Source organism: Manis pentadactyla, chromosome X (assembly GCF_030020395.1).
Source record: "Manis pentadactyla isolate mManPen7 chromosome X, mManPen7.hap1, whole genome shotgun sequence".
Taxonomy (NCBI): domain Eukaryota; kingdom Metazoa; phylum Chordata; class Mammalia; order Pholidota; family Manidae; genus Manis; species Manis pentadactyla.
The window spans coordinates 59038167-59614882 of NC_080038.1; the positions used below are offsets into that span (position 1 = coordinate 59038167).

At 38.2% G+C, this 576716-nt stretch overlaps 1 protein-coding gene and 1 pseudogene across 1 annotated transcript; both read left to right on the forward strand.

Moving 5' to 3' along the window:
* The first annotated feature begins 186887 nt into the window (after nucleotides 1-186887).
* AR (androgen receptor) lies at nucleotides 186888-465513 on the forward strand. Its single transcript, XM_057496084.1, has 8 exons — nucleotides 186888-189591; nucleotides 338375-338526; nucleotides 412473-412589; nucleotides 445450-445737; nucleotides 453232-453376; nucleotides 457243-457373; nucleotides 458223-458380; nucleotides 459024-465513. Exons 1-8 carry the CDS (start codon nucleotides 188081-188083, stop codon nucleotides 459177-459179), a joined length of 2658 nt encoding a protein of 885 aa, XP_057352067.1. The 5' UTR covers nucleotides 186888-188080; the 3' UTR covers nucleotides 459180-465513.
* LOC118927997 (nuclear receptor coactivator 3-like) lies at nucleotides 287548-329193 on the forward strand (annotated as a pseudogene).
* Nucleotides 465514-576716: the final 111203 nt, after the last annotated feature.

Below are 576716 nucleotides of genomic sequence, written 5' to 3' on the forward strand. Positions count from 1 at the left end.
TCATTGCAGTTTCTTGGCTTTATAATGAGGAAGACCAAAGCTTGAGTACAATGATGGGAGTATGGAATACAGCGATAGACAGACTAGGTTTGACTACTACCTCCTAGCTGTAATATACTTCTTTTCTTACATCAGTTTCTTAACCTATAAAGGGAAGGAGTCATTCCTCCACAGGGCTGTTTTGAAGTTCACAGAAGATAATGGAAGTGAATTGTCTTGAACATTGTGGGTCATCAGGCAGTGCAGACAGGAAATCAGATTCCATTATGTGGACATTCTCTTCGCCATTTTCCACTGGTTGAGAGCCAAAGTCTAGAGAATGGATGGCTATACTATATACAGAAAATAGGAAAATAGTCTTTCTATTTACCAGAGGATGATTGTCTACCCTACCATCTAAAGCAGAGATGTCAAGGAATTACCTAAAATATCTATACACATCCACTGCCAAGTTCATGCCAATATCTGCTCACTTGTTCAAACCCAGAGCATAATGTTATGTTGGTCTTATGTTAGAGGCCCTTCCTAAACCATATCTCTTTCCAGAAGAAAGTGTTCCTAAAGCTTAGGCTGTCACATTTTATAACAAATAACCCCATCCAGACTGAATCTGACTCAAGTGAAGACAATCTTTAGCTTGTCCTGGAACTTATGACCTGTTTGGCTTGTCACAAAAAGATGAAATGGGCCAATCAGATTCTCTCTGCAACTCCTGTACTTGAACTAATAATATGAAAATAGCTGACTAACTAGCAGCTAAAACTGAAAGCCACCAGGTTGAATTGGAGCAGGAAACATTACAGTATACTGCGTTCAAGCTAAATTTATCAGGGAGTTAGTTGGTAAAGGAAATGAAAGACGTAGAGGGTAGCCAAACAACATTAACGAAGGTCCATTTATGAACTCCAGTTTTTGAGTTCTCCTTAGCCACTTAGGTTCACTTTTCTGTCAGGCATCCTATAGCCTTGTGATAAACTCTCCTTAACTTAAAGGTCTCTGCTTCTGTTAAAACAATTACAAAGCAGTTGTTAAACTACTTTTTCACAGCTCTCCCTAACCTCAACTGATATTTCTGGGTAGAATGAGTTAAACATATAGGGTTCATGCCATCTAGGACATTACAACAAACTAGGCCTAAGAAGAAAAAAACACTTTTGAGTGCCTGCTACATGTGTTGACCTATGCCTGCTACATTACCTTTATTATCACCTTTAATTCCCACAGTAACCTCAGGAGATAGGTATTTTTATTTTACAAATGAGTAAAAGAAGGCTCTGAGGAGGGAAGTGATTTTCTCAAGGTCAGTACTGGAAATTGGTCTATTTGGAGCTAGAGTCTGGGCTGTTTCTATTATACCTCACTGTCTTGATCAGTCTACTAGATCAGTAGTTTACAAACTTGGTTAATTATAGGAATGTCCTAGGAATTCTATTTTAAAACAATGTAGATCTCCTGCCTAACTCATACTTCCCTCACACTTCAATTCCAACCCTCAAATATAAGGTTGAGTCCAAGCATCTGAATTTTTTTAAAACACTTCCCTGGTGATACTGATCAGCCAATCTGAAAACCAGGGTGTTTTGAAACCACTGTTTTTCAGACTATTTTTAATTTTCAAAGGAAGCCCACAATCACTTTTCAATCATTCCAAGTTTTCCTTTCCTACATGTATCTGAATAAAAGCAGTGATATCCTCTATTAGAGTTACTTGATGCGAGGAATTGAAAAAGTCCAGGTCTGGTCACAAAGAGCTGTTGCTTAATACTATCATTTTCAAAAAGCTTTCATAGATCCATTTAAATAGTTGAACCTGATCTAATAATCCCCATTTTACATATGAAAAAGCCAAGGTCAGAGAGGTTATGTGATTTCACTAGGGACACCCACCAGAGACAAAGCCAAGATTAGAAATGTAGCTCTTGGAAGCCCAGTGCTCTTCTTAATTACTCTAATGCATTTCTTCATCTGTAATTACAATTCCTCTACCTCCATAACCTGGTTTCTTTCCAGTCTGGGCTCATTTTCTCTAAGTCCAGCATCTGTGAGCCCTAGATATTTTACATAGCTTTGATAACATGTACTTAAACTGTGACCTCTGTTCCAACAAAATGTGTGGGAAAGGATGATGTGTAAACATGCCTCAGCACAAATGCCTCAGATGAATTGGGGAGGGAGATAGAGCCTGAGGGTTCTGGCCCTTTTGTGGGAGCACACCAGTAGCACATTCTGGGCCAAAATGAACCTACAATTTGTAGCTGATGCATTTCTCAAAAGCGGCAAAAGACCTTTTTTCCCTATCCAAGTGGTATTTCCAATCCAGAGAACTGCATTCTATAATCTTGTGGGGGTGGTTGTAGGAGTCCTAGGTAGAATTGACCAACACATCAAAATCAGAAAATCATGTGGTGTCATGCAAAGAACACTAGCCTGGAGGTCAGCACACCAAGTTTCCAATATCTTCTACTCTTTGGGTCACAGTGCCCTACCTATAAAAGGAAGACACTGGACTTTGTCATTTCTAAGGTCCTTTTTAGCTTTGACATTTTATCATTCTATGCAATCAACTCTTTACAGAATGCTTTGGATACCGGTTAGACTTGACTAGAGAATGGAAGTGACTCCAAGCCTGGGTCATGAAGCTTTGAGCAGGAATGCGGGCTACATAGGCAATATTTCAAAACTGGTTTGTTTCTGAGGGTATTTTCCTCCTATTTAAGAAAGAACAAACCAAGTGGAAATTGAAAAAGAAATTATAGGCTATTTTTTTACTAGCAGGAAATTTGGATTCTGCAAATAATCTAATTAACTATCTGAATTATTCTGAGTTGGACTTCATTATGGCCCAACCAAGTTTTCCTCCATCCCTATTGATGAGTCCACTATTTGGAAGAATCTGGTACATGACAGGTTGAGGTAGGAGGTGGGAAGTTACACTAAGAAAAGATTAATCTTTTGTCATTAACAAGGGCGGTACTGAGAAATGTTTACTTAAGAATTAGTTTACTCAATAAACATTTTCTGAGCACCTACTATATGCCAGGGACTATTCTAAGCACTTGAAATGTAAAGATGAATGAGGTGCATAATGATTCAGAGCAATCATGTGAACTTCCTGTACTCCTGTCTTGTGTGACACAACTTATGCCTGGAACAACCAAAATGCTGGTGTTGTCCAAGACTCTGATCCTCAAGACAGGGACAAAAAAGTGGTGAGAACAGATTTTTTACTTAATTCTTGTATGCCACAAATTGGCTGACAAAGCCTAGAGTTCAAAGGAAATAGCCAGAATAGATTAGCAGTACATAAGCAATACACAGGTTTCATTTGAAGGACCTCTTCCATCTCCTTGATCTTCAATGACTTAATCTAAAAAAATAAATAAAAGGAAAACAAAGAATATATTCCCCAGCTCTTGACTGTCCATTTCTCTCTTGATGGGTTTCCCTACCACCCAACCTGCACTCCTTTACCCTTGTCAAAAGAAAACTATCTTTCTAAATGATAAAAAGCAGCATCTCCCAAATTTAAGCTCATAAAATCTCAGGATGAATAAAATGAGAGAATAAATAAATAAATAAATAAAACCAATTCCTCAGAAGATAGTGTCAGAGGTGCAGCAACTGCTGTCTCTTCCCATGTAAAGACCTCCCCTTCCACAAAATTATTTTCTGGTCACTACTAGGAGCAAGTCATGTGTACTTTTTAATGAGAATGGAGGCTGACTGAACTGGAGGATGTGGACATTTAAGCCTGTTCCTGCTTATGCTCCTCAAGGTAGACCATATATTTTCTGTTCTGGGATCAGGGGACCAAAACTTCAATTACTATCACTGTAGACCTGGATGACACTGGGGCTTAAAGTCAGAATCATGATCAATCAGAACTCATTTCACATAATTTAATAGAAGCCAACAAGGTAGATAACCTTCTGAGGAATTTGATCCAATGTAATTTATTCACAAGAGTCATGCCCATTTAGCCAAAAAAAAAAAAAAAAAGCCAGGAATTCAGGAAATTTAAAACAAGTGAAACCTTTTTAATCAGCCTCAGTGGGTTATCATTCCTGCTGTTGACCCACCATTGCAGGGAGAATGTCAAAAAGATTTGTGCAAACCCTTAGTAGGCTTATAAATGACAGTCTAGACTGAGCCTAAGGATGGCCAAGATATAAGGAAAACTTTAATGCTTTAGTTAAAATAACAGCTGAGCTCTGTTCTTGTGTACTTGTCATACATCAGTAATTATTGTGGAGCTATTAAATGGGTCCTGCAGGGTTTGCTTTGTTCTGTATGATAATCTCAAAAAACTAGGAACTTCCTCAATTCTATGCCTGGCTTCAAGCAAAACCCGGCACAGTTTGTTTCTTCCTGTTCATGGAGTTTTAGAGGCATGTTCAGGGCCAGGAGCAAAGCAGACTGCCAAGTCAGGATTCCCTAGTCTACTCAGAAGTCTCCTCCTAGGAAGAAAAAGTCAGGTTTTTACAAGAGTCAGCTTGTTCCAGAGGAACCATCCCTCAATGTGCCATTCTTTTTTGGCCTGATCTGCTAGAGACAGGCACCAGTTGTCATAGGGTGTCAAGCAGAGGGTGGAAAAAGAAAGGCAATGACTTGTTTCTGCTTTGGTGTCTCTTTCTAAAAGACATGCAGGGCCTTCCTCTTGTCCTTATTCTGCCTAAGTGCCATAATTGTGTAGAAGCACCAGTGTAGCTTCATCATTTTTCCAGGCCAGGACACCTAAACCTGTAGTACTAACCCAGTAACTTTGGGAAAATAATATAGTATGAGGTTGCCAAATGTATAGCTGGGAAAGCAGAGGCTGAGAAAGGGGATGAAGTTTTCACTGAGCTTCACCAAATATCCCAAACACCCATCCATAGAACCCTCCAAGGGTGTGGGATCTGTTGTATCTGCTCTAAGATTTGGCCTGTTTCAGGCCTATTTCATAGCCTGGATCTTCCAGTTTACAGAGCCACATTCCACATTCCACACTGCTCTCTCCATTCCATACCCATCTCCTCTTCACAAAATAGAAATAAAAGGAAGTAACATTTTTCAGGTTTGATTCTGGTCTAGATAGCAGAGTTTAAAGCCTCTTTTCTTCCAAGTCAGGACCAGGTTTTTGATACCTTTATCTACCAAACTCCACTCCCCTACCCTATGCACACACACATTACCTGGAACACTTGACAGGCTAAGGGACAAAATTAAGCCTTCACATAAAACTGAGAGATTTAGGTAAGGTCCTGAAGTGGAAAGAAACTGAACTGGAGTAAGAAGATCTGAGTTTGAGAGTTACTTCTGCTACTAACATGCTGTGTGACCTTGGAAAATCACTTAACTTCTCTGAGCTTCAATTGCTGATTTGTAAAATAGAAGCACCTATCTCTTACCATCCCACAGCCCAGTTTTTAAAATCCAGATGAGACACTTGAGACGAAGAGACTTTGTAAGCAGTATAACACTTTGGAAATGGAGGTTATTAGTGGTTGAGGCCTAATAGGTAGATTTGGAATCCCACTTCCTGGATTTTTTCAGAGCCAGACCATCACCAAAGTCATCTAACTGAATACTAAGAATAGCCCTCCCCACCTTCAACCAGTTGGGGAATGAGTCACCAGAAAGAATTTATGGGTATGTGCCCTGGGGCATTCCTCAGGATACATAAAGTGCCAGTATTTAAAAGTCATGTGTGTGAGAGTCAGCTCTGTGGCCAAGTCACTGTTATAACCTTGAGTATAATATCAGTTAAAAAAGAAAGCACTTTTGATATGGGAGAAATGAGCTAAGTGTTGTATTATATACATTCTACCATTTAATCTTCACAACACAACGACAATGACTATTTTATCCTTTTTATAAATGAGGAAACCAAGGCACAAAGAGGCAACACAGAACACAGAACAAGTGAAATATGAACTTTGGACCTTTTAGAACAAAGTGAATTGTCTTAAGCCTATATAATACCACCCCTCCTCTCTCTGTACCAAAAACAGCATGAAAGGGGTTTTAAGGGCTAGTTCCATTACCCTGAGGTTCTGTGTTTCTGTATTTAGGAGCAGAGGGGGAATCAGAGCATAGTCCTTGGAAACAGAGATGAGTTAGAACTGCTCTGTGATTTCCCTCTAAATTCATCCACTGAGTGGTAGCAATAGCGAAAAGGGGATAGGAACTTAGAAAAATGTGTTTATTTATCAGTTATTTACATAGTATTTTTATATGTCAGGTACTATTCTAAGTACCTCGCAGATATTAAGCAATTGAATTGTCATGACAACCTTCAAAACTGAGGTACAGCAAGCACCCAGAGTCACACAGATAGAAAGTAGCAGAGCCAGGATAAAAAAAAAAAGCAGTTTTTTAGAATCTGTGCTCTTAACTGCTGTGCTACACCACCTGTCTACTTAGTAACTACCACATGCAAATCACTCTGCTACATGATTTCCATAAGTAATACTTAACAAGATAATTACCACAAATTGTTCATTCATAGACTCTCCAAGCCTGAAAGTGTATTCACAAGATTTGGGTTCTAATGTTCCCTCTACTTCAGAGTTGCAGGGACTTCAGTTTCTATACCTGACAAATGAAGAAGCTGTACCAGACAGTCTCTGCCTCTCTAGGCTTCTTAGCATGATTGTACAGTTTCTGTTCATTTGGTTTGGAAAACAGAGTTCTCTTAGGATTTCACCTTATGGCCAAGGGTGGTCTGATCAAAGGTGGCAGTTACAACTTGGCCAGACTTCTAAAAATGACCATTTTCTATTTACCATGCCAGTTGGGCCTTGTCATTACCATCTGAAATGAATTACACCCACTTTCACATCAGTGACTGTTCTACCCTTCCTTGAAGTTATTTCCCCAAATCTCTGAATACTAATTCATCCTTCAAGGCCCAGATCAAAAACCACTTCCTACAGGACACCCTTAAGCCATCCTTCACCACCCCTCTTCCAAGATTCAGCCAGAATTTGATGTTCAATTATTTATTTCTTGGTGTGAGCTCTAGTGTTTTTTTCATCCCTACTACCTTGCCACAGTGACTAGCACAATGCCTGGCAAATGACCAGATCATTCAATAAGTATTTTTTAATAATTTATTAATAAGAAAGTCCTATTGTCTGAAAACACAAGGAATGTCGCCTTAAGTATTCTTTTAACATACTTCTACCTTTAACCCATTCCTTACTCCTAGGCTCTGGGCTATAGCACATTCCCAAATTGTTAACTACCCCTACAATGCTCCAATTGGTTCTTTATCCCTCTTAAAATATAGATCCCAGAGCTGTAAACTATACTTCAGTTTAAAATCACAGCACTTTATATTTTTTGCGTTTGCATTACTTTTGACATGGACAAACTTATAATTACACAAATCCTTTTTCCCCCATTGCTTTTTTTCATATGTGCTGCTTTTAATTCACATCTCCCATATTTTGTGTGGATGATTATGGGAGCCCATGTAAGATATTTACATGTACCTCAAACAATTTATTTTGTTAGAACTAGCCATTACTCCAAACTGCTGAGATCTTCATGGGTATACTCTGGTTCTATTAAATATGACTGTTAGTCCTCCCAGATTCGTGGTGTTCACATAATTCACTGAACATCACTATATCTTCTTTAGTTACAGGAAAAAAAAACACATATCACATTAGTGGAGAAAAATGACAAGATTTTACTGTATTTTGTTTGAGGGTTACCTTTGGTGAATTGCTATAGGAATGGTGAAGTAAAATTTTAAAAGCAAGTTTAGTAAAACTCATCATACTATGCTAGAATTTCATACTGAATACAAGTAAGTGGGAGATCTAATCAAATCAATCATCATTGAAAAAACAAATATTTGTTTCAGCAGAAGAAGCATAAAGCCATAGCCAAATATATAATAAGTAAGCCATCTCTAAATGCATGGCATGTAGAAAGTATTCAATAACTGCTTGAAAGGATGGGTATATGAATGCTTCCATAGTCTGCAAGAGAAGAATATTGTCAAACATTAATTAGTTTTCTAAGTATACATGATGCTCTGTTTGGCCTAGAGTAAACAAACAAATAAACAAAAACCTAGCTACTTTTTCGTATCTATTGTGATGATCATAGAATTTTTATCCTTAGTTTTATTAATGTGGTGCATCATGTTCATTGATTTGTGGATACTGAACCATCCTTTCATCTCTAGAATAAATCCCACTTGATCATGGTGTATGATCTTCTTAATGTATTGCTGAATTTGTCTTCCTAATATTTTGTTGAGAATTTTGGCAGCTATGCTCATCAGGAAACTATTGGATATAGTTTTCTTTTTTTGTTGTGTCTATTTATTTCTGGATTTGATATCAGGGTAATGCTCTCCTCATAAAATAAGTTTTGAAGCATTCCTTACTCTTCAATTTTTTTGAAATAATTTGAGGATAGGTGTTAACTAATCTTTAAATATTTGGTAGAATTCACCTATGAAGCTATCTGGTCCTGGCATGGACTTTTGGTTTTAGGAGTTTATTAAATGCAGATTCAATTTCACTATTTGCAATCAGTTTATTCAGATTTTCTGTTTCTTTGTGATTTATTCTTGGAAGGTTGTGGTTCTAGGAATTTACAAATTTCTTGTAGGTTTTCCAATTTGTTGGCATACAATCACTCATAGTAATCTTTTACAATAATTTGTATTTCTGAGGTGCCAGTTGTAATTTCTCTCTCATTTCTGATTTTATTTATTTGAACTCTTTCTCTTTTTTCTTGAAAAGTCTACCTAAATGTTTATCAATTTTATCTTTTCAAAGAAGCAGCTTTTGTTCATCTCTGTTTCATTTACTTCCACTCTGACTTTATTATTTCCTTCCTTCTACTAAGTCTGGGCTTCATTTTTTTCTCTTTTAGTATTTCATTTAGGTGTAAAGTAGGATTTCTTATTTGGGATTTTTATTCTATCTTGAGGTAAGTCTGTATCGCTATGAACTTCCCTACTAAAACTGCTTTTAATGTGCACCATAGATTTTGGAACATGTGTTTCTATTTTTATTTATTCCTAAGTACTTTTAAATTTTCCTTATTGATTACCTTGTTGACACTGGTTGTTTCATGACATGTTATTTAGTCTCCATGTCTGTGTTTTTTACAGTTTTCTTCCTGTAGTTAATTTCTAGTTTCATAGTGCTGTGGTCAGAAAAGATACTTGATATGATTTCAATCTACTTGAATTTATTGAGACTTGTTTTGTGGCCTAAAATATGATCTATACTGGAGAATATTTCATGTGCATGTTAAAAGAAATTCAGGATCAATTTGTGATAAGAACTGTTATCAAAGTAAGTATAGAAGGAACATCTTTCAACATAATAGAGGCCACATATGACAAACTCAAGCTAACATCATGCTCAATGGTGAAAAGCTGAAAATTTTCCTTCAATATCAGGCATAAGATAAGGATGCCCACTGCCATCACTTTTATGCTATATAGAATTAGAAGTCTGGCTACACCAATTAGGCAAGTAAAAGAAATAAAAGACATTCAAATTGAAAACAAAGAATATAAACTGTTACTATTTGCAGATGACATTACTATAAGTAGAAAACCCTAAAGACTCCACCAAAACACTATTAAAATTCATAAAAGAATTCAATAACGTCACAGGATATAAAATTAAGATACAGAAATAAGTTGTAGTTGTGTTTCTATACATTAATAATAAGCTTTCAGAAAAATAAAGAAAGCAATCCCATTTGCAGTTGCATCAAAAAGAATAAAATACCTGAAAATAAATTTAACCAAGGAGGTGAAATACCAGTACAGTGAAAACTATGACACTGATTAAATAAATTAAAGAAAACACTAATAAATGGAAAGACATACCATGCTTATAGTTTGGAAGATTTAATACTGTTAAAATGTTATACTATACAAGCAATCTACAGATTCAATATAGTCCCTATTAAAATACCAATGCCATTTTTTCACAAAACTAGAATGAAGAATCCTAAAATTTGTGTGGAATAACAAAAGACCTCAAATAGCCAACCAATCTTGAGAATAAAAGCTGGAAGTGACATGCTCCCTTATTTCAACTGTGTTATGGTACTAGCATGAGAACAGCACATGGAATAGAATACAGAACCCAGAAGTAAACTCATGCATATATGGTCAACTGATCTACTATATGAAAGGCAAGAATACGTAATGGAGAAAATACAGTCTTCTCAAATAAATGGTGCTGGGAAAACTGGACAGCTACATGCAAAAGAATGAAAGTAGACCACTGTCTTATACCATATACAAAAAGTTTCAAAATTGATTAAAGAACTGAATATAAGATCTTAAATTATAAAATTTCTAGAGGAAAACATAGGTAGCAAGCTCTGGTAAGGGGTTAATATCCTAAATAAAGAATTTACACAACCCAATATCAAAAAATAAACAACCCAATTTAAAAATGGGCAGAAGGCTTGAATACATATTTTCCAAAATTCACAAATGACCAACAGGCACATGAAAAGATGCTTAACATCAATAATATCAGGGAAATGCAAATAAAAAGCACAATGAGATATTGTCTCACACCTGTCAGAATGGCTATTATCAAAAAGACAAAGCATAAGTGTTGACAAGGATGCAGAGAAAAGTGAACCCAGTATGCTATTGGTGGGAATGCAAAATGGTGCAGCCACTATGGAAAACAGTGCAGTTTCCTCAAAAAATTAAAAATAAGGATACTAAATGGCTCACCAATTCTGCTTCTGGGTATTTTATCCACAGAGAACAAAAACACCAGTTTGAGTAGATATATGTACCCTTATGTTCATTGTTGCCTTGTTTACAAGGGCCAAGATATGGAAGCAACCATCCATAGATGAATGGATAAAGAAGATGCTACATGTATATATGTATGTGTGTGTGTATATAATAAATATATATATGTATAAAATAATATTCCATGGCCATAAAAAGAATTAAATCTTGCCATTTGCAACAACATAGGTGGATCTAGAGATTATTATGCTAAATGAAATAAGTCAGACAGAGAAAATGAATACTGTGTAATATGATGTTTATGTGGAACCTAAAAACAAAGCAAATGAACAAACAAAATAAAACAGAAGCAGACTCATAGATACAAGAAACAAACTGTTATTTACCAGAGGAGAAGGAGGAGTTGGGAGCACGTGAAATAAATGAAGGTGATTAAGAGTTACAAACTTTCAGTTATAAAAAAAACAAGCCAATAGGAAATATTGTCAATAATATCATAATAACTTTGTATGGGAACTAGACATATCATGGGGATCATTTTGTAATCTATAAATATATCAAATCACTGTCATGTTTACTTGAAATGAATAGAAATTTCACGTCAATTATACTTCAATAATTAAAAAAATATGATGCCCAAGATAAGAGAATAAAATGAGTTCCTCACAAAACTATATATATTTATGAACCAACTGCTGAGACATACTGACTAAACAACAACAAGAGGCCAGAGAACAAACACATTAGTCATTATCTTTGTCTACAGCAATGGGTAGGCATCATCTACAAGCGGGAGGAAGTTTGTGGCTTTACCTCTGGCCCTTAAGATTTAGATAAAATGGTTTGAACTGCTATTCCACATTATATTTTCTTGAAATCAGAAAACTTAAATTGAATATTAATCATCCCTCTTCTTAAAAAGTCCCTAGATTATTTCAATGAACTCAGGTGTATCCTCCATCCAAGTAATGCTCCTCTTCCTTTTCCTTATCCCCTCACCCTGCCCAATTCAATTCAAAATAATTATTCTCACTTGTTTTGTCCAGCAATCCAGCTCTTCTAGTTTGGATAACTCCTAGTCAATGTTTAGATACTCTTTGCATATACAAAGACTCATTAAATAATATGTTTAACAGTGGATCATCTACACAGAACCAGCCCTTTTTTCCTTCCCTATGACAGGATAGAAATGTAATTCTCAACCAACATGTCATCTATGAACCAATCCTCAAACCCAGTCACACACCTATCTCTATTAGCTACTCATTGCTCCATAACAAATTACTTCAAAATGTAGCAGCTGAAAGCAACAAACATTTATCTTCTCACACAGTTTTTACAGATCAATAATTTAATAGTGTCTTAGTTCTAGCATAGGATCTCTCATAAGGTTTCAGTCAAAATGTCAGTGAGATGCAGGCATCTGGAGCTAGAGTATCTATTTTCAAGCTTGCCCATGTTATTCACAGACTTCAGTTCCATTCAGGCATTTGGTTGGAAACCTCAATTTCTCACCACATAGGCCTCTACATAGGCTATCTGAGTGTCCACATGACAGAATAGCTAGCTTCCTCCAGAGCAAGTGATCTGAGAGAGGTATGGTAGAAAAATTAAAAACTGTATATATTTAAGGTATACAGTGTGATGACTTTATATCATTGTCTATTTGATGTCATCATGATAATTTGATATCAGTATTTTGCATACATTGTGTAAAAATCACTACAAATAAGCTAAAAACATATCCTATATCTGAAAGTTTGTATCCTTTGAAAAACATCCATCACCTCACATGTTACTTGTGTCCGTCACCTCACATGTTACTTGTGTGTGTGTGTGTGTGTGTGTGTGTGTGCTGAGAACTTTTAAGATCTACTCTCTCAGCTGCTTTCAAGTATACAATTCATAAATTTTAACTGTAGTCACTATGATGTACTTTAGTTCTCCAGGAGGTATTCACCTTATAACTGAAGGTGTATACCTTTTGAAACGTATCTTTTTCCCCCTTCCCCTACATCATTTCCCCCACCCCCAGGCCCTGGTAACTAGCTTTCTACTCTCCATTACTATGAGCTTGAGATTTTTAAATTCCTTATATAAGTGAAATCATGCAAAACTGAAGTCTTCTTGGAATTGTGTGTACAACTATTCCAGGTCAGAGAAAATGATAGTGGCATATGTACTTGAACATGCTAAATCCTTCTTTACATTTAGGTATTGAATATTCTGGTCAATTTTTAAAATGTGAATTAATAGGTTCTTTCATGACTTTCTAGATGTTGGGGAATTATTTTTTACCTGGGTGGCATTTTGTTCATTAATTAGACAGATCCATGCTTTTCCCCTCAAGTTTTATTGAGATATAATTGACATAAGATTGTATAGGTTTAAAGTACATAATGTGATGGTTTGATATATATGGAAAAATAATTACCACACTAAGGTTAGTGCGATATCCATCACCTCACATGTTGCTTGTGTCCGTCACCTCACGTTACTTGTGTGTGTGTGTGTGTGTGTGTTGAGAACTTTTAAGATCTACTCTCTCAGCTGCTTTCAAGTATACAATACATAATTTTTAACTATAGTCACTATGATGTACTTTAGTTCTCCAGGAGGTATTCACCTTATAACTGAAGGTGTATACTTTTTGAAACGTATCTTTTTCCCCCTTCCCCTACATCAGCTCCAGGGAACAACCACTCTGCTCTCTGTTTCTATGAGTTCAGGGTTTTTGTTTGTTTGTTTTTTAGATTCCACATATAAATGAGATCATGCAGTCTTTGTCTTTCTGTGTTTGGCTTATTTAACTTAGCATAATATCTTCTAGATTTAGTAATGCCATAAATGGCAGAATTTCGTTCTTTTTTAAGGCTAAATAATACTCCATTGCATATACGTGTGTGTGTGTGTGTCTATACACACACACACACACACACACACATAGATAAAACACATTTTCTTCATCCATTGATCTATCAGTGAACACAGATTGTTTCCATATCTTGGCTACTGTGAATAATGCTACAGTAAACATAGGAGTACTCATATCTCTTCAATATAGGGACTTTATTTCCTTTGAATAAATACCTAGAATAGAGATATAGTAGTTCTACTTTTAGCTTTTTGAGTAAACTCCTTACTGTTTTCCAAATGCCTACACCAATTTATATTATCACCAACAGTGTACAAAAGTTCCCTTTGTTCCACATAATGTTCTACATTTGTCATTTGAATTTTTGATGATGGTGTTCCTACCAGTTGTTAAATATCTCATGGTGGTTTTGATTTGTACTTCCCTGATGATTAGTGATGCTGAGTATCTTTCCATAAACCCATTGGCCATTTGTATGTCTTCTTTGGGAAAATATTTATTCAGGTCATTTGGCCATTTAAAAATTTGTATTGGTATTCATTTATATGAGTTCCTTATATGTTTGGGGTATTACCCTTTTATCAAATATATTGTTTTGCAAATATTTTCTCCCTCCCACATGTTGCCTTTATTTCACCCTCTCAATATTTTTATTGAAATATTGTTGATATACAGTATTATATTGATTTTTGGGAACACAACATAGTAATTTGACAGTTATCTACATTATTAAATGCTGACCCCAACTAGTTGCAATCTACTATCATACAAAGATATTATGTTATTATATTCTCTATGTTGCACTTCTATCCCCATGAATAATTTATATTATAATTGGAATTTTGTGCCTATTTATATTCTTCACCTATTTCACCCCTCTCCTACCTCCCCCTGCCATGGCAACAATCAGTTTCTTCTCAGTGTCTTTTAGTGCATTTCTGTTTTGTTTTGTTTTGTAGATTTCACATATCAGTGAATCATACCGTATTTATCTTTCTCCACCTGGCTTATTTCACTTGGGATAATATCCTGTAGGTCCATTCATGTTGGTGCAAATGGCAGGATTTCTTTCTCTTTTATGGCTGAGTTATATTCCATTGTATACATTTAGCACCTCGTATGGACACTTTGCTTGCTTCCATATCTTGGATATTGTAAATAATGTGGCACTAAACATAGGGGTGCATATATCTTTTGGAATAAGTGATTTTGTTTTGTTTGGATAAATTCCAAGAAGTGGAATTACTGTGTTATATATTATTTGTATTTTCAGTTTTTTTCAGAACTTCTATACTGCTTTTCACAGTGTCTAGACCAACTTACATACCCACCAACAGATCAGGAGGGTTCCCCTTTCTCCACATCCTCACCAATGTTTGTTATTCTTGTCTTTTTGGATAGTAGCCATTCTGACTGGTGTGAGGTGATACTTCGTGAAGGATATGATTTGCAGTTTCCTATTGGTGATGTTGATCATATTTTCATATGCCTGTTGGCTACCTGTATGCCTTTTTTGGTAAAATGTCTATTGAGGTCCTCCATCCATTTTTTGATCAGGTTCTTTCTTTTTGTGTTGAGTTGAATGAGCTCTTTATGTAATTTTTATGTTAGTCCCTTATTGGATATATCATTTGCAAATATATTCTCCCATTCAGTAGGTCACCTTTTACATTGCTGATAGTTTCCTTCACTGTGCAGAAGCTTTTTAGTTTGATGTAGTCCCATCGCACTTGTTTATTTTTGCTTTTGTTGCCTGTGCTTTCAGTGTCAAAAGGAAAAACAAGCATGGCTAAGACCAATGACAAGGAGCTTTTCCCCTATGTTTTCTTCCACAGATTTTATGGTTTCGGGGATTATGTTTATGTCTTTAATCCATTTGAGTTTATTTTTGTGTATAGTATAGATAAAAGTCCAATTTCAATCTTATGTATGTGGCTATCCAATTTTCCCAACACCATTTATTGAAGAGATTATCCTTTTCCCATTATGTACTTTTGGTGCCATTGTTGAAAATTACTTGACCATATATGTGTGGGATTATTTCTGGGTTCTCTATTTTGTTCCACTGTGTTATGTGTCTGGTTTTTTTTTTTTGCCTGTACCATACTGTTTTGATTATTGTATCTTTGTAATATAGTTTGAAATAAGGCAGCATGGTGGCTCCTTTCCCAAGATTGCTTTGGCTACTCAGGGTTTTTTATGGTCCCATACAAATTTTAGGATAGTTTTTACTACTTTTAAACGGCATTGGAATTATGAAAAGGTTATATTAAATCTGTACATCAGTTTTAGTATTGACATTTTAATAATATTATTATTAATTATTTCAATATATGAGCACAGGTTATCTTTCCAATTACTTATGTCATCAATTACTTTTATCTTCTTGGTTAAATTCATTTCCAATTTTTTAAATTTTAAGATATATTTTATTTACCCAAATGTATCTAAAATATTATAATTTCAACATGTAATCAACATAAAAAATTAATCAATATTACTTTTGTACTCTTTGGTCATTCCCAATTTTTAAATTCTTTTTGATGCTATTGTAAGTTACATTGCTTTCTTAAATAATTTTTCAGACAGTTGATTGTTAATGTATAGAAAAGCAACTTATTTTTTGTTGATTGTGTATGCTGCAACTTTACTGAATTTTATTATTTTTGACAATTTTTTAATGGAGTCTTTAGGATTTTCTATGTAAACTTTCATTTCATCTGGAAACAGACAGTTTTACTTCTTCATTTATGATTTGGATGTCCTTTTATATCTTTTTATTTCTTAATTACTCTAAGTAGAACTTTGAGTACCATATTGAATAGACATGGCAAGAGTAGGCATCCTTGTCTTGTTCTTGCTCTTAGAGGAAAATTTCAACTTTCCAGCATTGAGTATAATGTTATCTGAGGGCTTGTCATATATAGCCTTTATTATGTTGAAGTACTTTCCTTCTGTAACTAAGTCATTGCTGGTTTTTATAAGGAAAGGATGTTGAATTTTGTGCAATGATTTTTCTACATCTATTGAGATGAGCATATGATTTTTATCTTTCTTTCTATTAAATGGTATTTCACATTGTTGATTTGCATGTATTGAACCATTGCAGGGATAAATCTCACTTAATCATGGTAGATGATCTTTCTAATATGTTGTTGAATTTGGATGACTAGTATTTGGTTGAGGATTTTTGCATCTATGTTCATCAGGGATGATGGCCTGTAACATTCTTTTCTATTAGTAAGTTTGTCTGATTTTAGTATAAAGAAAATGTTGGAGTCATAAAATGAGTTTGAAAGTAGTCTTTCCTCTTCAATTTTTGGGAAGATTTTGGGAAGGATTGATATTCCTTCTTTCAATGTTTGGTTGAATTCACAAGTGCAACCATATGGTACTGGGTTTTTCTTTTGGGAGATATTTGATTATTGATTCAATCTCATTCATTATTCATCTGATCATATTTTCTATTTCTTTATGATTCAATCTTGGTATGTTGTATGTTTCTAGGAATTTATCCATTTTTTCTAGGTTGTCCAATCTGTTAGCATATACATTTTTACATCAGTATTTTATATTTTGTGTTTCTGTTGTATCAATTTAAATGACTCCTTTTACATTTCTGATTGTGTATTCTGTCCTTTTTTCTTAATCTAGCTAAAGATATATCGAAAATATCTTTCAAAAAGTTTCATATATATTTATTTTATTTTTTCTTGTTTTTTCTAGTCCCAATTTTATTTATTTCTGCTCTGATTTTTTTAGCTTCTTTCCTTCTGCTAACTTTTGGATTTGTTTGATCTCCATTTAAAAAAATTTTTTAGGTGTGTGAAGTTAGGTTGTTTATTTAAGATCTTATTTTTTTCTGCCCATCACTATAAAATTCCCTATTAGTACACCTTTTGCTACATCCCATTAGTTTTGGTATGCTGTGTTTTTATGATTGCTTGTATCAAAATATTTTTATTTTTTATTTCTTCTTTGACCCATTGGTTGCTCAAAAGTGTGTTAAATTCCAAATATTTGTGAATGTTTCAATTTCCCTCATGTTGCTATGTTTATACCATTGTGGTCAGGAAACATACTTGATATCATTTCAGTATTCTTAAATTTGCTAGGATGTATTTTGAAATCTAACATATGTTGCTTCATGAAGAATGTTCTCTGTGCAATTAAGAAGAATGTGTATACTGCAGCTGTTGGATGGAATGTTCTTTTTATGTCTATTAACTCCATTTATGTATTCAGTTCAAGTATAGTGTTTCCTTACTGATTGTTGAAAGTGGCGTATTGAAATCCCTTACTATTATTTTATTGCTGTCAGTTTCTTATTTCATTTATGCTAATATTTGCTTATGTACTTAGGTGCATTGATATTGGGTGCAAATATATTTACAATGGTTATATCCTCCTAATGAGTGATATAATTAGCATTAAATAATGACTTTTTTGACTCTAATGACTATTTTTGTCTTAAAGTCTTTTTGTCTGATATAAAAACAGCTGCCCCTACTCTCTTTTGGTTACCATTTGCAGAAAATATACTTTATCATCCCTTCACTTTCAACATACGTGTGTTCTTAAATCTTAAGTGAGTCTCCTATAAGAAGCAAAATGTTGGGTCCTGTTTTCATAACAATTCAGTTGCTCTGTGTCTTTTAATTAGAAAATATAATCCATTTACATTTAAAATAATTACTGATTGGTAAGGACTTACCATTGCCATTTTGTTAATTTTTTGGCTATTTCACTTCTTTGTTCCTTTCTTCTTTTGTGATTGGATGTTTTTCAAGTACTATGCTGATTACCTTCTCCTTATCTCTTATGTATCTACTATATTGTTTTGTTTTGTGGGTACCATGAGACTTACATAACACATCTTATATTTACAAGTTAATTAAAAGCCGATAAGGTAACTTTGACTGCATACAGAAACTACTGTTTTACTTCCCCCACCCACATTTTATGTTTTGATGCCACAGTTTACAAATTTTTTATGTTGTGTATTCATTTAAAAATTATTGTAGCTTAGTGTTTTTAATACCTTTGTGTTTCAACTTTTACACTAGAATTACAAGTGAATTACACACCATGATTACAGCACTAGAGTAATCTGAATTTGACTGTATAACTACCTTCACCAGTGAGTTTTATACTTCCCTATGTTTTCATGTTACTAATTAGCAGCCTGTCAGTTCATCTTGAAGAACTCCCTTTAGCATTTCAACTAAGGTCAGTCTAGTGGTGTTGAACTCTTTCAGCTTTTATTGTCTGAGAAAGTTTTTATTTTTCCTTCATTTCTGAAGAACAACTTTGCCAGTTAATATGTTCTTGCTTTGTATTACTTTTTTTCTTTCAGCATTTGAATATATCACTCCACTCTCCTCTAGAATGCAAGGTCATTACTTAGAAATCTACAAACAGCCCTATGAGTTCCCTCATATGTGACAAGTCTCTTTTCTCTTGGTGATTTTAAAATTTGTTTTCTTGATTTTTGACAATTTGATTATAATGTGCCTCAGAAAAGTCATCTTTGGGTTAAAACTGGGTATTTTTGAAGTTCATGTAACTAGATGTCTATATCTCTTCTCAGATTTGGGAAATTTTTTGTCATTATGCCTTTAAATAAACTTCATGCTCCTCTCTCTTTCTTCTCCTTCTTGGACATCCCATAATGTGCATATTAGTTCTTTTTATGGTGTTCCATAAATCCTTTTCTTCATTTAGGCTTTCTTCATTCCTTTCTATTCTTTTTTCTTTACTCTTCTCTGGATAATTTCAAATGAATTCTGCCAGAGTTCAAAGATTTTCTTCTGATTTATCAAGTCTACTGCTGATGCTTTCTATTACATTTTTCATTTCATTTATTGTATTATTCAGCTCCATAATTTCTGTCTGGTTCTTTTTTGTGATATGTATTTGCTGAACTTACAATTTATCCATGTTATGTTTTCCTAATTTAATTAAGTTTTATAGCTGTGTTCTCCTGTATCTCTCAGAGCCTCTTTAAAACAATTAGCTTGAATTCTTTACCAGGCAATTTTTAGAATCTCCATTCTTTGGGGTCAGTTACTGGACAATTATTATGTTCCTTTGGCAGAGCCATGTTTCCTTCAGTTTTTATGTTCCTTGAAGTCTTGTGTTGCTGTCTTGCCTTTGGAGAAGTCGCCTTCTCCAATGTTTACAGAGTGACTTCAAAAAGTAATAGCTTCACCAGCAGCCTATCTAGATATTCTGAGGATCTCCCACACATATTTTATGGCTATAATTACTCCACAACTCTTGTTTCCTATTGGAAAGCAATGATTAAGAATGCATTCTTTCTATTGGTCTTGCAAAGCTAGGCTGGGTGCTCAGAGTCTATCATCTATCTTCTCTAGGGTGGTGCCCTGAAATGCTCATTTTGGTGTGCCTTCTCCCAATCTCACAGATTCAGGCTTGCTTTCTATGCATGCTTGAAAGCTGTTTGCAGAGGCTTGCATTCAATTTCTGCAGGGGTACACACAGGAAACCAGCGGCAGAGTTGTGGGTGAGGTATATGTGGCATTGGGAGTATCCACAGGCTGCTTGGGGGCTTTAGATGAGGTGTCCTAAGTGGCTAATGGGTGGGCTTCCTGATGGAGTCCATGATGCAGTCAGGAGGATCTGCATCCCTTTGATGAGGTCTGAGCCCTGGTTCCCGTGATCCCATTATCTCCCAACCTATTGCAGTGCCAAATACTTCAGTATTCTGCATGAGATGAGAAATAATTGGACTCTATGGCAACATTCCACATGGTTTGGGAAGCTGCGCAGTCACTCACCATGCTATACTTTCCCCCATGAGATAAAACATGGACTGAAGGGGGTCTTCTTGGCACTGAGATGTGCCATCTTTAGGGGAAGAATGATGTGGTTAAAGTGAAATTGATCTTATCCTCTTCAATGCATCTATTTTTGGATTTTTGCTTTAGTGGTGTGCTGGAACTTTTCCAATCAGCTCCTAGACTCCCACAGGCACAGTTATCCATGAGACGTTGTCAAAAGCAATGTTTTGCTGGGGAATGATGATGGTAGAAAGCTATTCTGCCATCTTGCTGATGCCACTTGGATCTATACCTCAAGTTTTAACTGTAACATAGCTAAGGTCTGTGATATGCAGGGATGATTCTATGAAAATTGAGATCTGAAAATATTTTGAAATTTAAATATGCATTTCAGACACATGTGGTTCTTATTCCTTATTTAAGAAGCTGTAATTGAGCTCACAGCAATTCTCCCCTCCATTTAAACTGGCCCAAAACAAAGGCAGTTGTTACAATACATAGCAGAATGAGGTTCCATGCAGCTCAAGAATTTGAAGAGCAATAAAGCAGGAAAGAAGAAGCAAACTGAATCTGGTAGGATACCAGGAGATGGTAGATGTTATGCTGAGTCTTAGCCATCTGAATAGAGGAGAATCAAGAGAGGAGCAGAGATTAGGCACCATGCCATGAAGCAAAAACCCAGGTCCCTGAACAAGAATTTTTAGGAAACCAAAACCAGATTCCAAAGGGAAAAAGAAAATCTGAGATTCAAGCTGGCAGAGATAATCTTGGAGAAATGGCTGCAGAATTTAGAGTTAAATTATTCCATAGTGGCAGACAGTCTTTAGAATACCAGGAGTCACCTCTTTAGGCAGTCAATCTTCTGCTAGTTTGAAAGGCATGGAAAACAAAACTCATCACTTGACAGTCAAAATTCATTCATTCCACAATTATTTGTTGAGTGCCTACTATGTTTACACATTGTGGTCACAGTAGTCAACCAGACAGACTTGATCTATTTCCTAATGGAGGTTATCATGTGGTAAAAGAAGACAGAACACTGAACAAGTAATTGCAAGTGTAATCACTGTTAAGTGCAGGGTGCCATATGATCAAATTAGTGGGAGGACCTGACTTTGTCTTGGAGAATGTGTGGCAAGGAAGTTTTCCCAAAGGAAGTGTGTCTGTGTGTGTGTTTGCTATTAGATCAGGAAGATAATATTTTTGAAGAAGTTGTTCCTTGACATTGTAAAAAATTTGGATTTGTCTGTGGAGGGTATTCTGGGAGACAGGACTGCCATAAGAAACAGCAATACATTTGAAAAGTTTCAGGGATTATATAAATCCAGTTTTGTTTTAGGGGACAGTGACCTGAATATGACAGGAAGACCTAATAACATGATAGTTAAGTTTCCCACAACCCTGGCCAGGCTATGTAACCTCTGAGTCTCCCTTCTTTCATCTATAAAATGGGAATCATTTGTGTGTTGTGAAGATTAAAATTGACTGGATAATTCATGTAAAGTAGTTAGCAGAGTTATACATAGTAAATGTTAATGATGTTGATGATATTAATGATGATGATGATGGCTAACATCAGGAGATAATATCTGGGCTTTTAGATTAGGCTTGTGAAAGGCAGATTGAGAGCTCAGAGCATTATCCTGACAGTACTGGGGACTTGCTAGGGATTTTAAACAAATACAACATGATGAAAATTTTTAAATGTTAATTCCATTTAGAATAGGCTGGAGATAAGAAAGGTTTCCAGACTGAAAACGTCTAAGCTCAAAATCATTATGTATACACACACACATTGGTCTTGCATATCATATCTTTTATGACCACACACATATGGTCTTGCATATCTTTTATATCATAACATAACAAAGCAAGTGATTTTTAATTTTTGCCTAGGATCCAGATATAGAAAACCCATCATACCTAAAACCTTACCTCTGGATCAAAGATTCTGTGTAGACCTAATTGGTTATCTACCTAGCATTTTTTCTCCCCTTTCTAAGCCCCTGATGTTCTTACAGTATTTGTCACCCCCTTCAAGCACTCGAGCATTTGAGGAAGTCAACCCAATCTTAGCTCCCATGCCTACCTTAACCTTAGTACCAGGGCTTGGATAGACTAGCCTATGGGTATTATCCAATCCAGTTGATTCAGAGCACCAGGCCTAAATCAGTAAACCCATGCCATTATCCTAGCCATAGTAGTTGGCTCAGGAATGAACATGTCTTTGCAATGTTAAGAGAGGTTTGCTGAAGACTTCTGGGAAAGGAAAAAGTTTCCAGCAATGATTGTACCTTTTTTTAAAATACACATTCAGTGTGTGTCTGGAAGTGATACAACCATTTTGCGATCATGAGAAAATCCACATCAAAGGAAGTTTTAACATACAGAGGATGTACATCTAAGAAACATGTGGAGAAACAACCAGAAAAGATTCCGAAAAGAATGTGGCAAGAGGTTCTTTCTATGTCCACTTCATAGATCTTCCTTTCCACTCTAACAGCCCCATTACCAAAATTAAGAAGAAATACACTTTCCTACCAGTTGATAATTTGACATTCAACCACAGAGCCATGTTTCTGTTTCATCCTTTCTGTTTCATACATATAATCAAATTATGCATCTTTTATATCATTTACTTCTTGTCAGTGCCCTCTTTCCCAAGGAACTGACACTGGGAGAGAATTCACCATAAAACAACCAATAGGAAGTACCTACCTCACATTGCAGAGTGTCATCTTCCAATCACCAATTTTTGCACTTGACTTTCTCAAAAAGGTAAATTAGTTTCCTGCCCAGGTCTGTACTGATAAGGGAGGTTGAGGACATAAGAAGAAAAAAGTGGTGACTTGTGAATCTAATTTTTGAGAGTTCTTAGCCATAGGATCTGGCTGTCAATCCTAGAAGTATCCAGACATTTTTTTTCTTTTCCATAAAGCTCCTAGATTTGGCATGGAATGACAAACCTGTCCAGTCACCCTACCAGCACTCTGGACATTCCAGAATATATCTGAATAAGGTAAAGATGCCCAGACAGCCTCTGGGGACATAGATATAAATCACACAGTCCCAGATTTCAAGAGCTCCCAATCAAGTGGAAGAGATATCAAGGAAACAACCAATGCTGGGTATAACTATTAAAATAATCTGGGCTTGATGCAATTAGTCAGCCAAAAGATAAGGCCAATAATGAGATGGGTAAATATAAGATTTTACAAAGAAAAGGTAAAGAACAAGACTTAAAGACTGACAAGATATAGACAATGGATTTTAGGGGGATCATGGGAAAATGGCAGCGTGAGTAGATCAAAGGAAATCTCCTCCCTAAAACATATATATTTATGAAAATACAATAAATCCAACTACTCCTAAAAGAGACACCAGTGGATGCAGTAAAACAGCCAGGATACATCTACATCTGTGAGAATTCAACATCACACGAAGGGGGTAAAATACAAGCCGCAGCCAGGCGGGACCTGAATGCTCCCCCACCCCAGAACCCAGCAGGAAGAAAGGAGTCAGAATGGAGAGGGAGTGAAAGCCCAGGACTGCTAAACAACCAGCTCTAGAAACCCGCACATGGAGCACAGACGCAAGGTGCACGGGGTGCTGGATATTAGATAAACAGAAAAGCAAAACCTGTGGGCAGGTCCCCACAACTGGCGCTCCTGAGACAAAAGAAAAGCGAGTGCTTTCTGAAAGTCTTAAAGAAACAGGGACCCCACAGCAGGACGAAGTCGTCCCAGCACACTTAGCCAGCATCTGGGAATCCTGGGGAACCTTAGGCGCCCTAAACCCCGGGGAGGCAGCACAGCTCTGAAGCCCCTCACAGCACTAAGCAGCCTGCCAGTCGTTCCTCCAACTGGCGAGGACCCTGACACACCAGCCCAGTAGCAGGAGAGTGGCAGCACGTGCTGGGGGAGGCGGTGCCAGAAGGGACCGGGAGCGGATCACGTGCGCCAATGGCACCAGAGGGAACCAGGAGAGGCTTGTGCGAGCCCACAGCGGTGGTGACCGAACAGCCCGGGTGTGGCTCGCACACACCAGGGCAGTGAAGCCAGAGGAGTACGGGAGAAGTCCACGCAGGAGAGCCCCCTCATGCACCTGCAGTGGAGCCAGAGGGAGCAGGCACACTCCCAGCAGCCGACCGGAATCCCAGCCTGACGCACAGCCACCTGGGCCAAACCCAAAAGGCCGCTGCTGCCACACAGTTGTGTGGCAGGGTCACCGCTATCATGGAGGAGCGCACCTGACATGCCTGTCACTCCCCACAGGGCTCTGCGCTGCTCTGATGGAGACTCTGCCCACAGCAGCTTAGGGGACTAACCCAGTGGCTGCTCCAGGAGTGCTGGTAACCGACACAGGCAGTGGAGAAGGGCAAGGCATCCAGCAAGCAGGAAAGAACTTCCTTCTCCCAGCTGACACACCCGCAACCTGCCTACAGCCACTGCTATCACCATGAAAAGGGAAAAATTTAGTCCAGTCCAAGATAGTTCAGACAACACCTGAGAGAGGAGCTGCAGAGGCAGACCAAACCAGTCTCCCTGAAAAAGAATTCAAAATAAAAATCATAAACATGGATAGAATAGGGGATTAACGATGGCAGCGTGAGAGGAGAGACAGAGGCTTCCTCTAAAACTGGATACAATTAGAAAATTTAATTGGCACAACTAATCCTGAGAGATCAACAGGAAAGAGGATGGCGTCAGACTGCACACACCTGGAGAAAAGAGCAGACATCAGCAAATGGGGTAACATACCAGAGCTGTGGCTCCATGGGACCTGAGCCCTTCCCCCACCCCAGCTCACCAGTGGGAGAAAGAGAAATGGAGCAGGGAGGGAGTTTAAGGCTAGGGACTGCTGAATACCTAGCTCCGGAGATCTGCCCTGGGAGCACAAATCTACATTTCATGGTGCTTTCATGAGACTCGCATGACCACCGAGTTGGAAAGTTAATACAGGCAGAGTTCCTGGGGAGACTGGAATTCCGGCCACTTGTGGAAAGCAGGGATCCATATTCAGCTGCTCTGGGACAAAAACTTATACCTGTGTGCTCGGCCCACTGGCTCAGGCAGTGGAGACAGGCACAGCAGCCGGGAGGCGGAGAACAGCTCTTTCCTCCCCCCAGGCACCAGTACTGCTCCCTGTGACCCCTGACATTGCTTCAGGGGCTAAGCAGCTCCAGAATAGAGCTTCTGTACACTAGAGGGCCCCATATACAAACATGAAACACCAAAGGAAACTTGTCCAGAGTAAAATAAATAATGCAAATTGTGAGAAACATTTAAATGACATGGACTCCTGAAAGGGAGTTCAAAATAAAAATCATCAACATTCTAATCAAAGTATGGAAAGACATCCAAGAACTCAGGAAGGGATTCAGGTCAGAGATGCAATCATTGAAGAGCAGGATGGAGGGTATTAAAAGCAAGTTGGATATGGTGGAGGAGACAATAAATGAAATAGAAACTACAGAAGAGGAATACAAAGAAGCTGAGGCACAGAGAGAAAAAAGGATCTCTAAGAATGAAAGAATAATGAGAGAACTGTGTGACCAATCCAAGCAGAACAATATTCGCATCATAGGGATACCAGAAGAAGAAAAGAGAGAGAAATGGATAGAAAGTGTCTTTGAGGAGGTAGTTGCTGAAAACTTCCCCAATCTGGGGAAGGACATAGTCTCTCAGGCCATGGAGATCCACAGATCTCCCAACGCAAGGGACCCAAGGAAGACAACACCAAGACACATAGTAATTAAAAAGGGAAAGATCAAGGATAAGGACAGACTGCTAAAAGCAGCCAGAGAGAGAAATAAGATCACATACAAAGAAAAGCCCATCAGGCAACATCAGACTTCTCAGCAGAAACCTTACAGGACCGAAGAGAGGGGCATGATATATTTAATGCCATGAAGCAGAAGGGCCTGGAACCAAGATTACTTTATACAGCAAGATTATCATTTAAATTTGAAGCAGGGATTAAACAATTTCCAGATAAGTAAAAACTGAGAGAGTTTACCTCCCACAAACCATCTCTACACTATATTTTGGAGAGACTGCTATAGGTGGAAGTGTTCCTAAGGTTGAATAGCTGTCACCAGAGGTAATAAAACCAGAGTGAAGAAAGTAGAACAGTGAATTCCTAAACAAATGCAAAATTAAACTAAATATCCTCAAAGTCAATCAAGGGATAGACAAAAAGCACAGAATTTGATACCTAATATATAAAGAATGAAGGAAGAAGAAAACGGAGGAGAAATAGAAAAGAACCTTTAGATTGTGTTTGTAACAGCATACTAAGTGAGTTAAGTTAGACTCTTAGACAGTAAGGAAAGTAACCTGGAACCTTTGGTAACCACCAGTCTAAAGCCTGAAATGGCAATAAGTACATACCTATCGATAATCACCTTAAAGGTAAATGGACTAAATGCACCAATCAAAAGACATAGAGTCACTGAATGGATAAAAAAACAAGACCTATCTATATGCTGCTTACAAGAGACTCACCTCAAACTGAAAGACATGCACAGACAAAAGTCAAGGGATGGAAAAAGATATTTCATGCAAAGAATAGGGAGAAAAAAGCAGGAGTTGCAGTACTAGTATCAGACAAAATAGACTTCAAAACAAAGAAAGTAACAAGAGATAAAGAAGGACATTGCAAAATGATAAAGGGCTCAGTCCAACAAGAGGATATAACCATTATAAATATATATGCACCCAACACAGGAGCACCAGCATATGTGAAAAAATTGTAACAGAATTAAAGGAGGAAATAGAATGCATTGCATTCATTTTAGGAGACATTAACACACCATTTATCCTAAAGAACAGATCCACCAGACAGAAAATAAGTAAGGACACAGAGGCACTGAACAGCACAATACAACAAAGGGACCTAATAGACATCTACAGAACTCTACACCCAAAAGCAACAGGATACACATTCTTCTTAAGTGCACAAAGAACATTCTCCAGAATAGACCACATACTAGGCCACAAAAAGAGCCTCAGTAAATTCCAAAAGATTGAAATTCTACCAACCAACTTTACAGACAACAAAGGTATAAAACTGGAAATAAATTGTACAAAGAAAGCAAAAAGGCACAAACATATGGAGGCTGAACAACACACTCTGAAATAGTCAATGGATCAATGACCAAATTAAAATAGAGATCCAGCAATATATGGAAATAAATGATGGAAATATATGGAAATAAATGACAACAACAACACAAGGCCCCAACTTCTGTGGGATGCAGTGAAAGCAGTCTTAAGAGGAAAGTATATAGCAATCCAGGCATATTTAAAGAAACAAGAACAGACCCAAATGAATAGTCTAACATCACAATTATCAAAATTGGAAAAAGAAGAACAAATGAGGCCTAAAGTCATCAGAAGGAGGGACATAATAAAGATCAGTGAAGAAATAAATAAAATTTAGAAAAATAAAACAATAGAAAAAATCAATGAAACCAAGAGCTGGTTCTTTGAGAAAAAAAACAAAATAGAAAAGACTCTAGCCAGACTTATTAAAAGAAAAAGAGAATCAACACACATCAACAGAATCAGAAATGAGGAAGAAAACATCATGATGGACCCAACAAAAATACAAAGAATTATTAGAGACTACTATGAAAACCTACATGCTAAGAAGCTGGAAAACCTAGAAGAAATGAACAACGTCCAAGAAAAATACAATCTTCCAAGAATGACCAAGGAAGAAACACAAAATCTAAACAAACAAATTACCAGCAAAGAAATTGAAGCAGTAATCAAAAAACTACCCAAGAACAAAACCACCAGGCCAGATGGATTTACCTCGGAATTTTATCAGACATACAGAGAAGATATAATACCATTCTCCTTAAAGTTTTCCAAAAAATAGAAGAGGAGGGAATACTCCCAAACTCATTCTATGAAGCCAGTATCACCCTAATACCAAAACCAGACAAAGACCAAACCAAAACAGAAAATTACAGACCAATATCCCTGATGATCATAGATGTAAAAGTACTCAACAAAATATTAGCAAACCGAATTCAAAAAATACATCAAAAGTATCATACACCATGACCAAGTGAGATTCATCCTAGGGATGCAATGATGGTACAACATTCGAAAATCCATCAACATCATCCACCACATCAACAAAAAGAAAGACAAGAACCACATGATCATCTCCATAGATGCTGAAAAAGCATTCGACAAAATTCAACATCCATTCATGATAATAACTGTCAACAAAATGGGCATAGAGTGAAAGTATCTCAGCACAATAAAGGCCATATTTGATAAACCCACAGCTAACATCATACTGAATAGCGAGAGGCTGAAAGCTTTTCCTCTGAGATTGGGAACAAGACAGGGATGCCCACTCTCCCCACTGTTATTCAACATAGTACTGGAGGTCCTAGCCACAGCAATCAGACAAAACAAAGAAATACAAGGAATCCAGATTGGTAAAGAGGAAGTCAAACTGTCACTATTTGCAGATGACATGATATTGTATTTAAGAAACCCTAAAGAATCCACTGAAAAACTACTAGAACTAATATCAGAATTCAGCAAAGTTTCAGGATACAAAATTACCAAACAGAAATATGTAGTTTTCCTATACACTAACAATGAACTAATAGAAAGAGAAATCAGGAAAACAATTCCATTCACAATAGTATAAAAAGAATAAAATACCTAGGAATAAACCTAACCAAGGAAGTGAAAGACCTATTCCCTGAAAACTATAAGACACTGTGAAGAGAAATTAAAGATGTCACTAACCAATTGGAAACTCATCCCATGCTCCTGGCTAGGAAGAATTAATATCATCAAAATGGCCATCCTGCCCAGAGCAATATACAGATTCGATGCAATCCCTATCAAATTACCAACAGCATTCTTCAATGAACTGGAAGAAATAGTTCAAAAATTCATATGGAACCACCAAAGACCCATATAGCCAAAGCAATCCTGAGAAGGAAGAATAAAGTGGGGGGGGGATCTCACTCCATAACTTCAAGCTGTACTACAAAGCCACAGTAATCAAGACAATTTGGTACTGGCCCAGGAAAGGAGCCACAGACCAGTGGAACAGAATAGAGACTCCAGACATTAACCCAAACATATATGGTCAATTAATATACGATAAAGGAGCCATGGACATACAGTGGGGAAATGATAGTCTCTTCAACAGATGGTCCTGGAAAAACTGGACAGCTACATGTAGGAGAATGAAACTGGACCATTGTCTAACCCCATAAACAAAAGTAAACTCAAAATGGATCAAAGACCTGAATGTAAGTCATGAAACCATTAAACTCTTAGAAAAAAACACAGGCAAAAACCTCTTAGACATAAACATGAGTGAACTCTTCTTGAACATATCTCCCCTGGCAAGGAAAACAACAGCAAAAATGAACAAGTGGGACTATATTAAGCTGAAAAGCTTCTGTACAGCAAGACAACATCAAAAGAACAAAAAGGAACCCTACAGTATGGGAGAATATATTTGTAAATGACAGATCCAATAAAGGCTTGATGTTCAAAATATATAAAGAGCTCACCCACCTCAACAACCAAAAAACAAATAATCCAATTAAAAAATGGGCAGAGGAACTGAACAGACAGTTCTCCAAAAAAGAAATACAGATGGCCAACAGACACATGAAAAGATGCTCCACATCGCTAATTATCAGAGAAATGCAAATTAAAACCACAATGAGGTATCACCTCACACCAGTAAGGATGGCTGCCATCCAAAAGACAAACAAATGTTGGCGAGGTGGTGGAGAAAGGGGAACCCTCTTATACTGATGGTGGGAATGTAAATTAGTTCAACCATTTTGGAAAGCAGTATGGAGGTTCCTCAAAATGCTCAAAATAGACTTACCATTTGACCCAGGAATTCCACTCCTAGGAATTTACCCTAAGAACCCAGCACTCAAGTTTGAAAAACACAGATGCACCCCTATGTTTATCGCAGCACTACTTACAATAGCCAAGAATTGGAAGCAACCTAAGTGTCCATCAACAGATGAATGGATAAAGAAGATGTGGTACATATACACAATGGAATATTACTCAGCCATAAGAAGAAAAAAAATCCTACCATTTGCAACAACATGGATGGAGCTAGAGGGTATTATGCTCAGAGAAATAAGCCAAGCAGAGAAAGAGAAATACCAAATGATTTCACTCATTTGTGGAGTATAAGAACAAAGGAAAAACTGAAGGAACAAAACAGCAGCAGAATCACAGAACCAAAGAATGGACTAACAGGTACCAAATGAAAGGGACTGGAGAGGATGGGTGGTTAGGGTGGGATAAGGGGGGGGAAGAAGAAAGGGAGTATTATGATTAGCATGCATAATGGGGGGTGGGAGAATGGGTAGGGCTGTACAACACAGAGAAGACAACTAGTGATTCTACAACATTTTGCTATGCTGATTGACAGTGACAGTAAATGGGTTTGTGGGGGCGGGACCTGTTATAGGATTGAGCCTAGTAAACATAATATTCTTCATGTAATTGTAGATTAATGATTACAAAAAGAAAAAAAAGAGAGAAAGAAAAGGGGATTACTCCCTGATAGGATAAAACTAACTGTAAATCTACGATTAATGCATGCTTTAAATATCCTTAATTTTCATCATTTAATGGGTGTCAGATGATAAGATATGGAAGTACATTTTTCTGATATTCCTTTCTCTTAATAAAAAAAAAATAGCAGTTCCTGTGTTGTGATCTCCAATAAGTTCTTCACAATGATATAGAGGTCATATCAAAGTGTGGGCAAAGGGTTTGTTTGTGTTTATACAGAGGATCAAAGCCTAATTTGGCTACCCAGAAAATGAATTAAGTTACGATATGAAGAAGAACTTCCAACATCAACATTGTCTGGAAGAGTCATTCCAGAAGATGATCATCAAAAAACTTCAACAAAAATCCTGGCACTCTTGCAGTTGTAGCTGCATTCATCCCACCAGTTCCTGGACTTGCCATTGTAATGAAGGAGATATATAATCTGGCCTGTGCATACAGTAAAACAACAAATTTGACTGGATCTATACTGTTGGAACACAACCAAGAATTAGGAGAAGTGCAAGTTGCAGCGCACCAAAATCTTGCGACTATAGACTATCTACTGTAAAAAGAACATATGGGATGTGAACAGTTCCCAGGAATGGGTTGTTTTAATTTGTCTGATTTTTCTCAAACTATTCAAATTCAGTTAGGCAATATCCATCATATCATTGATAAGTTTTCACAAATGCCTAGGGTGCCTAACTGGTTTTCTTTGTTTCACTGGAGATGGCTGGTAATTGTAGGTCAGCTTTGGTTATGTGCCTGTATTCCTATTATGTTAATGTGTGTGCACATTTTAATTAGTAGTTTAAAACATGCTGAAGTTACTCTACAAGAAGATATGTCAAAGAAATAATCAATCTTCCCATGTTTTCTTCCACCTGCTACTTCCTTAGCTTTTCTTCTTCCTTCCTAATTATAACCCTTAAGTAGAATTTGTGCCTCATAACAAAATTACTGAGTATCATAATTCTTCCAAGTGGTAAAGATACCTCAAGACAAATGCTGGGCATAGAAGCCACAGGGCATAAATCTGCAAAGAAGTAAAAAGCTAACCTTTTCAAACAATATGGCTTCTCTCTCACTTACCAACTTTACATTTCCCTGTATGGCCCCACAAGATGACTGGTTAGCCAGAGACAGGTAAGATTCCTCAAGGGAGGAATAACCTAAGACAGGCACAGTCACAGGGGGGCCATCAGGTGAGAAATTGGGCATCAACAGAGGGGAGGCTTAGAACCTCACCGCCCCCCCCTGTTTTGAGAGAAATCTTCTGCATCCATGGATGTTTTGTTGCCCTTGTCTAGCTTGGATTAATACTTAGTCTATAGGCACACACCTGATCATCTACATTTGCCCTCTTACAGCACTAAACTATGTTTTCTACCTTTATCTTGCATCTACCTACCACTTCAGCATTTTATTAATAATAATAATAATAATAATAATAATGGAGAAATGTGGGATTAACATATAAATCAAGTATAAAAATCAAACGAATATTTATATTTGACCTGATTGTTTATAGTTCATAATGCGTGATCAAAACTGAAAGTTTCTGTGATGACTGCCCTTGCACTGTTCACCATGTAAGAACTTATTCACTATGTAAGAATTTGTTCACCATGTAAGAACTTGTTTGTTATGCTTCAGAAGATTGGAGACTGTTAAGAATTAGGCTTGGGGTTGATTAATGATTGTGCATTCTGTCCCCTATACATAATTTTATTGATTTTAACAACCATTTGATCAATAAATATGAGAGATGCCCTCTCAAAAAAAAATTGGGACACACACAAATAAAGTATTATTAAGGTAAAGTAAACCTATATAATGTTCCCAGCACAAGACTCAATACTTGGTAGCTTCTTTCACTAAGGATATGGGGGAAGGTTTTACAAGAGTTATCAGGGAGAACTAAGTCCAACCACACACATTAAAGTAGTGGTAGAACTTAGCACCCTACCAGCAGTCTGCCTGGAAATCTATATGGAATACTATCCATGTGTAGCAATGCAAAGGTAACAGTATGTAATATTTATTTTACTGAACTTCAAAGAATTCCTACTGTTCATGTCAACATAAGGCAAAAAAAATGAAAATCAACTATTCAACCAGGTACCATACTAAGTACTTTTCATTTACACTAAATTATTTAATCTTTAAAACAATACTGTGAGTTCACTACAGATAAGGAAACTCATTTTACATATGGGGAAACTGAGGCTCAGAGGGGTTCATCAACTTCACCAAGGTTTTACAGTAGTAAGTGACAGAACTGGGAACTGAACTCAAGTCTTTCAGACTCAAAAGTCAATTATTTTCTCTAAAAGACACTGCTGAGTATTATTCTAAAAGAACTTAGGTGGGGAAAAATCCATTCTGATCTTAGAGAACCCAGAAATTTTTACAAAGGAGATGGGATTTGAGTTGGGCATTAGAACATGAATAAGTGGTTTAGCAACCTGACAAATGTCATCGTTTCTAGCTCTTTCTATATGAGATGAATTGTTGGCTATTTATTTCCATTTATTCTACAAATATTTACTGAACATATAAATCATAGAATGCTGGGGATGACTCAGGATGGTCTTAAGTGATACTGTTGCTTCCAAACCACAAAATATATTCTGATTCTTCTAAAGCTCTATAATTCCCCATAGGCAAATACCATATTTTACAAGATGTTGAGAACTCACAAGAAATACAATAGACTATCTAAAAGCAAACACCTTAGAGTTGGAAACAAACGTTGCATTGGTCAACTGGCTTTCTTTACCAATCTACTAAATAATTATTTTACTACTTCCGATGGGATATGAATTATAGACATGAAGACTCAGTCAGTATAGGTGTGTAACTGAGAAGGAATTTAAAATATTTCAACTGGATAAAAGTTTAAAAATGACTTCTATATGCCTTCTGAAGAATATACCATGTCTTTATAGCTTGTATTTTGAACAGAGATTGAAATACCCAGGCCTTCCTGACACAGTTCCGATGGCAATTATTAGATTAAAAAAAAAATGCCCTAGAAAGTAGCTTCAGCAAAATGAGGGACTAGGAAACACCGTTTTCATTCTCCCACAATAACACAGAAACAATAATTATAAACAGGAGGTATCTAAACCAATTCTTAGGATCTCTGGAAAACAATCAAAAGTTTGCAGCAAGCAAGCAAATTCTCAATCAAGAAAAAGCTATCTTTTGGCCACTATCCAAAAGACAAGAAATAACAAATGCTGGTGAGGATGCAGAGAAAGGGGGACCCTCCTACACTCTTGGTGGGAATGTAAATTGGTGCAACCATTGTGGAAAGCGATATGGGGGACTCTCAAAAAACTAAAAATAGGAATACCATTAACCCAATAATTCCACTCCTAGGAATTTACCCAAAGAAAACAAGATTCCTGATTTGAAAATACATATGCACAGCTATGTTTATAGCTGCACTATTTGCAATATCCAGGATATGGAAGCAACCTAACTGTCCTTCAATAGATGAATGGATAAGGGAGAGATTGTATATATACACAATGAGTCTGAAATACTTGAGTTCATTGTTCAGCCATAGAAAGAAAAGAGATTCACTTGAAACAACATGGAGGGATCTAGTGGTTATTATACTCAGTGAAATAAGTCAGGCAGAGAAAAACAAATACCATATAATTTCACTTATTTGTGGAGTATAAAAACAAAACAAAACAGAAGGAACAAAATAGTAGAAGACTCATAGAGGCTGAGAAGGGACTAGTCATTACCAAGGGGGAGTGGTTGAGAAGGGTGGGGGAAGGTGAGAGGGGAAAAAGGGGTACAATAATTTGCAATCACAATATAAGTTGGTCACAGGGATGGTAGTACAGCACAGAGACTACAGTTAATAATTCTATAACATCTTACTATGTTGATAGTGATCACACTAGAGGGGGGTGAGCATTTCACAATATGGGTAACTGTTCAACCACTGTGCTATATATTTGAAACCAACATAAGATTATATACTAATGATAGTTTAATTTGAAAAAAGTAAAAGGTATCTTCAAAACAGTAGTGGGAAAGATTTTTTGGCTCTATTACTTACATTTTCCACATGCCTTCCCTGGACCAGTGAAAATCTTTGTCATGAATAGCAGTAGCCCAGTTTCTAGTTCCCTCTCTCAAACCAGAGAAAAAAGAGCAGATCTAATTTGCAAATTATTGTGCATATTTTTTCTAGCCTGTCTGGGAGCTAACCAAAGTACTGGCTTTTTGGTCTCTGTCTTGAAAAACTCAAACATGATTGGGAACTGGTGGGTGCTACTTGTAAAAGCTATAAGGGACTACATGTCCACAGATACCTAGGGCAAGGAATTACAGGTGGATACACACAATAGAACATCTGATGCCTGGAAGAGAAGATGGAATGAGAAAGTTTAAGACATTGAAAAGCAACCATGAATCTGCGGGATTTTAGAAATCCATGTGCATGCCCATATGAGATACATACTCAAAAAAACATGAAAAGACCTTAAATTTTCACCTGACGCAGATCTCTGGGCTCACAGTAAGACTAGCTGATTGGGATGGACTTTCCCAGCACAAAGTCAGTCTGAAAAGACTGGGAGAGATGAACATTTTTTCTTTTTGTTTGTTTAATTTTTTGGTTCTTTTATTTGCTTGTTGGAGCTCCTAGCATTCAAGAAAATGTCAGAATTCTAGCTGAACATGCACTAAAAGAACAGAGATGTCATTAAGCACACATGACAAGGAATAGTTTTTTGCAAATGTTTGAAAAAGTCTCAATAACCAGACTATTATAGACATAAACTATTAAAAAAATTGTGGGAAAGGTGTCTAATTTTCAGAGATACTTTGTCAAATGCCCAATTTTTAAAAAAAATGCAAGACATAAAGAGAAACAAGGAAAACATGTGCACATTCAAAGAAAGAAAATAAAGTGAAAGAAAACACCTGCAAGGGACCCAGATAATTTACTTACTAAACAAAACCTTTAAAACAATTATCTAAAAATAGATATTTGCTAAGGGTAAATACAGATTAAAAAACTAAAGGACATCAACAGAACAATATATAAACAAAACAAGAGTATCAATAAATAGAAATTATAAGAAGGAACTTAACAACAATTCTGATGCTGAAAGTTATACTTGAAATTAAATATTCTTTAGAGGAGTTCAATGGCAGATTTAAGCAGGCAGAAAAAATAATCAGTGAACTTGAAGAAAGGATCATTAAAATTATCAGGTCAGAGGAGCAAAGAGTAAAACAATGAAGAAGAGTGAAAAATGCCCGAGACTTGTTGGACAACATTAAGCAGAACAAAGTTTATCTTAATGTCAGTGACAGAAGAGAGAAAGAAAAGGGCAGACAGAACATTTTAAGAAATAATAGCATAAAACATAAATTTTGAGGAAATACATGCATCTACAAGTTCAGGATGCTCAACAAACTCCAAGGAGTATAAACCAAAGACAACCATACAAGAATGTAAACAAACTATTGGTCAGCAAAAACAGGGAGAATCTTGAAAACAGCAAGAGATTCTCAAAAAGATTATCAGCCAGTTTCTCATCAGAAACTTTGCATACCAAAAGTTAGAGAGGTAATATATTTAAAGTACTAAAAGAAAATAAAAACCTGTCAAATGAGAATACTATGTCTGATAAAACTGTCCTTCAATTACATATAACTTTAAGATGTTATATGTAATCCCCAAAGAAACCAGAAGGAACATATTTATAGAATAAACACAAAAAGAAATGAAAAGAGAATAAAATCATATCACCACAAAAAAATCAGATGCCACAACGTGGACAAACCTAAAAAGCATTGTTCTAAGTAAATAAACCAGTCACAAAAGTACAAATATTATGTCATTCCACTTATATGAGAACCCTTACTATAGTCAAATTCATAGAGACAGAAATTAGAATGGTTTCCAGAGACTGGGATGGGGGAAAGGAATGCGAAGTTACTGTTTAATAGGTTTCAGTTTGACAAGATGAAACATTTCTACAGATGGATGGTCATGCTGGTTGTACAACAATGTGAATGTACTTAAGGCCATTGAACTGTACACACAAAATAGTTAAAATGGCAAATTTCATGTTATGTATATTTTATCACAATTTTTAAAGGGGATAAATTAAAACAACCACAGACAAAAGCTGAAGGAATTCATTTCCACTAGACTGACCTTACAGAAAATGCTAAAGGCAGTCTTGAAACAATGGTAGAGAGTATCTAAAAGCCATATTGAGATATCAAGTTCTCTGGTAAAGATAAACACATGGGCAAACCTAAAAGCAATTATAATTCCAGTCTTAGTGTGTGCTGCATTTTAAAATTTTCTACATGATTTAAAAAGCAAATGAATAAAAAATAAAGTCTGAATTACTGGCTAAAAACCACCTACAGTTTTAATTTGTGACCATCATTAACTTAAAAATGGATGAAGTCTTATTGAAATAGAGCTTCTGTATGAAAATGAACTCACATTGATATCAATTCAAATTAGTTACAACTTTCGTATGTGATATGTAATCCCAGTGGTAGCCACAAATAAAATAACTAAAGAATATACACAAATATGGACAAAAGCATCCTAGCGCACTCAGCTCAGCAGGCTGGGAACTTTAAAGAACTTCAGGCACTCTAAACCCCTGGGTGGCAATGCAGCTACGAAGCCCCTCATGGCAATAAGCAGCCTGCTGTTTATTCTGCCCTGCAGGCACTGCAAGCAAACCGGTTGACCTGCCATTGCTAAGGAGCAGCTGGGGAGAATCCCAGCCCACAGCAATCACACAGAGGCTTCTCCTGGTGCACAGCTAACCAGGAAAGACCCAGAGGCAGTCCCCTGCACGCACCTGCCTGGCACAGACAGTGGACACCAGCACAGAGCCAGGAAGGCACAAACGGGCTTTATTCCCATGATGAACATGTGCTGTTCACCTGCAATGCCCACCAGTGTCCTAGGCCATCCCAAGGGATGTCCTGCCCACGGCAGCTCAAAGGATCAACCCAGAGGCTGCACCCTGTACCTGGTTTACTGGCACAGGCAGAGGAAGCTAGCACAGAGTCTGTAAGGCATGTAGGGGCTCTGATCTCATGGCAAACACGCTCTGCTCACCTGCACCCACCTCCAGTGCCCTAGGCCATCCCAAGGGCTGCCCAGCCAACAGGAGCTTAGAGGATCAACCAAGAGGCTATGCCATATGTGCAGTTGCCTGGCACAGGCAGTGGAGACTGGCACAGAGTCCAGAAAGCACAAAGGGGTGCCATTCTCATAGGAGAACAGACGCCACTCACCAGTGCCCTATGACATCCCGAGGGCCGCCCCACCAATGGCAGCACAGAGGATTAAACCAGAGGATGCTCCCTGTGTGTGGTTGACTGGCACAAGCAGCAGAGATGGGCAAGGTGACCAGCAAGCAGAAATGGACTTTGCTCTCCCAGCTGAAAGACAGGCCACTTGCCAGTGATCACTTCTATTACCATGAAAAGGCAAAACAACCAGGTTCAGTGCAAAATCAATCAAATGCCAGAGAGAGGGACTGGTGAGACCAAAATAACCAATTTTCTTGAAAAAGAATTCAAAATAAAAGCCATAACCATGCTGATGGAGCTGCAGAGAAATATGTAAGAGCTAAGGGATGAAATCTGGAAGGAGATAACAAATGAAACAATCAATGGAAATATTTAAGAGCAGATTAGATGAGGTGCAAGAGACTGTTGATGGAATAGAAATGAGAGAATGGAATACAGAAAAGCTGAGGCAGATAGAGATAAAAGGATCTCCAGGAATGAAATAATATTGAGAGAAATCTGTGACCAATCCAAATGGAACAATATTCGCATTATAGGGGTACCAGCAGAAGAAGAGATAGAAAAAGGGATAGAAAGTGTCTTTGAAGAAATAATTTCTGAAAACATCCCCAAAATGGGGGAGGAAATAATCTCTCAGATCATGGAAGCCCACAGATCACCCAAAACACGGGAACCAACAAGGACAACACCAAGATATATAATAATTAAAATGGCAAAGATCAAAGAAAAGGAAAGAGTATTAAAGGCAGCCAGAGGGAGAAAAAAGATCACCTACAAAGGGAAACCCATCAGGCTATCATCAGACTTCTCAACAAAAACATTACAGGCCAGAAGAGAATGGCATGATATATTTAATGCAATGAAACAGAAGGGCCTTGAACCAAGAATACTGTATCCAGCAAGAATATCATTTAAATTTGAAGGAGGGATTAAACAGTTCCAAGAAGAGCAAAAGTTAAGGGAATTTACAAACCACCTCTACAGTGTATATTAAACGGACTGCTCCAGATGGAAGTACTCCTAAGGCTAAACAGATATCACTAGAGAATATAAAATCAAAGCATAGAAAGCAGACCAACCAAATACTAAATAAAAGCAAAATAAAATTAGCCATAAATCACAAATATCAGTCAAGGGAAACACAAAAGATTACTGAATAAAACAACTAACATATAAAGAGGAGAGGAGGAAGAATAAAAGGGAGAGAAATAAAGAATCATCAGACTGTGTATATAATAGCATAATAAATAAGTTAAATTAGACAGTTAGATAGTAAAGAAGCTACCCATGAAACTTTGGTAACACAAATACAAAGCCTGCAATGCCAATAAGTCCATATATATTTATAATCACCCTAATGTAAATGGTCTGAATGCACCAATATAAAGACACAGAGTAACAGAATGGATAAAAAAGCAAGACCCATCTATATGCTGCATACAAGAGACTCACCTCAAACCCAAAGACATATGCTGACTAAAAGTGAAGGGATGGAAAAAGATATTTCCTGAAAACAATAGGGAAAAAAAGCAGGTGTTGCAGTACTTGTATCAGACAAAATAAACATCAAAACAAAGAGAGTAACAAGAGATAAAGGACATTATATAATGATAAAGGGGTCAGTCTAACAAGAGGATATAGCCATTATAAATATCTATGCACCCAACACAGGAGCACCTACATATGTGAAACAAATACTATCAGAATTAAAGGAGGAAATAGATTGCAATGCATTCAGTTTAGGAGACTTTACCACACCACTCACTACAAAGGACAGATCAACCAGACAGAAAATAAGTAAGGACACAGAGGCACTGAACAGCACACTAGAACAGATGGACCTAACAGACATCTATAGAAGTCTACACCCAAAAGCAGCAGGACACACATTCTTCTCAATACACATGGAACATTCTCCAAAACAGACCACATACTAGGCCACAAAAAGTGCCTCAGTAAATTCAAAAAGATTGAAATTCTAACAACCAAATTCTCAGATTACAAAGGTATAAAACTAGAAATAAATTGTACAGAGAAAACAAAAAAGCTCAAAAATGCATGGAGGCTTAACAACATGCTCTTAAACAATCAATGGATCAATGACCAAATTAAAAAAGAGATCAAGCAATATATGGAGACAAATGAAAATACCAGCACAATGTCCCAAATTCTGTGGGATTCAGTGAAGGCAGTTATAAGAGAAAAGTATATAGCAATCCAGGCCTATATAAAGAAGGAAGAACAATCCCAAATGAATAGTCTAAAATCACAATTATTGAAACTAGAAAAGGAAGAACAAATGAGGCCCAAAGTCAGCAGAAGGAGGGACATAATAAAGATCAGAGAAGAAATAAATAAAATTAAGAAGAATAAATAAATAGACAAAAATCAGTGAAACCAAGAGCTGGTTCACTGAGAAAATAAACAAAATAGATAAATCCTTAGAGAGACTTATTAAGAAAAGAAGAGAATCTACACACAAAGAGAATCAGAAATGAGATGGGAAAAGACACGGACACCACAGAAATACAATGAATTATTAGAGAATATTATGAAAGTCTATATGCTAACAAGCTATATAAGTTAGGAGAAATGGACAACTTTCTAGAAATATACAACCTTCCAAGTATGATCAAGAAAGAAACAGAAAATCTAAACAGACAAACAACCAGCAAGGAATTTAATCGGTAGTCAAAAAACTGCCCAAGAACAAAAACCCAGGCCAGATTGATTCACCACTGAATTTTATCAGGCATTTAGAGAAGATATAATACCCATTCTCCTTAAGGTTTTCCAAAAAATAGAATTGGAGGGAATACTTCAAACTCATTCTATGAAGCCAGCATCACTGTAGTAACAAAACCAGTCAAAGATACCACAAAAAAGAAAACTACAGACCAATATGCCTGACGAATATGGATGCAAAAATACTCAACAAAGTATTATCAAACTTAATTCAAAAATATATTAAGAGGATCATACACAATGATCAAGTGGCATTCACCTCAAGGATGCAAGGATGGTACTATATTAAAAAATCCATCAACATCATCCACCAAATCAACAAAAAGACATAGGAAAACCACATGATCATCTCCATAGATGCTGAAAAAGCATTCGAAAAAATTTAACATCAATTCATGATAAAATCTCTCAACAAAATGGGTATAGAGTACAAGTACCTCAGCATAATAAAGGCCATATATGACAAACCCATAGCCAACATCATAGTGAACAGCAAGAAGCTGAAAGCTTTTCCCCTAAGATTGGTAACAAGACAAGGATGCCCACTCTCACCATTTTTATTCAACATAGTACTGGAGATCATAGCCAGGGAAATCAGGCAAAACTGAGAAATGAAAGGCATCCAGATTGGTAAGGAAGAAGTCTAACTTTAACTATTTGCAGATGTCATGATATTGTACATAACAAACCCTAAGGAATCCACTCCAAAACTACTATAACTAATATGTGAATTCAGAAAAGTTGCAGGATTCAAAATTAATACAGAGAAATCTGTTGCATTTCTATACACTAATGATGAACTAGCAGAAAGACAAATCAGGAAATCAATTCCATTCACAATTGCATCTAAAAGAATAAAATAAGTAGGAATAAACCTAACCAAAGAAGTGAAAGAACTATACCATGAAAACTATAAGACACTCTTATGAGAAATTAAAGAGGACACTAACAAATGGAAACTCATCCCATGCTCTTGGGTAGGAAGAAATAATATTGTCAAAATGGCCATCCTACATAAAGCAATTTACAGATTCAATGCAATCCCTATCAAAATACCAATAGCATTCTTCAACGAACTAGAGCAAATAGGTCTAAAATTCATATGGAACTACAAAAAACCCAGAATAGCCAAAGCAATCCTGAGAAGGAAGAATAAAGCAGGGGGGATTACACTTCCAAACTTCAAGCTCTACTACAAAGCTACAGTCATCAATACAAATTGGTACTCGCACAAGAACAGACCCATACACCAGTGGAAAAGAAGAGAGAGTCCAGATATTAATGAAAGCATATATGGTCAATTAATATATGATAAAGAAGCCTTGGACATACAATGGGAAAATGACAGCCTCTTCAACAACTGGTATTGGCAAAACTGAACAGCTACATGTAAGAGAATGAAATTGGATCATTGTCTAACCCCATACACAAAAGTAAATTCAAAATGGATCAAAGACTTGAATTAAAGTCATGAAACCGTAAAACTCTTGGGAAAAAACATAGGCAAAATCTCTTGGATATAAATATGAGCAACATTTTCATGAACATATTTCCCTGGGCAAGGGAAACAAAAGTAAAAATGTACAACTGGGACTATATCAAGCTAAAAAGCTTCTGTACAACAAAGGGTATCATCAATAGAACAAAAATAAATCCTCTAGCATGGGAGAATATATGCATAAATGACATCCGATAAAGGGTTGACATCCAAAATATATAAAGAGCTCAGACACCTCAAAAAACAAAAAGCAAATAATCCAATCAAAAAATTGGCAGAGGATCTGAACAGACTCTTCTCCAAAGAAGAAATTTGAATGACCAAGAGGCACATGAAAAGATGCTCCACTTTGCTAATCATCAGAAAAATGAAAACTAAAACCACAATGAGACATCACCTCACACCAGATAGGAAGGCCACCATCCAAAAGACAAACAACAACAAATGTTGGTGAGGATGTGGAGAAAGAGGAACCCTCCTACACTGCTGGTGGGAATGTAAATTAGTTCAACCATTGTGGAAAGCAGTATGGAGGTTTGTCATAAAACTAAAAATAGAAATACCATTTGACCCAGGAATTCCACTCCTAGGAATTTACCCTAAGAATGCAAGAGCCCAGTTTGAAAAAGACATACGTACCCCTGTGTTTTTACAGCACTACTTATAATATCCAAGAAATGGAAGCAACCTAAATGTCCATCAGTATATGAATGGATAAAGAAGAGGTGGTACATATACACAATGGAATATTATTCAGCCATAAGAAGAAAACAAATCCTACCATTTGCAACCGCATGGATGGAGCTAGAGCATATTATGCTCAGTGAAATATGCCAGGCAGAGAAAGACAAGTATGAAATGATTTCACTCATCTGTGGCATATAAGAACAATGAAAAAAGTGAAGCAACAAAACAGTAGCAGACTCAGAACCCAAGAATGGACTCACAGTTATCAAATGGAAAGGGAATGGGGAGTATGGGTGGAAAGGGAGGGATAAGGGGGACAAAGGAAAATTATGATTAGCACACATAATGTGGGGTGGCACATGAAAGGCAGTACAACACAGAGAAGACAAGTAGTGATTCTATAGCATCTTACTACGGTGATGGACAGTGACTGTAATGGGGTATGTGGTGGGTACTTGATAATGTAGGGAGTCTAGTAACCATAATGTTGCTCATGTAATTGTACATTAAAGATACCAAAAGAAAAAGAAAAGAAAAATATATAACCAAATGGCACTGAGAAGGGATTCAAGGCTTGTCACAACTAAAACTTAACTAAATCTAAGCAAAGGCAGTAATAGGGAAAATGAGACAAAAAATCCTATATGACATACAGAAAAAAGTAGCAAAATTGCAGAAGAAATCTGTTCCTTTTCAGTAATTACTTTAAATGTAAATGGATTAAGTTCTCCAATCATAATATATAGATTAACATAATATATATTTTAAAAGCAGATGATCAAACTATGTCCATTATAAAAGAATGACAATTTATATGTAAAAACAAAATAGATTGAAAGTGGAAGATGGAAGAAGATATTCTATGTAAACAGTAACCAAAAAAAATTAACCAACATTGATTAGCTATACTCATATCAGAGAAAATAGATTTTAAGTAAAACTGCTGCAAGAGACAAAAAGAGGTCATTATCAATAAAATAGTCAATTCACCAAGAAGATATAATAACTGTAAATATATGCCACAAAATAAGTACCACAAAATATATGAATGAAACACTGACAATATTGAATGGAGAAAAAGACAGTTCTATAATTATAGTACACTTCAGTTCATCACTTTCAATAATGGATGTAAAATCAAACAGAATACCAAATAGGAAACAGAGGATTTGGTTGATGCCATAAACCAATTAAACCTCAAAGACAAATACAGAACATACCACCAAGAACAGCAGAACACACATTTTTCTCAAGCACACATGGAACATTCTTTAGGATGACAATACATTAGGCCATAAAACATGACAATCAATTTAAAAGGACTGAAATTATATGAACTATTTTATCACACCATAATGGATTACAGCTAAAAATAAAAGGGAAATGGAAAATTCACAAATATATCCATATTAAACCACAGCTCCCTTAAATAATGAGCCAAAGAACAAATTAAAAGGAAACTCAGAAAATATCTTGAGACAATTCAAAATGAAACTACAACATACCAAAACTTATGGGGTGCAGCAAAATCAGTGTTAAAGTGGGAAGTCTATAGTTGTCAACACATTAAAAAAACTCTAATACCAAACTTTGCATATGAAGGAACTATGCAAACAAAAGCAATTAAGCCAAACACTACTAGACGAAGGAAATAATAAAGATTAGGGAGAAATGAAACTGAGAATAGAAAATAGTCAATGAAACCAAATGTGGTTTATTTGAAAATAAGAGAAAATGAAAAAATATTTAACAAGATTGACTAAGATAAAAGAGAAGCCTCAAAATTTCCAAGTCAAAAGTGAAATTGGGAACAGCACCACTGATATGAAAGAAATAAAAAGGACTGTAAAAAAATTATATGAACAATTGTACATAAACAAACTTGAACACCTACAAAAAACAAATTCCTAAAAACACAATCAACACTGACTCATGAAGAAACAGAAAATCAGAATTGACCTATAAATGATAAAGCATTTGAATCAGTAATCAAGAGTGTCTGAACAACAAAATACCCAGGATCAGGGGACTGTACTGATGAATTCTATCAAGAATTAAACAGGGGGGCAGCGAAAGATGGCGGCGTGAGTAAAGCAGTGGAAATCTCCTCCCAAAACCACATATATGTATGAAAATATAACAAAGACAACTCTTCCTAGAATAAAGACCAGAGGACACAGGACAATATCCAGACCACATCCGCACCTGAGAGAACCCAGCACCTCGTGAAGGGGGTAAGATACAAGCCCCGGCCCAGCGGGAGCTGAGTGCTGATCCCCCCAACACCCGGCGGGAGAATAGGCAGAGCAGGAGGGAGACGGAGCCCAGGACTGCCAAACACCCAGCCACAGCCATCCGGGCCAGAGCTCAGACACAGTGCGTGTGCAGGGGGCCCTGGATACTAGGGAATCAGGGCAGCAAGAACAGTGAGCGGGCACCAGAGGCCGGGCGCCGGAGGACATAAGAAAAGCAAGAGAGCAATTTTTTTTTTTTTTGCTGTTTTGTTTTGGCGAGCGCTTTTTGGAAGTCTTAAAAGGATAGGGACCACAACACTAGGGAAACAGGGCAGCAAGAACAGTGAGTGGGCACCGGAGGCCTGGCACTGGAGGACACCAGAAAAGCGAGTGACCATATTTTTTTCTTTTTTTTGCTGTTATGTTTTGGCGCGTGCTTTTTGGAAGTCTTAAAGGGATAGGGACCCCAATACTAGGGAAACAGGGCAGCAAGACCGGTGAGCAGATGTCTGAGGCTGGCGCCGGAGAATAAAGAAATACGAGCGGCCACCTTTATTTATTAATTTTTTTTAATTAAAAAAAATTTTTTTTCTTGTGGTCGTTGTTTAGTTTTGGCAGGTGCTTTTTGGAAGTCTTAAAGGGACAGGGCAGGACACTTAATCCAGAGGTAGGGAATCCGGGGATCTCTGGGCACCCTAACCCCTGGGCTGCAGGGAGCAGGGAGGAACCTTACAGAGATAAATAGTCTCCCAGCCGCTACCCCTCCAACACGACTCCACCACTTTGGAGAAGCTGCCCGAGCCAGGCCACGCCCACAGCAACAGCGGAGATAAACTCCATAGCAGCTGGGCAGGAAGCAGAAACCCTGTCTGTGTGCAGCTGCCCAGCACAAGCCACTAGAGGTCGCTGTTCTCCCAGGAGAGGAGGGCCACAAACCAATAAGAAGGGAAGTTCTTCCAGCCGCCACTCATCCCAACTCTGCAAAATATTCCTATCACAATGAAAAGGCAAAGCTACAGGCAGACAAAGATGACAGAGACAACACCAGAGAAGGAGACAGACCTAACCAGTCTTCCTGACAAATAATTTAAAATAATAATCATAAACATGCTGACAGAGATGCAGAGAAATACGCAAGAGATAAGGGATGAAGTCCAGAGGGAAATCACAGATGCCAGAAAGGAGATCACAGAAATGAAACAAACTCAGGAAGGGTTTATAAGCAGAATGGATAGGATGCAAGAGGCCATTGATAGAATTGAAACCAGAGAACAGGAACGCATAGAAGCTGACATAGAGAGAGATAAAAGGATCTCCAGGAATAAAACAATATTAAGAGAACTGTGTGACCAATCCAAAAGGAACAATATCTGTATTATAGGGGTTCCAGAAGAAGAAGAGAGAGGAAAATAGATGGAAAGTATCTTAGAAGAAATAATTGCTGAAAACTTCCCCACACTGGGGGAGGAAATAATCGAACAGACCACGGAAATACACAGAACCACCAACAGAAAGGATCCAAGGAGGACAACACCAAGACACATAATAATTAAAATGGCAATGATCAAGGACAAGGAAAGAGTTTTAAAGGCAGCTAGAGAGAAAAAGGTCACCTATAAAGGGAAACCCATCAGGGTAACATCAGATTTCTCAACAGAAACCCTACAGGCCAGAAGAGAATGGCATGATATGTTTAATACAATGAAACAGAAGGGCCTTGAACCAAGGATACCGTATTCAGTACGACTATCGTTCAAATATGATGGTGGGATTAAACAATTCCCAGACAAACACAAGCTGAGGGAATTTGCTTCCCACAAACCACCTCTACAGAATATCTTACAGGGACTGCTCTAGATGGGAGCACTCCTAGAAAGAGCACAGCACAAAACACCCAACATATGAAGAATGAAGGAGGAGGAATAAGAAGGGATGGAGAAAAGAATATCCAGACAGTGTATATAACAGCTCAATAAGCGAGCTAACTTAGGCAGTAAGATACTGAAGAGGCTAACCTTGAACCTTTGGTAACCACGAATTTAAAGCCTGCAATGGCAATAAGTACATATCTTTCAATAGTCACCCTAAATGTTAATGGAATGAATGCACCAATCAAAAGACACAGAGTAATAGAATGGAAAAAAAAGCAAGGCCCATCTATATGCTGCTTACAAGAAACTCACCTCAAACCCAATGACATGTACAGACTAAAAGTCAAGGGATGGAAAAACCATATTCAAGCAAACAACAGTGAGAAGAAAGCAGGGGTTGCAGTACTAATATAAGACAAAATAGACTTCAAAACAAAGAAAGTAACAAGAGATAAAGAAGGACACTACATAATGATAAAGGGCTCAGTCCAACAAGAGGATATAACCATTATAAATATATATGCACCCAACACAGAAGCACCAGCATAAGTGAAACAAATACTAACAGAACTAGAGGGGGAAATAGACTGAAATGCATTCATTCTAGGAGACTTCAACACACCACTCACCCCAAAGGATAGATCAACCGGGCAGAAAATAAGAAAGGACACGGAAGCACTGAACAATGCAGTAGAGCAGACGGACCTAATAGACATCTACAGAACGCTACATCCAAAAGCAACAGGATATATATTCTTCTCAAGTGCACATGGAACATTCTCCAGAATAGACCACATACTAGGCCATGAAAAGAGCTTCAGAAAATTCCAAAAGATTGATACCCTACCAACCAACTTTTCAGAACACAAAGGCATAAAACTAGAAATAAACTGTACAAAGAAAGCAAAGAGCCTCACAAACACATGGAGACTTAACAACATGCTCTTAATAATCAATGGATCAATGACCAAATCAAAATGGAGATCCACCAATATATGGAAACAAATGACAACAACAACACTATGCCCCAACTTCCGTGGGACACAGCAAAAGCAGTCTTAAGAGGAAAGTATATAGCAATCCAAGCACACTTAAAAAAGGAAAAACAATCCCAAATGAATGGTCTAATGTCACAATTATCGAAATTGGAAAAAGAAGAACAAATGAGGCCTAAGGTTAGCAGAAGGAGGGACATAATAAAGATCAGAGAAGAAATAAATAAAACTGAGAAGAATAAAACAATAGCAAAAATCAATGAAACCAAGAGCTGGTTCTTCGAGAAAATAAACAAAATAGATAAGGCTCTAGCCAGACTTATTAAGAAGAAAAGAGAGACAACGCAAATCAATAGTATCAGAAACAAGAAAGGAAAAATCACGACGGACCCCACAGAAATACAAAGAATTATTAGAGAATACTATGAAAACCTATATGCTAACAAGCTGGGAAACCTAAGAGAAATGGACAACTTCCTAGAAAAATACAACCTTCCAAGACTGACCCAGAAAGAAACAGAAAATATAAACAGACCAATTACCAGGAACGAAATTGAAGCGTTAATCAAAAAACTAACAAAGAACAAAACCCCCAGGCCAGATGTATTTACCTCGGAATATTTCAGACATAAAGGGAAGACATAATACCCTTTCTCCTTAAAGTTTTCCAAAAAATACAGGAGGAGGGGATACTCCCAAACTCATTCTATGAAGCCAACATCACCCTAATACCAAAACCAGGCAAAGACCCCACCAAAAAAGAAAACTACAGACCAATATCCCTGATGAACGTAGGTGCAAAAATACTCAACAAAATATTAGCAAACCGAATTCAAAAATAAATCAAAAGGATCATACACCATGACCAAGTGGGATTCATCCCAGGGATGCAAGGATGGTACAACATTTGAAAGTCCAACAACATTACCCAGCACATCAACAAAAAGAAAGACAAAAACCACATGATCATCTCCAAAGATGCTGAAAAAGCATTAGACAAAGTTCAACATCCATTCACAATAAAAACTCTCAGCAAAATGGGAATAGAGAGCAAGTACCTCAACATAATAAAGGCCATCTATGATAAACGCACAGCCAACATTATATTGAAGAGTGAGAAGCTGAAAGCATTTCCTCTGAGATCGGGAACTTGACAAGGATGCCCACTCTCCCCACTGTTTTTTAACATAGTACTGGAGGTCCTAGCCACGGCAATCAGACAAAACAAAAAAATACAAGGAATCCAGATTGGTAAAGAAGAAGTTAAACTGTCACTATTTGCAGATGACATGATACTGTACATAAAAAACTCTAAAGACTCCACCCCAAAACTACTAGAACTGATATCGGAATACAGCAAAGTTGCAGGATACAAAATCAATACACAGAAATCTGTGGCTTTCCTATACACTAACAATGAACCAACAGAAAGAGAAATCAGGAAAACAACTCCATTCACAATTGCATCAAAAAAAATAAAATACCAAGGAGTAAACCTAACCAAAGAAGTGAAAGACTTATACTCTGAAAATTCCAAGTCTCTCTTAAGATAAATTAAAGGGGACACTAACAGATGGAAACTCAACCCATGCTCATGGCTAGGAAGAATTAATATCATCAAAATGGCCATCCTGCCCAAAGCAATATACAGATTTGATGCAATCCCTATGAAACTACCAGCAACATTCTTCAAAGAACTGGAACAAATAATTCAAAAATTCATATGGAAACACCAAAGACCCTGAATAGCCAAACAATCCTGAGAAAGAAGAATAAAGTAGGGGGAATCTCACTCCACAACATCAAGCTCTACTATAAAGCCATAGTAATCAAGACAATTTGGTACTGGCACAAGAGCAGAGCCACAGACCAATGGAACAGACTAGAGAATCCAGACATTAACCCAGACATATATGGTCAATTAATATTTGATAAAGGAGCCATGGACATACAATGGTGAAATGACAGTCTCTTCAACAGATGGTGCTGGCAAAACTGGACAGCTACATGTAGGAGAATGAAACTGGACCATTGTCTAACCCCATATACAAAAAGTAAACTCAAAATGCATCAAAGACCTGAATGTAAGTCATGAAACCATTAAACTCTTGGATGAAAACATAGGCAAAAACCTTTAGACATAAACATGAGTGACCTCTTCTTGAACATATCTCCCCGGGCAAGGAAGAAAACAGCATAAATGAATAAGTGGGATGATATTAAGCTGAAAAGCTTCTATACAGCAAAAGACACCATCAATAGAACAAAAAGGAACCCTACAGTATGGGAGAATATATTTGAAAATGACACATCCGATAAAGGCTTGACGTCCAGAATATATAAAGAGCTCACACGCCTCAACAAACAAAAAACAAATAATCCAATTAAAAAATGGGCAGAGGAACTGAACAGACAGTTCTCCAAAAAAGATATAAAGATGGCCAACAGACACATGAAAAGATGCTCCACATCGCTAATTATCAGAGAAATGCAAATTAAAACTACAATGAGGTATCACCTCACACCAGTAAGGATGGCTGCCATCCAAAAGACAGAGAACAACAAATGTTGGCGAGGCTGTGGAGAAAGGGGAACCCTCCTACACTGCTGATGGGAATGTAAGTTAGTTCAACCATTGTGGAAAGCAGTATGAAGGTTCATCAAAATGCTCAAAACAGACTTACCATTTCACCCAGGTATTGCACTCCTAGGAATTTACCCTAAGAATGCAGCAATCAAGTATGAGAAAGATCAGTGCACCCCTATGTTTATCGCAGCACTATTTTCAATAGCCAAGAATTGGAAGCAACCTAAATGTCCATCGATAGATGAATGGATAAAGAAGATGTGGTACATATACACAATGGAACACTACTCAGCCATATGAAAAGGGCAAATCCTACCATTGGCAGCAACATGAATGGAGCTAAAGGGTATTATGCTCAGTGAAACTAGCCAAGCAGAGAATGAGAAATCCCAAATGATTTCACTTATCTGTGGAATATAAAAACAAAGTAAAAACTGAAGGAATAAAACAGCAGCAGAATCACAGAACTCAAGAATGCACTAATAGGTACCAAAGGGAAAGGGTCTGGGGAGGATGGGTGGGTAGGGAGTGATAAGGGGGGGAGAAGTAGGGGGGTATTAAGATTAGCATGCATGCGGGGGTGGGAGAAAAGGGAGGGCTGTACAACACAGAGAAGGCAAGTAGTGATTCTACAACATTTTGCTATGCTGATGGACACTGACTGTAAAGGGGTTTATAGGGGTACCTGGTATAGGGGAGAGCCTAGTAAACATAATATTAGTCATGTAAGTGTAGATTAGTGATACCAAAAAAAAAAAAAGTTAGTTCCTGTGTGGTAACCTCCAATGAGTTCTACGCAACGGTATAAAGGGCAAATTAAAGAGTAGGCAAAGGGTCTGTTTGCGTTTATACAGAGGATCAAAGCCTAATTGGGCTACCCCGAAAATCAACTAAGATACGATATAAAAAGAACTTCCAACATCAGCACTCTGGAAGACTCATGCCAGAAGATAATCATCAAAAAACCCCAACAAAGATCCACGCACTGCTACAGCTGTAGATGCACTCATCCCACCAGTTCCTGGACTTGCCATGGGAATGAAGAAGGAGATATCTAAGCTGGCCTGTGCATACAGTAAAACAACAAATTTGTCTGGATTTATACTGTTGGAACTCAATCAATAATTAGGAGAAGTGGAAATTGTAGCGCTCCAAAATCTTACAACTACAGACTATTTACTGTTAAAAGCACATAAGGAATGTGAACATTCCCCAGGAATGGGTTGTTTTAATTTGTCTGATTTCTGTCAGACTGTTCAAGTTCAGTTGGACAATATCCACCATATCACAGATAAGTTTTCACAAATGCCTAAGGTGCCTAACTGGTTTTCTTGGTTTCACTGGAGATGGTTGGTAATTACAGGTATGCTTTGTTTATGTAACTATACTCCTATTATGTTAATGTGTGTGCACAATTTAATTATTAGTTTAAAACCTATACATGCTTATGTTACTCTACAAGAAGATATGTCAAAGAAGTAATCAATCTTCCCATGTTTTCTTCCGCCTGCTACTTCTATAATTTTTCTTCTTCCTTCCTAATTACAACCCTTAAATAGAATTCGTGCCTCATATCAAATTTACCGAGTATCATAATTCTTCCAAGTGGTAAAGATACCTCAAGACAAATGCTGGGCATAGAAGCTACAGGGCATAAATATGCAAAGAAGTAAAAAGCTAACCTTTTCAAACAATAAGGCTTTTCTCTCACTTACCAACTTTACATTTCCCTGTATGGACCCAGAAGATGACTGGTTAGCCAGAGATGGGTAAGATTCCTCAAGGGAGGAACAACCTAAGACAGGCACAGTTGCAGGGGGGTCATCAGGTGAGAAATTGGGGATCAACAGAGGTGAGGCTTAGAACCTCACCCCCCTGTTCTGAGAGAAATATTCTGCATATGTGGATGTTTTATTGCCCTTGTCTAGCTTGGATTAACACATAGTCTACAGGTACACACATGATCATCTACATTTGCTCTCTTACAACACTAAACTATGTTTTCTACCTTTATCTTGTATCTACCTACCACTTCAGCGTTTTATTAAAAATAACAATAATAAAGAGTGAAATGTGGTATTCACATATAAATCAAGTATAAAAATCAAATGAGTATTCATATTTGAACTGACTGTTTATAGTTCATAATGCATGAGCAAAACTGAAAGTTTCTGTGATGACTGCCCTTGTACTTGTTCACCATGTAACTTATTCACTATTTAAGAATTTGTTTGTTATGCCTCAGAAGATTGGAGACTGACGAAAATTAGGCTTGGGGTGGATTAATGATTGTGCATTGAGCATTGACTCCCCTATACATAATTTTATTGTTGTTAACAACCATTTGATCAATAAATATGAGAGAAGCCCTCACAAAGAAAAAATAAGTACACACTTTCAATTGTAAAATAAATAAGTAACCGGGATGTAATGTATAGCATAAGGAATATAGTAAAAATATTATAACAACTTGGTATGGTGATAGCTGGTACCTAGAATTATCATGTATATAAATGTTGAATCACTATGTTGTACACCTGAAACTAATGTAATGTAATACTGTGTGTCAACTACCCTTCAGTAAAAAATAATTATCTACAAAAAAAAAGAATTAAACAAACACCAGTCTTCCTCAAACTCTTCCAAAAAAATGGAGAAAACACTTTAAAACTCATTCAGTGAAGCCAGCATTACACTGAATATCGCACTAGACACAAATACTACAAAAATTTCTAAACCAGTATCTTTTATGTATGTTGATAGAATAGTCCACCACAAAATACTAGTAAATTAAATTCAATATCATATAAAAAGGATTCTACAACCTGAACAAGTGGGATTCATTCCTGACTGCAATTATGTTTCAACAGGTGAATGTTAAACAATGTAATACACCACATAAATAGAATGAATGACACATGATTATTTTAATTGATGCAGAAAATTCATTTGAAAATATTAAATACCTTTTCAAGATAAAAGAACCCAATAAACTAGGAATAGAAACTTCCTCAACATAATAGGCGTATGTGAATTGCTCACAGTTAATATTATACTCAATGGTGAAAGACTGAAAGTTTTTCTTTAAGATCAATAACAAAGAAAGGATGCCCAATTTCACCACTTCTATGAAGCATATTATTGAATGCACTACTCAGAGAAATTAAGAAAAGAGATAAAAGGCATCCATTTCTCCATAGAGGGCATGATATATATAGAAACCTTAAATATTTCATACACGCATGCCCACACAAACACCACACACACACAAACTGCTAGAGTTAATAAATGAATACAGTAAGTTTCAGGATAAAAACTCAATACAAAAAAGTCAGTTGCATTTCTATTTACTAATAATAATTTTAAAAGGAATTTAAGAAAAATAATCCACTAACAATAGCATAAAAAAATAATATAGCAATATATTTAACCAAGGAAGTGAAAGACTTATACACTGAAAACCAGGAAACATTTCTGAAAGAGATTAATGAAGACATAAGTAAATGGAAAACACCCTATTTTCATGGATTAGAGGGTTTAAAATGTTAAAATGACAAAGCTATGCAAAATAATCTGTATAGTTAATGCCATCCATACCAATATCCAAGTGGCATTTTTGTAGAAGTAGAAAAATTCATCCTAAAATTCATATGGAGTGTCCCAATATCATTTATGTGGTATCTGGGATACCACATAAAAATAATCTTGAGAAAGAAGAACTATAAAACTAGAGTGATCAAAATAGTGTGGCTGTGGCACAAGAACATATATATAGACCTATGGAATAGAATAGACCAATAGTAACCCTTCACATATATGGTCAATTGATTTTTGACAAAGGTGTCAGGAGCATTCAATGGGGCAAGAGGAGACTTTTCCACAAATGGTTGTTGGAATTTGAATATCCACAATCAAACAAATAATTAACTTGGACCCTTACTTTACCCCATGTACAAAAATTAACTCAAAATGGATTAAACATCTAAACATAAGAACTACAACTCTAAAATTCTGAGTGGGAAATATAGGTTAAAATTTTCATGGCATTGGGTTTGGCAAATAATTTTTTGGATATGACACCAAACACACAAGCAACTGAAGAAAAAAATGGGAAAACTGGACTTCTGAAATTTAAAAACTTTTGGTACATAAAATGAAGCTATCAACACAGTGAAAAGGCAACATGTGGATTGGAAGAAAATAATTTCAAATCAAATATTTCATAAGGAATTAATATCTAGAAAACGAGACTCTTAAAGTTCATAAACACTAACAACAAAAAACCAACTTAATTCATAAATGGGCAAAAGACTGAAATACATAATTCTCCTAAAGATATAGAAATATCCAATAAGCACATGAAAAGATCCTCCATTTCACTAGTTATTAAGGAATTGCAATTCAAAACCACAATGAGATACCACTTCACACATATTAGCATGTCTATTTGTAAAAAAATAAAAAAGAGGAAGAGTTGGGGAGGATTTGGATAAATTGAAATTCTTGTGCCTTGCTGGTAAGCATGTAAAATGGTACAACCACTTTGGAAAAACAGTATGGCCATTCCTCAAGAAATCAAAAATGGAAACTCAGAGGAAGATCATGGAATAGGGGTCACTGTGATAACCTCTTCCCACATACACACTGAGTAAAGAACCATATCAAATACAGCTAGCTCTGAAAATGACCTGAAGACTGCAAAACAGACCACCTATATGTGGCTAAGAAAAGACAACACTGAGAAGGGTAAATCGGCAGAACCATGATCAATGAAGATCCAACCCCTTTCACTATATCAACCCACAACCAGGAGGGAAAGGAACAGAGTGGAGAGCGGACAAATGCTCAGAAACACAGTACACATAGGCCTGGGGACCTGCTCCCAGAAAAGGAGTCCCCATTGCATTGGTCTTTGAAGATTAACAGGACTGGACACCAGGAAGAGTTGGAGAATAGTGGAGGACCAAGACTCTGGTCACTGGTAGAGGAATGGCATGCTCTGTTGATCCTTCTGAGACCCAACAGAGAGGCAGCAGTTTGAAAGGGTTTCTAGCCTTGGAAAGTATGCCAGAGGGGAAGGGATTTGAGGGAACACTCTCTGGAGGAGAAAGGGCAGGCAGGTGACACTTTTACAGGCCCACCTCAGCCCAACCTTCCAGATGCTTGTGGAATTCAGCTCTGAAACTCTCTACCTGCCCCAATGACTTAGCCCCATTTCCCAGTGGGCCACCCCACCCAGTGGGTTCAGCCCAGCAGCAGTTAACCTCATGTGACAGACAAGCAGAGAGTGGCCCCACCAACAATTCAAACTAGTAGAAATGCCAGATATCACACAAAAGGCACAGAGAGGTTAGAAGTGGGATTACAACACTAGTAGCAGAAGGCACACAGAGGCCAGCAGTGGTGAAATGCCATTCATGGAACACAGGCAGAAAGGCAGGCTCTGTTCACAGCCCAATAAGAGCAGACATAGATACTCAGCCACAACAGAAAACTGGGATCTGGTGAGCAGGGGATTTTCTGCTTCTGGGCACCAAAGGGATCCTACTACATAAAACCATGGCTTTGAAACAGGGAGCATACCTGGCTGTCTAACACAAACGAAGAAATGCAGAGAACCAGACAAATAAGGAGGCAGAAATATGTTTTAAATGAAAGAGAAAGAAAAAACAAAATAATAAGTGCTAAATGAAATGGGGATACACAAAGTTTCTGATAAATAATTCAAAGTTATGGTCATAAAGATGCTCACTGAACTGGAGAAAAGACATATTATCTCAGAGAGAACTTCAGCAAAAAGAATGAAAACATTAACAAGAACCATGACAGCTGAAAATACAATAACTGAAATGAAAAATACAAAAGATAGAATGAATAGTAGCCTATAAGAGGCAGAAGAATGGATCAGCAAACTGGAAAACAGGGAAGTGGAAGATAACAAGCTGAGGGACAGAGAGACTAAAGAATTTCTAAAAATGAGAAGATTCTAAAAGAGCTCTGCAATAACTCCAAACAAAACAATATTTGCATAAAAGTTATCTCAGAAGGAGGTGAGAGAGACAAAGGAGTAGAAAGTCTATGTGAAGAAGTAATAGCTGGAAATCCCCAAATTTGGGGAAACAAATAGACACCCAGGTCCTAGAAGCATAGAGAGCCCACAAGAAGATGACCCCAAGGAAGACCATACTAAGACACATAGTAATTAAAATGGCAAATATTAAAGATAAAGACAGAATCTTAAACATAGCAAGAGAAAGGAAGACAGTTACCTTCAAGGGAAACCTGATAATGCTTTCATCAGATTTGTCAGCAGGAAATTTACAGGTCAGAAAGAGGGAGTGGCTTGAAATGTTCAAAGTGCTGAAAAGGAAAAATAGATAAACAATAGTACCCTAACCATCAAGGTTATCATTCAGAATTGAAGGAGAGATTAAAATATTATCAGAAAAATGAAGGATAAAAGAATCTATCACCAGCAAAAGAAAGCCTTACAAGAAATGGTCATTTCTTCAAACAGAAATGTTTTTAAGTATTTCTCATTAATGAAAATAAATGTGCAGTAAAGGAAGACCAATCACTTACAAAATGAGTATTTAGGTAAAAAAAACTCTAGTAAAATCAACTAAACCCAAAATTAGTCAAGGGATACACAAAATAAAAAGATGTAGATTACATCATCATATACAAAAAATGTGGAGGAGGAATAAAAAAAAGAACTGCTTGTAGAATATGTTTGAAATTGAGTCACCACCAACTTAATACAGACTGTTGAATATATAGGAAGATGTAGATAAACTTTATGGAAACCACTAACATAAAGCTTACAATTGATACACAAAAAATGAACAGAAAGGAATACAAGAATAACAAGAAAGAAAAGCATCAAATCACAAGGGAAGCAAGCAAGATAGGAAGAAAAGAACAGAAAGGAACCAGAAAAAATTAACAAAATGACAGTAAATACATACCTACCAATAATTACTTTCAATATGATGTACCAAGTAAATGATGTAGGGAAGCAAAATGGATAAATGAGCAACTCCTGTGTATTTGTTGCCTATAAGAGATTCATTTCAGACCTAAAGGCATATATAGACTGCAAGGGAAGAGATGGAAAAAGATATCCTATGCAATAAAAGAGAATAAAAAATAGGAGTAGCAATACTTGTATCAGATAAAATAGAACTCAAAACAAAGAAAGTGGCAAAAGACAAAGAAGGGTATTGCATAATGATAAAGGAATCAGTCAAACAAGATAATATAACAATTCCAAATGTCTATGCATGGAACATAGGAGCACCTAAGTATATAAAGGAAATACTAATAGATGTAAAGGGAAAAATAAAATAAATATTATAATACTGGTGGATTTTAACACCCTACTTACATCAACAGACAGAACAACCAGACAGAAAATAAATAAAGAGTGGTGTTGTGTCACACATTAGACCAGATGGGCTTAACAAATAGATACTGAATATTCTGCTCCAAAACAGCAAAAACATGTTTTCTCAAGTGCACATGGAATGTTATCAAGACTAGATCACACATTAGGACATGAAAAAGCCTCAATAAATTCACATATTAGGACATGAAAAAGCCTCAATAAATTCAAAACAGACTGAAATTATATCAAACATTTTCTCAGATCACAATGGAATGAAACTATAAATTAATTACATGAAGAAAATCAAAACACACATACACTTGGAGACTAAATAACAGGATTCTAAACAATCAATTGATCAATGAACAGATCAAGAAGGAAATCAAACAATACATGGAGACAAATGAAAGCAGAAACAACACAAGAGTTCAAAATAGGAAGCAGCAAAAGCAGTTCTAAGAGGTAAGTACACAGCAATACAGGCCTACCTCAGGAAACGAAACAATCCCAAATAAGCAATCTAACACCAAAAATTTAAAAAAGATAGAAAAAGAACAAACAATGCCCAAAGTTAATAGAAGGAGGGCCATAATAAAGATCACAGTAGAGATAAATAAATACAGAAGAAGAAAACAATAGAAAAAAATTAATGAAACCAAGAGTGGATTCTTCAATAAGATTAAAAAAATAGACAAACCCTTAGCCAGAGTTTTGATGAAAAAAAAAGAACATGAAGGAAAAAAAATGAGAGGGCACTCAAGATGGCAGTGTGAGTAAGGTGGCAGATATCTCCTTCCAAAACCATATATATTTTTGAAAATACAACAAATACAACTATTCCTAAAAGACAGACCAGAAGATACAGTACAACATACAGGCTACATCTGCATCTGTGAGAACCCAGCATCTCACAAAAAAGGGTAAGATACAAAGCCATGACCCAGAGATACCTGAGCAATCCCCCTACCCCAGCTGACTGGGGGGCTGGGGGGTTAAGAATCAGAGTGGGGAGGGAGTGGAAGCACAGGACTGCTAAATAACCAGCCCTAGTAATCTGCACCAGGATCACAGACATACATTGTATGGTATGCTGCATATTAGAGAAATGGAAAAGTAAAATCCAAGACTGAGACTGTGGGAAGGTCCCCATAGCTGGCTCCCGTGTGACAAAAGAAAAGCTGGCACCTTTAAAAGCCTTAAAGGGGCAAGGGATTAACAGCTGGACAAAATTATCCCAACACACCCAGCCCAGCAGGCTGGGAATCTTAAGGAATTTCAGCTGCCCTAAACCCTGGGTGGCATCACAGATCCAAAGATGCTCATGGTGATAAGCAGCCTGCTGTTCATTCCACCTCACCTGTGCTGCAAGCAAACTGGCTGACATGCCACAGCTACGGAGTAGCCAGGGAGAAGTCCCACCCACAGCAACCACACAGAGACTTCTCCCAGTATGCAGCAAATAAGGAAAGACCCAGAGGCTGCCACCTATGTGCAGCTTCCCAGCACAGGCAGAGGAAGTCAGAGCAAGGTCTGGAAGGCACAAAGGGGCGTCATTCTCACAGGAGAACACACGTGGTGCATCTGCGATGCCCTGCAGTGCCCTAGGCTATCCTAAGAGCCGACCAAGCCACAGCAGGCCAGGGAATTAACCCAGAGACTGCGTTCTGTGTGTGGGTAACCGACACAGGCAGTGGAGAAGGGCAACATGACCATTAATCAGGAAGGGACTTGTTCTCCCAGCTGACACTGGTGCCACTTGCTGGCGATCATGTCTATGGACATGAAAAGGCAGAAGAACCTGGTCCAGTCCAAAAATCATTCAAATGCAAGATAGAAGGCCTGGAGAGATAGATATAACAAATCTCCCTGAAAAAATTCAAAATAAAAGTCATAACCATCCTGATGCAGCTGCAGAAAAATATGCAAGAGCTAAGGGATCAAGTCCAGAGAGAGATAACAGAAATGAAACACTCAATGGAAGGACTTAAGAACAGACTGGATGAGGTGCAATAGACTGTTAATGGAATAGAAATCAGAGAACAGGAATACAGAGAAGCTGAGGCAGAGAGAGATAAAAGGATCTCTAGGAATGAAAGAATATTAAGAGAACTGTGCAACCAATCCAAATGGAACAATATTTGCATTATAGGGGTACCAGTAGAAGAAGACAGAGAAAAAGGAATAGACAGTGTCATTGAGGAGGTAATTGCTGAAAACTTCCCCAAGCCAGGGAAAGAAACAGTCTCTCAGACCATGGAAGCCCACAGATCTCCCAACACAAGGCACCCAAGGAAGACAACAGCAAGACACATAATAATTAAAATGGCAAAAATCAAAGACAAGGACAGGGTATTAAAAGCAGCCAGAGAGAGAAAAAAGATAACCTACAAAGGAAAACTCACCAGGCTATAATCAGACTTCTCAAACAGAAACCTTACAGGCCAGAAGAGAATATCATGATATGTTTAATGCAATGAAACAGAAGGGCCTTGAACCAAGAATACTGAATCCAGCAAGAATATCATTTAAATTTGAAGGAGGGATTAAACAATTTCCAGAGAAGCAAAAGTTGAGGGAATTTGCCTCCCACAAACGACCTCTACAGTGTATGTTAAAGGGACTTCTCTGGACGGAAGTACTCAAGGCTAGGTAGATACCACCAGAGAAAATAAAATCACAGCAAAGAAATCTGGCCAACCAAATACTAAATAAAGGCAAAAAATAAAATCAGCTTTCCAGAAAAGCAGTCAAGGGAAACAAAAAAGACTACAGAATAAAATACCTAACAAATAAATACTAGAGAAGGTAGAATAAGAAGGAAGAGAAATAAAGAATCATTAGACTGTGTTTATAATACCATAATAAGTGAATTAAATTTAGGCAGTTATATGGTAAAGAAGCTACCCTTGAACCTTTGGTAATTGAATCCAAAGCCTGCAATGGCAATAATCACATATCTATTAATAATCACCCTAAATATAAATGGACTGAATTCACCAATTAAAAGATACAGAGTAATAGAATGGATGAAAAAGCAAGACCCATCTATATGCTGCTTATAAGAAACTCACCTCAAACCCAAAGACCTGTGCTGACTAAAAGTGAAGGGATGGAAAAAGATATTTCGTGCAAACAATAGGGAGAAAAAAGCAGGAGCTGCAGTACTTGTCACAGACAAAATAGACATCAAAAGAAAGTAACAAGAGATAAAGGACAGTACATAATGATAAAGGGGTCAGTTCAACAAGACAATATAACCATTATAAATATATATGCACCCAACTCAGGAGCAAAGACATATATGAAACAAATACTAACAGAATTCAAGGAATAAATAGAATACAATGCAATCATTTCTGGAGACTTCTACACACCACTCACTCCAAAGAACAGATCAACCAGACAGAAAATAAGTAAGGACACAGAGGCACTGAACAACACACTAGAATAGATGGACCTAACAAACATCTACAGAACTCTACACCCAAAAGCACAGGCATACTCATTCTTCCCAACTGCACAGAGAACATTTTCCAGAATAGACCACATAGAGGGCCACAAAAAGTGCTTCAGTAAATTCAAAAAGATTGAATTTCTACCAACCAACTTCACAGATCACAAAGGTATAAAACTAGAAATAAATTGTACAGAGAAAACAAAAAGGGTCTCAAACACATGGAGGCTTAACAACATGCCCCTAAACAATCAATGGATCAATGACCAAATTAAAATAGAGATGAGGCAATATATGGAAACAATGACAACAACAGCACAATGTCCAATTTCTGTGGGACGCAGTGAAGGCAGTCCTAAGAGGAAAGTATTTAGAAATCCAGGCCTAATTAAAGAAGGAAAAACAATCCCCAAAAATAGTCTAAAGTCAGAATTATTGAAACTGGAAAAAGAAGAACAAACGAGGCCCAAAGTCAGCAGAAGGAGGGACATAATAAAGATCAGAGAAGAAATAACTAAAATGGATAAGAATAAAAAAATAGAAAAAAATCAGTGAAACCAAGAGCTGGTTCATTGGGAAAATAAATAAAATAGGAAAACCCTTGTCATACTTTAAAGAGAAAAAGAAAATTTTCACACATAAATAGAATCAGAAATGAGAAAGGAAAAATCATAACGGACAGCCCAGAAATGCAACAAATTAATAGAGAATACTATGAAAATCTATACACTAACAAGCTCGTTAAACTAGAAGAAATGGACAACTTTCCAGAAAAATACAACCTTCGAAGACTGACCAAGGAAGAAACAGAAAATCTAAACAGAGCAATTACCAGCAATGAAATTGCAGTGGTAGTCAAAAAACTCCCCAAGAGCAAAACCCCAGGGACAGATGGATTTACCACAGAAAGACATACAGAGAAGACATAAGACCCATTTTCCTTAAAGTTTTCCAAAAAATTGAAGAGGAGGGAATACTTCAAATTCATTATATGAAGTCAGTATCACTCTAATAACAAAACCAAGCAAAGACACCACAATAAAAGAAAATTACAGACCAATATCCCTGATGAACATAGATGCAAGAATACTCAACAAAATATTAGCAAACTAAATTCAAAAATACATCAAGAGCATCATACACCACGACCAAGTGGGATTCATCTCAGGGATGCAAGGATGGTACAACATTCGAAAATCCATCAACATCATTCACCACATCAACCAAAGGGACAAAACCACATGATCATATCCATAGATGCTGGAAAAGCATTCAACAAAATTCCACATCAATTCATGATAAAAACTCTCAACAAAATGGGTATAGAGGAAAATTACCTTAACATAATCAAGGCCATATATGACAAACCCACAGCCAACATCATACTTAACAGCAAGAAGCTGAAAGCTTTGCCCCTAAGATCAGGAACAAGGTAGGGATGCCCACTCTCTCCACTTTTATTCAACAAAATGCTGGAGGTCCTTTCCACAGCAATCAGACAAGACAAATAAATATAAGGCACCCAGATTTGTAAAGAAGAAGTCACACAGTCACTATTTGCATATGACAAGATATTGTACACAAAAATCCCTAAATAATCCACTCCAAAACTACTAGAACTAATATCTGAATTCAGCAAAGTTGCAGGATACAAAATTAAGACACAGAAATCTGTCGCTTTCCTTTGCACTAACAGTGAACTAGCAGAAAGTGAAATTAGCACAACTCCATTCACAATTGCATAAAAAAGAATGAATTACCTAGGAATAAACCTAACCAAGAAGTGAAAGAACTATACCCTGAAAACGACAAGATACTCTTAAGATTATCTTAAATTAAAATTATCTTAAAATTATCTTAAATTAAAGAGCACACTAAAAAATGGAAATTCATGCCATGCTCTTGGGTAGGAAGATTTAATATTGTCAAAATGACCATCCTGCCTAAAGCAATCTACAGATTCAGTGAAATCCCTATCAAAATACCAACAGCATTCTCCAATGAACTAGAACAAAGAGTTCTAAAATTCATATGGAACCACAAAAGACCCCAAATAGCCAAAGCAATCTTGAGAAGGAAGAATAAATCAGGGGGGATCTCGTTTCCCAACTTTAAGCTCTCCTACAAAGCCACAGTAATCAAGACAATTTGGTACCGTAACAAGAACAGACCCACAGACCAGTGGAACAGAATAGAGAATCCAGATATTAACCAAACCATATATGGTCAATTAATGTATGATAAAGGAGCCATGGATATACAATGGGGAAATGACATCCTCTTCAACAGCTGGTGTTGGCAAAACTGGACAGCTACATGTAAGAGAATGAAACTGGATCACTGCCTAACTCCATACATAAAAGTAAACTCGAAATTGATCAAAGATGTAAATGTAAGTCATGAAACCACAAAACTCTTAGAACAATATACAGGCAAAACTCTCTTGAAGATAAACATGAGCAAATTCTTCATGAACATATCTCCAAAGGTGAGGGGAAAAAAGCCAAAATGAACAAGTGGGACTATGTCAAAGTAAAAAGCTTCTGTACAGCAAAGGACACCACCAGTAGAACAAAAAGATATCCTACAATATGGGAGAATATATTAATAAATGACATATCCAGTAAGGGGTTGACATCCAAAATATAGAGAGAGCTCATGCACCTCAACAAACCAAAAGCAAATAGCCCAATTAAAAAATGGGCAGAATATCTGAACAGATACTTCTCCAGAGAAGAAATTCAGATGGCCAGCAGGTACATGAAAAGATGCTCCATATCACTAATCATCAGAGAAATGCAAATTAGTACCACAAAGAGGTATCACCTCACATCACTTAGGATGGCCAACATCCAAAAGACAAACAACAAATGTTGGTGAGAATGTGGAGAAAGGGGAACCCTCGTACACAGCTGGTGGGAATGTAAATTAGTTAACCATTGTTGAAAGCAGTATGGAGGTTCCTCAAAAAACTAAAAATAGAAATACCATTTGACCCAGGAATTCCAGTCCTAGGAATTTACCATAAGAATGCAGCATCCCAGTTTGAAAAAGACAGATGCACCCCTATGTTTATCACAGCACTATTTACAATAGCCACGAAATGGAAGCAACCTAAGTGTCCATCAGTAGATGAATGGATAAAGAAGAAGTGGTACATATACACAATGGAATATTATTCAGCCATAAGAAGAAAACAAATCCTACCATTTGCAACAACATGGATGGAGCTAGAGGATATTTTGCTCAGTGAAATAAGCCAGGTTGAAAAAGACAAGTATGAAATGATCTCACTCAGGATTGGAATTCCTGGGTAAAATGGTATTTCTATTTTTAGTTCTTTGAGGTACCTCCATACTGCTTTCAACAATGGTTAAACTAATTTACATTCCCACCAGCAGTGTAGGAGGGTTCCCCGTTCTCCACATCATCGCCAATATATGGAGTATAAGAACAAAGCAAAATCTGAAGGAACAAAACAGGAGCAGACTCACAGAACCCAAGAATATAAATCAGGGGGGTTTACCAAAAGGAAACCAAAAGGAAAGGGACTGGGGAGGATGGGTGGGAAGGGAGGGATAAGGGGGGAAAAGAAGCATTACAATTAGCAGACATAATGTACGGGGGAGGCACGGGGAAGGCTGTACAACCCAGAGAAGACAAGTAGTGATTCTGTAGCATCCTACTAAGCTGATGGACAGTGACTGTGATGGGGTATGTGGTCCGGACTTGATAATGGGGGGAGTCTAGTAATCATAATGTTGCTCATGTAATTGTAGATTAATGATACCAAATTTTAAAAAATTAAGAAAAGTCATTGAGCTGTATACTGAGGATTTATGCAATTTATTATATTTAAGTACATCTCAATAAAGTACAATAAAAAGAAAAAAGAAAAAAATTAGAAAAAATAAGTAAAAGCTCATACTACAGAAGTTCAATGAATTATAACACAACTCTATGAAAAGTTATATATCAATAACTTAGATAACCTAGAAGAAATGGATAAATTCCTATGAGCATACAACCTTCCAAGAGTGATCAAGGAACAGAAAATCTGAACACACCAATTACAAGTAATGAAATGGAACTCTTAATCACAAAACTCCCAATAAACAAAAGACCAGGCCAGATGTTTTCACTGATGAATGCCACCAAACTTTAAGGTTGAGCTAATATTCATCTTTCTTAAAGTATTCCAAAACATAGAAGAGGAGTAAATACTTCCCACCTCATTCTACTAAGCCAGTATTACTTCAATATCAAAACCAGCAAAATACACTACAAAAAAGAAAAGTATACACTTATATCCCTGAAGAGCAAAGATCCAAATATCCTTCATGAAATATGAACAACCCAAATTTAAAAATACATCAAAAAGATCATTGATCACAACCAAGTGGCATTTATTCACAGATGCAAGGAGGGTACAATATGATCAAATCATTCAGTGTGATACACCACATTAACCAAAGGATAAGAACTATATAATCATCTCAACAGGTGCTTAAAAAGCATTTAACAAAGTTCAGCATCCATTCATGCTAAAAAACTCAAGAAAGTATGTATACAGGGAACATAACATAATAAAGGCCATATAAAACAAACCTACAGTTAGCATCATACTGAATTGTGTAAAGCTGAAAGCTTTTCCTATGATCAGGAAAAGACAAGGTTGCCCACTCTCACCACTTTTATTCAACATAGTACTAGAAGTCCTAACCACAACAGTCATACAAGAAAAAAATTATAAAAGACATCCAAAATGGTAAGGAAGAAGTGAAACTCTCATTATTTGCAGGTGACATGATACTGTACATAGGAAACCCTACAGATGCTACCAAAATACTATTAGACTAATAAATGGACTCACTGAAGTTGCAGGACACAAAACAAATATGCATAAATTTGTTGCATTTCTATATACAAATAACAAGCTAGCATGAATAGAAATTGAGAAAACAATTCTATTTACAATTACATCAAAAAGAATAAAATACCTAGGAATGAGCCTAACAAAATAGGTGAAAGACCTGTGCACTGAAAGTTATGACACTATTGAAAGAAAAGACAAATAAATGGACAGCTATCCAATGCTCATGGATAGAAAGAATTTATATTGTCAAAGTGTCTATCCTTCCCAAAGAAATGTACAGATTCAATGCCTTCCCCACCAAAATACTAATGGCATTTTTCAATGAACTGGAGCAAATCCCAAAATGTACATGGAACCACAAAAAATCCTAAGTAGCCAAAGCAATCTTGAGAAAGAAAAATAAACAAAGGGTTATCACAAACCCTGATTTCAAACTATAGTACAAAGCTACAGTGATTAAAATAGTATGATAGTGGCACAAAAACAGATACATGGATCAATGGAACAGAATAGAGAGCCCAGAAACAAATCCACACATGTATGGATAATTAGTCTATTACAAAAGAGGCAAGGATATAAAATGAATAAAAGACAGTCTTTTCAATAAATGGTGTTGGGAAAACTGTAAGGGAGTGATGCTGGATCACTGTCCAACACCATACACAAAAGTAATATGAAATGGAGTAAAGACTTAAATATGATACATGACACCATAAAACTCTTAGAAGAAAACATAGGCATAAATCTCTTGAACATAAGCATGAGTATTTTTTTTCTGGATACATCTCCCCATGTAAGGGAAATAATGCAAATTAAACAAGTAGGATGGGACTACATCAAACTAAAAATCTTTGCACAACAAAGGAAACCATCAACAAGGTGAAAAGGTGATCTACTGTATGGTAGAAGATATTTGCAAGTGTTAAATCTGATAACAGGCTAATATCCAAAATATACAAAGAACTCATAAAACTCAACAACAAAAAGTCAAGTAACCTGATTAAAACATAGGCAGAGGACCTGAATAGATATTTTTCCAAAGAAGACTTAAGGATGGTAAACAGACACATGAAAAGATGTTCAACATCACTAATCATCATGGAAATGCAAATCAAAACCACAATAAGGTATCGCTTCACACCAATCAGAATGGCTACCATTCAAAAGACAAGAAATAACAAGTGTTGGTGAGGATGTGGAGAAAAGTGAACACTCGTATGCTTATGGTAGGAATGTAAATTGGTACAGCTGCTATGGAAAGCAGTATGTAGGCTCCTCTAAAATAGAAATGCCATATGATACAGCAATTTTATTTCTGGGAATGTACCTCCCCCCTCCCATAAAACAAAATAAGTGATTCAAAGTGATATATCCAATGAAATATTATTGAACCGTAAGAAAGAAATCTTAACATTTGCAACAACATGGATGGACCTAGAGGGTATAATTCTAAGTGAAATAAGCCATCAGAGAAATAAAAATACCATATAATTTCATTTACATTTGGAATCTAAACAAAACAAAACAAATGCAGGAAACAGAAAGAGACTGATAGACACAGAAAAGAGAATGGTGATTACCATGGGGAAGGGGCTGGGATGGGTGGGTGGATTTAATAGTTGCAGATGTTAAAGAGACACAAAATTCCACTTATAAATTAGTCATGTGTATGAAAATACAGCATAGTGAATATAGTCAGTAAAAATCTAATATCTTTCTAAGTTGACAGTAGTAACTGCATCTTATTTGGTTAGCATTTAATAATGTAGATAACTGTTGAATCACTATGCTTTACCAATGAAACCAATATAATATTGTATATTAGCTATACTTCAACATAAAAAGAATTCTACTTAAAGTCTGTAATAGCCCAAGTCTGCAGTACTTGAGCCACAAGCCCCTCATTTCCTCTCCTCTTCCTTCTCATCTTTATGGAACCTCTATTGGGCAAGTGTGATGAAGAAAACAGGATTCCTTCTCCTCTTAACTCCAATCAGTGTTAACCATATCTCATTAGGAGGGGCACACTGCCAAAATTTCTCACTCCTTCCAATTCCATCTTGAGGTAGCTAAATTTCTGCTGTGTTTGGTCAACAAGTTGGGCGCTCCTTTCCTCCACCCAAACACCTACTTATAGGATGGAGACTCAACCAGAGGCATGGGAAGCCAAGAATCCTAGGGTCCTGATTGCCTTCACCCAAGCTCATTGGTATATGCAAGCTGAGATTATCAGACTAGTACTTCATTGAACACTCAGAGAGTTTACTGTGAGGGAGAAGCAGTACATAAGAGCAGAAGTCTCCTAATCTCTCCCCAAAGGAACTTAATATATTTAAAAGAATGTGGGGATGTTTAAGATTAAAGGAACTCTTGAAAAACAAAATAGCTCCTCTTAATTAAAAGCAACAGCCATAACCATAGAACTGCAGGTTCACCAGGAAAACCAGATAAAAAGACAGCTAAAAAATGCCTTCATGGTAAGAACAAATATTAAAAACCAACCTCAAGAACTATGCTCACCCTAACATAATTGGGCTGGGCTCTCAAAACTCTCCAAGATCCCTATCTTGAAACCTTTCAGCTCTCCCACCTTTTTTGTCATGTCCTCAGTCTCTTTCATGATTTTGTTGATTTGGTCTATCAAAATTCTTGCAGCCACGCACAACATCTGAACTCACTTTTTTTCCAGCAGGAATGCATTGTTTTGGGCCTGATGGCTTTCATGGCTTTTTCTATAACAATGATGGTATCTTTAATGTTGTAATTCTTCCATAATTTCATGATATTCTCTCTATCAGGGTTCTCTTTCATAGCATTGACTCTCTTTTCTCTTGAATATGATGTGCAATGAGCCTTAAAGGACCTATGATAGCCCTGATCTACAGACACTGCATTTGGGAGAAATAAATCACTTCAGTGCCTTCAGTGTTGAACACATGTGGTTCTGGGTGGCCAGGCGCATTGTTCAATATCAAAAGAATTTTAAAAGACAGTCTCTTACTGGAAAGATACTTCCTGAGTTGAAGAACAAAGTACCAATGGAACAATCCAGATAAAGTGTTCTCATCCAGACCTACTTTTTGTGCAACCAAAAGACTGGCAGCTGGTGTTCATCTTTTCCCTTCAAGGCTCAGGGATTATCAACTTTATAGATGAACGCAGTCTTGATCATAAACCCATTGCCATTTGTACAAGCAACAGAGTTAGCTTATCTCTTCCTGCATTAAATCCTGGTGCTCACTTCTCTTCCTTACTAATAAATGTCATTTGTGACATTCTTTTCCAGAATCAGGCACTTTCATTTGCATTTAAACCTGTTAAGGCAGATATCCTTTCTCCTTAATGATTTACTTAACAGTGTCCAGGAATTTGCTGCTTCTTGGTGGGCATCAAGTCTATTATCTTGACTTTTTCTAAAGCTAAGTCTGTTTCTAAGATTATCAAACCATCCTTTCCTGGCATTAAATTCTCTGGATTTAGATCTTCACCATCCTTTTCAGTTGTCATGTAATATCTTCACTATTTCTTTAATTATTAAAGTCTATAGATATGTTTTTATATCAATCCTGTAACTACTCAAAAGCTGCATTTTCAATATAATATAAAAAATTATTCAAAATAGTGCAACATTTTTGTGCCTGCTGGTGTAGAGGCAGGAACAACCTCATGAATTTTCTTTTTTTTACATTGATCTTTATACATCTTCATTTATTTTGAAATGTTGGTCAACTGCAGCTGCAGACTTCAATATATGGTACATACCAAGCAATTCAACATTTTCTTATAATATCATAACTTTTCTCTGTTTTCCGGGAGCACTTCCAGCATCACTAATGACACTTGATATGGATCCTTTGGTGTTATTCAAGGTTTATTGTATTTCATTAAACATGAAGAGAATATGCAAGAACCATGAGAGATCACCTTTTACTACAATAGGAAATTTACTGGAGATGAACTGGTCATAGGGTGATGATTAGCATCACATGAGACTTTAAATGAATACTAACAACACTTGAGCTTACTACAACAGCAACAAGAAATGTCTACAAAATTATTACAGTAGTACAACATATACAAGTTACTTTTATGAATTTATGATATAATACAGAATCATTATATTTTATACATTTCTCTCAACTGCTGGACTTAATGTAAAATAATGGAACCATGTACAATCAGTAAATGTGTGTATGCATATGTTTTGATAAATGTTAACTTTTCATTATATATACATGACTATTTTATGATAGTAATTGATAGACTACTATTTACATTTATTTTATTGTTATTTCAATATTTCTAAACTACATGGATTTTATGAGGTTTTTCAAATTTTCACAAGTTTCCAAATTTTTCTCAAATATACTTATTGAAGAAAAACCATGTATACATGGATCCAGCACATTTCAAACCTATGTTGATCAAGGGTCAACTATATATAAGTTTACTTATTCTTTCTTGTTTGCTTAAATCTGCTTTTGAGTCTACACATTGACTTTTTAATTTCTATTATATTTTTCAGCTCCAGAATTTCTGCTTGCTTCTTTTTTATAATTTGTATTTGTTTGTCAATATTTTCATATGTCATTTTCCTGATTTCTTTTAGTTCTCTGTCCATATTTTCACTTAAAATTTTGAGTATATTTAGCACAAATTTTAAAAAGTCTTCAGGTTAGGATTCTAGCAAGATGGTAGACTAGAGAAAGCCTGAATCCATCTTCTCCCACCTACACACTGAATACATACCTACACACAAAACATTTCACCCTGAAGAAGAACAGAGACAGAAGTTAACACCTTCCATACAATGAGGGACAAAAAGATGACACACACAAAAACCAAAACAGCAGGACAGACAGACACAGTAACTGTGGGAGCCCCACGCCCAAACATAGCAACCAGCAGAATAAAGGTATCACTGAGAGATCCAGACATGGACTTTCTGTCATGAGGCACAGGAGAAAGGCCTTGCAGTTCAAAGTACAACTGGATCAAAGTGGAAAAATCCACATTTCAGAACTAGACATCCAGTTCTTGACAAGAAAACCACAGGAGGATATCTGGAATTGAAGGAGTTAGTACCATTACTTTTGCTCCTTCTGAACATTCACAATGAGGGTGTACAAATCTGTGTGCTGGTGGCATCAAGGAAACTCTTCAAAGCACTGTGGGAATACATGCATGTGGGGCAGACCCCTGGCCACCAGCTGGACCTGGTGGTTGCTATCACAGGAATTCCCCAGAAAATCCCAGAGGGCACAGGATCCATTGGGGAATGCACATGCTCGGTTCCTGAACTCAGACTCCAGCAGCATGGTGAGTGCTGACTCTGGAATTCCCTTGAACAATCCAGTGTACACACATAGTGTCTGATACCAGCCACCTGTAGGGCCAACAGGAACCAAAGTGGGAATTCCATGAAGCAGATTAGAATTCACAGGGGCCTCAGGGAAAAACACGTAAACAATGTCAGATTCCAGCCCCTAGAAGAACTGGTCAGTGCCACAGTGGGATTTTCACAGAGTAATCCAGAGCACACAGGAACTGCAAGGGAAGGTGCATATGCATGCTGTATGACCCTGGTCATAAGTTGGACCTCTGGACACTAACATGGGAATTTCCTGGAGCAGCCTGAGTGTTCAGGGGCCATGAGGAAACACATGCATATGATGTCTGAACCTGGCTGCAGAGAGATTGGAGGGCACCAGTGCAGGAATTCCCTGTAACAGTCAAGAGTGTGCAGTGGCCATGGGGGAATGTGTGTGTATAACTTGCCTGGTCTAGGATTCCAGCAGGACAAAAAGCAATGCCATGGGAATTCCTAGGAACAGTTTATAGTGTGAAGGGGCCTGAGGGGAACATACAGAAAGCCTGACTCCACATTGCCAGCAGGACCCAGTGGGCACCTAATGTGGGAATTCACCAGAGTGGTCCCAAGTGACCCAGAACCCACATGGGCATATGAGTGAAGAGGTACAGGAGGTACAGGAAACTCAGGTAGTGCCTATCTGGGAGTTACCAGGAATGCACCCCTGACCCACTGCTGGCCTGTCAACATTCCCCAACACTGAACCACAGATTTCCACCCAAGAGCCCCTTCAATGGTATTCCAAGGCTGCACCTCTAGAATCATGCCTTTGGGGCTCCAGCACCAAGAAAAGCCTGTCTCACACTTACTCTGCTTCTGGCTTACCAAAACCAGGAGACACATGCAGTCAACAAAAGGCACTCTCCTACACAAGTCTAGTCATTCAAGATTAGAAGAGTGAGCTCTTTCAAATAATTCATAGAACTAAGCATAGAAAGTTATACAAAATGAGACAGAGGAATACACTCCAAGTACAGAACAAGAATAAAACCCATAAAAATCTAAAGGAAACAGATTTAACTAATCTAGCTGATAAATAGTTTAAAGCAATGGTAATAAAGACACTCACTGAACTTGAGAAAACAATAGAGGAACTCAAGGCAGATCACAATGAATAGAAACTCTGAAAAAGAACCAATCAAAGAAGAAAAATTCAATAGATGAAATACAAAATACATTGCAGGGAATGAACAGCACCTTAGAGGATGCAGAAGAATGGATCAGTGACTTGGAAGACAGCGTAACCAAAACAACTCAAGATGAATAGCAGAATGATAAAAGAACTAAAAGAAATGAGAATAAGGTAGGAAAGATCTATGAAAATATCAAACATCCTAACATCCACATTACAGGAATCCAAGATGGAAAAGAGAGAGAAAAAGAAGTAGAAAATGTATTTGAAGAGATATAGCTGAAAAGTTCCCTACCAAGGGGAGGGAAACAGTCTCTCATGTCCTGGAATCATGGAAAGATCGAAAAAAACCAAGGAGTTCCACAACAAGACCCATTGCAATTAAGATGTCCAAGATCAAAGACAAAGAGAGAATCTTAAAAGGAGCAAGAGAAAAACAACAAAATAGGTATATGGGAATCCCCACAAGTTTATCAGCTGACTTTTCTGTAGAAACTCTACAGACCAGAAGAGAATGGCATGGTATATTCAAACTGCTGAACAGAAAAAACCTTCAAGAAAGAATACAGTACCCAGAAAGGTTATCATTCAGAATTAAAGGAAAGATAAAAAGCTTCACAGAAAAACACAAATTAAAAGAGTTTGCCACTACTAAACCCAGCCTTACAAGAAATATTAAATGGACTTATTTAAGGGAAAGAAAAAGATACTAAATTGAAACAAGAAATTTAGGAAAGGGAAAATTTTCCACTGGTAAAGCAAACATGTAGTAGAAGTAATATATCAATTACTTAAAAACTAGTCTGAAGGTCAAAAGGACAAAAGTAGCAAAGGAATTACATCTAAAAATTAGTTAAGGGACTCACTAAATAAAAATATGTAAAAGAAGATATTATATACATAACATGTGAGGGTAAAAAAGAAATGCCTTGTCTGATTTTAAGTGACCACAAGCTTATTACACATTGTTGTATTCATAGATTATCACAAAAGAACCCCATGATAACCACAAACAAGAAACTTATAATAGATACACACAAAAGTAAGAGAAGGGAACCCAACCATAACAGTAAAGGAAGTCATAAAAAAAGAGAAGAGAGCAAGGGAGGGAGAAAGGATCAGAGAAGAACAACAACAACCAGTAAACATTTGACAAAATGGCAATAAGTACATATATATCAATAATTACTTTAAATGTAAATGGCATAAATGCTACAATCAAAAGACATAGGGTGACTGAATGGATAAAAAAACAAGAAACATCAGGGCCTAAAGATGGCAGTGTGAGAGGTGAAACAGAAACCTCCTCCTAAAACCTCATATAATATGAAAATATAGCAAGTACAACTAACCTGAAAAGAGCAACAGGAAAGAAGACTGTGACACACTGCCTACATCTGGGAAAAAAAAGAAGACCTCACAGAAAAGGGTAAAGTACCAAAGAGATGATCCAGTGGGACACAAGCCCTTCCCTCACCATAGCTCACTGGCAGAAGGAAGAAAAATGGAGTGGTGAAGGGATGGGGCCAAGGGCTGTGGAACACCCAGCCCTGGAAATCTGCTCTGGGAGCACAACCCTACATTACATGGTGCTCTGGAGATTAGTGGGGTTGGAAAGCTAAGACAGGCAGAATACTTGGAGAAACTGAGATTCCAGTTGCTTGTGGAGAATAGGTAATCACAAGTGGCTTCTCTGGGACAGAAGAAAGGTGGCAACTCTGAGAGACCTACCAACAGCAAGAGGGCTGCTAAAGGGGCAAGGAGTATACAAATCTTGATGCTCAGGAGAAAAGACAGGTGGACAAAATCATCCCAATGCACTTATCCCAGAAGGTTGGGAACTTTCAGGAGCTTCAAGTACTCCATTTCCCCTGGCTGGATACAGCCCCAAGGACCTCCACTGCAATACACAGCCTTCTGCCCCTTCCTCCCAGATGGCACTGACTCACACACCATTGCTCCAGGCAAGCAAGAGGTTGGTCCTGCCTACAGCAGCTACAAGGATTTAGCATAAAGTCTACTCCCTGTGCCCTTGGCCCACTGCCCCTTGCAGTGGAGGAAGGCACTGCAGGTGGGAAGCAGGAAAGAGCTCTTTCCTCCTGGCAGACACTGGTGTGGCTTGCCAGCAAACCCTGTCATCACATCAGGCCAGCTGGAATGCAGCTCTGTCTATGGCAGCTACAGGGGTGTATCCAAGAGGCTGCTCCCTGCATGTATGGCCTACTGGCACCAACACTGGAGGCAGTCACTACAACTGGGAAGCAGGGAAGAGCTCTCTCCTCCTGGCAGGCATGAGCACTGCTCACCTAGGACCCCCGACATTGCTCTGGGGGATAATCAGCTCCAGGGAGTAGAGCTTGTGGGCACTAGAGGGGGCTGCCAACACCAATATATTAACTACAAATATAAAACATCAAAAGAACTGAGTACAAACCAAAATCCCACATACATCAGAAAGAGGGCCAAATGAAACTGAACTCGCCAAACATCCTGAAAGAGATTTCAAAATAAAAATCATAAAAATGCTCACAAAGCTACAGAAAAATATCATGACTTCAGGGAGATATTCAACAAAGATAGAAACTTTGAAAAATACAGTATTCAAAATGAAACATACAATGGAGGGATTTAAAAACAGATTAGAAGAACTGGAGGAGACAGTAAGTGAAACAGAAATTAGAGAATAGGAATACAAAGAAGCTAAGGCACAGAGAGAGAAAAGTATTTATGGAATGAAAGAATACTAAGAGAATGGTGTAACCAGTGCAAACAGAAAAATATTCACATTATATGGGTACCAGAAAAAGAGAAGACAGTAAAAGGGATAGAAATTGTCTTTGAAGAGGTAATTGTGGAAAATGTCACCAAACTTGGGAAGGAGATACTCTTCAGGCCACAGAGGTGCACAGATCTTGCAACACAAGGGATGCAAGAAAGATAACAAGACATATAATAATAAAAATGGCAAATATCAAGGACAAGGATAAAGTATTAAAAGCAGACAGAGAAAGAAAAAAGATCACCTACAAAGGAAAACCCATCAGCCTATCACTAGACTTGTCAGCAGAAAGCTTACATGCCAGAGGGTGTGGCAAGATATATTTAACGCAATGAAACAGAAGGGCCTCCGACAAAGAATATTCTACCAGGAAATATTATCATTTAAATTTGAAGGTGGGGTTAAACAATTTCCACGTGAGCAAAAGTTGAGAGAATTTACTGCCCACAAACCGTCTCTACAGTATATTTTGGAGGGACTGCTACAGATGACAGGGCTTCTAAGGCTAAATAGCTGTCACCAGAGAAAATTAAACCTCAGTAAAGGAAGTAGACCAATTAATTACTAAGAAAATGCAAAATTAAATCAACTACCCACAAAGTCAGTCAAGGGATACACAAAGAGTATAGAATATGACACCTAATATACAAAGAATGGAGGAGGAAGAAAAATAAGGAAGAAAGCAAAGAACCTTTAGATTGTGTTTGAAATAGCTTACTAAGTGAGTTAAGTTAGACTGTTAGATAATAAAGAAGCTACCTTTGAACCATTGATAACCACGAATCAAAAGCCTGCAATGGCAATAAGAACATATCTATCGATAATCACCCTAAATGTAAATGGTCTGAATGCACCAATCAAAAGACAGAGTCACCGAACAGATAAAAACACAAGACCCGTCTATATGCTGCTTACAAGAGACTCACTTCAAACTCAAAGACATACACAGACTAAAAGTGAAGGGAGAGAGACAGATATTTCATGCAACTAAAAGGGAGAAAAAACAGGAGTTGCAGTACTTGTATCAGACAAAATAGACTGCAAAACAAAGAAAGTAATAAGAGACAAGGAAGGACATTGCATAATGATAAAGGAGTCAGTCCAATAAGAGGACATAATGATTATAAATATCTGTGCACCCAACATCACAGCACCTACATATGTGAACCAAATACTAACCAAATTAAAGGGGGAAATAGAATGCAATGCATTCATTTTAGGAGAACTTCAAAACACCACTCACTCCAAAGGACACATTAACCTGATAGAAAATAAGAAAGGAGACAGAGGCACTGAGAAACACATTAGAACATATGGTCCTTACAGACATCTACAGAACTCTACACACAAAAGCAGCAGGATACATGATTTTCCCAAGTGCACATGGAACATTTTCAATAACAGATCATATACAAGGTCACAAAAAGAGCCTCAGTAAACTCAGAAGGAATGAAATTGTACCAAACAGCTTCTTAGACCACAAAGGTATGAAACTAGGAATAAATTATGCAAAGAAAACAAAAAAGCCCACAAACACATGGAGGCTTAACAATGTGTTCCTAAATAATCAATGGATCAATGACCAAATAAAAACAAAGGTCAAGCAATATGTGGAGAGAAATGAAAATAACACAACACTGCAAGTTCTGTGGGGCACATCGAAGGCTGCACAAAGAGGAAAGTATACTGCAATACAGGCTTACTTCAGGAAAGAAGGACAATCTCAAATGAACACTCTGAACTCACAATTAATGACACTAGAAAAAGAAGAACAAATGAGGCTTAAAGTCAGTAGAAGGAGGGATATAATAAAGATTAAAGCAGAAATAAAATTGAGAAGAATAAAACAATAGAAAGAATCAATGAAAGCAAGAGCTGGTTCTTCGAGAAAATAAACAAAATAAATAAACTCCTAACCAAAATTATCAAGAAAAAAAGAGAGTCTACACACAAAAACAGAAAGGAAAAATCAGGACGGACACCATAGAAATACAAAGAATTATTAGAGAATACTATAAAAAATTATATGCTAATACATTGGATAACCTAGAACAATTGACAAACTTTCTAGAAAAATACAGCCTTCCAAGGTAGACCCAGGTAGAAGCAGAAAATCTGAACAGACCAATTACCAACAATTAAATTGAATTTATAATTTAAAAATTGCCTAAGATCAAAACCTGTACCAGATGACTTCACCACTGAACTTTACCAAACATTTTTAAAGAATGTGTACCTTTAATCCTTAAAGCTTTCCAAAAAGTAGAAGGGGAGGGGATACTTCCAAACTCATTCCATGAGGCCAGCAACACTCTAATACCAAAACCAGGTAAAGATCCCACAGAAAAAGGAAACTACCAACCAATATCCCTGATTACAATAGATGCAAAAATACTCAACAAAATATTACAAAATGGAATTCAAAAAATATATCAAAAAGATCATCCATCATGATCAAGTAGGATTTATTCCAGGGAGGCAAGGATGGCACAATATTCAAAAATCAAGTGACATCATACACCACATGAACAAAAAGAAGGAAAAAAACCACATGATCATCTCCATAGATGCTGAAAAAGCATTCAACAAAGTTCAAAATCCATTTATAATCAAAGCTCTCAACAAAATGGATGTAGAGGGCAAGTACTTCAATATAATAAAGGCCATATATAATAAATCCACAGACAACATCATAATTAGTACCAAAAAGCTGAAAGCTTTTCATATAGGATCAGGAACAATACAAGGATGATCCCTCTCCCCACTTTTATTCAACATAGTACTGGAGGTCCTAGCCACAGCAATCAGACATCACAAAAAAATAAAAGGATTACAGATTGGTAAGTAAACAGTTTAATTGTCACTGTTTGCTGATGAAAAGATATTGCATGTAAAAATCTCTAAAGAATCATCCAAAAACTTCCAGAAGTAAAAACTGAATTCAGCAAAATTTCAGGACACAAAATTAATACACAGAAATCTGTTGCATTCCTATACACTAATGAACTAGTGGGATGAGGAATCAGGAAACAATTCCATTTACAATTGCATCAAAAAGAATGAAATACTTAGGAATAAATCAAGGAGGTAAAAGACCTATAAACTTTAAATTACAAGACACTCATGAGAGAAATTAAAGAAGACACCAGTAAATAGAAATATATCCCATGCTCATGTATAGGAAGAATTAATATTGTCAAAATGGCCATTCTGCCTAAAGCAATGTACAGATTCAATGCAATCCTTATCAAAATACCAACAACATTCTTCAACAAACTAGAGAAAATAGTTCTAAAATTCATATGGAACCACAAAAAAATACAAATACCCAAAGCAATCCTGAGAAAGAAGAATGAAGCTGGGGGGATTATGCTCCCCATCTTCAAGGTCTACTACAAAGCCACAGTAATCAAGACAATTTGGCACTGGCACAAAAACAGACCCGTAGATAAATGGAATAGAATAGAGATCCCAGATATAATTCCAAGCATATATGGTCAACTAATATACCATAAAGGGGAGTCATGGATATACAACAGGGAAATGATAGTCTCTTCAATAGCTGGTGTTGTCAAAACTGGAAAGCTACATGCAAGAGAATGAAACTGGATTAGTGTCTAACCCCATACACAAAAGTAAACTCAAAATGGATCAAAGACCTGAATGTAAGTCATGAAACCATAAAATTCTTAGAAGAAAACATAGGCAAAACCTCATAAATGTAAACATGAGCAACTTTTTAATAAACACTTCTCAAGCAAGAGAAACAGAAACAAATAGAACAAATGGGACTACATAAAACTAAAAAGCTTCTGTACAACAAAGGACACCATCAGCAGAACACATAGGCATGATACAGTATGGAAGAATTTATTCATAAATGACATATCCAACAAGGGGTAACATCCAAAATATATTAAGAACGCACTTGCCTCAACACTCAAAAGGCAAATAACACTATTAAAAAATGGGTGGAGCATATGAACAGACACTTCACTAAAGAATAAATTCAGATGGCCAGTAGGCACATGAACAGATACTCCACATGGCTAATTATCAGGTAAATGCAAATTAAAAACACAATGAGGTACCACCTCACAACAAGTACGATGGCCAGCATCCAAACGACAAGGAAAAACAAAAGCTATTGACGATGTGGAAAAAGGGAAACCCTCTGACACAGCTTAGGGAATGTAAATTAGCTCATCCATTGTGGAAAGCAATGTGGAGGTTCCTCAAAAAACTTAAATATAAATAGCATTTTACCTAGAAATTCCACTCCTAGGAATTTACCCAAAGAAGCAAGATCCCACATTCAAAAAGACATATGCACCCTATGTTTATCACAGCACTATTTACAGTAGGCAAGATATGGAAGCAACCTAAATGTCCATCAGGAGATGAATGGATACAGAAGAGGTGGTACATATACGCAATGGAATATTCTTCAGCCATAAGAAGAAAACAAATCCTACCATTTGCAACAACATTAATGGAGCTAGAGGCTATTATGCTCAGCGAAATAAGCCAGGTAGAGAAAGACAAGAACCAAATGATTTCCCTCATTTGTGGAGTATAACAATGAAGCAAAACTGGGAAAACAAAACAGCAGCAGACTCACAGATTCCAAGAAGTGATTAGTGGTTACTAAAGGGAAGAGATGGGGGAGGGCGGGTGGAGAGGGAGGGAGAAGGGAGTTAAAAGTTATTGTAACTGGCACACATGGTGTGTGGGAGCATCATTGAGAAAACAGTGTAGCACAGAGAAGATAAATAGTGACTCTGCGGCATCTTACTATGCTGATGGACAGTGACTGCAATGAGGTGTGAGGTGGACTTGATAATATGGGTGAATGTAGTAACCACAATATTTTTCATGTGAAACTTTAATATAAAAGAGACAGAGAGAACTAGAAGGTGTAGTGTTGCAACATCAAGAGGAATGGTAATTTCAGAAGGCATTGTTTAGTGGTATCAATCATAGAAGGTAGTTGATGACCTCTTGTAACTCAGAGGATAGGCTTACTCCAGTCATACAGGTGTAAGTCAATAAAGGGTTAAGACATGAGGGGATAAGGAGGAAATGGATGATGTCAATGTAGAGTGTTTTTGCAGCATTTGTCCCTGAATAAGAGGATAGAGAAGATGGAAGTTGGAGGGTGCCAGGTTCACAAAAGGGGCTATTAAAAGTAAGAAGGGAGGAAGGAGCCAAGATGGTGGCATGAGTAGGGCAGTGGAAATCTCTTCCCAAAACCATATTTATTTTTGAAAATACAACAAATACAACTATTCCTAAAAGAGAGACCAGTGAATACACTACAATAGCCAGGCTACATCTACATCTGTGAGAAATCAGCATCTCATGAAGAGGGTAAGATACAAGTCATGGCTCAGCAGGAACCGAGCACTCCCCTCACCCCAGCTCTCTGGCAGGAGGAAAGGACTCAGAGTAGGGAGGGAGTAAAAGACCAGGACTGCTAAACAACCAGCTCTAGTAATCCATACCAGGAGCGCAGACACACAGTGCATGGTGTGCTGTATATCAGAGAAACGGAAAAGCAAAACCTGCGAGTGGGTCCCTGCAACCAGCTCCCCTGGGACAAAAGAAAAGTGAGAGTTTTTTGAAAGTCTTGAAGGGACAGGGACTTCACAGCTGGACATAATTTTCCGGACACAGCCCACCAGCTGGAAATCCCGATGAACTCCAGACACCCTAAACCCCTGGGCGGCAGCACAGCTCTGAAGCCCCTAACGGTGATAAGCAGCCTGCCAGTCATTCCCCTGGCTGGCGTGGCCCCTGACACAGCGGGCCAGTAGCCTGAGAGCAGCCGCATGTGCCCACAGTGGGGAGCAGCTGCGTGTGCCCGAGGCGGCAGCAGAGTGGCCACACCCAGAACAGGCACAAAGAATATCCTCCTGGTGTGCAGCCACCCAGGCCAGACCCAAAGGCTGCCACCAGCATGCAGCTGCCCAACGCAAGCAGAAGAAACCTGGGCAAGGCACGAAGGGGCACCGCTCTCATAGCAGAGCATATCCCGTGCACCTGCCACTCCCTGTAGGGCTATGCGCTACACTGACAGCGACCCCGCCCACAGCAGCTTAGGGGAATAATATGGAGGCGGCTCCATAAATGCGGGTAACTGACACAGGCAGCGGAGAAGGGCAAGGCAGCCAGCAAACAGTAAAGGACTTTGTTCTCCCAGCTGACACACGCACTACCTGCCTACAGCTACCTCTATCGCCATGAAAAGGTAGAAGAATTTGGTCCACTCCAAAATTACACAGACAACCCCTGAGAGAGGGCCTAGGGAGATAGAATTAACCAATCTTCCTGAAAAAGAATTCAAAATAAAGGTCATAACCATGCTGATAGACCTGCAGAGAAATATGCAAGAGCTAAAGGAGGAAGTAGGGAGGGAAAATACAGAAATAAAACAATCTCTGGAAGAACTTAAGAGCAGAATGGATGAGGTGCAAGAGGCTGTTAATGGAATAGAAATCAGAAAACAGGAATATAGAGAATCTGAGGCAGAGAGAGATAAAAGGATCTTGAGGAATTAAATAATATTAAGAGAACAGTGTGACCAATCCAAACAGAACAGTACTGGCATTATAGGAGTACCAGAAGAAAAATAGAGAGAAAAAGGGATAGAAAGTGTCTTTGAAGAAATAATTGCTGAACACTTCTGCAAACAGAGGGAAGAAATAATCTCTCAGACAATGGAGGCCCACAGAACTCCCAACACAAGGGACCCAAGAAGGACAACACCAAGACATATAATAATTAAAATGGCAAATATCAAAGACAAGGAAAGAGTATTAAAGGCAGCCAGAGAGAGAAAAAAGGTCACCGACAAAGGAAAACCCATCAGGATATCATCAGACTTCTCAATAGAAACCTTACAGGCCAGAAGAGAATGGCATGATATATTTAATGCAATGAAACAGACGGGCTTTCAACCAAAAATACTGTATCCAGCACGATTATCATTTAAATATAAAAGAGGGACTAAACAATTATCAGACAAACAAAAGTTGAGGGAATTTGCCTCCCACAAACCACCTCTACAGGATATTTTAAAGGGACTGCTCTAGATGGAAGCACTCCTAAGGCTAAATAGAAGTCAACAGAGAAAATAAAATCACACCAAAGAAAGCAGACCAACAAAATGCTAACTAAAGGCAAAAAATAAAATCAACTACTCACAAAAGCAGTCAAAGGAAACACAAAAGAGTACAGAATAGAACACCTAACATATAAAGAATGGAGGAGGAAGAATAAGAAGGGAGAGAAAGAATTATCAGACTGTGTTTATAATAGCATAATAAGAGAGTTAAGTTAGATGGCTAGATAGTAAAGAAGCTACCCTTGAACCCTTGGTAACCACGAAACTAAAGCCTGCAATGGCAATAAGGACATATCTTTCAATAATCACAATAAATGTAAATGGACTGAATGCATCAATAAAAATACACAGAGTAACAGAATGGATAAAAAAGCAAGAACCATCTATATGCTGCTTACAAGGGACTCACCTCAAACCCAAAGACATACACAGACTAAAAGTCAAGGGATGGAAAATGATATTTCATGCAAACAATTGGGAGAAAAAGGCAGGTGTTGCAGTACTTGTACCAGACAAAAGAGACATCAAAACAAAGAAAGTAACAAGAGATAAAGAAAGACATTACATAATGATAAAAGGGTCAGTCTACCAAGAGGATATAACCATTATAAATATACATGCACCTAATACAGAAGCACCAACATATGTGAAACACATACTAACACAATTAAAAGAGGAAGTAGAGTGCCATGCATTCGTTCTAGGAGACTTCAACACACCACTCACTCCAAAGGACAGATCAACCATACAGAAAATAAGTAAGGACACAGAGGCACTGAACAATGCACTAGAAGAGATGGACTTAACAGACATCTACAGAACTCTACACCCAAAAGCAGCAGGATACACATTCTTCTCAAGTGCACATGGAACATGTACCAGAATAGACCACATGCTAGGACACAAAAAGAGCATCAGTAAATTCAAAAAGATTGAAATTCTACCAACCAACTTCTCAGACCAGAAAGGCATAAAACTATGAACAAATTTTACAAAGACAACAAAAAGGCTCACAAACACATGGAGGCTTAATAACATGCTTCTAAATAATCAATGGATCACTGACCAAATTAAAATAGAGATCAAGCAATATATGGAGACAAATGACAATGAGAGCATAAAGCCCCAAATACTGTGGGACACAGCAAAGGCAGTTCTAAGAGGAAAGTATATAGCAATCCAGGCATATTTAAAGAAGGAAGAATAATCCCAAATGAATAGTCTAAAGTCACAATTATTGAAACCAGAAAAAGAAGAACAAATGAGGCCCAAAATCTGTAGAAGGAGGGACATAATAAAGATCAGAGGACAAATAAATAAAATGGAGAAGAATAAAACAATAGTAAAAATCAATGAAACCAAGAGATGGTTCTTTGAAAAAATTAAGAAAATAGATAAGGCCATAGCCAGACTTATTAAGAGAAAAAGAGAATCTTCACACATCAACAGAATCAGAAATGAGAAAGGAAAAATAATAGCAGGCCTCAAAGAAATACAAAAAATTATTAGAGAATACTATGAAAACCTATATGCTAGCAAGCTGGAAAACCTAGAAGAAATGGACTAATTCCTAGAAAAATACAAACCTCCAAAACTGACCAAGGAAAAAACAGAAAATCTAAACAGACCAATTACCAGCAACTAAATTGAAGCCGTAATCAAAAAACTACCCAAGAGCAAAATCTCCAGGCCAGATGGATTTGCCATGGAAAGACCTACAGAGAACACAATACCCATTCTCCTTAAAGTTTTCCAAAAAGTATAAGAGGAGGAAAAACTTCCAAACTCATTCTATGAAGAATATTACAGACAAATATCGCTGATAAACAGAGATGCAAAAATACTCAACAAAATATTAGCAAACTGAATTCAAAAATACATCAAGAGGATCATAAACTTTGACCAAGTGGGATTCATCTCAGGGATGCAAGGATGCTATAACATCCGAAAATCCATTAACATCATCCACCACATCAACAAAAAGGACAAAAACCACATCATCATTTCCATACATGCTGAAAAAAACATTCAACAAAATTCAACATCCATTCATGATACAAACTCTCAACAGAATGGGTATAGAGGGCAAGTACCTCAACACCAAAAAGGCCATATATGACAAACACACAGCAAACATCATAGCTATCAGCAAGAAGCTGAAAGCTTTTCCTCTAAGATCAAGAACCAGACAAGGATACCCACTCTCCCCACTGTTATTCAACATAGTACTAGAGGTCCTAGCCATGGCAATCAGGCAAAACAAAAAAATACAAGGCATCCAAATAGGTAAAGAAGAAGTCAAACTGTCACTATTTGCAGATTACATGACATTGTACATAAAAAACCCTAAATACTCTATTCCAAAACTACTAGAACTAATATCTGAATTCAGCAAAGTTACAGGATCAAAACTTAAGACACAGAAATCTGTTTCTTTCCTATACACTAACAATAAACTAACAGAGAGAGAAATCAGGACAACAATTCCATTCACAATTGCATCATAAAGAATAAAATACCTAGGAATAAACCTAACCAAGGAAGTGAAAGACCTATACCCTGAAAACTACAAGACACTCTCAAGAGAAATTAAAGAGGACACTAACAAATGGAAACTCATTCTGTGCTCTTTGCTAGGAATAATTAATATTGTCAAAATGGCCATCCTGCCTAAAGTAATCTACAGATTCAATGCAATGCCTATCAAAATACCAACAACATTCTTCAATGAACTGGAACAAATAGTTTTAAAATTCATATGGAACCACAAAAGACCCTGAATAGCCGAATCAATCCTGAGAAGGAAGAATAAAGCTGGGGGCATTGCACTTCCCAACTTCAAGCTGTACTACAAAGCCACAGTAATCAAGACAATTTGGTACTGGCACAAGAACAGACCCACAGACCAGTGGAACAGAATAGAGAGTCCAGACATTAACCTAAACATATATGGTCAATTAATATATGATAAAAGAGCCTTAGACATACAATGGGGAAATGATAGCCTCTTCAACAGCTGGTGTTGGGAAAAATGGACAGCTACATGTAAGAGAATGAAACTGGATCATTGTCTAACCCCATACACAAAAGTAAATTTGAAATGGATCAAAGAACTGAATGTAAATCATGAAACCATAAAAGTCGTAGAAAAAAACAGGCAAAAATCTCTTGGATATAAACATGACTGACTTCTTCATGAACATATCTCCCTGGGCAAGGGAAACAAAAGCAAAAATGAACAAGTGGGACTATACCAAACTGAAAACCTTCTGTACAGCAAAGCACATCATAAATATAACAAAAAAGAATCCTACAGTATGGGAGAATATATTCATAAATGACATACCCGATAAAGGGTTGATATCCAAAATATATAAAGAGCTCATGCACCTGAACAAACAAAAAGCAAATAATACAATTAAAAAATGGGCAGAGGAGCTGAACGGACAGTTCTCCAAAGAAGAAATCCAGATGGCCAAAAGACACAAGAAAAGATGCTCCACATCACTAGTCATCAGAGAAATGCAAATTAAAATCACAATGAGATATTACCTCACACCAGTAAGGATTGCCACCATCCAAAAGACAAACAACAACAAATGTTGGTGAGGTTGTAGAGAAAGGGGAACCCTCCTACACTGCTAGTGGGAATGTAAACTAGTTCAACCATTGTGGAAAGCAGTATGGATGTTCCTCAAAAAACTCAAAATAGAAATACCATTTGACCCAGGAATTCCACTTCTAGGAATTTACCCTAAGAATGCAGCAGCCCAGTTTGAAAAAGACATATGCACCCCTGTGTTTATTGCAGCACTATTTACAATAGCCAAGAAATGGAAGCAACCTAAGTGTCCATCAGTAGATAAATGGATAAAGAAGATGTGGTACATATACACAATGGAATATTATTCAGCCATAGGAAGAAAACAAATCCTACCATTTGCAGCAACATGGATGCAGCTAAATGGTATTATGCTCAGTGAAATAAGCCAGGTGGAGAAAGACAAGTATCAAATGATTTCACTCATGTGCAGAGTATAAGAACAAATAAAAAAACTGAAGGAACAAAACAGCTGCAGAATCACAGAACCCAAGAATGGTCTAACAGCTACCAAAGGGAAAGGAACTGGGGAGGATGGATGGGAAGGGAGGGATAAGGGGGGAGGAAAAAGATAGGGGGCATTATGGTTAGCATATATATATTATAGCTGGGTCACAGGGAGGGCTGTGCAACACAGAGAAGGCAAGTAGTGATTCTAAATCATCTTTCTAAATCATCTTACTACGCTGATGGACAGTGACCTTAATGGGGTTTGTTGGGGGTACTTGGTGTTGGGGGGAGTCTAGTTAACATAATGTTCCTCGTGTAACTGTAGATTAATGATACCAAAAAAAAATAGTAGGAAGGGTATGGGTAGATTTGTAGGCTGAAGGAATGAAGCTAGTGGTGAAATGATGGATGGAAAATAAAAGTGAGACGGGTTACAGTGCCACATGGTTCTGGAATTTTCTGGAAGAAAGTAACATCAAGACAAGATTAGGGCAGAAGGAGAACAGTTCCAGGCTCCAAAGAGCATCTGAGATACAGTGGAAGAAAAGTGAAGGTGTTTCTGAAAGAGATCTTGAGGCTGGATTTTCAATTAATTTTATTATGTTTTAGTGGTTACAATAGAAAGTGTTTTATTTAAAAACATCCTATTCTTAGAGGACTATATTTAAATGACAAATTTTTAAACCCTACTTTCCAGAACATACTGTCAAAAACGAGCCCCCTGTCCTGCAAAACTAACCTGACAAACTAGGCAAAAGATTTACTTTTCTTCAGCTACAAAGACAGTGTATTTTGGGGTCATACAGAATAAACGAACCAATTCAAAAATCTACATGTGTTTGACAAACCTAACTTTCCTTATTAGTAAATCAAATTTTATTATCATTATAGATGATGAAGAAGTGTTAGTTGAAATGAATGCTGAAATTCAAAATCCAATAATTTTTACAATGAAAGAAATGCTGATTGCATTGGAATTATACACAGGAAGCTTCGTCTTTAAAGCATTTATGGTATTAATTCAATCACTCATGAGCAAGAATTATTCCACACATTAAACGGATTGATAAAAAGTATTCCCTAAATTCCATGAAATTTACTGTCTCAAGAAAGACAAACACAAACTCATCTTTCCTAAATACAACAGGGTTGGCCTGTCATAAGGAACTGCACAAGGGGTGTGGGAACCTACTTGGAAGTGCCTAACAGAGGCTTCAGTGAAGTGCGGTAAGCTGGGTCTCCAAGGAGGACTTATTGTTTGCCTGTCTGAAAAGGGAAGGGGCATGATGGGTAATGGCATTGGGAGTGAGAATGAAGGAACAGGAAATGAGGCTGGGAAAAGACTGGGGAAAAGAATATGGATTGTACCCTGTTGGGGAGTGGAATCAATCACAGAATTTGGACTAGGAAGGAGCATAATTAGAAATCACTACCTAAATTATTTTAAGCCATTTCCTTAGCCAGTGGCTCCGTGAATACCTTCCTAAATCTCCCCTCTCCTCCTTTCTTATGGAAATCCCACAAGATCTAAGGCAGAACAATGTTTTCTAATTCCTACCTTTACAACTCTGAAAGACAAGTTTTGAAGTTCTTCCATTATTTTAATGTTGGTATCCATTTTTTATGACTCTTTAGAGAAGAATGAAATGATCTGAGAGTTGCCATCAAAAGCACATACTGTTTATGGGAGGGTTTTATTTGGTCTTTTGTGTATGTAGAAGCTATATTTAAAGCTTTAAATAAACCTTAACAATCAGGGGAAAAAAAGACTTCCATTTGTTGCCTACAAAAGACTCACTTCAGCCCTAACAACACACACAGACTGGAACTGAAGGGATGGAAAGGACAAATAGGAAGGAAAAAAAACCCTGGAGTTGCAATATCTTTATCAGACAAAATAGATATCACAACAAAAAAAGTAACAAGAATCAAAGGACAATACATAATGATAAGGAGATCAGTCAAACAAGAAGATATAAAAATCATAAACATCTATGCACCTAACATAGGAGCACCTAAATATATAAGCCAAATACTAACAGACCTAAAGAGAGAAATTGACAAATGGCAGGGGACATTAGCATGCCCAATTTTATCCCTAGATAGATCATCCAGACAGAACATAAGAAAAGGAAACAAGGGTGTTGAACGACACATTTTTATCAGATGGATTTAATATATATCTACAGAACATTCTAACCAAAAGTGACAGAAAACACGTTTTTCTCAAGTGCAAATGGAATGTTCTATAAAATAGATCATATATTAGGACACAAAACAAGTCTCAACAAGTTTAAGAAAACTGAAATTGTATCAAGTATCTTTTCAGACCACAGTGATATGAAACAAGAAATAATATGAAGAAAATGAAAAAGAAAAGAAAAAAGCACACAAACACATGGAAGCCAAACAACATGCTTCTAAATAATCAATGAATCAGTGAACATATCAAAGATGAAATCAAACAATATGCAAAGACAAATGAAAACAAAAACACCATGGTGCCAAATATATGAGATACAGCAAATGCAGTTCTAAGAAGGAAATTAATAGCAATACATGCCTACCTCAAGAAACAAGAGCAATCCCAAATAAACAATCTAACCTTACAACTAAAGGAACCAAAAAAAGAACAAAAAAAGCCCAAAATATATAGAAGGGGGACATAATAAATATCAGAGCAGAAATCAATAAAATAGAGCATAAGAAAACAATAGGAAAAAATCAATGAAACTAAGAGGTGGTTCTTCCAGAAAATAAACAAAATCCTTAAGGACAAAAAGAAACAAAATCAAAAAATGAAAAAGAATTTACAACTGACACCACAGAAATTCAAAGAATTATACAAGAATTCTATGAAAAATTATATGCCAGTAAGTTAGACAAACTGGAAGAAATAAACAAATTTGTAGAAACATGCAATCTTCCAAGATGGACACAGGAAGAAACAGAAAATATGAACACACCAATTAATAATAATGAAATTGAACTGGTAATCAGAAAAGTCCAAACAAACAAAAGTCCATGACCCAAGCATTGAAAGATGAGTTAATATCTATCATTCTCAAAGTATTCCAAAACTAAAACGAAAGAGGCAATCCTTCCAAAATCATTCTATGAAGTCTCTATTACTCTAATACCAAAACCAAAGACATTACATAAAAAGAAATATACATACTACTATCCCTGATGAACTTTGATGCAAAAATTCTCAACAAAATATTGGCAAACTGAATGAATTAAAAGAACATCAAGAGCATCATCCATCATGACAAAGTGGAATTTATTCAAGAGATACAAGGATGGTACACTATGTACAAATCAATCAATGTGATATAGCACATTAACAAAAGGAAGGATAAAAACCATATATCTGAAGAGATGCTGAAAAAACATTTGACACTTAATATCCATTCATGATAAAAACTGTTAACAAAGTGGGTATAGAGGGAATATACCTCAATATAATAAATGCCATGTATGACAAACCAATATCCAACATCATACACAATGATGAAAGGCTGAAAGCTTTTCCTCTAAATCAGGAACAACATAAGGCCCACTCTCACCATTTTTATTCAGTATACTGCTGAAATTCTACTTATAGCTATAAGTAAAGAAAAAAAATAAAAGGCACCCAAATTGATAAGGGAGAAGTGAAACTGCAACTATTTGTAGAAGACATAACTATACATAGAAAACCCTAAAACCCCATTAAAATTTTTTTGAAATAATAAATGGATTCCACAAAGTTCCAGGATACAAAATCAATATGCAGAAAACAGTTGCATTCCTATATACTGGCAATGAACTAGCAGAAACAAAAATCAATAAAAAAATTCCTTTGGAAAAATAATAAGATACCTAGGCATAAACTTAAACAAGGAGGTGAAAGACTTATATGTTGAAAACTATAAGACACTGATGAAAGAAATTGAAGAAGACATAAATAAATGGAAAGCTGTCCCATGCCCATGGATAAAAAGAATTAATATTTTCAAAATGGCCAGCTTGCCCAAGCAATTTACAGATTTTATGCAATTCCTATTAAAATACCAATGGCATTTTTCAATGAAATAGAGAAAATAACCCTAAAATTTACACAGACCCACTTAAGTCTCTGAAAAGCCAAAGCAACCTTAAGAAAGAAGAACAAAGGTGATTGTATCACACTCCCTGATCTCAAAGTATAGTATAAATCTATACTGATTAAAACATGGTTCTGGAATAAGAACAGACCCATAGATCAATGGAACAGAATAGAGAGCCCAGAAACAAATCCACCCTTATATGGTCAATTAATTTATGACAAAGGATCCATAAATATATAATGTGGAAAAGATAGTCCCTTCAATATATGGTGTTGGGAATACTGGACAGTTACATGTAAGAGAATGAAACTAGATCACTGTTTTACACCAAATAAAAATGTAAACCTGAAATGGGATAAAAAAAACTAAACGTAAGATATAAAACTATAAATCTCTTATAAGAAAACATAGGTAAGAATCTCATGACCATCAGCATGAGAAGTTTCCCTCTGGATATGTCTCCCTGGGCAAGGGAAACAAATGCAAAAATAGACAAGTGAGTCTATATCAAACCTAAAAGCTTCTGCACAGCAAAGAAAACCCTCAGCAAAACAAAAAGGCAAGCTACAATATGGGAGAATATATTGGCAAATCATATATCTGATAATGAGTTAATATCCAAAATATATAAAGGACTCATATAACTCAACACCAAACAAATAATCTAATGAAAAAATGGAAGGAGGACCTTAATAGATATTTTTTCCAAAGAAGGCATACAGATGGCCAACAGACACATGAAAAAATGCTTGATATCACTAAACATCAGGGAATGCAAATCAAATATAATATGAGATATCAACTCATACCAGTCAGAAGGCTACTATCTAATAGACAAGAAATAATAAGTGCTTGAGGATGTGAAAAAAAAGTGAACACTGTTGGTGGGAATGTAAATTGGTCCAGCTACTATGGAAAGCAGTATGGAAGCTCCTCAAAAACTAAAAGTAGAAATCCCAAAGGACCCAACAATTCCACTTCTTGGAATTTACCTGAAGAAAATAAAATAATTAATCTGAAAATATATATGGGCCTATGTTCATTGGAGGATTATTTGCAATAGCCAACATATGAAAGAAACTCAAATGCCCATCTATAGATGAATGCATAAAGAAGATGCGGTACATATACACATGGAATATTACCTATCCATAATAAATAAAGGAATCTTAACATTTATGACAATGTGGATGGACCTAGAGGGTTTCATGCTATGTGAAATAAGCCAGGCAGACAAAGACAAATACTATATGATTTCATTAATATGTAGACTCTAAAAAAACAAAACAAACAGAAATGAAATATACCCATAAATATGGACAAGAGACTGTTAACTTGAGGAGGAGGGTGGGTAAATGAATGAAATAAGTAAAAACCACAAATCAAATTGTAAGGTAAGTTTTTCATAGGAATGGAAGTACAACATATGGAATATAACTGATAATATTGTAATATCTTGGTATGGTAACAGTGGGAACTACACTTACCATGACAAGTATATATAATTACTGAGTCACTATGTTTTACACCTGAAACCAATATGTATATCAACATTGTTCCAATTAAAAAATGTCATCTAGTAAATCTGTCTGGGATTTCTTAGGGATATCTTCTATCAATTTATTTGTTCCTTTGAATGTACCATGTTTTCTTTTTTTCATTCTTTGTAATTTTTCTTGTTTCTGAAATTGGGCATTTGACTATTACAGTTTGGTAACAATTGAAACCAGTTTCTGATGCTTACCCAATGTTTGCTTGATTTTTGTTTTTGTTGTTTTCCTTCTTGTTTCTGTTATATTGTTTTAAAGCTGCAGAAGTCCATTTACTTTGATATGTTCCCAAACTATATAAAGATTATTCCTTGCCATATGAGATCACTGTTGTCTCTGTTCCTTTAGTATATTTCAGCTACTATTTGGACAGAGATTTCCTTGAAATCCAGGAAATAATACAAACAAACAAAAAAACAAAATGTAGAAAACAACCACCTCTCCCAGTCTTTTCAGACTGGCTTTCTGCTAGGGCACTCCTTCACCACTTCAGCATTCTCTGAGCCTAGGAATCAGCCTCAAGTGAAAGCTTAATGTTTTCTCAGGATTTTTCTGGGCATGCATCTTGTCTGAGCATGCTTAGTTATCTAAATTTTGCCATAATATTTGGCTGATTTTGAATGTCCTAATTACCCAAAGTTTCATTCCAGGTTTCCCTCTAGGCATTAGATGGTCCATTGTATGTATCCACTTGTAATCTCTTGTCCCAAGCATCTGGGATTTTAATCTGGCTTGTATCAGTTCCTGCAGCTTTTCCTACCAGTTTTCTGAATTATGCAAAACAGAGACAAGCACCTTGCATTATTGCTTTTGATATTCCCTGGAATTATTATTAGATCAAATGAAAGTCTATTCCGTGCCCTCTGTTTCCAAAGAGGGAATGGGGAAACCAGGTGCCACCTGCTCAAGACCAAGATTGTTGCTTGCTTTCTGAACATTTTGAAGCTGGCTTTTTTCTGACTGGGTGTTTGGTTTGATAACCCTTCTGCTGCTTTTTAGATCTCCTATAAAGTTTCTTCAGGCAGCTATGGTTTTTCTTCTTCAATTTTTCTAGGGGGGACAACAATTTGGAGCTTCCTAGTGTAACATTTTGCTGACATCATTCTCTAAACACTCTTAAAATTCTTCTTTAAATATTAAGTCATTTAAGCCTGACAATAACTCTGAGGTTGATATTGTTATGATTCTGTTTAAAGATGATATGTTGTGGCAGCAAGAGGAGATCATATATGTAAACTTGCAAGCATTGTATAGACAGAGTAAGATTTCCGCTTTCCTGCCTAACCACCTACCCCACTTAGATCCATCTATAATGGACCAGTGGTGGAATGTAAAAAGCTATGGATTTGGATTCAGGACATTTAAATATTATTCTTAACTGTGTAACTAACTCATTCTATAATGTTGGACAAGTGATTTCCCTGGCTTTTCCTCAGTCTCCCAATATGTAATGTGAAGGGTAATAGCTATAAGGTTTGGACAATCAGACAGCTCAAAGAAACAAAAGGCATTCAGGTTGGTAAGGAAGAAGTTAAATTGTCACTGTTTGCAGATGACATGAAATTGTACATAAAAAAACCCTAAAGAATCAACACCCAAAATACTAGAATAACTGAATTCAGAAAAGTGCCAGTATACAAAATTAATACAGAGAAATCTGTTGCATTCCTATATAATAATGATGAAATAGCAAAAAAAAAAAACCCCAGAAATCAAGAAAACAATTCCACTCACAACTGCATCAAAAAGTATAAAATACCTAGGACTAAACCTAACCAAGGAAGTGAAAGACCTATACCCTAAAAACTACAAGATACACTTGAAAGAGATTAAAGAGGACACTAATAAATGTAAACTCACCCCATGCTTTCAGGTAGGAAGAATTAATATTGTCAAAATGGCCATTGTGCCTAAATCAATCTACAGATTCAATGCAACTCCTATCAAAATACTGACAGCATTCTTCAACAAACTGAAACAAATGATTCTAAAATTCATATGGAACCAAAAAACACCCTGAATAGCCAAAGCGATCCTGAGAAGAAAGAATAAATCAGGGGGCATTTCTCTCCCCAACTTCAAGCTCTACAACAAACCCACAGTAATCAAGACAATTTGGTACTGGCACAAGAACAGACCCATAGATCAATGGAATAGAATAGAGAGTCCAGATATAAACCCAAGCATATATGATCAATTAATACATGATAAAGGAGCCATGGATATACAATGGGAAAATAGCCTATTTAACAACTGGTTTTGTCAAAACTGGACAGCTACATGCAAGAGAATGAAACTGGATTATTGTCTAACTCCATACACAAAAGTAAACTCAAAATGGATCAAAGACCTGAACGTAAGTCATGAAACCATAAAACTCTTAGAAGAAAACATAGGCAAAATTATTTTGTATATAAACATGAGCAATTTTTTTCTGAACACATCTCCCCAGGCAAGGGAAAAAAAAGCAAAAATGAACAAGTGGGACTACATCAAACTAAAAGGCTTCTGTACAGCAAAGGATACCATCAGTAGAACAAAAAGGCATCCTACAGTTTGGAGAATATCTTCATAAATGACACATTCTACAAGGGGTTAACATCCAAAACATATAAAGAATTCACACACCTCAACACTCAAAAAGCAAATAACCCAAATAAAAAATGGAGGATCTAAACAGACACTTCTCCAAAGAAGAAATTCAGATGGCCAACAGGCACATGGAAAAATGCTCCACATCACTAATATTCAGAGAAATGCAAATTAAAACCACCATGAAATATCACCTCACACCAGTTAGGATGGCCAACATCCAAAAGACAAGGAATAACAAATGCTGGTGAGGATGTGGAGTGGGGATACCTCCTACACTGTTGGTGGGAATGTACATTAGTTCAACCACTGAGGAAAACAATATGGAGGTTCCTCAAAAAACTAAAAGTAGAAATAACATTAGACCCAGGACTTCCACTGTTAGGAATTTACCCAAAGAAAACAAGATTCCAGATTCAAAAAGACGTATGCACCCCTATGTTTATTGCATCACTATTTACAATAGCCAAGATATGGAAACAACCTAAGTGTCCATCAGTAGATGACTGGATAAAGAAGATGTGATGCATATACACAATGGAATATTATTCAGCCATAGGAAGAAAACAAATCCTACCATTTGCAACAACATGGATGGAGCTAGAAGGTATTATGTTCAGTGAAATAAGCCAGGTGGAGGAAGACAAGTACCAAATGATTTCCCTCATTTGTGAAGTATAACTAAGCAAAACTGAAGAAAAAAACCTCACAGACTCCAAGAAGGTACTATTGGTTACCAAAGGGGAGGGGTTTGGGAGGTGGGTGGGGAGGGAGGGAGAAGGGGATGAAAGGGCATTATGATTGGCACACACGGTTTGTGTGGGGTCATGGGGAAGACAGTGTAGCACATGGAAAGCAGTGTAACACAGAGAAGACAAATAGTGACTCTGTGGCATCTTACTATGCTGATGACAATGACTGCAATGGGGTGTGCGGGAGGACTTGATAATATGGGTGAAAGTAGTAACTGCAATGTTGCTTGTGTGAAACCTTCATAAGATTGTATATCAATGATATCTTAATTTTAAAAATTGCATAACACATATTATTTTTAGACATGTATGTATCATTTACAAAAATATTTCAATAGATATCAAATTAGTATCATGGAGATCACATTACCTGATGATTTAAACTAGAATTCATCAATAAATGGGTAACTTAAAATAAGCTAATTTACATTTTAAACTGTAAAATTACATTTCTAATATCAAAAATCAATGGAGAAATTAAATGCTTATAAAATATTTTATTTAATACTAATGAAAATAAAGCTTCCCAAAATATGTGGAATACCACTAAAGCAGTACTTAGGTGAAAATCTATAACTATAAAAGCATTTATCAGAAATGAATGAAGTCTGAAAAATAATGATTAGATTTAAAATGTTTGGTATAAAATTTAATTGAAAGAAAAGGGATAAATAAAATAATAAACATAAGAACAGACATTAATCAAATAGAAAACAGGTACAATAGAGAGGGTTAAGCAAATCAGAAATTGTTTCTTTACAACAATTACTGAAAATCAACAAGTCTCGAGAAATTACACATGAAAAAGAGAGAAGGCTAAAATAAATAATATTGAGAATCAAAAAGAAGCTATAACTATAGAGGCAGATGTGATTAAAACAGTAAGAGAACATTAACACTTTTATGTTGAAAATTTTTGAAAAGTTAAGTGAAATGGACAAATTCTTTGCAAAACATATAGGTCAAAATAGACTAAATAGAAAACTTGAGTGCTTTTATGACAATTAAATGGAATTAGTTGAAATTATTCCCACTAAGGAAATATGAGTTTCAGATGATTTTACAAGCAAATTCTACCAACCATTTAAAGAATATATTATTCCACTTTTATACAAAGAGAACGGTGAGTGGATATGGCCTATTCCTCATCTAATTTTATGAATCTAACACAGCTACCATACAAAAAATAATAATATTCAAATGTTTTTTTGCATTTCAGTCAAAATGCCTTAAAGGGAAATTATAGGCATTTTCAATCATGAACATATTTTTTAAAGCAAACAGAATCTAATAATTCACTAAAAGTAAATCATATTGGGTTTATATTAAAAATGTAAGTGGTTCAGCATTAGAAAAATCAATGTAATTTACCACATTAACTTTTTAAGAGAGGAAACCATATGATCATTTCATTAAGTAGAATACATACATAGTCAGAAAGAGATGTTGAATTTTACCTAGCATGGGTTCTGCTTGGTAAAACTCAACATCTCTTTCTGATTAAAAACTCTTAGTAAAAAAGCAGTAGTATCGAATGTCCTCTCAACCTGATAAAGTTTATCTGGGGAAAAAAATCTACATCAAATATCATATCAATGATGAAACATTAAAAGAATCTCTTTCAAAATTAGGAACAAGACAAGGGTAACTAACTACTTCTTTCTTTCTGTACTGAAAGTCCTCGCCAGGATAGGACAAAAAAAAATAAGAATTGGAAAGTAAAGCTATTAGAGAAATTGTTACTATTTGTAGACTGTCCAACTGTCCACATAGAAAATCAATGGAAACTCTTTGGAAAATTATCAAATTTGAGAAAAGATCTATTCAAGGATTGCTGATGTAAGATCACTGCACCAAAGTTAATTGCATTTCTAAAAATTTGCAATGAATAGCAAGGAAGTGTTGTCTTTAAAAATATACCATTTAATAAAAAGCATAGGGATTCAAAAGGGAGAAATAAAATGTCTCTATTTGTGGATACTATGGTTATCTGTGTAGAAAATCCCAAGGAATTTACAAAAATCCTCCTAGAAGTAGTACCTTAATATAGCAAGGATGCATGATATAAGACCAACTTGCAAAAATCAATCACATTTCGATACACTAACAATGAACTTGCGGAAACTGAAATTAAAAACATAATATCATTCATAATCACTCAAAAGAAAATGAAGTACTTAAGTATAAATTTAACAAAACCTGTACAGGATATGTATGCTGAAAACTACAAAGAACTGATTTTAAAAATCAAAGACCTAAATAAATCTCAACATAGTAAAGATGTCAATTCTCTACCCAAAGAGATCTATAGGTTTAATGAAATTCCTATCAAAATTCCATTAAATGTTGATTTTTGTAGACATAGACAAGCTTATTCTAAAATGTATGTGGAAAGACAAAATACTTAGAATGGGTAAAACTGTTGAAAATGAAGAATAACGGTCAAAATCACTCTTGTACTAAGACCTATTATACAGGTATAGTAATCATTACAGTGTGGTATTGGACCAGGCAAAGACATACAGCTCAAGGAAACAGAATACAGAACATAGAAATAAACCCACACAGGTTTGGTAAACTGATGTTTAACATAGATGCAAAAATAATTCAACAATTGCACAAATGGTGCTGGAGCAATTGAACATCCATAAGTATAAGGAAAGTACCTGAACCTAACTCTAACACCCTACACAAAATTAACTCAAAGTATATCAGGAACTTAAATGTAAAAAATAAAGGAATAAAACTTTTAGGAAAAATATAGGAGAAAATCCTCAGGATTTAGAGCTAGGCAAAAGTTCTTAGTCTCTGCACTAACAGCAGGATCCATAAAAGGAAAACTAGATAAATTGGACCTTATCAAAATAAAAACTGTTTTGTGAAAGTCCTTGAAAAGAGGTTGAAAACAAGCTACAGACTAGAAGAAAATATTTTCAAATGACATAACAAAGAACTAGTGTTTAGACTATATAAAGAAATCTCAAGAATCAAGTAAGAAAAATCAATAAAACAAAGGGCCAATGACAAAAGACATACTCGTTTTACTGAAAAGCATATACAAATGGCAAAAAAGCATATGCAAAAATATTAAACATCACTAGCCATTAAGGAAATGAAAATTAAAATCACTAGACATCACTACACTCCTACCAGAATGACTAAAATAAAAAACACTGACAATACCAACTTCTGGTGATAAAGAGGAAAAACTGGGTCAAACACATATTGCTGGTGAGATAATATAATGCTACAGCTACTCTGGAGAACAGTTTAGCAGTTTCTTATAAAACTAAACATGCAATTACCATACAGTGTAGCAGTTGCATTCCTGGGCATTTATTGCAAAGAAGTGAAAACTTTTGTTCACACAAAACCTGTACACAAATGTTCATAGCAACTTTATTTGTAATGCCAAAAACTTAAAAAAAACTAGATGTCCTTCAACAAGTGAATGGTTAAACAAACTGTGGTCCCTCCATACAGTTAAATACTACTTGGCAACAAAAAGGAACAAACTAATAATGTATGCAATGATGAAGGAATCTCCAGAGAATTATGCTGACTGGAAAAAGCCAATCTCAAAAGAACACATACCATATGATTCCATTATGTAACATTTTAGAAATGACAAAACTATGGAAATGTAGACCTGATAAGTGGTTGCCAGGCATTAGGGATGTGCTGGTGGTAGTCATTGAAGGGGAGGAAGGTGGGTATAGCTAAAATAGTGCTATAGGAGTGACATGTGGTGATGGAAATCTTCTTTGTCTTGACTGTATTAATGTCAATATTCTAGCTATGATATTATAATACAGTTTTACAAGATGCTATCAGTGGGGAAACTGAGTACATGAAACATGAGATCTCTGTTATTTCTTAAAACTTAATTGAAACTGTAATTACCTTAAAATAAGAAGTTTAATTAAAAATATATACCATTTAGAGTAGCAACAAAATTTTTAAGTTACCTAAAGAAAAACATTGGAATGTAGAAATGTGTCAGGCCATTATTTTAAAAGTATGTAACTTTACTGAAAGATATTACAGAGGAAATCAATAAACTGAGAGATATAACCATATTCATTGTGACAGGAAGTAAATTGCTATTGAAGTTGAAGTGGAAGTTCTCATGGAGTATTCCAAATATCCACAATCTATCAATAGACTAAATGTAATTCTCCATAAAAATTCAACCACTTATGAAATGGAAACTCTACAGGCTGATTATAAGACTTTACATAGTGAAATAATTGACCAAGAATATCCAAGATACTGCTGACAAAGTAGAAGTAGAGGTATGAAGACATGTTAGCAGATGATGAAAAATTCCAGTATGAAAGACAATAAGATGTAAAGAGATTACTGCAAAAGGGAAGATTCTGAGAAGGTTAAAGTAGATGGAATCCAGAGAAAAGATGGAGAGATTAATTTCTATCCAATATAACAAGTGGGAAGGCAGAGAGTATGGGTAAGAGGAGCATAGGTTAGTCAATTCGGTGGCGGGTTGAGACGGGGTGAGATATGATGTGATGAGTGGGTTGTTGGATATATGAGGATGAACAGGTTCTGATCATGCTTGTCCATCAATTGTGCCACCCACTACTCACAAACCTCTGTAAAAGGTGACGCAATGTGTGATCCATCTTAGATCAATTTAGTATCACAATATGCAATTTACTGGATATGTGATTTTTGGCAAGTCATTTTCCTCTCTATGCCTCAGTTTCTTCATGTTAAAATGCCAATAAAATGTGTGCCTGCTCATAGACTGTTTTGAGGGTTAAATGAGACAATGTATATCATGGTGCTTAAATTGGTTCCTAGTGTGTAGGAAGCACTCAATTATTCGTTATTTGGTATAGAGTAGGCCAATTTTTAGAAAATGACTGAGAAAGTTAAATACCCCAAGATGTTCAGCTATACCTTTAAGGCAGGACAGGTTTGACGTTCAAGGCTGTGGCTGCTAGGAAAATTGTCCACAGGAAGTAATTGAATCCAAGATCCTCTTTCTTCTAATCTCAGGCATAGGGTTTGATCCCAACAGTTCTGAGACATTGCTGAACATGCTGAATCAAAGCTTTTAGGAAACAGAGGAAGATTTCAGACCATGTCTTAATTTCAAAATTAAGTGTTACTACAAGGAGAATAATAAGAAGCCTGAACCAGTTTTGTGAAGACAGTATCTAAGACTGAACTAACATTGGTAACTGAGAAATACATTCCCTCTCTGGCACTCTGTCCAATGGGCCAGTCAGAAGACATCTCTAATCAGAATCCCTTTCAAGAATGACAACTACCCAGCATAGATTGACTGCAATTCCCATTTGCAGGGATGAGTTGTCCTGTGACTATGCAGAGGGCAAAGACAGTTATTACTTTGCCGTAAGGGCAGAGAAGGGAGAAAAACAGATGTGGGAATGGGGAGGCAAAATTCTGATAGATGAAAAGAAAAATTTCAACATCTACAGAAAGTCGTTCAGACAACTATCAACCCCTGAACAAGAGAGTCAGTGCACTGGGCTTTTCTGATTTCTAGATAGCTGCGTTGTAACTGAATTGGGTGAGTGAACGATTTTACTTTTGGCGGCTCAGTGAGATGACTGGAACAGATGATTAGTTCAGGAAACAGACTCTCTATAAAAGGAAAGCAGCTACCTGTACTATGACCCAAGCACAAAGGGCCCTTATCACTTGCCATAGTGACTGTTGGCAGATTGGAGTCACACTAAATCAAGGGATAATCAGAAGTCACAATGCACCCAGTGTAGTACTTGGCTATTTACTTGGTAGGATTTTCAGTTTTGGAGCATCTCATATTTCTGGCTAGAATAAGATGTCACACACTGCTAGGGTACCTTTAGGGCATATCTATACTCAACCTTCAACAGAGGCCCAAGGCATTAGGGGAGAAGAAAGGAAGGAGGGAAACTAAATAAGTGCCTACTAAGTGCTAGGCACTTTCACAACTGTTATTTAAACCTCATAATTCTATTTTGAAGTAAATATTATCTCTAATTATGGCCTGGATTCTATCCCCTCTCGGAGAATCACAATACATATTAACATATTAAAAGCTCCAATATTTCCTGAAGTATATAAACATTTTGAACTTGATTGAACAGAATTTCACAACCCATTTGATTATGGAACACTCATATGTTCCCAGAATACCCATTGACAGTTCGGCAAACAGTTAGTCACTCTTCTTTCTTTGGCCTCAGATCCCTCATCTAAAATGTATATTAGTGTTTTTTCTGGCAAACTATGGTAATGTATGTCATTTCACTTGACCTACAAAAATAATCCTGTGAGATTAGCATTATTAACATATCCATTTCACACTTAAGTAAACCAAGGATAATACAGGCTAAATAACAAACTACAAGGTATACAGCTAGTCATTGGCAGAGCCAGGACTTGCATCCAAGTTTTCCTTGTCCGTTTAAGTTTAATAAGTTTGCACGAAGATCTCAACTCTAACAATCTATGTGTCTATAAACTGTATGACTTTGAGCAAATTCCTTCCCTTTCCTGGGCCCATTTTTCCATTTGAAATGAGTAGATTGGATTACATAATTTCTAAAGGTTTTATATACTCTATTTTAGATTTTAAAGCCCAACCATAAGTATTTCAGGTCAAGTTGAAATTGTATTCAAAAGTCTAGATTACCAAATCTAGGGGAGATGAAGAACATACAAATATGGTGGTATTTTTAGCCACAAGTGTCTTTTGAGGCCTTAGATTCCCAGGAGGAGCAAATCCCTGAATTTGAGCTCTCAGATAGGCTAATTTGAAAAAATGTCCTGCCATCCTTACCGATTCCATCATGCTAGTACCTCAAAATACAGCAACAACTGCCCTGTCAAAGCAACGTTATGGGCTTTCCCAGAGCTCTCACTGACCTGTGTGGAGGGGTAATTTTCCCCCATATGTTAATGGTTCTGCCTATTTCTCTGAGGCAGTCATCCTAATCTAGAAGGCCCATATGGATAATTAGAATAAATTTCACAATACCACCTTAAGTGGGTACACTAATTTTTCCTCCTGAAACAAGTCGTTCAGCAATACCCAGATGTTTTTACTCTGCCAGGATAGAGATAATTTTCCAGTCTGCATAGATTCGTGTCTTAGGCCCTCAATGGCAAGTCCAACCTGACTCCTGAATCTTCTAGCTCCTCTCTAGAGCTCATATTTCTATCCTTCACTAATAAGGCTTGGATCTCCAACTGGGGATGAGGGATTCTCAGCAGGGGGCGGGGTCTTAACACTTGAGAGTTTTAAGCTCAGGAAGAGAGCTTATAGCTCCACTGCAACTTTCCACCTAACACAAGACTATCTTGTGTAACAGACTAGGTAGGTTCTCCTGAAGCAGAATGCAGAATCTTCCTCCCCTCCTGCATTACTGTTTATTTTTTTTAATATCGAGGTATTTACAATAAAATGCACAAATTTTAGTTTACAGCTTGATGAATTTTGACACGTGTATACACTCATCATCCAGATCAAGATACCAAGATATTCCTTCATTTATTTATATGCCAAAATGAGGAAAGCCTAAATACTGTATCAGGCACTATAGATACAAAGACATTGAGGCCAAGAGCCTGCTCTCAGGAAGCTTATAACTTGCCAAGAGAACTTGATATCTGATATAAGCTTTCCATTTGTGATGTGGATTCCATACTTTCTGTCTTCCCAAGGGCCTTACTCTTGGGATTATTCCCTCTTTCAGACATCTTCAAACTCTTATTATGTATTCCTGCTCATTGCCTTGAATATGTTCAAGTCTGTTTCATCTTTAAAAGTCTCTGCATACCATATCCCACTCCAGCTACTACCATATCTCTCCTCTTCTTCACAGCCAAATTTCTTGAAGGAGTTGGCTACACATTTTATCTCTGGTTTCTTACCTCTAAGTCATTTCTTAACCCATTCTGGGTTGGCATCAATCCACACCACTCCACTGAAACTACTTTTGCTAAGATGAAAAATGACTTCCTCTTCAGTCTAACCAATGGATTTTCCCTATCTTATTTGTTAATGTTTTCCCAGTACCTGGAAGAGTGTGTGGCACAAAATATGTACCAAATAACCATTTGTTGAATGGATGAGTGCTGATTTTTTAGGTCTTCTTTAACCAATTCATGGCATGATTTTAACACATTGCTTTGCAATGTTTCCTTCCACTGGTTTCTCTGACAGCATATTTTGAAGACTTTCCTTACCTTTCTGGTTGCTCCTTCCAGTCTCCAGTAGTGACAGCTCCTTTCCTCTCCTATTAACATTTATAATGAACACCCGGGGCTCTGCCCTATGCATTTTTCTTTTCTGACTCTACACATTCTTGCTGATAACTTCATCCATTCCCATGGTCATTATATGCTGATTCCTCTCCAATCAATTATTCAAACCCAGAATTTTATTTTTAATTCCAAACCAGCATGTCTACCTGCCTACTCAACATCACCACTGATTTCACTTAGACGTGGAATCTAAAAACAAAATGAGCAAAATAGCAGTAGACTCATAGACCCTAAGAAGTGTCTGACAGTTACCATGGGGGAAGGGCTGGGTGGATGGATGGGGTGGGTGAAGGGGATAAAATGGCACAAAATCTCAATCATAATATAATTTGGTCACAGGGATGGAAGGGAAGAATACAGTCAATTGTTCTGTAACATCTTTCTATGTTGACAGATAGTAACTACACTACTTGGGGTGATGCTTAATAATGTGTGTAACTATTGAATCACTGTGCTGTATATTTGAAACCAATATAATATTGTATATCAACTATACTTCAATAAAAATAAAACAAAAAACAAAAACAAATAAAAAACATCACCATTGAATATTCTACAGTCACCTCACATTCAACATATTTAAAATTAAACTCTTTCAATCCATCACCCACCCCAAAATAAAGATATCTGTGTCATCTATAGAGCCCCTGGGTCAGTAAATGCCACTTCTATCTTCCCAGGTGCTCCAATCAGAACTCTGGCTACTCTTTGCACTTAAAATTAAATTCAAACCTGACAACACTACCTCAGCCAGGAGATCAACATCAACATCAACAGTAATGAATAATGTTGATAGTATGTATTTTTGACATAATGTGTTGAAAATAGCACTTTGTACCTCTGGTCTTCATTCAAAAAAACAATAACCACCTGTCTAATCATGAGAAAAACATCAAACAAATTCTAGTTAGAAGGGCATTTTGCAAAATATCTGACCAACACTTCTTAAAACTGTGAAAGTCATCAAAATAAGTATGAGAGAACTGTCATAGCCAAGAGAAACCTAATGATATATGACATTTTGAGTCATATAATTCTTTGCTGTGTGTGAATGGGTAGGGTGTGGAAGTGTTGTCCTGTGTGTTGTGTGATTATTTAGCAGCACCTCTGCTCACTATTCACTAGACTTTAGTAGAATTCTCATGATAACCAAAAATATCTTCAGGCATTGACAAATGTTCCTTGGGAAGCAAAATTTCTCCTATTATGAATTACTGATCTAAAGGGATATCACAATACAGTGCAATGTGTAAGCCATTTGAACTCACAGCAAGCCCTGGATAGCAGATGTCTTCATTTAGGTGCCAGTTGCTCAACTGTGGATATGGAGGAGGAACGGGAGATCGGGGAGTTACTACTTCAGTTCTAAATTGGAATTCAGACAGATATAGCATGTTAGGTAAACTGATGGGCAAGACTGACAGAGGCCTATATGCAAGAATGTCAAGGAGTTTCCTCAAATAAGACCCATTCACAAGGAAGCAGGTGGCAGTTTTGAGGAACCTGTGAAAGTGCTCTTTTGCTGAATACTGAATGTTTTATATCTCAGCACTGTGGATTAGGAACATCTCTCACAAGACAGTGCAGGAGGAGGAAAAGTACTTTTTTCTTTGACATAGGCCTCCTGATAGCTTTGGCATAATGATGGCTTCAGTTGTGTTACATAGAGGAGTCTGCAGGACTAGGCAGAACAGAGGTACTGAAAAGGAAGACTGGACATAAATACATGTGAAACCTGTGTAAACCGTGGAAATATTTAGAGAGTATGTGGGGACAAGAACCAGTGAAATGTATAACATTCTTATATTCTTCATGCACCCATATTTAATACCCCAAGTTAGTGAAGCCTAAAGAAATCCAGGACACTGGGGACACTGGCCAATAAACATCTGTTTAATGATGTGGTTAACAAATGGATTGGTATTCAGATGATGAGCTTCAGAACAAATCAATATGAATACTTGAAGGTAAGGAGATCTTGCTTCTAATTCCCCTATTTAATCTTGTGTAAATTGTTTCCCTTCACTCAGCCTCAGTTTGCTCATTCTTAAAGTAAGGAGGCTGCACTAGATAATCTTTAAAATTCATTGTAGTCCTGACATTCCAGGTACCAATAATTTTACACACAGTTGTAAGTCAATGAAAACATTAATTTATCTTCTAAAACCTTTTCAGCATTAAAGCATAAACAGGTTCTTAGGATTCCTCTAGCTCCTTGTCCTATAGGTTTCTATAGCATGTTCTTGCTTTTCTCCAACCAACTTTTAAAGGCAAAATAACTCCAGGCCTCCCATTTTACATCTTAGATCTAATTGAATACTCTCCTGCTTTTGCTTAAAGAATATCTAGTTTTCATTTAACCTCTGCTGCAAACCCTTCTTATGATTAAAAGTTCTTTAAGATTAAAATCTTTTCTGTTATCTCTTTTGCAGGTCAACTATTTTAATACTTAATCTCCCTAAGGGCCTATTTGACAGCCTTTTAATAATATTCACTCTTCTCCTCTGCATGCTTTCCACTACTGGATTAGGAATCAGAAAATCTAGGATATAAGTCCTGGTTCTTCCACTAATTTTCTGTGTTACTACTGGAAGGTTATTTAATCTTTAAGCCACAATTTCCTCAACTGAAAAGTGGAGCTAATAATCCCTGTCTTGCCTATGGATTAGAAGGGAGCTTTACCTATATGAAGGACACAAAACAGCAGATCAATGTCTAAACCATGACTGAAAGCAGCACAGATACACAGACAACATGCAATTTCCAGGAGCTGACCATAAAATCAGGACAATATAGTTAATCTGAAATGGAGAAACAAACTTTGTTACATCCATATAATGGAAAATTATCCAAAAGTTAAGGAATATTAAGTGCATTTTGCTAAGTGAAAAACACCAGATCCAAAAGCTAATTATGGGAGTTCCTTTATATGGCCTTCTGGGACATGTTAAATTATAAGAATGGAAAACAAATCAGTGGTTGTCATGGTTAGGAGTGGAAAGAGAGGCTGACTTCAAAGGTGTAACACGAGGTGACTTTTAGGAGATAAAACTATTCTGTGTGAAATTGTGGTAGTAGACACCCGGCTCTGTGCAACTGCCAGAACCAATAGAATTGAGACTTCTGATCCAGACAAGATGCTGGTATAAAGTTGTCTTTTCCCACTCTTTCCTTCCAAGTACACCTATAAATCCTGGAAATAATTAGAGAAAATAAAAAGACAATGCTAAATGGTAGAAAGAGGAAGAACTGGTTAGGGATCCCAGAGCTGGAGAAAAACGTATCAGCAGGTTGTCTTACTACCCCCGTCCAGCAGAAGGTTTTCCAGGCCTGGTGTTTCTCAACCCTACAACTAGAAAATAGAAAGTAGCCAGGCACCCACATCCCTCCCCCAGAACTAAAGGGATTCTTGCCTAAGAAAAAGCTAAAATAAGTTCCTTAAACAAAAATGGGAAATTATAAAAGAAGGAATTTTAAAGCAATAAAAAAGGAAAAAAGAACTATGGAAAGAGAACAATGAAAAAAATGTGGGAAACACAATAGACTATCTTTCCTTTCATGAGTCTCCTAAATCATTTGTTTGATTGAAACAAAAATTATAATGCCATCTTAGACTTGAAACAATGATATTTTTAAGAGGAGAAAAAATGGAAGCATGAGAAGTGTGGCAGAAATCTCCTCCCAACTGTTTTGAAAATACAGCAAATACAACTATTCCTAAAAGAGTTATCAGAAGTAACACAACACTAGCCAGTCTACATCTGGGAGAAGTCAACATCTCATGGAAAAGGGTAAAGAAAAAGTCATGACCCGGCAGGACATGAGAACTCCCGCCACCCCAGCTCACAGACAGGAGGAAGAGAATCAGAGTGGAAGCACAGGACTGCTAAATAACCAGCCTTAGAAATCTACCCAGGGAGCACAGACTTATATTGCATGGTGCTGTGGATATTAGAGAAAACCAAAAGCAGAGACAAAGACTGCGAACAGGTTTCCACAACTGGCTGCACTGGGACAAAAGAAAAGCAGGCACTTTAAAAGACTTCTCAAAAGTCAGAAGGCTTCTAAAGGGTCAAGGGTTTAGGAAAAGGAACAGGTGGACAAAATCATCCTGGCACACTCAGACCAGCAGGTTGGGAACTTTCAGGAGCTTCAGGCATCCTATCCCCCTGGTTGGCAATGCAGCCCTGAGGACCCTCATGCAATAAACAGCCTGCCACACCTAAATCCCTTCCAGCACCTGTGTGCAAACCCGCTGACCCTGCCATTGCTGCAGACTAGCAGCAGAGCAGCCCCGCCTACAGTAGCTACACAGCTTAATGCAGAGGCTTCTCCCTGCACACAACTAAAAAGCTCAGACAGTGGAGAGAGGCACGGTGACCAGGAAGTATGAAAGAAATTGCCCTCCCTGCCAATACCCAGGCTGTGTGCCAGCAAACCCCACCATCACCCTAGGCCATCCCAAGTGCCACCATGCCTATGGTACTTTAGAGGATTAACCCAGAGGCTTCTCCCTGCACGTGGTTAAACAGCACACGCAGTAGAGACAGTCACAGTGACCAGGAAGCAGGGAGGGAATTTGTCCTCCCAGTTGACTCCTGTGCCACTTGCTGGCAACCAACCCCATAACTCAAGGACTATGAAAAGGCAGAATAATATTGTTCAATCCAAAAATACCTCAAACACAATAAAGAGGGCTCAGTGAGACTGAAATCACCAATCTTCCTGAGAAAGAATTCAAAATAAAAGTCATAAGCATGCTAATGGAGGTATAGAAACATATCCAAAAGCTAAGCGATGAATTCAGGAAGGAGATAACTGAAATAAAACAAACAATGGAGGGATTTAAAATCAGATTAGATGAGGTAAAGGAGAGAGTAAATGGAACAGAAATTAGAGAAGAGGAATACAGAGAAGCTGAAGCAGAGAGAGAAAAAAGTATCTCTAGGAATGAAAGAATAATAAGAGAACTGTGTGACCAATCCAAATGGAACAATTTTTGCATTATAGGGGTAACAGAAGAAGAAGAAGAGGAAAAGGGATAGAAAGTGTCTTTAAACTTACTGAAAACTTCCCCAATCTGGGGAAGGCAATAGTCTCTCAGACCATGGAAGCTCACATATCTCCCAACAGAAAGGACCCAAGAAGGACAACATTAAAACATATAATAATTACAATGGCAAAAATCAAAGACAAGGACAGGGTATTAAAGGCAGCCAGAGAGAGAAGAAAGATCACCTACAAAGGGAAACCCATCAGGCTATCATCAGACTTCTAGACAGAAACATTACAGGCAAGATGGGAGTGGCCTAAGATATTCAATGAAATGAAACAGAAGAGTCTAGAAACAAGAATACTCTAATCAGAAAGATTAACATTTAAATTTTAAAGAAGGATTAAACAATTTCCAGATAAGCAAAAGCTGGGGGAATTTACTTCCCCAAAACCATCTCTACAGTGTATTTTAAAGGAACTGCTCTAGATGGAAGTGTTCCTAAGGCTAAATAGCTTTCACCAAAGCAAATAAAACCACAATAAAGGAAATAGCCCAACTAAATAATAATCAAATGCAAAATTAAATCAGCTAGGGAGGGGGAGCTCAGGATGGAGGCGTGAGTAGAGTGGCGGAAATCTCCTCCCAAAACCATACATATTTTGAAAATACAGCAAATGCTATTATTCCTAAAAGAGAGACCAGAAGATACAGTACAACAGCCAGGTTACATCTACATCTGTGAGAACTCAATATCTCACAAAAGGATAAGATACAAAGCTGTGACCCTGTGGGAACCAAGCACTCTCCCAATGCTGCTCACCAGTGGGAGGAAAAGAATCAGAGTGGGGAGGGAATGGAAGCACAGGACTGCTAAATAACCAGTCCTAGAAGTCTGAACCAGGAGCACAGACACACATTGCATGGTGTACTGTATATTAGAGAAATAGAAAAGTAAAATCTGAGATGGAGACTGATAGTGGGTCCCCACAGCTGTCTCCCCTGGGACAAAAGAAGAGCGGATGCTTTACAAGTCTTAAAGGGACAAGGGTTTAACAGGTGGACAAAATCATCCCAGCACACTAAGCCCAGCAGGCTGGGAATCTTAAGGAATTTAAGGAACCCTGTGTGGCAACGCAGCTCCAAAGTCCCTCAGAGTGATAAGTAGCCTGCCCCCTGCCGGGACTGCAAGCAAACCAGCTGACCCACCATTTCTGTGGACCAGCCGGGGAGCAGCCCCACCCACATCAACCACACAGAGTCTTCTCCCAGTGCACAAATAACTGGGCCAAACCCAGAGTCTGCCACCTGCATACACCTGCCAGGCAAAGACGGAGGAAGCGGGTACAAAGACCAGAAGGCACAAAGAGGCACTGTTCTCACAGGAGAACACACGCCGCACCCCTGAGAACCCTGGCAGTGCCCTGGGCTATCCCAAGGGCTGCCCCACCCATGGCAGGCCAGGGGATTAACCCAGAGACTGATCCCTGCCTGCGGGTAACAGGCACAGGCAGCAGATAATGGCAAGACAACCAGCAAGCAGGAAGGGACTTTGTTCTCTCAGCTGACTCATGCACCACTTGCGGGCGATTACTCCTATGGCCATGAATAGGCAGAACCTGGTCCAGTCCAAAATCATTAAAACACCAGAGAGAGGGCCTGGAGAGATAGATGTATCAAATTTTTCTGAAAATGAATTCAAAATAAAAGTCATAACCATACTGATGGAGCTGCAGAGAAATATGCAAGAGCTAAGGGATGAAGTTTGGAAGAAGATAACAGAAATGAAACAATCAATGGAAGGACTTAAGAGCAGACTGGATGAGGTGCAAGAGACTGTTAAAGGAATAGAAAACAATGAACAGGTATACAGAAAAGCTGAGGCAGAGAGAGATAAAAGGATTTCTAGGAATGTAAGAATATTAAGAGAACTGTGTGGCCATTCCAAATGGAACAATATTCACATAATAAGGGTGCTAGAAGAAGAAAGATAAAAAGGGATAGAAAGTGACTTTGAAGAAATAAGTGCTCAAAAGTTCCCCAGACTGGGGAAGGAAATATTATCTCAGACCATGGAAGCTCACAGTAGGGCCTTGAACCAAGAATACTATATCCAGCAAGAATATCATTTAAATTTGAAGGAAGGATTAAACCATTTCCAGATAAGCAAAAGTTGAGGGAATTTGCCTCCCACAAACTACCTCTACAGGATATGTTAAAGGGACTGCTCTGGATGGAAGCACTCTTAAGGCTAAATAGATGTCAGCAGAGAAAATAAAATCACAGCAAAGAAAGGAGACCAACCAAATACTAAATAAAGGCAAAAAATAAATCAGCTATCCACAAAAGTAGTCAAGGGAAACACAAAAGACTAGATAATAAAACACCTAACATATAAAGACTGGAGGAGGAAGAATAAGAATGGAGAGAAATAAAGAATCATCATACTATGTTTATAATAGAATAAAAAGTGAGTTAAATTTAAACAGATAATAAAGAAGCTACCCTTGAACCTTTGGTAACCACGAATCCAAAGCCTACAATGGCAGTAAGGACATATCTTTCAATAATCACAATAAATGTAAATGGACTGAATGCACTGATCAAAAGACACAGAGTAATAGAATGGATATAAAAGCAAGTACCATCTATACGCTGCTTTCAAGAGACTCACCTCAAACCCAAAGACATACACAGACTAAAAGTGAAGGGTTGGAAAAATATATTTCATGCAAACAATAGGGAGAAAAAAAACAGGTGTTGCAGTACTTGTCACAGACAAAAAAGACATCAAAACAAAGAAAGTAACAAGAGATAAAGAAGGACATTACATAATAATAAAGGGGCTAGACCAACAAAAGGATACAACCATTATAAATATCTATGCACACAACACAAGAGCACCGACATATGTGAAACAAATACTAATAGAATTAAAGGAGGAAATAAAATGCAATGCATTCATTTTAGGAGACTTGAACACTACCCATTCCAAAGGACAGATGAACCAGACAGAAAATAAGTAAGTACACAGAGGCACTGAACAACACACTAGAACAGATGGACCTAGCAGACATCTACAGAACTCTATGCCCAAAAGCAGCAGGATACACATTCTTCTCTAGTGCACATGGAACATTTTCCCATAAAGACTACATACTAGGCCACAAAAAAAGCCTCAGTAAATTCAAAAAGATTGAAATTCTACCAAACAACTTCTGAGATCACAAAGGTATAAAACTAGAAATAAATTGCACAAAAAAAAGGCTTACAAACACATGGAGACTTAACAACACACTCCCAAATAATCAATGTATCAATAACCAAATTAAAACAGAGATCAAGCAATATATGGAGACATAAAACAGCAACAGCACAATGCCCCAACTTCTGTCAGATGCAGCAAAGGCAGTTCTAAGAGGAAAGTATATAGCAATCCAGGCCTATTTAAAGAAGGAAGAACAATCCCAAATGAATAGTCTAAAGTCACAATTATTGAAAATGGAAAAAGAAGAAAAAAGGAGGCCCAAAGTCAGTAGAAGGAGAGACATAATAAAGATAGGAGAAGAAATAAATAAAATTGAGAATAATAAAACAATAGAAAAAAATCTATGAAACCAAGAGCTGGGTCTATGAGAAATAAACAAGTAGACAAACACTTAGCCAGATATATTAAGAGAAAAAGAGAATCTACACACATAAACAGAATCAGAAATGAGAAAGGAAAAACCATGACAGATACCACAGAAATACAAAGTATTTTTAGAGAATACTATGAAAAGCCATATGCTAACAAGCTAGATAATCTAGAGGAAATGGATACCTCTCTAGAAAAATACAACCTTCCAAGACTGAACAAGGAAGAAAGAGAAAATCTAAACAGACCAATTACTAGCAATGAAATTGAATTGGTAATCAAAAAAGAAAACCCAAGAACAAAACCCCCAAGCAAGATGGATTCACCTCTGAATTTTATCAGACATTTAGAGAAGACATAATACCCATTCTACTTAAGGTTTTCCAAAAAATACAAGATGAGGGGATACTTCCAAACCCATCCTCAGAAGCCAGCATTACTCTAATACCAAAACCAGGAAAAGACACCACAAAAAAAGAAAATTAGAGACCAATATCTCTGATGAACACAGATGCAAAAATACTCAACAAAATATTATCAAATCGAATTAAAAAATACATCAAGAGGGTCATACACCATGATCAAGTGGGATTCATCTCACGGATGCAAGGATGATACAGCATTAGAAAATCCATGAACATCATCCACCACATCAACAAAAAGAAGGACAAAAACCACATGATCATCTCCATGCTGAAAAAGCATTCCACAAAATTCGACATCCATTCATGATAAGAACTCTCAACAAAATGGGTATAGAGGGCAAATACCTCAACATAATAAAGGCCATATATGACAATCCCACAGCCAACATCATACTTAACAGTGAAAAGTTGAAAGCTTTTGACTTAAGATCGGGAACAAGACAGGGATGCCCACTGTCCCCATTTTTATTCAACATAGTACTGTAGGTCCTCGCCATGGCAATCAGACAAAACAAACAAATACAAGGAATCCAGATTGGTAAAGAAGAAGTCAAACTGTCACTATTTGCATATGACATGATACTGTACATGAAAAACCCTAATGTCTCCACTGCAAAACTACTAGAACTAATATTGGAATTCAGCAAAGTTGCAGGATACAAAATTAATACACAGAAATCTGTAGTTTTCCTATACACTAACAATGAACTGATATAAAGGGAAATCAGGAAAATAATTCCTTTCACAATAGCATCAAAAAAGAATAAAATACCTAGGAATAAACCTAACCAAGCAAATGAAAGACCTATGCCCTGAAAACAACAAGACACTCTTAGGATAAATTAACGAAGACACTAACAAAGGGAAATTCATCCCATCATCTCGGTTAGGGAGAATTAATATTGTCAAAATGGCCATCCTGCCTAAACAAATATATAGATTCAATGCAGTCCCTATGAAAATACTGACAGCATTCTTCAGCAAACTGGAACAAATAGTTCTAAAATTAATATGGAACCACAAAAGTCCCAGAATAGCCAAGGCAATCCTGAGAAGGAAGAATAAAGCAGGGGGGACTATGCTCCCCAACTTCAGCTCTCTAAGGAAAGACCCAATAATCAAGACAATTTGGTACTGGCACAAGAACAGACCCATAGACCTATGGCACAAACTAGAGAGTCCAGATATGAACCCATGCATATATGGTTAATTAATATATAATAAAGGATCCATGTATATAGAATGGGGAAATGATAGCCTCTTTAATAGCTGGTGTTGGCAAATCTGGACAGCTACTTGTAGGAGTATGAAACTGGATCATTGTTTAGCCCCATTCACAAAATTAAATTTGAAATGGATCAAAGAACTGAATGTAAGTCATGAAACCATAAAACTCTTAGAAAATAACATAGGCAAAAATCTCTTGGACATAAACGTGAGCAACTTCTTCATGTATATAGCTCCCCAGGCAAGGGAAACGAAAGCAAAAATGAACAAGTGGGATCATATCAAGCTGAAAACTTCTGTACAGCAAAGGACACCATCAATAGAACAAAAAAGCATCCCACAGTATGGGAGAACATATTCATAAATGACATAACCAATAAAGGGTTGACATCCAAAATATATAAAGAGCTCATGCACCTCAACAAACAAAAATCAAATAATACATTTAAAAATGGTCAGAGGATCTGAACAGACACTTCTCCAAGGAAGAAATTCAGATGGCCAACAGACACATGAAAAGATAGTCCACATCGCTAATCATAAGAAAAATGCAAATTTATGCCACAATGAGATATCACCTCACACCAGTTTAGGATGGCACCATCCAAAGACAAAGAACAACAAATGTTGGCAAGGATATGGAGAAAGGGTAACCCACCTACACTGCTGGTGGGAATGTAAATTAGTTCAACCATTGTGAAAGCAGTATGGAGGTCCCTCAGAAAACTAAAAATAGAAATACCATTTGACCCAGGAATTCCACTCTTAGGAATTTAACCTAAGAAAGTAGGATCATAGGTACAAAAAGACATATGCACCCCTATGTTTATCACAGCACTATTTACAATAGCCAAGATATGGAAGCAACCTAAGTGTCCATCAGTAGAAGAATGGATAAAGAAGAGGTGGTACTTATACACAATGGAATATTTTTCATCCATAAGAAGAAAACAAATCCTACCATTTGCAACAACATGGATGGAGCTAGAGGGTATTATGCTCAGTGAAATAAGCCAGGTGGAGAAAGACAAGTACCAAATGATTTCACTCATATGTGGAGTATAAGAACAAAGAAAAACTGAAGGAACAAAACAGCAGCAGACTCACAGAACCCAATAATGAACTAAGAGTTACCAAAGAGAAAGGTCCTGGGGATGGTGTGTGGGAAGGGAGGGATAAGAGGATTAAGGAGCACTATGATTAGCACACATAATGTGGGGGTGTCATGGGGAAGGCTGTATAACACAGAGAAAACAAGTTGTGATTCTACAGCATCTTACTATGCTCATGGGGTATGTTGTGGGGAAGGGCCCTAAATTAAAGTAAGGTTTCACATTTCACTCCGTGGTAACACATACACTAGCAAATGTGATGTCATATATACTTTAATACCCAGAACTACTAAGAAAAATTTAGAAAGTAAAACACTCTAATATATTTTAAATAAATCAACATGGAATCCCAGAAAGTGTTGAAGTAACATTCAGGAGAATAAGAAATGAGAAACAGAAAACAAAGAATACACTGGCAGACTTAAGCATAACATAGTATTTATTACCTCAAGTGTAAGTCATCCAACACACCAAGTGAAAGACAGAGATTGGTAAAGTGGATAGAAGAATGATCTAAATGTATTCTGTGTAGAAAAATCTCACTCCAAATTCAACGACATAGATATACTTCAAATACCTAACAGCACAATTCATAAAAGAAAAACAATTGAACCACATCAAAGATTAAAAACATTTATTCTGTGAAAAAATATTTGAAGAAGATAAAAAGACATGCTGTAATGGGTAAGAAAAATTTGCAAAACATGTATGCAAAAAAGGACTTATATATTGAATATATAAAGAACTCTCCAAATTCAACAATAAAAGAGTAAAAAAAAATTCAACTAGAAAGAAGGGAAAAGATAGGAACAGCCATTTTACTGGACAGAATATACAGATGGCAAATAAGAACATGAAAAGATGTTCAACATCATGAACCATAATGGAAATTTAAATTAAAAGTACAATTAAATATCACTATAAATTTATCAAAATAGCTCAAATAAAGCAGTTGCAACACAAAATACTGGTAAGGATGAAGATAAACTGGATGATTCATACATTGCTGATGGGAATGCACAATGCTACAGCCATTCTGGAGAACAGTTTAGCACTTTTTTATAAAACTAAACATGCAGAATGCCAATGAGTACAGACCTTGCATTTCTACTCTGGGTTTGTGGTATCCCTACTTGAACAGATATTTAGATTCCAAGTCATATTTCTGAGTAGTACACTGTGGTGCTTGAGACTACAAATACAAGTATTTTCAGCTCAATAAGAAGTTAGAAGGTGAGTTTCCCAGACAGTTGGGTATCAGTGGCAAGGTAACACCACAGGCCACTTTGTTCTTTGAAGTGATGGTGGAGGAGACTAAGGATACGTAATGAATAAATGTAATATAGGATCTTGAAAAGCATACTAAAATAGAAAAACTGGAGAAATTTTTAAAAGTTTCAAGTTAAGTTAGTAGTATTGGACTAATGTGAATTCTTAACTTTTGATTATTATAACATAATATAAGATGTTAACATTAGAAGCTCAGTGAAGTATACATGTGAACACTGAATGATCTTTGCAACTCTTCAATAAATTTAAATTTATTTCAAAACAAAATGTTTTTAAAATTTAATCTGGATTTCTGGTTTCAGCTCTAATATGTAAAGGGTTTGGAACTATCACTCCCACCCTTACTAGAAGAAAAATACTGAACAAACTGAATATCAATTACTTTGCTAGGGTTTACCAGAGAACTGAGGACTCTACCACCACCAAAAATCTGGAGATACAGGTAAGTAGAGAAAATCAGAGCCAAGATCAGCTTGCATGGAGCAGAAGACAATGGCCTCATAAATTGGTAGGAATAAGTAAATGGTAATTTTTGACAAATTGCTAGTGACTGAATGTGGACTACTGTGAGAGCAAAATACTTCTGGGGGCTTCAGGTTTATGGGGTATCTTCACTTACATGGGTTATACCTCCAAGAAACCTGCTATGTTATCAAAATAAAAAGCCAAGAAAAATCTCCTGTTTCTGGTAAGAAAACGGAAAATTAAACATTTTTAAATACATGCATACCCTCCTCCATAAAAAAGGCCTAATCTGCAGGAAAAAAGACTAGAAGAGCCTTATTCAACTTGAAGTAAGGACAATTTACCCAAATTCAAGGCCCCTCTAACCTTCCTGTCTCATCTACAATGGAAAAAACCTAAGAAATACCTTGTAAATTGACATAGGTCACAAAGAGAGTAAGTAATTACTATAGAACTTCCCTTCCTCCATACCATACCACCATACCAACAGGACTTCTGTACAATATTTGCAGACTATAACTGTAGGAACTATAAGTCATTTGCTCTATTTAAGAAGGAACTCTTAGGGAAACCCAAAGATAATAAGGGAGGCCAAAATAAGGACACTATAGGAAATTGAAGCCTCTTGTCCCTACAGCAACAGCAAACATTAAAAACAACCCACTCCTAACCATATGAAAATGAAACCTCACACTAAAGCCCTATTTACTTCAGTTTCTATTACCTATAGTAATTTGGGTTATCATGATATCTCTTCTGGGTTCTAACAATAGAGTTACAAGTAAAAGGCAAGAAAAACACAGTCTGAAAGACAAAGGACACATCTGAACCAGATTCAGATGTGATTTAGAATTTAGAATGACCAGACAGAGAACTTTAAATAACTATGATTACTACATTAGAAACTCTAATGAAAAACATAGTTAACAAACAATTATAAATGTATAATGTAAGCAAAAAGGAAACCTCAAAATAACTTTTAAAAAATCTAGGAATGTTTTTCTTAAACTGTAGAAGAAATGAATTCCTTTGATGGGCTCATCAGTAGATTGGACACACCTTAAGAAAGAATTAGGAAGCTTGAAGATATATCAATAGAAACTTCACAAACTGAAATGCAAAATTTAAAAAATGATTTAAATAAGCAGAACAAAATATCAAAGAATTGTGGGATAATTTCAAAGTGTAGCATATATGAACTTGGCATACTGGATGGAGAAGAAAGAATGAATGAATCCAGTGAAATGTTTGGTGTGGTAACAGTGGAGAATTTGTTCAAAATTAATGACGGACACTCACCCACAGATTTAGGAAATTAAGGAAATATCAAGCAGGATACATACCAAAATGTCTAAATCTAAGCATTATATTCAAGTTACAGAAAATCTTGAAAGAAGTTAGGGAAGAGGGAAAATCAAAACAAAATAACAATAACAACAAAACCCCACCAGTCTAGAATTCTATATCCAGCAAAATTATCCTTCAAAAGTGAAAGAAAAATAAAAACATTCTAAGTCAAACAAAGGTAAAGGGAATTCATCACCAGCATATCTACTCTGAAGAAATGGTAAAATAAGTTCATTGGGAATAAAAATTAAATAGGTCAGAAAATAGGATTTGCACAAAAGAGGAAGCGCATCCAAAATGGAATAAATTAAAGTAAAATAAAATATTTTATTTCTCTTATTCTTAATTGACATAATAGTTAATTGTTCAAATAGTAAAATTAACAATATATGGAGTGATTATAGAATATGGATAAATTAAATGAATGACAGCAAGTGTTATAAGGGAAGGGAGAATTTGGAATAATCTATGAGCACTACCCATGAATTAGTATAATGTTATCTGAAAGTAGAATTAGATTAGTTGTCAATGTGTATTAAAAACTCTTGGGAAACCACTAATACTTTAAAGAAGTATAATTGATGTGATAAGAAAGAATGAGGAATCATTCAAAAAGCTCAATTAAGACCAGGGAAAGTATTACATCAAACTAAGAAGCTTCTACTCAGCAAAGGAAATCATCAATGAAATGAAAATGCAACCTGTCAAATGGGAGAAAATATTTGAAAATAATATATCTGTTAAATGATAGGGGGTCAATATATAAAATATATATAGAACTCATGCAATTAAATAACAAAAAACATCAGATTAAAAAATAGATTGATGAGCTGAATAGATATTGTTCCGAAGACATACAGATGGCCAACAGGAACATGGGAAGGTGTGCAACATCACCAGTCATGAGGAAAAGGCAAATCAAAACCACCTTGAGATATCATTTCAGTGGTGAAGATGTAGAGAAAAGGGAACCCTTGTTAACTGTTGGTGGGAATGTAAGTTGGTCGAATCACTATTAAAAGCATTTTGGAGTTTACTCTAAAATTAAGAATAGAACTACCATAAGATCTAGCAATTCCACTTCTGGGAACATATCCAAAAGAAACAAACATACTAACTTGAAAAGATGTCTGCATTGCCATGTTCATAGCAGCATTATTTATGATAGCTAAGACATGGAAACAACATAAACATCCATCAATGGATGAATGTGTAAAGAAAATGTGGTATATATAGATATATATAATGAAATACTATTCAGTCATTACAAAGCAAGGAGATCCTACCATTTATAACAGCATAGTTACACCTTCAAGGCATTATGTTAAGTGAAATGTGTTAAAGAAAAACAAATAATCTCACATATATGTGGAAACCACACAGAAATCTAAAACAAAAGCAAAACACCAAACTCATAGAAAAAGATACCAGATTTGTGATTACCAAAGGTGGGGCAAGGAAAAAGAGGGAACAGGAAGAAAGTGGTAAAAAGGTACAAACTTCCAGTTATAAGATCAATAATACTAGAGATGTACATGATGACTACAGTTAACATTGTGGTATAACATATAGGAAATTTGTTAAGAAATTAGATCCTCAGTTATCATCACAAGGAGAAATTATTTCTTTTATTTTTATTGCATCTATATGAGATAATGGATGTTAAATAAACAAATTGTGGTAATTTTTTCATAACATATGTAAATAAAACCATCATGCTATATGCCTTAAACTTATACAATGATGTATGTCAATTATTTCTCAACAAAACCGAAGAAAAAAGAAAAATCTTTTTCTGTTGTAAAATAAAAAGTATTGGGATGTAATGTACCCTAGTTAATAATACTGTGTTATATATTTGAAAGTTGCTAAAGGAGTATATTTTTTATTTTTATTGAATATTTATTTATGTATATTGAACTACAGTTAATATACTATAGTATATTTGTTTCAAGTATACAACATAGTGATTTGACACATATACATTATAAGAGTAGATCTTAAAAGTTCTCATCACAAAAAATTTGTAACTATGTGTGGTGATGGATGTTAACTAGACATTCTTGGTGATTATTTTGCAATATATGCAAATATAAAATGATGATTTTGTATTCCTGGAACTAACATAATGCTATATATCAATTATATCACAATTAAAAAGCAAAACAAAAATACTCTCTAAATCAAGTCAAAGAAAACTAGATAGTGTTAGTATAATACATTTTTCCTTAATTAAAGAAATACAATTCTGAAAAAAAACAAAGTAGAAAAAGGAAAAAAGAAAGGACAATTGTAATGAATAGTAATCATATACAATATAGCACATAGTAAGCCAACCATATCAATAATCACTTTATATAATAATTATCTAAACATACCAATTAAGAGACAGAAATTTTAAGAGTGAATTTAAAAAAATGACCCAACTGTGTGTTGTCTATAAGAAACCTAGTTTAAATATAGAGACCCATGTAGGATAAAAGTAAAGTGATGGTGGCATAACTCAAAATGGTGGAATAGGAATCTCCAAAAATTGGTAACTCCACTAAACAACCATGAAGCTTGGAAAAACTACCAGAATTAAATTTTCCAGACTTCAAAATTTTGGAAATTTTTTAGAATACAATAAAAATATTAAAGCAATCATGGCAAGGCTTAATGAAGAAATAAGCAAGTACAGTGTTAGAAAACAGTATTGTAGTATTTCTGGTTACCCATGTACAACCCCTAACTCATTAGCGGCATAAATTATTCTCAGTATGGCTTTCTGTTGCCAGAGGGGTAAAACGGAATTTGTTCACAAAAAAACTGTGGATGTACATTTTGACCAATCTGACAGTTGCTTGAGAGATCAGAACAAAGGCTTGATTTGGCTTCCTACACAGTTATTTCAGGACTGGAGTGACTGCCCAGATAGAATCCCTTAAAAGATTTTAAAGAAATGTACTACCTGTACACCACTGGTTGAAAGGATAATGGATGGAATAAACAACAGATAAAATGCAACACTTGGGCAGAAGGGGACTGGAGGGAAAGATACATGGGAGAATAAGGGCTTTGAAAATCTCTCATGTATGCCAGGGAAGTTTTAGTGCAACATGGATGCCAGGACCAGGCACATGTTCAGAAAAAACCTGATGGGACCAGAACTTGCAGATCTGAAATATATGCACTTTACATACTCAAGAGGTAAAAGTTAAGGCCAAGTTGTAGGCAGCCATATAAGTGTTGACACACTGTCCCAGATAAGAGACATTCTGTGAAGACCAGGAGGGTATTATCTGTGTCCTTTTTCTTCTTTTTGTTTCTAAGAATTTATGAATATTTCTGCATAGATACAGAAAGTAGAATGGCTATTTCCTACAACTAAGGTAAGGGTCAAATGGGGTGTTGATGTCTAATATGTATAGAAATTCAGTTTTGAAAGATGATAACATTCTGGACAATAATGTGATTGTACTTAACAGTTCTAAGCACTGCATTTAAAAATTGTTAAGGTGGTAAATTTTATATGTTATGTATATTTTACCTCAATTTAAAAAAGATGAAAGATCTCAAAACAACAACCCAATTTTATGGCTAAAGTAACCAGAAAAGGAAGAGCAAACTAAATGCTAATCTGGCAGAAAAAAGGAATAACAAATATAGTACAGATATAACTAAAAACAAAAGCAGACTAGTAGAGAAAACCAGTGAAACTACAGATTTTACTTTTTAGAAAAGATCGACAAAATTGACAAATCTTTAGCTAGAGTGACTTTAAATTCCACAGTTTTTTCCCAATTTTATGTCTGGTTTTAGTTAATTATGTCTTCTTTTTCTATTTCTTAATCATTCTAGCTCAACTCTCTTAAATTTTGTTAATATTTTCAAATAATTGTCATTTGGTTTCACTGACTCTTTGTTACTCATTCTATGAGTCCAGTATTACCTTGATACCAAACCCAGGCTAAGTGAATACAAGTAAAGTAAACTACAGACCAATATCCCTTACAAATACAGATACAGTAATCCTCAACAAAATACTATCAAATTAATCAAACAGAATATTAAAACTAACATAAACCAATACCAAGTGGGGTTTAGCCCAAGACTGTAAGGATGTTTTGGAATATGGAAATAAATCAATATAATACATTACATCAATGGAAGGAAAGAAAAAAAGTACATAACTATGTCAATTGACAGAGAACAGGCATTTGGCAAAATATAAAACCCTTTGATAATAAACACTCAGAAAACTAGGAATGTAAAGGAATTTCCTCATCATGATAAAGGCATTTGTGAAAAAAAGATAGTTAACATCACATTCAATATGAGATACTAAAAGTTTTCACCCTAAAATCATGAGCTATACATGGACTCCTGCTTTAGTCACTGATATTCAATATTGTACTTGAAATTCTAGCCAGAGCAGTTAGGCAAGAAAAAGAAATAAAAGACATCCAAATTTGGAAAGAATAATTAAAAGTTTCTCTATTTACACATGACATGCCCTGTGATAGGAAATCATAAAAAAATCAACACACAAAAGCCTGTCACCCCCACCCTGTTTTGAGAGAAATCTTCTTCATCTGTGGATGTTTTGTTGCCCTGTCTAGCTTGGATTAATACTTAGTCTATAGGCACACACCTTATCATCTACATTTGCCCTCTTACAGCACTAAATTATGTTTTCTACCTTTATCTTGCATCTACCTACCACTTCAGCATTTTATTAAAAATAATAATAATAATAAGGGAGAAATGTGGGATTCACATATAAATCAAGTATAAAAATCAAACAAATAATCATATCTGACTTGACTGTTTATAGTTCATGATGCATGATCAAAACGGAAAGTTTCCGTGATATGAATGACCTTGCACTGTTCACCATGTAAGAACTTATTCACTATGTAAGAATTTGTTCACCATATAAGAACTTGTTCATTATGCTTCAGAAGATTGGAGACTGTTGAGAATTAGGCTTGGGGTTGATGAATGATTGTGCATTGAGTCTCGTATAGAGAATTTTATTGTTGTTAACAACCATTTGATCAATAAATATGAGAGATGCCCTCTAAGAAAAAAAGCTTATTAGTCCTAATAAATGAATTCACCAAAAATTTCTGGTCTCAAGATAAAAGTGCAAAAATTAATCACATTTCTATACATTGGCAATGAATAATCTGAAAAGAAAAGTTTAAAAAATTATGTTTATAGTAGCATCAGAAAGAATAAAATACTCAGAAATTAATTTTTTAAATTAGGTACAAGACTGAAAACTATGAATCATTACTAAAAGAATTTAAAGTACCACATAAATGATTTGGGAGACAATATATTTAATATGGCAATATTCCCCTAAAACAATATACTGATTTAATAAACACCTATAAAAATCCTAACAGTATGTTTTGCAGAAATGGAAATGCTGTTCCTAATATTTATGTGGAACTGCAAAGAATCCCAGGTAGTCAAAGCAATCTTGAGGAAGAACAAGTAGGAGGATTCATACTTTCCAATTTCAAGTGTTAATACAAAACATATACTACAACAGTAATCAAATCAGTGTGGCACTGGCATATGATGAAAATGTAGATCAATGGGATAGAATTGGGAATCCATAAATAAACACATTCACTGATGGTCAATTGATTTTTGACAGTGGTGTCAAGACCATCAAATGGGTAGTAGTCCCTTTAACAAATGGTGTTGGGTCAAATGGATATGCATATTTAAAAGAACAATGTTAGATCCCCAACTTATACCATATAAAATATTAAATCAAGGTAGATAAAATACCTAAATATAATAGCTAAACCCACAAAAGTTTTAGAAGAATAATAAGTGTTGGGACAAATGGAGGTCCATAAGCAAAATTATATTGGGCCATGACCTTACACAATACTAAAAAAAAATACTCAAAATGGATCAAAGATCTAAATATAAGACACTGAAACTATAAACTCATAGAAGAAAATGGGTACATTTTCATGACCTTGGATTTGGCAGTGGTTTCTAGATATGAAACAAACTGAACAAGCAGCAAAGGAAAAAAATAGATAAGTTGGGCTTTCTCAAAATGAAAAGCTTTGGTGGAACAATGGGCAGTACCAAGAAAAATAGAGGATAAGTCACAGAATGGCAGAGAATATTTTCAAATTACATATCTAATAAGGGTGTGGTATCCAGCTTATATAAAGAACTCTTACAAAAAGTGAAGCAACACAATTTAAAAATAGGTAAATGACTTATATTGCCATTTTCTCCAAAAAAAAGCAAAAATGGCCAAGAAGCTCATGAAAAAATGTTCAAAATCATTAGTCATTAGGAAAAATTCAAATCAAAATCACAATGAGATACCACTTCACATAAATTAGGATGGCTAAAATGAAAAAAAAAAAGAAAATAGCAAGTGTTGACAAAAAATTGGAACGCTATTACATTGCTGGTGAGAACAGAAAATGGTGTAGCTGATGTAGAGAATAGCTGGTGATTTTTCAACCTGTTAAACTCAGCATATACACTCTTAGACACTCTTAGATACATATCCAAAAGATTCAAAACAGGTGTTCAAGTAAAAACTTATACAAAAATGTTCATAGAAGCACTATTCACCATCAGCAAAAGGTAGAAATGTCCAGATGTTTGTTAACAGGTGAATGGCCAAAATGTGGTATATCCATGTAATAAAATATTATTTAGTAGTAACAATAAATGAAGTAATAACATATGCTCCAACATGGAAGAACCTTGATAATACCATGGTAACTGAAACAATCCAGATACAATGGCCACATATGATATGACTTTATTCATATGAAATATTCAGAATAGACAAATCCTTAGAGACAGAAACTTGATTAGTTGTTTCCAGGGCCAAGGAGGACAGGGCTATGAGGGTGACTCATTAATGAATAATCTCTTCTTAAGGTGATGAAAATGTTCTGGGAATAGACAGTTGTGATCATTGCATCTTATTATTGATGTACTAACTGTAACTGATTTGTACATTTTAAAATAGTTAAAATGTTGAATTTTATGTTGCAAGTATATTCCTGTAATAAAAAAAGGTAACAGATGTAGAAAGATACATCATGCTAACAATTATCAAAGGAAAGCTAGAGTAGTTATATTAATTTCAGAAAAAGCTGACTTCCGAATAAGGAAAATAATAAAAGACTGAAAGGAATATTACATAATGCTATAGGGGTCAATTCCCAAGAAAACCTAATCTGTCATGTGTATGGACCTACCAAAAGAGTATCAGATACTTGAAGCAAAAACTGATAGAAAGCCCAGAAATAAACCCATACATATACGGTGAATTAATATATGATAAAGAAGCCTTGAATATATAATAGGGAAAACACAGTGTCTTCAATAACTGGTGTTGGGAAGGCTAGACAGCTACATGGGAAAGAATGAAACTGGATTACTGTCTAACTCCATACACGAAAGTAAACTCAAAATGGATTAAAGACCTAAAGGCAAGACATGTAACCATAAAACTCTTTGAATAGTTCAACTATTATGGAAAGCAGTATGGAGGTTCCTCAAAATGCTCAAAATAGACTCTCCATTTGACCCAGGAATTCCATTCCTAGGAATTTACCATAAGAATGCAGCACTCAAGTTTGAAACAGACAGATGCACTCCTATGTTTATCGCAGCACTATTTACAATAGCCAAGAATTGGAAGCAACCTAAGTGTCCATCAGTAGATGAATGGATAAAGAAGATGTGGTACATATACACAATGGAATATTATTCAGCCATAAGAAGAAAACAAATCCTACCATTTGCAACAACATGGATGGAGCTAGAGGGAATTATACTCAGTGAAATAAGCCAAGCAGAGAAAGAGAAATACCAAATGATTTCACTCATTTGTGGAGTATAAGAACAAAAGGAAAAACTGAAGGAACAAAACAGCAGCAGAATCACAGAACCCAAGAATGGACTAACAGGTACCAAAGGGAAGGGGACTGGGGAGGATGGGTGGGTAGGGAGGGATAAGGAGGGGAAGAAGAAAGGGGGTGTTATGATTAGCATGCATAATGGGGGTGGGAGAAAGGGGAGGGCTGTATAACACAGAGAAGACAAGTAGTGATTCTACAACATTTTGCTATGCTGATGGAAAGTGCCTGTAAAGGGGTTTGGGGGGGGACCTGGTATAGGGGACAGCCTAGTAAACATAATATTCTTCATGTAATTGTAGATTAATGATAACAAAAAAAAAGAAAGAAAGGGGGGATTACTCCCTGATAGGATAAAACTAATGGCAAATCAATGATTAATGCAAGCTTTAAATATCGTTAAATTTGATCATTTTAGGGTGTCAGATGATCAGCTATGGGAGTACATTTTTCTGATAATATTCCTTTCTCTTAAAAAAAAATCAGTTCCTGTGTGGTGATCTCCAATAAGTTCTTCACAATGGTATAAAGGGCATATCAAAGTGAGAGCAAAGGGTTTGTTTGTGTTTATACAGAGGATCAAAGCCTAATTTGGCTACCCAGAAAACGAATTAAGATACAATATGAAGAAGAACTTCCAACATCAACATCCTCTGGAAGAGTCATTCAAGAAGATGATCATCAAAAAATTTCAACAAAGATCCTTTCACTGTTGCAGTTGTAGCTGCAGTCATCCCACCGGCTCCTGGACTTGCCATTGGAATGAAGAAGGAGATATCTAAGCTGGCCTGTGCATACAGTAAAACAACAAATTTGACTGGATCTATGCTGTTGGAACTCAACCAAGAATTAGGAGAAGTGCAAGTTGCAGTGCTCCAAAATCTTGCGACTAAAGACTATCTACTGTTAAAAGAACATATGGGATGTGAACAGTTCCCAGGAATGTGTTGTTTTAATTTGTCTGATTTTTCTAAAACGATTAAAATTCAGTTAGACAATATCTATCATATCATTGATAACTGTTCACAAATGCCTGGAGTGCCTAACTGGTTTTCTTGGTTTCACTGGATATGGCTGGTAATTGTAGGTCTGCTTTTGTTATGTAGCCATATTCCTATTATGTTAATATGTGTATGCAATTTAATTAGTAGTTTAAAACCTATACATGCTAATGTTACTCTACAAGAAGATATGTCAAAGAAATAATCAATCTTCCCATGTTTTCTTCCGTCTGCTACTCCTATAGCTTTTCTTCTTCCTTCCAAATTACAACGCTTAAATAGAATTCGTGCCTCATATCGAAAATTACTGAATATCATAATTCTTCCAAGTGGTAAAGATACCTCAAGACAAATGCTGGGCATAGAAGCCACAGGGCATAAATCTGCAAAGAAGTAAAAAGCTAACCTTTTCAAACAATATTACTGCTCTCTCACTTACCAACTTTACATTTCCCTGTATGGCCCCACAAGATGACTGGTTAGCCAGAGACAGGTAAGATTCCTCAAGGGAGGAATAACCTAAGACAGGCACAGTCACAGGGGGGCCATCAGGTGAGAAATTGGGCATCAACAGAGGGGAGGCTTAGAACCTCACCGGCCCCCCCTGTTTTGAGAGAAATCTTCTGCATCCATGGATTTTTTGTTGCCCTTGTCTAGCTTGGATTAATACTTAGTCTACAGGCACACACCTGATCATCTAGATTTGCCCTCTTACAGCACTAAACTATGTTTTCTATCTCTATCTTGCATCTACCAACCACTTCCGCATTTTATTTAATTATTATTATTTTTCTTTGTAGATAATTATTTTTTGTTGAAAGGTAGTTGACACACAATATTACATTAGTTTCAGGTGTACAACACAGTGATTCAACATTTATATACATGATAATTCTAGGTACCAGCTATCACCATACCAAGTTGTTACAATATTTTGACTATATTCCTTATGCTATACATTACATCCCGGTTACTTATTTATTTTACAATTGGAAGTGTGTAATTTTTTTGTGTGAGGGCATCTCTCATATTTATTGATCAAATGGTTAACAACAATAAAATTCTGTATAGGGGAGTCAATGCTCAATGCACAGACATCAATCCAACCCAAGCCTAAATTTCGTCAGTCTCCAAACTTCTGAAGCATAATGAACAAGTTCTTACACGGAGAACAAATTCTTACATAGTGAATAAATTACATGCTGAACAGTACAAGGGTAGTCATCATAGAAATTTTCAGTTTTGCTCAGGCATTATGAACTATAAACAGTTCAAATATGAATACTCATTTGATTTTTATACTTGATTTATATGTGGATACCACATTTCTCTCTTTATTATTATTATTTTTAATAAAATGCTGAAGTGGTAGGTAGATACAAGATAAAGGTAGAAAACATAGTTTAGTGTTGTAAGAGAGAAAATGTAGATGATCAGGTGTGTGCCTGTAGACTATGTGTTAATCCAAGCTAGACAAGGGCAATAAAACAACCATGTATGCAGAAGATTTCTCTCAGAACAGGGGGGGTGAGGTTCTAAGCCTCACCTCTGTTGATCCCCAATTTCTCACCTGATGGCCCCCCTGCGACTGTGCCTGTCTTAGGTTGTTCCTCCCTTGAGGAATCTTACCCGACTCTGGCTAACCAGTCATCTTCTGGGGCCATACAGGGAAATGTTAAGTTGGTAAGTGAGAGAGAAGCCTTATTGTTTGAAAAGGATAGCTTTTTACCTCTTTGCATATTTATGCCCTGTGGCTTCTATGCCCAGCATTTGTCTTGAAGTATCTTTACCACTTGGAAGAATTATGATACTAGGTAAATTTGATATGAGGCACGATTTCTATTTAAGGGTTGTAATTAGGAAGGAAGAAGAAAAGCTATAGAAGTAACAGGCGGAAGAAAACATGGGAAGATTGATTACTTCTTTGACATATCTTCTTGTAGAGTAACTTCAGCATGTATAGGTTTTAAACTACTAATTAAATTGCACACACACATTAACATAATAGGAGTAGAGTTACATAACCAAAGCATACCTGTAATTACGATCCATCTCCAGTGAAACCAAGAAAACCAGTTAGGCACCTTAGGCATTTGTGAAAACTTACCTATGCTATGGTGGATATTGTCCAACTGAACTTGAACAGTCGGAGAGAAATCAGACAAATTAAAACAACCCATTCCTGGGGACTGTTCACATCCCATATTTTCTTTTAACAGTAAATAGTCTGTAGTTTTTAAGATTTTGGAGAACTACAATTTGCACTTCTCCTAATTCTTGGTTGAGTTCCAACAGTATAGATCCAGTCAAATTTGTTGTTTTACTGTATGCACAGGCCAGCTTAGCTATCTCCTTCTTCATTCCCATGGCAAGTCCAGGAACTGGTGGGATGAGTGCATCTACAGCTGTTGCAGTGCGTGGATCTTTGTTGGGGTTTTTTGATGATAATCTTCTGGCATGAGTCTTCCAGAGAGTGCTGATGTTGGAAGTTATTTTTCATATCGTATCTTAGTTGATTTTCGGGGTAGCCAAATTATGCTTTGATCCTCCGTATAAACACAAACAGACCCTTTGCCTACACTTTTATATGCCCTTTAGACCCTTGTGTACAACTCATTGGAGGTCACCACACAGGAACTGCCCCTTTTTTTTTTTCTTTTTGGTATCATTAATCTACACTTACATGATGAATATTATGTTTCCTAGAACCCTCCCCTATACCAGGTCCCCCCTATAAACCCCTTTACATTCACTGTCCATCAGCTTAGCAAAATGTTGTAGAATCACTACTTGCCTTCTCTGTGTTGTACAGACCTCCCCTTTCTGCCACCCCCAATGCATGCTAATCTTAAACCCCCTTCTTCTTTCCCCCCCTTGTCCCTCCTTACCCACCCATCTTCCTCAGTCCCTTTCCCTTTGGTACCTGTTAGTCCATTCTTGAGTTCTGTGATTCTGCTGCTGTTTTGTTCCTTCAGTTTTTCCTTTGTAGTTATATTCCACAGATGAGTGAAATCATTTGGTATTTCTCATTCTCCACTTGGCTTATTTCACTGAGCATAATACCCTTCAGCTCCATCCATGTTGCTGCAAATGGTAGGATTTGCCCTTTTCTTATGGCTGAGTAGTATTCCATTGTGTATATGTACCACATATTCTTTATCCATTCATCTATCGATGGACATTTAGGTTGCTTCCAATTCTTGGCCATTGTAAATAGTGCTGCGATAAACATAGGGGTGCATCTGTCTTTTTCAAACTTGAGTGCTGCTTTCTTAGGGTAAATTCCTAGGAGTGCAATTCCTGGGTCAAATGGTAAGTCTGTTTTGAGCATTTTGATGTACCTCCATACTGCTTTCCACAATGGTTGAACTAATTTACATTCCCACCAGCAGTGTAGGAGGGTTCCCCTTTCTCCACAGTCTCACCAACATTTGTTGTTGTTTGTCTTTTAGATGGCAGCCATCCTTACTGGTGTGAGGTGATACCTCATTGTAGTTTTAATTTGCATTTTTCTGATGATTAGCAATGTGGAGCATCTTTTCATGTGTCTGTTGGCCATCTGTATTTCTTTTTTGGAGAACTGTCTGTTCAGTTCCTCTGCCCACTTTTTAATTGGGTTATTTGTTTTTTGTTTGTTGAGATGTGTGAGCTCTTTATATATTCTGGACGTCAATCCTTTAACGGATCTGTCATTTTCAAATATATTCTCCCATACTGTAGGGTTCCTTTTTGTTCTATTGATTGTGTCTTTTGCTGTACAGAAGCTTTTCAGCTTAATATAGTCCCACTTGTTCATTTTTGCTGTTGTTTTCCTTGCCCGGGGAGATATGTTCAAGAAGAGGTCACTCATGTTTGTGTCTAACAGGATTTTGCCTATGTTTTCTTCCAAGAGTTTAATGGTTTCATGATTTACATTCAGGTCTTTAAGCCATTTTGAGTTTACTTTTGTATATGGGGTTAGACAATTGTCCAGTTTCATTCTCCTACAGGTAGCTGTCCAGTTTTGCCAGCACCATCTGTTGAAGAGACTGTCATTTCGCCATTGTATATCCATGGCTCCTTTATCAAATATTAATTGACCATATATGTCTGTGTTTATGTCTGGATTCTCTAGTCTGTTCCATTGGTCTGTGGCTCTGCTCTTGTGCCACTACCAAATTGTCTTGATTACTACGGCTTTATAGTAGAGCTTGAAGTTGGGGAGTGAGATTCCCCCTACTTTATTCTTCTTTCTCAGGATTGTTTGGCTATTCGGGGTCCTTGGTGTTTCCGTATGAATTTTTGAATTATTTGTTCCAATTCGTTGAAGAATGTTGCTGGTAGTTTCATAGGGATTGCATCAAATCTGTATATTGCTTTGGGCAGGATGGCCATTTTGACGATATTAATTCTTCCTAGCCACGAGCATGGGACGAGTTTCCATCAATTAGTGTCCCCTATAATTTCTCTTAAGAGTGACTTGTAGTTTTCAGAGTATAAGTCTTCCACTTCTTTGGTTAGGTTTATTCCTAGGTATTTTATTTTTTTTGATGCTATTTTGAATGGAGTTGTTTTCCTGATTTCTCTTTCTGTTGGTTCATTGTTAATACATAAGAAAGCCACAGATTTCTGTGTATTGATTTTATATCCTGCAACTTTGCTGTATTCTGATATCAGTTCTAGTAGTTTTGGGGTGGAGTCTTTAGGTTTTTTTATGTACAGTATCATGTCATCTGCAAATAGTGACAGTTTAACTTTTTCTTTACCAATCTGGATTCCTTGTATTTTTTTGTTTTGTCTGATTGCCGAGGCTAGGACCTCCAGTACTATGTTAAGTAACAGTGGGGAGAGTGGGCATCCCTGTCTAGTTCCCGATCTCAGAGGAAATGCTATCAGCTTCTTGCTGTTCAATATAATGTTGGCTGTGGGTTTATCATAGATGGCCTTATTATGTTGAGGTACTTGCCGTCTATTCCCATTTTGCTGAGAGTTTTTATCATGAATGGATGTTGAACTTTGTCAAATGCTCTTTCAGCATCTATGGAGATGATCATGTGGTTTTTGTCTTTCTTTTTGTTGATGTGGTCGATGATGTTGATGGACTTTCGAATGTTGTACCATCCTTGCTTCCCTGGGATGAGTCCCATTTGGTCATGGTGTATGATCCTTTTGATGTATTTTTGAATTCGGTTTGCTTATATTTTGTTGAGTATTTTTGCATCTACGTTCATCAGGGATATTGGTCTGTAGTTTTCTTTTTGGTGGGGACTTTGCCTTGTTTTTTTATTAGGGTGATGTTAGGTTCATAGAATGAGTTTGGGAGTATCCCCTCCTCCTCTATTTTTTTGGAAAACTTTAAGGAGAATGGGTACTATGTCTTCCCTGTATGTCTGATAAAATTCCGAGGTAAATCCACCTGGCCCGGGGGTTGTGTTCTTTGGTAGTTTTTTGATTACCGGTTCAATTTCATTGCTGGTAATTGGTCGGTTTAGATTTTCTGTTTCTTTCTGGGTCAGTCTTGGAAGGTTGTATTTTTCTGGGAAGTTGTCCATTTCTCCTAGGTTTCCCAGCTTGTTAGCATATAGGTTTTCATAGTAGTCTCTAATAATTCTTTGTATTTCTGTGTTGTCCGTCGTGATTTTTCCTTTCTTGTTTCTGATACTGTTGATTTGTTTTGACTCTATTTTCCTCTTAATAAGTCTGGCTAGGGTCTTATCTACTTTATTTATTTTCTCGAAGGAACAGCTCTTGTTTTCATTGATTTTTGCTATCGTTTTATTCTTCTCAATTTTACTTATTTCTTCTCTGATCTTTATTATGTCCCTCCTTCTGCTGACCTTAGGCCTCATTTGTTCTTCTTTTTCCAATTTTGATAATGTGACATTAGACCATTCATTTGGGATTGTTCTTCCTTTTTTAAATATGCTTGGATTGCTATATACTTTCCTCTTAAGACTGCATTTGCTTTGTCCCACAGAAGTTGGGGCTTAGTGTTGTTGCTGTCATTTGTTTCCATATATTGCTGAATCTCCATTTTGATTTGGTCATTGATCCATTGATTATTTTGGAGCGTGTTGTTAAGCCACCATGTGTTTGTGAGCCTTCTTCCTTTCTTTGTACACTTTCTTTCTAGTTTTCTGCCTTTGTGGTCTGAAAAGTTGGTTGGTAGGATTTCAATCTTTTGGAATATTCTGAGGCTCTTTTTGTGGCCTAGTATGTGGTCTATTCTGGAGAATGTTCCATGTGCACTTGAGAAGAATGTGTATCCTGTTGCTTTTGGATGTAGAGTTCTGTAGATGTCTATTAGGTCCATCTGCTCTACTGTGTTGTTCAGTGCTTCCATGTCCTTACTTATTTTCTGCCAGGTGGATATATCCTTTGGGGTGAGTGGTGTGTTGAAGTTTCCTAGAATGAATGCATTTCAGTCTATTTCCCCCTTTAGTTCTGTTAGTATTTGTTTCACATATGCTGGTGCTCCTCTGTTGGGTGCATATATATTTAGAATGGTTATATCCTCTTGCTGGACTGAGCCCTTTATCATTATGTATCATTCTTTATCTCTTGTTACTTTCTTTGTTTTGAAGTCTATTTTTTCTGATATTAGTAGTGCAACCCCTGCTTTCTTCTCGCTGTTGTTTGCCTGAAATATGTTTTTCCATCCCTTGACTTTAAGTCTGTACATGTCTTTGGGTTTGAGGTGAGTTTCTTGTAAGCAGCATATAGATGGGTCTTGCTTTTTTATCCATTCTATTACTCTGTGTCTTTTGATTGTTGCATTCATTCCATTAACATTTATGGTGACTATTGAAAGATATGTACTTATTGCCATTGCAGGCTTTAAATTCGTGGTTACCAAAGGTTCAAGGTTAGCCTCTTCAGTATCTTACTGCCTAACTTAGCTCGCTTGTTGAGCTATTATATACACTGTCTGGAGATTCTTTTCTTCTCTCCCTTCTTATTCCTCCTCGTCCATTCTTCATATTTTTGGTGTTTTGTTCTGTGCTCTTTCTAGGAGTGCTCCCATCTAGAGCAGTTCCTGTAAGATGTTCTGTAGAGGTGGTTTGTGGGAAGCAAATTCCCTCAGCTTTTGTTTGTCTGGGAATTGTTTAATCCCACCATCATATTTAACTGATAGTCTTGCTGGATACAGTATCCTTGGTTCAAGGCCCTTCTGTTTCATTGCATTAAATATATCATGCCATTCTCTTCTGGCCTGTAGGGTTTCTGTTGAGAAGTCTAATGTTAGCCTGATGGGTTTTCCTTTATAGGTGACCTTTTCATCTCTAGCTGCCTTTAAAACTCTTTCCTTGTCCTTGATCTTTGCCATTTTAATTATTATGTGTCTTGGTGTTGTACTCCTTGGATCCTTTCTGTTGGGGGTTCTGTGTATTTCTGTGGTCTGTTCGATTATTTCCTCCCCCAGTTTGGGGAAGTTTTCAGTAATTATTTCTTCCAAGACACTTTCCATCCCTTTTCCTCTCTCTTCTTCTTTTTGTACCCCTATAATAAGAATATTGTTCCTTTTGGATTGGTCACACAGTTCTCTTAATATTGTTTCATTCCTGTAGATCCTTTTATCTCTCTCTATGTCAGCTTCTATGCGTTCCTGTTCTCTGGTTTCAATTCCATCAATGGCCTCTTGCATCCTATCCATTCTGCTTATAAACCCTTCCAGAGTTTGTTTCATTTCTGTAATCTCCTTTCTGGCATCTGTGATCTCCCTCCGGACTTCATCCCATATCTCTTGCGTATGTCTCTGCATGTCTGTCAGCATGTTTATGATTTTTATTTTGAATTCTTTGTCAGGAAGACTGGTTAGGTCTCTCTCCTTCTCTGGTGTTGTCTCTGTCATCTTTGTCGGCCTGTAGTTTTGCCTTCTCATGGTGATAGGAATAGTTTGCAGAGCTGGAACGAGTGACGGCTGGAAGAACTTCCCTTCTTGTTGGTTTGTGGCCTTCCTCTCCTGGGTGAACAGTGACCTCTAGTGGCTTGTGCTGGGTAGCTGCATGCAGATAGGGCTTCTTCTTCCTGCCTGGCTGCTATTGAGTTTATGTCCGCTGTTGCTGTGGGCGTGGCCTGGCTCTGGCTGCTGCTCCAAAGTGGTGTTGTCCCATTGGAGGGGAGCAGCAGGGAGGATATTTATCACCGTAAGTGGCCTCCGTTCTCCTTGCAGCCCAGGGGATTAGGGTGCCCAGAGATCTCCAGATTCCCTACCTCTGGATTAACTGTCCCACCTTTCCCCTTTAAGACTTCCAAAAAGCACCCGCCAAAACAAACAACGACCACACACAAACAAAAAAAAAAAAAAGAAAAATTTTTTAAATTAAAAAAAAAAAAGTCTGCTCTTTCATCTTTATTCTCTGGCACCAGCCTCAGGCATCTGCTCACTGGTCTTGCTGCCCTGTTTCCCTAGTATTGGGGTCCCTATCCCTTTAAGACTTCCAAAAAGCGCTCACCAAAACAAAACAGAAAAAAAAAAATGTCCATTCGCTTTTCTTATGTCCTCCGGCACCAGGCCTCCGGTACCTGCTCACTGTTCTTGCTGCCCTGTTTCCCTAGTATCCAGGACCCCGCACACGCACTGTGTCTGCGCTCTGGCCCGGATGACTGGGGCTGGGTGTTCAGCAGTCCTTTGCTCCATCTCCCTCCCACTCTGCCTACTCTTCTCCTGCTGGGAGCTGGGGGGAGGGGCGCTCGGGTCCCACTGGGCCCGGGCTTGAATCTTACCCCCGTTATGAGGCACTTGGTTCTCGCAGGTGTGGATGTGGTCTGGATATTGTCCTGTGTCCTCTGGTCTTTATTCTAGGAAGAGTTGTCTTTGTTCTATTTTCATAGATATATGTGGGTTTGGGAGGAGATTTCCGCTGCTCTACTCACGCCGCCATCTTGGCTCCACCCCCCCACTTCAGCATTTTATTTAAAAAATAATAATAATAATAATAATAATAAGGGAGAAATGTGGGATTCACATATAAATCAAGTATAAAAATCAAACGAATAATCATATTTGACCTGATTGTTTATAGTTCATGATGCGTGATCAAAACCAAAAGTTTCTGTGAAGACTGCCCTTGCACTGTTCACCATGTAAGCACTTATTCACTATGTAAGAACTTGTTCACCATGTAAGAACTTGTTCGTTATGCTTCAGAAGATTGGAGACTGTTGAGAATTAGGCTTGGGGTTGATTAATGATTGTGCATTGAGTCCCCTATACAGAATTTTATTTTTGTTAACAACCATTTGATCAATAAATATGAGAGATGCCCTCTCAAAAAAGAAAAAACTTTTTGAAGAGTACATAGACAAAAATATCTTGAACATAAGCATGAGCAATTTTTTTCTTGACACATCTCCCCAGGCAAGAGAAACAAAAGCAAAAATGAACAAGTGGGACTTCACCAAACTAAAAGTTTTCTGCACAGTAAAGGATACCATCACTAAAACAAAAAGGCAACCTAAACTTTGGGAGAATATATTTATAAATTGTATATCCAATAAGGGGTTAACATCCAAAATTTGCAAAGAACTCATATACCTGAACATCAAAAACAAATAACCTGATAAAAAATGGGCAGAGGACTTGAACAGACATGTTTCCAAAGAAGAAATACAGATGGCCAACAGGCACATGAGAAGATGCTCCACATTGCTGATCATCAGAGAAATGGAAATCAAAACCAAAATGAGATATCACCTCACACCAGTTAGAGTGGGCACTATTCAAAAGACAAGAGATAACAAGTATTGGTGAGGATGTGAAGAAATGGAAAGCCTCCTACACCGTTGGTGGGAATGTAGATTGGTGAGCCACCATGGAAAGCAGTATGGAGGTTCCTCAAAAAAGTAAAAATAGAAAAACCATAGGACCGAGCAATTCTACTTCTGGGAGTTAATCTGAAGAAAACAAAATCCCAAAATTGAAAAGATATATGGACCTATCTTTATTGCCACATAATTTGCAATAGCCAAGATATGGCAGCAATCAAAGTGTCCATCAATAGATGAATATAGATAAAGAAGATTTCTTACATATATACAATAGAATATTATTCAGCCATAGAAAGAAACAAATCCTGCCATTTGCAACAACATGGATGGATCTAGAGGGAATTATGCTAAGTGAAATAAGCCAGGTGGAGAAAGACAAATACCATATGATTTTACTTACATGTAGAATCTGAAAACAAACAAAATGAACAAAACAGCAGTAGACTCATAGACACTGAGAAGTGACTGATGGTTACCACAGGGGAGAGGTTCGAGTGTGCAGGTGGGGTAGGTGATGGGGATAAAGAGACACAAAAACCTCAACCATAATATAAGTTGGTCATGGGGATGAAGTGCAGCATGAAGAACATAGGCAATGGTCCTGTAACATTTTTCTATGTTGACAGACAGTAACTACATTAGTAGGGATGAGGATTTAATATGTGTAACTGTTGAACAACCATATATTTGAAACCAATATAAAGTTGTATTATCAACTATATTTCAATAAAAATATACTCTTAAAAATTGGTAGAAATTCACAGAGACATACAAAGCCACTTCAAAACTCTTTTCAGTAATTGACAAATCAAGCAAGTAGAACAATCAGTAAGGATATAGTTGAGCTTAACAGCCCCATCAATCAACTGAATCTCATTAACAGATGTAAAATACCTCATTCAACAACAAAAGTATACACATTCTTGTCAAGTTCACATGGAACATTCACCAAGATAGATTACATTCTGAGCCATTAAACACACATTTGCAACTTTAAAATAATAGAAATCATACAACATATGTTCTCAAACCATAAATGAATGAAAGTAGAAATCAATCAAAGAAAGCAGGACAACCCCAGAATATTTGGAGATGAAACAACACACATCCAAATAACATAAAGGTGAGAGAAGAGGTCACCAAAGAATTTTTAAAAGAATTTGAACTAAATGAAAATTAAAATACAACTAATGAAAAGTGTGGGATGCCAGCAGAAACAGTATTTAGGGGAAACTGATAGTATTAAATTCATATACTTGAAAGGAAAAAATAAAAAATCAATAATCTAAACTTCCATTTATAAAACTAGAAATGGAACAGCAATGTGAGCATAATGCAAGAAGACAAAAGAAAATGGAATTGAAAAAAGGAAGGCATAGAGGAAAATTCAGTAACATTGTCAACCACTAGCCAGGCTAACCAAAAAGAAAAAAAAAGAGGACACAAATTACTAATATGAGAAATGGAAAAGGGACCATGACTATAGACTTCATGAATATTAAAGGGATGATGAAGGAATATCATGGAAAACTTTATTTCCACAAATTTCATAACTTAGATGAAATGGACCAATTCCTTGAAATAAACAACCAAAACTCTGAATAGGTATATATATATGTTAAAGAACTAATCTGAATAGGGTTATATCTACTATAGAAATTGAATTAATAATTAATAGCATTTCAGAGAAGAAAGCACAAGGCATAGATGCTTTCACTGGTGAATTCTACCTAATATTTAAGGAAGAAGTGACACCTATTCTTTACAATCTCTTCCAGAAAATAAAGACACAGGAAACACTTCCTTGCTCATTCTATGTAGCCAACATTACTCTTATAACAAATCGAGATGAATACATTGCAAGAAAGAAAAGCAGCAGATCAATCTCTCTCATGAATGTAGATGCAAAAATCTTCAGCAAAATATTATCAAAGTTGATTTGACCATGTATAAAAATAATTATATGCCAAGTGGGATTTATCACAGCTATGCAAAGTTGGTTAAACATTTGAAAATAATTCAAGCTACTCCACTATGCCAACATAATGAATAAGAAAAATCCTATGATCATTTAAATTGATGCAGAAAAGCATTTGATAAAATCCAACACTGTTCATGAAAAAAAGAACCTCAGTCAGCTAAGAACTTCCTCAACTTGATAAACATCTATAAAAAACCTACAGCTAACATCACACTTAGTGGTAAGAAACTGAATGTTTTCCACCCAAATCAGCAATCTCAGTAGCCCCTCCCTACTTATCTGGAGTAGAACAGAGACAGAGTGAAGCCTTGTGCTTAAGTCTGGAAAATAGAATGAAATAGAAAAGTGACAAAGGCACTTACTACTGGAAGAGTGCAAAGACAAAACTGTAAGTTGAGCAGTGAAATGGCTTTATTTAAAAAGTACACACTCAAAGAAAGGGGAGTGTTGGCAGCCTTAGAGAGGAAGCACACTTAACAGCTTAATATTCTATCTTGAAAGATTTTCAAGAATGAGGCAAAGGGCGGTGGGGTAGGAGGTTGGTTTTTGAGCATAGGCTTGACTTGTAGTCTCATGATATTTCTCTCTGGTGAGAGGCATTATGTCACCATCCATAGTCTTAGGTATTCTGTAAGATAAACTTAACACAAGGAATTTATTGATCTTGTTCTTCTCCAAGATAGTGGTTTCCCTCAAGCAGTGGGAACATATCGGTTATGACTGCTTACCCTGCCTTAAGTTAGAGTGGTTTATTGTCTGGTTACCAAAGAATATGTTAGGAATCTTATCTCCTAACTCCCTGGTTTTAAAATGGAATCTTAGCCTAAAGATAGAATACTTCCTGTTCTTACTATACTGTTTATATCTTGGCATTTTTTATCCTAGGCAGGATAGTTAATCATGTTGCTTGTCTCTTGTCCCTCCCCTACTCCAGAGGCAGGAATTGTAGGGAAAATTTCTGTACCTTCTGCTCTATCTCATTGTGAACATAAACCTGCTCTAAAACATAATGTCTATTAAAAATTTTTAAAGTAAATTCAATTAAAGTAAAACTTAACCTAAACCACAAATGAGTCCTTCCTATAAGCACATATGATGTGCCTGGGGTTTCTGAGAACAGTAAGGTACAGTGCCTATCCTAAAGAATCTTCCAATAAAATGGAGTAGAATCATGATAAATATAATATAAGGCAAATTATGACAACTTCTGTTTGAAGTTGAGTTTGAGAGAGAATATGAAGACAGTTTGAGATGTGCTAAATTTGAAAATGTCTATACCTCAAGAAACTAGAATGGGGCTCGCACCTTGGACAAGCGAGACATAAAATTAAGTAACCAATACATATTAAAACAAAACAAAGTAAAGAAAATAAAACTTACACAAACTTCTCTTTGGAAGTGCCAAGATTAATTTAGAAACCTTTTCTTGTTAGGGGGCTATAGCATATCTCTAGAATGACTGCTGGTACCTTTTGTCATAGTCATCTTAATTGCCAAAATAATACTCTAAATAATTTTGAGGGGAGGGGAGAAAAATATACTTAAAGTGGTGAAATAACAATTGGTACCCAATATTTAAGCTTTATAAAGTCATCAGCATATGTGTGTGGAAGTCAGTTGCTAAGGTCTTGGAAGAGGTGACCCTGATAGGGAGTGGTCTTGCTTCAGCCAAGTATCAAGGTTGAGACACATCTAGCAAGAGCAGATGGACACTCAAAATCTTGATTCTCTGTTCTAGCTATGAGATTCAGTTCCCTTCCCTAACACTCAAAGCAAATAGTAACAACCAAGCAAGAGAAATCTTCAGTATCCCAAACTGAGCTACCTGGATCACTTGGCAGGCTTGATCTTGAAAGCCATAGGCCGAATTCACAAACCTCCTCATTCAGACAGACAAGGAAGCATGAAGAAGCATGAACTGTAAAAATGGTCCAGTTTGCTTTGGAATTTACACAGTGGATTTAATTACTTATGTGAAGATCATATGCAGAAACCAGACCATTTGCAAATAAATGAGATTTAGAAAATAATGAATATAACTTTTTAAAGTTTCTATGAAGCTAACAACTGAATACATGTTATTCTCATAAAGATCAAAAAAATAACTTTTAAAATATATATATTTCATGATATACTATGCTAGCTAGTTACATAGCTAATGACATAACTATGATTACAACAACATAAAAGCATATTTAAAGGAAAAGCACAAACATAAAACCAATCCTACAAACACCACCAAGCAAATTTTATTTTTTGTGTCTATACCTATTTTACACGGTTGTAATCATAGTATATATATAATTTTGTTTCACTTTAAAAAGACTAGTGTCAGATCATGGGAAGATGGTGGAGTGAGTAGTTCAGAGGATATCTCCTCCCCAAAACATATATATTTATGAAAATACAATAAATACAACTATTCCTAAAAGAGACACCAGTGGATGCAGTACAACAGCAAGGATACATCTACATCTGTGAGAACGCAGCATCACACGAAGGGAGTAAGATAGAAGCTGCGGCCAGGCGGGATCCAAATGCTCCCCCACCACAAAACCCGGTGGGAAAAAAGGAGTCAGAACGGGAAAGGAGTGAAAGCCCAGGACTGCTAAACAGCCAGCTCTAGAAATCCGCACCCAGAACGCAGACACAAGGTGCAGGGAGTGCTGGATATTAGACAAACGGAAAACCAAAACCTGTGGGCAGGTCCCCACAACTGGTGCCCCTGAGACAAAAGAAAAGCGAGTGCTTTCTGCAAGTCTTAAATAGACAGGGACCCAATAGCTGGACGAAGTTGTCCTGGCAGCTGGGAATACCAGGGAAACTTAGGCTCCCTAAACAGAGGCAGTGCAGCTCTGAAGCCCCTCACAGCACTAGGCAGCCTGCCAGTCATCCCTCCAACTGGCGTGGACTCCGATACACGGGCCCAGTAGCAGGAGAGTGGCAGCGTGTGCCGGGGACAGCAGCACCGGAAGGAACCAAGAGCAGATCCATGCACCACAGGAGAGGTCTGTGCTAGCCCGCAGCAGCGCGGCCGAACAGCCCGGGTGTGGCTCGCACACACCGGTGGCAGGGAAGCCAGACCCCGGTAGAAGTCTGCACGGAAGAGCCCTACGTGCACCTGCAGCGGAGCCAGAGGGAGCAGGTGCACTCCCAGGAGCCGACTGGAATCCCAGCCCAACGCACAGCCACCTGGGCCAGACCCAAAGGCCTCTGCTGCCACACAGCTTCCTGGCAGGGTTGCCTCTAGCACAGAGGAGCGCAGCTTGCATGACTGCCAATCCCGGCAGTGCTCCATGCTGCTCTGACGGACACCCTGCCCACAGCAGCTTAGGGGACTAACACGGAGGCTGCTCCAGGAGTGCAGGTAACCGACACAGGAAGCGGACAAGGGCAAGGCATCCAGCAAGCAGGAAAGGACTTTCTTCTCCCAGCTGACACACCTGCAACCTGCCTACAGTCACTGCTATCACCATGAAAAGGCAAAAATATCTGGTCCAGTCCAAGATAGTTACACCCGAGAAAGGATCTACAGAGAAAGACCTAACCAGTCTCCCTGAAAAAGAATTTTTTTAAAAATCATAAAAATGCTGACAGAGCTGCAGAGAAACATGCAAGAGCTAACGGATAAAGTCCAAAGGGAGATTAAAGACGTCTGGAGGGAGATCACAGATGTCTGGAGGGAAATCACAGAAGTGAAACAAACTCTGGAAGGATTTATAAACAGAATGGATAAGATGCAAGAGGCAATTGATGGAATAGAAACCAGAGAACAGGAACACATAGAAGCTGATGCAGAGAGAGATAAAAGGATCTCCAGGAATGAAACAATATTAAGAGAACTGTATGACCAATCAAAATGGAACAATATTCACATTATAGGGGTACCAGAGGAAGAAGAGAGAGAAAAAGGGATAGAAAGTGTCTTTGAAGAAATAATTGCTGAGAACTTCCCCAAATTGGGGGAGGATATAGTTCAGACTACAGAGGCACACAGAACTCCCGAGAGACGGGATCCAAAGAGGACAACACAGAGACACAAAATAATTAAAATGGCAAAGATCAAGGACAGGGACAGAGTATCAAAGGCAGCCAGAGAGAGAAAAAAGGTCACTGACAAAGGAAAACCCATCAGGCCCATCAGGCTATCATCAGACTTCTCAACAGAAACCTTACAGGCTAGAAGAGAATGGCATGATATATTTAATGCAATGAAACAGAAGGGCCTTGAATCAAGGATACTGTATCGAGCACGATTAGCATTTAAATATGAAGGAGGGATTAAACAATTCCCAGACAAGCAAAAGTTGAGGGAATTTGCCTCCCACAAGCCACCTCTACAGGTTATCTGAGAGGGACTGCTCAAGATGGGAGCACTCCTAAAAAGAGCACAGAACAAAACACCCAACATATGAAGAACAGAGGAGGAGGAAAAAGAAGGGAAAGAAATAATCATCAGACTGTGTTTATAACAGCTCAATAAGTGAGTTAAGTCAGAGAGTAAGGTAGTAAACAAGCTAACCTTGAACCTTTGGTAACCACAAATCTAAAACCTACAATGGCAATAAGTACATAACTTTCAAAACTCACCCTAAATAGAAACGGACAGAAGGCACCAATCAAAAGACACAGAGTAATACAGTGGATGAAAAAGCAAGACCCATCTATAAGCTGCTTACAAGAGACTCACCTCAAACCCAAAGACATGGACAGATTAAAAGTCAAGGGTTGGAGAAAGATATTTCATGCAAACAACAGAGAGAAAAAAGCAGGTGTTGGAATACTAGTATCAGACAAAATAGATTCAAAATAAAGAAAGTAACAAGAGATAAAGAAGGACATATTGATAAAGGACTCAGTCCAACAAGAGGATATAACCATTATAAACATATATGCACCCAATACAGGAGTACCAATATATATGAAACAAATACTAACAGAATCAAAGGAGGAAATAGAATGTAGTGCATTCATCTTGGGAGACTTTAACACACCACTCACCTCAAAGGACAGATCCACCAGACAGAAAATAAGTAAGGACACAGAGGCACTGAACAATATGCTAGAACAGATGGACCTAAAAGACATTTGTAGTACTCTACATCCAAAAGAAACAAGATAAACATTCTTCTCAAGTGCACATGGAACATTCTCCAGAATAGACCACATACTAGGCCACAAAAAGAGCATCAGTAAATTCCAAAAGATTGAAATCCTACCAGCCAACTTTTCAGACCACAAAGGTATAAAACTAGAAATAAATTGTACAAAGAAAGCAAAAAGGCTCACAAACACATAGAGGCTTAACAACATGCTCCTAAATAATCAATGGATCAATGACCAAATTAAAATGGAGATCCAGCAATATACGGAAACAAATGACAACAATAATACAAAGACCCAACTTCTGTGGGACGCAGCAAAAGCAATCTTAAGAGGAAAGTATATAGCAATCCAGGCATATTTAAAGAAGGAAGAAAAATCCCAAATGAATAGTCTAATGTCACAATTATCAAAATTGGAAAAAGAAGAACAAATGAGGCCTAAGTTCAGCAGATGGAGGGACATAATAAAGATCAGAGAATAAATAAGTAAAATTGAGAAGAATAAAACAATAGAAAAAATCAATGAAACCAAGACCTGGTTCTTCGAGAAAATAAACAAAATAGATAAGCCTCTAGCAGATTTATTAAGAGAAAAAGAGAGTCAACACACATCAACATAATTAGAAACGAGAAAGGAAAAATCAGGATGGACCCCACAGAAATAATAGAATTACTAGAAAATACTATGGAAACCTACATGCTAACAAGCTGGAAAACCTAGGAGAAATGGACAATTTCCTAGAAAAATACAACCTTCCAAGAGTGACACAGAAAGAAACAGGAAATCTAAACAGACCAATTACCAGCAACGAAATTGAATTGGTAATCAAAAAATTACCCAAGAACAAAAGCCCTGGGCCAGACGAATTTACCTCGGAATTTTATCAGACATACAGAGAAGACATAACACCCATTCTCCTTAAAGTTTTCCAAAAAACAGAAGAGGCGGGAATGCTCCCAAACTCATTCTATGAAGCCAACATCACCCTAATACCAAAACCAGGCAAAGACCCCACCAAAAAAGAAAACTACAGACCAATATCCCTGATGAATGTAGATGCAAAAATACTCAACAAAATATTAGCAAACCAAACTCAAAAATACATCAAGAGGATCATACACCATGACCAAGTGGGATTCATCCCAGGGATGCAAGGATGCTATAACATTCGAAAATCCATCAACATCATCCACCACATCAACAAAAAGAAGGACAAAAACCACATGATCATCTCCATAGATGCTGAAAAAGCATTCGAAAAAATACGAAATCCATTCATGATAAAAACTCTCAACAAAATGGGCATAGAGGGCAAGTACCTCAACATAATAAAGGCCATATATACTAACATCATACTGAACAGAGAGAGGCTGAAAGTTTTTCCTCTGAGATCGGGAACAAGACAGGGATGCCCACTCTCCCCACTGTTATTCAACGTGGTACTGGACGTCCTAGCCACGGTAATCAGATAAAACAAAGAAATAAAAGGAATCCAGATTGGTAAAGAAGAAGTCAAATTGTCACTATTTGCAGATGACATGATACTGTACATAAAAAACCCTAAAGACTCCACTGTAAAACTACTAGAACTAATATCGGAATTCAGCAAAGTTGCAGGACACAAAATTAATGCACAGAAATCTGTAGCTTTCCGATACACTAACAATGAACTAATAGAAAGAGAAATCAGGAAAACAATTCCATTCACAATAGCATCCAAAAGAATAAAATACCTAGGAATAAACCTATCCAAGGAAGTGAAAGACCTATACCCTGAAAACTACAAGACACTCTTAAGAGAAATTAAAGAGGTCACTAACAAATGGAAACTCATCCCATGCTCCCGGCTAGGAAGAATTAATATCGTCAAAATGGCCATCATACCCAAAGCAATATACAGATTCGATGCAATCCCTATCAAATTACCAACAGCATTCTTCAATGAACTGGAACAAATAGTTCAAAAATTCATATGGAACCATCAAAGACCCTGAATAGCCAACACAATCCTGAGAAGGAAAAATAAAGTGGGGGGGATCTGGTTTCCCAACTTCAAGCTCTACTACAAAGCCACAGTAATCAAGACAATTTGGTACTGGCACAAGAACAGAGCCACAGACCAGTGGAACAGAATAGAGACTCCGGACATTAACCCAAACATATATGGCCAATTAATATTTGATAAAGGAGCCATGGACATACAATGGCGAAATGACAGTCTCTTCAACAGATGGTGCTGGCAAAACTGGACAGCTGCATGTAAGAGAATGAAACTGGATCACTGTCTAACCCCATACACAAAAGTAAGCTCCAAATGGATCAAAGACCTGAATGTAAGTCATGAAACCATAAAACTCTTAGAAAAAAAAATAGGCAAAAATCTCATGGACATAAACATGAGTGACTTCTTCATGAATATAGCTCCCCGGCAAGGGAAACAAAGGCAAAAATGAACAAGTGGGACTATATCAAGCTTAAAAGCTTCTGTACAGCAAAGGACACCATCAATAGAACCAAAAGGTATCCTACAGTATGGGAGAACATATTCATAAATGACAGATCCGATAAAGGATTGACATCCAAAATATATAAAGAGCTCACATGCCTCAACAAACAAAAAGCAAATAACCCAATTAGAAAATGGGCAGAGGAGCTGAATAGACAGTTCTCTAAAGAAGAAATCCAGATGGTCAACAGGCACATGAAAAGATGCTTCACATCACTCATCATCAGAGAAATGCAAATTAAAACCACAATGAGATATCACCTCACACCAGTAAGTGTCACCATCATCGAAAAGACAAACAACAACAAATGTTGGCGAGGTTGTGGAGAAAGGGGAACCCTCCTACACTGCTGGTGGGAATGTAAACTAGTTCAACCATTGTGGAAAGCAGTATGGGGGTTCCTTAGAATGCTTAAAATAGAAATACCATTTGGCCCAGGAATTCCACTTCTAGGAATTTACCCTAAGAATGCAGCACTCCAGTTTGACAAAGACAGATGCACCCCTATGTTTATCACTGCACTGTTCACAATAGCCAAGATATGGAAACAACCTAAATGTCCATCAGTAGATGAATGGATAAAGAAGATGTGGTACATATACACAATGGAATATTACTCAGCCATAAGGAAAAAACAGATCCTACTGTTCGCAACACCATGGATGGAGTGAGGGTATTATGCTCAGTGAAATAAGCCAAGCAGAGTAGGACAAGTACCAAATGATTTCACTCAGGTGGAGTATAAGAGCAAAGGAAAACTGAAGTAACAAAACAGCAGCAGAATCACAGAACCCAAGAATGGACTAATAGTTACCAAAGGGAAGGGACTGGGGATGATGGGTGGGAAGGGAGGGATAAGGGCAGGGAAAAAGAAAGAGGGTATTACCATTAGCATGTATAGTGCGTGGGGGGCACGGGGAGGGCTGTGCAACACAGAGAAGACAAGTAGTGATTTTACAGAATCTTACTAAGCAGATGGACAGTGACTGTGAAGGGGTATGTGGGGGGGACTTGGTGAACTGGGGAACCTAGTAAACGTAATGTTCTCTCTGTAATTGTAGATTAATGATACCAAAGTAAAAATTGAAAAAAGTGTCATATCAGAAACATTTGCCAATAGGGTTGTGGTTTTTTAAATTAAAATTGTAACGTTTGCATATTACTCCTTGGAGTTGGTATGTCAAATGGTATTTATGTTGGGTATTCAGCATTTTTATAATGTTTTTTATTAGTAGTAGTAAATAGGTAATAATAAATGAAGATACTCTTTCTCTGGTTGAGATGGAAAAACACACTACAACCTGTCTTTCCCACTGAATGCAACTAAAATTCCTATACAGAAGGCATAGAACTATCTGAGAACTCTGCAGAGTAGATGGTGGCAGAAGAATTGTGAAATGAAAACAAAAATTGAAGTACAACCAATCAGTGAATTTCCTGTATTTTTTCCTCTAGTATTGCCTGTCCTGGATTCAAAGGCAACATAAAATCCTGAACTGCACAGTACATACAGACAGAATGAACTCCAAGAAAAGCCCTGCTGTTTTTAATCCAATGACCAAAAATGATATCACCTACAGAGACAGAGTGGAAAAAACTCTCCTATTGCTTTTATTTTTCTTTCTCTCTGATTCCAGCCTCCAGACAAGCTTCAACCCCTAAGGTGAAAAGTCACAGTAATGGTAACAGCAATGATAGCCAGGCAGGAAACTAAAATTCTTAGGAAGGGATCTCCTTTTCTTTGAGCAAAAGATTGTGTTCCTAAGAATGTAGCGTTAAATTCAGTTTCCTTTTCTCTTTATCTTCCCATGGCTTTGCTTAGATGCAGACCCTGTCAAAGAAAGTGTGTGGCATAGTGGGGAGACTGGCTTTTCAGCCAGAGGATCAAAAGGGATACTCTGGATCTGGAGAGTGTAAAGTGATCACAAAGAAGAAAGAGCTTAGGAAATCGAGGATACAAAGTTGTTCATGAATTTGAGGACTTAACCCTAAGCTTTACTTGTGATCTGACCCTGAAAAGCACATGAATGGCATTGAGAACTGAACTACAGAGTAGAGTACTGCCTGAGTCCAAGACTGGCCTCTAGGCCAGTGCATACATGGGACTAGGTTGTGCATATATGGGACAGATCTGAATAGCATTTCAAAGTCTTTACTCTTGTTCCAACCACAGTCCATAGAAGGTGGATTCAAACTTGAGAACTTAAGCCTGCTAAAACAAACAAAAAATTGTTAATGTTCTCAACAGAATCAGATCAAGACCCAGAGTCTCATACATAATATTTCAAATGTCCACCATACAATAAAAATCACTCAACATACAAAAAAATTCAGAATATGCCTGAGATGCCCTAGATGTTACAATTATCATAAAAACACATTAAAATAGCTATGATAACAAAGAGTTATAGAATATTCTGAAAATAAATGCAAAGATATAAAGTCTTAACAGAAAAAATAGATGATATAAAAAATGAAACAAATTTAGAACTGAAAAATACAATAACTAAAACATTCACTGAAAGCACTCAATATCAGATTGGAGATAATAGAGAAAAGAGTTAGTGAACCTGAAGGTGGGATAATATAAATCACCCACTTTGAAGAAAAAAGAGAGAAAAGAAAAATGAGCAGGGGTTCAGGTATTGTGGGACAATATCAAAAGTTCTAATCTTCATGTCATCAGAGTCCCAGGGAAAGAGAAAGAATGTTATGAAGAAAAAAATGTCTAAGATAATAATGACTGAAAACTTTCCCAAACTGGTGAAAGACATACACTTACAGATTCAAGAAAGTCATCCAAATTTCAAATGGATAAATTCAACTAAATCCATATCTTTACACATTGTAATTAAACTGCTAAAAACCAAAAATAATGAAAAAATATTGACATCAGAGAAAACCAATGTATTTCATATGGGGAAACATTCAAATGACTGAAAATTTCTCATCAGAAACCATGGAAGCAAGAACACATCTTTAAAGTATTTAAACAATCCTCAGAATGAATTCTATATGTAGTAAAAATAACTTTTAGGAATGAAACTGAAATAAAGATATTTTCAGATGAATGAAAAATTAAAGCATTCATCACCAGCAGGTATGCTCTAAAAGAACTGATGAAGGAAGTCCTTCAGATGGAAAGGAAATGATTCCAGGGAGTAACTTGGAACATCAGGAATGAAGAAAGAGTGACAAAAATATAAATATCTGTATAAATATAATAGGCTATTTTCCTCTTTTTAAATTTCATAAAAGTATGCATGATGGTTGAAAGCCAAAATGATAACACTTTCTGGTAGAGTTTTCCATGTATGTAGCTGTAATATATATGATAACTAAAATATAAAAGAGAAGAGTAAAATGGTAAGGTTTCTACATTGCACTTGAAGTGGTAAAATATTAAATCTGAATATACTGAAACATTTAAGTATATATAGTTTTCTTCAATGTGTAAGTGAACTGTATGTAGTACATCCATACAATGGAATACCACTTAGCAATAAAAAATAATGAACTATTGTTACACAGAACAGCTTAGATGCGTATCAGAGGCATTTTAGAAGCAGAAGGCATTACAGAGTAGAAGATATTTTCAAACGGTTAAATACTGTATTACCCATTTAAATAACATTCTTGAGAAAATGAAGTTGTAGAGATGGAGAACAGATTAGTGGTAGCCAGACTTTAGGAACAGTGAGATAAGGGAAAGGCTGGGTGTTAACTATAAAGGAGCAACATGAAGAAGATCTTTGTGGTAATACAACAATTCTGTATCTTGATTGCAGTGACGGTTACATGAATCTATACATGCAATAAAATTACATAGAACTATATACACACATTTTAACAATGTAAAATTCCTGGTTTTGATATCTATACTATAATTATGCAAGATGTAATAACCCTTTGAGGAAATCAGATGAAAGGTAAAGTCTTCCTTTGAAGAAGTGAATGTCATAGCTTCAGCACTCTGTAGTAGCGACCATTAATGACACAGTATGCATTTCTGTAGAGCAAGCATCAGGAAACTTTTTCTGTAGAGTCAAATATTTCAGGATTTGTGGGCCATAGTATGAAAGCTATCAGAGACAATTCATAAACAAATGGTCATGGCTGTGTTGGTCATGACTGTGTGATGATAGAATTTCACTTACAAAAACAGGTCGTGGAGCTGAATTTGGCCCATGGGCTGTCGTTTGATAAGCCTATCTCTAGATTAAATATATAATACAATATATATACATTATTTGTAATATAGTATAATTTTATGGACAAATATAGTTATATAGCACATTTATATATAATATTTTATATATTTATAACATCTACATATGTCTATCACATATTTTTTATTTTACATATGTATGATCATATATACTTAGTGTTTTGCAATTTACTTTTTGCACTTAATAATCTTGGACATCTTTCCTTGTCAAGAAATACAGACTGATCTTATCCCATTTCAGGGACTTCAGAGTATTTCATTGTGGAGAAATATATATTTAATCAATCTTGTATTAATAAATATTTATAAGAATTTCAATTTTCCACAAATATTATGAATGCTATATTAAATATCTTTTATATATGCATATGTATATATGCATATAAACATATTTTTTCTCTTGTGCAAATATTTCTATAGAGGTTAATTGCCTTTAACTCTCAGATTTTTTAAGTAATAAAATATATTAAAATAAATATTATGACTTTTTGAGTCCTAATTGCACTTTTTACTTATTCTTTCAGTTTTCAAGCTGGCTGCCTTATTTGCCAATATTGCTTTGTACTTTGGTATGGCACCTCAGTTTACAAAGTACTTGTAAAAAAATCTCATTTTAGCTTTATAGGAATGCTGTTGACCAAGGAGAATGAATCGTCATCATTTTCCATTTGGGAGCAGAGAAAAATGAGACATGGAGAAGTTATCTGACTTGTCCAAGGTTGCACAGCAAGTCAGTGTGTAAATGGAGCTTAGAACCCAAATATCTTGATTTTTTTGTCTTTGTCACTTTTCTCTTACATGAACTGGCTCTCATTTTGGTCTTAACATGTTTACAACCTATATAACAAATGTGGTTAATACTCTTAAAGATAAATCGACAAAGAACAGAAACAGGAACTTGACAGAAGAAATAGAAATAGCCATTAAATATATGAGGAGATACTCAGCTCATATACTTAATTTTTCAACATATTGGATGCATTGATTAAAGAACATATGTGGAATTCAGTTCTCCCACTGACTGACAATTGTAGTGTAAATTGGACAATATGTTAGTTTCTCTCAGAATTTGAAATGTCCACACTCTTCAAAAATTATATAGGAATTTATCCTCAGAAATATCTGAATAATTCCAGGAAAATACACACACACTCACAGCGAGGAGAGGGCCACAGAATAATGTCCAGTTGCAAAATTGTTTGACATCATGAAAAGTTGGAAACAACCTAAATATAAATCAATAAGGGACTTATTAAATGGAATATTATGCCATGTTAAAAGGAATGAAGCCAATCTTTTGTACTCAAATAGAAATGTATTCCAGATTCATTAAGTGGATGAAGGAAATGACAACATATTATAATTGTATAATGCCATTCCTGTAAAAAGTAAAATGCTATCTTTGCAAATATACAGATATATGTGTATGTATATATATTAGGAATAAAGCAAATCTGAAGAAAATATTCCAAACTGTTAACCATGATTATAGGTGTGAAATGGCTTTATAGATATTTATAACAAAAGTGTTGGACTGCTAAGCTCCAGAACCCAAAATTTTGATGAAGACCATACAAATAAACACTGGGAACACACATCTGCAATGACTAATATAGTCAGTGGGGAAATCAAACACAGTTCCCCCAAGTTATATTTGGAAAAGCAAATCAACCACCTCCCCACTCTACCCTATGATGGTACTTTAAATAACACATCCTGGGAAATGTCACAAACTACCAGCATTAACATGATGTGATCAATAAAAGTATCAGTCAACATTTGGATAGCACTCCGCATACACACACATTTTTGCATTCAGTTTTCCAAGAACTCTTTCAAGAAAACAGGGCAGCTATTGTTATCCACATTTTATATGTGAAAGAACAGAGACTCCAAGTGGTATAGTGACTTGTCCCAGTGTCATACAGCTAGTTAAGTAACAGAATCTGGATTAGTATTTAGGACTCTGGACATCAAACCCCATGCTCTCTTTGCTATTCATCTCTGTGTTAGTGAAGCCACTAAGTCAGTGGTTGTAGCTTCATTCAAGGAGTGAACAGAGGACCATGAGGAGAATCGGAGAGAAAGAAAAATAGGCCCATTGGTTTAGTTTTCAGATCATCACCTTTATCTGCCCTGCAAATCTGCAGCCCCAGCTCAGAACTATGTCATGGCAGACACATTGGGTCAGGAGAAAGGAAAGTTTACTACTACTCATACTAACTCTCTGAATGACCTAGGCCAAATCTCTTTTCATTGATAGCCTCAGTTTCCTTTGCAATTAGAATTTTTCTGGTTTGGACATTCAGGTTTTTCTGGTTTGGACATTCAGGTTCTCTGGAATTCCATTCAAACATATATAGGGGAGTGGACTAAATTCCTCTGAGTTCTGTTCCAGGTCTGAAATTCTGTACTTCTCTGAAAACTGTCTAATATTAATAACTAATAGTTATTGCATGCTCACTATATACCAGACATTGTACTCAATACTTTGTATGCATTATCTCATTTCATTCTCACAACAAATCTATGAAGTAGGTGCTGTTATGATTCTCATTTGATTCATGAGGAGACTAAGACAGATATCAAATGAATTGTTCAAGGTTACACAATAAGAAAGTGGTAGAGACAATTAGAACCCAGGTAGTTTGACTCAAGAGCCTATGGTTTCAACCACTGAGCCCACTAGAAGGGGACATCTCTTCCATTCTAGTCATTTGCCAGAGAAATTACAGATGATATCTTGATCAGACAGGACAGTCTGGTCCTTTTAAATAACCTCTTTTATGAATGTCTAAAGGACCTTTACTGGATCATTGTTTCAAAATTAAAATCAGTTCATCAATTTTGCATGGAGTTAATGTCTCTAAATTTCCTTCAGATAAATCCTTCATGACGAAACTTCTCTGGAAACACAGATATAATTTCAATAAATTAAGATGGAAACTAAATTCTGTGACCCAAGCCAACCATTAACAACATTTATGTGGAGAAGTTTTGACAGTGTCCTTGTCCTATCTATTGGTACTTCTTCCTCTCCTCACAGACAAGAACCACCATTTGCAGTTTTGCAGGTTATTCACAGCATAAGGAGGCCTGGCGGGCAGCACAAGTGAGGGCTGAAGTCCAGCCTCCATTCCACTTATCCTGTCTGCCTGGTTACAAGCTACATCACCCACAAAGGTGGGAACCTCTTGCCAATTTACAGAAAGGCATAGTCCACTCACCAAACCATTCACATGTAGAGCTGGGAGTGTTTGTTTATAAGAGGTGGGGAGGAGTATGAGAATGGCTTTTGCTAATTCAAATGGGATAGAGGGAACATACATCAGCATAATAAAGGCCATATTAGGACAAATGCACAGTTAACATCATACTCAATGGTGAAAAGCTAAAAGCTTTTTCTCTAAGATTAGGAACAAGGCAAGAATGCCCATTCTCACCACTTTTATTCAACACAGTACTGGAAGCCAAGGGCTTTCTGAAAATGATTTTTTCTTCTAGTTGCATTTGACATTCTGTGTAACTCGCATATGCCAGAGACTGCAGTAGCAGAAGGATCATGACATACCAGGCAAGAACAGGTATGGGACTGCAAACTTTACCATAAATTATGCCTGTAGCTGTTCAGAAATTTTGTCAGAAAAGAATTTGAGTACAATATGGAGTTATGTATAAAACTATGCATTTAGGATATTTTCTCTTTTGGATGTTTAAATCTCAAAGACATTGATGGTATTTATAAATATTGAATATTTTTCTAACTATTCTGTATTTTGGATTTCATTATCAACTATTTCAGGGGTTAGCAACTTACACTCACTGCTTGCTTTTGTACATAAATTTTTGTTGGAACACAGCCACACTCATTTCTTTACATATTGTCTCTGCCTACTTTTGCAATACATTGACAGAGTTGAGTAATTGAAACTGAGACTGAATAACCACGAAGACTGAAATATTTATTACTGAGCACTTTACAGAAAAAATTGCCAATCCCTAGACTATCTCATTAAAAGTTTTATTATAAATCTAACAGCAAATGGGGCTCAAATTAGAAGAGGCATGAAAAACCTATCAAAACATATGTGTGTGTGTGTATGTGTGTGTGTGTGTGTGTATATATATATATACACAGCATAAAGAATATGTTTTTTAAAAAGACATATATATACTGAGAGCTCATTTTTTATAAAAGAAATATACTAGAAGATTAAATCCTAGAATATCAGAACTGGATAAACCTTTGGAAATCTGTCCATAGATATTCATTTATTGTTTTTTAATATTATTGTACACTTAGTAGGAAAAAAAGTCTCAAATACTTTTAACATAGTTATTTAAATCAATCTGAGTTCCCTGATTCTAGGCAGGGGCCACTTACCCCACTCATCCATTAGTGTGTGTTCAAGGCTCTGAAATAATCTCAACAAAGGTTATACTGAAGAGAGAAAACTTATTTGTGCTCATCTTCCAGATAGAGCAAAAGGAAAATACAGAAGACCGGGCTTGTCTTTGTTCCATCATAACCACGTGACCCTTCACCTCTCAAAATTTCTTTAATATTTTTGTTATTATCTCTAAGTTGTTATCCTCTGTTGCTATTTTGGAATCTGGTTATAGTGCTCCAGCTTTCTCGCACAGGAACTATTGTGGAAGACTGAAAGCGTGTCGATTGTAAGGTGACAATCCTGGAGGGGTGGAGTGTGGGGAAGTTCGGGTATTTTTACAGAATTATTCATGTACATGAATTTTGTGATCTGCTTTCTTCACTTAATATAATTGCACAAATTCATAAGATATCAGTGCTTAGAGGTACTTTGAGCTTCTCTACTTCAACCCCACCTCACCCCCACTGCAGTGATACAAAGGGAACAATGAGGCCCAGAGTGGGGAAGGGACTTGCCCAAGACCCAATAACAGACTGGACTGAGCATCTTTCTACTGCTGTTGCCTCAAATGTATTTTGTATAAACGTTCTTATATACTGACAGATTATTTGCATTTAGATGTTAATGGAATTCATTGCTTAATGATTCTCTTACTTTTGTAACATGGTTGGTTTCCAGATGAAGAACACATACCCAAAAAGGCCAAGTATCCTGCTCAAGATCCCACAGTGAATGAGAAGAAGAGTTGGGATTAATTGCATAGTGTTAACATCAGCAGAGAATGCCAAAAAGAGACCTTAGGTCCAAGACTGCTGAGAAGAAACCAGTGGCTCTCTGGGACTCATCATGTTTGCAAGTAAATGTACATTTTTCACCTGATGTTAAGAAACTATAGATCTTACCAACCTAGATTCTTGCCTCCTTGTTGGCATAGCTGCCAAGAACAGGTAGTTACTGGGCAGTGCCCTTGGCCAGGCCTGAGTAAAACAGACAAGACGAAGGCTTGATGACAGTCGGAATTATGGATGGTACAAGATCACTACTGCTTCATGTTTTCAGTAAAGCCAAGGATCCAGACAGGACAGGAAAAAAAACTGGGTACATGCAAAGTCTCTGATATATTTTCTTTGGGACTTTGAACAGGTCTGACCCTTCACTTTGTGCTCTATTCAATCTGAACTTCTCAATTTCTCTCTCTGTCTCTCTCTCACACACATACACATAGTCTGTGCTTTCCTGAAGCCTTTCCTTTGCTGATGCTAGGTCTTCTTTTCTCACTCCCATCTCTTCCTGGGTAAATGTGCCCATTTTTCAGTGTCATAATGTCAGTTTACATGCATATGCTCATGAAACCTTTCAAGATACCTGAAGCTGAAAGTAAGCTCTTCTTTCTGTGAAGCCTCATAACCTTTCTTGTATAATTTTTTAGCTTAGCCCCCTTATTTCTAAGCTAGCATCTTGTACAACTGGGTATATTCATTGAAAAAAATGAATGATAGTATTTGATCTTTATAAGAAGTAATTTGGTAAGAACAGACATCATCATTCACATTTGTCTGGTAATAAAGTTGAAATTTTGAGAGGTGAAGGGTCATGTGGTTATGATGGAACAAAGACAAGCCTGGTCTTCTGTATTTCCCTTTTGCACTACCTGGAAGATGACCACAAATAAGTTTTCTCTCTTCAGTATAACCTTTGTTGAGATTATTTCAGGGCCTTGAACACACACTAATGAATGAGTGGGGTGAGTGAGGGGGATAAAGCGGCACAAAAATCTCAGTCATAATATAAGTTGGTCATGGGGATGGAAGTGCAGTATGGAGAATATGACCAATGGTTATATAACATCTTTCTATGTTGACAGATAGAAAGTTCACTAGTTGGGGTTTGGATTAAATAATGTGTGTAACTGCTGAACCACTGTGTTGTATACTTGAAACCAATATAATATTTTCTTACCAATGGGTTTCAGCCCCAGGCAAGTTCACTGTGGGTTCAATGTGACTAAAGAAATTGACAGCAAACCGTTCTTTAGGGTGAAAGCGTTTATTACCCAGCTTGTTCTCCCAGCAGTAGGTTGAGCGCTAGCATCTTTGCCTCCACCCAGAGCACTGGGCCAAGCTCTCTATATAGTGAAATAATAGCTTACTGCCTAAAAGTGTGGAAGTGGTAACCTAGCAACAAGCAAGTCACATCATCAGGCGGTTTAAGTTCAGTGAGGATCCTGGCCATAGGAACCCCAACTTCCCCACATTCCACCCCTCCAGGATTCTCACCTTATAATCTACATGCTTTCAGTCTTCCACAATGGTCCCCGTGTGAGAAAGCTGGAGCACTGTAACCAGACTCCACAATAGCAACAGAGGATAACAACTTAGAGATAATAACAAAATTAAGATACAACAAGTTTTTGATATAGGTAACAAAAATTATAATAATCCTCAAGCCAGAGAAGGTTCCTAATAACAAAAATTACAATAATACTCAAGCCAGATGAAGTTCCCAATCCACAAAAAACAGGGGTGATCAGACACATGTTTTAATGACACAAATCTTGTCCATCAGGTAGGATGAATGCAAGAGAGTGGTCCTGTGATAGGATTGTAGTAGGAAGGGGGCCCCTTCCAGGTCTAGTATACCATACTTTTACTCCTTTCCCTGTGGGGGTTACTGAAGGGTCTATATATAGTGATACTGAAGGTGCATGCACTGGCCATAATGATAAAACAAAACACCCTGGTAAGATGCTCCTACCTTCTGGCCATTCAAGATATACTACCATGATGTTTGGGAGCTACTCTGCTGTTATTCCAGGAATACACAGGAGGCCAGCTTCCAGGCCTTGTCCCCAAGGTGTCAGGAGAGCCAGCCATCACTGGTCCATTTGTCAAAAGGTCCAAGGCCACGTCCAGTCAATGCAGTCTCCGGGGTTCAGTGCAGTTTGTACTAGCAGCAAGATATTATTCATATGGCCAAAACTCAGCTTCAGTGATTCTTACCTGGTTTGTACTTAAAGTTGTATAGGGGAGGCAGCAACATGTGGTAACATGTCTACTGGGCTCAGGGCTCCCTTTTGGCATCTCTTGTTCAAACGCCATAGCACGGTCCATAAGCACAATGACCATCCCCGCAGACTATTGGTATCTGACTTTAGTCCGGATTTTAACAAGCCATTGTGCCTCTCTTTCATGCCTGCTGTGGTAAGACTGTATGGCACATGAAACTTCCATTGGATTCCCAGCTGTTGCACCCATTCTTGCAGTGTATGTCCAGTAAAATGGGTGCCCTGATCACTCTCAATTACCTGCGGTCAGCCATAGGTGGCAAAGAGATGCTCCAGGCCTCTTTTAGTTGTCTGCTGGTCTGAAAAACAGGTAGGATAAGCAACCATAAGTCCAGTAGCTATATTCACACAAGTCATGCCATACCGATATCCTTCTGACACAGGTAGAGGCCCAATATAGTCTATCTGCCACCTGACGAGGGTTACAGGTCCCTTAGCTATTGTCCCATGTTGCTGTGAAACTCGGTGTAAGTCCATTTTGGAGCACAGGAAACACTCCTGCCAGGCTCTACTAATTTCTTCAAAGGTCAAAGACAAGCCCCACTGATGGACTACAGCCACATTGTCCTTTGCCCCACATGCACAAATGCTGATATAACCATTGGGCTACATCAGAGGCAGGCTTTCCTTCTAACCAATGTATCTGGGACATTTTACCTGTTTCATCATTTCCTGGGGATGCCAGTGGCAAATGACCTGTCACATGGTATACTGTAATACTTTTGCCTGACCACATGCCCATAAGTGTTGCCACAATTCTTGCCCACAAAGGGGTCAGTGATCAACCAGACAGTCGGCATGGTATCAGGTTGGTAGACACAGGCTTAAGCCCCAATAGACAGCCCAGCTGTCAGTGCAGACAACTATAGGGGAGGGCTCCTGGCTGATCACAAGCCAAACGGCCCACAACTCTGCCCATTGGCTGCTCTTCCCCTCACCATCTAACTTCCATATTGTCTCAGTCTTAGGATGGAAAGCTATGGCCCTCCATTTTGGGGGCTGCCCAGGGCTGGAGCCATCTGTGTACCATGCATCTTTGGGTAGAGGGGTTCATCCCTCCCGAAAGGGACTCTCTGCTACTAATGGTTCAAAAGAAAATTCTTGCTGCTTTTTACTAGTATATGCCACTGGCCCCAATAAGTGTTGGAGTTCTTCACTCAAGGGGCTACTAGAGAGGGTACTATGCTGCTGTAAGTAAGCACCCTACTTGGCCAGTGTGGGCATTTGTGCCACACCATTCCTTGGCTTTTGGGTCCAGTCATGTACCCAACCCAAGATGGGATAGGTGATTATTATCTTTATTGGGGCCATTCCAGTGATGGGTTCTGTAGCCAGCAAGGTGTGATACAATGGCAGCCAGTTGTTTTTCTATCAAAGTGTATCGTACCTCTGCCCTTTTCCAGAGTTGTGACCAGAATCCAATAGGTTGGCGAGTTCATTCAAGCCACTGCCAGAGACCCCAGCCATAACCATCTTCAGTCACATGAACATCCAGCTCACAGGGCCTTGATGGGTCTATCACACTCAAGGCTCGCATGGCCTTGACTGCCCCTTTTGCTGTAGTAAAGGCAGATGCACATGTCTCATCCCAGTCCCACCTGACAGACTTTTGTACCAACTGGTATAAGGGCTTCAGAATTTGTGCCAAGTATGGGATAAACACTCTCCAGTAGCCTCGAAGACCCAAAACCTCCTGTAGCAATGTTACAGTTTTAGGGGTAGGAAAGGCCTGGACATTATCTATAACAGCTTATGGTATAACTTTGGTCTTACCCGACCAGACCACCCCTAAGAATTTGACAGACAAACTAATCCCTGAAACTTGGTACTGTTCACAGGCCATCCTTTCTCCTGTAGATGTTGCAGCATTCTACGTTCTGTACCTTCTGGATCTGAAAGAGAATTGGACGTGAGCATGACATCATCAATATAATGGTACAGCTGTACCATTGGTGGTTTCTTCCATTTATCCAAGTCCTGGGCTACAAGTCCATGACAGACGGTGGGGTTGTGGAGGTATCCCTGTGGAAGGACAGTGAAAGTCCATTGCCATTGTTCCCATGTGAAGGCAAACTGTTCCTGACTTTCATGTTAAATGTCAAGGGAAAAGAAGGCATTTGCAAGATCTACCACATAATAGTATGTTCCTAGTTCATGGCTGAGGCTATCCATCAGGCCTGCAATAGAGGGGACAGCAGCATGCATAGGGGGTATGACATTATTCATTTCTCTGTAATCCACAGTCATACGCCAGGAGCCATCTGGCTTTTTTACTGGCCACACTGGGGAATTGAAAGGACTATTGATGGGCTTTATAAAACCCACCTTTTCCAGCTCCTGGAGAATTTCTCCAATCTCTTTATGCCCTCCAGGCAGTTTGTATTGTTTGGTATTAGTCACCCGCCGAGGCACAGGCAAAGCTATGGATGTGTACCTAACATGTCCCCTCAGAACTGCCTTCACCACATGTACTCTCAGTCTGAACTCACCTGCAGTGGTCTGAAACCACAGACCCTGCAGGATATCAATCCCCAAAATATACTCAGGGATAGGAGATACATACACAGTATACTGTTTTGGGGGTAGATGCCCTATTCCCAAAGGGATTTGGGCTTGTTTCACCCTGATAGCCATCCCCCTGTATCCATCTATGATAGTGGGGTTCCCCGGGAACCACTCAGGGTTACCATGAATCAGTAAACATTCAGCCCCTGTGTCCTCCAGAGCCAGGACATGCTGTATGTTCAATGGGGACCAATGGACAGCTATTTCAACATGTGGCCTCCGCTCCCCCCTGGTCCCTTGAAATTCCCCTCAGTCAGACCATGTTCCCCAATCATCTTCTTGTTTGGGCTCAAGTGAGGTTGGCTTGCTCTCCAGCAGGAAGTCTTGCAAACAAACAGGTGGGACTCGTGGCTCTGTCTCTGACCTCTGCCTTTTTGGTCTTAATGGGTGGAACTGCTGCTCTGGTTTCAGTTGTTGCCATAGCTCTAGTAAGATCCTATGTGACTTCCCATCTAATTTCCTTCCATCTGCTGCTGCCCGCATTAAATCAACCCACATTTGGATCCTCATGACCTACATGGAGCCTTTTAAATTCTTCTTGTGAGTAGCATACCTTATTTCATTCTGTGTTCTCATTGCTTCAGCCTTTCTTAAGTATGCTACTGTACATGTCACCTCGCTTATGGGCTGCCCTAAGTGAGAGGAAAGAATGGCCACTAGAGACCCAAAGAGGGATGTGGGAGCTGTTTGAAGTACAGTATTTCTCACCCCAGTAGTATAAATCTCTTCATCTGGGCCATGATTCTCTGGACTATAGTTGGCATTTCTTATGCCTATCTCTCTTAACACCTTTTGGAGCTCAGCATACATCTTCCATCTAACAGGAGAGGATGGTAGAACACCCTGATTGGGCCACACAGCACAAAGTGCAGCCACAGGCCAATCGAGGAGGGACTGACTCCCTGGGGGGTCTGATGTACATTTTGTAATCACTGCCTCAAGGAGGGCTCCACTGTCAGGGAAGCCACTTTCCCATCTCTGATCCTGACAGAATAATTCCATCCACCCCTAAGTCCCACAGATGCAGGAGCCAAGCTGATATTGACTCCAAGGGTTTCTGCCTAAACTGGGAGCCCAAATCCACCAGCTCAGCCTGAGTATAGGGGCAGGGCATAGAGGGCTCCACGACCTGGGGAAGGGGCTGCTCCTCTCCTTGGGGAACTTTCAGCTGCTGGGCCTTTATTTTCTTTACAACCACTGGGCGTGCTTTCAATACAGGAAAGTCAGTACCTCTGGCACCACCCCTTCATCCTTCCCTAGTTCCTCCATTTCCGGATCTGATGGCACCAGTCTCTCCCCTCCCCCGAATGCCTCCTCTGCTACAACCTTTCCCTTTTCTACCATGCCTCACAGCAATGCCAGCTCAGTCTTCAGCAGCTCTCTTACCTTCACCTCAGTGCTTCGCCGCTGGCATTCTCGTGCCACCTCTGCCTGTGCTTCCCTCAGGATTTCATCTTTTTCCTTGATGTCCTTTTCCTCCTTCAGAGCATCTGGCAGCGCTGTCATCTTGTTTTGTAAGGAATCTTTTACTTCTTCAGCGGCACCTCACTGCTGGCATTCTCATGCTGCCTCCTCTCACATCAATGCCATTTCCTTCTTCAGGGAATCCACAGAAGTTTGCAGCTCACTTTCTCATGCTGCCGTTTCTTGAATCTTTTTCAGGAGCATGTCCTTCTCTTCTGTAGACTTTTTTAATACTGTAAGAAACAGCCAACCCACAGTCCCCACTGCCTCATGGGCAGTCTATCTCTCAAAAGACCTACTTACTATACCAAGGGCTATCCTTACTGCCTCAGGTGGCACCTCCACTTCCCTCCAGTCCTGGGGTGGGACCCAGTCCTCTAGAAGGCAGGCCACCTCAGACCATATACCCATTGGGGGATAATGCACTGTCTCCCCATTCACAGGGGCAGCCAGCTGAATCACCTCCCCATAAGGGCATTCTTTTTCCTTTGTCAACAATGAACCCTGCTGACTTTGCCAATTGTCTTGTCAATGGATTTCAGCGCTGGGCAAGTTCACTATGGATTTAATGTGACCAAAGAAAATGACAGCAAATGCTCTTTGGGGTGAAAGGGTTCATTACCTGTCTTGTTCTCCTGGCGGTAGGTCGAGTACTTGCATCTCTGCCTCTGCTCAGAGCACTGGGCTGAGCTGTCTATATAGGGCAATAATAGCTTATTGCCTAAAGGTGTGGAAGTGGTAGCCTAGCAACAGACTAGTTACATCATCATGTGGTTTAAGTTCAGTGAGGATCCTGGCCATAGGAACCCCAACTTCCCCACAATTATGTATCAGCAATACCATAATTTTTAAAAAAGAAATATGGCTTGGAATCCAAAGAACAAAACCTGGATGTGGACTTGGAATTTTCAAGCCAAGCTGTGTTTTCTCAGAATTATTTTCTATAGGTAGTATCTAAGTTGCATGGACATAAAAGATTCTCAATGTAATCTAGGACACATTTGTAAATAGAAAAACCATAAATTAAGAGGGATAAAAATGAAAATTTTGAAAGTGCTGGCTGAATCTCCCCCCTTTTTCCTCTACATAGACTAAATCCAATGTAGTACCTCCAAGTATAAAAAATGTCTTCAAACCTACACAGGTTTATAAGTTAATTGTGTCTTGCCCTTAGCCTCTTACACTGTTGCTTTGTTACCTTAGGGAACAAGTCAAGCAGCACTAGTTTAACTGTCAAGTTTAGAATGCACATTCTCTGATGAAGAATGATGAAACATCAAGAAACCTTGTGTTCAGGAACTGAACACTATGCCTTTGACTTCCCAGGGCCCTGAATCTTCTGAGGCTTGTTTGGAGTCAGAGCCACATACTTGACACAAACTAATTTTTTGCAGCTGTCAGGAGTCAGGGCAGCTGTGAAGAGTGAGTTGGATTGGCTTCTGCCTTCCGCACTACCCAAAGCTCTGCCAACACCAGTTTCTGTAACCTTTTTCCACCAATGAAAGAGTCATGTGTGCTTTACGTAGACCTGGCAGAGCCTGGAAGCTTGGCACTTAGGTACTTCTCCTGTCTCAACATGTACTCTGAATAGATTCAAAATGGGAGTGACTAGAGGTTACGTATAAGACACTGGGGTAGGTTTTTTTTTTACAGATCCTTGTTTCTGGCCATAACTTCCCTAAGTTGTGTTTAAAATGAAATTGCCAACACCTGTTCTCTGCAGCATGCAATCTGGGAGAGGATTTTCAGATTTGCAATGTCCTCAGCCATGTCTTTAAAGTCTCATAATACCTTTCCCTAGATAGGCTCAGAATGGGCACATTTTCAGAAAGCATATGTTTTCAGAAATGCAGACATGTGAAGAGATGGTAAAGCTGACAGGACTGGATATGTAATTCGCAGAACCCATTTCAAAAAGAAAATGTGAGAACCCTTGTCAAAATTATTAATTTCATGATGGGGATAGGATAGGAGATGATTAAACCAAACCTACGTCCTTCAAATTATGGGGCTCTGTGTGACTGAACAGGTACCATGTTCATGAGGCTGTACCTGCTCTCTGTTTACACAGAGATCAAAACACATTTGGTGATTCTCAAATTCAAACTGTCCATTGAAAGAAAACCCAGTATGTTTAATGGTTATTAAAGTATAATCCCTCATACAATGACTACATTGTGAAATGTTACAGCAAGAGAAAATAAGCCTCCTAATGATGTTAAAGAACTATTCAAAGACGTTACTAGTTTAGATGATGACTTTTGAGAGGCAGAGGAATTGAATACATGAACTTTTATCAATTTTTTAAAAAGATACTATTTCTGTGATTCTCACTGACCTTCCCTGTCAAAGTCCATGATCTTTTTCCACCAAAATTAACAGCTCATCTTGGTTTCTTGCCACTTCACATTTATTCACTGGACCAGTGCATGACTGCTGCTCTCATCCCACACAGTTGGGTCAGAGCCTTTACTGGTTAATATTTATTAAAAAAATACTTTGAAGATTAAATCCTTGGAGGACAGATAAAACACTGGACTTGGATAGAACAGGGAGTTGTGGGCTCTGAGCCTTCTCTCAGAACTGCTACTAACACACAATATGATCTTTGACTGATTATTGGTAGTTGAGTGGCTGTACTTCTGTTGAAATAGCAAAAGCCAAATATGGCAAGATTTTGTACAGTTCCAACACCAATTTCCTGGGCTGCTCTAGAAAAGAAGTGTAAGTTATTTCATATCTTTGGTCCTCAGTAACTTCTCCTTTTCTCTCCCATAAACATACCATACTCTGAAGGTAATTCTTAGCAGGGAAGAACTTCATATTAAGAGATGCATGCACAGCAATCCTTGTCTATGGGCTGGCATTCAGACTTGGTCTACACACAGAAACCGGTTTGACTGAAATCTGGAAAAAATAAACAGGCACAGGTGGAAAATAGTAATCACAGTAATTCCACACGTACATTTGATTTCTAAGACTAGATAACTGATTTAATTGATTTTTTCAACATTTTCTGTCTTGTTGTTCTGGTGCTGTGAAGGCTCTAGGTAGAAGCGGGACTTCTAGGGAAATAAAGATGATGATTTTGAGCTTATTTTCCCCAGGGCTTCTGAGGGTACTCCACCCACTCCCCTGGAAGGGAGTTGGAAAGGGTCTATGCTTTTAATTACACATAACGCTGACTGTGGACTGTTCAAAATGTATCTCTTTGCGGTATCACCCTGACAGCAGAGAGCTGCAGCAATACAAACCAGCTTGGGCTTGATTTGGGGCTCCAGCCTCAGCCCAAACATGGAGCAGGGAACATGTCCTGTCAACTCTATGGCTGGTCCCAACTCCCTGACCAGCCTCCTAGGTGGACTATAAGCCAGGGTAAACCAAGCTACCTCAACACTTCTGTCAGGGGACAAGGGTAAGGGAGGGAGGATATTTCTTTAGCTCCTGACTTTTAGCTGTGTTGTCTGGCTGCATGCATCCTGTTGAAATTCAGTTGCCAGCCTTCCCTTAACCAAAACCAGTTGACTCTCTTAAAATAATCTGATTTCAGAAGCCCCTCGGGCATGGCTTAAAGTCCTATATTGACTTTGGCACTTGGCTCTGGGGCACTGAAGACCTGGACTGATTTCAGAGTCAAGGGAACCTAGATAGGCTACCAAAGATTTCTAATTTGCCAACTCTCAGTACAGTCCAACATGCACTTATAAAGCCAATCACTTTGTGTCAGGCCAGCACTAAGAACTAGGGGTGCAAAGTACACCAAGGCCTAGTCCCTGCCCTTCAGGAGTTCACAGCCTGTTTACAAAGCCAGAGGAGTAAACAGATGATTTCAATATGATGTGATTAATGATAGGCAAAGAATGAGAACTTGATGTTTTAAAAGAACTGAGGACTACCAAATCCATCAGGGAAGGAATTCCTATAGGAGGAGTCAGCAGGGAGGGTTCAAAAGAGGAGAAAAACAGTGAGAAACAAATGTCAAAGAATGAACAAGAGCAAAGGTAAACGTGTCTAACAGTACTCTATGCTCAGGGAACTATGAAGAGTCAGGAAAATTAAAATTTAAAGTACAAGGGTCGGAGTGTTGAGAAATGAGAGTGAAGAGGGAGGTGGAAAAGGAAATAGTAATGGGAGTCTTGGATGTCATATTAAGGAGCTTAGTTTATATCGTAAAGGCAATTGGAAGCAGTTAGGAGTTTTAAGCAGGGAAGGTTTGTCGATTTGAAGATCACATGGAGTGAATGTATGAATGAATAAACAAATCTGTGCCACAACTTTAAAATGTGCAATGCTTTCCCAGAAGCTTACAGAATACAGCTAGAATTCATTTGTTTGGTTCTCTTCAAGTTGCTCTAAGCTAAACTTCTATTCTCAACTCACTCTGTTCTGTAGCCACATAAAATTCACTATTCTTCACTCATTTAAAGTCCATGCTATTCCATATTCCAATATGATCCCTTTCTCCTTCCCTTCTCTGGTGAATTCATAATAATTCTTTGAGAACAGGTTGATTATCATTTTCTCTGATAAGCTCTCCATGACTGTAATTACTCTATTCCTACTCTGCCTTCCCCAGCTGTCTAATCATGCCTTAAAATTTTTATCATACTGTTGTGAAGTCTGTATCCCTAAGTATTCCCTAGTTAGTATGAGGTGCTTGAAAGCAAAGAAGATGCCTTTTTTATTTCTACATTCTGAGCACATAGTTCTCAATAACTGTTGGTTGAAAGAAGCTAAGGATCAACCAGCTGAAATAGAAGATTAAGAGCAGACTACTCCAGTCCTTTTGGCACTGGAGTAGTTTAATTGTGGAGTGTAGTGGAAATAGCACCAATTGGATGTGGGGATTTGGGGACAAGACAGGTCCTGAGATTCCAGTCCATGTCCTGCGATTGACTTATGGCAGTGTCCTTTTTTTTTATCTCTGTGCCACAGTGTCCCAAACTATGTATTATTCCAACTGATCTCCTGAAGTTGTAATTCTTTCCCCCAACCCAGATCCAATTCTCTAAGAATCCTATCTCCTAGAGGTATACAGAGGCTACAGCAAGGGCATATATAAAGCACTTGGGTATAGAATTTTTTAAATGCCAAGTCCTGTGATAAACGAATACTAGAGAAAGTAGCTAAGGGACACTTCAGAAATCCTCACTCAGAATGGGAACAGTTCTCTCATTTAGAAAGAATGGGGCACAGTGGCATTTCGAGTTTTGTTGTCTTGACTTTACCTAGCCCCAGTAGTCCACGAAAGCCCATACAAAAGATTCCACAAAGAAGTGAGCCTTGTAAGTTAAACTCCATAGGGTGCATCATACTCATTAATTTGCATTTTTCATACCCCAAGAGATCTGCTGTCTGATATTTTCCAGTCTAAGAGTGGTAGGTATTTTTCTGAATTTTGCTGTGCAACCAAAGCCACAATAGCACAAGCGAGGTAAGAGGGAAAAAAAGGACTTAAACATATTAACAGGATGTTTCCCAGCTGTCTAGCAGCAAAGGGGAAAGCTTAACAATATCTACAAATTGATGGGTAATGGAATGTGTCAGTGTGTATTAATTTGCATGTTTTTCACTTAATATGAAAACAGAAACCAGGTTTTTTTTCTGACTCCTTCATTACTACTTCCAAAGTTCTATAACCCTGGCCCATTTACTCCTCCAAGATTGAACAATATTGGGTTATCTGGGCCCAGAGAAATGAGTGTCAGGGTTCCAGAAAAGAGTGTGAAAATAAATAATAACGACAACTAAAAATGATAGCATTTACATAGTGCTTTGCTACTATAATCCTCTTTTTCATAAACCATCTTAATTGATTATTATTATAATAACCATGCTCTAGTGAGCTTAAGGGCCTTTGCACATGTTTTCCTTTTTGTTTGGACAGTTCTTTTCACCTATCTTTGCATTATTCTCCTAATACCTTATATCTCAGCTCAATGACTACTTTATTAAGGTAACCTCCCCTAACTTCACTGTCTGTGTCAAGTCTCTCCATTACACACTCATGGCACCAGTACCTTTCTTTGTTTCTCTTACTACAATTGCAATTTTATATGAGTGGACATGAGTTTTTTATTGTGATATCTTGATAATATAAAGTTGTTCCTAAGAAGTGGCTGCCCAGCCAGAGACTAATTTATTCCCTCTTAACATCTCAGGGAAGGGAAAGGTGACAAATGACCAGTTCTACCTAATGCAATATTAACAGAAGTGATGTGTGTCATTTCTGGACCACAACATTTAAAAAAATAGGTGTACCTTTTTTATTCTCTCTTTGTACTGCCCAGGTACAGAGGCTTCTGAGGCCCTAGAGCAGAGGTTCTTAAACTTGATTATATGTTAGAATCACCTGGCACTTAAACAGTTTTGATACCTCTGCTGTTGCATGCCAGGCCAATTAAATCTCTGTACTTGGACACCCAGGCATCAGTATTTTTTAAGATCACTAGGAGACTCTAATGGGTAAAGCTGAGAACCACTGCCTAGGGGATAGCCCTGAAATGCTGTGTGGACAAAATGCTGTTTGCTGAGAAGGAATATCTGTATTGGGCTCTCATGTAAGCAAGAAATAAACTTATATTAAAACCACAGAAATATGGGGGATTTGTTTGTTGTATCAGCTATTTTACCCTAATATACTCCCCATTACGTCTCCAGCATCTAGTACAGGGACAGGCACACATTAAGTACATAATTATTATTTCTTTAAGAAAGGTATTATCTTCCTCATCTTTACAGATGAAGTTCGAAATCATTAAATAACTTACAACAAGTTTGCACAGCTAGAAAGCAGCAGTCTGAATTTAACCCCAGGTCCCTTGATTACAAAGCGAATATTCTTCCCACTATCCTATGATGCTCCATTTTGCAGATGAGGAACCCATGTGATTTCAGGCACTTACCTTAATATCCCTTTTAGGTGACAGTTAGTGGGGTATGATGGCCTCAGGATTCTGGCAGCTAATGGTGGTGTTATTAACACCTAATTAGTGGTAAATTAGTGGAAAGAACAGAAAGCCACTGATGGGAGTTGGTGGAAGTTTATGTGTAGCAATGCTCTTTATCTGGGTTTTAGGCTGCCTGTTTCAGGACTAAACTTAATACCTCAAACTTGTAAACTAAGACCCTTTTTCATGAGACCAGAAAACCAACAATTAGAATATAATGTTATGTGGCAGAAATACAAAGAACTTAGCCTTGGACCAAATGACTAAATGGTCTCATTGACCCCAGTTTTTCTGTATCTTCTAATTTTATTTACCATATCTTTCTAGAGACTGCCTGTATCATATGATTCCACAGGCCAAAAATATATAATAGCTTCCAGGCCTTTCCCTTATTAATTCCACATCATTCTGCCCAAACCAATACATAATCTGTTGCTGCCATATCCAGCCAACTTTTTCTCTCAGCCCTCCTTTTACACAGCTTTTTCTTTCTCTGGGATGCCCTCTTCACACTGTACCTCATCCACATCATCTTCAGCACCTTTTCAAACCTTTCCTTATTTTGAGGACTGCTGTCCACCCCACCTTCTTAGGTCCCACAACTCCATGAAGTCTTTTTATACTACTCTGACCCATCTAGTATTTTTCTGGGTGTTATGTTTTTTGTGTTGATTTCATTTCTCTGGAGGAGTCTTTCAGCAACTCAGTTTGTAGGCCGTGTATCAAAACTTCGTAATTTGTATAGTTATGATCAGTGATTATTTTCCTTACAGACAGAGTTGGTAAAGCATTCCTAAATGCATGATCATATTTGACAGTCATACTCACCCTATGAAATAAATACTGATTCCTTATTTCACAAAATATTTGTTGAGAATCTGCTACTGCCAGGCACTGTTCAGGGAAGGTATGTCTACTACAGATGAAGAAACTGAAAAATTTGTGAGATAAAATGACTTATTATTCAAGTTCACACAGTTGAAAAATAACTGATCTAGAGGTCCAACTCAGGCTTATCATTTACCTCAAAGGTTCTCTTTATTACATGTTTTATCTCCCCTAGAGTAAGCACTCAGTATTTCTTAGTTGAAATAAAATAAATTTTATTCTTATACATTTGGGAGAATTCATAGCATATTGTTGGGAGCATTGGTAATATGATCAGAAAACATTTATTGGATACCAGTTGCTTGCTGGGTAGGAAGAATGTATATATAAAAATTAGTAATATTAGACATGCTGTAATAAGTGCCAAGTGAATGGCAGAAGTGTCCTAAGTCTTCTGAGAAGAGTAAGAGTGTTGAGTTGGGATGGACCTGGGAGGCTTTGAAGGAAAAGTGAACTTTGAGCTGAGCCTTGAAAGATAAGTAAGGTTCTAATAAAGAGAGAAGGGAAAGGATGCCTGGGCATGCCAAGGAGAGGAAATATTGTGAACAAAAGCTTCCCAAGGTGTTGCAAGAGCAGGTTAGGCAACAGTAAGAAAAAATATAAGAAACAAACTTTTTGTACCAACAGTGAGAAACAAATTTTTTAGTAAAATGTGATAAGTGAAAACTCCACTGGCTTTGAGAATTGGAAGCAGGTTATAAAGAAGTATGAAAAAAGTGGGAGCTGAAAGCCCTGAAATGAATGAATGTAAGTCACAGAACTTAACAAACTGTAAATTAAAATGCACATATAAATGATTAAAAGTAGTATTGTTGTTGTTATTGCTGGTCTGCCACACAATAAATTGTTTAATTTAATCATCACTGAATTTCATCACTGAGTGGTAGACATTTCTATAAACCAATCACAAACATAACACTTGCTATGAAAAGAAAGGAAAGAAAATATACAAGCTAGAAACTTTCTTTTTTCTCACACTGTTATGAGCTCATTAGGCATTCAGGAGGACCTGAGTCAGAAGGTGAGTGGCTTCAGGCACTATTAGTCCTTCACACTTAAAATTAGCTTCTCGAAGGGAATGGTTTTGGGGATAGTGAATTTTTATTAAGAAAAAATAATAATGTTTGACAGAATGAGCCAGCAACACTAATTACCATATCTTACTTGGTCCAGCACTTTGATCCCTTCAGTGACTGTGTGGACCCATCTTCCTCTCACTCCAACTCTGGAAAATGAGGAGAACCGGTATACATTACAATTCTGTATGGAGGCAGTATTGAAGCCTATGGACCAATATACTTGAGTTCAAATCCCTGCTCATTCATTTCCTAGCTGTGAGAACTTATACCTCTCTCAGGCTCAGAGAGAAAGAATTACTTTGTGGAATTTTCATGAGGATTAAATAAAATATGTGCATAAAGTACCTGGAATATCAGCTTTTGTTTGGTCCCCTGACATTATAGAGCGGTGAAGATATGAACCCAAGTGAAGGAAATTCATTCAACAAATTGCTATTGAGTTCCTCTTAAATGTCAGTCTCATTGTGATGGGACAGAGATGGAACAGTGAACAAAGCAAACAAGACCTTTATTTTTGTAGCATTTACAGGCCAGGGCATTTTGACACATATTAGCTGTGGACCTTTAATGCTTAATTCTGTTGAGCCTCAGTTTGCTTGATGGAATGATAGTCATTGTCCAAAATACTTTATCAGAAAGTTGTGAGAATCAGATTAGATAATGCACATGAAGCATTTTTGTGAACTGTAAATTACTGTACTCATGAAATTATTAGTAGTTGTGTTCTTATTTGATAGCAAGAGGGGCTAAAAACATGAGTTGCTAGCTGTAGGTGCCAGAGAGCATATTATCACAGAATACTGACCAGGAGCTTGGCTGGACTGGAGTGAATATGAAAACGTCATCAACATCAAGACCTAGCTGCTATAGCTGCCTAGGCACTTTGTAGAGCCAGAGAACGCTGGCTATCTATAATAGTGGAGGAGAAAGTCTTTGTTTTGGTCCTCTATTCATTCCTTCATACCTTCTTGTTCTCAACTTCTCCCCTTTCCTGCCAGGAAGCCCTTATTCCCATTACTTTTCCAACTTTTTCCATTCTCCCTTGTCTAAGTGATTCTGTTCTAAGGAAATAATCTAGTCAATCCTTTCATATCAATATATCAATGACTGAGGACTTAATGGATGACCGCTCCCAAGGAAAGAGACATTGAATTGGGTGCTTAGGCTTAAAGAAATAGAGCACTAATGATAGAATTGTGGGGAATATTAATTAACAAAGCTTGGGTTCCTTTGAAATCATACCAGGTAGATGAAGACTGGTCCGACTATAGAAGACTTAACAATGATAGAATCAGAAAGTGACAGAGCTAAAAGACTTCTCAAAGTATGTTTACTAGAACACTAGCCATTCATCTATTCTTCTAGAAAGGAAGAGAATGGAGAAGTCATGGCCAATATCCCTGGAAATCCTTTCCAGTAGCTTCGAAGCATAAATCTTTAATGAACCATTGTTAGGGTTGGGGGAAGATACAGAGCTGTTGGTACATGCAGAGAAACCCATCTCCAAATCTAATTAGTGAAGTCCTCAGGCAGCATTAGTTGCAAAAATGTATATTCTACCTCTGTAGAATAAACATATTTATTTGGTTGTTCTCTCAGAAATCCCCTTTGAAGGGAACCATTCCTCACTTTTCCAGAGGAATTCTCCTATTCACATGGTTATTGATAGCTACCATGTTCCCATAATGTGATCCTGTTCCCTGGTAACAATTAATTGGCTGAAGGATGGGCATGTGACCTAAGCTTTACAATCAGAGTCCTTATCTGAGTTTTTGGACCAAGAGATCCCAGCCCCGTTAGGCTCCAAAACTGAACTGTAGAGATGTTATCAGTGGCCATTTTCTCCAATGTGGACTTAGAATGGAGAAAGTAGTTAGTACAGAGAGGAGAAGGAAGAGACATGCCAAAAGAGGCAGAGACAATAGAGGGGGAGGGAGTCCTGATAGCATTAAGTCCCTTGTTCTTGTTTCTGAAGCCCAGCAGAATTCTGGTTCTATGAGACATCCCTATAAGCTTGATTATAAATAGCTCTGTAAACCAAGTTATTAAATTTCTCTCTTTCCTTAGTTGGCTCAGCTGGGTTTCTTTTCCTTGCAACCATAACTCCTAAGTAGTAAAGCCTCATACTTAACCAAAACCAAAGGCAAGCCATTTAGTCCACATTTCTATTCACTTAATCTTACCATTGTACAAGTATGGTCTGCTTTTATTTATACTATTACTTGTTCACAAACGAATTTTTTAAATGGCAGAATTTATAGGCCAGGTACGACATGCATGGTTAAGAGAACTGTGGAAATCAAGGCATAAAGCAAGGCAAAGACTTATCAAGGGTCAGTATCAGAGCAAGAACATATATCAAGGTGTTATGATTTTGGATTATTCATGAACTTTGTTGACTCAGCCCAAGATGGGGGACATTAGCTTTGTACTAGTGATTCTCAATGACAGAGATGTCTGTTTTAAAAAGCCTAAATATTTCCTCTCACCACCTGAATATCAGAACCTATAATCCTAAAGCCTCTGTGATAGCATTTGAGCACAGACATTCTGAGTCCAAGATGGTTGATTCCATTCAGGGTGATATACAGTAATTAAGTGAGCACAATTTGTAGTCAGAAGATGTTTGAATTTTGTCCTTATAACTTTCAAACTGTGTGGTCTTGAGCAAGTAACTTAAACTCTGTAAGCTTTAATTTTCTCATTTGTGAAATGAGAATTAAAAATGCCATTCTAGCTGAACTCATAGAATTGTTAGGATTATATGGGCTTTGAAAACCTAAAATGCTGAACATGGCCCAGTTGTTCTGATTTTTTAACAAAATAAAAGTCCATTCTGCTAACATTGAAAATGATGGGTTTGGTTATTTTTCTATTGTGAACTTCTTGAGGGTATGCTTAGCATATTGTAGGTTCTGAGAAGAGGTCAGTTACTCATTGAGAGTTTCTGTCATTTTGTTGATAAGAAAAGGACCACACAGGTGATATACAATTATTATTGAGTAGTCAGGCTACCATAAGCTATAGAGCCAGGTTTCAGGGGTTCCAAAGCTACCTATCACTTACTAGCTGTATGTTCTTGGACAAGATGCTGTATTTTTCTGAACTTCTCTTTCCTCATTTGTAAAATAAAAATAGTAATAGTACTTTCCTTAAAAGGATTAAATGAGTAAACTTACATAAAGCTCTTAGAAGAATGGGTGAACACAGAGTAAGCACTTTTAGTATTAAATGAGTTAGTTCATGTGCGACTCTTAAAAGGATGACTAGCACATAAAAAGGTTGTAATAAATATTAGCTATTATTACAGTCAATTGCACAGATTCTGGTGATAAGAGAACCACAACTTAATTATTCTTAGATGAATCCTTTTCGTTTGAATCTGATCACACAATCCAAATGCTCTTGCAATATTGTATTACTTTTGTGTTTCTCTGTCCTGGTTTCCTATTTAACATCTGAATAACTGAATGACCTTAGGCAAGTCACTTCAGGTTCAGAAGGCAGGCTCCTCTTCTGTGCAGCAGAGCTGATCATACATGCTCTGCTTAACTCCAAAAGTTGCTATGAAAACTGATACTGAGATATTATATGCAAATGTTCCTTATGAACTACATTGTCCTATGAAAAGGTCACTGTTGTCAGGGCCCAAGGCTGCAGAGACACCATGGAGAAAGGATAAAGGCATCTCCCTTTTTGTTAACCTAGAGAAATAACATGGATGTGATGGCAGTTGTTCAGAAGTTCACTGCTCAAGCTTTGAACTCTACAGGAAGGCTCTGCTACTATGAAAGAAAGCAATGACTTCAAATGCATCTTTTGGTGTCTCTTCAATTTTCCCAGAACACTCCATTCCTCAAGGCCAATAGGTGAAAAAATGGTGGTCATTTTCCCTTCTAGCAGCTGTTAATTCCTTCATTAGTATCTGGTAAAGCTGAAGGAAATATAAGTCAAGATTCCCTGTATGTTGCCATCTACAAGTGTGTTTTTCAGTAAAGAATCCTGCCAAGGACATTTCTAGAATAGAATGGAATAGGACTTTTTGCTTTTTTGCTGGGTAAGGGTGAGATGTGGGTGGGGAGAAAGGGGTTTTGCTGAAATGATTTCCAACTGTTGACTTTTTTCACATGTTTTGAAGCCTTTTAAAAGTGGAGTTTAAACTTTGAATCCCAAATGTTATCCCCGGCACCTGAACTCAGGGTCAAATATCCTTAGGTATTTTGAAAAGTAAATAGCACTACAGATGATACCAGTTATTAACTGTTGCCGAATGCCTGAGAAGCAATATGACATTCTCTTTGTGTCAAATAGAGCAAGCTTCAAGTCTAGCTCTGCCTCAATATTGTCATCTTTAAAATGGGACTAATAACAAACAATGATATTTCTCTTGGAAAGCTGTTGCAAGCATTACACAAAATAAACACATTGGCACATAATGAACAAATTATTATGATAATCCTTATTAAGCATTTTCTTTGCATTCCTTTTTTTCTTATTTTTCGTTTTCACAACAAATTGTTGCCAAGGAGACTACTGTTATCTCCATGTTATAAAAAAGTAAAAGGAGGCCCAAACAGGAATATTAGCCAGGCGTCACGTAGCACACATAGGAGTGAAACTATTTTTATTTTTCATCAAATATAACTGTAAAACTTGTTGTGAATTGCCTTGCTATGGTATATATTCAATACTGTTGTGGATGGATAGAATGCCTCACCAGAGTATCAGAGAGGCAGCTGAGGAATAGTAGTAAGAGGTTAGTTGCTTTGTGATAGAGTATCTAGATTCATAGTACTGGTCTGCCTCCTGTCTGACCTTGGACAGTTTACTTTGGTCAGTCTCCTATCTGACCTTGGACAAATCACTTAATATTTCTAAGCCTCAGTTTCCCCTACTAGAAAATATAGATAACCCCTTACTCACCTGGTTTCTTATACAAAAGTAAGTAATTATCAATGCCTTGTAATGTCAGTGTACCGCAGTGTATTCTTAATGAATTATCAATGTGGACTTCTAGTTAATTATTGTTATCATTGCTAATTATCATTAGCAGTAAGACAGCAGAGGTGTGGAGAAACTTCTTTTTTTCTCATACTGCTTTTGTAATCTGCTTGCATTTAACATTTTATACCTCTACTTTGGTTAAATGAAACATTTAGAGCTCTAAGTGCCAGTGCCTAGAGTGCCTGGCATATAGTAGCAGTTCCACACATTTGTTGAATAAGTGAAATATGAATGAATGGCAATGTGCAAGACTGGGAATACTGCCTGGTGGAGGACAAAGATTGTGTATAAGATGTATATATTTGGTTTTGATAAGTGTTTTTAAAGTGATATGAATAAAGTGTTATATAAATTAATTATGATTAATAATCTAAAAACACTTCTGAGAGAACTTAACATTTGACCTGTGTTTTGAAAGATAAATTGAATCTGCTCATGAGGGAAGAGAGGAAATAACATTTCAATAAAGGTAAATTGCATGACCTAGAGGTAGGCAGCCCTAAGAGTGTAGGATACATTCAGAAGGAGTTCAGGAAGTCTGATGTGGCTGAAGAGATGGGTGGTTAGCAGGAAAATGAGATGGGAGAAGAGGTTAGAGATATATATTAGGTCCTGTGATGGACTTTAAAGGCTAGGCTATGGAACTTGGACTTGAACCTTTAGGCCAAAGGTTACAGATTGGCAGCCCACAAACTAGGTCTTATCCACAGACATGTTTTATTTGGCCTGAAACGGGTTGGCTTGCATGATGTTTTTAAACCAAGTGAATTAGTTGCCAACTTTTTAAAAAAATTCAAGAGATTTCACATTAAACTCTGGAAAGCTGTTTTTAAAATAATGGGACATCTGGAATACTGAGACTACATTCCTGCCTGGCAACAACCAGTTGAAATTGAGTGGTGGCTGCCCCCTTTAGATGGGGCATCTGCTCTCTAGTTGGCCAGACATCATTACCACACCCTATTGTATATCTAATATCAGGTTATCTTCACTCATTCTGTTACTTAGAAAGCATTTGGGTTTGAAATTGCTGGTATAGGCAATTGCAGGTTATAGAACAGAAGAGTGATGTTATTAGAATTATCTCTTTAGAAAGAACCCTATGGTTCTGATGCTGGTAGCCTGAAAGAGGGTGGCCAGGTGAGAGGTTAGGGCTGAAGCTGTGGGAAAAGATAAGATGTGATAAAGGCTGCAACACTGAGGGGCAGGAAGAAAATCTGAATTGAGAAAACAGTCTTTTTTAACCCTCTAAATGAAGGAAATAGCAAGCATTGATAAATCAGCAGAAGGAAGAACTCTGAGAATTTATTCATAGGCACCATTCCTCATTTCCAGGCCAGTTCAAAGGCAGTTATTTAAATGATTCTTCACTCTCCTTTCTAGACTATGAGTGAGCTCCTAAAATACAGAATCCACAGTGTCCTATGCATCAGTAAATTCTAATGCCTAGCACAGAGCCTGGCAAGCAGTAACTACTTAATAAATATCTGTTCAATGCATGAATTGGAGGGATTCTTTATTTGCAGGTAAAGGAAAGGTTTATTACATTCCTAAGCATGCTGAAACAACAGAGGTTTTTACAAACTCTCATTTTGAAAATATAATTTTAGTTCTGTGGAAATAGAATCCATCCATCTACCATATATTTGACAGATACTTACTGAGCACTGACCATGTGCCACACCAGACTGAGTCCTAAGGATTTGATGATGAACAAACCAACATGATCTCTCTTTTGGGAAGCAAACTTACAGACTAGTAAGGAAAACAGATACTAAAAAACTAAATGCACAATTAAGATTAATTGTATTTGTTAGAAGTCCTCCAAAGGAGAAGTACTGGGTACTGTTAAAACATTAAAAGGTGTGTGAGTGGGGATCTTGAGCTAGCTTAGGATGTCCAGGAAGTTTTCCTGAAAGTGCTGTATGCATAGGCATTTACTAAATAAGCAGAGAGAAGAATGAACCAGCATTTCGGGTACAGAAAGCAGCATAAGCAAAAGTAGGAAGGACTATCTGGCAACTGAGGAATTCTGAATGAAGGCTAGTGTGAGCAGAGCTCAGAAAACAGGGGGAAGAATGGTATGAGAGACACCAGATCATGTAGTAACTGATTAAAGATTTGGATGTGTACACTAAGAACAATGGGAAACCAGAGACAGAATTTAAGTTAGAGAATGATATGAACAGGTTCAACCTTTAAAAAGAATCCTCTATATAAACATATATTGACAACTGATCAATAATTGTCTGACTCAAGTAAGAAGAAATAAGATACTCTTTTCAACAACTCGTGCTGAAACAATAAGACATCTATATACAAAAGAACTGGCTATCCATATACAAAATTAACTCAAGATATATCATAGACCTGAATGTAAAAATGAGAACTATACAACTTCTAGGGGAAAAAGCGGGTTTTTAAAAGCACAGTTTGTGATCTTGGGTTAGAAAAAGATTCCTTAGATGTTACACCAAATCATAATCCATAAATGATCAAATGGAAGATTTTACTTCATCAGAATTAAATTTTTCTGTTCTTGAAAAGATACTGGTAAGATAATGAAGATAAACTCCAAACTGAGAGAAAATATTGGTGAATTATATTTCTGGTAATGGACTTGTATCCATAATATATAAAGAACTCTAAAAGCTCTTTAATAAAATACAAGTAGCACAATTTAAAAAATAGGCAAACAATTTGTGCATAGCCTTCATCAAAGAAAATATTCAAATGGCAAAAAAGCACATGAATAATGCTCTATTCATTGGAGAAATGCAAATTAGTGAGAAATGCCTACACATAAAATTCGAATGCAAAATTTAAAAGACTGACTACTCTAAGTATTGGTGAGGATGTGGAGGAACTGCTGGTGGTAAGGTAAAATGGTACATCCACTTTGGAAAATAGTTTGGCAGTTTCTTAAAAAGGTAAATATAAGCCTACTGTGTGGCCCACCCTGTCCATTACTAAATGTAAGTCAAGAGAAATGAAAACATATGTCCGTGCAAACATGTATGGATGAATAGTCATAGCAGCTTTATTTATAATATCCAAAAATTATATAAAGTCCAAATGCCGTCAACAAGTGAATGGATAAACAAATGGTGGTACATCCATACAATGCAATAAATAAGTACCTTAGCACCTTGCTCTGAAAGGTGCTTAGCACCTTAGCAATAAAGAACAACAAATTATTGATATATATACTAGCTTGGATGGATATCAAGTGTATTATGCTGAATGAAAGATGCCAGATGAAAAATAGATGATGATTACATTGATATGAAATTTCAGAAAATGAAAACAGTGTTGACAAAAAGGTAAATCATTGATGCTGGAAGAGGAGTGTAGGAAAGGGTAGAGAAAGGAGTAAAACAAGGTACAAAAGAAGCTTTAGGGATGATTGATATTTTCACTATTTTTGTTGGATGATCATGTAACTTTAAATATATGCAGTTTATTGTATGTTAATAATACATTCATAAGGCTGTATTTTAAAAACTTCCCTGTGGAATAGATACTCCAGAAATAGATCCATATAAATACAGTCAACTGATCATTGACAAAGGAGCAAAGGCAGTTCAATGAAGCAGACAGTCTTTTCAGTGAATGGTGCTGAAACAACTGCATATCCACATGAAAAAACAAAAATGAATGTTGTCATAGACCTTATACCCTTCACAAAAATTAACTCAAAGTAGATCACAGACCTAAATGTAAAATGCAAAACTATAAAATTCTTGGAAAATAACATAGGAGAAAACCTATATAATCCTGAGTGTGGTAATGACTTTTTAGGTATAACACCAAAGCATGATCCATGAAAGAATTAATAAACTGAATTTAATTAAAATTAAAAACTTTTGCTCTGTGAAAGACAATGTCAAGAGAATGAGAAGACAAGCCACGAACTGGGAGAAAGACACATCAATAAAGGACTGTTATCCAAAATATACACAGAATTCTTAAAACTAAACAGTAAGAAAACAAATAACCCAATTAAAAGTGGACCAAGGACCTTAACAGACACTTTGCCAAAGAAGATATTCAGGTAGCAAATAAGTATATGAAAAGATGCTCCGTATGTTTTCAAGGAAAAAAAGAATGGCCAAAACCTGGAACACTGACAATACCAAACGCTGGTGAGGATGTATGGAGCAATACAAAATCTCCTTCATTGCTGGTGGGAATGTAAAATGATACAGCCACTGTGGAAGACATTCTGTTGGTTTCTTACAAAACCAAACATACTCTTACTATATGATTGAAGAATAATGTTCCTTGGTATTTACCCAAAGAATCTGAAAATTTATGTCCACACAGAAACCTTCACATGATGCAAAACTTGGAAGATATAAATGTCCTTGAGTAGATGATTGGATAAATAAATTCTGGTACATTCAGACAATGGAATATTATTCAATACTAAAAATAAATAACCTATCAAGTCAAGAAAGACATGGAGGAAACTTATATGCATATTACTAAATGAAAGAAGCCAATCTGAAATGCTACATATTGTATGATTACAACTATATAACATTCTGGAAAAGGTAAAACTATCGTGACAGAAAAAATACCAGTGGTTTCCAGGGGGTAGTAGGGAGGATAAATATTCAGAACACAGAGGAATTTTAGGGTGGAGAAAATACTCTGTATGATACCACAATGATGGGTACATGTCATTATAGATTTAACCAAACCCATAAAATATACAGCACCAAAAGTGAACACTAATGTAAACTATGCACTTTAGATGATTATGATGCATCAACGTAAGATCAACTGTTACAAAAGCACCACTCTAGTAAGAGATGTTGATGATGGAGGAGGCTACGGCTGTGTAGGGGCAAGGAGTATATGGGAAGTCTCTGTGCCTTTCACCTCAGTTTGGCTGTGAAACTTAAACTGCTCTAAAAGTTGCCTCTTAATTATAGGTTTCATCTTTGGGCTTTTAGAACCATAAAGGCAGGAAATGGAATGCTCTGGGTTTATGCATGTAGGGTTTTTCCTGCCCTGGAGTTAATAACTTTATTTTTAAAATTATATTCCTTAAGATTGCACAGAAAAAAAATTACCTCTTAATTTAAAAAATTCCTAAGTCAACAGAAGGAGGGACATAATAAAGATCAGAGAAGAAATAAGTAAAATTGAGAAAAATAAAACAATAGAACAAAATCAAAGAAACCAAGAGCTGATTCTTTGAGAAAATAAACAAACTAGATAAATCCCTAGCCAGACTTACTACGAGAAAAAGAAAATCTACACACATAAACAGAATCAGAAATGAGAAAGGAAAAATCATGACAGACACAACAGAAATATGAAGAATTATTAGAGAATACTATGAGAATCTATAATCTAACAAGCTGGATAACCTAGAAGAAATGGACAACTGTCTAGAAAAATACAACCCTCCAAGACTGACCAAGGAAGAAACAGAAAATCTGAACAGACCAATTACCAGCAATGAAATTGAATCGGTAATCAAAAAACTACCCAAGAACAAAACCCCCAGGCCAGGTGGATTCATGCTGAATTTTACCAGACATATAGAGAACACACAATATCCATTCTCCTTAAAGTTTTCCATAAAATAGTAGAGGAGGGAAAACTTCCAAACTCATTCTATGAGGCCAGCATCACTCTAATATCAAAACCCAGCAAAGACCCCACAAAAAAAGGAAATTAGAGACCAATATCCCTGATGAACACAGATGCAAAAATACTCAACAAAATATTAGCAAAATAAATTCAAAAGTACATCAAGAGGATCATACACCATGATCTCAGGGATGCAAGGATGGTACAACACTTGAAAATCCATTAACATCATCCACCACATCAACAAAAAGAAGGACAAAAACCACATGATCATCTCCACAGATTCAGAAAAAGCATTCAACAAAATTCAACATTCACTCATGATAAAATCTCTCAACAAAATGGGTATAGAGGGCAAATACCTCAACATAGTAAAGGCCATATATGACAAAACCACCGCCAACATCATACTTAACAGCGAGAAGCTGAAAGCTTTTCCTCAAAGATCGGGAACAAGACAGGGATGCCCACTCTCCCCACTGTTATTCAACAAAGTACCGGAGGTTCTAGACATGGCAATCAGACCAAAGAAAGAAATAAAAGGCATCCAGATTAGTAAAGAAGTCAAACTGTCACTATTTGCAGATGATATGATATTGTACATAAAAAAACCCTGAAAACTCCACTCCAAAACTACTAGATCTTATTTCTGAATTCAGAAAAGTTGCAGGATACAAAATTAAAACAATCAAAATACAAAACTCATCCCATGCTCTTGGCAAGGAAGAATTAATAGTGTCAAAATAGCCATCCTGCCTAAATCCACATCACTAATCATCTGAGAAATGCAAATTAAAACCACAATGAGGTATCAACTCACACCTGTTAGGATGGCCAGCATCTGAAAGACAAACAACAACAAATGTTGTAGAGGATGTGGAGAAAGAGGAAACCTACTACACTGCTGGAAGGAATGTAAATTAGTTCCACCATTGTGGAAAGCAGTATGTAGGTCCCTCAAAAACTCAAAATAGAAATATCATTTGACCCAGGAATACCACCCCTAGGAATTTATCCTACGAATGCAGGAGCCCAGTTTCAAAAAGACATATACACCCCTATGTTTACTGCAGCACTATTTACAATCACCAAGAAATGGAAGCACCCTAAGTGTCTATCCGTAAATGAATGGATAAAGAAGAGGTGGTACATATACACAATGGAATATTATTCAGCCATAAGAAGAAAACAAATTCTACCATTTACAAAACATGGATGGAGCTAGAGGGTATTATGCTCAGTGAAATAAGCCAGGTGGAAAAAAAACAAGTATCAAATGATTTCACTCATATGTGGAGTATAAGAACAAAGAAAAATGCTGAAGGAACAAAACAGCAGCAGACTCACAAAACCCAAGAATGGACTAACAGTTACCAAAGGGAAAGGGACTGGGGAGGATGGGTGGGAAGGGGCATTACGATTAGCGGACATAATGTAGGGGTGGGGCACGGAGAAAGCTGTACAACACAGAGAAGATTAGTGATTCTATAGCATCTTACTACAATGAAGGACAGTGACTGTAATGCGGTATGTGGTGGGGACTTGATATTGTGAGGTGTCTGGTAACCATAATGTTGTTCATGTAATTGTAGATTAATGATACCAAAAAAAAAATTCCTAACTGCCCAATACAGAACTGACTCCAGGAAAGTAAGAGTGAAAAGAGGGAGACCATTACAGTGGTCTGGATGAGAAAGAACAGCTCCTTGATTGTTGGCAGTAGCAGTGATGAAGAGAAAAGGGCAGATCTGTGAGACATTTAGGAAAATAAAACACACAGGATTTGGAGAATGTTCACTATTTTTTCAAAGTCAGTTCTTCCTGGCTTGAGCAAGGTGTTAGGGAAAATTTCATTAACAAAGCCCCTGTGAGATTGTAGAGGAAACCCATGAACAAAACTTACCCTCAACTCAACTGTCCTGAGAGGACACCACGGGTTACTTTTTGATTGTTAAAGAAGAAAAAGAAGGGGAGAAAGAGAGATGGTGCAATCACATAATTTATGTAATAATCTTCAGCAGTGTCTCTTGATCTTTAAGGCAATAGGTGGAATGTAATATTTGAGATGAGAATCAGAGTTCAAAATTTAAAATAAAGTGTATGCCCCTTTTATTATGTTCACATAGTCAGGTTTTCCTGATGATATAAATGTTGATAGCACCACCTTTAAAAATAAAACATAACAAAGTGATCCTTCAGATCTGTAGAATCCTTTCTTGTTCACAAAGTTGTTCCATACACATGATCATCTTTAATTACCACATCAGTCTTCTGATGATAGTATTACTGGCCACAATTTTCTGATGAGAAAATTGTGAAGACAATCTCGGTGTTGTGGAAACAACAATAACTTTGGAATTCTTCATACCTGGGTTTGAATGTCTGTTTGTCTCCCAACTACTCAATGGGCAACTTTGGAAAATTATTTCTTACCCTAATTTTTTTCAGGCTTCTTTGCTTATGACCATCCTCCTCACCCCTGTCCATTGATCATTTCACTACCATTAGCACCCCCTTCCCTCCCCACCCTCTGTTTGCTATAAATAAGAAGAAAACTCAGGTTGTCACAGCACACTAATTGTCAGTGTTAGAAAGACCATCTGATCAGCCTCTACCTCTCCTTCCCTATTTCACAGAGCAAGAAACTGAAGCTGAAGGGGAAGAGATTTATTGTCAGACTGTAGACAAAGAGTTCTCTTAGATCTGAGAACTATGTTATTTCCATTCTACTTTCCTGCCAGCCCAGCTGACTCAATTCCCTTTGAGCTACCCTAGTTAAAAGCTTTGGTGGCACTAGAGTGTGTGGTATTATCCAAATAATGTTTTCAAAGTATGTGTGCATTTCAATTACATATTGTTGTTTCCCATTATAATAGAAATTGAGAATTAGCCTTGTTACAATTTGACATCTCTATGAATAAGGCTGCTTCTTTGCCATAGGGATGATTTGTGAGATTCCCCACCAATAAAGAGGTATATATTTGAGAATGTCCAGGCAGAGCTGAAGCCATTAAAATCCCGGGGGATAATTTCACCTCAGATGAGAAGCTCCTCAGGCCTTTTTGTTCCTGAGGGTTCATTTATAGACCTTTCTCAAGCACCCTTGACATTGATGAGTCTAGCTAAAATAGCAATGAGATAGAAGACTAGTTTAAATTCTACTAATGTAGAACGTAGAACAAATTAAGACCTTGCTTCAATATTTTCAACTGGAAAATATAGCTGATTATGCCCTCTCTTCCCTGCCTCTAGGATTAAGTTACCTTGTTTGGTCAGGGTAAGTAAATACCCATGATGTTTACCTGTGAACAAGATAAGAGTCTATAGAAGCCTGTAAAAAGTAGAAGAGGCCCAAGCATAAATCTCCACTAGTCTTCTGGGACAGACAGACTCTGCCCAGATACAGAGGTCTAAGAAATTTAAAAGCTAAGGAGGTGCAGGGCCCCTGCTCACACAAAGGGCAAATCTCCTTTTCTATAGGTCTACCCTTCCATTTCCTCTAATCTTCCATTTCCACCTGTCTCTCCATCTTCACATGGGAGGATAGTATGCCTTCTCCAAAGGAGCATTTGCAGTATCCCATGCCACCCTCTACTCCTGGCTGTCCACCAAGAGGAAGAAAAGCAGCCCTATGTAGGTTTCATTCCTTGAGTAGCACAGTTTGCAAGGTTAAAATATGCAAAGATAACTTGGAAAAGCGAGTGCCTGTACATAAGCAAACGTCTCAAAACCCTGGACAAAATCGAGGTCCCTGTGTAAATGACAAGTGTTTCTGATATTTGTGTGATTGCCTGTTTGTCTGGGTGATTTTACCTTTCCATGTCTAGATAAGTGAGAAGTGTGTGTTAGAGGCAATCCCAGACAGGAAAAAGGGAAGAGAAGAGGTTAGAGATGACCTCTGGTTCTCAGGCAGAGGATTCCTAGAGCAACTGGCAGCATGCCTCACAGCCAAATCTGCACCTATGGTGAAATCTGAAGGGTTTCAACAAGTACCTGTTGGCTTGATGTTAGCTTGTTTCTCAGTTTGTAGGAGACCTTCCTGTGTACACCTCTCTGCCCTGAACATAGAACCTGGCTGAAGGAGGTGGTATTCCTGTCACCCCTTCGCACTGCCTCCCCACTCCCACACAAGCACTGTGTTTATTTTGAGATTGGACTTCGGAAGTGAATCTGCTATGCTGGCCTCCGGGAGCACGGGTAGCCCTCGTAGCCCTGTCCTCAAAATAAAGCTCCAAGTTAAAGCTTTAACCTTGGTGCCTAAAACCTGGTCCAGGAGAGCAGGAGGTATTCACTGAGCTGGAGTCCTCTTTGGCTAAAGCGATTCTTTCAGGCCCTCACCCACGCTGCGCCAGCACTTGTTTCTTCAAAGCCACCCAGCGTTTGTCCGCGGTGAGGGGAGGAGAGAAAAGAAAAGGGGAGGGGAGGGAGGAAGGAGGTGGGAAGGCAAGGAGGCTGGCCCGGAGGGGGCGGGATCCGACTCGCAAACTGTTGCATTTGCTTTCCACCTCCCAGCGCCCCTTCTGAGATTCCGGGGAGCCAGCGTGCTGGGAGAGGCGGAGGGTCCCGAGGAAGCCTGGCGGTAAAAAAAGCCACGAAGGGAGAGCAACCGAGCTAGCCGCTCCAGTGCGGGACAGGCGCTGAAGAGACGCACCGCGTCAACCCCAGCCAGGCTCTGTCGACAGCCAACGCCTGTCGCTGCGCCGCGGCTTCGAAGCCGCCGCCCCGGAGCAGCCCTTTCCTCTTCGGTGAAGTTTTTAAAAGCTGCTAGAGACTCTGAGGAAGCGAGGGAAAGTGCCGGGTAGGACTGACTGCTGGCTTTGTCCTCCTCCCCTCCACCCCCTACCCCCCACCCCCTCCCGCCTGGGTTTTCTCTCCAGCTCTTGCCTCTACCCGCTCCTCTCTGCCACCCCCACCAACCCCTCCTCCCCCTTCTCCAGTTGGCCCTGCGCAGCCAGCCAGAGTTTGCAGAGAGGTAACTCCCTTTGGCTGGTGCGGGCGATCTAGCTGCACGTTGCAAAGCCTGCTCTGTGGAGCCAGGCGACCGGGGAGCCGCTTCAGCACTGCAGTGAAGATCTGGCTGGGGTTAGGCGGCACGCGGGGAGAGCCCCCAGGTTCCCGTCACTCCCTCTTCACGTCCCCTGCACGACCCCGCACCCCGTTTGCTGGACTAGAGATCGAACGATGAAAAGGCGGACAGGGCTTCAGTAGCAAAACCAAAACTAAAAACAAATCAAAACAAAAACAAAGAAGACTCTCCCCCACCCCCCGAAATAAGAAGATCCAAAGCAAAAACAAAGTCAAAACAAAGCAAAACAAAAATAACCGGGTTTCTATTTGCACCTGCTTCAGTGGACACCGAATTTGGAAGGTGAAGGGTTTTCTTTTTTTTTCTTCTTCTTCTTCAAGACTTGAGCATCTTTTGAATCTGCCCTCCAGGTAGTGAGAAACAGACCGTGAATCTAGCAGGGCAGGTGTGTCCAGCGCGTGTATTCCTCTGTAGGAGACTTTGAAGCTCTCAGAGCGCTTTTGTGTGATTATTCCTGCAAGTTTCCTTCCCAAGAGGTTCCCGAAGGTGGACAGCTAGCTGCAGCGACTACCGCATCACAGCCTGTTGAACTATTCAGCAAGAAGGGAAGACGGGATAAAGGAATTAGGTGGAAGATTCAGCCAACCTCAAGGATGGAGGTACAGTTAGGGCTGGGGAGGGTCTACGCCAGGCCGGCGTCCAGAACTTATCGAGGAGCTTTCCAGAACCTGTTCCAGAGCGTGCGGGAAGTGATCCAGAACCCGGACCCCAGGCACCCTGAGACTGCGAGCGCAGCACCTCCCGGCGCTCGTTTGCAGCAGCAGCAGCAGGAAACCAGTACCCGGCAGCTGCAGAAGGAGGGTGAAGATGGCTCTCCCCAAGCCCAGAGCAGACGCCCTACAGGCTACCTGGCCCTGGATGAGGAACAGCAGCCCTCACAACAGCAGTCAGCCCCCGAGGGCCACCCGGAGAGCGACTGCATCCCAGACCCCAGAGCCGCCTCAGCCGCCAGCAAGGGGCTGCAGCAGCAGCCGCCAGGACCTCCAGATGGGGGTGACTCAGCTGCCCCATCCACGTTGTCCCTGCTGGGCCCCACTTTCCCCAGTTTAAGCAGCTGCCCCTCTGATCTTAAAGATATCCTAAGCGAGGCCGGCACCATGCAACTCCTTCAGCAGCAGCCGCAGGAGGCGGTGTCAGAACGCAGCAGCAGCGGGAGAGTGAGGGAGGCCGCTGGGGCTCCTACCTCCTCCAAGGACAGTTACCTAGTGGGCATTTCGACCATCTCGGACAGCGCCAAGGAGTTGTGTAAGGCGGTGTCAGTGTCCATGGGCTTGGGTGTGGAAACATTGGAACATTTGAGTCCTGGGGAGCAGCTTCGGGGGGATTGCATGTATGCCCAGCTCCTTGGAGGTCCACCGGCTGTACGTCCCACTCCTTGCGTACCGCTGGCCGAATGCAAAGCTTCTCGGCTGGATGATGGCCCAGGCAAGGGCGCCGAAGAGACTGCTGACTACTCCCTTTTCAAGGCAGGTTACGCCAAAGGGCTGGACTGCGAGAGCTTGGGCTGCTCCGGCACCAGCGAAACAGGGGGCTCCGGAACACTTGAGATGCCATCCACTCTGTCTCTCTACAAGTCTGGAGCACTAGACGAGGCAGCAGCTTATCAGAGTCGCGACTACTACAACTTTCCTCTAGCCCTTGTGGGGCAGCCGCCGCCTCCGTCGCCTCCCCATCCTCACGCCCGAATCAAGCTGGAGAGCCCTCTGGACTATGGCAGTGCCTGGGCGGCAGCGGCGGCGCACTGCCGCTACGGAGACTTGGCAAGCCTGCAAGGAGGGGGTGCTGCGGTACCCGGCTCAGGCTCACCCTCAGCCTCCACCTCGTCTTCCTGGCACAATCTCTTCACAGCTGAAGAAGGCCAACCCTATGGGCCCTGTGGCCCGGGGGACGGTGGCAGCAACGCAGGCGAGGGAGCGGCTGTAGCCCCCTATGGCTATGCTAGGCCACCTCAAGGGCTGGCGGGCCAGAAAGGTGACTTTCCCCCGCCCGATGTGTGGTATCCTGGCGGTGTGGTGAGCCGAGTACCCTATCCAAGTTCCAGTTGTGTCAAACGTGAGATAGGCCCATGGATGGAGAACTACTCTGGAACTTACGCGGACATGCGGTAAGTTGCTTCTCTCAGACTTAACATGTTTTGCAGCCTAGAGTCAATCTGCATTCTGCCATATCTATCCTCTCCTCCCCACGAGAACACTGCCCCTGGGAGAGCTCAACACAGCTTCACAGAAAGGGCCCGCCTTAAATCTGGAGCCTTTCCTGCACTCCTAGCCTGCCAAAATTTTGAACTTCCTTCTCCGAACCCCCACTGTGCGCCCCATCCCTGCTGCTGACAGTCCTGGGTGCTGGTTAGAGTCCTTCCAGATTCCATGAAAACCCCACCCTCCAACTGCTAGCCTCCTAATATTCTCTCTACCAAGTGATATTTCATGTCCTGAGGGCTTCAAACCTAAATCCAATAGCAAGGGCCGCTTTAGGAAATAAAGCCTCTAAAGCCCTCCACTAATTTTTCTCCTCTTTTCCCCCAGCTCTGAGAACCTGAACAAGAAATATGGGCAGTTTTTCCTCACAGTCTGTTAGTTTTGTCTTTTAGCTTGTGGTGGGCCTTAGAAGGTTAGAAGCAAAAGGACTGGCCCAAGTTTTTCTTAGCCCGTCTCCTCCGAATAGATAAAATGAAGTGCCTGATTAGGGGAAGAAGGTGATCTCTGGGTTTTGAGGGCAGCTATGAAGAAAGGAGTGAAGTCCCTTCCCTGGCAGCAACTGAGAACTTGCCCCAGGGTTGGAGGTCAGCGGAGAGAATCCAATCAGGCAAGATTAGAGCAGGCAAAGGCAGGGGAAAAGCAAAGGACAATTTTCTTGGTAAACACGGGAGGATTTTCCTCCACAGGTTGACTATGGTGGAAGTAGCTGATTGGGTCGTTTTCCTCTTGAAAAGTGTTCATTTTCTCTGTGGATTATAACAGCTTTAGTCCTCTACTTCAAGTTTGCACATAAAGTCAACAATATTCTTTTAACGAACAATTTTAATCAGATTTAAGTCTGACTTATAAAAAGTATTGGGAAAAAAGTTAAAGGATTTCTTGCTATTCCAGTGTGCTCAGAAATCTGCTTTGGAAGGGAGGAATGACACTCTTCAATATATTCCTTCATTTTAAGGGCTTGCATTTTAAAACATGAGATGTTACCTCTGACAAATTGAGTGAGAACTTTCAGGGACCTACGAGCCATAATCTTGCCTAAGAGTTTTAATTAGGACATGAGAAAAGTGGTGACCTATTTTATCTTGCTTATTAAAAATTCTTTCTTACCACAGTTGTTGAGCTTCTTGGAGACTGTGTTGAAGATTTTTTCCCCCCAGCAAACTAAGGTATTAGTCTATCATGCTGAGGAAGGGAATACTGACTGGGGAACTAACTCTTCAGGTCTGCTGGGTGCTGATGTCCTCATGGACTCATGTCATGTTCTGTATTTCTGTAACAAGTTTCTTTTATCTGTGACTTTTCTAAAATTTCTTTGTTAGCCTTAGTATCTTTAGTGACTTAAATCTAGCTGTTTGCTTCCTTCACTGATGCTTCTGTTCTTGGAAGATTTATAGCACTCTGTTAGAAAAGAAAGAAGGAGGAGGAGACAGCTCCTCACCAGGTGTTACATTCTGTTAGGTTTTTAAGGTTTGGTTTACAGGATTTTCAAAGGGTTCATTTATATCATTCAAAGTCTTTTCCAGTTTAAATTGGAGACTTTTTTTTTCTATTTATATGGTGGGATAAAAGGTCTTCTTCATTTTATAATATGTTTACTTGACAGTGTTAATTTTTTTTTTTCTGTGGCTTAGCTAGTCAGCAGAGCCCTCTTCTAATGTGGATGCTTTTCTGGATGTTTAAGGTGCTTCTTGACCTACCGTGACACTAAATCCAGTCACTGAAACCTTTCCTCTGCTGGATGGCCCCCTACCCAATTAACTCAGTTAAAACGGGAAATGAATGATTCCACATACTTGTTAAGGGATGTGTGTCTTCAAAGACATAGCCTGAAATTTTCAAGAAGTGGCTATAGAGAGCAAAAAGTTCTTCCCATCAGGTGTGAAATAAGCTAGATGATTTTATCCCAGTTTTTAGTGGAATAAATTTGTTAGATAAACCTGCTTAAATTAATGACCTCAACTAGTGAAAATTTAGCCGTACCCTAAGGCAAGTATGAAATTATTTAATCTTTCCTAGGTTGTGATTGTTACACTGGTTATGGTAGGTAGTCTAGTGAAAGAAAAAAACTGGTTTTCTTGTCTTGTGGGTTGACAAAGAATTTTCATATCTAGGATGAAAATAGAAAATCCTTGAGTCAGTTGTTTGAAAGTTTATCAGTTTGATCAGAACATAACCAATCCCAATCTAAAAGTTAATATTTTCTTACTTTTTCTTTCTTTCCCTTACTTTGTAGGGACACAATTTGGTGAAAGGCAAGGGATATTTTAAGTCAAAGCCAGAGCGTCCAATCTCTTTGTATTGCATGTATTATGTGCCAATTTTGAGTAAAGAATCTCAAAATTCTAGGTCTTCCAATAACCTGTTGGATTCCTCCCTTTTCCAATTCTGTGTGTGCATTCATACACATTAGCCAATTGTAGGGGGAATTTTTTTTCTAATTTTAGTAACTTCTAGAATAACTCTGTTCTTACACATTTACACTGTTTCTGCTGAGAGGAGAGAGGCCAAAGGATAGAGGCCTAAGGTGGTCTTTTTTTCTTTCCTGATTTAGCTTGTGGTTTGAACAGAAGGAATAATAAAAAGTGATGGCATTTGTGTGCAACCCTGATGAAATTTCATGTAGCTGTCTCCTTTTAGGGGTGAAACAAGACTACAATTTTGTTAATTGCCTGCTGTCTCCTTGACAGAAGTAGGATTCTTTATATCCCAGCAAGCAACACAATAATATGACAAATATTTATTCTTAGAAGTTGAGGCCCAGAGAAGCCCATGCAGGAATTAGAGTTGAGGTTTAGATAGATTATCTACATGCAAAAAGAACATTTTAAATTTTCTCTTGGTAATTTGTTTTGGTCTTCATAATAGGTGATATTTTAGTACTGCTTTGAGATTGGAAAATCCTGCCCTTCTCTATTAGTTATTTCAAAACAAGTCATTTTATTAATTCCCCTTTCCATCTCCTTTCCCTTATCAGTTATCAAGTAGCTTTTTATGACCCTCCTGAAAGGAACAGTTTGTTTTGTAAAGGAGATTTTCCTTTGGGACCAAGATAGACTGATGCTCTCTGTCCTTAGGTCTTGAGGGTCAGTATGTTGGAAAGAAGCATCTTTTCTCCATAGTCAGCAAATAGCTGGTACATTCTCTCTGGGTACTAGTTTTTAAAACTCAAAGACCAAATAGCTGTACTAGGTGGCACCCAATCTGGAAATATGTACAAGATGTGGTGATGGAAGTCTCCTCTTAGTTGTCCACAGAGTAAGTGTTTCAGATCCACCAAAGATTAAAATCCAGGAGAGAGATTTTTAAAGAAGCTTGCAGCTTTCCAATTGCAGGGTCACTTTGAGATGCTTTTTTAAATGCCACTGCTAATTTTACTTCATCAGACTCCCATTTTTTGAACTATAAACTTTGATGTAATATATTGAATTTGGTGGCACATTTTATTTTCTCTTTTAAGTTTTTCCTTGTAATTTTCTCATCTGGTGTACAAAGTCACATTTAAAACAAAGAATTCTTTGGTCTCCTGACTCCCACTTGTTCTGTGGCTTACTAGTTGGAGTTAAGGACATGGACAGTTGTATTATTATTATTATTATTGTTGTTGTTGTTATTTTCGTGGTGATATCATGACTACCAGTTTCATTTGAAGCCCTGTAGGGAGCTGAATGTCAGCTGGGTATGGCAAACATGGGGCTTATTTTATAACCAAACCTGAAATCATGATTATGAAAAATAAAAAGCAATCAAAAATCAAATTTTGTTAGGATGGAAAAGGAAACCTCTCCCCACCCCCTACGTCCACCATTTTCTCTTTGTGTGCTGCCTATCCTGGATTTTCTTATATTCCACTCCTTTCATACTTGTGATGCTGAAACATAAACTTCTTTATACTTTTCAGGACATTTTTCTCATTACACGTGTGGCATGCTGTCACATTTTTTCTTTAATCTGGACAGTAACCCCAGCACCTCTCTTTTAAGACTAGACGACTTGTGGGGATTACAAAATTAATACCTGGACTTGTTTATCTTGAGGTTAGGGCCTGATTCAACAGTTGCTTAGGGAGATGAAGTAGATGGATTTAGCAATTTAAATGAAGTGTTTTGTTGACTGCTGTTTCTTTCTCTCTCTTAATCTCTATCTTTCTCTCTTCCTACTGGCCATTTTGGCAATCTTTTCTCAAAGCCTGAGAATAACTGGACCCTCTGCCCTCTGAGGCAGTTCTGTCTGGGTCAGACCTCCTGTGCACTTCGCAAGCATTACCTGATCTGCATGTGAGGGTGCTTGCTGGAAGTGTCCGGCTTGGTTTTGCTTGGCTACTATGCTGATGCTATGTGTAAATTAATCATTTGAAAACAAAGAAAGGTATTAAAGAAATTATTTTACTTCAGCCTTCCCCTGACAACATTCCATCAAGTTCTGAGACATTGAATTCAGAGCAAGTTATCCTCATCCTAAACACAAAAAATGACTTTTTTTCATTGCTTGTAAAGTTCTGTACAGTTCATTACACGTGTGGCATGCTGCCACATTTTTTCTTTAATCTGGACAGTAACCCCAGGACCTCTCTTTTAAGACTAGATGACTTGTGGGGATTACAAAATTAATACCTGGATTTGTTTATCTTGAGGTTAGGTCCTGATTCAACAGTTGCTTAGGGAGATGAAGTAGATGGACTTAGCAATTTAAATGAAGTGTTTTTGGTATTGGATGGCATTTGCCGTATTAAAGAGAACTATGAAATCTCACATTTATATAGCATCCAGCATCTTCCAGTTTATTCAGTAGCACTCATGTAAATTTAAGTGTGCCAGGAGGGTGCTTAATGAACACACCTTTCCTAGTTGAGGGAGTACAAATAGTTGCATTTTCTTTAACATTTGTTTGCCATGTGGGGAAACCTCTGTGGAGCAGCACTTCTAGCTTTTTTTCTCAAAGCTTTCCACCTGACAGATGATGTTTGATATTTGTTTCTCAGTAAGGGTGGTTGCTGCATAGAAATGATAGAATGTGAATTAAGCAAAATTCCTTGCACACTCACAGGTGCCTCCAGCCCACCACCCTTTATCACACCGATTCCTGCTGTCAATCTGCTGGCCACAGCAGGACTGAAAGTGGCTCATCTAGATACACGTATGGTTTGAAGTGCTGGTTACTTGAAAGTGCTGCCCATTTAGATCATGTAGCACCAGAGTTTTATCAATCCACTCATTAATTGATGGACATTAGAGTGGTTTCCACCTTTTTGCTATTATGAATGATACTGCTCTCAACACTCATGTACAAAGTTTTTATGTGAATGTACATTTTCAGTTCTTTTGTGTATATACCTAAGAATGCAGTTTCTGGGTTATATGGTAACTGTTTAACCTTTTGAAGAACTCTCAAACTATTTTCAAAAGTGGCTGCACCATTTTACAATCCTACCAGCAATGTATGAAGGTTCCAGTTTCTCCACATCCTGCCAATACTTATTATCTGTTTTAATTATAGCTATCCTAGTGGGCGTGAAGTGGCATCTCAAAATGATTTTGATTTGCATTTTGCTAATGATTAATTAAGCATATTTTCTTGTGCTTATTGGCTATATATCTTATTTGTAGAACTAGCTATACATATGCTTTGCTCATTTTTAATTGGGTTATTTGTCTTTTTCTTACTGAGTTGTGAGAGATTTTAATATATTCTGCACACAAGTCCTGCAACAAGTTATGATTGTGAATATTTTATTACACTCTGTAAGTTGTCATTTCACTTTCTTGATAGCATCCATTAAAGCAGAAACATTTTTAATTTTGATGAAGTCCAATCTATTCTTATGTGGCTTGTGATCTAAGAAGGCTTTGTGTAATCCAAGGTCACAAAAATTTACACCTAGGTTTTCTTCTAAGAATTTTATAGTTTTAGCTGTTAAATCTAGGTTTTTTATTAATTTTGAGTTAATTTTTATGTAACTCATAAAATGTGAGTAAGGCTCCAACTTTATTCGTTTGCATGTAGATATCCAGTCATCACAGGACTATTGGGATGTTCTTTCCCAATTTAACTGTCTTGGCCCTCTTTGTGAAAATCAGTTGACTGTTAATGTGAGAGTTTATTTCTGGACTCTGAACTATATTCTACTGATCTTATACCAATACCACAGTCTTCAATACTGTAGGTTTTTAAGTAAGTTTTGAAATGAGGAAGTGTGAGTCTTCCAACTTTATTCTTCTTTTTAAAGACTGTTTCTCGCTATTTTCAGTCCCTTGAATTTCCGTGAGTTTTAGGGTCAGCGGGTCAATTTCTACAAAGAAGCCAGCTTGGATTCTTGTAGAGACTGCACTGAATCTATAGATCAATTTGGGGAGTGTTGCCATCTTAACAATGTTAATTCTTCTGATTCATGACCATGGGACATCTTTTCATTTTTTAACAATGTCTTATAGTTTTAAGAGTATACATTTGGCACTTCTTTTGTTAAATTTATTCCTAAATATTTTAATTTTGATTCTATTATGAATAGAATTGTTTTATTAATACCCTTTCTAAATTGGTCATTGCCAGCCTATAGAAGTATAATTGATTTTTGTATACTGACCTTGTATCCTGCAACCTTGCTGAAAGGACATAAGTTTTGAACACCTCTGGGACCTAAAAGGCAGAAGGTTTCTGCTGCTGTGATGAAAGTTAAAGCATACTTTATTCATCCTGTCTGAAGTCTGCATAGAGACACTGTTCTTAACTTTCCTCAGCTGTGAACTGGAATTGATAATATCAGCCCCTTCCTGGATGAATAGAAGAGTGTCCCTAAAATTTTCAGGTATTTAGAGAACAGCAGGAAGAAACCTAATAAGGCTTATGTGGTTATTAATCCTCATTTTAGTATTTGGATTTGGGAACTATGTGCAAGGAAAAGAATCATTTCTATACAGAAAACTAACAAGAAAAGGGAACAAATGAAAACTAGAGCAAATAAATCACTAGCTATATTTGACTTATATTTAGTTTTTTTATAAAGAGCCAGAGCCATTATTTTATGTTTTTATATGTTATCCTTTGGATAAAGTAAATGTCCCTACTCCTTCTGGTGTGTATTTCTACATGAAGAAATGCTTCACTTACTCTCATATAATTTGGATTTCTTTTGGAGAATGCAGTTCATAGCTGTAAAGCAGAGATAAAATTTACCTATAAAGGGACTGAACTTTGACATCATTAACACTCCAGGCTAAGGGTCATATCTAATTAGCTACAGCTTTTGTGTCCTGATAATGGTAAGCAAATTGCAAGCTACCAAACAAAAGGTCCTCTTGTGAGCTAGCTATCTTCAGTGATGACCCTATTAAAGTGATCTTTAAAAAGTATCCATTAATAACCCACTTTTCATTAGCACCTACTATATACCCAGCTGTGTGCTAGGAGATCAGGACAAAGGGGACACAATTCTAGGAAAATCTTGGGTTGCTGCCCTAAGGAGCTTAAAGCTACTTGAAAAAGCAAAAATGAAACAGAATATCAACACCATGATGCCAGTATGATGAAATGCTGGATTGTATCATACAAATTTTTTATTTTTATCTTTTTGTTCATATATTTTTCTTTACTGAAGTATAATTGATATATAATATTATACTCATTTCAAGTATACGACAGTGATTCAACAGTTATATGCATTAATAAATGCTCACCCCAACTAGTGTACTTATTATCTTCCAACATATAAAGATGTTATAGAATTATTGACAATAATTTCTATGGTGCACTTTAATCCCTGTGATTAATTTCTATTATGATTGAGATTTTGTGCCTCTTTATCCTCTTCACCTATCTCAACCACCCACTGCAACCCTTACCCCATGGAAAACACCAGTCCCTTCTCAGTATCTATGAGTCTACTGCTCTTTTCCCCATCTTGTTTTGTTTTGCTTCTAGATTCTACATGTAAGTGAAATCATACAGTATTTGTGTTCTTCTGCCTGGTTTATTTCATTTAACATAATAATTTCTAAGTCCTACATTATCACAAATAGCAGGATTTCTTTATTTTCTATGGCCGAATGATATTCCATTGTATATATGTACCACTTCTTCTTTATCCATCCATCTATTGGTGAACATTTTGGTTGCTTCCATACCATGGCTATTGAAAATAATGTGGCAATAAACATAGAGGTGCATATGTCTTTTCAAATTAGAGATTTTGTTTTCTTTGAGTAAATTCCTTGAGGAGGTATTCTTGGGTTGCTTGGTATTTTTTTAAATTTTATTTTATTTTGTTATCATTAATCTACAATTACATGAAGAACATTATGTTTACTAGGCTCTCCCCTACCCCAAGTCCCCCCCACAAGCCCCATTACAGTCACTGTCCATCAGCATAGTAAGATGTTGTAGAATCACTACTTGTCTTCTCTGTGTTGCAAAGCCCTCCCCTTTCCCCCATCCCCCACATTATACATGCTAATCATAATAACCCCCTTCTTCTTCTCCGCCCTTATCCCTCCCTACCCTCCCATTCTCCCCAGTCTCTTTCCCTTTGGTAACTGTTAGTCCATTCTTGGGTTCTGTGATTCTGCTGCTGTTTTGTTCCTTCAGTTTTTCTTTTGTTCTTATACTCCACAGATGAGTGAAATCATTTGGTATTTGTCTTTCTCCGCTTGGCTTATTTCACTGAGCATAATATCCTCTAGCTCCATCCATGTTGTTGCAAATGGTAGGATTTGTTTGCTTCTTACGGCTGAATAATATTCCATTGTGTATATGTACCACATCTTCTATATCCATTCATCTACTGATGGACACTTAGGTTGCTTCCATTTCTTGGCTTTTGTAAACAGTGCTGCGATAAACATAGGGGTGCATCTGTCTTTTTCAAACTGGAGTGCTGCATCCTTAGGGTAAATTCCTAGAAGTGGAATTCCTGGGTCAAATGGTAAGTCTATCTTGAGCATTTTGAGGAACCTCCATATTGCTTTCCACAATGGTTGAACTAATTTACATTCCCAGCAGCAGTATAGGAGGGTTCCCCTTTCTCCACAACCTCGCCAACATTTGTTGTTGTTTGTCTTTTGGATGGTAGCCATCCTTACTGGTGTGAGGTGATATCTCATTGTGGTTTTAATTTGCATTTCTCTGATAACTATCGATGTGGAGCATCTTTTCATGTGTCTGTTGGCCATCTGAATTTCTTCTTTGGAGAACTGTCTGTTCAGCTCCTCTGCCCATTTTTTAATTGGATTATTTGGTTTTTGTTTGTTGAGGTGTGTGAGCTCTTTATATATTTTGGATGTCAAGCCTTTATCGGATCTGTCATTTATGAATATATTCTCCCATACTGTAGGGTGCCTTTTTGTTCTATTGATGGTGTCCTTTGCTGTACAGAAGCTTTTCAGCTTGATGTAGTGCCACTTGTTCATTGCTTGGTATTTTTATTTTTAGTTTTTTGAGGAATCTCCATACTGATTTTCATAGTGGCTGTACCAATTTACATTCCCATCAACAGCGTAGAAGGGTTCCCATGTCTCCACATCCTCACCAACACTTGTTATTTCTTGTCTTTTGGAGCATGCATATTCTAACTTGTGTGAGGTGATAGGTTATTGTGGTTTGATTTGCATTTCCCTGATGATTAGTGATGTGAAGCATCTTTTCATGTGCCTATTGGCCATCTATATGTCTTCTTTGGAAAAGTGTCTGTTCAGGTCCTCCACCCATTTTTAATCAGATTATTTGTTTTCTTGTTGTTCAGTCATATAAGTTCTTTATATATTTTGGATGTTAAACCCTTATTGGATATACAATTTGTGAATATATTCTCCCATACTACAGGTTGCTTTTTTATTTTGTTGATGGTGTCCTTTGCTGTGCAGAAGCTCCTTAGTTTGATGAAGTCCCACTTGTTCATTTTTGCTTTTGTTTTCCTTGCCTAGGAAAACATGTCCAGAAAAAAATTACTCATACTAATTTTCAAGAAATTTTTGCATATATTTACTTCTAAGAGTTTTATGGTTTCATGTATTATATTTAGGTCTTTAATTCATTTCTAGTTTACTTTTGTGTATGGATATAAATAGTAATTCAGTTTCATTCTCTTGCATATAGCTATCCAATTTTCCCAACATTTATTGAAGGGATTGTCTTTTCCCTATTGCATGTTCATGGCTCCTTTGTCATATATTAATTAACCATATATGGGTGGGTTTATTTCTGGGCTCCCTATTCGGTTCCATTGATCTACGGGTCTGCTCTTGTGCCAGTACCACACTGTTTTGATCACTATAGCTTTATTGTATAGCTTGAAGTCAGGGAGCATAATACCCCCAGGTTTGTTCTTTCTCAGGATTGCTTTGGTTAATTGGGGTCTTTTGTGGTCCATATAAATTTTGGGATTATTTGCTCTAGTTCGTTTAAAAATGCCTTTGGCATTTTGATAGGGTTTGCATTGAATCAGTAAATTGCTTTGGGCAGGATGGCCATTTAGACAATATTAATTCTTCCTATCCAAAATGGGATAAATTTCCTTTTATTTAAGTCTTCTTCAATTTCTCTCATCTGTGTCTTATAGTTTTCAGAGTATAAGTCTTTCTCCTTCTTGGTCATGTTTATTCCTAGGTATTTTATTCTTTTTTATACAACTGTAAATGGAACTGTTTTCTTGATTTTCTTTTCTGCTAGTTCATTGTTAGTATATTGGTATGGATTTTTTAAATGCAGATGTTCAAAAATGATCAGTGTAGCCTGAAGCAGTTACCGTGATCAGCAATATTACCTGTGGCTGCTTTTATCCTTCATGGATTAGTTGGTGACATGATTGAACGATAGATATTGTTGAATATCTCAAACAACAGGAGGTTGTATCTCTGGAAAGACAATGAAGAGTGAACTCAAGTAAGGGGTTGGAATTTATTTCTTCTTTTTAATAGTGCCACCCCAGTCGAGTTAGTAACTGGTTTCTTTGGCTATATTATTGCATTTGCTAAGAACATGCTTTGATGTCTTTGAATATGTAAGTCTGAAATAAAATGAGGAATTAATTTAAATTGAGGGTGATTAATGGGTCTAAGTTTGGCATGAAAGCCAATGAGGATACTCACTGTGGTGGGCAGATCAAGGATTATTATTCTACTCTCTAGTTTGCATTGATCATGGAGGCTTGCTTTGAGGTTCTGTATAAATGGGGTCTCAGGATGTTGGTCAAGGGAGGGAAGTGAGAAGCACAGATCAAACAATTATTGGAGTTAAGGGCACATGACTTTTTAAAATAAGGGCTTTGCTGAATTAGACTGTAGATTTTTGAAATGGCCCATCCCTTAATCAAGTAGGTTACTTGTGGAAGTGTAGTTCTACCATTGGCCACTAGGGGGACTGCAAGTGTCCTGTGGCAGGATTTCCCTGGGAATGGTGGCCTCGGGTAATTCAACACATCATGGGATAACTTAAGTGAGAACTGCTTAGTACCAGATAACAAAAAAAAAACTATCACGGTGCTTACTATTTTATGTGGGTTCTTTCCCAAGATGCAAAACATTTTTTAGCAAAACTGCTTGAATCTTTGAGACCTTTTTCTTAATGTGGAGCAGGGAACAGTGACATTGGACAAATTCCAGTAGCACTCCACAGTTTACAGAGCAACTTCATATCCCATTATTTCACTTCAGCCTCATTTCTACCTTATATAAATAGCCAAGTTTTATGGTATTATAATACTCTCATACTATTATAATACTGTTATTCCCATTGCAAATATGTTCAGAGAGGTTAGGTAACATGTCTAAAGTCAAATGACTTCAGAGAGGCAGAGCTGGGATTTAAGTCTCACTCTTTCTCCCTAAATTCAAGTGTTCCTTTTTCTTTTAAATCACACATCACAGCTCTCTTGCCTCACTGATTTCAATTAGGAGATTCAGAGAGGCAAAGGAAACTTAACTGACATCAGTAATAGGTACTCATAAAGTTCTTAAGGCTTCTGGGTCTCTTAATCACTCACAGATGGATATGGATGAATTGGGTTGGGTGGAAGTGCCAGGTGACAATAACCTTGCTATCCTACTTTATAGACTACATTTTTTAAACAAATACTTATTGAGCATTTACTATATCCCAAATTCTATACTAGGTACCAATGATACAGCAATAAACAAGGCAGACAAAAATTTCTGCCTTCATGGAGTTTACAGTTTAGTGATAAGAAATGCATAGGATATATCAAAGGATGGTAAGTGTCATGAAAAATCACTTAGCAGGGTGATTAGAGATTGATAGTGGCAGGAACTATTTAATATTTGTTGGTCAGGGAAAGCCTTACTGAGAAAGTAGTATTTGAGTAGAGACCTGAAGGAAATGAAGAAGTTAAGCCATAAGGATATCTGGGGTTAGAATATTCCAGACACAGGTAGACACAAATGCAAAGAGCCTGAGGCAAGAGTACACTTGGTGTGCTGGAGGATAGCAAGGAGGCCTGTATAGCTAGTCTAAGTAATTTGAGAGTGATAAGAGCTGAGATCAAAGTTAATGAGGGGCATCACAGGTCTTTGATAAAACTTTGGATTTTACACTCTGATATGGGAAGCCATTGGAAGGTTTTGAGCATAGGAGTAACACCATCTGACTTACATTTTAACAATATCCTTCTTCTAAATAACATCTACCACTTTATGATAGTTTATACATTTGTTTGTTTACGTATTGTCCATGTGGAGAAGAGACCATGGGTACAAGGGGGAAGCAGGGAGATGAAGCTATTGCAGCAATCCAGGTGAGAGATGATGGTGGTTTAGACCAGAGTGGAATTGGTGGAGATGAGAAGTGGCTGAATTCTTGGTGTGTAGAACAGATAGCATTTACTGACAATAGATTTTCTTTATGAGAAAAAGAGAGGAGTCAAGGCTTATTGCCAAACTTTTAATCAGAGCAATTTTAAAAATGTGATTACCATTTACTGAGATGGTGAAGATTGTGGAGTAGGTATATGTGTGTGGGGGGGGGGCAAGAGTGTAGGAATCAAGAGTTTGATTTTGAATGTATAAAGTCTGAGTTATCTGGTGAACATCCTGATGGCTTCTTCTCAATTTTCATGGAGTATCCTCAGCTTTCCTGCTCTTCAAGGAAATTAAAAGGGACCTTAGAGATCACCTAGGCCTTTGCTGCTCTTTGCCTTCTCCCCTTTTACTTTATAGAGGCCCGGAGAGGTAGAATGTTGTTCATTGCAAAACAACAAGCTAGAAACAGAACTAGAGCACACACTCAGTTCTTCTGGATTCCAACTTGGCACTTTTTTCCTTAGTGTTATTCTGAGACCTCTTCTTCTTGTCCATATCTTAAATGAGGTAAGTAAGCTAAATAGTGAATAAAAAACTGGACCACTACACAAATTGGCTGCTGTGTCCAACCAAACCAAAATATTATTGTTTTTACTGAACCATATCCCAAAATAACTTATCCATGAAAACCACAGCAAACTTGTGAAGGCTACTGAGCTTTGATCAAACCTATAACCTACAGAGAATCTGAGCAGAAATGGTCTGAGATTGTAGGATATTACAGTTTATGGTAAACTGGGAGATCATCTTGTCCAGCTAGATAATTTTACAGATGAGGTGCGTGAAGCACAGAGATGGGAAGGAACTTAACCAAAGTCACACAAAGAGCTAGTGCCTTTTCGTCAGAGCCTGTCCTGAGGGTTAGCTATCTGTTGCTTCCTTGGAAAAGTCTATGTTAGAAAACTTATTCCCCACTCAGAACAAATAATTATAATAATAGTAATAACAATGATAGCACCTACTGTGTGCCAAATTTTGGTGTCTTTCTTACATGGATTATCTCATTTACTTTTCTCACTACAACCTTGGTAAATAGTCCCAGAGAGGTTATGTAACTTACCCAAAGGTTACACAGCTAGGAAGTTGCAGAGCTTTTGTGCCTACCCAGGAAGTCTGGCTTGTAAAAGCAAGGTTCTAATGACTATGATACCAGCAGCTTCTCAGATTAACCAGCCATTCACTGCTACCATCCCCAAACACTGGTGGCTGGGGTGACCTCATTATGTACTGCCCCTATTACAGTCCATTGATCATTACCAAATAGCTGTGTGTCTGGGGATTAAAGTGGAGGTGAAGAGTCATAAAGTGGGTAGTGGAAAGAAGTTGATCATTTACAATAGGGACAGAAAATCAGAACTATAGAATTTATTGAAAAAGATCTGGAGAACTCAGGATGGTTGAAAATCTCAGAGCCCACTACAAACCTGGGCAGTTCAACACTTACTTCAACAGGAGAGTTACCAATTTTAGAAAAATAAAATAGCTGATTTTTGGGGGTGTCGTGAACTGTTTTATGTGCTTTACATGTGTTAATTCATTTAATCCTCAAGATAAATCTCTGACGTATGTGCTATTATCATTCGCATTTTACTGGTCAGAACAGTTAAGTAACATGCCCAAGGTTACAGAACAAGTGGAAGAGCCTATATTAGAATCTAGGCAGCTCAGCTCCACAATTTATATTCTTTTCCTCTACATTTAAAGAAAAGAGTTCTGCTCATATTACAGTATTTTTAATACAAAATCATTGTGCTTGAACTTTAAACATTGAGCAACTTTTATCCTTAAATATACATCAGCTTTTTTTAAGGCCTGTTAGGAGGAAAGGCACTTACCCAAGGTCATATGGCAAGTAATTAACAGAACTAGAAGCATTGTCCAACCTCTAATTAGATGTAGAGGTTGCAAAAACTAAGAGTTGGGAGTAAAGATGGAAATCTTTGATGTCTGGGGACAGAAAGGATTCCAAAACATGTTTTGGGTCCGTTCACTCTATCCCTCCTTCCTTTTCATTTTTGTTTAAAGGTTTACAGTCTGTGGGAGTTTCCAATTGTTCATTTGAAAGCTCTGTTTGATCGGCCTTTGAAATAAAAAAGACTAAATTAGACTGAGATATTTCAGTCACCAACTACCCAATACAGACCAAAAATCTTAACCATGCTCATATTTACAGATGGTATGTCATTTGGTTTGGACACTTACTAGACCTTGCTAAGTGCTGTATTGACTCAAAATATGTCAGGTCAGATGTAGAACTGGGTAAGGTGGGCTCTTTTCTGGGTGTATATTTATTCTTTCAGGTACAGAATTCCCCATCAGAGATGACCCCAAAGTGTGCAGGGAAAGATGTGCTAGAATCTTTGGGAATTAGGGTGGTGAAATGATAAGTTACTGTTTCCCAAAGCTTCCTCAGTAATTTCTTCTGCCTGAGTTCAGATCTTCATCTGCTCTTGCCTGGATTAATGCAGTGACCTCATTCCTGCTCTCGCTAGTCCTCTACTGCTGTCTGATTCATATTACATTCATCCCACCAGATTAACCTTCCCAAAGTTCAGCTACAACTGTTCCTCTAGATGGGACATGTACTTTCCAGTTTGCCCAGACACCAGCAACCTGATTTATTCACTTAAATAACTTGCTTGATTCTTCTACTCATTTGAATTTGCCATCCCTATGAGATCAGGGACCTAGGAAAATATTGAGAGCCTTACTTACCCCAAGGCCATTTGCCAGCTGTATGATCTTAGGTGTGTAACTTAACCTCTCAGAGCCTGAGGTTGATGTATAGGCTTTGTCGACTGACAGACTTTGGTTTAAATCCTGGCTCTGACAATTACTGTGTGTTCTGAGCCACTTAATCTTTCTTAGTTTCAATTTCCTCATTTCTAAAATGAAGATCCTGATACTTCCCGTATTGGGTTCTTGTGAGAATAAGTGAACTAACTAATGTGAGACATCTTGACCAGTGCCTGACCCACAATAAAAACTTGATAAATGAGATCTATTATTTTTCTAATTTAAATTTTATTTTTATTATTAGACCAGGCAAGCAGAACTTGGGAATAGCAGAGCTAGATTCGGACTGAAGTACATGGGCCTTTCCCCAGGCCACTGCTGCCTCTTTCTTCCCTCCACAAAGCTCCAAGTCTCCAGATTGCTTTGGCTGAAATGTAAGCATGAGGTCATTGCAGATAACAGGGACTGTGATTTGCTTTGGTAATGTGAGTTACTAAGTTACTTTCCTCAGCCTAGCTGAAATCTTTTACTAGTTGATGCTTATTTCAAAGTGCAAGACTAAGCTGGTCTGAGAAGAGAGGGAAAGTGAGAACACCTCACCTCTCACCCAGAAGTCATGGTCCTCCACAAGGAACAGAATGACCCAGTGCAAATTCTGGGCCCTAGGTGACTTTAGGACTCCTATATAAAATCCAGTCACTCCACTGCACACATTGGTCCTCTTTCCCCACTGATTCACTAGGCAGAAATTTCCTTGACTCCTTCCATAGCCTGAACCCATCCTGCTTCTCATCCTTGTGCTCCACATGGCTGGCAAATGACATACAGCAGAACGAAAACAAGCCTCACAGCATAAAGCAAGAGCTTCACAGCAGTGCCAAATTTACTTGGGCACCTCATGTTAACAAAGGACCTTCCTGAATCACCTCTGAAAACCCCAAACAGATTAAAACATTTTTTAAATTGTGTCTCTGAGCAGTTATTTGCCTGGGTATATATAAAGATCTGCTGAGTCATTGAAGAGCAGTCTGGCAGATTGCAAGAGACAGGGCTACACCTCAGTCCGTGGAGGAGTAAGTTGAAATGTGAAATCAATTTGGATAAATACGGTGACCCACTTCTAGCTGCTGTGACTCTAGGGAGCGTCTATTTTCTAGCCCCCATGACTCTTCTATCACTTTTGGTTTCCATCTCAGTTTATAAAAGGGTATGGGTGAGAAGGAGGGAACACTTGTACCAGGGGTCAGCTGTCTGGAATTGTAACGCTCCTACTATTGGTAGCTGAGAATAGCATGAAAGTGTCAGTTTGCTGTGTTAAGTTTCCTCTTTCCTTTTCAGTTTCTGGCCATATGCATTGTTACCATGGCATATACCAGCTACTGAAAACTGACATATATTTGTTTCTACTTAATTTTCCACTGCACTTCTGAATTTACTAGTGGAGAAATTAGCAGTTAGCAAGTGTTTGTTGCAGGTACAGAGAGGGGCTTTCTGAGAGCTAGTTGTCCCTCTGTTTTTCATCCTGTAAACCTGTAGTCCTGAAATCTGACAAAACCCTGAGCTTCTCCTTGGTACTGGCCTCTTGGAACTCTGCTCCACAGATTCTGAGCTCCTTTCTCTTTCAAGGCAACTGCTCTTGCACCTAGAAAACTAGGATACACCATTGACACCCTCCCTCATCTACTTTGGCCATCTTTAGTTCCTCACCCTGTCTTCCACGACTGGCATAGCCTGCCACTCCACTTCCACCATGCCATCTACCTCTCAACAAAATCTTCCTCATAGCCCCTCACTTTGCTGAAATAACCGCTGGGCAAAGGTCTCAGAGGGAATCCAAAAGGATGCTTCTTGGATGACTTTAAAAGGTTGGTATTAAGATATTTTATCACTGACTTGTTCAGGCAGCCATACCCAGGACCTAAAAGAAATCAGGTAAGCCAAAAGTTGCTTAAAGCTGGAAGGAAACCTAGTGCTCTGCCTTCCTCCCCACCATCTCCCCCTTTTTATTGAGGTATAATTAATATATAACATTATTTTAATTTCAGGTGTACAGCATAATGGTTTGATATTCATGTAGTCTTTTCCTTTTGCATTCATTTTTTAGATGGTTTAAGAACATGGTGAGTTGGCTTTGTTATAGCCAATTGATATGAGAAATGGTGGAGGACTGGAAAATGAGAGTGAAGCCATTGAACATGTTTGAGACCAAGTGATTCCAATTCCTAGGAAGTATAAAATGCTTGAAAGTTCACTAAGTACTTTCAGGTATCCATGAATTTTTAATTTTAGTTCTCATTTTTTTCTACTTCTCTGCACAGATTTACTATTGAATAAATGAGTGAGTGAGTACACATTTCATTTTGGGACTTAATTTCCAGCTTTCATGTAATGATTTGATTTGCCCTTTGTGGAACTTCATTTTTTTAAATTCTCAGCCATGTTAATTTGGTTGAATGATAATCATTTAAATTATCAATTCACTAATTCATTCTCATTTTCTTTAATACATTTCCTGAGTGCCAATTCTGTAACAGACCCTGTGCTGGATTATGTAAATACAAAGAGAAATAAGGCATCATGTCAGGTCTCAACCATCACAGACTGGGAACTGACATCTCAATAGTAAATTTAAGAACATCTAATTACGAAATGCTATTACCAAAAATCTCAAGTCATATCCTGCTTGCATAGTGAATATAGCTCTTCTAATAATGGGGATGTCTTTTATTTTGGATACACCAATATGAAGCCTTATAAGTAACTGCCTTTTAATCTAATCCTATCTTTCTTTTTTGGGGGGGGATCATTAATCTACAATTACATGAAGAACATTATGTTTACTAGGCTCCCCCCTTCAGAAAGTCCCCCCCCACATACCCCTTCACAGTCACTGTCCATCTGCATAGTAAGATGCTGTAAAATCACTACTTGTCTTCTCTGTGTTGCAAAGCCCTCCCTGTGCCCCCCACGCACTATACATGCTAATCATAATGCCCTCTTTCTTTTTCCCCGCCATTTTCCCTCCCTTCCCACCCATCCTCCCCAGTCCCTTTCCCTTTGGTAACTGTTAGTCCATTCTTGGGTTCTGTGATTCTGCTGCTGTTTTGTTCCTTCAGTTTTCCTTTGTTCTTATACTCCACATATGAGTGAAATCATTTGGTAGTTGTCTTTCTCTGCCTGGCTTATTTCACTGAGCATAATACCCTCTAGCTCCATCGATGTTGTTGCGAATGGTAGGATTTGTTTGCTTCTTACGGCTGAATAATATTCCATTGTGTATATGTACCACATCTTCTTTATCTATTCATCTACTGATGGACATTTAGGTTGCTTCCATATCTTGGCTATTAAAATAGTGCAGCGATAAACATAGGGGTGCATCTGTCTTTTTCAAACTGGAGTGCTGCATTCGTAGGGTAAATTCCTAGAAGTGGAATTCCTGGGTCAAATGGTATTTCTATTTTAAGCATTTTGAGGAACCTCCATAGTGCTTTCCACAATGGTTGAACTAATTTACATTCCCACCAGAAGTGTAGGAGGGTTCCCCTTTCTCCACAACCTCACCAATATTTGTTGTTGTTTGTCTTTTCGATGATGGCGATCCTTACTGGTGTGAGGTGACATCTCATTGTGGTTTTAATTTGCATTTCTCTGATGATTAGCGATGTGGAGCATCTTTTCATGTGCCTGTTGGCCATCTGAATTTCTTCTTTAGAGAACTGTCTATTCAGGTCCTCTGCCCATTTTTTAATTGGATTATTTGCTTTTTGTTTGTTGAGGTGTGTGAGCTCTTTATATATTTTGGATGTCAATCCTTTTTCGTTTCTGTCATTTATGAATATATTCTCCCATATTGTAGGATACCTTTTTGTTCTATTGATGGTGTCCTTTGCTGTACAGAAGCTTTTTAGATTGATATAGTCCCACTTGTTCATTTTTGCTTTTGTTTCCCTTGCCTGGGGAGATATGTTCATGAATAAGTCACTCATCTTTATGTCCAAGAGATTTTTGCCTGTGCTTTTTTCTAAGAGTTTTATGGTTTCATGACTTACATTCAGGTCTTTGATCCATTTCAAATTTACATTTGTGTATGGGGTTAGACAGTGATCCAGTTTCATTCTTTTACATGTAGCTGTCCAGTTTTGCCAGCACCATCTGTTGAAGAGACTGTAATTTCCACATTGTATGTCCATGGCTCCTCTGTCATATATTAATTGACCATATATGTTTGGGTTAATGTCTGGAGTCTCTATTCTGTTCCACTGGTCTATGGCTCTGTTCTTGTGCCAGTACCAAATTGTCTTGATTACTGTGGCTTTGTAGTAGAGCTTGAAGTTGGGGAGTGAGAACCTCCCCCACTTTACTATTCCTTCTCAGGATTGCTTTGGCTATTCGGGATCTTTGGCGGTTCCATATGAATTTTTGAACTATTTGTTCCAGTTCATTGAAGAATGCTGTTGGTAATTTAATAGGGATTGCATCAAATCTGTATATTGCTTTGGGCATGATGGCCATTTTGACAATATTAATTCTTCCTAGCCAGGAGCATGGGATGAGTTTCCATTTGTTAGTGACTTCTTTACTTTTTCTTAAGAGTGTCTTGTAGTTTTCAGGGTATAGATCTTTCACTTCCTTGGTTAGGTTTATTCCCAGGTATTTTATTCTTTTTGGTGCTATCGTGAATGGAATTGTTTTCCTGATTTCTATTTCTATTAGTTCATTGTTAGTGTATAGGAAAGCTACAGATTTCTGTGTGTTAATTTTGTTTCCGGCAACTTTGCTGAATTCTGATATTAGTTCTAGTAGTTTTGCAGTGGAGTCTTTAGGGCTTTTTATGTAAAATATCATGTCATCTGCAAATAGTGACAGTTTGACTTCTTCTTTACCAATCTGGATTCCTTGTATTTCTCTGGTTTGTCTGATTGCCGTGGCTAGGACCTCCAGTAATATGTTGAATAACAGTGGGGATAGTGGGCATCCCTGTCTTGTTCCCGATCTCAGAGGAAAAGCTTTCAGCCTCTCGCTGTTCAGTATGATGTTAGCTGTGGGTTTATCATATATGACCTTTATTATGTTGAGGTACTTGCCCTCTATGCCCATTTTGTTGAAAATTTTTATCATGAATGGATGTTGAATTTTTTCGAATGCTTTTTCAGCATCTATGGAGATGAGCATGTGGTTTTTGTCCTTCTTTTTGTTGATGTGGTGGATGATGTTGATGGATTTTCTAATGTTGTACCATCCTTGCATCCCTGGGATGAATCCCACTTGATCATGGTGTATGATCCTCTTGATGTATTTTTGAATTCGGTTTGCTAATATTTTGTTGAGTATTTTTGTATCTACGTTCATCAGGGATATTGGTCTGTAGTTTTCTTTTTTGGTGGGTTCTTTTCCTGGTTTTGGTGTTAGGGTGATGTTGGCTTCATAGAATGAGTTTGGCAGTATTCCCTCCTCTTCTATTTTTTGGAAAACTGTAAGGAGAATGGGTATTATGTCTTCTCTGTATGTCTGATAAAATTCCGAGTTAAATCCATCTGGCCTGGGGGTTTTGTTCTTTTGTAGATTTTTGATTACCACTTCAATTTCGTTGCTGGTAATTGGTCAGTTAGATTTTCTGTCTGTTTCTGGGTCAGTCTTGGAAGGTTGTATTTTTCTAGGAAGTTGTCCATTTCTCCTAGGTTTTCCAGCTTGTTAGCATATAGGTTTTCATAGTATTCTCTAATAATTCTTTGTATTTCTGTGGGATCGGTCCTGATTTTCCTTTCTTATTTCTGATTCTGTTGATGTCTGTTGACTCTCTTTTTCTCTTAATAAGTCTTGCTAGAGGCTTCTCTATTTTGTTTATTTTCTCGAAGAACCAGCTCTTGGTTTCATTGATTTTTTGTATTGTTTTATTCTTCTCAATTTTATTTATTTCTTCTCTGATCTTTATTATGTCCCTCTATCTGCTGACATTAGGCCTCATTTGTTCTTCTTTTTCCAATTTTGATAATTGTGACATTAGACTATTCATTTTGGATTGTTCTTCCTTCTTTAAATATGCCTGGTTTGCTATATACTTTCCTCTTAGGACTGCTTTTGCTGCATCCCACTGAAGTTGACACTTTGTGTTGTTGTTGTCATTTGTTTCCATATATTGCTGGATCTCCATTTTAATTTGGTCGTTGATCCATTAATTATTTAGGATCATGTTGTTAAGCGTCCATGTGTTTGTGAGCTTTTTTACTTTCTTTGTACAATTTATTTCTAGTTTTATACCTTTGTGGTCTGAAAAGTTGGTTGGTAGGATTTCAATCTTTTGGAATTTACTGTGGCTCTTTTTGTGGCCTAGTATGTGGTCTATTCTGAAGAATGTTCCATGTGCACTTGAGAAGAATGTGTATCCTGTTGCTTTTGGATGTAGAGTTCTTTAGATGTCTATTAGGTCCATCTGTTCTAGTGTGTTGTTCAGTGCCTCTGTGTCCTTACTTATTTTCTGTCTGGTGGGTCTGTCCTTTGGGGTGAGTGGTGTGTTAAAGTCTCACAAAATGAATGCATTGCATTCTATTTCCTCCTTTAATTCTGTTAGTATTTGTTTCACATATATTGGTGCTCCTGTGTTGGGTGCATATATGTTTATAATGGTTATATCCTCTTGGACTAAGTCCTCTATCATTATGTAATATCCTTCTTTATCTTTTGTGACTTCCTTTATTTTGAAGTCTATTTTGTCTGATACTAGTATTGCAACACCTGCTTTTTTCTCTCTGTTGTTTGCATGAAATATCTTTCTCAATCCCTTGACTTTTAATCTGTGCATGTCTTTGGGTTTGAGGTGCGTCTCTTGTAAGCAGCATATAGATGGGTCTTGCTTTTTTACCCATTCTATTGCTCTGTGTCTTTTGATTGGTGCGTTTAGTCCATTTACATTTAGCATGATTATTGAAAGATATGTACTTATTGCCATTGCAGGCTTTAGATTCGTGGTTACCAAAGGTTCAAGTTTAGCTTGTTTACTACCTTACTGTCTGACTTAACTCACTTATTGAGCTGTTATAAACACAGTCTGATGGTTATTTCTTTCCCTTCTTTTTCCTCCTCCTCCATTCTTCATATGTTGTGTGTTTTGTTCTGTGCTCTTTTTAGGAGTGCTCCCATCTCGAGCAGTCCCTCTCAGATACCCTGTAGAGGTGGTTTGTGGGAGGCAAATTCCCTCAACTTTTGCTTGTCTAAAAATTGTTTAATCCCTCCTTCATATTTTAATGATATTCATGCTGAATACAGTATCCTTGGTTCAAGGCCCTTCTGTTTCATTACATTAAATATATCATGCCTTTCTCTTCTGGCCTGTAAAGTTTCTGTTGAGAAGTCTAATGATAGGCTGATATGTTTTCCTTTGTAGGTGACCTTTTTTCTCTCTCTGGCTGCCTTTAATACTCTGTCCTTGTCCTTGATCTTTGCCATTTTAATTATTATGTGTCTTGGTGTTGTCCTCTTTGGGTCCCGCCTCTTGGGTGTTCTGTGTGCCTCCATAGTCTGAGCAACTAGTTCCTCCCCCAGTTTGGGAAAGTTCTCAGCAATTATTTCTTCAAAGACACTTACTATCCCTTTTTCTCTCTCTTCTTCTTCTGGTACCCCTGTAATGCAGGTATTGTTCCTTTTGGATTGGTCACACAGTTCTCTTAATATTGTTTTATTCGTGGAGATCGTTTTATCTCTCTCTGCATCAGCTTCTATGCTTTCCTGTTCTCTGATTTCTCTTCCATCAATGGCCTCTTGCATCTTATCCATTCTGCTTATAAATCCTTCCAGAGTTTGTTTCACTTCTGTAATCTCCCTCTGGACATCTGTAATCTTCCTCCAGACTTCATCCCTTAGCTCTTGCATATTTCACTGCAGCTCTGTCAGCATGTTTATGATTTTTATTTTGAATTCTTTTTCAGGGAGACTTGTTAGGTCTGTCTCTGCAGATCCTGTCTCAGGTGTTGTCTGAACTATCTTGGGCTGAACTAATTTTTTTTGCCTTTTCATGGTTATAGCAGTGGCTGTAGGCAGTTTGCGGGTGTGTCAGCTGGGAGAAGAAAGTCCTTTCCTGCTTGCTGGATGCCTTGCCCTTCTCTGCTCCCTATGTCAGTTACCTGCACTCCTGGCACAGCCACCAGGTTAGTCCCCTAAGCTGCTGTGGGCGGGGTGTCCGTCAGAGCAGTGCGGAGCCCTGCGGGGAGTGTCAGGCACTCCAGGTGCACTCCTCCATGATAGCGGTGTCCCTGCTGGGCAGCTGTGTGCCAGCAGCAGCCTTTGGGTCTGGCCCGAACAGCTGTGCTTTGGGCTAGGATTCCGTTCGGCTGCTGGGAGCACGCCTGCTCCCTCTGGCTCTGCTGAAGGTGCACATGGGGCTCTCCCGTGCTGGCCTCTACTGGGCTCCTCTGGCTCTACTGCCACCATTGCGCGGGAGCTGCACCCGGGCTGTTCAGTCACCACTGCTGCGGGCTTGCACAAGCCTTTCCTGGTCCCCTCTGGCGCCGTTGGTGCACGCAATCTGCTCCCAGTCCATTCCGGCGCTGCCACCCCTGGCACGCGCTGCCACTCTCCCGCTTACTGGGCCGGTGTGTCGGGGTCCACGCCAGTTGGAGGAACGACTGGCAGGCTGCTTAGTGCCGTGAGGGGCTTCAGAGTTGCGCTGCCTCCCTGGGCTTTAGGGCGCCTAAGTTTCCCCAGTATTCCCAGCTGCTGGCTATGTGTGCCGGGTCGACTTCGTCCAGCTGTGGGGTCCTTGTCTCTTTAAGACTTTCAAAAAGCACTCGCTTTTCTTTTGTCTCAGGGGCGCCAGTTGTGGGCACCTGCCCACAGGTTTTGCTTTTCCGTTTCTCTAATATCCAGCACCCCGTGCACCTTGTGTCTGTGCTCCGGGTGTGCATTTCTAGAGCTGGTTGTTTAGCAGTTCTGGGCTTTCATTCTCTCCCTGTTCCAACTCCTTTCTTCCCGACGGTTTCTGGGGTGGCGGAGCGTTCAGGTCCGGCCTGGCCGCGGCTTGTATCTTATCCCCTTCATGTGATGTTGTGTTCTCACAGATGTAGATGTATCCTGGCTGTTGTACTGCATCCACTGGTGTCTCTTTTAGGAATAGTTGTATTTATTGTATTTTCATAAATATATATGTTTTGGGGAGGAGATTTCCTCTGAACTACTCATGCCGCCATCTTCCCGTGATCATCTAATCCTGTCTTTCTAAGAATAGAAGTGGAATGTTTTAGTTTCTGTGTGCGTGTGATGGGGGGAGGGATTGTGTGTGTGATGGTGGATGGGAGCTGAGGAATTGCTAAGTAAGAGTTATGGGGGACTTAGGTAGTCCTTGTGAGGTCCAACCCTGTGGTTATATACTATAGAGAGGATCTGAATGACAAGGTAGTTGTATAAGAGCTGATCTTAGATTTTTTTTCCAAGTAAATGGTCAACAGACCTGGAGTATCACTATTCCACTTTATTTGAAAACCTGACACTCAAGGCTCTTTCCTAGCATGGGTAAACTGATTCTGATCAAATATGACATTTTTTTTGAACATCTACCTGTCAGTCAAATGCCAGACCCCCTCCTACTTCCCTGTTTTCTGTGCAGACATGGAAGTGGGAGCTAGGTATGAGTTCCTTTCAGCCCTGAGTTTCATGCCAGGGTTGTCTTTCCTTCTGCTGGACCAAAGTGGGAGGATGAGTTGAATGACTACCAGAAGGACCATGAGTGAAGAAGAAAACTAGGATAGGTGAAAGAGCAGTGAATGTTTGCTTAAAATACTAGGGTTTGTGTTCAGACTTTGTTGGTTACTATCTGTGTAACCATGGACTAGTTAATAGCTGTGAGTCAGAATTTCCTCATCTGTAAATTAGAATGTAAATTCTAATTTTACAGATGAAAGGATATGTCTAAAAGTGTTTTGTTTTCTGACAGAGCTTATAGATTCAAATTGTTGCTTTTTTATGATCACAAACTAAATACTATGCTTCAGTGATAAAACCTTTCCCTGTTTTTCCTCAAAGGCTGAACATGTGTGGCTTAAGGGGTTAGACTGCCCCTATACAAGCTGCATTACAATTGTAGTAACTATGAGCTGATGGCAGTAGACTGCTTATGCATTGATCAAGTATAACAAGAGGATTACACATTTAGGGGTCAGCAAATGACAAGCAGAGCAGACCCTACAAATCCCTCTTGCACCTCCCCAAAGCCCCTCTTATTTATTCAGATATAACATTGATTCTTGTTTTAAGTAGGCATGTCTGTATCTGAGCTTTTTTCTTCTTTGGATGTAATACGAATTTGTTGACTTGGTGAAAAGCACTACTGTCTTATTCGTTTCCAAGGACTAATTGTGTTTCTCCTTTAGACATGAATTCAAAACAGTGAGTTGAAGTGGGACAAGCTTATACAAAAAACCAGAGATGGTCATAAATTAGAAGGGACATTGGAGATCAGTCTCCTTTTGTACAGACTGGGTAATGAATCCCAGGTAGGAAAAGGGATTAGGCCAAGTTCATAAAACTCCTAATGAAATATTCAGATTAAAAATCCAGGGCACTATGTTATTAAAAAAAAAAGAAGAAGAAGAAGAAACAAATCAAGGGCCTCTACTCCAGGTCAGTATTAGACACTTTCTAAGGCCTCTTCCAGCACAGATGTTCTGTGATCTTCATTATTTTGACCCTTTCCACTATACATTGGGGACAATGGGAATATGTACCCTCCCTTCCCCTTTGGTTGCTTTTAGATGGAGATAGTGTGGTTATCACATGTAATAGTTTCATACCCAGATCCTCATTAAAATCACATTTATGAATTCTACTAATTAACAAAAAAATGATTAGTGTAGGGAGGACATGTTTATCTGTCTCCTTCCCCTCCCCCATTGTGTATGGCATAAAGGTTTCATCAGTTTCTCCACTCTGATTTGCCAAGCTGCTCTCTTCTGAAGAAGCAGAGAGGAATTCCTCAGAACTAATCTGCTTTACCTTCACGTCTATGAAAAAACTCTGCCCCAAGGTGCTGGAGGCCTGTCTTGAGCAGGAATTTGTAGAGCACTAGGGAAATGAATACAGAGTGGTCCTGACATTCCTTGTACCTTTTCCTCATGATACTCTGGCTTTACAAAGGTGGGCGGTTCTTTGGTTGAAAACATAGAACCCAGTGGTGTACTAAGGTTTGTACAGTGGCCTATAGGATACAACCACAGAATTATCTACTAGGCATGTAGATCAGCTTGCTTGTTAAACTGTTTCAGAGTTCAGTGGTTTGGAGCAAACTACGGTGTGGGTGGCCAACTGGTGAGGGGCTTGAGCAATTCACTATTATTAACTTGAAAAAGGCACTTAATTCCCTAAGCTAAGGCTGTTTTCTCATGTACATTGCCTGCCTGCAGGACCCTAGTGACAGTAAGCAAGGTACCTGGTGTCCTCCAGTTTTCAGGCTTTGCGCACAGTACAGCTGTGGGTTTCTGCACACATCCTGGCTTGATGTTTGTATGTTGTTGTGTACCAGACTACATGCATCTGTTTATGTGAATCCATTTCTGAACAGCTGTGACACAGAGACCTAGAAACAATGTCTGTGTGCTTTTCTAGTGGGACCATGGCTCTTATTTTGTACTTGTATCTCAGTCATGTATCTTACTAAGTCAATGTGCCCTGTTTCTTTCTATTCATTCTTCTGTCCTGGGTCTTTTTTTCCGCCCTTTGGGTTTGGGCATTGTAACTCCAGGGGAGAATCCCAGGGCAAAATACCTTTGAAACCGAAATCAGTCAAAGGGAGAAATAAAGTGGAATAAACCTTTTATTTCTTACAAGCAGTCGTCCACTTCTGCTCTCCTGAGTCTCTCACCACCTGGCTGCAGAAGTAGAGGCCCCACCCAACCTTTCCAGTCCAAATAATCCCTCCTCGCCCTTGTAATTACCTATTGATATGGAGATGGACTACTTCTCTACACCCCTTGGAAACACCTATTTATGTGGAGATGCACTAAGGCCAGATGGGAGATTCTGGAAATATTGCAACTTTACCCACAGGCATTTTTCTGTCTTTGTGGACATCTCTCACTCAAAGCCCATATGTACAGTGTCTTTCTTTCTGTTGGTGTGTGGATTTCTATGTCTAGTTGGATCTTTATTTGTGTGCCTATGCAGCCCTGTTTTGGGATAAATATTTTTGTTTGTGTATTAGCTCTTCTTTGAGAGCCTGCTTTTCTGTGTGTCTTTTTCTTTGCCCCTAGTGTACCTGTCTCCATGTGTCTCTCTGTATATGTTTTGATGGCACCTACCTACTTATCTTAGGTCGTGTTTCTCTAACCATGTATCCCTGTGACTTGTTTTCCAAGCCCTTGTAGTTTGGGGCTTATTTATGCTTCTGTATAAATCCATTGAAATTGGCTTCCTTACCTTTTTGTGCATGTATCTTCCTTTTAGTTTGTGTGCATCAGCTTTAGAAAGAACTGTGTATATTTGTAATCAGTTGTGTTGGTTGTCTCTGTGTGTCCCTCTGTTGTGTATCTGACTATATGTGTGTTGTTCCATATAGCTTTCTGTTTCTTTGTGACCAGACTTTCCCATGTAGCTGTCTCTGTGTGTTGGTTTCTGTCTGTTTCTGTGTTGTTGGCTGTATGTCTATGCATATGAGCTCACTGATCTCACAAGAAGACCATCTTCTTCCAACGAATCCATTGGATTCTTTTGTGAGATACCTCAGATGTCTTGAACTTCGTGCTTATTTTCTGGCTTGCTGGCCTTCCTGGTACTTAGGTGTGCATGTTTGTTTATGTGTGATAGCAAAGAGCCGGTTAAGAATTATACACGTTATATCTTTATTAACATGATAGTTTTGTGTGGATAATTGTTGGGAATGAGTGGTGTTTAAATTGTAAACCTTTTCCTGTTAATTTCACTGTCTCCATGAATTAAACTGGAAAGGACTGGCTGTTTAAGATATATGCTCTTAAAGAAAACTCAACATAGATAAACTTAGCATATTTGTATTGTGAAGTCTTATTCGTGATGTTCATTTATTGGATTAGAAGGTGTTACTTTTGTTGCTTTGTATGGCTCTTTATTTTGAGGAGTTAACTACAGATAGCTCAAGGTTGACTTTGAGCAAAAGAGTACAGACACAATGGGAAATGAAAAATGACAGAGGGATGGATATGTTCCTCATGTGTATGGAGTCAGCTGGGATCTCAAGATGGAACTTTGGGAAATGGAGAGATGAAGGCCTTGGAGAGAAGCCTAGCAGAATACGATCTTTCCTGTCTTGGGCGGCTGTGTCCATCCAAAGAAGATAGTGAGGGAAGGGTAGGGATGAGGAAGAGTTCAGTTCTTCTTTTTCTTTCTAATAGAAGGTTACCTCTTGTATTTATAAGTTATTTTGGTTCTCTTTCTTTGCTTGATATATTCCCTTTGGTTCTTATTTTGCTGCTGCAGGAAGGAAATATCGAAATGTTTATTATACTTGTTTGTTTGCAAGATATTGAAAAGATTATAAAATGTCATTGCAGCTATTGTAAAAACTGATCCACTGATATGGGCAGGGGTCTTCTGTGCCAGTTCTGCACTCCTCCCAGAGTATTTGTGATGCTTTCTGAGGGCAACCGTGATTTTTCAGATGTCATCATTATCTCTTTTGTTCATTTGTCTAGTGTATATGCAGAATTCTAAAGAGTGTTGTTCCTTCTCAAGTATGGTAGGCATTGAAAATGAAGAGCCCGCTAAGAGAGAACTAGACTCGGTGGAAACACCTACGTTATCTAGGTGTAGGCAATTAACTTGGTTAGTACTGTGCTAAAAGAACATCTATCCAGAAGTCAAGTGCTTTATGATTAATAAAGAGAGTTCCATGAGTATTGCAATCTAATCCTCCTGTAAGATTATAGGATAGGTATTTTAAATATTTTTAAATTAAAATTATCAAACACATTAAACATACTATTTATATACAATTGAAAGGATCATTAAATAATTGTATCTGTTTTATATTAAGCAGACTTTCTTAACATAGTTTGAATTACTGAATGTAAAATAATACAAATAACAAAACCAAGACATAAAAAAGTATGTATTTTATAATTCAGACAGTTGAGTTGAGGTTATCTTTTGTTACATTAATTTAAATGAAGAAGAGTATGTGGTACTAGATTCTTGTCAGAACATAGAGGTTTGTATATGGGCTCTACATTCTAGCCAACCTTGATAACTTCAAACCTCAATTATCTTGTTTATCTGTACAATGTTTATAATAAAGGCTCTTTCAATAGCTGCTGAATGATTGCATATGCCAAACTTTTCACTCATTTAGGGAAAAATAAGGACAGTGGTGGATCTTTCATAAAAGAAAATTTATTTAGTTAAAATAATATTCTAAGATTGTCTTTTACAGCAAACCCTGGACATTGTTTTGTTTGGGAAAATATTGATTAGGATTGATTCTACCTTTTTTGGGAGGGAAGGTGAAAATTGGATTGAAGGGAGTGCATGAATTTTCTGAGATTATACATCCATGGTAAAAATAATATTTTATACATGTGACACAAAGTGTCCAATTTTGTTAGTCAGCAAATATTTAAGTGGCAGCTGTTTATGACCTCTGGTACATAGGGGCTTCCTTATTTTCTTTTTAATCTTTTGTAAAAAAGAAATCCAAATCAGAATATCAGGAAAAATCTCATTACAGCAAATATTATTGTATAGTTTCTATATACTCTAAAATAATAGTTCCTAGTTGTTGACCAATGTATTGATAAAATATTAGATTAAGAAATTCTAGTACATAGAAGAAAAGGACAGCTTCTAGGAGTTTAGTGTGATTTTCTATGAAACATCAATTCATTTTTTTTTCTATCTTACTGGTATGATGGGAGCTGGATTTCAAGTTGTAAGTAGACTACAAGGTAAGCCTTGAGAAAAATTAAACCAGTCTAGCAAATCACTTTTCAAGTAGGAAACCGTGCCATGTATTTGGCTAGTTCAGTATATCATGGGTAGTCAAAAATAGTTTGTACTTACCCAAATCATCATTCTAAAATTTGCTCCATTGTGCGTAAATGCTTTCCAGGACCAACCTACCTTATTTATTGCAGTTATTGTGTATGTGAAAAGTGCTCTGACATTTTAATCCTTACAGCAGCCCAGTGAGGTGGGTAGAAATTAATGCCCAATTTTTAAAAGAAGATATTGAGACACAGAGACATAAATGAACCAGGCTAGGGTTCTACTGCTAAATCGTGATGCTGCTAGTCTTCTACTGCTAAAATATGATACAGCAAGGATTTGAACCTAGCACATAATCATCTCCCTATAAATATTTGTTTTATTATTATTGGAAGTCTGCTCACCAACCATGGTTTCTGCTAAGTTTAACCATTCTACAAAGCAGAGATTGGAAGTTCATTCAAATTAAGTGTCTATATATTCAGAGGGACATTAGAAATACTCTAGTTCAGAAACAGCCAACAGACAACAGAGGCAACTGAAATACTGACACTTTCAGAAAGCACTTGTGTAACATTTAACCTTAATTTTGCTTTGAGTAATAAAGTTGAAATAAGATAGAAGAACCAGTTCTTCTGTGAATCAGTATTTATTTATCTTGCTCTTCCAAGTCTGGGCCAATAGTCCTATTTATTCTGAATAACCCTGTAATGTTTCTACATTGAGGACATCAGATTTGGCACATATGGATTGGTTTTCTGAGGGATCACATAGAAGGCTGCAGTGACTGACTTGTAAAAGTCCCTCCCAACTCTTCAAATCCATGACATTCTCTTATGATCATGTGATCCCAACTCTTTGTGATACCATCTCTATTGCCTTTGTGACTTTCACAAGGCTGCAAGCTGACCCACTGGGTATATGCACTGAGTTTCCTGCTCCACCAACCTGTGACCTACAGATCCAGGGTGTTATTAATATCCTCTCATTGTAAATAGGCTCCGAATGGCAAAGGGGCTTTCTCCCAGTTGCATAGCTAGTTATTGACAGAGTAAATATCTGTTTGAATTTGTAGAGTAGGTGGTTTTATCCCTCGTGTTTAGTTAATTGTGAAAGTTTCAGAATTAATAATTAAAAGTAGAATTTAAAATGTAACTTCTCCAATGAGTGACTGAAGATCCAGTTAAAGTTAGTTATTGTCATCTAGCAGCACTTTGAGGAGAACTTTTCCAGAGTACTTGCTAATAATAGTTTTCTGCCTCATAAATCTCTTGGGGCTGTTGATCTTGGACAGTGTTTCCTGAACTTCACTCATTCCCAATGAAGTACACCTTCACAATTTTTTATTTCTCTGCATGACACCTCTACCACTCTGTACTTAATATGTTCTTTTATATTGACTTGCCTTTGTACTTAATAAATGTACTTTAAAAAGAAACTTTCACATCAGTATTGTATACGAGAAAGCAGTATTTCCCCACCCCCCCACTTTAAAAAATGATTACAGAAAATTTAAAAAATACATGTAAGATCATGTACCCCCATGTACCCATCCCTAGTTTCAATAGTTATCAACATTTTGCAATTCTTGTTTTATTTATCACCCATTTACTTTTTCTCTTGCTGCAGTGTATTAAAGCCAGACATATTTCATCTGAAAATACTTTAGTGTGTGTCTCTAACAAGTAAGGACTATCTTTTTTTTTTTTTCACCTGTTGACATTTTATTTGGCCAGCATAGGGTTTTTTTTGCCAACTTCCCATTATAAAAATATCAAACATAGAAAAGGAAACAGGTAATGAACCACTGTGTGTCCATCACCCAGCTTTTACATGTATCAACACTTTTCTCATCTTTGTACAGAACTTTTTTTTTATGTCTGATCCTATTTCTTTTTTTTTTTTTGTAGATAATTATTTTTTATTGAAGGGTAGTTGACACACAGTATTACATTACATTAGTTTCAGGTGTACAACATAGTGATTCAACATTTATATACATGACAATTCTAGGTACCAGCTCTCACCATACCAAGCTGTTACAATATCTTGACTATATTCGTTACATCCCGGTTACTTATTATTTTACCATTGGAAGTGTGTACTTTTTTTTTTTGTGAGGGCATCTCTCATATTTATTGATCAAATGGTTGTTAACAACAATAAAATTCTGTATAGGGGAGTCAATGCTCAATGCACAATCATTAATCCATCCCAAGCCTAATTTTCATCAGTCTCCAATCTTCTGAGGCATAACAAACAAGTTCTTACATGGAGAACAAATTCTTACATAGTGAATAAGTTCTTACATGGTGAACAGTACAAGGGCAGCCATCACAGAAACCTTCAGTTTTTCTCATGCATTATGAACTATAAACAGTCAGTTCAAATATGAATACTCATTTGATTTTTATACTTGATTTATATGTGGATACCACATTTCTCTCTTTATTATTATTATTTTTAATAAAATGCTGAAGTGGTAGGTAGATACAAGATAAAGGTAGAAAACATAGTTTAGTGTTGTAAGAGAGCAAATGTAGATGATCAGGTGTGTGCCTGTAGACTATGTGTTAATCCAAGCTAGACAAGGGCAATAAAACATCCACGTATGCAGAAGATTTCTCTCAGAACAGGGGGGGTGAGGTTCTAAGCCTCACCTCTGTTGATCCCCAATTTCTCACCTGATGACCCCCCTGCAACTGTGCCTGTCTTAGGTTGTTCCTCCCTTGAGGAATCTTACCTGTCTCTGGCTAACCAGTCATCTTCTGGGGTCATAAAGAGAAATGTAAAGTTGGTAAGTGAGAGAGAAGCCTTGTTGTTTGAAATGGTTAGCTTTATATTTCTTTGCATATTTATGCCCTGTAGCTTCTATGCCCAGCATTTGTCTTGAGGTATCTTTACCACTTGGAAGAATTATGATACTAGGTAAATTTGATATGAGGCACGAATTCTATTTAAGGGTTGTAATTAGGAAGGAAGAAGAAAAGCTATAGAAGTAACAGGCGGAAGAAAACATGGGAAGATTGATTACTTCTTTGACATATCTTCTTGTAGAGTAACTTCAGCATGTATAGGTTTTAAACTACTAATTAAATTGCACACACACATTAACATAATAGGAGTATAGTTACATAACCAAAGCATACCTGTAATTACCAGCCATCTCCAGTGAAACCAAGAAAACCAGTTAGGCACCTTAGGCATTTGTGAAAACTTATCTATGATATGGTGGATATTGTCCAACTGAACTTGAACAGTCTGAGAGAAATCAGACAAATTAAAACAACCCATTCCTGGGGAATGTTCACATCCCTTATGTTCTTTTAACAGTAAATAGTCTGTAGTTGTAAGATTTTGGAGCGCTACAATTTGCACTTCTCCTAATTCTTGATTGAGTTCCAACAGTATAGATCCAGTCAAATTTGTTGTTTTACTGTATGCACAGGCCAGCTTAGATATCTCCTTCTTCATTCCCATGGCAAGTCCAGGAACTGGTGGGATGAGTGCATCTACAGCTGTAGCAGTGCATGGATCTTTGTTGGGGTTTTTTGATGATCATCTTCTGGCAGGAGTCTTCCAAGGACTATCTTTTTAACCTAAAAATTATCACACCGAATACTCAGTCTGTGAGAACCCGTGCTTTTAAAATGCTGGTTAAAATAAATGCATAACTACTAAAAAACAGAAAAAGCTTACTGCAGTTCCACCATATCCCATTTTCTCACCAGTAGTATACATTTTGCAGTTGGGGAAACATTGCTCTAAGTCTTACAGCTATTGAAGAGGATAAAATTCCTTTCCATTCTTTGGGTCCTGTTTTCCTTACCTGTAAAACATGATGGAATTGTAGGAAAAATTAGATTATCTCTAAGACTCCTGCCACAGTAGGACATACAGTTCTTCTAACTGATGATTTACTTCTCTTCAGCTATGGAAGGCATGTTGGACACCATCCATAGAAGGTAGTTGGAATAAATATTAGTAACTGTGTTCCTCCCTGACATGTCTTATAGAAGGTAATGAGTTCTAACTTTTTCTCAGTGTCACATTTGGCTTTCATTTCCCTTTTTCACCCACCCTCTCAAATAACAGAGGCAGCACCCATTTATACACTTTCCCATAAGACTATATTCCTGAAAACACCTTTTGTCAAAATGAAAATATATTCAAGTGTCCTGATGGCCCATTGGGCTAATTTGGACATGTGTGTGCTTTGCACTCTCAATTTTTGCTTTGGCCTTTTCCCTATCCTGTTGGAGACTTTTATGTCACCCAGCCCTGAAACCTAGGGAAATGGTTGTCATCATAGCTCACTCTACTGTGTCTCAGCTTTCCTTTACTGGCTTTGCAACAGAGGTTCTCATCCCAAGAACCTTGGCAGTAGCATTAAGTTAAAAAAATGTTAATCAAATTAGTGTTTCTTGGTATCTCCCAATTACTTTATCAACCTTTAGAAGATAATCCAAGTAAAGGAAGAGATGTCAGTAGGGCTTTCCTTCTTTGTACAGGTGCAGCAACTGCTGGGATAGAAACAATTAGCCTAAGGCCATGTGATTACTAGCAAATCAGAGTCAACCTTTAACTTCTCAATATGAGGTAAAAACCACATGCTTAAGTTTTCTGACTTTCTATGTCACCAAGCAATATTAAGCAAAGTAAGGAAATCATAAAGATAAACCTAAATAACAGCAGATTTTATTTCTTTCTTTGGGAATGACTTCTGACTAGTGACATTGGGAAAAGTAAGGGAAAGGTTTTTATAATCTAAAAGAATGTGGATAGCACATATGATGTTTGCTAATTGCACTCAGATGGTCCTCATGGGATCTGGGCCTACTTTGAAGTGCACTGAATCTATGTAGAGGAGAAAGACAGGCTGCTGGAGGTATGAGAATTGGGCCAAGAATTAAATTTTTTAAGCTCTATAAAGTGAACCTGCTGAACAGTGGATAGGGGAGGATAGGGATGGTGAGAAAGCATTTGCAATTATTTTTTAAAAGGAGAAGGGAGTGAGAAAAGGAAAAACTAGGTCATCCATCCATTGAAAAGAAACCTTGAAAGAGATCCAAAAATCCTTAGAAATCCTTGACTTCTTAAAAGTGATGTGTTTGTTTGTTTTTCTCCTGACAACTGTAGAGGTCAGAGAGTTCTCTTCTATTGCAAAACGTTAAGAGATGTAGAAATAACTGTAGATAGGTTAGCTCTGGCCGTGGTCAGAACTTTTGCACTGTGCCTTAGGATCTGTTAGGAGGTATATAATACATAACTATACCAAATACTCCATGGATTATCAAAATAGAATAGCATTACAAGTAATGGTAACTTTGGTTAGAAGAAGAAATGCTATGTTCAAGTACCTAACAAAAGACAATAAGTACTTTCAGAAACTCAACGTTTAAGCCCTATACTGAGATACTGAGATACTGAGATACTGAGAAGGGCTTATGGCTGGGGAGAAACAACATGGAAGAGCAGCCATCTTTCCCCTCCCTATAAGCTGAATTGAAAAGAATATAGAAATTCCCATTAGCATCTCAAAAATATAACTGCCAACATTTTAGCTTGCCAGTAACTTCATATGTTAGCCCTTTAACCCCTTACATTTGGGGTGTCTATTTGGGGTGGGCGGTGGTACTAGCCATTCTGTTTATGTGATTTGCTTTTGTTTGCATTGGAAACTAGTGTGTGTTTATTTTGGTAAATATCAGCTTTTTTTTCTACTAAGGTTTTATTTGTTTAATTTCACATGAAGAGGCAAAGGAAGAGAAAAACACCTCCTCAGAAACAGAAAGACAAAAACAAAAACAGAAAAGAATCAAAGAAACGTATTTGAAATGTCCAGGAAACCTGTGGGTTTTTATGTATATTACACAGTAACAGTTTTCTGTATCAGGTTGCCAAGCCATCAAGGACAGGAGAATGTATATCAAAAAACACTCTTCTTTAGAAAGAGAAATGGTTGTGCTTCCCTGTCAGCAACATTGCTGCAGACCATGAAGTCCTCATGGACCGCAAGCTGGAATATGGGTACTTTGGCATATCCCATTACAACAGGCTTTTAATTCAGGCCCTCAGTGGTACTCCCATAAATTCTCTTTTTCCCTTTGATTATTGGTACTAAGAGTAGTGACAACCATGCCCCCTTTGGTTCCACTGTGTAGCTGACAAATATATATAATTCACTGCTAAATGAACCCAGCACTAACTTCCTTGGTATCATATCCATCTTCTGTTGTGCCTGTAGATGAACTGCCATATTGAATGTGTACATGGACAACAAGGCCAGGGAATTGTTTTCATAAATTAAATAATGAGCTCGTGCTTCAGGAGCTACAGTTTACACACTTGCTATTTCTATCACTTAATGAAACTTCTCTTTGAAAAGAAAAACACATAAAAGTAGAAGACAGGCTGGCAAGCACCTTCTTCATGATGTTTATCCAAGTTGGGATACTCTGCTCTCAATCTCAGAGATGTGTTTTCAACCAAATGGCCCCCAGCCATTTAATTTTACAGAGTTTGTTTTTTGGAGTTGGTGGGCTGAGAGTCAGTAGAGAGGCAGATATGCTAAAGGAAAATGGTTGCTGGCAAAGATGCCAGAGTTCTCCTTCTGTAGTTCCCTTTTCTTTATAATCCTTGACTGCATGACCCTTATTTTCTGTTTTTCTCTCTGAGAAATACTAATGATTTTCATATGAGTTACATTGCCTTTTTACTGCTTTATTGATATTAAATTTACATGCTGTAAAGTTCACCTGATTTAAAATGTATACTTCAGTATTTTTGGTATATTCACAGAGTTGTGCAACCATTATCAAAATCAGTTTTAGAATGTTTTCATCACCATGAAAAGAAACTATACCCATTAGCAGTCACTTCCCATTTTCACCATCCCCACCAGCCCTGGGCAACCTGTATAGATTTGTCTATTCTGGACATTTCATATAAATTGAATCGTGCAGTATGTGACCTTTTGCATCTGGCTTCTTTCACTTAGTATGTTTTCAATGTTTAGCCACATTGTAGCGAGTATCTTTTTATAGCTGAATAATATTCCATTGTGTGAATGTACTACACTTGTTTATCTACTCAGTAGGTGATGAACATTTGGCTGTTGTTCCCTGTTACCAATTACAGTAAATAATAGTGTTATGAACATTTGTATACCAGTTTTTGAATGGAGATATATTTTCATTTCTCTTGGGTATAAAACTAGTAATGGAATTGCCAGGTCATATGATAACAACTCCTTTTGAGGAATTGCCAGACTTTTCCAAAGCAACTACGCCATTATATATTGCCACCAGCAGTATATGAAAGTTTCAGTTTCTCCACATTCTGGACATCACTTTTTACTGTCCTTTTTAGTTTTTTTTTTTTTTTTTTTAGTAATAGCTATCCTATTGGTGCGAAGTGTTATCTCATTGCGTTTTTGATTTGCATTTCTCTTGATGGCTAATGATGTTGAATATACTTTCATGTACTTACTGGCTGTTTATAACTTTTTTAAAGAAATACCTATTCAGAATCTTTGCTCAGTTTTAATTGGGCTATTTGTCTTTCTGTTATTGAGTTGAAAGATTTTAAAATATATTTTGTGTATGTTTATCTTTTTAAAGCTGATATTTTACAGTTACATGATATTTTCTTGGGAGAATTTGTGTAGTTTTACTGGTGTTACATATTTTAGCTGCATTAGCTGCTTTGTTGGGTATGAATGCCAACAGAATCTGAGTGACCTTGGCTACCCTGCTGAGAATCCAGCCCAGTAACAGAAATTTATCAGAAATGTATCAGAAATTTACCATTTAAGCCCCCAACCCCCACCCTTATCTGCATTTAAAGGTCTGTGTTTTTGTTGTTGTTTTATTTTTAAGTTAGCTTGGTTGAATTTGAGACCTTATCTTTTTTTTTTGCTTCATGCATACTTGAGTAGGGACAGGGGAGGAAGGGCATATGAAAGTATGATAGAAAAGTAAGTACATTTTATTCAAATATGTATATTTACGTTGGCCTGTGTGACAAAGGGTTAGTTGGCTGAAGGAATCTCTCATGTTCAGCTCTGGAATACTTTGAAGTTCTGATAATACTAAAAAGATATTTGCTTTATGTGTAGCCTCTACGTACTTGTGTATGAAACAATAGACGTGAAAACTGGCTCTCCATCCTTTGTTTTAGCAATATATATTGTTGAATTAAAAAAAATAATTCAAAGTGGAATGTTGTACAACTCCATGTAAGAAGAAAAAGTTTAAAATTCTACAGACCTGAATTTCAGATATTGTTTTTTTTCTATTTCTTAGTTGTGTGAACTTACACAAGTTACTTTGCTTCTCTGAGTCTCCATTTCTTTATTGGTGAGGTATATAAAAACCCACCTTCTCAAATTGTTTTGAGGACTAAATGAGATCATGTATACAAAGTGTCTGACACATAAGTGCTCAATAAGCAAGCTACTAATTTTTGTTTTTGAAGATAAGAGCAAGTGGGTTTATTAATGGTAAACTGCCCATTAATGGTACAGTTTAATCTGGGAGAGTAGCAAAGAGCCCACGGACAGAATGGGCTTGGAAAATAAAAGGACTTTGAGCATTTATTTTCTGTTTTATCTAGGCATAGGTATTTCGTAGCCATTGATAGTTTCTTCTCCTGGTAATCCGATTTTTTGAAGAAACTAACCCCACAGAGAAATCTCTTGTAACAATAATCTCTTACACTTACAGACTCTTTTGTGTTCTTAGAAGTACTTACTGCCCTTTATTTCACTGTCTCCTCATAAACAGCTTCTGAAGCAGGTATACAGTCAGTATCAATTCCATCTGTCAGAAGAGACAACTGAGGCCCAGAGACATTTAGTAACTGTCTAAATTCACACAGCAGTTCAGTGATAGAGTCTGAACCAGAGGCCAGGTGTTATTTCCCAACAAAGCTTTTTTTTCTCCCCATTAAGTCATGAATATCTTAATACTCCAGGTGGTCCTGGTAAACCACCAGGTTTGCCTTCAGAAGGACACTGTGGAAAGGACTGCAGATGATTGAGAATTCTGGCCATAGGAACTTCCATGTATTCTTTTGCCAGCTATAGACACCCTAACAGACATGGAACCAGGGTTGGGTGAGAAATGTATTTTCCCTGCACTCCACCCCCTCCTTTGTTTTAGCAGTATATGTTGGTGATTTTAAAAAAAATAACTGAAAGTGAGATGTTGTAGAACTCCATGTAAGAAGAAAAAATTTTAAATCCCGCAGATGTGAATTTCAAATAGTGTATTTTTCTATTAGTTGTGTGACCTTATACAAGTTACTTTGCTTCTCTTAGTCTCCATTTCTTTGTTGGTGAGGTATATAAAAACCTCCCTTCTCAAATTGTTTTGAGGAATAAGTAAGATCATGTATACAAAGTGTCTATACATGTATACATGTATACATAAGTGCTCAATAAGCAAGCTACACCAATTTTTGTTTTTGAAGATAGGAGCAAGTGGGTTTATTAATGATAAACTGCACATTAATGGTACAGTTTAATCTGGGATAGTAGCAGAGAGCCCTTGGACAGAGGGTCCTTTCAGTGGCTTACCTTGGGCAAGATTTTCCATGGTTGGCTTGCTTACTGCACACGTGTGTGCAATATGTTGTTATTGACTATATAAAGAGCTCTGCCCAGTGCTCTGCACGCACTGCTGCAGGAGAGCAGAGACTGGAGTTGTTGGCAACACCTAGGCCAGAGACTGATATGGCTGCAAGGGTGGAGAGGCCTGGAGGCAGAGACCAGCTTGCTGCATGCAGACTTGCTCTGAGGTGGACGGGATTCTTGGGCTTGAGGGCTGGTAGACTTTTCTGTTGAAGCTATTTGCAGGGCTACTTTACATTGCCTGAAAGCAGCACTTCAGCAGAGGGTTGTGAATCAAAATAGACAGACTGAATGAAGAAAGGACTGTAAGCATTGGTGAAAATTGTGGTAGATGACTGTCTTGCATTATTTTCTTTAAGATGTCCAGCAATCAGTCCTTGGAATACCATTTCATCAAACCCTGTATAATGTTGAAGATAATATACAGATTTCCAACACAAAGCCTTCATAAATTTGTATTTCTCTGTCCTCGTAGGCACATGAAGGAAAATTTATGAGCTTTAGGTTTTTATGGAGCCATTAAAGTATATTTACTCTGGTTAGAACTCACACTCTCTTGGTTGTGTGTGCTTTCTCTCTCTTCCTCCCTCCTTCACTCTTGCTCTCTTTTTCATTAAAAGCAATAAGTAGTTCTGTTTTCTTTCAGATGTCATCAATGCAAACATTTTTAATTTGTTAGTTCAGCCCCTTGCAAAACAAAATGGTAGCACCCAGGAGACTCGTAAAGCTTGATTAGTATTTTTGTCTTTATTGGTCTTTCCTCAGCCACCAAGGCAGTTTTCACATATGTTTGTCAGAACCTCCTTTCCCAACTCCACAAGAGTTCTTAATTCATCTTAAGCAGATGGCTATCTTTCTCCTAAAGATCCCCAGGGGAAAAAGGTATCTTCAGAGGGAATTTAATGCCTCAAAGCTCTGACATAAATTTTCTCTCAGACACTAACCGTGGGAAATAATCATGTTTATATTGCACACAATAATGACTTTAATAAAACCTTTTGTCAAAAATATACAGAGCTTTGAATTTCTTTATTCTAAACCACTCAACTATGGTTTAAGAACAACTGTGAATATTTTGTGATGATTTTACCCATTATTTTTGAAACTTATAAAAATCATCTTTAAAATGTTACTGTTATCTCTGCTCAAGGGATGGTAGGCTGTTTATTAATTAATAATCTATAACCTATTCCAATTTCTCATTATAAAGTAGTTTGTTCAGTTGCTTACTATCCATCTTCTCCATTAGATTGTCAGCTCTATGAGGGCAGAGACCATGATCTTTTGTTCACTGCTGTATACATTCCTGGAACTATCAGAGTGCTTAGCAGATAGAAAATGCTCAGTGAATATTTGTTGAATGAATAAATCATAAGGAAAAGTTCATATTCTAACTCTTAGTTAAGTAAGTCTAAGCCAAGAATCTCTACTTTGTTTACATGTGAGAATCATTAATAGAACTTTAAAATAATTCAAAGGCCACCCCAATCTACTCATTCATAATCTCTGGATCTAAACTTGAACTTGAATACCTTTTAAAAGAACCACTTACAATTCTAATGTATACCCAGGGCTAAGAATCATTTATTAAACAGTATAAAATCAACTGTCTGGATGACTTTAGACATGTCACTTCATTTCTCTCTGCCTCCAGTTTCCTCATCTGTAAAATGGAAATGATAATAGCTCACAGTCTTATTTTTGTTTGGCACATAGCTGGCATTCACTGAGTATTAGTTTCAGCCAATCAGTAAAAGTAAATCCTCCTCTGCTCTCCTCATAATCAGTCATTCAGTCAGTCATCAAGATAGTTAATATTATCTCTACTTTATGGATGATGAAACTGATCTCAGAAAGGTTTAGTTTACATAACTGGTAAGTGAATAAGCCTAGATTGGTGGTGGGGTTAGGGGTGGGAGATTGGGTTATGGGTGGGGATAGGCTGCTTTTCAAAAACAGCCTCCATCAATTTTTCCCTTTTCTTTCCCTGTGTAGTTGAGGTAATAGAAATGATTTGTGAAAGACATAGTCCAATTTTAAAAGACTCCTGGAAGGGGGAATGTGAAAGGTGCAATTCCCAGCTACTGAAGTGAGTTGCAGAGTACCAGCAAATGTCTTGCCTTGGGGTTTAGACTATTCATTTTAACCATTTTGCTATCCCAAATCTTGATCTCCTTTGTTTGAAAAATTCTCCCTCTAACATGAGAGTGCATTTATAATTTGTAATTTAAGTCAAGATCAGATTCAGTTAAAATTTACTTTCCTTATGAATTTTTAGTATCACACCTATTTTACAAAGCTGTGGTGATAAATGTACACACATTTGGCATCTCTTTTCTTATTCTTACTATGGTATTTCTTGGCTGTTCAAATGTGATGGACTTTTTGGGGTAAAGTTACCATATAATTACTAATCCAAGGACTAAGTTTCCTCATTTTTGTCTCTGACTCCTTTGGCTGATGACCAGAGCTTTTATCTCTAACATTATTTCTGCATCACATTGATCAGGAGACCTTGCATCTCCAGAGCCCTGGGATGAGGACTTCTTGGTTATCTGGAAGGAGCAGGTGATATTTTCTCTAAAGGAGAAGAATGCTTGATTGTATGTTGGCTTTGGCAAAATAAAGCTTGTGGACTCTAAGTAGAGACAGTGAAATTTGACCTCATCTGTTTCTGTTATTGTTCATGCTCAAGTCCTCCTGAGGAGATGGACACTTTAGGCCTTTCCATCTACCTTGTGATCAGTTACACAAAACTGAAGGTGCTGGCTCTGTCATGACTACTTGAAAACCTCCTAAGGAATCAAAATTAATTATAACAGTTCCTATGCCTAGAAATTCTGATTCATTCAGTCTGTCACAAAGGCCAGGACCTATATTTTTTTAATGTACTCAGTGATTCTGATATACAGCTATAATTGAAAAGCTGTGGTTGAACTTGCCTGCTCTCCCATCCCCTGCAGTACTTCCCCAAGGTGGCATTCAAGTTTGGCCTTGAAGAATACATAAAGATTTGAATATGCAAAGATGAGTAGAAAGTGAAAACTTGACAAATGGAGGGAATTTGAAAGAAAAACTTTCAAAAATATGAGAGCAGCTGAAACTTGGATTTTTTTCCCCAGAGAGAGAAATGGAAGCTTTATCTTCAGACATAGGAAATAGCAGTGCCCATGTGTGGATAAAGGAAAAGAGATGGTGCTCAGCAACTTTGAATTCCTTTGCATAGAACCCTTGAGGTACCTCTCTGCTTATAAAGAATATCATAACAATAAAGGTGATATAATTCTGAACCATAGACCACTGTGGAATTCTCTGTCCCCAGCTGGGGGCCTAGAAGAGTTAAGAGAATTACTTGTTCTTCAATAGAGCTGCTTATTAGTTTTGTTTTCTATTGCAGATACCTCCAAAAGAAGCATATTCTGCTTAAATGCTCCATTACAGTTTTTTTTATGTAAAAATTCCCAAATTCCTCAAGTAGTGATCCTTTATAAGGCAGTGATCTCCAGTTGTATTGTAAAAGTCAGTCACAGAATGAAAATGATACAAAATTTTCTACACCAAAGAGCTACAACAGCTTTTTGATATCTGTACAGCCATTGCATTGTCATGAGACTGCAAGATTGTATGGATACTTGATTTTTTGCTTGTTGATGGATAAGTCTGTTTATGCTGATGGAACTAAAAGACTGGTCTCCACTGTAAATCAGGAGGTTGGTTTTGAATTTTTGGTCACCATGCCAACCACTCCAGTTCTCCTTTAGATAGATACCTACTCAGATTCAAGTCTTCATGTAGTTTGTGGTGTGATCATGGTTATACCATATATGTGTGTGTGTGTGCGTGCGTGTGTGTGTGTGTGTGTGTAGAGAGAGAGAACACCACAGTGAAAACAATGAAAGTTCAAGTATTGTATCAGAACATAGTCATTTATGGTATATAACTACCTAATACCAAGGAAGAAAGGGGAACAGTACATTGTTCAACAGTGGTTAATGAGGTCAAGGTCATTCAAGGCTTTGAGTCTTGCTTGAGACACCTTACTTCCCTTTTGCTCTATGACCACAGCTTGCTCCTGTCACCAGTAAACAGCTTTAGAAATCACATACCAGTACTGGTCCCAAGTGTTTAAAGATAGGGAGAGGATGTGAATGGATTTAAGCAGCCTATGGGCAGTTATTAGTCCACAGTACAGCCTATTGTACAGCTCTGTTGTACCGAAAACACATGAATCACCAACAATACTGTATTAGTGAAAACAAACGCTCCTGTAATCCTGCATCAGAGCTTGTTCTCTGTGAAAATATGGGAAAGTTATTGAAGGGCATCTTTTTTACCTACACACGTTCCCGACTGATCTCTAAATGCTTTCCTTTTGGCCCTTCTTGTGAGCCCTCCTTGCCCTCAGCTGACTATCCATTATTCCTACTGTGGCTCTGGGTGGCTTCTCCCAAGGGTACTTCTATTTCAATAGGGGACTTTTGAAGGACAGAGAAAATGAAAGATCCAAAAGAATATATTACTGAATATGGAATTTTAGGAATTAGCAAGTACGTGATGGTAGATAATTTGGGAAAGGAGAATCTTCCATGTACCCCTCAAATTATGACTAGAGATAACAGAGATGATAGCCTGTTCCACCTCTACATAAGAGCATTTAATTCCCTACCAATTACTCCTTTCTTCCCACAAACACACAAACACACACACTAAGTTTCAGCCACACAGTTCTATTTCCTTTCATGTCTTAGTGGCTTTGCATGCTCTGTTACAACTGTCTAGAAGGCTCTTTCCCTTTTTTCACATGGCAAAATCCCAGTTCTATGTTGTTTTACTTATCTATACCATCTTTGTCCATGCTTCCTTTATCATACCTCCACTTGTGTTAAGCATATTCACTCATTCATTACACTATTGCAAGGGAAGAAATTGTCTTCTTCATCCCTAGGTCTGATGCCCCTTGCATATAGTAGGCACCCTGTAAATGTTTGAAGGTTGAGTGAATGAATTAACAAATGACCCTCACCCTTTCAGGCTCTGAGTTTTCCCTCTGAAAAGGAGAGCCAAATAAAAACTCCTAATTTTGGCCAATTAAGTTAGATGGTTAACAGGTGCATAGGCACGTGAAGAAATAGTGTAAGGAAATGAGGTGTTCTGAGGGCATTGGCCTAAGAAATCTTTGAGGAAAAGTTGAGAGGACAAAAGTAAGAGATTTTTCTAGACAATACATCTATTTTTGTTTGAAACTCTGATTACTTATTGAAGTTTTAGTGCTGATTTATTATCCCCCTTTTAACTTAATGTATTTTTTATCAACTCTACCTAAAAATCCTACATTGGTGATGTATTCATATCATTTCAGCCTGTTTTATTATTTTAACTGTCTCACCAATTAGCTCTTTGGTCATAATTATTTTGCTGTATATATCAGTAATTCTTAATCCATCTTTGTTCTTCCCATTTTATTTCCTATATCCCATTTTATCATCTGGTTGTATTCTCATTTTATCGAAGAGGAAACAGGCTCAACTAGGTGAAGTTATTTGTTTAAGATAATGCATCTAGGAAGTGGAGGAGGCAAGAGTTTAACTCCAGGTCTTCCTAGCTCTTAGTCCATTGTTTTTTCTACTGGACCACACTGGATCAGCCAGTAGGCAGTGAAATTAGGTGAGGAATAGAATGGAGTGTGTGATTGTCTTGCCAATGGGTTTCAGCCCTGGGCAAGTTCACTCTCGATTCAGTGAGACTGAAAACTGACAGTGGAACATTCTTGGCGTAAAAGTGTTTATACCCAAGTTTATTCCCATGGTGGCAGGTTCAGCACAAGAATCCCATCCACCTCAGAGCAAGTCTGCATTCAACAAGCTGGTCTCTGCCTCTGGGCCTCTCCACCCCTGCAGCTGTCTCAGTCTCTGTCCTGGGCACTGCCACCACTCCCGCCTCTGCTCTCCTGCAGCCCAGAAGCACTGGGTGGAGCTCTTTATATAGAGTCAATAACAACATATTGCCCACACATGCACAGTGAGCAAGCCGGCCAGGGTTGGGTGAGAATCCTGGCCATAGGAACTTCCATTTTCCCCACAATACACGTCTCCAGGATTCTCAATTCTCAATCTATGTGCCCTCAATCTTCTGCAGTGGTCTCTGTGGGAGAAAGCTGGAACATTGTAACCAAATTTCACAATAACAACAGAGACTACAACAATATACAAATAACAAAAATTATAATAACCCTCAAGCCTGAGGAGATCCATTGCCACCAAGTGGTCATCCCAGCTGTATTCAAACCAGTTCTACTCAAATGAGTTAACCAAAAGGACCACGGATGGGCCTTACAATACCCACCTTCTCCAGCCTCTCCAGCAGAAAGTCTTGCAAGACACACAGGCTGGTCTTGTCTTTTTGTCTCTGGCTTCTGCTTCATCCTCAGCAGCCAAACTTCTGCTCCAGTTTCAATTGCTGCCACATCTCCAGTAAGATTCTATTTGAGTTTCCATCCAATTTCTCACTGTCTGCTCCTTCTTTTATCAAATCAGCCCTTATCTGGGTCCTCATGACCTTCAGGGGGCCTTTTAAATTCCTCTTTTGAGTAGCAGACCATATTTTCTTCCGAGCTTTCATTGCTTCAGCCTGAGTATAGGAGTGGAGCATAGAGTGCTCCATGACCTGGGGAGGGGGCTGGCACCTCTCCTGGAGGGACCCGTGGTTGCCAAGTCTTTATTTTCCTTCAGACTTTCCACCAGCTTTCAACCAGGTGAGGTTTCAACTGAGGAGGGGCTAATGCCTCCAGCACCGGCAGGGCCTCCACCCCTACCTGTTCATCAGACCTCTACTCCTTCTTCATTTCTGGGGATAACAGCACCACTACATCCTTCACCTGCCCCACAGTACTTCACAGGGAGTAGATTTTCCAAACTGTCCTTGTCCCACATTTGATTAAATGGGGATATTTTAAACTTGGATTTTATTTATGTAGACTAGCATCAGAGTAATTGGTGGTGCCTTCTGTCCTCGGGGTATCCCAAATCACTTTGCAAGGCAATGTGATGAGCACTGAGGCCACACAGGCCAGAGCATCAGGTGCCAGCCAGCACTTCACAGATAATCATGCCCAACCTGGGATCATCAAGATTGTTTTTATTGGAAGAGCACAGAGTGAGGGAATGATAGCTGGCAATTTCCCTATGTATCCTTTATTAAAGTGCACTTGACTCTTCAAATTTCACCTGTATAACCAACTCAGGAAAATTTTTCTCTATCAAAAAGCAGAGTATGATAGTGCCAAGCCAATGCCAGGGTGATGTCTCAGGACACTGACCAAATAGGCACGGCCTCATAATCAGTTTTTGTCTTCCACCTTCTTTTTCCTCTTCTGTTCTTTTTCTACCTTTCTTTCTTTGTCTTGTCCCCTCCCCATCCCCAGAATGTTCTCAGTAAGAGGTCAGTCAAGGGGTGGATAGTGTGTCATTTTAGGGTGATGCCTATTCTGTCCAACTTTCTCATCATCACACCATTGCTTTTTCATCAAGGAAAGTTTTGGAAATGCAACTGCAATAGCACTTAGACTTCTTTCCCTTTAGTAGCACTCAACACATTTGTAACTACTTACTCAAATTTTCTTATCCACCTAGCTTCAGGAAGACAAGGGCTATGTCTGCCTTGCTCCCCTATCTTCAGTACTTGGTAGGCACATACAGTAAACTTTCAAAAAATGTTGGTTAACTAAGTTAAAAAGTAAAAATTCCATTGCAAATATCTCATCTCCTGCCTTGGTTGTAAGCAGCCATCCCCTTCTTCCCAATTTGTAGGTTACTTTGTTCACTTCCGTATCCCCAAGAGCCAACTTTAGCTCCAGGCCTTACAAAGATGTGTATGTTAAAATGAAATGAACTCCCTTCCCTAGGCCTTCTAATTGGTTTGGATTTGAGAATAGACTTGATTATTTTTTGTTCTGGCTGCCAATAGAGTCCTCTTTTCCTATTATATTCACTTCTATATCATTTGGGAGTCCCATAGGTGGATGTTTGTCATTGATACATATTTTGAGGGCAGATTCAACCTGTGTACGTTGAGTCTTTCTGTTGTGCCAATGGGTTTCAACCCTGAGCAAGTTCACTATGGATTCAATGTGACCAAAGAAATGACAGTAGAACATTCTTGGGGTGAAAGGGTTATACCCAAAACTATTTCCACAGTGGCAGGTCAATCACTAGAATCCTGGCCACTCAGATCCGGTCTGCATGCAGCAGGCTGGTCTCTGCCTCTGGGCCTCTCTACCCACACAGCCGTACTCTGGGCCTGTCCTCTGCACTGCCACCACTCCAGCTTCTTCTCTGCTCTCCTGCAGCCTTGCTGCCATGCTACCGTGTTGCCCAGAGCACTGGGCAGGGCTCTTTATATAGAGTCAGTAACGACGTATTGCCCATACATGTGTACTGAACTAGCCAACCAGGGCCAGGTGAGAATCCTGGCCACAGGAACCTTCATTTTATACACATTTTCCTATCTGCCTCCACCTAACTAAAAAAGAGAATTATAGGAGTGCTCTTAAGGCAGAGAAACCTAAAAGTAGACATGACAAGCTGTGTTTCCAGGATGCAGACAAGTGGAATACAGGCAGCCAATTTCTCCTTTATCCTCCTTTGTATACACAGCCAAAGGATGGAGCTGAGCTTCTGTGGGAGAAGCTGGATCCTGTAGCATGCCTGGTGGTTCCTGGCCCTGGCTGGTTGACTATTTGATATTCCAGTAGAGAAGCTTAGAGCACATTTGGGCTGCCACCCTTATTTGAAGTTTCATATTTTAAAAGAGAAACTCAAGGTCTAAAGGAACCTTGCCCCCAAAATTGATTTTTGAGCTTTTTAAATCTACAGCTTCTGAACTACCAAAACTCTTATTCTTTTACCTTTCCTTCTTTTTTTGTTTCCTTACTCTTTTCAGATATTTGATGATCAGCAAGATTCTCATAATAGCTCCTCCAACTGCCTATGTAACCAGGTGTTTGGTTTAGGTAATAAATGAATATGGAAACTAAAGGGCTAAATTGGAGTGGGGGAGATGAAGGCTTCCTTTCAGGGTTAAGCAGAAAGAAGAACTTAGAACTCAGTGTGAAAACCTTGAATTGTCACATATATCACTGGCAAAGAATAATTTGCTGTACTAGCAATTCCTCAGATCTCATCTGAATATCTGGGTTCAAGGCCTGACTACACCATTTAATATCCCAGATATATAATTTAACATCTTTGAGTTTCAATTTTCTTCATCTGTGAAATGGAAATGATAACAATTATTACCTCACAGGAGTTGATGATAACTACCTCATTGGGATAGAATTAAGTCAGATAAAGAATGGGAAAGCATTTTGTAAATGGTAAAATGATATTATGATCTAAAAAGCTATTCTTCTGTTCTTTTCATACTCTATTCTCCTAACACTCGATTTTCTTGTCATTTGTACAGCATGGATGATTTAGATGTGATTCTGGATAGAGGGATGGATTTCTTAAGCTCTCTTCTAGTTTAGTAGTTTGTAAACTGTACTTTTCCCCATCCCTCCGTATCATCCCAAGTAGGAAAATCATCTTTTAAGACAGAGAAGAAATCTGAAACTCGTCAGTGTTGATAATGCCTCTAAAGTATACTTCTAGATAGTGCTCCTCCATTAAGTTATGGTGTCTGACCATTATAATAGTATATAAATAAATAAATAGTAAAATGCAAATGACAGGGACTTGGCTGGTTTGTGAATCCTATTTTTGGTTGGGGTAAACAATAAGCTTGTAATCACTAAGGCCTTTGATTTTCTGTTTCTGCAATCTCACATTTATCCCAGAATTCTCCTTCGACTTCTGCATTTTATGTTGGAATTTCTTCCAGGTATCAGATTTAACTTTAAGCCAGACATGTTGTCTTGCCAATGGGTTTCAGCCCTGGGCAAGTTCGCTATGGATACAATGTGACCAAAGAAAATGACAGCGAAACGTTCCTGGGGTGGAAGGGATATACCCAACTTTATTTCCAGGTGGCAGGTCAGTCACTAAAATCCCGTTCACTCAGAGCGAGTCTGCATGCATCAAGCTGGTCTCTCCCCTTGCCTCTGGGCCCCTGTGTCCACACAGCCATCCTCTGGGCCTCTCTGCACGGTTGTCCCACACAGCCGTCCTCTGGGTCTCTGTCCTTGGCACTGCCACCACTCCAGCCTCTGCTCTGCTCTCCTGCAGCCTTGCAGCCCTACCATGTCACACCCAGAGTACTGGGCGGAGCTCTTTATATAGAGTCAACAGCCATGTATTGCCCACAGGTGTGCAGTGAGCTAGTCAACCAGGGCCAGGTGAGAATCCTGGGCACAGGAACTCTCATTTTATCCACACATGTATACCTGCATGGGCCTTGGCCCTGAAATAAATTAGCTCAAGGGGGAAAAATGTAAAAGCTGTGTGCAAGAAACAAGTAAGCTAATAAAAACAGAATTATTTTTTCAGATACCCTCCTTATATTAAAGTATAGTTGACATAAAATATTATATTGATTTCAGGTGTACAACCTAGTGATTCAACAATTATATACATTATAAAATGCTCACCATGTTAAGTGTAGTTACTATCTGTCACTATAAAAGTTATTACAATATTATTGACTATATTCCCTATGCTGTACTTTCCATCTGTAGCTCCAGGGGGAAGGGTGTTCCTGGCCTGGGGTGAATCCCCTATGAAACCAATGAAACTGAAATAAGTCAAGAGAAAGGGTAGGTTGGGACAAACCATTTTTATTGCTCACAACTTGCTCGAATTATCTAGTTAGGCCTGGCCCCCTTGGTCTCCTCTGGCTGCCACTCCCACTCTGCCCTCACAGTGCACTCTCTACTTTCTGCCTGGGCCTTCCAGGAGGAGGTCCATTGGTGGTTCCTTTGTGACTGGCCGATGCCAGAACAATTATGTACCAGGAATAAAGGGGAGGAGAAAATGGCTATTCCCTCTCCACCCCTTGCCCCAGATGGATGGGACGCTCTGCAGTGGTAAATATCTATTGATATGTGAATCAACTACAGCTAGGCAGGAGATTCTGGAAATTCTGTAATTTACTCCACATCATCCCTGTGACTTACTTATTTAATTTATAATTAAAATTTTATACCTCTTTATCCTCATCACCTATTTCACCCATTCCCCACCCCTCCCCTCAAGGCGACCACCAGTTTGTTCTCTGTATTTATGAGTCTATTTCTGCTTAGTTTGATTGTTCATTTGTTTTGTCCTTTAGATTCCACATGTAAATGCAATCATATGGTATTTGTCTTTCTCTGCCTGGCTTATTTCACTTAGCATAATATCCTAATATCCTCTAGGTCCATCCATGTTATCGCAAATGGCAAGATTTCACTATATTTTATGGCTGAGTAATATTTCTTTGTGTTTGTGTACCACATCTTTATCCATTCATCTATCGATGGACACAAGTTGCTTCCATATCTTGGCTATTGTAAATAATGCTGCGATAAACATAGGGTTCCATATGTATTTTCAAATTAGTGTTTTTGTTTTTTTCAGATAAATACCCAGAAGTAGAATTACTGGGTTGTATAGTATTTCCTATAAAAAAAAAGGCAGAATTTGGGACCATAGCTCTGGGCCTGGAAAAGTGACCTGTTAACTTGTCACAGTTGACACCAATAAATGTGGGACAGGCTGATGGAAAATTTTGTTGGTTTGCCTGATGGAAGAGAATAGAAAGAATAAGGTTAAAATACATGCCTCTGTAAAGCTGTGGAGAACAGAAAGTGAAGTAAAATAAAAATTAAAAAGAAAAATTAATTTAGAGGTAACAGGATTATTGCATGTTAGAATGTGAGAAGTAATTGGAGAGTTTGATTTCTCCTGAATATATTTTTAAATAAAGTGTCTCTTTTTGACTCAAAATGTAGCAGGCTTAGTTCCCTTCTTCAACTCCCATGGCAGAAGAAAATTGAATCCTAATATGGGCTTGGTTGGGTAGATGGTGTCCCTTGGTGAGCACTGTGCTCTCTCACAACCCCGATAAGGCGTAATAGTGCTCTCTCTGAGGAGGCAAGCTCTGGAGGATATGTATCTATAACATGAAGGTAGGAAGGGAAAATCATCTCTCAGGATTGATTAACCAAACATTAAGTCCTCATAGGTGCTTGGTGGGATTCCTCAGGAAGAGCCATGGAATGAAACCCCAGGGTGGAAGGGCATCTTCATAGCAGTGCCACTCCACATTTCCCTGAGTTGTCAGTTGCCCCTCCTTTGTTTCATCTGCTGACACGACTTGTAAAGTAACTTAATATCTTAAATAAGCAAAACATAGAATCCTCTAAATGACCAAAGATGAGCTCTCTAGAAGAACCTCCAATGGGAGCATTTTCTTCACTTAAGGGGTGATTGTTTTTACAGAGGAAGACTAGAGAATTTGGGAAAAGGCATAATCAAGCTAGGAGATACATGCTGAATTTAAAAGACAGTATTATATCTAAATATGAAGCTAACATGATGGATTCTAAGAATGACGCTTTACTGATTGATGTTGAGCCCACTGGAAACCCTACTATTCTATTCAACTGACTATAGGTTTATTACTAAAGAACTTTTGGTTTGGTCATTCACTGAAATCAGCTGCTTTAGCCTTATGTGGAAATGTGAAGATCTGTGTCCACCAATTGTAGCCTCTTCTGCAGATTGGAACTGGCAGAGACACAGTCTAAACAGCAGGCAAGAGTATGAACTCTACAAATAGTTCTCATACTAAGCAAACACAATATAGTCATTATCCTCATTTGCGTTTCCTTAAAAGATTTTGAATCAGATTCCTTTTAAATAGGAAGCTCCTTGAATACATTTCAAATATTGTTGGACTTAGTTACATTTATCTTCCTGGGAATTGCATAAAAACACATAATTCTTTAACTTATAGAAGAAATGTGCTTCCCTGCATATATTTGGCATTCTTTAGAGATTGTAAAATGGATTAATTTTGGTTCCTGTTGATTTATTTTCTTGTTGTAGCAATACTACTAGGGAAAACTTTTTATCTGCTAGGTATGATGGGTGAGACTGAAAATGAATCTATTTAAATTATGCCAGTATCAACTACTTATAAAGATTTTTTTGTGATATTCTCATCTCTGTGTTGATTTGAGCATATCTTAAAAGTAATAGTTACCTCTGCAAACTGTGTTTCATTGAGCCATTACTAGCAACTCATTAAAAAATTTTTTCTTATTGGAATGTAGTTTGTATACAACATTATATTGGTATTGATGCATACATAGTGATTTGACAGGTATATATATTACTAAATGCTCATCATGGTTTTACTAGTAATGAATTTTTGATGCCTATTGTTTTAATAGCATAGCAGTGTGAATAAATGGAAAACTAAGAATGCCACTCTAGCATTTCTATTTTTGAAAAACACACAAGTAAAATAGTGCCAAGGAAAAATAATATAGTCTGACTACCCAAAAGTCTACTTTTAGATAGTCTAAAAAATAGACCAAAAATGTCTATTTTTATTTAATGAAATAACAATATAACTCTTTTCCTTTGGTAATGCTATTCTAACTCTGTCTACTTCAGTCCTTTCCCAGCTGATTTAGGAATCAAAGTTCCGATGTTTAATCACTGTTAAGACTATTGCTTTTACTTCTCTCTTTAGTTCTTAAAAGGTACAGCATCTGAAATCCCTTAGTCAGCCTCCCTCACATTTATCTTGATTACTTTTACACTGACCCAAATTGGCTTTTTTGACATAGACATTTATCTTTACTTTATTCTCTGGTTTCTTTTTTTTTACCTGAATTTCTGAACTTCTTCTTAGACTGGTGGCTTTGGATATTATATAATTGGTCTAAAGAAAACTTAGTTGTTTTTTTAAAATAACTTTTTGGTAATCTGATTTTTTTTTAAATCCAGAATATTTTGTTAGGCAACAGAATGTTAAGCCATTTCATAAAACAATGGCAAATACATATGGATTTTTCTTCAGTTAAAAATGTCTTTTCTCAAAAAGTGAACTAATGTCTTTATAACATTGAACATATTTTTGCAACTCAAATGTAAGTGGTTTTAATTTTAGAAGGAACATAATACATTTAAAAGAGTAGTTAATTAATTTTTCATATTAAGTTCTTAGAAGGTGACTGTTACTGCTTATTCACTTAACTACATTCATCAAAAGCCTTTAATCAGAAAGAACTGAGGAATTATTTGGTTATTTTAGATCTTTGTTAAGCTTGGGGAAGAGAACCATTTCCAATGTAATGGACAAAATATGGATAATTGGAGCTGGTTTTCCCATAATATATTTGGTAAATACTAGCTACTCTCAACAAGCAGATCTTTTATAATATTTTTATTTAGTGAAGTAACAAAAAATTATTTTTTATTTTGAACAACAAAGTTTTAACTAGGTAAGCACCTGTACCTTAGCATTAACAGAAAAAAACAAACAAAAACCTTGTCATGGTGGTTGGTTGTTTTTAGACAACTACAACAAAAAAATCACTACAAAAACTTTCATCCGAATTGGTGTAAAAAGCTTAAATTATTGGCTTAGTAACCAATTTAGTCTTTAGGTTTTCCTTCTTACCTGCTGACAATTAGAAAATGAAAACTTCCCTACTTTTTAAAAACTCAGATAAATTCCCAATATATAATGTGATAGTTTCTAATAGAAGACAGTTACCAGTTCAAGTCTGCACAAGTGGTGGCTTTGATTTAAACTAGAATATCTGTTAAGGAGAACCTCACCAGTGCTAAAATCTGCCTCTATTAAAACATTTTGAGCAAACAGATTACTTGAAAAGTCTTAGATTGAACACTTAAGAAAGTACTGAAGCTCTTCAATAAATGGTGCTGGGGAAACTGGACAGCTATATGCAAGAGAATGAAACCAGATTACTCCCTGGCACCATTCACAAAAGTAAATTTGAAAAGGATTAAAGACCTAAGTTGAAACATGAAACCATAAAACTCTTAGAAGAAAACAGACAAAAATGTTTTAAACATAAACATGAATAATTCTTTTCTGACATGTCTTCCTGGGCAAGGAAAACAAGAGAAAAAATAAAAGAGTGGCGCTACATCAAACTAAAAGTTTCCATATGGTACAGGACACCAACAACAAAACAAAAAGGCAACCTACAGTATGGGAGAATATGTTCATAAATGATGTAACTGATAAGGGGTTAACATCCAAAATATGTAAAATACTCATACACCTGAACACCAATAACACAAATAACCCAGTTAAAATATAGTCAGAGGACCTGAACAGAGATTTTTCCAAAGAAGTACAATGGCCAACAGACACATGAAAAGATGCTCCACATTGCTAATCATCAGGGAAATAAAAATCAAAACCACAATGAGGTATCACCTCGCACCAGTCAGAATGGTCACTATCTAAAAGACAACAGATAGCAAGTGCTGGTGAGGATGTGGAGAAAAGGGAATGTAAATTGGTGGAGATGTAAATTGGTGCAGCCACTGTGGAAAGAAATATGGAAGTTCCTCAAAAAACTAAAAATAGAAATACCATATGACCCAGTGATTCCACTTCTAGGAATTTACCCAAAGAAAACAGAGCCTCTGAATTGAAAAGATATATGCACGCCTACGTTTATTGCCACATTGTTTGCAACAGCCATGATATGGAAGCAACCAAAGTGTCCATCAATAGATGAGTGAATAAAGAAGTGGTATATATACAAAATGGAATATTATCCAGCCATAAACCAGAAAGAAATCCTGCCATTTGTGACAACATGGATGGACTTAGAAGGTATTATGCTAAGTGAAATAAGCCAGGTGGAGAAAGATAAATGCAATATGATTCACTTATATGTGGAATCTAAAAAGTAAACAAAACATCAGTAGACTCATTGACACTGAGAAGTGACTAGTAGTTACCATGGGGAAGGGGTTGGGGTGTGTGGTGAAACAGGTGGAGGGGATAAAGAGGCACTTCAATTAAAAAAATAATAAGAAAATAAAGTACTATGGAAGGACTATTATTGTTTTTTGAAGTGTAGTTGATATACAATATTAAAATTGTTTTATGGTATACAACATAGACATTAGACAGTTATATTCATTATTAAATCCTCACCCCAACTAGTGTAGTGACTGTCAGCATAGGAAGATGTTACAGAACTATTGACTATATTGTCTGTGCTGTACTTTCATCCACGTGATTAATTTATATTATTATTAAGATTTTGTGCCTCTTTTTCACCTTCACCTATTTCACCACCCACCCCATCCCAACCCCTCCCCCAGAGTAACCATCAGTCACTTCTTAAGATAAGTCTACTGGTGTTTTGTTCTGTTTTGTTTTTAGATCTGTGTAAGGCTTATTGATGGATGCTATGTCATGGTTAACTCTTCTTTAGTAATTAAGGATTTAGAAAACTCTCATACTGAATACTGACAAATGTATCAATAAAATTAGCTGAGAAAAAGAATCGTGGCCTGCCACAGCCCGTTTAAAAAACTTTGTAGAAAGGTTATGGTACTATATTGTGTATAAATAGTGTACAATAGAAGGTATAATCTTAGTTTTGTAAAACTGTCTTCACATTTCAGTCTAATTCAATGAAGATTACTTTAAATTCAAATGATCTTTTCTTTTCTTTGTTTATTGCTTAATTGTCTGTTTCCCATGGATTTCATAAAATCCATGGAAAGGACTTTTGGCTTGATTAGTTCATGAAATTTTTCTGATTTGGTGATGGATTTCAGAGAGATGATTTGTTCCATCTATTAACTTAAATGCAAGCAGTGAAAGGCTTTGTTTATTCTAATTATTGTATATAAATTTTACATTTTCTTATACTCTAATAATCCCAGTGCTGTGGAGAACCTTCACTCTTTTCCTTGTTTGGCTCTGGGTACTCTGGTTTTTAAAAATGTCTCTTATTTTTCTCCAAAACTGAAAGAAGGGACATAAAACACTATTAAGTTACTACCAGCATAAGTAAAATAAGTCCTGTGGAGAAAGATGGATGCTGTATGATCTCACTTATATGTGGAATCTAAAAAAGCTGAACTTGTAGAAACAGAGTAGAACAGTAGTTGCCAGGGGCTGAGTGATGGGGGAAATGGAAGATATTAGTCAGAGGGTATAAACTTTCAGTTTTAATATGAACAAATTCTGAGGTCTAATGTGACTATAGCATGGTGACTCAATTTAACAGGATTTTATTATATATTTGAAAGTTTCTAAGAGAGTAGATCTTAAGTGTTCTTAGTACACACAAATATATATAATTATGTGAGCTGATGGAGTTTTTAACTGACCCTACTGTAGTAATCACTTCAAAGTACAAAAATGTATCAAATCATGGAGTTGTACATCTTAAATATACACAATGTTATATGCCAATTATATCTCAATAAAGCTGGGGAAAAGTTACTACTAGCATAATGTTGCTCAGTGGATTCATTGAGGCCAATTTTGCCCCCTGTCGCCTACTCGCAGGACTTTTTGCTCTCTGAAGACATTTTTGTTCCAGCTAGGGTGAGGAGAGTGTAGAAGCCAAGGATTCTGCTAAACATCCTATAATGCACAAAATAGGCCCCCACAACAAAGAATTATCTGGCCCCAAATGTCAATAATGTAGAGATTGAGAAACCTTAGCATGATGGAATCTTGAAACTTGGAATCTAATCTCAACTCTACCACTAGCCACCAAGTCATTTAACAATTCTCTGGGCCTCAGTCCCTCACTGAAAAATTATAGATTGAATTATATGATCCTCAAATAATTTTCCAACATTAAAAGTTTATAAACCTATGAAACCTTATGATGGACTCTTATCAGGGAGAGGTTTCCTTGATGACTCCATTTTTTATTGTTGTTGTATAGCCTTCCAGATGAAGTATTTATTTACTTTGTTTTCCAATTAATGTTTGTTTTTAAATAAAAATAAATTTACATGTATATAAATTTAGATTTAGATTATATATATCTTAAAAGCATTTAGAAATCTAGCTTATACAAAGCAGTTAGAATCAAAAGTCCTATTTTAGATTATTTTGAATATCTGATTTTTAAAATGGTTAAAAAATCTACCTTGGCCTCCATATACAATTTTTAAACAAAAAACACACATTAAGAAAATTGTTTGCTTTGAAGATTTGGATTGTGTTCAGGCTGTATGAATTCAGTTCTCACGTACAACCTTGTAAGAAGCTAGTCAGATGATAATTGGATTAGCATGCTATATGATCTTCACACAGTCCTTTTAAGTATGCATAGATTAGTGAGAACCACACATTACATGCCATTTCTCTAGGGAAACTGGTTGTGTCATTTCTGCAGCAATCTCACTTGAAAAGCCACATGTAAGGACATTTTCTCAGGCAGTTCAAATAATAAAGTGGTCTAATTTATATTGAAAAGTAGTAATTCCATTAAGAGGAGCAGTTGTTCTGATTCTCTCTCTCTCTAGGTACCATATGCCAAGCATTGTTCCATGCACTGAAACTATAGGTAGGTTTTATAGGTGCCTTAATGTCACAGCACACCCATTTTACAGGGAGTATAGTGGCCTAGATAGTAAATATTTCAGGCTTTGTGGGCCATATGGTCTCCATTACAACTGTTCAACTTTGCTGTTGCATCACAAAAGCAATTGTAGACAGTACATAAACACATGGGTTATGGCTGTGTTCCAGTACAACTTTACAAAAAGAGACAGCAAGCTGGAATTGGCATGTGGGCCATAGTTTGCCCATCCCTGCTTTTGAATATTCTTTAGGTCCCATGACCCTGCTTGGTATCTCCATTTGTCCTCCTTTTCTCCCTTAAGGAGCAAAACTAAGTTAAAAATTACATTAGATACTTGTAATAAGAGCACATTTATAATACTGGGATCCTCAGTTCACCAGAAATAAACCTCCTGAACTCTTTTACCACAGCCTGGGTACTGCTCTGATTTGCTGTCTTCTAGCCCCATCTTTGGCCACTTCATAAAAGATGACATACAGTCTCTCCAGAATACATTTGATACTGAATAAAGAATATTTGGCTCATAGAGGCCTGTAACTACCTGCTCACTGCCCTGATAACTATTTTCCAGTTGAGCAGGTACTCTGTCTTCCCTGCATAGAACTTTTTGCTAGTAATAACATAGAAACTGTAGCTATCCCTTGACATTAGGATAGATGGAAGAGGAATAATAGAATTTATACAACTACTGCTTTGTAATTGGACATGGATTCCCTCTGTATAAAAAACCATCTTATAGACCAAAATGCACTTTTGGTGAAGGTCAGCCTGTTGCAGACACAGAACACTTAGACAAGATTTCAAAATCCTAGATGCCTTCACTACCAACTTAACCACAGCATTCATAGTTTAGGCAAGTCACTTCCCCTCTGTGAGCCTTAGGTTATTCATCTTTGAGATGGGATTATTAATTATATTATCTCTCAGGGTTCTTCTGAAAAGTAAAAGAAATAATGGATGTGAAAGTGCCCAGTACTGCCACATGTAAAGATGAGAAAAGAACTGAGATGAGTTGGCCACTGGGACAGCAGTCCAAAAAGTGCTTAAAATCCACTACTTAAATAAGCACCTCTTACTGTTTTTTTGCGGCACTTTGTAGCATTTAGTTTTTATTCTGAGTAGAAAAGTAATCTTTTGATTTTTGCTGAATTACCTACAATAAAGTTACCAGTTTGCCTTAGGACATTAGTTCAAATATATTATTTTAGTAATATGTAATACTTTGGCTCTAACTGGAGCCACAACCCTCTTCTTAGCTGTTCCCACCCTCTCCCTCATCTTAGTTTTTCATTTTTTCTACTCAAAGGAAAATTTGAAAGGAAGAATGTTCTCTTGTGATCCTAAGACAAGCATGATAGTAATTTATTCAACAAACATTTCCTGAGTGCCTGGGTAATGAACAGAGTAAAATACTTGATCTCAGAGAACTCAGTCTAGATCCATGCTGTCCAATAAGTAGCTGCTATCCACAGGTGACTCTGAAGCACATGAAATGTCACTAATTCAAATAGAAATGTGATAGAAGGAGTGGAAGGTAGAGGGAATTATCCAAAGGTAGATACCCAAATAGAACAGAAATGGGTATCAACAGAAAAGAGGGCTATTTATAGTTAAGGATGTGGATAGTATGTGTGGCATTATTTGCTCCTATATTATACTCTGCTTTTTACATATGGCTTTGATGGATATAGTCTCAGCTCTAAGTTAGATAGGTAATGTTGCTATGTGGATACCATACTTTAGCAAAATACACTGAATACATACTCATGGATAAGAGAATAGGACAGTGAGGGATAATTTGTGTTTTTTTACTACATGGAAAGTAGAATGCTCAGTGGAGAGTCACAACATAGTGAGTTCACCACTGAAGTTAGACCCTGAGAATGGGTTTGATTTAAATGGCTAGTTAGGAAACTGGTTTTGGGTCACTTTGCCCAGAAGGCCCATTTTAGGCAATTTCCAAATCACCAATGTTGTGTTTGAATGTTAGAGTCTATATTTGCCTTCCAGTTACTAGACTGTAAGATCCTTGAGGAAGGAAGAGTTTTATTAGTCTCTGAGCCTATACCTGTCCCTCTCCTCCTGTGCCTAGCCCAGTGACTGGCCCCAAAGATCTGCTCAATAGTTATTATACAGTACAAATAATAAGTAGTTCATGACATTTACTATTTGACAAGTGAATGTAATTTTAAAGGCAATTTTTACTACTTAGATCTATATACACATTTTCATTTTAAAGATTCCAAGCACTGATTTGATGCTAAGCAACAAATCTGAATGATGAATTGATTTTATTTATTTATTTTATTTGTCCTGACCTTATGATTTTTACATGTCACTGCCTGGAGAAATTGTTAAATAAATTATGGTACACTCATAATATGAAACACTATGCAGCCATTAAGTCAGGCAGGTATACATATACTGACATACCTTATTATTGAATGAAAAGAGAAAATTTCAAATCATTGTGGTTAGGTCTGAGTTTTTTAAAAAGAAAATCACTACATATGAATGTACATATATGTATGCAGAATATACTTCAAGTTGTTATAAATGGATTCTCCAGAGAAGTGAGATGGAGGAGAGTTGCATCAGTATTTACCTTACAAACATTGTATTGTTTGATTTTTTTAAAAACAATGATTGTGAATTACTTTTGTGATTTTTCAGAAAATTATTTAAAATTCTGGTGCTAAAAATAAAGCAGATTGCTACAAATTTTAAGTAAACCAAAATTAATTAGGAGGATAACCATCACCAAATTAAATTGGATATTTTGAGATCATATTTGTCTATTAGCTCAGCAATGGCCACTTGAAAAAGATTATTCAACAAACTTCTAAATTCTTATAATTTTTCAAAGAGCACACATTTTTGTAAACTGATATATATATATATACATATTTTTGTATTTATTTATTATTTTTTCCTGGATAATTATTTTTTATTGAAGGGTAGTTGACACACAGTATTACATTAGTTTCAGGTGTACAACACAGTGATTCAACATTTATATACATGATAATTCTAGGTACCAGGTATCACCATATAAACTGATATATTTTTATATTTTTAGATATTTAAGTTTCAAGTGTAAATTGTGTGTGCTTTCAAAGTAAATTAAGTGGATAATTCAGACAGATAATCATGGGATAAGAGGTTATGTAGCTAACAGTCTGTACCTTTTTCTTGCTGTTTATTTCATAAACTGGGGAAGAAACATACATTTTTGAGCCTTTTACTTCTTCCCAAATAATTTCCACTCTCTCCAATAGAGTTGTAAATAGATTGATATTAAATGCTGTGTATCTCATATCTTAGAATTTATATCTTAGGATTTCAGGGTTGAAAGAAATCTTAAATGTCACCTCTCAGTCCTACCTATCTGCTGATGCTTAAAATCCCCTTTCAGAAAGAATAGGCGCTCAACAATGTACTTATCTAATTATTCAGAAAGGAGACTTTTTAAAGTCTCACTGTATAGTAGGCACTTTTAGAATTATTATTTTATTCTTTACAGACCTGCAGAAAGCTATAAAACAGAAATTGTTTTTTTCAAACATATGAAAAGATTTAAATCTTTATATGTGATTTTTTTTACATGACTGACTCCTTCATTGGTTCCCATTTTTTTCAGCCCCTATCAGCAAATACGGATTGTTAAAAGTTTTGCCTTTAACCCAGAAGAATAGTATAGAGAGATAAATGAGAAGTAGAACTATAGACCAATTTCAAATGAATGGGAGCTTGTAGATAATTCAGTCCACTGCCCCCACTGCCTCATTTTACAGATGGGTGAACTGAGGCCCACTAAGTGGAGAAGACTTGCTCAAAGACACATTGCAAATCAGTGGAAGACCTGATTAGGACCTCTTGTCTTCTATTTTAGTAAGCTTCCTGTGCTGATAGTCATTACAGTGTCGAATCCCCTTCTGCAGTTTATGGCTTGACCATAGTAATGTGTCCTGAAAAATATGGCAATAAATTAATTAAGTTGGAGACAATGACATAATCCATTAAAAATTTTTCAGACTTTTCACATGACCATAAATAATATACAATTAAAAAGTATAATCCTTATTTCATATTTATCTTTCTGTTTTAGAATAACAAGCTAAAGTATCTCTAGCCAGTCTATTTTAATATAAAAGTATTTTACTCCTATTGACTTTTTATATTTTTTCAAGAATGTCTAAGGTCTGCTCCACTTAGTTAAAATCCCAATTTCACTAATAGCTTACTGTGTTAGACAATTCTAAAATTATCCCAGTGACCCTTGTCCTTGTATGTTCCCTTCCTCTTTGAGTGTGGGTAGAACCTGTGAATATGGTATCATTCCCATGATTAAGTTATATGTTACATGGCATGGTTGAGTTTAAGAGAGGTCTGATCACACAAGCCCTTTAAAAGCAGAGTGTTTACCTGGTAACAGAACAGAAAGAAATTTAAAGCTTGAGAGGAATTTTATGTGCCAATACTGACTTGAAGATGTATGGAGCCACAAAGGAGAGTGGTCTTCAGGAGTGATCCCCAGCTGACAGCTGGCAAGAAAAATGGGGATCTCAGACCTAGAGCTGCAAAGAAATGAATTCTGTCAACAACCAAGAACTTGGAAGCGGATTCTTCCCTCAGAATCTCCATTTAAGAAATGAGTCAGGTCGTTACCTTGATTTTGGCCTTGTGAGACCCTGAGCAGAGGACCCAGGTAAACCCACCAAGACTTCTCACATAGAGAACGTGATGTAATAAATGACTGTTATTTTAAGCTGCTAAGTTTGTGATAATTTATATGCAGCAATTAAAAAATTAATACACTTATATGATCTTACATAAGCCACTTATCAAATCTTCAGTTCTTCTGTTTCCTTCTGCCTGTCATAATGGAAATAATCTATACTGCTTTGCAATTGCAGTTATGAAATGTGGCTTACACAGTAATTAATTTTGGGGGTATTACTAGTAATGATTTTATTTCTCCCAGGCCTACAAAAGTCCTTTTCACACACAAAAAAGTAAAGGAATATAATTTGGCCCTAGGTAGACTTTCCTTCAGTGTAATCTTAGGATACTCAGACTATATACCTGCCATTCTACTGTAGCAGAGAAAATACGGAGAGTGGAAAACTGTCCATTTGCATCACATAGTTATTGAGAACTCTGTACCTAGTGCTATAGTAATCTCTGAAGATGGTTCAAAGGGGAAGGGAATCAGACATGGTTTTTGTGTTTAAGTAACACATAATGTAGTGGAAGAGAGAAGATAAGGGGTTGCACTAATTGTACTTCAACATAGGAAGAGTTTAATGACTTGACATGAAGAAATAAAGTTTTGTAAGAGTTCATAAAAGGTTGTCAGTAAAGTGTGCCTTAAAGAATAGTTAAGATTTGAGTAGCAGAAAACAGAGAAGGAAAGTCATTCCAATGAGAAAGAAGTGCACCCAAACAGTCAGGGATAACCTACAAGGTCACATGGAGGAATAACAAGTAGTTCAGTATAATTGAAATGTAGGATGCATTCGTGTAAAAAGAAATGAGTTGGAAAGTATAGATTAGGGTTGGATCACAAAAGACCTTGATTTCTAGGTTAAGGAGTTTAGACATTATCATTTTTTTTTGAGAAGGGTGAACTGACCAGATTTGTAATTTAGAAAGAAAATTCTGGCAGCAATGTGGATAAGGGTTGGTGGTGAAGTGTGAAGGGCAATGAGGCAGAGACTGCAGAGAGGGAGTCCATTTAGGAGGGGGAAAAGTGAGAGATGATCAAGGCATGAATTAGTAGAGTGGTTTTGGTAAAGAAGAGGGATGATGTATTAGGGGTTCACAGAGTTAAAATGGATAACAAAAAGCTCAAGAGGTTTGTAAAGTAGGAAGTGTCAGTCACGATTCATACCCAGACAGCCTGGCTGTAGAACCCTTGCTTAACCATGATGTTTGCTCCTGAGAGAGGGGACACCAGGGATAGTCATGGAAAAGAGCCCTTTTAGGTGTGGTGTGACAGAACAGCACTTCCATCCACCCTGTCTTTGATTGACGGCTAGAAGTTGGGGTGGGATGTAAGTGTGTGTGTATGTGTGTATACGTACATTCACTGCTTCTTGCAATGAAAATGGGGAGCAATTAGGCAAAGCCACTGCAGTGAGGTCTGCAAGATATCAGTAGTCACCTGCTCCAAGGAGAGGCCTTAAAGGTTTGAATCAGTTCACCAGGCATTGCCACATTCTGTCCGCAGGATAGGGTGACTCCATTTCACAATGCCTGAAGGTTACTTTTGGAATCCACATTTGTTTGTTTTGAGTCTCTTCTAAAGATTTGCTAATTCTCTGCTTGCCACTCTTTTTGGCCGTTGGCATGTTTACCTGATCCATTGGAAAATAAATACATAGCACTTACAGGATAGGGGCTTCAGAGGCATCTCAGATAGTCTATGTCAGGACTTTAAACACGTGATCCCAGGATTGCCTATGTTGAGCCCTTTTTGCAAGGGGTGTGTATTGTTATTGCAGATTTCTGGGTCCCACTTCAGACTTACTGAGGCTCAACAATCAATATTTGTAATAAGCATGGGTCCTTTTTCACTAAACTTAAAAAGTATTTGTTCTATTTATTTTTATTGTTTTTTTATTCCCAAATAAATTAGTCACTATGCCAGAAAAATCAAAGCAATTATAATTGAATGTTTCTCTGAATGACATCTCCTAGAAATATTTCTCCCTGCATCTACCCTGTTTGATAATTACCATTCTAGACCCGCCTAGACCACTTACTTAAAGAATGAGAGTAGCATTTCCTATTGTTGAAAATTCTCTCTTGACTCTCAATCACTTGTGTGTGACTGTAACAAGATCACACCAAGTTAACATTAATATTAGCATATTGAACCACTGCCTAAAGACATTTGGAAATTGAAAAAAGAATTCTTCTCTATATTTCTTTATTCTGTAGACCTTTTATACTGGTAGTAGAATAGTTTTTACTGCAAGCTACTGTTGTCTGCCTCTGGAGGAGGGCACTTGCCTTGGTAATGGTAATATAGAATGTTTTTGAAACTTCTTTGCAAGGTTGACTGTCATGGCCTCCTTGGAACAGTCTCCTTCACTTTAGTTCCTCAGTGACCAATGTGAGAAAGGGAAGTTTTTGGTCTGGAGATGGTTAGGTGAAATTCAGAGATAATTAGGACAGCACTTGTTTCTCTGGGGATGAGTTTAGTAGGAGTCTTAATGCATTGGAAAACACCAACATCTCAGCCTCAAGCATTCTCATAGGATTTTCGAAGTGGCCTGTGTTAAGAAGACTGTTGGAATTGCCTGTTGGTTTTGAGAGGAGATGTATGCATGGCTGTGGGATGACTCACACTCTTTGCTTGGATAGTTCCACTTTCATTGTTGGCAGACTCTCTGGAGGGCCATCTTGGTGTACAAGTGTGTTCATTCCACCCTGGAATGGTTTGCCATTTTGTTTTACAGCTGCTCTTCAGGCTATGAAACAGTCATCTAACCCTTTATTTGTCTGAGAAAAGCAATTTTTTACCCTTCTTATCTTCATGGCTGCCAAATAGCAGATGGATAACTCCGGGAAATCATATGATTTCTTCTATGTGCCTATTCAGATACTGTTCAGGAACTGGAACAAGAACAACAAATCTGAGGTTTACTGATTTGTATTTGCCGCAAACTAAACATCTGATGCTATATTTTTCAGGTAGTGCATGGACAGATCATTGGCATCCCTTAATTTAAACAAATTCATCCAATAAGCATATTTTAATGCTTGCCATGTGCCAGGCACTGTGCTAGGCATTATGTTAACAGACATGAGAAAAATTCCTGTCCTTGAAGTGTTTACAGTCTAACAGGGAAAAAAATTATTATTTTTAAAATATCATAGTGTATGTGAATGTAGAATGCAGAAATGTGATTAATTATGAGGGAAAAGAAAAATAATGGAATGTTCTCAGAGGACATCAAGTTGAGAGAAGAAAGGCTGTCCAGATGGACAGACCAGTACAGAAGCATATTAGTAGACTGAGTTTGATGGAATGGCAAATTATCCAATGTTGCATAAGTAGAATTCAGGTACTTGGTAATGTTCTATGTCAGGTTTTGAAGGACAATGAATGTCATCCAGAAGGTTTTGAACTTTGTCCTGTGAACATAGAAGAATTTTTTTATTTTTTATTTTTTATTTTATTTATTTATTTATTTTTGAGAGGGCATCTCTCATATTTATTGATCAAACAGTTGTTAACAAGAATAAAATTCTGTACAGGGGACTCAATGCTCAATGCACAATCATTAATCCACCCCCAGCCTAATTCTCGTCAGTCTCCAATCTTCTGAAGCATAACGAACAAGTTCTTACATGGTGAACAAGTTCTTACATAGTGAATAAGTTCTTACATGGTGAACAGTACAAGGGCAGTCATAACAGAAACTTTTGGTTTTGATCACGCATTATGAACAATAAACAATCAGGTCATATATGAATATTCATTTGATTTTTATACTTGATTTATATGTGAATCCCAAATTTCTCCCTTATTATTATTATTATTATATTTAATAAAATGCTGAAGTGGTAGGTAGATGCAAGATAAAGGTAGAAAACATAGTTTAGTGCTGTAAGAGAGCAAATGAAGATGATCAGGTGTGTGCCTGTAGACTAAGTGATAATCCAAGCGAGACAAGGGCAATAAAACATCCACGGATGCGGAAGATTTCTCTCAAACCAGCGGGGGTGAGGTTCTAAGCCTCACCTCTGTTGATCCCCAATTTCTCACCTGATGGCCCCCCTGCGACTGTGCCTGTCTTAGGTTGTTCCTCCCTTGAGGAATCTTACCTGTCTCTGGCTAACCAGTCATCTTCTGGGGTCATAAAGAGAAATGTAAAGTTGGTAAGTGAGAGAGAAGCCTTATTGTTTGAAATGGTTAGCTTTTTATTTCTTTGCATATTTATGCCCTGTAGCTTCTATGCCCAGCATTTGTCTTGAGGTATCTTTACCACTTGGAAGAATTATGATACTCGGTAAATTCGATATGAGGCACGAATTCTATTTAAGGGTTGTGATTAGGAAGGAAGAAGAAAAGCTATAGGAGTAGCAGATGGAAGAAAACATGGGAAGATTGATTATTTCTTTGACATATCTTCTTGTAGAGTAACTTCAGCATGTATAGGTTTTAAACTACTAATAAAATTATGCACACATTAACATAATAGGAGTATAGTTACATAACCAAAGCATACCTGTAATTACCAGCCATCTCCAGTGAAACCAACAAAACCAGTTAGGCACCCTAGGCATTTGTGAAAACTTATCTATGATATGGTGGATATTGTCCAACTGAACTTGAACAGTCTGAGAGAAATCAGACAAATTAAAACAACCCATACCTGGGGACTGTTCACATCCCATATGTTCTTTTAAAAGTAGATAGTCTGTAGTCATAAGATTTTAGAGCGCTACAACTTGCACTTCTCCTAATTCTTGGTTGAGTTCCAACAGTATAGATCCAGTCAAATTTGTTGTTTTACTGTATGCACAGGCCAGCGTAGATATCTCCTTCTTCATTCCAATGGCAAGTCCAGGAACCAGTGGGATGAATGCAGCTACAACTGCAGCATCGCCTGGATCTTTGTTGAGGTTTTTTGATGATCATCTTCTGGTATGACTCTTCCAAAGAGTGCTGATGTTGGAAGTTCTTCTTCATATCGTATCTTAGTTCATTTTCGGGGTAGCCAAATTAGGCTTTGATCCTCTGTATAAACACAAACAGACCCTTTGCCCACCCTTTGAAATGCCCTTTATCCCATTGTGTAGAACTCATTGGAGGTCACCACACAGGAACTGCTTTTTTTTTTTTTAAGAGAAAGGAATATTATCAGAAAAATATACCTCCATAGCCGATCATCGGACACCCTTTAAGTGATCAAAATTAAGGATATTTAAAGCATGCATTAATCGTTGATTTACAGTTAGTTTTATCCTATCAGGGAGTAATCCCCCTTTTCTTTCTGTCTTTTTTTTTTGTTATCATTGATCTACACTTACATGGAGAATATTATGTTTACTACGCTCTCCCCTATACCAGGTCCCCCTTATAAACCCCTTTACAATCAGTGGCCATCAGCATAGCAAAATGTTGTAGAATCACTACTTGTCTTCTCTGTGTTGTACAGCCCTCGCCTTTCTCCCACCCCCCCATGCATGCTAATCTTAATACCCCCCTTCTTCCTCCTCCCCCCCAATCCCTCCCTACCCACCCATCCTTTCCAGTCCCTTTCCCTTTGGTACCTGTTAGTCCATTCTTGGGTTCTGTGATTCTGCTGCTGTTTTGTTCCTTCAGTTTTTCCTTTGTTCTTATACTCCACAGATGAGTGAAATCATTTGGTATTTCTCTTTCTCCACTTGGCTTATTTCACTGAGCATAATACCCTCCAGCTCCATCCATGTTGCTGCAAATGATAGGATTTGCCCTCTTCTTATGGCTGAGTAGTATTCCATTGTGTATATGTACCACATCTTCTTTATCCATTCATCTACCGATGGACATTTAGGTTGCTTCCAATTCTTGGCTATTGTAAATAGTGCTACGATAAACATAGGGTTGCATCTATCTTTCTCAAACTTGATTGCTGTGTTCTAAGGGTAAATTCCTAGGAGTGGAATTCCTGGGTCAAATGGTAAGTCTGTTTTGAGCATTTTGATGAACCTCCATACTGCTTTATAGAATGGTTGAACTAATTTACATTCCCACCAGCAGTGTAGGAGGGTTCCCCTTTCTCCACAGCCTTGCCAACATTTGTTGTAATTGTCTTTTGGATGGTAGCCATCCTTACTGGTGTGAGGTGATACCTCATTGTAGTTTTAATTTGAATTTCTCTGATAATTAGCGATGTGGAGCATCTTTTCATGTGTCTGTTGGCCATCTGTATTTCTTTTTTGGAGAACTGTCTGTTCAGTTCCTCTGCCCATTTTTTAATTGGATTATTTGTTTTTTGTTTGTTGAGGCATGTGAGTTTATTATATATTTTGGACGTCAAGCCTTTATCGGATCTGTCATTTTCAAATATATTCTCCCATACTGTAGGGTTCCTTTTTGTTCTATTGATGGTGTCTTTTGCTGTACAGAAGCTTTTCAGCTTAATATAGTGCCACTTGTTCATTTTTGCTGTTGTTTTCCTTGCCTGGACAGATATGTTCCAGAAGAGGTCACTCATGTTTATGTCCATGAGGTTTCTGCCTGTGTTTTTTTCCAAGAGTTTAATGGTTTCATGACTTACACTCATGTCTTTAATCTATTTTGAATTTACTTTTGTATATGAGGTTAGACAATGGTCCAGTTTCATTCTCCTACATGTAGCTGTCCAGTTTTGCCAGCACCATCTGTTGAAGAGACTGTCATTTAGCCTTTGTATGTCCATGGCTCCTTTATCAAATATTAATTGACCATATATGTTTGGGTTAATGTCTGGAGTCTCTACTCTGTTCCACTGGTCTGTGGCTCTGTTCTTGTGCCAGTACCAAATTGTCTTGATTACTATGGCTTTATAGTAGAGCTTGAAGTTGGGGAGTGATATTCCCCCTACTTTATTCTTTTTTCTCAGGATTGCTTTGGCTATTCGGGGTCTTTGGTGTTTCCATATGAATTTTTGAATTATTTGTTCCAGTTCATTGAAGAATGTTGCTGGTAATTTGATAGGGATTGCATCAAATCTGTATATTGTTTTGGTCAGGATGGCCATTTTGACGATATTAATTCTTCCTAGCCATGAGCATGGGATGAGTTTCCATTTGTTAGGGTCCCCTTTAATTTCTCTTAAGAGTGACTTGTATTTTCCAGAGTATAGGTCGTTCACTTCTTTGGTTAGATTTATTCCTAGGTATTTTATTCGTTTTGATGCAATTGTGAATTAAATTGTTTTCCTGATTCCTCTTTCTATTGGTTCATTGTTAGTGTATAGGCAAGCTACAGATTTCTGTGTGTCAATTTTGTATCCTGCAACTTTGCTGCATTCTGATATCAGTTCTAGTAGTTTTGGGGTGGAGTCTTTAGGGTTTCTTATGTAAAATATCATGTCATCTGCAAATAGTGACAGTTTAACTTCTTCTTTACCAATCTGGATTTCTTGTATTTCTTTGTTTTGTCTGATTGCTGTGGCTAGGACCTCCAGTAATATGTTAAATAGCAGTGGGGAGAGTGGGCATCCCTGTCTTGTTCCCGATCTCAGAGGAAAAGCTTTCAGCTTCTCGCTGTTCAGTATAATGTTGGCTGTGGGTTTATCATATATGGCCTTTATTATGTTGAGGTAGTTGCCCTCTATTCCCATTTTGCTGAGAGTTTTTATCATGAATGGATGTTGAATTTTGTCAAATGCTTTTTCAGCATCTATGGAGATGATCATGTGGTTTTTGTCTTTCTTTTTGTTGATGTGGTGGATGATGTTGATGGACTTTTGAATGTTGTACCATCCTTGCATCCCTGGGATGAATCCCACTTGGTCATGGTGTATGATCCTTTTGATAAACTTTTGAATTTGGTTTGCTAATATTTTATTAAGGATTTTTGCATCTACATTCATCAGGGATATTGGTCTGTAATTTTCTTTTTTGGTGGGGGTCTTTGCCTGGTTTTGGTATTAGGGAGATATTAGCTTCATAGAATGAATTTGGGAGTATTCCCTTCTCTTCTATTTTTTGGAAAACTTTAAGGAGAATGGGTATTATGTCTTCTCTGTGTGTCTGATAAAATTCTGAGATAAATCCGTCCGGCCTGGGGGTTTTGTTCTTGGGTAGTATTTTGATTACCGTTTCACTTTCTCTGCTCGTAATTGGTTTGTTTAACTTTTGTGTTTCTTCCTTAGTCAGTCATGTAAGGATGTATTTTTCTAGGAAGTTGTCCATTTCTTCTAGGTTTTCCAGCTTGTTGGCATGTAGGTTTTTATAGTAGTCTTTAGTAATTCTTTGTATTTCTGTGGAGTCTGTCGTGATTTTTCCATTCTCATTTCTGATTTGGTTGATTTGTGTTGATTCTCTTTTTCTCTTAATAAGTTTGGCCAGAGGCTTATCTATTTTGTTTATTTTCTCAAAGAAGCAGCTCTTGGTTACATTGATTTTTGCTATTGTTTTATTCTTCTCAATTTTGTTTATTTCTTCTCTGATCTTTATTATGTCCCTCCTTCTGTTGACTTTAGGCCTCATTTGTTCTTCTTTTTCCAATTTTGATAATTGTGATGTTAGACTATTCATTTGGGATTGTTCTTCCTTCTTCAAGTGTGCCTGGATTGCTATATCCTTTCCTCTTAAGACTGTTTTCGCTGCATCCCACAGAAGTTGGGGCTTTGTGTTGTTGTTGTCATTTGTTTCTATATATTCCTTGATCTCTGTTTTAATTTGTTCGTTGATCCATTGATTATTTAGGAGCATGTTGTTCAGCCTCCATGTGTTTGTGATCCTCTTTGTTTTCTTTGTAGAATTTATTTCTAATTTTATACCTTTGTGGTCTGTAAAATTGCTTGGTAGAATTTCAATATTTTGGATTTTATGGAGGCTCTTTTTATGGGCTAGTATGTGGTCTATTCTTGGCAATGTTCCAGGTGCACTTGAGAAGAATGTGTATCCTGTTGCTTTTGGATGTAGAGTTCTATAGATGTCTATTAGGTCCATCTGTTCTAGTGTGTTGTTCAGTGCCTCCATGTCCTTACTTATTTTCTGCCCGGTGGATCCTTTGGGTGAGTGGTGTGTTGAAGTCTCCTAAAATGAATGCATTGCATTCTATTTCCCCCTTTTGTTCTGGTAGTATTTGTTTCACATATGCTGGTGCTCCTGTGTTGGGTTCATATATATTTAGAATGGTTATATCATCTTGTTGGACTGAGCCTTTTATCATTATGTAGTGTCCTTCCTTATCTCTTGTTACTTTCTTTGTTTTGAAGTCTATTTTGTCTGATATTAGTACTGCAACCCCTGCTTTCTTCTCGCTGTTGTTTGCCTGAAATGTGTTTTTCCATCTCTTGACTTTTAGTCTTTACATGTCTTTGGGTTTGAGGTGAGTTTCTTGTAAGCAGCATATAGATTGGTCTTGCTTTTTTATCCATTCTATTAGTCTGCATCTTTTGATTGGTGCATTAAGTCCATTTAAATTTAGGGTGACTATTGAAAGATATGTACTCAATGCTATTGCATGCTTGAAAGCCGTGCTTACGAGAGGTTCAAGTTTAGCCTCTTTAGTATCTTACTGCCTAACTTAGCTCACTTATTGAGCTGTTATATATACTGTCTGGAGATTCTTTTCTTCTCTCTCTTCTTATTCCTTCTCCTCCATTCTTCATATGTTGGGTGTTTTGTTCTGTGCTCTTTTTAGGAGTGCTCCCATCTAGAGCATTCCCTGTAAGATGCCCTGTAGAGGTGTTTTGTGGGAAGCAAATTCCCTCAGCTTTTGTTTGTCTGGGAATTGATTAATCCCACCATCATATTTGAATGATAGTCGTGCTGGATACAGTATCCTTGGTTCAAGGCCCTTCTGTTTCATTGTATTAAATATATCATGCCATTCTCTTCTGGCCTGTAGGGTTTCTGCCGAGAAGTCTGATGTTAGTCTGATGGGATTTCCTTTATAGGTGACCTTTTTCTCTCTAGTTGCCTTTAAAACTCTTTCCTTGTCCTTGATCTTTGCCATTTTAATTATTATGTGTCTTGGTGTTGTCCTCCTTGGATCCTTTCTGTTGGGGGTTCTGTGTATTTCTGTGGTCTGTTAGATTATTTCCTCCCCCAGTTTGGGGAAGTTTTCAGTAATTATTTCTTCCAAGACACTTTCCATCCCTTTTCCTCTCTCTTCTTCTTCTGGTAACCCTATAATACGGATATTGTTCCTTTGGGATTGGTCACACAGTTCTCTTAATATTGTTTCATTCCTGGAGATCGTTTTATCTCTCTCTATGTCAGCTTCTATGCTTTCCTGTTCTCTGGTTTGTATTCCATCAATGGCCTCTTGCATCTTATCCGTTTTGCTTATAAATCCTTCCGGAGTTTGTTTCATTTCTGTAATCTCCTTCCTGCCATCTGTGATCTCCCTCCAGACTTCATCCCATTTCTCTTGCATATTTCTCTGCATCTCTGTCAGCATGTTTATGATTTTTATTTTGAATTCTTTTTCAGGAAGACTGGTTAGGTCTGTCTCCTTCTCTGGTGTTGCCTCTGTGATCTTGGTTTGCCTGTAATTTTGTCTTTTCAGGGTGATAGGAATAGTTTGCAGAGCTGGGACAAGTAACAGATGGAAGAACTTCCCTTCTTGTTGGTTTGTGGCCTTCCTCTCCTGGGAGAACAGCGACCTCTAGTGGCTTGTGCTGGGTAGCTTCTCGCAGGCAGGGCTTCTGCTTCCTGCCTACTGCTGTGGGGTTTATCTCCGCTGTTGCTGTGGGCGTGGCCTTACTCGGGCCACTGCTCCAAAATGGTGGAGTCCCATTGGAGGGGCAGCGGCAGGGAGGCTATTTATCTCCGTAAGAGGCCTCAGTGCTCCCTGCTGCCCAGGGGGTTATAGTGCCCAGAGATCCCTGGATACCCTACCTCTGGACTACGTGTCCTGCCTTCCACTTTAAGACTTCCAAAAAGCACTCACCAAAACAAAACAACAACAACAACAACAAAAAAAAAGGCTGCTCGCTTTTCTTTTGTTCTCCTGCGCCAGCCTCTGGTAACTGCTCACCGGTCTTGCTGCCCTGTTTCCCTAGTCTTGGGTTCCCTTTCCCTTTAAGACTTCCAAAAAGCACCTGCCTAAACAAAACGACAAAAAAAAAAAAATGGCCGCTCGTTTTTCTTTATTCTCCGGTGCCAGCCTCAGTCACCTGCTCACCGGTCTTTCTGCCCTTTTTCCCTAGTATTGGGGTCCCTGTCCCTTTAAGACTTCCAAAAAGCACTCACCAAAACAAAACAGCAACAACAACAAAAATGGCCGCTTGCTTTTCTTTTGTCCTCCAGCTCCAGCCTCTGGTACCCACTCACCGGTCTTGCTGCCCTGTTTCCCTAGTATCCAGGACCCCACGCATGCACTGTGTCTGCGCTCTGGTCCGGATGGCTGGGGCTGGGTGTTCAGCAGTCCTGGGATCCCTCTTCCTCCCCGCTCTGACTCTTCTCCTCCCGCCAGGAGCTGGGGGGAGGGGTGCTCGGGTCCTGCCAGGCCGGGGTTTGTATCTTACCCCATTTGTGAGGCGCTGGGTTCTCGCAGGTGTGGATGTGGTCTGGATGTTGTCCTGTGTCCTGTGGTCTTTATTCTAGGAAGAGTTGTCTTTGTTATATTTTCATAGATATATGTGGTTTTTGGAGGAGATTTCTGCTGCTCTACTCACACCGCCATCTTGGCTCCATAGAAGGATTTAAAAAAAATAATTTGCTACCTATTAAGTACTTCTTATGCACCAGACACTTTGCATTACATGAGTATTGCCTTCTCCAACATTAGCTTTCCTCATTGAAGCTTGGAGATTATTAGTCCTTAGAAGGATTTTAAGCACAGTTGTGACTGAGAAAATTTTCATTTTAGAATGACTTTGGGAGTGACATGCAGAATTGTGAAGCTGGGTAGTGAAGCCATTCAGGAAGCTATTGCCTAAATTGGGCAGAGAAGGATGAGCAGTATGCTTATTGGATGGTTTTAAGGATTGCAAATACATAAAATTTGAATGAAAGAGTCCAGGCTTTCTATTGGCTCTTTGTGCATAGTATTAACATATATGAATACAAAGAAACCACATGGTATTTTTGAAAGAACTTGAAGCTTGTAATTAAAACACTTGAGTTCAGGCCCTGGCTCCACTCCACAGCTTGTTGTGAATCTGTAGGACTCTAGCTTTTCTTCTTAGAGCCTTAGTTTCATTAACTACGAAATGGGAGTTTGAAACTTTTTAGCTTCTCCTACAGTTATAGGGAAGAACTGTGATAATACAGGTGAAAGACAATGTACTATACAAATCTTCTTTCTCGAAGCAGCCTTTATTAAATGTACTCAGAACTGTGCCTAACTCACAGAGTTGTTATGAACGTCAAATGAAATAATGGATTTGAAAGCATTTTGTTAACTTTAAAGTGTGATTCAAATGTTAAGAATTAGTAAAAATAATAAAAAAGAACAATTCATTCTCCACCCAGATGTTCTGTCTCCACCGTGACTCATGTACTCACTCAGAACTATGCATATTTACCTCCATTTAATTTTCACAGGCTGGATTCCCACATGTAATAGAATGAAACAGGACCCAAAGATTCTATGCATTGGCTTCTCTCCTGTCAAATTTTGGCTCTGGGACTGACAGAACACCCATTTCACATGAGCTGTTACTAGCCTTGTGCTCACATCCAGTTAATGTACCAGTGTGCATACTGAATTTGTGCACAGGCCCCTCCCATTCAAATCTTCAAGTTCTATGCTCAGCAGGGCCACAGGTTTTCTACACGTCAACAGTCACCATGGAACCAGGTGTGATCTGTAAATCTCATTTTATAGTGCTTGTGGTCAGTGGAAATACCTTAGCAGGCAGACTCCAAGACAGTTTGCTGTTTACAGTGGAGTTCTGGCTTTGAAATTCTGCCTTTGGTATCCATGAGATGGAGAATTGAGGTGAAAAATCAGAGCAACTCCCATCCCTACCTTTGAAATTCTAAGATAAGCCTTCAAATCCTTCTATCCCATTGTTTATTTCAACAGAAATATACTCCTAGTTACATAGTCATTCCCTCTCCATTCTTTTTTATTTTAATTTCAGTGGAGTCAGCTTAAGATGCTGTGGCTTTTGGTTTTCATGGACCATGTCATATTTTCAAGCTGTTATTTTTAAGAGCAGGATGGTTGGGAAGCATTTGACTCCTCAACCTTTTTGCTCATGGCAAAAAAAAGATTAAAATCCCTTAAGGAAATGCCCTATTGCCTGACCTTATGAATCAGAATTAACGAATCTAACACATATTCAAGAATTTGTACCTTAAAGTGTTGAAATTCTGACCTGTGAGGTAATCTTTTAAAAAGGTTTACATTGAAAAAGTAATGAAAGAAAATTAAAAAACAAATAAAATGTATCATGACTTATCTAAGTAATCACTTAATCAAAATTCATTTTCATGTTTACGTATTTTAAACATTTTTGTTTTCTATACTTATCCATGTACCTGTGCTTTTATATCTTGTTTATATAAAACATGGTTTTATGTCATGGCTTATTTCTTTTATATTTTGCCTTCGTTCTTTTGACATATTACAATATTTTTCATTTTAATTGCTTCTTGATATATAGAGCTGCACTGTCCAGTACATGGGCTATTTTCATTTAAATTTAAACTAATTAAAGTTAAAGTAAATTAAAAATTCAATTCTTCAATCTCATTAACCAGAAATCAAGGGTTCAATAGCCACATGTGCCTAGTGGCTACTGTTTCTGACAGTGCAGATATAGAACATTTCCATCAACACAGAAAGTTCTATTAGAAAGTACAGCCATGGAGTAAATATGTCATAATATACTAAACCATTTTTCTGAAGTTGACCATCTAATTATTTCTCATTTTTAAATATTATGGATAAACTGACAGTGGATATCTATGTATGTAGCTATTTGCTTTGGTTGAATTATTTCTTAGAATCAGTTTCAAAAGCTGAGTTATTGAGTCAAAGAGTATGAACAGATTATTTTTTGGTAATCTATAGTGTATTGTCATCATCCTAATAAAAAGGTTTATATCAACTTACAGTGCTTCAATCAGCATGTGATTATGCTAGCTTCCTTGCAATCTCAACAACACTGGATATTATCAGTTTTAAGTTTTTATTCGACCCTGTTTTTCATTAAAAGATCATTTATGTTTTATTGAATTTGCTTTTCCTTTTATTATTGGTGACAATATGGTTTCCTAACTAGTTTTACATTTTCTGGAATGGAATTGTATATTTACATCTTTATTTATATTTTGATTTGTTAGTGTTTCCCTTATCAGTATGAATGAGGTCTTCATATTTTAATTTTTAACTTATTTTAAGGGTGTAACATGATGTGTGACATATATTTCCTTTACATTCCAAGAAACATAGGTAGCTCTATATTAGTAAGAAAGATGTTTGAGAAAACACCTCAATATATAAGAAAATGCTATTTCTTGAACATTAATATTCAGAATTTATCTTTTACCAAAAATCATTGAATATGCTAAAGAAAAGAACTTACCAAATTATTTTAAGAAACTTAACTTTTTCCCCATATTTTAAAATATTGTATGTCTGCCTTTAGTGCTACAACATACATGACCAATATATGTCCCATTACTTTAACATTTTTTAATTGATGTATAATTAACATATAATATTAGCTTCAGGTGTACAGGTAATGATTCAATATTTGTACACACTACAAAATGATTAGCACAACTAGTCTCATTGCCATCCATCACCATACAAAGTTATGGAATTTTTTTCTTGTGATGAGAACTTCTAAGACTTGAGAGTATTCTGCTAAGTGAAATAAGTCAGATGGAGAAAGACAAATGCCATATGATCCCACTTATGTGGAATCCAAAAAATAAAACAAATGAACAAGTGAAACAAAACAAAACTTACAGGTACAGAGAGCAGAATTGTGATTGCTGGGAGTACGGTAATAAAGGCAAAAATGGGAGAAGGGGGTCAAAAGGCACAAACTTGCAGTTATTAACTATAAACTTGTATGTTTGAAAGTTGCCAAGAGAGTAAATCTTAAAAGTTCCCATCATAAGAAAAAAATGCTTTTTTACACTATGTACTCCTACTGTATCTTCCAAAATGCTAGAAAAATTTAAATAGGCACCAAAGCGTTTGAAGATTTTTTAAAGATTGTTTTTATGCCAATGCTAATTAAGGGTCATAAAAAGAGGAAATGATAATTGAATAATTTTCAATAAGGGGCACTTAACTCTTGGGAAATACAGGGGACATGTAAATTTTTACAGACCAGAAAGGAGGAAGGGATTCATCATTTTGTAAGTTCTCCCAACTCCCTAACCTATAATAAGACTTGGCAACTCCTTAACCTATAACAAAACTTGATAGACTCAAACATTTTTAGGCTTAGCTTAAAAAGTTGCTCCCTCTACCTAAGGCATACCTGAAAACCCTGAGGCAGCCACCCAAAAGAACATGATTGTGTTAATTCACAGGGGCCGGTCCTGAGAGCATCCAGAATCCTTTGAAATCCTGGACCTGGTGTCTGGGAGACCCAAAGGGGAAGTCAGTAGAATTGCAGCTAAGTTTCAGAGCATCTCATACATTACACTGATTAGTTTCTCAAAGGCCTCCTTTCTGACAGGAGGAAAAGCAGCCAATAAGAACTTCTGGAAGAGTGGTTAAAGTTGGCCTGATGTTTTCTCTTAGTTTTTTTAACTAACAAAAGTAATCATACTCTCATGGCAAAATTATCATTCCATATAAAAGGGTATGAAATGATAAAAGTCCTATTCATGACCTTTCCCCTCTGTAGTCTCCAGTTTCATTCCTCAGAAGTAAGCATAGTGACCATTTCCTTGTGTATGAGTCCAGAGATTTCCTGTACATATAAAATATGTTTATATAGTTAAATACATGTATATTATTTTTTACAAGCACCTTTACACTACAGTTGTTTTCTACAAATTTATTCCTTCACCTGATTTACAGATCTTATATATTTTTCCATATTGGTATATATAATCTATATTAATTTTCTTAAAAGGCTTCACAATATTTAATTTTATGGATGTTATGATCTATTTTGTCATTTTCCACTACTGATGGATATTTTGTTTTTTTTCCTAACTTTTTTGTTATTAAAAGTAGTGTTTCAATTAACATCCTCAAGAAGCAGTGTATCTAGTGCTTAAAGGGAAACAGCTCTAGAACCAGACTATTTTGATTTGAATATTGGTGCCACCATATCCATACTCCATGACCTTGGGCAAGTCTCTTAATTTTTCTATGCCTCAGCGTCTTCCTATGAAAAAAATTGAGATAATTAATGCTTTCTATCCCCTTGGACTGTCATGAAGATTTAATATGTTATCAATGCTTAATAAAAACTTAAATACTTATACATTAAGCGCCAGGAACATAAAAGATATAATACTGTTAGTTAATATGATTGTATACTTTTATTAGCATACTTCTGCAAATATAAATTCTTAATTGTTAAATAGTTGGATAAAAGAATGCATGCATTTTAAATGCTGGTAGACATTACCTCTTTCCCTGCCAAAAACCTGCAAACATTGGGTACTACTATTAAACCTTTTAATCTTTGTAAATCTTATAGGTAAAAAAAAAAAACACTCATTATCTTAAATTTCCTTTGTATTTATGAGTGAACATGAGCATCTTTTCACATGTTTATTGGCCATTTATATTTCTTTCCATGTGAACTGCCTATTCTTGGCGTTCCCCCATTTGTTGTTGTTTGGCTTTTCTTCTGTTTCTTATCAATTTATGGAGCTTTTTGTATATAAAGGAATTTGGTTCCTTGTCATATGTGTTACAAATAGTTTTTCCAATTTATCGTTCAACTTTATTTATATGTTTTTCTGTCCAGCAGTCTTCAATTACATAGTTAAGTTAATCATTCTTTTCTTTTATTGCTTTTGAGTTTGGAGGTCATGCTTTGAAGATCTTTCTAGGTGGGTTTGATTTAAGTCACATATTGAAGTATTTTTTACCTAAAAGAGTCTATTATAGATGTAAGGGCTAGAAAAGATCTTAGGAGTTACGTATTTTAAACTTCCTCTCCTCATGTCTTTTAAATTTTTCTTTGCAGAGGAAAAGAAATTTAGTCCTAGTGAAGGGAATGGACTCTAAATGTTCTACAGCAAGCTAATGGCAAAAATGTAGACTGTAACTCTGGGGTCCTGATGTCCATTCCAGTGATCATTCAATTTAACCAGATTGTTTCATAAAAAGTGCTTCTTATTTAAAAAATATGTACTAGTTAAAAAATATGTACTAGAAGATAGAGTTCATTTTTAAGAAAGTACACAACACATTTTAAACAAAGATTAGTTTTTATTTTTCAGTTTTTTACTTAGAGAAATATCAACATACATTCTGTAAAACAAATTATTTATGTGTTTCAGGTATTTAGTTGTACAAATGTGCAAATATTCTAACCAAAGGAGCATATCAGTTTTTTTTACTCTCTTAACTATTTTAGCTGTGAGGGTGAAATGGGGATTTATTTTAACAGAAGTTGAGTTGGCTGCTAACTGCATTTTCACCTCCCTTTTCCTGTTTTTGCAAAGCCTGAGATTAAATCTAATTCCTTTTAAATTGTTTGGTACCTTAGCATGACTTCTTTTGAATGCAGATCTGCCCAGATCATTCCCTGTTCTAAAGCCTTCTCAAGGCTCCTCATTGCCTGTAGAATAAATTCAAGTTTCTTGGCTTAGTTTACACACTGTAGCCACTTGACCTCTAGCACCTATGCAAAGTCTTCCAGCCTTATTTACACTTCTTTGTACATGCTGTTTCCTTGTTTGGGGCAACCTTCTTTTATCCCATCTGCCTGTGTGAAAAACATCAATTTAGTTAAACATTATGTGTGCTACTTCTGTAAAGCCCTTTCCAATCTTTCCACTCCAAGACAAAGTATTCCTACATATAGGACTTCTGGAGAGGCAATTCAGGTATCATGGTGAAACCTCTACCTAGCAAAACAGCCATTTAACTAGCCATAAAGCTTATTTTAAGACAACCAACTATTTGAAATATCTAGATATAGCAGGAGTGTATGGCATTTGAGCCAGACCTCTCATGCCCACCCAAAGTTCCATGTGAGAGAAGCTGTTCTGCAGGCCAGTGTGCCCATTAGAGGGCTCCCTCTCCTCCCAAATCCCACTCTAGGGCTATAGTTTCACCTCCAGAGAAGCAGGCTATCAGCATATCATATGTGTCTTAGCTCTGTATTGCAGAAGCCCTATCCTAGGAAGGCACAGATGAGAAGATTGGAAATCTTGTCTATCATCCAGTTTCCACATAAGTGCTCTACCTCAGTGGTGGTAAACCGAAGGATTCCTGAGCACTTATTGTGCCTGACCCAGCTTGTACATAGGTTGAAGGTCTGGGATAGCCAAGCTCAAAGTACTGGGGGGCTAACATTACTCCCCAGGATCCACTCAGTGCAGAGGAGTCATTCTGGAGAGAAGCAGGTCACTGTCTCTGGCCCCTAGCTCCACTGCAGTGACACAGAAATTATGCATGGGGGGAAGCCAGGCCATCAGGATGGAGAGCTCCACAGGTCTGCTTGAGGAGCTGACTTGATTTGGAACAGAACATGGAGAAGCTTATGCCTATAAGTATTATTCAAATAGTAGAGATCTTGAAGGTCAGCAATTGAGAAGGTATTGGTAAAATAAAGAAGACTGAAGGTGCTTAAGCACAATCTTTGACCAAATATTGCCTTAGTAACATGCTACTCTGACTCTGGGGCAACTCACAAGATGCCAGGTTTAATAATAAAATCATTCTTGTCTCTAATGGAATGGAAGACTGCTCCCAAAGGTGCACCCTCTGAAGAGTGACCAGATGGAGAGAACTCTGAGATACTTGTCCCTGGCTGACTGTGGGGCAAATCCTAAACACCCTGAACTGTGAAAGTAGTGCAAACCACATGCACATCCAATGGTTAACAGTGTAAGTCTAACCAGCTTAAAGAGGAACCTTTACGTACATCCAGAAGTGACCTATGGGAAACCGGTTTAAAAGATGAAAACAAGGAAACATCTGAGCAGAGACATCAGATGCTTCACAATGTGGAGGAAATAGACTTCACAGAGTTAGTTGAGTCAAGTCACTAAACAAACAAATGATCAAGCACAAAATAAGAACAACAAGATCCAGAAATGGGCAGGTCAATATCCAGAGCTGTTACAGCATAGTATCTGAAATAACCAGTTTTCAACTAAAAATTATGAGATATGCAGACAAAAAGGAAAATATGGCCCATATACAGGGAGACAGCAAAAACTGTCCATGAGGAAACACAGATATTGGACTTAATAGACAAAATAATGTATTTAAAGCTACTTTAAATATATTCAAAGAACTAAAGGAAATAATTTCTAAGATACTAAAGGAAAGGAGGAGAACAATTTCACATCAAATAGAGAATATAAGTCAAGTGATATAAATTATAAGTTACCAATTGGAAAATTTAGAGTTGAAAATTATAATAATTAAAATGAAAAATTCACTAGAGGGGTTGAGGAGCAGATCTGAGATGGCAGGAGAAAGAACCAGCAAATTTGGATAGAATTTGTGCATTTTGGAGAACAGGAAGGAAAACAGGAATGAAGAGAAATGAAGAGCCTTAGAGAAATGTGGAACCCCTTAGTAGTTAGTGCATCAACATACATATACTGGGAGTATCAGAAGGAAAGAGCGAAAGAAAGAACAGAAAGAATGTTTGAAGTAATAATGTGTAATATGTTCCCAAATTTGAGGTGAATCATTATTCTATACATTAAAGAAGGTAAAAAAACTCCAAGCGGGAAAAATGCAAAGAGAGTGACACCCAGACACATCATAGTCAAAATGTTGAGACTAAATATGAAAAGAAAATCTTGAAATCAGCAAGAGAAAAATGACAAGGGAACCACAATAAAATTAACAACTGACTTCTCATTAAAAATAACAGAGGATAGGAGACAGTGTTAAATCACATTCAAATTGCTGAAAGAAAAATCTGCCATCCAATTTATCTTGTATTCAGCAAAAATGTCCTTTAAAAATGAAGGTGAAATATAGGCATTCTCAGATAAACAAAAACTGGGATAATTTGTTGCTAGCTGACATAGCTTAAAATAAATACTGAAAGGAAGTGACAGCAGACAATAATTTGAATCCACATGAAAAAACAAAGAGCTGCAGTAAAGAGAATTATGTAATGATAAAAAGTATAATTACAATTTTTTCCTATTTTTTCTCTTAACTTGATAAAAATCAATTGCATAAAACAATATCAGTAAAATTATATTGCTGGGACTATGATATATACAGATGTAATATATTTGACAATAAAATTAAAATGAGAAGAGTAGGAGTTAAGCTAAATTAGAGTAGGGAAATAGTATCTGATAATAAATGGAATCCACAGAAAGAAATGAAAAAATTCAAAAATGGTAAATATGAAAGTAACATAAAATTATCTAAAGATTGTGATATCCTTTCTTAAATTCTTCAATAGAAATATGATTATATAAAGAAATAGTTAAAAACATGTATTGCTTGGTAACATATGTAGACAAATTATGTACAGCAATTTTTATGCAAGGGGAAAAATGGATCTATAAAGTTTCTATAACCTCCTGGAATTTTGTAAAAGTTGAAGGTAGATTCTGATTATTTAAGAAGTATGTTAGGAACCCCAGAGCAACCACTGAGGAAATAATTTAAAAATATAATTTACAAAAGTTAGAAAGAAAAGTTAAAATTGCTCACTAGAAAATATCCTTTTTTAAATATACCTTATGCTGTACTTTTATCTCCATGACTAATTTATTTTATAATTGGAATTATGTATCTCTTTATCCCTTTCACCTATTTCACCCATCCACCAACTCCCCACCCCTATAACAACCACCAGTTTGTTCTCTGTGTTTATGAGTCTATTTCTATTTTGTTTGTTTGTTTTTAGATTCCACATAAAAGTGGAATTATATGGTATTTGGCTTTCTTTGTCTGACTTATTCCACTTAGCATAATACCCTCTAGGACCACCTATTTTTCCAAATGTGGCAAGAATGAAATATTGCTATGGCTGAGTAATAGACTATTGTATATATTTACCACATATTCCTTATCCATTCATCTATCAATGGACACTTAGGTTGTTTTCATATTTGGGCTATTGTAAATAGTGCTGCAATAAGCACAGGAGTCCATGTGTCTTTTTGAATTATTGATTCAAAAGTGATTTAAAGTGAAAATACCTACTTTTGAAAAAGAAGTGATAGTAAAGGAGGAACAGAAGAGCAAAGTAGTAATGAGAAATACAGAAAACAAAAAGCAAAATGGAAGAGGTAACTCAACGATACCAATAATAACATTAAATGGGAACAGAATCAAAAGAAAAACTAGAAATTGTCAGCATGGATAAATAAAATATAAATATATGCTGTGTACAGATTTACTTTAGAATCAAAGACACAAGTAGGTTAAAATTGAAAAGACACTCTATGCAAACCGTAATCAAAAGAGAGCCTGAGTGGTTCCTACTAATGTCAGACAAAATAGGCCTTGAGGCAAAAATACTAGTAAAGATAAAGGACATTTGGTAATAACAAAGGGTCAATCCATGAAGAAGATATAGCAATTATAAACATATATACACCTTACAACAGAGTCTAAAATAAATGACACAGAGAGAAATATTTCAATAATAATAGTTGGAAAGTTCTATCCATTATATAGAACAACTAGACAGAAGATCAACAAGGAAATAAAGAGTTGAATAACACTATAAAACAGCTATCCGATATCACTGAGTACTCCACTTAACAATAGAACAAGAAAACTTCTCTAGTGATCATGAAACATTCTCCTGAGTAGACCATGTAATAGGTCATAAATTAAGCCTTTTATGCTGCAAATTTTACAATCAAGTGAAAACCCAACCTACTGATTGGGAGAACATGCTTGAAAATCACATATCTAATAAGGGATTTATGAAGAATATATAAAGAACTCTTACAAACTAATAATGAAAAGGCAACCAAACTTAAAAAATGGGCTAAGGATTTGAGTAGACATTTCTCAAAAGAAGATAAACAAATGCAAAGATTCTCAATATGGGAAATGTAAACCAAGACCATAATGAGATACCACTTGATACCCATTATGATGGCAATAATAATGATGACGATGTTGATGATTATGAGAATAACAAATGTTGGCAAATATGTTGGGAAATTAGAACCCTCATACACTGCAGAGATGAATGCAAAGTGTTGCAGCTGGTTTGGAAAGCACTCTGGGAGTTCCTCAAAAAGCTAAATATGGCAATTCACTCTTAGATATATAGGTGTAAGCATATAGCAGCTTCTTTCCTAGGTATATGTTCAAGTGAATTGGAAGCATATATCCATCCAAAAACTTGTACATGTTCATAGCAACTTTATTAATATTACCCAAAAGGTAGAAACAACTCAAATGTTCATCAGCTGATGGATAGGTAGACAAGATATTACATATCCTTATAATGCAACATTATCCATAAAAATAATGGAGTACTGATACCTGCTGCAACATGCACGAACCTTGAAAACATGCTAAGTGAAGGAAGCCAGTCATGAATGGCTTCATATTATATGATTTCATTTATATGAAATGTCCATAATAGGCCAATTCTTGAAGAGATAAAGTAGACAGGGTTCACAGAGGCTTTGGGGAACGGAAGATGGGGAGTGACTGCTATTGGGTATGGGGTATTGTTTTGAAGTGATGAAAATGTTCTGGAATTAGTGGTGATAGTTGTACAACTCTGTAAACACACTAAGAAAAACCATTGAATTGTATATTTTAAATGGGTGAAATTCATGGCATGTAAATTACATCTCAACAATGCTGTTAAAATAACTGTGTTCCCAATCACTACCACGTTTTTACATCATTCTGTATTGTTCTGACTTGTGATTTATTTTTCAAATAATATTTCAATAATTATTTGGCCGCTGCATGCAGTTGACCGGCACAGACAGTGGAGAAGGGTGCAGAGTCTGGGAGGTACAAAGGGGCTTTGTTCTCATGGCAAAACACACGCTACTCAGCTGTGACCCTCGCCAGTGCCCTAGGCCATCCCAAGGGCCACCCTGCACATGGCAGCTCAGGGGAATAACCCAGAGGCTACTCCCTGCACATGGTGGACTGGCACAGACAGAGACAGGCACAGAGTCCAGGAGGCACAAAGGGGCATTTTTCTCACAGTACAAGACACACTACAGGCCTGTGTCCCCCGTGAGTGCCCTAGGCCATTCCCAAGGGCCACCACCCACAGCAGCTTTGGGGATTAACCCAGAGGATGAACCCGGTGTGCAGTTAAATAGAACACACAACAGAGACAGGCAAGGTGACCAGCAAACAGAAAGGGACATTATTCTCCCAGTTGACACATGCGACACTTGCCGGCAACCACTCCCATTGCCATGAAAAGGCAGAAGAACCTTGTGCAGTCCAAAATCCCTCAAATACCAGAGAGAGGGCTTGGTGAGACTGAAATCACCAATCTTCCTGAAAAAATTCAAAATAAAAGTCATAAGTATGCTGATGGAGCTACAGAGAAATATGCAAGAGCTAAGGGATTAATTCTGGAGGGAGATAACAGAAATGAAACAAACAATGGAAGGATTTAAGAGCAGACAGGATGAGGTGGAAGAGACTGTTAATGGAATAGAAATCAGAGAACAAGAACACAGAGAAACTGAGGCAGAGAGAGATAATAGGATCTCTTGAAATGAAAGAATATTAGGACAACTGTGTGACCAATCCAAATGGAACAATATTCATATTATAGGGGTACCAGAAGAAGAAGAAGAGAGAAAAGGGATAGAAAGTGTCTTTGAAGAAATAATTGCTGAAAACTTCCCCAAGCTGGGAAAGGAAATAGTCTTTCACACCATGAAAGCCCACAGATCTCCCAACACAAGGGAACCAAGGAGGACAACACCAAGACATATAATAATTAAAATGGCAAAGATCAAAGACAAGGACAGGGTATTAAAAGCAGCCAGAGAGAGAAAAAAGATCACCTACAAAGGAAAACCTATCAGGCTATCATCAGACTTCTTAGCAGAAACCTTACAGGCCAGAAGAGAATGGCATGATATATTGAATGCAATGAAGCACAAGGGCCTTGAAACAAGAATATGGTATCCAGCAAGTTTATCATTTAAATTTGAAGGAGGGATTAAACAATTCCCAGATAAGCAAAAGTTGAGGGAATTTACCTCCCAAAAACCATCTCTACAATGTATTTTAAAGGGACTGCTAGATGGAAGTACTCCTAAGGCTAAATAGCTGTCACCAGGGAAAATAAAACCACAGCAAAGAAAGTAGATCAACTAAATACTAATTGCAAAATAATATCAGCTATCCACAGAAATAGTCAAGGGAAACACAAAGAATACAGAATAAAACACCTAACATATGAAGAGTAGAAGAGGAAGAAAAAGAAGGGAGAGAAATACAGAATCATCAGACTGTGTTTGTAAAAGCACAATAAGTGAGTTAAGTTAGACAGTTATATAGAAAAGAAGCTGCGCTTTAACCTTTGGTAACCACAAATCCAAAGCCTGCAATGGAATTAAGTACATATCTATTGATAATCACCCTAAATGTAAATGGACTGAATGCACCGATCAAAAGACATAGTCACTGAATGGATAAAAAAGCAAGAACCATCTATATGCTGCCTACAAGAGACTCACTTCAAACCCAAAGACACAGACTAAAAGTGAAGGGATGGAAAAAGATATTTCATGCAAACAATAGGGAGAAAAAAAACAGATGTTGCAGTACTTGTATGAGACAAAATAGACTTCAAAACAAGTAAAGCAATGAGAGATAGAGAAGGACATTACATAATGATAAAGGGGTCAGTTCAGCAAGAGGATATAACCATTATAAATATATATGCACACAACTCAAGAGCACCTACATATGTGAAACAAATACTAACAGAATTAAAGGAGGAAATAAAATGCAATACATTCATTTTAGGAGACTTCAACACACCACTCACTCCAAAGGACAGATCAACCAGGCAGAAAATAAGTAAGGACACAGAGCCACATAACAACACACTAGAACAGATGGACCTAACAAACATCTACAGAACTCTACACCCAAAAGCAGAAGGATGCACATTCTTTTCAAGTGCACATGGAACATTTTCCAGAATAGATCACATACTAGGCCACAAAAACAGCCTCAATAAGTTCAAAAGGATTGAAATTCTACCAACCAACTTCTCAGAACACAAAGGGATAAAACTATAACTAAATTGTACAAAGGAAATAAAAAGCCTCACAAACATATGCAGGCTTAACAATATGCTCCTAAATAATCAATGGATCAGTGACCAAATTAAAACGGAGATCAGGCAATATATGGAAACAAATGAAAACAACAGCACAATGCCCCAAATTCTGTGAGATGTAGCAAAGGCAGTTCTAAGAGAAAAGTACATAGCAATGCAGGCCTAATTAAGGAAGGAAGAACATTCCCAAATGAATACTCTAAAGTCACAATTATAGAAACTGGAAAAGAAGAACAAATGAGGCCCAAAGTTACCAGAGGGAGGGACACAATAAAGATCAGAGAAGAAATAAATAAGATTGAGAAGAATAAAACAATAGAGAAAAATCAATGAAACCAAGTGCTGGTTCATGAGAAAATAAACAAAATATATAAACCCCTAGCCAGACATATCAAAAAAAAAAGAAAGTTGACACACATAAACAGAATCAGAAACAAGAAAGGAAATATCACTACGGACACCACAGAAATACAATTAATTATTAAAGAATACTATGAAAAACCAAACACTAAAAAACTGGAAAACCTAGAAGAAATGGACAACTTTCTAGAAAAATACAAACTTCCATGATGGACCAAGGAAAAAACAGAAAATCTGAACAGACCAATTACCAGCAATTAAATTGAATCAGTAATCAAAAAAACACCCTAGAACAAAAAACCTTGGATCAGATGGATTCACCACTGAATTTTATCAGACATTTAGAAAAGAAATAATGCCCATTCTCCTTAAAGTTTCCAAAAAATAGAAGAGGAGGGAATACTTCCAAACTCATTCTATGAGGCCAGCATCACTCTAATACCAAAACCAGGCAAAGACACCATAAGAAAAGAAAATTACAGACCAGTATCCCTGATGAACATAGATGCAAAAATACTCAACAAAATTTTAGCAAACCAAATTCAAAAATACATCAAGAGTGAGGTGGAGCCAAGATGGCAGCATGAGTAGAGCAGTGGAAATCTCCTCCCAAAACCACATATATTTATGAAAATATAACAAAGAAAACTGTCCCTAGAAAAGACACCAGAGGACACAGGACAACATCCAGACCACATCCACACCTGTGAGAACCCAGCGCCTCATGAAGGGGGTAAGGCACAAGCCCCAGACCGGCGGGACCTGAGCGCCCCAAACCCCACTTCCGGGCGGGAGGAGAGGAGTCAGAGCGGGGAGGGAGAGGGAGCCCAGGACTGCTAAAAATGCAGCGCTAGCCATCCGGACCAGAGCGCAAGCACAGTGCATGCATGGGGTGCTGAAAACTAGGGAAACAGGACAGTAAGAGGGTCTGTGAGCGGGTCCCTGAGGCCGGCGCCCTGGGGACAAAAAAAAGCAAGTGGATTCTTTTTTTTTTTTTGCGAGTGCTTTTTGGAAGTCTTAAAGGGACAGGGACCCCAAAGCCAGACGGAAGCATCCTGGGACACTTAGTCCAGCAGCAGGGAAGTGGGGGAACTCTGGGAGCTCTAACCCCCTGGGCAGCAGGGAGCACGGAGGCCCCTCACAGAGATAAATAACCTTCCGGCCGCTCCCCTTCCAAAACGGCTCCACCATATTGGAACAGAAGCCCAAGGCAAACCACGCCCACAGTAACAGCAGACATAAACTCCATAGAAGCCGGGCAGGAATCAGAAGCCCTGTCTGCGCGCAGCTGCCCAGCAGAAGCCACTAGACGTCGCTGTTCTCCCAGGAGAGGAAGGACACAAACCAACAAGAAGGAAAGTTCTTCCAGCTGTCACTCATGCCAGCTCTGCAAACTATCTCTATTGCCATGAAAAGGCAAAATTTCAGGCAGAAAAAGATCACAGAGTCAACATCTGAGAAGGAGACAGACCTAACCAGTCTTCCTGAAAAAGAATTCAAAATAAAAATCATAAACATGTTGATGGAGATGCAGAGAAATATACAAGAGCTAAGGGATGAAGTCTGGAGGGAGATTGCAGATGCCCAGAGGGAGATTTCAGATGTCTGGAAGGAGATTACAGAAGTAAAACAAACTCTGGAAGGATTTATGAGCAGAATGGATAAGATGCAAGAGGCCATTGATGGAATAGAAACGAGAGAACAGGAACACATAGAAGCTGATACAGAGAGAGTTAAAAGGATCTCCAGGAATGAAACAATATTAAGAGAACTGTGTGACCAATCCAAAAGGAACAATATTCGTAATATAGGGGTACCAGAAGAAGAAGAGAGAGAAAAAGGGATAGAAAGCATCTTTGAAGAAATAATTGCTGAAAACTTCACCAAACTGGGGGAGGAAATAATTGAAAAGACCACGGAAATACACAGAACCCCCAACAGAAAGGACTCAAGGAGGACAACACCAAGACACATAATAATTAAAATGGCAAAGATCAAGGACAAACAAAGAGTTTTAAAGGCAGCTAGAGAGAAAAAGGTCACCTATAAAGGAAAACCCATCAGGCTATCATTGGACTTCTCAACAGAAACCTTACAGGCCAGAAGAGAATGGGAAAATATATTGAATGAAATGAAACAGAAGGGCCTTGAACCAAGGATACTGTATCCAGCATGATTATCATTTAAATATGATGGAGGAATTAAACAATTCCCAGACAAGCAAAAGTTGAGGGAATTTGCCTCCCACAAACCAACTCTACAGGGTATTTTAGAGGGACTGTTCTAGACGGGAGCAGTCCTAAGACTAAACAGATGTCACCAGAGAAAATAAAATCACAGCAAAGAAAGCAGACCAACCAAATAATAACTAAAGGCAAAAAAATGAAATCAACTACCCACTAAAACCAGTTAAAGGAAACACAAAAGAGCACAGAATAAAACAAACAACATATAAAGAATGGAGGAGGAGGAATAATAAGGGACAGAAGAAAAGAATCTCCAGACAGTATACATAACAGCTCAATAAGTGAGCTAAGTTAGGCAGTAAGATACTAAAGAGGTGAACTTTGAACCTTCGGTAAGCACGGATTTAAAGCCTGCAATAGCAATAAGTACATATCTTTCAATAGTCACCCTAAATGTAAATGGACTGAAAGCACCAATCAAAAGACACAGAGTAAAAGAATGGATAAAAAAGCAAGAACCATCTATATGCTGCTTACAAGAAACTCACCTCAAACCCAAAGACATGCACAGACTAAAAGTCAAGGGATGGAAAAACATATTTCAGGCAAACAACAGAGAGGAGAAAGCAGGGGTCGCAGTACTAATATCAGAAAAAATAGACTTCAAAACAAAGAAAGTAGCAAGAGATAAAGAATGACAATACAAAATGATAAAGGGCTCAGTCCAACAAGAGGATATAACCATTCTAAATATATATGCATCCAACACAGGAGCACCAGCATATGTGAAACAAATACAAACAGAACAAAAGGGGGAAAAAGAATGCAATGCATTCATTTTAGGAGACTTCAACACACGAATCACCCCAAAGGATAGATCCAACGGGCAGAAAATAAGTAAGGACATGGAGGCACTGAACAACACAGTAGAACAGATGGACCTAATAGACATCTATAGAACTCTACATCCAAAAGCAACAAGATATACATTCTTCTCAAGTGCACATGGAACATTCTCCGAATAGACCACATACTAGCTCACAAAAATAGCCTCAGTAAATTCCAAAAGATTGAAATTCTACCAACCAACTTTTCAGACCACAAAGGTATAAAACTAGAAATAAATTCTACAAAGAAAACAAAAAGGCTCACAAACACATGGAGGCTGAACAACATGATCCTAAATAATCAATGGATCAACGAACAAATTAAAATAGAGATCAAGGAATATATGGAAAAAAATGACAACAACAACACAAAGCCCCAACTTCTGTGGGACGCAGCGAAAACAGTCTTAAGAGGAAAGTGTATAGCGATCCAGGCACAATTGAAGAAGGAAGAACAATCCCAAATGAATAGTCTAACATCACAATTATCGAAATTGGAAAAAGAAGAACAAATGAGGCCTAAAGTCAGCAGAAGGAGGGACATAATAAAGATCAGGGAAGAAATAAACAAAATTGAGAAGAATAAAACAATAGCAAAAATCAATGAAACCAACAGCTGGTTCTTTGAGAAAATAAACAAAGTAGATAAGCCTCTAGCCAAACATATTAAGAGAAAAAGAGAATCAACACAAATCAACAGAATCAGATATGAGAACGGAAAAATCACGACGGACTCCACAGAAATACAAGGAATTATTAAAGACTACTATGAAAACATGTATGCCAACAAGCTGGAAAACCTAGAAGAAATGGGCAAATTCCTAGAAAAACACAACCTTCCAAGACTGACCAAGGAAGAAACACAAAAGTTAAACAAAACAATTAAGACCAAAGAAATTGAAATGGTAATAAAAAAACTACACAAGTGCAAAACCCACGGGAAAGACGGATTTAACTCGGAATTTTATCAGACACACAGAGAAGACATAATACCCATTCTCCTTAAAGTTTTCCAAAAAATAGAAGAGGAGGGAATACTCCCAAACTCATTCTATGAAGGAACATCACTCTAATACCAAAACCAGGCAAAGACCCCACCAAAAACGAAAATTACAGACCAATATCCCTGATGAATGTAGATGCAAAAATACTCAATAAAATATTAGCAAACCGAATTCAAAAGTATATCAAAAGGATCATACACCATGACCAAGTGGGATTCATCCCAGGAATGCAAGGATGATACAACATTCGAAAATCCATCAACATCATCCACCACATCAACAAAAAGAAAGACAAATACCACACGATCATCTCCATAGATGCTGAAAAAGCACTTGACAAAATTCAACATCCATTCATGATAAAAACTCTCAGCAAAATGGGAATAGAGGGCAAGTACCTCAACATAATAAAGGCCATACATGATAAAACCACAGCCAACATTATACTGAACAGCAAGAAGCTGAAAGCTTTTCCTCTGAGATCTGAAAAAAGACAGGGATGCCCACTCTCTCCACTGTTATTTAACATAGTAGTGGAGGTCCTAGCCACGGCAATCAGACAAAATAAAGAAATACAAGGTATCCAGATTGGTAAAGAACTTAAACTGTCACTATTTGTAGATGACATGATATTGTACATAAAAAACCCTAAAGACTCCACTCCAAAACTACTAGAACTGATATCGGAATACAGCAAAGTTGCAGGATACAAAATTAACAACCAGAAATATGTTGGTTTCCTTTACGCTAATAATGAGCCAATAGAAAGAGAAATCAGGAAAACAATCCATTCACAATTGCATCAAAAAGAATAAAATACCTAGGAATAAACCTAACCAAAGAATTGAAAGACGTATACTCTGAAAACTACAAGTTACTCTTAAGAGAAATTAAAGGGGACACTAACAAATGGAAACTCATACCATGCTCATGGCCAGGAAGAATTAATATCGTCAAAATGGCCATCCTACCCAAAGCAATATACAGATTTGATGCAGTTCCTATCAAATTACCAACAGCATTCTTCAACGAACTGGAACAAATAGTTCAAAAATTCACATGGAAACACCAAAAACCTCGAATGGCCAAAGCAATCCTGAAAAAGAAGAATAAAGTAGGGGGATCTCACTCCCCAACTTCAAGCTCTAATACAAAGCCATAATAATCACGACAATTTGGTACTGGCACAAGAACAGAGCCACAGACCAGTGGAACACATTAGAGACTGCAGACATTAACCCAAACATATATGGTCAATTAATATTTGATAAAGGAGCCATGGACAAACAGTGGGGAAATGACAGTCTCTTCAACAGATGGTGCTGGCAAAACTAAACAGCTACATGTAAAAGAATGAAACTGGACCATTGTCTAACTCCATATACAAAAGTAAACTCAGAATGGATCAAAAACCTGAATGTAAGTCATGAAACCATAAAACTCTTAGAAGAAAACATAGGCAAAAACCTATTAGACATAAACATGAGTGACATCTTCTTGAACATATCTCCCCGGGCAAGGGAAACAACAGCAAAAATGAACAAGTGGCACTATATTAAGCTGAAAATCTTCTGTACAGCAAAAGACACCATCAATAGAACAAAAAGGAACCCTACAGTTTGGGAGAATATATTTTAAAATGACACAACCAATAAAGGCTTGAAGTCCAAAATATATAATGAGCTCACCCACCTCAAAAAACAAAAAACAAACAATCCACTTAAAAAATGGGCAGAGGAACTGAACAGACAGTTCTCCAAGAAAGAAATACAGATGGCCAACAGACACATGAAAAGATGTTCCACATCGCTAATTATCAGAGAAATGCAAATTAAAACGACAATGAGATATCACCTCACACCAGTAAGGATGGGTACCATCCAAAAGACAAACAACAACAAATGTTGGCGAGGCTGTGGAGAAAGGAGAACCCTCCTACCCTGCAGGTGAGAATGTAAATTAGTTCAACCATTGTGGAAAGCAGTATGGAGGTTCCTCAAAATGCTCAAAATAAACTTACCATTTGACCCAGGAATTCCACTCCTAGGAATTTACCCTAAGAACGCAGCGCTCAAGTTTCAAAAAGACAGATGCACCCCTATGTTTAACGCAGCACGATTTACAATAGCCAAGAATTGGAAGCAACTGATGTGTCCGTTAGGAGATGATTGGATAAAGAAGATGTGGTACATATACACAATGGACTATTACTCAGCCATAAGAAGAAAACAAATCCTACCATTTGTTAGAACACAGATGGAGCTAGAGGGTATTATGCTCAGTGAAATAAGGAAAGCAGAGAAAGAGAAATACCTAATGATTTCACTCATCTGTGGAATATAAGAACAAAGGAAAAACTGAAGGAACAAAACAGCAGCAGAATCACAGAACCCAAGAATGGACTAACAGGTACCAAAGGGAAAGGGACTGGGGAGGATGGGTGGGTAGGGAGGGATAAGGGGGGGGAAGACGAAGGAGGGTATTAAGATTAGCATGCATAAAGGGGGGCTAGGAGAAAGGGGAGGGCTGTACACCACAGAAAAGACAAGTAGTGATTCTACAGCATTTTGCTATGCTGATGGACAGTGACTGTAAAGGGGTTTATAGGTGGGACCTGGTATAGGGGAGAGCCTAGTAAACATAATATTCTTCATGTAATTGTAGATTAATGATAACAAAAAAAAATGAACAGTTCCTGTGTGGAACCTCCATTAAGTTCTTCACAATGGTATTAAGGGCATAACAAAGGGTGGGAAAAGCTTCTGTTTGTGTTTATACAGAGGACCAAAGCCTAATTTGGCTACCCAGAAAACGAACTAAGATACAATATGAAGAAGAACTTCCAACATCAACATACTCTGGAAGAGTCATTCCAGAAGATGATCATCAAAAAACGTCAACAAAGCTCCTGGCGCTTTTGCTGTTGTAGCTGCATTCATCCCACTGGTTCCTGGAAATGCCATTGGAATGAAGAAGGAGATATCTAAGCTGGCCTGTGCATACAGTTAAATAACAAATTTGAGTGAATCTATACTGTTGGAACTCAACCAAGAATTAGGAGAAGTGCAAGTTGCATCACTCCAAAATCTTGAGACTACAGACTATCTACTGTTAAAAGAACATATGCGATGGGAACAGTTCCCAGGAATGTGTTGTTTTAAATTGTCTGATTTTTCTCAAAGTATTCAAATTCAGTTAGGCAATATCCATCGTATCATAGATAAGTTTTCACAAATGCTTAGTGTGCCTAACTGGTTTTCTTGGTTTCACTGGAGATGGCTGGTAATTGTAGGTCTGCTTTGGTTATGTAACTATATTCCTATTATGTTAATGTGGGTGCGCAATTTAATTAGTAGTTTAACAACATATACATGCTTAAGTTACTCTACAAGAAGATATGTCAAAGAAATAACCAATGTTCCCATGTTTTCTTCCGTCTGCTACTTCTATAGCTTTTCTTCTTCCTTCCTAATTACAACCCTTAAATAGAATTCGTGCCTCATATCAAATTTACTGAGTATCATAATTCTTCCAAGTGGTAAAGATACCTCAAGACAAATATTGGGCTTAAAACCCACAGGGCATAAATATGCAAAGAAGTAAAAAGCCAACCTTTTCAAACAATATTGCTTCTCTCTCACTTACCAACTTTACATTTCCCTGTATGGCCCCGGAAGATGACTGGATAGCCAGAGACGGGTAAGATTCCTCAAGGGAGGAACAACCTAAGTCAGGCACAGTCGCAGGGGGGCCATCAGGTGAGAAATTGGGGATCAACAGAGGTGAGGCTTAGAACCTCACCCCCCCCCTGTTTTGAGAGAAATCTTCTGCATCTGTGGATGTTTTGTTGCCCTTGTCTAGCTTGGATTAATACTTAGTCTATAGGCACGCAGCTGATCATCTACTTTGCCCTCTTACTGCACTAAACTATGTTTTCTACCTTTATCTTGCATCTACCTACCACTTCAGCATTTTATTAAAAAAGAAAAAAAAAAAAATAATAATAAAGGAGAAATGTGGCATTTACATATAAATCAAGTATAAAAATCAAATGAATATTCATATTTGACCTGATTGTTTATATTTCATAATGTGTGATCAAAACCAAAAGTTTCTGTGATGACTGCCCTTGAACTGTTCACCATGTAAGAACTTATTCACTATGTAAGAATTTGTTCACCATGTAAGAACTTGTTCATTGTGCTTCAGGAGATCGGAGACTGATGAGAATTAGGTTTGGGGTGGATTAATGATTGTGCATGTAGTCCCCTCTACAGAATTGTATTGTTATTAACTGTTAACAACTATTTGATCAATAAGTATGAGAGATGCCCTCACAAAAAAAAACTATAAAATTCTGTATAGGGTACTCAATGCACAATCATTAATCAACCCCAAGCCTAATTCTATACAGTATCCAATCTTCTGAAGCACAACGAACAAGTTCTTACATGGTGAACAAGTTCTTACATAGTGAGTAAATTCTTATGTGGTGAACAGTGCAAGGGCAGTCATATCACAGAAACTTTCGGTTTTGATCACGTATCATGAACTATAAAAAATCAGGTCAAATATGATTATTCATTTGATTTTTATACTTGATTTATATGAGAATCCCAAAATTCTCCCTTATTATTATTATTATTTTTTAAAATAAAATGCTGAAGTGGTAGGTAGATGCAAGGTAAAGGTAGAAAACATAGTTTAGTGCTCTAAGACGGCAAATGTCAATGATCAGGTGAGTGCCTATAGACTAAGTATTAATCCAAGCTAGACAAGGGCAGCAAAACATCCAAGGATGCAGATGAGTTCTCTCAAAACAGGGGGGATGAGGTTCTAAGCCTCACCTCTGTTGACCACCATTTTTTCACCTGATGGCCCCCCTGCGACTGTGCCTGACTTAGGTTGTTCCTCCCTTGAGGAATCTTACCCATCTCTGGCTATCCAGTCATCTTCCGGGGCCATACAGGGAAATGTAAAGTTGGTAAGTGAGAGACAAGCCTTATTGTTTGAAAAGGTTAGCTTTTTACTTCTTTGCATATTTATGCCCTGTGGCTTCTATGCCCAGCATTTGTCTTGAAGTATCTTTGCCACTTGGAAGAATTATGATAGTTAGTAATTTCGATATGAGGCACGAATTCTACTTAAGGGTTGTAATTAGGAAGGAAGAAGAAAAGCTATAGAAGTAGCAGACGGAAGAAAACATGGGAAGATTGATTATTTCTTTGACATATATTCTTATAGAGTAACATAAGCATGTATAGGTTTTAAACTACTAATTAAATTGCATACACACATTAACATAATAGGAATACAGCTACATAAACAAAGCAGACCTACCATTACCAGCCATATCCAGTGAAACCGAGAAAACCAGTTAGGCACCCTAGGCATTTGTGAAAACTTATCAATGATATGATGGGTATTATCTAACTGAATTTGAATAGTTTGAGAAAAATCAGACAAATTAAAACCACACATTCCAGGGAACTGTTCACATCCCATATGTTCTTTCAACAGTAGACAGTCTATAGTCGCAAGATTTTGGATCACTGCAACTTGCACTTCTCCTAATTTTTGGTTGAGTTCCAACAGTATAGATCCAGTCAAATTTGTTGTTTTTCTGTATGCAGAGGCCAGCTTAAATATCTCCTTCTTCATTCCAATGGCAAGTCCAGGAACCAGTGGGATGAATGCAACTACAACTGCAACAGCACCAGGATCTTTGTTGAAGTTTTTTGATTATCATCTTCTGGAATGACTCTTCCAGAGGATGTTGATGTTGGAAGTTCTTCTTCATATCGTATCTTAGTTTATTTTCTGTGTAGCCAAATTAGGCTTTGATCCTCTGTATAAACACAGATATCCTTTGCCCACACTTTGATATGCCCTTTATACCACTGTGAAGAACTTATTGGAGATCGCCACACAGGAAATGCTTTTTTTTTTTAAGAGGAAGGAGTATTATCAGAAAAATGTACTTCCATAGCTGATCATCTGACACCCTTTAAATGATCAAAATTAAGGATATTTGGAGCATGCATTAATCGTTGATTGCAGTTAGTTTTATCCTATCAGGGAGTAATCCACCTTTTCTTTCTTTTTTTGTTATCATTAATCTAAATTTGCATGAAGAATATTATGTTTACTAGGCTCTCCCCTATACGAGGTCACCCCCACAAACCCCTTTACAGTCACTGTCCATCAGCATAGCAAAATGTTTTAGAATCACTACTTGTCTTCTTTGTGTTGTACAGCTCTCCCCTTTCACCCACCCCCACAGGCATGCTAATCTTAATACCCCCCTTCATCTTCACCCCCTTGTCCCACCCTACCCACCCATCCTCCCCAGTCCCTTTCCCTTTGGTACCTGTTAGTCTTTTCTTTTGTTCTGTGATTCTGCGGCTGTATTGTTCCTTCAGTTTTTCCTTTGCTCTTATACTCCACAGATGTGTGAAATCATTTGATATTTCTCTTTCTCTGCTTGGCTTATTTCACTGAGCGTAATACCCTCTAGCTCCCTCCATGTTGTTGCAAATGGTAGGACTTGTTTTTTCTTATGGCTGAATAATATTCCATTGTGTATATGTACCACATCTTCTTTATCCATTCATCTACTGATGGACACTTAGGTTGCTTCTAATTCTTGGCTATTGTAAATAGTGCTGCAAAAAACAAAAAACATAGGGGTGCATCTGTCTTTATCAAACTGGAGGGCTGCATTCTTAGTGTAAATTCCTAGGAGTGGAATTCCTGGGTCAAATGGTAAGTTTATTTTGAGCATTTTGAGGAACCTCCATACTGCTTTCCACAATGGTTGAACTAATTTACATTCCCACCTGCAGTGTAGGAGGGTTCCCCTTTCTCCACAACCTCGCCAACATTTGTTGTTGTTTGTCTTTTGGATGGTACTCATCCTTACTGGTGTGAGGTGATACCTCACTGTGGTTTTAATTTGCATTTCTCTGATAATAAGTGATGTGGAGCATCTTTTCATGTGTCTGTTGGCCATCTGTATTTCTTTTTTGGAGAACTGTCTGTTCTGTTCCTCTGCCCATTTTTTAATTGGATTATTTGTTTTTTGTTTCTTGAGGTGGGTGAGCTCTTTATATATGTTGGATGTCAAGACTTTATCGAATCTGTGATTTACAATATATTCTCCCATACTGTACTGTACCTTTTTGTTCTATTGATGGTGTCTTTTGCTGTACAGAAGGTTTTCAGCTTAATATAGTCCCACTTGTTCATTTTTGCTATTGTTTTCCATGCCAGGGGAGATATGCTCTAGAAGAGGTTACTCATGTTTATGTCTCTGAGATTTTTGCCTATGTATTTTTCTAAGAGTTTTATGGTTTCATGACTTACATTCAGGTCTTTGATCCATTTTGAATTTACTTTTGTGTATGGGGTTAGACAATGGTCCAGTTTTATTCTCCTACATGTAGCTGTCCAGTTTTGCCAGCACCATCTGTTGAAGAGAATGTCATTTCCCCATTGTAGGTCCATGGCTCCTATATTAAATATTAATTGACCATATATGTTTGGGTTAATGTCTGCAGTCTCTAATCTGTTCCACTGGTCTGTGGCTCTGTTCTTCTGCCAGTACCAATTTGTCTTGATTACTATGGCTTTGTAGTATAGCTTGAAGTTGGGGAGGGTGAACCCCCCACTTTATTCTTCTTTCTCAGAATTGCTTTGCCTATTCGGGGTATTTGGTGTTTCCATATGTATTTTCGAACTATTTGTTCCAGTTTGTTGAAGAATGTTGCTGGTAATTTGATAGGGATTGCATCAAATCTGTGTATTGCTTTGGGCAGGATGGCCATTTTGATTATATTAATCTTCCTGGCCATGAGCATGGGATGAGTTTCCATTTGTTAGTGTCCCCTTTAATTTCTCTTAAGAGTGACTTGTAGTTTTCAGGATATAGGTCTTTCACTTCTTTGGTTAGGTTTATTCCTAGGTATTTTATTCTTTTTGATGAAATTGTGAATGGAGTTGTTTTCCTGATTTCTCTTTCTATTGATTCATTGTTAGTGTATAGGAAAGCCACATATTTTTGTTTGTTAATTTTGTATCCTGCAACTTTGCTGTATTTCCGATATCAGTTCTAGTAGTTTTGGAGTGGAGTCTTTAGGGTTTTTTATGTACAATGTCATGTCATCTGCAAATAGTGACAGTTTAACTTCTTCTTTACCAATCTGGATTCCTTGTATTTCTTTGTTTTGTCTGATTGCCGTGGCTAGGACCTCCACTACTATATTAAAGAACAGCGGGAGAGTGGGCATCCCTGTCTTGTTCCCGATCTCAGTGGAAAAGTTTTCAACATTTCGCTGTTCAGTATGATGTTGGCTGTGGGTTTATCTTATATGGCCTTTATTATGTTGAGGTACTTGCCCTCTATACCCATTTTGCTGAGAATTTTTATGGTGAATGGATGTTGAATTTTGTCAAATGCTTTTTCAGCATCTATGCAGATGATAATGAGGTTTTTGCCCTTTTTGTTTATGTGGTGGATGATGTTGATGGAATTTCGAATGTTGTATCATCCTTGCATCCCTGGGATAAATTCCGCTTGGTCATTGTGTATGATACTTTTAATACATTTTTGAATTCGGTTTGCTAATATTTTATTGAGTATTTTTGCATCTACGTTCATTATGGATATTGGTCTGTAATTTTCTTTTTTGGTGGGTTCTTTACCTGGTTTTGGTATTAGGGTGAAGTTGGCTTCATAGAATGAGTTTGGGAGTATTCCCTCCTCTTCTATTTTTTGGAAAAGTTTAAGGAGAATGGGTATTATGTCTTCTCTGTGTGTCTGATAAAATTCCGAGTTAAATCCGTCTTTCCCGTGGGTTTGCACTTGTGTAGTTTTTTTATTACCATTTCAATTTCTTTGCTCTTAATTGTTTTGTTTAACTTTTGTGTTTCTTCCTTGGTCAGTCTTGGAAGGTTGTGTTTTTCTAGGAAGTTGTCCATTTCTTCTAGGTTTTCCAGCTTGTTGGCATACATGTTTTCATAGTAGTCTTTAATAATTCCTTGTATTTCTGTGGAGTCTGTCGTGATTTTTCCGTTCTCATATCTGATTCTGTTGATTTGTGTTGATTCTCTTTTTCTCTTAATATGTTTGGCTAGAGGCTTATCTACTTTGTTTATTTTCTCAAAGAACCAGCTGTTGGTTTCATTGATTTTTGCTATTGTTTTATTCTTCTCAATTTTGTTTATTTCTTCCCTGATCTTTATTATGTCCCTCCTTCTGCTGACTTTAGGCCTCATTTGTTCTTCTTTTTCCAATTTCGATAATTGTGATGTTAGACTATTCATTTGGGATTGTTCTTCCTTCTTCAATTGTGCCTGGATCGCTATACACTTTCCTCTTAAGACTGTTTTCGCTGCGTCCCACAGAAGTTGGGGCTTTGTGTTGTTGTTGTTGTCATTTTTTTCCATATATTCCTTGATCTCTATTTTAATTTGTTCGTTGATCCATTGATTATTTAGGATCATGTTGTTCAGCCTCCATGTGTTTGTGAGCCTTTTTGTTTTCTTTGTAGAATTTATTTCTAGTTTTATACCTTTGTGGTCTGAAAAGTTGGTTGGTAGAATTTCAATCTTTTGGAATTTACTGAGGCTATTTTTGTGAGCTAGTATGTGGTCTATTCGGAGAATGTTCCATGTGCACTTGAGAAGAATGTATATCTTGTTGCTTTTGGATGTAGAGTTCTATAGATGTCTATTAGGTCCATCTGTTCTACTGTGTTGTTCAGTGCCTCCATGTCCTTACTTATTTTCTGCCCGTTGGATCTATCCTTTGGGGTGATTCGTGTGTTGAAGTCTCCTAAAATGAATGCATTACATTCTTTTTCCCCCTTTTGTTCTGTTTATATTTGTATCGCATATGCTGGTGCTCCTGTGTTGGATGCATATATATTTAGAATGGTTATATCCTCTTGTTGGACTGAGCCCTTTATCATTTTGTATTGTCATTCTTTATCTCTTGCTACTTTCTTTGTTTTGAAGTCTATTTTTTCTGATATTAGTACTGCGACCCCTGCTTTCTCCTCTCTGTTGTTTGCCTGAAATATGTTTTTCCATCCCTTGACTTTTAGTCTGTGCATGTCTTTGGGTTTGAGGTGAGTTTCTTGTAAGCAGCATACAGATGAGTCTTGCTTTTTTATCCATTCTATTACTCTGTGTCTTTTGATTGGTGCCCTAAGTCCATTTACATGTAGGGTGACTATTGAAAGATATGTACTTATTGCCATTGCAGGCTTTAAATCCGTGCTTAACGAAGGTTCAAGGTTCACCTCTTTAGTATCTTACTGCCTAACTTAGCTCGCTTATTGAGCTGTTATATATACTGTCTGGAGATTCTTTTCTTCTCTCCCTTCTTATTCCTCCTCCTCCATTCTTCATATGTTGGGTGTTTTTTTCTGTGCTCTTTTTAGGAGTGCTCCCATCTAGAACAGTCCCTGTAAGATGCCCTGTAGAGGTTGTTTGTGGGAAGCAAATTCCTTCAGCGTTTGCTTGTCTGGGAATTGTTTAATCCCGCCATCATATTTAAATGATAATCGTGCTGGATACAGTATCCTTGGTTCAAGGCCCTTGTGTTTCATTGCATTAAATATACCATGCCATTCTCTTCTGGCCTGTAGGGTTTCTGTTGAGAATTCTTACGATAGTCTGATGGGTTTCCTGTATAGGTGACCTTTTTCTCTCTGTCTGCCTTTAAAACTCTTTCCTTGTCCTTGAACTTTGCCAGTTTAATTATTATGTGTCTTGGTGTTGTCCTCCTTGTGTCCTTTCTGTTGGGGGTTCTGTGTTTTTCTGTGGTCTTTTCGATTATTTCCTCCCCCAGTTTGGTGAGGTTTTCAGCAATTATTTCTTCAAAAACACTTTCTATCCCTTTCCCTCTCTCTTCTTCTTCTGGTACCCCTATAATACATATATTGTTCCTTTTGGATTGGTCACAAAGTTCTCTTAATATTGTTTCTTTCCTGGAGATCTTTTTATCTCTCTCTGTGTCAGCTTCTATGCGTTCCTGTTCTCTGGTTTCTATTCCTTCAATTGCCTCTTGCATCTTATCCATTCTGGTTACCAATCCTTCCAGAGTTTATTTCACTTCTGTAATCTCCTTCCTGGCATCTGTGATCTCCCTCCGGACTTCATCCCATTGCTCTTGCATATTTCTCTGCATCTCTGTTAGCATGTTAATGATTTTTTTTTTGAATTCTTTCTCAGGAATTCTTGTTAGGTCTGTCTCCTTCTCTGCTGTTGCCTCTGTGATCTTGGTTTGCCTGTAATTTTGCCTTTTCATGGTGATAGAGATAGTTTGCAGAGCTGGAACGAGTGATGGCTGGAAGATCTTCCCTTCTTGTAGGTTTGTGGCCTTCCTCTCCTGGGAGAACAGCGAACTCTAGTGGCTTGTGCTGGGTAGCTGCATGCAGACAGGGCTTCTGCTTCCTGTCCTGCTTCTATGGAGTTTATCTCCGCTGTTACTGTGGGGTGGCCTGGCTCGGGCTGCTACTCCAATATGGTTGAGCCCCGTTTTATGGGGAGCGGCTGGGAGGCTATTTATCTCCATAATGGGCCTCCGTGCTCCCTGCTGCCCACAGTGTTAGAGTGCCCAGAGATCCCCAGATTCCCTACCTCTGTACTAAGTGTCCCACCCTTCCCCTTTAAGACTTCCAAAAAGCACTCGCCAAAACAAAACAACAACAACAACATCAAAAAACCGCTCCCTTTTCTTTGTACTCAGGTGCTGGCCTCAGGCACCCGGTCACCGGTCTTGCTGCCCTGTTTCCCTAGTATTGGGGTCCCTGTCCCTTTAAGTCTTCCAAAAAATACTCCCCGAAAAAAAAAGAAAAAATGGCTGCTCGCTTTTCTTTGTTCTCCGTCGCCATCCTCAGGCACCCGCTTGCCAGTCTTGCTGCCCTGTTTACCTAGTATTGGGGTCCCTGTCCCTTTAAGACTTCCAAAAAGCACTCGCCAAATAAAAGAAAAAAAAATGGCTACTCATGTTTCTTTGTTCTCCGTTGTCGGCCTCAGGCACCAGCTTGCCGGTCTTGCTCGTCTGTTTCCCTAGGATCCATGACCCCATGCACGCACTGTGTCTGCGCTCTGGGCTGGATGGCTGGGGCTGGGTGTTCAGCAGTCCTGGCCTCCCTCTCCTTCCCCACTCCAACCCCTCTCCTCCCACCAGGTGCTGGAGGGAGGGGCGCTCTGGTCCCATGGGGCTGGGGCTTGTATCTTACCCCCTTTGTGAGGTGCTGGGTTCTCGCAGGTATGAATGTGGTCTGGATGTTGTCCTGTGTGCTCTGGTCTCTATTCTAGGAAGAGTTGTCTTTGTTATATTTTCATAGATATATGTGGTTTTGGGAGGAGATTTCTGCTGCTCTACGCACGCCGCCATCTTGGCTCCCTCCCTTTTCAGAATTTTATTGTTTTTAACAACCATTTCATCAATAAATATGAGAGATGCCCTCTCAAAAAAAAATACATCAAGAGGATCATATACCATGATCAAGTGGGATTCATCCCAGGAGTGCAGGAATCATACAACATGTGACAATCCACCAACATCATCCCCTATATCAATGAAAAGGACAAAAACCACATGATCATCTGCATAGATGCTGAAAAATTATTTGATAAAACTCAACATCCATTCATGATAAAAACTCTCAACAACATGTGTATAGAGGGCAAGTAACTCAACATATTAAAGGCCATACATGATAAACCCACAGCCAACATCATACTTATCAGCGAGAAGCTGAAATCTTTTCTTCTAAGATCAGGAACAAGACATGGATGCCTACTCTCCCCACTTTTACTCCACATGGTACTGGTGGTCCTAGCTATGGCAATCAGACAACACAGATATATACAAGGCATCCAGACTGGAAAGGAAGAAGTTAAACTGTCACTGTTTTCAGATTACATGATATTGTACTTAAAAAATCCTAAATAATCCACTCCAAAACTACTAGAACTATATCTGAATTCAGTAAAGTTGCAGGATACAAAATTAATACAAAGGAATCTGTTGCATCCCTACACACTAACAATGAACTAGCAGAAAGAGAAATCAGGAAAACAATTCCATTCACAATTACATCAATAAGAATAAAATACCTAGGAATGAACCTAAACAAGGAAGTGAAAGACCTATACCCTGAAAAGTACAAGGCACTCTTAAGAGAAATTAAAGAGGACACTAACAAATGGAAACTCATCCCATGCTCTTGGGTAAGATGAAGTAATATTGTCAAAATGTCCATCCTGCCTAAAGCAATCTACAGATTCAGTGCAATGCCTATCAAAATGCCAACAGCATTCTTCAATAAACTGGAACAAATAGCTCTAAAATTCATATGGAACCACAAAAGACCCCAAATAGCCAAAGCAATCCTGAGAAGGAAGAATAAAGCACGGTGGATCTCGCTTCCCAACTTCAAGCTGTACTACAAATCCACAGTAATCAAGGCAATTTGGTACTGGCTCAAGAACAGGACCCATAGTCCAGTGGAACAGAATAGAGAGTCCAGATATTAACCCAAACACATATGGTCAATTAATAGACAATATATGAACCTTGAGTATACAATGGGGAAATTACAGCCTCTTCAAGAACTGGTGTTGGGAAAACTGGACAGCTATATGTAAGAGAATGAAACTGGATTTGTGTCTAACTCCATACACAAAAGTAAACTCGAAATGGATAGAAGAGCTGAATGTAAGTCATGAAACCATATAACTCTTAGAAGAAAACACAGAAAAACTCTCTTGAATGTAAACATGAGCAACTTCTTCATGAACATATCTCCTCAGGCAAGGGAAACAAAAGCAAAAATGAACAAGTGGGACTGTATAAAACCAAAAAGCTTCTGTACAGGAAAGGACATCATCAGTAGAACAAAAATGTATCCTACAGTATGGGAGAGTATTCTCATAAATGACATATCTGATAAGGGGTTGACATAAAAAAATATACAGAGAGCTCATGCATCTCAATGGACAAAGAGCAAATAATCCAATTAAAAAATGGTTGGAGGGTCTGAACAGATACTTCTCCAAAGAAGAAATTCAGATGGCCAACAGGCATGTGAAAAGATGCTTCACATCACTAATCATCATGGAAATGTAAATTAAAAACATAATGATATATCACCTCACACCAGTCAGGATGGCCACCATCCAAAAGACAAACGACAACAACAGTTGGCGAAGATGTGCAGAAAGGGGAACCCTCCTACACTGCTGGAGCAAATGTAAATTAGTTCAACCATTGTGGAAAGCAGTATGGAAGGCCCTCAAAAAACTAAAAACAGTTATACCATTTGACCCAGGAATTCCACTCCTAGGAATTTACCCTAAGAATGCAGGAGCCCAGTTTCAAAAAGACATATGCACCCCTAAGTTTATCTCAGCACTATTTACAATAGCCAAGAAATGGAAGCAACCTAAGTGTCCATCAGTAGATGAATGGATAAAGAAGAAGTGGTACATATACACAATGGAATATTATTCAGCCATAAAAAGAAAACAAATCCTACCATTTGCAACAACATGGATGGAGCTAGACGGTATTATGCTCAGTGAAAGAAGCCAGGTGGGGAAAGACAAGTACCAAATGATTTCACTCATCTGTGGAGTATAAGAACAAAACAAATACTGAAGGAACAAAACAGCAGCAGACTCACAGAACCCAATAATGGACTAACAGTTAACAAAAGGAAAGGGACTGGGGAGGATGAGTGGGAAGGGAGGGATAAGGGGAAAAAGGGGTATTACTATTAGTACACATAATGTAGGGTGGGGCACGGAGAAGGCAGTGTAGCACAGAGAAGACAAGTAGTGACTATCACATCTTACTATACTGATGGGCAGTGATTATAATGGGATATGTGGTGAGGACTTGGTAATGTGGGGAATGTAGTAAACACAATGTTGCTCATGTAATTGTATATTAAAAATACAAAAAGTAAAAAAAAGTAAAATATAAATTAATATTTGCTTGCCTATAATGGCCTCAATAGACTGGGTCTGCACCCTAGTCCTTAGTGTTTCCCTTGCCCGTGGAAGGAGTCACTTGCCATCTTTTGAATGGCTGTGAAGACTTGGATAAAGACAATGAGCTGTAGCAAATATAGAATGTGACAATTTCTTTATCTTTATGGAAATCTATAAGAGACGAGTTCCCTGGTTGGAGGAACTTATGGTACAAAATATGCTTCTTTCATTAGCATATATGAATTTTAGCATATTTTACATTGAAACTCTCAATTTGTATTTATGCTTTTATAAGAGTATGTTTTTTCTCCCTCCAAATCCCAAACATTATATTTGATGTTTTTTCCCGCGGTAACCACCACCCCTATCTTTTCAATGAATAAAAATGTAGTTTCAAGATATTATTTACATATGCTTCCATGGTGGTGTGCAGATGCAATTAGTGTATGTCAGTCAGGATTTCCAAACATCTACAAATAGTTGTTAGTTTCCAACTGTTATTTTGGTCTTGTGCAGTACAATGAAGGTATTGTCAAATAGATCTAGCTGCTAGTTCTTGCTGTGTTTCTTCCCAGTTGAGGAACCTTATGCAAGTTACTATGTCTCACTGTGCTTCATTTTCCTCATTTATCATCTCTACTATGCAATATTGTGAGGAGGATACATTTTGATAATTGATATGAAAGCACCTGACACATACAATGTGCAAAGATGATGGTGAGGATCATGATGATGATGGTGGTGGTGGTAGCAGCTTATTTTGTTATTCATTGCATATTACATGCCAGGCACTGTGCATAACACATGACATGGATTAGCTCACTTAATCTACATAGAACCAAGTAGGTATTGTGAATATCCTTACTGCATAGATGGGAAATTCTAGTTGCTTAGTAAGTGTGACTACAGGTATCAAAGTGCTATCATATGGTGAATGGTTAGTAGATATTAGCTTCCTTCCTTTTCATGGGTAATTTTTCCTCTCCTCCAAGTCAGTTGTATATGTCCAGAGTCCAATGTTTTTATATGTGTATAGCACAAATATATAGGCAAATTGTGATTAGGACATTTAATGAAAGTGAACACAGGGCCCCAGGTAGTCCTGTATTACTTAGATCCATGAAAGGTTCCCAGACCCCATAGTCCTCATTGAATAGAATATTGTCCTTTTTAGCATCCAAACTGTTCAGAAAACAAGAACCACCACACTTTAGATCCACTATTTCCTCACTATGTAAGAAGTACAGAAAAAAAATACAGCTTCCCAGGGCTGAGAGAAGAAAATCATATCACAGCCCCTTTCTAACTACTTAGAGGGGGCAGTTCATTTTCAACAGACCTGGTTTCTCTTCTTGTAATATGAATTTCTCTCACCTTACCATCAGATGCCAGCTCCCACCTGTCTCTTTGCCATGCCTTTTTGTTCCTAGGAGAAAGCAGCTGAAGCTTCTAAGGGGAAGGTGAGGGTAGTTTAGCTCCCCTTGACAAGAACACATCAACCCAGCTTTCTGAAAACTCCGTTAATTTGTTTTGTCATTGGTTTGCTCATTCATTCATTCACCATAGATTCAGTGAATATTTAACAACACTAAATAGGAGCCAAGTCATGTGCTAGGCACTGGGGATAGAGCAGTGTAAAAACAAAGTTCATGCCACTCTCAAGGAACTGATTGAGATAAACTAGTGAACCAGGAAAACCCTGGTCCTATTTTGAAGGCTCTGTTGCTGGTGCTTCTAATGTCATGGTCACAGAAATTTAGCCTAAGTATCATCTTCCTTCAGAGATCGGGCATTATTGAACTAAGTATTAAGAGTCAGGCATTTGAGAGTAAATCATGGAATCCTAGAAAACTAGTGCCAGGAGCAAGGTAGCAGAATGGAATGAGCATGGAACATATATTCAGAAGTTATTGTATCTAGGCCTAGCTCTGTTGCTCACTGGTTAAGACACTTAGCCTCCCTCCCTCCTTTTGTTCATCTGAAGAATGGGGTTAATGAAAATCTCTACATGACAGTGGTGTTGGGGAGAGTAAATAAGATTCTCAATCAGCTCTGTATCCTCTTACCCTGATGTAGTTATTAGTATCTGAAATTACTTTTTGACTCTTTATATGCTTATTTCATGTACCTTCTCAGGTTTTATACCAGATTACATTTCATTCAACTCCATGTTTAACTGTAATATAGAAAGGAAATAAGGCAAGGTAAGAGTATGCCAAACAGTTATTCTCCATTTCTACTGAGGACAGGGGAAAAATAATCTGAGGGATTTAAGTTAGATGTGAGGAAGAAGTCATGGCCAGGATGTGAGAAGTACTACTATGATCAAATGGATATTGTGAATCTTTGGTATTTCGTTACATTCTTTTTTTTAATTGAAGTATAGTTAATATGCAATATTATATTGGTTTCAAGTATACTTCATAGTGACTCAACAGTTATCTACATTATCAAATGCTCAACCTAAGCAGTAAAGCTAAAATATGTCAACATAGAAAGACATTACAGAACTATAGACTATATTCTCCATGCTGCACCTACATCCCAATGACTAATTTATATTACAGTTGAGATTTTGTGCCTTTTTATCCCCTACACCCATCTCACCCACCTACCTCAAACTGTCTCCCATGCCAACCATCAGCCACTTCTCAGAGTTTTATGAGTCTATTTCTGTTTTGTTCATTTTGTTTTCTTTTGTTTTGTTTTCAGATTCCACATATAAGTGAAATTGTATTGTATTTATCTTTCTCTGGCTGGCCTATTTAACTCAACGTAATACCCTCTAGGTCCATCATGTTGTTGCAAATAGCAGGATTTCTTTCTTTTTTATGGCAGAATAATATTCCTTCATGCATATATATCATCTCTTCTTTATCTATTCATCTATTGGTGGATGCTTTGGTTGCTTCCATATTGTGGCTATTGTAAACAACACAGCAATAAACATAGGGGTGCATGTATCTTTTCAAATTAGAGATTTTGTTTTCTTTGGGTTAATTCCTAAAAGTGGAATTACTGGGTCATATGATATTTCTATTTTTATTTTTCTGAGGAACCTCCATACTGCTTTCCAACAGTGACCATACCAATTTATATCCCTACCAACAATGTAGGAGGGTTTTCTTCTCTCCACATCCTCGCCAACACTTGTTATTTATTGTCTTTGGATAGTGGCTATTCTGATTTGTGTGAGGTGATATCTCATTGTGGTTTTGATTTTCATTTCCCTGATGATTAGCAATGTGGAGCATCTTTTCATGTGCTTATTGGCCATCTGTATTTCTTCTTTTGAAAGATGTCTGTTCAGATCCTCTGCCCATTTATTAATTGGATTATTTTGGTTTTTTTGGTGTTGAATTGTATGAGTTCTTTATATATTTTGGATATTAACCCCTTATCAGACATATCATTTATGAACATATTCTCCCATACTGTAGGTTGTCTTTTTGTTTTGTTGGTTTCCTTTATTGTACAGAAGCATTTTAGTTTGATATGGCCCCACTTGTTTATTTTTGTTTGTTTTCCTTGCCCAGAGAGATGTATCCAGAAAAAGTTTCTCATACTTATGTGCAAGATGTGTTTACCTATGCTTTCTTCTAGGAATTTTATGGTTTCATGTCTTACATTAGGCCTTTGATCCATTTTGAGTTTACTTTTGTGTGGTATTTTTTAAAGAGAGTTTTCATTTATCTAATATATTTCACAGTTACCTAATTAGGACCCAAACATTTCCCAGGGTCCATATTACCCTTCAAATAGATGCTGTTTGAAAGGCAACATGGCTAACTCCAAACTTTGTTCTTTGGCTTAAAGTTAAATAAAGGAGGTAGACAGAGGGAGGAGAGTTGAAAGGGAAGTGCTCAGGCAGTATCTAGGTTAGGCACTAGAAGTTCATGATGAAGACATGATGTTTGAGAACCAGGCACATACATGTATTATTTGTGATATAAAACATTTAGGTGCTCTAAAAGAGTATCGTACAAGTTAGCAGGCATGATCATATTCTCTCTTGGGTATGCAGAGTCAAAAAGGACTTCATAGAATAGGTGTTGGTCTCTTGGGCTAAGACCTGCCACATGAGATGATGTGGCAAGGGAGATAGATGGTTGGGGGCAGGGTGAGATTATTCCAGTTGTAGGTAATGGCAGTGTAAGCAAAGACACAGGGGTGTGAAATAGCAGGTTTAGACTTGAGAACTGAAACAAGGTGGTACTACTGGAAGGTCATATGGAGAAGGTTATGGAAGTTGTAAGATAAGAAGCTAGAAATAGGCCTTGAATGTCAAGCTAATGCTTTGAATTTGTATCTTTTAGGCCAAGTAGTTTTCAGTGCCTGCCCAAGATCACTTAGTCATTTAATAAAAGTATAGGTCCTCAGGTCTCATCTGTAGCTTCAGATTCAGAAGACTCTAGGCTAAGTAAATGTGGGATCAGAACTCTGTTGTTGCTAATTAACTATTCAGGGGATATTGATGCATCAGTGAATTTGGCCACTGCTATAAACCATGGGGGAGTTATTGAAAGCTCTTAAGGAAAGGAGTTACAGTAGTAGGCATTTTAGATAGGATTCCTCTGGGGTCCAGTGTAACTTATGGATTGGAGAGAATCAGATAAGAATTAAAAGGACTTGAGTAAGAGAGTTCCAGTTATTTTGAAGATAAAGGGGTATGTGTGGGAGTGCTATTTAGGTAGTAAAATTAACAGATTTCATTTATGGAATGACTGGATGGCAATGATAGGTGGAGTTGAAGAAGTGTAGTATATTAAGTCCAGGATAACTCATGGTTTTCTAGGTTTAGTCATTGGGGACTGCCATCCAGTGTGAGAAAGTATCATGTAATAGTTGAACTTGTAGTCAGAGAGAATTGAGTCCAAATTTTGCGGCTATCACTTACTGTCTATGGCTCTTAGGCAGAATGCTTAATGTTTCTAGACCTCAATACTTCCTTCTAGAAAATGGGAATAATGGTGTATACTTTAGTCACTTGTTATAAAGATTAAGTGAAGTTAAGTTATATAGAGTGTAGTTGGGACATATAGACACCCAGTAAATGTTAGCTGTTTATTGTCCCATATGTTGTGATGTGTCTTTGAATGAGATGGGATAGGGGATTTTTATTCTCTGCCAGTGGCTCATTTCCCCACAATCAAAATCAGTATCTTATGTTGGGGAACACAGGGCACTTTTCTAAAGTGTCAAGTTAATACCTGGCCTTGTTTTGCCTTGGGTCAGGCCTTGCTATTTGTATGTTTAAGAAAGTAGGTTAAGTCCTGTTGCTGGTGAATATCTCATTGAGGCTGTTTTCCTAGTTCTTGTAGGCACTTTGGGCCAACATGAAATGTCTAACCTTGGATTTCCTGGTTCTGGACTGAATTTGGAATCTCATCATTTCATTGTTTCCCATGTTACTGTTCACATGGTGCTTTATTCCTTCTTTGAGTTTCTGAAGCCCTCAGACACTTGGCTGAGCATATTTCACATTTCACATTTCACAAAACACTACACTGCATTTTTCTTGCCTTGAAGTTACAAAAGGTCTTTAAAGATAGGATTGGTTTTTACAGTGCTTTCACAAGTTTTTCACAATACATAGTGGCTGTTGCTTTCCTGCCTTAACTAGTATGCTTGACAGAAAAGGAGGCAGCATAGTACATTGCTGAGTTCTCTGGACTTGGAGTCAAGTGCCCTGGACTCTAGTCCAAAGGGAAAGTTGGAGCGGAGTGAGGAAAATAGGGAGAAATGACCATTTGTTTTGAGTGTGCCAGGCCCTTTTCAATGTTTTTTTCTCATGGGTTTGTTACAAAACCCCTTTGAAGTGGGTATATTATTTTCCCCATTTTGTAGATAAGGATACTGATGGTAATGAGGTTAGGTTCATCTTGTGTTCAACATTTCATGACTAGTGATGTAATGTAGTAGTAGTGGATTCAAACCTGAGTGTCCCTGCCCCTAGAACATTTGTTTTTTCCAGTTGTAACACTGCAACTTACTAGAAAATGCCTTTAATTCTGAGCTTTGCTTGCCTCATCTATAAATGAAGCTCTGTAATCTTTGCTGTATATGGCAATAAATTTCCTTGGACTACATTTAGGAAAAGGGACAGCTTTATTTGTATCTTTTGGTCCTTAATGTATTCTAAGTACCTCTCACAGTGCCCAGCTCAGAGTAGGGTACTCAGTAATTGCTGATTCCTTTACAGCAAGAGGGTAGCTCCATAATGAAAGAGATCAATTTTGGTGACTGCTATACTGTTTAGTGCTATTAAAATCTTTTCAAAGGTTCCTAGGGTATAGCTCAGTGACTGTTTGATGTTGATCATTATGTATATTTTTTCATAGGTTGACTTTTCCAGGTTCTAGGCCCTGGGAGAACTTAGTGTGTAGACTGTAACTAGAAATACTGTTCTATAATAGAACTTTGGCATAGGACTCATAACACCTGGGTTCTAGTCTCAAGTGTATCTGAAAAACTGTTTCTCCTGGTTGATTCTCTGTCCTCTGGGCTTGAAAACTTTCCCCCTGAACAATAAGGGAGCTAGACTAGGTTCATGGATTTCAGCTCTGATTGGACACTAAAATCATTTGGGAAGCTTTGGAAAAATTAGATACCTAGACCCCACCCTAGTTCAATTAAATCAGAATTAATGAGGATGGGAAAATAAATGGGTGTTTTAAGAAATCTCCCTAGCTATTTTACTGTGTATCCAAGGGTGTAAAACACTGGACTAGTGTTTAGTGATATTAGTAACACACATCTCTGTGGGCCATACAGCCCTTACAGTCAATGAGAAGTAGTGCCATACAACATGGTGGACAAAGCCTAGGTTTCAGAGCTAGGTAGACATGCATTCAAACCCTGGTTCTGCTACTTTACGGGCTGTATGATCTTGAAGAAATTGTTTCATGCCTCTGTACCTCTGGCTTTTAATATAAAATGCAGCATTTTATGTACCATGCAGTAGTAGTTGTGGGGATTAAGCACCTTTGAAGGTGTTCAACATAGTAAATTCTTAGTTTCTTTAGTATCAGAAGTTCAAATGGAGAATACAAAGAAAATACTGGTCCAGTAAGATTTAACAGGTAAATTAAAATCAAGTTGTTTTCTCATTTCCTGTTTTTTTTGGCAATGGATTTCAGAAACAAAGAATGTGGAAACGCTTTCAGCTCTCAGATTTGATGACACTGCAGTAAGGAATCTGGCTAGCTCTTCCGTGGCTGATTGGCTATGATGGCTATAAAACCATTGGAAAGATTTTGGCTCACAGAATATAGCAGATGTGGCTTGGGAGATGCAAGGACATGACTGCAATAAGGTTTTATTTGTTCAGCCCCATTTCAGAGATTGAGTCCAGGAGAAGCATTTAACTTTGTCATGTTGGTGGAGCTGTACACTGATAAAAACATTCTTGCTACCATATCTCCAGCTGTCTGGCATGTGTGTTAGTGATATAACCTAATAGGAAAATGGAAATTACTAGTAGACTTACTATTACTGCCTGACGAATAGAGACAAGTAATTTTTCTGTTCATCTTTGTACATTATGTCAGGCAGTCTCTGCATGTCAGGTTTAAGGCTTGAATATGCATTAGAGCCATGGGCATCCCTATATGACCTATTCCAGAGTAAATGTTTGACAGGTGTGTATAATAACCAGCTTGGTTAGTAATAAGATTTAGTACATATTTAGTACATATTTAGTGGATATTACTCCCTAGTCTCCCCAGGCAAAACACACAATTTTCTCTTCCTTATAATAATCACCATTTTGGCCCCTTTTACAGCATTTCTCTTACTGTACCTTGCATGAACAATTTGTGCACTTGTCTTAGCCCAAAATGATCCCGTGAAAGCTCATTGAAGACAGGGGCTATGCCTTTATCATCTTTACATACCCATCATTTAACAGAGCTGCCCCCTCTTAATGTACAAATGGTATGAAATTTTGAATGGATGGATGAATGAAGACTGCGAGTGACCTCTCTTCTTCCTCCCTTCATGATGCATGATGAGGATTAGTGTGTGTGTATGGGTGAGGTGGTGATTTTTATAAAACATAAAATATAACCTGACTTGGGAGATAAGACTTCCAGAATGGTGGAGGAAGACTCCATAAATCTACCCTCTCATAAAAGGAACACACCAGCAAAATTTGTTAAAATCTACTTTTCCAGAACTCTGGAAGGCTTGCAATAATCTGAGGAGTATTTATCCAAGAAAAACTTTTGTATGTTCTCTAATCACAGTGGAAATAATGAGAAATCAGTAACAGAAAGAAATTTGTGAAATTCACAAATGTGTAGAATTAAACATCATACCCCTAAATAAACAGCGGATCAAAGAAGAAATCACATGAGAAATGAAAAAATACTTGAAGTGAATGAAAACAAAAATGTAATATACCAAAACTTTAGCAAAACACATAAGTGAAAGCAGTACTTAAAAGGAAATTTGTGATTATAAATCCCTACTGCTATACTCTGAATGTTTGTGCCCTCCCAAAAATTCGTATGTTGAAATCCTTATGCCCAGGATAATACTATTAGGAGGTAGGGCCTTTGGAAGATTGTTAGGTCATGAGGGCAGCACCTTCATGAATGTGATTAGTCCTTTTAAAAAAGACGACCCAGAGAGCTTGCTTGACATCCTACCATATGAGAATACAATTAGAAGTCTACAGCCTGGAAGAGGGCCCTTACTAACAAGGCTGCCATCATGGTCTCACACTCCCTGCCTCCAGAACAATGAGAAATTAATTTTTGTTGTTTATAAGCCACCTAGTCTGTGATATTTTGTTACAGCAGTCAGAACAGACTAAGGAGCCTATATCAACAAAGAAGAGCAATCTCAAATCAATAACTTAAATTTCCACCTCAGAAAACTAGGAAATGTTTGACAGGTGTGTATAATACCTATCTTGGTTAGTAGTAGGATTTAGTACATGGTGGGTATTAGAGTATGGATTAGAACAAGATAAAAAGAGAGAAAGCAGGAAGGATTAATAAAGATTAGAGTGGAAATAAATGAAAGAGGATAGAAAAAAAATAAAATAAGATCAAGGGACTGGATTAAAGATGGTGGCGTGAGAGGAGAGACAGAGGCTTCCTCCTAAAACTGGATACAATTAGAAAATTTAATTGGCGCAACTAATCCTGAGAGAGCAACATGAAAGAGGACAGCATCTGACTGCACACACCTGGAGAAATGAGCAGACCTCAGCGAACGGGGTAACGTACCAGAGCTGTGGCTCCGCCGGACCCGAGCCCCACCCCCACCCCAGATCACCGGCGGGAGGAAGACAAACGGAGCAGGGAGGGAGTGGAAGGCTTGGGACTGCTACTGCTGAATACTTGCTCCAGAGATCTGCTCTGGGAGAAACAAACCTACATTTCATGGTGCTCTCATGAGACTCGCATGACTACTGAGTTGGAAAGTTAATACAGGCAGAGTTCCTGGGGAGACTGGGATTCCAGCTGCTTGTGGAAAGCAGGGACCAATATCTGGCTGCTCTGGGACAAAAACTTATACCTGTGTGACTGGCCCACTGGCTCAGGCAGTGGAGACAGGCACAGCAGCCAGGAGGCGAGGAACAGCTCTTTCCTACCCCCAGGCACCAGTACCGCTCCCCTGAGACCCCTGACATTGCTTCAGGGGCTCAGCAGCTCAAGAATAGAGCTTCTGGACACTAGAGGGAGCCATATACAAACATGAAAAGCCAAAGGAACCTTGTCCAGAGTAAAATTGTTAATACAAATCCCAATAAAGATTTAAATGATATGGACCTCATGACTCTTCCTGAAAGAGAGTTCAAAATAAAAATAATCAACATCCTAATGGAGGTACGGAAAGACATCCAAGAACTCAGGAATGAATTCAGGTCAGAGATCCAATCGTTAAAGAACACGATGGAGGGTATTAAAAGCAGGTTGGATACGGTGGAGGAGAAAATAAATGAAATAGAAATGAGAGAAGAGGAATACAAAGAAGCTGAGGCACAGAGAGTAAAAAGGGTCTCTAAAAATGAAAGAATATTGAGAGAACTGTGTGACCAATCCAAGCAGAACAATATTGGCATTATAGGGATACCAGAAGATGAAGAGAGAGAGAAAGGGATAGAAAGTGTATTTGAGGAGGTAGTTGCTGAAAACTTCCCCAATCAGGGGAAGGACATAGTCTGTCAGGCCATGGAGATCCACAGATCCCCCAACACAAGGGACCCAAGGAAGACAACAGCAAGACACATAGTAAATAAAATGGGAAAGATCAAGGATAAGGACACACTGTTAAAAAGCAACCAGAGGTAGAAATAAGATCACATACAAAGGAAAGCCCATCAGACTAACATCAGACTTCTCAGCAGAAACCTTACAGGCCAGAAGGGAGTGGCATGATGTAGTAAATGCCATGAATCAGAAGAGCCTGGAACCAAGATTACTTTATCCGGTAAGATTATCATTTAAATTTGAAGGAGGGATTAAACAATTTCCAGATAAGCAAAAGCTGAGAGAGTTTACGTCCCACAAACCATCTCTGCAGTCTATTTTGGAGGGACTGCTGTAGATGGAACTGTTCCTAGGGTTAGATAGCTGTCACCAGAGGTAGTAAAACCATGGTAGGGAGGGTGGAGCAGCTGATTGTGAGGCAAATGCAAAATTAAATTGAATATCACCAAAGTCAATCAAGGGATAGACAAAAAGTATACAATTTGATACCTAATATATAAAGAATGAAGGAGGAAGAAAAAGGAGGAGAAATAGAAAAGAATCTTTAGATTGTGTTTGTAACAGCATACTAAATGAGTTAAGTTTGACTCTTAGATAGTAAGGAAAGTAATCTGGAACCTTTGGTAACCACGAATCTGAAGCCTGAAATGGCAATAAGTACATACCTATCGATAATCACCCTAAATGTAAATGGAATGAATGCACCAATCAAAAGACACAGAGTCACTGAATGGATAAAAAAAACAACACCAATCTATATGCAGCTTACAAGAGACTCACCTCAAACCCAAAGATATGCACAGACTAAAATTCAAGGGATGGAAAAAGATATTTCATGCAAACAATAGGGAGAAAAAGCAGGTGTTGCAGTACTGGTATCAGACGAAATAGCCTTCAAAACAAAGAAAGTAACAAGAGATAAAGAAGGACATTACATAATGATAAAGGCCTCAGTCCAACAAGAGGATATAACAAATATAAACATATATGCACCCAACACAGGAGCACCAGGAAATAGAATGCAGTGCATTTATTTTAGGAGACTTCAACACACCATTCACTCCAAAGGACAGATCCACCAGACATAAAATAGGTAAGGATACAGAGGAACTGAACAACACACTACAACAGATGGACCTAATAGACATCTATAGAACTCTACACCCAAAAGCAACAGGATACATATTCTTCTCAAGTGCACATGGAACATTCTCCAGAATAGAGCACATACTAGGCCTCAAAAAGAGCCTCAGTAAATACAAAAAGATTGAAATCCTACCAACCAACTTTTCAGACCACAAAGGTATAAAAGTAGAAATAAATTGTACCAAGAAAACAAAAAGGCACACAAAAACATGGAGGCTTAACAACACACTTCTAAATAGTCAATGGATCAACGACCAAATTAAAATGGAGACCCGACAATATATGGAAATAAATGACAACAACAACAAAAAGCCCCAACATCTGTGGGACACAGGGAAAGCAGGCTTAAGAGGAAAGTATATAGCAATCCAGGCAGGTTTAAAGAATGAAGGACAAACCCAAATGAATAGTCTAATGTCACAATTATCAAAATTGTAAAAGAAGAACAAATGAGGCCTAATGTCAGCAGAAGGAGGGACATAATAAAGATCAGAGAAGAAATAAACATAATTGAGAAGAATAAAACAACAGAAAAAATCAATGAAACCAAGAGCTGGTACTTTGAGAAAATAAACAAAATAGATAAGCCTCAAGCCAGACTTATTAAGAGAAAAAGAGAATCAGCACACATCAACAGAATCAGAAATGAGAAAGGAAACATTACGATGGACCCAACAGAAATACAAAGAATTATTAGAGACTACTATGAAAACCTATATGTTAAGGAGCTGGAAAACCTCGAAGAAATGGAAAACTTCCTAGAAAAATACAACCTCCCAAAACTGACCAAGGAAGAACCCAAGAAAAAACACCCGGGCCAGATGGATTTACCCCGGAATTTTATCAGACACACAGAGAAGACATAATACCCATTCTCCTTAAAGTTTTCCAAAAAACAGAAGAGGAGGGAATACTCCCAAGTCATTCTATGAAGCCAACATCACCCTAATACCAAAACCAGACAAAGACCCCACCAAAAAAGAAAATTACACACCAATATCCCTGATGAACGTAGATGCAAAAATACTCAATAAAATATTAGCAAACCAAATTCAAAAATATATCAAAAGGATCATACACCACGTCCAAGTAGGATGCATCCCAGGGATGCAAGTATGGTACAACATTCGAAAATCCATCAACATCATCCACCACATAAACAAAAAGAAAGACAAAAACCACATGATAATCTACATAGATGCTGAAAAAGCATTCGAAAAAATTCAACATCCATTCATGATAAAAACTCAGCAAAATGGGTATAGATGGCAAGTACCTCAACATAATAAAGGCCATATACGATAAACCCACAGCGAACATCATACTGAACAGCGAGAAGCTGAAAGGTTTTCCTCTGAGATTGGGAACAAAACAGGGATGCCCACTTTTCCCACTGTTGTTTAACATAGTACTGGAGGTCCTAGCCACAGAAATTAGACAAAACAAAGAAATACAAGGAATCCAGACTGGTAAAGAAGAAGTTATACTGTCACTATTTGCAGATGACATGATATTGTACATAAAAAAACCCTAAAGATTCCACTCCAAATCTACTAGAATTGATATCGAAATACAGCAAAGTTGCAGGATACAAAATTAACACACAGAAATCTCTGGCTTCCCTATACACTAACAATGAGGCAATGGAAAGAGGAATCAGGAAAAAAATTCCATTCACAATTGAATCAAAAAGAATAAAATACCTAGGAATAAACATAACCAAAGAAGTGAAAGACCTATACCCTGGAAACTACAAGACGCTCAAGAGAAATTAAAGAGGACTCTAACAAATGGAAACTCATCCCATGCTCTTGGGTGGGAAGTATTTATATTGTTATAATGGCCATCCTTCCCAAAGCAATATACAGATTTGATGCAATCCCTATCAAATTACCAACAGCATTCTTCAATGAACTGGAACAAATAGTTCAAAAATTCACATGGAAACACCAAAAACCCCGAATGGCCAAAGCAATCCTGAAAAAGAAGAATAAAGTAGGGGGATCTCACTCCCCAACTTCAAGCTCTACTACAAAGCCATAGTAATCAAGACAATTTGGTACTGGTACAAGAACAGAGCCACAGACCAGTGGAACAGACTAGAGACTCCAGACATTAACCCAAACATATATGGTCAATTAATATTTGATAAAGGAGCCATGGACATACAATGGGGAAATGACAGTCTCTTCAACAGATGGTGCTGGCAAAACTGGACAGCTACATGTAAGAGAATGAAACTGGAACACTGTCTAACCCAATACACAAAAGCAAATTCAAAATGGATCAAAGACCTTAACGGAAGTCGTGAAACCATGAAACTCTTAGAAAAAAACAGGCAATAATCTCTTGGACATAAACATGAGTGACTTCTTCATGAATATATGTCCCCGGGCAAGGAAAACAAAAGCAAAAATGAACAAGTGGGACTATATCAAACTGAAAAGCTTCTGTACAGCAAAGGACACCATCAATAGAACAAAAAGGTACCCTACAGTATGGGAGAATATATTCGTAAATGACAGATCCGATAAAGGTTTGATATCCAAAATATATAAAGAGCTCACGCACTTCAACAAGTGAAAAGCAAATAATCCAATTAAAAAATGGGCAGAGGATCTGAACAGACAGTTCTCCAAAGAAGAAATTCTGATGGCCAACAGACACATGCAAAGATGCTCCACATCACTAGTTATCAGAGAAATGCAAATTAAAACCTCATCTCACAGCAGTAAGGATGTCTACCATCCAAAGGACAAACAACAACAAATTTTGGTGAGGTTGTGGAGAAAGGGGAACCCTCCTACACTGCTGGTGTTAATGTAAATTAGTTCAACCATTGTGGAAAGCAGTATGGAGGTTCTTTAAAATGCTCAAAATAGACTTACCATTTGACCCAGAAATTCCACTTCTAGGAATTTACCCTAAGGATGCAGCACTCCAGTTTGAAAAAGACAGATGCACCCCTATGTTTATCACAGCACTATTTACAATAGCCACGAAATGGAAGCAACCTAAGTGTCCATCAGTAGATGAATGGCTAAAGAAGATGTGGTACATATACACAATGGAATATTATTCAGCCATAAGAAGAGAACAAGTCCTACCATTTGCAACAACATGGATGGAGCTAGAGGGTATTATGCTCAGTGAAATAAGCCAAGCGGAGAAAGACAAATACCAAATGATTTCACTCATATGTGGAGTATAAGAACAAAAGAAAAACTGAAGGAACAAAACAGCAGCAAAATCACAGAACCCAAGAATGGACTAACAGTTACCAAAGGGAAAGAGACTGGGAAGAATGGGAGGGTAGGGAGGGATAAGGGTGTGGAAGAAGAAAGGGTGTATTATGATTAGCATGTATAATGTGGGTGGGGGGGAAGGGGCGGGCTTTGCAACACAGAGAAGACAAATAGTGATTCTACAACATCTTACTATGCTCATGGACAGTGACTATAATGGGGTTTGTGGGCATGGCTTGTGGTAGGGGAGAGCCTAGTAAACATAATGTTATTCATGTAATTGTAGATTAATGATAACAAAATAAAATAAAATAGATTGAATTTTAAAAATAAAATAAATTAAATAAATTAAATAAATTAAATAAAAACTGCTTTGAAAAGATCAACAAAACTGACACACTGTTCGACTGACTAAGAGAAAAAAGACAGGGCTCAAATTCCAAAAAAGTAAGAAAATGGGTCATTATTACCTACCTTAAAATATAAAATAAGATTATGTGCAATTTTAAAGGAAACAGTAACACAGAGACGTCAAATAAAAAAACAAGGAAAAGCTATTACCAATGATGATGATGTTCAGGAAACTGATGAAAGACTCCTAAAGACCACTTTATTTTAGGCATTGTATGGTTTCCTGTTTGTGGGTGAATAATGATGGAAACATTTTATTTGTGTCAGAAAATGCCACAATACCTGCAAAATAGGCCAGAGGACCTCGTTAACACAAATGTCCACAATATGTTGTATGAAGAAGATAGAAAGGATTTTATTAAAATGTTACAGTTAATGGAGTTCAAAATCTATAGTTAATGGAGTTGCCTGAATAAATGAGACCAAAAGACAAAAAAGACATACATTTAATGGCCATATATTGATGAAAACACATGATTTTCTGGAAGACATTAAGACTACTTCTGAAATGCACCAGAGATATGAAACAATGCAGTGCTTTGCCCTGTCTCAGCCATGAGATACGATGGAGGAAGGGGAAGATTTGTTGTCCTTTATGATCTGTGTGGCACACTGCATTACTACAGGAGAAAGAACATTTCCATCAAATCCCTAGAGCTTCATTGCTAGACATGATCTTTCAGGAAAAGTCAATACGGAATTGAATTCACTGAGATCTTTCATAAGACCTGGATTTGAGGATATAATCCAAAGGTGTATCCAGAGATATATATTTTTTGTTTTAATCATGGGAAGTCATGGTCCCAGAAATATCACTATCAAGAAGCTAATATCTGAAGGGAAAGAGGATAAATATGGTGGCATGAGAGGGGAGACAGAGGCTTCCTCCTAAAAAATATAATATGAAATATAAATAATACAACTAATCGTGAAAGAGCAGCAGGAAAGAGGACTGTGCCAGACTACATACACCTAGAGAAAAGAGCAGACTTCATGGAACAGGGTAACATACTAAAACTGTGGTCTGGTGGGACCCAAGCCCTTCCCCCACCTGAACTGACTGTCAGGAGGAAGAGGAATGGAGTGGGGACAGAGTAGAGACCTGGGACTGCTGAATACTTAACTATGGAGATCTTCTCTGGGAGCACAAACCTACATTTCATGGTGCTTGCATCGTACTCTCATGATTAAGGGGTTGGAAAGCTAAGACAGGCAGAATTCCTGGAGAGACTGAGATTCTAGCCACTTGTGGAAAGCAAGGATCCCTATCCAGCTGCTGTGGGATGAAAGAAAGGTGGGCAGTCTGAGAGACTTCCTAACAAGGAAGCCCTTAGCAAGAGGGCTGCTAAAGGGGCAAGGGTTGCACAGAGCTTACTGCTCAGGAGAAAGGACAGGTAGACAAAATTTTCCATGTGCACTCTGCCCAGCAGGTGAGGAGCTTCCACAATCTTCAGGTGCTCCATCTCCCTGGCTGGCTACACAGCTCCAAGGACCCCCTCCGTGATACACAGCCTACTGCGCCTTTCTCCCAGCCAGCCCCACCTGCCTCACAAACTGGCAAACACTACCTTGGCATTAGGCCAGCCAGAAGGAAGATTTGTCTACAGCAACTACAAACACAAAGCCCAGAGGCTTATAACTGTGTGCTCAGACCACTGGTTCAGGCAGTGGAGACAGGCATAGCAGCCAGGAAGCAGGAAAGAGCTGTTTCCTCCCCCCAGGCACCAATACCACTCCACTGTGACCCCCGACATTGCTTCAGGGTCTGAGCAGCTACATAGAGTAGAACTTCTGGACACTAGAGGGCACCACATACAAATATGAAATGCCAAAGGAACCTGGTTCAAAGTAAAATTATTAATACAACTCCTGAAAAAGATTTAAATGACAGTGACCTCATGAATCTTCCTGAAAGGGAGTTCAAAATAAAAATCATAAACAGGCTCATGGAGGTACGGAAAAATATTCAAGATCTAAGGAATGAATTCCAGACGGAGATCCAATCGTTGAAGAGCACAATGGAGGGTATTAAAAGCAGATTAGATATGGTGGAGAAGACAATAAATGAAATAGAAACTAGAGAAGAGGAATACAAAGAAGCTGAGGGCACAAAGAGAAAAAAGGGTCTCTAAGAATGAAAGAATATTGAGAGAACTGTGTGACCAATCCAAATGAAACAATGTTCACATTATAGGGGTACTAGAAGAAGAAGAGAGAGAAAAAAGGATATAAAGTGTCTTTGAGGAGGTAATTGCTGAAAACTTCCCAAATCTGGGGAAGGAGACAGTCTCTCAAACCATGGAGATGCACAGATCTCCTAACACAAGGGACCAAGGAAGACAACACCAAGACATATAGTAATTAAAATAGCAAAGATCAAGGATAAGGGCAGACTATTAAAAGCAGACAGAGAGAGAAATAAGATCACATACAAAGGAAAGCCCATCAGGCTAACATCAGACTTCTCAGCAGAAACCTTACAGGCCAGAAGGGAGTGGCACGATGTATTTAATGCAATGAAGCAGAAGGGCCTCAAACCAGGATTACTTTATCCAGCAAGATTATCATTTAAATATTAAGGAGAGATTAAACAATTTCTAAATAAGCAAAAGCTGAGAGAACATACCTCCCACAAAATGTCTCTACAGTGTATTTTGGAGAGACTGCAAGAGATAGAAGTGTTTCTAAGGTTTAATAGCTGTCACCAGAGGAAAAAAAATCACAGTAAAGAAAGTAGAACAGCTAATTACTAAGCAAGTGACAAATTAAATTAACTATACCCAAAGTCAATCAAGGGATAGACAAAGAGTATAGAATATGATATCTGATATATAAAGAATGAAGGAGGAGAAAAAAAAGAACCAAAAGAACCTTTAGATTGTGTTTGTAATAGCATATTAAGTGAGATAAATTATACTCTTAGATAGTAAAGAAGCTAACCTTGAACCTTTGGTAACCATGAATCTAAACCCTGCAATGGCAATAAGTACATACCTATCGATAATAACCCTGAAGGTAACTGGACTGAATGCACCAATCAAAAGATACAGAGTCACTGAATGGATAAAAAGCAAGACCCATCTATATGCTGCCTACAAGAGACTCACTTTAAACCCAAAGACATACACAGACTAAAAGTGAAGGGATGGAAAAAGATATTGCATGCACCTAATAGGGAGAAAAAAGCAGGAGTTGCAGTACTTGTATCAGACAAAATAGACTTCAAAACAAAGAAAGTCACAAGTGACAAAGAAGGACATTACACAATGATAAAAGGGTCAGACCAACAAGAAGATATAACTGTTATAAACATCTATGCACCCAACACAGGAGCACCTACATGTGTGAAACAAATACGAACAGAATTAAAAGGGGAAGTAGAATGCAATGCATTCATTCTAAGAGACTTCAACACTCCACTCATTCTGAAGGACAGATCAACCAGACAGAAAATAAGTAAGGACACAGAGGCACTGAACAACACATTAGAACAGAAGGACGTAACAGACATCTACAGAACTCTACACCCAAAGGCAGCAGAATACACATTCTTCTCAAGTGCACATGGAACATTTTCAAGAATAGATCATATACTAAGACACAAAAAGAGCCTTGGTAAATTCCAAAAGACTGAATTTGTACCAACCAGTTTCTCAGACCATAAAGGTATGAAACTATAAATAAATTATGCAAAGAAAATAGAAAACCCCACAAGCACATGGAGACTTAACAACATGCTCCCAAATAATCAATGGATCAATCACCAATTAAAAACAGAGATCAAGGAATATATGGAGACAAATGACAACAATAATTCAACACTGCAAAACCTGTGGGACACAGCAAAGGCCGTGCTAAGAGGAAAGTAAATTACAATACAGGCCTACCTCAGGAAAGAAGAACAATCCCATATGAGCAGTCTAACCTCACAATTAATAAAATTAGAAAAAGAAAAACAAATGAGTCCCAAAGTCAGTAGAAGAGGGACATAATAAAGATTAAACCAGAAATAAATAAAATCAAGAAGAATAAAACAGTAGAAAGAATCAATGAAAGCAAGAGCTGGTTCTTTGAGGAAAAAAAACAAAATAGATAAACCCCTAGCCAGACTTACCAAGAAAAAAGGAGAGTCTACTCTCATAAATGGAATCAGAAATGAGAAAGGAAAAATCACTACGGACACCACAGAAATACAAAGAATTATTAGAGAATACTATGAAAAATTATATGTGAACAAACTGGATAACCTAGAAGAAAGAAATGACTTTCTAGAAAAATACAACCTTCCAAGGCTGACCCAGAAAGAAACAGAAAATCTTAACTGACAAATTACCAGCAACAAAATTGAACTGGTAATCAAAAACCTACCTAAGAACAAAATCCTGGACTTAATGGCTATACAGCTGAATTTTATCAAACATTTAGTGAAGACCTAATACTCGTGCTCCTTAAAGTTTTCCAAAGAGTAGAAGATGAGGGAATGCTTCCGAAGTCATTCTATGAGGCCAGCATCACTCTAATACCAAAAACCAGGCAAAGACACCACAAAAAAAGAAAATTACAGACCAATATCCGTGATTAACATAGATGCAAAAATACTCAACAAAATATTAGCAAACCAAATTCAAAAATACATCGAAAAGATCATCCATCATGATCAAGTAAGATTTATTCCATGGATACAAAGATGGTGCAACATTAGAAAATCCATCAACATCATCCACCACATCAACAAAAAGAAGGACAAAAACCACATGATCATCTCCATAGATACTGAAAAAGCATTTGACAAAATTCAACATCCATTCATGATAAAAACTCTCAACAATATTGGCATAGAGGGCAAGTAACTCGACATAATAAAGGCCATATATGACAAATCCACAGCCAACATTATACTTAACATCAAGAAGCTGAAAGTTTTTCCTTTAAGATTGGGAACAAGACAAGGATGCGCACTCTCCCCACTTCTAATCAATATAGTACTGAGGATCCTAGCCACGGTAATCAGACAACACAAAGAAGAAAAGGCATCCAGATTGGCAAGGAAGAAGTTAAACTGTCCCTGATGACATGATATTTTACATAAAATACCCTAAAGAATCTACTACAAAACTACTAGATCTAATATCTGAATTCACCAAAGTTGGAGGATACAAAATTAATATGCAGAAATCGGTGGCATTTCTATACACTAACAATAAACTAGCAGAGAGAGAAATCAGGAAAATAATTCCATTCACAGTTGCATCTAAAAGAATAAAATACCTAGGAATAAACCTAACCAAGGAAGTGGAAGTCCTATACTCTAAAAACTACATGACACTCATGAAAGAAATTAAAGAAGATACCAATGAATGGAAACACATCCCATGCTCATGGATAGGAAGAATTAATATTGTCAAAATGGCCATCATGCCTAAAGCAACCTACAGATTCAATGCAATTCCTATCAAAATACCAACAGTATTCTTCAATGAACTAGAGAAAATCATTCTAAAATTCATATGGAGCCACAAAAGACCCTGAATAGCCAAAGCAATCCTGAGAAGGAAGAATAAAGCAGGGGGGATTATGCTCCCCAACTTCAAGGAGTACTACAAAGCCATAATAATCAAGACAATTTGGTACTGGCACAAGAACAGACCCATAGACCAATGGAACAGACTAGAGAACCCTAATATAAACCCAACCATATATGGTCAATTAATATATGATAACAGAGCCATGGACATACAATGGGGAAATGACAACCTCTTCAACAGCTGGTGTTGGCAAAACTGGGCAGCTACATGCAAGAGAATGAAACTGTATTTTTGTTTATCCCCACACACAAAAGTAAATTGAAATGGATCAAAGACCTGAATGTAAGTCATGAAACCATGAAACTCTTAGAAGACAACATAGGCAGAAATCTCCTGTATATAAGCATGAGCAACTTCTTCCTGAATGCATCTCCTTGAGCAAGAGAAACAAAAGCAAAAATGAAATCATGGGAGTACACCAAAGTAAAAAGTTTCTGTACTGCAAAGGACACCATCAGCGGAACAAAAAGGCATCCTACAGTATGCAATAATATATATTTGTAAATGACATATCTGATAAGGGGGTAACAACCAAAAAATATAAAGAACTTACATGCCTCAACACCCAAAAAGTAAATAACCCAATTAACAAATGGACAGAAGAGCTGAACAGACACTTCTCCAAAGAAGAAATTCAGATGGCCAACAGAAACATGGAAAGATGCTTCACATCACTAATCATCAAGGAAATGCAAATTAAAACCACAATGAGATATCACCTCACACCAGTAAGGATGGCCATCATCAAAAAGACTAAGAACAACAAATGCTGGTGAGGATGTGGAGAAAAAGGATCCTTTCTAAACTGCTGGTGGGAATGTAAGCTAGTGCAACCATTGTGGAAAGCAATTTGGAGGTTCCTCAAAAAACTAAAAATAGAAATAGCATTTGACCCGGGAATTCCACTCCATGGAATTTACCCAAAGAATACAACTTCTCAGATTCAAAAAGACATATGTACCCCTATGTCTATCGCAGCATTTTTTACAATAGCCAAGATATGGAAGCAACCTAAATGTCCAACAGTAGATGAATGGATAAAGAGGAGGTGGTACATATACACAATGGAATACTATTCAGCCATAAGACAGAAACAAATCCTACCATTTGCAACAACATGGATGGAGCTGGAGGACATTATGCTCAGTGAAATAAGCCAGGTGGAGAAAGACAAGTGCCAAATGATTTCCCTCTTTTGTGGAGTATAACAATGAAGCAAAACTGAAGGAACAAAATAGCAGCAGTCTCAGAGACTCCAAGAAGGAACTAGTGGTTACCAAAGGGGAAGGGTGTGGGAGGGCAGGTAGCGAAGGAGTGAGAAGGGGATTGAGGGGTGTTATGTTTAGTACACATGGTGTGGGGGATCACGGGGAAAACAGTGTAGCACAGAGAAGGCAAATAGTGAATCTGTGGCATCTTACTACACTGATGGACAGTGCCTGCATTGGGGTATGGGTGGGGACTTGATAATATGGGTAAATGTAGTAACCACATTGCTTTTTCATGTGAAGCCTTCATAAGAGTGTATATTAATAATACCTTAATAAAAAATAAAAATAAAATGTTTTGGCAGGAGCTACATTACAGCAAGTTTAACTGCTGGGGCATCTACAAGGTTAACTACTGGGGCATCTACATTTCCCCCTTTTTGTTTAGCTTGCATCTTTTGTAACATTAGTGAGAAGACTGCTGATTGCTCTTGAGCACATTGACGTTTTTGGGCAGTTCTTCTCCAAACTATACAAAACACAAATAACAAACATAATACAATTTTTGTAAGTGTAGCAGTGGAACTACTAAATATTTTTAAGTATTTTATTGGGTTCAAATTGTTTATTCTATTTTTATACTTTCTAACAAATTAGAACTACTTAGTACTTTTAATTGTTCTCAAAAAGTATTAGTAATGTGCTGTTGAAGGTCTAATATAACTTGAGTCATAATGCCATGATTTAACAAATGCTTTTAATATTTTTCCATGGAAAATAAGTATGATTATAAGGTGTAGAAGTAACACAAAACGTGGTTGTATTCTAATCATATTTCATAGAATTTTGACATTGCAAACTAATAATTTGATCTCTTAGCATAATAACTGCTTGTTGTAAGTCAGTCAATTGTATATTAATTTCACTATTTGTCTTTGGGTGGTCCACAATTTCGACGAATAAGAATGCCAATTATTAACAAAGTCTATAGTCTGAATGCTTTGTTGGAGTCTAACCCCAGTGGTTGTAGCAGTTGCAGTTATGGCTATGATGTCCATGACAGCTGCAATGACTAATCCAATCATTCCTTTAGTTCTTGTCAAAAGACTGTCAATAGTATATTGAAGAAGCATCATGTTTGGAGAATCTTGCTACTTTTGGTGTAGTTGAACTGGAAGCCAGAGACCAGTTCTAGCTTTAAGAACATAAAGAATATCTTTTGTGGAAAAAGGAACAGAGTTATTAACACAAGTATAGAAGGACCAATTTACACAGAAGATGGAATATCCAGATGAATTCTATGCTATGTGACTAATCATAATTAAAAATGGAAATCTGACACAGGCTGTAATATAATGACTTTCATTTTTTGTAAAACTCAGTAAACTTAAAAAAAAAAAAGAAGAAGCTTATATCCATGGCCCTGCAGAAACCCCAGAGTATCAATTATCTTTGGCTGATGAAACTATAGTGACTGCATAAACAAAAAGTAAACTCATCCTAAATCCTGTAACAGATGATTGTCATGGCTTTGTCTCAACCCACTTTCTTCAGAGGGAACAGAGTGGGTATAGACCAAACATGAGTCCTGTTGAACAAGACATTAAACTTTCATCAGATGGATGTAACAATTCAGTAGGCAGTGTGAGCATATTGCCAAGTCAAGGTTTATAGATGCTGAGAAGCAGAACTATGGCTTGGCTGACTCCAGCACCACAGGGCAGATGTGTGGAACAACATATGTGACTTATAGTAATATAGATTCAATGAACCCCATACTAGGCATGCAGTCACCCTTTTCCTAGCAGAGCAAAAACTATGGCTTCATTATGAGTAGCTCCCCACATGGGACTCTTGGTTTTGGTTCCAACCAGCAGAATATAATGATTTTTCCTTGTAACTGTGGGAGTCGAAAGATGGCCTCACATCAGTTTTCTCCTGTTGCAGGTATGCACTCTCCTCTGGGCTCCAGTGGCAATACTGGGAACCACAGCTTCTCCAGCTGCTCTCTCAGTGCCCTTCAAGCCGTCAGTGAGGGTGTAGGGACTTCTCTTTTATTTACTCTGTCTTTATTCAGGCACCAAATAGGATAACTGCCCCAATCCAAATGTAATCCAACCAAGTAAGGTGAACAGTAAGAATTCGAAGAGTCCCCTTGATTTGTATTGTGACCAGAAACCAGGGAAGAGCTCAATGTGTCAGTCAAATAGCAGGGCTCCCCTCAGTGACGAAGAAAATGAAGAGAGCAATACTGAGAATCAAATGAGCCCTCTAGAAAGCAAAGGTAAAAAGAAATTGCTGCAGTTACTTACCTGTTCCTTTTTTTTGTATCATTAATCTACAATTACATGAGGAACATTATGTTTACTAGGCTCCCCCCATCAACAAGTCCCCCCCACATAGCCCATTACAGTCACTGTCCATCAGCATAGTAAGATGCTGTAGAGTCACTACGTGTCTTCTCTGTGTTGCACAGCCCTCCCCGTGCCTCCCCCCACATTATACATGCTAATCGTAATACCACCTTTCTTTACCCACCTCCTTATCCCTCCCTTTCCACCCATCCTCCCCAGTCCTTTTCCCTTTGGTAACTGTTAGTCCATTATTTGGTTCTGTTATTCTGCTGCTATTTTGTTCCTCCAGTTTCTTCTTTGTTCCTATACTCCACATATGAGTGAAATCATTTGGTACTTGTCTTTCTCAACCTGGCTTCTTTCACTAAGCATAATACCCTATAGCTCCATCCATGTTGCAAATGGTAGGATTTGTTTTCTTCTAATGGCTGAATAATATTCCATTGTGTATATGTACCACATCTTCTTTATCCATTCATCTACTGATGGACACTTAGGTTGCTTCCATTTCGTGGCTATTGTAAATAGTGCTGCAATAAACATAGGGGTGCATCTGTCTTTTTGAAACTGGGCTGCTGCATTCTTAGGGCAAATTCCTAGAAGTGGAATTCCTGGGTCAAATGGTATTTCTATTTTGAGCTTTTTGAGGAACCTCCATACTGCTTTATACAATGGTTGAACTATTTTATATTCCCAATAGCAGTGTAGGAGGGTTCCCCTTTCTCCACAACCTCGCCAACATTTGTTGTTGTTTGTCTTTTGGATGGTGGCGATCCTTACTGGTGTGAGGTGATATCTCATTGTGGATTTAATTTGCATTTCTCTGATGACTAGCGATGTGGAGCATCTTTTCTTGTGCCTGTTGGCCATCTGAATTTCTTCTTTGGAGAAGTGCCTGTTCAACTCTTCTGCCCAATTTTTATTGGATTATTTGCTTTTTGTTTGTTGAGGTGTGTGAGCTCTTTATATATTTTGGATGTCAACCTTTATCGGATCTGTCATTTATGAATATATTCTCCCATACTGTAGGATGCCTTTTTGTTCTATTGATGGTGTCCTTTGCTGTACAGAAGCTCTTCAGCTTGATATAGTCCCACTTGTTCATTTTTGCTTTTGTTTCCCTTGCCCGGGGAGATATGTTCATGAAGAAGTCGCACATGTTTATGTCCAAGAGGTTTTTGCCTGTTTTTTTCTAAGAGTTTTATGGTTTCATGACTTATATTCAGTTCTTCTATCCATTTCTAATTTACTTTTGTGTATGGGGTTAGACAATGATCCAGTTTCTTTCTCTTACATGTAGCTGTTCAGTTTTACCAACACCAACTGTTGAAGAGGCTGTAATTTCCCCATTGTATGTCCATGGCTCCTTTCTTTATCACATATTAACTGAATATATATGTATGGGTTAATTTCTGGAGTCTCTATTCTGTTCCACTCGTCTGTGGGTCTGTTTTGTGCTAGTACCAAATTGTCTTGATTACTGTGGCTTTGCAGTAGAGCTTGAAGTCAGGGAGCATAGTCCCCCTGCTTTATTCTTCCTTCTCAGGATTGCTTTGGCTGTTTGAGGTCTTCAGTGGTTCCATATGAATTTTTGAACTATTTGTTCCAGTTCGTTAAAGAGTGCTGTTGGGAATTTTTTGGGGATTACATTGAATCTGTAGATTGCTTTGGGCAGGATGGCCATTTTGACGATATTAATTCTTCCTAACAAAGAGCATGGAATGAGTTTCCATTGATTAGTGTCCTCTTTAATTTCTCTTAAGAGTGTCTTGTAGATTACAGGGTGTAGATTTTCCACTTCCTTGGTTAGGTTTATTCCTAGGTATCTCATTCTTTTTGATGCAGTTGTGAATGGAATTGTTTTCCTGATTTCTCTTTCTATTAGTTCATTGTTAGTGTGTAGGAAAGCCACATATTTCTGTGTATTAATTTTGTATTCTACAACTTTGCTGAATTCCAATATTAGTTGTAGTAATTTTGGAGTGGAGTCTTTAAGGTTTTTTATGTACAATATCATGTCATCTGCAAATAGTTACAGTTTGACTTCTTTTTTACCAATCTGGATTCCTTGTAATTCTTTGTTTTGTCTAATTGCCATTGCTAGGACCTCCAGTACTATGTTGAATAACAGTGGGGAGAGTGGGCATTCCTGTCTTCTTCCCAATCGTAGAGGAAAAGCTTTCAGCTTCTTGCTGTTCAGTATGACATTGTCTGTGGATTTATCATATATGTCCTTTATTATGTTGAGTACTTGCCCTCTATACCCATTTTGTTGAGAGTTTTTATCATGAATGGATGTTGAATTTTGTCAAATGCTTTTTCAGCGTCTATGGAGATGATCATATGGCTTTTGTCCTTCTTTTTGTTGGTGTGGTGGATAATGTTGATGGATTTTCGAATGTTGTACCATCCTTGCATCCCTGAGATGAATCCCTCTTGGTCATGGTGTATGATCCTCTTAATGTATTTTTGAATTCGGTTTGCTAATATTTTGTTGAGTATTTTTGCATCTATGTTCATCAGGGATATTGGTCTGTAGTTTTCTTTTTTGGTGGGTTCTTTGCCTGGTTGTGGTATTAGGGTGATGCTGGCTTTGTAGAATGAGTTTGGGAGTATTCCCTCCTCTTCTATTTTTTTGGAAAACTTTAAGGAGAATGGGTGTTATGTCTTCTCTGTATGTCTGATAATATTCCACGGTAAATCCATCTGGCCTGAGGGTTTTGCTTTTGGGTATTTTTTTTATTACCGCTTCAATTTCGTTGCTGGTAATGGGTATGTTTAAATTTTCTGTTTCTTCCTTGTTCAATCTTAGAAGGTGTTATTTTTTTAGGAAGTTGTCCATTGCTTCTAGGTTTTTCAGCTTGTTAGCATATAGGTTTTCATAGTATTCTCTAATAATTCTTTGTATTTCTGTTGGGTCTTTCATGATTTTTCCTTTCTTGTTTCTGATTCTGTTGATGTGTGTTGACTCTCTTTTTCTCTGAATAAGTGTGGCTAGAGGCTTACCTATTTGTTTATTTTATCAAAGAACCGGCTCTTGGTTTCATTGATTTTTTCTATTGTTTTATTCTTCTCAATTTTATTTATTTCTTCTCTGATCTTTATTGTGTCCCTCCTTCTGCTGACTTTGGGCCTCATTTGTTATTTTTTTCCAGTTTCAATAATTGTGACTTTAGACTGTTCATTTGGGATTGTCCTTCCTTCCTTAATTAGGCCTGCATTGCTATATACTTTCCTCTTACAACTGCCTTTGCTGCGTGCCACAGAAGTTGGAGCTTTGTGTTTTTGTTATTTTTTTCCATATATTGCTTGATCTCTATTTTAATTTGGTCGTTGATCCATTGATTATTTAGGAGCATGTTGTTAAGCCTCCATGTTTTTGTAAGCTTTTTTGTTTTCTTTGTACAATTTATTTCTAGTTTTATACCTTTGTGGTCTGAGAAGTTGGTTGGTAGAATTTCAATCTTCTTGAATTTACTGAGGTCCTTTTTTGGCTTAGTATGTGGTCTATTTTGCAGAATGTTCCATGTGCACTTGAGAAGATGTGTGTTCTGTTGCTTTTGGGTGTAGATTTATATGGATATCTATTAGGTCCATCTCTTCTAGTGTGTTGTTCAGTGCCTCTGTGTCCTTACTTATTTTCTGTCTTTTGGAGTGAGTGGTGTGTTGAAGTCTCCTAAAATGAAAGCATTGCATTCTATTTCCTCCTTTAATTCTGTTAGTATTTGTTTCACATATGTTGGTCCTCTTGAGTTGGGTGCATATATATTTGTAGTGGTTATGTCCTCCTGTTGGATATATCCCCTTTATCATTATGTAATGTTCTTTATCTCTTGATACTTTCTTTGTTTGGAAGTCTATTTTGTCTGATACTAGTACTGCAACACATGCTTTTTTCTCCCTGTTGTTTGCATGACATATCTTTTTCCATCCCTTGACATTTAGTCTGTGCATGTCTTTGGGTTTGAGGTGAGTCTCTTTTAGCAGCATGTAGATGGGTCTTGCTTTTTTATCCATTGTATTACTCTGGGTCTTTTGATTGGTGCGTTCAGTCCATTTACATTTATGGTGATTCATGAAAGATATATTTTTATTGCCATTGCAGGCTTATATTCTTGGTTACCAAAGGTTCAAGGTTAGCTTCTTTACTATCTTACTGTCTAGCTTAACTTGCTTATTGAGCTATTATAACACAGTCTGATGATTCTTTATTTCTCTCCCTTCTTATTCCTACTCCTCCATTCCTTATACACTAGGTGTTTTATTTTGTTCTGTTTTGTGTTTCCTTTGACTGCTTTTGTGGGTAGTTGATTTTATTTTTTGCCTTTAGTATTTGGTTGTTCTGCTTTCTTGGCTGTGATTTTATTATCTCTGGTGACATCTATTTAGCCTTAGGGGTTCTTCCATCTAGAGCAGTCCCTCTAGAATACCCTGTAGAGGTAGTTTTTGGGAGGCAAATTCCCTCAACTTCTGCTTCTCTGGGAGTTGTTTAATCCCTCCTTCATATTTAAATGATAATCGTGCTGTATACCATATTCTTGGTTCGAGGCCCTTCTGTTTCATTGCATTAAATATATCATGCCTTTCTCTTCTGGCCTGTAAGGTTTCTGTTGAGAAATCTGATGATATCCTGACAGGTTTTCCTTTGTAGGTGACCCTTTTTCTCTCTCTGGCTGCCTTTAAGACACTGTCCTTGTCCTTAATCTTTGCCATTTTAATTATTATGTGTCTTGGTGTTTTCCTCCTTGGGTCCCTTCTGTTGGGAGTTCTGTGTGCTTCCGTGGTCTGAGTGACTATTTCGTCCCCCAATTTGGGGAAGTTTTCAGCAGTTATTTCTTCAAATACACTTTGTATCCCTTTTCTCTCTCTTCTTCTTCTGGTACCCCTATAATGCAGATATTTTTCCATTTGTTTTTGTCACACAGTTCTCTTAATATTCTTTCATTCCTGGAGATCCTTTTATCTCTCTCTGCATCAGCTTCTCTGCATTCCTGTTCTGTGATTTTTATTACATTAACATCCTTTTACACCTCATCCATTCTGCTTTTTAAGTCCTTCCAGAGATTGTTTTATTTTTGTATTCTCCTTCCCAACTTTATCCATTAGCTCTTGCATTTTTCTCTGCAGCTCCATCAGCATGATTATGACCTTTGTTTTGAAATCTTTTTCAGGAAGACTGGTTCAATCTATCTCCCCTGGTTCCCTCTCAGGGGATGTCTGTGTTATTCTTGTCAGTATCAGATTATTCTGCCTTTTCATGGTGATAGAGGTAGTCATAGGCTGTTGGCACGTGTGTCAGCTGGGAGAACAAAGTCCCTTCCTGCTTGCCCTTCCTGTGAGAACGGCTACCCCTAGCGGCTTGTGCTGGGCAGCTGCACACCAATTGGGCCTCTGAGTCTGGCCCAGGAAGCTGTGGAGGAGGCTCTGCCCGACTGCTATTGCCATGGCCTGTCTCAGGCTGCTGTTCCACTATGGCAGGGTTGCACCAGGTGGGGAACTGGTGGGAGGCTGCTTATCACCATCAGGGGCTTCAGATCTGTGCTGTCTCCCAGGGCAATAGGGCACCTGGAGTTCCCTGGGATTTCCAGCTGCTGGGCTGAGTGTGCTGGGATGCTTCCATCCAGCAGTGAGGCTCCTGTCCCTTTAAGACTTTCAAAAAGCACTCGCTTTTCTTTTGTCCCAGGGGCACCAGCTGTGGGAACCCGCTCCCAGGTTTTACTGTTCTGTTTCCCTAGTATCCAGTGCACCACACACTGTGTGTCTGCGCTCCCATTGCAGATGACTAGGGCTGGGTATTTAGCAGTCCTGGGCTCCCACTCCCTCCCTGCTCCGACTCCTCTCCTCCCACCAGGGAGTTGGGGTGCAGTGTGCACTCGGATCCCACTGGGCCATGGCTTGTATCTTACCCCCTTCATGAGGCACTGGGTTCTCCCAGGTGTATTTGTAGCTTGGCTATTGTACTGTATCTTCTGGTCTCTCTTTTAGGAATAATTGTACTTGTGGTATTTTCAAAAATATATATGGTTCTGGGGGGAGATTTCTGCTGCCCTACTCACACCACTGTCTTGGCTCCTCCTACTACTTACCTGTTCTTTTGATGACTGGGGTCATCCTCCTTGACAAACTGCCCTCTGGATTCAAGTCCTAAAGACTTTCTCATTAGTGTCTCCAGCCTCTCTGGGGTCTCTTCTTCCAAATTTGGAGAAGTGTCCTCCACATCCAGTATGCATGGGTCACTGCCCCAGAGAAGCACAGGGTTTCATAGAAGTTTCTGCAGAATGGGAATTATTCAGCTGAAGTAGGCAAGATTACTGCAGAAGGCCCTGGAAAATACACCAGTAGTAATTCATCTTATGTGGAAGGAAATGTCAAGCAGAAACAACTAAGCCCTAAGAAGAAAGAATATAATGCACGTCTTAGATACCTGGTGGACAAGGATGATTGTAGTGATACACTCTATAAAAAACTACCACCCAAAGTGGAAGGAGTGGAGAATAAAGTGAGTCAGCACCTGTACCATTTATAGCTCCTGTTAAGAGAAAGACTGTAAAATTAAGACAGAAGCAAGTAAAGAGGACTCTGAAGACTTGAGTAATCTAGATGCTATTCTTGGTGATCTCACTAGTTCTTATATTTACAGTAATTCCATATCCATAAATGGTAGTAATCTGGGAACAAAGCAACAGATGTTTGCAAGAGCTAATCCTCTGGGTTTAAGGAATCCAGTCTGTGCACACCATTCATCCTCCATATAACTGAGCAGCTATCCATAGATAACCCTTTTTCTGTTAGCTCAAGCCCTCCAGTAAAGAATATCAGTGCTTTCCTTATATTACCAATGCAACTCATGTTGTGTGCAAATTCAAGAACTGATAGATAGTCAGGTAAATTATGGCTTAAGTATGGGTGGACCAAAATAAATTTGACTGTGAATCAAACTCCTTCCTTCAGACACTGGTGCTTACTAAACTCAAAGACAGCAGAATGAAACCTATGAGTTCAAACTCCATGGGTAGACCAGGAGAGAGATTATAGGTCTCCTTTACCCAGACCTGCATTGGGTGGCTCTGTGCCCACCATGCATTTTCAGTTCAAGAGCATCCTAGGTGTGAGACCAATGTTGCAGCAACAGCAGCTGATGTTGCAAGTGCACCAGCATCCCTCCTCCATAAAAAAAGAAAATTAGATGTTTAGTGTAATTTTTGCTAATGTTTTTAATCTCATAATTTAGATGTAAGGGAAAATACCCAAGGAAATACAATCTAAACTGACTCAAGAAGAAACAGAAAATCTGAAAAGTAATAGTCCTATAACAAGTGAAGAGAGTGATTTGCTAATTATAATTAAGAAGCTTCCTATAAAGAGAATCCCACCCAGATCCAAATGTCTTCACTGGTGAATTCTATCAATAATTTAAAGAAGAATTAATATAAATCCTCCACAACCTCTCCTCCAAAATAGAACAGGTGGAAACACTTTCCAACTAATCCTGTGAAGCTAGTAGTACCTGATACCAAAACCAAAGATACCAAACAAACAAACAAACAAAAAAACTACAGACCAATATCACTTTTGAATGTGAATAAAAATTTTAAATCCTCAACAAAAATACTAGCAAACCAACTCCAGGAACATATAAAAAGGGTTATAATGACTGAGATTTATCTCAAGAATGTAAAATTGAGATTTATCTCAGGAAATTTAGGTTAGTTTAACATCTGAAAATCAATTAATTCATAAAATGCGTCATATTTAAGAGAATAAAGGCCCATGATAATGTCAATAGATGTAGGGAAAAAATGGCAAAGAATTGAACACTCTTCCATGACTAAAACACTCAACATATCAGGAATAGGAGGGACCTTAACTCAAACTGATAATGGATATCTATGAAAAACCCACAGCTAACATCATACTTAAGAATGAGAGACTTAAAGCTTTCCCTGTAAGATCAGGGATAAGACAAAGATATCTGCTCTCACTATTCACCATTGTATTAGAGGTTCTAGCCAGGGCACATAGACAAGGAAAAAGAAGTAAAAGGCATCCAGATTGGAAAGGAAGAAAAAAAACTATTTGTATTGTCAGATGACATAATCTTGTATATAGAAAATTCTAAAGAGTACATAATAAACAGAACTAATAAATGAGTTCAGCAAGTTTGAAGACTACAAGATTAATGTGCAGAAATCAACTGTATTTCTATTCATTAGCAATGAGCAATTTGAAAATGACAAAATTCATTTTCAATGTCATAAAAACAACAGAATACTTACAAGTAAATTTAACAAAAGTGAGACACATGTACACTTAAAACTATAAAACATTATGGAAAGAAATTTAAGATATAAATAAATGGAAAAACATTTCATATTTATTGATCAGAAGATGTAATATTGTTAAGATGGCAATATCCCCATAGATTAAAGACAATCCCTCTCAAAGTCCTAGCTGGCTTCTGAGCAGAAATTGAAATGCTGGCTCTAAAATTTGCATTGAACTGTAAGGAACCTAGGTTAGCCAAAACAGTCTTGAGAGAGAAGAACAAAATTGGAATCCTAATGTCAAACTTTAATAAAACTAATACAATTCCTGTTATCAAACTATAGTAATCAAGATTGTGTGGTACTGGCAAAAGGATAAACACATAGACCAATGGACTACAACTGAAAGCCCCAAAATAAACCTTTACCTTTATGGTTAATTTATTTTCAACAATGGTGCAGAAACCATTTAATGGAAGAAATAATTGTCTTTTCAACAGATGGTGCTGGGACAACTGGCTATTCACAAGCAAACAAATGAATTTGGATGACTTCTCTACACCATACACACAAATTACCTCAAATATGTCATAGACCTAAATGCTGAAGCTAAGACAAAAAATCTCCAGAAGAAAATATAGGAGTAAATCTTTGTGACCTTGGGTTAGGCTATTGCTTCTTAGATATAAAACCAAAGCAGCAAGAGAAAAAATTGATAAATTGGAGTTCAAGTTTGAAAATATTTGTGCTACAAGCAATACCATCCCAAAAGTGAAAATTCAACTATGGAATGAAAAAAAAAATTTAAAAATGACATATCTGGTAAGGTCATTGAATATAGAATATATAAAGAACTCTTACAAATGAATGATAAAAATACAACTCAATTTTAAAATGTGCAAAGCATTTCAACAGATGTTCCTCCAAAAAAGATATACAAATGGAAAATGCTTAACACTATTAGTCATTAGAGAAATGCAAATAAAGACCAAAATTGATATCACTTCACACCCACTAAGATGACTATAGCAGAAAAGACAGAAAAAAAATAGATTGAATATGGAGAAACTGGAGCCATTATACATTGCTGGTAAAAATGTAAAATGGTGCAGCCACTTTGGAAAACTGCCTGGAAGTTTATTAAAGTGTTACCATTTGAACTAGCAATTCCATCTCATTGTGTACACACACATACACACATTCAAAAGAAAAAATATGTCCACACAAAAACTTATACATGAATGTTCATTGCAGCATTATTCATAATGGCCAAAGAATGGAAACAACTCAAATGTTCACCAACTGATTAATCAATGGGGATAAATCTTAAAAGCATTATGCTAAGTGAAGAAGAAAGTCACAAAGATCATACTGTATGATTTCATTTATATTAAATGTCCATAGTGGGCAAATATTTAGAGACAAATTAAATTAATGTTTACAGGGTATGAAAGGAGGAGAAAATGGGAAGTGATTGATAATGGGTATGGGATTTCTTTTAGGGTAATGAAATGTTCTAAAATTAGTTTGTGGTAATAAATGTGAGTATGACTAAATGGTTGAATTTTATAGTACATGAATTATATACCAATAAACCTGTTTAAAAAACCTAATTAAATTAAAACCAAGCTGTAACATAGACTATTATATGACCTTGGCTATTTAGAAAAGAGGGAGAAAATAGATTTGGGAGTAAATAGTCCCAGGTATGAATTCTAGCTTTGCCACTTACTAGCTATCTGAACTCAAAACCAGTCATTTACCTTATCTAAGTTTGTGTATCTCCAAAGTAAGAATGATACTGACCTGAGAGGTGGCTTTTTAGAACCCAGTCTCCTCCCATACCTCCTTCCTACCATTTTCTCATGAGATTATTATAGTAATGGGCATTTATTAAGCACTGTGCCAGGAACAGTGTGGCTGTTTTGCTTCCAAAATCTCATTGAATCCTCATAGCAATCTTGTGAGTTCTATATTTATTTACTCATTTTACACAAGAAGAAATTGAAGAAAAATGACTTGTTCATCATTCTGTTAGTAAGTGGCAGAGAGGGCATCACTAGAGAATTGGAGAACTATGAAGTAAAGCTGGGTAGTACTTTTAAAAGAAAGGCAGTAATCAAATTTCAAATCTCAGGCTGGCAGGGGGAAACGAAGCTACTAGTCTTATGTCATAACTTTGCCAATTTCTCTACCAAACTATCCCTTGTGCCCACAAAGAAGTAGGTACAAGGGAACTATGAGGAAAGAATAACTGAACTTTCTGGTTTTTATCATAAAAATGCATGTAGAGTTGCCATTAAATTCCACAATGTGATTAATAAAAATATTTTAAATTACTAAACATCACAAAAAATATGATGCTCTCTAAAGATGTTAGATGATTTCCTAAATCTCCTATTGTTTGAAAAGTACAGTGGTATGTATGAACAATATACACTTTTTACACATCTAGCCTTTTTTTCCTTCTCTCTTCACTTGTATTTACCTTTTCTAAAAGCACTGTATAGCCAAGAAGGATGGTCTTTTTAATTTTAATAATATTAGGCAGTTCCCTTTTTTTGTTGTTTTGGTATCATTAATATAAAATCACATGGACAACACTGTAGTTATTAGATTCCCCACTTTATCAAGTCCCCAACACATACCCCATTACAGTCACTGTCCATCAGCATAGTAAGATGCTATAAAGTCACTATGTGTCTTCTCTGTGTTATACTGCCTTCCCTGTGCCCCCTCCATGTTATGTGTGCTAATCGTAATACCCTTTATTCCCCTTCTCCCTCCATTCCCACCCACTCCACCCAGTCCCTTTCCCTTTGGCAACTGTTAGTCCATTCTTGGGTTCTGTGAGTCTGCTGCTGTTTTTTGTTCCTTGAGTTTTTGCTTTGTTCTTATGCTCCACAGATGAGTGAAATTGTTTGGTACTTGTCTTTGTTCACTTGGTTTATTTCACTGAGCATAATACCCTCTAGCTCCATCCATGTTGCTGCAAATGGTAGGATTTGTTTTCTTCTTATGGCTGAATAATATTCCATTGTGTATATGTACCACCTCTTCTTTACCCTTTCATCTACTGATGGACACTTAGGATGCCTCCATTTCTTGGCTATTGTAAATAGTGCTGAGATAAACATAGGGGTGCATCTGTCTTTTTCAAACTGGGCTGCTGCATTCTTAGGGCAAATTCCTAGAAGTGGAATTCCTGGGTCAAATGGTATTTCTATTTTTAGTTTTTTGAGGAACCTCCATACTGCTTTCCACAATGGTTGAACTAATTTACATTCCCACCAGCATTGTAGGAGGGTTCCCCTTTCTCCACATCCTCGCTAGCATTTATTGTTCCTAGTCTTTTCTATGTTGGCCATCCTAACTGGTGTGAGGTGATATCACATTGTGTTTTCAATTTGCATTAACCTGATAATTTCCCAAGTCAAGCATCTTTTCATGTGCTTGCTGGCCATCTGAATTTCTTGTTTGGAGAATTGTCTGTTCATATCCTGTGCCCATTTTTTAATAGGGTTATTTGCTTTTTGGGTGTTGAGGCATGTGAGTTCTTTATATATTTTGGACAGTTCCCTTTTTTTATACTAAGACAAAAGCTAGACTTAAAATGCAGCTACCATGTGGCAAGCACAGAGGGAAGGGCTTAACCTGCTATTTAATGTAATTCTTACAGAAGTCCTCTAGGGTAGAAAGTATCCCCACTCTCCAGATGAGGCAAATAGAACTCAGAGAACCTTACTGACTAGACCCAAGGTTCAGTAGTGTAGGCAGGATTACAACCAAGGTGTGGCTGTCTCCAAAGCCCTGCTGAGTTGACATTTCTCTTCCAGACAAGGAAAAGTGATTTGTGACTTTTGCATTTCATGCTGGTTCCACAGTCATTGGGTGACATACTTAAATTAGTCAGACCCTTTAAGGCATCCTTTAATGGGAGAGAGAGACACTGAGATTATAGCTAGGTACTGAGGGTTTCTGAACCCAACATCCCCATGGTTGAGCTGGCATTTTTAGTCCTATAGCTTCTAGTAATCCACTTTTATTTAATTAATTGTGAAACTGTTAGAGAATAGCAAGTGGTGTTCTGGTTTGGAAAACTTTCATTCTACGCAGCAGCACTTTTGCTTCAGAGAGGATAATAAGTGAGTGTGCAAACCCAGGAGAGGTGAGAAGAAACACAACGCCACATGCAAACTCTACACTTACTTGTTCTCGGAGCAAACCCCTGCTGTACTTGCAGTTAGGATATTATTTAGGAGAAGGTTAGAAATTTCTAAGATTTTACTTTTACATTTTTTTTTTATTATCTGCTGTTGCATACAAAAGAATATGTGTAACATATAAATTAGTTACATAGCATAATTTAAAAAATGAACATTCATGAGCCCAAGTTAAAGAACAAGAACATATACACCATTTTCTTTGTTGTTCACTAACCTAACCCCCAGGGCCTAGAATGGTGCATGGTGTGTAATAGGTACTTAAAAAATATTTTTAAATGAATGTATAAATCAACTTGTATCATCCTTCCTTATGTCAATAGCCCCAGCCACCACTCAGAGGTAACCACTATCTATATATTGGGCTATTTGGGATTTATTATTCCCTTGCATTTTTAGGGTTTTCATGTATATATCCCCAAATTACATATTGTTTATTTTTGCTTCTTTCTGAATTGTTTGTAATGGAATCATGTTGTATGTATGCTATTATGAGTTATGTCTATTACACAACACTAGCTTATGCGATTTACCTACATGTAGCTGTATTCTATTCCATATCATGGCTGAATTATATTTTATTGAATGAGTATGCCATAATTTATTTATCCTTTCTACTGTCAGTGGGTGTTTATCATTTCTGCTTTTGTAAATAAATTTGCTGTGACCTTTTTTGTACATGCCTCCTGGTGCAAATGTGTATGAATTTCTCTAGGATATAAACCTGGAAGAGGGACTTTAGTAGGAATTTTCATTTCCGAAGGCCAAAAGTCAGCTCAGAGTCAGAGCTGCAATGTCCTCTTTGTCCACCCTGGGCCAGTGTCAGTGGAAATGTTGTTAAAAATATTTTGCTGGAGAGAGGAGGAGAGAGGTAGGGGGAGACTAGCCTGGTGAGGTCCGGAGACATCTCAGGCCTCTTATAAGAGTTGTAACTAGGAAAAGTTCAGATTCTAAAATCATCTTAATTATTTTCTCTTCCTCTTCCTTTATAGTTATTTTTATACAAGGTATATTTTATTATACTCATACTTAATAAACAAAATATTGATGACTTTCTTCAGTTTTTAAGCATTGATCATAAATCTGATTAATTAGTTTCTTTTAAGCAATTTGAACTATATTTTAAATTTTAGTGTGGATTAAAATTTCCATTTCTTAAATGCTCTTCTTAAAAGGATCTCTTATTTACTTTGTGCAGGTTTCCATGTTGTTTATCTAATATTAAGTTTGCAATCATATAGTAATAATTATTGTCATTATCATCATTTAATTTACCTATATCTTTATGCCTTTAAAAAAATTCCTACCTTTGAGTTGCCTCTTTGTCTATAGCAATCTGCATTCTGTTTTATTATATCATCTATTATGTTATTTTACAGTCCCTTGCTTCCTGCCTTTCTTCTCTACTAGTTTCTTTTTTACTAAAAAATCGTTGTTATACAATATTCTATTGGTTTTGAGTGCACAATGTAGTGATTTGACAATAGTGTCCATTACAAAATGCATACCACGATAAGTGATCATCATCTGTCATTACACAAAGTTATTACAGTATTGCTGACTATGCTGTACTTTTTAGATTGTAAGTTTCTTGGAGGTAAAGATAGTATCTTGATCGTCCTCTTATCTCCAGCATCTAGCCCTGTGTTTGGTCCATAGGGCTAGTTGCTATGAGTTGAGTTGAATAATCATCTAATCTCAACCTTCAGTTTTGTAACATGGTTAGTCATTGGCTATGAATGCACACTTTGGAGTCAGACTTATGTAGGATGGAATCCTGGCAGTTCCATTTACTAGCTGAGTGATCTTGAACAAGTTTAGTTATTTTTCCTGAGTATCAGTTTTTCTACTACAATATAGGGATGATACAGAACTACCTGACAGGAATGTTGGGAAGATTAAATGAGATGTTGTATATGAAAAGCCTAAATATGTGTTATTCTAATTGTATCTGAACTGTTTGTATTAGTTACAGAAGAAAAAAATGTGGGAAGAGGGTGAAGAAAGGCACTGCAAAAAAAAAAACATTTGCTGTTTCTTGTTTTATGAATGAGGATGGGGATATAATTTTTATCCAAAGGAATTATATTTTTGCCAAAGAAATGGCATTCTTCTCATTTGACCAATTTTATATGTAAAGTGAGTTCTATTTTCCTGTGGAACTTGTACTGCTAGTGGGTTTGGTGGACAGAGTTCTGCTTGGCTTTCCAGTTAAAGTAGGAAAGGGAAGATCTGTGGGGAGCAAACATAGGCCACCATAAGCCAACTGCCAGATTTGCATATCAGCAGAAGAACTTTTTGAGGGCTTTCTGTTGTACTTGGGATTTGAATATAGGTTAATATTTGTGTCTGAGAGATAAAGTGCTTGTCAAGTATATCCTGAATGAATGCTTTCTTTGCTCTTTTTTGCCCTGCCAGGGATGTGAACTGGGAATTGAGGGGAGGATAACCTTTCATGTTTTTTTGTTTAGTTTAGTTTTATTTTTTGGATTCTGATGACTGTGCTGAGCATGATAACCAAAGACCCATGGGTAAAAAGTGAAGGCGAGTAGTGGGAAGACAATAGGGTAACAGAAACGGTTAGATTTGGAGTCAGATAGTCCTGGGTTTTGTTTCAGTCCTAAGCTTCTCTTCTCTGAGTCTGAATTTCTTCACCTGATATAATAATGAGAAAAAAATTTGTCTCACAGAGTGGTTTTGTGGTGTTGAAATCACCGAACACAGCAAACAGGCTGCCATTAGGGCTTATTTTTCTTCCTTCCTTAGTAAGGAAGAAGTGCTAATAAAAAAAAAATTCAACTACATACCTGTGGATGAGAATATGGGCAATTGTCATCTACATGAAACAGATTAACCCAGGAAATCATTCAAGTTTTGTTTAATACTTAGACATATGCATAGGAGAGAAAAAATTGACCTTTTCATAGTAAGAACCATGTTCCATTTGTTTAACTTGAATTAAATACTATGAGAAAATTAAGGTTTTAGGATTGGCTTTTTGATCCTCTCCTTCACATTCACCTGGAACGACTTAAACACAGATCTTCTTGAAGATAGTAGGCACTTAGACGAGGTGACCTCTGAAGCTCTGTCATAGCCCAAGTAACCTATGAGTATTTTAATGCCCAAATGTTAACATGTTAGCCTGAGAGATTCCCAGCATCATTGTGCATGCTTTCTCAACAAAAGCTTCAGACATAGGAATTTTGCTACTTTATGCTATAGATTGGGAGTGGGGGATGTCCATGTGATCTAGGGAGACTTCTAAAGAAAGTGAGGGAATTGTAAAAGAGACCAAAGAAAATTGGTATGAAAATACTTATCATGACCTCTCACTTATGTGTATTCATTTCAAGCGCCTTTATCTAATTTGTACCATGACTCACAACAGTGGCTCAGTAGGATGTGTGGTATTATTCCTACAGATGAGAGTGAGGCTCACAGAACTAGAACAAAGCACATTAAACTGTTTTTATGTGCAGTCTGCTTTAGCCATAGGTCTTCCTTTGGATAAGGTAAGGTCGTAGGGTTGAGTTCATACCATTTAATTGCTCTGAAACTTTTAACCTGACCACCACCTACCTTAAGTTAGATACCTAAACCTAAGATTTCTGCCTTCATCCTTCCCTCATGTAGACATAGCCCATGAGATTGGCTGATCCAGAGAACTTCTCTAACCCCTTACAGGATCCAAAAAGGGTCTGTCCACATGGCAGGAATTCCTACAAACATTGCTATAAGATGTCCCAGGAAAATTTTGTTTCACATTAACTCAATTAAGCAATGAATAATAATAATTTATGCATGCAGTTTCTCTAAAGACCTTAATTTTCTGCCAAACATTGATTTGTGTTGCATTGTTTCTCTTGTGTCTTTCCAGTTTGGAGACTGCCAGGGAACATGTTCTGCCCATTGACTATTACTTCCCACCCCAGAAGACCTGCCTGATCTGTGGGGATGAAGCTTCTGGCTGTCACTATGGAGCTCTCACTTGTGGAAGCTGCAAAGTCTTCTTTAAAAGAGCTGCTGAAGGTAAAGGGTTTTGCACACTCACTTATATTTCTCTTTTTCCTTTATCTTGTAGAGAGGGACACCAATCATCCAGAGCCTGGGATTTTATCATCTCAGGGACAAGGTCACCGGCAGGGCCCTCTCAAAGAACCTAAGAGCCTAAAGAAGCAAGTTTTCCTACTTGCTGGTTCCCTGGCTTCAGCAGCTTTAGTAGGACAGGCAATGTAGGCAAGGAAGGTAGTCCCAGCTGGTGCTTGAAGCTTGGTGGGCCTTAGGAATGAAAGAAAAATTAATGATTTGAGAAGATTTAATGTTTCCCCTGCTTCTGTTCCACTCTGATAACTAGTGAGGGGGGTGGGCAGGGAAATGGTACTTATTAGAGAAGTTAGAAGTAGAGAAACCCCAACTGAGTCCCTAGCCTGTTCTCTGTGGTGAATAAAAGACTGTTCCTTAGTGAAGAGTTCCTGGCTTTAGCCCCAGAAAAGAGTGTTCTTGCTGATCAGCAGACCATCAGTCTATGCACCTGCTCCCTCCTGCTGCCCCCTTGGGGCTCTTTGCATTAATAGTTTCTAAGTAAGTAAGGACCCAGAGTAATGAAACATTTTTATTCTCCTGTATAGATATCTTCCCATGTTCCATCTATTTGTCCCGAACCCCAAGCTCAGTTTTATCTTTTTCTTGGCTATGTGGGCTAAACCCTAGATCATTAGTCCTATATAGTTTACAACAATTCATGTCTGCTCAACCCCCAGAGATGCTCAGCCTACATCCTACAGCTGAAACTTCTATTTCCAGACCTCCTATGTAAATTAATGCCTCCCTCTTTCCCAGTTACTCTGGGCTTACACCTCCTATTAATCCACTGCACTTCCCATCCTGTACTAAGAACTTCCTTCTCAAAGGGAAACTGATGAACAACCTCTAGACAGAGATACTGCTCTGGGAGCACACCCATATCTACTCCTGTCCCCACTTTCCAAAAAGGATGTACTTCCTGCCAAGACCCTTTTCTTCCTTCTCACTGATCTAGACATGCTGAGTTACAAATCAGAACCAAAATGCACATTTTTTCCTTATATAAAGGCTACCAACCCTGAGGACAGTCTTAAAAGTGGCAAGTATATAGACCACACCTTTCACTGGGATGTTACGACAACCACCAGAGGACAGCAGCAGCATCACAGAGTTATTGGTATCTAAGAAAAAGGTAGAAAATGGGTGCCTTTAACAGGTCTCCCCATTGATAGCCAATTGTGACAATGCTTCTCCTTTCATCATTTTGGTCAGGTGGTAGGAATACCTATAAATTGGAAAGCTGTTATTTTATTTTCTCCCAGTCCCCAAAGCAACAAGGAAAAAAATATATCACTTAGTATTACTGAAAACGTGCTGCATATTCCTCCCGTACTCTGAAGTAGCCCTTTACTACTGCTTGTGATAGACTAACTAGAGGTCCAGGGCCTAGGCCTGTGAAGTTTCAAATGAGACACAGCAGTGCCTTCTTTCCTTAGGAGTACTTGCAGAAAGATGGCTGTCAGAAAAGGAAGTGAGGAGCAGCTCCAAAGACTTCAGATCACCCCCAACTCTCCCAGTGAGAACCTGCCATTTCCTCACACCTTGTCATCCAGTAGGCTCTGTATGTAGAGCAGAGAATGAACTAGACCATTCATGTAAGTGATAATATGTTAGTAAGCCCAAGTACCACAGTAATAGCAACCATATCAGATGGGAAAAGTAGTTCAAAAAACCAAGTGAACAAGCAAATTCAATAGTCAGATTAGATTGTATTTCATACTGCCTCGGGTTTTACAAATCTGGGTCATGATATTGTTGTTTTTAGAAAACAGGGAACATGATCAACCATATTTTAAAAGGAAAGAGTTTGCTGTCATAACGTATTCCACATGGGAGCTTTCTGCAGAAGTTAGGGCTGAAAAAGGGAGTCAGGCAGAAATGGAGTTGGCAGAGCTTCCTGGGAGGAGCTCTGCCATGACATACATCTTAGGCTATTTAAGACCAAGGAAAAAGGAGTGGGAGGGGTGGGGGGTAATTACTCAACTTACAGAATGCTTGGAAATCCAGCAAGGTCTCAAAATGCTCCAGACTATAGAATCACTTAAGTTAGGGAAACCTGGTAATATTTTATATGAGAAAATGAACCTTTGTGAGCTCATGGGGACAAAAGCTCTTGACAGCTTCAAAAATAACTAGGGGATTTCTTGCAAAGTTATGGAGCTCTGTGGTTCCTTTGTATTATGGACCTCAGGTTCCAGTCCTGAGCCCTTTGAGGGACAAAAGAGGATGATTTTAGAAACACACACACAAAAATAAACAAAGCAAAACAAATTATTGGTGTTTTCTTTTTCCTCCCATCTGTAAAGCTTGGTGGCTGGAATTTATCTGGCAAGGGGTTGTCTTCTTACCCACAGAGAACATTTATTGATTTGTTTTTACCTCCAATTTTACAATGCACCCTTATCACCCAAATGTCTTCTGAAGGTGATTCTGAATCTACCTTGGTGAAATTTAGAATTTTATCTGTCAGAGAGTGGGAGCACAAATCTTTCTCTTTCTCATTTGTTTGTCATTGTCAGTTAATTCAGATTGAGTGTTGATTACTACTTTATTCATGGTTTCAGAAATCTCTTGACTGAGCACAGGTACAAGACTTAAGAGCCTGGCATGTAGTTCATGAAGCATAAGACTTTAATGCTGTCATTGGTGCATGGCTCAGCACTGAGTTTATTGTAATCTAACCAGGTTTTCCTGTTGAGGAGGAAGAGAGAACCCCACATTTTTTCATTGTCAGTAATGTTGGGAGTTTTGGGGTAAGGATGAGGCTAGTCAGGGAAGGATCTGCATATTTTTAAATAAATAATAGTACAAGGCCATTGAGGTGAAATTACTAAAATCTGGGTGATGAAAACTTAGCAAAACAGTGTGTGTGTGTGTGTGTGTGTGTATGTACATGTGCAACTGAGGGGATGGTCCATGGAGCATGAGGAAGCTTGAGCTGGATGTTGGTGTGGGGGGAATGAGCAGGTAGGTGACAGTAAAGGGTATATTGGATGCTATCTGAAAGGTCAGAGAGTCAAAGGAAGGTGATGCCCATACACAGGATTAAGAGCTCAGAGGCATTTTATTTGTGTAGCCTTGGATAAGAAATTTTCTCCTTTAGACCCAGTTTTCCCTGTCTGTAAAAAAAGGGAGTTAAACTAGATATTTTTAAATGCACTTCCAGTTTAGACATTTTATGACAATTCTACAAATTATAAATATCATCATTATTATTTGTGTAAACACATGCACATTTATGCCTGTATGCACTTTTTGTTTTGTCTTCCTATCAATCAGATGGTAAATCCTAGCTCCCATTCTCTTAAAAAAATAAATCATCATATGGGAATAGAGCCAGCTGAGAGAGTGCACTGTGGATGGGCTGGGTTAAACCTGAGGATTCTGAGATTCCCTCTTCCCCCAGCATTGTGACCATGGCTGGATAACTTCTTTTCTTTTCCATTTGCTCATCCTGGAAGATTGGGATATGTGTCCCCATCTCTACCTCATCATGTTTCAAAGAGAGTTAATTAATTCATCATGTGCTCAAGAATTTACTATTTCTCAAGCATTTTCTAGTAAAACATTGGAGATTGTACATCCATTTGTTTGTACACATGAAGCACTGTTTGGTATACATCATAAAACTGAAAATGTAGTTTACATACTGAGCTCAAAGAATTACACCATTCTCACTGATGTTTACAATAGATCCTAATTTAGTATCCTTGGCAAATTTTACATAAGTATGGCTCTGATTCTCTCTCTCGCCTCAGGTTTTTGTGAGGGAATAAATGTTAAGTGAACCCTCACTGAACTCTTTTTGTCCGTTAAATCCACTCTTCCCCACCTCAGCGCATGTGGCATTGAATTTTACTTCTTGTTGGAAGCCTTACAGATAATTTTTAATATATATCAGTGTCCTTTTCATTCGCTGATTTTTTGGGTAACATTTCCCAGGGGCAAATTAACTCTACTAAGAAGATATGCTTATAGTTTCAACAGAGCCTTGATCAGCTATCTTTGGTCAAGGAGTTGAGTGATCCTGACTGCATAAGTTATGTGTCTCTGGTTTTTCTTAAATGTTATAGCCAGACTTTAGATAAGGGTCAGCAAACTTTTTCTTTAAAGGATCAGATAGTAAATACTTTAGGCTTTATGCCCATATGGTCTCTGACTCAAATACTCCACTCTTACTTTGTGGTGTGAAAGCAGCCCTAGAAAACATGTAAACTAATGGATGTGGCTTTATTCCAATAAAAGTTTGTGGGCATTGAAATTTGAATTTCATTTAATTTTCACCTGTCACTAAACACTTTTGCTTTTTGTAAAACATTTTTTTAGCCATTTTAAATCTAAAAAATAATTCTCAGATCTTGAGCCACATAAAAACAAGTGGCACACTGGATTTGGCTTGTGGACTATAGTTTGTTGACTCCTACTTTAGATGGTCACTCCTGTGCTTGCAAATCTGCATGGTAAATTTCATTCTGCAATCTCTTGGTATTTTAGTAATTCTCTAGATTATCTGCTTTAAACATTGCTCTGAATTGGCCAAACTTTGCACATTTTGTTTGTTCAGAATGCCAGGTCTGCTAGACCCTGAGCATATTTTGCTAAATAGAAGAAAAATAAATAGATCTAGGTATGCTATGAGGATACGTTTTCTGATGATCTGGTACATCACTCCCCCTTGTAATATCCAGAGGAGAAACTGAAAATATTGCACACGTTTTCTAGACTTTTGTACCGCAAGCATGTGGATAACTTTGAAATATTCATGAATGAATTTTGCTGTGTGCCACATATACTCTTAATGATACAGAGGAAGGGCTTTAGGGACTGTCTGGTTCTAAGTATTATGGATAAACTCTGTCTCATAGGCAGTACAATATCTGAGTTATGGATCTGCCATGTATTTCCCCACAATTCTTTGTCTTTTCACATAGACAAATGTGATATGGGGTTCTTGCCCCATAAAAAGACTAGACCATAGACCTGAAGAATAAATAGGTTAGTTCTGTAACTCATTGTAGTTGATGCCCACCCAGGTCTCTTGTTAGTGCCCAATTTGGGAGCCATATTAAGAATTCACGAGAGAGAAAAAGATGGTTGTGTAAGTAGTGTGGTGGAAATCTCCTCCCAAAACCACATATATCTTGAAAATACAGCAAATACAACTATTCTTAAAAGAGTGACCAGAAGTAACAGTACACCAGCCAGTCTACATCTGGAAGAAGTCAATATCTCACAGAAAGGGGTAAAGTAAAAAGCCACGACCCAGTGGGATCCGAGCACTCTGTCCACCCCACCTCACTGGCAGGAGAAAAGAATCAGAGTGGAGAGGGAGTGGAAGCACAAGACTGCTAAATACGCAGCCATAGAAATCTACCCTGGGAGCACAGACCCACATTGGATGGTGCTCTGGAGATTGGAGGGGCTGAAAGGCAGAGTCTGAGACTAAGACTGCAAACAGATTCCCACAACTGACTGCCCTGCAACAAAAGAAAAGAAGGTGCTTTAAGGAACTTCTCATCGGTCAGAGGGCTGCTAGGGGGCAAGGGTTTAGGAGGAGGAACAGGTGGACAAAATCATCCTGGCACACTCAGCCCAGCAGGCTGGGAACTTTCAGGAGCTTCAGGAGCCCTATACCCCTGGTTGGCAATGCAGCCCCAAGGCCCCTCACCTCAATAAGCAGCCTGCCACTCCTTCCTCACTGCTGGCACCTGTGTGCAAACCAGCTCTCCCCGCCGTTGCTGCAGACCAGCCAGAGGGCAGCCCAACCTACAGCAACCACACAGTTTAATGCAGATGCTTCTCCCTGTGTGCAGTTAACTATCACAAACAGCAGAGACAGGCACAGCAACTGACAAGAAGGAATGGACTTTGTCCTCCCAGCTCATACACATGCCACTCGCTGGCAACTGCTCCCATATTTCCAGGACTATGAAAAAGCAGAAGAACCTCGTTCAATCCAAAATCCCTCAAGCACCAGAAGGAGGGCTTGGTAAGACTGAAATCACCAATCTTCCAGAAAAATAATTCAAATTAAAGTCATAAGCATGCCAATAGAGCTACAGAAAAATATTCAAGAGCTAAGGGATGAATTCAGGAGGAAAATAACTCAAATGAAAAATCAATGGGGTGAGTTAAAAGCAGATTACATGATGTAGAGTAGGCAGTGAATGAAACACAAATCAGAGAACAGGAACACAGAGAAGCTGAGGCAGAGAGAGAGAAAAGGATCTCTGGGAATGAAAGAATATTAAGAGAACTGTATGAACAACCCAAATGGAACAATATGCACATTATAGGAGTACCAGAAGAAGAAGAGAGAGAAAAAGGGATAGAAAGTGTCTTTGAAGAAATAATCACTGGAAACATGCCCAGTCTGGGGAAGGACATGCTCTCTCAGGCCATGGAGGGGCACAGATCTCCCAACACAAGGGATGCAAGGAGAACACCAAGACATATAATAATTGAAATGGCAAAGATCAAAGACAAGGACAGAGTATTAAAAACAGCCAGAGGGAGAAAAATGATCACCTACAAAGAAAACCCATCAGACTTCTCAGCAGAAACCTTACAGGCCAGAAGGGAGTGGCATGATATATTCAGTGCAATGAAACAGAAGGGCCTCAAACCAAGAATACTCTACCCAGCAAGATTATCATTTAAATTTGGAGGGATTAAACAATTCCCACATAAGTTACCTCACACAAAACATCTCTACAGTGTATTTTAAGAGGACTGCTCTAGATGAAAGTTTGCCTAAGATTAAATAGCTGTCACCAGAGAAAACAAAACCACAGCAAAGGAAGTAGACCAAATAAATAGTAACCAAATGGAAAATTAAATCAGTGACCCACAAAGTCAGTCATGGGATACACAAAGAGTATAGAATATGACACCTAACATATAAATAGTGGAGGAGGAAGAAAAAAAAGGGAGAGAAAAAAGAATTATCAGACTGTTTATAATAGTGTAATAAGTGACTTAAGGTAGACTGCAAGATAGTGAAGAAGCTGCCCTTAAAACTTTGGTAACCATGAATCCAAAGCCTGCAATGGCATTATGTACATATGTATTGATAATCACCCTAAATGTAAATGGATTGAATGCACCAGTCAAAAGACACAGAGTTATAGAATGGATAAAAAAGAAAGACCCATCTATACACTGCTTACAAGAGACTCACTTCAAACCCAAAGACATACACAGACTGAAAGTGGAGGGATGGAAAAAGATATTTCATGCAAACAATAGGGAGAAAAAAGCAGATGCTGCAGTACTTATATCAGACAAAATAGATCTCAAAACAAAGAAAGTAACAAGAGACAAGGACATTACATAATGATTAAGGGGTCAGTCCAACAAGAGGATATAACCATTATAAATATCTATGCACCCAACACAGGAGCACTTACATATGTGAAATAAATACTAACAGAATTAAAGGAGGAAATAGAATGCAATGCATTCATTTTAGGAGACTTCAACACTCCACTCACTCCAAAGGACACATTAACCAGACAGAAAAAATGTAAGGACACAGAGGCACTGAACAACACATTAGAACAGATGGACCTAACAGATGTCTATAGAACACTCCACCTAAAAGCAGCAGGACACACATTCTTCTCAAGTGCACATGGAACATTTTCCAGAATAGACCACATACTAGGCCACAAAAAGAGCCTCAGCAAATTTGAAAATTTTGAAATTGTACCAACCAACACCTCAGATCACAAAGGTATGAAACTGGAAATAAGTTGTACAAAGAAAACAAAAAGGCTCACAAACACATGCAGGCTTAACAACATGCTCCTAAATAATCAATGGATCAATGACCAAATTAAAACAGAGATCAAGCAATATATGGAGACAAATGAAAACAACAGCACAACACCCAACTTCTGTGGGACACAGCGAAGGCAGTTCTAAGAGGAAAGTATATAGCAATCCAGGTCTATTTAAAGAAGGAAGAACAATCTCAAATGAACGTCTAAATTCACAGCTATTTAAACTGGGAAAAGAAGAATAAATGAGGCCCAAAGACAGTAGAAGGAGGGACATAATCATGATCAGAGAAGAATTAAGTAAAATTGAGAAGAATAAAACAATAGAAAAAATTTAAAGAAACCAAGAGCTGGTTCTTTGAGAAATAAACAAAATAGATAAACACCTAGCCAGACTTATAAAGAAAAGAAAAGAATCTATGCCCATAAACAGAATCAGAAATGAGAAAGAAAAATCACTACAAACACCACATAAATACCAAGAATAATTAGAGAATACTATGAAAAAATATATGCTAACAAACTGAATAACCTAGGAGAAATGGTTGACTTTCTAGGAAAATACAACCTTCCAAGATTGACCCAGGAATAAACAGAAAATCTGAACAGACGAATTATCAGCAACGAAATTGAACTGGTAATCAAAAACCTACCTAAGAACAAAATACCAGGACCAGATGGCTTCACCACTGAATTTAATCAGACATTTAGTGAAGATACAATACCCATTCTCCTTAAAGTTTTCCTAAAAATAGAAGAGGAGGGAATACTTCCAAACTCATTCCATGAAGCCAGCATCACTCTAATACCAAAACAAGGCAAAGACACCACAAAAGAAGAAAACTACATACCAACCAATATCCCTGATTAACATACATGCAAAAATACGCAACAAAATATTAGCAACTGAATTCAAAAATATATCAAGAGGATCATCCATCATGGGCAAGTGGGATTCATCACAGGAATGCAAGGATGGTACAACATTTGAAAATCCATCAACATCATCCACTTATCAATAAAAAGGACAAAAATCATCTCCACAGATGCTGAAAAATCATTTGAAAAAATTCAACACCCATTCATGATAAAAACTCTCAATAAAATGGGTATAGAGGGCAAGTACCTAAACATAAAAAAGGCCATATATGAGAAACCCACAGCCAACATCATATTTAACAGAGATAAGCTGAATTATTTTGCTGTAAAATAGGGAACAATGCAAGGATGTCCACTCTCCCCACTTTTATTCAACATAGTGCTGGAAGTACTAGCCATGGCAATCAGACAACACAAATAAATAATTGTGATGGTAAGGAGGAAGTCAAACTGTCACTGTTTGCAGATGATGTGATATTGTACATAAAAAACCCTAAAGAATACACTCCAAAACTACTAGAACAGCAAAGTTCTGAATTCAGCAAAGTTGCAGGATACAAAACTAATACACAGAAATCTGTTACATTCCTATACAGTAATGAACTAGCAGAAAGAGAAATCAGGAAAACAATTCCATTCACAATAGCATCAAAAAGAATAAAATACCTAGGAATAAACCTAACCAAGGAATTGAAAGACCTATACCCTGAAAACTACAAAACAATCTTGAGATAAATGAAAGAGGACATTAATAAATGGAAATTCATCCCATGCTCTTGGCTAGGAAGAATTAATATTGTCAAAATGGCCATTCTGCCTAAACCAATATACAGATATATTGCAGTCCCTATGAAAATACTGACAGCATTCTTCAGCAAACTGGAACAAATAGTTCTAAAATTCATATGGAACCACAAAAGTCCCAGAATAGCCAAGGTAATCCTGTGAAGGAAGAATAAAGCAGGGGGTACTATGCTCCCCAACTCCAGTCTCTAAGGAAGACCCAATAATCAAGACAATTTGGTACTGGCCCAAGAACAGACCCATAGACCTATGGCACAAACTAGAGAGTCCAGATACTAACCCATGCATATATAGTTAATTAATATACAATAAAGGAGCCATGGATATACAATGGGATAATGACAGCCTCTTCAACAACTGCTGTTGGCAAAACTGGACAGCTACATGTAAGAGAATGATACTGGATTATTGTCTAACTCCATACCCAAAAGTAAACTCAAAATGGATCAAAGACCTGAATGTAAGCCATGAAACCATAAAACTCTTAGATGAAAACATAGGCAAAACTCTCCTGAATATAAACATGAGCAACTTTTTCATGAACATATCTCCCCAGGCAAGGGAAACAAAAGCAAAAATGAACAAGTGGCACTATATCAAACTAAAAGGCTTCTGTACAGCAAAGGACACCATTAGTAGAATAAAAAGGCATCCTACAGTATGGGAGAATATATTTATAAATGACATATCCGATAAAGGGTTGATATTTGAAATATATAAAGAGCTCACACACGTCAACACCCAAAAAGCAAATAACCCAATTAAAAAGTGACTAAAGGATCTGAATAGACACTTCTCCAAAGAAGAAATTCAGATGGCCAATGGGCACATGAAAAGATGCTTCATATTGCTAATCATCAGAGAAATGCAAATTAAAGCCACAATGAGATATCACCTCACATTAGTTAGGATGGCCACCATCCAAAAGACAAACAACAACAAATGCTGGCAAGGATGTGGAGAAAGGGGAAGGGGAACCCTCCTACATTGTTGGTGGGAATGTAAATTAGTTCAACCACTGTGGAAAGCAGTATGGAGGTTCCTCAAAAAGCTCAAAATAGAAATACCATTTGACCCAGGAATTCCACTCCTAGGAATTTACCCTAAGAAAACAGGATCAGAGATTCAAAAAGACATATGCACCCCTATGTTTATCACAGCACTATTTGCAAGAGCCAAGAAATGGAAGCAACCTAAGTGTCCATCAGTAGATGAATGGATAAAGAAGAGGTGGTACATATACACAATGAAATATTGTTCAGACATAAGAAGAAAAGAAATCCTACCATTTGTAACAACATGGATGGAGCTAGAAGGTATTATGGTCAGTGAAATAAGCCAGGCAGAGAAAGACAAGTACCAAGTAATTTCACTCATCTGTGGAGTATAACAACAGAGCAAAAACTGAAGGAACAAAACAGCAGCAGAATCACAGAACCCAATGGACTAACAGTTGCCAAAGGGAAAGGGACTGGGCGGGTGGGTGGGAAGGGAGGGATAAGGGGATTAAGGGGCATTATGATTACACACATAGTAATGGGGGGCATGGGGAAGGCAGTATAGCACAGAGAATACAATTATTGACTCTATATCATCTTACTATGCTAATGGGCAGTGACTGTAATGGGCTGTATGGTGGGGACTTGATAATGTGTGGAATCTTGTAACCACAATGTTGCTCTTGTGATTGTGTATCAATGATACCTTAATGAAAAAAAAAGAATTCAGTGTTGCTGCTCTGTAGTGCCCTGTGCCTGCTTATTTATAGCATGGGCAATTTATGAAGCAATAATTAACAAGAAGTTGCTGTGTCACTTACAGGATCTCCTAATACCATTGCCTCCTTCCACCTTGCCTTACTATTCCCCAGTCAGTTATTATCTTAAAGCCCATCCATAAACTACAGGCAGAAGCTTTTCAATCCATCACAGAATCTCTTGGTAATAGTGAATATATGGGTGTTGATTTTTGTTGTTGGCTACTATTGCAAGAGTGTTAGGCCTAGTTTTTCTTCAGTGGTGGGAGTTATTTCTTACTTTTCTGGGCTCTAGTCCCATGGCAAGAAACACACTGTCACTCAAAATAACTGAACTCTGTGAGGAGACATTATTTCAAATTACAACCCCTTCAGTTATAACAGCATGTGTGCATACTTCTGGAATCTATTATTCAGATATTCACACTCTTTCTCTTCATGGCTATGCAATTGATTTCAGCATTCCATGGAGGCAGGTGAACTTTATATCCTCCAGAAAAGGTATCTTGCCAATAGGTTTCAGCCCCGGGCAAGTTCACTATGGATTCAATGTGACCAAAGAAATGACAGTAGAACATTTTTGGGGTGAAAGGGTTATACCCCACTGTATTTTCATGGTGGCAAGTCAATCACTAGAATCCCATCCACAAAGAGCAAGTCTTCATGCAGCATGCCAGTCTCTGCCTCCTGGCCTCTCTACCCATGCAGCCATTTCAGTCTCTGTCCTAGAAGCTGCCACCACTCCAGTCTCATCTCTGCTCTCCTGCAGCCTTGCAGCCACGCCACTGTGTTGCCCAGAGCACTGGGGCAGGGCTCTTTATATAGGGTCAGTAATGACATATTGCCAACACATGTGCAGTGAGCTAGCCAGCCAGGGCCAGATGAGATTCCTGGCCACAGGAACCTTCACTTTATCCACACTCCACCCCTACAGGATTCTTGCTTCTCAATTTATGTGCCCTCAATCTTCTGCAGTTGTCCCTGTGTGAGATGCTGGAGCATTGTAACCAAATTCCATGATAACATGATAAAACATACAAATAACAAAAATTATGACAAATTATAATAACCCTCAAACCTGAGGAGATCCATTGCCATCAAGTGGTCAACCTGGCTGTATTCAACTCAGTTCTACTCAAATGAGTTAACCAAAAGAACCATGGGTGGGCCTGACAATACCCACCTTCTCCAGCCTCTCCAGCAGAAAGTCTTGCAGACACACAGGCTGATCTTATTGCTTTGCCCCTGCCTTTTGCTTCGGACTCAGCAGCCATAACCACTGCTCCAGTCTCAATTGTTGCCACAGCTCCAGTCATCTAATGTCTTTCTGTCTGCTCCTGCCTTTTCAAACCAACCCATACCTGGGTCCTCGTGACCTTCATGGGGCCCTTTAAATTCTTCCTTCGAGAAGCAGACTGTATTTCCTTTTGTGTTTGAGCCGGAAGATAGAAACAGAGCATGGAATTCTCCACCACCTGGGGAGGGGGCTGCACCTCTCCTGGAGGAACCTGTGGTTGCCAAGTCCTTCTGGCTTTCCACCAGCTTTCAACCAGGTGTGGCCTCAACCCAGGAGACAATGCCTCTGGCACAAGCAGGGCCTCCACCACCACCTGTTCATCAAACCTCTGCTCCTCCATTTCTGGAGCTGATGGCTGCACTACATCCTTCACCTGCCCCATGTCACCTGGCAGCCTGCATGCTGCTTCTTCTTCATGCCACTTTTTCTCGGGCCTCTTCCTTCAGCTTCCCCATGGCACCTGGCAGCCTGCACTCCCATACTGCTTCTTTTCATGCTGCTCCTTCTCCAGCTACTGCTCCTTCTCGTACTGCTTCCTCTCGAGCTACCATGATATCCTTTACTGTTTCCGCAGCACTTCGTAGGGAATGCCATTTCAGTCAGCAACAAATTTTCTTTCTCTTGTGGTGGAACCCAGTCCTCCACCCCTTCACAGTACCACATGTCCACAGGGGGGCACTCGAGTGTCTCCCTGTCCATAGGTGCAGCCGGCTGAAAAACACCTTCCATGAGGGCAGCCTGTTCTTTTCCTTTGGTCACCAATGAACCCTGCCAACTATCACCAATTGTCTTGCCACTGAGTTTCATCCCCAGGCAAGTTCTCTATGGATTCAGTGTAACCAAAGAAATTACAGTAGAACATTCTTGGGGTGAAAGGGTTATACCCAACTTTATTTCCATGGTGGCAGGTCAATCACTAAAATACCATCCATTCAGAGTGAGTCTGCAGGCAGCAAGCCAGTCTCTGCCTCTGGGCCTCTCGGCCCGCACAGCCATCCTCTGGGCCTCTGTCCTCATTGCTGCCACCACTCCAGCCTCTGCTCTGCCCTCCTACAGCCATGCCACTGTGTCACCTAGAGCACTGGGCAGGGCTCTTTATATAGCTCAAACACATGTGTAGTGAGCTAGCCAACCAGGACCAGGTGAGAATCTACACTTTGTCCACAAAAAGGTACAGAAGAAGAAATTTTTTCTTATGCAAAAGAGGAAACTGGGATTTGGAGGTGTGAATGACTCTTTATAAAGGGAAGAAGGGTTAAAATTCTCTCTTTGCTTCCAGTCTGTGCTGTGACTCCTGAGAGTAGAATCACCACAGCTCCTAGATATACTGGTGTCTATCTTTTGAATACCTCAAAAGAATAGGCCAATGGGTTTCAGCCCTGGACAAGTTCACTATGGATTCAGTGAGACTGAGGAATAACAATGCAACATTCTTGGGCTAAAAGGATTTATTACCCAGCTTGTTCTCCCAGCAATGGGTCAAGCACTAGAATTACATCTGCATCCAACAGTCTGCAGGTCCTCCTTCATCTCTGCTTCTGCCCAGAGTACTGGGCAGAGCTCTTTATATAGTAACTCAGTCAGTAATAGCTTATTGCCTATGGGTGGGGAAGAAGTAGCCTAGAAGTAGGCCACTTACATCATCAAGTAGTTTAGGTTCAGTGAGGATCCTGGCCAGAGAAACTTCAATTTTCCCCATAGCCTAGTACTAATCTACTCATACCTTCAGTTAGTAAACATTTACTGGCTGCTTACTACATGTGGGGTATTGGGCTTATCTGCTTAAGACACAGAGCCTGCCTCAAAGACCTTAGTGATCACAATTCTGGACATTTTTAAATCTCATTGGATTAACGGCCACCATAGCCACTCTCCATTTGAACTTCCTGTCTTGCCAATGGATTTCAGTCCTGGGCAAGTTCACTATGGATTCAATGAGACCACAAAATGACAATGGAACATTCTTGGGGTGAAAAGGTTTATACCCAATTTTATTCCCATGGTGGCAGGTAGTGTCCCATGGACACTAGAATCCTGTCCACTCAGAGTGAGTCTGCATGCAGCAAGCTGGTCTCTGCCTCTGGGCCTTTCTACCCCCATAGCCATCTCAGTGTCTGTCCTTGGTGCTGCCACCACTCCAGTCTCATCTCTGTTCTCCTGCAGCCTTGCAGCCCTGCCACTGTGTCACCCAGAGCTGGGTGGTTATCCTTATATGGAGTCAGAAACAATGTATTGCCCACACATGTGTAGTGAGACAGCCAACCAGGGCCAGGTGAGAATCCTGGCTGTAGGAACCTTCACTTTATCCACACTTCCCAACAACCTGGGACAGAGGGAAAGGTTATCTTGGCAGTTTTCCATATGATCAAACAGGCTTTACCAGTTTGCCAACAGATAGTAAATGAAATAGTTGGAATTTGAACCAAAGTCTTCTGGATCCAAAGCCAATTGTCATTATGCTACAATGTAGGTGCCCTGCAAATATATAAACACACTGCAAAGCAGAAAGTGCTGTATGCCTAGGCAAACAAGAAAGACAAAAGTGAAGAGAAACAACAGAGTTAGAAATGAGAGAAGGAAATTAAGGAAGACATAAGCACTGTGAAGAGAAACCAAGGAGCCACAGAGTAGCATTAATATTACAAGGAGCTTGTCTTTCTAAAAAAGCCCAAAAACACTTAAAGCAGCTGGTAGGTCACTAGCAATTCTCTTCATTAGGTAGGGCCAGGGACATTGAGCCATAGTCCATCTACGAAGGACTTACTTATTCTTACTCTTCATAGGGAGAGTTCTGATTCTAATTGTCTCACCTGAGGGGGATTTCCCCTAGGCAAGTTCACTCTGGATTCTGTGAGACCGAATAACAGTTGGACTTTAGGAGTAAGAGAGTTTATACCAAGCTTCTAACAGTGGCAGGTCAAGTGCTGGAATCATATCTGCCTCTGGGTCAGCCTGCATGCAGCAAGCCCATCTCTGTTTCTACCTCTAGGCAAAGCACTGGGTGAAGCTCTTTATACAGTAACACTGACAGTAGTACCTTATTGCCTACAGATGTGGAAGCGTTAGCTGAGCAGTAGGCCAATTACACCATCAAGTAGATTAGGGTCAGGTGTGGATCCTGGCCATAGGAACTTCCATTTTCCCTACATTGATGAAACCAGGCTTAGTAGCTCTTAATTAACTCTCATCACACAACCACACAATGGGAAGCATGATTTAACACCTGTGTTTTAGAATTTTTGCTCCTCATTACCAAGTTATGGGAAATTGCTCAGAAACAGGGTGTATGGATACAAACAGTAGATCATGGTTCCTTGACATTTTGCTTTGAATCTTCTGAGAGAAGTGTACCATAGAATGTTTTCTATGGAACCAAGAACAAGAAAAATCCATTTCCTGCCTCTTCAGTGTCAAAACCAGGAGATATTATCTTTCAGGAAAGCTAAAACTCACAGAGGCAAAGTTTTCTCCTCCTCTATCAGAGTAAATGTTTGCCCTTCTTTCCTCTCATGGGATACCTCATGGCATAGATGGACCTTGATTTCACTGTAGAATCTGGATGTGGGCCCTGGAGACTGCGGGTGTCTTGCCAATGGGTTTCAGCCCTGGACAAGTTCGCTATGGATTCAGTGTGACCAAAGAAATTAACAGCAAAACGTTCTTTGGGGTGAAAGGGTTATACCCAATTTTATTTTGAGGTGGCAGGTCAGTCACTAGAATCCCATGCACTCAAAGCAAGTCTGTATGCAGCAAGCCAGTCTCTGCTTCTGCACCCCTCTGTCCACACAGCTGTCCTCTGGGCTTCTCTGCACAGCCATCCCACATAGCTGTCCTCTGGGCTTCTGTCCTTGGCACTGCCACCACTCCAGCCTCTGCTCTGTTCTCCTGCAGCCTTGCAGCCCTGCCACCATGTCGCACCCAGAGCACTGGGTGGAGCTGTTTTTATAGAGTCAACAGCCATGTATTGCCCACAGATGTGCAGTTAGCAAGTCAACCACAGCCAGGTGAGAATCCTGGCCACAGGAACTCTCATTTTATCCACAGTGGGCCTCTCACAGTTCCATAAGTTAGATAAGTACATTCCTATAGCCCCATTGTCACAAGTTCTTTCACTTTCTAGACAGTTGATTTCAGTCATGAGCTATTCAATGAAAAAATTGAAAAGATATGCAGTCTGTGGGTGGATAAAATGAGAGTTCCTGTGGCCAGGATTCTCACCTGACCCTGGTTGACTAGCTCACTGCACACCTGTGGGAAGTACATGCCTGTTGACTCTATAAAAAGAGCTCCTCCCAGTGCTCTGCACTTAACACAGTGGCGGCTGCAAGGCTGCAGGAGAGCAGAGCAGAGGCTGGAGTGGTGGAAATGCCGAGGACAGAGGCCCAGAGATGGCTGTGCAGGATGACTGTGTGCAGTGGCTGTGCAGGCAGAGAGGTCCAGAGGATGGCTGTGTAGACAGAGGGTCCCAGACAATGGCTGTGTGGGCAGAGGGGCCCAGAGGCAGAGACTGGCTTGCTGCATGCAGACTTGCTTTCAGTAAACAGGATTTTAGTAACTGACCTTCCACCTGGAAATAAAGTTGAACATAACCCTTTCACCCCAAGAACATTTTGCTGTCAGTTTCTTTGGTCACATTGAATCCAAAGCAAACTTGCCCGGGGCTGAAACCCATTGGCAAGACAGTGTGGAATCACAGGATGTTTAAATACTAATCTGTGAATATTTGAAGGAAGGGAACTTACAAACCTAAAAATCTGACCGAGCCATTTTATAAACAAGGAAACTGAGGCCCGGAGAGAGAAAGTGACTTTCCAATGTTTATAAAACATTGTCTTGCTGTGGGGAACTTGGGGTTCCTATGGCCAGGATCCTCACTGAACTTAAACTACCTGATGATGTAACTGGCCTGTTGCTGGGCTGCCACTTCCACACCTTTAGGCAATAAGCTATTATTGTGCTATATAGAGAGCTCGGCCCAGTGCTCTGGGCAGAGGCAGAGATACTAGTGCTCAACCTACCACCAAAGAACAAGCCGGGTAATAAACCCTTTCACCCCAAAGAGCGTTCTGCTGTCAATTTTCTTTGGTCACACTGAATCCATAGCGAACTTGCCCGGGGCAGAAACCCATTGGAAAGACAAGTGGCAAAAGTCGGCAGGGTTCATTGTTGACCAAGGAAAAAAACAGGCTGCCCTGATGGGAGGGGTGCATCAGCGGGCTGTCCCTGTGAATGGGGAAACAGTGGATCATCCCCCAATGGGTATGTGGTCTGAGGTGGCTTGCCTCCTAGAAGACTGGGCCCCATCCCAGGACTGGAGGCAAGTGGAGGTGACACCTGAGGCAGTAGGGTTGGCCCTTGGTATAGTAAGCAGAACTTTTGAGAAGCAGAGTGCCCATGAGGCAGCAGGGACTGTGGGTTGGCTGCTTCTCACAGTCTTAAAAAAGTCTATAGAGTAGACCCAAGAAATGGTGGCACAAGAACGTGAACTGCTTACCTGTGTGAATTCCCTGAGGAAGGAGATGGCATTGATGCAGGAGGAGGCAGCAGGAGAGCGCTGGCAGCAAGGTGCCATTGGAGATGAGGCGGCAGCACTTCCAGGTGTTCCAAAGGAGGAAGAGGCCATCAAGGAAAAGGACGAACTCCGAGGGATGCACAGGCGGAGGTAGCATGAGAACGTCAGCTGCAAAGCATTGAGCTGAAGGTAAGAGACCTTCTGAAGACTGAGCTGGCACTGTTGTGAGGCACTGTAGCAGAGGAGGCACTTCGGGGAATGGAGAGAAAGGTGCCATCAGCTCCAGAAATGGAGGAGCTGGGGAAGGATGAAGCGGTGGTGCCAGACGCACCAGTGCCTCTGCTTTTGAAAGCACACCCAGTGGTTATAAAGAAAATAAAGACCCAGCCTCTGAAACTTCTCCAAGGAGATGAGCAGCACCCTCCCCAGGTCATGGAGCACTCTACGGTCTGCGCCTATACTCAGGCTGAGCTGGTGGATTTGGGCTCCCAGTTTAGGCAGAAGCCCTCAGAGTCAATATCAGCTTGGCTCCTGCGTCTGTGGGACTTAGGGTTGAATGTATTTGTTCTGTCGGGATCAGAGATGGGAAAGCTGACTTCCCTGACAGTGCATCCCGCCTTGAGGCAGTGATTAAAAAATGCACATCAGACCCCCCAGGGAGTCACTCCCTCCACCATTGGTTTATGGCTGCACTTCGTGCTGTGTGGCCCAATCCAGGTGATCTGCCATCCTCTCCTTTTAGATAGCAGACATATGCTGAACTCCAACAGGTGCTACAAGAGCTAGGCATAAGAAATGTCATCTATAGTCCAGAGAATTATAACACAGATAAAGAGATTTTTCACTACTGGGATGAGAAATATTGTACTTCTAATGGCTCCTACATCCCTCTTTGGGTCTCTAGTGGCCATTCTTCCCCTCACTTAGGGCATCCCATAAGCGAAGTGACATGTACAGTAGCAGACTTAGGAGAGTCAGAAGCAATGAGAATCTGGAAAGAAATAAGACCTGTTACTCACAAGAAGAATTTACAGGGCCCTGTGAAGGTTACAAGGACCCAGATGTGGGTTGATTTAATATGGGTGGGAGCAGATGGAAGGAAATTAGATGGAAAGTCCAATAGGTTCTTACTAGTACAATGGCAACAGCTGAAACCAGAGAAGCAGTTCTAGCCATTAAGACCAAAGAAGCAGAGGTCAGAGACACAGCCACAAGTCTGGTCTCTGTGTTTGCAAGAATTCCTGCTGGAGAACAAGCAATCCTCACTTGAGCCCACACAGGAAGGTGATTGGGAAGCATGGTTTGACTAAGGGAAAGGTCAAGGTATCTGCCCTGAGGTACCGGGGGGGGGGGCGGGGGCCACATGTTGAAATAGATATCCATTGGTCCCCAGTGAATATACCCCCAAAAGAGTATACTGTGTATGTATTTCCTATTCCTGAGTATATTTTGGGGATTGATATCCAGCAGGGTCTGTGGTTGCAAACCACTGCAGGTGAATTCAAACTGAGAGTATGTGTGGTGAAGGCAGTTCTGAGGGGACATGCTAGGCACCTGGCCACAGCTTTGCCTGTGACTCAGTGGGTGACTAATACCAAACAATACAAACTGCCTGGAAGGCATAAAGAAACTGGAGAAACTCTCCAGGAGCTGGAAAAGATGGATATTATAAAGCCCACCCATCATCCATTCAATTCCCCAGTGTGGCCAGTTAAAAAGCCAGATGGCTCCTGGTGTATGACTATGGGTTGCAGAGAACTGAATATGGTCATATCCCCTATTCATGCTGCTGTCCCCTGTATTGCAGGCTTGATGGATACCCTCAACCATGAACTAGGAACATACCATTATGTGGTAGATCTTGCAAATGCCTTCTTTTCCTTTGACATTGAACAGGAAAGTCAGGAACAGTTTGCCTTCATGTGGGAAGGACGGCAATGGACTTTCACTGTCATTCCACAGGGATACCTCCACAGCCCCACCATCTGTCATGGACTTGTAGCCCAGGACTTGGCTACATGGGAGAAACCGCCAACGGTGTGACTGTACCATTGTATTGATGATGTCATGGTCACATCCGATTCTCTTTCAGATCTAGAAGGTGCAGCACCTAGACTGCTGCAACATTTACAGGAGAAAGGATGGGCTGTGAAGAGCACCAAGGTTCAGGGACCTGGTTTGTCTGTCAAATTGCTGGGGGATGTCTGGTCGGGTAAGACCAAAGGTATACCAGAAGCAGTTATAGATGAAGTCCAGGCCTTTCCTACCCCTACAACTGTAGCATTGCTACAGAAGTTTCTGGGTCTTCTAGGCTACTGGAGGGTGTTTATACCGCACTTGGCCCAAATTCTGAAGCCCTTATATGGGATTGGTGATTATTACCTTTATCAGAGCTATTCCAGTGATGGGTTCTGCAACCAGCAAGCATGATACATGGCAGCCAGTTGTTTTTCTACCAAAGTATATCGTACCTCTGCCCCTTTCTAGAGTTGTGACCAGAATCCAACGGGTTGGTGAGTTCGTTCAAGCCGCTGCCAGAGACCCCAGCCATAACCATCTTCAGTCACATGAACATCCAGCTCACAGGGCCTTGATGGGTCTATCACACTCAAGGCCTGCATAGCCTTGACTGCCTGTTTTGCTGTAGTAAAGGCATATGCACGTTTCTCATCCCAGTCCCACCTGATGCCCTTTCATACCAACCCATATAAGGGTTTCAGAATTAACTGCTTCTGGTATACCTTTGGTCTTACCTGACCAGACGTCCCCCAGCAATTTGACAGACAAACCAGGTCCCTGAACCTTGGTGCTCTTCACAGCCCATCCTTTCTCCTGTAAATGTTGCAGCAGTCTAGGTGTTGCACCTTCTAGATCTGAAAGAGAATCGAATGTGACCATGACATCATCAATACAATGGTACAGTCACACCGTTGGTGGTTTCTCCCATGTAGCCAAGTCCTGGGCTACAAGTCCATGACAGATGGTGGGGCTGTGGAGGTATCCCTGTGGGAGGACAGTGAAAGTCCATTGCCGTTCTTCCCACATGAAGGCAAACTGTTCATGACTTTCCTGTTCAATGTCAAAGGAAAAGAAGGCATTTGCAAGATCTACCACATAATGGTATGTTCCTAGTTCATGGCTGAGAGTATCCATCAAGCCTGCAATACAGGGGACAGCAGCATGAATAGGGGATATGACTATATTCAGTTCTCTATACACCAGGAGCCATCTGGCTTTTTAACTGGCCACACTGGGGAATTGAATGGACTATGGGTGGACTTTATAACATCCACCTTTTCCAGCTCCTGGAGAGTTTCTCCAGTTTCTTTATGCCCTCCAGACAGTTTGTATTGTTTGGAATTAGTCACCCACTGAGGCACAGGCAAAGCTATGGGTGGGTACCTAGCATGTCCCCTCAAATCTGCCTTCACCACACATACTCTCAGTCTGATCTAACCTGCAGTGGTCTGCAACCATAGACCCTGCTGGATATCAATCCCCAAAATATACTCAGGGATAGGAGATACATATGCAGTATATTTTTGGGGGGTATATGCCCTATTCCCAAAGAGATTTGGGCTTTTTTTACTCTAATAGCCTTCCCTGCATATCCATCTATGATAGTGGGGGTCCCAGGGAACTTTTCAGGGTTACCATGGATCAGTGAACATTCAGCCCCTGTGTCCACCAGAGCCAGGACACGTTGTATGTTCACTGGGGCCAATGAATATCTATTTCAACATGTGGCCTCTTGTCCCCCCCTGGTCCCTCGAGGCAGATACCTTGACCTTAACCTCAGTCAAACTGTGTTCCCCAATCACCTTCCTGTGTGAGCTCAAGTGAGGTTGGCTTACTGTCCAGCAATATCTCTTGCAAACACAGAGGCTGGACTTGTGGCTCTGTCTCTGACCTCTGCTTCTTTTGTCTTAATGGCTTGAACTGCTTGCCTGGTTTCTGTTGTTGCCATAGCTCTAGTAAGGTCCTCTTTGACTTCCCATCTAATTTCCTTTCATCTGCTCCTGCCCATATTAAATCAACCCACATCTGGGTCCTTGTAACCTTTATGGGGCCCTATAAAATCTTCTTGTGAGTAGGAGATCATATTTCTTTCTGGGTTCTCATTGCTTCAGACTCTCCTAAGACTGTGACTGTTTGTGTCACCTTACTTATGCAGTGCCCTAAGTGATGGGAAAGAATGGCCACTAGAGACCCAAAGAGGGATGTAGGAGCCATTTGAAGTACAGTATTTCTCATCCCAGTAATGAAAAACTCTTCATCTGGGCCATAATTCTCTGGACTATACATGACATTTCTTATGCCTACCTCTTGTAACACCTGTTGGAGCTCAGCATACATTTGCCATCTAACAGGAGAGAATGGTACATCACCCAGATTTGGCCACACAGCACAAAGTGCAGCCATAACCCAATTGAGGAGGGAGTGACTCCCTGGGGTCTGATGTGCATTTTGTAACCACTGCCTCAAGGTGGGCTGCACTTCAGGGAAGACAGCTTTCCCATCTCTGATCCCGACAAAACAATTCCATTCACCCCTAAGTCCCACAGATACAGGAGCCAAGCTGATATTGACTCCAAGGGTTTCTGCCTAAACCGGGACCCCAAATCCAGCAGCTCAGCCTGAATATAGGGGCAGACGATAGAGTGCTCCACAACCTGGGGAGGGGGCTGCTCTTCTCCTTGTGGAACTTTCAGCTGCTGGGACTTTATTTTCTTTACAACCACTGTGCATGCATTCAATACTGGAGGGGCCTGTGCCTCCAGCACCACCCCTTCATCCTTCCCCAGCTTCTCCATTACTATTACTGATGGCACCTTTCTCTCCCCTCTCCCGAGTGCCTCCTCAGCTACAACCTTTACCTTTTCTACAGTGCCTCCAGCAATGCTAGCTCAGTCTTCAGCAGCTCTCTTACCTTCACCTCAATGCTTTGCAGCTAATGTTCTCATGCCACTTCCACCTGTGCTTCCCTCAGGAGTTAATCTTTTCCCTTGATGGCCTCTTCCTCCTTCAGAACACTTGGCAGTGCTGATGTCTTGTTCCATAAGGAATTTTTTACCTCTTTAATTGCACCATGCTGCCGGTGTTCTCGTGCTGCCTCCTCTCATATCAATGGCATTTCCTTCTTCAGGGAATCCACAGAAGTTTGCAGCTTGCATTCTTGTGCCACCATTTCTTGGGTCTCTTCTGTAGACCTTTTTAATACTGTGAGGAGCAGCCAACCCACTGTCCCCACTGCCTCATGGGCACTCTGTTTCTCAAAAGACCTACTTACTATACCAAGGGCCATCCCTACAGCCTCAGGTGTCACCTCCACTTGCCTCTAGTCCTGGGGTGGGGCCCAGTCCTCTAGGAGGCAAGCCACCTCAGACCACATACCCACTGGGGGACAATCTACTGTCTCCTCATTCACAGGGGTAGCCCTCTGAGGCACACCTCCCATAAGGGCAGTCTGTCATTTTCCTTGGTCAACAATTAACCCTGCTTACTTTGCCAATTGTCTTGCCAATGGGTTTCAGCCCCAGGCAAATTCACTATGGATTCAATGTGACCAAATAAATTGACAGCAAAATGCTATTTGCAGTGAAAGGGTTTATTACCCGGATTGTTCTCCCGGCGGTAGGTCAAGCACTGGCATCTCTGCCTCTTCCCATAGCACTGGGCCGAGCTCTCTATACAGTGCAATAATAGCTTATTGCCTAAAGGTGTGGAAGCAGTAGCCTACCAACAGGCCAGTTACATCATCAGGTGCTTTAAGTTCAGTGAGGATCCTGGCCATAGGAACCCCAACTTCCCCACACCTTCTAATAGGGCGTGGATAAAGTGAAGGTTCCTATGGCCAGGATCCTCACCTGAATCTGAACTACTCGCTTGTGTAACTGGCCTGCTGCTAGGCTACTGCTTCCACACCCACAGGCAATAAGCTCTTATTGACTGAGTCAATATATAAAGAGCTTTGCCCAGTGCTCTGGGCAGACGTAGAGGTAAAGGAGGATTACAGACATACAGCTTGTTGGATGCAGACATAATTCTAGTGCTTGGTCTCACTGAATCCATAGTGAACTTGCCTGGAGCTGAATCACATTGGCAAGACATAGGGGAATAAGTAATAATGGTAGTCTGTGGTTGGAGGGCTCTGTGAGACAGTTTTTGGTATGAAGATTCTTATGAGGTTTTGTGTATACATATGTATATTAATTTTTTTAGGGAGTCTTTTCATAGGTTCCGTGTGTTTCTCAGAGGTCTTATAACCCAAAGAAGATCACTAGTTTAGTCTTTGATAAGGAATTTAGGACTCATAAGGGAATATTCTAACTAGTAGGATATCTAAAATGTCTGTTTGATGAATGGTACTTTCCCCACATGGCATCCATTGATTGAACAGTCAGTGCTTAACTTTTTGTGTACTCCAGACCTATCCCAGGCACTGGGATAAGAGATAAAAACAAAAACTCTTTATTGGGTACTCAGTATGTATTCATTGTTTCACAGACATTTCCTCACTCAATCCTCACAACAACCCTGTGACAAAGGTATTATTATCCCCAGTTTGTAAATGAGGGAACTGAGGCACAGAAGAGTTACAGTAGACTTGCCCAAAGTCATACAACTGGTTAAGGTCTGTGAAGTGACTATGGCACAGAGCTCCCAACACAACAGAGTGAAATAAATGCTATACTACAAGAAAGTATGCAATCCCCTGTGTCGACAGGTTAAGAGAATGAGTTATTTTACCTGCAAAGTTTAAGAAAGCTTCACAGAGAAATTAAGGGTTGATCCTTGGTCTTGAGGGATGAGTAAATGTTTGCCAAGCACAAAAATGTAGGAAGGGAACTTTAAGAAGCAGGAACAGATTGACCAATAACAGGGCTGTGTGAAAGCAGGAGGCTTGTTTGGGGAACATTGTGGAGTCCACAGGTGGTGAAGAGGAACTTCATTAGATGCAGCAGGTCCCTTAACTGGCCTTCAGTCAGCCTTTTGGGCTTGCCACCCCTTCCCCCAATACTGAGTTACTCATTTCTGTCTTAACTATTCTCTGGATTTCTTGGAAGCAGGCTGGTATCTAGGTAGTAAGACAAGATGCTGTGCAATAGTACCAAATGGGGCTCTGGTTCTGCCATTTACATGCCATGTGGCCTTAAGCATGCCTCATTCTATCTTTGCACCCCAAAATATTCATCTATATAAAAGAATTGATGAACTAAATGATCTTAAAGTTTTTAGCAGTAAATCTATAACAATCTAAATATTTAACAATAAATATCTAAAATTTTATAAATACTCCAGATGTTTCTACTGGCCAGTGAGTTACCCTAGATGCATCAGCCTTAGGAAATAGGCAGACCTAATAAGTCCAAGCCTAAGCTCCAAGACTTAATAAATATGTGAACTTGAACAAGTCACTTAATTTCTCTATGCTTATGTGAGGAGAATAAAAGCTCACAGAGCTATTTTAAAAACTAAATGATGTGTAGCTCAGCTTCTAGTTGCCCAGTAGAGTTTGTTTCCTTCTCCTGAAGTGAAGCCAATAATTATGTTGGCACATATACTGTTAAGGTGTCCCTTGGGTAGGCAGAAAAGAAAGATGGGAGATGGTATTTGTGTTAGTCCCCTGGTTAAAGAAGGCCTTGGGTTGGAGTAAGGTTATCAGAAAAATATTTCTTCTCTTCAGTGGTACTTAGTGATATAAAGGCCAATAGCATTTGTAGAAGAATACTGCAAAGGTCAATCTCTTTCTCTTTTCTCTTTTCTCTTTTCCTCCCAGGGCACTATGAAAAACATTCCTCAGACAACCCAGTCAACACGTGTTCCTTTCCTCTCCTGGCTTCCAGGTTTTGGACTTGAAGGTGTTGAGGTCTCTGTATATTTCTGTCCGCAGGATTTGTCTGACCTCCCTGGTAAATTCAGGTCCACAGCCATAGATCAGGAGAAAAGCTAACAAAGGTCATAAATTATCTTCCATGTTTTTCAGCCATTGGTTTCCCTTGTCCAGCCAGAGGTGTATCTTAAAATACGTTGAAGCCAGATTCAATAGAAACCTGAGCCAGCACCTGTGTAAATACATTTTTAAGGCTTCTTTTCCTGAAGTCAGATGGATGTATTTTTAAAACCAAGCCAGATTGTCTTTTATCTAGAGTGCTGTCTTCTACATTCTTGTGTTTTAGACCTCTTGGAGGAATGTGGTTTGATTGTAGTGTTACTGTTTTGTTTTTAGGGGGGTGAAGGGAGCATTTCTTTCAGAAACAGGATAATACCTTGGTATAACCTATGACTCTATTGTGTTTAAAATTAAACTTTGGTGATATACTGGAATTCATTCTGCTTCTTATAGATTAGCTTTCCAACACCTGTTCTTCAATTTTGTTCCTTTTAAAAAACAGTCAACCAAAACCAGCATATAACATACCACTTACCTCTAACTCCTGCCTGAATCACCTTCAGATCTTGTCTAAAACCCTATTTCGGAGGGAGAATTAGCACTCTGCTAAGATCCCCGAGAGCCTGTTAATATGTGAGTATCCAGTCTTTGAGGTGGATCCAGTCTTTGAGTCTGAAACACTAAGTTTCAGAATACAGAGAGCATTGGTCCTTCATTTGCGTAGCTTATGCCTAAAGGCCTATTACTTCCCACTCTCCTGCAGGGCCGCTTCTGCCACCCTACCATCCATGACTTTCCAGAAACTCTTCGGTAGCCTGTATCACATGGAAATAATTTTCTTTGTCTCTTTTGCAACTTGATGAGGGCTGGCCAGCAAGTTTAGGTTCAGATTGTGGTTCCATGGGAGCAAAGATAGATGTAGAAAACAAAAGAGAGGAGATGTGGAATGATTCCTCATCTACCTAGTAAGTCCTACAAAAATATTAAAGTGCTTTCTGCCCAGAAACCCTATTAACATAGGGGTAAAAAAAATTGATTTGAGTCAAACATTTGTTAACTGTTTGACACTGGGGAAATGGCATCTCCTTCCTGAGCCTTAGTTTTCTCACCTGTAACATAGGGATAGTAATGACCACACCCAGAAAAGTAATAAGGATTACATCAGATCAGGCAAAGAGAAGTTTTCTTGCATAGTAACAGACTTTCAAAAATAAAGTGAATCACTGTTGACAATGTTTCCTAGTGAATTAATGAGAAATCATCCCCACATCAAATTACAGCATGCTTTGAGGGGTCCCATGATTTCACTGTAGAAATGCTAGTGTGAATTAAATAATTCACCTGCTGATATTTACATGGATAATTTGATAGTAATTATTTGCAGACAGATGATGTATTTCAGACATAATTCAGAATATAACAGTGTTACAGTATTTGCAGGTGTGTTCCTTCCCAAGTAACCAAAGGCCTAAAAGGAGTTGCTAAAGTTATGATGGGGAACATAAAGGTAGACACCACAGAGCTCCCTGGGCCCTGTCTCTTAGAGGGAACTGCAGACTATAGGCATTTGTATTCTCATAGCATAGTGGCAAGGAAGAAGGACCTTTTGCTTATCCATCTTTTTCAGTAAATCTGTTGTGTCAGGCCCTGTGTGGGCCCAGAGATCATTGTGATCTGGCTCTGTCATCAGGGAGCTTCCAGCCTGGTGGGCATGCCCTCCAAAGTCAACTACAGTTTTAGTTTTAACACTGAACAGAGTATCTAAGTGCAGAAGAAGCACTATGATGGGACAGGGGAGAGAAAGGCCTACAGGTCTAGCTCCCCTTCTCCATGCCCAAGGACAGCACAGTTTGAGGATCTTGTTCCTATCAGCTAGTCTGGAAATCTTAGCAACAACAAAGATGACAAACTGTTGATGATGATGATAATCATAACAGCTAATATTTACTGAGCGTTTTCTATGTGAGGCACTAAGTACTTATTTTATCTTCACAACAACCCTAAGAGGTGGTAGGTACTCTTATTACCCTTATTTTATAAATGAGGAAACTGAGGCACAGAGGACTAAGAACAGGAAGGAAACTAATTTATCTCCGTTCAACAAACATTCAACATCTATTATATGTTAGGGCTCGTACTAATAGCTGGGGAGAGGGAAATGAGTAAATCATAGTCTCACTCCAGTAGAAGCAACAGATAAGCACACAGTGAGGCAAGTATATTCCAGGCTTTCTGCTTGATGCTGGAAACTCAGTGATGAATGAGACACAGTTCTTCTCAAAAAGATCTCAGTTTAGTGGGGGATATCGATGTGGAAACAAAACTTAAATACGGCTGTGATAAGTGTCGTTAAGAGAGATAAGCAAAATGAGACATTTATTATGAAGCAACAGATTGGTTTAGTCAAAGTCCAAAAGAGACAATGTTATTAGGAATTATGGAGAAACTAATTGATTTAAATCAAAGCCACACACACATGTTCCCAAAACAATGTTACTTAATTTTATTCCTCGTTGGTCAATTGTTTTTCATTTTTCATTCTACCCCTAAAATGGGTGATCAGCATTTGTTTTCCACCCAACGATAACAAAATACTACAGGAGGCTTCATAATTTTTCCATTATCCCATTGCATGCCCACACTTCCCTCTTCCTCATATTTACTCAGGTTACTCCCTCTGTCTCAAGTGCTTTGTCTCCTTATCTCCATATCCTTAAGTCCTACCTTCCTTCAAGGTCTCACTCAAATACCTCCTCCTCTATGAAGTCTCCACCCATTGAAAGGAACATCACCCTCTTCTGGACCCCATCAGAACTTCATGGGTGTCTCTCTTGTGGTTCTAACCACTTTCTGCCTTATCTTTCAGTAATGTACTTACCCATATTTTTTCCTCTGCTAGACTGAGCTCCTTAGTGGAAGTTTCACTCTGCTGAGACCATGATTTTATTTTAAATGCCTTGGACACCTCTTCTGGATTGTTTTGTGCCTACTGGGCTTCACCCTTCAATCTTAAACATGTGAAATTATATCATCTATCTGGAGATTTACACTTTCTTCTATTGGCTTTTTAAAAAGCCCACCACCTTAACACAACAACTGACTGAAATTTGTCTTCATTTCTTTTAGATCTTGCCCTCATTCATGCCTAATTTTATAGAGTCATAGTTTTTAAAAATTTTTTCTCATGCCTCTGTTTTTAAATATTTAGATTGCTTACATGTACTTCTGTTATATTGATGTACATTACTTTTTTCTTTTTAAAATTTCCTTAGGACTGATTTACTCCAGTGGAAATACTTGATCAAAGGCAGGGGTTGGGGATTAGAGTATGTGCAGACCTTTAGGAATGGTAGGTGCATTGGGGGAATTGGAGGGTGGCAGGTGGCTATATTTATACCTACTGGTTGACTTCACTGACATGGTTTGGGGTTATGGTTTCCAGATACTCAGACTGTCTTTAGGTGGAAACTGCAAGATCTGTTGCAGAACTGTAAATTCTAAATGGAACAAAAAGGCCTCCCAAGGTACATAGAACATGGAACCCTATGGGGCTGAGGATAGAGTGGCTATGTAAAAAGTTGGACAGAATTTTCCAGTTCTGTCCCCCAGAGTTTTTTATCTTCCTTGGGACTCAGTTTCTCTTACTTTGGTCCCTAGTGTTACCACCCACTGTTCTGCCTCACTTCACTCTGCGTATAACTATAGATCACATTGCTTGGGTTCTCAGAACACAACAGAAATAAGCTCTCATTTAATAAAATGTATATGAGTAAATACTGAGGGAAAAAATAACTGGAAATCCAGTATAGGAAATGAAAGTAGGATTTTATTTCTGGGATTCCAGATTAAGCAATAAAGAGCTTTATTTGGGCATTAAACACCTTTCCATAATGTGGATCTCTTTTAGCCATGTCAACTTGACCCAATCTTTAATTGGTAACCCTTCTTCCTTGTTTGCTAACCCATCCACTGTGTTCCTTTGGGATCCTAAGGAAATGCTAAAAATATATACACACATCCACTAAGAAGAAGGTCATTCTCGAATAGTAAGCATTTTTATGATGCTAGGAGCATCTGACACCAATGTTGCTAGGAAAACCAGTGAGTGACCTGTATTCTCTTTGGAGCAGAATGTGATGGTTGTATTGTCTCAGTGAGACTCTCACTGTTCTAGAAAATATAACTCCAGAGTTTATTGACTTACACCAGAGAATATGTACAGATAATGGATCCTGCAGATAACCCTTCCTCCAGTTAGTTTCACAGATGTTTAAAATAGTTAGGATGTGGTAGATTAGACCATTGGAAATTCATTTGACCTCTCTAAGCCTCAATTTCTTAATCTGTAAAGTGGAGATAATATAGTGGGTGAAAAGGCCAAAGCAAGTCATGTTTGTGAAAACACTGTATAAACTGCAAAGTGTCATTTGAGTATTAATTTCTAGTTTCTAGGGAATCTCCTTACCATTTTTCAGGACTATCATGGCCTCTTTGAAGTACCTCTCAAGGCTCCTCAAAGTGAATTTTATCCCCCCAAGAAGTCTACTGCAAAGATAACCTCCAAATTGACTCAATGTATGTACAGCCACTTTTGAATGATAAAGGGATAGGCAGACATATAACTTTATTTATAGAGATAATTACTGTCTCCCAGCAAGTGAGCAGTGGCCAGAAAATGGCCAAGAAAGACCATGGGGAGTTTCTTCCCATCATAACTCAGTGAGTCTTAGTTGTAAGGTTACTAAAAGGAAAAAGCAGAACTTGCTCCAAGAGCAAGCCCTTGATTGCCTAGTGGTTTTAATCCCCAGGAGATGTGATGTTGATCTAGTATTTGACAATAAGGCAGTTTCCTAGGATGCTGAATACAAATGGAGGAAGAGGTGATATTGTTGGAATGAACTTATTTGTTGTAAGTTATACATATCAGGGCTTTTTCAACTCCATCACCCTCAAAAATTTATCTGTTTTTCCATGGAGCAGTCTCCCTGCCTTTAAAGCTTACATTGAGCTCATGGACATTTCTGACTGACTAACACATGAAACTTGTGAAATTGCTTCCAAGGTCCTCTTTGTTTTCCCTTGATGCCCAAGCTTCCAGGGTCATTAGTGGTTGTGGTGGACTGACAATGCAATGGTAAAAAGCTGAGTTTTGTCTCTGGCCTCTCTTGACCTGTTGCATCCATCATCTAAGAGGCTTCAAGCCAGGATTCCAGAGCAGCCTTACCAAACTCACTAAGTAAAGAGGAACCAGGATTTCAGTCATTATGGAGGGAAGGAATGAGACTTAGGGTTTTTAGAACTATGATTCTCTCTTTATTGATTCTTTTCAATCCAGAAAGGTACTAATCTTCTTTAGGAAACTATCAAAACCTTATGATCTTCCAGAACACAAGCTGCTTTTTTAAACATATTACAGACAGTAGTCTTGGCCAATAAAATATTAAAAGACCAGTTATTCATTCATTCATGCTTTCAACTAATGTATATTGAGAATTTTCTGTTTACGAGAGACCAGAATGACAAAAAGTAATGAGCTTTATCTTTGTCTCCTTGACAGTCTAATGAGGAAGATAGCCATTTTTTTTATTTATAATGATCTTCCACTTTTCATACACTACTGGATACCTTCATTTGTTAATGACACAAGAGAATGATTGAAAAGTGGAAAGAAGAAAGAGGAAGGACTGTGTGTGGATCTAGCCACTCTCAAGGCTCCACTTTGAAATACTGGGATCACAGTTTCAAAGAACTATTTTGAAATCCCACCCCATGGCAATGCAGATAATAGACTCCTGCTGTCACTAATGGCAAGAAAATGGGTGACAGAATGAAATGAATGGGATGAGAAACTGGGAAGAGTTAGAGTTCATTTTCTTTTGAAAAAGAGTCTACTTTACACATGTACCATGACAGAGTAAAACCACCACTAGAAAAAAACAACTAGCACATGACCCCAGACAAGTCATTCAAGGTCTCTGGAACTCTGCTTCTGCATTTGCAAAGCTGCTGATGTTATCTGCTCTTTCTACTTCATGGGTATGTTGGAAAAAGATGTGTGGGAAGGAATTTGCTAATGTTAATGTACCTTACAAGTGTATGAGATGCTATTAGGACCTTATAAAAGTAAACCTGACTTCATTAGTGACTTGGAATGTCTTTTAAAAACTCTGCATGCTTTTAAATTAGATCATGTATGCTACAATTTGCAGGGCGATCTTAATTTCCTTTTCTGACTCCTCTTCCAGAGTCTAAGAATTATTGGCACCAAAAGGCACACTGGAATTTTCTTTGAGATATAACTCACATAGCACAATATTCATGCTTTTAAAATGTGCAATTCCATGTTTTTTTAATATGTTCAAGAAGTCAAAGGGGATTGAAAGGTACAAACTTCCAATTATAAAATAAGCTAGTCGTGGGGATGGAATACAACATAGGGAATATACTCAATGATATTGTAATAACTTTGTATGTTGACAGATGGTAACTACACTTATGATGAACATTTAGTAATGTATGTAATTATCAAATCACTATGTTGTACACCTGAAACCAATATATTGTATATCAAGTATTTTCAGTAAAAATGTAAAAATGAAAGAAGTTGTGCAAACATCACCACTATCTAATTCCAGAACATGTTCATCATCTTGAAAAGATACCCTTTTCCCATTAACACTTATTCCAAATGTTCTCTCCTCTCAGACCCTGGAAATCATAAATATGCTTTGTGTTTCTATTGATTTGTCAATTCTGGACCTTTTATATGAATGGAACAATACAATATGTGGCCTTTGTTTCCAAATCCTTTCATTTAGCATAATGTTTTCAAAGTTAATCCATATTTTAGTATGTATCAGTCATTCGTTTGTTTTTCTGGCTGAATAATTGCTGGGGTATATGGTAATTCTATGTTTAGCCTTCTGAGGGACTGACAAAGTGCTTTTTATAGAGACTGCACCATTCCACATTCCCACTGGTAGTGTATGATGGCTTGAATTTCTCCACATGCTTCCCAACACATTATTACTCTTACATTATTATTATCATTATGATGATCATCATTATTATTACATCTATCCCAGTGGGTATAAAATGGTATTTCATTGTGGTTTTGATTAGCATTTTGCTAATGACTAAGGATGTAAATCTTTTCATGTGGTGATTGGACTTTGCATATCTTTTTTTTTTGGTATCATTAATCTACAATTATATGAAGGACATTATGTCTACTAGGCTCCCCCCTTCACCAAGTCCCTGCCACATCCCCGTTCACAGTCACTGTCCATCAACATAGTAACATGCTGTAAAATCACTACTTGTCACCAAGTTCAGAGTCACTGTCCTTCAACATAGTAAGATGCTGTAAAATCACTACTTGTCTTCTCTGTGTTGCACAGCCCTCCCCGTGCCCCCCCAACACTACACATGCTAATCGTAATTCCCCCTTTCTTTTCTTCCCGCCCTTATCCCTCCCTTCCCACCTGTCTTCTCCAGTCCCTTTCCCTTTGGTAAATGTTAGTCCATTCTTGGGTTCTGTGCTTCTGCTGCTGTTTTGTTCCTTCAGTTTTCTTTTGTTCTTATACTCCACATATGAGTGAAATCATTTGGTACTTGTTTTTCTCCACATGGCTTGTTTCACTGAGCATAATACCCTCTAGCTCCAACCATGTTGTTGCGAATGGTAGGATTTGTTTTTTTCTTATGGCTGAATAATATTCCATTGTGTATATGTACCACATCTTCTTTATCCATTCATCTACTGATGGACATTTAGGTTGCTTCCTTATCTTGGCTATTGTAAATAGTGCAGCAATAAACATAGGGGTGCATCTGTCTTTTGGAGTGCTGCATCCTTAGGGTAAATTCTTAGAAGTGGAATTCCTGGGTCAAATGATATTTCTATTTTGAGCATTTTGAGGAACCTCCATACTGCTTTCCACAATGGTTGAACTAATTTACGTTACCACCAGCAGTGTATGAGGGTTCCCCTTTCTCCACAACCTTGCCAACATTTGTTGTTGTTTGTCTTTTGGATGGTAGCCATCCTTACTGGTGTGAGATGATATCTCATTGTGGTTTTAATTTGCATTTCCCTGATGACAAGCGATGTGGAACATCTTTTCATGTGTCTGTTGGCCATCTGAATTTCTTCTTTAGATAACTGTCTATTCAGCATCTCTGCCCATTTTTTAATTGGATTATTTGCTTTTAGTTTGTTGAGGTGCATGAGCTCTTTATATATTTTGGATGTCAACCCTTTATCATATCTGTCATTTTCGAATATATTCTCCCATGCTGTAGGATACCTTTTTGTTCTATTGATGGTGTCCTTTGCTGTACAGAAGCTTTTCAGCTTGATATAGTCCCATTTGTTCATTTTTGCGTTTGTTTCCCTTGCCCAGGGAGATATGTTCAAGAAGAGGTCACTCAAGTTTATGTCTAAGAGATTTCTGCCTATGTTTCTTTCTAAGAGTTTTATGGTTTCATGACTTACATTCAAGTCTTTTATCCATTTCTAATTTACTTTTGTGTATGGGGTTAGACAATGATCCAGTTTCATTCTCTTACATGTAGCTGTCCAGTTTTACCAGCACCAACCGTCTGTTGAAGAGACTGTCATTTCCCCATTGTATGTCCATGGCCCCTTTATGGAATATTAGTTGACCATATATGTTTGGGTTAATGTTTGGAGTCTCTATTCTGTTCCATTGGTCTGTGGCACTGTTCTTGTGCCGGTACCAAATTGTCTTGAATACTGTGGCTTTGTAGTAGAGCTTGAAGTTGGGGAGAGAGATCCCCCCCCACTTTATTCTTCCTTCTCAGGATTGCTTTAGCTATTCGGGGTCTTTGGTGTTTCCATATGAATTTTTGAACTATTTGTTCCAGTTCGTTGAAGAAAGCTGTTGGTAATTTGATAGGGATTGCATCGAATCTGTGTACTGCTTTGTGTAGGATGGCCATTTTGACGATATTAATTCTTCCAAGCCAGAAGCATGGGATGAGTTTCCATTTGTTAGTGACCTCTTTAATTTCTCTTAAGAGTATCTTATAGTTTTCAGGGTATAGGACTTTCACTTCCTTGGTTAGGTTTATTCCGAGGTATTTTATTCTTTTTGATGCTATTGTGAATGGAATTGTCTTCCTGATTTCTCTTTCTATTAGTTTATTGTTAGTGTATAGGAAAGCCACAGATTTCTGTGTGTTAACTTTGTATCCTGCAACTTTGCTGAATTCCGATATTAGCTCTAGTAGTTTTGGAGTGGAGTCTTTAGGGTTTTTTATTTACAATATCATGTAATCTGCAAATAGTGACAGTTTAACTTCTTCTTTACCAATCTGGATTCCTTGTATTTCTTTGTTTTGTCTAATTGCCGTGGCTGGGACATCCAGTACTATGTTGAACAACATTGGGGATAGTGGGCATCCCTCTCTTGTTCCCGATCGCAGAGGAAAAGCTTTCAGCTTCTCGTTGTTCAGTATGATGTTGGCTGTGGGTTTATCATATGTGGCCTTTATTATGTTGAGGTACTTGCCCTCTATGCCCATTTTGTTGAGAGTTTTTATCATGAATGGATGTTGAATTTTATCGAATGCTTTTTCAGCATCTATGGAGATGATTGTGTTGTTTTTGTCTTTCTTTTTGTTGATGTGGTGGATGATGTTGATGGATTTTCAAATGTTGTACCATCCTTGCATCCCTGGTATAAATCCCACTTGGTGATGGTGTACAATCCTTTTGATGTATTTTTGAATTTGGTTTGCTAATATTTTGTTGAGTATTTTGGCAACTACGTTCATCAGGGATATTGGTCTGTAGTTTTCTTTTTTGGTGGGGTCTTTGCCTGTTTTCGGTATTAGGGTGATGTTGGCTTCATAGACTGTGTTTGGGAGTATTCCCTCCTCTTCTATTTTCTGGAAAACTTTAAGGAGAATGGGTATTATGTCTTCTCTGTACGTCTGATAAAATTCCGAGGTAAATCCATCTGGCCCGTGGGTTTTGTTCTTTCGTAATTTTTTGATTACCGCTTCAATTTCATTGCTGGTAATTGGTCTGTTTAGATTTTCTGTTTCTTTCTGGGTCAGTCTTGGAAGGTTGTATTTTTCTAGGAAGTTGTCCATTTCTCCTAGGTTTCCCAGCTTGTTAGCATATAGGTTTTCATTGTATTCTCTAATAATTCTTTGTATTTCTGTGGCATCCGTCATGAATTTTCCTTTCTCGTTTCTGATTCGGTTGATTTGTGTTGACACTCTTTTCCTCTTAATAAGTCTGGCTAGAGGCTTATCTATTTTGTTTATTTTCTGGAAGAAGCAGCTCTTGGTTTCATTAATTTTTTCTATTGTTTTATTCTTCTCAATTTTATTTATTTCTTCTCTGATCTTTATTATGTCCCTCCTTCTGCTGACCTTAGCCCTCTTTTGTTCTTCTTTTTCCAATTTTGATAATTGTGACATTAGACCATTCATTTGTGATTGTTCTTCCTTCTTTAAATATGCCTGGATTGCTATATACTTTCCTCTTAAGACTGCTTTTGCTGTATCCCACAGTAGTTGGGGCTTTGTGTTGTTGTTGTCGTTTGTTCCATATATTGCTGGATCTCCATTTTGATTTGGTCATTGATCCATTGTTTATTTAGTAGCGTGTTTTTAAGCCTCCATGTGTTTGTGAGCCTTTTTGCTTTCTTTGTACAGTTTATTTCTAGTTTTATGCCTTTGTGGTCTGAAAAGTTGGTTGGTAGGATTTCAATCTTTTGGAATTTTCTGAGGCTCTTTTTGTGGCCTAGTATGTGGTCTATTCTGGAGAATGTTCCATGTGCACTTGAGAAGAATGTGTATCTTGTTTCTTTTGGATGTAGAGTTCTGTAGATGTCTATTAGGTCCATCTGTTCTAGTGTGTTGTTCAGTGCCTCTGTGTCCTTACTTATTTTCTGTCTGGTGGATCTGTCCTTTGTAGTGAGTGGTGTGTTGAAGTCTCCCCGAATGAATGCATTGTATTCTATTTCCTCCTTTAATTCTTTTAGTATTTGTTTCACATATGTTTGTGCTCCTGTACTGGGTGCATATATATTTATAATGGTTATATCCTCTTGTTGGACTGAGCCCTTTATCATTATGTAATATCCTTCTTTAGCTTTTGTTACTTTCTATATTTTGAAGTCTATTTTGTCTGATACTAGTATTGCAACACCTGCTTTTTCTCTCCGTTGTTTGCATGAAATATCTTTTTCCTTCCCTTGACTCTAAGTCTGTGCACATCTTTGGGTTTGAGGTGAGTCTCTTGTAAGCAGCATATGGATGGGTCTTGCTTTTTTATCCATTCTGTTACTCTGTGTCTTTTGATTGGTGCATTCAGTCCATTTACATTTAGGGTGATTATTGAAAGTTATGTACTTATTGCCATTGCAGGCTTTAAGTTTGTGGTTACCAAAGGTTCAAGGTTAGCTTCTTTACTATCTTACTGTCTAACTCACTTATTGAGCTATTATAAACACAGTCTGATGAGTCTTTATTTCTCTCCATTCTTATTCCTCCTCCTCCCTTCTTCATATGTTGGGTGTTTTGTTCTGTGCTCTTTTTAGGAGTGCTCCCATCTTGAGCCATCCCTGTAGGATGCCCTGTAGAGGTGGTTTGTGGGAGGCAAATTCCCTCAACTCTTGCTTGTCTAGGAATTTTTTAATCCCTCCTTCATATTTAAATGGTAATCGTGCTGGATACAGTAATCTTGGTTCGAGGCCCTTCTGTTTCATTGCATTAAGTATATCATGCCATTCTCTTCTGGTCTGTAGGGTTTCTGTTGAGAAGTCTGATGATAGCCTGATGGGTTTTCCTTTGTAGGTGACCTTTTTTCTCTCTGTCTGCCTTTAAAACTTTGTCCTTGTCTTTGATCTTTGCCATCTTAATTATTATGTGTCTTGGTGTTGCTCTCCTTGGATCCCTTGTCATGGGAGTTCTGTGTACATCTGTGGTCTGAGAGGCTATTTCCTCCCCTAGTTTGGGGAAGTTTTCAGCAATTATTTCTTCAAAGACACTTTCTATCCATTTTTCTCTCTTCTTCTTCTTCTGGTACCCCTATAATGCAGATATCTTTCCATTTTGATTGGTCACTCAGTTCTCTTAAAATTCTTTCATTCCTGGAGATCCTTTTATCTCTCTCTGCATCAGCTTCTCTGCGTTCCTGTTCTCTGTTTTCTAGTCCATTAATGGTCTCTTGCATCTCGTCCATTCTGTTTTGAAGTCCTTCCAGAGCTTGTTTTATTTCTGAATCCTCCTTCCTTAGTTCTTGCATATTTCTCTGCAAGTCCATCAGCATGGTTATGACTTTTGTTTTGAATTCTTTTTCAGGAAGACTGGCTAGATCTATCTCCCCAGGTTCCTTCTCAGGGGAAGATGTAGCAGATGCCGAAGCTGTCTGGGTTAGTCTTGTCTGGATCAAACTTTTTTGCCTTTTCATGTTGATAGTTTCAGTGGTGAGCTATTGGCTTTCTGTCAGCTGGGAGAGCTAAGGGTTTCCACTTACTCCTGGCCTCTTTACTGGGACAACTGCGACCCCTAGTTGCTTGTGTTGGGCAATTGCGTGTAGACTGGGTCTCTGTGTCTTGCCCGGCCGGTATGGAGGAACCTCCCTTGATGTGGGCGTGGCCAGCCTCCTGCTGCTGCTCTGCTATGGCAGGGCCCCAGAGGGGTAATGGATGGGGGGCTGTTTGGCTGTTTATCTCCATGAGGGGTCTCAGAACTGTTGCCCAGGGGTTAGTGTGCCCGGAGTTCCCTTGAATTTCCAACTGCTGGACTGTGACCCAGGATACTTCCATCCAGCTGTGGCGTCCCTGTCCCTTTAAGACTTTCAAAAAGCACTCGCTTTTCTTTGTCACAGGGGCACTGGCTTTGGGACCCACTCACAGGTCTTGCTGTCCTTTTTCCCTAGTTTCCAGCACTCCACGCATGCACTGTGTCTGCTCTCTGTTGCGGATAGCTAGGGCTGGGTGTTTAGCAGTCCTGGGCTCCCTCTCCCTCCCCGCTCCAACTCCTCTCCTCCCGCCGGGGGCTGGGGTGAGGGGCGCTTGGGTCCCGCTGGGCCGGGGCTTGTATCTTACCCCTTTCACCAGGCGCTGGGTTCTTGCAGGTGTGGATATAGTCTAGTTGTTGTCCTGTGTCTTCTGGTCTCTCTTTTAGGATTGGTTGTATTAGTTGTATTTTCAAAAATATATATGTTTTTGGGAGGAGATTCCCACTCTCCTACTCACGCAGCCATCTTGGCTCCGCCCCTGCATATCTTATAGAGATAAATGACTATATCCTTTGCCTATGTTTTAATTTGAATTATTTCTTTCTTATTATTGACTTGTATGTGTTCTTTATGACTTCTGGATACAAGTCTCTTATCAGTTATAGGATTTGCAAACATTTTCTCCCATTCTGTACGTTGTCTTTCCATTTTTTGATGCTGTCCATTAAAGACCAAAGTCTTTAATTTTGAGGAAGTCCGATTCATCTATTTTTTCTAAAAATATTTCTTATTTTGATTGTCATATCTAAAATTACATTGTCTAATCCAAGGCCACAGAGATTTACACCTATGCATTCTTCAGAGAATTTTTTAGTTCTAATTGTTATATTTGAGTCAGTGATCAATTATAAGTTGATTGTTGTAAATGATGTGAGGTGGGAATCCAACTTGTCTTTTGCATATAGAAACCTTGCTGTCCCAGCACCATTTGTTGAAAAAGTATTCATTCTCCATACAATTGTCTTAGTATCTTTGTTGAAAAACTATTAATCATAAATATATGAGCTTATATCCAGACTTCCAGTTCTACTCCATTGCAGTATATGTCTATCCTTATACAACTACTACCCTATCTTGATTATTGTACCTTTGTAGTGATGTTTGAAATTGGAAAGTGGGAATTCTCCAAATTTGTCCTTCATTTTCAAGTTGGCTTTGGATATTCTAGGACACTTCATTTCTGTATGAATTTTTGGATCACCTTGTTAATTTCAGAAAGTGACAGCTGGGATTTTGATACAGATTACATCAAATCTGTATGTCAATATGGGGATATTGTTGTATTAACAGTATTAAGTTTTCAAATTCATTAATACAAGGTATTTTCCTGCTTATTTAGTTGTTCTTTCTTTCAATTATATTTTGTAGTTTACAATCTACAAGTCTTGCAGTTATTTTGTTAAATTTTATTCCTAAATATTTTGTTATTTTTGATGTTTTTGTAAATTGTTTTCTTAATTTCAGTTTGGACTATTCATCACTGGTCTATAGAAATGCAATTAATATTGTCATATTAATATATTACATCCTTGCTGAATTCATTTATTAGCTGTAATAGTTATCTTGGGTATTTTTTATAATTTTCTTCATACAAGATAATATCATCTGTGAATAGAGATACTTTTGCAACTTCCTTTCCAATCTGCATGCTTTTTATTTATTTTTCTTGTCTAATTGCTCTGGCAAGAACAACCAGTACAATGTTGAATAGAGGCAGTGAGAACAGACATCCTTGTCTTGTTCCCAATCTTGGAAAGTCTTCAGTTTTTCACCATTAAGTGTGGTGTTAACTGTGGGTTTTTCATACATACCAATTATTATGTTGAAGAAGTTTCTTTCTAGTCCTGGTTTGTTGAAGTATTTTTTTTATCATGAAAGGTTGTTGGATTTTGTCAAATGCCTTTTCTGTGTCTATTCAGATCATGATGTGTTTTTTCTCTTTTATCTGTAAAATGTAATATTACCTTGATTAATTTTTATTTGTTGAACCAAACTTACATTCTGGGATAAATCTCACTTGATGATGGTGTATAATCTCTTTTATATATTGCTGGATATATATTGCTGGGATAAATCTCACTTGATGATGGGGTATAATCTCTTTTATATATTGCTGGATTGGATATGCTAGTATCATATGCAGATGGAGATAATATAACTTATGGTATGTTACCATATCTTATGGTAGTCTGTAGTTTTCCTTTTGTGCTATCTTTGTCTTGTTTTGTTCAGGGTAACAATACTTTTACAAAATTAATTGGAAAGTGTTCCCTAATCTTTTTCTTTTCTGAAAGTGTTTGTGAAGAATTGGTATTAGTTCTTGTTTAAACATTTGATAGAATACCCTAGTAAAGACATGAGATCCCAAGCTTTTGTTTGTAGGAAATTATCATTATTATTAAAATTAATAATTCAGTATCTCTACTTGTTATAGTTCTATTCAGATTTTATATTTGTTTTGAGTCACTTTTAGTAGTTTGTACCTTTCTAGTATTTTCTTCATTTAATCTGTGTTAGTTTGTTGACATGCAATTGTTTGTGTTTATGGTTTGTAGTATTCCTTTTCAGGCAAAATCTCAATCATAATATAAATTAGTCACAGGGAAGAAAGTACATATAAAGAACATAGTTAATAGTTCTGTGGCATCTTTCTATGTTGACAGATTAACTACACTAGTTGGGGTGAGCACTTAATAATGTATATAACTGTTGAATCACTATGTTGTATAATAGAAACCAATATAATATTGTATACCAACTATACTTCAATAAAAATATTGTTAAAATCTTTATTTCAGTAAAGATAATTGAATAAACCATCTCTATTTTAGAAGTAGTATCTCTCCTTTCATTCCTGGTTCTCATAGTTTGAGGTTCATTTCTTTTTTATTTTCTTGGTCAGTCTATTTAAAAGTTTGTCACTTTATTGACCTTTCCAAAGAACCAAGATTTAGTTTTGTTCCATTTTCTCTTTTGTTTTCTATTATATATTTCATTCATTTCTGTTCTAATCTTTATTATTTTTCCCTCCTGCTTTCTTTGTTTTTAATTAGTTCTCCTTTATAGAGTGTCTTAAGATAGAAGGTTAGATTATTTATTTGAGATCTTTGTTTTTTTATTAATGTAGGCATTTACAGCTATAAATTTCCCTCTAACACTGCTTTCATTGAATTCCATAAGTTTTGGCATCATGTCCTTTCATTTCAACTTACCTGAAGGTATTTTCTTACTTCTCTTGTGATTTCTTCTTTGACCCATTTATTTATACTATGTTGTTTAATTTTCATATATTTGTGAATTTCTTAAATTCTGTTATTGATTTCTAATTTCATTCTATTTTGTTTAAATAACATCCTTTGCATGACTTCTGTCCATTTAAATTCATTGAGGTTTATTTTATGCCTTAATATGTTCTCTCCTAGAGGATGTGCACTTGTGAAGAATATGTATTATGATATTTGGGGGTATAATGTTCTATAGATATTTGTCAGGTCTAATTTGTCTATGATATTGTCCATGACTTCTCTTTTCTTATTTTCTGCTTACTTGTTCTATCCTTTATTGAAAGTGAGATTTCAATCTCCAACTGCTATTGTTAAATTAGCTATTTTCTATTTAATTCTGCCAGTGTTGACTTTATGGATTTTGGGGGGCACTGTTATTAGATGCGTATGTTTATAATTGTATGTTTTCCTAATGGATTCCACTTGTTACCATTATAACATGCCCATCTTCATCTCTGGTCACAATTTTTGTTTTAACATCTATTTTGTCTGATATTAGTATAGCCATTTCAGCTCTCCTTGGTTACTGTTTCCATAGAATATCTCATTTTCATCCTTTTACTTTCAACCTATTTTTGTCTCTGAATCTAAAGTGCCTCTTGTAGACAGCATATCTTTTTTTTTAAATCCATTTTGCAAATCTCTGTCTTTTATAGCAGTGTTTACTCCAGTTTTATTTAACATACTTATAAGGTTTGTTGTTGCTGCTGTTTGTTGCTGTTTTTGTTTAGTGACTATTGAACTAATTCTATATACCTCGAATATGTCACAGCCTTTAAGAGCGTCCTATGAACATCTCATTTCCTTACTTCTTTCTTAAGCTTTTTGGTCACCTCACTGTAGCTACAATTGTTTTCCACCAACTCAGCAACAGCATCTCCTGGTGTTCAACATTGCCTGTGATAATTTTCTACAAATCTCCAGGGAAAAAGCTGTTTATACTGGGCCAGCTCCGATTAGGATAAATAAATAAATACAGCCTTGAGAGTGCAGTCTTTCAGGGGACCCCCAAACAGGTAAAATAATGACAATTCTCTGAGAAAGGAGATTTGAAGGAGTCCCACCCAACCCTGTTCTGCCTCTTCCAGTGGTTACCAATCTGGTGATTTTCACAGTCATTCACTGTCTTTTGCAGGTTATTGGTTTTCATGGTTACTATGCAGCTGGGGAGGAAATGATGGGCAATAGGTCACATTTAAATATCACAAAGCTTTGAATAAATGTTACCCAGATTACTACAAGCATTTAGTTAATTTCTGGAGTTCTAAAAATGTTTATCCTGATGATTTTCTTTTTGCCAGTTTTCTGATTTCTTTGGAGGAGAGATATTTAGCAGTTCCTCATTTCACCATTTTCTCTGACATTACGGTAGTCTTAGATGTTTTGTCTGATCACTCCCTAACCTTTAAAAATGCAAATCTCCCAAGTGTCCAGGGAAAATAACCCTGAATGCTAGTTGACATTTCAGGATTCTTCTGCTATTTCTAAGGTCACTCACCTCAATGTTTTTGAAGTGGCAACCAAGAAGAAATATGTTGGGGTTTTTTGCATGTGATTCATAAGAAAATGTAAGCTAGACTATGTTCCCCCTCTATTCAAGTCTTCCATTGTCCCCTAATCTTAGACTAAAAGTCTTTGACCTATAACTTTATGACTTATATGGTCACAAATGATCTCTATTGCTGTTACCTTTCTGACCTCATCTTCTACCACTTTTCCCCATCCTGTAGCTGCTCTGGCTTATTTTCCAATCCTCAGACATGATAGGCATTCTTCCACACCATGGTATTTACATCAACCATTCCCTCTGCCTTGAATGCTCTTCCCTATTGCAGTGAGGCTCACTCCCTCAGTTCCTTCAACTTTTTGCCCAAATGTCACCTCACTGAAGGCTGCCTTCACTACTCAGTTTAAAATCACTCTCTCCCATTAACCCCCATCCACTTTCTTATGTTTTTTTGTCCATAGCATTTATTGCTTTCTAACTTTTTAGAAATACTATTTAATTTTCTACTTTATTAGGTTTATTGTTAATAAATCTGCTTCCTTCCTTCCTACACATCTCCACACACATTAAAATGGACATAAGTCAAGGTGGGGATTTTTTATTTGTTCACTTGATATATCCCAAGCACCTGGAATATGGTCTGGCATAAAGTAAATATTTAATAGATATTTATTGAATCAATTAATTTCTTAATTCGGCACAGATTTTTCTTAGTATAGTGTCTGTTTTATGGGCATAGAAAGCAGTGTCTAATATAGATTCGGGCACTTAATAGGTATTTAATAATTTTTCATTGAATGGCAATGAATATTATGTCCCATTTTCCAACCTTTTATATATCTGGTATTGTCAGGTAAATGAAGTATTCCACATAAATGACTTTCCCAGATAACCACTCTCCAGAAAGTCTAGGTTTTAATATTTTTATATATGTCTTAATGGAATAGGCAAAATGGTTTGTGTGCCTTCTAGAACACAGCACAATAACTATAATTTAATATTTTTTGTTATTTGAAAAACGATGGTAAAATAATAGGAATAAGAGTCAGAACACCTGGTTGGGGCAATGATTTTACCTCTTAATTGTGTGTGCTTGAATAATTCTGTTAACCATTCTGAGCCTCAGGTTGACCAATTTTAAAATGATAATAACTGCCCTAATAACTTACATACTGTTGTGAGGTTCAAAGAAGATAATGCATGGGAACAGTATCTGTAAGTTGCAAAGCTACCTACAAATGCAAAGTGGAAGTGATATACATATTTATGATTTAGAAAGATGCTGAATACATGTCAACTGATTCTCAACAGTGGATGTTTAAGGAACACAGAACAGGAACATTCAGTGTGAGAATAGGTAAGCCTGAATAACATCAGCATTGCCTGTCAATAGTTGAAGGTAATTTCATATTCCTGATGTTCAAGACTGGGCCTCTTTCAAAACTGAAATTTTGTAAATCTCCTTGCCCTAGATCATTAAGAATTATCGACGTTTTACATGTTTTAGAGCCAAGAATGACTCCTGTGTTTTCCAGGAAATCTTTTGTGCCCTTGGTGCTGAAAATGTCCTGCAAAATGCATAGACCTTCAAATACCTAGGGAGCCATAAAACAGTGAAGAAAGAACAGGTGAAGTTATACCTGCTTGTCAGCTGATGTTCCTCAAGTTTGCCGGAGTGTTTTTGTTTCGTTTTTCATTAAGGAAAGCCAAGAAACAGGTACCTTTATGTTCTCCTGACTTTTCAGATCACAAATGGAAAAGAATAATTTGTTCACTCTTCTTTGGTCCTACGTTATACAGGAGGATTTTTAAGATTAATGAGAGACTTCTCATTTTGTCAGTGACTTTTTTCTCAGAATTCAGTTGATTTCAACATTTTTTGGCAAGTATGGATGGATCTTTCTCCATGGATGTAGTCTCCCTACTTTCTTATTCTCCAATGGTTAGAAGGTAAAGCCCAGGAGTGCTTTAAGCAGTCAGAATGCCAACAGTTCCTTCTACTGCCCCACTGGCTTCCAGATTCCATTTTCCTGGCCATGGCTATTGGTCAGTTCTAAAAACTGGTCTTTCAAGTAGTAATCGCCAAAATGTAAGCTAAAGCAGAGGTTGGGGGAAGAAACAGTGAAACTTGTTTGACTGTCTTAAGGTAGTCATAAAAATAAAAATGTTTGTTCTTAGCAGAAAGGAAAAGAAAAATTGATAGACTAAATGGGTTTGATCAAGACTGATTGAATATCTTATAATTTCTGATGACTAACAAATCATCAATTTTACAGCCTGTTTCATCTGTCAACAGATTCTTAGTGGGGCCTAGGCTTCAGTTTTTCTTTCTAGTTTTCCTTTACTTTTCTATATTTTCTTTTTCTTTTCTTCTTTTCTTCTCTCTTCTCCTCCTCTCTCCTTCCTTCTTACCCTCACATTCCTCCTACCCCTACCCCTCCTCTTCCTCTCCTCCTTCTCCTTCTTTATCTTCTTTCCAACCTCCATGTCTTTGCAAACACATCTGCCTGAAATGCTCTACTTGTACTTTGTTCACTTAGTAAAATTTTGTGTCTCCATGAAGATTACTCCCTCTGTAAATGTAACTCATACTAACTCTTCTTTTATTTTAGGAGTGTAATTTACAGGCTGTCAGCATTTCTCTTACTATACGGATTATTATCATCCTGTTATTTTGTCTTCTGACAACATTATATAACAAATGTTACTCTCTTCTGCCCAATTCTTTACACATCTTCTCCTAGGTTCTCTTTTAAAAAACTTGCTCATTTTCTCCTCTCCTTTTCTCATTCTCTTTCAATATTGAAGTGAATGCCTACAAAGGCCAGGCATTATGTCAGTTGTTTTACACACATTATTTCATTTAAATGTCTGAGCAGACCTATGAGTTATCTCTGTCTTTTCAGCAAGCTAAATTGAGGTCCAGATAAGTCAAGTAACTTGCCCAAGTTCTAGCTTGTAAAAGGCAGAGTAGGGATTTGAGTACCATCTGAGGAACTACAATACCCCAATTTTTTCCATACCACACTACACTGGCTCCTTTCTTCATAGTTTCCACTGATTCCTCTATAAGTGTCCTGTCTCAATCTTTTGGCTCTTTTGTGGGGCTTCCATAGAGTCAAAAGGGATTTTTGGCTTCTTGATGCTTTGGGCCCATCACAGTGTGAACTCCTAATGGAAAGTCACTCAAAACAGTACTTCAAAGAGACTTGGAGAAGGTGCTATGAAATAATTGGGATGCAGGCTCTCATCTCCCTTCCTCTGATCAGAAATGCTTCCACACTCAATAGGAATGATAGTGACATCAAAGGCAATGTTGAGCCCACTGAGGCACCACTTGGGATTTCTGTAATAGCTTCTCCTGCTTTTCTTGAAGCTGATGCACAATTCAACAGATTCTTAGTGGGGCCTAGGCTTCAGTTTTTCTTTCTAGTTTTCCTTTAATTTTCTATATTTTCTTTTTCTTTTCTTCTTTTCTTCTCTCTTCTCCTCCTCTCTCCTTCCTTCTTACCCTCACATTCCTCCTACCCCTAACCCTCCTCTTCCTCTCCTCCTCCTCCTTCTTTTTCTTCTTCTTTCCTCCTCCCCCTCCTGTTCTGCCTCCTTCTTCTCCCCTCCTCTTCCACTTCATCCTCCGTCTCCTCCACATTCTCTATCTCTATCTCTGACTCAATTTGGGGAATAAGTCTGTAAGTGTTTTGGTAAGGTCTGCACTGTAATCATCTTCATAAGTAGTTTTTGAATCTTCAGGAAATCAAATCAGAATAGCACTCAGAAGGAGAGCACAGTGCAGGTATGTTAGCTGCAGATTACATTTCAGTTCAAATTTAATATCCGGGGACCCTTATTCTAGAACTATATAGGAATAATTCTGAATAACTTGATTAAAACTGTATTTTTGTGAAGCATTGCATACATAAATAACATTAAGTATAGTATTTCAGTGCTGCACAATAAAGATTTCAGTAGTAAAGTCAGCCTTGTTTCAACTTTTCCACGATTCCAAGAGAATGCACAGCATTCAAACAGCTCTTGTTTACCACGTACCTTCATATATATTATTTTGAATTCTCATGGCTCTGCAAAGGTGGATGATATGATCCCCATTTTACAAAGGAGGAATCAGGTTCAGAGAAGTTATGCTATTTGTCACAACTAGTAAGTGACATTGCTGGGATTCATAATCCAGTCCTCCTGACTTGACAATCAGTGCTTCTGTTATCACACTTCAGTTCTTTGCCAATTAACAAATAGCTAAGAACAGGTAATAGAAGCTTCACCGTCTATGTCTGATACTCTCTTAATCTCTGGGTTGACTATTAATTTATAGAGAGATTATTAAATTTTCCTCATCATGCTCCCCCCATCATATAATATATGAAGAAATTGAGGATCAAAGGAAATCAATGACTTCCCCAAGCCCTCCCTATGAGCTATTGGAGTCAAACCATGACCTACACCTCATTCCTCCATTCCACAACTCTCTTATACTCTTTTGTATTATTGATGTCTCATGTGTATTTATCTTTATCTCCCACTAGATTGCAAACTTCTGATTTTTCTTTCTCCTCTACAGACTTCTACACAGGTCTGGACCATTGAGTTTTCAGTAAGAATTTCCTGACTAATTTTCTTGTCAACAGCAGAGACACTTTCTCTGACCCTTTTAGGAAAGCAGCTTCCCTAATTACACAGTATGGTGAACAAGGAACACACCTGTTATAAATGGAGAATCTGTAAATAGGAATCTAGAATGTGCTGAAAACAGCTTTTTTGGTTCCTTCTGTGAAGTGTTATGGACTCTAACTTCCCTGTTATGTAGAAGGGGATACTGAAGCCCAAGAGGGGACGGGATTTGTCTCAAGGTCACAGGGAAGTTATTAACAGAGCTGTACATATTTTAAATGTATATTTAAAGTAGGCAATGCATGCACATGGTACAAAATTTTTAAATTGCAACAAGTTAGGAGATGGGATTAAAGATGGCAGCACGAGAGGAGAGACAGAGGATTCCTCCTAAAACTGGATACAGTTAGAAAATTTAATTGGCGCAACTGATCCTGAGAGAGCAACAGGAAAGAGGACAGCATCAGACTGCACACAACTGGAAAAAAGAGCAGACCTTACCGAACGGGGTAATGTACCAGAGCTGTGGCTCCGCGGGACCCGAACCCTTTCCCCACCCCAGCTCACTGGCGGGAGGAAGAGAAACAGAGCAGGGAGGGAGTGGAAGGCTTGGGACTGCTGAATACCTAGCTCCGGAGATCTGCGGTGGGAGCACAAACCTACATTTCATGGTGCTTTCATGAGACTCGCATAACTACTGGGTTGGAAAGTTAATACAAGCAGAGTTCCTGGGGAGACTGGGATTCCAGCTGCTTGTGGAAAGCAGGGATCCATACCTGGATGCTCTGGGACAAAAATTTATACCTGTGTGACCGGCCCACTGGCTCAGGCAGTGGAGACAGGCCCAGCAGCCAGGAGGCGGGGAACAGCTCTTTCCTCCCCCCAGGCACCAATAACGCTCCCCTGCGACCCCCGACATTGCTTCAGGGGCTCAGCAGCTCCAGCATAGAGCTTCTGTACACTAGAGGGCACCATATACAAATATGAAACTCCAAAGGAAACTTGTCGAGAGGAAAATTGTTAATACAACTCCCAAGAAAGATTTAAATGATATGGACCTCATGACTATTCCTGAAAGAGAGATCAAAATAAAAATCATCAACATCCTAATAGAGGTACGGAAAGACATCCAAGAACTCAGAAATGAATTCAGGTCAGAGATCCAATCATTAAAGAACACCATGGAGGGTATTAAAAGCAGGTTGAATACGGGTGAGGAGTCAATAAATAAAATAGAAACTAGAGAAGAGGAATACAAAGAAGCTGAGGCACAGAGAGAAAAAAGGATCTCTAAAAATGGAAGAATATTGAGAGAACTGTGTGACCAATCCAAGCGGAACAATATTCGCATTATAGGAATACCAGAAGAAGAAGAAGAGAGATAAGGGGATAGAAAGTGTCTTTGAGGAGGTAGTTGCTGAAAACTTCCCCTATCTGGGGAAGGACATAGTCTCTCAGGCCATGGAGATCCACAGATCCCCCAGCACAAGGGACCCAAGGAGGACAACAGCAAGACACATAGTAATTAAAACAGGAAAAATCAAGGATAAGGACAGACTGTTAAAAGCAGCCAGAGGCAGAAATAAGATCACATACAAAGGAAAGACCATCAGACTAACATCAGACTTCTCAGCAGAAACCTTACAGGCCAGAAGGGAGTGGCATGATGTATTAAATGCCATGAAGCAGAAGGGCCTGGACCCAACATTAATTTATCCAGCAAGACTATCATTTAAATTTGAAGGAGGGATTAAACAATTTCCAGAGAAGCAAAAGCTGAGAGAGTTTACCTCCCACAAACCATCTCTACAGTCTATTTTGGAGGGACTGCTATAGATGGAAGTGTTCCTAGGGCTGGAGAGCTGTCACCAGAGGTAGTAAAATCACGGTAGGGAGGGTGGAGCAGCTGATTGTGAGGCAAATGCAAAATTAAATTGACTATCCCCAAAGTCAATCAAGGGATAAACAAAAAGTACACAATTTGATACCTAATATATAAAGAATGAAGGAGGAAGAAAAAGGAGGAGAAATAGAAAAGAACCTTTACATTGTGTTTGTAACAGCATACTAAGTGAGTTAAGTTTGACTCTTTGATAGTAAGGAAAGTAATCTGGAATCTTTGGTAACCACAAATCTAAAGCCTGAAATGCAATAAGTACATACCTATCGATAATCACTGTAAATGTAAATGGACTGAGTTCACCTATCAAAAGACATAGAGTCACTGAATGGATAAAAAAACAAGACCCATCTATGTGCTGCTTACAAGAGACTCACCTCAAACCCAAAGACATGCACAGACTTAAAGTCAAGGGATGGAAAAAGATATTTCATGCAAACAATAGGGAGAAAAAGCAGGTGTTGCAGTACTAGTATCAAACAAAATAGACTTCAAAACAAAGAAAGTAACAAGAGATAAAGAAGGACATTACATAATGATAAAGGGCTCAATCCAACAAGAAGATATAACCATTATAAATATATATGCACCCAACACAGGAGCACCAGCATATATGAAACAAATACTAACAGAACTAAAGGAGGAAATAGACTGCAATGCATTCATTTTAGGAGACTTCAACACACCATTCACTCCAAAGGGCAGATCCACCAGACAGAAAATAAGTAAAGACACAGAGTCACTGAAAACACACTAGAACAGATGGACCTAATAGACATCTATAGAACTCTACACCCAAATGCAACAGGACACATTCTTCTCAAGTGCACATGGAACATTCTCCAGAATAGACCATATACTAGGCCACAAAAAGGGTCTCAGTAAATTCAAAAAGATTGAAATCCTACCAACCAACTTTTCAGACCACAAAGGCATAAAACTAGAAATAAATTGTACCAAGAAAACAAAAAGGCTCACAAACACATGGAAGCTTAACAACACGCTTCTAAATAGTCAATGGATCAGCAAACAAATTAAAATGCAGATCCAGCAATATATGGAAATAAATGACAACAAAAACACAAAGCCCCAACTTCTGTGGATGCAGTGAAAACAGTCTTAAGAGGAAAGTATATAGCAATTCAGGCATATTTAAAGAAGGAAGAACAAACTCAAATAAATAGTCTAATGTCACAATTATCAAAATTGGAAAAAGAAGAACAAATGAGGCCTAAAGTCAGCAGAAGAAGGGACATAATAAAGATCAGAGAAGAAATAAACAAAATTGAGAAGAATAAAACAATAGAAAAAACCAATGAAACCAAGAGCTGGTTCTTTGAGAAAATAAACAAAATAGATAAGCCTCTAGCCAGACTTATTAAGAGAAAAAGAGAATCAACACACATCAACAGAATCAGAAATGAGAAAGGAAATATCACGACAGACCCAACAGACATACAAAGAATTATTAGAGACTACTATGAAAACCTATATGCTAAGAAGCTGGAAAACCTAGAAGAAATGGACAACTTCCTAGGAAAATGTAACCTTCCAAAACTGAACAAAGAAGAAACACAAAATCTAAACAAACCAATTACCAGCAAAGTAATTGAAGCAGTAATCAGAAAATTACCCAAGAAAAAGCACCCGGGCCCGATGGATTTACCTCGGAATTTTATCAGATATACAGAGAAGATATGATACCCATTCTTCTTAAAGTTTTCCAAAAAATAGAAGAGGACGGAATACTCCCAAACTCATTCTATGTATCCAAAATCACCCTAATAACAAAACCAGGCAAAGACCCCACCAAAAAAGAAAATTACAGACCAATATCCCTGATGAACGTAGATGCAAACATACTCAATAAAATATTAGCAAACCGAATTCAAAAATATATCAAAAGGATCATACACCATGACCAGGTAAGATTCATCCCAGGGATGCAAGGATGTTACAACATTTGAAAATCCATCAACATCATCCACCACATCAACAAAAAGAAAGACAAAAACCACATGATCATCTCCATAGATGCTGAAAAAGCATTTGAAAAAATTCAACATCTATTCATGATTAAAACTCTCAGCAAAATGGGTATAGAGGGCAAGTACCTCAACATAATAAAGGCCGTCTATGATAAACACACAGCCAACATCATACTGAACAGCGAGAAGCTGAAAGCTTTTCCTCTGAGTTCGGGAACAAGACAGGGGTGCCCACTCTCCCCACTGTTATTTAACATAGTACTGGAGGTCCTAGCCACGGCAATCAGACAAAACAAAGAAATACAAGGAATCCAGATTGGTAAAAAAGAAGTTAAACTGTCACTATTTGCAGATGACATGATACTGTACATAAAATACCCTAAAGACTCTACTCCAAAACTGCTCCAACTGATATTGGAATACAGCAAAGTTGCAGGATACAAAATTAACACACAGAAATCTGTGGCTTTCCTATACACTAACAATGAGCCAATAGAAATAGAAATCAGGAAAACAATTCCATTCACAGTTGCATCAAAAAGAATAAAATACCTAGGAATAAACATAACCAAAGAAGTGGAAGACCTATATCCTGAAAACTATAAGACACTCTTAAGAGAAATTAAAGAGGTCACTAACAAACACAAACTCATCCCACGCTCTTGGCTAGGAAGAATTAATATTGTCTAAATGGCCATCCAGCCCAAGGCAATATACAGATTTGATGCAATCCCTATCAAATTACCAAACAACATTCTTCAACGAACTGGAACAAATAGTTCAAAAATTCATATGGAAACACCAAAGACCCAAATAGCCAAAGCAATCCTGATAAAGAAGAATAAAGTGGTGGGGACCTCACTCCCCATCTTAAAGCTCTACTACAAAGCCACAGTAATCAAGACAATTTGGCACTGGCACAAGACTGGCACAAGAACAGAGCCACAGACCAGTGGAACAGAATAGAGACTCCAGACATTAACCCAAACATATATGGCCAATTAATATTTGATAAAGGAGCCATGGACATACAATGGGGAAATGACAGTCTCTTCAACAGATGGTGCTGGCAAAACTGGACAGCTACATGTAAGAGAATGAAACTGGATCACTGTCTAACCCCATACACAAAAGTAAATTCAAAATGGATCAAAGACCTGAATGTAAGTCATTAAACCATAAAACTCTTAGAAAAAAGCATAGGCAAAAATCTCTTGGACATAAACATGAGTGACTTCTTCATGAATATTTCTCCCTGGGCAAGGAAAAGAAAAGGAAAAATGGGCAAGTGGGACTATATCAAGCTGAGAAGGACAGCAAAGGACACCATCAATAGAACAAAAAGGTACCCTACAGTATGGGAGAATATATTCGTAAATGACAGATCTGATAAAGGCTTGACATCCAAAATATATAAAGAGCTCATGCACCTCAATAAACAAAAAGCAAATAATCCAATTAAAAAATGGGCAGAGGAGCTGAACAGACAGTTCTCCAAAGAAGAAATTCAGTTGGCCAACAGACACATGAAAAGATGCTCCACATCGCTTGTCATCATAGAAATGCAAATTAAAACCACAATGATATATCACCTCACACCAGTAAGGATGGCTACCATCCTAAAGACAAACAACAACAAATGTTGGCGAGGTTGTGGAGAAAGGGGAACCCTCCTACACTGCTGGTGGGAATGTAAATTAGTTCAACCATTGTGGAAAGCAGTATGGAGGTTCCTCAAAATGCTCAAAATAGAAATACCATTTGGCCCAGGAATTCCACTTCTAGGAATTTACCCTAAGAATGCAGCACTCCAGTTTGAAAAAGACATATGCACCCCTATGTTTGTCGCAGCACTATTTACAATAGCCAAGAGATGGAAGCAACCTAAGTGTCCATCAGTAGATGAATGGATAAAGAAGATGTGGTACATATACACAATGGAATATTATTCAGCCATTAGAAGAAAACAAATCCTACCATTTACAACAACATGGATGGAGCTAGAGGGTATTATGCTCAGTGAAATAAGCCAAGCAGAGAAAGACAAATACCAAATGATTTCAATCATCCGTGGAGTATAAGAGCAAAAGAAAAACTGAAGGAACATAACAGCAGCAGAATCACTGATCCCAAGAATGGACAAACAGTTACCAAAGGGAAAGAGACTGGGGAGAATGGGAGGGTAGGGAGGGATAAGGGCGGGAAAGAAGAAAGGGGGTATTATGATTAGCATGTATAATGTGGGGGGTGGGGGAAAGGGGAGCGCTGTGCAACACAGTGAAGACATGTAGTGATTCTACAGCATCTTACTGTGCTGATGGACAGTGACTGTGAAGGGTTTTGTGGGGGGGACTTGGGGTAGGCGAGAGCCTGTTAAACATAGTGTTCTTCATGTAATTGTGGATTAATGATAACAAAATTACAAAAAAAGTTGCAACAAGTTAGAGTCAAAAATACCATCTATCCCCCAGAAACGCTGTTCTTTTTCTCAGAGGTAAACACTATTAGTTTCTTGTGTACTGTTATAGACATAGAATATGCATTTATAAACACATAAAGAAGATATATCAATTTCCCACCCAGAACTAGTGTTATGTACTATTTTGCATCTTATTTTTTTTTCACTTTGTATTTTGGAGATTGTTTCACATCACTATATATAGAACCACTTCATTTTTAATCATTGCATTATATGACTATTTATGGACGGGAATTTATTTTTTTTCCAATTTTATGCTTTTATAAGCAATGTTTCAGTGACTATTCTTGTATATGTGCCACATCTCACATGTGCAAACATGTGCTGAGTCAAAGCATGTATATATTTTAACTTTAAAAGCTTTTGCCAAATTGTCTTCCTCAAATGTTGTACAATTATCATTGTACAAAATTTGGATTTGAAAACATTTATAAGTGAAATACTCTGCATTTTGCAAAAGGACTATTATCTTGACCTTACAGAAGTGTTCAGCACAGAGTTTCTTTAAATGGTCAATCCCCACTGTACATTTAAATGAGAATTCAGTTTAAAGAAATGTGATTTATACATTATTGTTCAGGAATATATCCTCTGGGTATGAAGCATATGAAGATGGCAATGAATTCCTAAAATGCAATTGAATCTACATAAGCTGTGGTTCCAGTCATGTTACCAGACCCCAGAGATGTGCTCAGATGAAAGTGCAGAGATGAAAGAACAAGCGGGTCAGACCCTGCTAGAAGGAAGTAAAGCTACTGTAAGGACAGAAACAGTGGTGTGCCAGTAAACTAGATTTCCGCCAGACAGGGATCAAGGGTCATTGAGGAGCCCTGATATTTGTAGTGTTGCTGATTTCTATGATGTAGATACTCCTATCAGGGCTGATTTCAAGCTACTAATATGATAGCAGTGAATGTGAAGCTGGGAGGAGATGCTGAGAATAGGTTTTTATGAGTCATTACAAGCCAACTCCAGCATAAGAACCTAAGGGAGACAGCTTGAGAATATAAAACTTGGGTCTGATCAAATGTTGAATGACCTTGGCAGAAGTGAACTGGCTATTCCCCCTAGTGGTTTCCTTAGTGAGGATGAAGACTATACTTCTCTCAGATGGTCTTTCCAAATCCCATTTGAAGAGCATCATCTGTTTGGTGCTCCCCACACTATTCATAAGAGTGGCTTGAACCTCAATAGTCTCTAGAGGGGCAAAAATCAGGCAGACTTTGTTAACTGTCAAATGCTATTTCAATGTCAGATATTTTTCCTATTATTATTCTGGTGTCAGCTGCAAAACTCCATAAACAGTTAATTCACTTGCAAGGTCCAATGGCAGCAGTTCTCTTCTAGCTTCACATTAGAAACAATAGGAGAACATTTTTAAAATAACAGTTCCTGCCTTTATCCCCAATCAACTGAATCAGAACTCCTGGGAGTGAAACCAGGCATCAGTGTTTAGTGAAATGTTCCCAGGTGGTTCTGACTTGCAGTTAAGATTGAGAATTACTGCCCTGCACAACCTGGTTCTACCATTCAGTCAATTTTTTTTAGCACCATAGTTCCTTTATTATATCCCAGCCATACCAGATACCTTGCTATTCTAAGAACACACCAAATTTATTCATTACTTTAAGCCTTTGCATATGCTGTTCATTCTGTTAGGAATGTTCCTTCCCAGGCTCTTTGCATGTCTGCGTCCTTCCATTATTCAGGTCTCAGCTCAAATGCCACATACTCAGAGACTCTCCATTCTACCTAATTAACTCCCTCGTTCTATCACAGCACCCTGTTTTATTTCATTCCTTCACTGTATGTATCCAATCTGAAAATTACTCTAATTTACTATCACTTCTCTATTAGATATCTGTTTCCACCAAATAATCACCTAACTTGAGGGCAACACCTTTGACTGTATTTATTATTCACTGTTGTGAATAGCACCTGGGACATAGTATGTATACACTAAAAGATTATTCTTTAACCAACATAGGATAGTTATTAAACATCTTCTATGGTTGAATGCAATGTTAGATTCAGATATTTCATTGTGTTAAGGTTTAAACTACATAGCTACATAGAACCAGGTTGTGCAGGGCAGTAAACTACATAAACTACAAGGCTGTTCATGACCTAACCACCATCTAACTTATCAGCCTTACCTTCTTTTAATTCCTGTTTCCTTGAACCAGGTAACTATCTGAACTGCAGTAAGGAAGGAAAGTGGTCTGGAACTGTGAAGCACAGAGTTTGCTTTAGCAGAGAAGCGTATGTGTGTGTGCTGGGGGCAAAAAGCAGAGGATGAAATGTTTGTGACCAGGTCAGGGGCCAGTGAAGAGAGCAGTGTGGTCAGAAGAGGGTCGTTGATGAAGAGAAATAAAGAACAGACTCAGTAATGTTACACATAACTTTTCTAAGAGATCTAATATCTCCCTTCTATAGATCATTTTCACATATGTTCTGTGTCATTTATTTTGTGTAACTCTATGAAATAAACAATGTATCCCTGTCTTGCCAATGGGTTTCAGCCCCAGGCAAGTTCGCTATGAATTCAGTGTGACCAAAGAAAATGACAGCAAAACGTTCTTGGGGTGAAAGGCATATACCCAACTTTATTTATATGTGGCAGGTCAGTCACTAAAATCCCGTTCACTCAGAGCGAGTCTGCATGCAGCAAGCTGGTCTCTACCTCTGGGCCTCTCTGCACAGTCGTCCCACACAGCTGTCTTCTGGGCCTCTGTCCTCTGCTCTGCTCTCCTGCAGCCTTGAAGCCCTACCACTGTGCCGCGCCCAGAGCACTGGGCGGAGCTCTTCATATAGAGTCAACAGCCATGTATTGCCCACAGGTGTGCAGTGAGCCAGTCAACCAGGGCCAGGTGAGAATCCTGGCCACAGAAACTCTCATTTTATCCACAATCCCTTTTCTTTTTAATGAGGAATCAAGGCTCAGACTTGCCTGAGGCCAATTAGAGCTGAGATTTGATGCCTGCTCTTTGACTGCCAGTCCAGTGGTCTTTACATTTCCATTTCAAACTTGGGCCAGATTGTGGAAGGTACTAAAAGCCAAGAAGAGGAATCCTGGCCTGATACTTATCCCTTTCACTATAGCTAACCATAAGGTCAAAAGAAACAAGAATGATCATGGCTTTATAACCATTCCCAAGAAACCTTCCTGTAGAGCATTAGATGAGAAGCCTGGCTAAGGGTCCATTCATGGTACTGGTTTAACAGCCACCTGTGTTTCTGGGTGGATGGGACAGGCTGGGGAATGGTTGAATCACCATCACAAGGACTCTGTTACCTTTTAAGTCCTTTTCACAGAAAACCTTTTGCAGGGCAAAACTCTATGTGCCTAGAGTTATCTAGCCTGCTCCATGGGCCCAAGAGCAGTATCCTGGGAGAAAAAAATTTACCAGGAATCCACACTGTTTGAGATGGCTTTTCAAAGAAAAGAGCCATGGACAACTAGGCCAGAGGTTCTAGAGTTCCTGCTCCTAAGAAAGTTATGTCTGTAGGATACATGATCTAAACAGGTGTTGGGCTTGTTCCAGTCTATGTAGATCACTCAGGGGAGAAATGCATAGCTGCTTCTTTCTGTAAGGTAGTGTTTTTCTTTTCAGGGTAAGCCATTAGAATCAAGAGAGTTGAGATTGGAAAAACAAGATAGGAATGCAGACTGGCTTCAGTCCTCCTTGAGTCATGCCCAGATGGACTCAGACTTCCAGCAGAAATTCTAATATGAATAGAAGACTTCTGAGTCCACGTTCCTTAGTGTGCTACTGTTCTCTTAGTGCCTATCACATTCCCTTCTAGTTATAGATTAGGGGAACCAAGGTCAAGAGAAAAGTAGAGTTATGCACCGGGTCACATAGTGATTCAGTGAGACAGCAGGGCTGGTCCTCAGTTCTTCTTCCTCCCTACTCTGTGCTCTTTTACTGTTATGCACAGCATCTGTCTTTGAAGCATAATATCAGGGTCCATTTGAGAAGAGGCATCACACTGATAAGGGCAAACATCAAAATTGCAAATCATACAGACCTGGTTTCTGGTCCTACTTTTGCTACTTACTAGCTGATGACTGTAGGTGAGTCATTCAGCACCTCTGAGGCTTATTTTACTCAACTGTAAAATAGGAATAGTAGTTATCAGGAAGAATTTTGGCAAGAATTAAATGAAGTACCACATTCAAAGACACTTTGAATAGTACCTAAAGCCCAGTGGGTTGCCCCCTCTTTCCATTGCTCTCCCCAGGGAAGTCAAATGTTACTCTGCTTGATATCTTGAAAAGGCAGTGGGTAGATGTAGAACATACAAGGCAAGTAAGTCAGGACAGAGGCTAATAAATATTTGTTCAGTTAGAGTGGTTAAGTAAAAAGCATACAGCAGCCTGGATTGAAACTGGGTTGTATTCTTTGGTATCAGTAAGCACTCTGTATCTCAGGTTTCCCATATATATATTGAGTGAGGGTAATGGTCTCTGCTCTCCCTAATTTGAAGAAAGGCTCAGCAAAATAAATGAATATAAAAATGATTTTGAGATAATAAAGCAAATGTGCAGAGAATATAGTAGGCAGAACACTTGAGTTTTATTCCCATCACTATTATCTTTAATCTTGGTCAGGTCCATTCTGCTTTCTCTATCTGTTTGCCCATCTGTAAAATGAAAGTGTTGGACTAGATAATCTCTGCAGAGATCCTTACCTCTTCTTACATTCAAAGAGTTTATTATTTCAACAATAATAATAGGTAATATTAGTATAATGCTTTATGCTTTATATGGTATTTTCACATCTATTATTTCGTGAGAATAGCACTGAACAGCTGGACTAGAAATAAGGAGATCTGGATTCTTGTTCCTATTTTAACAATGACTCATGATGTGACCTTAAGCAAATTAGTTCGCTTCTCTGAATCTCAGTTTTTTAATCTATAGATTAGGAAATATGATGGTTGGACTAAAGCATTAGATCTAAACTTTTTCTCAAGCCCCGAGGGAGCTCTACACAGAGTTTCTCTAAGGTGGTAGCACAATGTTAAGGCTGCAGAGGAGAGAAAAGTAGAGATCTAGCAGGAGTTCTAAGTTTCCTATGTCTGTCTCAGGCAGATTAGGTTTAATTTTATATATTATATATATAAATATGTTGAGCCTCTATGTAATGTTTCTTTTTTTTTCTATTGAAGGGTAGTTGACACACAGTATTACATTACATTAGTTTCAGGTGTACAACATAGTGATTCAACATTTACATACATGACAATTCTAGGTACCAGCTATCACCATACCAAGCTGTTACAATATCTTGACTATATTCATTACATCCCGGTTACTTATTATTTTACCATTGGAAGTGTATACTTTTTTTTTTGTGAGGGTATCTCTCATATTTATTGATCAAATGGTTGTTAACAACAATAAAATTCTGTATAGGGGAGTCAATGCTCAATGCACAATCACTAATCCACCCCAAGCCTAATTTTCATCAGTCTCCAATCTTCTGAGGCATAACAAACAAATTCTTACATGAAGAACAAATTTTTACATAGTGAATAAGTTCTTACATGGTGAACAGTACAAGGGCAGCCATCACAGAAACCTTCGGTTTTGCTCATGCATTATGAACTATAAACAGTCAGTTCAAATATGAATACTCATTTGATTTTTATACTTGATTTATATGTGGATACCACATTTCTCTCTTTATTATTATTATTTTTAATAAAACGCTGAAGTGGTAGGTAGATACAAGATAAAGGTAGAAAACATAGTTTAGTGTTGTAAGAGAGCAAATGTAGATGATCAGGTGTGTGCCTGTAGACTGTGTTAATCCAAGCTAGACAAGGGCAATAAAACATCCATGTATACAGAAGATTTCTCTCAGAACGGAGGGGTGAGGTTCAAAGCCTCACCTCTGTTGATCCCCAATTTCTCACCTGATGACCCCCCCTGTGACTGTGCCTGTCTTAGGTTGTTCCTCCCTTGAGGAATCTTACCCGTCTCTGGCTAACCAGTCATCTTCCGGGGCCATACAGGGAAATGTAAAGTTGGTAAGTGAGAGAGAAGCCTTATTGTTTGAAATGGTTAGCTTTTTATTTCTTTGCATATTTATGCCCTGTAGCTTCTATGCCCAGCATTTGTCTTGAGGTATCTTTACCACTTGGAAGAATTATGATACTCAGTAAATTTGATATGAGGCACGAATTCTATTTAAGGGTTGTAATTAGGAAGGAAGAAGAAAAGCTATAGAAGTAGCAGGTGGCAGATAACATGGGAAGATTGATTATTTCTTTGACATATCTTCTTGTAGAGTATCTTCAGCATGTATAGGTTTTAAGCTACTACTTAAATTGCGCACACACATTAACATAATAAGAGTATAGTTACATAACCAAAGCATATCTGTAATTACCATCCATCTCCAGTGAAACCAAGAAAACCAGTTAGGCACCTTAGGCATTTGTGAAAACTTATCTATGATATGGTGGGTATTGTCCAACTGACCTTGAACAGTCGGAGAGAAATCAGATAAACTAGAACAAACCATTCCTGGGGACTGTTGACATCCCATATGTTCTTTTAACAGTAAATAGTCTGTAGTTGTAAGATTTTGGAGCGCTACAATTTGCACTTCTCCTAATTCTTGACTGAGTTCTAACAGTATAGATCCAGTCAAATTTGTTGTTTTACTGTATGCACAGGCCAGCTTAGATATCTCCTTCCTCATTCCCATGGCAAGTCCAGGAACTGGTGGGATGAGTGCATCTACAGCTGTAGCAGTGCATGGATCTTTGTTGGGGTTTTTTGATGATCATATTCTGGCATGAGTCTTCCAGAGATTGCTGATGTTGGAAGTTCTTTTTCATATCGTATATTAGTTCACTTTCGGGGTAGCCCGATTAGGATTTGATCCTCTGTATAAACACAAACAGACCCTTTGCCTACACTTTTATATGCCCTTTATACTCTTGTGTAGAACTCATTGGAGGTTACCACACAGGAACTGCGCTTTTTTTTTTTGGTATCACTAATCTACACGTACGTGACGAATATTATGTTAACTAGGCTCTCCCCTATACCAGGTCCCCCCTATAAACCCCTTTACAGTCACTGTCCAAAAGCATAGCAAAATGTTGTAGAATCACTACTTGCCTTCTCTGTTTTGTACAGCCCTCCCTTTTCTCCTACCCCCCCATGCATGCTAATCTTAATAAGCCCCTACTTCTCCCCCCCCTTATCCCTCCCTAACCACCCATCCCCCCCAGTCCCTTTCCCTTTGGTACCTGTTAGTCCATTCTTGAGTTCTGTGATTCTGCTGCTGTTTTGTTCCTTCAGTTTTACCTTTGTTCTTATATTCCACAGATAAGTGAAATCATTTGGTATTTCTCTTTCTCTGCTTGGCTTGTTTCGCTGAGCATAATACCCTCCAGCTCCATCCATGTTGCTGCAAATGGTTGGATTTGCCCTTTTCTTATGGCTGAGTAGTATTCCATTGTGTATATGTACCACTTCTTCTTTATCCATTCATCTATCGATGGACATTTAGGTTGCTTCCAATTCTTGGCTATTGTAAATAGTGCTGCGATAAACATTGGGGTGCACTGATCTTTCTCATACTTGATTTCTGCATTCTTAGGGTAAATTCCTAGGAGTGCAATTCCTGGGTCAAATGGTAGGTCTGTTTTGAGCATTTTGATGTACCTAAATACTGCTTTCCACAATGGTTGAACTAACTTACATTCCCACAGGCAGTGTAGGAGAGTTCCCCTTTCTCCACAGCCTCGCCAACATTTGTTGTTGTTTGTCTTTTGGATGGCAGCCATCCTTACTGGTGTGAAGTGATACCTCATTGAAGTTTTAATTTGCACTTCTCTGATAATTAATGACGTGGAGCATCTTTTCATGTGTCTGTTGGCCGTCTGTATTTCTTTTTTGGAGAACTGTCTGTTCAGTTCCTCTGCCCATGTTTTAATTGGGTTATTTGTTTTTTGTTTGTTGAGGCATTTGAGCTCTTTATATATTCTGGACGTCAAGCCTTTATCGGATCTGTCATTTTCAAATATATTCTCCCATACTGTAGGGTTCCTTTTTGTTCTATTGTTGGTGTCTTTTGCTGTACAGAAGCTTTTCAGCATAATATAGTCCCACTTATTCATTTTTGCTGTTGTTTTCCTTGCCCGGGGAGATATGTTCAAGAAGAGGTCACTCATGTTTATGTCTAAAAGGTTTTTGCCTATGTTTTCTTCCAAGAGTTTAATGGTTTCATGACTTACATTCAGGTCTTTGATCCATTTTGAGTTTACTTTTGTATATGGGGTTAGACAATGGTCCAGTTTCATTCTCCTACATGTAGCTGTCCAGTTTTGCCAGCACCATCTGTTGAAGAGACTGTCATTTTGCCATTGTATGTCCATGGCTCCTTTATCAAATATTAATTGTCCATATATGTCTGGGTTAGTGTCTGGATTCTCTAGTCTGTTCCATTGGTCTGCGGCTCTGCTCTTGTGCCAGTACCAAATTGTCTTGGTTACTATGGCTTTATAGTAGAGCTTGAAGTTGGGGAGTGAGATCCCCCCTACTTTATTCTTCTTTCTCAGGATTGCTTTGGCTATTCGGGGTCTTTGGTGTTTCCATATGAATTTTTGAATTATTTGTTCCAGTTCATTGAAGAATGTTGCTGGTAGTTTCATAGGGATTGCATCAAATCTGTATATTGCTTTGGGCAGGATGGCCATTTTGACGATATAAATTCTTCCTAGCCACGAGCATGGGATGAGTTTCCATCTGTTAGTGTCCCCTTTAATTTCTCTTAAGAGTGACTAGTAGTTTTCAGAGTATAAGTCTTTCACTTCCTTGGTTAGGTTTATTCCTAGGTATTTTTTTTTTTGATGCAGTTGTGAATGGAGTTGTTTTCCTGAATTCTCTTTCTGTTGGTTCATTGTTAGTGTATAGGAAAGCCACAGATTTCTGTGTGTTGATTTTGTATCCTGAAACTTTGCTGTATTCCGATATCAGTTCTAGTAGTTTTGGGGTGGAGTCTTTAGCGTTTTTTATGTACAGTATCATGTCATCTGCAAATAGTGACAGTTTAACTTCTTCTTTACCAATCTGGATTCCTTGTATTTCTTTGTTTTGTCTGATTGCCGTGGCTAGGACCTCCAGTACTATGTTAAATAACAGTGGGGAGAGTGGGCATCCCTGTCTAGTTCCCGATCTCAGAGGAAATGCTTTCAGCTTCTCACTATTCAATATAATGTTGGCTGTGGGTTTATCATAGATGGCCTTTATTATGTTGAGGTACTTGCCCTCTATTCCCATTTTGCTGAGAGTTTTTATCATGAATGGATGTTGAACTTTGTCAAATGCTTTTTCAGCATCTATGGAGATGATCATGTGGTTTTTGTCTTTCTTTTTGTTGATGTGGTGGATGATGTTGATGGACTTTCGAATGTTGTAACATCCTTGCATCCCTGAGATGATTCCCACTTGGTCATGGTGTATGATCCTTTTGATGAATTTTTGAATTCGGTTTGCTAATATTTTGTTGAGTATTTTTGCATCTACGTTCATCAGGGATATTGGTCTGTAGTTTTCTTTTTTGGTGGGATCTTTGCCTGGTTTTGGTATTAGAGTGATGTTAGCTTCATAGAATGAGTTTGGGAGTATCCCCTCCTCCTCTATTTTTTGGAAAACTCTAAGGAGAATTGGTATTATGTCTTCCCTGTATGTCTGATAAAATTCCAATGTAAATCCATCTGGCCCGGGGGTTTTGTTCTTTGGTAGTTTTTTGATTACCGCTTCAATTTCGTTGCTGGTAATTGGTCTGTTTAGATTTTCTGTTTCTTTCCGGGTCAATCGTGGAAGGTTGTATTTTTCTAGGAAGTTGTCCATTTCTCCTAGGTTTCCCAGCTTGTTAGCATATAGGTTTTCTTAGTATTCTCTAATAATTCTTTGTATTTCTGTGGGGTCCGTCGTGATTTTTCCTTTCTCGTTTCTGATACTGTTGATTTGTGTTGACTCTCTTTTCTTCTTAATAAGTCTGGCTAGAGGCTTATCTATTTTTTTTATTTTCTCAAAGAACCAGCTCTTGGTTTCATTGATTTTTGCTATTGTTTTATTCTTCTCAATTTTATTTATTTCTTCTCTGATCTTTATTATATCCCTTCTTCTGCTGACCTTAGGCCTCATTTGTTCTTCTTTTTCCAATTTCAATAATTGTAACATTAGATCATTCATTTGGGATTGTTCTTCCTTTTTTAAATATGCTTGGATTGCTATATACTTTCCTTTTAAGACTGCTTTTGCTGCGTCCCACAGAAGTTGGGGCTTAATGTTGTTGTTGTCATTTGTTTCCATATATTGCTGGATCTCCATTTTGATTTGGTCATTGATCCATTGGTTATTTAGGAGCGTGTTGTTAAGCCACCATGTGTTTGTGAGCCTCTTTGCTCTCTTTTTACAGTTTATTTCTAGTTTTATGCCTTTGTGGTCTGAAAAGTTGGTTGGTAAGATTTCAATCTTTTGGAATTTTCTGAGGCTCTTTTTGTGGCCTAGTATGTGGTCTATTCTGGAGAATGTTCCATGTGCACTTGAGAAGAATGTATATCCTGTTGCTTTTGGATGTAGAGTTCTATAGATGTCTATTAGGTCCATCTGCTCTACTGTGTTGTTCAGTGCTTCCATGTCCTTACTTATTTTCTGCCCAGTGGATCTGTCCTTTGGGATGAGTGGTGTGTTGAAGTCTCCTAGAATGAGTGCATTGCAGTCTATTTCCCCCTTTAGTTCTGTTAGTATTTGTTTCACATATGCTGGTGCTCCTGTGTTGGGTGTATATATATTTAGAATGGTTATATCCTCTTGTTGGACTGAGCCCTTTATCATTATTTAGGGTCCTTCCTTATCTCTTGTTACTTTCTTTGTTTTGAAGTCTATTTTGTCTGATATTAGTACTTCAACCCCTGCTTTCTTCTCGCTGTTGTTTGCTTGAAATATGTTTTTCCATCCCTTGACTTTTAGTCTGTGCATGTCTTTGTGTTTGAGTTGAGTTTCTTGTAAGCAGCATATAGATGGATCTTGCTTTTTTATCCATTCTATTACTCTATGTCTTTTGATTGGTGCATTCAGCCCATTAACATTTGGGGTGACTTGAAATATATGTACTTATTGCCATTGTAGGCTTTAAATTCGTGGTTACCAAAGGTTCAAGGTTAGCCTCTTTATTATCTTACTGCCTAACTTAGCTCGCTTATTGAGCTGTTATATACACTGTCTGGAGATTCTTTTCTTCTCTCCCTTCTTATTCCTCCTCCTCGATTCTTCATATGTTGGATGTTTTGTGCTGTGCTCTTTCTAGGAGTGCTCCCATCTAGAGCAATCCCTGTAAGATGTTCTGTAGAGGTGGTTTGTGGGAAGCAAATTCCCTCAGCTTTTTTTTTCTGGGAATTGTTTAATCCCACCGTCATATTTGAATGATAGTCATGCTGGATACATTATCCTTGGTTCAAGGCCCTTCTGTTTCATTGTATTAAATATATCATGCCATTCTCTTCTGGCCTGTAGGGTTTCTGTCGAGAAGTCTGATGTTAGCCTGATGGGTTTTCCTTTATAGGTGACCTTTTTCTCTCTAGCTGCCTTTAAAACTCTTTCTTTGTCCTTGATCTTTGCCATTGTAATTATTATGTGTCTTGGTATTGTCCTCCTTGGATCCTTTCTGTTGAGGGTTCTGTGTATTTCCGTGGTCTGTTCGATTATTTCCTCCCCCAGTTTGGGGAAGTTTTCAGCAATTATTTCTTCTAAGATACTTTCCATCTCTTTTCCTCTCTCTTCTTCTTCTGTTACCCCTATAATAGGGATATTGTTCCTTTTGGATTGGTCACACAGTTCTCTTAACATTGTTTCATTCCTGGAGATCCTTTTATCTCTCTCTATGTCAGCTTCTATGCGTTCCTGTTCTCTGGTTTCAATTCCATCAATGGCCTCTTTCATCCTATCCATTCTGCTTATAAACCCTTCCAGAGTTTGTTTCATTTCTGCAATCTCCTTTCTGGCATCTGTGATCTCCCTCCGGACTTCATCCCATTTCTCTTGCGTATTTCTCTGCATCTCTGTCAGCATGTTTATGAGTCTTATTTTGAATTATTTGTCAGGAAGGCTGGTTAAGTCTGTCTCCTTCTCTGGTGTTGTCTCTGTGATCTTTGCCTGTAGCTTTGCCTTTTCATGGTGATAGGAATAGTTTGCAGAGCTGGGACGAGTGACGGCTGGAAGAACTTCCCTTCTTGTTGGTTTGTGGCCCTCCTCTCCTGGGAGAACAGCGACCTCTAGTGGCTTGTGCTGGGCAGCTGCACGCAGACAGCGTTTCTGCTTCCTGCCCAGCTGCTATGGAGTTTATCTCTGCTGTTGCTGTGGGTGTGGCCTGGTTCGGGCCTCTGCTCCAAAGTGGTGGAGTCGCGTTGGAGGAGGAGCGGCCTAGAGGGTATTTATCTCCGTAAGGGGCCTCCCTTCTCCCTGCAGCCCAGGGGTTAGGGTGCCCAGAGATCCCCGGATTCCCTACCTCTGGATTACGTGTCCCACCCTGCCCCTTTAAGACTTCCAAAAAGCACCCGCCAAAACAAAACAACGACCACAGAGAAGAAAAAAAAATTTAAATAAAAAAAAAATTTTTTTTTAATTAAATAAAAAAAGAAAAAAGTGGCCGCTCGTTTTTGTTTATTCTCTGGCGTCAGCCTCAGGCATCTGCTCACCAGTCTTGCTGCCCTGTTTCCCTAGTATTGGGGCCCCTATCCCTTTAAGACTTCCAGAAAGCACTCGCCCAAACAAAAGAGCAAAAAAAAAAAAAAAAATGGTCACGCGCTTTTCTCATGTCCTCCGGCACCTGGCCTTCAGTGCCCGCTCACTGTTCTTGCTGCCCTGTTTTCCTAGTATCCAGGGCCCTGCGCTCTGGCCCGGATGGCTGGGGCTAGGTGTTCAGCAGCCCTGGGCTCCGTCTCCCTCCCGCTCTGCCTATTCTTCTCCCACCGGGAGTTGGCGGGATGGGCGCTCAGCTCCCGCTCGGCCGCGGCTTGTATCTTACCCCCTTCATGAGGCGCTGGGTTCTCTCAGGTGCAGATGTGGTCTGGATATTGTCCTGTGTCCTCTGGTCTTTATTCTAGGAAGGGTTGTCTTTGTTATATTTTTCATAGATATATGTGGTTTTGGGAGGAGATTTCCGCTGCTCTACTCACACCGCCATCTTCCGCCCCCGTCTAATGTTTCATTTTTTTAAAAAGGCTTACTGCAAAAAAAAAAAACTTGAATAGATGTGCTCCAAAGTCTTAAGTATTAAAATGTTATTTGATAACTTCATTTTTGCTGTTGTTTTAACAAAACAGTACATTGTAAACATCCTTCCAAATTAAAAAAAAAGGCATTGTACAGCACGTGAATATGGACTAATTTAATCATTCCCTTAATGTTGGACTTTCAAATCTTTCCAATATTACCCATTTAAATAATGCTATATTGAACTTTTTCATGCTTTACTGATTATTTTCTTACGAAACATTTGAAGAAGGAGAATTACTGGATAAAATTTATACATATTTAATTTTTTAGATATATTGAAAAATTGCTTTCTAAATAGTCTATACTCCCACCAGCAATACCTCTTTGCTGATATTTAGTGTTTAATCTTTGCCAATCTGACTTTTAAGAATGATGTCTTCATTTGTATTTCTATAATTTCTGGTGAAATTGAATAGTTCATGTATTTACTGATCATTTGTATTTCTTCTTTTAATTGCCTATTCATGACTGTTGGTCATTTTTCTATTGTACTGTTCATTTATACATATGAAGGAAATTGACCCCTGATTTTATATACTTTGTGCCAATGTGTTTTTCTTTGTTTGTGGTTGTACTTAAATTTTATTATTGCATTTATTTCACATAAGAAAGTTTATATGTTTTCTAGTCAAGTCTATCAAAATGTTCACTGATGTTTTCTTGTCACGCTTTGAAAAGTCCTTTTCTACCTTCAATTTTTCAAAATTTGTGTCTATATTTTCTAACAATATTTCAATGTCTTCCTTCTGTTTTTGTGTTTTCCCTGACATCACTAATCCATGTGGAATTTGTTTTGATTTCAACTAGTAATTTAACTTTATTCTCTTTTCTAAATGATTAAGCAGTTGCTCTGACACCATTTAGAGAATAATTCATCCTTTCTTCACTGATTTAGAATGAGGTATTACACATACAGAGTTTGTTTTTGGCTTTTCTGGTCTCCTCTGCTGATCAGTTTTTACTAGAATTAATACCAAACTGTAATTATTATGGCATTATGATACTTTAAATGTCTGGTGTGAATAGTCTCATTACTCTTTTTCAAAATATCTTGGCAATAGCAATATCATACATTTTATTCATTCAGATAAATCTTGGGATTATATTGTCAGGATTTTTTTGGGTTGTTTTAAATTTATGAATTTCATTAGGGAGAAAGTGACATTCTTGCAGTATTGCATGATTCCATCCAGCAACATTGTATACCTTTCCATTTAATCTAGGTCTTCACTTACATACCTTAAAGTGTTTTAGTCTTCTTCATATAGGTCCTGCATTAATCCTCTATTTGTAAAGTATGAAAGGTCCTTTATTCTTCATAACAAAGATAATGTGATGCCATAGATTGTCAGTAACTCCCCTGCCTTCCTGCTCTACTCCAAATAGGAGTTTTCAGAATGAACAAATTGAAAGAAGCCTAATCAGACATTAACTTTAACTCATACTTCATGAAGACACAAATGGGCCTGACAGAAAACAATAGAAATGGGAGATCTGTAGAGGAAATACCTGTAGGCAGTCTTATGACTTCTGTTCCTTCCAGAGTTTCAGTCATACTTAAGAATGATGATGGAAAAACAAGACCATGAAGAAAGATGCAGAACATCAGGCAGTCAAAGATTTCAATCAAGAGGACTGTGTGCCAGCACATTATATGACATCCATAGTAGTCAAGCATTTGAGGCTTTTCTAATGAGAGAGTTATCACGGATTTAAAGGTATAATCTGTTTGCAGTTCTAGAGTGTGGATTTACCTTCTTCAATATGAGACAGGATTGTTTTTTCTCAGAGATTTCACAATGACATTTTTTGTGAAACAGATTATAGGTTGTTAATATGATTTTGCTGTTGGAGGTCAACAGTGTCAAAAAGCTAGGTGCAAATTTTGCAGAATCTGAGAAGGAAGAGATGGATAGGACTTTGTGTTCTCTGTGTTAATTATTCAGTCACCTAGGCTACAACATGGAAATAGAGGACCTTCTAGGACCACCTTGGAGCAGACCCAGATTCCACTTATACACTTTTTCTTTCAACTGAATACTGAGAAGGCATCCACAAGACCATATACTTACTAGACAATGAACAAAGTTACCTAACACTCTCAGAGTACTCTGTCTTGAGACTGTACCCACCCACACCATATTTCCATTGGATTTAGTTGCCAGATTTTGCTCTGGCTGTATCATCAACTTTCTGTGGCTTGGGGCATATGTTTCAGTACTTTGTGTCCATTTCTATAACTGAGGAGTCAGGCATCACATTGGGGCATCGGGAGGCTTTTAAGGTCCTTTAAAACCCAAAGATTACATAGTTCTAATTAGACCCAATGGTCAGAGCTACAAGGAAACAGATACTGAGTTTCCTGGAGGGAAGAGCACTATAACAGAGTCCAGAAATGGAATGGGCTGCAATTCAAGAAAGGGTAGGACAACCACTTTGCAGGGAGGGAACAGGAAGGATTTAAACTTTATTTGAAGGAGTGGGTATGGTGTGACTATTAAACAGTGTTAATTTAAATAGTATTTAAACATCTTTCCAATCTGTGAGATTCATAGTGGTATGAACTGTGATTTGGAGCAAACCAGCAGTATGATGCCAGGCAAGTCAATTTCATCTTAATGAGCATTGTTTTCTTCAGCTATATAGTGAAGTATATAATAATCCTTTTTATAGTTACTTTGTACCAGATTGTTATTAAGCTTTGTAAGCTAATCAGATGAGAGGGATTTTTTATTTTATGTTACATTTCATATCATGTTCTAATTTATTAGTAATTGATTATACATAATGCTATATACTTAATTTACATAAATTGTGTAATATATGTTATTATATATTATATTTTGTTTTAATTTATTGTTATTATTAACAACCCTGATAACTTCAGACATATTTGAGAAGTAGAATAAATAGGAAAGAAGTAATAGCAACCCAGTGATTGTACATTGACTCTGCCATCGTTTAGGGAAATTGATAACTCATGTGGGAAAAGTGAATTAGAAGCAAGCTTGAGAGGTTGTTTGTTCCATCCCCTATCTCTGTTCCTGTCCAAACTGTACAGATGAGTCAGTCTTATTTTTAAGGGATTCCTTCCAAATCTATCTTTGGAAACCTCAACCATTTCTGTCACTATTCAGTATCATTTTAAAATTTTCAAGTCATTATTCTGCTTCAAAAATACATGTGTCATATGTGTCTATTTATATGTTTTAGTGTGCATTCACATATACATGAATACACATGTGTATAAGCATGTTATTTATGCATATGTTGCATATGGCTTGCAATAACAGTACCTCTCTAACACTATATTAAGTGGCTTGAGTTTTTTTTTTGTTTTTTTTTTTACAGGCTTTTATTTAGAAATAAAGTGAAAGGAAAGAGCTCCCAGCTCATGCCAGGAGGGGACAAGAGGGCCCTAAGTGGCTTGAGTTTTGAAGGGCTTTAGAAAACAAAAAATAAAAGAGACCAAATAACTCCAGATAAAGAGACAATTTTATAGTAAGTTACTCCCCTAAAAGGAGAGCCCAGAGGGACAATAGATCATTATTCTGGTTAATTTTTTGCTTACTGATTATACTTTTGCCTTTTATATGAAAGACTGAAAATACATTAAGAATGAAATGCAGATATTCTGCAAGACTCTTAGACCTGGAAAAGATTTTAATGAATTTCCAGTTCAACCTATTTCGTGTTTCCAATGCGGACCAGAGAGGGAAAAGTACTTGTCCAACGTCATATAGTAAGTTAGTGATGACTGAACAAGGATTCAAATTTTGTGACTTCCATCTCCATACTTCCTCTGTCACCTGGGACCTGAACATTTTTGTTCAGCAGGGATTTCCTCTGTAACCTCAATATCTAGTACAGCCTGGCCCAAACTAGATAACTCAGTAAATATTAAATTAATATGCAAAAACATTGGTTATACCGAGCTTTCACCTATTCCTAGGTAAATTGTGAAGGATACTTGTGTTTTAGTTCACCTTGTTTTAGGCCAAGAAACACTCTGGGACAAAGTATAAACTACAGCTAGGGAAGTGATCTGAGTTCCAAATTGAAAAAAACAATTTTCATACTTTTCCACTGTAATCTCCCTCATTCACAGGGTGATCCTCTCTCAGAAGTGAAATCTAGAACTCCTCTGAGAGCCCTATTCTACTGCCTATGCAACCATTCCTTGGTAAGTGGGGGTCCAAGAGCTAGTATTTTCCTGTGGAAGAAGATATTTCTCAAAGTCAAGTACTTCTAACTTGAACTTGTTTTACTAATCAAAGTGACAAACTAGTTTTGAGGATTGCAGCAGCACCAATATTATGGGGGTGTCCCCTTTCTAGAATGCCTATTAGCACTGGAAATGAACCCATTGGAATTAGATCCAGGGCCTTGCCTTCTAGGAGTTGACACCCAGTGACTGAATGGCACCCTCCTTTCTGTGCACTTACTACAGTCCTCAGTTTGTAGTGGAAAAACTATTAGCAAATTATGTGTTCTGTTCACACAAATAAAATCCTTGGGTATGGTAGAAAAGTACTGGCCTAGAGGTCTTAGTTTTCTCATATGTTAAGTGAAAATGTCAATAGTACTTACCCCAAAGCACTGCAGTCATTTAAATAGCATATGTAAACCCCCTAACACAGGCCTGGTCCATGGTAGGTGCCTATTAAATGGTAGTCTTCTTCAGAGGCCTCCAGTGTTCTTTATGCAAGTCACCTTCCCAGAATTCATCCTTGGAATGAAAGGGTTATACTGGGGTGACTTTTACCAGTTTCTTCAAGCCCAGCATTTTGGGTCCTTTGACATGGAAAGAGGAAGAGACCTGGTTACTACCGGGTCTCCTATATAAAATAACATACTATAATAGATGTGTTTTCTGTGCCTGATCTGTATATTTTCAGCTGAAGAGAGAAAAGCTAAGCTGTAGCTAAATTGACATGCTTTTTTCCTGCTATCAAATAGTGATTGCTCTTCCATTTTTCTTCCTTTTTTCTACCTCAAACATTCCTCTTCTGCCAAAAGAAACCTTCCTAAAATCCCAGTCTATCCCATAAACCATAGCACACAGCAGTAAATGAGAGAAAAAACACCAGGGACTTGGAGAAAGAAAGGGATAGAATGAAGGGATGCAAAAAGATCAGGCTTGGGTGGGGCCAAGAGCATGAGAAATTCTTCATGTTTCAGAGCAGTAGGGAATATATCTCTGTCTATTTCTGATGGTGACTGTGTGTGCCTGTGGATCCCTCTGTTCCTCTTATGTATTCATTCATTCAGTGTTCACTGAGGACCTCCTGTGTGCCAAGCCTATTCTAGGAGCAAGGGGTAAAAGTATTAAGTAAAATAGTGTTTTGGGGTGGACCTCCATGTCTTTACTTGAGCAGTTGTGATCTTGAGGATCTCTGGGTTTAAGTGTGCACATGTGTGTATTGATGTGTATATGTTTCTGTGTATCTGTGACAATGCCAGGCAGGTATGACATAAGTTATTTTTCCATCTTTTTGTATAAAAGAAGACTTCCTTTCACTTGCTATGATTCATTTCAGAGAATGAGCTTGATTTTTATTACCTACAGGATTGAGGTTCTGATAGCAACTTAAAAACAATTAGAAATCCCATGGAGTTCTCTTTTATAAAGGTTTTACTTGTATTTGTATTATGAAAAGTGAGCATCTTACTAGCTTGAATATGATGCTATGCATGATTATAGGAGTCAGGAGGAGGAAACGTTGCCTGAACCCAAGTTTCTGCTGTGCCATGCTAAGGAGTGGAAATTTCTGCCACTGATCATTTTCTCATGAGCATTCTTGGCTTTTAGTAAAAGCAGAGCATCTTATATTAAAAATCAGTGAGTAATCCTAATAAAGGAGGTATCAGCAGGACTGAATGGTTCAGCCTTTTGAAAACCAAACAATATAGCAACAAATTAATCCCAGTTTAATAGATTCTGTGTGATCAAATTATTTGGGGCCATTCTCTGTCCACTTCTCTCATCTGTCAGGATATATCTTTATGCCCTCTCTGTGTAGAAATACTCAAAGAAAGAGATTCTGGAAACACATTAACAGGGCTGTCTACTCTTATATTTGTTCTCCCAGGGAAACAGAAGTACCTATGTGCCAGCAGAAATGATTGCACCATCGATAAATTCCGAAGGAAAAATTGTCCATCTTGTCGCTTGAGGAAGTGCTATGAAGCAGGGATGACACTGGGAGGTATGATACTTTTGTTCTTCCTTCTTCTCCCTTTCCCTCCCTCATTCTATTATTTTCTCTTTAAACCAGATTTTCCTCTTTGATGCTTCCAAGGTAGCCCGCCATGCTATAGATACAGGCTGACCCCTTCATATCTGAAGTGGCCATCAGCCAGCTTGTGCCTTTCTTTATTCTTAACCATGCCACACCCCACTCTGGGTCCCAGCATAGGAGCAGGAGGTGTGAAGCAGGGATCAGGCCCCATCAGAGGGTTAGTGAGAGTGGACATGATGAAGGGTTCCTCAGGAGACATAATGGTACTGGACTTATGTTGTTTAATGGAGACTAGGATGAGAGAAACTAAGAAATCCAGAACAGTCACAGGTGCAGGATGACCCAGGCACAGGCTGGCCCTGAAAAACCAGGAATATGCCTTGGTTAACTGCTGTCTATGTTGTAGGGCTGGCCACCTGAATGAGAAGCTGCTGCTCTTTGGAGCCTATGACTAGGCTGCCAAGAAAAGCCAATTTCCTATTTCCACATTTCCCAGGGATGAACAGGGCTTTAATCATTTCCTTTTCTTTGCAAATCTGTTGATCATTTCCAAAAGTGTTTTTTTCAATAGCACAGTAGCTTGACAGAAGATACAGCTCTTTCAAGGGTGACCTCCCATCATAAGCCTCTCTGTCCCCTGGTCTGTCTATCATGAGCGCTGTCACCATTCCAGAAAGGCTTGGCTGACAATTGCATTTTCCCCTTACAAATTCTCCATTTCTTCATTTTTACATCTGATCAGTACCAGGGTCCTCCCTGCTGCTTCCAAAAACATGCACCTTTCATGAGAAAAGCAAGCTCATTAGTGTACTTTGATTTGGAAATAGAACTTGAAGAAAGGCAAGCATATTTTTAAATGCCTGCAACTGAAATCACACCTGATTACTCATTATCAGCCTGGAAAACCCAACTGCCTAGAATCCTGCCCTTTCCCCTCCTCCATGCAAGGCTAATTTAGAGCACTTGTCCATCTCTTGCTTTCTGTGAAGTGCTCAATACCTTGTTTGCCTATGTGCATATTTACAGAACCAACTTGTTTTCTAACCATGTGCAGGTTTTCATGTGCATAACTGTATGTTCCCCTCCTCACAGGCCAGTAATATCTTTAAACAGACTAAAGTACTGCAAATGAATTGACCCAGGCTCAATTTGAGACAGTTTCTACAGAAACATCTCAAGTAGTGTCTAGTACTCTCAGATATCACAAGGCAGATGTTCTGTGAGTGATTTTCCAGGCAGCCACAGCGAATGAGACTCAGCTATCTGAGAAAAAACAACCTTGTTCTTGTTCGCTTGGCTAACTCCAGAGCAATCCTATAATTGTGGTGTACAGTAGAAAGGACAAAGTAGAAGTGGAGTGGAGGAATACAGAAGGAAAGCCAGGAAAAGTGACAAAGGGATTGACAAGAGGGCTTTTCTCCATATGAATGTTGCGACCCCATGGTGAGGGTTCTGATTCACTCAACTCTCAATTTTCAGCCCTCTGTGAATTATTATGTGTAAGAGATGGGGGCTTCCAGGTAGAAAATTACTTGGTTTTCCATCTGCTGATATGAACTGCAAGCCCACTTAGACACAGGTTAAGTTTAATGGTAACAAAAGTTCTCATAACATTTGGTTCCAAACCTTAAAATAAGTTTAATGTCTCAGCCAACATCATCTAGTATAAAGTAATCTGTGACATGATTGCAGTGAACCCTGTTTGAGAAGGAGTCTGTTTATAACAGATAATATCACTACCCCAGACAGCAATCAGTAATAAACCTGTAAATCAGTTTCTTAGAGAATGGTACAGTAAGTTTTGAATTGACTTATTTGATAGAGTGCTCCAATTTGAATGGTCTTGACCAACACAAGAACTGCTATGGCTAGCTTTCATTTCAGTTCCATTTCTATGAATTTTACTGAGGCACCATGCTGGGCAATAGAGCTCAGGCTGGCAAACTTCAAGAAATGTCCACAAGATACAAGGATTCTTGATGTCCTGTAAATGGCCTTGCCTTTGGAATCAGGCTGACCTAGGTTAAGGGCCCTGTTTCATTATTTACTGTACCCTATCTAAGCTTCAATTTCTTCATCTATAATTTAGAGATACCACTCTCATGGAACTATAATTGAGACCAAATGACATGTTGAATGTGAACATCCTTGGTAAATGACAAAAGACTAGACAATTGTGAAGGCTTTTTATGACAGTGAGGTCACTAGTGATTTAACTGGTAAACTGTCCACAGCATTTCCCAGTTGGCTTTTACCTTAAGTTACTTAGCATGCCCTATAATAAATAACAGCTCCACAAAGCAGAGCATCACCAGAAATCACTCTTGATCACCTCAAGGCAAAAGTACCATCAAGATCCTCTTTAAAAGCTAATTCTAGTAGTTAAGGGGATTATATATTATGTTCAAGTACCATGTCAGTAAAATCCCAAGTGTTTACCTTAGATACTATCATTCAAAAAAAAAACCTTTCCATTTTGTGAAACCTATCTCCACATTCCCTACTTCCCTGCTGCAAACCCTTCCCAAGTTTACTGTTAACTCACAAATTCAGTGTACACTACCCTTCTACTCAAACCATGGGAAAAAAAGAAAACATCAATATAGAGTAGTCCTTCTGAATACTTTAGCAAAAGACTTCCCTTTTCATAAGATTGTGGTTTAGAACAGACATCTTGGTTACCTTGAAGGAGAATTCATATAATTTTATTTTATTCTTCCCATCACTCATGTAGTCTAAAATGGCACCTAGGAACATGGCCTTGGGAAAATCCCTTCCCCACTCTGAGGCTCATTTTCCCTTTAAAAAAACCTGGGATAATGTGCTTTACTAAGGACCTTTCTGGTACTACCATTTTGTGATTCTATGTCTAAAATCACAGAGAAAGGGTTGTAAATTTATCAGCCCCTTATCACTACTTTAAGTTACACCTAAATATATTACATGTCTAAAAATAGAGTGGATCGGTAGATTATTGAAGGAGTAGAGGAGAAAATGACAGTCTTTTGTATTTAAAAGACACTGGCAGTCTGTAACTGATGGCTGCTTGGTCTTGAGGCCTCAAGAACTCTAATCCAGCTTTCTTTGTAGTGTTCCATCTACTCCTTGGTGATGGGATCTCCTTAACTCAGAAGTACTTAAAACGTATCGCCTTTTTCTTCCTGCTTCTAAGCCTACCTACCGATTGTTTCTTTTCTTAGCAGCCTCTGGTGTTTCTGAGAGGATTCTGTATGTGGTTGGATTCTCAGGATAGCTCCCTTAAAGGCTACCTCCATGCTTTCAACTGTCCATCCATAACAAGCGCAGTCTTTTCTTTGTATTGTGGTCTATTTTTGAAAAAACCACATATTGCTAGTTGCTTCAATAATTTAAACCCTTTGCCTACTTTTCATTTAAGAAAATACTTATGAATATAACTGTCCAGAAAAATACCTTCCCTCTGGTGAATTAGCTGTGGCTTTTTCACAGCCCATAATTAGAATAAATGCACATGCACAACCATCTCTCGCTTTTCTCTGCACTTCCCAAGGATACTCTCAGTTTCCAAGATGTAATGAGAAAGAAAGAATGGCCCTTACCATCTTCTTGACAATTCTCTCCTTCTCACTTTCCCTCCTATTCTTCCCCAAACATTATTTCTTTTGTATTTTGCAACTCTTGAGTTCTCAGCTTTTAATAAATGGTATTGGCTTCTGCTGATTGGACCATGGAAGTTGGTAGGCCTCTCAGGGATTTCAAGTAGTAGCCAAAATCCAGAAGAGGAGACAAAACATGAATGAAACCCAGAGCATGTGAGAAACTGAGGTATACAGCGTATTCTTCAGAGGTTACTCTAGCATATTTGAGAAGTCTCTTTCCTATTAAGAGACCAAATTCCACATCTGAGACTCAAAACTATTAATCTGAAAGTTTTAACAACCTCCATGATTCTCTATTTGAGAGCTTGGCTCAGGGAGCCCCAAGCTGTGGTCTGATATCATCTTGGACACTTTGAGCATTCTTGCGGTTTCCAGTATTGAGGACAGTCTTTTTTTTTCTTTTTGTAAGATGTGTTTGCTTTCTGTTGCCGTTATAACAAATGGCCACGAATTCAAAGGCTTAAAACAACACAAATGTATTATCTTACACTTTTATAGGTTAAAAGTCCTCTAGCAGTCTCACTGGGCTAAAGTCAAGGTGTTAGCAAGGTCCCATTTCCTTCTCGAGGCTCTAGAAGAGAATATGTTCTGTCTTTTCTGGCTTCTGGAGACCACCCGCATGCCTTGGCTTGTGGCCCCATTCCTCCATCTTCAAAGCCAGCAACACTGCATCTTTCCAGACATTCTTCCATTTTTATGTCTCCCACTCTCTCTGAACTGAGTTAGGGAAGATTCTCTGATTTCAGGGCCCATGAGCTTAGTTTGTGCCTGATAATGCAGGGTAATCTCCCAATGTCTGCACTTCAACCACATTTGAAGTGATACACTCACAGATTATGGGGGTTAGGATGTGGGCATCCTTGGAAGCCATTTTTCTTATGAACAGTGAGTATAGTACAGATTTGCACATTTAATAAATCTCATCACACAGGATCACTTTGTGTTCGTGACATGCCTAGTCCTGACAAAATCTGGTGGTTCAAGAGGAAATAGCAAACAGAATTCCTTTTCTTAAAGAAAACTTCCAAAGTAGAATAAGCTTTAAGCCACAGATATCTGGATCCACCCTAAGCAACCTAAAAAAATAGGATCTCTCTCTCTGCTAGTAAAAGTTTGATGAAGAGACTGCAAGTTTTAAAGCTAACCAGTGAATGACATTCACAAAGATTTTAGCCCTGAATTTTCTCTTGTTTCAAGTTAAGACCATTCTTCTCCAATAAACATTTTTCAGAAGTACAAACAATACAGAATTGCATAAATGTTTTTTCTTCTAGTTTATAATAATGACAATTTCAATAATAAGTCTTACAAGTTAAACATAGTCAAATTCCTTATGATGTAGACAAAAGAATTATTATTTATCTGAAGGTGAAAATGTGGAATAAAAAATTTTTAGATATTAATTTAATTTTACTAGCTTCATTAACATTTACCTTACATTTTAAAGCTCTGAATTATCCTAATATATAAAAAATAATAATAAACATAAAAATGGATATTAGCTGTGTTGAGAAATGAGATGATTATGAAGTGTGATTTCCTCTGATGAAAAACACTGTTTAATTCTAAGCTCATTCTTTACTGATGATCATGACTGGACTGTGATTTAATGATGGTAGCTAATAATGATTTTGCTCTTTCAATAATTTTGTCTGTTTTTTTAATTTTGGTATCATTCATATACAATTACATGACCAATATGGTGGTCCCCATATCAAGTCCCCACCACATACCCCATCACAGTCACTGTCCATCAGTGTAGTAAGATGCTATAGAGTCACTATTTGTCTTCTCTGTGCTATACTCCTTTCCCTGTGGCTCCTTAATTTATATGTGCTAATTGTTCCCTTATTCCCCTTATCCCTCCCTGCACACCCACCTTTCCAGTGCCTTTCCCTTTGGTAAATGTTAGTCCATTCTTGGGTTCTGTGATTCTGCTGCTGTTTTGTTCCTTCAGTTTTTCCTTTATGCTTATACTCCAAGGATGAGTGAAATCCTTTGGTACTTGTCTTTCTCCACCTGGCTTATTTTACTGAGCATAATACCCTCTAGCTCCATCCATGTTGGTGCAAATGGTAAGATCTGTTTACTTCTTATGGCTGAATAATATCCCATTGTGTATATGTACCACATCTTCTTTATCCATTCATTTACTGATGGACACTTAGGATGCCTCCATTTCTTGGCTACTGTAAATAGTGCTGAGATAAACATAGGGGTGCATCTGTCTTTTTGAAACTGGGATGCTGCATTCTTAGGGTAAATTCCTAGGAGTGGAATTCCTGGGTCAAATGGTATTTGTATTTTGAGCTTTTTGAGGAACCTCCATACTGCTTTCCACAATGGTTGAACTAATTTACATTCCTACCAACAGTGTAGGAGGGTTCCCCTTTCTTCACATCCTCATCAACATTTGTTGTTGTTTGTCTTTTGGATGGTGGCCATCCTAACTGGTGTGAGGTGATATCTCATTGTGATTTTAATTTGCATTTCTCTGATGATTAGTGATGTGGAGCATCTATTCACATGCCTGTTGGCCATCTGAATTTCTTCATTGGAGAAGAGTCTGTTCACATACTCCAACCATTTTTTAATTGGATTATTTGCTTTTTGTTTGTTGAGGTGCATGAGCTCTTTGTATATTTTGGATGTCAACCCCTTATCGGATATGTCATTTATGAATATATTCTCCCATACTGTAGGATGCCTTTTTGTTCTGCTAATGGTGTCCTTTGCTGCTTTTTAGTTTGATATAGTCCCACTTGTTCGTTTTTGCTTTTGCTTCCCTTGCCCAGGGAGATACATTCATGAAGAAGTTGCTCATGTTTATATTCAAGAGAGTTTTGCCTATATTTTCTTCTAAGACGTTTATGGTTTCATGACTTACATTCAGGTCTTTGATCCATTTCAAATTTACTTTTGTGTATGGAGTTAGACAATGATGCAGTTTCATTGTCTTACATGTAACTGTCCAGTTTTGCCAACAACTGTTGAAGAGGCTGTCATTTCCCCATTGTATGTTCATGGCTCCTTTATTGTATATTAATTAACCATATATGTTTGGTTTATTGTCTGGAATCTCTGTTCTGTTCCACTGGTCTGTAGGTCTCTTCTTGTGCCAGTACCAAATTGTCTTGATTACTGTGGCTTTGTAGTAGAGCTTGAAGTTTGGGAGCGAGATCTCCACCCATTATATTCTTCATTCTTAGGATTCCTTTGGCTATTCGGGTCTTTGGTGGTCCCGTATGAATTTTTGAACTATTTGTTCCAGTTCGTTGGAGAATGCTGTTGGGAATTTGATAGGGATTGCATTTAATCTATAGCTTGCTTTGGGCAGGATGGAAATTTTGAAGATACTAATTATTCTGTACAAGAGCATGGGTTGAGTTTCCATTTGTTAGTGTCCTCTTTAGTTTCTCTTAAGAGTGTCTTGTAGTTTTCGGCATAGGTCTTTCACTTCCTTAGTTAGGTTTATTCCTAGGTATTTTATTCTTTTTGATGCAATTGTGAATGGAACTGTTTTCCTGATTTGTCTTTCTATTAGTTCATTGTTAGTGTACAGGAAAGCCACAGATTTCTGTGTATTAATTTTGTATCCTGCAACTTTGCTGAATTCCAATATTAATTCTACTAGTTTTAGAGTGGAGTCTTTAGGGTTTTTTACATGCAATATCATGTCATCTGCAAATAGTGACAGTTTGACTTCTTCCTTACCAATCTGGATTCCTTGTATTTCTTTGTTTTGTCTGATAGCTGTGGCTAGGACCTCCAGTACTATGTTGAATAACAGTGGGGAGAGTGGGCATCCCTGTCTTGTTCCCGATCTTAGAGGAGAAGCTTTCAGCTTATCGCTCTTCAGTATGATGTTGGCTGTGGGTTTATCATATATGGCCTTTATTATGTTGAGGTACTTGCCCTCTATACCCATTTTGTTGAGAGTGTTTATCATGAATGGATGTTGAATTTTGTCGATGTTGATTTTGCTCTTGGGTAGTTTTTTGATTACCTCTTCAGTTTAGTTGCTGGTAATTGATCTGTTTAGATTTTCTGTTTCTTCCTTGGTCAGTCTTGGGAGGATGTATTTTTCTAGAAAGTTTTCCATTTCCTCTAGGTTTTCCAGCTTGTTAGTGTATAGGTTTTCATAGTATTCTCTAATAATTCTTTGTTTTTCTGTCGGGTCCGTCTTGATTTATCCTTTCTCGTTTCTGATTCTGTTGATGTGTGTTGATTCTCTTTTCCTATTAATAAGTCTGGCTAGATGCTTACCTATTTTGTTTATTTTCACAAAGAACCAGCTCTCAGTTTCATTGATTTTTTCTATTGTTTTATTCTTCTAAATTTTATTTATTTATTCTCTCACCTTTATTATGTCCCTCCTGCTGCTGACTTTAGGCCGCATTTGTTCTTCTTTTTCCAATTCCAATAATTGTGACTTTAGACTATTAATTTGGGATTGTTCTTCCTTCTTTAAATATGCCTGGATTGCTATATACTTTCCTCTGAAAACTGCTTTTGCTGCATCCCACAGAAGGCTTTGTGTTGTTGTTGTCTTTTTTTCATATATTGCTTGATCTCTATTTTAATTTGGTCAGTGATCCACTGATTATTGAGGAGCATGTTGTTAAGCCTCCATGTTTCTGTGAGCCTTTTTGCTTTCTTTGTACAATTTATTTCTAGTTTTATACCTTTGTGATCTGAGAAGTTGGTTGGTAGAATTTCAATTTTGAATTTACTGAGGCTCTTTATATGTTAGATGTTTTATTTTGTGCTCTTTTGTGTTTCCTTTGACTGCTTTTGTGGGTAGTTGATTTTATTTTTGCCTTTAGTTAGTATTTGGTTGGTCTGCTTTCTTTGCTGTGATTTTGTTTTCTCTAGTGACATCTATTTAGCCTTACAAGTGCTTCCATCTAGAGCAGTCCCTCTAAAATACCCTGTAGAGGTGATTTTTGGGAGGCAAATTCCCTCAACTTTTGCTTTTCTGGGAATTCTTTAATCCCTCCTTCATATTTAAATGATAATCGTGCTGGATACAGTATTCTTGGTTCAAGGCCCTTGTGTTTCATTGCATTAAATATATCATGCCGTTCTCTTCTGGCCTGTAAGGTTTCTGTTGAGAAGTCTGATAATAGCCTGATGAATTTTCCTTTGTAGGTGACCTTTTTTCTCTCTCTGGCTGCCTTTAATACTCTGTCCTTGTCCTTGATCTTTGCCATTTTAATTATTATGTATCTTGGTGTTGTCCTCCTTGGGTCCCTTCTATAGGGATTTCTGTGTGCTTCCGTGGTATGAGCGACTATTTCCTCCCCCAGTTTGGGGAAGTTTATAGCAATTTTTTCTTCAAAGACACTTTCTATCCCCTTTTCTCTCTCTTCTTCTTCTGGTATCCCTATAATGTGTATATTGTTCTGTTTGGATTGGTCACACAATCCTCTTAATATTCTTTCATTCAACATTATTTTTTTATTGTTTTATTCTTCTCAATTTTATTTATTTCTTCTCTGATCTTTATCATTTCCCTTCTTCTACTGACTTTGGAACTCATTTGTTCTTTTTTTTCCAGTTTCAATAATTGTGAATATAGACTATTCATTTGGGTTGGTTCTTCCTTCTTTAAATAGGCCTGGATTTCTATGCATTTTCCTCTAGAACTGTCTTTGCTCCATCCCACAGAAGTTGGGGCATTGTGCTGTTGTTGTCATTTGTCTCCATATATTGCTTGATCTCTGTTTTAATTTGGTCATTGATCCATTGATTATTGAGGAGCATGTTGTTAATCCTCCATGTGTTTGTGAGCCTTTTTGTTTTCTTGGTATAATTTATTTCTAGTTTTATACCTTTGTGGTCTAAGAAGTTGGTTAATACAATTTCAACCTTTTTTAATTTATTGAGGCTGATTTTGTGGCCTAGTATATGGTTTATTCTGGAAAATATTCCATGTGCACTTGAGAAGAATATGTATCCTGCTGCTTTTGGGTGTAGACTCCTGCAAATATCTGTTAGGTCCATCTGTTCTAATAGTTGTTCAGTGCCTCTGTGTCCTTACTTATTTTCTTTCTGGTTGATCTGTCCTTTGGAGTAAGTTGTGTGTTGAAATCTCCTAAAATGAATGCATTGCATTTTATTTCCTTCTTTAATTCTGTTAGTATTTGTTTCACATATATCGGTGCTGCTGTGTTGGGTGCATAGATATTTATAATGTTTATATCCTCTTGTTGGACTGACCCCTTTATCATTATGTAATGTTCTTCTTTGTCTCTTTTGACTTTCTTTGTGTTGAAGTCTATTTTGTCTGATACAGGTACTGCAGCACCTGCTTTTTTTCTCCCTATTGTTTGCATGAAATATCTTTTTCCATCTCTTCACTTTTAGTCTGTGTATGTCTTTGGGTTTGAAATGAGTCTCTTGTAGGCAACACAGAGATGGGTCTTGTTTTTTTGCCCATTCTATTACTCTGTCTTTTGATTGGTGCATTCAGTCCATTTACATTTAGGGTCATTATAGATAGATATGTACTTATTGCCATCGCAGGCTTTGGATTCATTGTTACCAAAGGTTCAGGGGCAGCCTCTTTATTCTCTAACTGTCTAACTTAACTCAGTTACTATGCTATTGTAAACACAGTCTGATGATTCTTTTTTTCTCTCCCTTCTTTTGCTTCCTCTTCCACTCCTTATATGTTAGGTGTTTTATTCTGTACTATTTGTGTTTCTCTTTTCTGACTTTGTGGATAGCTGATTTTATTTTACATTTTGTTAGTATTTGGTTGATCTACTTTCTTACCTGTGTTTTTATTTTGTTTAGTGACAGAAATTTAGCCTTAGGCATACTTCCATCCAGAGAAGTCCATTCAAAATACAATGTAGAGATGGTTTGTGAGAGGTAAATTTCCTCAACTTTTGCTTATCTGGGAATTATTTAATCACTCCTTCAATTTTAAATGATAATCTTGCTGGATACATTATTCTTGGTTTGAGGCCCTTGTGTTTCATTGCATTAAATATATCATGCCATTCCCTTCTGTCCTTTAAGGTTTCTGCTGAGAAATCTGATGATAAGCCTGATGGGTTTTCCTTTGTAGGTGATCTTTTTTCTCTCTCTGGCTACTTTTAATACCCTGCCCTTGTCTTTGATCTTTGCTATTTTATTTATTATACATCTTGGTATTGTCCTCCTTGGGTCCCTTGTGTTGGGAAATCTGTGGGCTTCCATGGTCTGAGAGACTATTTCCTTCCCCAGTTTAGGGACGTTTTCAGCAATTGTTTCTTCAGAGACACTTTCTATCCCTTTTTCTCTCTCTTCTTCTTCTCATACCCCTAAAATGTGAATACTGTTCCATTTGGATTGGTCACACAGTTCTCTTAATATTCTTTAATTTCTAGAGATCCTTTTATCTCTCTGTGCCTCAGCTTCTCTGTATTCTGGTTCTCTAATTTGTATTCCTTTAACAGTCTCTTCCACCTCATCCAATCTGCTCTTAAATCCTTCCATTGTTTGTTTCATTTTTGTTATCTCCCTCCGAAATTCAACCCTTACCTCTTGAATATTTCTCTGTAGCTCCATCAGCATGCTTTTGACTTTTATTTTGAATTATTTTTCAAGAAGATTGGTGATTTCAGTCTCACCATGCCCTCTCTGTGGTGTTTGAAGGATTTTGGACTGAACAAGCTTCTTCTGCCTTTTCATGGTGATGGGGTTGGTTGCCAGTGAGTGGCACATGTGTCAGCTGTGAGAACAAAGTCCCTTCCATCTTGCCGGTCACCTTCCCTGTGTCTGCTGTCTGTGCCAGTTAACTGCACACAGGGATCAGCCTCTGGGTTAATCCCCTAAGCTGCCATGGGTGGGGTGACATTCAAGATGGCCTAGGGCAATGGTGGGGTCACAGGCCAGCAGCACATGTTCTGCCACAACAGCAAAGCTCCTTTGTGCCTCCTGGTCTCCGTGACCATCTCCGCTGTCTGTGCCAGTCAACCCCATGCAGTGAGCAGCCTCTGGGTTAATCCCTTGAGTTGCCATGTGTAGGTCAGTCCTCAGGATGGCCTAGGGCATTGGCAGGGGTCACAGGCCAGTGGCGTGTGTTCTGCCATGAGAACAAAGCCCCTCTGTGCCTCCTGGACTCTGCACCCATCTCCGCTGTCTCTGCTGGTCAACTGCACAGCGAGCAGCCTCTGTGTCTGGGCCAGTTAGTCATGTGCAGGTAAAAGCCTCTATATTAAGCTGTGTTCTTGCTATAGGCATGGCTATTCCCCAGCTGTTCTGCAGCAATGGTGGGTCAGCCAGTTTCTTTGCAGTGCCGGCAGTGGGGAAGGAACAGCAGGCTGCTTATTGCCATGAGGGGCTTCAAGGCTGCGTTGCTACCCAGGGGTTTAGGGGGCCTGAAATTCCTTAAAGTTCCCAGTCTGCTGGGCTGAGTGAGCCAGGACGACTTTGGCCACCTGTTAAACCCTTGTCCATTTAAGACTTTTAAAGTGCCTGCTTTTCTTTTGTCCCAGAACAGCCGGCTTTGGGAACCTGTTTGCAGTCTTAGTCTCGGATTTTGCTTTACTGCTCCTCTAATATCCAGAGCACCATGCAATGTGTGTCTATGCTCTCAGGGCAGACTACTAGGGCTGTTATTTAACATCTCCAGTGAGCTGGGCTGGGGGTAGTGCTTGGGTCCTGCTGGGTCATGGCTTTGATCTTACCCTTTTCCGAGAAATGTTGGGTTCTTGCAGATGTAGCCTGGCTCGTGTACTGTACCTTCTGGTCACTCTTTTAGGAATAGTTGTATTTGCTGTATTTTCAAAATATATATGATTTTGGGAGGAGATTTCCACCACCCTACTCATGCTGCCATCTTGAGAATTTAAGCCTTGAGGACAGTCTTGATGCCAGCTCTTTCATCATTGTTCATACTCAAGATCAGTGCAGCATTGCTACCTCTAGATCATGTGTCCTGAGTGCCAGAGAGTAATTCCAATGCTGAAACATTATTCATGGCATGGTTCTTTAGGAGCCACATTTCACAGCATTTATTCATCATTCTATCTGTCCATCCATCCTTCCAACCAGCCAACTGACTAGTCCTTGTATATTTATCCATTCACTCATCTATCTCTTTAGCTAGTATTTACTGAATGCCAACTATATGCCAAACACTATGGTAGTCATTTTGGAGGAGCAGAGGTGAGTAAGATATAATCTCTTCCTCAAAAGTTAAACAACGGGAGACAGATACTGATGAAGAATACACCTTCACCTTAAAGGATGGATAGGAAATTACTGGGAAAACGTTACATGAGATGGAAGGGAAAGGGCATTTAGGGAAAAGGGTATGGTTTTAGTAAAGACACAGAAACATACGAAATTCATTGTGGGTTTGAGGGATAGCAAATAGTTTCATATGGCCAGATCTTGGAAAATAGGGAAGGCAGTCTGAAACCTCACTGAAAATGGACTTGGTTATTATGCTGAAAGCTTTGGGCTTCAAGCAGTTGAAGAACAATGAAATGAGATAGACATGTTCACAGATCATTTTGTTTATTTGCATGATTTTTTATTCATTTCATTATCATTAATCTATAATTACATGAAGAACATTATGGTTACTAGACTCCCTCATTCACTAAGTCGCACCCCACAAACCCCATTACAGTCACTATTAATCAGCGTAGTAACATGCTGTAGACTCACTACTTGTCTTCTCTGTGTTGCACATCCCTCCCTATGCACCCCCACACATTATATATGCTAATCGTAAGGCCCCCTTTCTTTTTTCCTGCTCTTATCCCTCCCTTCTCACCTCTCCTGCCCAGTCCCTTTCCCTTTGGTAACCATTAATCAATTCTTCGGTTCTGTGATTCTGCTGCTGTTTAGTCCCTTCAGTTTTTCTTTGTTCTTATACTCCACATATGAGTGAAATCATTTGGTACTTGTCTTTCTCCGCCTGGCTTATCTCACTGAGCATAATACCCTCTAGCTCCATCCATGTTGTTGCAAATGGTAGGATATGTTTTCTCCTTATGGCTGAACAATATTCCATTGTGTATATGTACCACATCTTCTTTATCCATTCATCTATTGATGGACACTTAGGTTGCTTCCATTTCTTGGCTATTGTAAATAGTGCTGCGATAAACATAGGAGTGCATCTGTCTTTTTCAAACTGGGCTGCTACATTCTTAGGGTAATTTCCTAGAAGTGGAATTCCTGGGTCAAATGGTATTTCTATTTTGAGCATTCTGAGGAACCTCCATACTGCTTTCCACAATGGTTGAACTAATTTACATTCCCACCAGCAGTGTAGGAGGCTTCCCCTTTCTCTGCAACCTCACCAACATTTGTTGTTGTTTGTCTTTTGGATGGTGGCAACCCTTACAGGTGTGAGGTGATATCTCATTGTGGATTTAATTTGCATTTCTCTGATGACAAGCGATATGGAGCATCTTTTCATGTGTCTGTTGACCATCTCAATTTCTTCTTTGGAGAATTGTCTGTTCAGCTCCTCTGCCCATTTTTTAATTGGATTATTTGCTTTTTGTTTGTTGAGGTGCATGAGCTTTTATATATTTTGGATGATAACCCTTTATCAGATCTACCATTTATGAATATATTCTCCCATACTCTAGTGTACCTTTTCATACTATTGATGGTGCCCTTTGCTGTACAGAAGCTTTTCAGCTTCATATAGTCCCACTTATTCATTTTTGCTTTTGTTTCCGTTGCCCAGGGAGATATGTTCAAGAAGAGGTCACTCATGTTTATGTCTAAGAGATTTCTGCCTATGTTTTTTTCTAAGAGTTTTATGGTTTCATGACTTACATTCAAGTCTTTTATCCATTTCTAATTTACTTTTGTGTATGGGGTTAGACAATGATGCAGTTTCATTCTCTTACATGTAGGTGTCCAGTTTTGCCAGCACCATCTGTTGAAGAGACTGTCATTTCCCCATTTTATGTCCATGGCTCCTTTATTGCATATTAATTGACCATATATGTTTGGGTTAATGTTTGGAGTCTCTGTTCTGTTTCACTGGTCTGTGGCTCTGTTCTTGTGCCAGTACCAAACTGTCTTGAATACTGTGGCTTTGTATTAGAGCATGAAGTTAGGGAGCGAGATCCTCTGCACTTTATTTTTCCTTCTCAGGATTGCTTTGGCTATTCAGGGTCTTTGGTGATTCTCTATGAATTTTTGAACTATTTGTTCTAGTTCATTGAAGAATGTTGTTGGGAATTTTATAGGGATTGCATCAAATCTGTATATTGCTTTGGGCAGGATGGCCATTTTGATGATATTAATTCTTCCTAGCCAAGAGCACGGGATGAGTTTCCATTTGTTAGTGTCTTCTTTAATTTCTCTTAAGAGTGTCTTATAATTTTCAGGGTATAGGTCTTTCACTTCCTTGGTAAGGTTTATTCCTAAGTATTTTATTCTTTTTTGATGCAATTGTGAATGGAATTGTTTTCCTGATTTCTCTTCCTATTAGTTCATTGTTAGTGTATAGGAAAGCCAGAGATTTCTGTGTGTTAATTTGTATCCTGCAACTTTGCTGTATTCTGATATCAGTTCTAGTAGTTTTGGAGTGGAGTCTTTAGGGTTTTTTATGTACAATATCATGTCATCTGCAAATAGTGACAGTTTGACTTCTTCTTTACCAATCTGGATTCCTTGTATTTCTTTTTTTTTTTTTGTCTAATTGCCATGGCTAGGACCTCCAGTACTATGTTGAATAACAGTGGAGAGAGTAGGCATCCCTGTCTTGTTCCCGATGGCAGAGGAAAAGCTTTTAGCTTTTCACTGTTCAGTATGATGTTGTCTGTGGGTTTATCATTTATGACCTTTATTATGTTGAGGTACTTGCCCCTTATACCCATTTTGTTGAGAATGTTTATCATGAATGGATGTTGAATTTTGTCAAATTCTTTTTCAGCATCTATGCAGATGATCATGTGGTTTTTGTCCTTCTTTTATTATGTGGTGGATGATGTTGATGAATTTTCGAATGTTGTACCATCCTTGCATCCTTCGGATGAATCCCACTTGGTCATGGTGTATAATCCTTTTGATGTATTTTTGAATATGATTTGCTTATATTTTGTTGAGCATTTTTGCATCTACGTTCATCAGGGATTGTGGTCTGCAATTTTCTTTTTTGGTGGGGTGTTTGCTGGTTTTGGTATTAGGGTTATGTTGGCTTCATAGAATGAGTTTGGGAGTATTCCCTCCTCTTCTGCTTTTTGGAAAACTTTAAGGGGAATGGGTATTATGTCTACTCTGTATGTCTGATTAAATCCTGTGGTAAATCCATCTGGCCCAGGGGTTTGTTCTTGGGTAGTTTTTTTGATTACTGCTTCAATTTCTTTGCTAGTAATTGGTCTGTTTAGATTTTGTGTTTCTTCCTTGGACAGACTTGGAAGGTTGTATTTTTTCTAGGAAGTTGTCCATTTCTTCTAGGTTTTCCAGCTTCTTAGCATATAGGTTTCCATGGTAGTCTCTAATAATTCTTTGTATTTCTGTTGGGTCCATCATGATGTCTCCTTTCTTGTTTCTGATTCTGTTGATGTGTGTTGATTCTCTTTTTCTCTGAATAAGTCTGGCTAGAGGCTTATCTATTTTATTTATTTTCTCAAAGAACCAGCTCTTGATTTCATTGATTTTTTCTATTGTTTTATTTTTCTCTGTTTTATTTATTTCTTCTCTGATCTTTAATATGTGCCTCCTTCTGCTGACTTTAGGCCTCATTTGTTCTTCTTTTTCCAATTTTGATAATTGTGATATTAGACTATTCATTTGGGTTTGTTCTTCCTTCTTTAAATATGCCTGAATTGCTATATGCTTTCCTCTTAAGACTGCTTTCGCTGCGTCCCACAGAAGTTGGGGTTTTGTGTTTTTGTAGTCATTTATTTCCATATATTACTGTGTCTCCATTTCAATTTTGTCATTGATCCATTGGCTATTTAGGAGCATGTTGTTAAGCCTTCATGTGTTTGTGAGCCTTTTTGTTTTCATTGTACAATTTATTTCTAGTTTTATGCCGTTGTGGTCTGAAAAGTTGATTGGTAGAATTTCAATGTTTTTGAATTTAATGAGGCTCTTTTTGTGGCCTAGTATGTGGTCTATTCTGGAGAATGTTCCATGTGCACTTGAGAAGAATGTGTATCCTGTTGCTTTTGGGTGTAAAGTTCTATAGATGTCTATTAGGTCCATCTGTTCTAGTGTGTTGTTCAGTGCCTCTGTGTCCTTACTTATTTTCTGTCTGGTGCATCTGTACTTTGGAGCGAATGGTGTGTTGAAGTCTCCTAAAATGAATGCATTTCATTCTATTTCCTCTTTTAATTCTGTTAGTATTTGTTTCACATATGCTGGTGCGCCTGTGTTGTGTGCGTATATATTTATAATGGTTATATCCTCTTTTTGGACTGACCCTTTTATCATTATGTAATTTCCTTCTTTATCTCTTATTATTTTCTTTGTTTTGAAGTCTATTGTGTCTTATACTAGTACTGCAACACCTGCTTTCTTCTCTCTGTTGTTTGCATGAAATATCTTTTTCCATCCCTTGACTTTTAGTCTGTGCATGTCTTTGGGTTTGAGGTGAGTCTCTTGTAAGCAGCATATAGATGGGTCTTGTTTTTTTATCCATTCATTGACTCTATGTCTTTTGATTGGTGCATTCAGTCCATTTACATTTAGGGTGATTATTGATAGGTATGTACTTATTGCCATTTCAGGCTTTAGATTCCTGTTTACCAAAGGTTCCAGGTTACTTTCCTTACTATCTAAAAGTCTAACTCAACTCACTTAGTATGCTGTTACAAACACAATCTAAAGGTTCTTTTCTATTTCTTCTCCTTTTTCTTCCTCCCTCATTCTTTATATATTAGGTATCAAATTCTATACTTTTTGTCTATCCCTTGATTGGCGTTGGGGATACTTAATTTAATTTTGCATTTGCTTCATAATTAGCTGTTCTACTTTCTTCACTGTGGTTTTATTACCTGTGGTGACAGCTATTTAACCTTAGGAACAGTTCCATCTATAGCAGTCCCTCCAAAATACACTGTTGAGATGGTTTGTGGGAGGTAAATTCTCTCAGCTTTTGCATCTCTGGAAATTGTTTAATCCCTCCTTCAAATTTAAATGATAATCTTGCCGGATAAAGTAATCTTGGTTACAGGCCCTTCTGTTTCATGGCATTAAATACATCATGCCACTCCCTTCTGGCCTGCAAGGTTTCTGCTGAGAAGTATGATGTTAGCCTGATGGGCTATCCTTTGTATGTCATCTTATTTCTATCTCTGGCTGCTTTTAACGGGCTTACCTTATCCTGATCTTTCCCATTTTAATTACTATGTGTCTTGGTGTTGTCTTCCTTGGGTCCCTTGTATTGGGAAATCTGGATCTCCATGGCCTGAGAGACTATCTCCTTCTCCAGATTGGGAAGTTTACAGCAACTACGTCCTCGAAGACACTTTCTATCCCTTTCTCTCTTTTCTTCTTCTTCTGGTATCCCTGTAATGTGAATATTGTTCCGCTTGGATTGGTCACACAGTTCTCTCAATATTCTTTCATTATTAGATATCCTTTTTTCTCTCTGTGCCTCAGCTTCTTTGTAATCCCCTTCTTTAGCTTCTATTTCATTTATTGTCTCCTCCCCCATATCCAACCTGCTTTTAATACCTTCAATCATGCTCTTCAATGATTGGATCTCTGACCTGAATTCATTCCTGAGTTCTTGGATGTCTTTCCTTACCTCCATTAGGATGTTTATGATTTTTATTTTGAACTCCCTTTCAGGAAGAGTCAGGATCCATATCATTTAAATATTTCTCGGGAGTTGTATTAATAATTTTACTCTGGACAAGGTTCCTTTGGAGTTTCATGTTTGTATATGGCACCCTCTAGTGTCCAGAAGCTCTATTCTGGAGCTGCTGAGCCCCTGAAGCAATGTCGGGGGTCATAGGCGAGCAGTACTGGTGCCTGTGGGGAGGGAAGAGCTGTTCCCCACCTCCCAGCTGCTGTGCCTGTCTCCATTGCCTGAGCCAGTGTGCCGGGCACACAGGTATAAGTTTTTGTCCCAGAGCAGCCGGATATGGATCCCTGCTTTCCACCAGCTGCCAGAATCCCAGTCTCCCCAGGAACTCTGCCTGTATTAACTTTGCAACCCGGTAGTCATGCGAGTCTCATGAAAGCACCATGAAATGTAGGTTTGTGCTCCCAGACCAGATCTCCAGAGCTAGGTATTTGTCAGTCCCAAGCCTTCCACTCCCTTCCTGTTCCATTTCTCTTCCTCCCGCCGGTGAGCTGGGGTGGAGGAGGGACTCGGGTCCTGCAGAGCCACAGCTCTGGTATGTTAACCCGTTCAGTGAGTTCTGCTCTTTTCTCCAGGTGTGTGCAGTCTGGCACCGTCCTCTTTCCTGTTGCTCTCTCAGTATTAGTTGTGCCAACTATATTTTCAAATTGAATCCAGTTTTAGGAGGAAGCCTCTGTCTCTTCTCTCACTCCGCCATCTTTTTTCCCCAGTCTGCATGGGTTTTTTTAAACAAAATTAGTGGCAACGTGAATGTTCCATAGGTAAGAACTTAAATTTTAGAAAAAAAGAGAGAGTAGGCCAGAAAGAGAAATGTCTAACATCAGATTTTGCTAAGCACCTATGATTGCAACCTTGTTTCCTGGTTTTAGTTGCCTCCGTGCAAGTACTAACCATGTACATGAGTCCTTCCCTTATACAAAGCCTATTGCCTTGGTCTGGGCCAGTGTTTCCTGGTGTGGGTCCTGATAAAACTAGTTTCATGACATGGTCCATGAAGAATGATTTCTATGGTCCAGTAACTTAGGCAAACCTGCATATTGTGGTCCTCCTCAGGAATATTTACAGTGCATGTTAGCATAACATAGAGCTTGTAAAGTACTATAATAAAGTAATCTTAGGAACTTGGTAACTCAAATTTCCAAAATATAATCCAACCACAGAAATCCTTCTTCCACATAATACCTGTTAATATCCTACAAAACCACTATTTTCTGGAATATGGTTTGGAAAACTTGGGTAAAGATAAATACAACATCCTATAGGCAGATAACTGCGAACCCAGGTCATCTATTTTGTAGATGTGCATGTCATTGCTTACCAGGAGAATCAATCAAGAATGCTTTTCTGACCAAGCGCAAACCATCTTCACCATATCTCAAGAATATGCAGGTGACTTGGTGAAGAGGGGAGTCTAGTAAACATAATGTTCCTCAAAAAACAAATTAAGAAGAAGAAGAAAAAAAGAATATGCACCACAGGTTACTCAGACAACAAAAGTAAATCATTTTGGATCTGTAGTATTATTAGCTTACACAAGTGATAGGATATAATCTAGGCTAAAGCAGAGTTTTGACCAAGTCATCTAATGGCCACAGGTACATATTCCTGACCCAAGGATCATGCGAAACAAGTTACTCCTGGAAATATTATGACTTTCCAGAACCATGTAAAGTTCTGGAAATACATGGATATCTAGACATTCTGCCCTAAAGTTTAACATCCTTTTATTCACTCTCTGACAAGCATTCCAATATCTCCCCAGAACTTCATCATAGTGCTACCATAGAACCTCATTACTGAAGTAAGAAGCCTAGAAATCATGATTTGTAGAATCTGGGTCCCACAGCCCATCCAAAGATCAAGTCCTTTCTACCTCCTATTCAGCAGGCAGCAGGGTATCATAAAGAATCAGCAGTGTGGAACTCTGTTACTAGGATTTCCCCTCTTCTCCTTTGGCTCTAATTAGAGTCACAAGGTCTTCATGTTGGAAATGTAAGGGTAAGTCTCAATTCTGACAAGTGCTACTCCTCACACACAATTCTCAAATACATGAGTGCTCCTACAGCTCTGCATAACTGAGGCATGCATAGAGTAGCAGAATTACCCTATAAATTTTGACATCAGCATGTACAACATGTGACTCAGCACTTACAAACTTCAATTTTTTTGTTTTAAGAGGTCCTGTGGTATTGTGGAAATAATATGATGGATTCAGATATATCCAGGCCTTGTTTCTCGTCCTGCCTCTGCTACTTACTATCTTGCTGACCTTAGGCAAATCATTAGGTCTCTCTAAGCCTAAGTTTGCTAAACTATACTATGTGAAGAATAAAATCTTCCTAACAGAAACTTTAAGTTTGTGAAGAAACTGGTACACTGTAGCCCCACAATAAATATCACTGTGCCCTCCACTCCTTTTTTGGATGAGAATTGGTCTGTGTGTTCCATGTCATCACTGGGCCCTGTTCTCTTTCTGTTACAGTGTGGCTTTTGGTACTGGTTATTCAGGTCCCTGATATCTGGATTACCTTTGAATCAACCCTTGAAATCTGTTTTCGATGGCCTAGATTGCCATTCTCCAGTTGGTTGCATACATATTTGGTAACACATTGGCAAGGAAAAGGTGTACTTCTCTCTAATTGTAGTTCTCAAAAGAGCTTGTATATAGAGAGACCAGAGACTGTTTCTCTTAATTCTCCCAATCCAAATTATCTGGGATAGCATATATATGTTGTAGTCTGTCTCTGAGTGTTTACATTTAGAAAACTGTGGTTAGAGGTAAATAATTTTTTTGATCATCAAAATTGATGATACCCTGTGTCTGGTACTTGAGTGAGTATCTCCTTGTAAAATTGTCACTTAAAATCCTTGAATTTTTAAAGTGTAATTGCAGCAGAAAGATTTTATTATTGTTTACTTTTCCTGTGAGTGCACCAAAATCTCTCAGTTACTCTTGAGAGAATAAAATGATGTGATGGGCAATATTTTTTGAAAGTAGTAGGCAGAAAGCTAAGAGTACACAGCATACAATAGGTCATATATACAAAGGCAAATATTTTCTAAATACAACAATTAAGGAAAAAAGTCATTTGAGCTGATAACATAACTTGTTTGTTTGAAAATTACTTTTGACTTAAAAAGAGAGCCACAAAAGTATTTAAAATATTTTCTTATCATACTGAACATAGACAATTTACTTGAGCAAGATACTTTTTTAGAGACTTTTGCATGTCTTTTGGGATCATGTCTTGTGAAGTCAAACTGAGAGGGAAAATACAAAGCCACCCAGAAACCAGTAGACTCTTCAGAGTATCTATTATTGATAATATTTCCATGACAATAGATATCTCGGAAATAAGCTGGAAATGGCATCGCTACTCTGGATTACCTTTTTTGAAATCCATTTCCATTCCCCCCAGTCCAGTTAATCCTTGTTGCACTTTTTAGATCTCTTAAGCGAAGCATAGAAATGTCTTTCTTTCCCTTGTTTAATACCCTCATTGAACCAATGGTTCTATGATTGAAGTGAAAATTGATTGTACAGGGACATTTCACTCTTCTAGAAGTCAGCAATTTTAAAAAATGTAAGCAAGATCCTGAAGAAATCACCTGCAGAAACTTGCACTGGCATTTGGAACTAAGAAGAAAATCTGGATCTTGACACTCACAGTGGGGTGTGTCATGCTGGCCGCAATGAAACTGAAAGAGACTGAGGACTGTCCCCAGGGTCGAAAATGAGGCATGGAAGTTTTGATTAGTGAGCTTTTAGGCACATAGTCATTAATTTTGAAGCATTCCCATCTCCAGGCTGAGTAATAATGCTTGTAATATTATGAGATTGTTTGGCTGCTGCAAGAAATTTGGAAGACTGAATAGGGAGTCTTTGTTGGGCTCCGAGGGGCTGTAATGAAACTACTAAATTCTACCTCCCTTTTCTTCCTCCACATAATCCCCTCCTACCCTGCCTAATTCTTGCCCACTGTGTAGAAAGAGTCACACACAAGCATACATATAAGCTCTTTAGTATATTTGTCAATAATGCAGAAAAGAAAGGGGGGAAAAAAACAACTCCAAGTAAAGAATTTTTCATTTCCCTGTCTCATCTCTGTCTTACAGTAAGGTAGGTAGGAAAAGACAAAAGGAAACTCCAAGTCCAAAATGGCAGCCACCTACTCCCCAGTTTTGCATGCTGCATGCTGCATCCTGCATCAGAGGACCTGACTCAGGTATTTGACTATGGGGTTTGCTAGGCGCAAGCCTATCTTTAAGTTACTACGTTCAACACTGTCTCTCATTCATATTAGAAAAATTTCAGGTTAGCAATTGCAAGCATCTCAAAACGACCAGACACTGAAATGGGGGTTCTAGAGGATTCTAGGGAATATCCTGAAACCATCTGGAATCTGAAACTTACAGGTTTAAGCCCTTGCTCCTCACCACAGACTATTGGGGGTGAGGGTTACTCTCTTAGTTGATGACTCCCCCCAGTGAGACTAATGGTGTTTCCATACCTCACAGGGATGTTGGGAAAATTAGCTCTAGAAATAGTAACAGTTACCATTCATGTAGTCATGAGTATCATGATTGTTTGTTATTTCCTGTAATATGACTTGGCATTAGCAAAGAGCTTTTTTATTGTTTTTTATTGTATTCTGATGGCAGCTAGGCACTGACTCAGGTGGATGCAATGAAACTCTTGGCTCAGTTGTTCACTTTCCAGTGTGCTTCTAGGAAGAAGCTTTGCTGATAGGACCCTGAGTGCTCCCTTGAACAAGAAGCCACTGTGTCTATATGGGACTCTCATGGGCATTTTCAGTTGGTTACTAGGGAATTCCTGAGTTTTACCTTACCTCCATTCTGCTAGACCACTGCCAAGGACTTAGATCTTAACCTCACACCCCATCACTGAGCTGAAGGTAGTAACTAATCCACTGCAGTTCAGTAAACAAAGACCAGATTTCTGCTTCTCCTGGATGAGCTGGCCACACCCTTCTCTTCAAACCAGGAGACTAGAGTCAGTTCTTCCCTCTCTATTCCCAAAGTCAAGGTGATTCTGTTTTCAGAAGCTCATACACACTTGAACCTTTCATAAGAGAGAGGAAGTCAAAATCTAAGAACCAGGTCCTCCCTCTCCTGTTTCCTATTTAATTCAGTATGATGGAGGAATGTAGATCAGACTTTACCTCTTACTTCTAGCCTTAGTATCCTCATTTGCCCCCACTGCTCACTCACATCATCTGGTTGCCTCTACATCAGGTGTGAAGCCCTTTATCCCAGGCCAGCCTTAAATTTTGCATTGATGTAAGAGGAGAGGCACTTTATTAGAGTTTCTAATATCTTGCTATACTCTGTAAGCCCCACATCCTCCACGTAGAAGCCAGTATCCTTCTGGTGGATGTGGAGTCTGTGAGACCAGGAGCAAACAAATATGAGAGTCAGAAGCCCCCTTCCTGCCTTGCCTCAGGCCTGCATTTTTTCAGCCTCTTCCTTCTCCAGTCTCCCCTACACACACACACACACACACACACACACACTTTTTTCTCCTTTCCCTGACTCAGCAACATGACGGAGAAAAGCCAAGGAAGTACTTCAGGCCTCTTCAGGGCAGAATTTTAGTCTCCGAACCAGCAAGACATTCCCTAATGTCGATTGCAAGGCTAATGTGGTTTACTTTTTAACTGCTTTCTGTTTGTTTGAATGTCACATATTTCTGCTAGTGAACTTTCCTTTAATAAAGCCATTAATACACCAATGGCATTTTCTTATTTACAACAGACTGACAGAATTAATGCTGTTAACATCGGGCTTTTTTTTCTTTTTCTATTTTCTTTCGTTATTTTTTTCCTCTTGTTTGCTTTCCAGGTCATGCTGACCTGTTCAGCTTGGACTGTTTCACATTTGTTTTTAATGTCAGTTTAAATGTAATTGTAAAAGCATGTATGCTCTAAATTCATGTAGTTACTTTTTCCAGTGGAAAAGCCTGATAAGTGAAAGTATTTCCAGGCTATGCAATTTCACATCAGCAGGTTTTTGGTAATGACCTTGTGTCCCTCACCCAGGATGGTATCTGGACACTGGGCCCCTTTCTTCTGGTCCAGTAGTCAGAGAGAGGAGACTTGGAAACAGTTTATGCCAAATCCTGTGTTTCGGCAAGGATTTGCAGCATTGTGTATCATTCTATTATTAATTACGTTTACTCCTCCATGAACTAAAAACATTAGACTAAACAGTCCAACATAAACCTTGAAAGATAAAATATGACATTCTTTTCCCTGGCTATTCCTCTGACTCAGAAATGGGACTGGGAAGAGAATAAGGGTTTGGGGGGAAGGCCCAAGAGGCTTCTTGCTTGAGAGAATTTGGGCTATATTTACTAATGTATGCTTACACATGGATGGTACCACCGACTAATCTCTCACTCAATTCCTGCCAAAGACTGGATGTGTTCCGTATCTCTTGTCCCTGTCCTAATTCTTCCCCACTCATCTCCAACTGACCCTTTTCCCTACTAACATGCTACTCAACTTAATGAAATGGGAAAAGTACCACCCTAGAAGTTAGGATAACTGCTTCTAGTTTGTTTTCTTAACTAGCTAACTATGTGACCTTGGGCAAGACTTAGCTTTAGCCTTCAGCCTACTCATCTTTAAAATAGGGATTGATTTGGATATGAGAGGAAGGGATAGACAAGATGTGGGGCCTTCAAGTCTTTTCTTGTCAGCGGAACCTTTTCTTCAAACAAAATCGGATGCAAATCCCAAATGTTAATACAGAATAAAGCACTGCTGTTCTGGTTTGAAAGAAGGTTGGGCTATTGGAGCCCCATACTCAGGCCCACTTTGCTTCCTCTCGGGGGCCCTTAGAGACACTTGTAGAACCTTTGGGGCTCTATTACTATACCAGATTGATGTCTGGGAACTCGTCTAACTCTGATTATCTCTCCTAATTTATCTCAATCCCTGTGGAAATTTTATATGTCTCATCAGTTAGCCTTTTTCAAAAATAAGTTCACCTGTTTGAGATAAAGGTGATGAAGTGAAACTATATGGTGCTTAGCAATGAGGAAGAGTAAGAGGCATCATTTATTGACCTACAGAATTTACTTTGTGCTATGTGCCTCACCTGCATTCTCTAAGGAAAATTATAATTCTGTGAGGGTAGTTCCTATGATTATCTTAGGAATCTGAAACCAGTCAGTTTTCCTCTCAACCTTTGACTTGAGGCCAGCTGCCCAAGATGGGAGGCAATGCTTCTTAGAGGTCAGCACTGTAAGCAGTTTTTCAGAATGTTTTCTACCTAGAAATACATTCTTGGAAAATGGCATAGCCCACCCACTGGCATACACTTTTACAGGACTCAGAGCACTTTCCCTGAGATCATCTCATTTCCTTCTAATAATAGTCCTATGAAGCAATCCAGTCATATTGTCACCACTTGACAGATGAAATAACTGGGGTATAGGAGAATCAAGGGATATGTCCAAGGCCACACATCCCATAAGACTCTGAATACCACCAACCAATAATATAAAATCCTTTACTGTGAATGACATTTTAGAACTTCAATGTCATCATTGCATTCTGCCTCCCTAAGTCCAGTGCATTTTTTCACCATGCTTTAGCTTTGGACGTTCTTTCTGGTGGTGCAGAATCTTCTCTCTACTCTCAGATACCACCACAGTGTCTATATCCCTCATTAACAACCTTATTAACTAAGTACTAATATTCTCCCCACAATACAGATATGGAAATTAACATACAGAGAGGCTTATTCTTGACCAAAGTCACACTGATATAAGCAATAGAGCCAGAGTCACAACTGAGACAGTCTGGCTCTAGATTATTTGTTCTTAACTACTACTCTTTATTTATATTTATATGAGACAGCTGCAGAAGAAGGAAAGGGATGTTCCCAAGGTCATAAAGTGAGCTCCCTTGGATCCTAATCCAGTGTTCCTATGACCTTTTAATCCTAAAATTGTACACTGAGATCTCCTGGTTTTAATCCTAACAGATGGAAAGATGGCTGGCATGATTTAAGCCAGAAGCCACAAACTGGCCTTTCCTAGGCCAAAATTCACTTAGAGAATTCTATCCAGAACAGTCTTTGTTTAGAAAATTTACACAGACTGCCCCTTAGCCAGGGCATTAATTACATTCATTGTTCCTAGCCCATCCTATTTATGTTCATTAGACTATTTTACTCATTTAAATATCTACCTGACTAGTGAAGATATTTGAATTCATGACCCCTAAATTTAAGCATTATAATGTATAAGCACCTGCACACACATACTCAAATACATTCACATAAGTAAAGCCTAGCCTGGTTTCACAAAGAATTTGCAACCCTGTACCAAACATATTTTTATGTTTAGTTAACATTTAGAATTGCACTTAAGATCTGAATTCAGTTTTACAAGCAGTTATGCACAGAGAAACTCAGTTACTGTTTTTAATTTCATAGTGTGTTACCTTTTTTGCCTTCTCTGCTGTATCTGGTTCTCTTTTCGTGCTGCTGTCCTTTCTTCCCCATGTCTGAGTTAGGTCACCTACAAGACATTCACTCCCTACTTTTCAGGAATGAATGAGGAGTGAAAAAACCATTTCATGGAGCATTATATACAAGCATTTTCTCCCATTTAGTACTTATAAATGTCCTAAGGACTAGGTGGTGGCACCCCCATTTTACAAATGAGTTCACTGAATCTCAGAGAAACTAAGCAAAGGGTTCAATATTATTAAGCTAGCAACTGACAGAGCTGTGATTTGAATGCAAGATCATGTGACTCCAATGTCTATTATCTTGACCTACACCACACTTCTACAAGGAAAGCTTTTATACTGCTGCATAACAAATTACCACAAAATTTGTAGCTTCAAATAGTATCTATCAGCTCACAGTTATGCAATCAGAAATATGATGTAGCATGACTGGATTTTCAACTCAATGACTCACAAGGATGAAATCAAGGTATCGGCCAGACTACATTCTACTCTGGAGCTCAGTGTTCTCTTATAAGCTGGTATGATTATGTTAGGATTCAGTTCCTTGCAGTTGTAGGATTGATTCCATTTCATTTCTGGCCATCTGCCAGAAACTTCTCTCAGCTCCTCAAAGGTGCCTTCATTCTTTGCCCTGTGGACCCCTCCACTTTCAAAGCTAGCAACAGAGAATCTTACTTATGTTGAATCCCTGTGACTCCATGAATTTCATTCCAGAAAGAGCCCAGTTCCTTTAACCAGCTCATCTGATTAGGTCAAGCCCATCAACCACCCTTACAAATCAGCTGAATTATGACCTTAATTACATCTGCCCAATCCCTCCACGACACTACCTATATTAGGTTGGACTAAAAAAATGGAGAAAGGTGTGTGTACAGAGGCTGGGAATCTTGGGGGCCATCTTAGAAGTCTGCCTGCCACAGAAAGTGATTCTTTTGTGTTCCAAATTCCATTGTGAGATATAAGGAAGAGAAACATCCTTGACATTAGAGAGAGGGATTCAGACTTTCTAAGACGTTGGACACTTGACCTCACATTGCCTCTCCTCCTTTCCCATGGATGCAAAAGCCTCTATCTTGCCATTGCAAGGAATGGGGCTGGAACAATACCTAAAGTTCACAGTGGCTATAGAAGCTACAGATTAATCACATTTACCTCTCCTTAGGGATACTCCATGAAACCTGATTAGAAAAATATTTCTCTGGTGCAATAGAGATAGCCCTCACAAAGGTCTAACCCCATCAGGAATAAAAGTGAGTTCTCTATAGGATCCAGGCAGCAGGATCCAAGCAACACATTGGTGCTCCAATTCCCTAAAGAGCAGGTAGGAACAGGGAAGTATCTTGTCATTGGCCATTCCTCATCATTGCTTCAACCTAAGACTGGAAGCAGGGAAGAGATGAAAAGCAACTTGCACACAATTAAGACTCTCCACTTTTACCAACCCCTTTCTCCTGGCTTCACCACTTAATTAAAGTAAACCATTGGGTCTCTGCCATAACACAGGAGCTGGCAGGCTTGTAAATCACATGAAAGAGTTAGATATGACTCTGGGGCTCAGGTGCAGGAGGCAGGAGGGGTGTGGAGCAGCAGCCTTCATAGAAAACAAGGCCTTGGTCATTGAGTAACAGCTGGGACTAGCAAGCTTCTTTGTCCAGCATACCAAGTCATCTAGCAACATACTGGCCTATGCTGCAGAGAGAGAACAGAGGATCCCCTGGCAGAATGAATGGAATCTGATTTCAATTACGTTCAGTACAGTCACCCTCTTCAAGCAAAGAGGCCAGAACACCTGGTGCAGCTTGGGCCACTGTGGCTGCAGGGACAGCACATTACCCAGGTCCTAAAGGCAAGTGAAAATGTAGCTTCTCTTCATCAAGCAGATGCCATATAGGTCTAGAGGAGGAGGATGTGAAAATACCAGTCAAGTTCTTATTTGCACTATGCAAAGAAGGGGAATCATTTCATGTTGATGAATTTTGCCCACAGTGTCTGCACATAGTGATCTTGCTTGTAATGAATTTGCTTAGGTACATGAGTCATCACCCCACCGAGATCTGAGTCACTGGTAGGAAAGTCGATGTGACAGAGTGTACCTTACTGATTGCACCAGCACCAATTGCACTGTCCCTCTTCCTTTTAGAAAATCCCATGGATTCATCTGTATAAAATTCATTTGGATTCTTTTATTCTTTATGAATAGCATGAGTAGGGCATGACAAATGAGACAGCTGCCCCCAAAGAACACTCCAGTTTGACAGCAGTATTCCATAGAATTTTCTGAGATGATGAAAATGTTCTATATCTGTGCTGTACTATGTAGCAGCCACTAGCCACATGTGACTTTCAAGCACTTGAAATGTGGCTAATGAGACTAAGGAATTTTGTTTTCAACTTCCTTTAATTTTAATTAATTTACATTTATGTAGCCACATGTGGTTAGTAGCCTACTGTGATGAACAGTGAAAATCTAGAAGGAGCTCCAGGAGGCAGGTACTGAGACAGAGTGGAAATGAGTTAGACAAAAAGAGAGCCAATGTGACGCAGGAACTCTGAATTAGGCATAAGAGCCCTGGTTCTAGTCTTAGCTCTACCACTAGGTGACCTCCCTGTTTTTGGCCTCAGCCTCTCCATCTTTGACTTTAAAGTTTGAAATAATGTCAGGAGTCCCAGCATGGTGTCCAAGACTGAATTCAACTTTGGAATACAGATGAGTCTCAGGAAAAAATGTAAATGTTATATGAATCCCTTCTATGGGTGTGTGTATGTGTGTGTGCATGTGAATGTGCATGGCAGGGCCAGGAAGGCAGTAAATCATTCACTTCAGTTCACCAGAGTTCTTGCCATTCTCCATTCTCCTACACACACACACACACACACACACACACACACACACAACTGTATTACCCATGTAGACCCTGAAAATATATTGAATCTCTGAGCCGCCGATGAGATAATTTCTAAGGACGCTTCCTATTGTGTCATGCTGTGAGTATTTAGGCCACAATAGCGTCCCAAACCTGCTTTGGCACATGACTAGAGTATTCTCATAATTTCCTGCTTCTTCCCTTCTGGATTTGATACAAGTTACTGAAGTTTGGAGTTAGGGGTGAGGATGGAAGCCATGGAAGATATATCCCAGCCCCACTCCTGGACCCTTATATTAGGTGAGAAGTAGGGCTCAGGTCTTCAGATTCCTTTGGGAGGCATCATGACATAGTAGAAAGAACATAGGCTTTATAGTTAGCAGACCAGGTTCAGATAATTGGATTATCTTTCCTGATAGCGGTATTACCTTAGTTTACTAATTTCCAAAACAGGGATAGGAAATATTCCTAACCTCCTATTATCATTGTGGAATTCAATGATGTCATGTGTTCATGAAGTAAAGTACATATAAGGCTGTGAAAGAAATAGTTATCCTTATTTATCTTAGTTACCTCAAGCATAGGACTAATTATATCTCTGTCCTCTTCCAGGCTGGAAAGGGGACTATATGGCCTGGCAACTGCTGAGCTCAAGGCTAGAAAATGCCAGTGATGGGGAACTGAGTGTCTACATCCAGAAATATTATCAGGAGAGCAGATCCAGTAGACACTGACTGTCTATAGAGCTGCCTATAAGAACCATGTCAGCAATGGGTTCACCAAATGCCAGATAACATAGGTGCCAGGCCTCTAGGTCTGAAAAATGATGGGCCTGTCCTGGCTCATGCCTTCCAGCATGTGCCCTTGGTGAGGGGTAGGAGGTAGGCATTGAGAGTGGTTGTACATATCTCCTTATTATTAACTGTACGGAATCTCCTTATTACTGCCCTGAAGAAACGATTGTTGGACAAGGTCATCTTATACTTTGGGTTGATATTCCATGTTCCCTTGTTATTTCACTCTGAGTTTTCTCTTATCCTTTAGCATCATCAACCCGACCATTTTCTCCTCCTCTTCCCTAGCTATTGATCCGAACATGTGATCAATTCTTGCATTGATTTATTGAGCTGCACTATGATTGCAGTTTGTATTATAGGACGTATTTTTCTAATTACAACTGAAAGTCAGTTCCAAATAGTATTATTTTTTCTGCAGGAGCCAGAAACAGATCAGCAACAGGTTTCATTGTATTTATCCATTTAAATTAAGAAATCAAAGTCTTTCTTAGTTTTATACCTTTTTAAATTTATTATTTTTATTTTAAAAGGATTAGAGATAAAGTAGCTTATGGACTGCCCCAGTGCAACTGTTTATGCTTAGGCTTCAGAGTTATGACCTTTTTAATTATTTATATTTCTTCCAATATAGCTAGGAAAAATAGCACAAAGTAAACATCAGGATACCCAAGGATCTCTAAATTATATGTGTGTAAGCATGGGAAGAAGGGGAGGATGATTCTGAAGGTTTGAGTTTTACATTATTGTTGTTGTTTTAAATAATGTTTTCCTATCATCCTTTCTAATGGCTGCCTCCTAACATGGTTCACATTTTACAGATAGATTACAGAGGCAAGGGGAGTCTGTTATTTCTTTGATACTATTGGGGATTTCAGCCCTTCAGCTTCCCCATCTTGACTAAAGAAGAAAATCACTGTATATATTACCATGCATGCTCAACTATGAGTGACAATATCAGAAGTTGTTATAGTGTACAGTAGGAAATGCTGCAACATCAGAAAATTTCCATTTGTTGAGCCAAAATTAGGATGATAGAATTTGGTAGTCTGAGAATGAGAAGGGACATTCAGACCATTTCTTAAAAAACTCATTCCCATAGGATGGTTGAATTCTTAACCATTGTACATCTAGCCTCTGCTTGATTATTTCCAATAACATGAGTGCCTGGCAACAACCTTTCCATCTTCAAAGAGCTTTAACTGTCAAAGTGTGTGTGTGTGTGTGTAGAGGGGGAGAAAGAGGGAACTAATATCCAAGTCATTATATTTTCTGGTATACCTAGGGATCCAAAGAACAAGTCCAGTCCTTCAGTTGTCTGCCTTTCTAGTCTGTTTCCCTAGCAATCTGTTAGACATAGTAGACATAGGCACAACTACATCATTCCTTTGACTTATAAGTCTGTATTTGCTTATCACCTATAAGATAAAGCCCAAATTTCTCAATATGGTAAACATGCCCCTTTAAAGTAAGGACCCATCTTTGTTTTCAACCTCATAGATACTCACTCTCCCCACACATACAATATACACTCTAGCCATACTGGTCTCTGTTTCCCACAAACACTCCTCAGTGCTTTTATTTATATTCTTTCTACTCCTTTCTGCCTGGTGAAATCCTCACCATTCTTCAAGGTGTGATCAAATGCCTCCAAAAAGCATTTCCTGACCCTACCTGTGCAGGAAGATTATTATCTTCCTCTTTTGTTAATACCTCTGTTGTGTTAATACCTCTGTTGTGACATTTACCATTTTGACATTTTATAGAATAGCTTGTGGGCATTTATATCTCCTCTACCAGAGTGGGTTAGGGCCTGTATCTTTTTTGTCACTCAGAAGCAAAGGCCTAACAATGGAGTGTGTTGAATGAATAAATAAATGATGATGAATATATTAGTAAATCATTTAATTGAAGGGCCAATGTATGAATACTAAAGGCTGCATTTAGGCAGAGCTCAATTCAAGGATATACTAGGTCTATCTGGCAAGGGAATCAGGGAGAAAGCAAAATATGAACATTTGAGTTGAGTAGGGATTTAGGATGATGAATCATTTATTCAACCAGTGTTTAAACTAAGTACTTATCCTTAAGGAATTTAGAATCTGTAAGCAGGGAGAATGGACATCCTTATTATCTTAGTTCAGACAACTTTTCTAATAGGTTAGCTTTTTTTCCCATAATAACTATTGTTTTTGGCCACTGATATTAAATCCAAGTTTCCCTTCCTTCCCAATAGCCCGGAAGCTGAAGAAACTTGGTAATTTGAAACTACAGGAGGAAGGGGAAGCTTCCAGCGCCACCAGCCCCACTGAGGAGCCAACCCAGAAGCTGACAGTGTCACACATTGAAGGTTATGAGTGTCAGCCCATCTTTCTGAATGTCCTGGAAGCCATTGAGCCAGGTGTGGTGTGTGCTGGACATGACAACAACCAGCCTGACTCCTTCGCAGCCTTGCTCTCTAGCCTCAATGAACTGGGTGAAAGACAGCTTGTGCATGTGGTCAAGTGGGCAAAGGCCTTGCCTGGTAAGAAAAGGGAAAATGGGGGCATAGGATAAGGGAAATCATATTCAGTGAAAGCTCTTATGGGCCAGGCACCATGTCCAGTCATTTCCTCCCATTAGTTTGTACAATGTTCACCATAACCCTATCAGGGGGTGGGGAGAAGATTGGCATAATCCCCACTTTAAAAATACGGCAACTCAGACATCAATGAAAAGAGCAGCATTAAAGAGTGTCCCACATGCCTCACATTGGCATGCAGCAATCACATTGAACCCTCAGACATAGTCAGCAGATTTCCCCACAGTCATAGATCACATAGACATACCCTTATATACCTTGAGATGCTCTTTTTTATGTGCACACACACAGGCTTATTCCAAAGATAATCTCATGCCTGACTGATATTCTGTCTTCAATATTTATTATCTTTAGGAGCCATGCCACAGGAACTCATACAATATGGTTATGATAGAAAGAAAGGGTTGGGAGTCAGAATACTTAGTCTTAGCTCTGCTGTTAACTCATTGTGTGACCCCTTCTCTTTCTGGGTTCCAGTTTCTCCATCTGTATAATGTATGAAGAGTGGCTAGGACTAAATTGATGATCTTCAAATTTTGCTTAAAAAACTGTAGTACTGTTTAAATCGCCTTAAGAATCATAGTGGAGGGTGGGAATTAGGTGATAGTGGAAGAAAAAACAAGTATTTTTCTAACTTCTGCTAAGATATCTCTAGTCATGGGGAACTCACTTCTTCCTTAGGCCATCTATTATTAGAACAGGTCTGATTATTAAAATATTACAGCTTAAATAAACCTCAGAGAAAGTGAAAGACCTATACCCTGAAAACTATAAGACACTCTTAAGAGAAATTAAAGAGGTCACTGACAAATGGAAACTCATCCCATGCTTCTGGCTAGGAAGAATTAATATCGTCAAAATGGCCATCCTGCCCAAAGCAATACACAGATTTGATGCAATCCCTATCAAACTACCAACAGCATTCTTCAATGAACTGGAACAAATAGTTCAAAAATTCATATGGAAACACCAAAGACCCCGAATAGCTAAAGCAATCCTGAGAAGGAAGAATAAAGTGGGGGGGATCTCACTTCCCAACTTCAAGCTCTACTACAAAGCCACAGTAATCAAGACAATTTGGTACTGGCACAAGAACAGAGCCACAGACCAATGGAACAGAATAGAGACTCCAAATATTAACCCAAACATATATGGTCAACTAATATTCGATAAAGGGGCCAGACATACAATAGGAAAATGACAGTCGCTTCAACAGATGGTGCTGGCAAAACTGGACAGCTACATGTAAGAGAATGAAACTGGATCACTGTCTAACCCCATAAACAAAAGTAAATTCGAAATGGATCAAAGACTTGAATGTAAGTTATGAAACCATAAAACTCTTAGAAAAAAACATAGGCAAAAACTCTTAGAAATAAACATGAGTGACCTCTTCTTGAACATAGCTCCCCGGGCAAGGGAAACAAATGCAAAAATGAACAAATGGGACTATATCAAGCTGAAAAGCTTCTGTACAGCAAAGGACACCATCAATAGAACAAAAAGGTATCCTACAGTATGAGAGAATATATTCGTAAATGACAGATCCGATAAAGGGTTGACATCCAAAATATATAAAGAGCTCACACACCTTAACAAACAAAAAGCAAATAATCCAATTAAAAAATGGGCAGAGGAGCTGAATAGACAGTTCTCTAAAGAAGAAATTCAGATGGCCAACAGACACATGAAAAGATGCTCCACATCGCTTGTCATCAGGGAAATGCAAATTAAAACCACAATTAGATATCATCTCACACCAGTAAGGATGGTTACCATCCAAAAGACAAACAACAACAAATGTTGGCGAGGTTGTGGAGAAAGGGGAACCCTCCTACACTGCTGCTGGGAATGTAAGTTAGTTCAACCATTGTGGAAAGCAGTATGGAGGTTCCTCAAAATGTTCAAAATAGAAATACCATTTGACCCAGGAATTCCACTTCTAGGAATTTACCCCAAGAATGCAGCACTCCAGTTTGAAAAAGACAGATGCACCCCTATGTTTATCACTGCACTATTTACAATTGCCAAAATATGGAAGCAACCTAAATGTCCATCAGTAGATGAATGGATAAAGAAGATGTGGTACACATAGACAATGGAATATTACTCAGCCGTAAGGAAAAAACAGATCCTACCATTCGCAACAACATGAATGGAGCTAGAGGGTATTATGCTCAGTGAAATAAGCCAGGCAGAGAAAGACAAGTACCAAGTGATTTCACTCATATGTGGAGTATAAGAACAAAAGAAAACTGGAGGAACAAAACAGCAGCAGAAGCACAGAACCCAAGAATGGACTAACAGTTACCAAAGGGAAAGGGACTGGGGAGGATGGGTGGGAAGAGAGGGATAAGGGTGGGAAAAAAAGAAAGGAGGCCTTACGATTAGCATGTATAGTGTGGCGGGGCACGGGTAGGGCTGTGCAACACAGAGAAGACAAGTAGTGATTTTACAGCATCTTACTATGTTGATGGACAGTGACTGTGAACAGGGATGTGGGGGGGACTTGGTGAAGGGGGGAGCCTAGTAAACATAATGTCCTTCATGTAATTTTAGATTAATGATACCAAAATAAAAAAAAATGAAACCTCAAAGATTTTCTATCCAAGGATTCACAAACTTTACTCTGGCAGCCAAACTCTATATCTCAAAAATATTACAAGATACAAGTTGAGCTGGTTGATTTAAAGCCAATGCATCTTTCTCACTACCCCAAGAGAAGCCTCAGTTCACTCTTGAAGGTTCTTAGAGCTACAGGGAACACTGTTTGGAAACAAGTGAAGCATAAGCTCTTTAAGGGTTCTACTAATCCTAAATTTCTCTTATTCAGATATTCTTTAGAAACATCAACAACTAAACCTCTTCCTACCAAGTCGAAGATTAACCTGCTTTCCAATAAAAACTGCCATTCAGATGAAAATTTATAGTGCACAGAGTAGTTTCATATGTACTACCTGATTTGATCCTCATAAGAATCCTATGGAGATTAATCTTCCTATTTCATAGATAAAAACACTCTAAGAAGTGATATGTGTGGCCTGCAGTTACAAATTCAGAAAGTAGCAGGGACAGAACTTGAGCCCATGTCCCCACCCCCAATTCCAAATCCCCTCTTCATGCAACTCCACCCATAGTCTGTGTAGTGCCCCTACAGTTCCTTAGCCCTGGGCTTTAGAGTGAGGATCCAAGTCCTTATCCAAAGCCACTTGGGTCATAATGTGGACTTGCTACCTTTGAAGACATTGTGTGTTGGCTGTCCAGCCCCTATTTTGTCATTCCAACTCACAAGGCCTAATTGCAGCCACCAAACTGTCCCTAATACCTTCCCAGCTTGGAAAACTGAGGTTGTCTATCCCGTAAGATCTCTGGGAAGAAGGCCCAAGGACTCTAGTTGTCTATGCACTGTACCAAGGGAGTTACAGTGTATACTGTATACCTCCTCCAAAGGGAGGAAAAAAAAAAAAAAATATATATATATATATATATATAAAAGAAAGTTGTTTCAATTCTTATCACTTATCCAGCTGGATGTCTTTATACCACATATGTAACAGAGATATAGTTTAATCTTTCCAAGTAGTTGCCAAACACCTATATGGTCTCATTTTAGAGGATACAAAACATTTTCATATATATGATTCCACTTAATCCTCACAGCAATCCTGTGAATCATAGAGGCTTTTATTTCCCTTTCAAATGACAAGGTTCATAGAAGTTAACTCATTCCATTTGGTCACTTAACAAATGGAGCCAGAACTTGGGCTCACACCCTCTAATTTCTAATTTGGTGGTCTAAACAATAACCTAGTGCAAACCATTATGGCAGAATTTGTATGACTAGGAGTCACTGGCTTTTCTTAGCTGCACCCCAAGAATGGGAAGACCTCTCCTTCCATTAACAAGTCTGCAAGTCAATATCAGTTCACCGTCTAGCTCATCCAAGAAAATAATCTCTGGCTTTGATTTATTTAAAAGAATAGCTTCAAAATAAAGCCAATTATCACATTCATAAGGACAATTATCCATATCAGTAATGTTCTATTAGTTCAAGCTATTTGTTCATTCAACAAATTGAGTTCCTTTCCTGTGTGAGGCACTGTGCTAGGCACTTACTGAAATAAATTTTGTTGTAAGTTTTCTGTGATAGTGATGATATATGTAAATTGCCAAGTATATAGTACCTGGTACATTAATAAATGACAATTATTAGCTAACAGTGGATGAGTAGATTGTGTGTACACAGTATAATTATAATCCAATGTATTTGGTTTGGAATCTTAGCTATATATTAGGTGTGTGACCTTGAGCAAATTACATGTCTACATGTGCTTGTTTCATTATTTATAGAGATGGTAGAACAACTGCTACCTTGCAAGTTGTTACCAACATAGAGATTACATATAAAGAGCACCTAGAACAGTAGCTGAAACATAGTAAATGTTCTGTAAATGGTGGGTCATGATGAGGCTAGAGTGCTAAGCCACTGCTCCCGCTAAAGTCAATTTTAAACTGCCACCAGCCTTGCCTAGAAGCTTATGCATGGGTCCCAAGGACGAATCATCTTCTTTGAAGATTTTGGTTATTGGGTGCACTAGAGCAGCAAAGATTTCCCAGCTGGCCTTTCTTCGGATATGTTCTCTCAGACTAGACATGAGACTACAGGTTTCCACTGCAAATTGCTAAGAAATGACATTGAATGAGTTTTATCAAGAAAACAGAATCTCAAAGAAACTGTCTCTGCTCCCTGACCTGTTTGATGTGTTTCAAATCCTGAGAATGATTCCTCTATTTCTCCAGAACAGCCTAACAGCAGTGCCCAATAGGTGTTGACTAAATGTATGTTGAAGGAAACTTGTAGCTGGGAGTTACTGTTTTCTCAAGTCATCTCTTAATAGCCATGCTATTTGAGTAGGCTACTTCAAAAGCGAGGCATTAGAGAACAGAGTTAGGTATTGTACTCAAATTAAACCTATAGGAAAATTTGCCTGCTATGTTGCTGATGTGTACACAGTAATTAGGCTCGAGAGTGCTAAGTGGCTCTCACTAAGGACTGTTAATTAGTACTACAGCCAAACTAAGCTTTCTTTTTTTTTTTCTTCTCTTTGCTAGTTCTATGGCATCTCACAGAAGGAAAAAAAAAACATCAGTATTGACATATTCCTTGGTACTTGTACAATTTAATCCTCATCCTCATTATGTATCCTCACATTCACACTCACCAGCCAAGATTTTCCTTGCTTCCCATTGCCTCCCACCCCAGAGGTTCAGAGTTCAGGCTCTCAGGCTGCTTCCCCAAGGGATCCTTGGGTGTTCCATGTTTGGCCCCTTCTTTTTGTCTCCTACTAGGAAGAGTCAGTCCCAGGAATTCTGTGCTACAGAATGTGAGAGGCCTAGGAACTAATATTGCAGCCCTGAGTGATGACATGGGGGCGGTGATATGGGGAACTCTAGAATCCTTGATGTCTGGAAGGTTCAGGACCTAAAAGCAGAGGGAAGTATGATGTGTAGGTAGGCAATGGCCAACCAAGCAGAACAATGTGTCTAAACAGCGTAGACTTCAGACCTGAGCCTGTGGCTAAGATACCTTGGTAGTTCTTGACCTGTGACCTATGGCTAAGATACTTTGGTGTTCTTGATCTGCGACCTTCAGTAGAGTAGAAAAGGCACTGAAGAAGGGAATTAGAGCACCTGGATCCTAGTCCCAGCTCAGCCACATATAGACTATATGCTACCTTGGAAAAGTCAGTAAACTTCTCTAACCTTCAAGTTCTTTGTTGGCAAAATAAATGTCATATGCCTACCCTCTAGGGTTATTATGAGGATTAAATGGGGCATCAACAGGAAAGTTAGAAGCATCATCTAAATTCATGGAAGCATTCCTAATGAAGCATGGCAAGACAAAATTTCAGACAATTCTGGATCTGTTGGGGAAAAGAGAAATGGGGTTCTGATAGGAGATGAGCTCTGAGGTGATACTTTAAGTATCCAACTGTTTGGAGACCTCCAGGAGAATATAGCTACATCTGTTGTACCTATGTGGTATTGTGGAGGTAGCATCCGGGAGCCTCTGTTCTCTGAGTTTAAGGAGGTAACTTGGAAATCATCTAACTCCCATTGAAAAAATAAAGGTAAGGGTTCTTTGTCCACTTAATTAATATTTCTCAAATGCCTAGACAAATATCTGAGCTGTGCTATGTACTGAGGAAGAGATGAATAAAAAGAAATGGTCCAAGGATTGTTCAAGAAGTTCCAGTTCTTGTTAGGCAGAGAGATGTATACATAGATAATCCAATAGTATGTAATGAATGTTATAAATGCATGGGGCTACACAAGATTCAGTAAGAAGGTTAAAGAAGAATCATTAAGTCTTCTGCTCAGTTGAGTTGGAAAAGTCTTCACAGAAGAAGTACACTTTCAGTAATGAAATATGAGCAAGTTTGAAAGCCTCAAGAAGGAGGAGTGCATTCTAGACAAAGGCAACTGCCTATGCAAAGATAGAAGAGATATAGAGGCATGAGAAAGCATGGTGTATTTAGCAAACTCTTGGCTTTTCGGAATAGCTAGAACCTAAATTATGAGAAGGCAAATGGAAAGAAATGACTAGTCTAAGGAAGCTGGTCATAAAAGGCCTGTTTGTGTATAATAATGGCAATAGGGCAGGAATGGCAGTATAGTGGGAAAGCAGCAGGGCCAGATTACTTGTTTAATGGAAAAAATGGAGAGGAAATATGAGGCAGAATGGGGGTTAGAGAAAAGAGATGGAGCCTGAAGATGGTATGGAGAAGGCAGTAGCTGTCAAAAGCATTCCACCATATACTGATATATAACAATATTCCATTCCTGGGGTAATTAGAATGTACAAGTAAGATTATATATAGAAAAGAGCTTTTTAAAGTAAAAGTACTGTTCATGTGGGAGAAATTATTATTACTCTGCATTTCCAGAAAGGCATAGTGATCAAGAACAAAGGCTTTGGAGTCAGACTGTTTGGCTTTGGAACTTAGTGTAACAATTACTAGCCTTATGATCTTGGACAAGTTCCTTAACTTTTCTGTGATTCACTTTCACTGATTCACAGGATGGTGATAAAAATGGTACCTATTTTATTGGATTGTTGTAAGGATTGAATAAGTGAATGTAAGTAACATGATTTGAAAAGAGCTCATTCATTGTAAGCAGTCAGGAAGAGTAAGGTTATTATTTTCTTCCAACTGACAATGCCCTTTTTGCCTCTATCATCTCATTTGAGTCTCTCAGTGAAGTAGGGAAAGGAAGGAATATTATCCCCACCATGTCTCATCCTCCCCAGCATTGATGGTCCCTGGGGCTCTTCAGGGGCTGCCTGCATGCCAGAGATTTTCAACCCAGAAGAGGCCCAGACTTCACTCAGCCAATAAATGCCCAGTCTGATCACTGCCTCTGTCCCATCTCTAGGCTTCTGCAACTTGCACATGGATGACCAGATGGCAGTCATTCAGTACTCTTGGATGGGGCTTATGGTGTTTGCCATGGGCTGGCGGTCCTTCACCAATGTCAACTCCAGGATGCTCTACTTTGCCCCTGACCTGGTTTTCAATGAGTAAGTGCTTACGGGCCCTGAACTCACACAGCATCCTGGCCAGTTCTGGTCAATGGTGATGATGATAATGGGAGTAACAGTGGGGATTAGCCCATTTGATTTATAGATGAGACAGTAAAGGCCCAAACTAGCCTGCCCAATATAAGGTGGCTTTGCCCAGCTGAAAGGCCAACTGGTAGGAGGAAAGGGGGATTGGTGCTTTCCCACTCAAGACCCAACCCCGGTATTTTGGCTATGCTTCTGACCTGCTTTGTAGCTTATCTCAGAACCTAATGTCAAGGCCCCTCCCGTTCACTCTGAGCAACATAGAGAATGGGCAGAGGCACTCTAGTGTGAGGGCTGAAGTTCCTTTGATCCCTTTGCTACCACTGAGGGCTACTACCAGTTACCATTTGTTGACATAACTCCTTTATGTCTAGACTATTGTAGATGCTTTCAAAATCCCTTGTCATTGAGCCCTCATGATAACCTCATTTTCCCTTTTTATAGATACATTTTTTTTAGTAGATGGGGAAGATTAGGTTCAACAAAATAAAGTGACTGATCCAAGGTCACACAGTTAGTGCATGTTGGTGACAGAATTCAAAGTATGCCTGAATAATTCTCAGCTCTTATACTGTCTCATGGTAGTAATAATGGGGAAGAACAGCTTTACCATTCTCTGGCCTTGTGACCTTGGATCAGTCACTTCCCTCTCTTATATTAAAACAGGTTTAATTAATGCTTTCCCTGCTGCTAGCACTATTTATCCTTCATGAATTTGACCAAGGGCTCAGATTTTGAAATTATACTCAACTAAAATCTCTGTTCTGTTATATCCTTTATCACTGTCTTTGGGCAAGACCCTTACCTTCCCTAACTTTCAGTTTCCTTATCTGTTAAAAAAATATAACTTTCTTAAATGGTTTGTTAAGCTGACTGATTTGGGAGCTAACAGATGTGAAATGTGTGGCCTGTAATGGGCAAGAAATTTAAAAAGGAGTACCTTTCTGATACTTTCCCTAATAGTGATAACCTTCTCTATGTCTGGTATTTGAAGTCCTGTGATGGCATTTTGAATGGAGCTGGTTAGAAGACTCTTCCCAAGGACCTTGAGCTAGACTCACCAAAAACAGTCCCATTTGATGAGGGCAGGAATTGACCTTCCATCCCCTGCAGCCATCTGACCTAGAAGATCCTTAAAATAAAACCTAAAGGCCAGTGGTTCTTTCCAGTACAGCAGTGCCATGTGGGGGAAAATGAGTATCCCCAGCTGCCCTCTTCCAACCCAGCCAGCCCTGGTAGCCAGAAGATAAGAATACCCATCAGGCTTTTGGCATAACCTGCTTTGTGTTTTCCAGATCTCCAAGAAGTTAGCTATGATGCCATCTTCTGGGGCAGGAATTTAAAAGCCCCCATCTTGTTCATCTCTCACCTCCACCCCTATGCTGCCCTCCAGTGACTGCATCAACCCTCTGACCACCTGCACCAGCATCCCCATGCAGAGTTAAATCCTTATTTCCTTCCCTGCCTCTGTGTATGTTGAACCCCACCTCAGCTTCCAAGCCTGCTCCCATGTATTTAAGTCCCAGGACTCCTTCCTCTTGTAGGAACCACTGTGTTAGAGTTCTTAGGGTCCCTAGAAACATCTAAATGAATGTTTCTAAATGGAGATTGTGTTGCCATTTTCATCCCCTGCATTTTTTTCATTGTGTAGGACGTTCCTGCATATTGGAATATGTTTAACACATCTGGCACCTGCCCACTAAATGCCAAATAAGATCTCAGTCAGTGACAGCCTAAACTCCCCATCCCACCACATTTCTAGCACCCACTATGGAGACAGCACCTCTCCAGTTGAGCGCAACCAATTGTTGCTAGCTTTCTCAAGGTATTACTGAGGAGACTGAGGCCCAATGAGAGAGAGAGGGACTTTGAGCCAATCAATTTACTGATCTTTCTCACACCAAACCCTGTCATTAGCCCTGCTTTCTTTTATCCTCATTCCTTGTTTGTGGAGAACACATGCTCTGAGGGGAATGGGCTTGAACCCTAGCTATTGACCTTTGGTAAATTACTGAATTTCCCTGAACCTCAGTCTACTCATCTGTAGAATGATGAATAATATCATAGTGACACCTTCCTACAAGTCATTTACTGAACACTTACTATGTGCCAGGCACTGTGCTCAGTGTTTTCTAATTGCCATCTCACTTCTTATCTACTTTTTTTATTCCCACCTACCTAGTCTCTCCTCCTTAATTCCATTTCCATCCCTCATTTTCTACCTTCTACTCTCTTCTCCCTTTCCTTCCTTTAACTCTCTACCTATTCTTTCTGCTTTTTATCCCCACTTCTTGTTCCCATCTTCTCTGAATTCCTTACCTTGGCTTTCTCTCTTTTCTCACATTTCTTCTCCCCACATTTCTCTGTCCCTGAGGCCTACAGCAGTGTTACAGCAATTCTTCATATCAGGTTCATGATTTCAGTGTTAAAAAGACTACAGTGTTATCATCAACATAAGCTTGGAAGTACAACAGACACTAAAGAACAGCCAGGTCCCAGGGTGAGCAGTTTTATTCAAAAATTCTCCAGGGTGAAAGAGCTGAGAGCAACACTATTCTGGTCAATTGACTTGTGATACTATCTAAACACTTCTTTCCAGTTGGGTTCCAGTGTGAATTATACTTCTACACCATCTGCTGCCTTCCCTCTTTCTACAGGATAGCCAAGCACACTGAGATAGGGTACTGTGCTTGCACCCAGCCAGTACCAGGTCTTCTTAACCTGTGGACGAGGCTAGTGGTTTAGGGGCAAAAATGTCAAGCCACAGCCTTTGTGTCCAATCTGGGAGGCCTTTTTCCTCACCACTTAAGTGTCAAATTCCCTTTCCTTTTACCACAAGATATAAAATCAGTTCCTTTCTCTCTTTCTCTCTCTCTCTCTCTCTCTCTCTCTCTCTCTCTCTCTCTCTCTCTCTCTCTCTCTCTCTCTCTCACACACACACACACACACACACGATTTCTGAAGGGCTGAAATCCAGGAAGGCCTACTAGGAGGAGGATGCTGTATCTTCTGTGAGAGGTTTGCCATGGCCAGTCATGGAACAGAGATATTGTTTCCTCCAAGAAGCTGTCTAAGCCTTGGCCACTTCCCTGTATAATTTATAGGTGGTAATGCGATGATCTGTTTACAAGTCACTATAATAAAAGCAGCTTACATACATTCACAGCTCCCAAACTGTGGTAAGGAACAGCCAGTGTATGAGGGAGTAGGTTCCCCTTCAGCAGGGAAGTTCTTGGCTGATTTGATAAGCACTGAAACTCGTTTTGGTGGCATACTGGGGAATCTCCTTCTGCGGGAGTTTAAAAAAAATGATTTAATTCCCAGTATGGGAAATGACATTCAAGATAAGAGGCGGGGGAATTGGCAGGATGAACTATTGTGGCCACTTGGAAATCCTTGTGTCCTTATGTTAAGAATTTATTCTAAGGCCTATTTCCTAGAATCCCTCTAAGTTGGAATGCCTGGGAGGCAGGGTCTGGCTCTGGTTATCACTGGAATAGTAGAACTGTAGTCAGGGAAGCCATGTGCCTGGCTCATTGTGTTCATTTGGTTAGGCTTTCCTGTCCCTATCTCAGGAAACAGGACCTAGAAATTGCATGTATTAACCCATATTCTGTCCAGGGAAGATGAGTAGTTATTAGGATGTCAAGATTTTGGAAAAAAATGAACAACTTTGTTCCTTGTTACTGAAGCACCAACAAGAGAAATAGCAAGCTCTTCCCAGACAACCTGGGAAGGGGAGGGCAGTCAAAGATATTCTTTCTAGCCTTACTGTAAGCCTACCCTCACTCCTTTTTTCCCTCTGTATGTCTTCTTCCCAGGTACCGCATGCACAAGTCCCGGATGTACAGCCAGTGTGTCCGAATGAGGCACCTCTCTCAAGAATTTGGATGGCTGCAAATCACCCCCCAGGAATTCCTGTGCATGAAGGCACTGCTACTGTTCAGCATTAGTAAGTGCCTGGAGGGACAGGGAATGCCCCTGGAGGCAAAGGGGCTCAGAGAGGGAGCTACTTTTATCATTAAAGCATTATCAGGGAGAGCAAGCTCCTGGATATTTCCCTTCTTTGTTTATCCTCCCTCCTCCATTCTCCCTTAGCATCCTTTTATCCTAACAGAGATGAATTTCATGGCTAAAGACCAATTTCTTTGCTAGAATTCAACTTCCATTAGATTTCTACCTACCCCAGTCTCTCTTTGGAATAAGACCTTTTTAGCTAACTGTAGTGGGTCTCTGAAATTTTCCATAGCTTCATAGAAACAAGCAGAGAACACCTTATATTTCTTACAGAGCAGAAGGGTTTGCCTCCTAGAAGGAATTTTTTCTTCTGCCAACAGGAGAAGGTCTATGTAAGCAATTCAGATAAGGTTTGTTTGGCAACCAAGGAACTTTTCTTTAATATCCCTTCTGAGCAGAGTTCTGTCTTAGCCTCTGTGAGGGAAAAAGGAGGCAAAATTTCATATTCAAAGCCATGTTTTTTAATTGTCTAAATCAGAACTAGTCTGTGGTCAACATAAAACCATAGGTCCTAAGAAATGTGTAGATGAGAAGATTAGAGAAACAAAAGGCTCAGTAAAATTTATTTACTTGATGTCCTTCAGCTTGGATCCAGCTAGCATTTTCCCTAAGACCTTCCTGGCAGACTTTAGACCCCATGCATGCAAAGTGACAGGAAGCCAAGTAGATGGTTCCCTCCCTGTGGGGGCGGACGTCAAGTTTGTGGTCAGAAAACTTGGTGCTTTGACTAATGCTCCTTTGTGGGCATACTTCCCCTCCCCATTCTGTCTTCATCCCACATCAGTTCCAGTGGATGGACTGAAAAATCAAAAATTCTTTGATGAACTTCGAATGAACTATATCAAGGAACTTGATCGTATCATTGCATGCAAGAGAAAAAATCCTGCATCCTGCTCAAGGCGCTTCTACCAGCTCACCAAGCTCCTGGATTCTGTGCAGCCTGTAAGCAAATGATGGACGGTGCTTTGTCATGGAGAAGCAGCCTGATACAGCCAAGTGATAATATGTTCTTCTAGGGTCTGGCACCACATGTTAGGAGGTGCTTTCATTCCCCTGGGGCTTTGAGTGTGGTCCAGGAAGAAAATGCAATGGAGAAGAAAGGAACACAGGTCACAGTGCCCTAGTTGGATGTTGTGAAAGAGCCGGAGAAGTTGAGCACAGAGCATTTGGGACTCAGAGAAGGCACTTAGAGCAGATAAGTTCTCTAGGCAGACAAAACAGACCTGGATGTTTTTCCTCTCTTCCTTGAGTCATTGCCTGTGAGTTTGTGTATGTGTGTAAGAGAGAAAGGGTGTGTGTGTGTGTGTGTGTGTGTGTGTGTGTGTGTGTGTGTGTGTGTGCATGCACTCTGGTGGAGAGGAACACCTAGTCCTGAGTCAGAGGCCTTGCAATGTAATAGATCTCTTAGAGACCTCAGAGGCTCCCTGGAGACCATTTAGTGCACATGTGCTTGCACCAGCACATAGAAATACACGAAGAGGACCAAGGACAGGGAAGGAGGAAATCAAACATGGGTGGAGGGAGATCCTGACAGAAGCCAACTCCTTGTCAACCTTGTTTTCTCCCTCATATTATCTCCCTACAGATTGCACGAGAGCTGCATCAGTTCACTTTTGACCTGCTAATCAAGTCCCACATGGTGAGCGTGGACTTTCCAGAAATGATGGCAGAGATCATCTCTGTGCAAGTGCCCAAGATCCTTTCTGGGAAAGTGAAGCCCATCTATTTCCACACACAGTGAAGCTTTGGAAGCCCCCATTTCTCACCCTACACACTCCCCTTTTCAGATATCTTCTGCCTGCTATAACTCTGCATTACTTTTCTGCAGTGCCTTGGGGAATTTCCTCTACTGATGTACAGTCTGTCATGAAGATGTTTCTGAGTTCTATTTGCTGGGCTTTTTTTTCTCTCTCTTTTCCTCCTTTCTTCCCTGTCTCACCCTTCCATGGTATCTTCAGACTCTGTCCACTGCCATAGTTCTTATCTGTATTTTGAATGGTGGTGTTATTTCTTTAAATCTTTGGTGATCCTCATGTGGCCCAGTGTCAAGTGTGCCACACAAACATTTACTCACCTAATGCCACAGGAAGTTTAGAGTGCTAAGAGTATCTGGGAAAACAAAACACAAGAAAAACACAAAACCGTGCTTGGGTTTTTCATCTTAAAAAGTAAAAAAACAAACAGAAACCCACAAGGAGACCAACACTGACTAGAATAAGGTGAAAATTTGCAGCCCATGGGGAGTCATTGCATTTTTGCCAAACCCTCTTTCCTTGGGACACTTTATTTTCTGCCAATGGCTATTGCCTATAGTGAGCAGGGTGACCTCAGAGCCAAGTTGGGGAGGCAGATTTAAAAGAGAACAAAGAAGACAAATGGATTACCAGTACCTGCCCACAGTCTTGACTTCTGAGGGCTACACCACTCAACTGCAGAGCAATTCACTGTACTGAAAATGTGCTTCTTGTTTGAAAAGCTGTCTGCCAAAAGTTGTGAACGTCTTCTCCAGCCAGTCCCTTTTCTCTTCACCCTCTGCCTCCACCCTCAATTTGACTTTCAATAGCTTTTCTAAGAACTTTGAATTGAATTCTCTTTAACCAAAACTTGGCCATGACCAGTGAAAAGTCAGGCCAATGAGAAGGAGAGGAGAGATGTGGCCCTTTGGAAAGCCCCACTCAGATCCAGGTCTGCTCTCCCATTTCTGGGCCAGGAAAGAGTTTGGAGCTGGGGTCAGAGGAAAAGGAAGTGGTGGCTTGGCTGTTCTCCCGCTTAGGACACTGAACATTTGATCCATCTTTTTTCCTGACTTTAAAAGAGCTGAATGTTTTCTGCCTGACTGTGCTGCTGCAAGCTCCCTCCACCCTCCCATCAGTATTTTGTGAGCCTGAATTTCACCAGACTGCATTAAAGAAGCTGCAGTAGTGATGTTTGTCCACTTCTTTGGGCATGTTCACAGACTCTTTGCTAAAAGCCTCTACCACCATGAAGGCTAGCAAGCCAGCAGTTTTAACATCTATCTCTAGATGCCAGAAGGCTCAAAGACTTCTTACCAGATGTTTCTGAACAACTATCAGATCTCTGGATCCTTAGGCAAACAGGAAAGAAAGCATCAATGGAATTGGACAAGCTGGGCATCTTGCCCTTGTCTCCAGAGATGATACCTCCCCACCAAGTGGACTAATACCCACTTCCTTCTTCAGAGTAGCTAAAACAGCTCTCCAGAGTGGGGTTGAAGAGAAAACTCAATTACCAGGGCTGGAAGAATGAAGTCACTAGAACCAGAAACCGTATAGATGCTTTCCTTGCCACCCAGCATATCCACTTGCGAAACTCATGGGAAGAAGAGAGAAGGATCCAAGAGGAGACTCTGACTATTAAATTAAAGTATTCAGAGGCAAAGTAAAGCCAGATGGACACCATCTGGTGAGTTTGCTCATCCTCCTCCTATGCTGCTGATTCTGGGCTCCGACATTGGCCATACTCATTCAGACTCCCCACTTTTGTTGCTGCCTCTCAGAGGGAGGCTGAAGCACTGGGACTGCAGAACCATGGCCTCCTTTGAAAAGGTCTGTTTGGTGTGGTCCCAGTGGGCTGTCACCCATAAACTTGGTGTGTTTCTGGGACACTGGTGTCATATAGTCCTTTGATACACCTCTGTTCTGTTGACATTGTCCCCCATTCCCAAGTGCGGAGGGATTGTCCACCTACTTTCTCATCTTGGTCACTGCCTCCTCACTTAGTTTTTAAATTCATCTGCTAAAATCAAGAATTTAGGGACCAGTCACCACACTGCCCATTTCAGTTGGTTCACTCTACTTTTTGAGAAGATAGTTTCTGAGTGACATGATATGATCTACATGGGTTTCTTCCCAATTTCTGTGTTGATATTAATAGCCAAATGAACTTACACAACAGCTTCTTTAAATAACAAAGGAGAAGGGAACCTAAAATGGGTGATATACCATTCCAAGACTGCTGGACAAAACTAAAGCTGACAGGTTCTCTTTCTCAGGTACGATAGACAAATTCTGGTTTTCTTTGTTATGACACCATTTGGCTTATGTAAGTTCACAGGATCACTTTTAGCTGTTTTAAACAAAAAGAAAAAATCCACCACTCTTTTCAGTTAAATGAGGTTACATTTTAATAGTTCCTTTACATCTGTTTTGAAATGATTTTCCTCTTTTGTGGTACATGGATTCAATTATATCAGCCTAATACCTCTCCTTGTAAATACTAGAGGTTCTCCTTTCCATTTTTCTATCAGATTTTTCATTTTTATGTATTTCCCAATTGTGACTCTTGTCCTTATGAATATATATGTTTTGCATTTGTGAAGTGTAATTTAAAACAGCAACAAGTGGATTGCTCTAAATTTCCAAATGGCAAGATTAGGGGTAAATAGCCTAGCCAAGGCTTTATGCCTACTGTTTTTGCACTGGGATTTCAGTGAGCCAAGGAGATTTTAGCTTGGCTTTGTTCTCCCATAGATGAAAAGGAGATGGTTTTTTCTTCTGGCCACTGATGTTCCAGCCAATGTAATTGACAGAAGTCTCATTTTGCATGTACTCAGCTCTACAGAGTTGATGTGGTTGGTACCTGTGAAGAATCAGTTACCCAAACCCACTCAACCTGATTAGCTGAAAGATGAGGATCACTCACCAGACAATCATCTCTAGAAGATCTGAAGTGCTAAATGGGGATGGAGAGTGGATAGAAAAAGAAGGAGTACCAGGGAGAAGGCCCCATCCATCTGGAGCAGCAAAAAGCAGCCAGAGTCACAAACTCTGTGGTTAGAGAGGAGTCATTTGGCAGTTTCAGCTCTTGTTCATTGGGCAACTCTCCCAGGCCTGGCCTCTGAGCTGAAATAACGGTTAGGTTCTTTGTTCCATAGCTTTTCTATGCCACAGACTGTATCATTGTTCTTGGAGATTTCACTATTTTTTTAATGAGAAAGGAATTTTTTTGAAGGATTCTGTCATATATCTTTGAAAAAGAAAATCAGTAAAACATATATTTTTATGTATGCTCATTGGCACTAAAAAAGAAAAAAAAAGAGCTTCATTCTGTCCTTTGGGTAGTTGCTGAGGTGATTGTCCAGGTTGAGAAATAATGTGCTGATGCTAGAGTCCCTTTCTCTCCATACTCTACTTCTAAATACATATATGCATATATAGCAAGAAGTAGTCTATTTGTACTTTAAGAAAAAATAGTTCCATCATCCACATGATATTGATACTACACAAATGACCTAACTCTGAGCTTTAAGAAGCTTCTAAGTGTTTGTTTCATTTGACACAACACAGACATGGCCTTGTTCTCTTTTTTCCCTTGATAGGGCACAAAATTCAAGCCACTCCCTCCACCCATTCCCAGTCCTATGCTAGGGGTGCACTTCATAAGACTCTTCAGACAACATTTTAACTACCCTTGCATGGGCCCTGCATGGCCCTGGGAAAACAAGAGACTGACTATAAATTATCCTGTGCCAGTTGCCCAGGTGAGAGGGTACTGGGCTAAGGGAGTGGCCTGTATGGGCTACCCTCTAAAGGGGGTAATGAGAATCAAGAAGGCAAAGGATCAAATCCCCCAAAAAGTCAAAATAAGCCATTTAGCATGCACAATTTCTTGTAAAAGGAACTTTCTGCCCCTGCTGTCACCTTTTATAGGCAGGTCTGTTCTCACCACTAATCTCTTGGAAAATCTTTGAAAGCAGTTTAAAAAAAGAAGACCAAGAGATGAAAGCATAATATTATGTAACCAAATATTACATTGCATCTGCTAAAACACCAAAATTTTTAAAGGCAGAGAGGGAGCAAGCATTAGTGCCTTTGGTAAGCTATCCAAAGACAGACTAAAGCACTTTGATGGTGACTGACTTATAGGAGTTTTCTGGGGTTTTCCCCCTACAATATACATGGTTAGAAGAGTGGAAGGTAATTTTGAAAAAAATGAGATTATAGATCCTTCACTAAATGATTTTATTAGTAGAACCAGCTTTCCTTTTCTCTAGTAGTCGCTGAGCAAATTCTTAAAGCTCCATTATTGCATGGTTGGAAATGGAGCTGTCTTAGCCACTGTGTTTGCTAGTGTCCATGTTAGCTTATATGAAGATGTGAAGCCCTTGCTGAGAAGGGAAGCATTTAAAGGACTAGATTTTGCACTAGAAGGACAGCAGGCAGATATCCTCATTTCTGCCCACTTTGGATGGCACAAAAAATTATCTGCTGTTAAAGGCAGAAGGTTGAAATATATTGTAAATGAGTATTTGCATCCATGTTTCAAAACTGACATATATATATAGATATAATGTGTTGTGATAGCTTTACCTTTCTCTGCGCCTTTATGTTTGGCTCCAGGTCATAATTGATACCATGTACTTGTGAAAGAAGCTACAGCTGAAATTTGGAAGATCTCTCAGAAAGGAAGACACCTAGGATGACCAGATAACTAAGAGATCCCTGCCCTATTGGGGTCTGATCCATAGGCCTTTAAAGGCAGAAGATGGGGGGAAAGGATTGAGTACACGATGTATTGCACTTTACTAGCCCAAGACAGATGAATGTGTAAAGGGTGGCGAAGACTCTTTGGAACCAACTGGGCTCTACCTTAGGGAAGGCCCAGGCTTAGAGCCAAAGGCCCATCCAAATGATTAGCCAGTGGCTCCCTACTGGTACCTGAGCAGTTGGAAGAAGGAAGGGCATTCTTTGATCTTTACCATCCTTATGAGGAAAGGGCAGTTTGCTGTACTTGGGAATCTGGAGCAAGTGCTTCGTCTTTCACACAATTCAACCACCTGCGACTGAGGTGCTCTTGCTACTGGGTGTCTATGTGCTCTAATTCTGGTTTTGGATATGTTCTGTAAAGATTTTCACAATGAAAATGTGTTTTTATCTGTTAAAAATTGTCAGTGTACTAGAAGTTGTATCTCTGTACGTACAAGTCCATCTCGGCCCATGAGTAGGGGCATTTTTCATCAATTAAGAGATTGACACTGGGGTCTGTTGTCTAAAGCCTCCCAACCCTCAATGATTTCTAGGTGAAGGCAGAAAAATCCACATTAGTCATTCCTCTTCAGACACTTCAACTGAGGTAACAAACCATTTGGAATATTCCCACCCCAAAAAATGACTAGTAAATATTTTGATTTAGAGGTGAGAGTCTTAAAAGAAAAAATAGCCTTTGACCCAGCTTCAATTTATCCCCATTTAATTTGGCCAGAAAGTAGGTAACATACAGTGATTGCTTCCAATTTAGTTCACTATAACAGGGGTGCGAGTTTCTTTCATTACCCAACTTGTATCTTGTTTTATGGAATTAAATGAGAAACGATGGACTGACTGATCCTTGTGGCGTAAAACAGTTCCCACATGCACTCCTTACCAAGGCTGTCATATAGTTACAGATTCTGTTGACCACTGAAGACTGAAACACACACATACCCCAAAGGAAAAAAAATTTGAAATGTTACTGCTTCTCTGGTAGTACTCTGCCTGACTGCTACTTCACATTTTGGGAATCTGTTTGCTGAACAGCAGACAAGCCAGGCCTGAAGTCTCTCCCAGTCTTAGTCCTTGGTGCTAACTATCCTGCAGTGAAGTACCTGTGGTGTTGTCTTATCCCATAAGCCACTCCTGTGCTGAGAGTTATCACCACTGGGATGACCCAAGCTGAAAAAAAAAATGACCCTCATCACCCAATGACACCTTTCTGCTTTCCCCTAGACTGGAACATTGATTAGGGAGTGCCTCAGACATGATGTTCTTGTGTTGTCCTTAAGATTACTTTGGCAGCAGGAGGGAGCAGACTCTGTAAACAGATGTAAGAAGTAATTTTTGATGTTGAGGGAAAAAATAAAAGAGAGAAAGAAAGCATCATATAAAGATTTTTTTTAAAGAAATGTTAATTTTGCTTGAAACTTCTTGCAATGGGACTTCAGTTCTTACAGAGGCACTTGGCCTCCACTGGACAGCAGGACCAGCCCCAAGCACTAGTGCTCTGTTCCCTTTTTGTAATCTTGGAAACTCTTGTGGCTCTAGATGCAATTAAAAATGGCAGAAAGTTGTTTGTTGGAATACATGTGTGATTTTGGGTTTGTCTCTGTCTCTGCTTTCAGAAATGTCATCCATTGTGTAAAATATTGGCTTGCTTGTCTGCCAGCTAAAACTTGGCCATGGCCCCTGTTGTGGCTGCAGGCTCCAGTTATTTTAATAGAGACCCAAGAAAACGCTAATGTCCTCTTATCACCACTGTTAATATGTTAAAACGTAAAGTAATCTAAAATTTCAGATGAGTGTCATTAGAATTCGTTTAGTTAGTTATTTTTATTGGCTGACTTAATTGAAGTCAAGAGTTCATATCATGCCCAGTGTCCTTTTATGCTCTTTGGTTTTCATATATGTTTAAAAGATCTTTGCATAGGGGTTATCAATTTTCCCTGTGTTGGCCTTAGCAAGGTTGACCTGTTAACATCAGAATATCAAAGGACCTGGCTAGGAAGCACATAAGGATACTGGTGACCTAGTACAACCTCCCATCAAAAATCTTGAGCTTGTCAACCAGAGGAAAGCCATGCAAAATGCAGTTGTTCAGCATAAAAATGGGTGGGGAATTCACTACTCAACTCTTGCCAAGCTTCAGTAAGGAATGGGCATGTTCACATCCTCACCACTTCTCAGGGGCCACATTGTCCTTGATCACCCAGGTAAAATCTAAGCCAGCCTTCTTTGGGGTTTTCAGAAGTTCAAGCTAGGACCCCTTCTATCTCCTCCCAGTGTGAATACTTGTAAAATTCAAAATTGAATTTTTGACCTTTAGATACAGGCCATCAATGAGATGAGACAGATGAGTTATTGAATAATATGAAAGCTCTCTATGCCTCAGTGTTCTCATCTGTAATGGGGGTTGTCAAAATGCCTCTCTACTGGGCCAGATTGGGGATTCAGTAAGAATGTATGTGACCCAGCTGGTGGTCTTAGTGCTCTGGCTTTGCTCCCTGTTAAAATGTCAGAACCCCTGACAGGGATTCTACATTAAGCCATATTTGTCATTGAGCAACTCAGAGTAGATGGATTTCTCAAATTTTTCTTGAGAACACTGCTTGATGGAGAGGAGAAGAAAACAGGAGATTCTTGGGATGTGGGTTTGTGTGTATGTAGGAGAAAAAGAATATGTATGCTTATGGTTTATGTGTGTGTAAGTCAGAGCCTGCTTTCCGAAGAGCCCCTCTGACCATGATTGCTTAGGTTCTCTTCTCTTGCCCCAAGAAAGTTTCCTAACAGCCACCCTACTTGGTTTCATTTACTTCTCAGCTCTTGCCTAAAGTGACAAGGTAGCAGCATCCACCATAAATTTTCCAAGAAGTGATAAAGCACAGAGGTCAGGGGGGACAAGGCTACTTCATGGATTAAAAAGAAGCCATGCCCATTTATTTACATAATGCCTCTGGCTGATTTCCTAGGCAGAATTGTCACAGACTCCCTATGGCTCAAAAACCCTAAAATAATTACTATATCTGGTCCTTGACTGAAAAACTTTGCTGAATCTTGAACCTAAACAAAATTATTTAAAGAAAATGTAGGTGAATTATTTGATTTGGAATAGGAATTTCTCAGTGTAACAACTAAGTAAGAAACTACAAACAGAGCATGATATATATTGAACATACTAATTAATTCAACAACTAAACACTGTTCTAAGTCAAATGGAAAACTGGGAAACATGTTTGTAAATATGGTAACAAGTCCTCCCATGGCTATATACATGCCCATGACTTTGCTGGTCTTCCCATCAAAAGGTAGAATATGTTTTCCCTTCCCTTGAATCTGGGCTGGCTCTATAACTGGCTCTCGTGAACAAGGGAATATATGGGGATATGTTTTGTCACTTTTGAGCCTAGCCCTTGGGAGGCTCTGCAACTTCCACTCCAGCATTGGAATACCTGAACCACCACCCACACAAGTCTTGGCTGGCTCCCTGAGGATGAGAGAAAGTTCAGTTGTCTGGACATTTCAGCCATCTTAGCTAAGGCATTCATGTGAAAGATGCCATCCAGGACCAGCCAAATCCCATCTGGCCCTCAACTGACAACAAAGCATGAGGAAGCCTAGTCCTACTTGAATGCATCCCGCACCCAAATAACCAACCCATAGGGGTAGGATGAATGAAATGGCATTGTTTTAAGTCACTAAGAGTTGGGGGTGATATATTTATACATAACTGACAAAACATAATTGTGATGCACATGACAAGCAAAGGGCCAATTTTATTAGAAAAGAATATTAACACATCAATAAGTTACCTATTAACTAACACATTAATTAGTTAACTACCAAATAAATAGTTTTCCCTTTTTTTTCTTTGATAATTGTTTCTGAATTTCACCTAGCATTTCCAGTGTGGGTCCGGATGACAGGTCCTCAAATTGCTTATCTTTTCTTCCATCTTGATTAGTGGTAATAGTGGTTGTGAAAGCAGTCTAACATTCTTTATTAAATTCAGTTTTGACACATAGAAGTTGTTGGTTATAGTTCTCAGTCATGTGTCATTAAAAAAATTGTCTCTAGCGTAACTCCCCTTTGACAAACAGAAGTATAATGTAAATGCAGTAAAGTGCACACTTCTTCAATGAATTTTTATACATGTATTCATCCTTGTGAACACTACCCAGATCAAGATAAAGAACTTTTCCAGAAAAACAATAAAATAAAAAATAAAAAGTGCCTGGAGCCAGGAGTCTCGTATGTGACTTGATCATGGTCATATAGCTAGTATATAGCTAGGATTCTGCCCTGCTGATTCACTATATGATACTGCGGAACCATCAGCCATTTTCTGGACCTTAGTTTTTTCCTCTATGAAATGCGTAGATCGAAATGTAGATGAAGATGTAGAACAGGACTAGATGAGATGGGAAGCCCTTTCCAATGTGGACACTGGTTATTGCAAACTACTGTAGCACCTTTCTCAATTATGACATGAGAAAAGGAAAGAGATTTTTAACCATAGAACATATAGTTTTGGAAATAGAATCCCCATTATTGTACTCAAGAAAAATTTACTGAACACCTGGAGGGCAAAGGGGATCAAAACAACTGTTGAGTCCTGTGTAATTGATGTTGTTAACCCAATGGTGGATGGTGGAAAGGCTCAAAAGTGAAATAATTTGTTTACTACTTAGATGATCTCATAAATATCAGAGATAAATGGGAGTTTAATAAGCCATAGGCCATTCTTTCAGTGAGTTTACAGTCTATTAAAATACCTTAGACCCAGATCAGTTTGGGACTTCAACCTATCACACCCACCCCAACCTTTCCACATCTATCCCTTGAGCTAACCTTTGATTTATAATTCATAACTGCTGTCTTTTAGAGATAGAAAAGTTCTTAGCATCTGACCCAAATTCCTCTTTCTTCACATGAGGAAGCCAAGCCAAAAACTTGTTGAATATTATTGTGAATTAGGACCTGTAGCAAGGGGTTAGTCATAGAACACTGAGCCTACAGCTCCTTCATGTGCTTGCAGGCAGCATGCTAGGGTGACAGTGCCCCTGAGAACCTCTACCATCACCTTGCATGCTGGTTCAGAGCCCTGGTAAGACAGGCTCCACTTCTTGTCTGTGGTTCCCATGTATACAGCCCAAGGATCTCTTTTCCACCCACAACATCTACTTCACCTATCACCCATCCCCAGAGGTTTTCTGCAGGCCAAGGGAGTATAAGAAAAGGAGAAAACTATTGATGGAACTGGAGTGGGGACCACAGAAGCAATGAGAAACATTTAAAGGACACACTGACATATGAGAATGTAGTTTTCTGAGTTAACAGGCAGACGCAAATGATTCAAATCTTCAGATTCTGCCACCATTTCTCAAGCCACAACTTTCCGTCTTTCCTCAATTTCTTTCCCAGGGTGCTTCAAGAAAGGAGAAGTCCATCTGGGGCACTTGGTCTCACTGCCAACAACAAGACTATACCAAAAAAAGAAAAACTAACTTAAGCCAAATGCTGTGCAAACAACCCCCACAATCCCACTGGAACACTTGAAATATCAGACCAGAAAACAGGCCACAGAGAAGACAGATGCTGTGACAGGCACAGCACCTGCCACCTGGGCAATGATACTTCGCCCAAAAGGAAGCAAGCCCTTTTGATTCTTATACACAGTGCCAAGAGTGAATAATATCAGAGTTGCACTAGCCCTGTGGGAGAATCCCACCATCTCAAAAGACTACAAGAGACTCTTCACAGGGGCACAATATCCAATCATCCCCTCATTCACTTGTTCTTTCATTTATTCAATTATGTATGCAACCACTACATGCCCTAGGCAAGAATAAGATAGACATTGTCTTCATAGAACTTCCAGTCTAGTGGGAGAGACAAAGACACAGACAATTATAATATAGTGGGTGCTTTGGTGAGGAAAATCCAAGGTTCTGTGTGGTGCAGAAGAAGGATGTCTCCCCTAGTGTAGTGGGAAGGTCAAGAAAGGCTTCTTAGAGAAATCTAGGCTGTGACCCAAGTTTAATGAGGATGGAGCTGTTGAAGAAGGGCCTTCTTCAGACAAGAAATGGAAGCTGTGTAAGGGAAACTACAAGTAGTTTAGCCTCAGAGAAATGTTGGAAGATGGATGTGGCTGTGAGTGAAGAGGGTAGAGAAGGAGGCACAAACAAAGCCAGTGAGGGCCTATGTGTTACACTAAAGAGTTTTGCCTTTATCCCAAGGTTAAAGCAGAGCTATAAATCATTGCTATCATTTCAATTCACAGAACGCATGAGCTCGTAACATCAAACTTTGTAACATCCTAAGGAGGCAGGCAGGTCAGGGATTAAGCCCATTTTGCAGGTAAGGAAACTGAATCTCAGCATGGTGAATGATTGGCCCAAAGCCTTCTCCTGAATAATTTAAAGGTCCTAGGTCTAAATACAAAGTCATGAATTTCCTCATTTCTAGTCTCAAACTCCTCACTTTGGACCAATCTATCGAAGACTGCAGAACCTGGTGCAATTCTTGGAATGTGTTCAAGGGTATCTGTGGTGACAGCATATGCTGCCTACTATCCAACCTGTATGTATCATGGCCTTCCTGAGATGACACTTACTGACACTGGATTCCTAGATGTCAGGCAGGGCATCTGAGAGAGAAGCAATAGCAGCATTGTAAAGGGTAGTGCAGGCTGTAGGAAGCTAACCATATTGGTGCTCTATGGATGTAAGGCCTCATTCATTCATCCAAGCAGGAACTTGGAAAAAGTTCTAGAGAAGAGATAACATTCCACCTACCTAGAGGAAATAAGATCTGACTCAGGCCTTGAACAACAAAATAAAATTCCACAGGAGGGAAACACAGCTGAGCAGGCAACCAAAGCAGAGGGAACAACATGGGTAAATGCCCAAGAAGCAGGAAAGAGTAAGGCTTCTGCTTTGGGAGAAAGTAAGTAGGAACTAGGGAGGAGTAAGCATTGGAGATGAATCTGGGCTAGGGCTTATTGTGAAAAGACTGTGTGCCTGGCTAAAAAGTGGAATTTATTCTGTAACCTGGTCATTCTGACTTGCAAAATGTCCAAGATAATGGCCACATATGACATAGTCTCAAGGGAGCCTCAAGGATTATATGCAATTCCTGACACACAGCAATCATCTAGCTCCTTTTTATCCCTCCCACTTAAGAAAGCGAATACAAATACAAATAAAACTTACAGTATTAAAAGGAAAAATTTGAACCTCCTATAGTATATTTTTAAGAAAATTATTCACCTATTTCAATATTTAAGATATTATCAACAAATCACAATTGATAACAGAACACCAATTGAGATAATTAAGAAGTTTTGAATAAAACTGTAACATAATTATTAATAGGAGATGGAAGCCTTCCTAAAATATATTGTATAAAAATACAATAGAGGGTAACACACAGGTTGACTCAAGGGAAAAAATATTAATAAAATATATTGAGCATTTACTGTATGCCAGAAAATGCTAAAGTTAAGCTCTTTAAAATGTGTAAATTCCTAGAAACCACAACCTTCTTAGACTGACCCAGGAAGAAACAGAAAATCTGAACAAATTACAAGTAGTGAAATTGAATTGGTAATCAAAAAACTCCCAACAAACAATATTCCAGGTACAGATATCTTCACAGATGAATTCTACCAAACATTTGAAGAAGAGCTAATACTCATCATTCTTAAAGTTTTCCAAAAAAAAGAAGAGGAAGGAATACTTCCAAGCTCATTCTATGAGGCCACCATCACTCTAATACTGAAATCAGATAATGACACTACAAAAAAGAAAATTATAGGCCAATAGCTCTGATGAATATACATGCAAAAATCAAAATATTAACAAACCAAATTTAAAAGTACATCAAGAAGATAATCCTTCATGACAAAGTGGAATTTATTCCAGGGATGCAAGGATAGTACAATATTTGTAAATCAACATCATGCACCACATTACCAGAAAGGACAAAAACATAAGATCATCTCAATAGATGCTGCAAAAGCATTTAACAAAATGCAGCATCAATTCATGATAAAAGTTCTCAACAAATGGGTACAGAGGGAACATACCTCAACATAATAGAGGCCATATATGACAAACTCAGAGCTAACATCATACTCAATGGCAAAGAGCTGAAAGTATTTCTTCTAAGATCAGGAACAAGACAAGAATGCCCACTCTCACCACTGTTATTCAATATAGAACTGTTAAGTCTCAGCCATGGCTACTGCACAGGAAAAGAAGATAAAAGGCATCCAAGTCGGTAAGGAAGAAGTAAAACTGCCACTATTTGCAGAAAACATGATACAATATATAAGAAACCCTAAAGAATACAGCAAAAAAAATTAAAACTAATAACTGGATTTGGCAAAGTTGTGGGTACAAACCCATTGTAGAGAAATCTGTTGCATTCCTATATACCAAAAATGAACTAGCAAAAAGAGAAATCAAGAAAACAATTCCATTTACAATGGCATCAAAAAGAAAAACATACCTAGGAGTAAACCTAACTAAGGAGGTGAAAGACCTGTACTCTGAAAACTATAAGACACTGATAAAAGAAATTGAAGAAGACAATAAATAAATATCTATCACATGCTCATAGATAGGAAGAATTAACATTGTCAAAATGGACATCCTGCCCAAACGATTTACAGATTCAATGTAATCCCTTTCAAATACCAATGGCATTTTTCAATGAACTAAAACAAATAATCCTAAAATTTATGTGAAACCACAAAAGACCCTGAATGGCTAAAGCAATCTTGTAAAAGAACAAAGCTGGGAGTACTGAAGCTCCCTAACTCCAAGCTAAACTACAAACCTACACTTATCTAAACAATATGGTACTGGCACAAAAACAGACCCATAGATCAATGGAACAGAACAGGAAGCCCAGAAATAAACCCATGCATATGGTCAATTAATACATGACAAAGGAGCTATTAATATACAATGGGAAAAAGACATTGTTTTCAATAAAATAGTGTTGGGAAAACTGGGCAGCTACATGCAAGAGAATGAAACTGGGTTACTGTCTATCACCATATACAAAAGTAAACCTTAAATGAATTAAAGACCTAATTATAAGACATGAAACCATAAAACTCTTAGAAAAAAACAGCTAAAAATCTCTTGAACATAAGCATGAGTAATTTTTTTCTAGACATGTCTTCCTGGGCAACGGAAACAAGAGAAAAAACAAATGAGTGGGACTACATCAAACTAAATACCTTCCATATAGCAAAGGACACCATCAACAAAACAAAAAGGCAGATTTCAGTATGGGAGAATATATTCATAAAGTGTATATCCAATAAGGGGTTTACATCCAAAATATATTTTAAAAAGTCATATCCCTCAACACCAACAAAACAAAAAACACAATTAAAATATGGGCAGAGGACCTGAATAGATATTTTTCCAAAGAAGACATGCAGATGGCCAACAGGCACTTGAAAAGATATTCCACATCATGAATCATTACGGAAATGCAAATGAAAATCACAATGAGATATCACCTCACAACTTTAGAATGGCCACTCTCTAGAAGACAAGAAATAACAAGTGCTGGTGACGATGTGGAGAAATGGGAAGCCTCCTAAACTGTTGGTGGGAATGTAAATTGGTGCAGCCACTATGGAAAACAGTATGGAGGCCCCTCAAATAACTAAAAATCGAAATACAATTCAATCCAGTAATTCCACTTCTGGGAATTTATTGGAAGAAAACAAAAATATCTGATTTTAAAAGATATAGGCACCTCTATTTTTATTTCTGTATTATTTGCAATAGCCAAGATATGGAAGCAACCAAAGTATCTATCAATACTTTGGTAGTACTACACTACTTGGGGTAAGGATTTAATAATGTATATAACTATTGAATCACTGTGTTGTATACTTGAAACCAATATAATAGCATATATAACTATATTTCAATAAAAATGTATCAGTGACAAAAAAGAAATATGTTTTGATAGATTAAAGAACTCAATATACACAACTGAAGAAAGAATTAGGAAAATGGAAGAGCTGCAAACAAATTATCCATAATATAGCACAGAAAGACAAAATGGAAAATGAGAGGTTGAGACATGAAGGTGGAGCAGATAGATCTAATATTTATCTATCTAGACTTTCAGAGCACAGTCATGGAGTAGGAAAAATGCAATATTCAAAGACAATAGATGAGAATTATTCAAAATTGTTGAAAGACATTTATCTTTAAGACCTAGAATCCTGGCAAATCCCAAGCTCGACAAATAAAAGCATCCACAGTAGACACATCATTGTGATTTTGCAGTATACCAAAGAAAAAGAATACTTAAAAAGCAATCCGTGATGAGGGAAAAATAAGATCAAAACAGATCATCACAAATAAATAGCCAACACATAAGATTAACTTAACAACAATAATAATGGCAGCAGAAGACAGTGGAAAATTGATTTTGATATATTGAGAAAAATCTCTACCTAATATAAATATCTTTCAAGTTAAAGACATATTTAACGAGACCCTCAATAAAGGAAATTATATGTGATATACTTCAGATAGTTGGGAAAGATCTTGAATGGAAGGTATGAGATACAAGAGGTAATAATAAGTAAAGATATTGGTAAACATGTGGATAAATCTAAACATAATTAACTATATACAAAAAATAGTACATTCTAACCTGTGGGAAAATAACAAGATAAAACGGAAGAATTTTACAACAACTTACATATTGGGAGGGGGTCATTAGAGTTAAAAAAAATGAAGTTAAGTGGTTGAAGAAGATAAAGATACACATTAACATAATTTTATATCCAGTTGTTTTATTTTTCCAGTTTTGAGATATAATTGACATATAGCATTGTATAAGTCTAAGAGTGACAGCATAATGGCTTTCATATATTGTGAAATGATTATCACTGTAAGATTAATTTCATCATCTCTTTTTAATGGCAGAATGAAAAAAATGTTTTTTCCTTGTGATGAGAACTCTTAAGGTCTACTCTTTTAATAATTTTCAAATATACCATGAATCAGTTTTAACTAGAGTCACCATATTGTACATTACATCATGAGTACTTATTTATGTTATAGCTGGAAGTTTGTACCTTTTGACCACCTTTATACAATTCCTCTACCTCCACTCCCTGTCTCTGATAACTACAAATCTGATCTCTTTTTCTATGAGTTTGGTTTGGTGTTTGTTTGTTTGTTTTGTTCTTAGACTCCACATATAAATAAGGCCATACAGTATTTGTCTTCTTCTGTATGACATATTCACTTAGCATAATACCCTCATGGTCCATCCATGCCGTCACAAATGGCTGAATTTATTTTTCTCTTTTTCTTGGCTGAGTCATATTCCACTGTATGTGTAAGTGTGTGTGTGAGTGTTTACCCCACAATTTCTTTATCCATTCATCTGTTGATGGACACTTAGGTTGTTTCCATGTGTTGGCTATTGTAAATAATGCTGCTGTGAATATACAGATATCTCTTTGACATGACATTCTCATTTCCTTCAGATGTAGTCCCATTAGTGGAATTGCTGGACTGTATGGTAGTTTTACTTTTAATTTCCTGAGGACCCCCCATACTGTTTTCCATACTAGATGACTAATTTACAATCCCACCAACAATGCACAAAAGTTCCCTTTTCTCCACATCTTCACCAGCATTTGTTATCTCTTGTTTTTTTCATGATAGCCATTCTAATAAACATGAAGTAATATCTTATTGCAGTTTTGATTTGCATTTCCCTAATGATTAGTAATGCTGAGAACCCTGTCAGGTTCCTGTTGGCCATTCATATAACTTCTTTGGAAAAATGTCTACTCAGATACTTGGCTCATTTTTTATTGGAGTATTTTTTTTTCCTTCTCAGTTATATGAGTTCTTCATATATTTTGGATCATTTTCTTTATTTTCAGATAATTTATTGTTGGTATATAGAAACACTAATTTTTGTATGTTAATTTTCTGCCCTTAAACTTTAATGAATTTGTTGATTAAATCTAACAGGTTATTTTTCATGGAGACTTTAGGATTTTCTATTTATAAATTGTCACCTGCAAATGTAGATAACTTACTTCTTCATTTCCAATTCAGGTACCACTTATTTGTTTTACTTGCCTGATTATTGTCTAGGAATTCCAGTACTGTGTTGAATAGAAGTGATAAGAGTGGATATCCTTGTGTTATTAGAGGAAAAGCTTTTGACCTTTATCACTGAGCAAGATGTTAGCTGTCAGCTGTCATACATGACCTGTATTAAGTTGATGTACATTCCTAATTTATTAAATGGTTTTATCATGAATGGATGTTAAACTTTGCTCATTAACTTTACACTTTATTAAGTTGAGTATTTACATAATGTTGTGAAAATAACCAAAAGTTTGAAGGTCAAAGAGTGAAAAAATATATGAGGCAATTACCAACCAAAGAAAGCTTTTTTATTTTTTATTTATTTTTTAGGTTTAAAAAGCCACTTTTATCAGATATTAAATTTACATGTATTCAAGAGATTTTTCCCCAGATGTGATACTGCTCTATTCATTTGTTATTCATTGATGTGTTAATACTGCTTTTAGTTACTGTACCTTTGTATTACATTTTAAAATGTTAATTTTAAATGGAATAATATTTTTTTGGTATCATTAATCTACAATTACATGAAGAACATTATGTTTACTAGGCTCCCCACTTCACCAAGTCCCCCCCACATACCCCTTCACAGTCACTGTCCATCTGCATAGTAAGATGCTGTAAAATCACTACTTACCCTCCCCGTGCCCCCCACGCACTATACATGCTAATCGTAATGCCCTCTTACTTTCTCCCCACCCTTATCCCTCCCTTCCCACCCATCCTCCCCAGTCCCTTTCCCTTTGGTAACTGTTAGTCCATTCTGGTGTTCTGTGATTCTGCTGCTGTTTTGTTAATTCAGTTTTCCTTTGTTCTTATACTCCACATATGAGTGAAATCATTTGGTACTTGTCTTTCTCCACCTGGCTTATTTCACTGAGCATAATACCCTCTAGCTCCATCCATGTTGTTGCAAATGGTAGGATCTGTTTTTTTCTTATGGCTGAGTAATATTCCATTGTGTATATGTACCACATCTTCTTTATCCATTCATCTACTGGTGGACATTTAGGTTGCTTCCATATCTTGGCTATTGTAAATAGTGCAGCAATAAACATAGGGGTGCATCTGTCATTTGCAAACTAGAGTACAGCATTCTTAGGGTAAATTCCTAGAAGTGGAATTCCTGGGTCAAGTGGTATTTCTATTTTAAGCATTCTGAGGAACCTCCATACTGCTTTCCACAATGGTTGAACTAATTTACATTCCCACTAGCAGTGTAGGAGGGTTCCCCTTTGTCCACAACCTCGCCAATATTTGTTGTTATTTGTCTTTTGGATGACGGTGATCCTTACTGGTGTGAGGTGATATCTCACTGTGGTTTTAATTTGCATTTCTCTGATGATTAGCGATGTGGAGCATCTTTTCATATGCCTGTTGGCCATCTGGATTACTTCTTTAGAGAAATGTCTACTCAGCTCCTCTGCCCATTTTTCAATTGGATTATTTGCTTTTTGTTTGTTGAGGTGTGTGAGCTCTTTATATATTTTGGATGTCAATCCTTTATCGGTTCTGTCTTTTATGAATATATTCTCCCATACTGTAGGATACCTTCTTGTCTTATTGATGGTGTCCTTTGCTGTACAGAAACTTTTTAGCTTGATATAGTCCCACTTGTTCATTTTTGCCTTTGTTTCCCTTACCTGGGGAGATATGTTCATAAAGAAGTTACTCATGTTTATGTCCATGAGTTTTTGCCTATGTTTTTTTCTAAGAGTTTTATGGTTTCATGACTAACATTCACGTCTTTGATCCATTTCTAATTTACTTTTGTGTATGTGGTTAGACAGTTATCCAGTTGCTTTCTCTTACATGTAGCTGTCCAGTTTTTCCAGCACCATCTGTTGAAGAGGCTGTCATTTCCCCATTGTATGTCCATGGCTCCTTTATCATATATTAATTGACCATAAATGTTTGGGTTAATGTCTGGAGTCTCTATTCTGTTCCACTGGTCTGTGGCTCTGTTCTTGAGCCATTACCAAATTGTCTTGATTACTGGGGCTTTGTAGTAGAGCTTAAAGTTGGGGAGTGAGAACCTCCCCCACGTTATTCTTCCTTCTCAGAATTGCTTTGGCTATTCGGGGTCTTTGGCGGTTCCATATGAATTTTTTAACTATTTGTTCCCATTTGTTGAAGAATGCTGTTGATAATTTGATGGGGATTGCATCAAATCTGTGTATTGCTCTGGGCAGGATGGCCATTTTGACGATATTAATTCTTCCTAGCCAAGAGCATGGGATGAGTTTCCATTTCTTAGTGACCTCTTTAATTTCTCTTAAGAGTGTCTTATAGTTTTCAGGGTATAGGTCTTTTACTTCCTTGGTTAGGTTAATTCCCAGGTGTTTTATTCTTTTTGATGCTATTGTGAATGGAATTGTTTTCCTGATTTATCTTTCTATTAGTTCATTGTTAGTGTATAGGAAAGCTACAGATTTCTGTGTGTTAATTTTGTATCCTGCAACTTTGCTGAATTCTGATATTAGTTCTAGTAGCTTTGCAGTGTAGTTCTTCGGTTTTTTTATGTACAATATCATGTCATCTGCAAATAGTGACAGTTTAACTTCTTCTTTACCAATCTGGATTCCTTGTATTTCTTTGTTTTGTCTGATTGCCGTGGCTAGGACCTCCAGTTCTATGTTGAATGACAGTGGAGAGAGTGGGCATCCCTGTCTTGTTCCTGATCTCAGAGGAAAGGCTTTCAGCCTCTCGCTGTTCAGTATGATGTTAGCTATGGGTTTATCATATATGGCTTTTATTATGTTGAGGTACTTGCCCCCTATACCCACTTTGTTGAGAGTTTTTATCATGAATAAATGTTGATTTTTGTCGAATGTTTTTCAGCATCTATGGAGATGATCATGTGGTTTTTGTCCTTCTTTTTGTTGATGTGGTGAATGATGTTGATGGATTTTTGGATGTTGTACCATCCTTGCATCCCTGGGATGAATCCCACTTGGTCATGATGTATGATCCTCTTGATGTATTTTTGAATTTGGTTTGCTTATATTTTGTTGAGTATTTTTGCATCTAAAAATATTCAACAAAATAAGTTCATCAGGGATATTGGTCTGTAGTTTTCTTTTTTGGTGGGGTCTTTGCCTGGTTTTGGTATTAGGGTGATGTTGGCTTCATAGAATGAGTTTAGGAGTATTCCCACCTCTTCTATTTTTTGGAAAACTTTAAGGAGAATGGGTGTTATGTCTTCTCTGTATATCTGATAAAATTCCGAGGTAAATCCGTCTGGCCTGCGGACTTTGCTCTTGGGGAGTTTTTTGATTACTGATTCAATTTCGTTGCTGTTAATTGGTCTGTTTAGATTTTCTGTTTCTTTCTTTTTGGGTCAATCTTGGAAGGTTGTGTTTTTCTAGGAAGTTGTCCATTTCTCCTAGGTTTTCCAGCTTGTTAGCATATAGGTTTTCATAGTATTCCCTAATAATTCTTTGTATTTCTGTGGGGTCTGTCATGATTTTTCCTTTCTCATGTCTGATTCTGTTGATGTGTGTTGACTCTTTTTTTCTTAATGAGTCTGGCTAGAGGCTTATCTATTTTGTGTATTTTCTCAAAGAACCAGCTCTTGGTTTCATTGATTTTTTTTTCTATTCTTTTATTCTTCTCAATTTTATTTATTTCTTCTCTGATCTTTATTATGTGCCTCTATCTGCTGACCTTAGGCCTCATTTGTTCTTCTTTTTCCAATTTTGATAATTGTGACATTAGACTATTCATTTGGGATTGTTCTTCCTTCTTTAAATATGCCTAGATTGCTATATACTTTCCTCTTAAGACTGCTTTTGCTGCGTCCCACAGAAGTTGGTGCTTTGTGTTGTTGTTGTCATTTGTTTCCATATATTGCTGGATCTCCATTTTAATTTGGTCATTGACACATTGATTATTTAGGAGCATGTTGTTAAGCCTCCATGTGTTTGTGAGCCTTTCTGCTTTCTTTGTACAATTTATTTCTAGTTTTATACCTTTGTGGTCTGAAAAGTTGGTGGTTCGGATTTCAATGTTTTTGAATTTACTGAGGCTCTTTTTGTGGCCTAGTATGTGGTCTATTCTGGAGAATGTTCCATGTGCACTTGAGAAGAATGTGTATCCTGTTGCTTTTGAATGTAGAGTTCTATAGATGTCTATTAGGTCCATCTGTTCTAGTGTGTTGTACAGTGTCTCTGTGTCCTTACTTATTTTCTGTCTGGTAGATCTGTCCTTTGCAGTGAGTTGTGTATTAAGGCCTCCCAAAATGAATGCATTGCATTCTATTTCTTCCTTTAATTCTGTTAGTGTTTGTTTCACATATATTTGTACTCCTGTATTGGGTGCATGTATGTTTATAATGGTTATATCCTCTTGTTGGACTGAGCCCTTTATCATTATGTAATGTCCTTCTTTATCTCTTGTTACTTTCCTTATTTTGAAGTCTATTTTTTCTGATACTAGTATTGCAACACCTGCTTTTTTCTCTCAGTTGTTTGCATGAAATATCTTTCTCCATCCCTTGACTGTTAATCTGTGCATGTATTTGGGTTTGAGGTGAGTCTCTTGTAAACAGCATATACATGGGTGTGCTTTTTTATCCATTCTATTACTCTGTGCCTTTTTATTGATACATTCAGTCCATTTACATTTAGAGTGATTGTTGAAAAATATGTACTTATTGCCATTGCAGGCTTTAGATTCGTGGTCACCAAAGGTTCAAGGTTAGCTTGTTTACTACCTTACTGTCTAACTTAACTCGCTTATTGAGCTATTATAAACACAGTCTGATGATTATTTCTCTCCCTTCTTATTCATTTTCCTCCATTCTTCATATGTGGGTGTTTTGTTCTGTGCTCTTTTTAGGAGAACTCCCATCTAGAGAAGTCCCTCTAAGGTACCCTGTAGAGGTGGTTTGTGGGAGGAAATTTCCTCAACTTTTGCTTGTCTGGGAATTGTTTAATCCTTCCTTCATATTTAATGATAATTGTGCTGGATACAGTATCCTTGGTTCAAGATCATTCTGTTTCATTGCATTAAATATATCATGCCTTCTTTTCTGGCCTGTAAGGTTTCTGTTGAGAAGTCTGATGATAGCCTGATGGGTTTTCCTTTGTAGGTGACCTTTTTTCTCTCTCTGGGTGCCTTTAATACTCTGTCCTTCTCTTTGATCTTGGCCATTTTAATTATTATGTGTCTTGGTGTTGTCCTGTTTGGGTCCCATCTCTTCGGAGTTCTGTGTGTCTCCGTAGTCTGAGCAACTATTTCCTCCCCCAGTTTGGGGACGTTCTCAGCAATTATTTCTTCAAAGACACTTTCTATCCCTTTTTGTCTCTCTTCTTCTTCTGGTTCCCCTATAATGCAGATATTGTTCCTTTTTGATTGGTCACACAGTTCTCTTAATATTGTTTCATTCCTGGAGATCCTTTTATCTCTCTCAGCATCAGCTTCTATGCATTCCTGTTCTCTGGTTTCTATTCCATCAATAGCCTCTTGCTTCTTATCCATCCTGCTTATAAATCCTTCCAGAGTTTGTTTTACTTCTGTAATCTCCCTCCAGACTTCATCCCTTAGCTTCTGCATATTTCTCTGCAGCTCTGTCAGCATACTTATGATTTTATTTTGAATTCTTTTTCAGGGAGACTGGTTAGGTCTGTCTTTGCAGATCCTCTCTCAGGTGTTGTCTGAACTATCTTGGACTGGACTAAATTTTTTTTGTCTTTTCATGGTGATAGTGGTGGCTGTAGGCAGGTTGTAGGTGTGTCAGCTGGGAGAAGAAATTCCTTTCCTGCTTGCTGGATACCTTGCCCTTCTCCGCTGCCTGTGTCGGTTACCTGCAGTCCTGGAGCTGCCACCGGGTTAGTCCCCTAAGCTGCTGTGGGCGGGGTCTCTGTCAGAGCAGCGCAGAGCCCTGCGGGGTGTGGCAGGCATGCCAGGTGCGCTCCTCCATGATAGTGGCACCCCTGCCGGGCAGCTGTGTACCAACAGTGGCCATTGGGTCCTGCCTGGGTGGCTGTGCGTTGGGCTGGGATTCCATTTGGCTGCTGGGAGCACACCTGCTCCCTCTGGCTCTGCTGCAGGTGTGCGCGGGATTCTCCCACACGGGCCTCTACTAGGCTCCTATGGCTCCACTCCCTCGGGTGCACGCGAGCCGTACCCAGGGTGTTCTGTTGACGCTGCTGTGGGCTCGAACAAGCCTCTCCTGGCCCCCTCTGGTGCCATTGGCACACGCGATTTGCTCCTGGTCTGTTCTGATGACTCCGCCTTCGGCACGTGCTGCCACTCTCCCGTTACTGGGCCGGTGTGTCGGGGTCCGTTCCAGTTGCAGGAATGACTAGCAGGCTTCTTAGTGCCATGAGGGGCTTCAGAGCTGTACTGCCTCCCCAGGGTTTAGGGCGCCTAAGATTCCCTGGGATTCCCAGGTGCTGGCTCAGTTTGCTGGGACAACTTCGTCCAGTTGAGGGGTCCCTGTCTCTTTAAGACTTGCAGAAAGCACTCACTTTACTTTTGTCTCAGGGGCACCAGTTGTGGGGACCTGCCCACAGGTTTTGCTTTTCTGTTTCTCTAATATCCAGTACCCTATGCACCTTGTGTCTGCGCTCCGGTTGCAGATTTCCAGAGCTGGTTGTGTAGCAGTCCTGGGCTTTCACTCCCTTTTTGACTCCTTTTGACTCCTTTCTTCCTGCCAGGTTCTGGGGTGGGGGAGCGTTTGGGTCCCACCTGGATGCGGCTTGTATCTTACCCCTTTCATGTGATGTTCATTTATCACAGATGTAGATGTATCCTGGCTGTTGTACTGCATCCACTGGTGTCTCTTTTAGGAATAGTTGTATTTATTGTATTTTCATAAATATACATGTTTTGAGGAGGAGATTTCCTCTGAACTACTCATGCTGCCATCTTCCCGTGATTCCACCCAAAAGCTTTTTTATTTATATAAGTATCAGACATAACCAATTTTATGACCAAAGCATTACTAGAAATAGAAAATAAGTTTGTGATGATAAAAAGCCCAGTTTACTAGGAAGATAACATTAGTTTAGATTTTTATGTCTCTCATAACAGTCTCCAAACACATAATGCAAAATGTTAAACTATATGAAAACCTTAGCAGACTTGATATTTTTTTTTAGCAGACTGGATATTATAGTGGGAGATTTCTATATATTTAACTCAGGAACTGATAAAGAACACCAAAAATTAATAAGGATATAAAATATTTGAACACAAAATTAAGCAAGATAATTATGATGATGGTGTTATATTTAGCACTTAAGACCCAACCCTGGAGCATGCATATTCTTTTCAAGCACATGCAGAACATTCTTGAAAATTGTGTATGTGCTAGACCAAGCGTCAGAAAATTACAGTTCTTGGACAAAATGCAGCCTGCTGCCTGAATTTGGCTTTCCTTAAAAACGAAGTAAAGAAGGTAACAGCTTTATTGAGATATAATTCACATAATACATATTTCACTCATTTAAGGAGTATAAATCAGTAGCTTTTAGTATATTCACTGAGTTGTACATCCACTAACTCAGACAATCTTTGAACATTTTCATTACCCCCAAAGCCAGCCCCTCAGCTCTTAACTATGATCCTCCAGTTTCTCCATATGCACTTTCTCCAGTTCTAGGCAACCACTAATCTATTTTCTGTCTCTATATATTTGCCTGTTCTAGATATCCCATATAAATGGAATCACAAAGTATTTATCCTTTGTGATTGACTTTTCACTTAGCCTAATGTCTTCATATTAGTTTCATACAATTGTTGCATATATCAGTTTGTCATTTATTTTTACTTCCAAATAATATTTGATTGTATGGACATACTATAATTTGTTTATCCATTAATCAGTTGGTGAAGAATTGGGTTGTTTATACATTTTGGCTATATGAATAATACTGTTATCAACACCCATGTACATAATTTTGCATGGACATCTGTTTTCATTTCTCTTGTATATATACTTAGGAGTTTCAGAGTTGCTGAGTCACATGGTAACTCTTTGTTTAACACTTTGGGAAATTGCCAGCCTGTTTTCCACAGCGAAAGCATGTTTACATTCCCAGAAACAGTGTATGAGGGATCCAATTCCTCCAAATCCTCACCGACACTTATTATCTGTCTTTTTTATCATTGCCATTTTGGTGGGTAGGAAGTAGTATCCAATTATAGTTCTTTAATAGTTGATATACAGTATAATATTGGTTTCAAGAATACAACATAGTGATTCAAAAACTACAGATATTAGGGGATTAAAGATGGTGGCATGAGAGAAGAAACAGAGGCTTCCTCCTAAAACTGGATTCAATTAGAAAATTTAATTGGCGCAACTAATCCTGAGAGAGCAACAGGAAAGAGGATGGCATCAGACTGCACATACCTGGAGAAAAGAGCAGACATCAGTGAACGGGGTAACGTACTAGAGCTGTGGCTCCATGGGACCTGAGCCCCTCCCCCACCCCAGCTCACTGGCGGGAGGAAGAGAAATGGAGCAGGGAGGGAGTGGAAGGCTTGGGACTGCTGAATACCTAGCTCTGGAGATCTGCTCTGGGAGCACAAACCTACATTTCATGGTGCTTTCATGAGACTCGCATGACTACTGGGTGGGAAAGTTAATACAGGCAGAGTTCCTGGGGACACTGGGATTCTGGCTGCTTGTGGAAATCAAGGATCCATATCTGGCTGCTCTGGGACAAAAATTTATACCTGCATGACCGGCCTACTGGCTCAGGCAGTGGAGACAGGCACAGCAGCCAGGAGGCGGGGAACAGCTCTTTCCTACCCCCCAGGCACCAGTACCACTCCCCTGTAACACGTGACATTGCTTCAGGGGCTCAGCAGCTCCAGAAAAGAGGTTCTGAATACTAGAGGGCGCCATATACAAACATGAAACACCAAAGGAACCTTGTACAGAGTAAAATTATTAATACAACTCCCGAGAAAGATTTAAATGATATGGACCACGTGACTCTTCCTGAAAGGGAGTTCAAAATAAAAATAATCAGCATCCTAATGGAGGTACAGAAAGACATCCAAAAACTCAGGAATGAATTCAGGTCAGAGATCCAATCATTAAAGAACATGATGGAGGGTATTAAAAGCAGGTTGGATACGGTGGAGGATACAATAAATGAAATAGAAACTAGAGAAGAGGAATACAAAGAAGCTGAGGCACAGAGACAAAAAAGGATCTCTAAAAATGAAAGAATATTGAGAGAACTGTGTGACCAATCCAAGCAGAACAATATTCACATTATAGGGATACCAGAAGGTGAAGAGAGAGAGAAAGGGATAGAAAGTGTCTTTGAGGAGGTAGTTGCTGAAAACTTCCCCAATCTGGGGAAGTATATAATCTGTCAGGCCATGGAGATCCACAGATCCACCAACACAAGGGACCCAAGGAAGACAACAGCAAGACACATAGTAATTAAAATGGGAAAGATCAAGGATAAGTACAGACTGTTAAAATCAGCCAGACGCAGAAATAAGATCACATACAAAGGAAAGCCCATCAGACTAACATCAGACTTCTCAGCAGAAAAATTACAGGCAGGAAGGGAGTGGTATGATGTATTAAATAACATGAAGCAGAAGGGCCTGGAACCAAGATTACTTTATCCAGTAAGATTATCATTTAAATTTGAAGGAGGGATTAAACAATTTCCAGATAAGCAAAAGCTGAGAAAGTTTACCTCCCACAAAGCATCTCTGCAGTCTATTTTGGAGGGAGTGATATAGATGGAAGTGTTCCAAGGGTTGGATAGCTGTCACCAGAGGTAGTAAAATCATGGTAGGGAGGGTAGAGAAGCTGATTCCAAGGCAAATGCAAAATTAAATTGACTATCCCAAAAGTCAATCAAGGGATAGACAAAAAGTGCAGAATTTGATACATAATATATAAAGAATGAAGGAGGAAGGAAAAGGAGGAGAAATAGAAAAGAACCTTTAGATTGTGATTGTAACAGAATAATAAGTGAGTTAAGTTAGACTCTTAGATAGAAAGGAAAGTAATCTGAACCTTTGGTAACCATGAATCTAAAGCCTGAAAGGGCAATAAGTACATACCTATCGATAATCACCCTAAATGTAAATGGACTGAATGCACCAATCAAAAGACATAGAGTCACTGAATGGATAAAAAAACAAGACCCATCTATACGCTGCTTACAAGAGACTCACCTCAAACCCAAAGACATGCACAGACTAAAAGTCAAGGAATGGAAAAAAATATTTCATGCAAACAATAGGGAGAAAAAAGCAGGTGTTGCAGTACTAGAATCAGACAAAATAAACTTCAAAACAAAGAAAGTAACAAGATATAAAGAAGGACATTACATAATGACACAGGGCTCAGTCCAACAAGAGGACATAACCATTATAAATATATATGCACACAACAGAGGAGCACCAGAATATGTGAAACAAATACTAACAGAACTAAAGGAGGAAATAGACTGCAATGCATTCATTTTAGGAGACTTCTACACACCATTCATTCCAAAGGACAGATCCACCAGACAGAAAATAAGTACAGACACAGAGGCACTGAACAACACACTAGAACAGATGGACCGAATAGACATCTATAGAATTCCACACCCAAAAGCAACAGGATATACATTCTTCTCAAGTGCACATGGAACATTCTCCAGAATAGACCACATACTAGGCCACAAAAAGAGCCTCACTTAATTAAAAAACTTTGAAATTCTACCCACCAACTTTTCAGACCACAAAGGTATAAAACTAGAAATAAATTGTATCAAGAAAGCAAAAAGGCTGACAAACACATGGAGGCTTAACAACACCCTTCTAAATAGTCAATGGATCAATGACCAAATTGAAATGGAGATCCAGAAATATATGGAAATAAATGACAACAACAACACAAACCCCAACTTCTGTGAGAAACAGCAAAAGCAGTCTTAAGAGGAAAGTATATAGCAATCCAGGCATATTTAAAGAAGAAAGAACAAACCCAAATGAATAGTCTAATGTCACAATTATCAAAATTGGAAAAAGAAGAACAAATGAGACCTAAAGTCAGCAGAAGGAGAGACATAATAAAGATCAGAGAAGAAAGGAACAAAATTGAGAAGAATAAAACAATAGAAAAAATCAATGAAACCAAGAGCTGGTTCTTTGAGAAAATAAACAAAATAGATAGACTTATTAAGAGAAATAATAGCCAGACTTATTAAGAGAAAAAGAGAATCAACACACATCAACAGAATCAGAAATGAGAAAGGAAACATCACGACAGACCCAACAGACATACAAAGAATTATTAGAGACTACTATGAAAATCTATATGCTAAGAAACTGGAAAACCTAGAAGAAATGGACAACTTCCTAGGAAAATGTAACCTTCCAAAACTGAACAAGGAAGAAACACAAAATCTAAACAAACCAATTACCAGCAAAGTAATTGAAGCAGTAATCAGAAAACTACCCAAGAAAAAGCACCCGGGCCCAATGGATTTACCTCAGAATTTTATCAGATATGAGACCCTTTCTCCTTAAAGTTTTTCAAAAAATAGAAGAGGAGGGAATACTCCCAAACTCATTCTATGTATCCAACATCACCCTAATACCAAATCCAGGCAAAGACCCCACCAAAAAAGAAAATTACAGACCAATATCCCTGATAAACGAAGATGCAAAAATACTCAACAAAATATTAGCAAACCAAATTCAAAAATACATCAAAAGGATCATACACCACGACCAAGTAAGATTCATCCCAGGGATGCAAGGATGGTATAACATTTGAAAATCCATCAACATCATCCACCACATAAACAAAAAGAAAGACAAAAACCACATGATCATCTCCATAGATGCTGAAAAAGCATTCGACAGAATTCAACATCCATTCATGATAAAAACTCTCAGCAAAATGGGTATAGAGGGCAGGTACCTCAACATAATTAAGGCCATATATGATAAACCCAGAGCCAACATCATACTGAACAGTGAAAAGCTGAAAGCTTTTCCTCTGAGATCGGGAACAAGACAGGGATGCCCACTCCCCCACTTTTATTTAACATAGTACTGGAGGTCCTAACCACAGCAATTAGACAAAACAAATACAAGGAATCCAGATAGGTAAAGAAGAAGTTAAACTGTCACTATTTGCAGATGACATGATATTGTACATAAAATACCCTAAAAACTCCACTCCAAAACTACTAGAACTGATATTGGAATACAGTAAAATTGCAGGATACAAAATTAACACACAGAAATCTGTGGCTCTCCTACACACTAACAATGAGCCAATAGAAAGAGAAATCAGGGAAAAAATTCCATTCACAATTGCATCAAAAAGAATAAAATATCTAGGAATAAACCTAACCAAAGAAGTGAAAGACTTATACCCTGAAAACTATAAGACACTCTTAAGAGAAATTAAAGAGGACAATAACAAATGGAAACTCATCCCATGCTCTTGGCTAAGAAGAATTAATATTGTCAAAATGGCCATCCTGCCCAAAGCAATCTACAGATTTGATGCAATCCCTATCAAATTACCAACAACATTCTTTAACGAACTGGAGCAAATAGTTCAAAAGTTCATATGGGAACACTAACGAACCTGAATAGCTAATGCAATCCTGACAAAGAAGAATAAAGTGGCAGGGATCTCACTCCCCAACTTCAAGCTCTACTACAAAGCCATAGTAAACAAAACAATTTGGTACTGGCACAAGAACAGAGCCACAGACCAGTGGAACATATTAGAGACTCCAGACATTAACCCAGACATATATGGTCAATTAATATTTGAGAAAGGAGCCATGGACACACAATGGCAAAATGACAGTCTCTTCAACAGATGGTGCTGGCAAAACTGGACAGCTACATGTAAAAGAATGAAACTGGTTCACTGTCTAACTCCATACACAAAAGTAAATTCAAAATGGATCAAAGACCTGAATATAAGTCATGAAACCATAAAACTCTTAGAAGAAAACATAGGCAAAAATCTCTCGGACATAAACATGAGTGACTTCTTCATGAACATATCTCCCCGGGCAAGGATAAGAAAAGCAAAAATGAACAAGTGGGACTATATCAAGCTGAAAAGCTTCTATACAGCAAAGGACACCATCAATAGAACAAAAAGGTCCCCTACAGTATGGGAGAATATATTCGTAAATGACAGATCCAATAAAGGCTTGACATCCAAAATATATAAAGGGCTCACGCACCTCAACAAACAAAAAGCAAATAATGCAATTGAAAAATGGGCAGAGGAGCTGAACAGACAGTTCTCCAAAGAAGAAATTCAGATGGCCAACAGACACATGAAAAGATGCTCCACATCACTAGTTATCAGAGAAATGCAAATTAAATCCACAATGAGATATCACCTCACACCAATAAGGATGGCTACCATCCAAAAGACAAACAACAACAAATGTTGGCGAGGTTGTGGAGAAAGGGGAACCCTCCTACACTGCTGCTGGGAATGTAAATTAGTTCAACCATTGTGGAAAGCAATATGGAGGTTCCTCAAAATGCTCAAAATAGAAATACCTTTTGACCCAGGAATTCCACTTCTAGGAATTTACCCTAAGTATGCAGCACTCCAGTTTGAAAAAGACAGATGCACCCCAATGTTTATCGCAGCACTATTTACAATAGCCAAGAAATGGAAGCAACCTAAGTGTCCATCAGTAGATGAATGGATAAAGAAGATGTGGTACATATACACAATGGAATATTATTCAGCCATAAGAAGAGGGCAAATCCTACCATTTGCAACAACATGGATGGAGCTAGAGGGTATTATGCTAAGTGAAATAAGCCAAGCAGAGAACGACAAATACCAAATGATTTCACTCATCTGTGGAGTATAAGAACAAAAGAAAAACTGAAGGAACAAAACAGGAACAGAATCACAGAACCCAAGAACGGACGAACAGTTACCAAAGGGAAAGAGACTGGGGAGAATGGGAGGGTAGGGAGGGATAAGGGCAGGGAAGAAGAAAGGGGGTATTATGATTAGCATGTTTAATGTAGGGGGTGGGGTAAAGGGGAGGGATATGCAACACAGGGAAGACAAGTAGTGATTCTACAACATCTTACTATGCTGATGGACAGTGAGTGTAATGGGGTTTGTGGGGGTGACTTGGGGTAGTGGAGAGCCTAGTAAACATAATGTTCTTCATGTAATTGTATATTAATGATAAAATAAAAATAAATATGAAAATAAATATAAAAAAAACAGATAACTATAGACATTATTAAATCCTCACCCCAACTAGTGTAGTTACTATCTGTCAACATATAAAGATGTTATAGAACTATTGGCTATATTCTCTATGCTGTACTGTGGTTTCGATTTGCATTTCCTTGATGGCTAATGATGTTGAGTATCTTTTCATGTGCTTTGTGACCATTAGTATATATCCTTTGGAGAAATGCCCATTCAGACCATTTGCTTATTTCAAATTGGGTTTTCTCTTTTTATTGACAATATCCTTTGTACATTTTAGATATAAGGCCCTTATCAAACAGAAGATTCACAAAAATTTCCCCCTCCCACTCAACGAATGTCTTTTACTTTCTTTATGTTGTTTCTTGAAGTGGAAAAGTTCTTCATTTTGATGATGTCCATTTTATCTACTACTTTTGTTGCTTTGCCTTTGGAGTCATAACTAAGAAGACATTGCCTAATCTAAGGTCACAAAGATTTATGCCCATATTTTCCTCTAATAATTTTACATTTTACCAGTTAATTTTTATATTTTGTGTGAATTGAGGGTCCAACTTCATTCTTTTGCATGCCGATGTGTAGTTGACCCAGCATCATTTTCTGAAAATATGATTCTTCCCCATTTAATTTTCTTAGAACTCTTGTCAAAAATCAATTGACACTACATACAAGGGTATATTTCTGGATTCTCAATTCTGTTGTACTGCTCTCTATGTCTGTCCTTATGCAAGTACCACATTTTCTTTATTACTACTGCCCCATTATATCACCAGACAGACAGGAACCCTACAATATACCTTCTGCCAAAATTCCCTTTATGACTCACTTTCCACCCAACTCTTCCTCAGGTTTTATGGTAAGATATGCCCAAAGGGCAACTTAACTTGGTTGATTCCAAGCCCTCATTCATTTTCTTTACATTTCTTTCTCTGCCATTTTTTTCTGTTATTTTTGTCTCTCTTTTCTTCCTATCTCTGTTCTCTTCTCTCTCAATTGCTTTTTCTGCCTTTTTCTTTCCTTTCCTGTTTCTTTCTTCTCTTTTCATTCTTTCTATCCACCTTTTCTTTCTCTTTCTCTTGCCTTCCCTTCTCTTGATGTTCCTGTTATTTCTTGTTTCTACTGCCTTATTCCTCTCTCTTAGTTTAGTCTCTTTCATTCTTCAACCTTTCTTTCTCCCTTCCCCTAATCTTCAGCTCAGAGCTCTCCTAGGTCTCCTTTTTAAATCTCTGGCCAATTCCTACTAGGTACCTGTGGAAAACTACCCAAAGAATGCAGTTAGCTTTGAATTGTCCTAGGGTCAATCTTTACTTCAAATAAATCCCAAACTTTTTCTCAAATATTCCAATGCAACAAATATTTTACAGCAACCAAATGTATCAGACATTACACTTGATTTCATTATGCATAATTTCATAGTCTCTTTACAAAAATCTTGCAAAGAAAGAAGAGGCTATTATTCCAATTTTACAAAATAGGACATCAAAATGAGAAGTGAGGTTCAGGGATGAAAAGGGAGCATGACTAAAATTGCATACAAGGAAGATGTAAAATTAAAATTTGTGTCTGGTTCCAAATTCCATGCTATTTATTATACACTCTACTAGGCTGGTAAGATTAATACCTACCCATAGAGCTGAAACCAAGGGGAGAAGCAGAGGGTGGGTGTGAGGAGGGGTTGGAAAGCAAAGGAATATCTGGGTGATACAAGCCCCAGCTTCCACCTGCCCAATTTTCCAACCCAAATTTTTCACACTCTTGACCTCATTCTTAGACCTTTTTGCTCTAGTTCCTGAGCCAGTTATGATCAACACAGAGAGAATCTTACAGTTTTTAACCCAAGCCAATGAATCCTGGAATGAAGTTATACTCCTCAGACCTTAGATCTGACAATGGTTTATCTATATTGTGTTTACCACTTTCCCCAGTCTCCTTTTCTGCTAATTGAATCTGACACTTGGTGAGTGAGGAGTGAGACATGGGCATCTGTATAGCTCTTAAGATTCAGTATTCTGTTCCCTCACCTCATGCTTGTCCAGTGCATGGTCTACTGCCTGATTATCCTGCCTCATGCAGCTCTGGGCCTTAGGCTCTGAACACGTGCTCATAGCCACCTTCTACTTTAGCTCAAGAACAGGTTCCACTCCTGTACTCCCCACTCCTCCCATCCGTAACAGACATATCTCATATCACCCACCAAGCAAGTGGTGAAGTAGCCTACAGTTCTTTCCTATACTGTCCTGCCCTGATTAGGCTGCCTGTATAAAGTGGGCTCCAACATTGCAGTCAGAGTTTCCCCCCTGGGCTGTTTTCTCCCTACCATGCTGACCTTACTAAAGTCATGAGGAAATCAGAGTTTAGCCTTAAATAAAGGCCTGAGCCTGGTCTGCTTCCCCATCACATCATCTTGCTTCTATAGCCACAATCCAGACTGGAATTAATTAGGTTGTACATGTTTTTCAGTACAGCATAACCTTTCCATGGGGAACTCTGACTGACAGATTTTAATCTATAAGCTTTATTCTGGTACATAGACAAACACTGCCTTGTTCAGATTGTATCTTTTGAAGGTTATAGCATTTAGACCACAAAGCTCTTAATTTTATTGGAAATGAGAGAAAAAATGTCATACAAATATTTCATTTTGAAGCATAATGATTCCAACACACATCTCTTAGTGCTGTAATTGCCACGCACCCACTTGCACCATGATATGAGAATTAGTCACAGAAAGGCCCAGATTCCTGCTGTGCCTGTTTTTCAGTGTTCCAGGTTAGCAGAAGTAGGTTTCCTCTTCCCCTATGATAGTTTGCAGAGTATCATCTCCTCTTTGTACACATAGACTTGGGGGGAGCCCTTTTGGATGCAAGTATTTTGGTATATTAAGTATAAACACAGAAGTGTCCTTACAAATATAACAGAGCCATTGTACTTTACTCCTAGACTTGAGTCCCCTGTGAGGCCAGCTGGCAGAAGCATCTTGATCATTCTAGCCCAGATAGAGTAAATGTTGCCTAGAAGGAAGAGAAACCAACAAGCAGAGGGGCACACAGAATTTGCTACCAAGAGAGCTAAGGGGAGAAAATAGAATCCCAAGAGGTCCACTGGACAGAGAGCTCCAGCAATAAAGGCTAAAAATTGTGCTTAGAAGAAAGAATTATGTTGGTTAAAGCAGTAATAAGATGAAAACAGAATGGGAAATAGAATGGGGTAGTTGTCTGAAAAAACATGAGTTGGGAGAAACATTGGGCAAGGGGACTAGAGAGGATAGTATAAAAATCAGAGGTAGAAGAGGTGCCTGAAGGAAAGTTGTAGCCAGAACTGTGGTTGTGGCATCCATACTTACCAAAAGGAACCACATTTCTTTTAAGATGAAAGGGAAAGAGTGATCCAGCCTCAGCAATGGACTAGAGATAGGTGAAATGAGAAAGTAGGCTTTCTTTAAAGCTTTTATAGCTAGCAGTGTGGCTTGAACCCTCTATTAGAGTACATTTGGGTCACTACAGGAAAGAATTTGTTCTCTGTACAATAGGTCTTGACTTTGCCCACCAAAACTCTAGCCAAAAAGAAAGTTATAAAAAGGGCTTTAGGAAGCAGGTGTTATGGAAATAAGGGGTAGGGGAGTCTTTCTCACCTTTTAATTCCATATGGAATTATGTACTTCTCTTTGAGTACTTTTCATCATAGTCATCATGTCTTCATGACTTCATGTCTTCATCATAGTCAGACATACCTGAGTTTCAGTCCTGGTTCCATTACTAGTTAATTGTGGATGAGTCACTTTATCTCTCTGAGCCTCAGTTTCCCCTTCTGTAAACTGAAGATAACATCAAAATGTTGTCATTGAGATTTCTTAGTAAGTATTAAATGAAGTTTAATACAACTCTGACTCTGTCCTACTGGCCACAATAAAGAAAATACAGTAAATATCAAAATTATAGCACCACTTGACCTTTGCTGCTGTTTGGTCTGGGCCTTGGGCCAGCTGGCTCCTGTATTAAACAAGTAGAGTAAGGGTCTGGTTCCCCTATCAGGGTGAGGATAGGATGGATATCATGGTAATAGAAAAATTACCAGAGTTCAGGCTATTCTTAAGTAGAGGTGGAGAGGAGATGACAGCTATAAGAATGCCCAGTACAGCTGAGAGGTCATCTACAGCTAGCACCCCATTTTTGCCACTTCCTATACTTAAACAGAAAATATCCTTAACCTCCGTTGGGTGAGAGCTGTCCCGCTCTGAATCTGAATCTAGGTTTCTGGAAACTTGGCTCAACTCATTTCACTGTCCCTTTCTCCATCCCTTCATCTTCCCTGCCTCAACTCCAACTCACTGGAATAGCTATGGGAAATATCCTTCGTGGGACTCTTTCAGGTCTCCAGATTTCCATTCTCTGTACCAATATTCATCTAAGTTATGGAGGATACACGGATTCAAACCTCTCCACTTGTACTGCTAGCTAGACCTCAGTAAATGTGGGGAGGAGAGTTAGAATTTGTTGAGTGCTGACCATATGCCGGACACACTGCCAAATACATTACATTTGTTATCTCATTTAATCAGTGTAAAGGTCTCTTTTAACCACTTTACAGATAAAGAAACTAAGGCTGAGAGGAAGGTGATATGCTCATGCAAAGTCACATAGTTAAGAAGTAACAAAGTCAGAATTTTGGCTTTCTGACATCAAAATGAATGCTCTCACCACTATAAGCACCTCTGGGAAAGCCTAAGCCTCTGTCTCCCCCTCAATCAGGTCTATGTGGCAAAGATTCCACTTCTTGTTTCACGTATACCTAGACTACCATAAGTGGTGGGCATGAGGAGACATTCATAGGTGCCTTCCACTCACACTCATATTAGGCATTCTTTTAGTATCAATCTTCATTCACTCCCACATAATCAAGAAGTAGGTACTAATGACTGCTGTTTTCATTGCCACCCTATGGAACTCAGCATCTCAGCATCTGCCTGAAAAAGATGCCTTCCCTGGCCTGGACCAGATGTCAGGGACCAGACACCTCTCTTCTTTATTCCCATTCTGATGCTACTACCCCTGGTAGGACCAGCTCTCACTCTTATTCTTAGCCTAGAGTTCCCTGATAGGCAGACTTGCAGAAGAACCCTTTTTTTCCAGTGTGGATGGAATAAAGGCTGCCTGGAAGGAAAGCAGTTTGGGTCCTGTATCTATGAATGACAGAAATGGAGACTAAAGATCTACCCCTATGCCTCTCATTATTTTCCCTGTATGAAGCTAGTCAGGGTTTCTAATAAGGTAGGCCACCAGAGTCGACTTATTTCTGATATTTGACTGTGGCCTGGACCAAACCCAAACCTTAGAAGGATGGTGAGCCAGCTAGGCCTGAGAACTCAGCCACAGCTGCTATGGAAGCCCACAGCCTGTGCCTGGCCCATTCCCTAGTCTTGCAGTTTATTAGCTTCATTTTTATGTGCTTTTTAACTCCTTGAATGCAGCCAAAATCAACATGAAATAATATCAAGGAACACAAGGTCATGATCCTCCCAGTCCCCAGTGTTCAGTACCCCAACTCACTCACAGGCAGGGTGGGCAGAATGCACCACAGCTTTCCCTCTGCCTGTCTTTTTGGAGGGTGGGGAACACTGCTGCCACTCTGTGAGCTATTCTTAGACACTGCTGCCTCAGAACTCACTGTGAGAGATATTTCAGGTCACCATAACCCAAGGAGCAAAAGAGGAAAAAAGGGAAGAAAGAAAATGCAGCCAACAAGCAGTCCTCAATTCCCTGCTTCCATGAGAGTAGGAGTGGTGAACCTAACAGTCTCGGCCAGTGCCTGCTGGGAAGAACAGTTGGAGAAACCAACCCACTTATTCTCTGCCTCCTTGCCTCCCCTCCACCTTTTCTTCCTCTTTCTGTTCTTATTTCCTTCAAGGGCCAGCTAAGAACAAGCATTTAAACAGACATCCAGATGGGCTGCAAATCCCAGGCACCAGAAGGGATTCACCAGTCTTTTCCTTTGAGCTCTTAGGTAAGGAAGACAAGAACCACAGACAGGTCTGGGAAGTTTCCCAGCACTGCAGGCTTGGCACTCAGCCTGAAACCAGATTAGGAGCCAAACCACCTGATTTGAAGGAATTCTACAGCCTGAAGAAATTCAGAAAGAATTCACATTATAGCTTTCTTGACCCATGGTGCTGGAAGGTAGGGGCAGGACTCCAAGACTGGATGCACAGAATCTTTGTCTTAACTGTGTGTCCTTGAATAGTCCTTTACCTCTCTCAGTGTTAGACTCTCCCAGAAACATAGCTACTCCCCCTGAACATATTCTCTTACAGTGGAAGCTTTCTAACCTTTCAAAACAGATAATATGTTGACATTTTATTTGCTAAGACTTTGATGAAGAGATCTTAGCAATAACAATGGAAAGCAAGACCATGTGACAAAAGGAAGGTAACTACTGAAATTTTGTTATGTGTTTGCCCCCTTAGCAAATAAGAGCTTAGGCCTTGCTGTTGTGCCACACTCCCTGCTAGAATCTAGCTAAGTCTTTTGTGTCCCTATCTATAATGTGACCAGAATGTCTCTAGATGATCTACCACCCAGACATTCTAGTATTAGCTAGCTTCTGAGTTTTCATCTCTTTCCTTCTTGATGATAATTCTTAAAAGATTAATATCAGGCAACCTACTGTGTGATAGAATATATTTGCAAATTATATATCTAAAAAGGGGCTAACATCCAAAATATATAAAGAACTCATACAACTCAACACCAAAGAAACAAATAATTTAATTAAAAAATGGGCAGAGAACCTGAAAAAACATATTTTCAAAGAAGACAAACAGATGGCCAACAGGCACATGAAAAGATGCTCAATATCACCAATCATCACTAATCATCAGGGAAATGAAATTCAAAACCACAACAAAATATCACCTCACACCAGCCAGAGTGGCTAATATCAACAAGACACGATACAACAAGTGTTTGCAAGGGTGCGAAGAACTGAAAACTTTACAATCCCACACTGCTGGTGGAATTGTTAATTGGTGCAGCCACTATGGAAAGTGGTATGGAGGGGCCTCGAAAAATTAAAACACAAATACCATATAACTCAGTAATTCCACCTCTGGGAGTTTATATGAAGAAAACAAAATCACCAATTCAAAATACATATGTATCCCTATGTTTATCACAGCATTATTTACAATAGCCAAATTATGGAAGCAACCTAAATAGCCACCAATAGATGAACGGATAAAAAAGAAGTGGGACATATATACAATGGAATATTACTCAGCCATAAAAAATAAGGACATTTTCCTATTTGCAACAACATGGATGGACCTAGAGTGTATTATGCTAAGTGAAATAAGTGATACAGAGAAATACAAATACCAAATGATTTCACTTACCTGTAGAATATAAAAAACAAAGCAAATAAAACAGAAATGGAGAACATAATCAATAGTTCTATAACATCCTTCCGTGTTGACCGATAAAAATGATACTATTTAGGGTGAGGATTTAATAATGTATATATCTGTCAAATTGCTATGTTGTATACTTGAAACCAATATAATATTTTATATCAACTATACTTCTACATACATATATAAATGAACAGACTTACTGACACAGAGAACAGACTGGTGGTTGCCATAGGGGAGGTGGGGGCGGTGTGTAGGGGAGTGGAATAGGTAAAGGTGGAAAATGTTAGTTAGAATGCTTTATATCTGAATGATAGTTACAAGGGTATATACACCAGTCAAAATTCATCAATCTGTATGCTAAGATTTGTGCATTTTATTGAGAGCACCTCAATGTAAAAATAAAAGTTTAAACATAAATAAAATTTTAATATGTTCCTCTGTGAATAGTTATGATCCATATACTTATAGAGCCCCTATCTTTATCTCTGTCTATCATCTGTTTACCTACACCTATACGAATTTACCTACCTACCTACCTATCTCTGTTATGCATAACATTTATTTTTTTTACTCATTTTATTATCATTAATCTAAAATTACATGAAGAACATTATGGTTATAGACTCCCCCCTGACCAAGTGCCCCCCATAACCCCATTAAGGTCACTGTCCATCAGCGTAGTAAGATGCTGTAGACTCACTACTTGTCTTCTCTGTGTTGCAGATCCCTCCCTATGCCCCCCACACACATTATACATGCTAATCATAAGGCCCCCTTTCTTTTTCCCTGCCCTTATCCCTCCCGTCCCACCCATCCTCCCCAGTCCCTTTCCCTTTGGTAACCATTAGTCCATTCTTGGGTTCGGTGATTCTTCTGCTGTTTTGTTTCTTCATACTCCACATATGAATGAAATCATTTGGTACTTGTCTTTCTCCGCCTGGCTTATTTCACTGAGCATAATACCCTCTACCTCCATCCATGTTGTTGCAAATGGTAGGATCTGATTTTTTCTTATGGCTGAGAAATATTCCATTGTGTATATGTACCATATCTTTTTTATACATTCTTCTACTGATGGACATTTAGGTTGCTTCCATTTCTTGGCTATTGTAAATAGTGCTGCGATAAACATAGGGGTCCATCTGTCTTTTTCAAACTGGTGTGCTGCATTCTTAGGGTAAATTCCTAGAGGTGGAATTCCTGGGTCAAATGGTATTTCTACTTTGAGCTTTTTGAGGAACCTCCATACTGCTTTCCACAATGGTTGAACTAATTTGCATTCCCACCAGCAGTGTAGGAGGGTTCCCCTTTTCTGCAACCTCGTCAACATTTGTTGTTGTTTGTCTTTTGGATGGTGGCCATCCTTACTGGTGCGAGGTGATACCTCATTGTGGTTTTAATTTGCATTTCGCTGATGACAAGAGATGTGGAGCATCTTTTCATGTGTCTGTCGGCCATCTGAATTTTTTCTTTGGAGAACTGTCTGTTCATCTCCTCTGCCCATTTTTTAATTGGATTATTTGCTTTGCTTGTTGAGGTGTGTGAGCTCTTTATATATTTTGAATGTCAACCCTTTATTGGATCTGTCATTTATGAATATATTCTCCCATGCTGTAGGATACCTTTTTGTTCTATTGAGGGTGTCCTTTGCTGTATAGAAGCTTTTCAGCTTGATATAGTCCCACTTGTTTATTTTTGCTTTTGTTTTCCATGCCCGGGGAGATATGTTCATGAAGAAGTCACTCATGTTTATGTCCAAGAGATTTTTGCCTATGCTTTTTTCTAAGAGTTTTCTGGTTTCATGACTTACATTCAGGTCTTTGATCCATTTCAAATTTACTTTTGTGTATGGGGTTAGACAGTGACCCAGTTGCATTCTCTTATACGTAGCTGTCCAGTTTTGCCAGCACCGTCTGTTGAAGAGACTGTCATTTCCCCACTGTATGTCCATGGCTCCTTTATCATATATTAATTGACCATAAATGTTTGCGTTAATATCTGGGGTCTCTATTCTGTTCCACTGGTCTGTGGCTCTGTTCTTGTTCCAGTACCAAACTGTCTTGATTACTGTGGCTTTGTAGTAGAGCTTGAAGTTGGGGAGTGAGATCCCCCCAACTTTATTCTTCCTTCTCAGGATTGCTTTGGCTATTCTGGATCTTTAATGATTCCATATGAATTTTTGAACTATTTGTTCCAGTTCATTGAAGAAAGCTGTTGGTAATTTGATAGGGATTGCATCAAATCTGCATATTGCTTTGGGCAGGATGGCCATTTTGATGATACTAATTCTTCTTAGCCAAGAGCATGGGATGAGTTTCCATTTGTTATTGTCCTCTTTAATTTCTCTTAAGAGTGTCTCATAGTTTTCAGGGTATAGGTCTTTCACTTCCTTGGTAAGGTTAATTCCTAAGTATTTTATTCTTTATGATGCAATTGTGAATGGAATTGTTTTCCTGATTTATCTTTCTATTAGTTCATTGTTACTGTAAAGGAAAGCCACCGGTTTCTGTGTGTTGATTTTGTATCCTGCAACTTTGCTGTATTCCGATATCAGTTCTAGTAGTTTTGGAGTAGAGTCTTTAGGACTTTTTATGTACAATATCATGTCATCTGCAAATAGTGACAGTTTGACTTCTTCTTTACCAATCTGGATTGCTTGTATTTCTTTGTTTTGTCTGATTGCTGTGGCTAGGACCTCCAGTACTATGTCGAATAACAGTGGAGAGAGTGGGCATCCCTGTCTTGTTCCCGATCTCAGAGGTAAGCTTTCATCTTTTCACTGTTCAGTATAATGTTTTCTGTGGGTTTATCATATATAGCCTTTATTATGTTGAGGTACCTGCCCTCCATACCCATTTTGTTGAGAGTTTTTATCATGAATGGATGTTGAATTTTGTCAAGCTCTTTTTCAGCATCTATGCAGATGATCATGTGGTTTTTGTCTTTCTTTTTGTTGATGTGGTGGATGATGTTGATGGATTTTTGGATGTTGTAACATCCTTGCATCCCAGGGATGAATCCCACTTGGTCATGGTGTACGATCCTTTTGATGTATTTTTGAATTTGGTTTGCTAATATTTTGTTGAGTATATTTGCATCTACGTTCACCAGGGATATTGGTCTGTAATTTTCTTTTCTGGTGGGGTCTTTGCCTGGTTTTGGTATTAGGGTGATGTTGGATTCATAGAATGAGTTTGGGGGTGTTCCCTACTCGTCTATTTTTTGGAAAACTTTAAGCAGAATGGGTATTATGTCTTCTCTGTATGTCTGATAAAATTCTGAGTTTAATCCATCTGGTCTGCTGGTTTTGTTCTTGGGTAGTGTTTTTATTACCATTTCAATTTCTTTGCTGCTAATTGGTTTGTTTGGATTTTATGTTTCTTCCTTGGTCAGTTTTGGATGGTTGTATTTTTCTAGGAAGTTGTCCATCTCTTTTAGGTTTTTAGCTTCTTAGCATATAGGTTTTCATAGTAGTCTCTAATAATTCTTTGTATTTCTGTGGGGTCCGTCGTGGTTTCCTTTCTCATTTCTGATTCTGTTGATGTGTGTTGACTCTCTTTTTCTCTTAATAAGTCTGGCTAGAGGCTTATCTATTTTGTTTATTTTCTCAAAGAACCAGCTCTTGGTTTCATTGATTTTTTTCTGTTGTTTTATTCTTCTCAATTTTATTTATTTCTTCTCTGATCTTTACTATGTCCCTCCTTCTGCTGACTTTAGGCCTCATTTCTTCTTCTTTTCCAAATTTTGATAATTGTGATGTTAGACAATTCCTTTGGGTTTGTTCTTCCTTCTTTAAGTATGCCTGGATTGCTATATACTTTCCTCTTAAGACTGATATCGCTGCATCCCTCAGAAGTTGGGGCTTTGTGTTGTTGTTGTCATTTATTTCCATATATTTCTGGATCTCCATTTCAAATTGGTCATTGATCCATTGACTATTTAGGAGCGTGTTGTTAAGCCTCCATTTGTTTGTGAGCCTTTTTGCTTTCTTGGTACAATTTATTTCTAGTTTTATACCTTTGTGGTCTGAAAAGTTGGATGGTAGAATTTCAATGTTTTTGAACTTACTGAGGCTCTTTTTGTGGCCTAGTATATGGTCTATTCTGGAGAATGTTCCATGTGCACTTGAGAAGAATGTATATCCTGTTGCATTTGGGTGTAGAGTTCTATAGATGTCTATTAGGTCCATCTGTTCTAGTGTGTTGTTCAGTGCCTCCATGTCCTTACTTATATTCTGTCTGGTGGATCTGTCCTTTGGAGTGAATGGTGTGTTGAAGTCTCCTAAAATGAATGCATGGCAGTCTATTTCCTCCTTTAGTTCTGTTAGTATTTGTTTCACATATGCTGGTGCTCCTGTGTTGTGTGCATGTATATTTATAATGGTTATATCCTCTTGTTGGACTGAGCCCTGTGTCATTATGTAATGTCCTTCTTTATAGCTTGTTACTTTCTTTGTTTTGAAGTCTATTTTGTCTGATACTAGTACTGCAACACCTGCTTTTTTCTCCCTATTGTTTGCATGAAATATCTTTTTCCTTCCCTTGATTTTTAGTCTGTGCATGTCTTTGGGTTTGAGGTGAGTCTCTTGTAAGCAGCATATAGATGGGTCTTGTTTTTTTATCCATTCAGTGACTCTATGTCTTTTGATTGGTGCATTCAGTCCATTTACATTTAGGGTGATTATCAATAGGTACGTACTTATTGCCATTTCAGGCTTTAGATTCGTCGTCACCAAAGGTTCCAGGTTACTTTCCTTACTATCTAAAAGTCTAACTTAACTCACTTAGTATGCTGTTACAAACACAATCTAAAGATTCTTTTCTATTTCTCCTCCTTTTTCTTCCTCCATTGTTTATATATTAGTTATCAAATTGTGTACATTTTGTCTATCCCTTGATTGACTTTGAAGATAGTTAATTTAATTTTGCATTTGCTTCATAATTAGCTGTTCTACTTTCTTTGCTGTGGTTATTACCTCTGGTGACAGCTTTTCAACCTTCAGAACACTTCCATCTATAGCATTCCCTCCAAAATAGACTGTTGAGATGGTTTGTGGGAGGTAAATTCTCTCAGCTTTTGCTTATCTAGAAATTGTTTAATTCCTCCTGCAAATTTAAATGATAATCTTTCTGGATAAAGTAATCTTGGTTCCAGGCCCTTCTGCTTCATGGCATTCAACACATCATGCCACTCCCTTCAGGCCTGTAAGGTTTCTGCTGAGAAGTCTGATGTTAGCCTGATGGGCTTTCCTTTGTATGTGATCTTATTTCTGCTTCTGGCTGCTTTAAACAGTCTGTCCTTATCCTTGATCTTTCCCATTTTAATTACTATGTGTCCTGGTGTTGTCTTCCGTGGGTCCCTTGTGTTGGGAGATCTGTGGATCTCCATGACCTGAGAGACTATCTCCTTCCCCAGATTGGGGAAGTTTTCAGCAACTACCTCCTCAAAGACACTTTCTATCTCTTCTTCTTCTTCTTTTATCCCTATAATGCGAATATTGTTCCGCTTGGATTGGTCACACAATTCTCTCAATATTCTTTCATTCTTAGAGATCCTTTCTTCTCTCTGTGCCTCAGCTTCTTTGTATTCCTCTTCTCTAGTTTCTATTTCATTTATTGTCTCCTCCACCGTATCCAACCTTCTTTTAATACGCTCCATCGTACTCTTCAACAATTGGATCCCAACCTGATTTCATTCCTTAGTTCTTGGATGTCTTTCTGTACCTCCATTAGAATGTTGATAATTTTTATTTTGAACTCCCTTTCATGAAGAGTCATGATGTCCATATCATTTCAATCTTTCTCAGGAGTTGTATTAATAATTTTACTCTGGACTAGGTTCCTTTGGCATTTCATGTTTGTATATGGCGCCCTCTAGTGTCCAGAAGCTATAGTCTCTGGAGCTGCTCAGCCCCTGAAGCAATGTCGAGGGTCGCAGGGGAGCGGTACTTGTGCCTATGGGGAGGGAAGAGCTGTTCCCTGTCTCCCGGCTGCTGTGCCTGTCTCCACTGCCTGAGCCAGTGGGCGGGTCACACAGATACATACACGTTTTTGTCCCAGAGCAGCTGGATATGGATCCCTGCTTTCCACAAGTGGCCGGAGTCCCAGTCTCCCCAGGAACTCTGCCTTTATTAACTTTCCAACCCGGTAGTCATGCAAGTCTCATGAAAGCACCATGAAATGTAGGTTTGTGCTCCCAGAGCAGATCTCCAGAGCTAGGTATTCAGCAGTCCCAAGCCTTCCACTCCCTCCCTGCTCCATTTCTCTTCCTCCCGCCAGTGAGCTGGGTTGGGGGAAGGGCTCATGCCTTTCGGAGCTACAGCTCTGGTACGTTACCCCATTCGGTGAGGTCTTCTCTTTTCTCCAGGTTTTTGCAGTCTGGTGCCATCCTCTTTTCTGTTGCTCTCTCCGGATTAGTTGCACCAATTAAATTTTCTAATTGTATCCAGCTTTAGGAGGAAGCCTCTGTCTCTCCTCTCACGCCGCGTCTTTAATCTGCCTCTTCCTGTATAACATTTAGAACTTGAGCTCCTTGTGCCAATGGAAAATAAAATCAATTAACTACATGGCAATTAGTTTTCTGATTATAATCTCTTTGATGTGGGCCTTTTTTCTTATAAAATGAGCTTAGAATGCAAGGTAATGATTTCATTTTGTCTGCCGGTAACAGGAACATATAAATAGCATCTCTTTCCTTCAAATTGAGGAACTACTACTAAAATAGAGTAAATAAAACTATTTTATTATGGCTCATGAAAAAAAACTCACCCTTAATTCAGAAACTATTTTAGATACTCAGAAATTCAGCCAAAGGTAGTATTTCTTCTACAGACAGTTCAGATATAAAAATGCTTTTCAAGCCCCTTCCTTCCAACCCCAGGCAGTGAAGAGTTCAAGACAGGGAAGGAGAAAGTGGAAGGAAGCTCCAGGAAGTCTTGCAGCCTTTATCAAAGAACAGCAAGAGTGGCAAGAGAGGAAGAATTTAGGTCACCCTTTCCTATATCTCTCTTGGTTTATCAGGTTATACCAGAAGTTCCCTAACTTTCTTGGTTACCAATGCTCTCGGCATTGGTGTAAAAAAGCCATTAATTTTTTCACAGTGACTCTAAGCCAAAAAAGATATCTAACAGTTCTATTTATTAAGTAGTTAAGTTCAAACAGTTCAATAAATACTTACACCTTAATAACTAATAGCTGTTTAAAAATAATACACATAGCTTAAAAGAAAAATATTAATACATATATTAACATACAGTAAAAATACTATTTTATTTCCTTTTAAATACCCACACTTCATGTAGTGCTCAACTTCTCAGGCCTTTGAATCAATTTGAACATCACCACGTTCATTTTCTATTGCATATGGATTTTCACACAGTTCTTGATTTTTATCATGGCAGCCACCAAAAGTGTTGAAACTGACCTACCTGAAGCTAGTAGCTTATCTGATGTCTACAGATATCAATTACTACTGTATTTTGCTCATAATATTAACATATGCCACAATGCCCTTATTGTGGTACCTTAAAAAACCTCAGTTCATAATACAGGAACCCCAGGGTTACAAATTTCTGGACATTCTGAGTCATAGCTATCTCCTTTTTACTTCCTCTTGCTGAAATGTCTTTCCTTAGGTCTATTTCCCCAACATGTCCTTTGTTGTAATAGCAATATGAATAAGATGAAGAGTCTATAAAATTGCTGTGGAAAATGTGTCCCATTCTTCCCTTCCAGTGCATGCTTCACATTATAGCTGGGAGATCTTTTTAAAAGTGTACATCTGACGTGATCTTCAGATTGGAAAACATTTAAAAGCATGATGACAGCAAGTGGTAATGAGGATGTAAGTAATGAGAGCTCTCATTATATTGCTGGTGGTAGTATAAATTGGCACAACCACATTGTAAAAATGTTTTTAATTATTTAGTAAAGATGGGTATATGCATACTCTACAACCCTGATATTCCACAACTCATATGTCCTGGAAACTAATGTAGCTGTGTACCATGACACATATACCAGAATGGTCATGATAATATTGTTCATAATAGCACCAATTTTGAAGCAATCTAAATGGTGATGTAAAGTGGATAGATTGTAGTGTATTTGTACAATGGAATACCACATGGTAATGGAAACAAATGAGCTATAGTTATATGCAACAACATGCATTGATCTTAAAAGCCTAGTGCTGAACAAAAGAAACCTTATAAGAATATACAGTTATACAGTTTATGATTCCATTAATATAATTTTTCAAAAGGCAAATCTGGCTATATTTTAGTGGATGTATATGTAATTGATAAAGCCGTATTTTTAAAATGATGTATTTCTGGTTCTGCAAAGATTGAGTAACCCCAAGGTGGCTGAGGCTGAACCTTCACACATACGTAATAGCAATGACTCTGAAAGAGGCAGTGCAAAGCAGCTATAAGTGGCACACCTGCTCCTCTCCCCACATCCTACATTATCAGTGGGTTCTAGAGGAAGCTGAGCTTCCATCTCCACCCTACAGCAACAGAGAAATTTGAATATTCCCTCCATGAGGACAGTGGAACCAGTGAGGAGTTTATCTTACATCTCACTTAGAGGCAACAATATGGTGCCCTGCTTTCAATGGGAAGGTATGAGAGGGGTGAAGGAGGGAGCTAAATTTCTACCCCATCCATCTTCAGTGAAGCAGTATCAGTTAATGCATCACTTTTGCAGAGGTGGTGTCAGCAGGATGCAGGGAAGCTGAACATACATGCCCACTTGGTCTTTGCACTGTAAATCTATAGGGGTACCACCTGTTTGAAAAAATAAAATGAAATAAAAATTTTAAACAGGATTCAGTATAGCATCATACAACATCTAAAACATCCAAAACCCAATTAAAAAAATCACAGATCATACCAACCAAGAAAATCAAAACTTGAATGAGAAAAAACAATCAGATAGCACCAACACTGAAATGACTTAGATGTTGAAATTATTTAACAGGATTTTAAAGCAGCCACCAAAAAATGCTTCCACAGTCAAAATTTTCCTGGTATCAAATGTAAAAAATAGAAAATCCTAGCAAAAAAATTGTTATAAAATGTACTACTTGGAAAGTATAAAACTAAAAAATACAATAGCAAAAAAACAAAAAGACCTCATTAGTTGAGCTCAATAGAGATGACAGAGAATAGAATCAGTGAATTTGAAGACAGAGTGATAGGTTCATACAATATAAATAACAGAGAGAAAATAGGACAAAACAGTGAACAGAGTATTAGAGACCTGTGGGACAATAAACAAAGATCCAACATTTGTAGCACTGAAGACCAAGAAATGAAGAACAGAAGAAAGAGATATATTTTTAGAGTACTGAAAGATTAAAGTAAACTGTTAACCTAGATTTCTATAGACAGCTAAATCATACTTCATAATGCAGGGAAAATAAAGATATTATCAAATAAAGAAAAATTGAAAGAATTTGTCATCAGCAGACTCACCCTAAAACAATGGCTAAAAGAAGTTCTCTACATAAAAAGGAAATAATTTTTTTCTTTCTTCTGAAAAGAAGACAGAAGAAAGCTTGGAACCATAAAAAGGAAGAATAATATTGGAATGGGTAAAAGTAGGGATGAATGTACTAAACTATCCCATTTCTTTTGAGTTTCCTCTTTTTTTTGGAGAACATGGGAAAAGGTTTACTTTTTGTATTAAGGTATTATTGATACACACTCTTATGACTACTTCACATGAAAAACAATGTGGCCACTACATTCACCCGTATCACCAAGTCCCCACCCACACCCCATTGCAGTCACCATCCATCAGTGTAGTAAGATGCCACAGATTCATCATTTGCCCTCTCTGTGCTACACTGTCTTCCCTGTGACCCCCGACACCATGTGCACCAAACATAATACCTCTCAATCCCCCTCTCCCTCCCTCCTCATCAACCCTCCCACACTCCTCCCCTTTGGTAACCACTAATCCCTTCTTGGAGTATTTGAGTCTGCTTCTGTTTTGTTCCTTCAGTTTTGCTTCATTGTTATACTCCACAATTAAGGAAAATCATTTGACACTTGTCTTTCTCTGCCTGGCTTATTTCACTGAGCATAATATCCTCCAGCTCCATCCATGTTGTTGCAAATGGTAGGATTTGTTTCTTTCTTATGGCTGAATAGTATTCCATTGTGCATGTGTATCACCTCTTCTTTATCCATTCATCTACTGATGGACACTTAGGTTGCTTCCATATCTTGGCTATTGTAAATAGTGCTGTGATAAACATAGGGGTGCATATGTCTTTTTGAATCTGAGAACTTTTATTCTTTGGGTAAATTCTTAGGAGTAGGATTCCCAGATCAAATTTATTACTATTTTTAGTTTTTTGAGGAACCTCCATATTGCTTTCCACAATGGTTGAATTAGCTTACATTCCCACCAGCAGTGCAGGAAGGTTACCCTTTCTCCATCATCCTTGCCAGCATTTGTTGTTTCCTCTTGAGTTTCTTACATCAATATTTGATAAGTGAACCAAAAATTATAAAACCTGGTAAAGTATGAAGAAGAAATACTTAACAAATCATATTTAAAATGTGCGGATGGCAAAGAGATATAAAGAATATTTTCTGCACTTAAATATACATAGTAAAATGAAAATGCCAGAAATCTTTAAAAAGTTGTACAGGTATATTGTGATATCTAGAGCAGCCACTAAGAAAATGATACAAAGTGATACTAAAAAACACTACAAAGAGATATTCATGGAATCCTAAAAATAAGTTCAAATAACCCAGAAGAACGTAAGAAAAGAGAACAGAGGGATAAGAAAGATAACAAACAGGAAAAAAATCAATGACAGACTAACATATCAATTATTACATTAAATATAAATGACACAATTATCCTTAAAAGACAAAGATTCATAGAGTGGAAAAAATAAATGATGCAATGAAATGCATTATATAAGAAACTCACTTTAAATAGTGACATCACTAAACTGAAAGTAAAAGGATGGAAAAGTTATGCAGTGAAAAGCATTAAAAAGCAGAAATAGCTATATTAATATAAGATAAAATATACATCAGGGCCAAAAATTACTAGAGACAATAAAAGCATGTTACATAATGATAAAACGATCAGTCCACTAGGAAGACATACACCCTTAAATGTGTATGCATCAAACAACTGTAAACCAGAACACAAGATGCAAAAAAATGATAGAGTTGTAAGGAGAAATAGGCAAATCCACAACTGTAGTAGAGGACTTCAACACCTACTCTCAGAGATTTTAGAGCTACTAGACAGAAAAAACTGAACAATACAATCAACCCAATGATTTAATATATATGACAAAGAATAGCATCTATAAAGAACTCTCAAAGTTCAACAGTAAACAAACGATCCAGTTAGAAAATGGGCAAAAGACATAGGTGGTATTTCACTAAAGAGGATATACAAATGGAAAATAAGCACATGAAAACAGGTTCAACACAGATATTTGGGAAATGCACACTAAAACCACAATGAAACACCACTCCACATCTATCAGGATGGCTAAACTAAACAGTGGGGGTAACACCAAATGATGGTGAGGATATGGACAAACTGGATATGATGCATTTCAGGTGAGAATGGAAATGATTCAACTAACCTGGAAAAAGTTTGACAATATCTTAGAAAATTGAATATATACTTACCATATGACCCAAAAATTGCACTTGTAAGCATTTATCCCAAAGAAAGTAAAACTATGTTCACATAAAAACTAGTACACAAATGTGTATAGTAGCTTTATTTTTAATAGGTCTAAACTGGAAACTACCTACATGTGCTTTAATGGGTGATGAATCAAGAAGACTATGCTATATTCATGCCATAGAATACAAGAAAAAACAAAATATTGATACACTCAATGATTTAGAAGAATCTCCAAGGAATATAGTGAATGAAAATAACCATTCCATAAAGGCCACATACCATATGAATCCACTTATGTAATATTCTTGAAATGGAAATAAAATTATTGAAATGGAGAATATAGAAAACACATTAATGGTTGCCAGTGTACAGGAATGAGTAGGTCAGGGTCAGGAGGAGGTGAGCGTGGCTATAAAGGGAAACAGGAGGAACCCTTGCAGTGCTGGAACTGTTCTATGTCTTGACTGTATCAATATCAGTATCCTGGTTGTGATATTGTACTGTAGTTTTGCAAGTTGCTACTGTTGAGGGAAATGTGGTACAGGTATCTCTCTATATCATTTCTTACAACTGCATCTGAATCTACAATTACCATAAAATAAAAAGTTTAGTTGACCAAAAAAAGACATGGGTATCACAAAATTCATGATAGTGATGATCCTGAGGGTTATGATCAAAGAAGTTCACATAGAAGTGTTCTGTGGTCTTGGCAATGTATTGTTTATTGACTTGGATGATAGTTACATGCATTTCACTTCATAAATATTCATTGAATTGTACAAGTTTTAGGCAACTTTTGGCCTATATGCTATATATCATAATGGAAAAATTATTTTAAAAACATATACTGGAACATTTCATTCCTGTTCTTAAAATTCTCCAGTGGCTTCCTTTATTCATAAGATAAAATGGAGGCCTAGAAGGCCTTCTTCATCAGTCATTCTCCTCCTCATGTTCTGTGTTTCTGACATACTGAACTTTTTTTCAGGCATTCCCACTATAGGATTTTTGCACAAGCTTTTCCGTCAGCTTAGAATGTTTTAGCACTCTCCCTACCATCTTTCACCCACAGATTAAACTCAGACTTCCCAGACTACATTAAACCCCTTTGGTGATATGAGTTCTTAGCTCCCTGTAATTTTCCTTACTAATACTGTCATAATTGACAATAATATATTTTAAATAAAAATATGAATACTGCCTGTGTCTTCCTTAACCCCATGGCCTCCAGACCATAAACTCCACAAATACAAGAACCTTTAGACCAGTGCCTGGCACATAGGACACACTCAACATATATTTGTGTAATAAATGGAATATAATCCAATTATGTCATTCTGTGTTACTTTCGGAGGCAACATGATATGTTGGAAAGGTATCACATATATTTGAAAGGTTCTTTTGAATCAAACTAATCAAATATTGATCAAATTTTGACTTTATCACTTATTTACTATTGATCTCAGGCAGCATTCTCTACTCTGATCCTTAACTTTAATATTCAAAATAAAACTAATAATTTTTAGCTCATATGATTGCCACAAAGTTGAGAGGAAATAATTTGTGTTGAAATGCCTACCACAATGACAAAATATTGCAATAGTAAGCATGCAATAAATTTTCCTGCATAAATTCTCTTTCTGTTTTAACCAAGGAGAAACTTGGTTTTTCATAAACAACTAATTTTCTCTTCTCAAATACAGAAATTATATAATCCACCATATTTGCCCTTTTTCTTGAGCCTCTAGGAAGCTCAAGCACTAAACTTCTTGGTGTAAGTAGTTTAAATGCCTCAGTTAGATTAGATGATATGTAAGGACCATTTCAGGGATGTTTTTTTCTGGTTCTTTCCAGGATAGTGCTCAGTATAGATAGAAGAGCAACCAGTAATGAGCCTCTGTAGACTGAATGCAGCTTTCAACCACAGGCTTTTGCACACATGGAGCATATAATTGCCTACTTAGTAGTATCTGATAGGCCTAAGCAGGGTTGCAAATAGATATAATTTTTCATTCCAGTGCTTACACATTGATAGAAGATGACTCTGAGACAGTATCTCAGTTCTGTATAAGGAACTGAGATATCATCACTTAGTGATTTGTGCACTGGCACAGAATGGGGGAATAGTGGTATTTTTACTGCATGATTATCATTCCAGATCTTGTAATATATCTCCCCACCACCTTATCAAAATCCTGAAATTCCACTATTGGTATTTTATATGTTAGAGAGCGTCCAAGGGAACAACCTGAAGCTTATTAGCAGGTGTAATAGCAAGAACTGATTGACAGCCATTTAGGACCTGATGGTAATGTCAAATAAGCTAAGGCTAGTTGCTGAAAGTTCAGGTCATGGAAGAGAAATGAAGCTTCTTATTCACAAGCTATGTTCTTTGCTTCTCTGGGCCTCCTGAGGTCCTCATACTCTTTAGAAGCCACTACACAGAGGTAATAGAGCTAGAGTTGACTCTCACCTTGGTCCTTTAAATCATGTCATGTTCTAAGGCAAGTCATTTGATTCCTGCAGGTTTCAAGGACCTAAAGGCTGTAGAGAAGAGTATGTAGACAACCCAACTTCTACATACTAACTAGGAAGACTTCCCTCCCTCTCTCCCTTACTCCTCCTTTTCTTCCCAGCTTTCTTCCTGTTTCACCTCTTTCCTGTTGTCCCCAGTAGTCTTCCTAAACTCTTTTATCCTGCTTCCTGTCAAAACCCCACCTGCATCTCCTCTGTGCCATCAGGTTATGTCTCCAGTCCACTTTCCGTATCATGGGTCCCTTTAAGAGACTTGATCAAGGAACACTTATGGTTTGAAGATGCCAAGTGATTATTTCCCACTAGCCTGAGACTCAGGGTAGATTAATGTGCTCTCCCTACCCTTGTTGAAGTTGGAGCTTTGTGAGAGAAATGGTGTCTGGCATTAGGGAGGTGATTATTGAGTGACCATATTTAGACTGAATGACTCAGAAAAAGCCTTGAGTCTTATAGTTGAAGTCCCTGATCCACATTTTATTACATATTGTATTACAAATATAGAACCTGGAATTAGGAAAGGGAAGGTTACACAGTGACTTAAGAAAAAAATAGAGCTTCATCCTAATCCTTTACATCCTCAGAAAAAAACTCTTCCTGCTACAGAGAGGCAGACATCATGAATTCAAGTCTTGACTCTGCTGTTTCCTAACTAGGATAACTTGTCCTCTCTTTGTGCTTAAGTTACTTCATATGTGAAATGAGGATGATAATAGTACCTAAGTTACTGGATAAATGTGAAGATTAAATTAAACAGGTTCATCCCTATTTAGCACTTAGAATACTCTGAGTCCATAGAAAAATGGTTAATAAATATTGGCTTTTATTATTATATTGCTTCCATTATATATAACATATATTATTATATTATTATATTGCTATAATTCATCTTAAATGGAACTGCCTAACTCAGTATGCTGTGATCAAAGTTGATAAAATCATCTCTTTGAAGAAACTATGAGACATTAGAAGGTCAAAAGCCAGGAAGGAGCTCTGCTCAAGAGCTTCTTATTAGAACCCCCCACTCACATTCTTCTTTAAACATATTTACCCACCCATCCCCAGGAAACCTGATAAACCAGTTCCTGAGATGCCCACAGTATTGGAGGTGTGGGCAGAAAACTACACCTCCTTCCTGGAAGACTGTCTTCAATATAGTAGCCACTGGGACAGATAAATCTATCCATGACCTCTGAGCAATTTCCATGTGAAATTTGCTGAGTTCTTTCTACCACATGAAATCTGTAGAATGGTCTTGCTCTCTTAATATGTTCTTGCCCTTTGGATTGATCCTCCTACAGAGTATTTCAGTTTCACTCCCCAGTCCCACAGCAGCTATTCTCAGTGTACCTTTGAAACCTGTCTTTTGGGGCTACCTACTTGTCTAACGCATGACAGATAGAGCTGACCTGTCCACTCCAAAACTCAGACCTAAGGTCAATTAGTGACAGCCATGTACAGGCCAATTTAGATTTTGTTTAAGAAATAATTTTCTAATAATTTGAGTTGTCAGTCTAGCAGTAGAATGGCTGGCTGCCTTGTATGTGAGGATGGTCTCACATTAGTAGTGTGGGAAGAGGGACTAGAAAGCCCTTTGGAAGAGATGTTGGAAAAGGGGTTCTTGCCTTTTCCATGTCTGAGATTCAGTTTTTTGATAAGTTAAAAAACTCAATCTTCAGTGGATCTCACTACCTACGTCAGTGTTGTCAAGGTATGGTTTATGTGACATGTTATATTCAAAGTGCTAAAAAGAAAAAAAACCTACAACAAAGAATGCTCTGTCCGGAAAGATAATTATTAAGAAGTGGAGGCGAGATAAAGAGCTTCAAGATAAACAGAAGTTAAAGGAGTTCATTACCACTAAACTGCCTTACAAGAAATCTTAAAATAATCACTACTTTGTATGATATTTCTATTTTTAGTTTCTTGAAGAACATAACATAAATTACAGGGATGAAAGTACAGCATAGACAATATAGTCAATAGTTCTGTTACATCTTTCTATGTTGAAAGATAGTAACTACACTATTTGGGGTGATGATTTAATAAGGTATGTAGCTGTTGAATCACTGTCTTGTATACTTGAAACCAATATAATGCTTTCCATTGTAGCTGGACCAATTCACATTCTCCCTTTTCTCCACATCCTCACTTTACTCAAAGAAAACAAAATCATTGATTCAAGAAAACATACATGCTTACGTTTATTTCCACATTTTTACAATAGCCAAGATATGAAAGCAACCTAAGTGACTGTCAATAGATGAATGAATAAGGAAGATGTGACACATATACACAATGGACTATTACTTGCCATCAAAAGGAAGAAATCTTGCCATTTGCATCAACACAGATGGGCCTAGAGGGTACTATGCTCAGTGACATAAGCCAGGCAGAGAAAGACAAATAACATAAGATTTCACTTATGTGGAATCTAAAATGAAAACAAAAATGAGCAAAACATAATAGACTCATAAACACTGAGAAGAGCCTGGTGGTTACCATAAGGGAGGGGTTGGGATGGGTAGGTGAAATAGATGAAGGGGATAAAGAGGCACAAATATGAATAATAACATAAATTACAGGAATGAAAATACAACATAGACAATACAGCTGACAGTTCTGTTACATCTTTCTTTTTTTTTTATTAAGGTATCATTGATACACACTCTTATGTAGGTTTCACAATGAAAACAATGTGTTTACTACATTCACCTTTATTATCAAGTACCCCCGTACTCCATTACAATCACTGACAATCAGTGTAGTAAGATGCACAGAGTCACTCTGTGCTACACTGTCTTTCCCATGATCTCCCCCACACCATGAGTACTAATCATAATACACCTCAATTCCCTTCCCCCTCCATCCCCACCCACCCTCCTTCACCCCTCCACTCTGGTAACCGCTAGTCCCTTCTTGGAGTCTTTGAGTCTACTGTTTAGTTCCTTCAGTTTTGCTTCATTGTTGTACTCCACAAATGAGGGAAATCATTTGGTATTTGTCTTTCTCTGCCTGACTTATTTCACTGAACATAATACCCTCTAGCTATATCCATGTTGTTGCAAATGGTAGGATTTGTTTTCTTCTTATGGCTGAATAGTATTCCATTGTGTATATGTACCACCTCTTTTTTATCCATTCATCTACTGATGGACACTCAGGTTGCTTCCATATCTTGGCTATTGTAAATAAAGCTGCGATAAACATAGGGATGCATATGTTTTTTTGAATCTGAGAACTTGTTTACTTTGGGTAAATCCTAGGAGTGTAATTCCAAGCTCAAATGGCATTACTATTTTTAGTTTTTTGAGGAACCTCCATATTACTTTCCACAATGGTTGAACTAGTTTACATTCCCACCAGCAGTGTAGGGGGGTTCCCCTTTCTCCACAACCTCTCCAACATTTGTTTTTCCTAGTTTTTTCGATATTGACCATTCTAACTGGTACAAGGTGATATCTCATTGTGGTTTTAATTTGAATTTCCCTGATAATTAGTAATCTAGAGCATTTTTTCATGTGCCTATTGGCCATCTGAATTTCTTCTTTGGAGAATCATCTCTTCATATCCTCTGCCCATTTTTTAATCGGGTTATTTGTTTTTTGGGTGTCGAGGCATGTGAGTTCTTTATATATTTTGGATGATAACCTCTTGTCAGATATGTAATTTACATATATATATATATATTCTCCTATACTGTAGGATGCCTTTTTGTTCTGCTGATAGTGTCTTTTGCTGTACAGAAGCTTTTTAGCTTGATGTAGTCCAATTTGTTCATTTTTGCTTTTATTTCTCTTGCCCAAGGAGAGGTGTTCAGGAAAAACTTGCCCATGTTTATATTCAAGAGATTTTTGTCTATGTTTTCTTCTAAGAGTTTTATGGTTTCATGATATATATTCAGGTCTTTAATCCATTTTGAGTTCACTTTTGTGTGTGGGGTTAGACAATAATCCAGTTTCAGTCTCTTACATGTAGCTGTCCAGTTTTGCCAACAGCAGTTGTTGAAGAGGCTGTCATTTCCCCCATTGTATATCCAAGGCTCCTTTATTGTATATTAATTGACCATATATTCTTGGGTTTATATCTGGGCTATCTAGTTGGTTCCATTGGTCTATGGGACTGTTCCTGTGACAGTACCAAATTGTCTTGATTACTGTGGCTTTGAAGTAGAGCTTGAAGTCAGGGAGCGTAATCCTCCCAGCTTTTTTCTTTCTTCTCAGGATTGCTTTGGCTATTCAGGGTCCTTTATGGATCCATATGAATTTTAGAACTATTTGTTCTAGTTTGTTGAAAAATGCTGTTGGTATCTTGATAGGGATTGCATTGAATCTGTAGATTACTTTAGGCAGGATGGTCATTTTGACAATATTAATTCTTCCAATCCATGAGCACAGGATGTATTTCCATTTATTGGTATCTTTACTTTCTCTCATGAGTGTCCTGTAGTTTTCAGGGAATAGGTTTTTCACTTCCTTGGTTAGGTTTATTCCTAGGTATTTTATTATTTTTGATGCAATTGTGAATGGAATTGTTTTCCTGATTTCTCTTTCTGCTAGTTCACCATTAGTATATAGAAATGCAACAGATTTCTGTGTATTAATTTTGTATCCTCCAACTTTGCTGAATTCAGATATTATATCTAGTAGTTTTGGAGTGGATTCTTTAGGGTTTTTATGTACAATATCATGTCATCTGCAAACAGGGAGAGTTTAAGTTCTTCCTTACCAATCTGGATGTCTTTTATTTTTTTTGGGTTGTCTGATTGCCATGGCTAGGACCTCCAGTTCAATGTTGAATAAAAGTAGGGAGAGTGGGGAGAGTGGGCATACTTGTCTTGTTCCCAATCTTAAAGGAAAAGCTATCAGCTTTCTCATTGTTAAGTATGATGTTGGCTGTGGGTTTGTCATATATGGCCTTTATTATGTTGAGTTACATGCCCTCTATTCCCATTTTGTTGAGAGTTTTTATAGTGAATGGATGTTGAATTTTGTCAAATGCTTTTTCAGCATCTATTGAGATGATCATGTGGTTTTTGTCCTTCCTTTTGTTGATGGGGTGGATGATGAATTTTTGAATATTGTACCATCCTTGGATTCCTGGAATAAATCCTGCTTGATCATGATGGATGATCTTTTTCATACATTTTTTAATTCGGTTTGCTAATATTTTGTTGAGTATTTTTGCATCTATGTGTGTCAGGGATATTGGTCTGTAATTTTGTTTTTTTATGATATCTTTGCCTGGTTTTGGTATTAGGGTGATGCTGGCCTCATAGAATGATTTTTGAAGTATTCCCTACTCTTCTTCTTTTTGGAAAAACAAGAAAGATGGGTGTTAGGTCTTCACTAAATGTTTGATAAAATTCAGCTGTGAAGCTGTCTGGTCCAGGGATTTTGTTTTTGGGTAGTTTTTTGATTACTGATTCAATTTCATTGCTAGTAATTGGTCTGTTCAGATTTCTGTTTCTTTCTGGGTCAGCCTTAGAAGGTTGTATTTTTCTAGAATGTTGTCCATTTCTTCTGGGTTATCCAGTTTGTTAGGATATAATTTTTTCACAGTATTCTCTAATAATTCTTTATATTTCTGTGGTGTCCTTAGTGATTTTTCCTTTCTATTTCTGATTCTGTTTATATGTGTAGACTCTCTTTTTTTCTTGATAAGTCTGGCTAGGGGGTTACCTGTTTTGTTTATTTTCTCAAAGAACCAGCTGCTGCTTTCATTGATTCTTTCTATCAATTTATTCTTCTCAATTTTATCTATTTCTGTTCTAATCTTTATTATGTCCCTCCTTCTACTTATTTTGGACCTCATTTTTTCTTCTTTTTCTAGTTTCATTAATTGTGAGTTTAGACTATTCATATGGGATTGTTCTTCCTTCCTGAGTTAGGCCTGTATTGCAATATACTTCCCTCTTTGCACAGTCTTTGCTGCATCCCACAGATTATGCAGTGTTGAATTATTATTGTCATTTCTCTCCATAGAGTGGTTGATCTCTGTTTTATTTTGGTCATTGATCCATTGGTTATTTTTGAACATGTTGTTAAGCCTCCATGTGTTTGTGAGCTTTTTTGTTTTCTTTGCATAATTTATTTCTAGTTTCATACCTTTGTGGTCTGAAAAGCTGGTTGGTACAAATTCAATCTTTTTTACTTTACTGAGGCTCTTTTTGTGGCCTAGTATGTGATCTACTCTTCAAAATGTCCCATGTACACTTCAGAAGTTGTGTGTCCTGCTGCTTTTGTGTGGAGTGTTCTGTAGATGTCTGTTAGCTCCATCTGTTCTAATGTGTTGTTCAGTGTCTCTGTGTACTTACTTATTTTCTGTCTGGTTGATCTGTCCTTTGGACTGAGTAGTGTGTTAACGTGTCCTAAAATGAATGCATTGCTTTCTTTTTCCCCCTTTAATTCTGTTAGCATTTATTTCTCATATGTAGGTGTTCCTATGTTGAGTATGTAGATATTTGTAATAGTTATATCCCCTTGTTGGACTGACCCCTTTATCATTATGTAATCTCCTTTTTGGTCTCTTGTTACTTTCTTGTTTTGAAATCTATTTTGTCTGATACAAATACTGCAATGCCTGATTTTTTCTCCCTATTAGTTGCATGAAATATCTTTCTCTTCCCTTTTACTTTTAGTCTGTGCATGTCTTTGGGTTTGAAGTGAGTCTCTTGCAGGCAGCATATAGGCAAGTCTTGTTTTTTTATCTATTCAGTGACTCTGTGTCTTTTGATTGATGCATTCAGTCCATTTATATTTAGTGTGATTTTTGATAGGCATGTACTTATTGCCATTGCAGGCTTTAGATTCGTGGTTACCAATGGTTCAAGGGTAACTTCCTTACTACCTAACAGTGTAATTTAACTCACTTAGTATGCTATTACAAACACAATCTAAAGGTTCTTTTTATTTTCCCTCCTTTTTCTTCCTCTTCCATTCTTTATATATAAGATATGATATTCTGTACTATTTTTCTCTCCCTTGACTGATTTTGGGGGTAGTTTATTTGATTTTGCATCTGCTTAGTAATTAATTGTTCATGACAATATAAAAGAGGAAATCAATTAAAATGGAAAAAAACTGGAAAAACCATAAATATATGGAGGCTAAACAACATGCTACTAAATAACCAATGGGTCAATGAAGAAATAAAAGATAAAGTAAAGAAGTTGCTTGGAGAATTATGAAAACAACCATAATGGTTCCAAATCTTTGGGAAACAGCAAAAACAGTTCTTAGAGGGAAGTTTGTAGTGATACAATAGGGACTAGAAAAAGAAGAGTAAACAAAACCCAAAATTAGTAAAAAGAAGGAAATAATATAGTACAGATTAGAAATAAATGTAGTCTAAAAAATGCAAAAGTTCAGTAAACTAAAGCTGGTTCTTTGAAAAGATGAAGAAAATTGATTAGCTTTAGCTAGGCTCATCAACAAAAAGAGAGGGGACTCAAATAAAATCAGAAATTAAAGAGAAGTTATAACTGACAACACAGAAATACAAATGACTATAAAAGATTACTATGAAAAATTATTTCCAGTAAATTGGACAACCCAGAAGAAAGGGGTAAATTCCTAGAAATGTACTATCTTCTATGACCAAACTGAGAAGAAGTAGAAAATCTGATCAGACCAATTACTAGTAGCAATTTTGAATTGGTAGTAAAAAAATTCCCAACAAACAGAATTCCAGGATCAGAGGGCTGCATAGGTGAGTTTTCCCAAACATTTAAAGAAAAGTTAGTAACTATCCTTCTTAAATGATTCAAAAAAATTGAACAGGAAGGACAATTTAAAAATTCATTTTACATGGCCAGCATCACCGTGATAGCAAAACTAGAGAAAGTTACTACCTAAAAAAATACAGAACAATATTCCTAATGAACATAGATGAAAAAAATCATTCAACAAAATATTAGCAAACCAAATTCAAAAGTACGTAAAAGGCTCATTCACCATGACAGAGTGGGATATATACCAGGGATGCAAGGATGGTTCTATATGTGCAAATCAATCAATGGGTACTACATTAACCAAATGAAGGGCAAACACCATATGATCATCTCAACAGATGCTGAAAAATCCTTTGACAAAATTCAACATCTGTTCATGATAAAAAGTCAACAAAGTAGGTATAGAGGGCATGTATCTCAACATAATAAAGGCAGACATAATAAATAGGACAGAACCACAGATAACATGATACAGAATAATGAAAAGCTATAAACTTTTCCACTAAGATTATGAACAAAACTAGGATGCCCATATTCACCACTTTTATTCAACATTACTGGAGGACTTGGCACAGCAATCAGACAAAAACAAGAAAAAAGTCATGTAAATTGATAAGAAAGAAGTAAAACCATCACTATTTGCAGAGATATCATGCTTTGTATAGAAAACTGTAAGGGTTCCATCAAAAGACTATTAGAACTTATAAATGAATTCAGTAAAATCACAAGAAAGAAAATATTATACAGAAATCTGTTTCTATATACAAATAATGAATTAATAGAGAAAGACTTAAAACAAAAGACTATTAGAACTTATAAATGAATTCAGTAAAATCACAAGAAAGAAAATATTATACAGAAATCTGTTTCTATATACAAATAATGAATTAATAGAGAAAGACTTAAAATAATCCCATTTACAATTGCATCAAAAAGAATAAAATACTTGGGAATAAATCTAACCAAGGAGAGGAAAGACCTGTACTCTGAAAACTATAAGACATTGATGAAAGAAATTGAAGATGATACAAATAAATGGAAATATATTCCATGTTTACAGATAGGAAGAATTAATATTGTTAAAATGGCCATACTGCCCAAAGCAATCTACAGATTCAGTGCAATCTCTATCAAACAATCAATTACATTTTTCACACAACTAGAGCACACAATCCTAAAATTTGTATAAAACCACAAAAGATCCCAAATAGCCAAAGCAATCTTGAGAAAGAAGAACAAAACTGGAGATATCATGTTCTCTGGTCTCAGATTATACTACAAGGCTATAGTCACCAAAACAGTATGGTATTGAAACAAAGCAGATTCCATAGATCAATGGAACAGAATAGAGAGTTCAGAAATAAACCCACATTTATATGGTCACTTACTATACACAAGGGAGACAAGCATATACAGTGGGGGGAAACACAGAGTCTTTAATAAATGGTTCTGGGAAAACTGTATAGCTACATGTAAAAGAATTATCATTATCTTATACCATAAATAAGAGTAAACTCAAAGTGGGTTAAATACCTAAATATAAAACCTAAAAACATAAAATTCTTAGATAAAAATATAGACAGTAACCACTTGAACATCAGCATTAGTAATTTTATTTTTCTGGGTCTGTCGTTTCAGGAAAGGGGAACAAAATCAAAAATAAGTGGAACTACATCAAACTAAAAAGCTTTTGCATAGCAAAGGATAGCATCAACAAAATGAAAAGGCAACCTAATGAATTGGAGAAAACACTTGCAAACGGTGTATTGATAAGGGGCTAATATCCAAAATACGTAAAAAAACTTTTTATCTTGACACCAAAAAATCCCCAAATAATCCAGTTAAAGCATGGGTAGAGGACTGAAATATACAATTTTTCCAAAGGGGACATATAGATGCCCTACTGACAGATGAAAAGATGATCAACATTCCTAATAATGAGAGAAGTGCAAATCAAAACCATATGAGATATCACCTCATACCAGTCAGAATGGCTAATATCAAAAAAACACAATAGCAAGTATTGGCAAGGACACTGAGAAAAGGGAACCATTGTACACTGCTGGTGTGATTATAAACTGATGCAACCACTGTGAAAAGTGGTATGGAATATTCTCAAAATGCTAAAAATAGAAATACCCAGTAAATATAACCCAGTAATTCTATTTCTTGGGATTTATCCAAAGGAAACAAAATCACTAATTCCAAAGAAATATGCACCCCTATGTTTATTGCAGAATTATTTACAATAGTTTATGTATGGAAGCAATTTAAGTGTCCATTAATAGAATGATAGAGAAGATATGACACATATATTTAATGGAATATTATTCAGCTCTAAAAAAGACGAAACCTTGCTATTTGTGACAACACAGATGGTCCTAGAGGATATTATGTTAAATAATTCAGAGAACCGCAAATGCCATATGATTTCACATATGAGGAATCTAAAAAGGAAAGCAAACAAAATAGAAATAAATAAATAAACACAGAGAACAAACTGGTGGTTGCCATAGGAGAGGGGGATTGAAGGATGGTTGAGATAGATGAAGGTGATAAAGAATCACAAACATCCAATTATAAAATAAATTGGTCACAATGGTGAAAGTACAGTATAGGAAATACAGTCAATATTGTAATATTGTTGTATGTTGTCAGATGGCAACTACATTTATTGGGTGAGCACTTATTAATGTCTATAACTGTTGAATTACTTGTGCATCTAAAAAAATAAATACTGTATATCAACTATATTTCAATGAAAATATAGTGGTTTATAAATCCTATGCATTAACATCATGTGAGGCATCTGTTAAATATTATGTTCCCAGGCCCCACCCTATACCTGCTGAATCAGAATCACTGGAGAATGATAGGAATCTGAATATTTAACAAGTTTCATGGCTACTCTAGCTTGCATTTATACCCCCAAACCTGCACAATTTGCCATTCCAATCACTAACTCCTCTCCTTCCTTCCTGTATTTCCATAGTCTACCCAAACCTGTTGATCTCTTTTACTCCTCTCTTCACCTTTCTCTGAGTTATCAATCTTTGTGACCTTGGACAAGTTACTTAACTTCTATGAGACTAAGAAGACTGGTATACAATAGGTGTTCCTTAGATCTCAATTCCCTTCCACCTGTTCCTTCCGTCTTTAGCACTGTTTTCCATTCTGGACCCTTGGCTTTAAACCCTTTCTTCTAATTTTTTGTGATCTCCAGAGATTCCCTACTCCTCCACCTTTATTAACATATGTGTGCACACACATACACACCAAAAATGAAATAAGGAGAATAGAAAAAAATCAACTTCAATTAAGAATTATTTGAAAATTTACTATGTGACAGGCCCCCTGATAGATACTGGAGGTACAGAGACAAAAATAACGGGATCCTTGCAGTCAAAGGGATTGCTTTCTATCAGAGGACACATTCACATACACAACCTATTTATCCCATATCTAGAGTCCTATGGGAGCTGAGAGACAGATCATGGATTCTGACCTGCATGTTGGAAGAAAGGAGAATCAGGAAAAGCAGTAAGGAGGTGCAGGTCAAAGTGGCAGGGAACAGAGTAGGGTGGAGAAGAGTGGAAAGTGCATCTGCAGGGACAAGTAGAAAATGCCCAGGACAGATGGAGAGTATTGTACAAGGGGAGGTGGTTTGGAAAATACCTGAGTGTGAGGTGCCTGTGTGTTCTCCAGGTGGCGATAGTAGATAGATAGTTGGGTAATACCTGTCTGAAGTTCAGGAGTGAAGTTAGGGCTGACACACTGTATTAATGTTAAAGTATGAATCTGAAAAACAATTCTCATTGGGCAGACCTAGTAGTACACAATGGTGTCCCTCCTGAGTGGGTGCAGTACTATAAGGAGCCATTTGATAAGCATGACAAGTCTGCATTTCAGTTTCCACTTGTCTTTCAGCTGAACAGCTTTGTTTTCTAAGGCATAAATAGTGCAAACCTACAAAGTGGCCTTAAATAACACCACCAGGAGGGTGGGTATAGTTGGAGAAGGTCATCAGGTGCTAGTCTATCCTCTGGTGGAGAGCTACTTAGACTCTTACGCGAGGAACAGGGCTTCAAGTCCTTCCTTTGTTTTGACTGAAAGAAAAATTGGAAGATATAAATCTTTCTTCAAAAAAATTGAAGAAAAAAATCATAATCTCATGGTTCTTATCCAAAGGTCACAGGCTTTGCAACTTTAGGTACTTCACCAGAGGGAAGTTTTTTGAGGCAATCATAAAATAATCAAATGAAGTCTGTTGGGTTTTGGGTATTGTTCTAAGAACCACCCATCAGAAGAGCCCTGATTGATCTGTGGCCTTTACATAAATGTTCCAATACCAAGCTCCCCACAGATGCTTATCTAATTCCTTCAACGTTTTGTGACTGGGTGAGAGGGATTCCCAGCAGCCAAGGAGTTCAACTACTCGGATATGAATTCAGATTCCCCTGGATCCAGGTCTTATAAACATGCTGCCTGATCAGGGTCATAGTCACTGAGCAACCTGCTACTTGGCCAGGCTGAAAATCAGATTCCTGGCTACCATTATCCAGTGACACCTCCCACCTCTGGGCTGGAGACACAGGTAAGTGATCCAGGCAGGATATCAAATTCCAGATTAGGGGCCCCAAGGTAATACTATAGCAGTAGCAAAGGAAGACAAGTAGCACTTGTTTGGGGCTGGTGATAAAGCCCCTGCTCAAGCCAGGCTAGGCTTATTTGTCTAGTCAAAGGATCCTGTATATTCTTAGAAAATGGAAGAGGCTGGAATGCAGGAAGGGTTCAATGAGTTAAGTTCAGGGATCCTCTTTGTCTATATCTGTTCCCATCAATCCATGAGCCATCTCTCCCTTGCCCAAAACAATGAGCTGAATTGAGAGACAGCTATGCATGGGGGCTGCATTCCTCTTCCCCGTCCTTGTCTTAGCTAGGATGAGTGTATAACCAGACACTGATTTTGCCAACAGAAGCTGTCAGCAGCAGAATAGGTTACTGATGACAAGGCATGTCAAATGGACTAAGACTCATCCTTGTGTAAAGAACCCATCAGGAAGCTGATTAAATCTTGTCCATCAGCCCATGTAGTAGGCCCCAAATGCTGGTGAGTACTTATTGCCAGCTCTGGCCTATGGGGCTTGCTATGCTGTGAAAATAAGCCCTGTGTTGCCACAATTCATCTTGGCAAGAAGAAACGGCAGACCATAAGTCACGACCCTCTGATTCTATCTCTGGCTCTGCCATACATTTGAAATAAGGCCTTCAGCAAGTCCCTTCATTCTTGGTATCTCAGTTTCTCCATCTAGATGTAGCATGCCAGATTTGGACCTTTCTAATTCTAATACTTTGTGGTTTCCCAGAGTCTCTGACATGGCCAATTCTTCTAGTGTCAGGCCTTTCCCTGTCTTTTCTCCCTCTCTCCCTTTTCCTCTCACCTGCACATTATCTGGAGAAATGACTGCCTTTAACTTGTAGCATTATCTATTCCAGAAAATTCCTGTATTTTAAGAAGGACCTTCAGGAGATAACACCTTAAACCAGTATTTTTAAGACTGTGGTTCACAACAATTTTATAATTTATTATTAAATCAATTTGGTGGGTAAAAACTTGAACTTCTTAAAAATGAAATAAAATAAAATATAAACTATCATAATGATTGCACATATTAAATGTAAGTATTGTTTAGTGATACATTTGTTTTTTTATTTGATTGAACAATATGAATTACCAATATTCAGTAATTTTTACATAAAAAACTAATTCACATGTACATGAAAAATATATAAATATACATGTATATACACAGAAGTTAAATCATTTACTGGTTTATACTACAAAATGTATTCCTTACTATGGGTCAAAGTACAAAAATGTTTAAAGCCACCTGCCCTAAACAGAGGATATGGCCAGAAGTGAGTTACAGATAGGTCATTGGAGGAAAAAGGAGGTCTTTTCGGATTTATCACTTCTCAAAAGCAACAACTTCTCCGTTATCTGTAGAATCTTCTGATTCTGTGTATACACTAACTATGGTAAATTTTAGGTAGTCTTGGCTTCCCCACCAATACAAGAAGTGTATTCAGGAGACCTTTCCTACAAAACCATACCTAGGAGAGGGAAAGAGTAACTTGGCCTTCTGGGATTGGTGAACTGGGACTTCCATCTTTTGTCCTCAGTGTTTGCTGGCCCACTTGGCCCCACTTATGCTTGTATGCCCTCTTAAAGTGGGAATACACTAAACAGGCCACAGCAGCACTTTCTTTGTCTGCCTGTTTCCCAGAGCATAAATTATTTTTATTTTATTGAAATATAATTGATATATGATATTAGTTTCAAGTGTACAACATAACAATTCAATATTTGTACATATTGTGAAATATTCACCACAATAGATCTATTTAACATCTGTCACCATACAGTTACACATTCTTTCTTATTATGAGGATATTTATGATCTACTCTCTTAGCAACATTCAAGTATGCAATTCAGTATTGTTCACCATATCCAACATATTGTATATTATATCCCCATGACTTATTTATTTTATAACTGAAAGTTTCTACTTTTTGACCACCTTCATCCATTTTACCTAATTCCCTTTCCCCACCTCTGAAAACTACTAATCTCTGTTCTCTGTATCTGAACCTTAATTTTTTTAAGATACCACATACAGGTGAGATCATACAGTATATATCTTCCTCTGATTTATTTCACTTAGGATAATACTCTCAAGGTCCATCCCTATTGTCACAATTGGCAACACTTCATTCTTTTTTATGGCTGAATAATATTCCATTGTGATATATATAGATATAGATATAGATATAGATATAGATATAGATATAGATAGATATATATACACACACACATACATATACATATATGTATATATATATACACACATACATACATACATATATCACAACTTTTTCATACATTCATGTGTAGATGGGCACTTAGGTTCCTTTCATATCTTGGCTATTGTTACTAATGCTGCAGTTACTATGAGGGTAAATATATCTTTTTAAGTTGGTGTTTTGTGTTATGGTTCCCAAATATTTTCTCCCATTTATTAGGTTAGCTTTTCATTTTGTTGATGATTTTCATAGCTATGCAGAAGGTTTTTAGTTTGATAAGTCACTAGTCCCACTTATGGTCAGAATGATAAAAACAAAAAACCCACTTTAAATACAAACTCATGTTAAAAGTAAAGAGATGGAATAAAAAGTAAAGGTATGGAAAAAGATAAATAGGCATACCTCTGAGATATTGCAGGATTGACTCCAGGCTACTGTAATAAAACAAAATTTCAATAAAGTAAGCCTAGTGAAGTTTTTGGTTTCCTAGTACATATGAAACATATTTATACTCTACTGTAGTCTACTAAGTGTGTAGTAGCATTATGTCTAAAAATACAATGTGCATACCTTAATTAAAAATACTTCATTGCTAAAAAATTCTAACCTTCATCTATCTGTGACTTGTAATCTTTTGGCTGGTAGAGGTCTTGCCTTGATGTTGATGACTGCTGACTAATCAGAGCGGTGTTTGCTGAAGGTTGGAGTGGTTGTGGTAATTTCTTAAAATAAGACAGCAGTGAAGTTCGCTGCATTGATTGATTCTTCATTTCATGATTTTTCTATATCATATGATGCTGCTTGACAGCATATTACCCACAGTAAAACTTCTTTCAAATTTGGAGTCATTCCTCTCAAACATTGGCACTGCTTTATCAACTAAATTCATGCAATATTCTAAGTCTTTCTTGTCATTTCAACAATCTTCACAGCATCTTCCTCAGAAGTAGATTCATTTCAAGAAACCAATTTCTTTGCTCCTCCATAAGAACCAACTTCTCATTCATTAAAGATTTATCATGTGACTGTGGCAATTTAGTCACATTATCAGGCTCAACTTCTAATTCTAGTCCTCTTGCTATTTCCACCACATGTGTAGTCAGAACATACTCAACATTTATCAATTAAGTTCGCTATTTTATATGGATACCCAAAAAGAATTATAATAGCAACATCAAAGATTAATGATCACAGATCACCCTAACAAATGTAATAATAATGAAAATGTTTGAAATATTATGAGAATTACAAAAATGTGGCCCAGAGACATGAAGTGAGCAAAAGCTGTTGGAAAAATGGCACCAGTGGACCTGCTAGACTCCAGGTTGTGACAAACCTTGAATATCTGTGAAGTGCGATAAAACAAAGCCCAATAAAATAAGGTATGCCTGTAAGTGAATACAGTGATAAAATTCTTTCACATAGTAAGAGTTCAGTGAACGGTAGATATGATCATTCTGTTACTTTTCTTATTCTTTTTTACCAAACTTGGACCATCTATAAGATAGAGGACTAATGTGCTTAATTTCTGTCTCCCCAGTACCTGGCACAAAGCAAGTGGCAAGTAAGAGAACTCAAATCAATACACATAAAGTGGGTTAATTGACTACTCTGTGCCATACCTTGTTTGGGAAACAAAGAAGTGATTTAAACCCATATTGCGTACTTGAGTAGCTCACAGTAAAATGGAGATACATTTTCCCTCTTGCAACAAATATTTACCTGTAAATTAAAATGAAAAGTGTAGTGAGTTTTTCACATTTTTACACCTTTTAAATTGGGAAGTACCTTGCGACAGATGGCATCTTAGCAGTGTGTTGGAGATTAATCGATAACATGTTACATAAAATAATGGTGTGATTTAAATTAATGGCATCTTAGATTTGATGAAATAGAGCAATAAATCATGTACAAGGCTTTCAACAACCTTAAACTATGGGATTTTATTTATAAGAAAAAGGGTTTAGATAATTTAAGTAATTTGTTCAAGGTCACACAGCTAGGAAGTAGCAGGTCATTACAACTCTAAAACTCATGCTCTTTCTCTTTCACCAGAACTCCTCAAGAATTAAGTAGGCACTCAATATCACCTTGATCATTGGAATAAAGAATATATGAATGAGTGAGCAACAGTAAATGCCAGCCTTTTAAATAAAGTGTTTGGTGATATTTTATTGCTGCCCAATAGAAATATGTGAGCTGCGTAATGTAATTTTAAATTTTGCAGTGACCACATTTTTAAACATTTAAAAAGTGAAATTAATTTTATTTTAATAGTGTATTTCATCTACAATATTAAAAATGTTATCATTTCAACACATAATCAAGTATTTTTAATTATTAAGAGATAATTTACATTCTTATTTACAAATAATTGAAAGTGCAGTATATATATTCTACTTATAGCACATCTCAATTTGGAATAACCACATTTCAAGTGTTCAATAGCCACCTCATCAGACAGTGCAGGTCTAGAACATCATGAAGGTCTTTCTGCTTCCCTCCCTGGCTCACTGATAACAGCGAGCCTGCCTTTAGAGCTTTCTTCATTTAGCTATTAAAATGACTCCCTCTTGTCTCTTCAAAGGGATTTTGTAGTCATCACACCTTAAAGTTAAGGGGCTTTCATTTTTTATTTATCTTCATTTTTAACTTGTTACTGTAAAAATTTTCTAACATATAAAAAGTAAAGATTCGCGTCCCTTCGTGGTCGCTATTGCGATGGCTTCCAGGATAAAAGATGGCGGCATGAGAGGAGAGACAGAGGCTTCCTCCTCAAACTGGATACAATTAGATAATTTAATTGGCACAACTAATCCTGAGAAAGCAAGAGGGAAGAGGACGGCATCAGAATGCACACACCTGGAAAAAAGAGCAGACCTCAGTGAATGGGTTAATGTACCAGAGCAGTGGCTCTGTGGGACCCGAGCCCCTCCCCCACCCCAGCTCACCAGAGAGACGAAGACAAATGGAGCAGGAAGGGAGTGGAAGGATTGGGACTGCTGAATACCTAGCTCCGGAGATCTGCTCTGGGAGCACAAACCTACATTTCATGTTGCTTTCATGAGACTCACATGACTACTGGGTGGGAAAGTTAATACAGGCAGAGTTCCTGGGGACACTGGGATTCTGGCTGCTTGTGGAAAGCAGGGATCCATATCCAGCTGCTCTGGGACAAAACTTATACCTGTGTGACCGGCCCACTGGCTCAGGCAGTGCAGACAGGCACAGCAGCCAGGAGGCGTGGAACAGCTCTTTCCTACGTCTAGGCACTAGTACCACTTCCCTGTGACCCCCGACATTGATACAGGGGCTCAGCAGATCCAGAATAGAGCTTCTGGACACTAGAGGGCAGCATATACAAACATGAAACGCCAAAGGAAACATGTCCAGAGTAAAACTGTTAAAACAACTCCCGAGAAAGATTTAAATGATATGGACCTCATGAAACTTCCTGAAAGGGAGTTCAAAGTAAAAATAATCAACATCCTAATGGAGGTACGGAAAGACATCCAAGAACTCAGGAATGAATTCAGGTCAGAGATCCAATCATTAAATAACACGATGGAGGGTATTAAAGCAGGTTGGATATGGTGGAGGAGACAATAAATTAAATAGAAACTAGAGAATACAAAGAAGCTGAGGCAAAGAGAGAAAAAAGTAACTCTAAAAATGAAAGAATATTGAGAGAACTGTGTGACCAATCCAAGTGGAACAATAATCGCATTATATGGATACCAGAAGAAGAAGAGAGAGAGAGAAAGGGATAGAAAGTGTCTTTGAGGAGGTAGTTGCTGAAAACTTCCCCAATCTGGGGAAGGACATAGTCTGTCAGGCCATGGAGATCCACAGATCCCCCAACACAAGGGACCCAAGGAAGAAAACAGCAAGACACATAGTAATTAAAACAGGAAAGATCAAGGATAAGGACAGACTGTTAAAAGCAGCCAGAGGCAGAAATAAGATCACATACAAAGGAAAGCCCATCAGACTAACATCAGACTTCTCAGCAGAAACATTAAAGGCCAGAAGGGAGTGGCATGATGTATTAAATGCCATGAAGCAGAAGGGCCTGGAATCAAGATTACTTTATCCAGCAAGATTATCATTTAAATTTGAAGGAAGGATTTAACAATTTGCAGATAAGCAAAAGCTGAGAGAGTTTACCTCCCACAAACCATCTCGGCAGTCTATTTTGGAGGGACTGCTATAGATGGAAATGTTCCTAGGGGTTGGATAGCTATCACCAGAGGTAGTAAAATCACGTTAGAGAGGGTGGAGCAGCTAATTGGGAAGCAAATGGAAAATTAAATTGAATATCCCCAAAGTCAAACGAGGGACAGACAAAAAGTACAGAATTTGATACGTAATATATGAAGAATGAAGTAGTAAGAAAAAGGAGGAGAAATCAAAAATAACCTTTAGATTGTGATTGCAACAGAATACTAAGTGAGTTAAGTTAGACTCTTAGATAGTAAGGAAAGTAACCTGGAACCTTTGGTGATGACGAATCTAAAGCCTGAAATGGCAATAAGTACATACTTATCGATAATCACTGTAAACGCAAATGGACTGAATGCACCAATCAAAAGACATAGAGTCACTGAATGAATAAAAGAACAAGACACATCTATATGCTTCTTATAAGAGACTAACCTCAAAACTAAAGACATGCACAGACAAAAAGTCAAGGGATGGGAAAAGATATTTGATGCAAACAATAGGGAGAAAAAAGCAGGTGTTGCAGTACAAGTATCAGACAAAATAGACTTCAAAACAAAGAAAGTAACAAGAGATAAAGAAGGACATTACATAATGATAAAGGGCTCAGTCCAACAAGAGGATATAACCATTACAAATATATATGCAGCCAACACAGAAGCACCAGCATATGTGAAACAAATACTAACAGAACTAAAGGAGGAAATAGAATGCAATGCATTCATTCTTGGAGACTTCAACACACCATTCACACCAAAGGACAGATCCACCAGACAGAAAATAAGTAAGGACACGGAGGCACTGAACAACACACTAGAACAGATGAACCTAATAGACAACTATAGAAATATACACCCAAAAGCAACAGGATACACATTCTTCTCAAGTGCACGTGGAGCATTCTCCAGAATAGACCACATACTAGGCCACAAAAAGAGCCTCAGTAAATTCAAAAAGATTGAAATCCTACCAACCAACTTTTCAGACCACAAAGGTACAAACCAAGAAATAAATTGTACCAAGAAAGCAAGAACTCTCAGAAACACATGGAAGCTTAACAACACACTTCTAAATAGTCAATGGATCAACGACCAAATTAAAATGGAGATCCAGCAATATATGGAAATAAATGACAACAACAACACAAAGCCCCAACTTCTGTGGGATGCAGCGAAAGCAGTCTTAAGAGGAAAGTATTTAGCAATCCAGGCATATTTAAGGAAGGAAGAACAAACCCAAATGAATAGTCTAATGCCACAATTATCAAAATTGGAAAAAGAAGAACAAATGAGGCCTAAAGTCAGCAGAAGGAGGGACATAATAAAGGTCAGAGAAGAAATAAACAAAATTGAGAAGAATAAAACAATAGCAAAAATCAATGAAACCAAGAGCTGATTCTTTGAGAAAATAAACAAAATAGAAAAGCCCCTAGGCAGACTTATTAAGAGAAAAAGAGAATCAACACACATCAACAGAATCAGAAATGAGCAAGGAAACCACAACGGACCACACAGAAATACAAAGAATTATTACAGACTACTATGAAAACCTATATGCTAAGAGGCTGGAAAACCTAGAAGAAATGGACAACTTCCTAGAAAAATACAACCTTCCAAAACTGACAAAGGAAGAAACACAAAATCTAAACAAACCAATTACCAGCAAAGAAATTGAAGTGGTAATCAAAAAACTACCCAAGAACAAAACCCCCGGGCCACATGGATTTACCTCAGAATTTTATCAGACATACAGAGAAGACATGACACCAATTCTCCTTAAAGTTTTCCAAAAAATAGAAGAGGATGGAATGCTCCCAAACTCATACTATGAAGCCAACATCACCTTAATAACAAAATGAGGCAAAGACCCCACCAAAAAAGAAAACTACAAACCAATATCCCTGATGAACGTAGATGCAAAAATACTCAACAAAATATTAGCAAACCGAATTCAAAAATACATCAAGAGGATCATACACCATGACCAAGTGGGATTCATCCCAGGGATGCAAGTATGGCACAACATTCAAAAATCCATCAACATCATCCATCACATCAACAAGAAGGACAAAAACCACATGATCATCTCCATAGATGCAGAAAAAGCATTTGATAAAATTCAACATCCATTCATGATAAAAACTCTCAACAAAATGGGCATAGAGGGCAAGTACCTCAACATAATAAAGGCCATATATGATAAACCCACAGCCAACATCATACTGAACAGTGAGAAGCTGAAAGCTTTTCCTCTGAGAATGGGAACAAGACAGGGATGCCCACACTCCCCACTGTTATTTAACATAGAAATGGAGGTCCTAGCCATGGCAATTAGACAAAACAAAGAAATACAAGCAATCCAGATTGATAAAGAAGAAGTTAAACTGTCACTATATTCAGATGACATGATACTGTACATAAAAAACCCTAAAGACTCCACTCTAAAACTACTAGAACTGAAATCGGAATACACCAAAGTTGCAGGATACAAAATTTACACACAGAAATCTGTGGCTTTCCTATACACTAACAATGAACCAATAGAAAGAGAAATCAGGAAAACAACTCCATTCACAATTGCATCAAAAGGAATAAAATACCTAGGAATAAACCTAACCAATGAAGTGAAAGACCTATACTCTAAAAACTATAAGACACTCTTAAGAGAAATTAAAGAGGACACTAACAAATGGAAACTCATCCCATGCTCTTGGATAGGAAGAATTAATATCGTCAAAATGGCCATCCTGCCCAAAGCAATATACAGATTTGATGCAATCCCTATCAAATTACCAACAACATTCTTCAATGAACTGGAACAAAGAGTTCAAAAATTCGTATGGAAACAACAAAGACACCGAATAGCCAAAGCAATCCTGAGAAAGAAGAATAAAGTCACGGGGATCTCACTCCCAAACTTCAAGCTCTACTACAAAGCCACAGTAATCAAGACAATTTAGTACTGGCACAAGAACAGAGCCACAGACCAGTGGAACAGATTAGAGACTCCAGACATTAACCTAAGCATATACGGTCAATTAATATTCAATAAGGGAGCCATGGACATACAATGGCGAAATGACAGTCTCTTCAACAGATGGTGCTGGCAGAACTGGACGGCTACATGTAAGAGAATGCAACTGGATCCTTGTCTAACCCCACACACAAAAGTAAACTCCAAGTGGATCAAAGACCTGAATGAAAGTCATGAAACCATAAAACTCTTAGAAAAAAACATAGGCAAAAATCTCATGGATATAAACATGAGTGACTTCTTCATGAACATATCTCCCCGGGCAAGGTAAACAAAGGCAAAAATGAACAAGTGGGACTATATCAAGCTGAAAAGCTTCTGTACACCAAAGGACACCATCAACAGAACAAAAAGGTACCCTACAGTATGGGAGAATATTTCCATAAATGACAGATTCGATAAAGGCTTGACATCCAAAATATATAAAGAGCTCATGCACCTCAACAAACAAAAAGCAAATAATCCAATTAAAAAACGGGAGACGAGCTGAAGAGACAGTTCTCCAAAGAAGAAATTAAGATGGCCAACCGAACACATGAAAAGATGCTCCACATCGCTAGGTATCAGAGAAATGCAAGTTAATACCACAATGAGATATCACCTCACACCAGTCAGGACAGCCACCATCCAAAAGACAAACAACAACAAATGTTGGCGAGGTTGTGGAGAAAGGGGACCCTTCTACACTGCTGGTGGGAATGTAAATTAGTTCAACTATTGTGGTAAGCAATATGGAGGTTCCTCAAAATGCGCAAAATAGACTTACCATTTTACCCAGGTACTCCACTTCTAGGAATTTACCCTAAGTATGCAGCACTCCAGTTTGAAAAAGACATATGCACCCCTATGTTTATCGCAGCACTATTTACAATAGCCAAGAATTGGAAGCAACCTAAATGTCCATCGATAGATGACTGGATAAAGATTTGGTACATATACACAATGGAATATTATTCAGCCATAAGAAGAGGGCAAATCCTACCATTTGCAACAACATGGATGGAGCTAGAGGGTATTATGCTCAGTGAAATAAGCCAAGCGGAGAAAGACAAATACCAAATGATTTCAGTCATCTGTGGAGTATAAGAACAAAAGAAAAACTGAAGGAACCAAACAGCAGCAGAATCACAGAACCCAAGAATGTACTACAGTTACCAAAGGGAGAGGGACTGGGGAGAATGGGAAGGTAAGAAGGGATAAGGATGGGGAAGAAGAAAGGGGGTATTATGATTAGCATTTATAATGTGGGGGGTGGGGGAAAGGGGAGGGCTTTGCAACACAGAGAAGACAAGTAGTGATTCTACAACATCTTACTATGCTGATGATCAGTGACTGTAATGGGGTTTGTTGGGGGGACTTGGGGTAGGGGAGAGCCTAGTAAACATAATGTTCTTCAAAAAAATTTTAAAAAATAGAAATTAAAAAAGTCGTATGGAAACACCAAAGACCCCGAATAGCCAAAGCAATCCTAAGAAAGGAGAATAAAGTGGCGGGGATCTCGCTCCCCAGCTTCAAGCTCTACTACAAGCCATAGTAATCAAGATAATTTGATACTGGCACAAGAACTGACCCACACAGACCAGTGGAACAGATTAGAGACTCCAGACATTAACCCAAACATATATGGTCAATTAATATTTGATAAAGGAGCCATGGACATACAATGGAGAAATGACAGTCTCTTTAACAGATGGTGCTGGAAACCTGGACAACTACATGTAAGTGAATGCAACTGGATCACTGTCTAACCCCATACACAAAAGTAAATTCAAAATGATCAAAGACCTGAATGTAAGTCATGAAACCATAAAACTCTTAGAAAAAAACATAGGCAAAAATCTCTTGGACATAAACATTAGCGACTTCTTCATGAACATATCTCCCCAGGCAAGGAAAACAAAAGTAAAAATGAACAAGTGGGACTATATCAAGCAGAAAAGCTTCTGTACAGCAAAGGACACCATCAATAGAACAAAAAAGTACCCTACAGTATGGGAGAATATATTCGTAAATGACAGATCCAATAAAGGCTTGACATCCAAAATATATAAAGAGCTCATGCACCTCAACAAACAAAAAGAAAATAATCCAATTAAAAAATGGGCAGAGGAGTTGAACAGTTCTCCAAAGAAGAAATTCAGATGGCCAACAGACACATGAAAAGATGCTCCACATCGCTAATTATCAGAGAAATGCAAATTAAAGCCAAAATGAGATATCACCTCACACCAGTAAGGATGGCTACCATTCAAAAGACAAACAACAACAAATGTTGGTGAGGTTGTGGAGAAAGGGGATCCCTCCTACCCTGCTGGTGGGAATGTAAATTAGTTCAACGATTGTGGAAAGCAGTATGGAGGTTCATCAGAATGCTCAAAATAAACTTACCATTTGACCCAGGAATTCCACTTCTAGGAATTTACCCTAAGGATGCAGCACTCCAGTTTGAAAAAGACAGATGCACCCCTATGTTTATCTCAGTACTATTTACAATAGCCAAGAAATGGAAACAACCTAAGTGTCCATCAGTAGATGAATGGATAAAGAAGATGTTGTACATATACACAATGGAATATTATTCAGCCATAAGAAGAGGGCAAATCCTACCATTTGCAACAACATGGATGGAGCTAGAGGGTATTATGCTCAGTGAAATAAGCCAAGCGGAGAAAGACAAATACCAAATGATTTCACTCATCTGTGGAGTATAAGAACAAAAGAAAAACTGAAGGAACCAAACAGCAGCAGAATCACAGAACCCAAGAATGGACTAACAGTTACCAAAGGGAAAGAGACTGGGGAGAATGGGAGGGTATGGATGGATAAGGGTGGGGAAGAAGAAAGGGGGTATTATGATTAGCATGTATAATATGGGGGTAGGGGAAAGGGGAGGGCTTTGCAACACAGAGAAGACAAGTAGTGATTCTACAACATCTTACTATGCTGATTGACAGTGACTGTAATGGGGTCTGTTGGGGGGGACTTTGGGTTGGGGAGAGCCTAGTAAACATAATGTTCTTTATGTAATTGTAGATTAGTGATAACAAAATTTAAAAAAAGTAAAGAGACTAGTGAGCTCCCATGTATATCAGTTTTTTGCTCACCTTGTTTCATTTTCTATATTCCACACACTCCATACATTTTCTTCGAAGAGTATTTTAAAGAAAACCCCAGACATCTTATTACTTAATCCATTAACATTTCATAGTGCATTTCTAAGAGAAATAGATTGTTACTTAAACATAACCTCAAAACAGTCATTATTAGAGTCTACTTAGCTAATTACCCATCCAAGATTACTGCTTAGTATAAGGCCCTGGCAGGTAGGATTGGAGATGATGAAGATACACTGTTCTTGGCTAGTCACTTCACCTCTCTGGGCTTCAGTTTCTTCATCCATAAAATGGATATAAGATAGCTATCACACTGGCTTATTGTTAGTATTCAATAAGAATACCCCTAGTAGACCTCTAAACATAGTTCCTGGCACATAGTGGGAGATTATTAAGAAGAAGTTTCATGAACCCCAAGATGGTAAATGGGAAATCTGAGATAATGTAGACTAGAGCAGGTTGATAACTTTAATTTTTCTAGGTTTTTATTACACTTTTATTAATGCAGCCTATCACTGCCTTAGCTTTTGTGGCAGCCACATAACATTATTGAGCCAAGGAACTTACCACCAATGAAAACTTCTGTCATTTTTACAAGTAGTGCTACTGAGTCCCGACTTTGCATCTCATGATTGTACCTGTACTTTTATCCTCTGGCAAATCTACCCTTCCTTGATCAGGTCTTCATTATCTCACACTGGAATGTTCATATAGTCTCCTAACAGGTCTCTCTGCCATCATTATAGGCCCCCTCCATTCTGCTTGTTTGGAGATTTCCACACTCAGAAAGAAGGGTCAACTATTCTCCAGCTTTTCAGGGATCTGAAATAGGCAGAAATAACAGTGGAAAGAATGAGATGAAAAATAATGACTTCTCCATCCCACGAATTTTATGGAGAAGGGTAGGCTTCCCTAGCTGTTTTTTCTGTTTCTGGATGCTCTCCTTCAATCGACCCTCTACCAGCCACCAAAGTGATTGTAGTAACATAAATCCACATGTCACTCCCTTTCTTAAAACCCTTGAAAGTCTTCTCTAATCCTATAGAATAAAGTCCAACTCCTGAATACAGCACTCAAGTCCCTCTAAGGTGTGGTTAAACCCTCTGGTGGCTTCCCACATCAGAATAGAAGCCAAAATTCTATGGTGGTCTAGAAGACCCTGCATAATCTTCCATGACCCTGTCTCATAACTCTAACCTCTCTTACCTCGTGTCCAACTATTACTCTACCTCATTCTGCTTCAGGCATATCAGTCTCCCGACTTATTCCTTGAACATAGAAAATATGTCCCCACCTTAGGATGTTTGTACTTGCCACTCTCTTTGCCTGTGTTCTAACCTGAGATATTCATGTGGCTCACTCCCCAACTTTTTCAGGCCTTTATTCAAATACTAACTTATCAATGATTATACCCTTTTTAAAATCACATCCTTCATCCCCACACATCTCATCCTTTTTACCTGCTTTATTTTCCACCAGAGCATTTAATATGTGTTATTTGTGTGTTATTATACAATTCCTTCTGGTGAAATGTAAGCTGTATGAGGGCAGTGATTTTTGTTTGTTGTTCACTCTCCCTCAACATTCCCATCTGGATGTAGTCTCCCCTCATTTCAATGCAGTGACCTGCATTTTTCCCTGTGGCAGCACTTATCACACTGGACTATAATTTTTCTCCTTGTCTATCTCCCCAACTAACTCTAACGCTCCTTGCAATGTTTGCATTGTGTCAATGCCTATTGTCTAATTGACTTTTACAAGAGGATTTTGGAACTGAGATGCAGGACTTTGCACTTGAATAATATAAATGCATCTTGTTAGCTATGACACACCATCCTTGGATTGAGGATGCCCACCTGGTCTCTTGTACCCTGACGCCACCATTTCCCAGCTTCTTGGCATTGTTGATTTTGATTGGCATGTTCTCTGGTTCCTCAACGAGGCAATTGGTGAAATTATTAGGAAGATATAAGGGTGGGGTTGGGGAGGGAGTGTCTTATGACAAGCTACCAAGGACATTATTTGGAAGGACTCCATTCCTAGATGTTCTATGACTGCACTCAGTCAGTCACTCCAGATATACCTGCCTGAGCTAGTCTTTATGTTAGTCTTTAATGTGTTCTTGGATTTTCCACAGAAAGGCAAAGATCTCCGTACATAAACACACTTTCTGGGCTCCAGTATTGATGTCCTAATTACACAGGATGCTCATAGGCCTGAGGAGCTGAAGCAGCAAGGCACTGAAGTTTATCATACAGTGTCAGAGATTTACTGTTTCCAGGACTTGTGAGGAGTTGCCTGGGAGCTTTTGAGAGGAGACACCTTATCTTAGCCATCTCTGTATCCTTTAAACATGGTGAGGGCTGGCAGAAAGTATGTAGTTATCAACTGATAAATGATAAATGGATAAATTAATGAATAAACCAATAACTGAAGTTGGTCACAGTATAGCATATGAGAAGAAAATAATACATTTCTTAGAACAATCTAGCAAAATCTTCAGAGGCTAAGGACCAAAACTAGTAAACCAGAGTAAGATTCTAGAGGTCATTTGCCTTCCACACACATGTTTTCTTGGTCACCTATTTCTATTATCCTGATAAATTATCAATAAACCACTCAAAGTTCAAAAGGATGCCTAGCGTTGATGAGAATATGGGAAAATGAGCATTCTTGTCTCATTGTTGAGAAGAGTGAAATTTGCTGCATCCTTTCTGGAAACCAGTCTTGACTTAGCAGTTCCATTTCTAGAAAGTAAACCTAAGGAGACAAACAAGCTTCAGGATCGCAGGGACTAAGTCTGTTTGTCTACCATATTTCCCTATAACTTAGTATGATAAGTACCTGTAAGCATTAACTCAATATTTGTTGAATAAATGAAAGTTAAGAAGACATGTATTTTATGTCCAAGGATATTCACTCTGATGTTTATACTATTGAAAAATTAGAAGCAACTTAAATATCCTCCCAAGAGTGATACCTGTGGAATACTATGTAGACATTAGCAATGGTGCTTTAGTTGAATATCTATAATACACATGTGTTATATGTATATTATATAAATTTTGCAATGGTGTTTTAGTTGAATATATATAACATACATACATTATATATATTCAGAGATATAATATTGCTTGAAAAGAGTAAACAAAAGAAAAACATGTATAACATCCATTTTATGTAAAACTGTGTGTGTGTCTGTCTGAGATTTTCAACAAGGTGTCAAATAGTGGGTTATGTCTAGATGGTGGGATTGTAAGAATTCTGTACTTTTATTTTTAAACTTTTCATACTGTGTATGTATTCTTTGAAAACAAGGTATTAACTCACAGCTAATGTCATCCTCAATGGTGAAAAACTGAAAGCTTTTCCTCTCAGATTAGGAAAAAGAAAAAACTGCCCACTTTCACCATTATTATTCAGTAAAGTCCTGGAAGACCTAGCTAGGGCAGTTTGGCAAGAAAAGTATATAAAAGGCATCCAATTCAGAAATGAAGAAGTAAAATTGTCACTATTCGCAGATGACATGATATTTACATATGAAAATCTCAAAGGGGAGGAGCCAAGATGGCAGCGTGAGTAGGACAGTGGGAATCTCCTCCCAAAAACATATATATTTTTGAAAATAGAACAAATACAACTAATCCTAAAAGAGAGACCAGAAGACACAGGACAACAGCCAGAATACATCTACACATGCAAGAGCCCAGCGCGAGATAAAAGGGGTAAGATACAAGCCCCGGCCCAGTGGGACCCGAGCGCCCCTCACCCCAGCTCCTGGAGGGAGGAGAGGAGTCGGAGAAGGGAGGGAGAGGGAGCCCAGGACTGCTAAACACCCAGCCCTAGCCATCAGCACCAAAGCGTAGACACAGTGCATGCTTGGAGGGCTGGAAACAAGGGAAACAGGGCAGCAAGTCCTCTGAGTGGGTCCCGAAGCTGATGCCCCTGTGACAAACAACAGTGAGTGCTTTTTGAAAGTCTTAAAGGGACAGAGATGCAACAGCTGGACAGAAACAACCCAGGTCACAGTCCAGCAGCTGGAATTTCCAGCGAAACCCGGGTGCACTAACCCAGTAGGCAACAGCTCTGAGACCACTCACGGAGGTAAACAGCAAAACAGCCCCCCGTCCATTACCCCTCTGGGGCGCGGTCAAAGCACAGAAGCAGCCTGAGGCTGGCCACACCCTCAGCAAGGGAGCTTCCTCCATACCGGCTGGGCAAGACACAAAGACCCAGTCTAAATGCAATTACCCAACACAAGCCACTAGGGGACACAGTTGTCCCAGTAAAGAAAGGCCACTGGCAAGTGGAAAGTTCAGCTCTCCCAGCTGACAGTCAATAGCACCTATCAACATGAAAAGGCAAAAAAGTTTGATCCAGAAAAGACTAACCCAGACAGCTTCAGCATCTGCTACATCTGCCCCTGAGAAGGAACCAGGGGAGAAAGATTTAACCAGTCTTCCTGAAAAAGAATTCAAAACAAAAGTCATAAACATGGTGATGGACTTGCAGAGAAATATGCAAGAACTAAGGAAGGAGAATACAGAAATAAAACAAGCTCTGGAAGAACTTCAAAACAGAATGGACGAGATGCATGAGACCATTAATGGACTAGAAAACAGAGAACAGGAATGCAGAGAAGCTGATGCAGAGAGAGATAAAAGGATCTCCAGGAATGAAAGAATTCTAAGAGAGCTGAGTGAACAATCAAAATGGAACATTATCTGCATTATAGGGGTACCAGCAGAAGAAGAGAGAGAAAAAGGGATAGAAAGTGTCTTTGAAGAAATAATGGCTGAAAACTTCCACAAACTAGGGGAGGAAATGGCCTATCAGACCACAGAGGTACACAGAACTCCCATAACAAGGGATTCAAGGAGGGCAACACCAAGACACATAATAATATAAATGGCAAAGATCAAAGACAAGGACAAAGTACTAAAGGCAGCCAGAGAGAAAAAAAAGGTCACCTACAAAGGAAAACCCATCAGGATATCATCAGACTTCTCAACAGAAACCCTACAGGCCAGAAGAGAATGGCATGATATACTTAATGCAATGAAACAGAAGGGCCTCGAACAAAGACTACTGTATCCAGCACGAATATCATTTAAATATGAAGGAGGGAGTAAACAATTCCCAGACAAGCAAAAGTTGAGGGAATTTGCCTCCCACAAACCACCTCTACAGGGCATCTTACAGAGACTGCTCTAGACGGGAGCACTCCTAAAAAGAGCACAGAACAAAACACCCAACATATGAAGAAGGGAGGAGGAGGAATAAGAAGGTAGAGACATAAAGAATCATCAGACCGTGTTTCTAATAGCTCAACAAGCAAGTTAAGTTAGACAGTAAGATAGTAAAGAAGCTAACCCTGAACCTTTGGTAACCACAAACTTAAAGACTGCAATGGCAATAAGTACATACCTTTCAGTAATCACCCTAAATGTAAATGGACTGAATGCACCAATCAAAAGACACAGAGTAATAGAATGGATGAAAAAGCAAGATCCATCCATATGCTGCTTACAAGAGACTCACCTCAAACACAAAGACATGCACAGACTTAAAGTCAAGGGATGGAAAAAGATATTTCATGCAAACAACAGAGAGAAAAGATCAGGTGTTGCAAGACTAGTATCAGACAAAATAGACTTCAAAATAAAGAAAGTAACAAAGGTAAAGAAGGACATTACATAATGATAAAGGGCTCAGTAAAACAAGAGGACATAACCGTTATAAATATGTATGCACCCAATCCAGGAACATCAATATATCTGAAACAAATATTAACAGAACTAAAGGAGGAAATAGAATGCAATACATTCATTCTTGGAGACTTCAACACACCACTCACTCCAAAGGACAGAGCCAGCAGACAGAAAATAAGTAAGGACACAGAGGCACTGTACAACACACTAGGACAGATGGAAATAATAGATATCTACATAACTCTACATCCAAAAGCAACAGGATACACATTCTTCTCAAGTACACATGGAACATTCTCCAGAATAGACCACATACTAGGCCACAAAAATAGCCTCAGTAAATTCCAAAAGATTGAAATCCTACCAACCAACTTTTCAGACCACAAAGGCATAAAACTAGAAATAAACTGTACAAAGAAAGCAAAAAGGCTCAAAAACACATGGAGGCTTAACAACACGCTCCTAAATAATCAATGGATCAATGACTAAATCAAAATGGAGATCCAGCAATATATGGAAACAAATGACAACAACAACACAAAGCCCTAATTTCTGTGGGATATGGTAAAAGCAGTCTTAAGAAGAAAGTATATAGCAATCCAGGCATATATAAAGAAGGAAGAACAATCCCAAATGAATGGTCCAAGGTCACAATTATCAAAATTGGAAAAAAGAAGAACAAATGAGGCCTAAGGTCAGCAGAAGGACGGACATAATAAAGATCAGAGAAGAAATAAAATTGAGAAGAATAAAACAATAGCAAAATTCAATGAAACCAAGAGCTGGTTCTTTGAGAAATAAACAAAATAGATAAGCCTCTAGCCAGACTTATTAAGAAGAAAAGAGAGTCAACACAAATCAACAGAATCAGAAACGAGAAAGGAAAAAACACAACAGACGCCACAGAAATACAAAGAATTATTAGAGAATACTATGAAAACCTATATGCTAACAAGCTGGGAAACCTAGGAGAAATGGACAACTTCCTAAAAAAATACAACCTTCCAAGACTGACCCAGAAAGAAACAGAAAATCTAAACAGACCAATTACCAGCAACAAAATTGAAGCGGTAATCAAAAAACTACCAAAGAACAAAACTCCTGGGCCAAATGGATTTACCTAGGAATTTTATCAGACATACAGGGAAGACATAATACGCATTCTCCTTAAAGTTTTCCAAAAAATAGAAGAGGAGGGAATACTCCCAAACTCATTCTATAAAGCCAACATCACCCTAATACCAAAACCAGGCAAAGACCCCACCAAAAAAGAAAACTATAGACCAATATCCCTGATGAACGTAGATGCAAGAAACTCAACAAAATATTAGCAAACCGAATTCAAAAATACATCAAAAGGATCGTACACCATGACCAAGTGGGATTCTGGCCAGGGATTCAAGGATGGTACAACATTCAAAAATCCATCAACATCATCCACCACATCAACAAAAATAAAGACAAAAACCACAAGATCATCTCCATAGATGCTGAAAAAGCTTTTGATAAAATTCAACATCCATTCATGATAAAAACTCTCAGCAAAATGGGAAAAGAGGGCAAGTACCTCAACATAATAAAGGCCACTTATGAAAAACCCACAGCCAACATTATATTGAACAGCAAGAAGCTGAAAGCATTTCCTCTGAGATGGGGAACTAGGCAGAGATGCCCACTCTCCCCACTGTTATTTAACATAGTACTGGAGGTCCTAGCCACGGCAATCAGACAAAACAAAGAAATACAAGGAATCCAGATTGGCAAAGAAGAAGTTAAACTGTCACTATTTGCAGATGAAATGATACTGTGCATATAAAACCCTAAAGACTCCACTCCAAAACTACTAGAACTGATATCAGAATACAGCAAAGTTGCAGGATACAAAATCAACAACCACAAATCTGTGGCTTTCCTATACACTAACAATGAACCAACAGAAAGAAATCAGGAAAACAACTCCATTCACAACTGCATCCAAAAAAAATAAAATACCTAGGAATAAACCTAACCAAAGAAGTGAAAGACTTATGCTCTGAAAACAAGAAGTCACTCTTAAGAGAAATTAAAGGGAACACTAACAGATGGAAACTCATCCCATGCTCGAGGCTAGGAAGAATTAATATCGTCAAAATGGCCTTCCTGCCAAAAGCAATACACCGATTTGATGCAATCCCTATGAAACTACCAGCAACATTCTTCAATGAACAGGAACAAATAATTCAAAAATTCATATGGAAACACCAAAGACCCCGAAGAGCCAAAGCAATCCTGAGAAAGAAGAATAAAGTATGGGGGATCTCACTCCCCAACTTCAAGCTCTACTATAAAGCCATAGTAATCAAGACAATTTGGTACTGGCACAAGAACAGAGCCACAGACCAATGGAACAGACTAGAGAATCCAGACATTAATCCAGACATATATGGTCAATTAGTATTTGATAAAGGAGCCATGGAAATACAATGGCGAAATGACAGTCTCTTCAACAGATGGTGCTGGCAAAACTGGACAGCTACATGTAGGAGAATGAAACTGGAACATTGTCTAACCCCATATACAAAAGTAAACTCAAAATGCATCAAAACCTGAATGTAAGTCATGAAACCATTAAACTCTTGGAAGAAAACATAGTCACAAACCTCTTAGACATAAACATGAGTGACCTCTTCTTGAACATATCTCCCCGGGCAAGGAAAACAACAGCAAAAATGAACAAGTGGGACTATATTAAGCTGAAAAGCTTCTGTACAGCAAAAGACACCATCAATAGAACAAAAAGAAACCCTACAGTATGGGAGAATATATTTGAAAATGACAGATCCGATAAAGGCTTGACGTCCAGAATATATAAAGAGCTCACACGCCTCAACAAACAAAAAACAAATAACCCAATTAAAAAATGGGCAGAGGAACTGAACGGACAGTTCTCCATAAAAGAAATACAGATGGCCAACAGACACATGAAAAGATGCTCCACATCGCTAATTATCAGAGAAATGCAAATTAAAACTACAATGAGGTATCACCTCACAACAGTAAGGATGGCTGCCATCCAAAAGACAAACAACAACAAATGTAGGCGAGGCTGTGGAGAAAGGGGAACCCTCCTACACTGCTGGTGGGAATGTAAATTAGTTCAACCATTGTGGAAAGCAGTGTGGAGGTACATCAAAATGCTCAAAACAGACTTACCATTTGACCCAGGAATTGCACTCCTAGGAATTTATCCCAAGAATGCAGCAGTCAAGTTTGAGAAAGACCAATGAACCCCTAGGTTTATCGGAGCACTATTTACAATAGCCAAGAATTGGAAGCAACCTAAATGTCCATCGATAGATGACTGGATAAAGATTTGGTACATATACGCAATGGAATACTACTCAGCCATAAGAAACGAGCAAATTCTACCATTTGCAGCAACATGGATGGAGCTGGAGGGTATTATGCTCAGTGAAACAAGCCAAGCGGAGAAAGAGAAATACCAAATGTTTTCACTCATCTGTGGAATATAAGAACAAAGGAAAAACTGAAGGAACAAAACAGCAGCAGAATCACAGAACTCAAGAATGGACTAACAGGTACCAAAGGGAAAGGGACTGGGGAGGATGGGTGGGTAGGGAGGGATAAGGGGGGGGGAGAAGATGGGGGTATTAAGATTAGCATGCATGGGGGGGTGGGAGAAAGTGGGTGGCTCTACAACACAGAGAAGGCAAGTAGTGATTCTACAACATTTTGCTATACTGATGGACAGTGACTGTAAAGGGGTTTATAGGGGGGGACCTGGTATAAGGGAGAGCCTAGTAAACATAATGTTCTTCATGTAATTGTAGATTAATGATAAAAAAAAAGGCAGTTCCTGTGTGGTGACCTTCAATGAGTTCTACACAAGGGTATAAAGGGCATATAAAAGTGTAGGCAAAGTTCCTGTTTGTGTTTATACAGAGGATCAAAGCCTAAATTGGCTACCCCGAAAATCAACTAAGATATGATATGAAAAAGAACTTCCAACATCGGCACTCTCTGGAAGACTCATGCCAGAAGATGATCATCAAAATACCCCAATAAAGATCCACGCACTGCTACAGATGTAGATGCACTCATCCCACCACTTCCTGGACTTGCCATGGGAATTAAGAAGGAGATATCTAAGCTGGCCTGTGCATACAGTAAAACAACAAATTTGACTGGATCTATACTGCCGGAACTCAACCAAGAATTAGGAGAAGTGCAAATTGTAGCGCTCCAAAATCTTACAACTACAGACTATTTACTGTTAAAAGAACATATGGGATGTCAACAGTCCCCAGGAATGGGTTGTTTTAATTTGTCTGATTTCTCTCCGACTGTTCAAGTTCAGTTGGACAATATTCACCATATCATAGATAAGTTTTCACAAATGCCTAAGGTGCCAAACTGTTTTTCTTGGTTTCACTGGAGATGGCTGGTAATTATAGGTATGCTTTGGTTATATAACTGTACTCCTATTATGTTAATATTTATGTGCAATTTAATTAGTAGTTTAAAACCTATACATGCTGAAGTTACTCTACAAGAAGATATGTCAAAGAAATAATCAATCTTCCCATGTTTTCTGCCGCCTGCTACTTCTATAGCTTTTCTTCTTTCTTCCTAATTACAACCCTTAAATAGAATTCGTGCCTCATATCAAATTTACTGAGTATCATAATTATTCCACTTGATAAAGATACCTCAAGACAAATGCTGGGCATAGAAGCCACAGGGCATTAATATGCAAAGAAGTAAGAAGCTAACCTTTTCAAACAATAAGGCTTCTCTCTCACTTACCAACTTTACATTTCCCTGTATGGCCCCGGAAGATGACTGGTTAGCCAGAGACGGGTAAGATTCCTCAAGGGAGGAACAACCTAAGACAGGCACAGTCACAGGGGGGCCATCAGGTGAGAAATTGGGGACCAACAGAGGTGAGGCTTAGAACCTCACGCCCTCCCTGTTCTGAGAGAAATCTTCTGCATACGTGGATGTTTTATTGCCCTTGTCTAGCTTGGATTAACACATAGTCTACAGGCACACACCTGATCACCTACATTTGCTCTCTTACAACACTAAACTATGTTTTCTACCTTTATCTTGTATTTACCTACCACTTCAACATTTCATTTAAAAAAATAATAATAATAATAACAATAATAATAATAAGGGAGAAATGTGAGATTCACATATAAATCAAGTATAAAAATCAAATGAATATTCATATTTGACCTGATTGTTTATAGTTCATAATGTGTGATCGAAACTGAAAGTTTCTGTGATGACTGCCCTTGCACTGTTCACCATGTAAGAACTTATTCACTATGTAAGAATTGATTCACCATGTAAGAACTTGTTCGTTATGCTTCAGAAGATTAGATACTGTTGAGAATTAGGCTTGGGGTTGATTAATGATTGTGCATTGAGTCCCCTATACAGAATTTTATTGTTGTTAACAGCCATTTGATCAATAAATATGAGAGTTGCCCTCTCAAAAAAAAAAAGTATAGGGTTATTTAGGTGACTTTGTTGGGCTGGATTTTATCATTCTTTATCCACATAGGTTTATTTACACTTTGGAGGTATACCTACTGTCCTGGTTACAAAGTTACTGAATTAAGGGGCTGGAAGAAGAGGAAGAGCAGCATATGGATTAAATTAAAGAATACGCTGGGCATTTTTTGCAGGCTAAGTATATTTTACAATGGCATGATCTAATTAATACAGTGAATACATGGGCTGCTCTCTGATACTTTCCTTTATCTGGAGAATATCTGGACATTCCAAGTTGCTCCTCATCTTTGAAACTTCAATTAATTAACTCATTAACTCTGTGTGTCCTTTCTGGCTCTCTGGTTTTATCTGCTTAACTCTTTGAGTCCCTTTTAGTAGCTCCACTGGTCTTAGTCTCCCTTTACCCACTCATATTTTGTCTTTCTGCCTAATAGCTATATACATAGGATGGAAGAGACTACCCTGTACACAGTTTACAGGAGAAAGAACTGAGATTTTGCCTGAGAGGCATCACTATTGGGATGCTAAGGCCAAAAAACCTAATGTCAATATAAGCTGCACTAATAAAAGAATAATGTCCAGAACAAGGGAAATAGCAATCCCTTTCCACCTCTGCCATGATTAGACTTTTAAGTGTATCCAGCTCTGAGTATCACACATTTAAGGGTCATATGTGAGATGGGTCCAGAAGAAAGTGAACTTCAGAGGAGGAAGCTGAAAGAGTTTGAGCTGTGGTAGCTCATGTGGTAGAAAAGAAGACCTAAGGGAAATGGCCTCTGTATTCATACCACTAAGGAGATTTTATGGGTGGAGAGATCAGACTGGGTCAGGAGGACCTAGAGGGCAGAGCTAATACCATAAGCAGAAGCCCCAAGGAGACATATTTTAGTTCAACAGAAGGAAGAACTTTCTGAGTGGACTATGGATGGAACAAGTTTTCATTATATGAAGTGAGCTCTTTATCATGGGAGATGTTCAGGAAAGGAAACAAGTGTTTCCTCAAGATGTTGCAAAGGAGATTCTTATATTAGCTAAAGGGCATGGAAGTAGTCTAGATGGCCTCTTAGCCTTCTTCCAATTGTGTGTGTCTAGTTTTCTCGGTTCTTTACTGCTCAGAAATTCTCCTACAGAAGCCCAGGTATATCATATCTGGTGGTGTCTCCAGCTCACAGACTTAAATGGCAACTTCTGCTTCAGAAGACTCTATGGGATGCTCTACAGCCTTTACCCTGGGAGTTCAAAAACTTATGTGTTAACTTATCTACTGATGAGTCTGCTTTACCATTCCTAATTACCAAAAGTATCTTCTACAAACTGTTTCTTAGTATGAAGGCTTAGAAGCAGAGAGACAGAGAAAATTACAGACAAATGTTACGATCAAGTCACCCAGAAAAGTTAGATTGAAAGGAGACACATGGGGTAGGCTGGGAGACAGGCAGAAAAACAAGACACACACAATTGACAGGGAGTGAGGCAGATGAGGAGGAGAGGGGTGGAGAGTGAACAGAAGTCAGGCTACTTAAAATGTGTATTCACGGGACTCTCATTACAGTGCCAAAGCGCTCCCCATTGTGTGCTTAGTAGCTAAACTCTGGATGTCTAAGAGCTTCATTAGTAGTAATTACTTCTGAATTCACTCCACCAAAGGGGTCTCAATTGTCAGTGAACCTGTCACATATGTTTCTGGGATATTAGGTCTTTATTTTATATGAGGAGAGAGCACAGCACCCCCTATCTCCACCCATGCAAGGACCTCACCATCCAGGGAAAGCAGATACTGGTCTAGAATGAACAGCCTCCTGACCTCTTATAACAGCACCCAGCCTGCCCTTGTAAATGGTCACCAACCTTGCCAACTAGTGTTGTCACAACTTCCCCTTGGCATTTGATAGGAGGAATGCACTGCTGTGGGAAGGCAGGCCAAGGAGAGTGACAGGGAGTGAGCAACCCCACACACTTACCAGGTCAGCACCTGAAAATACCAAGAGAATTTTCAAGGTAAGAATTTCATTTAAACTGAGCACTACCATTTACTCTTATTTGATCCTCATTCATTCATTCAACAGCTTTTCATTGAAAACACACTATATATCAAGTACTGTTCTAGGTGCTGGGCATACAGAAGTAAATGAAGCAGCCAAAGATCCCTGCCATCATGGAGCCAACATTCCAATGGGGAGTTGGAAAAACAATAAGCAAAGAAATTTCAAACTATGCAAGAAAGTGAGAAATGCTATAAATAAATATAAAGCTGGATAATGGAAATTAAGAGTGCCTAGTGAGGTACTGTCTCCGTCTTACAGATAAAATACCTGAGCTTTGATAAGAGATGTGACTTGCTTAAGATCACCAAGCTGGCAAGTGTTGCATCTGATATTGAAGGCCAGTCTGTGGGACTCTTTCCACTTTGACATACAGCCTCTAAGGACACAAAGTAAGGAGTTAACAGCCATAAGGTTGACTTGGTGGCAGGGGTGTAGGGCATCTTGTATTAGGCACAAGATTAAGAACATTGTGGTGGGGCCTGAGAAATCCACCAGGCTAACACTTTTGTCTGCTGGCTAGAGCTTCAAAATGAGACTCCCAGGACCACACCCAGAATGGCCAAAAGGCAGTCAGAAGAAGTGTAGCATGCTAGGATTCATATATTATCAGAGTACAGTTTTAACTCCCTAAGTTCTTGTGATGACAGGTCCACCCCTTTTGATCTCTGGGTCACAGAACCCCATTTATGTACTGAGGGGGCTGGACTTAATGAACTTTCTAAGGTCTCTTCCCCCTCTGATGTTCAATGGGTCACTAAGCTTAGTAACAGAACCAAGTCAGTTACTAAGAAAATTCTGTAAGATTCCTTAGTTGTTGTAGTTCTGCCATGGCCTAGAAGTAATTAGCACCAACAACCAAAGTTCCTGGGTGCTCACTTTTGAGGAAAGCAAAAAAAAAAGGAAGAAGTTAAGAAGACTGTATTCAAATCTGCATTAAAACTCCAATTGGAAATGTGGGGTAGAATTCAAGGAAACTGAATCATCGATAATTCTAAGATAAGTAAGCAGATACAATCTTGGATCCAGAGGGAAGGAGGAAGGAGAGGCCTCAGACAGACCTAGATAAGGCATTCTAGTAACTTCCCCAGCAGACTTCTGGATTTCCTGATCATATTCTCTTCACATTGTCCCCTCCAGCCCATCCTGCCACTTACCAGTGTATTCTCAGCTAGACTTGCTACCCAGCTTTAGCTTATCACTGCCATTACCTTATCTCCCCCTTCCTCTTTGTGACCAGGGAAGTACAGTTTGAAGAGAAAGGTTTAATTGTTGCATAGTGTGCAAAATGTCTGCTTTTGTATCAGAGGCCTGAGTTCTAGTCCCAGCTCTGCTCCTCACTAACTCACTGGCTTTGGCCAAGTTCTCAACAATTAATCTGTAACTTAAAGGGTTTGGAATGCTTCTTAACTTTTTTGGGATCACAGATTTCTGAGACTGATGAAAAATGTGAATGCAGACTATTGCATATCATTTCAGGTGACTCAGAGCCCTAGGATAAGAATGACTGCCTGATACTAATGGCTTTTTCAGCTCTGAGTCTTTGGTTCTATAATCTGGACTTGAGTCCAAGGTCTGCCTTCCCCTTCCAGAGGAAGAGGAGCAAGAATTCACCTTCCAAAATTATCCCTTGACCTGTTTCCAGCTGCTTTTGGTGTTAAACCATGACCCTCTGGGACTATGAGGAGCTTAAAAACCTGAAACTAAGTAAATAAGACAAAAGCAAGGTGCTAGATCTCCCATCAAAATACAATGCCTCTGAACTCCCTTCCTAAGATCTCTTGGTTCTCAGCCTAAAATTAAAGACTGTATGTAGTAGGAAATCCCATGGCCCAGGCAATAAATGACTGTAGGAGGGCTAGCTTGCATTGCTGACTACCAAGGCATTTCCAGGTCATATCGTCCACTGGTTGCTATAAAAATGTATGGGACCTGAGTTGGAGGCCCCAACCTTTAATGATTGTATAGGGACAGGGATCAGCTGGTAGAAAATCTAAGGGAAGTCTCACAAGGTGCTTGGATGTTTTTCAGAGCTGCTGGCATAGTATCAAAATGTGGTCTGTTGGGAGTGAGGGATGCAGACAGTACTACCAGCACATATTAAGGTTATCCTGAGCAAGTACTGACTTTCAGTCTTGAAGGCATTTTAACTGATTCTAGTGAGCCCCCTGTTTTGCAGATCCTTCATGTTCTTTCCCTGGGACCCTGAAGTAGATCTTCCATTTTATGACTGCCAATATATTTGGCATGAAGAAGGAGAGGGTGGTCACAACAGATAACCAGGCCTCCTGTTACAGTGAGAACCAGGACTCCTTCCCTAGTATCAAGGCTAATTTCCTGTCTTCTTGTAGGCTCAAATCTATATAGCCAACTGCCCTTTGAGCATCAAAACCTAAATACCGCATGTGTATTTTTTTCCAAACTCAACATACCAACAACTTAACTCATCACTTTCCTTTCCTAAACCTATTTGGATTACTTAAGGAAGATTTAAGGTGTAAGCAACAGAAACTTATGTAAAATAGATTAAACTATTATAAAATATGTAAAAATTTATTGTCTTTAACAAATACTCTGGAGGTGGTCAGTTACAATGTTGTTTAATTCAGTGCCTCAATAATATCAAAGATCCAAGTCCTTTCCTTCTGTCTGTTCTATTGTTCTCAGTATGTCAGCTACTTCTCTGTGGTCAAAAGAAGACTGAAGCAGTGCTAGGCATCAAGTTTTCATACAATAATGTCCAAATACTGAAAAACAGGGCAATCTTTCCCTTTGACACATTTTAGAGAGATGAAATCTTTTCTAGAAGCTCCACAACAGACTTCCCTCACATGTCATTGGTAAAAATTGCACCATATGCTTTATGTTCTAGAAGTTAGGATTAGATTCAGCATCAACACAGCAGAAAAACAAACAAAACAAAACAGATGACATAAATATGATAAAATTTTATTTCTGCATAGAATAACAGAAGAAGTCAGTCCAGGGCTGTTATAGTAGCTTCATTAAGTCATCAGAGACCCAGGACCCTTCAGGTTTCTATTCTACCATCTTTAGGGCATTGCACATACCTACATGGTCCCAGATGGCAGTTGGACATCCAGTCATCACATCCATTTTCAAGAAAGAAAATGGAGGAATTAACAAGAAGGTAAATACTCTACATTTTAAAGAGTCTTCCCAGAAGTCCCATATAACACTTGTACTTAAATCTCTGTACTACAAATTAGCCAAAAATTGAGTGATATTGTTACACCCAGCTTCAAGAAAATCTGGCAGCAATTTGCTGAGCAAAATTTGGCACTTTATTGCTAAGAAATAAGTGGAAAATGGATACTGGGTGTCAATCAGCTCTATGAAAAACATTCCACTTCTTAATCAATCAATGGCAAAGGAAATGAAATTGCCATGAGTAGTTTAGATGAGCATTTCCCAACAAGGGTCAATTTTGCCTCCCAGGCATCATTTGGCAATGTCTGGAGACATTCCAGACACAAGTTGGGGGAAGTTTTGCCATTAATACCTGCTGGTTGGAGGCCTGAGATGTTGCTAACCACCCTATGATGCACAGGAGAGGCACCCATAGCAATGAGTGCCTTGCCTAAAATGGCAGTAGTGCCAGGGGCTGAGCAAACCTTAGTCTTACCAAAAACTGCCACTTACCTATCTTTGGTCCTTGGGCTGCATAAGAGCCCAGGCTCCTCTAGGTTTCCCTGTCAGTGAATGATACCATAATCTGTCTAGTTGCCAGACTAAAATTCTGAGGACTGCCTTCCTCTAATTCAAACTCTACAGTGTCTGCTCATTGCATTCAAGGCAAAGATGAAAAACCTGAGAGGTGCTACATGCTATGGCCCCTACTGGCTTTATATCATACCACTCTCCCACCTTGCTCTCTGTGGTTCAGCCATACTGGCTTTTTGTTTCAGTTTCTCAAATGTGCTATAGTCTTTCCCATCTCTCCCTCTTTGTGTTTCAGCCTTCAGATCTAATTGCAGTATACTGATTATCATTAATGATCTCAATTATTCACCTTTCCTTATATCCATGTCCACTTACATGTGATATTGTGTGCCTTCCACTCTGACTCTAGGCCAAGCTATGTGATTTGCTTTAGCCAATGGATGGTTGGCAGAAGTGATAGTGTGCCAATTCTGAAGCTAGGCCTTAAGAAGCATCGGGTATATGTTTTCATGCCTGTAGCCAATCTAGGGCAAGACCAGACTACATCAACAGAACCCCAGATGACCTGTAGACATTTTATTGAGAAATAAATGCTTATTGTTATATGGCATTGAGATTCTGTGATTGTTATGCAGTATTAGTGTGGCAGAAGCTGACTGCTAAATACTTCAATTCAGAACTAAGATTCGGTTCACTGTACTACCTAAATATCTTTCTTATCTGTTCCACTGACTCAGTTCTGAACTTCAAAATGCCCTAAATGGTCTTCCTGTTTCTATACCTACTCTCCTCCAGTCTTCCACACTGCTTTCATAATTATCATCTACAATAAAACAAAATATAATAATCATGTTATTCCCCTTCTTAAAATTCTTCAGTGGCTCTCCATTGCCTCCAGGATAAGAACCAAACCCATTAGCTTGGCATTGCAGCTTCTATGCCACTTTTACCTTTAAAATCTCATCTACCCTGTGCTCTATGGCATCCTCCAATCACAAGGCTCAAACATTCTCTGTACTTTCAAGTCTTTAGATCTTTATACCTCCCTTTGTTCCCTCCTCACCCTTTATTTGGGTAAAATCCATTTTCAGCTTTCAAAGTGGAACTCAAATACAAGCTCTTCTGTGCAGCCTTTCCTGATTCCCTTCACTTCCCCTAGATGGAAGTTATGTGCTTCCATGAGGAGCTTACACACCCTTTAGCCTTGGGCTTCAATTAGTTCCTTAAGCAGTTACTCATCCCACTCCTTGTGAGCGTCCATGTGTTATTCTCTCCAGCCCAATTCCTCATACCCACACCCTTCCCATACTTAACACAGAACCTGGAACAAAGTGCTCAGCAATGTGTGTAGTAAAGAAAGAATTTTCCAATTTTATGTACTTGATGATAGATCTATAAGGTATTATATTAGGGGCAGTTATCCCTCCCCCCAGAATTATCTTCCCTTCCCTGCCTTAACATTTCCAACCATAATTATGCATCTCTAGGAAAATCATTGTGGGTAATGAGCTCGCCCTTTAAAAGTGAGACACCACCAGGGAGAGGAAAGGGCTTCTTTAGTATATACCCTAGGTCTTCCCTCCCATACAGCTATTTGGGATAAGGTAATAAGCATTTTGTTGTGGGAAGGGGTAGAGCACGGATGTACAGGATGCACATTGCAATGCTAAGGGGTGCCACTCAGATACTCTAGAGGTGGGGAAAGGCGGGGTCTAGGGATAGTGACTCTGAAACACAGGAAACAGGAGATAAAGCAACTAGAAAGTATTGAGGAGGCTAAGAAAAGAAAGGAGAGGAGAAGTGAATAATGAGAAGAGGAGTGATGAAAACCGAGGGCTATAGCAAAATTTCCTTGCACCTCTAATCTATGAGCTATTATTCTGCAGCTATTTTAGCACATGAAGAACATGATGTAGGACAGGATTGCCTTAGAGTAAACATACTTTGTGGGTGGCCTTGTCTATTAAACCCTTGGTGCCAAATATCCTCAGTCTCTGCTTTCATCCACGACTTTATGCTGCAAGAAGTTTCCAGATACCTCTTGCTCTTTCTCAATTCCCTACCTCACCACTGACTCTCTGTGTGACCTTGGGTTGAACTTTTCTCCTCTTTAGGCCTCTAAATCCACATTTATAGCATGATCGGGTTTGATAAGATGTTTTACAAGGGTTGATTGGAGGACACTGTGGATCTATGATTCCATAACTGTAAGGTATGTTTGTGAGTGTGAGAGTGTATGTATGTATATGAATTGGAACATGTCTGTGTCCGTTGGGCTTCAGTTAACTTATAAAATGGAAATATTTGATCCAGATGATCTCTTAAGGCACTTCTAGTTTTGAAATGTCATAATCACACAATTCCACAGTCCAGATGATCCCAAATCCTCTCCCCTAAGTCAGATCCTAGGGCTCCTCCTCCTCCTCCTCCTATCTTTTTTGTGTGTCTTTGTTTTCCTATTATACATTTTCTCTGTAACCCAGAGATATATCCCTTCTTGCAACTCCCAGAAAGAAACATGAAGATTTCCAGGCCCTGCCCCAGAGCTGGGGAATTGAGTTCCCCTCTGGCTTCACCATTCACAGCTCCAAAGAGCTATAAAATTGCCAGCTGCATGGAGCTATCTCCCACTGCTAATAGGTTTTATTCCCAGTTGTCTTGAAAAACTAAATTATTCTCCAAATAAACTCCACTTAGGTTTATAATAAATGTGATTTTAGTGATACAATTATCACCTTATCACACTGGGAAAACCAGGGAAGAAATGTGTTCATTGACCAGGGCCTCTCGTAGACTCTTCAAGGCAAGGACTTCATACCAGGGATAGCACTCAGAGAAATACAAAGCCTGTGGCTTGGCATGAGCTTACCACTAACCCCCACCATCCTGGGGGGCACAGACATTCAGGGCCCATTGAGCCCTCAAGGGGATCACTGAAGACATCTCCCTGTCAACAATCTGGGCAGCCTCTCTTCCAAGTCAGACAGATGAGATCTCTCCTGTTTGTACAGGTCTTTGGCTATCTCATTCCACTAATTATGCCATAGTTTAAAAATCTGTTAGAATTCTTAAAGATCACATCTGTTTTCCTGAACAGATGGGAAAACAGCTCAAGAGAAGAAAAAGGATATACCTAAGCTTACACAGTGAGTCAGTGACAAAGCCAGTCTTCCCAGCCTGTGGAAGAGCATCAACCACACTGTGGTTTGATTTTGCAAATTCTCTCTACCTCATTCTTTGCCAGTATCACCCATTGCTCTAGTCTGTCATTCTTTTATTGTTTTTAATTGAAATACAGTTGACATATAATATTATATTGGCTTCAGATGTGCAACAGTGTGAGTCCACAATTATACACATTACTAAATGCTCACCATAAGTGAGGTTACCATCATCAACATACAAAGAAATTACAATATTGGCTATATTTCCTATGCCGTACTTCCACCCCCTTGACTAACTTATTTTATAATTTGAAGTTAGTACCTCATTATCTACTTCAACTGTTTCTCCCATTCCCCATCCTCCTCTGCTATGGACATGAGCAGTCTGTTCTCTGTGTTTCTGAGTCTATTTCTGGTTCATTTGTTTTGCTTTTAATTTCTACATATAAATGAAATCATATGGCATTTGCTTTTCTCTGACATCATATGGTATCATCATAAGTGAAATCACATGGTATTTGTTTTTATTTCACCTAGCAAATTACCCTCTAGATGCATCCTTGTTGTTAGAAATTGAAAGATTTCATTCATTTTTATGGCTGGGTAATATTCCATTTTATGTATGAACTATATCTTTACCAATTCATCTACCAATGGACACGTAGGTTGCTTCCATATCTTGGCTACTATGCTTGACTAATAATCCAGCAATAAACATAGAGGTACATATGGTTTTTCAAATTAGTTGTTTTGTTTTCTTCAGGTAAATTCATATAGAAGTAGAATTACTGGGTCTTATGGTATTTCTACCTCTAGTTTTCTGAGAAACCTCCATACTGTTTTCCATAGTGACTGCACAAATTTACATTCCTACCAATAGCATACAGGGTTCCTTTTCCTCACATCCTTCCTCACATTCCTTAAAACACTTGTGATTTCTTATATTTTTATATCAGTCACTCTAATTAGTGTGAGGTGATATATCATTGTAGTTTTGATTTCTACAAATTTGTATTTATAACTAGTGATGTAGAGTACATTTTCATGTGTCCATTGGCCATCCATTCATATGTCTCCTATGGAAAAATGTCTTTCAAGTCCTCTGTGCATTTGCTTAAATCAGATTATTTGGGGATTTTTTTGTATTGAGTTATAGAAGTTCTTTACATATTTTGGATATTAGCCCTTATCAGATAATGTCATTTGCAAATATCTTCTCCCATTCAAGAGGTTGTCTTGTTGTTTTGTTGATGGTTTCCTTTGCTGTGCAGAGGCTTTTTAGTTTGATGTAGTTCCACTTGTTTATTTGTGCTTTTGTTTCCCTTGCCTAAGGAGACAAACTTAAAAGAACAATTACTAATGCCAATGTTCAAGAGATGGCTGCCTATGTTTACTGCCTTGGTTTTTAATCCATTTTGAATTTATTTTTGTGTATGGCATAAGACAGTGATCCAGTTTCATTCTTTTGAATGTAGCTATCCAGTTTTTCCAGCACCATTTGTTAAAGAGACTGTCTTTTCCCCATGGTATATTCCTGTATCCCTTCTCATATATTAACTGACTATATATGCACAGGTTTATTTTGGGGCTTTCTATTCTGTTCCATTGATCTATGCATCTGTTTTTGTCCCAATATCATACCATTTTGATTACTATAGCTTTATAGTATACTTTGAAATCAGGGAATGTGATATCTGAAGCTTTGTTCCTTCTCAAGATTGCTTTGACTATTTGGGATTTTTGTTGTTGTTGTTCCATACAGCTTTTAGAGTTATTTGCTCTAGTTCATTTTCAGTGAAAAATACCATTGGTATTTTGATAGGGATTGCACTGAATCTATAAATTGCTTTGGGCAGGATGGCCATTTTAACAATATTAATTGTTCTTATCCATGAGCATGGAATAGCTTTCCAATTATTTGTGTCATCTTCAATTACTTTCATTAGTGTTTTACAGTTTTCAGAGAACAGGTCTTTCACCTTCTTGGTTAGGTTTATTCACAGGTATTATATTATTTTTGATGTAATTGTGAATGGGATTGTTTTCTTGATTTATCTTTCTGGTAGTTCAGTATTTGTATATAAAAATGCTACAGATTTCTGTACATTAGTTATGTATCCTATAAGGTCTAAGTCATCTTTGTCAGAGTTTTTGGTTTTGTATGATTACCCAATTTTGGAAATAAGGGGAACTATGACAGAGTGGGACCTACCCCTTCCTTCAGTCTGGTTCAAAGCACTTACCAAACACACCTGATTCTGTTTAGAACCTAAGCTATCTGACAGCATAAGCCTATTATGAGGTATTTTTATCACTATAATACCTATGTTTGGTATTTTTTTATCACTGCTTTGGCTGAGTTCCCAGCCTTTTTATCCATAATCCAGGAGAGCTGACTCATCCTTTATACATACAGTTCCTGCTGTAGGTCCAGAAAGAGCCAACAGCATCTCCTAGGTTGGCATGCCCCACAGAAAAAGAATGGCATGGAATGTACCACCTCTGGAGATACTGGTGAAATATCCTTCTTCTTCCCCAACTCCTGTCCTCCTCACTACCTACCCTCACCACCAATCCCATCTACTGACAGCTATCCCAGTTCATTCTAGCACCATACATTGTCATAAACAAAACAGGAAATCTAGAAATACTAAAATATCTAGAAATCCGGAAATGTTTCAGGACAACATGAAAGAAAGACTTACAAACTCTGTCACTGGGAAGTCTGGGCCACAAGAAGGATACGGTTCCCATTATTGCACTCCTTATTCATTCATTCATTCATTCATTACTCTTCATTCTTTCCTAAACAGTCACCAAGTACCCACTGTGGGTCAGGCCCTATGGGAGATGATGGGGATAAAAAAATAAGGCACAGACCGTTGCCCCCAAAGAGTTCTCAAATTAGTGGAAGCAGTTGTGACAATGTTACAATATACAGTGATCAGTGTCAGATTATGGTTATATACAATGTCGAGTAAACATATATGAATCTCTAACTTTGCTTAGGAGATTCAAGCAACACTTTACAAAGGAGATAAATTTGGAGTGATTTTGGAAGGACAAATAGGAATTTGCCAACAGAAGTGGGAAATGGTGCTCCAAGCAGAGCCACGCCAAAAGCCCATGGCTGAATTACAATAAATATCATTTATTGAGAACCTACTATTTGTCAGGTATTTTACACATTAACTCATCTAATCCTGATAACCCTATAAATTTTGTAAAATTACTACCCCATTTACAGACGGGTAGCTGAGGCACAGAAAAGTTAAATAACTTTCCCAAGGCTATTTTAACTGGGAAATAAGGGACACATTATTTGTACCCAGAAGCTGGACTTCAGAGGTAGAGCTTTTAACCACTTCATGGTATTGTCTCTTTCATGTGCCAGTGGGAGACATCTCAGCTGACATGAAAGGTTGGAAGGGAGAAGACACAGAGGGTAAAAATGGCAAGAATTAGGTCAGAGAGATCATAATCAAAAGGCCATGTGGAGAAACAACAAGCCATTGAAATGAAGGGGGCATTTGTATAAGGTATGATGCTCAGGCACAAATTTGGTCTATCTGGAATACCCCATTTGCTCACCTCTATGTAAAACATTGTTGCCACCTCCCAGTGTTTCATGCAGTGTCCAGAAAAATAGGAGAAAGACCTCTAGTCTTGTTTCTTATAGTCACTGTTGACACTTTTGTTATCCAAGCCTAGCCAGTGGGCTATGTATGAGGCAAGCCAGAAATTACCTGAAGATATTGAGCTTCAGGCAACCATTGCTTTTAGCCTTGGTTTGGAAAGAACTTGTGAAGTCCAAGAGAGGTTGTATTTGAAATTTGGAAGGAAGCTGGGAGGGCAGAGACATAGTTTCCTGAGAGGGATGCGTCACTGAGGATACTTGTTTTCTGGTTTGAAAACCCTACTTTGGAAATTTAAACACATTAATAGTTTTTTTTTCATCATTCTTTTTGCCAGAATCCTTTTTAAAGCAGTTAATACATTTTTGTGAAATGGCAGTCACTTTCGGTTATGCTACAGAGAAGCAGAAAAGTTGTGTAGCAGACAGTGCTTGTCCCCACGCCCCCAATGTCCATTCTTCTTTTCTTCCTGTCTGACAGAACTCTGATTTTCTTTGGGGCAGAAGCGAGACCAGACAAGAAAAACAAAGCAAAAAATAAACTACACCTCTCAGCCACCCTCACTTCACAAAAGGGCAGCTAGATGACTTAGTTATGACCAGTGAGATACAAGCAGAAGTCACTGTGTGAAAATTCTAAGAAATGTTTTGTTTAAAGGGGGCTCAGTGGACAAATAGCATTTGCTCTTTCCTGTCCTTTCTTCTGGCAATGCAGACTTGATGCCTGGTGCTCCAGGGGTTATCTCTTTTGTAGTCCTATACACTGAGGATGATACTACAGATAAGAATGGTAGAGTATAAAGGCACAGGGGCCTGGATATGCAGTAGAACCTGGACTAACTCTTGATTTCTTATCCTATGAGGAAAAATAAACACCTTACAGTTTTAAACCTCTAATTTTGTTTGTATGCTTGTTTGCTTTTATTATTTGTGGCCAAATGCAATCCCAAATTGGTATAGTTTGTATACCTTCTTGAGCTGGAGTTTGAGTAGTGGTGGGGCAGCGGGGTCCACTAAGGAAGAGGACATCCTGAGGGACAAGCTGTGGGCAGCCACTACTTCCCTCTTGCAAGCCTTTCTGCCCAAATTCCTCTTTGTCCAAACCTGGGAATTTCTCTGCTCTGATTAAATCAGGAAGGCTGTTCCCTTACAAAAGGTATTAGTGAGAACCAGAGCCTTCAAGGGAAAGCAAATCCCAGGAGGTAAAATATGGGCATTTGATACAAGCTGTACCTTCCCTCCTACATCTTTCTCTTCTGGAACTCTTCTCTGGCAAGGTCTAGGATGATCCCTGCTTTTTTTATATGCAGCTATAATGATGTAATGACTAAAAGCAAGACAAAGTGATGGAATTGTGCTTCATTTACAGACTGGTGTCAATGAGATGTTTGGCTGCAATTTCCACACAAAAACTTGAAACAATATTCATACTGAATAAACACCCTCGCAAATAACTCATGGGTGATAAACACACCAAAGCAAAACATAAATTGAAGATTGTTGGAGTTATTCACATTTTGAATTAAACATGTTTGCTCTATTTAAAAATTAACACCTGTAGAAGATCACAATAAATTTATATTTTCAGACATTACAGAGATGATATACCCCATTTTTATATCTGTTAAAGTAACTCTAAAATTAGAAAATAGTGATATATCACATAATAAAATTGAAAAACTTGCTGGTTTATTTTTTCTTAATTAAATATTTAATTTTTTAAGTTACTTTAAAGCAATAGTTATCAATGTTCATTTTAAAAGTACATTAATTCCATCATAGCCAGTAAGCAAGATTTAGAAAAATGATACATCACTTTCACATTCTTTAGTTAAAATGTTTCCTTTATTGAGGCAATTAAATTTAAAAGTTAGGAATGAATTACTGGAAAAATACCAATTTCATAATGATTTGCCAAATCTAGTTCCAAGAGATCAGAAGTTAGAATTATATATCCATATTAGAATTATATGATGAGGATGGGGAAGGTGAAGGGAATAAAGGGGTATTAAAATTCTTAATCATAATATAAGTTGGTCACAAGGATGGTAGTACAGTATAGAGAATAAAGCCAATGAGTCTGTAACATCTTCCTATGTTGACAGATAGTAACTGCACTAGTTGGGGTGAGCATTTAAGAATACTATTGAACCACTGTGTTTGTATACTCAAAACCAATATAAGATTGTATATCAACTATACTTCAATAAAAAAATAACTATATGGTGATAAATAAGCCTCAAGCCCAAGGTATCTGCAAAGGTTAAATTCATTTGGAGAACTTTAACAACCATTTTTAAGTAAATGAAACACTGTATTTTTATATAATATTTATATCACACATACTGTTTCCTGTACCAATCACAGCATTGTACAACAAACATAATGACAACTAAAACTTACAAAGATGACTCATTTAACAAGTCAGTAAAATAAACAGCAGTAACAATTTTTAGGTATACAAATTGTAATGTTGTGGTTTACTTTTTTATGATTGATTTTATGATTGGTTCTGTGCAAGTAAAAATAATATAAAATAAATCAAAATCATTAGATATGCAAGAAATAGCTGCACACAGTTAAATGGTCACATTCTGTTCATTCTATATATCATTTTATGCATATTTTTCTAATTTTTGAATTAAAAATAAAAAACACTTGTTTCTTATAGGCTCATAAAACAGAATAAGAACACAACTCAAGAGAATGTAATGTATGTATTAGTGAAGGTTAATAAACTGTGGCCCAGTGCTGTATCTAATGCAAAAATTTTCCAAATAAAAATAGTATTTACAGAAACCACTTCATACAAAAATATTGCCTGCTTGCACAGAAACTAATTCTTTACAGAAACAGTATTTATTTTTAATTGTCATAGATATGATTGTCACAACTAATCCACATTATTTAAAAATTTTTTATATCGAGGTACATATAATACAATGCACAAATCTTAGTGCAAAGCTTGATGAATTTTGACATATGTATACACTCATGTAACCATCATACAGTAGTCCAATTTTTATAGTCAATTTAATGTCATTACAAAAGAAAGTAAGTCAGACTACAGTCACATATTAGTATTTAAAAAGCTGGAGTGGCATAAATATATCTATATAAATCAGAGTTTTAGTATTGTTTTCCCTTGACAGATTTAGGTATCAACCAGGTAAAGCTGCTGATAACCCATTCATTGATGATTTTTTAGGTAAATTTGCAAAGGAAGGGTGGTAATTACCACTAGAATTATGCAACAACCTTAATTCATAATCCTGGAATTGTGAGGAAACTGAGGATGAAGAGACTGTATTAGATTACTGGGGCCAGGCAAACAAAAAGAAAGTACAAGTATTAAATCCTGTTGGGCCATTTGCCTTGTTGCTCCCAGTCACTTTCCAGTTCTCCGGCCTTTGTCAGCCCATCCCTTCCATAATGAATAAGTATAAAATGCTTTCGAAAACTTGATAGAAACTGCATTGAATCTAATGATGGCTTGGGTAGTCTGGACATTTTAACATGTTAATTTTTCCAATCCATGAACACAGGTTCTTCCCATTTGTGTCATGTTAGATTTCTTTCATCAATGTCTTGTAATTTTCAGTGTAGAAATTTTTCACTTCCCTGGTTAAATTTATTCCTAACATTTTATTGATTTAGATACTATTCCAAATAGGATCATTTTATTTTTTTCACTTCCAGATAATTTGTTGTTAATATATAGAAATGTCAATTTTACAGAAATAGGGAAAACAATCCTAAAATTTATATGGAAACAAATGACACTGAATAGCCAAAGCAATCCTAAGAAGAACAAAGCAGGAGGCATTGCATTTCCTAATTTCAAGATATATTATAAAGCTGTAGTGAACAAAACATTGTGGTACTGGGATAAATGACACATAGTCCAATGGAATAGAATTAAGAACATAGAAATAAAGCCATGCATAAAATGTCCACCAATATTTGACAAGGGAGCCAATAATTCACAATGGACAAAAGACAGTTTCTTTAACAAACGGTGGCTGAAAGTTGTCAAAAGGTACAAACTTCCAGTTATAAGATAAATAAGTACTAGGGATGTAATGTAAAACATGATCACTGTAGTTAACATTGCTGCATGGTATCTTTGGAACTTGCTAAGAAAATAAATCCTAAAAGTTATTATCACAAAAATAAAATGACTTTTGTATCTGTATATGATGATGGATGGTAACTAGTCATTTCATACTAAATGTGGGTCATTATGTTGTGCACCTTAAACTTAAATAGAGCTTTATGTCAATTACATATCAATAAAACTGAAGAAAGAAAACAATACTGATTTTTTCATGTAGATTTTGTATTCTGCAATTATACTGAACTCATTGACTAGATCTAACACTTTTTGGCGGTGTCTTCAGGAGTTTCTCTGTATAAAATCATGTCATCATCAAATGGAGCCAATTTTACTTCTTCCATTCCAATTATTCCTTTTATTACTTTTTCTAGTCTGATTGCACTGACTAGGAATTTCAGTATTATGTTGAATAAGAGTGGTGAGACTGGGGACCCTTATATTGTCCCTGATATTAGAGGAAAAGCTTTTAACCTTTCACCATGGAGTATGATGTTGGCTGTGGGCTTGACATTATGGCATTTATTAAGTTGAGGTTCTTAATATGTTGAGAGTTTTTATCATGAATGCATGTTGAATTTTGGCAAATGCTTTTTCTGAATCTCTTAAGATGATCATATGACATTTATTTCTCATGCTTTTAATGTGTTTGTATCACATTTGTTGATTTGTATATGTTGAACAAAGTTTGCATCCTGGGGTTGAATTTCACTTGATCCTTTTAATGTGCTGCTGAACTTGGTATGCTAGTATTTTTTTTTTGAGGACTTTTGCATGTATACTTATCAGGGATAGGGGCCTGTAGTTTTCTTTTCATTTAGTGTTCTTACCTGACTTTGGCATCAGCATAATTCCAGTCTCATAAAATGAGTATGAGAGTGTTGCCTCCACCTTTGCAATTTTGGGGAAGAGTCTGAGAAAGACTGGCACTAAATTTTCCTTGAATTGCTTGGAACAATTCAACAGTGAAGCCATCTAGTCTTGGGATTTTGTCTTTGGAGATTTTTTTATTACTAATCCAATATTGTTACTCATCATTGGTCTGCTTGGCTTTTCTATTTCTTCCTGATTCAGTCTTGGTAGGTTGTATGTTACTAGGAATTTATCTACTTCTTCTGTCATCCAGTTTCTTGGCATATAGTTGATCATATTAGCTTCTTATGACCCTTTGTAATTCTGTGGCATTATTTATAATGACTCTATTTTCATTTCTAATTTTGCTGATTTGAGTCCTCTATTTTTCTTAGTCTAACTAAAAGGTAGTCAATGTCATTTATCCTTTAAAAAACCAAACCTTACAGGTGGAGCCAAGATGGCGGGGTGAGTAGAACAGCAGAAAACTCCTCCCAAAACCACATATATTTTTAAAAATACAACAAATACAACTCTCCCTAAAAGAGAGACCAGAAGACACAGGACAATACCCAGACTACATCCACACCAGCCAGATCCCAGTGCCTCGCGAAGGGGATAAGATACAAGCCATGGCCCGGCGGGACACGAGCGCTCCTCACCCCAGCTCCCGGTGGGAGGAGAGGAGTCAGAGCGGGGAAGGAGAGGGAGCCCAAGACTGCTAAACACCCAGCCCTAGCCACCCGCACCAGAGTGCAGACACACAGTGCATGCATGAGGTGCTGGAAACTAGGGAAACGGGACAGTAAGACCTGTGAGCGGGTTCCCGCAGCCGGCGCCCTGGGGACAAAGAAAAGCAAATGCTATTTTTTTTTTTTTTGCATCTCTCATATTTATTGATCAAATGGTTGTTAACAACAATAAAATTCTGCATACGGGACTCAATGCTCAATGCACAATCATTAATCCACCCCAAGCCTAATTCTCGTCAGTCTCCAATCTTCTGAAGCATAACGAACAAGTTCTTACATGGTGAACAAATTCTTACATAGTGAATAAGTTCTTACATGGTGAACAGTATAAGGGCAGTCATCACATAAACTTTTGGTTTTGATCACACATTATGAACTGTAAACAATCAGGTCAAATATGAATATTCATTTGATTTTTATACTTGATTTATATGTGGATCCCACATTTCTCCCTTTATTATTATTATTATTACTTTTAATAAAATGCTGAAGTGGTAGGTATATGCAAGATAAAGGTAGAAAACATAGTTTAGTGTTGTAAGAGAGCACATGTAGATGATCAGGTGTGTGCCTGTAGACTATGTGTTAATCCAAGCTAGACAAGGGCAATAAAACATCCACGGATGCAGAAGATTTCTCTCAAAACAGGGGGGGTGAGGTTCTAAGCCTCACCTCTGTTGATCCCCAATTTCTCACCTGACGGCCCCCTTGCGACTGTGCCTGACTTAGGTTGTTCCTCCCTTGAGGAATCTTACCCATCTCTGGCTAAGCAGTCATCTTCTGGGGCCATACAGGGAAATGTAAAGATGGTAAGTGAGAGATAAGCCATATTGTTCGAAAAGGATAGCTTTTTACTTCTTTGCATATTTATGCCCTGTGGCTTCTATGCCCAGCATTTGTCTTGAGATATCTTTAACACTTGGAGGAATTATGTAACTCGGTAAATTCGATATGAGGCACGAATTCTATTTAAGGGTTGTAATTAGGAAGGAAGAAGAAAAGCTATAGAAGTAGCAGGCGGCAGAAAACATGGGAAGATTGATTATTTCTTTGACATATCCTCTTGTAGAGTAACTTCAGCATGTATAGGTTTTAAACTACTAATTAAATTACACACACACATTAACATAATAGGAACACAGTTACATAATCAAAGCAGATCTATAATTACCAGCCATCTCCAGTGAAACCAAGAAAACCAGTTAGGCACCATACGCATTTGTGAAAATTTATCTATGATATGATGGATATTGTCCAACTGAACTTGAACAGTCTGAGAGAAATCAGACAAATTAAAACAACCCATTCCTGGGAACTGTTCACATCCCATATGTTCTTTTAACAGTAGATAGCCTGTAGTTGTAAGATTTTGGAGCGCTACAATTTGCACTTCTCCTAATTCTTGGTTGAGTTCCAACAATATAGATCCAGTCAAATTTGTTGTTTTACTGTATGCACAGGCCAGCTTAGATATCTCCTTCTTCATTCCCATGGCAAGTCCAGGAACCGGTGGGATGAATGCAGCTACAGCTGTAGCAGCGACTGGATCTTTGTTGAGGATTTTTGATGATCATCTTCTGGTATGACTCTTCCAGAGAGTGCTGATGTTGGAAGTTCTTCTTCATATCATATCTTAGTTCATTTTAGGGGTAGCCAAATTAGGCTTTGATCCTCTGTATAAACACAAACAGACCCTTTGCCCACACGTTTATATGCCCTTTATACCATTGTATAGAAGTCTTTGGAGGTCACCACACAGGAACTGCCTTTTTTTTATCATTAATCTACACTTACATGACGAATACTTTGTTTACTAGGCTCTTCCCTATACCAGGTACCCCCTATATACTCCTTTACAGTCACTGTCCATCAGCGTAGCGAACTGTTGTAGAATCACTACTTGTCTTCTCTGTGTTGTACAGCCCTCCCCTTTCTCCCACCCCGCTATGGATGCTAATCTTAATACCCCTCTTTTTCTCCCCTGCCTTATCTCTCCCTACCCACCCATCCTCCCCAGTCCCTTTCCCTTTGGTACCTGTTAGTCCATTCTTGAGTTCTGTGATTCTGTTGCTGTTTTGTTCCTTCAGTTTTTCCTTTGTTCTTATATTCCACAGATGAGTGAAATCATTTGGTATTTCTCTTTCTCTGCTTGTCTTGTTTCACTGAGCATAATACCCTCGAGCTCCATCCATGTTGCTGCAAATGGTTGGATTTGCCTTTTTCTTACGGCTGAGTAGTATTCAATTGTGTATATGTACCACATCTTCTTTATCCATTCATCTATAGATGGACATTTAGATTGCTTCCAATTCTTGGCTATTGGAAATAGTGCTGCGATAAACATAGGGGTACATTGGTCTTTCTCATACTTGATTGCTGCATTCTTAGGGTAAATTCCTAGGAGTGCAATTCCTGGGTCAAATGATGTCTGTTCTGAGCATTTTGATGTACCTCCATACTGCTTTACACAATGGTTGAACAATTTTACATTCCCACCAGCTGTGTAGGAGGGTTTCCCTTTCTCCACAGCGTCGCCAACATTTGTTGTTGTTTGTCTTTTGGATGGCAGCCATCCTTACTGGTGTGAGGTGATACCTCATTGTAGTTTAAATTTGCATTTCTCTGATAATTAGCGATGTGGAGCATCTTTTCATGTGTCTGTTGGCCATCTGTATTTCTTTTTTGGAGAACCGTCTGTTCATTTCCTTTGCCCATTTTTTAATTGGGTTATTTGTTTTTTGTTTGTTGAGGCGTGTGAGCTCTTTATATATTCTGGACGTCAAGCCTTTATCGGATCTGTCATTTTCAAATATATTCTCCCATACTGTAGGGTTCCTTTTTGTTCTATTGATGGTGTCTTTTGCTGTACAGAAGCTTTTCAGTTTAATATAGTCCCACTTGTTCATTTTTGCTGTTGTTTTCCTTGCCCGGGGAGATATGTTCAAGAAGAGGTCACTCATGTTTATGTCTAAGAGGTTTGTGACTATGTTTTCTTCCAAGAGTTTAATGGTTTCGTGACTTACATTCAGGTCTTTGATCCATTTTGAGTTTAGTTTTGTATATGGGGTTAGACAATGGTCCAGTTTCATTCTCCTACATGTAGCTGTCCAGTTTTGCCTGCACCATCTGTTGAAGAGACTGTCATTTCGCCATTGTATGTCCATGGCTCCTTTATCAAATATTAATTGACCATATATGTCTGGGTTAATGTCTGGATTGTCTAGTCTGTTCCATTGGTCTGTGGCTCTGTTCTTGTGGCAGTACCAAATTGTCTTGATTACTATGGCTTTATAATAGAGCTTGAAGTTGGGAGTGAGATCCCCCCTACTTTATTCTTCTTTCTCAGGATTGCTTTGGCTACTCGGGGTCTTTGGTGTTTCCATATGAATTTTTGAATTATTTGTTCCAGTTCATTGAAGAATGTTGCTGGTAGTTTCGTAGGGATTGCATCAAATTTGTATGTTGCTTTGGGCAGGATGGCCATTTTGATGATATTAATTCTTCCTAGCCATGAGCATGGGATGAGTTTCCATCTGTTAGTGTCCCCTTTAATTTCTTTTAAGAGTGACTTGTAGTTTTCAGAATATAAATCTTTCACTTCTTTGGTTAGGTTTATTCCTAGGTATTTTAGTTTTTTTGATGCAATTGTGAATGGAGTTGTTTTCCTGATTTCTCTTTCTGTTGGTTCATTGTTGGTGTATAGGAAAGCCACAGATTTCTGTGTGTTGATTTTGTATCCTGCAACTTTGCTGTATTCCGATATCAGTTCTAGTAGTTCTGGGGTGGAGTCTTTAGGGTTTTTTATGTACAATATCATGTCATCTGCAAATAGTGACAGTTTAACTTCTTCTTTGCCAATCTGGATTCCTTGTATTTTTTTGTTTTGTCTGATTGCCGTGGCTAGGACCTCCAGTACTATGTTAAATAACAGTGGGGAGAGTGGGCATCCCTGTCTAGTTCCCGATCTCAGCGGAGATGCTTTCAGCTTCTCGCTGTTCAATATAATGTTGGCTGTGGGTTTATCATAGATGGCCTTTATTATGTTGAGGTACTTGCCCTCTATTCCCATTTTGCTGAGAGTTTTTATCATGAATGGATGTTGAACTTCGTCAAATGCTTTTTCAGCATCTATGGAGATGATCATGTGGTTTTTGTCTTTCTTTTTGTTGATGTGGTGGATGATGTTGATGGACTTTCGAATGTTGTGCCATCCTTGCATCCCTGGGATGAATCCCCTTGGTCATGGTGTATGATCGTTTTGATGTATTTTTGAATTCGGTTTGCTAAAATTTTGTTGAGTGTTTTTGCGTCCAGGTTCATCAGGGATATTGGTCTGTAGTTTTCTTTTTTGGTGGGGTCTTTGCCTGGTTTTGGTATTAGGGTGATATTAGCTTCATAGAATGAGTTTGGGAGTATCCCCTCCTCTTCTATTTCTTGGAAAACTTTAAGGAGAATGGGTATTATGTCTTCCCTGTATGTCTGATAAAATTCCGAGGTAAATCCTTCTGGCCCGGAGGTTTTGTTCTTTGGTAGTTTTTTGATTACCGCTTGAATTTTGTTGCTGGTAATTGGTCTGTTAAAATTTTCTGTTTCTTTTTGGGTCAGTCTTGGAAGGTTGTATTTTTCTAGGAATTTGTCCATTTCTCCTAGGTTTCCCAGCTTGTTAGTATATAGGTTTTCTTAGTACTCTCTAATAATTCTTTGTATTTCTGCGGGGTCCGTCGTGATTTTTCCTTTCTCATTTCTGATACTGTTGATTTGTGTTGACTCTCTTTTCCTCTTAATAAGTCTGGCTAGAGGCTTATCTATTTTGTTTATTTTCTCGAAGAACCAGCTCTTGTTTTCATTGATTTTTGCTATTGTTTTATTCTTCTCAATTTTATTTATTTCTTCTCTGATCTTTATTATATCCCTCCTTCTACTGACCTCAGGCATCATTTGTTCTTCTTTTTCCAATTTCGATAATTTTGACATTAGACCATTCATTTGGGCTTGTGCTTCCTTTTTTAAATATGCTTGGATTGCTATATACTTTCCTCTTAAGACTGCTTTTGCTGTGTCCCACAGAAGTTGGGGCTTAGTGTTGTTGTTGTCATTTGTTTCCATATATTGCTGGATCTCCATTTTGATTTGGTCATTGATCCATGGATTATTTACGAGCGTGTTGTTTAGCCTCCATGAGTTTGTGAGCCTTTTTGCTTTCTTTGAAGAGTTTATTTCTAGTTTAATGCCTTTGTGGTCTGAAAAGTTCGTTGGTAGGGTTTCAATCTTTTGGAATTTACTGAGGCTCTTTTTGTGTCCTAGTATGTGGTCTATTCTGGAGAATGTTCCATGTGCACTTAGAAGAATGTGTATCCTGTTGCTTTTGGATGTAGAGTTCTGTAGATGTCTATTAGTTCCATCTGTTCTAGTGTGTTGTTCAGGGCCTCTGTGTCCTTACTTATTTTCTGTCTGGTGGATCTGTCCTTTGGAGTGAGTGGTGTGTTGAAGTCTCCTAGAATGAATGCATTGCATTCTATTTCCTCCTCTAGTTCTGTTGATATTTGTTTCAGGTATGTTGGTGCTCCTGTATTTTTTGCACACATATTTATAATGGTTATATCCTCTTGATGGACTGAGCCCTTTATCATTATATAATGTCCTTCTTTGTCTTTTGTTACTTTCTTTATTTTGAAGTCTGTTTTGTCTGATACCAGAATTGCAACACCTGCTTTCTTCTCTCTGTTGTTTGCTTGAAATATGTTTTTCCATCCCTTGACTTTAAGTCTGTGCGCGTCTTTGGGTTTGAGGTGAGTCTCTTGTAAGCAGCATATGGATGGATCTTGCTTTTTTATCCATTCTATTACTCTGTGTCTTTTGATTGGTGCATTCAGTCCATTTACATTTAGTGTGATTATTGAAAGGTATGAATTTGTTGCCATTGCAGGCTTTAAGTTTGTGGTTACCAAAGGTTTAGGGTTAGCTTCTTTACTATCTTACTGTCTAACTTAACTCGCTTGTTGAGCTATTATAAGCACAGTTTGATGATTCTTTATTTCTCACCCTTCTTATTCCTCCTCCTCCCTTCTTCATATGTTGGGTGTTTTGTTCTGTGCTCTTTTTAGGAGTGCTCCCATCTAGAGAAGTCCTTGTAGGATGCCCTGTAGAGGTGGTTTGTGGGAGGCAAATTCCCTCAACTTTTGCTTGTCTGGGAATTGTTTAATCCCTCCTTCATATTTAAATGATATTCGTGCTGGATACAGTAGTCTTGGTTCGAGGCCCTTCTGTTTCATTGCGTTAAGTATATCATGCCATTCTCTTCTGGCCTGTAGGGTTTCTGTTGAGAAGTCTGATGATAGCCTGATGGGTTTTCCTTTGTAGGTAACCTTTTTTTTCTCTCTGGCTGCCTGTAATATTTTGTCCTTGTCTTTGATCTTTGTCATTTTAATTATTATGTGTCTTGGTGTTGCCCTCCTTGGATCCCTTGTCATGGGAGTTCTGTGTACCTCTGTGGTCTGAGAGGCCATTTCTTCCCCTAGTTTGGGGAATTTTTAAGCAATTATTTCTTCAAAGACATTTTCTATCCCCTTTTCTCTCTCTACTTCTTCTGGAATACCTATAATTCATATGTTGTTCCTTTTCGTTTTGTCACCCATTTCTCTTAAAATTCTTTCATTCCTGGAGATCCTTTTATCTCTCTCTGCATCAGCCTCTCTGCATTCCTGTTCTCTGTTTTCTAGTCCATTAATGTTCTCTTGCATCTTGTCCATTCTGTTTTGAAGTCCTTCCAGAGCTTGTTTTATTTCTGAATTCTCCTTCCTTAGTTCTTGCATATTTCTCTGCAAGTCCATCAGCATGGTTATGACTTTTGTTTTGAATTCTTTTTCAGGTAGACTGGCTAAATCTATCTCCCCAGATTCCTTCTCAGGGGCAGATGTAGCAGATGCCGAAGCTGTCTGGGTTAGTCTTGTCTGGATCATATTTTTTTGCCTTTTCATGTTGACAGGTGCCATTGACTGTCAGCTGGGAGGGCCAAAATTTTGACTTGCTACTGGCCTTTCTTTACTGGGACAACTGCGACCCCTAGTGGCTTGTGTTGGGTAATTGCGTGTAGAGTGGGTCTTTGTGTCTTGCCTGGCGGGAAGGGAGAATTTCCCTTTCTGTGGGCGGAGTTTGTCTCAGGCTGCTTCTCTGCTTTCGCAGCGCCCGGTGGGGTAATGGATGGGGGGGCTGCTTGACTGTTTGCCTCCATGAGGGGTCTCAGAGCTGTTGCCCAGGGGATTAGTGCGCCCGGTTTTCCCTGTAATTTCCAGCTGGTGTACTGTGACCTGGGTTGTTTCCGTCAAGCTGTAAAGGCCCTGTTCCTTTAAGACTTTCAAAAGGCCCCCGCTTTTCTTTGTCACAGGGGCATCAGCTTCAGCACCTGCTCAGAGGTCTTACTGCCCTGTTCCCCAGTATGCAGGGCCCTCCGCCCACGCACTGTGTCTGTGCTCTGGTGGGAGTGGCTGGGGCTGGGTGTTCAGCAGTCCTGGGCTCCGTCTCCCTCCCGCTCTGCCTATTCTTCTCCCTCCAGGAGCTGGGGGTAGGGGCGCTCTGGTCCCGCTGTGCCGGGGCTTGTATCTTACCCCCTTCGCGAGGCGCTGGGTTCTCGCTGTTGTAGCTGCAGTCTGGCCACTGTCCTGCGTCTTCTGGTCTCTCTTTTAGGGCTAGTTGTGTTTGTTGTATTTTCAAAAGTATATATGTTTTTGGGAGGAGATTCCCACTGTCCTACTCACGCCACCATGTTGGCTCCCCCCCTTGATGTACTTTTGAATTCGGTTTGCTAATATTTTGTTGAATATTTTTGCATCCACGTTCATCAGGGATATTGGTCTGTAGTTTTCTTTTTTGGTGGGGTCTTTGCCTGGTTTTGGTATTAGGGTGATGTTGGCTTCATAGAATGAGTTTGGGAGTATTCCCTCCTCTTCTATTTTTTGGAAAACTTTAAGGAGAATGCGTATTATGTCTTCCCTGTATGTCTGATAAAATTTCGAGGTAAATCCATCTGGCCCGGGGGTTTTATTCTTTGGTAGTTTTTTCATTACTGCTTCAATTTCGTTGCTGGTAATTGGTCTGTTTAGATTTTCTGTTTCTTTCTGGGTCAGTCTTGGAAGGTTGTATTTTCCTAGGAAGTTGTCCATTTCTCCTAGGTTTCCCAGCTTATTAGCATATAGGTTTTCATAGTAGTCTCTAATAATTCTTTGTATTTCTGTGGGGTCCGTCATGATCTTTCTCATTTCTGATTCTGTTGATGTGTGTTGACTCTCTTTTCCTCTTAATAAGTCTGGCTAGAGGCTTATCTATTTTGTTTATTTTCTCGAAGAACCAGCTCTTGTTTTCATTGATTTTTGCTATTATTTTATTCTTCTCAATTTTATTTATTTCTTCTCTGATCTTTATTATGTCCCTCCTTCTGCTGACCTTAAGCCTCTTTTGTTCTTCTTTTTCCAATTTCGATTATTGTGACATCAGAGCATTCATTTGGGATTGTTCTTCCTTCTTTAAATATGCCTGGATTGCTATATACTTTCCTCTTAAGACTGCTTTTGCTGTATCCCACAGTAGTTGGGGCTTTGTGTTGTTGTTGTCGTTTGTTTCCATATATTGCTGGATCTCCATTTTGATTTGGTCATTGATCTATTGATTATTTAGGAGCGTGTTGTTAAGCCTCCATGTGTTTGTGAGCTTTTTTGCTTTCTTTGTACAGTTTATTTCTAGTTTTATGCCTTTCTGGACTGAAAGTTGGTTGGTAGGATTTCAATCTTTTGGAATTCACTGAGGCTATTTTTGTGGCCTAGTATGTGGTCTATTCTGGAGAATGTTCCATGTGCACTTGAGAAGAATGTGTATCCTGTTGCTTTTGGATGTAGAGTTCTGTAGATGTCTATTAGGTCCATCTGTTCTAGTGTGTTGTTCAGTGCTTACGTGTCCTTACTTATTTTCTGCCCGGTGGATCTATCCTTTAGGGTGAGTGGTGTGTTGAAGTCTCCTAGAATGAATGCATTGCATTCTATTTCCTCCTTTAGTTCTGTTAGTGTTTGTTTCAGATATGTTGGTGCTCCTGTACTGGGTGCATATATATTTATAATGGTTATATCCTCTTGTTGGACTGGACCCTTTATCATTATGTAATGTCCTTCTTTATCTTTTGTTACTTTCTTTATTTTGAAGTCTGTTTTGTCTGATACTAGTATTGCAACACCTGCTTTTTTCTCTCTGCTGTTTGCATGAAATATTTTTTCCATCCCTTGACTTTAAGTCTGTGCATATCTTTGTGTTGAGGTGAGTCTCTTGTAAGCAGCATATGGATATATCCTGCTTTTTTATCCATTCTATTACTCTGTGTCTTTTGATTGGTGCATTCAGTCCATTTACATTTAGGGTGATTATTGAAAGGTATGTACTTATTGCCATTGCACTCTTTAAGTTTGTGGTTACCAAAGGTTCAGGGTTAGCTTCTTTACTATCTTACTGTCTAACTTAAGTCGCTTGTTGGGCTATTATAAACACGGTCTGGTGATTCTTTATTTCTCACCCTTCTTATTCCTCCTCCTCCCTTCTTCATATGTTGCATGTTTTGTTCTGTGCTCTTTTTAGGAGTGCTCCCATCTAGAGCAGTCTGTGTGAGATGCCCTGTAGAGGTGGTTTGTGGGAGGCAAATTCCCTCAACTTTTGCTTGTCTGGGAATTGTTTAATACCTCCTTCATATTTAAATGATATTCGTGCTGGATACAGTAGTCTTTGTTCGAGGCCCTTCTGTTTCATTGCATTAAGTATATCATGCCATTCTCTTTTGGCCTGTAGGGTTTCTGTTGAGAAGTCTGATGATAGCCTGATGGGTTTTCCTTTGTAGGTAACCATTTTTTTCTCTCTGGCTGCCTTTAATACTTTGTCCTTGTCTTTGATCTTTGCCATTTTAATTTTATGTGTCTTGGTGTTGCCCTCCTTGTATCCCTTGTCATGGATGTTCTGTGTACCTCTGTGGTCTGAGAGGCCATTTCCTCCCCTAGTTTGGTGAAGTTTTCAGCAATTATTTCTTCAAAGACACTTTCTATCCCTTTTTGTCTCTCTTCTTCTTCTGGTACCCCTATAATGCGGATATTGTTCCGTTTCAATTCATCACTCAGCTCTCTTAGAATTCCTTCATTCCTGGAGATCCTTTTATCTCTCTCTGCATCAGCTTCTCTGCATTCCTGTTCTCTGTTTTCTAGTCCACTAATGGTCTCTTGCATCTCGTCCATTCTGTTTTGAAGTCCTTCCAGAGCTTGTTTTATTTCTATACTCTCCTTCCTTAGTTCTTGCATATTTCTCTGCAAGTCCATCTGGATGGTTATGACTTTTGTTTCGAAA

Coding starts and splice junctions, on each gene's coding strand:
- AR (XM_057496084.1), top strand. CDS start 188,081: ATGGAGGTACAGTTAGGGCTGGGGAGGGTCTACGCCAGGCCGGCGTCC. Junction 338,527..412,472: donor CTTTAAAAGAGCTGCTGAAG/GTAAAGGGTTTT, acceptor TTGTTCTCCCAG/GGAAACAGAAGTACCTATGT. Junction 412,590..445,449: donor AGCAGGGATGACACTGGGAG/GTATGATACTTT, acceptor CCTTCCCAATAG/CCCGGAAGCTGAAGAAACTT.